General features: G+C 36.9%; 1 protein-coding gene, 2 long non-coding RNA genes and 1 pseudogene across 4 annotated transcripts; 2 read left to right on the top strand and 2 right to left on the bottom strand.

The window, feature by feature from the left end:
• Positions 1 to 285: 285 nt before the first annotated feature.
• Positions 286 to 25582, bottom strand: LOC309623700. Its single transcript, XR_014241463.1, has 2 exons — positions 24771 to 25582; positions 286 to 24511 (listed from the first exon to the last, which is right to left on the bottom strand). It is a non-coding gene; the product is annotated as an uncharacterized lncRNA (long non-coding RNA).
• A 140-nt stretch (positions 25583 to 25722) lies between these two features.
• Positions 25723 to 368069, top strand: CHSY3 (chondroitin sulfate synthase 3). The gene is made up of 3 exons (XM_082380778.1): positions 25723 to 27105; positions 30242 to 30525; positions 328241 to 368069. The coding sequence occupies exons 1-3, from the start codon at positions 26301 to 26303 to the stop codon at positions 329801 to 329803; spliced, it is 2652 nt and encodes an 883-aa protein (XP_082236904.1). The 5' UTR covers positions 25723 to 26300; the 3' UTR covers positions 329804 to 368069.
• Positions 188774 to 189677, bottom strand: LOC309623964 (small ribosomal subunit protein eS4 pseudogene; annotated as a pseudogene). The gene has a single exon. The product of its transcript is annotated as a small ribosomal subunit protein eS4 pseudogene (transcript).
• On the top strand, positions 212654 to 231013 carry LOC309623704. Its single transcript, XR_014241467.1, has 2 exons — positions 212654 to 224399; positions 225083 to 231013. It is a non-coding gene; the product is annotated as an uncharacterized lncRNA (long non-coding RNA).
• Positions 368070 to 576716: the final 208647 nt, after the last annotated feature.

Consider the following 576716-nt stretch of genomic DNA (forward strand, 5'->3'; position numbering starts at 1 on the left):
CATTTGGTAGTATATATAAGTCCATGTCACTCTCTCACATTGTCCCAACCTACCCTTAGCCCTCCCCGTGTCCTCAAGTCCATTCTCTACATCTGCATCTTAATTCTTGTCCTGCCCCTAGGTTTGTCTGAACTTTTTATTTTTATATTCCATATATATGTGTTAGAATATGGTATTTGTTTTTCTCTTTCTGACTTACTTCACTCTGTATGACAGACTCTAGGTCCATCCACCTCATTACAAAAACCTCAATTTCGTTTCTTTTTATGGCTGAGTAATATTCCATTGTATATATGTGCCACATCTTCTTTATCCATTCATCTGTCAATGGACAGTTAGGTTGCTTCCATGTCCTGGCTATTGTAAATAGAGCTACAGTGAACACTGTGGTACATGACTTTTTTTGAATTATGGTTTTCTCTGCGTATATACCCAGTAGTGGGATTGCTGGGTCATATGGTAGTTCTATTTGTAATTTTTTAAGGAACCTCCATACTGTTCTCCATAGTAGCTGTATCAATTTACATTCCCACCAACAGTGCAAGAGGGTTCCCTTTTCTCCACACCCTCTCCAGGATTTACCGTTTGTAGATTTTTTCATGATGGCCATTCTGACTGGTGTGAGGTGATACCTCATTGTAGTTTTGATTTGCATTTCTCTAATGATTAGTGATGTTGAGCATCCTTTCATGTGTTTGTTTGCAATCTGTATATCTTCTTTGGAGAAATGTCTATTTACGTCTTCTGCCCATTTTTGGATTGGGTTGTTTTTTTGATATTGAGCTGAATGAGCTGCTTGTAAATTTTGGAGATTAATCCTTTATCAGTTGCTTCATTTGCAAATATTTTTTCCCATTCTGAGGGTTGTCTTTTCGTCTTGTTTATGGTTTCCTTTGCTGTGCAAAAGCTTTTAAATTTCATTAGGTCACATTTGTTTTTTGTTTTTTTTAAAATTTTCTTTACTCTAGGAGGTGGGTCAAAAAAGATGTTGCTGTGATTTATGTCAAAGAGTGTTCAGTCTATGTTTTCCTGTAAGAGTTTTATAGTGTCTGGTCTTACATTTAGGTCTTGAATCCATTTTGAGTTTATTTTTGTGTATGGTGTTAGGGAGTGTTCTAATTTCATTCTTTTACATGTAGCTGTCCAGTTTTCCCAGCACCACTTATTGAAGAGGCTGTCTTTTCTCCACTGTATATTCTTGCCTTCTTTATCAAAGATAAGGTGACCATATGGCTGTGGGTTTATCTCCAGGCTTTCTATCCTGTTCCACTGATCTATATTTCTGTTTTTGTGCCAGTACCATACTGTCTTGATTACTGTAGCTTTGTAGTATAGTCTGAAGTCAGGGAGCCTGATTCCTCCAGCTCCATTTTTCGTTCTCAAGATTGCTTTGGCTATTCGGGGTTTTTTGTGTTTCCATACAAGTTGTGAAATTTTTTGTTCTAGTTCTGTGAAAAATGCCAGTGGTAGTTTAATAAGGATTGCATTGACTCTGCAGATTGCTTTGGGTAGTAGAGTCATTTTCACAATGTTGATTCTTGCAATCTAAGAACATGGTATATCTCTCTATCTGTTTGTATCATCTTTAATTTCTTTCATCAGTGTATTATAGTTTTCTGCATACAGGTCTTTTGTCTCCTTTGGCAGGTTTATTCCTAGATATTTGATTCTTTTTGTTGCAATGGTAAATGGGAGTGTTTCCTTAATTTCTCTTTCAGATTTTTCATCATTAGTGTGAAGAAATGGAAGAGATTTCTGTGCATTAATTTTGTATCCTGTTACTTTACCAGATTCATTGATTAGATATAGTAGTTTTCTGGTAGCATCTTTAGGATTCTCTATGTATAGTACCATGTCATCTGCAAACAATGACAGCTTTACTTCTTCTTTTCCGATTTGGATTCTTTTAATTTCTTTTTATTCTCCGATTCCTGTGGCAAAAACTCCCAAAACTATGTTGAACAATATTGGTGAAGGTGGACAACCTTGTCTTGTTCCTGATCTTAGAGGAAATGGTTTCAGTTTTTCACCATTGAGAATGATGTTGGCTGTGGGTTTGCCATATATGGCCTTTATTATGTTGAGGTAAGTTCCCTCTATGCCTATTTTCTGGAGGGTTTTCATCATACATGGATGTTGAATTTTGTTGAAAGCTTGTTCTGCATCTATTGAGAAGATCATATGGTTTTTCTCCTTCAATTTGTTAATATGGTGTATCACATTGATTGATTTGTGTATATTGAAGAATCCTTGCATTCCTGGAATAAACCCCATTTGTTCAGGGTGTATGCTCCTTTTAATGTGCTGTTGGATTCTGTTTGCTAGTATTTTGTTGAGGATTTTTGCATCTATGTTCATCAGTGATATTGGCCTGTAGTTGTCTTTCTTTGTGACATCTTTGTCTGCTTTTGGTATCAGGGTGATGGTGGCCTCATAGAATGAGTTTGGGAGTGTTCCTCCCTCTGCTATATTTTGGAAGAGTTTGAGGAGGATTGGTGTTAGCTCTTCTCTAAATGTTTGATAGAATTCGCCTGTGAAGCCATCTGGTCCTGGGCTTTTGTTTGTTGGAAATTTTTAATCACAGTCTCAATTTCAGTGTGTGTGATTGGTTTGTTTATATTTTCTATTTCTTCCTGGTTCAGTCCCAGAAAGTTGTGCTTTTCTAAGAGTTTGTCCATTTCTTCATGGTTGTCCATTTTATTGGCATATCATTGCTTGCAGTAATTTCTCATAATCTTTTGTATTTCTGCAGTTTCGGTTGTTACCTCTCTTTTTTCATTTCTCATTCTATTGATTTGAGTCTTCTCCCTTTTTTTCTTGATGAGTCTGGCTAATTTTTTTTCCATTTTGTTTATCTTCTCAAAGAACCAGCTTTTAGTTTCATTGATTTTTGCTATTGTTTCCTTTATTTCTTTTTCATTTATTTCTGATCTGATCTTTATGATTTCTTTCCTTCTGCTAAATTTGGGATTTTTTGTTCTTCTTTCTCTAATTGCTTTAGGTGTAAGGTTAGGTTGTTTATTTGAGATGTTTCTTGTGTCTTGAGGTAGGATTGTATTGCTATAAACTTCCCTCTTAGAACTGCTTTTGCTGCATCCCATAGGCGTTGGGTTGTTGTGTTTTCATTGTCATTTGTTTCTAGGTATTTTTTGATTTCCTCTTTGATTTCCTCATTGATCTCTTGGTTATTAAGTAGTGTATTGTTTAACCTCCATGTGTTTGTATTTTTCACAGATTTTTTCCTAAAATTGATATCTAGTCTCATAGCATTGTGGTCAGAAAAGATACTTGACATGATCTCAATTTTCTTAAATTTACCAAGGCTTGATTTGTGACCCAAGATATGATCTATCCTGGAGAATGTTCCATGAGCACTTGAGAAGAAACTGTATTCTGTTGTTTTTGGATGGAATGTCCTATAAATATCAATTAAGTCCATTTGTTTAATGTATCATTTAAAGGTAGTGTTTCCTTATTTATTTTCATTTTGGATGATCTGTCCATTGGTGAAAGTGGGGTGTTAAAGTTCCCTACTATTATTGTGTTACTGTCGATTTCCCCTTTTATGGCTGTTAGCATTTGCCTTATGTATTGAGGTGCTCTTATGTTGGGTGCATAAATATTTACAATTGTTATATCTTCTTCTTGGATTGATCCCTTGACCATTATGTGGGTCCTTCTTTGTCTCTTGTAATAGTCTTTATTTTAAAGTCTATTTTGTCTGATATGAGAATTGCTACTCCAGTTTTCTTTTGATTTCCATTTGCATGGAATATCTTTTTCTATCCCCTCACTTTCAGTCTGTATGTGTCCCTAGGTCTGAAGTGGGTCTTTTGTAGACAGCATATATACGGGTCTTGTTTTTGTATCCATTCAGCCAGTCTATGTCTTTTGGTTGGAGCATTTAATTGATTTACATTTAAGGTAATTACCGATATATATGTTCCTATTACCATTTTCTTAATTGTTTTGGGTTTGTTATTGTAGGTCTTTTCCTTCTCTTGTGTTTCCTGCCTAGAGAAGTTCCTTTAGCGTTTGTTTTAAAGCCGGTTTGGTGGTGCTGAATTCTTTTAGCTTTTCCCTCTCTGTAGAGGTTTTAATTTTTCCATGGAATCGAAATGAGATCCTTGCTTGGTAGAGTAATCTTGGTTGTAGGTTTTTCCCTTTCATCACTTTAAATATATCCTGCCACTCCCTTGTGGCTTGCAGAGTTTCTGCTGAAAGAGCAGCTGTTAACCTTATGGGGATTCCCTTGTATGTTATTTGTTGTTTTTCCTTTGCTGCTTTTAATATTTTTTCTTTGTATTTAATTTTTGATAGTTTGATTAATATGTGTCTCGGCATGTTTCTCCTTGGATTTATCTTGTATGGGACTCTCTGCGCTTCCTGGACTTGACTATTTCCTTTCCCATATTAGGGAAGTTTTCAACTATAATCTCTTCAAATATTTTCTCAGTCCCTTTCATTCTCTCTTCTTCTTCTGGGACCCCTGTAATTCGAATGTTGGTGCATTTAATGTTGTCCCAGAGGTCTCTGAGACTGTTCTCAATTCTTTTCATTCTTTTTTCTTTATTCTGCTCTGTGGTAGTTATTTCCACTGTTTTATCTTCCTGGTCACTTATCCGTTCTTCTGCCTCAGTTATTTTGCTATTGATTCCTTCTAGAGAATTTTTAATTTCATTTATTGTGTTGTTCATCATTGTGTGTTTGCTCTTTAGTTCTTCTAGGTCTTTGTTAAATGTTTCTTGTATTTTCTCCATTCTATTTCCAAGATTTTGGATCATCTTTACTATCATTACTCTGAATTCTTTTTCAGGTAGACTGCCTATTGCCTCTTCATTTGTTTGGTCTGGTGGGTTTTTTCCCTGCTCCTTCATCTGTTGTGTGTTTCTCTGTCTTCTCATTTTGCTTAACTTACTGTGTTTGGGGTCTCCTTTTTTCAGGCTGCAGGTTCGTAGTTCCCGTTGTTTTTGTTGTCTGCCCCCAGTGGCTAAGTTTGGTTCAGTGGGTTGTGTATAGGCTTCCTGGTGGAGGGGACTAGTGCCTGTGTTCTGGTGGATGAGGCTGGATCTTGTCTTTCTGGTGTGCAGGACCTCATCCGGTGGTGTGTTTTGGTGTGTCTGTGACCTTATTATGATTTTAGGCAGCCTCTCTGCTAATGGGTGGGGTTGTGTTCCTGTCTTGCTAGTTGTTTGGCATAGGGTGTCCAGCACTGTAGCTTGCTGGTCGTTGAGTGGAGCTGGGTCTTCGCATTGAGATGGAGATCTCTTGGAGAGCTTTGGAGATCTCTGGGAGAGCTTTCGTCATTTGATATTATGTGGAGCTGGGAGGTCTCTGGTGGACCAATGTCCTGAACTCGGCTCTCCCACCTCAGAGGCAGAGGCCTGACACCCGGCCGGAGCACAATAACCTTGTCAGCCACACAGCTCAGAAGAAAAGGGAGGAAAAAAGATAGAAAGAAAGAAGAAAAAAATAAAAGAAATAAAGTTATTAAAATAAAAAAAATTTTTAATTATTAAAAATTAAAAAGTAATAAAAAAAGAAAGCAAGAAAGAAGAGAGCAACCAAACCAAAAAACAAATCCACGAATGATAACAAGTGCTAAAAACTATACTAAAAAAAAAAACAAAACAAAACAAAAAATGGACAGACAGACCCCTAGGACAAATGGTAAAAGAAAAACTATACAGACAAAATCACACAAAGGAGCATAAACATACACACTCACAAAAAGAGAAAAAGGAAAAATATATATATATCTATATATTTAAAAAAAGGAAGAGAGTAACTAACTCAATAAACAAGTCTACCAATGATAATAAACTCTAAATACTAAACTAAGAGAAACATAAAACCAGAAACAAATGAGATGCAGAAAGCAAACCCCAAGTCTACAGTTGCTCCCAAAGTACACCGCCTCAATTTGGGGATGATTCGTTGTCTATTCAGGTATTCCAGTGTTGCAGGGTACATCAAGTTGATTGTGGAGATTTAATCCACTGCTCCTGAGGCTTCTGGGAAAAATTTCCCTGTCTCTTCTTTGTTCACACAGTTCCTGGGGTTCAGCTTTGGATTTTGCCCCGCCTCTGCATGTAGGTCACCTGAGTGTGTCTGTTCTTGGCTCAGGCAGGATGGGGTTAAAGTAGCAGGTGATTAGTGGGCTCTGGCTCACTCAGGTCTGGGGGAGGGAGGGGTATGGAATGCAGGGCGAGCCTGCAGTGGCAGAGGCCAGTGTGACATTGCAACAGCCTGAGCCACGCCATGTGTTCTCCTGGGGAAGTTGTCCCTGGATCACGGGACCCTAGCAGTGGCGGGCTGCGCAGGCTCCCGGGAGGGGAGGTGTGGATAGTAACCTGTGCTTGCACACAGGCTTCTTGATGGATACAGCACCAGCTTTAGCATTTCATGCCCATCTGTGGTGTCCGCGCTGATAGCCGTGGCTCACATCTGTCTCTGGAGCTCGTTTAGTCGGTGCTCTGAATCCCCTCTCCTTGCGCACCCCGAAACAATGGTCTCTTGCCTCTTAGGCAGTTCCATACTTTTTCCCGGACTCCCTCCTGGCTAGCTGTGGTGCACTAGCCCCCTTCAGGCTGTGTTCACGCAGCCAACTCCTGTCCTCTCCCTGGGGTCTGACCTCCGAAGCCCGAGACTCAGTTCCCAGCACCCACCCACCCCGTCAGGTGAGCAGACAAGCCTCTCGGGCTGGTGAGTGCTGGTCGGCACCGATCCTCTGTGCAGGAATCTCTCTGCTTTGCCCTCTGCACCCCTGTGGCTGCGCTCTCCTCTGTGGCTCCGAAGCTTCCCCCCTCCGCCACCCACAGTCTCCACCCATGAAGGGGCTTCCTAGTGTGTGGAAACTTTTCCTCCTTCACAGCTCCCTCCCAGAGGTGCAGGTCCCATCCCTATTCTTTTGTCTCTGTTTTTTCTTTTTTTTTCTTTTGCCCTACCCAGGTACATGGGGAGTTTCTTGCCTTTTGGGAAGTCTGAGGTCTTCTGCCAGCGTTCAGTAGGTGCTCTGTAGGAGTTGTTCCCCATGTAGATGTATTTCTGTTGTATTTGTGGGGAGGAAGGTGATCTCCACGTTTTACTCCTCTGCCTTCATGAAGGTCTCTCCCAATTTTCCTCTTTTGATATAGAATATTTCTTAATATGTTATCATTTTACTTGCCACATCCTCTAATTAAAAGCCTCTGACTGGAACTGCATTCCAGTAAATATCTGTTACAACATGTCTGTACAAACGTCTGCTATATTTGTCTAAAATTCTCAGGACACTGGAAACTTAACATTCAAGTTTTATGTAATTCTGTTAACACCACTCTTAGAACAAAAAATTAAGGAAAATTTACAACTAAGGTACTGAAATAGCTAACAAAAATTCTGCCAGTTTAGAATATCTACTGTTGATGCTATCCATAGAGTTTTTGCTTTAGTGCCAGAATCAAAGATTCCATTTAAAAATTAAAATAAATAGAATGTCTGGGCCACTGGTTGGCAACTTTTGATTCATGGATTTTTGTGCTGCTGGTGTCATTGAACACAGAATTTATGTCTTCACTTTTTTTTAATGTTCCTATTTTTTACTAGGAATTTATTCATCTTTGAGTTCCATTTAATTTCAGTGTGCTCTATTTTCTCTACCTTTGCTTTGCTTCAGTATTGTTTTTCAACTTTTTACTATCACTTGGTTTTTTAAATGCATTTCCTCTTAACCAGATAATTTTTTTTTCATTATGCACACTATTTAATGTGATAGTAATACCTTGCATTTACTGATTACTTGTCATGGACCAGACAATGTACTATACAGATTTAATTTCTTACTATTCACTCCAGATGGAGGCCTGGGGATGAACTTAAGGTGACTTTAAAAAATAACATGACATGGCATGCGTATTGAGTATATAAATTAAGATTCATACCTTATATAGCCCACCCTTCCTTAGGCAATAATGACCTTTAAAAATATTTTTAAAATAAGTTTTTTTCCCCAATGATACTTATGTTTTACAAAGAGTGTTAATGAGGTACTTGTTGTTTCAAGTTTTTATAACTTCTGAACTTTTTTCATTAAACGTGGTTCTTAGTGATCACATTTATTCAACTAAAGAGAGTGAATAAAACTGACATTCATTGAACAGAAATACAGTCTCAATTAATACTCCCACTTAAGGAGGTTGGTGTTACTATTATGCCCTAATTACACAGGAGGAAGCTGAGGCACAAAGGATTAAAGTAATTTGTCCAAGGTCACAAAGCTGGCAAGTGAAAGAGCTGGAGTTTGATTACAAGTGGTCTGACTTCAAAGCATACTTAATGATATTTTAGTGAAAATTTTATTAGTCATGAGTGACAGAAATTTATCATCAACTTGCTTATGAGATGTGGCATAAAATGCCTCACATAGCTGAAAAATCTGGGAGTGGGCTTCCAAGTGTTGCTGGATTCAGATACATCAATAAGAACAAGGTCTATCTGTCGCCATCCTTGTGGCTTCATTCTCAGACCACCTCCACATGACTAGAACGACAGTCACCAGCAGCGGTAGGCTCATAAGGTCCTTGAAGCCAAAAATCATGGAGAGTGACAGCATTTTTCCTGCCACCTCTGGCAGTAATCCCAGGGAGGGCTATGATTAGCCTTGTTTGGATCACATGCCTAAAGACGAATTGTGGTCAAGGATTTTAAGGCAGCTACAGACAATAGTAGCCCTACCCAAACCGTAAAGACTGAACAAGGTTACTGCAGAAGAGAGGTTAGATGATCCCTTAAAAGAAGGATATTGAACAGGCAAAAAAAAAAAAAAAAAAGTCCATTAAATGTCCATTAATGCACACTGACATTAGACCTTGTGAATACTAAACGTATACAAAAACACCACATAAAACTTTACAAAAATACTGTGAGGTAGATTTTATCTTTATTTTTTCAGGTAACAGAAACAAAGACTGATAAAACTTGCCCAAGTTCACACAATGTGTAAGTCATCGGATATTTTAAAGATAAATTATGTGCCCAACTGCACTGCTACTAGAGGAATAATGTACAAAATTCACATAACTAGACCTAAATGGGATGGCATCAAACCTAAGTATCAATTTTTTAAAGACTAAATGTACATAAGTGAATGAAATTAGACACTAGTCTGATTTAGTCCTTTGGTATTTGGTGATAATCTTTAAAAACTACTCTAATGTCCTATGCATCCTAACTTTTACTTGCTATTTCCTGAGGGTATAAAACCAAAGAGAGGAAAATTTCTTTTGGGTGGATGTCAGTTTTATTCACATTCTTTAGTTGAATAAATGTGATTGCTAAGAGCCATGTTTAATAAATTAAGTTCAGAAGTTACAAGAACTTGAAGCGACAGCAAGTACTTCCTTAACATTCTTTGTAAAACAGAAGTGTCATTGTGGAAAGAAACTTATTTTTTAATATTTTTAAAGGTCATTATTGCCTAAGGATGGGCAGACTATGTACGATATGAATCTTAATCTATATACTCAATATGCACGCCATGTCATATTATTTTTCTAAGTCATCTTAAGTCCATCTCCAGGCCTTCATTTGGAGTGAATAGGAAGAAATTAAATCTAAGATATTGCTGGGATATGCACCCCACCCACAGTTGTCTAAAATCCTAGGGTTGTGTGCAACATCAAGTTTGCGGGATGCCCCCTGAAATTATGGATCTGCAGTGGTATCTGGTGATACACCCATCACTCCTCTAAGGATGGTTCCTTCAGGTCTAGTGGCTCTCTGCTTCTCCTCCACTGGGTGCCCTAGGTCCTTGTAGAGGCTGAAGCCACTGTGTCTAGGGTCCAGGCTCCCTGGAGGCTGCTACCTAGGGGGAGCCCACGGGGACCCACAAATCTTGGTCCCCTTTACAGTTTCTAGAAATGTCACATCTCTCACTATTTGGCCTCAAAGGCCTTACTCTTTTCTGCCTTCTCTCCTCATCTGCTGAGACAACCAAAATGAGCTAATACTTTCACAAAAGATAGGAATGGCTACTGTCCTCAAGATGATTTTACTTCCAGCTCTGCAAGAACTCCAGGAGCAAGGAAATACAAATGGCTTGTCTACCAGCTTGAAACGGGAGAAAGAGGGAGAAACAGAAGATAAACACAAATTATTATCTTAAAGAGATTGTTCTGCAAATGACTAATTATATAAGAATAAATATCATTTAAGAGTTCAGCCATTTTCCAAATACCTGATGGTCCACAACAGGGAATATTTTGTAACTTTACTCTGTACAAATTCAAATTATATTAGCCCTTCATTGTTTGTATAAGGGAGTAAATCACTTAACTAGTGAGTGGTCTCAGTCATATATACACACAGATACTGGAATGAGACATTATTTTCAACTTGCTCCTTGCTCTTCGTAAATCTTCTTGTCATGGTGTTCTTGAATTTGGACATTGTCAAGAATGTCAATAGTAGTAACATATACTTAACACGTGCATAAGAAAGCATAAGAAAGGGTAAGTGAAAGAGACTCTACTAAGGATTTATCAAAATTTTCAGCAAATCAGTTCAGCTCCCCAAAGAAAGCCAAAACAGGATCAGGATCATTTCGACCTAAGTCACTCTACCTACATCTAAGATCCAAAAGTGCCTGATTTGTTTTCATAGATTTTCTCACCATCTTAAATACTATACAATTTGATGTTGAATTTCATTTTACTGTCTGCCACCTCCAACTAGTGTGTAAGCTCCCCAAGACAAGGGCAAGGGAACATGATCTGCTTTATTTAATGATGAAACCCCAGCACTTAGAACAGTGCCACATAGAAGGTACTTAGTAAATTATTGTTGAATAAATGAATAGGGGGCTAGATGATCAGTGGAAAAAAGATCAAATGCCACCTCAGGCAGACGAGAGCAAGCGATCAAATTTTTCTTTGTAGATTCGTGTGTGTCTGTGTTTGTGTATGTTTTAACACAGAAAGTGTTAGAATATAGACAGCTTTATTTCTTATTCCAAATTGTTGTTGCAGCTTCTTGTATACACACACATACATATACACACACGCAAATGTATGAAGAAATATTTTATCCTTTGCTTAAATATATATATGTATATGTATTTAAAGAATGTATAAAGAATCATAATAAAATATATAACATCTTTATTAAGTACCTTCTGTGTTCCAGATCATATTCTTGGAGTGTTCATCTTGTTTAACTCATTTGATCCACACAACAGCATGCAAAGCTTTTTAGGTATGTCAATAGCAGTTAAATACTGAAAGCAAGGGGCATCTTAGCATTCTCCACCCACCCTTTAATCACTGCAAGTGTTTGATCGGTTTTCTTAAAGGCACAATGTCCACACATCTGAATGTATTCTTTTTCTTAGTCTAGCTCAGCAGTCCTCAAACTTAAATGGCATAAAATATACCACACGTGGATACATATCCAAGACCAGTATAATCTACTTTATGAGCAAGTAAGGGATTTTCAAGAGTAATTTCTACTCAACCCAATTTTCAGTTTATTTTCTAATCTTATAATACCTTATAATATCTTTCTAATATCTTAAAATGTAACTTCAATTTACATTAACTTTAACCTCCTTGTGATTTCAAGACACCTTGTTTCTGCTTGAACTTCAGAAAAAACTTCAACTGTCATATTTGTGCACATATTTGAACATTGTGTTGAGGAACCCTGGAGCAAGAAGGCTGCTGTCCTTCACCACACTCTTTAAAATTCAAGCTTGCTTATGTCCACTCACATCAAACTGCAGCAGCAAACTCATCTGCTCTGTGCCAGCTCCTCAGCACAGTTGTCAGCGATGCAATGACAAGAAAGCACCCAAAGTGTTAAAATACACAGACAATTTTATCTCCTTTTCCAAATTGTTGGTGCTTCTTGTCTGATTGCTATATTTTGATTATGAGAGCTTTTTATTTTTTTGATGTTGTAAGTAAAATCAAAATTTTCTACCTCTCTTTTAAAACCTGGATTAGTTTAATTTCAGAGTGTCCTTAGATTGCAAGGTGAGCGGTTAAAAAATTGCTACTATTTATAACCACTTATCTTCTTGAAACAGGATTTTAGTTTTGAAATCATCCAACAACAAAAAAATACGCAGGAATACATTGTAGGTTGAATCTCCTCTAAGACTGTAATTGTCATCTGCAGTCCTCAGTGTCAAAATTGTTGTTCCTTCTTTTAGTCTATCATCTTCATCAAAGCAGCCCCATTGTTCCTGTTTGAATTTTTTAGAGAGCAATTATTTAAAGATTTTTAAAAATTCTTAATGCAATTTAATTACACATTTGTTTGTTTTAAGCAAAGGGGTTTAGAATAAGATTTTTTTCTCTCTTTTTTAAAAGTTCTGCTCCTGAAAATAGTTTGAAAATCATTGCTGTAGCCCAGGAGTTGAACTTTTTCTGAAAGAGCCAAATACTCACTGTTTTAGGCTTTGCAAGCCAAGAGGCAAAATTGAGGATATAATGTAGGTATTTACATAATATTTAAAAATAACAGTTTTTAAATGAAAACCATTTTAATATATAGAAGTCATTCTCAATTGGAGGCTACCAGAAAAAGGTAGTGGGCTGGATTTGGCCTGTGCGCCAGAGTTTGCCAACTTCTGCTCTAGCCCAATACCCTTCATTTTAGTGGAGAAGAAATGCTTAGCAGAATTGAACTTCTTTTGGAAGGTTCAGAGATGTTGTGGTAACAATGAGAGAGGAGCATGAACTGCATTGTAAATCTCTTGATATCTGACATTGCTGGATTGTTAATGAAAACTTAAGAATAAAAGAAGCCCAGATACAAACATCAAAAGACCCCAAACCACAGGTGAAGCTAAAACCACATAGAAAATGACTGCATAAACACTCACTGTATAAAAGAACCACGTTTAGCAAGTTTTTGTATTTCCCACAGTCAACCCCACTAAACTGTCTTTTTCTTAATTTTTAGTTTATATTGGAGTATAGTTGATTAACAATGTTGTGTTAGTTTCAGGTATACAGCAAAGCGATTTAGTTATACCTATCCATACACATGTATCTATTCATTTTCAAATTCTTTTCCTATTTAGGTTATTACAGAATATTGAACAGAGTTGCCTGTGCTATACAGTAGGTCCTTGTTGGTTATCTATTTTAAATATAACAGTGTGTACATGTCAATCCCAAACTCTCAATCTATCCCTCCCCCAGCCTTCCCCCCAGTAACCATAAGTTCCTTCTCTAGTCTGTGATTCTGTTTCTGTTTTGTAAATAAGTTCACTTGTATCATTTTTTTTAGATTCCACATATAACTGATACCATATGATATTTGTCTTTCTCTGTCTGACTTACTTCACTTAGTATGATAATCTCCAGATCCATCCATGTTGCTGCAAATGGCATTATTTCATTCTTTTTAATGGCTGAGTAGTATTCCATTGTATATATGTACCACATCTTCTTTATCCATTCATCTGTCGATGGACATTTAGGTTGCTTCCATGTCCTGGCTATTTTAAACAGCACTGCAATGAACATTGGGGTGCATGTATCCTTTTGAACCATGTTTTTCTCCCAATATATGCCCAGGAGTGGGATTGCTGGATCATATGGTAGCTCTATTTTTAGTTTCTTAAGGAAACTCCATACTGCTTTCCATAGTGGCTGTACCAATTTACATTCCCACCAGCAGTGCAAGAGGGTTCCCTTTTCTCCACACTCTCTCCAGCATTTATTCTTTGTAGACATTTTGATGATGGCCATTCTGAGGGGTGTGAAGTGATATCTCATTGCAGTTTTGATTTGCATTTCTCTACTAATTAGTAATGTTGAGCATCTTTTCATGTGCCTCTTGGCCATCTGTATGTCTTCTTTGGAGAAATGTCTATTTAGGCCTTCTGCCCATTTTTAGATTGGGTTATTTCTCTTTTTGATATTGAGCCATATGAGCTGTTTGTAAATTTTGGAGATTAATCCCTTGTCAGTTGCATCGTTAGCAAGTATTTTCCCCCATTCTGTGGGTTGTCTTTTCATTTTGTTTATGGTTTCCTTTGCTGTGCAAAAGCTTTTAAGTTTAATTAGGTCCCATTTGTTTATTTTTATTTTTATTCCGTTGCTCTAGGAGACAGATCGAAAAAGATATTGCTGTGATTTATGTCAAAGAGTGTTCTGCCTATGTTTTCCTCTAAGAGTTTTATAGTATCTGGTTTTACATTTAGATCTTTAATCCATTTTAAGTTTATTTTTGTGTATGTTGTTAAATAATGTTCTAATTTCATTCTTTTACATGTAGCTGTCCAGTTTTCCCAGCACGACTTATTGAAGAGACTGTCTTTTCTCCGTTGTATAGTCTTGCCTCCTTTGTTGTAGATTAATTTACCATAAGTGCATGCGTTCGTTTCTGGGCTTTCTGTCCTGTTCCATTGGTCTATAGTTCTGTTTTTGCACCAGTACCATACTGTTTTGAAGACTGTAGCTTTGTAATATAAGCTGAAGTCAGGGAACCTGATTCCTCCAGCCCCATTTTTCTCTCTCAAGATTGCTTTGGCTATTTGGGGTCTTTTGTGTCTCCATACAAAATTTTTACATTATTTTTTAATTCTGAAAAATTTTTGGCCGCACCATGCAGCATGCAGGATATCAGTTCCCTGACCAGGGATCGAACCTGCACCCCCTGCAGTGGAAGCGCAGAGTCTTAACCACTGGATCACCAGGGAAGTCCCTCTGCAAACAAATTTTAAGATTTTTTGTTCAACCTCTATGAAAAATGCCATTGGTAAATTGATAGGGATTGCATTGAATCTGTAGATTGCCTTGGGTAGTATAGTCATTTTCACAATATTGATTCTTCCAATCCAAGAACGTGGTATATTTTTCCATCTGTTTGTGTCATCTTTGATTTCTTTCATCAGTGTCTTATAGTTTTTGGAGTACAGGTTTTTGCCTCCTTAGGTAGGTTTATTCCTAGGCATTTTATTCTTTTTGATGTGATGTTAAATGGGATTGTTTCTTTAATTTCTCTTTCTGATCTTTTGTTGTTAGTGTATAGAAATGCAACAGATTTCTGTGTATTAATTTTGTATCCTGCAACTTTACCGAATTCACTGATGAGTTCTAGTAGTTTTCTGGTAGCATCTTTAGGATTTTCTATGTATAATACCATGTCATCTGCAAACAGTGACAGTTTTACTTCTTCTTTTCCAATTTGGATTTCTTTTATTTCATTTTCTTCTCTGATTGCTGTGGCTAGCCTTCCAAAACTATGTTGAATAAAAGTGGTGAGAGTGGACATCCTTGTCTTGTTCCCGACTGAAAGGAAATGTTTTCAGCTTTTCACCATTGAGTATGATGTTAGCTGTAGGTTTGTCATATATGGCCTTTACTGTGTTAAGGTATGTTCCCTCTATGCCCACTTTCTGGAGAGTTTTTATCATAAATGGATGTTGAATTTTGTCAAAAGTTTTTCTGCATCTATTGAGATGATCATATGGTTTTTACTCTTCAATTTGTTGATGTGGTGTTTCACACTGACTGACTTGTGGATATTGAAAAATCTTTGCATCCCTGGGATAAATCCCACTTGATCATGGTGTATAATCCTTTTAATGTGCTGTTGGATTTGGTTCACTAGTATTTTTGTTGAGGATATTTGTGTATATGTCCATCAGTGATATTGGCCTGTAATTTTCTTTTTCTGTGGTATCTGTGTCTGGTTTTGGTATCAGGGTGATGGTGGCCTCATAGAATGAGTTTGAAAGTGTTCCTTCCTCTGCAATTTTTTGGAATAGTTTCAGAAGGATACATGTTAACTCTTCTCTAAATGTTTGATAGAATTCGCCTGTAAAGCCATGGGAGGAAATTTTCCTATAATTCATATATAATTTTATATATAATAAACCAGAAATTCCAGATGGCTAGGAAATAAATAAATAAATAAATAACAACTTCCCACCTTACATTTACAGCCTGTTTCCAAATTTTAGAAGTTCTATAAATGCAACTTAATGAATAAAAAAGTAAAAATAGAAAATATAGCATTTTATTCTTCTCACAGGCACAGCTTTTAGTCCAGATTTGTAGATTAGAATATCAGTGATGTGACTGGGGATTAAACAGCAGAAATCGAGATTATTTCCAGTAGCAACAAGGGTCTTGCTTTTGGATTATTTCAATTAATTTTACCTAACAAGGCCTTATAAGGAACTGAGTGTAGACATCTTTACTGCTCAACCATCTTTTAAAATCTCTGGATCATCAGATAATAAAGGGTAAAAAAGAATCATTGATGTTGTCTTTACTATGCAGATTATACCAGTAAATAAATTACTAGTAACTTTTCATAAGAATATTCCAGTTAATAAAGGGAGAGACAATGGTAGGATTAAAATTATTACCATTTGCAACTTCTAATGAATTAATGAATCTAGGAATTCATTATCAACAGTACATCAGAAACAGATGGACATTATGTGCCTCCTACTGAAAGAACACAGTATAATCTATTAAGTACTTTTGCTCAAAAAGAAAAATTGAACTTGTATCTGTCAATTCTCTAGATCCTCATACAAATTTACCAGTTCACAGAACATACAGAAGACAGAGAAACATGTTAAATGAACTAGTGTCCCCTGGGAATAGCCCATAATCAATGACTGACAGAAGTTAATGCGTAAATACAGCCAACTTCTTTACTCTTCCGATGGGATAAATCTGAGGCCATGGTCTATATTGACTACGAGAGTTTCCCAAGTGGGATTAAACTCCAGCTATCTTCAATGGTAACTGACTTCAGAATTCACCCTTTATTGGATTCTTCCCCTTACCTTGTTTTTTTCACTCCTCCTCTCTCCTCTCATTATTCCCCGGAATCCCTTTCAAATAAATTATGTGCTCCCAAATTCTTCTGAGTCTACTTCTTGAGGAACCCAAACCAAGACATAGAGAAATGTAAATACACTCAATTTGCAAATAGCAAGTGAATGAGGGTTCTTTTATCATTTGGTGTTGGGGAACATAGAATTTAACTATCTATCCATGCTTTTTGAGGGTGGTAAATGTCAGTAGAAGGATATCATAGTTTTGTTTTTTTATGTTAATTTGTTTATTTAACGGATGATCTTAGGACTTTGAATTATCCCAATTATCAAGGAAGATTAGAATAGTAAGTTACAAACTTCAGTATGTTTAAGAATTGCTCAGGTATCTTGTGGATTCTTCCACCTTCAGGGATTCTGATTCAGAAGAACTCCAGATTTACTAGTAATAGTTATGCACATTAAAACATTAGAAAGACTTACATAGGAGTTCTGAGAGTCCCACTTTGAGAAACACTGACCTAAGTGCCAAAGTTTTCATTACTTGTAAGGTTTCATGGCCAGTTGGATTCTATATGTCTATAAGAAGGTTTGATCTGATGGCTTTATCATGTCCTGGAGTTCCAATTCTGTGTTAATACTAAAGCCTAAATTTAATTTTACTCTGGTTTGGATGGCTCTGTTGCTATTCCTGCTCTGCTTTCCGTAAAGGTAGACATGGGAAGTGCAGTCTGGAAAATAAAAATGTGTGGCGTGGTATGGAGGGTGTGGTAAGCATAACTCTACCAAAGGTCTTAAAAATGCAGTGCTCCACCCCTCACTTATTTCTTGGGTGTGCCTCAGTCCTGCCTCCTTTTGAATCTTTTTGTGCGCAGTTGGGAGATGAAAGCAGAAAGCACTGCTGAGAAATCACTTAGCTATGAGGCTAGCATTTGCTCTTATTCCTCTCTTCAGGCTGTTCTAGTCCTCTTTCTCCCCAATGAAGATGCAGAGCTAAGGCCACAGGGGCCCAAGGAGGGAAAGTATCATTGCCCCCCTCCCCCACTCTACCCACACACTCATATTTTGCATCTTGAACAATATCCTTATAGTAATTTCCAAATGATGATCACTTATTTCATTTATGAGAGCCAATTTACCTTTTTCAATTAGTTCACCAGATTTTCTTTGGATTTCACATTCTGTCTATTCCTAGAGTTCCAATTGGCTTCAAAAGGCAAATAATTGCCCTTTCAATTTTATTGGTATGGCAGTATTATCTTCTTCCTTCTTCACTAACGTTTATGACTCTTTAACTCTAGATTTAACTTATTGAGACATTCTTTCTTTGGCCCAATATTACAAAATGGTTGGAGCCTTAGAATAATGTATCGTCCTACAGTTTGTTTTTGTGGAAATTAAAAGTGTACCCCTAAACTTGTTAAAGATACCAATTTGTTACTAGATACAAATTAGAATCAGAAATGTCTGAATGATTTAAACTCTGTCTCAGAAGATTCATTCCTGCCATTCCCTTCTAATAGCAGCACATGCAAAAACAAACAAAAAAAAATGTTAAGCTATTGGATTCCTGGAATGGCATAGGTGTGAATCAAAAACCATGGAGGCAATAATACAGTTACAAACACGTCAAAGCTTCAAATGTGCAAATTCACACAGTCACTCTCATGTCATTGCAAACTATTAGAGTCAATGTTCCATCAGGAGCAAGGCATTCTAATTCAATTATTCCTCTTTAAAAAAATTTGCTACTTTCAGGAGTTGAAAAGAATGAATGAAGGAATTGCCTTAGACCAGTGTTCTTGGGACCTCTATATAGTCTTAAAATTTAATGAGAATCCCAAATATTTATTGTATGAGAAATTAAAAATTAGAAGTATTAAATTTTAATTTAAACAACAATATATAAATAACAAATCTATTATATATTAACATGAAGAAATAAAATATTTTATGAACATAAATATATTTTCCAAAACAAATAAAAATCATGAAGAGTAGCAGAAAATAAAAGTTCTGCCCTCCCCATGCTGACACTTTATTGAAATCCATCAAACCAGACTTTCAAGACTATTGAAAGACTGTGTCATTTATTAATTCACTATGTACTTGCAGCAGCCTTAAAATGAATTATAAACTGTACCTGCCTCTCACTCAAGATCCTATGACAATGGGTTGAGAAATGTGATATCTAACTTCTCTTGCATCTTGTAAAATATCCTGAAATTTAATAAAAATAGGTATAAGAGAAAAGACCCCCTAATCTCTCCTCTTATGCTTATTCTGTAATGATAGTGTGACTATAAAGAAAAACATTTTACATATATGCACTATATATATGTGTACAACATACGTATATAGAGATCATATTTGTATGGATTAGTATGCACAATATTTGTATATTGATACTTAAGAAAGCAGCATAATAAATCCCATAAATCTTCTGAAATCCATTTGTCTTTTTGTTATCCAAAAGTGGGCTTTAAGACTTACTAGTCAGAGCTACATATACTGGGGAAAATAAAATATATTCTTAAGATTAATTTCACCTGTTTTTACTTTTTAAAATGTGGCTACTAGAAAAATTTAAATTACATATGTGGATCATATTATATTTCTTTTTAACAGCAGTGATCTGTAGGACAGGGAAAGAGACCAAGTAATTAACAGGGGTTGAAAATCAAATAAACAGGAAGAAAGGTGGCATGTGCATTTTAACTTTTCTAAGATAGAAAATATTAAATTGGGGTTTATTAATATTTTAGGTGAGTAGTGAAAGGATAAAATTAAAATAAAAATCTTTTTAGAATAAATTCAGATTGGTGATTAGGAGCTCTCTGAAGATTTTGAAGCTCACTGCCTAATCATAGACTACTATTTCTTAAAAGTAAAAAAATCCACACATCATAAATAGTGCTTCTTCATTTGTAAAAGCTTGATTGGGTGTTTTGCTTATGTCTAAGAGACTGTCATTGGAGCCCAGGAAGGATGGAAGATATAGAAGTTTTAATTCTGATAATGGTCACCTCTTGACCCTTTCATAAGTGACAGCAGTAGTTTCATTGTCTTCTTCTCAAAGTACATTGATGGTTTGGACAAGTGGATTATCTCTTAGATAAAGCTATAGGAAATAAAAATTGAATGTATGCTGATCTTAAACAAATAAAATATTTTCTTTAAACTTTTTATTATAGAGTATGTCAAATCTACCCAGAGGTAATCACCCAGTCCCAACAGTCATCAATACTTGGTCAATCAATCCCCCTCCACACCCCTCACATTGCCATCCACTTAGCACCACCCTCAATCCCATATTATTTGAATTCCAGACATCATACCAGTTCACCTATAAACATTTCAGTATATATTTCTGAAAAATAAGAACTTCTCTTAAAAAAACATAGTCACAATACAATTATCGTACCTAAAAAGGAATTAATAATTCCTTAGTAGCATCAAATAGTCAGTGTAAAAAAAATTAACTACAGCATTTTCATGTCGATTAGCTAAATGCAGATTAGTATAGCTTTAAAAGTTACACAGTCTTATAATGTGCTCTAAGTAATTACCTTTTCATATTTCAGTATATGAACTTCTATTATCCCTGATTTCTGAGGGAATAAAAATATAATTAAATGGTTATCTTGTTATGTCTCTATGATTATAATCTTCCTTGGCAATGTCAAAAATATTTTATAATAAAATTTATCCCTCAGAAACAAACTGAATTACATTATGATCATTAACCACTAGATGCCAGAGTTGCTTCACGCAAATGAAATCAACTCAGTCTTGATCTGTCAAGAAAAAATGATAATATTCTAAATATCACAGTAAAATACTAAATCAGAGTGTCTTCGCTTACACCTTGTAAGAGAAGCATATGCTGAAACATATATTTAAATATCTACCTTTAAATTTCGTAACTGATCAAACTACGATATCCCCCTTTTAAACTCACTTGTACCTTGTCTGTGATTTTAAAGTTCTTGCTAATTCTTTCCAATCAATTAAAACAGGGACTCTTGGGACTTCCCTGGTGGTGCAGTGGTTAAGAATCTGCCTGCCAATGCAGGGGACACGGGTTCGAGTCCTGGTCTGGGAAGATCCCACATGCCGCAGAGCACGTGGGATCATGTGCCACAGCTGTGGCCCGTGCACCACAGCTGCTGAGCTTGTGCTCTAGAGCCCATAAGCCACAACTACTGAGCCCGTGTGCCACAACTACTGAGACCATGCACCACAACTACTGAAGCCCATGCGCCTAGAGCCCATGCTCCGCAACAAGAGTAGCCACCGCAATGATAAACCCGCACACCACAACGAAGGTAGTCCCCGCTCACTGCAACTACAGAAAGCCTGCGCAGTAAAGAAGACCCAACGCAGCCAAAAAAAAAAAAAAAAAATTAAACACTCAGTGTAGTACCTTCAGACCAGTCTGCTGAAGGGCTTTCTCTAAGTGTACCAGACTTGGTTTCAGGGTAGTTAACATTCATGTCATTCTAAAGCCAGGGACACAACCCCTGTGAGAGCTCTGCTTCAATGTGAATCCAGATGATCCCCTATGTTCTAATATCTTCAGCTCAGAGAAGGAGGCAATTGATTCATGTGTTACAATAGTCAAATATGGACATGCTTGAAATTGTTAAAGGATTTGGAGAAGAGAAGGAATTAGTTTTGTAATTTTTCTGGAAACTATTATAATTTATGAAGTTTTGTTATTTTTTCTCAAAATCTACTATTGAGGTGCTTCACAGAGATTTTATCAGGTGTTTCACAAGTATATATAGTGAAACATTCTTGTTTATATCAGAATAGCAATCCTGTCAGACATTTTAAGCCAGCAATATTGGAAATTACCTACATTTCTGTATTCTTTCTTCCAATATAATGCATAGATCTGGCTATAGTTTAGTATGCATTTATTATGTTTATTTTTCTTCAATGATAGTGAGTTTCCATACAAATTTGTCCCTTAACACCCCTCTTATCCAAATAAAATTTTTTTCTTAAATTCTTCCTAGAACATATTACTTTATTCTTTGTTTTAATAAAAAACTTAGTCCTTGGTAGAGATTTCTCAGAAAATTATCTACCCTCAAAATTATGTATCTTCAAAATTAAAGTGAGTACAAGAAAATTACTTCACTGACTTTGGGAAATAACAAATAAACAGCTAGAGGAACCTCAATAAACATGAAATTAAACTCATATAACAAACTTACCCAGTGCTTCTACTTATTACAAATGAGGAAGAGGTGCAAACACTGTGGAAAGACAAGTCTTCTTCTTCTGTTTCAAAGTGATGGGGTGATTTCAATAATGTCTTAAATGCTCTCCCTGATTCTACATTTGTTCCTCCTCTAATCGTTTCCCCCACGGGAGCTAGAGTCGTTCTTGTAAAACATAAATAAAAACCATATCACCACTTAACACCTTCATTGTCACTCAGAATTTTAAAAATTCTTTCCAAATGTCTTCCAGGCTCAGAATATACACTGCCCAATATGGTAGACACTAGTTACATGTGTCTATTGAACATTTGAAGTGTAGCTAGTTTGAATTGAGATGTGGTATAAGTATAAAATACACAATGGATTTGGAAAAGTTAGTAGTGATAAAAATAATTTTCACAGTAATAATTTTATATTGATTACCTGTCACCATGATAATCTGTTGAATATATTAAGTTGAATGAAATGTATTATTAAAATTAATTTCACTTTAAAAAATGTGGCTACAAGAAAAATTTAAATTACATGTCTTGCATTTATGGCTCACATTATTATTCTGCTCAATAACACTGGCTTAAATAATCAGGAAGTCACCTGCTCCCTTCCATTTTCAACCCATATTGGTCTCTTTGCTGTTCCTCAATTTACCATGGCTATGTCAAGCCGATGTGTTGACTATTCCTTCTTCCTGGAAGATCCTCTCTTGGATATCCTTATGGTTAGTTTCCTCACTTTCTTCTGTTCTTTGCTAAACTTATCAGAAAGAACTTCTCTGACCAACAAATTTAAAATGGCCTCATCCAACACAAGTACACACCCACCATCTCTCTTTTTTCAAAATACTTATACCTGGTATATTATATGTAGGTGCGTGTGTGTGTGTATAATCTCTACTTAGTAGAATATAACCCCCACGAAATCAAGGGCTTTGTTTTGTTTACTGTTTCTCTAGAATAGTGACTAGCTTAAGGTAGATACTAAATAAATATTTGTTAAATAAATGAAAAGATAGAACATCATTTAAAATAAAGGTGACATCGAAGAGATTTTATCATGAAGGAAGCATTGGAAAATGAGAAGAACTAACATTTTCTGAGTGCCTACAATGAACTAGACACTGTGCTAAGCACTTACATATAATATCTTAATAAATCTTCATAGAAATGTACTTACAGATGAGAAATCTAAAGCTCAGATAATTTAAATAACTTTCCTAAAGTCACTTAGCCAGTATGGAACCTCATTTCAATACTTTTCATTTTATTTCCATGTCTTCAAGTTCCTTCTCTGGCTCCCAGACTAAATTAGGTGCTCTTGTACTCTCTGAGTACCCTCCATTTTCCCTTCATATCACTTGTCACCACGGTAATTCATTTTGTAGTGTGATATTTAATGTCTGTCTTCTTCACTGCACTTTAAACTTCAGATAGGTGGCAATGAATATCTTGTTGACATTTCCATATCTAGAGCCTTCCACCTTCCTTGTCTAGTGCTTAATTTCTCACACATATATATTGAACAAATGAATGAAGTTAACTTTATCCCAAAATATTGTAATTGATGAGTAGGTTATTCGTACCTGATAAGAATTAATGATTTTGTAGATCAGCTACATGAACTGCACCCAGTGGAACGATGACCGGCTGGATATTCCAGGGGAGAGTATGCTGGTGTGTCAGTGGACTATTTGTTCTTCACAATGGACCACAGGTAATGGGCTATATGTTATGAATTTCCTCTGGAAATGTGCTGTCCATCATGGTAATCCCCTAGCCACATGGGGCTATTTAAATCAAAATTAATTAATATTAAATAAAATCGAAAACTCCTTTCCTCAACCATTTTAGCCAAATTTCAACTGCTCAGTAATCATTCGTGGCTTGTGCTTGCTGTATTGGATGGCACAGATAAAGAAAATTTCCATTATACGGAATGTTCTATTGAACAGCACTATTCTAGAAAGTTTAAAATGTCCTTGGGAAGATTTATTTTTAAATCAGAAGAGGCCTGTTTGTTTGATGAGTTTTGTATTCTAACTCAAATTAAACTTTGAGAAAGAGTTCAGTAATCTGTATTCCCAAGTGTTTCTGGGCAAGACCTAGCCATGGAAAAGGAGCTTCGTTGTCCAGCAGATGAAACATTTAGTCAGACGTGCTCATGCACAGCCAGTTACTGGTGTGGAAAGAACCACCCCTCCAAGGGCTCCAGGCAGGCCTACTGTTCCAAGGACGCTGCCAGCACCTTGCTGGATGGAGCCCTATGTCTCATGCCATTCAATACCATCCCTTTGCGTTTGATGTACAAAACAGAAGACTGAAATCTGAGGAAGAGGAAAGGGCTTGGGATGCCACATGCACCTCAGACTGTAGTTAGATTCACAACTTCTGGAGAGAAAGCTTTTAAATGTTCCCTTCTTCAAAACTTCACGTATCTTCAGGTAATTTCTTCACAATATAACTTTCAATGATTTTGGCCAATACAAGTTAACCTTTTTTTTTTTTTTTTTTTTTTTTTAAAAAAAAAAAAAAAAAAAGAATCCTCAAATAAGGACCCTAAGCACAGAAATATACAGTTGGGAATTACATGGAGGGAGAACACAGCTCTTACGTAAGCAAAGAGTTTGAGTTCTTCAAAGCTGTCCTGCAATGAGCTGCCTGGAGAGACAGTAAACACCCTGGGAAAGCTGAGTGACTTCTTGATGGAGGTAAAAGAGAAGACCACAACAGCAGGCTGGCGAATTTCATAACCTTTTTTGAGATTCTGTTGCTACAGATTTTTCTTCCCTAATTGTCGAGGTAAAACATTTCCTGTCATTGCCTTAGAAAAGAAAATGCTTTATAGACAAGAATAAAAATTATATTTTCTATTTTATTTTCTGGTTCAGTTCCAGGGGGGATAAGAATTTTCTTAGCTTGAACCTTCTGGTTACTGGCTCTATTATTTGTTCACATTTCTCCATCATTTGCCAATCCTACTGAGCTTAGTCTCTATCAAGGCTGCAAACAGTTCATGGTTCTCACTTCTAGACATGAAACCAACGGAGAGCTGAGGGGACCACTAGGCAGCCCCACATGCCCCAACTCAACAGGTGGGGAACATGGAATTTTTATTTTCTTTGGGGATGAAGCCCCCCACTCACCGTGACTTCCCCTAGCCTTTCAGGGTAGGTATTTCCAATCCCTCCGGAGATTTTCTTAGGAGAGACACCGAGTGACAATGGTGCTTCTGTGTACAACTGGGAAGTAGTGGTGAAAGTGGTGAAGGATGCAGGTAGGGACTGGGGAGTTGGTAAGGCTGGATAGAGAGGTGCTAGGGTGGGACAGATGGTTTCCTGAACAGTGAGCGGGATAAGGAGTAGAGAGAGTAGACCCGAAGTGGCAGCCGCGAGACAAACGCGAAAAGCACCGAAAACGCGAAGACAGGAGCCTCGGCGGACCTGGGCGGGGCAGAATGGGGAAGGGTCACGCCGGGACGTAACCGGCTGTGGGCTGGGGGAGGCGAGCGGGAAGGGAGTTGCGGGCGCTCGTCGGGGGCTCTGGGACCCGAGCTCCGCTGATGAGGTCAGTGGAGCCGACGCGCTGGGAGGAGGGCGGCGGAGCCCCCGGACGCGGGTGTTGCGAGGCTGGCGGAGGGGCGGGACGGGACGGGAAATGGGACGGAGAACTAGGACCGGGGGAGGAGGAACGAGGGGGCGTCGGCGCTGGAAGCCGGAGGCGGCCCGACAGGGATCGTTTCCTTCCGGAGAGGAGGCCGGCTCTGGACCTAGGCGCGGGCGGGGGGCGTCCAAGGGCGGGTGACCGGGAAATACAGCGGCCCGCGCTCCCCGCGGCTGGCAGCCGTGGTGCTCGTGGCTCCTCCTCCGGGCCAGTCCGGAGCTCGGCGGCGGAGGGAGCGAGGGCGGGGGCTCGGGAAGGAGGGAGGAGGGAGGGACCAGGCGCGCCAGTGACAGGGTGGCAGCCTAGGAGCGGACGCCTTGCCGCCGCCGCCGCTCCACCTCCTCCTGCAGCTCCTCTCGCTGCCGCCGCCGCCGCCACCGCCACCGCCGGGAGAAGTTTCACTCCCGACCCTCGCTCGGAGCGGAGAGCTCGGCCGGCAGCTGCAACGCGCCGCCGGCTAGGCGCCCGGAGCGCTCCGACCCGGAGGCGGCGTCAGAGCCTGTGCTGCGGGCGGCGGCCGGGGCTGGGGGCGTTGAGGCGGAGGAGGGGCGGTTGTGAAGCGGCAGACCCTTGCGCAGCGCCGCAGCCGCTCAGCCAGCGTCAGCGCCCGGGGCAGCCGCGATGGCCGTGCGCTCCCGCCGCCCGTGGATGAGCGTGGCATTGGGGCTGGTGCTGGGTTTCACTGCTGCGTCCTGGCTCATCGCCCCCAGAGTGGCCGAGCTGAGCGAGAGGAAGAGACGCGGTTCCAGCCTCTGCTCCTACTACGGCCGCTCGGCCGCTGGCGCTGGCGCGCAGCAGCCGCTCCCCCAGCCTTATGCCCGGCAGTGGCCGGAGCAGTCGCCGCCCCCAGCGCGCCAGGAGTTCCAGGGGCCGCAGCTGCCTGAAGCAGCGCCGGGGGTAACCAGTTTTCGCAGCAGCCCCTGGCAGCAGCCACCTCCGCTGCAGGAGCAGCGGCGGCGAGGACGCGAGCCCGAAGGCGCGACGGGGCTCCCCGGAGCCCCTGTGGCCGAAGGGGAACCTGAGGAGGAGGATGGAGACGCGGCTGGGAAGCGGAGAGGCGGTCGGCCGGGGAGTAGCCACAACGGCAGCGGGGACGGGGGCGCCGCCGCCCGGAGCTCCCGACCCCGGGATTTCCTGTACGTGGGGGTGATGACCGCGCAGAAGTACCTGGGCAGCCGCGCGCTGGCAGTGCAACGGACCTGGGCGCGCTTTATCCCCGGCCGTGTGGAGTTCTTTTCCAGCCAGCAGCCCCCCAACGCTGGGCTTGGCCACCCCCCGCCACCCCTGCCTGTCATCGCGCTGCCTGGGGTGGACGACTCCTACCCTCCCCAGAAAAAGTCCTTCATGATGATCAAGTACATGCACGACCACTACCTGGACAAGTATGAGTGGTTCATGCGCGCCGACGACGATGTCTACATTAAAGGTGACCTCCCACCCCCTGCTGTCCCGTCTCCCCGCCTCCCAGACTCCTTTCTCTGCAGCCAGCCCCAATCCCTGCCCAGCCGCTATCCCTGGCCAGCCCCTCTCTGCTTTTCTGCCAGCACGTGCTCCGGGCTCCTGCAGCCCCGAGCCGGTCGCCCACCCCCACACCCGCTCGCCTCCGCCCACCATTCCTAGTCCGCTCCTCCTCCTCTCCTGCGGTCTGGACCCTCCTCACACCTGCCCAGCTTTTTTCGCCTTCCTCACTCTTGCTGCTCTGGTTTCCACCCACCTCTTGCTACTACTCTTTATCACGCAGGAAGGCGAGGAAAGGGACCTCGGGGTTAAGCCTGAGGCTGTTCCCACTTTACACTGCTCTGAAAGCCCCAGGTGGTGGTAGTTTCCCTAATCGGTCCAGAGGGGCGTGTCCTCGGTGGAGAAAAGGAGGGTGAAGGATGCAGGCGAGAGCCAGTTTGGAGATCGGTGATCTTGATTATCCCTCTATCCTTTTGTTTTTACTGGATCAAGCTTAGTTTTGGAACTGGTGAGATTGAGGAATCATCTTCGCTGTCCCACACCCTTCTCTGTGCGTTTCCCTTCCTTCTGCACCACCCGCCGCTCAATGGGAGTCTTTGTGCATCCCAGCCGCTCCCGCGCACAGCTCTTTCCAGCCACCGCAGTGCAGCCTCAAGCAGTTCCTTACGCCCCCGGCAACAGCTCAGTAAAACCCTGAGGGGATGGCTGTATTGACAGGAATTGGTGGTGGGGGAAAAGGGGACAGCGCCCGCGAATTATCCAGACCCTAGGAGCTCCAAGCTGTACTAGCACACACAAGGCTGGATCCTTTCCAGTCCATCTTGGTGGCTGCGGCGTTAAGCAGGGGCTGGGAAGCCCTTCCCGAAACCACGCGCAGCCCCAGCACGAGAAAACTTTGTCCGTTTTAAAAGAGGCGCGGTCCTTCGCCCTGCGTGTGAGTGGCTCTGGCCAGAGATTGCTAAACTGAGCAGAGGAATGTTCCTTAGAGCGGGAGGAAATCTTTACAGTCTTGCTCTTTGCGGAGAGGAACACAAGGGAAGTAGCTAGGTTGTATTGAAGGAGGGCTCCGTGTGTGTGTGTGTGTGTGTGTGTGTGTGTGTGTGTGTGTGTGTGTGTGTGTGTTTTGGCTGCCTTGGGTCTTCTTTGCTGTGCGGCCTTTCTCTAGTTGCGGCGAGCGGGGGCTACTCTTCATTGCGAGCGCAGGCTTCTCATTGCGGTGGCTTCTCTTGTTGCGGAGCCCGGGCTCTAGGCACGTGGGCTTCGGTAGTTGTAGCACTCTCGCTCAGCAGCTGTGGCGCATGGGCCTAAGTTGCTCCACCGCATGTGGGATCCTCCAGGACGGGGGGGGGGGGGGGGGGGGGCTCGAACCCGTGTCTCCTGCATTGGCAGGCGGATTCCTAACCGCGGATTCCTAACCACGGAGCCACCATGGAAGCCCCTCCCTGTGTTTCTTTCCACATTTCCTAGCTTCTTGGTCAAAGGGGGGCAGCCCTTACTTAGTTTACACCACTCTAATTGTAGCCTCATTGCTTTCTCCTGATTCAGGTAGTATCTTTTACATATTCAAGGAAAAACAAACAAGACCCCCCCCAAAAAAAAAACTGTCACATTTTGGCAAGGACTGAGTGTAGAGTTAATAAATAACTAGAGATTTCTTGGGTTTGGGTTGAGAGGAGTGAAATCCTTAGAGATGGTTGGCAGAGAAAATATTGATAATTAGATATGAAAATAATGAATTGGATAAGTTGATACAAACATTTAAAAAATTGCATTCCTGGTGATTGCAGTATCTTATAGGTAGATATAAGTTATGTAGATATCTATAATTGATAGATCCACTATCTTTTAGTCCCCATGTCTTCTGTGTCTCTTTAAAGTCACAAAGGTTTCCTGGCAGAAGTTTGCCACACTTTGCAGACAACTTCCAAAATGCATTAACAACATCCACTTCTGTCATATCTTTTAGTGCTTTGAAAGATTGTCCTTCAGAACATTGAAGTGCCATATTCTTTCCATTTCTATTAAGAATGAAAGGCATTTTGTATTAAGAACCCAATAATAGTCAGCTGAAACTCACTGAAATCCAAGGGGCATGGCATAGGATCAAGATAATGACTGCACGTGCTGTGCTTATCAAAAAAGATGGTAGAAATGCTGACTGGGAATGTAAAGAAGGTGACTACTTATTCCAGTATATCACTTGGTAGAGTACGAAATGCTTTGGAACTGTTTTAGCTACAGAACTTTATTTTAAAATTGTTTTTCCTGATGAACTTACAAACTATAAACCAATTATATAAATGTTAACAAATGTTAATTTTTTCCTAAAAGAGTACTTTCCAAAGTTCCAAAGTGTTATATTTCAAGGCAAGTTTGATATTCTCTCTCTTTCTCTCTCTCTATATGTATGTATGTATATACACACACATACATATATGTATACACACACCTTTTGGGTTGTATATGACTTGAGTTTAGTTACGGACAAAACACTAAACTAAATCAATTATCAGGGTATCAGTAGTCTGCCAATCAGGGCTGAATATTAATATTATATTTCTGAGAATTTTATCACTACTTCATACATGCTAAGAAACCTGTTTTTATTCTCCTTGTCATTATTTCACCTTTAAAAAAAATCTGATGACTGTCATCAGATGTAAGGTTTTTCATTGACTAGAAAGTTGATTAAATTTTATTATAATTTAACAAGAACTGAATGTAGAGTTAATAACTAGAGATTTCTTGGGTTTCGGTTGAGAGGAGTGAAATCCTTAGAGATGGTTGGCAGAGGAAATATTGATAATTAGATATGAAAATAATGAATTGGGTAATTTCATACAAACATTTAAAAAAGAGGGCATTCCTGGTGAATGCAATTTCTTATAGGTGGATAGATAGGTATATGTGATGAAAATTTTATTATAATTTAGAAATTAGTATTTTTAAAATAATGGAATATTCAAAGAGGTTTTTCTTCTTTTCAATTGTATAAGACTTGTGGGGAGTTTATGCACAATATTGGAAGTTCTTTCCCTTGCTTGGTGTGTTATAAATGATTATGAAATTAGGAAAAGGAGTGATTGTTGTCTTTCTCTTTGTAGGTGATAAGTTGGAAGAGTTTCTTAGATCACTAAATAGCAGCAAGCCCCTCTACCTGGGCCAGACTGGCCTGGGGAATATTGAAGAACTTGGAAAGCTGGGGCTAGAGCCTGGGGAGAACTTCTGCATGGGAGGACCTGGAATGATCTTCAGTCGCGAGGTTCTCAGGAGGATGGTGCCACATATTGGTGAATGCCTCAGAGAAATGTACACGACTCATGAGGACGTGGAAGTAGGAAGATGTGTTCGACGTTTTGGTGGTACTCAGTGTGTCTGGTCTTATGAGGTAAGACTTAAGCTGTGATGAAAATGTTCTCATATTACAGGTGGGTGACAGTTTACAGTCTGGGGCAGTGATTCTGTTTATTCTCTCTGTATCTTTGTATTTGCTTGAAAATGATAGCAACAGCCAGTGATGGACACAAGGGCGATTGTGGGAGATGCCTTTCTTATCAGAGCTGAGGCCTGTCCCAGGCTTTCTTATTAGCGTGACCCGTAACTTTAAGCAGCAGCTTATGTATATAGTCACATCTCTGGAAGATGCTACTTCCGCTTTATTTGCTTTATTGGTGTTTATATACATGTGTATCCGTTTCCTGTCTCTAACAAGAGGATTAATTCTGTTCTCTTGGGCTGTAGTTTTTCGCATTTCATCCTTTGTTTGTTGTTGTTTTGGTTAGGTATGTAATCGCATCTCTTTGTTTTCAAATAGTTAAACTCTGTAGTTTCTTGGAAGATTCTTATGTGAAAATTTAACATACATTTTTAAAGCATAGGAAAAATTAACTCATAATGTTATATCACTTATAATAGACTTATTCACAAAACTTTAAAAGGCACGATTATGTGGAAAAACAGAAGTTCTGAAGATGTTAAGTAACTGCTTAATATTATGACTAGTTCTCTAAAATTTTGTTTTATGTCTGCCCTCATTCCATTTTCTCAACCGCACCCATTATTTAAATAATCTGAGTTATGAACTGTTGTTTTATTGTAGTAATTCATTTTACGAAATAATCTGAGGTTTTTTTCCTTCAGAAATTGGTTTTGAAATGAAAAGCAATTGCGTTTAAAACAGTTCTCCTGAAAGTTAATCTTAGTAAAAGTTACTTAACACTTAAATAATGCATTGCAGTTTTCACTACAGTTTGGTTTTCAAGTGGTTGGAGTTAAATGTATTTTAGCTACCCTGCATACCTTTGTAGATTATAACTTAACTCATTTACTTACCTTTTCAAATTTGTCATGCTTTCTCAGTATCGAAGAAACATTTTATGAAAACATGTTCCCTGTGAAGTCATTATACCTCAAAATTACACAGTCCCATTCATTTTTCTTTTAGAAGTGTAATCCCACTTTCCTTAATTTAGCTTTCTTTTTTATGCATCATGATATTTACACTATGGGGAAGTATTTCTTATATTTATTACAGAAAGTAAGTATTAATAGTAACTAGTTACTTGGAATATGTACTATGCAAATTTAAAATTATTACATACCTTATTCCTTTTATTGATAGAAACTAATTTTCTTTTATAAAACCAACTTACGTATACCTTTATAATAAAAATGTAGATAAGCACATTATAGTTTAAAAATAGGTAATTTAATAAACTCAATGAAAAAGATTTGTCTCTCCATTTAATATAAAACTAATTGGAAGGCAAAAAAATACTTTATATGGAAAACACAGTCAGTTGATTTTTGTTTACATGAAAATATTATTTTTCAGACATTGTCTCTGTATGGATGAGTAAAAAAATCATATTTTAAATAAAGATGGAAAATTATTATATTTTATCTGATGCTTTATTGCCTTAACATCACATAGAAAGTTTTAACAAACCTTTTATGACCCTCCATTCAAGTTTTCATTGATTCTGCTGTGAAGGTACAGTCCTCACATAGCAGCCTGCCCATTCCTGATCCAAGACAGTAAAATATGCTCAGGTGACCTACATGCTCAAGAATTGATTTAATATTTTATTTATAATATAGGCATTTGTTCTGGTTAAAGGGGAGTTAATCGTAGATATCTGCACCCTCTCTGTTAGAATAAGTGGAATCTTAGATCTTTTCATTAATTGACATAAAAGAAGAGACAAACAAAGGGAACTCCAAGTCTTGTAGGATATAACTTTATGGTCACCATATTTACATTAACTTTTGGCAATACATTTGAATTTTAGACTGACAGTTGCCCATCGCTAACTTCAGAATCTGTATGAAAAAAATAATTTCTACATTTTTTCCTAGCATTAGAAAATGTTATCTTCTAAAGGAATACTGTTTCAGAATGTTGACTTATATTTTGCTAAGCAATTACATAGAATTTACTTTATTTTGGAATTTCAATCTTTAAAGGAGCTATTTAAACAACATTTATTTTAAAGGTGGCATTGATTTAATCCTAACCCTGACCCTAACCCTAACCCTGAGTCTTATTTAAAGGAATAATGGAAAATTTCTTTACCAAGGAATATATTAAATAGTATCTGTTAATAAATTTAGTAAAGATAAGTATACAATTAAATTATATCTAAGCATTTTAACATTAGGGTGTGTTCTACATTTTCTGGACACTGACTAGGTAGATTGGGGCACAGCCAAACTAGGGCTTTCCAGGTCGGGTTTTAGGTTACTTGAAATGTCCAACTATGCTACTGATCACATTATATGGAAAAATTAATCTATTCCACTCTGGGTTGGCATTCACATAAAGGTGAGATTTCACATCTGGTCATAGAATAAACTATGAAACCCATCAGTAATTTTGTTTCCATATTTCTTTTATAAGAACCATCTACAACAGAATTTTCTTAAAATTTTGAATTTTCTTTGCTAAACTTTCCATAGCTTTTAGGATTTTGTTTGACTTTTCCTCCTAATGAAAGTTCTTGCAGAGTTAACAGCGCTGTTACAGAAACATGTTCACAATTTTTGAGTTTGAATAAATGAAGCATCATGATGGAATGTTATCTTTTAAAAATGCTAAACAGGCTTGCAGATCTTGTAGGAAGAGAATTGGACAAAAATATTACAATTATAGATTGTATAGCGTGTAGCTATTCTTGACTGTGAATTACATTATTTGAAAATCTAGGAATCTTCTAGTATTCTTTACTGCTGAATTAAAGTCTACTTTCCCTGTTTATATATACAGTGAAGCATAATATTGGCAAGAGGGAGGAGAGGGAAGGAGGGTGAGAGAGACAGAGAGATGGAGAGACAGAGAGATAGAGAGAGGTATAAACTTGAATTTGGGTTTGAGTCACCAGTCTACCACTCATTAGTTTCATTGTCTTTTTAAAATTACTTCTCTGAACCTTGTTTAGTTCAATTGAAAGCAGAGATTGTAATGGTGTCTGCTTCATAGATTTTGTAGAAGATTAAGTGAAATGGTGAAATGATCCATGTAAAGTTCTACATAGTATTTGGCACGTAGTAAATTGTCAGTAGGTGTTAGCTATTATTGTCATAGTGCTGAATAGATCATGTATGATATTACATATAACATGAATTCATCAATTTTATTCATTTACTAATTATTATTAATGAGTGATTCATCTATATCAAAAAGTCAGATGAAATAAAATTTTTTCCAATGAAGAATACAAGTGTAAGGTTTTTTTGGCAAAGAACAAGAAATGAGTATGTTTCAGTATTTTAGAACTCTGAGGAATCCAGTATTGGTAAAACAGAAAACATGGATGACTTTCAGACATGCACTACAAATATTTGCTTCAGTCTTTGAGTATCGTATTAAATAACTGATCTTGAGACTGTGGAAAATATTATTTAACAAGTGATTATTTAATATATGAATTGAAGGAATCTCAAACAGATCAGATTCTATCTACATTAAAAAAAATTACTGTATGGATTTCTAGATTAGCCCCCTTTTCTGAGTTTCATTGGAATTTTCAGTAGAAAAGGAAGTCAGTAGTATCTCATTCTGCAGTCAGTTCACAGGACCACCCTGGAACTTGTCTCTCAAGGCAGCTGGAACCCCCTCCTGATGTTTCCCAGGTGTTTCAGGAAGTGATATATATCAATAGCTTCCATTCTTCCTCACGATAAGGTCCTGGTGGTCTGGAAAAATATGTCTTGCTTGTTGGCCCCTTCCTCTGTTTCTTCCTCTGTCATCTCTATCTACTTTTCCTTTCTTCTGTCATTAACGATCAATAAAATACATTACAAATGCATTTTGATATGCATTGTTTCTCATCACGTTCTCAGTAAATTAAATGCTCATGACAGGCCAACCTTGATATTCCAAGACATGACACATAGGGCCCAGGAATGGCTTGACTTCTTCTGAATAAAGAGGGCTTTGGTTGCTGATGGGTCTCAGACAGACTGGTTCTCTCTGTACCTGAGACCATTGGAGAGTCAGAATTGAGATTCTTCCTTCCCCACCTAGAGGTAGAAACATCTAGTTTTCAAGGACATGGCAGATGTTCATAATCAACAGACTTCGTGGGTTGCTGTTATACTCATTTATATCTCAATTGTATAAGTATAGATGACTAACTGAAGCATGATCATGAAAAATTATTCTATGCTTTACACTCTGTGAGTGTTAGAATTTATTGGCACCTACTGTTGGCTAAGTTCACATTTTTGGTTGAGCTCTATCTTGGCTACTGCTTTTCTAGTTATCTGAGCTACAATCTGGCAGCTTGGGAGGCTGCATATGGCTCTTAAATGTTGTTTGGCACGTGGGGTGTTTTAAGGTTTTCTTGATTTTGTTTTTTGATGCCATTAGCAGAGGCAGGCAGTCTTGAGTCCCTTCATGACCTATTGTTGTGCACCAGCCTCTCCTTGCACGTTTAATTTAACTGCCTGGATCAGGTAGGCATAAGAGTGTTGATATTTTGAGTCAGATAATCCACGTGTTGCAAATTTCATTAAAAGATTCTCTAGGAAATGAAGTAATTTTCTAGTGAGAATGAGATGTGTATTTTAAATAGTTTACAGAGAATTAATTTTTTCAAAGTTGGCTGTTTAGAGTTGTAAATCGTATAATGCAGTTACACTCTCTTTGTTATAGGTATTTTTAGTAAATTACTAGACTAGTGAGGAGTAGAAAGTTCTCACTGTTGAAAAATTATTTGTTTTATTTTCATTCACACAATTCATTTTCATTCTGTGTCTTAGCAGAATTGGAAGTTCCTTTTCTTTGGTTTTTGTTTTAATGAGATCACTTACATTAAAGCATTAAAATAATTTCGATGATTCTTCTTCTCCCTGTGAGGGAGTTTTGCATTTCATCCATCTAAGAGTCATTTTCAGAATAGTGTGTATTTATCTTTTTAATGTTAGCAGTTAAATGGAGCCAAAAAATATGTATCTTTATTTTGTCTAATTAAATGTTGTTTCAAAGAAAACAGAGTTCCATGTTGATGGAAATATTTCTCTGTGGTTTAAAAAATCATTTCTTATGACTAAACAGATTTTTAATAGATTTCTTAAAGAGTTAATTTCACACCAGAATGTCTTATGTCTAATCTTGGCCCCCTAAAGGCCATAAACACCCTAGAAAACTCCATTATTTCACAAAAGGATATATTCTGGAAGTGTTTTCCTGGGCTTGTAATACCAGAGAACTACACCATAAAAAATGTAGCTACATATAAATTCTTTGTAACATAACCATTAAGGTTAAAATATCTGTCCCATTCTTATAGGGCTGTTACACATCCTTCTTAGCTTCTTTCTGTTACTTATGAGCTTCCCTTTTCTGTAATGCTAATTTTACTGTATCATGAACATGGTTTATGCCCCTAAAGTATATTAATATCTATGGAAAAAGTAAAAGTCTGGGATTTTTACCTAAAATTCGGTCTTTCAAAAATTCAGTCTTTTCTTGGTTCTAATTCAGTCATATTTAGTTTTTAACTTAACTAAGAGCAGTGAGCGTCTCACACCTACTCTTCCCACCCCCATTCCACTTGTCAGATGAAATCATCCCTCATTGATTTTATGAAATCTCTTTTCTGCCACACTGCTTCCTTCATTGTACAAAATAAAATTGCATTGTGAGTTGAAGGACAAACTTGGTACAGTTTCTCCATGTTTTGTAGTCTTAGCTAGTCTGTTTTCATTGTTAACTAACGCCGTACCACCTGAATTCTGACAATGTGTGTTTTCCAACAGTTGTGAAAAATGCAAAGTTTGGAAGATGCTTCCATGCAATTTGAAATGAGTTCCATGATAACATAAACACTCATATTAGTTAAAAACTTTGAATACTCTTCCTCCTTAATTGATCAAAAGTATTCTAATTTCCTGAAAAAATTCCAAGTCAGTTTTCTACTTCCACTTCCTTTGTCTTGGTTTCCAAAAAGCTATGTGAGAAACGTTCATTTCAATCTCTTTTCTAGCTAGTGAATTAATGAATTAGTGCTCAACATACAAAAAAACGTAATCTATCATATAACTATACTGCATTTTACTTTGACTATAGCATGTTACTTCTTTTGCACGAAATATGTTAAAAGTAACTTTTAATAAGGTGTTTAAGCTAAACATAAACTTCATTAAAATAAAATCAGTGTCTTGAATCATATGAGTCATTATTTGATATTATTGAGCAATAGGAAAACATGTAAACTGAAAAATTGAGGGGTTGCAGTTCCTCAGAATTCTCATGCTCTTTTCGTTTACTGTCCTATTAAACAATACTCTAGTTAAGGCTTAACCACAAATCAGTTTGAGCCATGACATACATTTAATGTTAGCCTGTCTTGCAAAGGTGTTGGACATTTATAGTACCAAAAGCATGTTACAAGTTTCTAAATTAACTGAATCAAAATAATATATTTATTTTAAAAATTCAGCCGGCGTTGTTTTGGGAACTAACGAATGAAATGGATTTCTTAATTTTCTGAGATTTTAAAAATCTTCACTCACCGTTTATAATTTTGAAAGCTGTGTCCCTCATTCTTCACAGTCAGTGGTAGCTGAACTCTTCATTATCCCTTTCTGTTTCATTCATTTTTATTGTAGAGCTATTTATTTATAGAGTAGATGGTTTAAAGAAATATACAGATTAATAAAAGTAACATACAATAAAATAAAATTAAAATGTGAAGAAATAAGGGAAAAAGGAAGACATATAGAAAAATAAGAAAAAAAAAAGGAAAAATACATGTTGAGTTCCTTTTTTCCTGGCATTAAAGAGAACCCTACCTTGACTTGATACTAAGACCTGGGAGAAATCTTCCCCATGGAGCAGACAGGGGTTCTGAGGGATCACATACTCAGCACCACTTCTTTGATAAGTAGAATAGCATGATTTGCTTGGCTGTTTCTAATAAATTCCCTCAATATAAACCAAAACTGTAATGCAGAAAGGCAATTCTTCAGGAGGAATTCTACTTGGAGACAGTGCAATTATGGTCAGGTACACCATTGTTTGATAACTTCCGTGATTGTATTTTAAAATTCAGAATACTTTTCAGAGAGCCGTCTATGGGTATTACTTCTCAGGCAAATGTTTTATATTAGGTTGGCCAACAGGAAATTTGAATTATGCATATTCTCTGGTGAAAACCCAGAGTGTAGCCATTGTGTCCTTGATTAAGGGAAGATCTGTGGTTGTGCTTTGCTCGGCAAGAGGAATGTAGAGACACCAGCTACAAATGGAGAAATCAAACCAGATCATGGACCAAATGGTGACCCCACCTGAGGAGCCCTGAGTCAGGCCCAAGAGAATTCCTAACAACTCAGCCTTGAGTTATCAGTGTGGTTACCTAGCTTTTGAGCTAATTATTAGAAGTGTCTTTATTTCATAAATTTAATAATTATACTTATTATATGTTATATAAATAATTATATATTTATTAAATTTACTATATAATTTAATTTTAATGTAAATTTTGCATGCACAGATTAAAATATTTAAAGATCAACATTTTAATGATGAAACAATGTTTTAATAATCTAATAGTCTATTATACAAAAATAAATTTTAAATGAAATAAGGTCATTTAATATTCATGATGAGTATCTTAAAATGTGAAAAAAAAATAGGGTGAAAATAAATTGAAGTATTCTGCTTTAGAATTCAGTCATCTCACATCTTAAAAGCCAGTTGATTTCATTTGCTCAAATACATTTATTGAGCACGTCCTATCAGCAGTGGACACACAGACCTTCCTTTTCCTCATGGAGCCCCCAGGGAGGAGAACTCAGGCTTCTAACCAATCTCTGCTTTCACATCTGATACAGAGTTGGGTTTCCCATCTCTGTCATCCTTCTCAATCTTTTTCCTTCTAAGTCATGAAAGCTCCAGTTGGGTCCAACATTGGTACCTGTCTTGGAACTAGGATCAAATGATTCTTATTTTAATTTTCTTAAGTGAGCATCTTCCTCTCGTTTGTATTACTGTCACCTGAAGAGGAGAAAACCAAAGACGTGTTTAGTAATTTTATGGCATATTAATATATTTTGTGCCTGTTATATAGCACAGATCACCAGGATTTTGTTTTTTAATTAAGTCTGGAACTATACTACCTGGCTTCAAATCCCAGCTCTGCCATTCACGAGCTGAATGGCCTTAGTCAAGTTACTTAACTTCTCAGTGCCTTAGTTTCTTCATCTGTCGAATGGATATAACAACAGTACTTACCTCACAACACTGTTGTGAAGATTAAATGAGTTAATGTATATAGCAGCACTCAGAATAATACCCGGCAGTGTTAAGCATTCTGTAACTGTTAGTTATTTTTGCAGAAGCAGAATGGCATAAAATAGTGCCAACTTTACAGAGCCATTGCGAGGAATAAAAAGGTCAATGTATTAGAAGCCCTTAGAATAATGCTTGACATGTACTAATTCCTATATAACTGTTAACTATTATTAATATTTTCCAATTTACAATGTTCATATTCTTTTTTTCCTCTCATGGGAAAGAAATAATGTTGACTGGAAAGCGTTTATTGCAACTGCCTTCTGAAAACTGGGCTTTGCTGTAGTAGGGAGGGTGCTGGTTCAGTGGTTCCTGCTCTGACTGCGCAATGGAGTCCCCTGGGGGACTTTGAAAAAATTCTGATGATGGAACCCATCCCTGACTCATTATATCAGAGTCTTTTACAGGTGAGGCCTGTAGCATGGGTAGTGTTAAAAACTTCCCAGGTGATTCTAATGTGGCTCTAGGGTTTAGACCTTTGTATAAATTATTTTTTATTAATTTTCTGTTTTCAAATATCCAGTCCATTCTTAACTATTCCATAAATGTTATATTTTCCTTTTGGGAAAAATTATAGGAAAGGAATCAGCACTTCTGCATTTCTTTCTATGTCTATTACTCATCTGTTCCAAAGAGTTAGTCACTGGATTTAAAGACAATGAATATAAAGCCATCACTCACAGTTGTATGTTTCCTCATGTTCTGATTTTCATGGTTCATATATCACTTTTTTGTTTTAGAAAAATACAAGATTGATTTTAAAACATTTTTAGAAAAAAATACATTGTTTATTCATGCAAGGCTTAAGGTGTTAACTGATGGTTTTATTTATTACATTTGAATAACTATATAGTAAGAGAGCTCTTAAAATATATGTGGAATGTTTTCATTGACTTGTTTGCTTTAACAATGACTTTTTGAATTGGAGCTCAAAAGGAAAAAAGGTATCAGTGATCTATTTCATTGAGTACAGAAACCAAAACTTACTTAAAAACTTAAATGAATAACTTTGATTTTAGCCAGTTATTCTCAAATATTTCCTTGTCCACTGCTATAGCTGACTGCTATAATGGAGGGAAGTATAAGATACACAGGAATGTGAGGGAAGAAGTTCCCAAGGAGAACAGGAAAATGCAGTGCTTCCTCCAAACTAGAAGTAATGCACAGGGACATTGCCAGGTGAGTGGGGATACATGGGAAGGCAAAGGTGGAAGAATAGCATGATAGCAAATAGTGTGTTTGATTCAAGCATATCTGGTGGCAGGAGACATGACGCTCAAAAGCTGCTGGTAGACCTTGATTGTGAAAGGCCCTGTATGTCATCCTCAAAGGTTTAGAGTATACCTTGTAGATCAGTGATTCTTAGAATTAGTGGGGGTGATGTAATTGGTTTAGATCCACTTATTATGGAGCCCATGAATAGTATGTTAAAGACCTTTCTGGGTGATTCTAATGAGCAGTCAGAGTGAAAAATCTGTTCCATAATGGGGAGCTTTGAAGAATTCTTCATAGGTAACCATGATCAGATCACCCTTTAGTGGCTGGAGCACGGAAGGATGGATTGGATGCTCTTGTGCCTAGGGATAGTGACACAAGACAGTTAGGAGGCTATTGCCCCAGACCAAGTGAGAGATGAGTCTTGATCAAAGAGTCAAAGTGGAAGTGGAGGTGAGGAGAAGGAATTGAGAGGTAGTGAGGAGAGAGAATTGACCAAAGTAGGTGATTGGTGAGATGTAAGGGTGGAATGGGGGAAAGTTTAAGGTGACTCCTAGGTTTTGGGCTCAGGTGATAGTATTATAATATTCCTAGCAATAGGGAATAATGGAAGAAGAGTAGTTTTCGGTGATTGGTGTATTTGAGGCATGGGCAGAGAAGAAATGACTTCTATTTTGGGTACATTGAGTCTCACTCATCATTCATTTATTCAGCAAGTACTTACTGAGCACTTGATACTCCAGGCACTTTTTTAGGCACAGGAGTTATAGCAGTCAAAAAGAAAGAACAAATAGACAAAAGTCCTTGTGTTATTTTCTAGAGGGGAAAGACAATCAATAAGCAGGGGAGGGGCTAAGGGATGCAGGATGATGGGTGTGCAGTTTTAAATAGGATTGTTTGGTGGGCCTCACTGAGAAGATGATATTTGAGCCAAGCAGATATCTGAGGGAGAAGCCTTCCAGTCAAAAACAGTAGGTGGACAACTCCCCAGGAAAATGTATTTGGCAGGTCAAGAACTAGCCAGAAGGCAAGAGAAACTAGAGTTGAGAAGGTGCTGGGAGAGTAGTAAAATGTGAGATCAGAGAGGAAAAGGGGTGAGAGATGATGGGTCAGGTATCATATATGGCTTTGTAGCCCTTTGTAAATACTTGAAAAGTGAGGCCCACATAGCTTGAACAACTTTCCCAGATTATACAGGCAGGAGTATTGCTCTCTTGTATTATCAGACTGCATGTTGATTATATACATACCAATTATGTGTATTATATCATATTTAGTATAAATGTATGTCTGTATACATAAAACATTTCTTAATGTATGAGCTTGTGAAGACATTTAATGGGGAGTCACAGGGGTGCTTTATTACTAACAGGCCAGTAAGTGGATAATGAGCATAAAGCATAATAAATGTTAAGTTATGAATTTGGACTTCCATTTATTGTGTGATTTACCAGATCTTTTATGCAATATTTTATGTCATTGTGTAGAGTTTTGCAATAAGACTGGAAAACAAATTTTGGGTCATTAAAGCATATAGCATGGAACTTTATCGTATAGTATTATTTGGCAGTGGATCAAGTTCTTTTCCTTGAAAATTTAGTTGACAATTTTAGATAGCAGTTTATTGCATATTTACATGACATCATTTGTTATACCTGGAGGTTATTCTTTTTTTTTTTTTTTAAAGGAAGGTTTTTTACTTTATTTATTTATTTATTTATTTATGGCTGTGTTGGGTCTTCGTTTCTGTGCGAGGGCTTCCTCCAGTTGTGGCAAGCGGGGGCCACTCTTCATCGCGGTGCGCGGGCCTCTCACTATCGCGGCCTCTCTTGTTGTGGAGCACAGGCTCCAGATGCGCGGGCTCAGTAATTGTGGCTCACGGGCCCAGTTGCTCCGCGGCATGTGGGATCTTCCCAGACCAGGGCTCGAACCCGTGTCCCCTGCATTGGCAGGCAGATTCTCAACCACTGCACCACCAGGGAAGCCCCTGGAGGTTGTTCTTATAGAATTATTTTATAACACTTCTGTCTGAAATGGCTTTAGATCAATGTTCCACATCTCTTAGGATACGTCTTCCTTTGTCAAACTGGAGTTTCAGATTTATGAACATATAATTCTGTTTTGTGTCTTAATTAATTGCACTGTAGGTGCTTCTGCTACAAGTAGATTTACAGCAGGATAATTTTAGATTAATTACATAGCATATAAATCCATCATCCCCATATAATTGCTTACATTAAGATACATGTGTTTACCTTATGGTTGTTTAAAATTCTGCATTTCTTGTATTTAACCTGTATCTTGTCTTGGTTTCCCTTTTTTAAATTAAATATTCTTAAAGATTTACGAAGTTGTGGTCAAATTACAGAAAGAATATCTCCTAACTTTGGAAAGTCTGTATAGAGACCCACCACAGTCAAATAATCTTTGTTAATCAGTATTTGTTCTTCTGACAATATATTTTACAGTAGTGCTTGTGAATGTTTATTTTCATTGGTTGTAAGTGTGTAACTGATGATTACTTTTGCTAGTATACACATTTGTTACACATGCATTACCTTATTTATATATTCAATCGAGTAAATTGTACATATGGATTGTCTAACAATCAATTGTAAAAATAATTTCAAGTCCATTATAATTGATTTGTTTTTTCATTTAAAGAGCATTTAACAGTATACCATAAATTAATTTTTTGAAACCTAAACAATATAATGAATGGCATTGTGTTAATTGAAACACATAATCATTATAATATAATTATGATAGTTCTATAATAAAACAAAATTCTTGAATCAGACTCTATAAATGTAGGCATTTTCAATGAGGTCCTGTGAGTCCGTAATTTAAATAAATTTTATTTTTCCGTCCTTTTTTCTACCTAACTTCTAATTTTCTTAATCTTAACTAAATTTTAATTTTCTGTCCTTTATTTCCCTAATATTTCTTTGTTTTCTAGAGTTCATAGTGTTCAGATGGTATTATCAGATTTCATTCCACCTCAGTCCAGTTTTAGATTGATTCCTTAGCTTACAAAATACAACCACAATGACCTAATATTCTGGACACATTATGAAGCTTCACTACACTTTTCTTGTAAAACTAAATTGCTAGATTAAGAGAGAAAATATGACATCTTATTTCCGTTTTGACACTTTTAACAAAGTGTCACATGAAGTAGGTTTTGTGTTCATAGATGCGAATAGAAACCTAGCAAACACTCTCAAAATAGTCAAGGCTTAAAAAACTTAAATCTCATTTGAATTAGACCAAAGTTCCATTTTGTCAAATACATCATTTTGAAGAATTGCTTGAAACAGTTGATAATGAGTGTAATTGATTTTACCAAATTTGACAAGACAGTTGTAAAATGTGTCTGAAAATACTGGAAGATCTGTTCCATTGCTTTCCAGGTGTTATTTTATAGCAGATATCAGTTTTGTGTAAAGTCTGTAAGTAATAATACTGACAGTTCCTGCTTATGTAAAACATTTGTGCTTTTATTTTTGAAAGAGCCCCTGCTTTCATCTTATTCTTTGTCCAAAGGTAGACTTGTGATTGAAAACACTATGTGAAAAAAATATTTTTGGGGATTTGAGTGATGAATTCCTTTTTTGGTTTTCTGTTTCACCATCCTAGTTTTAAATTTCAGTTTATATGCATGTGTTGATGGGAAATAAGCACAGCCATCCTCCACAATTCCTGGGTAAGATGAATCAAGAGTGACATTAGTGGCCTATGATTCTTATGGCCAATTTATATATACTTATAGTCACAGATTTTAGAGTATTAGAAAATTGTGAATACCTTTTTTGTTAGCATATTTGCCATGTTATTTTTTTTTCTGTAGAATAGAACTACTAATGTGGCTTGGCCAAATTAATCTAGATCTGGATTGAATAGATTTTCTTTTATTTTAAAAATTGGTTGGTAGTGCTGGCATCATTTTATACAGCTGTTTTGATCAGATTTTTTCTTAATGCTATACTCACTATTGAAGTAAATTTGGATGTGTCTCTGGATCATTTTAATAGTTAAGGTATATAGCTTGTGGAGAAAATGGAAGCCAAAACAAGAACTTATCATAGTGTAAAAAGCAGTGTAGACAACCTGATCAAATGCTGATCTGAAGCCTGGTGTGGTTTTATTAATTTCTACTCCATCTCGATATGAATAAATATGCTAGGAAATGTCTGAAATGTTTAGTATTTTATGATGTTTATGATAAATAATCTAAGCTTTTAAACTTTTCTGGGTATATAATATAATCAAATTAAGCATCAAATTGATTTATATTTATATATAGCTGTAAAAATAAACAATTGATCATTAGTTACGTAGCAAGCACTGTACTGGGCTGTAAGGGAGAATGAGTGAGATGAAATTTCCTTTGTCTTATGCTAGAAGTGGACAACAGGCTCAGAGCAGTTTAGTAACTTGCCCAAGGTCACACAGCTAGAGAGCTGTCAGAGTTTAGCTTCAAACTCTGGTTTATTTGATTCCAAAGACCGTGTTTTTTTTGAAATGTTACATTCACCTTCTGCCTGAGGATTCAAAGAATGACATTTCATTTTTATTTTAAATCTGTGATGTCAGATTGGAATTGACAAGTTCAAATATATTCAATATAAGGAAATTGGAAAGAAAAGAGGTAGGCTACAAAGGTCAGACAGTAAAGACCCAGAATGGAGAGGTGCTGCTTTACTTTTAGCATTCTCTCCACTAGACGGGCTTACCTGTTAGTGATAGAGTCTCTTAATCTTTCTGGAAGAGATCTGTGAAGAGTAAATTAAAGGGACCAAAATTGTTAGAGTTCTTCCAGTCCTTAGCATTTATGTTTACAAGAAAAATATCTAACATTAAAGTTTTCATTTTCAATAGAAACAGAATATCGTATATTTTACTCTACCTCAGGGCAAGATTAAAAATGTAGGCTGTCAGTTTTATCTAAATTGTTTTCTAGCTATACTATTTAGAAACGAAGTACACATGGGTGTATATATCACACTAGAATTTCAATTATTGGGGTATATTCTGAGAGCTCATTTTATCTTAAGAATATTTCTTGTTCTGATAATTAGTTTATGTTAGAATGACGATTTCTCATTTACTTCTCAGAAAAACACACACATAGAGGTAATTTCTCAGAAATAGTGAAATACATTTTTTCAAAAAGAGCTAAAACTTTGTAGAAACCCTTACTGTTTCAGAGATTTTTAATGTGAGTGTTTCATAGTTATTAGTTTCTAGGAGTGACTTTTACATGGACTTACATTGTTAATAAAATCCTCCTGAAAATCCCTACAGGTAAATGGGGTTATTACCATACTTATTAGAATTATCACAGTAAGTGGGCTTGCGCTGAGTGCCAGCCATATGCTTAGTTGTAGACAGAATATGAAAATAAAGATGGTGCTTCAGATAACAGCTTTAGAAAGCTACAGCTACTTCTTGAGTTTAAACAAAATGTAAAGTTATACAGTAGAAATATCAGGATATTAGATCATATCAGAATGAGTGTATCTGAAGCACTTACCAAGTATAAGATTCCATGTATTGTTCTTCCCATGAAGAGTTTAGAGTGTAGTGGGAAAAGAAAGAGCGAAATGAGAACGTTAATAGTGTGGAAGTGAGCATGGAATTGATGAGTTGTATGTAGACAAGCACTGTAAATGTTTAAAAGGAGCATCGTTGGGGGCTATAAAGTCTAGGCAGGAAGGCTTCATGGAGAAGTTGACCTTAACTTTAAAGAGTAGGTAGGTCAGTTCTCCAGGCATAGGGAAGGGTTGAGCCTAGATGGGCTGTGCATTATACCCTGAGGGCATGGTGTGGGCAGGCTGGCCTCCCCTAGGTCAAAGCTGTAGAAGAGGGGGTCACAGCACAAAAGAAGGAAACAGAGATTTTGACTGTGTCGGTGTCTACCTAAGAGCCGAACTGTTGCCAGAAAGACAGACAAGAGATGACAGATGGACCCTGAAAAGTATGAATGACCGTCCTCTTTTACCGCTGGGTATAGAGGATCTCTTCTGGCCTCTCAATTAGAGTTAAAGTCTTGGAATTCTGGAAACCCTTATGCCACTAGGTTAACTTAATGTACTCTGAAAACAGCTTTATTCAAATTCCTGTGCAATGTGCCTCAGTCTTTCCAATCCAGTTCATTTTGAAATGCCTCTATCTGAGCCTCCATGATATTATTAAAACCTGCCTGTAATGCTATTTTTAGACTCATATATCATGCTAACTGAAAAAAAAATTTTTTTTTCATTTTGACTAATCCACTGAAAACAGCTTCTGATTGTGCAGCTTTGCAAATAATTTAAAACATGTATATTTGTGTGGAGTATATCTAGCCTGAAATTGTGGCTATATTCTTATTTATTAATGTTCTACAACTATTTGTGGGCAAACTGCCTTCTTAGTCTTGCTTTGTGGGTATCAACTGATTGGCAGGGCTGATTTCTTCCAGCATAGCTGTAAATGAGTCCTTTTAAAAAAAGATACTCATTAATTGTTGTCTCAAATTTTAATTAAGGAAATCATTAAGTGCTTAATAAATTGTACCTGGGCTCTTAATATTTTTAGTTTTTAAAATTATTTTCTACTAACCTTTCTCTAAGGAAACACTTACCAGTTTAATGCTATAAATATTGGAGTAGATGTGTAAAAGCTATTTTACAAGTTATCGTGTCAGATAAGAATGTGTTTAACTAAAGAAGACAGAAAACTTGGCCACAGTGGTTTTTGTTTGTCTATTTTCCAGAATGTGTAGGTGAGTCAGCCCTGACTAAGTAGATACTGAATGATGCATCATGGTCCCCTGCTTTTCCTCTCTTTTTGGTCTGCTTTTCCTTAGAGTGTTGAATCTGTTCTCATGCATATAGATTTCAAGCATTTTAAAGAAACTAATCCTAGTTCCAGGTAGGAAGGGGGAAGACTTTCTACTGACGTGAGTTTACTCCTTTTTTCAAGGATGGAAGTCTTCCCCATAGATCTCTGCCTACATATCCCTAGTTCGAATTATGTCATATAGCCATCTATGACTGCAGGAGAGGTGGGTAAATTGAGTACATCCAGCTTCCATAGCCAGAAGAAAGAAAAGGAGAAGGAGCTTGGGAATAGGTGTTAATGAATCTAACTCTATATTAGGGTTCTCCAGGGAAACAGAACCAATAGGATATATGTCTGTCTATCTACCTATCTATCTATTCATCTCTCTGGAGAGAGAGAGAGAGAGAGAGAGAGAGAGAGAGAGAGATTTTAAGGAATGTGGAGGCCAATAAGTCCAAAATCTACAGGGAACACTGGCAGGCTGGAAATTCTGGAAGGGGTTGATGTTGCAGCTCAAATCTGAAAGCAGTCTGGAGGCAGGATTCCTTTCTCTTTAGCTCTTTGGGGGACCTCATTCTTGTCTCTGAGAGCCTTCAACTGATTGGATGAGGCCCACCCACACTGTGACGGGTAATTTGCTTTACTCAGAGTTTACTGATTTAAATGTTAATCACATCTAAAAAAATACCTTCATAACAATATTATAGACTGTTGTTTGACCAAACAGCTGGGCATCATAGCCTAGCCAAGTTGACACATAAAATTAACCATCATATCTACATAATTTACTAAGATTTGATAATATCCAATGGTTTAGAACCTTTGCAACTCAAGTCCTGCCTCAGCTTCAGTGGGTTGACATCTTTCGTGTTGTAGTTTGTGTACATGAAATGCAGTAGTTTTTCTGTGTATTCCAGGAAATTCTCTTTGCTAATTCTGAAATGGATTTAAAAGACTAATATTAATTTAAAGAGGAATCTTAAAAAAAGATTTATTGAGATTTCTTAGGCTCTTACGTAGTTCTAAAGTGGTAAATGACATATCATTTTAAACAGTAAGATTACTTTTACCTAAATGACCAGAGAATGTTAGGAGGGATAGTAGAATGTTGACTGGCTTGGAAATGAGGAGACTTAGGTATTTATATTATCTCTGACATTAATTACTTTATCACCTTGCCTTTCTGAGTCACCTATAAAAGAGGACTAATAATAGATTTTGTACCTTTCCTATTGGATTGTGACAGTTACATGAGATAATGGATCTAAAAGTGCTTTATGAACTATAGAGTGATAAAAATATATAAAGAGACACTAAAATATAAAGATAAATGTCTCATAACAACCTCCTCTGTGATTGGAGGATGACATGGCTTATGGGCTGTCAAATGAAGGTTAGGGCTGAATACAGAGTCAGAAATGATCTGGTCCAAACTGATAGACTAAGCTCCAGCCTAGAGGACCTCAAAGGAACATCCATTCCATGACATTTGATTCTGTGGAAAGCAATAGGAGGCCATTCCCTGGCAGAATGAGGAATGTTTTGAAATTAACATCAGGATGTTGGACTTGGTAGCATGACAGCTGTTTTAATCCATGCTTCTTCAAATCTCTCCTTCGGAAATGCACAACAATTATTCAACTAATGCTATAAAAATATAATTTAAGAAATATTTCATTTTAATAACAAAATTCTACAGCTAAATATTAAAAAAAAAAAACTAAATAGAGAAGGGAGTAACAGAAGAGTTTACCTAATGTTGTCTTTAATAAGAACAGCCTTTAGTCTTGAGTGATGTTACTTAAGTTAATTTTTCTTGTATGTAGAATAATTAGGCACAACTAAAAGTCATTGACGATTTCTTAATTCGGTGAGCCATCATTTCAAGCATATCAAAATCAAGTAAACTTCCAAAAATAGGTGATAATAAATCTACGCATGGAATGGGATTTCTATAACTCTAACTACATTTATCATTAATCTCTGACTTCTTTCATATAATTTTAAATGTCTTTGGGAGAATGATTTTGAATGTGTTTGTATATGATATCAAGTTATTTATGAGACTTAGAATGTGTACCTAGCAGTTTAATTCCTCTAAAAATATTGATTTTGAAACTCTTAAACAGTAGCTTTTAACACGTTTTCTTGATGTTCATATGAAATGGACACTTAAAATATCAAGGTTGGTTTCAAGTTTTCAGTGTTGGTTATTTGTAGTATATCCATTGTCCTGGTAATTTCACTTTCAGCCAGTTATCCTAAGGAAAGCAGAGATGACTTTAGACTTGCGAGTGATATTTAATGTGTGAGACAACATAAGGGATAGAGAGAATGGTTAAACTACTGTGCACCCTATGACAATTATAGACAGCCATCAAAAATGATTTTCTATGTTCACTATCCATGAAACTGTAAAATACTTATGACATAATTCTATGTGAAAAGAATGGGCTAAAAATGGAGGATAAATCATTACCTCAATTCAACACATAAATTATATACTGCAGTATAATTAGGACTTTAGGGACAATACATTACACTCTGTTATTCCTCATAAGGATATATTAATATGTAAAATACTGTGGATACTCTGCTTAATGAAATTCAGAGTGCTTCTTCATGTGGGGAAATGAAAAAACAAGCAAACATGGTGGGTTTATTGCTAGGTAATGGGCATATAGTCAATATAAACGAATTCATTTGAATTTAATACAATAGGCACTATCATACATTATTCAGTAATGAAGCTCCATGATTACAATAGTCTTTTAGTAAGATAACTGAAGCGCAGTATATGGAAAATTCTAGAGGAGTAACTGGATTTGAAAAGGTGGATAAGAAGCTTTTGTTTGTCATCCAGAATGAGCTGTTCACTTCGAGTGTGAGAAAAGGCTCAGTGTTGGTTCTTGGAAACATAAAATTAAACTTAGATATTTTACCTTTTTTTCAAAAAAATAATACTGACATCTTTTTATTTCCAATAAAGGTCTGATATAAATAAGAGCTGAGAGAAGAGAAGCGATGGGAAAACAGGTTGCTTTAAGAGGCTTAGCTTTGACAACTGGAAAGAGCTTCGCTGTTAACAACCTACTCGGGAACATAATTGTACAAACTTAGGATCATGTAGTTTAAAGGTGGTGCTTAGAAATACAGAAAGAAATTCTTACTCATAATAAGAATTAGACCCTCACATTACATGAATCATACTGGGCTGGGCTATAAAAAGAAGACAAACTACTAAAAAGAGCTGTCTTAATTACTGTGCTAAGAAGTACATTTCTAGTAAAGATAAAATTTCCTTAGTTGCAACATGTTTTTTTCCTGTGCAGTTACTTCTTTTTTTATTGTGAGAAAATTTTAATGTAAATATTCATTTTTCTGAGGTAGACTTTCTAAAATATTTTGAGCAGTCCCTTTAATGTTTACGTAATCTCTTTCTGATCACAGCCATGAAAGATGTTGTCTTATTATGTGTCATTTTTCCTCCTTGTATTCACATATCTACGTGATACATGAGGTAAGAAAATCAAAGAAGATTTTTGTTTATTTTTGGCAATCTGTATCTTTATTCTGTGTCCCTAAATTAGTCTCATTGCATAGCCTTACCTCAGAGCACTCATATTTTGTGCCAAATAAATAAGGACAGACATTACTCTTGAGGCCGCTCTGTCATTCATCCAATTAAAAGGTTGGTTCTTAACAACCTATCATTTGGACAAAATATTCATTTGACACAGTTTGCATTTTCAGAGTTCATTCATGCGCAACATTGATAACAAATAGCTGCATAAGGGAAATTCTCCACAAGCAGAATTGCTTGAATAAAAAGGAAGAATAGATGGAAAAGAAAACCTAAAATTATTTGGCTTAGAAATGAGATGGGGATACTCTTTGATTGATTGATTGATTTTTTTACTAAATTCTGAGTTGATCACGTGGAAATATTGCATTTTTAAAGTAAATGTTATAACACAACATTTGCAGCTCTCAAATTCTAAACTGAAGTGGCCACATTCAGGTACTGACTTACATAGCTCATAAATCACTGGCTGCTGTTTAGACAGTATTCATCTGCAAACTTGGTGCAGGAAAGTGTCCTGTTCAATACTTTTTAAAAGCAGATTGCTGCAAAGAAGTTTCTGACTACACAGATCTGGGAACTTCTTATTTGTTGATTCAGAAGACAATTTTTGGGAAAACAGTAACTTGAAGGTTTAAAAAAATCAGGATTTCAAAGCTCTAGTAAAGTACTATTAATTAAAAAATAATCTATATTCAAAAAAAGATAATCTATATCCATATTCTTTTTAACCATCAATTAAATAATACATATGTCCTTATGTAAAATTTTGGGAAAACTTGATCAACTTTATAAAATTCTTTAAAGGATAAAAAGATACAACAATTCTAAATCAAACCCACATTTGGAGGAAATGATTGACTTTTGGTTCTACATACCATACAAAAGGTCAAGCACTTTTTTTTTTTTTTTTTTTTTTAAATTTATTTTGGGCTGTGTTGGGTCTTCGTTTCTGTGCGAGGGCTTTCTCCAGGTGCGGCGAGCGGGGGTCACTCTTCATCGTGGTGCGCGGGCCTCTCACTATCGCGGCCTCTCTTGTTGCAGAGCACAGGCTCCAGACACGCAGGCTCAGTAGTTGTGGCTCACGGGCTTAGTTGCTCCGCAGCATGTGGGATCTTCCCAGACTAGGGGGCGAACCCGTGTGCCCTGCATTGGCAGGCAGATTCCCAACCACTGCGCCACCAGGGAAGCCCTGGTCAAGCACTTTTGCATGGCATATCAGTCGGGATTCTTGGTTGAAGGCAGAAGTACCACCTCTGGATAGTTTATACAGAAGCGGCCTTATTAAAGGACCTTGGGCATTTCAGAAAATTCTGGCAGAGCCTGAGAAGCAGGTTGAGGCTAGGCTGCCAGGGACAGGCCCGGAATTACGCTCCAGCCCCTCTCTGGTGTGATGTCAGATGCCGCTGTGGCTGAGCAGACAGCAGACCTCACTCTCCAGACACTGCCCCCCTGGGGCCACAAGAAAGTAGTGCAGCTGCCTTAGCAGCCACCACCCTTGCCGGGAAGCAACCTGCACTGCTTACGCTTCTTCATGTCACTAGATTACTGCATCAGGTGGGGCTGATGGGAAAATCCCTGGGCAGATTTCTGTACCCTCTAAGGAAGCTTGTGAAGGTGGCTATGTTCCATTTCTTGCTTCTTGGACAGACTAACATGGAGGATTCCTCAAACATAAGAATGGAATATAGATGATGAGAGTCCAGAAAAAAATTAAAATGTATATGGCATGCAAGGTCCTCAACTATCAGCTTCATAGCTTACTCTGTTCCACCCTTACGTTCACCCATATACCCTGCATTCTGGCCATAGACTCTTCAGCATCCCTTAAAATTTTCTGACACTGTGAAAAAAAAGATCAAATTTTTTGCTTTCACAAAATCTTCCTTTTTTTCCCTAGGAAGAAATATCATCCTTCATTTTGAGTTCTCTCTCTTGCTTTCACTTTTGTTCTGTTTTTGGTTTCTGTCTCATTCCCTTGAGTGGAAAGTTCTTCCACATGAGGTGCCACGTTTCAGTCATTTTGTGGAGCTTCAAGTCATACTGATCAATAGGCTGTATTCACTGCTACATTCTTTTAACTCTAGTCAAAAGAGTTGTTAATGTGACTCTTTAAGACCTTAATTTTGTAATATTTGAATAAGAATTTACAATTTTACTTATTTCTCCAAACACTGTTTTGCATACAGCTTCAGGTATTATCTCTACATATAATTTGAAAAATAAAACAAACCTAGAAGTTAACATACTTTGAATTTTTCTCTCCAAATAATAATGTATACTGTTAAGACAAGTTGCTTTGTATTAAAAACCAAGTCTGCCTACCTGCTTGTTTAAATGTAGGTTCAGTGATATTGGCAGGCTATCATATAAAGAATTTTTGAGATTAAAAATAAAAGACAAAACACAAACCTAGAATATTGCTAAATGAAGACTTGGAATATGGAAAGTCTTACTCTATCTGAATGATGCTTTGAACTTATTCCATGTAGTGAGTGGACTTACATTTGAGTGATTTATTATTACAGTGATTGTGGACTTACATTTGAGACATGAATAATCTTCACTGGTATTGAAAATGATAGGCTGAAAATCAAGGTGCTCATAGTTTTTTAATGTAGAGCCCGTAATATCAATTAACATGGAAAATCTTTTTGTAAGTACTGTCTCAAAATGAGATGATAAAGCCTGGGGATATGAAGACATAAAGATCAAGCATATCTGAAGTTTTGTTTATTCTATTTCCTATCATAGTGGCAGATATTATTCTTATTCACTGGGGACCTTTTTCTGTTATCTGATTTATAGAACTATTAAAGAAAGTATGATCTTGATACATTATCTTAGATTCTAAATAGTTTATGCTAATCAAATTATAATACCATTGAAAGGGTCCTTTAAAGGCTCAACATTAAGTAGAAATGTTCTAAATTCCTTTTGCCAGTTGGGGTTACTTTAGTCCTTGAGGACATGGGGGGATATATTCTAACTACCTACAGCACCACACATTGTCTCTGGACAAGGTATGAGAGCTGTAAACCCATTTTCTAGATCTAAAGGAATGTGAGAGTGGTATGTTGCTTGCTTTTGAAAAAAGAAACCAAACTCTGTTTACTACAGATGTAAGATGCATTTCTGATCATTGAGTTATTTAAGATGTGAGGAATCTTATTTTGACTCTTGCTAACTGAACTCATTTTTAGCACTTTTGGTGATAACTTATATGTGAATCAGAAATTGAAGTTTTTCAGAGGAAGTAGTTGTCTAAAGTATGTCATTAGACTTTTGTAAAAATTTTAGTTTTAGGAGTATAATCTTTAGATACTATGTTAACCTTTATCAAAATACACTGAGAACAAATCCATACATAAGTAATTCTATGTAGATTCTTAAAAATGGAAAAATATGCTTGGGGGGTGGAATTACATGAAGTTGACCTTGTTTCTCTTTGTATAAACTCTGCTTTAAAAATTTCACTTTTATAAAAAAACGCTGCAGGACATATCCTTATGTGTATATGTATATATGTATACGATATATATTTATTATATACAATGTACAGATCAATGTGAGAGTATTTTTGTATGGATGACATATATATGTATATTACATACATTATATCTATTACATATATATTCATTTACCTAAATAGTAATTATAGATATATATATATCAATATACAATATGTCTGTAATTGTATATTTGTCCCCCCTACACATATACACAAACACACAGCTTTAGTAGTAGACAGATTTGTACCAGTGCCTTGATTATGATTTTTTTTTTTTAAATATTAGCTATATTGTCAGTGCCCTTTCCAATTAGACTTTTTCTTTTTTAAAATTTATTTATTTTATTTTTGGCTGTGTTGGGTCTTCGTTTCTGTGCGAGGGCTTTCTCTAGTTGTGGCAAGCGAGGGCCACTCTTCATCGCGGTGCGCGGGCCTCTCACTATCGCAGCCTCTCTCATTGGGAGCACAGACTCCAGACGCGCAGGCTCAGTAGTTGTGGCTCACGGGCCTAGTTGCTCCGCGGCATGTGGGATCTTCCCAGACCAGGGCTCGAACCCGTGTCCCCTGCATTGGCAGGCAGATTCCCAACCACTGCGCCACCAGGGAAGCCCTTGATTATGATTTTTATACCATGTTTCTTAGTGAAACTTTTCCAAACTTTTGAATGAATCACTCTTGATACAGCAAGGCCCACGTAAATTCTAATAATGTGAATACTAGGTCATAAAACCCATCTAACATGTGAATATTACCAGAGAATAACATTCACTGAAACTGTAAGAACACTGTTACTTTATTTTATTTAAATGAATCTATTATTCTCTTATAAATGTTAGTCTCTAAAATTTCTATTGTTATTTTCAAAATTACATTTGTCAGGTTTCTATCACTTTCATAAAATTAAATAAGTTTACTCCATATTCTTGAATGTAAATTTTATTCTGGTACAAAAATAAAATCAAATAATTATTATTTAAATTTTTTCCCCAACAGAGATCATCCTGATTAGCTAGAATAAAGAAAAGAATTCACATTTATTTAACTAGACACCATGCCGAGAATGATCTAAATTATCTTGTTTAGTTTTTATAGTAACCCTAAGTGTATGTATTTTTATCTCCATTTTACAGATGAACAAAACTGATGCTTAGATGAGGTTAAATAATCTTACTAAAATCTATCTGACTTCAAGACCTGTGCTCTTAGCATTCTACCTCACCAGATTGGGGAGAAAATGCACATTTTGTTTTGAATTTTTAGAAGTATCTTTTATTTGATGATGGATTTGGGAGGTAGAACTTATGTCTAAGACTTCCTTCCTTCACTTATGGCATGTTGCAAATTGTGTTGATAACAGTTTATGAGATTAGCTTAGTTTGATCTTTATATTTATCTTGCTTCCAATGGAAAGGTTTCATTGAGGTGTTATTTTTGGACCTCAGGGAATCAAGAGTTGCATTCTTATGAGTCTGAAAGTTCTTCACGGAAGTTATTCTGTGTTTTTATTTTGATTATAATTAAAAATATGTAGTGAAACATGAACAGATTCTGGATGGTTTGGATGATGCTTTATAACTGAGTCTTAAAGGATGTTATTATGCAGGATATAAGTCTATAGATTTTATACTTAGTGATATGTTTGTACATGTTTAAGTACTATAGTAATAAACAGTTAAAGTCAACAGTCATGATTCTTCAGAATTTTTTTCCTTTCAAAGTGCTTTATACATAAAATTTGATGAAGAGTTGATTAGGATACTCCAAATGCCTTGAAGACAGGGACCAGGTCTTATTCAGAGCTCTAGAGAATAGATGCTTTCAATAAATTTGTGAAGAATTAAGCTGTGTTTTTTATATATATATAATGTACTATTAAGGAGACACAGGTCATCATGCACATAGAACATAGAACACTATAATAATAAGCATATAAGGTTTTGGGGGTTAACTATTAAACATCATCATAAAATTTGGAAGACATGAACTGGAAATCTCACGAATTAGATGAATGCTGGGCAAGTTGCACAGAGCTGGGGAACACACATGTATGAGAGTTGTAGTAAAGTTGCTTTCTGTGGATATCTTTCTGCTATTCAGTGCTTCCTCTCTTTTCTAGTGATAGCTCTGCCAGGATTCTTATCAAACTTAGAGTTCCCAGTTAGAAAGTGATAGTCAAAAAACTCTCATGTTTCCCCTGTGCTTCAACTACAGCATCCCCTCCTATGGTGCTTGGAAAGGGGCCAGCTGAAATTAATCTGAGGAAGAGTCAGCACCTCTAGCCTAGAGGTCTCCTTTCTTGGACTAAGATAAGTGGCCCATCTGAATACCTATGGTAGTTTGCTTGTGGCAGTGGGAAGGAGAGAGAAGACTGGTCATTCTAGGCTGGTAATGTAAGATAACAAGGAAGAGCTCCATTTTAATTTGCTTAAATAGAATGATAAACTGTGTGAAGATGGACTTACAAATCACCTATGGTTAAAGGACCTTCAGGTTACTCATTTGGGACAATGAAATAGATTTAGTATTTTGAACTGTTGACTACAACATATATTTATAACTATTTGATCTAATTTTTGAGATCAATACACTTGTGAAAGTGTTACATGAACACAAATTTATCCTGCTTATAGATGAAAATTCCAAATTCTGTAGTTTTCCTTCTTTTTTTAAATTACAAAAGTAATGCATGCTTCTTATAAAGTAACATTACTAACAGCTAAGGGGAACAAAGTAAAAGTCTCCTTTCTCTGTATGTTTCACCATATGTATTCATATTTTAAAGAACGGATTTTGGATTGAAAAATGAATGTCACAGCAGGGATATTTCATCATTTTCTTATAAAATGCTAATGCCAAATGATAATTTTAGTACACTAAAATATTTCTTGGTACAGCATCTATTAACTTGTAAAAATTTCTTTAAATTTGTCTACCTAAATTAACTGGATTGGAAATTAACATAGGTTGGACCCCTTGTGCTTCAATAAAAACAGATGTCTGTTTAAATACCCATGCTACTCCACTGTTCAAAGTCCCTGAATCATTCTGAAGCCTTCTGTGCGCTTCTGCCTTGGGTTTAGTAGGTAAAGATGGGCATTCAGAGACTCTGTGAGACAGGAGGAATGTGGAACGTGGCACATGCACCTACTGGGAGAAAACAAAAAACAAAATTACTGGTCTGTTCTTTTCAAATTGGCCTGGGCACCCCAAGAAAAGCCACAGGAGAAATATGGCACAGCTTCCTGAAGTATCAACTCCACTTCAAGTTTTGAGGGCAAAAAGTTATAATGAAATAAATAAGGTTGTGTTAAGGAATAAAATTAAATGCCTAATTTGTAGGAATTTTAAAATTTTAGCATAAAAGAGGAGAAATTCTTTTTAAGCATTGAGCTTACACCGTTAATCCCTGAGGGTATGTATCCTGTCTTCTCTGCCCTTAAGGGTACTTCTGTTTGGGAAAATTTGAGAAACTCTGCTATATGATGAGGATGTAGAGAAAGAGAGAAGGGACTCATGGATTTTTCACTTTGGGTAGTATGGGAGAAGAGATGGGTAGATAGAAACTGAGGATATCTCACAGTATGTTATAAAATACCTTGCAGATGGTAGGGCATGTAAAGATGCTTGTGGGTTTTTAAATTTAGTTTCTCTTCTTATTAAGGAACAATGATGCTGGTATTGAGCACCAGCTCCCAAACTTTGCCAGGAGGTTTTCTTTAAAACTCTTCAACTGGCTGTTACTTTTCCTTTTTTTTTAATCCTGTGGATTTGAGAGGCTCTGACTTTCTCTGAGAAAAAAAAGACTAAGACTTTGAGAGAAATGAAACTATAAAAATATTATTGGAGCCACAAAAGTTATTTTTAACAGTCTTCCCACACTTAGCAGTAACTTGAATAGCAACAGAGAAGCCCAGCTTGACTCAGTGAAGTACTATGAGAGCACTTCACCTTTATGAATATCCCTATATTATTCACCAGCTATTTCTTTTGTCTTTAACTGTGTCTGTCTTTAAGGATGTTGGCTGATGTTAAGTAACATGATTGAAGTAATTTGTTCGTTTTAGAAAAGAAAAGTTGACGTCTCTAGAAATTTTTATTTCTCATTTCATAGCTGCTTCCTAAAGAATGATTTTGAAGACAGGTTAGAGGATTTTGGAAGTAAGCATATTTCTAGAAGGGATTTCTCCAGATTGAGGAAATTATTATCCAAAGTTAGGTCAAAATAAAATATAAGGTTATAGGGTTAAAAGTGAAAAAGTGTATGTTTTAAACCTAATAATCTAAACACAATTATAAATTTATGTGAATTTTTTATGTTGAAATTGTGTAATTGTTCATAGATAATTTTGCATTAATCTATACTTATCCACTTTTAATTTAAATAGGTGTATTTAAGCAAAATATATGAAATTTTCTATTTGATATTAATGTGAGTTACAGTAAATATCATAGTATCTTGGTGTAAGTTGCTTTTTATTATTGAATAATTGGTATCAAAATGAGTAATTTTATTTAAGCAATACATGTCTATATAAATAAATGTGATCCGGTAGAAAAGTTAGTATGAGAATTAATATAATATTTTGTTTTTTCTAATTCCATTTCAACATTTTGAGAATTAATAGTCTCAGGTTTTTGTCCAATCTCCTGTAAATTCAAATGTGCAATGTTAGTGCATGAAATGACATATAAGGTTTTCAATGTGATTAATATTTTGGAAAAACAATTGGAAAGGTATAAATAAAAGCAGTGAAATCTATACTGCTTTAATTAATAGTCAGATATTTCAGAATACCATGGAAAGTTTGAGAATAATGTTTAGAATATACCTTCATTCAAGAATGGTCAAACTAGTACACATAACACAGGTGTTCTGAGAATATATTTTAATCCTATCAATTTTCTTTTACCAAATTTAGTAGTTTTGTGTAATCTTCAACAGATAACAGCTAAACAATGTCATTCTTCTCTCTGAACTACTACAAAACCTTTCTCCTAGTGTGCACCGATGCTATTTTAACCTTCGTCTTGGCGCTAATGTATTATGTCCATATTGAATCTGACTCTTTTCTGCTACCCTTAACTCATGATCATGAGAAGAATCCTATTTGGTTCCAATGAAGGGGTAAACATGGATGTAAATATACTCATACTGCCTGGCAGGACGCAATTATAATGGGTCGAGGTGTCTAGGTTCCTGTTCATTTCAAGATAAATACTTGTGCCCTTCCGATTTGGGATTTTTTTCCACTATTGTTTCTTTGATGCATTCCTCCTCTCCATTTTTTTCCCCCACTTTTCCCTGAAGTTAATGTTTGTTAGTCAGATCTTTTGCCTGCTGAATTCTCTGTTTTATCTTTCTTTTATATTTTCCTCTTTCTCAGATTTACATCCTGGGCAATATATTCAAATTTTTGTTCCAGACCTACTCTTGATCTTTAAAATGACAGTCGTGTAACTTTCTAAATGTTTTTATTTTTTTAAAAATTTATTTAATTTATTTATTTTTGGCTGCATTGGGTCTTCACTGCGGTTCAGGGGCTTCTCACTGCGGTGGCCTCTCCCGTTGCGGAGCACGGGCTCCAAGAGCGCAGGCTCAGCAGCTGTGGCGTTCGGGCCCAGCTGCTCCGCGGCACTGAGGATCCCCCTGGACCAGGGCTCGAACCCGTGTCGCCCGCGCTGGCAGGCGGACTCTCGACCACTGTGCCACCAGGGAAGCCCTTTCTAAATGTTTTTAATGTTCTCATGTGGCTTCTTTTCAGAGCATCCAGTTATTTTTATGGGTATGATATCCTTCTTGAGCATTTGGGTGTTATTAGTTTGTGTGTTTTTCTCTTATAGCTTGAAATAGCCCTTTTTTCTGTTCTTTCTTGCTCATGTTCTTGACTTTCCTTGGAAATCAGGTGATTTTTGGTTGTCTGCCATATTTGAGTGAAAATTTTGGTTGATTATTCTAATTAGGCAATGTGGATTTCTTCTAATGTTGTCTAACCGGGTCTCTTTCCTGCTGGGCCTTTTTCTGGAGTCGGGCATCTGCCTGGAAACCACGTGTGTATGTATGAGAGAGATGAGCTGACTGATGAGTATTGCTCAGAGGGAGTGGGCAGGCAAGCGGCTGACAAGTGGATGACCTCCAAGCCTGCGTTAGAAAGCTGTCTTCCAGGTTACTTCAAAATTTTTGGAACTTAAGTGCTTTTGTTGAATCACTTTTGTTATCCATTAAATTTCATTTTATTGCAGGTTCTACATTCAGGGAAATCCTACTTATTAACAAGTTAAGAGTCAATTATTTTTAACCTGCAAAGCAGAGTTGAAAGAAAACAAAGGTATATGATTTCAAAATACCTGTCACAAAAACCTTAGAGAAAAATCAGAAACTTTATTTCTTATCCTTCATATAGGACTTCATTGATTTTTGTGTTTCCCTATTTTTCTAACAAGATTGCTTTCTTGTTTTTTTACCCATAGAAAAAAAGAAGCAGAAAAAAAGAAAAAGAAAAGAGGTATAGTTAGAAGTAGGTGCCCTGCTGGATACCAGAAGTAAATAGAGGATGGAACCATAGAATTTGAATAATAAGTCATATAATCTCCAAGTTAAATTGTTTTCAATGCCTTCTTTTTTAAGAAAATAGAGAAGTAATTTCTTCTAGAGAGAGATTATTTTTGAATGGCCAAAGAAACATATAAAGATTAATCCCTGAAAGAATAAAAGACAGAACTTGATATTTCCCTACTAGTCTAAATAAGTGAGTTGTTATCTTAGTTTGTCAAATATAGCAAAGTCCAATTTATCATTCAGAGGTCAGCTTGAATCTTGCCCCTTTTAATGAAGTCTTCCTGGATAAACCCCAACTGCGTGTGTTCTCTTTAGTCCATTTACATACTCACATCTTGGTTTACCTCTCTTGTGAGACTTACCATATTTTGCTTCATATTTGGATTTGTGTCTAATATTATAGTTAGTGTTGAATGTCAGTCTTGTTGTGAACAAGATTTTAATTTTTTTTTTTTTTTTAGAGATTCCAGCTCCTGAGGAGCTTGTTTTTTTTATTTTTAATTTTTTTATTTTTGGCTGTGTTGGGTCTTCGTTTCTGTGCGAGGACTCCCTCTAGTTGTGGTGAGCGGGGGCCACTCTTCATCGCGGTGCGCGGGCCTCTCACTATCGCGGCCTTTCCTGTTGCGGAGCACAGGCTCCAGACGCGCAGGCTCAGCAGTTGTGGCTCATGGGCTTAGTTGCTCCGCAGCATGTGGGATCTTCCCAGACCAGGGGTCGAACCCGTGTCCCCTGCATTGGCAGGCAGATTTCCAACCACTGCGCCACCAGGGAAGCCCCAAGATTTTAATTTTTAATTATCTTTGTATATTTCCTAGATTTTTTGCCTAGTGGACATGTAAGTAATATTGGTTAAGTGATTGGAACTATTCGAAGCTCATCACTTTCCAATAATAATTTGTTACTTTTTTCTAAGCAAAAAACATTGCCCATGTCTGCAGAATATTGCTGCCTTTTGATGCTCTCCCTTCATATTTCCTAACTTTATCTCTGGGATTATAGTTTGTATTTTGACTTATGGTTTACATCTTGAAATATGGATGTTATGAATAAAAAATTTGAACAAAATGACTTCTTTTTTCTCACATTCATATTTATTATAACTTAGTAGAGCAAAGAAACTCCTAATTTGCATGTAAAAGAATGTGAAATGTATCATTTTCAATATGGTTAGAGAAGAGTAACAATAAACATATTTATGATCTGGAATAGTTGAGCTCATTGTTATTCAGCTTGAATGTGCAGCTTAAAGAGGCAAGATTTTAAATATAAGTGGTTTCCATAGATAGCATTTTTAGGTTTATTTGCATTAGAATTTCTATGTCACCAGCATGGGAGAGATGCTGAGAGCTATAATAAATTTGGAAATTGTCTTCAATCACAGTTTTACTTTTCATGTACTTTTTGTTACAGTTTAAGGTATTGTTTTTCCTTTATTATAATTGATGTAAATCTTTTTTTTTAACTTCGTAACAGCACCTTAAAACTTCTCTGGTATCTTTTTTTGATTATTTCATTGCCACAATCTTGTTGAATGGTTAAGCATTTCTGGTGCTGGTAATACTGTTTAAACAAACCTTAGAAAATCCCTAATCCTGAGAACTCTGAATAGAATTGGTTTCATGACAATAGGCAACCATTTGATAAAGTTAAAATGGCTTTTCCTGGACCCCATTAATACCCAGCTTTCTTCTGTTCCCAAAGCTCTCAGCACATCTTTCCAACAGGGTCATTATGTTGCCTTGGTTGGTTTTACAGGCCTTTTTATCTACTTGGCTTTGTCCACAGGAGGATGGTTAGGGTTTGGCATCCAGCAGAGAGATACTCACTAAAACTATTGAATAAATGAATGAAACTTGATTTCCTGAACACTGGAGGAACTCAGAAGGTTTTTGACCAAAAGTAACATTGTAAAAATGTGTCTCCAAAATATTTATTTCCTGATACTTTTATTTTTAAAAAATTTTTTAAATTTTTTTAAATTTTTATTTTATGGCTGTGTTGGGTCTTTGTTTCTGTGCGAGGGCTTTCCCTAGTTGCGGCGAGCAGGGGCCACTCTTCATCGTGGTGCGCGGGCCTCTCACTATCGCGGCCTCTCTTGTTGCGGAGCACAGGCTCCAGACGCGCAGGCTCAGTAATTGTGGCTCACGGGCTTTGTTGCTCCGCGGCATGTGGGATCCTCCCAGACCAGGGCTCGAGCCCGTGTCCCCTGCATTGGCAGGCAGATTCTCAACCACTGCGCCACCAGGGAAGCCCCTGATACTTTTTAAAATGCCATTATCTTGGGATTTTATTACTGAATTCACTTTTTAATAAATAAAAAAATTCAAAGATTGATTTTTTTTCATGGAATGGCCCAAGTAAATTTATTTTTAATTTTAAAAGATGGCTATAATTAGATGAGCAAGGATTTGGACATTTTACTTGAATATATGAGAAAATGGAAATTATAAAAAGGATAATTTTAACTCCAGCTCTGGTTTAAGTTAGATTTATTTGTTTTAATAAATGTTTTAAAACTCTTGATGTAACATCTGTGATAATTTGGAAAAATGTGTGACCTTGTATCAGCATTGTTTTAGTAAATCCATTGTTTTATATACTAATTATTTTTTAAATAATGGATTTGTTTCATTGTTTAAGAAGTAAACTAGGTTTTACTTTTCCTGAAGTCTATTTGGCAGATTTTTATGGAACATTTTACATGTACCCTACTTCCAGTGTTAGCATGCATAGGGAAGAATATAGGAAAGGACTGCCTTTGTAGTAATTTTACTGGGGGTCTAGTGTTCTGAGTTATCAAATTATAATTTATTTTCTAAGCTATTCTGAATACTGTGTCTACCAGAGGATATGCTCAAACCAGCAGAAAATTTCCGCAGCATGTTGTGAGCTGAAATTCTTCCCAGAGTGACTTGAATTGGAATGTTTGGTTGATTGCGGCAAGTCTGACTGGCTTTTCACCATAAATGGTACAGACGTGAGTTTTCAGAAAATGGGCAATGGAAATTACAGCTAATGCATGGAATACACCAAAAGGGGTAATTGCTTCCTTCCTTCCCTCTTTAAATTTAGTACTTCTAACATTGCTAAAGTTGCTCAAAATGCTTACGTTCCTAATTGTACCATATAAAGTCAGTAAGAGCAGGGGAGGTATGTAGTAGTGATAAAAGGGTTTGAACTGAGAGAGAATAACAAATGTGTTCACATTGGCCCATTATCTCTTACAATGCTTTCATGTGAAACCATAGCAATATAGAGAAAATTATTCCTCAGAATGGTCTGAAATTCCCAAGTTGATCCCTTTCATTTGAGAATAAAATTTTAGATCATTTACCCCTTTTAAGGAACAATAGTCAGTTGTCATCACCTCCTCATCTAATATCTGAGCATACTCTACACAATATGCACTTAGCCCTGGGATGTTTCCCTGACACCCAAAAGCCCTAAACTGCTCCAGGCTTTATTCATCCCTGTGTTCCTAATTTTAAGCACCACCTCAGAAAGCCCTTTCTCTGATCACAACTTTTTTTCTTTCAGAATAATCATTCAGCTCTTGCCTACTTTTCTTTCCACTAGCCCTTTTCTTGCCTTCCATCCTTTCATACCTATGATATATGTATATGTATATACTTATCTCCACACCGTAGTCTACAGTTTCATTAACACTTTGCTTTATCATAACTCCCTCTAAGCCCAGACTTTCTTATAAAAGCACAACCTGATGTCAACTTGTACAACAACTGTATTTTCTGTAATCAACATACTTAAAAAAAAAACAACTTTCAATAGCTATTTCAAACCTTCTCTTATTTCTCATGTCATTTTCTACAGAAGACCCTGTTTCTTCCATGCAAAAGAAAATGAAAGTCATCATAGAATAACCCAGCTTCCCTCAACCCAAATCAGGAAGCTACCTATATCTGCAGCCATCCTTTCAGCTTTCCCCTTAGTTACATAAGAGGGGTTCTGGCCATATTATACCAATCCCTTCATCTGGGGTTTGTTTCCTGTATCCCCAACTCTCTCAAAAAATTTCCATTATCAGTTACTCTCTTCTCTTTCCCATGCCAACTTTTTCATCTCAAAGGAATCACTGTAATCAAGACTCAGACTCAAACCTCCATGATTGAAAGCGTCACTCTCAACACCATCCTCTGCCTTTGATCCTCTGATCTCAGTAAATAGCACAACTCCAAGCCAATTGCACATAGAAACAGGAGTCATTCATGAACGCTCTTCTCTGTCACTCCCTGAATTCAGTCTGTCCCCAAGTCTCACTGATATTGCCTCCTAAAGGTCTCCAGAATATCTATTTCTTTCCATATCCCCACCCTAAACACCCTCATCTAGGCTGGCATCACCTGCTACCAGAGAGATTACAAAAGCCTCCTAATTCATCAAGCCTGTTCTCCAATATGAAGCTGTATTTATCTTTTCTGATTATAACTATGACCCATCACTCTTTTGCTTAAAACTCTTTAGTTACTTCAAATAACAAACAAAATAAAAAGCAGACTCCTTTCTGTAGCCTGTAAGATCCCACATGGACTGGCCCCTGCCTGCATTTGCAGCCCTGCCTTACTCTCCCTGCTCCCTATTTTCCAGCTACACCAGCCTTTTTTCTCTGGTCCAACAAAGGCATCCTGTTTCCTCCTCTTCGATGGTGACATCAGGTATCTGGACTCTGGCTTTTTGTATATATTAACTCAGTGGCAGAATTCTGGCTTCAAGGATTGCATTCAAAATAAGACGTCAGTGGAAAGAGAGGAGTTCTCTAGAATTATCTAAATTATCTAGAAGGGTAAATTGACTCCGAGAGGTTAGAGCACATGGATTGTGAACTAGGTGATAGCTACCTTGGGTGTTGGTAGCCGTTCTGGAGCAGCCAGTTTAGGTGGGGTTTGTGGTACATGTTGTGTTGCTGGCGTTCTGCCAATCTCAAGGTGGTTTCTAGGAACTCAAGCTGGTTGCCAGGGTTCCAACTTCAGTGGTGAGGCCAGGATGACCAGAGTTGACCATTGCTTATTATCAGCCCAGTAAAACTATGGTGTGATAGAGAGAGATGACCTCTATGCTGAGCCACGGATTAGAATACTATTGATTATTAAAGAAAAATATGACCTTATTTTATTTCTCAGACTAGGGAAGTGGATTATAGCTACTGCAAATACCTTACATTTCTATAGCATTTTACTGTTTATGAAACTATTTTCAACTACTAACTTGGTTCATATCTTAGCTCTTAAGGTAGGCACAACAACCGTTTTTCAAATTCTTTTTGTATAGAGGAGGAAGCTAAAAGAAAGGTTATAACTTCAACATGACCTGTGAGTTTAAAAGCCAGAACGAACAGCCACATCTAATTCCTGTGCTGCTCTTCGTGGGGTTGGTATAAAATTCAACACTATTCTGATCACAGTGTGTACTATTAACATATTAGTGAAGTGTGATGTAGTGGGAAAATAACTAGCAGATGACATTGAGGAGTCAATTTTCAGCTGGTTTTCACAATGCAGCCCTCTATTCAGCAGTTAAATTGACCTATTTTTAGTTGTGTTTGGGATGGAGCCCAGAGCAGTACTGAGCGGAGTCTATAAACTTCTGCTTGGTGTTACTTGCCCTTAGTCATCATTTGAAAGTCTCTGATGTTATCTGACTCAAGAAATACACATTTTCATTTTCTTCTACAATATTGGTTCAGCCGATCTTGAGGCCTATAGAATGTTAGGATTTTCTAAATTTTTTTGAGAATTAAAAAAAAAACCTAATAGGTGATTCTGCATGTGTGTGTGTCTCCTGTAATTCACTTGTGATGAAAAATTTCTGAGTCGTGGTAGAGCTTAGTTTCTCCATCCTCACCTCTCAGAACCTATGTGCCAGTCAGGAATAGATAAAGTAGGTTATCTCCACATCAGGCCCACCTCATGGACAACAAGGAAGTCTAGGCTAGATGCGAATGAGATAATCATTCAGCTTCTTCCTCAGGAGCCAGGCTTTCTATGTGGGCTGGAATTTGCTTCCAGAGAAGAGAACCTGATGTGCCTGCTGGCCATGTGATCCCTGAGTGACTGACTGCAGGTCTGATTTGACTCTGTGCATATTTGTGTAGGAGAAGAGGTGTGTCCTTGGATAAGGTGAAATTCCCAATAAGTACTGCCACCATAACCTGTCTGGTCCAATCAATCAGGCTCTTGCCTTGCCTGGGAAGAAGGAGGTAAGAGAAGGTGACAGTGGTCCAGGAAAGAAATAGTTATAACCTTCCTTGAAGCTAGGGGCTAGTGTAGCCCCAGTGTACATCCATATACAGCTTGGGGGATTCCCATAGCTCCTAATCCACCCCTGACAATATCAGGTGCCTCTTTTCTGTTTGGGATCCCAGCTGGAAACAGATGGTCTCCAACTCTCCTTATTTTAACAGCCACTATTTAACAGTCTAGGATTGGGTTATTCAGTATGATTTTTTTCCCCCTGTGTATAGTATGTACAGAATCTTAATCACTTTAGAAATATTCTTAATTACTGACATAACACAGGTTATTAGTAATTCTGGTGTGTTTAAAATTCAAATCAATATGAAGAGTCTTTACTCTTCCCTGTATAAACTCTAACTCTTGAGCTATGAAGCTGCTCACAGTGTAAACATTTCTTTTCTTCTGATATTTTTAACTTTTAGAGCTATGGTTGAAAACACAAAATATTCTTAACTTAACCTTTTTTTTCCCCCAATATGTTTTCTGTCATTCAAACATGTATTTCTTTTTTGTAATATGTTTAGTCTGCTATCAAAAAATACAGGTTGAATCATTTAGAGCCTTTCATTTCGACCAATTTAAACTTTTGATTTTTTTTTTAATTGAGAAAAGGTTTACATGTCTCATGAGAATGCTGTATTGGTGTCTACCTTATTGCCAGTCTAAACACAGTGCACTATGATTGTCCCTCTTGTCAGCATCAGGGGCTGTAGATATGCTTTTACTTTGCCATCAGGACCCTATCTTTGAGTATTTTCTTGGCTGCAGTTTGAAAGATACATGTAAATGCTGGTGGCTGTGCAGTGTCAAGAGGGGCATGTGTGTGTGTGCCTGTGTGTAGATATGTGTGTGTGTGTGTTTATGTGGGATGAGGGGATGAAGAATGGTAGGTACTAGAAACTGTCAGGCTGCTGGGTCACACACGTCAGGAGCCATCTCTGCTTGTACCTATTTCTGTTGCAACTGTGTCTTTTTAGTTAAAAGTAGTAGTTTGATCTTATTGAAGATTTAGGTGACTGGGATTGTGATTATTCTTTTGGCAATTCATAGAATGTAAGTTCATAACAGGAGATATTTAAAAATGTGCTTTGTTCACTGTTGTGTCTCCAGTGCCTATATCTGTGTCTGTGTGGTGCATAGTAGGCAGTCAATAAATAACTTTTAAATGAGCGAATGAATGAGTGGATGACCTGGTCTTCAAGTGACAAGTTAAATACTAATTCTCTGGAACTAATCCCATTGCATCCAGCACACAAATTGATGTAGGTCATTGTCTTCTAAAATTTAATTTCAGTGTGACATTTTTATAAATATATTACAAGCATTAACATAAGCTTTGCATATTAAACTTGTTCAAAAATTTCAGTGCCTGTTATATGCCAAGAAGAGTTTTAGGTGCTAAAGATTCCAAGATGAAGAAAACCAAGTCCCAGCCCTCTTGGAATTTACATTTTAGTTTAGAAACATAGGCAACAAACCAACAAATAAATTATTCTATGTTAAGTGCTGTGCAAGTGTTACAAAGAAAAATTAAAAAAAGCTCTCTTTAAGATAATATGAAAGGAGAGACCTGAAGGAAGTGCGGTAGTGATCCCTGTGAATATCGGAAGAAAGAATGTTCTAGTCAGAGAAAGTACAGAGGCTTTTTGGTGACACCAAGCTTGGTGTACTCAGGGGCTTAACAAGCAGGCCAGTGAGACGAGAGGAGTGAGCAAGGCTAAGAATGGTAGTATGGAGTCAGTGAAATCCTGGGGTGTAAGCAGACCATTGGGAACTTGGAATTCATTGTAAGGATGTTGCTTTTTCTTTGAGTGAGCTGGGAAGCCAGTGAAGGCTTGCTGAATGACTTAGTGAATGGAATCATCAAGAAGAGAGGGTAAGATCTTCTCCATCACCTCTGTGGGTGATTGGCTAATGAGGCCACTCCGTCCTTGTATCCATTTGGTGTCTGCAATATTGCTGTACTTGCCCAGGGCAATATACTTAACAATCAGAGCTAGCCAATGAGGTAAGGCAGATGACACTCCCCATACCTCCAACCCCTCAGCACATGTTTATTTAAAATGTTTCTCCTTTTAATTTTTTTAATTCCAGATTTCACCATTGCTTTGAATTCTCTGGGTATGAGTGTTAGCAAAGACTTGGATTTAAGAGGAGTTTGCTTTTCAGGAGTAAGAGGCAAGAGATTGGGCAGTGGTGTGGATGCATGTTATATCATAGAAAAAGCTCTGTAATGGGTGTCAGAAATCTGGTTTTCAGATCAACTTCTGATAAACACTGCCATTTAACTTTGGGCAAATGATGTTACTGCTTTAATACTTAAATTTATCATCTTAAAATAAGCAGAATTTGACTAGATCTATTCCAAGGACTTTGACAGTCAGTATCTTAGTCAACTTGGACTGCTATAACAAAACACCTTAGGATGGGTGGCTTAAACAATAGAAATTTATTTTTCACAGTTCTGGAGGCTAGAAGTCCAAGATCAAGGTGCAGGCTCTTTGGTTCCAACTGAGAACTCCTGTAGTGCAGATAGCCACTTTCTATGTCTATTCCTGTAAGGGCACTAACTCCATCATGAGTGTTCCACCCTCATGACCTAATTACCTCCCAAATACCAATAAATTGAGGCTTCAACATATGATTTTGAGGGACACAAACATTCAGTCCATAAGAGCCAGCTTTAAAATCTGTGACACCATCACATGTTCTTTCATTGTATTGAAGAATTTCCTGCAGCTCATCTAAAGTTTGCTTTAACTGTCAGTACTGACAGTTAAATAAATGTTGTAAGTAGTTGCTTTGTGGAAGCCTTGGTTTTAGTTATCATATGCTATTTTGGTGCTGCAGTGCGCCTTGCTGTTGTTCCATTTAAACACACCGTATATTAATACATTGCTTCTGAGAGTAGTTGAAGAAAAGTTTTCAATCTACTTTCTTTCATTGAAACAAGATAATTGAGAGTTTTCAAAAAGAAACCTGGAGTAGTTGGGAGGTTACTAATTCCAACATATAATTGATAAAGGGTAATTTTTTTCCACATTTGCCAAATGTTTTCTTCTACAGTAATTATCAATATTTGTTGCAGCAATAAGAAAAGAAGTGTAGGGATGCCTCTTTTGGGGTCACCAGAGACTTTGTTTTATATTATAAAATACTTGTTCATCACCCATTGTCACTTGTAAAACTTGCTGGTAGAAAAATATTTCATTTAGTGAGATCAGAGTCTTAAATTCTTGTTTTAAAAGCTATTCAGTGAGGAGTAGTTGACTAAGTCTTCTCATGTTTCATGCATTCTGGATTCTATTCATCAGAAGCATATTTTGATGGGGGGAGATCTCTACACACCTGTAGAAATGTAAGGGGTCACCCTAACATTGCTGGCAATATGCCTTATTCCGTATGTTATTCTGTAAGTATATTGTAGGCTGTTAAAGAAAAATTCTCTTTAAAGTATTAGAAATGCCAAGTGGTTGGAGGATAACAGCTGCAGAGACTTTTTGAGGAGTGTTTGTATGGTAGAAGCTAGTGTGGAATATTTTTCTTCTATTTAATCTGTTCATCCATATAAATTTATCTTTGGAAATTATTCAGTGCCTTGTATCTAACAGGATGCTATGTATGGTGAATGACAGTAATCAAGGTCTCATTTCTTAGTGCATAGTTCAACAGATAGGCAGGGCATTCTGTATAACTTGCTGCCCTGCACAGGTTTGCATCCTGGCTCCCCAACCTGCTTGCCCAATAACCCTTATCTCTCTTAAACTTCTCTCTGTTCATTGGAAAACAGGGCAATCATAAAACCCATAACTTAGGGCTGTTAGAAGCATTAAATTGGGTAATAAGATGTTAACAAAATAATATAATTTTAATAATAAATAGATACTTTTATTTGGGGCTTACTACATTTTAAATCAAAATGGAAAGACTCCCAAGGTATACCCATCAAATCAGTTTGGAGTTTACGGAGCTTGCAAATTCAGAAGAAATTCTTTACTAAATGGGAGCTTTTCAGTTCCATAAAAATGTCCAGTTTTATTCCGTGGCTTCTCGAGGGAGAGCCTGTAACTTACTATTGAGGATCAGTTTTCTTGAAACGTGTTTCGCTCTGGCCTTGAAAAGGGAAAGAAAAAAGGCAATAAGAAGTAACAATAAGAAGGAAGCTGCGTCTGACTTTATTTTCTCTCTTGGTGACCAGTTGCCTGTCTCACACTGGGCACACTGTGAGTAATTTTATACTTAAAGTCAAAGGACTCCTTGTGTAGGGTCTCAACGTGTCTAGTGTTACTTGAGTGGAAAGCAATTTAAGAAGGCAGTAATGAATGATTCTGACCATCTTCTATTTATATGACCAATTTAGAGTGACAAGGTTGTAATGGAAAAAACACTCGTCTTATATTCAAAGGACCTATGTTTAAAATCAGTCTTCAGTGCCCTCCACTGCCCTCAGTGTTCTAATCTGTAGAATAAAAAATTATACTTCTCTTACAGATTCTCTGGTTTAATGTACTTCACACACGATAAGTACCCCCTATGTGTTAATATGAAACTTAATCCAATTATTTGAGGTTGGCTTGATTCAAACATTGGTTTGGAGAAATATCAAAAATCTAACAAACTTATTTGAAATTGTGGTTATTTGGGTGTTGCTCTGACCCATGGTGTATCACCATTTGTGTAACAAAATGGTTCTTCTGTATATGGGGATAGGAAATAGCTTAAATCTAGCTTAAAATAGCTAGATTCACCTATTTCAATTTTCTTTATTTTTCAGAATTGAAAAACGATTATCTTTTGTTAAAATTTTTCAAAATTTAAATATTTAACATCATAGAGTCTTTCACATTTGTCAGCACAATATTTTAAAAATGCAACTTATAATAATTCTCAAAATTGGGGATTACATTTTAGGTATTGAAAAGTTAATAAAAGATAAATGAGTGAGCCATAAAAGCAGGATATTTTGGTATAGCTATTTTAATCTGTATTTTCCCCCTTAGAATTCCCCTCATTTCATTTTTATCATTAAGGAAGAGATGATAAAATATTATCTGTCTCTTCAGATAATTTTATTTATCTAAATGAGATTGACTAAATAAAATAAAATTGATTGGAAAGAAGCTGCCTGACTCAGGTGCCAGTGGCCTGGGGAGGACAGAGAAGTGGCTCTAGGTCCTGAAAGTCTTTTAACATAATCAATAGGATAATGTTTGGTTTTAGGATAGAACTGGAAAATGGTTCCTGGGCAACACTGTAATCAAGTGTTTAGACATCTGGCTCAGGGAGGTAAATGAACACAGCAAATCCCAAGAGAATTCCAAGCAGAAACTTGTCCTCTAATGTATATTGGTGGAAGGGAAGAGAAGAACACTTTAGGGCATGAGGTGTAGTTCAGAAAGTATGAGTTTAAGAAGAATGAGAATGAGGCTGATTATAGAGGATAGTGTATAACTTCCCAGGCCACATTTATGTAGGCTGAGAAAAGGAACTTGAAAGTAGATGTATTCAGTAAATGGAGGGCCTTTTATACCAGTCTGAAGAGTTAACATTTGATCCAAGAAGAATCAAGTAATATGAATGAAAACTATTTTTAAATGATCATACCTGACAAAAAGTATTTATATGACATACAAGTTATAGATGTGCTCGTACATGTGTACCTTGTTTCCTTTTAAATATCCTTTGAAGAGAATAAAACAAATTTATTTCCGTAGAAATTAAAAATAACTTCTGACTGTTCCTTTTGTGGCTAGATATGGCATTTATTTGAAAGGTCTAATATTTACCACTCACTGCTACTATTTGGTTCCATAAAACCCTTCAATTATCTGAGAAAGCCAAATGTGATCTGGGCTTTCTTGGCAAAAGGATATTGACTTTCATTAAGACTGAACTGCAGTACAGACCTTTAAGCCTTTATCTGCATCTCATTAACTGGCATGTGATTTGGGAGAGTGGCTATTAATTATACAGATGATGATGAGTGAATAGAAAGGATCATTCAAAGGCAAACCACACTTAAACCTGACTGTGTCCTCAAGCATTATTCACTTCATCTGACTGGGATTAATTTGCCTAAGTGTTTGGAATCAACCAGAGTAAGGTTTTTAAAGGACACATCTAGAAGCAACATTAATGTCAAGTTTTTTTCGTTTAATTTAATTTACTGCTAAGTCATTTGTCTTGAGTTTGCATGAATGCTTGGTTGAAGTGGCAAGAAAGGAGTATATATGATATAATAGGAATAAATCCTGAAAAGCTGCAGATCATTTTTTTTTTAACTTTAATCCATTTGAATGCAGATCAGTTTTTATGAACTAAATTCATCTCCCCTCATAAATTATGATGGTGTACTCTTCTAAAATCTACTACAGGTTAAAATAAAGTATTTCCTTAGTATAAAGATAAAAGAAGAGGCAATCTTCACACCTGTTAAGATGTCAGCAAGTTGACTGTGTCGTGTTAAACATAGACTGTGCAGGAAATCTGCCTTCTGCTTTCATTTCTCTTAGAGTGGCACCTTCTCGTAATATATTTTTGTAAACCCATCGTAAGTATAGATTGAAATGCGTGTGCAATAAACTCTGTGAACTTTCTGTTTTCAGTTTTATTTGTGCAGGTAATGTTTTTAAAATTTGGCCACGTGCTCTCAAGTTTGACCTCTTTCTAAAGTCAACCACTTGCATGTAATTTTTGTATGCAAAATTCACATCATTTCTAGTATTAAAATGATAGGCCTTAATGTAATCCAGCAAACTTTCATTGAATATTGCATGCAAAATGCATTGTGCTATATTAAATCATGTTGATGGGAGGTTGAAACTTCGAACAATTAACGTTTACCTTGGAAAGGCAGGGTAGGGAAGAGGATTTTCCCACAACACTCATGGTGTGGATGAAGTGTTTAGTCATCTGATCTGACTATTTGGTTTCTCACTGGTTCCTTAAGAGTTGAGATGTAACTGTGTCTGTAAATGGTAGATATTTCTCACACTTTGAGCAAAAGCAAAGGGGAATCAATAATTTTGATTGTAGAATTTTATTAAATGGTAAACGTTCTGTGACAATAAGATCTTGGAGCAAATGGGCCAGGGTGTATTTAAACACTCTTCTTAAGATTTTCCAGGCTATAAAGTGCAGTGTTCCCCAAAGTTCAGGCCGCTAATAGTCTATCTGCATCTGAAATAGATGGGATATTTGTTAATGCAGATCTCTTGACCCTTCTCCAGACTTGAGTCAGAATCTCTAAGTGGAGCTTGGGAATCTGCATTTAACCCACTTATTGGATAATTCTTAACCACTGATTTAAGTTATCTTTCTAGCATTTGAGGTGATGAGCAATTTATTTCTCTGAAAATTGTCTATACTTAATGGATATCACATTATAGTTTAATCAGTGTTGTTACGTATTGGTATGTATTTTACAGAATTACTCTATCTTTCAAAAGAGCTATCTGTGGGTCAGTGGAAGTAAATTGATGCCATTGTGGCAGGTCTTTTCCTATTTTCTTATAAAATGATACTTCAAAAAATTTCCTTTGTACATGTACACGCAAACACGCACATAAACATACACATGAAGTTAAGAGGTGGCATAGCGAGGGTTAAATAAGTTGGTACAAGTTTGGGACTGGAGTTTTGGAGTCAGTATAAATACCACTATATTAAAAGTAGTTGATACTACTTCTGTTTTCAAGGTAATGATTTACTCATTAATGTTTAATGCTTAAACATTACTTAATGTAATTAAATGGATCATGTTTTATGATGCATATTTTCTTCAACTAAGCATTAGATAATTGTAGTTAAGTATACTGATTGCATGCTCAACATATTTTCTTGCTCTTTGTAGACATTTAATTCAAAATACTGTAAGAACAACTATCAGTTATTTTTCTTTACCTCTGAATGAACTCAGACCTGAATAGAAACTTTATCTTAATTCATTTTTCTTTACACAGAGGACATAGAATTTCAAAGCATGATGTAAGTGGATTTGCAAGATTCTTTGGAGTAGAAAATATATCCTCCTCCCCAATTTAAAATTCTTTTATTCAGCAGTGGAATCATGTTGGTAAGGTATTCTTAGTGCTTTTTCTGCAATAGCTAACTGTCAGCCAGAGATATAAGCTTGAACAAAATGTTCTACTTTAATTCATTAAGGCAGTTTCGGTTGAATCAAGGGGGAAAAAAGAACTTAAAACCAATGACTAGTGAAGCATTATGCATGTATTTATTTTTTGAATAAATAAAATGAATGCTGCACTTCTTTCAGTTTCTCCAACACTCCAAGCTATTTCCTGCCCTCAGTTCTTGCCACATACTGTGCCTCTGCCTGTGAAGAGGCTCCCAAGTTTGCAAAGGTACCTCCTTCTCATCCTTTAGATTCCCACACAGAGGTCATCTTCTCAGATTGGCCTCATTTGACCACTGTATTTAAAGTAGATCTTCAGTTACAACTTTTGTTTGCTTCTTTCTTAAGACTTATTACAGCTTGTAATTGTTTTGTCTGTGGACTCATTTCTTGTCTGTCTTTTCCACTGGGCTGTAAGCAGCTTGAGATCAGAGAAAATACTTGTCTTGTAAACATTTGTATCATCTGAGCCTAGCAGAAGGACTGACACACAGGAAGTACTCAATATATATATTTGTTTGACTTCAGGGTTGGATGGATGGATGGATGGATGCATGGATGAGTAGCTGAATAATAAGTGCTCTTGGGTTGAAAATGTTTACAGAGAGAGATCTTAAATGGCATGCTAACATGAAATAATGCTTATATTTGATCAGTGGTGAGAAACAGAGAACCCCTCAGAGTAATTTTATATTTATCTAAGCTATTTGAGTGGAATTGGACTAATCGAGCTGGAGCATTTTGTGGCTTCTGTCATTTTTCCTGAGATGCTGTGCTTTACATACACTATGAGTGTGAGTTGGTTGATACTATAGATATAATTTTCTTTGTATAATGGTGGACATACTTTTTCTCCTTTTTGTAAAAAAAAGACATAGCTTGTGGGTATAATATGATTAATAATGCCACCAGCTACCCTAGGCTGTAAAGCCACACTGCCAGAAGTCATGCTGTGATTTGAACTTGGTAAATGTCTAAACTTGATGATACATAGGGTGGCATTGGGAAGAAAAGAGAATTGATGTATGCAACTCTAAATTATTATTGTTAAATATCAATGTAAATCCCTCTGCTATGCCAGATAAATATAAGAATTTGGCAGTTCTTTTCCATGAAGCTAGAAAATTAAAGTTTATTGCAGTATGTACCTATAAAATGTATACTTAGCACATTCCTTGGTGTTCTTTTTAAAAATACATGAAAGCATTTAGAAGAAAATGGAATATTTGGAATTCAAAGGGAATGTACTGAACAGGTCCAAGAGATTGAAAATGAGAAGTTTTCAAAATTACTCTTTTCTCTAATTTATACTAAGATGAAAGTAACTCTGCATATATTTTAATTTTAATAATAAGGTAAGAAACTGTGCATTTTAGATTTGGCATCATTTTACAGAGAAAGATAGTAGATATTTAATTAGTCAAAATATAATAAGTTGTTTTAAGACATGCTGTTTTGAAGATATCCAAAAATAATAATAAAATATATTAGGTTGGTTCTTAATTTTAATTTTATTTTCACATGCTACTCATTTAGCTTTATAAATTTCAACCATTGATTAACAAAAGACTAGCATTAGAAAACTCTGTACTGTAAGTTGAATTGTATATTACATTATATTACCAGGCTGTGAGCTAGGCAAGTTTTTTTTGTTTGTTATTTTAAAAATTTTATTTATTTATTTATTTATTTTGGCTGTGTTGGGTCTTCGTTTCTGTGCGAGGGCTTTCTCTAGTTGCGGCGAGCGGGGGCCACTCTTCATCGAGGTGTGCGGGCCTCTCACCATCGCGGCCTCTCTTGCTGCGGAGCATAGGCTCCAGACACGCAGGCTCAGCAGTTGTGGCCCGCGGGCCCAGTTGCTCCGTGGCTCGTGGGACCCCCCCAGACCAGGGCTCGAACCCGTGTCCCCTGCATTGGCAGGCGGATTCTCAACCACTGCACCACCAGGGAAGCCCCTAGGCAAGTTTTTTAATGTATATAGATACAGCAACTCTTCAAGTTAGTATTATTACCTCTGTTTTACAAATGAGAAAACTGTGACTTAGAGAAGTTATTGGTCTAAAGCCATATTACTAAAAAATTGCTGAGTCAAGTTTATCTGCTTTCAAAGCCCAAATTCTTTATGCTGTATCACATTGCTTCTAGAAAATAGATTTAGCAATTTAAAATAATATTTAGAGATATTATTAGTGTAGTTTATATTTTCCATTTAGTCAATCATTTATAAGAAGTGACCAGGCACTGAACTGAGAATTAGGAATAGTCTAAAATTACGCATGAAACCTGTCCCCAAGGACCTTATTTTGGTAAAGTGAGATTGTTGCTAGTGGCTATAAATTTCTGTACATGCTTGGGCTCTACTGGGAATTTAGCTACACTATTTCTTCATCTCTAGCTAATTCAAACTGTGCAAGGACTGCTTCCCCTAGAGCAACTCTTCATGTGCCTTGTTGAACCAACAATGACTAAATCATTCTGGCAGGAGACAGATTTTCCCTTATGAATCAGGTTGGAATTTCGACTGCATTAAAATAGGTAATTTGAACAAAAAGATTTTCAGTGTTGCCTGCTACCTAAGGAGTAAATCTCCATTAGTTAGATTGACTTTAAAAATACATCATCAGTCTCTAAATTTAAAAACATCGCAAATTGTCTCTAGATTACCACTCTGAGCCCTCAAATCCAAAAGGCCAGTTATCTACCTCCTTATTCCCTAAATTTGCCCTGGTGGTTATTGACACTAATCGTTTCATGTAGGGTTCTCTGTGCTTGGAGTGTTTTTGCTGCTTTGGCAAATCTTACTCGTATTTCATGTCTGGCTCAAATCAACTTCCTTGGCAAAGGCATTCTCAACTGTTCCCATCCCTATTAATCATCCCTTCCCAGAATTCTTTTAGCGCATATTGTTTCACAGTTCTTCGTCCCCTAACCTTCTGTATGATCATTCATCTCTATCCTCAGTGTGTGACTGTATTTTCAAATAGATTGTAAACATCTGATGATCAGGGATCATATCATACATTTTGTTTGTTTTTGTAACACCCAGCTGGGACTTCAGACACAACTGGCATTTAATGCATGTGGGTTCAATTAATAAACCCAATTACTAGGTGAGGGTTTGTAATTTCTAGTGATGATCAGCTATAGTTACTTAACTCCTTTCAAGATGAAACCTAATTAGACTAGGACTATTTCATCAGCACTGAGCATTTCGGTAGGAAAAGATTTTACCTTTGAGAACAAGGGGGAAATTCTAAGCAGAAATCTTTACTTGCTACCATTGTCAATCACTATGAGCCAGAGGGCCCAGGGCACAAATTTTTTTAGCTGCAAGGAATCTGCAGTGAAAGAATTTGCAATTATACTTGGTTTGATACTTTAATTTTGAAGGTTCACAAAAGTGTAATTGTTTCCATTTAAAAATGGGAAATCTCATGTTGAAATCCATTAAAAGCTTAATTGAACATAAGATGTGCTTATAACATCATCATTGCCAACATGTGGGCTGTCATATTGTTCCATTCAGCCGAATTGTCTCTCCGACAGTGTCATCATGGGCTGTATGCTTTTGTGTTTGTTTTTGCCTTTAACTAGATAATAAAGCTCAAATGTGTCTAATTTCCCATGATAATCCATTGTCAGGGTGCCATCTGTAAATTTGTATATTTCATATTTTTCCAATCTTTTTATGATCTAAGTAACAATATGTATACCATAGAGTAATACTTCCTTTTATTTAACCCAATACTTAGCTTTAGGAATTACCACTAAAGCTGAGTGTTGCATAGGGGATGGGGAGAGGAGTTCCTCAGTGCCTGAGGTGAACAGTGTTATATGTGCCTATGATCGCTCTCTCTCAACTGGAGTGACCTCTAACTGTCCATTCATTGCCTCTTCCTAAAAGGGAGAGATACTCCTATGCATATTTGTTGTTTAATTTGTGTTTAGTATTTTAGTTCATGTTCACCTTTGAAATAACAACAAAATGTATTTTTTCATTTAAATTCAGAATTTATTAAGAGTTCTAGCCATACCAATATCAAAACAAACTAAGAAAAGCCCAGTGTCTAAACAGACTTCAGGGTTCTAGAAAGATAAAAGGATGAAAAATCATGCAAGAGAGAGGGGATGACTTGAGGACACTTAACCCCTGTCCCTGGAATGTTTCCCTTCGCACTTTCTATTTCTAGTATTCCAGGATGTGCTGAAACAAGCCCAGTTTAGTCCTCTCAGCCTGTATATATATATAGAAGGAGTTATCCTGATGTTTTTTCATAACCTAAAATTCTTGATTAGTAGTAGCCCTTACTAGCTCATTAAAACTCTTCACGTCTGTTTCAGGAGCTCTGTCCTGGGGTATCTGCACCATGAAAGCATCTACTGGCCTATTTCTGCAGTCGTGTTGTGTGTGTGTATATCTGTGTGTCTTGATGAATACGGGAAAATGCCCCACAATTGGACCCTTTACGGACACTTACCCCACTCAAAGCCTGAACTGTAATAGACAAGAAATAAGTAGGGAAACTCTCCTCTTTGTTCTTCTCCCAGTGTCCAGTTCTTAGGTTTGGCCATCTTACGTGCTCTCGGATGCCTGCGTACCCTAATTGCCTGTCTTAGTTGTGTGCCCGGTGTCTTCTCATGGCCATCTTCTCTGTCTTGTAGGCCTGTCTAGCCTGCTCTGCCCTTTTGTCCCATGTACTACCCTGTTCCTTCTTATATGACCCTTAGCCCACTGACTGGCCTTGTGAGGGGTCACCCATCCTTTCTCATTTTATGATGAGTCTCATGCCTTCTGTTGCTCTCACACTGTAGTTCTGAGTCTCTCACATGATGCTGCCTGCTCCTCCATCCCCTTTGCGGGCTCTTGCATTACATGCCTCTCTTGTGAGTTCTTTTCCAGCTCTGGTGTTTATGATCCTGCCTCTACCAATCATGCCTTATCAGGAGTTCAGCCCTATCAGCCGTAATTGTTGATTCATATCATATTACTCAGTGTAAGATCATCTGCTTTCCAAAAAGAGTTCATTCCTGTTTTATTTCTTCTAATTTTATTACACCTTTTATGAAGAAGTTTAAAGAGAATCTAAAATCCTATCATACTCCCAGCTTAGCTGTCTCTAACTGTACATTCAAATGAACTGAGAAAATTTTGCTGATTTTTATATGTCTCTGAATTATATTCCTGTATGACTAGCTATTTTCTGAAGATAAAACTCTTGTTCCTGTTCTAATGAATATAAAATGTTTCTTTTTAAATAGTTGCTAAATTTTTGAGTTAATTTAAAATGTAACGTAGTTTCTTCAGGATTTCAAAATTACTATTTTTTCTCTCTCTGTCTGTCTTTCAAATACCCATGGCTGTTTGGTATGATTTCTGTTAGGAATTTTCAGCAGTCTGTATGGTCATTTTGTAAAATCTCCTTTCTTCCGTTTTTACTGGCAGTGCTTTGATTAAAGGCCCCATTACCTCTCCTGGAGGAATGATGAACTGCATCCTCACAGCCTATCCCCTCTCCAGACGATTGCTTGTACAGTAATCTTTCTAAAATGTGTCATTCTGGATAAGGTGTTTTATGCTTAGGGTTCTTCAGTGTCTCCCTATTGACAAAAACCAGACTTTACAGCAAGATCTGCCCCTGCTTGCATTCTCAATAAAAATGACCCTACTTGCTGTAAAACCCAAACCACTTGTGTTTTCTCTTAGAATGATATGCTGTTACACAACACTATGACTTTTTATATGCTGGATCCTCAGTCTGGAACGCTTTTATTTTGTCTGTTTGGCAAATTCCTATCTGCCCTGCATTCTTAATAGATTGACCACCCCTGAACTTCTTGTAGTTGTAAAAATAACGTATTAGCCCAAGTAACTAGATATGAAATGTTAAAAATATATTTCATCAAATATATTTTGGAGCAAATGGGATTTCCTGGCACACAGCTTCTTTCTAGTAGTCCTTAATCTGAAGGGATGCCTTTGAGTTGTTGGTGCCTTTTATACTGATCTGGTTTCACTCCTGCCTGGATCTCCTGAATCACGTACAAGGGATGGAATGTGCCAGTCTGGGTGTGCAGATTATTACCACAGAATGGGGAAACTAAGTAGTCCTTATGTGGACTGACTCTGTCTTGGTGATGCAGTTACCCTTAGTAAGGATTGACCAGTCAGAGGAACAGTAATTCCAACTGAAATGTTTAAGATGTGTTTATGCTCTCTCTTAGCCTCCAGTGCTCTTGATACAGTTATTTTGCTCATCTTTAAACTAGGATTCTGAAGCACCAGACTCTTTTAAGTTATCTCTGGTGAAATAAAAGTACCATGGTTGAGAATAAAAAGCAAAGGCCCCTGTGTACTTAACGGTTCTTCAGGGCTGTCCAGTTGGGTAGTTGGTGCACTGCCTAGAGATTCTAGAGAAACTGCCTGGTGCCGCTGTAAGGGGTGGCCCTGGGAACAGAAAGCTGAGCAGGTTTCCTTCATTGGGTGTCCAGGTGGGCAGCACAGCAGACGATGAAAGAATCACATCTGCTTTTACAGATTTCATGCCACTGCAGAGAGGCCTGTGTTCTTTTTGTAGAAATGATCTAAATTTATAATTTATACTGGAAAATGTGTTTTTGGCATAAAATAGAGTGTAGAGAAGTAATGTCAGGCATGATGATATTTAAAATCTAGTAAGACTGTTGCTTTCATTGTTTCTCATATCATAGCATCTACTCAGAACTTTAGCTTTCCAGCTATATATAATTATTACTTAAAAATGGTTACTTCATAATTTGTGATATGACAAAATAACTTCTCCATGACCCTGAGTTTCTAAAGGAAGCAGCAAGTTGAAAAGTGTAAGCAAAGCATTGATTATAAGCTGATTGTCAAGGTCTTTAATGTGAAGACAGTATTTTAATGCAATAATGAATTATTAATTACTTCATACGTAACAAAATTATTTCTTTGAAAATGTATCTGTGATGGTCAAATCTAAATTTTAAATAGAAAGCACTTTCTCTAATCTGATTATTTGATGATTTTTTTCATTTTATAAACCATTTTTGGCATAGACTATATGTCATTCTGTGAATTTTTAAATAATATTTTCCTTTGAAGTTTTCCATGTGTTCTGCCATAGTGAGGCATCAGTATAATGAAGAACTTACTTTTGAACCATCTTCCTTATGAGATTTCTCTTTGGTGATAATGATGATGATGATAACAGATAGTTATTGTGTGAAATTTGAACTCATATTTTATGCAAGTCACTGTTCCAAGTATTTTGTGTAGGGTCCTTACATGGATTAAATGAGATAGTTTCTGAGGTGGTTGCCATCATTTTCCTCTTTACACAGGTAAGGAGACTGAAGCATGGAGAGTTGAAGTGACTGGCCCAGGTTAGTAAGTGGCTGCAATTAGAGTTGCATCCCAGCTGGTCTGACCCAATTTGTTCTGTGTATGAAAAAAGATAAAATGAGAGCTTCTCTGATTGAAATTAGGGGCACAGCCTAGATCCAGTTGCACAGCATCCTTCCAACATCCGTAGGTTCAGTTCAATAATTTGAATTGAGAGACTTGTCCAAACTCTTTGTTTTGGAAATTAAGACACTGCTGAAGAGACAGACTGAGTGGCTGTCACATGCTTTCCCTGGGTCACATATTAGTAGTCATCTAGGAGTAGAACCTCATGACTGCAAATCAAGCATTGTTTCTGCTACATGATTTGCCCTAAGATTTTGTTTTACTTTAATGCAACTTGTGTGTGTGAGGCACAAGGCATTTATTAATTCAACATCTATCAAATATTTGTCCATTTACCTAATGTGCACCAGGGCCATCTCTTTCTCCTTTAGAATTGACTTAGACACTTAATAAGGCTGATCAGTAGTTAAGGGCTTCTTAGAGGCTGAATTCACTGGCTCAGATGCCTGAAGCCATTACAGTAGCTCTCCTTGGTTTGGGCAAGAGGGCACTTGAAGAGACCTGTGTCAGGACTGAAACAATTGGCTGGAGTTTCATCTTGTTCAAGAATGCCTACTGTTTTATTTGCTCTCTTTTTGGTACAACAGTTGGTTTGAAAATCTGTCTTGGAACCCCACAGCTGTTAGAAATGAGCCCTGGAGGTCTCACAAAGAAGAAAGATGTGATTAGTTTGGAACTAGAATCAGTCTTTTATGAACTGGAAATTGTAGTGATAGGCAGAAAATTCCCGAGGAAGAAATCTGGAACTTGGCCACACAGAGTACTACCTTAAGCAGTTTGAAGAGCCAAATGAACCCTTTTCCTCCCACCATCAACAGATGTGGCATCTTTTTAACTTATCTCCTCCCTTTGGTTTCAGATTGTGTTCTCCTAGTCAACTTCATTCAGTAACCATCTCATATTCAATGAACTTGCCAGATTCTTACACATTACATTTGGATGACAGCACACTGGTTGATCTTATGTGTTCTGTTACTAATTCAGGTATTTCCACTATTAAAGCTGTACACCTGAAACTAACACAACACCGTAAATCAACTATACTCCAGTTAAAAAAACAACAACAAAAAAAACCAAAACTGAGGTGACCATCCAATGAGCAAATACCTACAGAGCTTTCAGGGCCCAAGCAGGCCAAATTCTAGCTGACTGCCTCACATCCTTGGAAACCGGGGATTCCTAAAGTTGAACCTAAATAAAAACCTTTTTCAAAAAAAAAAAAGCCACCTTGCCAGAAAGAGGGAGATTCAAGGATACATGGCTTTTGCACTTATTTTAGGAATGTAGTCATCACTAAACTTGCTATGAGAACTGTGAGAGGACATATATATACATATATATATATTTCTATATGAGTATATTGCTGGGATATTGGTTAACTAGGATTAAAGATACTTAAAAGTCTTTATGGACTGTCTTACTCATTCTAACACATAATTCTCTTTTAGTAAGTAAGAGTATAATGCAAAAGTAAACAAATTCTAAATATTTAGGGTGACATGCTCCGTTTTTTGTAACATGGAGCATGGTGTTTCCCTCTGAACTATTTGAGGAACATTGGAGACTTTGAAAAAAGGTAAAGTCTGTAAATTATAAAAAGTAAAATAAGCAAATACATAGTGATTTGAGCTCTGTAGTCATTCCTGGTTTCATATTTAACATTCCAGTGATTGTACTCAAATATTTGCTGTAACATATGTCCACTAAAAGTCACAGTGAATTTTCTTGAAACATTAGAATCAAATGTTATAAAAGATGATGGTTGAATGAAGAGTATCTGAGGACCTTGCCTTTTTTGGAAATTGTATTCCTTTAAAAATATTTAGTATAGATTTTTCTGATTGGAAGACTTACATGTACATAAAACTCTTCACACGTAGATCTTTGATTTTAATGGTGGGATTTCAGGCTATGTGTATAATGGTTTGTAAAGGGAAGACAGTAGCAGATTTTTAGGAACTGGCTACTCTAGGGATTTTAACCTCATGATGAAGAACTCTCTATAGTAACAAGAAAAAGATTTGTTAAAAAGAAGAACAAAATAAATCACTTTATTTTTCTTATGACAGTCTCTGCAGGTAGCTCCCTTGAGCAGTTCATAAAAAATATCTAAAAATTTCTCCTTTGATTTGTTGAGAAAGCAACTTCCTTGCTTATTAGATATAGATAAGTTAGATATATTACTCTATATAAGTAACATTTTCTTGTTTATTTTAGTTTTGCTTTTTTTGTTTCACATGTTAGTCTAACATTTTCATTTAATTTATGTTATTTATTTGAGTAACTACTATTCAAGGTACTGCCTGCTAGGTGTATTTCACATATATATATAAGACACCTTTAATCTGCAAAGGAACTACTTAAGGTAGGACTTATTAACCCTGCTTTACTTACAAAAAAAACCAAAGCTCAGCTAATTTTAAGTGAAGTGATGTTCCAAAGGTCATGCAAGAAATGATATTGTGGCAATCCAAACCCCAAGTCCCTTTGCCCCAAAGATCACACACTTTTCATGGTACCACACCAACCTCCAAGGACAAAATGAATCCAAAAAAAGCAATTTCAAGGATAGATTATATTTTGAACTACTGATTAACAACAAAATGATAAAGTATAAGCCAGCTTTTAAGGACAGTGCCTTATTTGGACACAGATTACTTGGGACTAACTGCCCTTGTGAGCCCTTGCGGCTCACCACTGTGACAGCTCCAGACAAAGCAGTCCTTTGTGTACGTAATGTGTCTTTATTAAGTAAATTAAGTGTACATTTGTCTAATGTCACCCAAAGCTGGTTTAAGTTATCTTTAAGACAGTTTTAACGATGTAGGCAGACAATAAATACAATATGGTTCATCAAAATCTAGAAAAAGAATGCAATGAACATACCATTGAAGCAGGTATCTGCATTTCTATGGTAATTATCCCCCTTAAGTAAGTTAAATATTCTTTTACTTTGGGGGGAAATAAAAGATTGAAAAGTATCATTTTTATTATAACCATAAAAGTGTCAAAGATCGATAATGATAAGATGATCTGTACTACAATTTTAATTTGAAAGAAATATTTTAACAACATATATGGAAATGTCACACCATTACCTTGATTTTGGCATGCTCAGTATTACCATTATATATATGAGTAAAAAACAAAACAAATAACTTATTTCAGGAGGAAAAAAAATAAAGCAGAGGTAGATTTCTAAATGGGGATTATAGAAAGGCAGTACCAAAAGAAATCCATCAAAACTTTCTTTCACCAGATTTCCTTAGTCCCTTTTCTTTGTCAGTTTTTGTTGTACTTGTTTTCCACTTTAAACACAATTTTCTGTCTTTCGAGAAAGTAAATGTGTTAATTACTTACACAGGAGTTTACAGTGCTGTGAATTGAACATTAACGTCATTTATTTTAGGATATTCCTTGATTCCAAGCTTGGGGTTCTAATTATTTTGTTGGATTTCATTGTTGTTTTTTGCTTTTGAAGAAAGATGGTCAAAATTATGCTTTCAATAAAATAGTTTAAGTAATATTTATGGTATGTCTTTGATCCCAAAGCATATTGTAATATCTAATATAAAATGGAAATTATGCTAATATGAGTTTTTTAATAGCTTCATTCATATTTTTCTCCTAAGTTAGATATATTGGAAACTCCTTGAGCTTTAGGAGGTAATTTATCCTTATATCCCCACAGAAATTACTACAGTTTCTAAAATGCAGCAGGCTTTCAAATGTCTGTTAAATTGAACGTTAATTGTAAGAGTATTCAAGGCAGTTGTATATTTATATCTTTTAAAAATGTACATGTGTATATATATATAAATATTCTTTAGAAATTTTTTTGTGAGGATGTATGAATTCAGTTTAAGGAAGTAGAACAGGTTTGATAGCACCTTTTTTGGTGTATTCTAATGTGCCTGCTTTCAGTACTGTAGTCCCTGTCTTTTACAACGTTCAAAAGCAGGGAGAATTAAGCTTCATGTCTTCTTCATCTGAGTGCATTCTCCACTGGGACCAAATTTAGAGTTAAAAAAAATAATAATAATAATAGTTTTGAGATATGTGACAAGGCTGGTTTAACTTTTGTAGTTTCTTTACTGTTTTGATACGGCTTCTTTGACTATAATATGATAGATTTGAATGAAAGAATACATGTACATAGAAAGAAATGGGATAGAATTATACCTCTGTGTTAATTGTAACTGTTGGTTATTATGAATTAAATTGAGGAAAAGAGGATTGTTCATTAACAGAGGAAAGGAGGATATGGAAAGTTGGAGGCAAATGATGAATTTTTACAAATTATGATAGGTACTCTCTCAGGGTGCTAAACAGCAGTTTAAAGTAGTAAGAGATTCTTGGGTGCGATGTCAATATATTTTAAAACTATTTATGCACGCTCTTGAACCCAACAGTTCTCCTCCTTGATATTTATTTTCAGGAGAAAACTAAACAAATTTGGGGTGAAATGTGAATGAAAGTATTTCTCGAAGTACTGTTTGTAATAATGAAAAAACTGGAAACAGCCTAAATATCAATTACTGGGGTATAGGTAAAAAAATCATGGTGTACTGATGAAATATAACATGGTGCAGGCACTAAAAAGTATAATGTCTATCATATATAGTCATTATCCTTAGAAAGATTTTCCTGATAATGTTATAGAAAAAAAGGCAAATTGTAAAACAGCATGTTTAGAATTATTTTATTTGTAAAAAATATGTTATGTGTATACAAAGATCCTGAAGATAAGCCCATAACGTTGATGGGGATTTACCAATGAGCTCTGAGTGTTTTGTCTTTTTAAACGCTTTTATGAATTTTCTACAGTGATTATGTATTATCTTAGTTTATCTAAGTATATGAAAATCTGCGTGACAAAAGTAAAAACAGTGAGTATGTTTGCTAATTTATTTTCTTAAGCTTGAAATTATGGTTAACTTCCCAACTACAACTGTATTTATTTATTTATATATTTATCGACCTAAGAGGTCAGAGAAATGTCCATTAGTGTCATACTGTCATTAGAAAAATTGCTATCAGTTTAGTAGTAAGCAATGTAAACCAGATAGTAATGTGGAAAATATTACATTAAAAAGTTAAAATCATAAATAAGATTTAAAAATTGACTTACGGTTTAGGTCTGTGTTTTTATATATCATATACTCATTCACTGGGTGATATTATGTGGTATTTAAACTTTTCAGTTCATAACAGATGGTTCAATTAGAGTGAGAATCTTGCTTGACTTTTAATAGTATTTGGCTGCCATGTATATTTAAAATTTTACTGATATAAGTGTTATCTTTTAGTAACCTCCTTCTATAATTTAGTTTCTTTTATAAGTCCTCTTTTAGGTTCTTTATAATGTACTATATGTTTAATTCATTTATGTGATAGGAAGTCAGTCTTCAGTGATTCTTCTTTTTATTTATTTCTATATTTAACTATATTCTTCTGATATAAAAACATCCCCCCTCCCAATGAACTCTACACTAAAACAGTTGGCTTGGTTTTCTTTGTAATCACAAATATTTTTAAACATAGGACAAATAAAGAATTTATTTCTTTCATCCATTTATTACATAGAGATGTGAACACTTTCCTTTAATCATTTTTTTCCCCTTTGGAGAGTAGAATAATGTCTTAAAAGCAGTTATATAATTTGATCAAAATTTGTATCTTGTATTATTAGCCCAATGTGTAGTTTTCTTTTGGACAGTTGAGATCTATGGTTTAAGAAAAGGGGTTGGGGGACAGTTACTATATTTAATAGAGTACCTTTCATTCACTCTTCCCAATGTATTTTAGTAGTCTCATCAAATTCAAATGTAAATGAAACATTCCATTTCTAGGCTTTAGAAAATTTGTATTAATCTAATTAAAGGTAAGTGTCAGAAGCAGCACTCAGGAAGTTATATAAACACTAACAGAGTTAAATTTGATTAGAAGAGTATATACTTTTAGCTTTTGATTTAAATGTGAAGTTTAATTCACTTCTTAATGCTTCCTTATCTGACAGAAGTGAAAATGATAGCTACTTCATAAAGCAGTTTTAAGAATTAAATTAACCAATGTAGATAAAGAGATTAACACAGTACCTGGCAAACAATAAATGCTCAGTAAATGGTAGCTTTTATTAATGGTTAATGTTCATTGTAATTTTCTGATTGGGATTTGAATTTTTTTTTTTATCATTAACCAGTTTGTAACTTTCCATACTATAATGAAGCATATGCTTTTTTAAATAAAAAATTTGAAAAAGACTGTTATACATCCATTGAATTAAAAAGTAAAATATAGTGTGTATCCTTTGTATATTTTAAGCTGTGCTTTTGCCGTATCTCTCTTCTCTGTCTCCTGAATGGAAAGATGAAATCTCTAGGTTTTCAGTGTCTTCTTCAGGTCTAAAGAGACCTTTAATGCTGTGGGAAATTGTAATTCTTTTAAATTTATACTCACCGAGACAGTGTGATTAAATCTATATTTTGCTTAGTATTCTTCGTCCTCCTAGAGCCATATTTGTCAATATTACAAATGTAAGCAATGCAATACATTATTTATTATGAAAGAAATCAGTTTATTATTTGCTCAATTTTTACAAGCACATCAACATTTTTTGTCCTGTCTATGCTTAGATTGAGCTTAAATATTCTTTGATCTCTGCGGAAGATGAAGTCTTTTCATTCTTCTCTGATGTAGGCTATAAATTATTGAGTTCAACATGTATTTATTGAGCACCAACTGTATACTAAAACCATGAAAATTGCCTTAAGATTGCAGGTACATACAAACTCATTTCAATGCAGCTTATGAAATGTTAAGACCAACTTATGCGTAAAATGCTAGAGGAATAGAGTGTCAGAAAAGCACCTAATCTAGTAGCTTCCAGGGAGTGAATCCAGCCCAAACAGCTCTTCAGAAAGTAGAATGATAATTATATTCATAATTATCCTTCTGAATTATCACTAAACCCTCAGTCATCAGCAAAGATTCACTTATGATCATGATAATTTCCTGAATATTAAGCAAAACATCCCAATACACTTTAGTAAAAAAAAAAAAAAAAAAAAAATTTAAGTGTAGTAAGTAAGAAGGGTTGTCAGCCTGATGATTAACTAGAAAGTGCATCAGAAACCTCATTTTTAAAGTATTATTACCAATCAAGGGTTCACACTTTGATTGAGATTATCTTTTAATTCTTAATATATTACCAATTCTTTTAATACCAGCATGGTTGGTTTACTGCCATTTTCTGCATTTCAAAAAATTTTCTTACTAATGAATTTTCTTTGATTAAAGACAAATCGAAAAAGCTGGAAAATAGATATAAAAACTGAAGCAATATTTTTCATTTATTTTATAATTATTTAAATTGCTAAAAATTTGCTTTTATTAAACGTACATGTTTTTCAAAGTTTGCTGGTTGTATTAGAACTTGACGTTTAACAAAATAAAAATATTAAAATAAAGAATACAGAAAACATAAAGATTTCCCCATTACACTAGAATTCAGTTTGTGGTGGAAGGAATTAGGTTCATCAGTCTGTTCATAAAATTCTCTGGATCATATGCAGGGGATTCAACATTATGTTATCAGTAGAGCTATTTGAAAAATGGAGGGATCTCTTAATACAAAACTAATGTCAAACAGCATCCCAATTAATGATGTTCAGAATGCAAAGTGCTGTCCCTGTTATATGAAGTGGGTATACAATACTTTTACTGTAATAGCCTTTTTTAATTTTTATTTTTTTTTACTAGTTGGACCTCAGTATAGATTCTATGTAATTAATGATTAATGATTAGGAAATGTTTCTCAAGTGATATCAGTTCCTTTACAGTATTTTAGGGGTAATTACTTAATGAAATATACTGGATTTCTAGCAAAGCAAATCACTCATGTTTAAAGGAGTGACTTCTCAAGGAAAATAATTATCTCATTCAGAGGTATTAGAGATTTAGTGCTTTCCTGGCTTGGTTTTAGTTCCTCTCAAAAGAAGATTGCCATGTTAACTCCTTTTTTTTCCCCGTGTCTTGGTCATATGTGCAACATAGCATATTTGTGTTATGTATGATTTGATCACAAATTATACCTAAATGATAGGTGGCCAGTAAGAAAAATAAACATTTTGGGAAGAATGATCTTATATTTGGGCCATTTCTTTCAGTTGTTAAATATGTGGAAAGAGTTGCTAACTCTAGTAGCTGCACCTGTGATTCTGAAGTCATTTCTTTTTTCATGACATCAACTGAAGATGTCATGACTGCCTGTTTCAGATCATCCTCAAAAATCTTCCTTTTATACTTATATTGTGCTATGAAGTTTATAATTAGCAGTTAAAATTTTAAAATATCTTGAAATAATCTGTGTGTGTGTGTGTGTGCACGTGTTTTAGTGAACCAAGGCATGCAATAAAATTAATTTATAAAACATTTATATACACAGGATGACATTTGCTTCAAAATGACATTTGGACTCAGGGCTTAAAAACAGGTTACTGTTCTTGTTCAGGGAAATGTACTCTCCTGATAATGGAATATTGTTCCCTGATTTTGGATGAGTAATAATACCACAGCCATTTTACATGTGGGTGGGTCTAGATCTCTTAGTTTCTTTTAATCCTTTTCCCTCACTCAGGAGGTGAGTACACGGGATGAAAACATTACTGATAAAAGGCTTACCTTGATCATTCATCAAAAGGTTATCATTATTTTCCCCTATCTTCCTTACAAGATGCCTTTCAGAAGCAGACCTATTTTTATACACTGTTAGAGAATCAGGCAGTGGTAAGGATAGCCATGAGGACCCATTCACTTTCCTAGCATCATCTAGAAGTATTCTTTTTTGTGTTGGTGTTAGTCATTGTTGGATTCTGCTATTTCAGAGCACATGAATTCATAAACCATCATCCCTTAGTATCTGTGCAGGGGGTTGGTTCCAGGACCCTTGCAGATACCAAAATCAGTGGATGTTCAAGTCCCTGTGTAAAATGGTGTACATAGTATTTGTGTATAACCTATGTAGATCCTCCCATATACTTTGAACCACCTCTAGATTATTTATGATACATAATACAATGTAAATGTTATATAAATAGTTATAAATACAATGTAAATGCTATGTAAATAGTTGCCAGCAAATTCAAGTGTTGCTTTTTGGAACTTTCTGAATTTTCTTCCTCAATATTTTCAGTCTGTGGTTGGTTGAATCTGTGGATGTGGAATCCACAGATGCGGAGGGTGGGAGGGTTGATTTTGTATTTTAGAAAGAGGAAAGACTGCTATGGGGTCCAATTTCCTATATCGCCATGTTTCATGCTTTGTCTACTCTATCCTCAGAGTATGTCTATAACCTCACCATATAAGTAATAGGCTGGTGGCTGGCTCTCCTTTCATGGTGTTGGGCAAAAATTATGTTATCTTTCCCTTTACTCCCCAACATAACTTTCACATGAAAAAGTCCTTTTCTGACAAGAGGAAAAAAATTAAATATTAGCATTATAAGAACATTTATAAAAATTCCAAAGGAAAAATCTAGCAAATAAGGCATATAAAGCTAGAATGAAAAGCATACCTATTAGAAGTTATCATCTTATAACAACTGTACAAATAATAAAACTTTTCTACTCCTCTTTGTATATTGATTTTGAAAGAGAGAAATGCATATTTACTGTATATGTTTCATTTTCCTTTAAAATCCAGAGCAGAGTTTTTTATTTACAGCTAATTTGGAGTATAATTATGATAAACTTTAAGGATGACTCAGCAGGAATTTTTATTAGTTTTGTTCACTGCTGTATCTCCAGCATCTAGAACAGAGGCTAGCACATAGTAGATGCTCAATCAATGTTAATGAATGAATGAATACATTATGTATATTCTATTAGAATTGCCACTTGTGTGTCAGTTAACTTTTATGAGATCATTGGGCTAATCGAGTCAAAGATTTAGCCATTTGGAGCTACTGACTTCTTAAGAGAGAGCTCTGATCTTTTGCAATACTTACATTATTTTGAATACTCTTCAAGATTTTAGAAAATGTGGAAGTATTTAAACCCATGGTATAGAATTTAAAGCAGGGAAGGACTTTACAAACTGAACTTCTGTACCATTGTCGTATGAGGGGCCCATTAGCCCTCCTGGAAGGGCAACCTGGAACATTTCTCCATGAAGTTTCACATCTGGCATACTTCTTCACACAGCTGCATTCCAGTGAGGGAAGCCTCCAGAATGAAAGGAAGTACACATTAAGAGATTTTGAAATCCAACAAAATCTACTTGAAAGAATTGGTAACCCTGATGCTTTCTAATAATTTGGCCTTAAAGCTTCACCTTTTAGAAGCAAACCCAAAAAAGTATACCACTGAAGGAAGAAAGCATCAAGATTAGCAGTTCTTTCAAGCAGATTTTACCGGATTTCATAACATATAGCATGACTCTGAAGGATACTACTATATGTTTTATATATAAATAAAACATATTTATGTTTATGATATATACATTACTATTCAGTATTTAGAAAACCACTGTTAATTTTAAAACTAGTAAATTATTCATTAAAGTGCATCAGGTTAACTTGGATTAAAAACACTGTGACAGCCAGGTTTGCGAGTTTGCAGATACAAACTTTTTTTCTCTCTCACATCAAATTTTGTAAAATTGATGTGTTGTAGTGAAAAATAACATACGGAGTACGAAACAACCAAAAAAGTGATTTTGAATAGAGTTCTTTACTTAGATTCTTTCAATTAAATTAGCTTGACAGGCAGCGGTTTAAAAAGTGCCTTTATCCTAGCTCTGCCACTTGCTAATTTTGTGACTTTGGACAGATTACTTAACCTGTTGGTGCCTCATTTTATCATCCATAAAATGGGAATAATCACAGTGCCAACTTCATAGTATTTTTTTTTGTGATTCAATAACTCAACATAGGTGACGTACCTAGAGCAGGATTCAGCAAACTTTCCTGCAAAGGAACAGATGGTAAATATTTCAGGCTTGTGCAACTCCTCAACTCCACTGTTGTGATGTGCAAGCAGCATACATTATCCATAAATGAATGAATGTGGGTATGTTCCAGTAAAAATATGTTTACCAAAACAGGCAGTCCAGGAGTCATAGTCTGCTGACCCCTTGTCTAAAATATTGCTTAGTATTTAATCAACTTTCAAAATGTTTATTTTACTCTACCTTATGAGACTTTTCATCAATTAACATATCATAGACACATACATAGAGTTGTCCAATGTATAAAGAAAACAGAGCATACTTAAAGATATAATTTTTTAACAAAAATACAAAATGATTATAATGTGAAAGAATGTCTGAAAATTTCTGGTAGGAAATCCTCAAATTAGTTGAAGGACATGATTAGAAAAATTTTTTAAAAAAATATAAACGGAATTAGCTTAGGGACACTTAGTGATTTGGTTCAAGTCAAGAAGCTGGGAAACAGCAGGAATAGGGGCTGAATTGGTGTGTGTGTGTGTGTGTGTGTGTGTGTGTGTGTGTGTGTGTGTGTGTGTGTGTGTGTGTGTGTGTGTGTACACGTGCACACATCCACTGCTTTCTGGTTCTATGGCCTTTCTACCAGCCAGTCTAAAGTATGATTGGATTCAGAATATTTACCTCTTGGCCAAACAGAAATTGAATATGAAGCAATGTGTATATTTGAAGATGAGTAGGTAATATATTGTCAACTCAAGCTTTCGATTTTATAGACCTTAAACTTCACTGTTTGGTTGTAACTGACTTAATACTAGAGATATTATCCCAGTCTCATTTATATCAAAGTTGGATTAATCTAGTCAAACTCCATTTGTTTATGCAGTAGTGGTTTTCACTTATATTCATTTATATCTGGACTCATTTGTTCATTCATGAATTCATTTAGTAATAACTGAGTACCTTCTCTAGGTTAAGATATGAGAACAACAAAATGAATAACAAAAAACCCATAGTCCCAGCAATCAAGAAGTTTACAGTAAAATAGGGTCAATAGACAAACAGTAAGGTGACTATATCATGATTGACAAAGGCACCATAGCAAGACATCAGAGGGCTGTGAATGTGCAGAGGAAGGGCCATAATGTATACTATAGCCTTCCCAAGGAGCTGACACCTAAACTAAGACCTGGTGGAGGGGTTATTGTTAGCAGGTTTATGGATGCCGGGAAGGGCATTTCAGACAGGTGGAGCACCAAGGTTAAATATCACAGGGGGACACCAAGTGAACTCATTAGGGGTGAGTCACATGAGAAAGGACTGAGAGGTTGCAGGTCTTCTGTCTATATAATTACAGGGATGGTGACTAAAGTATTTAAGTTGTGGAATAACATCATTGTATTTGCCCTTAGGAAGAACATCTAGTGGCAGGTGGGGAGTTAATTGGAAGAAAGATGTGTCTGGAAGTTGAAACAAATTAAGAGAGTTTTTTAGCGGTAATCCAGGTGAAAGATGATGCCAGCTTGGACTGCTGAAGAAAATTTAGGAGATAGAGATAAAAGATTTGAAGACAGATTCAAAGTGGGAAGTGAGAGTGTAGATGGAATCAGGATGACCTCAAGATTTCTGGCTCTCTTTTATACTAATTTATGCTTGGCATCTCAAGTGTGAAATTTCGTCATGCATTAATTACTCTTTTTGTCTTCTTATTACAAAATAATGATAGTGCTGATATGTTTGAGATTTTGTTCCTTGGATAATATAACAGTAATAAAGGTAAACAATAAGGCATTGAGGTCCGGTCAACAAGCTTCTGAGTTTTTTATTTTATATTTTTTAGAAAATTCACCTTTTAAAAAAAGTATGTTTATTTATTTATTCAGCTGCCTTGGGTCTTAGTTGCGGCACATGGGAATCTGTTAGTTTTGGCATGCGAACTCTTAGTTGCGGCACGTGGGATCTAGTTCCCCGACCAGGGATCGAACCCGGGCATCCTGCATTGGGAGCGCAGAGTCTTAGCCACTGGACCACCAGGGATGTTCCCTAAGTTTTTTAAAAAGTCAAGTCTTCACCAGTTTCTACCATAATCAAATCTATTGTGTTGCCATTGTTACAGCCATGAAGTTCAGATTCTATAAATAATGTAACTTGGAAGCAGCCATGGGTAATACATTAAAAGCATGCTTGCATGGGCAGTCTGTCACTGGATGAAGGAATAGGAAGAAGAGAAAGAAGAGAAGGAAGGGGAGGAGGGGGAAGAGGAAGAAGAGGAAGATTCTTGTTCTGGACTGGGAATCAGGGAAGCAGATAACTGTTAGCCCTTAGATTAAAAAAAGAATGCAAGGAACAGTGTTGTCCCAGGGATTTTTAGGGGAGATGATGTTGCTTCTTGCAGCTCACCAGGTAGCTGCATTGTGAGCGCCCTCTCTCTGTTTAGAGTGTATAGATAGACCCATCTTATAGTACAAACTACTCTTTGTTCTCCATTTAATTCTGTCCAAGAAGCACTGCAAATAGACAATCAAGGATGAAGTGAGAACCTTTTATTTAATTAATTGTTTTGTAGCTTTCTCTGAAGTTTTCTTTTCTGAGCGCTCCTTCAGCAGTTCAAACCAGCCATGTGACGGTGTCAGCCAGCTTGCTGAAACTGAAGACCTGGGAGCATTCTCTTCCAGGGTGTTACACACTTTTGCTAAGGCACACACTTTTTTTTACCTTTCAGGTACAACAACGATAATAGCAAATTAAAATCTGACTAGAGTTCAATAGTACATTACCTTGGCCTCCCAACTAAATGATTTCTTTTTTATTTTTATTTTTTTTAAACATCTTAATTGAAGTATAATTGCTTTACAATGGTGTGTTAGTTTCTGCTTTATAACAAAGTGAACCAGTTATACATATACATATGTTCCCATATCTCTTCCCTCTTGCATCTCCCTCCCTCCCACCCTCCCTATCCCATCCCTCTAGGTGGTCACAAAGCACCGAGCTGATCTCCCTGTGCTATGCGGCTGCTTCGCACTAGCTATCTATTTTACATTTGGTAGTGTATATATGTCCATGCCACTCTCTCACCCTGTCACATCTTACCCCTCCCCCTCCCCATATCCTCAAGTCCATTCTCTAGTAGGTCTGTGTCTTTATTCCCATCTTGCCACTAGGTTCTTCATGGCCTTTTTTTTTTTTTTTCCTTAGATTCCATATATATGTGTTAGCATACTGTATTTGTTTTTCTCTTTCTGACTTACTTCACTCTATATGACAGACTAACTCCATCCACCTCATTACAAATACCTCCATTTCATTTCTTTTTATGGCTGAGTAATATTCCATTGTATATATGTGCCACATCTTCTTTATCCATTCATCCAATGATGGACACTTAGGTTGCTTCCATGTCCTGGCTATTGTAAATAGAGCTGCAATGAATATTTTGGTACATGACTCTTTTTGAACTATGGTTTTCTCAGGGTATATGCCCAGTAGTGGGATTGCTGGGTCGTATGGTAGTTCTATTTGTAGTTTTTTAAGGAACCTCCATACTGTTCTCCATAGTGGCTGTATCAATTTACATTCCCACCAACAGTGCAAGAGGGTTCCCTTTCCTCCACACCCTCTCCAGCATTTATTGTTTCTAGATTTTTTGATGATGGCCATTCTGACCAGTGTGAGATGATATCTCATTGTAGTTTTGATTTGCATTTCTCTAATGATTAATGATGTTGAGCATTCTTTCATGTGTCTGTTGGCAATCTGTATATCTTCTTTGGAGAAATGTCTGTTTAGGTCTTCTGCCCATTTTTGGATTGGGTTGTTTGTTTTTTTGTTATTGAGCTGCATGAGCTGCTTGTAAATCTTGGAGATTAATCCTTTGTCAGTTGCTTCATTTGCAAATATTTTCTCCCATTCTGAGGGTTGTCTTTTCGTCTTGTTTATGGTTTCCTTCGCTGTGCAAAAGTTTTTAAGTTTCATTAGGTCCCATTTGTTTATTTTTGTTTTTATTTCCATTTCTCTAGGAGCTGGGTCAAAAAGAATCTTGCTGCAATTTATGTCATAGAGTGTTCTGCCTATGTTTTCCTCTAAGAGTTTGATAGTGTCTGGCCTTGCACTTAGGTCTTTAATCCATTTTGAGTTTATTTTTGTGTATGGTGTCAGGGAGTGTTCTAATTTCATACTTTTACATGTATCTGTCCAATTTTCCCAGCAACACTTATTGAAGAGGCTGTCTTTTCTCCACTGTATATGCTTGCCTCCTTTATCAAAGATAAGGTGACCATATGTGCGTGGGTTTATCTCTGGGCTTTCGATCCTGTTCCATTGATCTATATTTCTGTTTTTGTGCCAGTACCAAACTGTCTTGATTACTGTAGCTTTGTAATATAGTCTGAAGTCAGGGAGCCTGATTCCTCCAGCTCCATTTTTCGTTCTCAAGATGGCTTTGGCTATTCGGCGTCTTTTGTGTTTCCATACAAATTGTGAAATTTTTTGTTCTAGTTCTGTGAAAAATGCCAGTGGTAGTTTGATAGGGATTGCATTGAATCTGTAGATTGCTTTGGGTAGTAGAGTCATTTTCACAATGTTGATTCTTCCAATCCAAGAACATGGTATATCTCTCCATCTATTTGTATCATCTTTAATTTCTTTCATCAGTGTCTTATAATTTTCTGCATACAGGTCTTTTGTCTCCTTAGGTAGGTTTATTCCTAGATATTTTATTCTTTTTGTTGCAATGGTAAACGGGAGTGTTTCCTTAATTTCTCTTTCAGATTTTTCATCATTAGTGTATAGGAATGGAAGAGATTTCTGTGCATTAATTTTGTATCCTGCTACTTTACCAAATTCATTGATTAGCCCTAGTAGATTTCAGGTAGCATTTTTAGGATTCTCTATGTACAGTATCATTTCATCAGCAAACAGTGACAGCTTTACCTCTTCGTTTCTGACTTAGATTCCTTTTATTTCTTTTTCTTCTCTGAGTGCTGTGGCTAAAACTTCCAAAACTATGTTGAATAATAGTGGTAAGAGTGGGCAACCTTGTCTTGTTCCTGATCTTAGTGGAAATGGTTTCAGTTTTTCACCATTGAGGACAATGTTGGCTGTGGGTTTGTCATATATGGCCTTTATTATGTTGAGGAAAGTTCCCTCTATGCCTACTTTCTGGAGGGTTTTTATCATAAATGGGTGTTGAATTTTGTCGAAAGCTTTCTCTGCATCTATTGAGATGATCATATGGTTTTTCTCCTTCAGTTTGTTAATATGGTATATCACGTTGATTGATTTGCATATATTGAAGAATCCTTGCATTCCTGGGATAAACCCCACTTGATCATGGTGTATGATCCTTTTAATGTGCTGTTGGATTCTGTTTGCTAGTATTTTGTTGAGGATTTTTGCATCTATGTTCATCAGTGATATTGGCCTGTAGTTTTCTTTTTTTGTGACATCTTTGTTTGGTTTTGGTATCAGGGTGATGGTGGCCTCGTAGAATGAGTTTGGGAGTGTTCCTCTCTCTGCAATATTTTGGAAGACATTGAGAAGGATAGGTGTTAGCTCTTCTCTAAATGTTTGATAGAATTCGCCTGTGAAGCCATCTGGTCCTGGGCTTTTGTTTGTTGGAAGGTTTTTAATCACAGTTTCAATTTCAGTGCTTGTGATTGGTCTGTTCATATTTTCTATTTCTTCCTGGTTCAGTCTCGGCAGGTTGTGCATTTCTAAGAATCTGTCCATTTCTTCCAGGTTGTCCATTTTATTGGCATAGAGTTGTTTGTAGTAATCTCTCATGATCGTTTGTATTTCTGCAGTGTCAGTGGTTACTTCTCCTTTTTCATTTCTAATTCTATTGATTTGAGTTTCTCCCTTTTTCTCTTGATGAGTCTGGCTAATGGTTTATCAATTTTGTTTATCATCTCAAAGAACCAGCTTTTAGTTTCATTGATTTTTGCTATTGTTTCCTTCATTTCTTTTTCATTTATTTCTGATCTGATCTTTATGATTTCTTTCCTTCTGCTAGCTTTGGGGTTTTTTTGTTCTTCTTTCTCTAATTGCTTTAGGTGCAAGGTTAGGTTGTTTATTCGAGATGTTTCCTGTTTCTTGAGGTAGGCTTGTATTGCTATAAACTTCCCTCTTAGAACCACTTTTGCTGCGTCCCATAGGTTTTGGGTCGTCATGTCTCCATTGTCGTTTGTTTCTAGGTATTTTTTGATTTCCCCTTTGATTTCTTCAGTGATCACTTCGTTATTAAGTAGTGTGTTGTGTAGCCTCCATGTGTTTGTATTTTTTACTGATCTTTTCCTGTAATTGATAACTAGTCTCATAGCGTTGTGGTCGGAAAAGATAGTTGATACGATTTCAGTTTTCTTAAATTTTCCAGGGCTTGATTTGTGACCCAAGATATGATCTATCCTGGAGAATGTTCCATGAGCACTTGAGAAAAATGTGTATTCTGTTGTTTTTGGGTTGAATGTCCTATAAATAGCAATTAAGTCCATTTTGTTTAATGTATCATTTAAAGCTTGTGTTTCCTTATTTATTTTCATTTTGGATGATCTGTCCATTGGTGAAAGTGGGGTGTTAAAGTCCCCTACTATGATTGTGTTGCTGTTGATTTCCCCTTTTATGGCTGTTAGTATTTGCCTTATGTATTGAGGTGCTCCTATGCTGGGTGCATAAATATTTACAATTGTTATACCTTCCTCTTGGATCGATCCCTTGATCATTATATAGTGTCCTTCTTTGTCTCTTGTAATAGTCTTTATTTTAAAGTCTATTTTGTCTGATATGAGAATTGCTACTCCAGCTTTCTTTTGATTTCCATTTGCATGGAATATCTTTTTCCATCCCCTCACTTTCAGTCTATATGTGTCTCTAGGTCTGAAGTGGGTCTCTTGTAGACAGCATATATATGGGTCTTGTTTTTTTTATCCATTCAGCCAGTCTGTGTCTTTTGGTGGGAGCATTTAATCCATTTACATTCAAGGTAATTATCGATATGTATGTTCCTATTCCCATTTTCTTAAATGTTTTGGGTTTGTTATTGTAGGTGTTTTCCTTCTCTTGTGTTTCTTGCCTAGAGAAGTTCCTTTAGCATTTGTTGTAAAGCTGGTTTGGTGGTGCTGAACTCTCTCAGCTTTTGCTTGTCTGTAAAGGTTTTAATTTCTCCATCAAATCTGAATGAGATCCTTGCTGGGTAGATTAATCTTGGTTGTAGGTTTTTCTCCTTCATCACTTTAAGTATATCCTGCCACTCCCTTCTGGCTTGCAGAGTTTCTGCTGAAAGATCAGCTGTTAACCTTATGGAGATTCCCTTGTGTGTTATTTGTTGTTTTTCCCTTGCTGCTTTTAATATGTTTTCTTTATATTTAATTTTTGACAGTTTGATTAATATGTGTCTTGGCATGTTTCTCCTTGGATTTATCCTGTATGGGACTCTCTGTGCTTCCAGGACTTCATTAACTATTTCCTTTCCCATATTAGGGAAGTTTTCAACTATAATCTCCTCAAATATTTTCTCAGTCCCTTTCTTTTTCTCTTCTTCTTCTGGGACCCCTATAATTCGAATGTTGGTGCGTTTAATGTTGTCCCAGAGGTCTCTGAGACTGTCCTCAGTTCTTTTCATTCTTTTTTCTTTATCCTGCTCTGCAGTAGTTATTTCCACCATTTTATCTTCCAGGTCACTTATCCGTTCTTCTGCCTCAGTTATTCTGCTATTGATCCCATCTAGAGTATTTTTAACTTCATTTATTGTGTTTTTCATCGTTGCTTGGTTCCTCTTTAGTTCTTCTACGTCCTTGTTAAACGTTTCTTGCATTTTGTCTATTCTATTTCCAAGATTTTGGATCATGCTTACTATCATTATTCTGAATTATTTTTCAGGTAGCCTACCTATTTCCTCTTCATTTGTTAAGTCTGGTGTGTTTTGACCCTGCTCCTTCATCTGCTGTGTGTTTTTCTGTCGTCTCATTTTGCTTATCTTACTGTGTTTGGGGTCTCCTTTTCACAGGCTGCAGGTTCCTAGTTCCCGTTGTTTTTGGTGTCTGCCCTGAGTGGGTAAGGTTGGTTCAGTGGCTTGTGTAGGCTTCCTGGTGGAGGGGACTGGTGCCTGTGTTCTGGTGGATGAGGCTGGATCTTGTCTTTCTGGTGGGCAGGACCGCCTCCAGTGGTGTGTTTTGGGGTGTCTGTGACCTTATTATGATTTTAGGCAGCCTCTCTGCTAATGGATGGGGCTGTGTTCCTGTCTTGCTAGTTGTTTGGCATAGGGTGTCCAGCACTGTAGCTTGCTGGTCGTTGAGTGAAGCTGAGTCTTGATGTTCAGATGGAGATCTCTGAGAGATTTTCGCCGTTTGGTATTACGTGGAGCTGAGAGGTCTCTTGTGGACCAGTGTCCTGAAGTTGGCTCTCCCACCTCAGAGGCACAGCCCTCATGCCTGGCTGGAGCACCAAGAGCCTTTCATCCACACTGCTGGCTGGAGCGCGCCGGCTGCGCCGAGTCCGGGAGACGCTGAAGCCGGCCGGCACCTCGGAGTCCCGAGCCTGGCGTCCGGAGCCTGGCGTCCCGGCCCCACCCTAAATGATTTCTTTGATTAAGCCAATATGGTTTTCAGAAGGAATAAGAATATCTCCCCTACTCATATTTCTTTTTTAATAACATTTGATTTTATGTAAACTTTTCAGTTAGAAACCGGAAATCACCAAGTTATTGCTATTTTTAATTGCGAAAAGGAGATGAAGTAAATGACAAATACAACCTAAGATACAGAATGGAACGAATTGGCATTCTTTGGAACTTAAAGGCTGTCTTGAGTTCTGGAACACATGTCATAGTGTCTAGATTTTCAAAGGGGATGCATTTTTATGTTATTCAGGCAAAAAAGCAGGAGAACAGTCTTGATGTCTGTTATTGGCAGTATTGAGAGCGGAGGAGATGGGTTGAAACCAGGAGTCCTGTCCCATCAATATAGCCTGTGTTTTATGGCTGGAGCAACTGTTTGTAGTTACTGTCACCTTTTGTGGCTTTGGCTTTTAAATCTGATCTGCCTAAAGATTTTGTTCAAAAGAACCAAGCCATTTCTAATTGCAACATGTTGGTCTGTTTGAGGCAATTTCTTAGCAAATCACCAGTCATGCCATGTTATATCAAATTGTGCTCTAAAGTTGTAGTTCTAGGTTTAAATTCTTACACATATTCTTTTTTAAAAATGTTTATTTATTTATTTATGGCTGCATTGGGTCTTTGTTGCTGCATGCGGGCTTTCTCTAGTTTCAGCGACCAGGGGTTACTCTTTGTTGCAGTGCGCGGGCTTCTCATTACTGTGGCTTCTCTCGTTGTGGAGCACGGGCTCTAGGCGTTCGGGCTTCAGTAGTTGTGGCACGTGGGTTCAGTAGTTGTGGCACATGGGCTCAGTAGTTGTGGCTCGCAGGCTCTAGAGCGCAGGCTCAGTAGTTGTGGCACATGGGCTTAGTTGCTCCGCGGCATGTGGGATCTTCCTGGGATCTTCGACCAGGGCTCGAACCCATGTCCCCTGCACTGGCAGGTGAATTCTTAATCACTGTGCCACCAGGGAAGTCCCACACATATTCTTTATTATTATTATTAGAAATAAAATAACAACAGAGTTTTGTGCAGTATTTTGAGTGTTTGAGTGTTCTGAGTTCAGTGTTTCCAGTGTTTTGAATAGCAAACTTTTCTTCAGTGCTTTGACACTCAAAACACTGTTCTAAATGCTTTATAAATATTACCACTTAATTTTCATCCCAACTCTAAGAAGTGGGTACTAGTATATGAGAAAATTGAGCTCAGAAAGTTGAAGTGACTTGCTCAAGATTATATGGCAACTTAATATGTGGTGGAATGAGGATTCTTGTTTTAGTCATTCATTGACTGCAGCACCTGTTATCCAGTATACTCTATCTTTCATGAATGTTCTGGTTCCATAGCATCTGTGTACATTAAAAAATATAGTGCACATTCATGGAGGTTGCCTTTATTCCTGTTAGACAATGAATGTGCACTAAGAGATTTCCACTGCATTCAATAAACCCCTCTCAGTTCACAAGATGGAAAACTCTGGATTTGTTTGGACATTTTGTTTTCTTTTTCTTTACTCTCTTCTCTCCCTCCCTGCTTTCACTTCCCTTCCCTCTCTCAACTTCTAGATAAAGAGCATGGGGCTTAGAACCAAACAGACCTCATTTCAAGGTCTGGTTCTGTCTTTTGTTCACCACCTTATTTTGAGAAAGATACTGAACTTCCCTGAGACTCAGTTTTCCCATCCTAAAAAAAAGGTAATAACCCTTGTCAGAGTAATTTCCATTTAAATGGTTTTGTGTCTGAGAAGTTCTGAACAATAGTAGCTGCTGTTATTATGATTAAATTTTGTTATTATTGTCCATATTATTACCTTAGGTCACATTGGAGCCTCACTTTCAAAGCTGATGTCATTGATACACTCAGCCAGTGTAGCCCAGTTGCTTTGTCACCTCTTTAGAGCTGATGGGATAGTTTGCTTATAAGATCTTTTGAGAAGCTGTGTTATTTCAGACACCACCTGTGAATGTCTTAACAAACTGTAGAAGCCCAGTTGGACGTGGTGGTGTTTTTGACTCTTGGAACCCTGGAGTTGTTTGGATGTGTGGATGTGTTTATTTTAACATCTTCTTACATTTAAAAAATTTTTTTTAAATGTTTATTTATTTTTGGCTGTGTCAGGTCTTAGTTGCGGCACACGGCTCTCTGGTTGTGGTGCACAGGCTTAGTTGCCCCATGGCATGTGGGATCTAGTTCCCCGACCAGGGATCAAACCCACGTCCCCTGCACTGGAAGGCAGATTCTTAGCCACTGGACCACCAGGGAAGTCCCTACATTTTAAAATGTTGTAGAACTGAATGCTAGCAACAGTTTCTGTCTCCCAATCAGTATACTGGATTTTTTTTTTTTTTTATTTGGTTTCCTAGTTCATTGTTAGAACTTGTTTTAAAAGTGCACACCCAAGTTCTGTCTTGACAAACATCATAGGTAAGTTTCGTGTGGTCAAGTCTTTGAGGAAGAAGCCTTCTAAACCAGATTGGATGTTTCAAAGAATTTCTTATTATCTTAATGACAAACACATAGCAATCCTAAGGTCTGCTATCCCCGATACACACACACACTCACACATACACGCACACGCTTTTATATCATTGGTTCTACTTTTTTTTCTTTATAGCATTTATCCTATCTGCAACAACCTTATTTGTTTTCTTGTTTATGATGTGTTTTCTCTACCATACTCAAAGACTAATAAAAGTAGAGATCTTATATGACTTGTTTTCAGTACCCCTAGTGCACAGCACAGCTTCTGAATTTATATGAGTTTTTTTGAATTAATGAATGAAACCATGTGAAGTGCCAGTGTGTGGCTCCATAACTGTGCCTTCTGTAAATGTTTGCTAGTTTCTTTCTCCTTCTTGAATCATCTTTGCATAAACTTCTGACGATTGAAGTCTACCAATGGATAAATTTCTCAGATGACTCAAAGCATATTTAAGAACTTGTAGCTCTTTTGTTTCATTCTTGAGGATGACTTTTTTTTTTTCTTAACAAGTTAAAAGAACACCAGACTACTGTCTGCACTTATTTTATAAAATCAGTTATATGACAACATATGCCATATATATGACCAACATATAACACCTACGTCATCTTCTCTCAGACAATAAAGTTCCAGGGCCGATGCTACTCGTTGTTTAAATTGACTTTTCTCAAGCTAGGTTTTTTTTTTTTTTTTTTTTTCATTGAAAAATTTGTATCCATGCATAGAGTTAAAAAGTCAAACAAAAAGTAACTGTACAATGACATGAAAGTCTCTTTGCCACCTCAGACTCCTTGGCTTCATGCCCAGAAATGATCAGGTGTTTAATTTGCAGTAACTTAACAGTAAAACATTTTAACTCTTATGCCAGCATCAATGTTTGTGACTGAATGAATACTACATTCACTGTTACAACAGTAACAGTTACTTGGTTACTTTTCCCCACTTAAAAGTATGTATCTTTAAGATCTTACTATATTAGTACATGAGGATTTGATTCTTTTTAAAAACAACTGTGCAGTGTTTCATTGTGTGGATATAATTTCATTTATTGAATCAGTCTATTAATGAACATTAAGATAATTTATAGTTTTCAGTCTTTGTTTTTAAAACAATGCTACAATATATATTACTAAAATATTTCTATATACACATTTAAATATATTTATAGGGTGAATTCTTGAAATAAAATGTTGGGTCAAAGGACTTGTACTTTCACAGTGATAATAGATCTTGCCAAAGTTTACTCCAGGTCAGTTGCCACACCTTCCGTGAGTCTATGAAAGCATCTTTCATGCCAGCTACTCACCAATTTTTTTTTTTTTTTAAACTTTGAGTTTATTTATTTATTTATTTATTTATTTATGGCTGTGTTGGGTCTTCGTTTCTGTGCGAGGGCTTTCTCTAGTTGTGGCAAGTGGGGGCCACCCTTCATCGCGGTGCGTGGGCCTCTCATTATCACGGCCTCTCTTGTTGCGGAGCACAGGCTCCAGACACGCAGGCTCAGTAATTGTGGCTCACGGGCCTAGTCACTCCGCGGCATGGGGGATCTTCCCAGACCAGGGCTTGAACCCGTGTCCCCTGCATTGGCAGGCAGATTCTCAACCACTGCGCCACCAGGGAAGCCCACCAATATTGCTTATGATCAGTCTTTTTGAATTTGTGAGAAGTGGCAGGTCCTTGTTAAGCTGTTTTCACTTGCATTTTTAAATTATGTAAGAGGCTTTCTTTACTCATTTGAAGGAACACCTCATTCAATACAAATATTGGTGCTTTGTCTGCCATAGGTGGCAGTTTGTTGTTTAGCCCTTTTTTCAAGTTTTTACCATATTCTTCATGAATAGTTTTTAAAAATATGTAGTTATTAATTTTTTCTAAGGATTCTGCCCTGAGATCTCATTCTCAATGGTCTCTCAGGGCACCCATTAATACCACTTAACACAATATAATTCCATCTTTGTGTGTGATTATTCATCTAATTTCTGTCTTGCTCACTGGACTGTAAATTCCACAGGGTCAGGCACTGTCTTTCTGCAGCTCCCTGTGATGTGCCCAACAGAAAACATAGCGCCTACCTGCTATTAAGAATCTCTTAACGAAATGTTTATTGAGTGAATAAGGGAGGGAAGTAATAAGTAATATGACATAATTCATTAACTTTAAATATATATGTTCAGAGTGTGTATTTATCACAGGCTGCAGTCCCAGTGGCATGTAAATATATCTTAAAAAAGAAAAAAAATGATCCTCAGTCTATTTTATGTCAGTACAAATCATTGAAGACTATATTTGAAATCATTTCATATTTGCTGTAAGAACTACTGGTTTTTCTAAGGCTGTGGCTTATTTGGTTGTCATTTCTCTCTTACACAGCATCACTTTGTTCATTCAGAAAGCTAAAATCTCTTGCTTGCCAAGAAACTTGTAATGAATTTCATCATTATGTCTCAGTAACAGCTAACTTTGGACAGTGGTGAAAAAACGTTTTTCATAAAGATGATCACTGTATTTAAAGAACTCATGACTTTGTAAAGGAATAGACACTTAGTTTTCAAAGATAATGATGAAGAAGAATAAATATTTTACATTCTGTTGCTTTTTATGAGAGATAAGGGTATGCTAACTCTGTTTTTCCATCTCTTAGTTTAAAAGCATCTTAAGATTTTGGTGTAAATTTTTGAAAGGCTGCACTATAAAAATAACACTTTTGCTAACAGGTACAAATAACAAGGTAGATAGAATGAGGGTGCATAATCTTTATTGGACTATCAGTAATTCAAGAGTTAATGACTAGAATTAAGTCTGATTTTAAATTTCAAGTCAACCCAAATTTATACTTTATTTTAAAAATTCACATTATTTCTGTAAGTTTAAAAGATCTTTCTAACATGGATTTTTATTCAGATATATTATGTCTACTACCTTTCAATTATGTGTTCACTGTATTCATTATGTATTCATATTCATTCTCTCTCTTTCTCTCCCAGCCCCCCCGCCAGGTGACCGAGAGATTGACCGTTATTATACAGACTGTAGTAAAAGCCAGGTACACTTCCTGGGTTCTTTTTGATGTGTGTGCTCACAAATTTAGGCAAAGCGCTCCACCTCTCAGCCTTCAGGTTCCTTGGAGGTTGAATTCATTCTCACAAGAAAGAAAATATTATCTGAGAAATAGTCATGATTCAAAAAGTTTTTGAATTAGCGTCTCTCTGGAATTCATTTTTTAAAATTCTCCTTTTTTCTTTTTTTGAAGACATTTGGTAAGTGGGCCACTGAAGAAATTGCCAGCTGATGGAGATGCTGACAGTAACACATTAGGAATTGTTGTTTTGTGCCTGTTTCAGAGTTTGGTACCAGGGTCCGGTGAAGGGCCTGGGATGGGAACTAAGCTAAACAGGACCTCACTGAGTATGTCTTGCTTGCCCTCCTTCCTTTATTCTTTATCTTTTTATCCTTCCCTTATTCCATAAGAAGAGTACTAAGTGAGCCTTCTGTGAGAATTGATGTATTGTTGCTTCTAGTAGGAGGGTAGGGTAATAGGTATAGAGTAATTTAAAAACCTGTGTATTAGCTATTTTCCATAGTTAATTCATAAAAATGAATAGCATATTATTTTTAGAAGATTATTTCTATGCTCATAAAAATTGGCATCTCTTTTTCTGAACATGCCCTCACCAATAGCTTTGTGTATTTTTAGGTCAGGGGAATACAAATGTCTATATCCCTGAAACTGACATTCAGAGATTTAGCCCACAAACATAATCCCATGTAAACCAAAAAGGGCAAAAAAAAAAAAAAAAAAAAAAAGCTAAAGCAGTTAGTTAAAATTCTGCCTGGTTTCCTTTAGGTTATTGATATGTAAGTCAATGCTTATATTTACATTTGAATTACTCTCTATGCCCTTGTTTTTTGTTCTTTTTAACCCATGACTTTAGCAATGGAAGATGACTTTCTGTTGCCTATATATGAAGGTAGGGCAAGGTGGCTTCCTTCTGTGTCTCTGCTGTCTCTTATGAGAACCATCTGGGTCTCTGCCTTTTATGGCCCAGGGTTCAGGACAAATTCTGTTAAGCCTCCATAGTTAAGGAATACACTTTATTGGGACAATATACCTAGCCAAGGATCAACAAGAGAAGAGAAAGCGTGGCACCCTCTCTTCCTCCTGTTATTCCATAGAGGAATGTGTCAAGGCTGGGGTGCTTCTGGGGACATGCTGTCAGAGGGGGACACCCAGGCTGTTGGGTGCCAGAGAGCCTGAATTTAGGATGCCAGCTGTTTAAAAGCCTGGAAATGTCAGCTGCCCAGTGTTGCAGACCTTAGAGCATCTGAGACATTACAGTTTCCTCTGTAGGTAGTTGCAAGTCATGGGAAACTAAGCCTGCCTGGCCCCTCCTGTCTGTCGGGAGACAGAGGAGCCCCCCATCCCAGCCACCTCGTTGTCTAGGCAGCCAGAATATTCCCAGAGCCATTTTCAAAAAATCCTGATCCTCATACTGTAATGAAGGAGCCACTGAGAGCAGATTAGAATCTAAAGAGATAAATAAATTTTAATAGTTGGAACCTGAGACGTGTATTGTGTCTTCCTTCCTTCCTTCCTTCTTCTTACTTTAATTTATATACCCACCTTTCCAAACTAACAGTTGTGTTCCCAAATAGCTTTATAAATGTTTTCATTTCTTTGTTCTTGAATTACCTTTTCTGTTTTCCCTTTTTCTAAATCTCCTGTGTCCAGTCCCAGTTTCCTCTTCTCCCTTTGCAGACAGGCGTGTTATCTGGGTGCCTCAGACAACTTTCTACTCAGACTGATTTGTTCTAAGCTGTCCTGCAACAAGTGAAGCTCAGCTGTGTGTATTGTGAGAAACCATGTTCTGCTTTTCAATGTTGTATTAGGATTGTTGCCCACTGAATTGTTAGGACTCCAGACAGGATGTTCATGTCAGTCCAGGTTCTTGTTTTCAAAACTGTAATGTGGCCAGCAGCATGATTACTCAGGTCATGAGTTTTTCATGAGGAACATGCCATGTGGTAATCGGCTTTGCTAGTGTGTAAAGGGAATGTGTGATGTCTTTTTGCTTTGGATGGACAGGAGTCTTTCAAAGAGCCATATTTTGTAGTTCCTTGTGGGGTTTAATGTGGTCAGAGTGCCCTTTCACACTTGCATCTGGTAGATGATCAACCTAAATGGAGAACTGATTTGAAAAAAAAAAATTACCCAAAGCCTTGTCTCAGGGGCCTCACGGTGGTGGCTCAGGTTAGACTGTGGGTGGCCGTCACCCTCCTGGGGGAAGTGCTAGGTGGGGGAAGATTCCATTTCCTTCTGTCTTTAGCTCATGTGTTAAGGACGCAAAGCAGAGAGGGATAAGCCAGACAGGATAAAACAATATTTTATTAAAAAATAAGGAAGAACAGAAAAATCATCCCAAAGAATGAAAGGAGAAGAATTTTAAAGTTCTTCTGTAGGCAATCTGAGACACTGCGGTACAGTTTTATCTGAACTTTATATAAGGAGGTAAATTAAATGTCTTGTGGCAGGGCTGGCTTATGCACCTTAAAGCACCCAAAGGTTAATTCTGACCTACACAGATTTTTTTTTTGAAATATCCTTTGAGATGTCATGAATCAATTTTTATCATATCTTTTATTTTTTAAGGGTGATTTGTTCCTTGTTGGAAAATAGATATTAAAGCATTAGTATTTTTGATAACTTATTATAAAATCTTGTATTTACGTCGTACTTAACCCCAGAAAAACATGGATGCAAGAGTTTTACCAGCAGTCATTATAACTGTAATGCTCACTGTTGAAAAGTGGCCAGTTCAGAGTGATGCTTACTGCTGACAACTACTACCGTCATTTCAGTGCTGAAATATGAGATTCAAAAAACTTTCCTTTAGTGAAATTGATAAATAGGAAATTCAGTAAGTCTTTAAGCAAACTAAAATATGCTTTATAAACATCTTATTCTTGGTCCACGTTGCAGAGAAAAATTTCTTATGTGACTGAGAGCTGTTCACTTTCCTTTTTCTTTAGCCTTTGTTGAGGTACAAATGATGAATGAAATTTTAAGATATTTAAAGTGTGTATCAGGACTTCCCTGGCGGTCCAGTGGTTAAGACTTTGCCTTCCAATGCAGAGGGTATGGGTTCAAACCCTGGTCAGGGAGCTAAGATCCCACATGGCTCACGGCCAAAAAACCAAAACATAAAACAGAAGCAGTATTGTAACAAATTCAGTAAAGACTTAAAAAAATACATTAAAGAAAAAAAGTGCATCATGATGATCTGATATACATATACGTTGTGAAAGGGTTTCCTCCTCTAGATAATTCACATGTCCATCACCTCACATATTCATCTTTTTGTGTGTGTGAGAACATTCAAGTTCTACTCCCTTAGCAAATTTCAGTTACACAATACAGTGTTATCAGGTAGAGTCACCATGTAATACCTTAAATCCTCAGACCTTGTTAATCTTATAGCTAAAAGTTTGTACCCTTTTACCAACCTTTCCTTATTTCCCTGTCCTCCAGCCCTGGCAATCACTTTTCTACTCTTTGTTTCTATGAATTTGACTTTTTTTTTTTTTTTAGGTTCCACATATAAGTGATACTATGCAGTATCTGTGTTTTACTGTCTGACTTATTTCACCTAGCATAGTGCCCTCAAGTTCCATCCATGTCGTGACAAATAGCAGGATGTCCTTTCTGATTAATATTCAGAAATATTCCTGGCTGAATGATATTCCATTTTATACGTACCACATTTTCTTTGTCCAGTCATTCATCAGTGGAGACTTAGGTTGTTTCCATGTCTTGGCTATTGTGAATAATGCTTTTTAATGAACATGGGAGTGCAGATGTCTCTTCAAGATCCTGTTTTCATTTCCATTGCATATATTGCCAGAACTGAGATTGCCGTATCATATGGTAGTTTTTAAAATTTTTTGAGGAAGCTTCATACTGTTTTCTGTAGAGGCTGCACCAATTTACATTCTCATCAGCAGTGCACAAAAGTTCCTTTTTCTCCACATCCTCACCATCACTTGTTATCTCTTGTCTTTTTGAGAATTGTCATTCTAAGGGGTGAAAGGTCATACCTCATTGTGGTTTTGATTTACACATTCCTGATGATTAGTGATGTGGAGCATCATTTTATGTACCTGTTGGCCATGTGTGTGTCTTCTTTGGAAAAATGTCTATTTAATCCTCTGCCCATTTTAAAATTAGATTGTTTGGGGGGTTTTTTTGCTATTGTGTTGTGTGAATTCTTTATATATTTTGGATATTAACCCTGTATCAGATATATGATTTGCAACTAGTTTCTCCCATTCCATAGGTTGCCTTTTCATTGTGTTGATGGTTTCCTTTGCTGTGCAACTTTTTAGTTTGATGCAATGCCACTTGTTTATTTTTTCTGTTGTTGCCTCTGCTTTTGGTGTCAAATCCAAAAAAAAATCATTGCCAAGACTGATGTCAAGGACCTTACTCTCTATATTTGCTGCTAGGAGTTTTACAGTTATAGACTTTAAATTTAAATTTTTAATCCATTTTGAGTTGATTTTTGTGGGCAGTGTAAGATAGAGGTACAGTTTCATTCCTTTGCATGTGGCTGTCCAGTTTTTCCAACAATTTTTATTGAAATTTTAGAATTGCCTGAAATATCTCATATGACATGGATATTTATTCATTTAAAGTTTGATGTGATAGCTGTTTTGTTTTGTTTTGTTTTTGTATTTCCTTTGAGAACGTTGTGTATTTCAGGCCTGTACCTGGAATAAGTTCTGAAACATGTGAAGCCAGATGAATTGAACATTCTCTGGATATGGCAATCTTTAAGCTTGCTTTAATTTACTTACACTGTAACTCTTGAAATGCTAAAATATAGGAAGGAATTTGTCTCTTGTTTTTTGTTGGGTTTTTTTTTGGATTCTCCATATAGTGGCCATTCAACCACTTTTCTTAAACTGTATTTTTTTCTTAAATGATCCATACAATATAAAGTTGACTGAGTGGCACATAAAGAATAGTACAACTTGTTTCATTAAATAAGCTTGTATTCTGCAATATTTAAAATTTTTCTATGTTTGAATGTCAGTGACATAGTTCTATTTACTTTGAAAATTTTCAATCCTCTAGAGTAGACATGCAAATAGGAACTTGATCTTTATTAATGACTAAATGATAAAGTAAAAAGTAAGTAAACCATAGAAACTATAGTTACCCAGATATTTCTCTGTTTTTCCTTCTATTTTTATTTGTTAATAACATCTGCTTGAACAAGGAAGAGATACGATGAGACAAAAATATGAAATTTTGTTAGGGTAAGAGTGAGAAGACCTAAAAATATTCCGGTTTTTAAAATTGGTATTTGGGGATTGAGGCAATTCTGAGTTATTTAATTGCATATCTCTAAATATGAATCATTTTCAATGTGAATATTTTAAAGTGATTTGAATATTGTTTAGGAGACTGGGAAATAAAAATTTTAAGACTAGAAGATAATGAGATAGGCTTGAATAGACTTGTCATTTTAAAATTATATTTATGCATGTTTTAATTTATTTTCTGTTACCTAATATCCTCATATAATCTCAATCTTATTTTTTTTTAACATCTTTATTGGAGTATAATTGCTTTACAATGGTGTGTTAGTTTCTGCTTTATAACAAAGTGAATCAGCTATACATATACATATATCCCCATATCTCCTCCCTCTTGCGTCTCTCTCCCACCCTCCCTATCCCACCCCTCTAGGTGGTCACAAAGCACCAAGCTGATCTCCCTGTGCTATGTGGCTGCTTCCCACTAACTATCTATTTTACATTTGGTAGTGTATATAAGTCCATGCCACTCTCTCACTTCGTCCCAGCTTACCCTTCCCCCTCCCCATGTCCTCAAGTGCATTCTCTACGTCTATGTCTTTATTCCTGTCCTGCCCCTAGGTTCTTCAGAACCATTTTTTTTGTTGTTGTTAGATTCCATATGTATGTGTTAGCTTATGGTATTTATTTTTCTCTTTCTGAATTACTTTCACTATGTATGACAGACTCTAGGTCCATTCACCTCACTACAAATAACTCAATTTCATTTCTTTTTATGGCTGAGTAATATTCCATTGTATATATGTGCCACATCTTCTTTATCCATTCATCTGTCGATGGACACTTAGGTTGCTTCCATGTCCTGGCTATTGTAAATAGAGCTGCAATGAATATTGTGGTACATGACTCTTTTTGAATTACGGTTCTCTCAGGGTATATGCCCAGTAATGGGATTGCTGGGTTGTATGGTACTTCTGTTTTTAGGTTTTTAAGGAACCTCCATACTGTTCTCTATAGTGGCTGTATCAATTTACATTCCCACCAACAGTGCAAGAGGGTTCCCTTTTCTCCACACCCTCTCCAGCATTTGTTGTTTGTAGATTTTCTGATGATGCCCATTCTAACTGGTGTGAGGTGATAACTCATTGTAGTTTGGATTTATATTTCCCTAATGATTAGTATTGTTGAGCATCCTTTCATGTGTTTGTTGGCAGTCTGTATATCTTCTTTGGAGAAATGTCTATTTAGGTCTTCTGCCCATTTTTGGATTGGGTTCGTTTTTTTAAATATTGAGCTGCATGAGCTGTTTATATATTTTGGAGATCAATCCTTCATCAGTTGCTTCATTTGCAAATATTTTCTCCCATTCTGAGGGTTGTCTTTTCGTCTTGTTTGTGATTTCCTTTGCTGTGCAAAAGCTTTTAAGTTTCATTAGGTCCTATTTGTTTATTTTTGTTTTTATTTCCCTTCCTCTAGGAGGTGGGTCAAAAAGGATCTTGCTGTGATTTATGTCATAGAGTGTTCTGCCTATGTTTTCCTCTAAGAGTTTAGAGTGTCAGGCCTTACATTTAGGTCTTTAATCCATTTTGAGTTTATTTTTGTGTATGGTGTTAGGGAGTGTTCTAATTTCATTCTTTTACATGTAGGTGTCCAGTTTTCCCAGCACCACTTATTGAAGAGGCTCTCTTTTCTCCATTGTATATTCTTGACTCCTTTATCAAAGATAAGGTGACCACATGTGCATGAGTTTATCTCTGGGGTTTCTATCCTGTTCCATTGATCTATATTTCTGTTTTTGTGCCAGTACCATACTGTCTTGATTACTGTAGCTTTGTGGTATAGTCTGAAGTCCGGGAGCCTGATTCCTCCAGCTCCGTTTTTCTTTCTGAAGATTGCTTTGGCTATTCGGGGTCTTTGTGTTTCCATACAAATTGTGAAATTTTTTGTTCTAGTTCTGTGAAAAATGCCATTGGTAGTTTGATAGGGATTGCCTTGAATCTGTAGATTGCTTTGGGTAGTATAGTCATTTTCACAATGTTGTTTCTTCCAATCCAAGAGCATGGTATATCTCTCCATCTGTTTGTGTCATCTTTAATTTCTTTCATCAGTGTCTTATAGTTTTCTGCATACAGGTCTTTTGTCTCCTGAGATAGGTTTATTCCTAGGTATTTGATTCTTTTTGTTGCAGTGGTAAATGGGAGTGTTTCCTTAATATCTCTTTCAGATTTTTCATCATTAGTGTATAGGAATGGAAGAGATTTCTGTGCATTAATTTTGTATCCTGCTACTTTACCAAATTCATTGATTATCTCTAGTAGTTTTCTGGTAGCGTTTTTAGGATTCTCTATGTATAGTGTTGTGTCATCTGCAAACAGTGACAGTTTTACTTCTACTTTTCCGATTTGGATTCCTTTTATTTCTTTTTCTTCTCTGATTGCTATGGCTAAAACTTCCAAAACTATGTTGAATAATAGTGATGAGAGTGGACAGCCTTGTCTTGTTACTGATCTTAGAGGAAATGGTTTCAGTTTTTCACCATTGAGAATGATGTTGGCTGTGGGTTTGTCATATATGGCCTTTATTATGTTGAGGTAAGTTCCCTCTGTGCCTACTTTCTGGAGAGATTTTATCATAAATGGGTGTTGAATTTTGTCAAAAGCTTTTTCTGCATCTATTGAGATGATCATATGGTTTTTCTGATTCAGTTTGTTAATATGGTTTATCACATTGATTGATTTGTGTATATTGAAGAATCCTTGCATTCCTGGGATAAATCCCACTTGATGATGTTGTATGATCCTTTTAATGTGTTGTCAGATTCTGTTTGCTAGTATTTTGTTGAGGATTTTTGCATCTATGTTCATCAGTGATATTGGCCTGTATTTTACTTTCTTTGTGACTCTTTGTCTGGTTTTGGTATCAGGGTGATGGCCTCGTAGAATGAGTTTGGGACTGTTCCTCCCTCTGCTATATTTTGGAAGAGTTTGAGAAGGATAGGTGTTAGCTTTTCTCTAAATGTTTGATAGAATTCGCCTGTGAATCCATCTGGTCCTGGTTTTGTTTATTGGAAGATTTTTAATCAGAGTCTGGACTTCAGTGCTTGTGATTGGTCTGTTTATATTTTCTTTTTCTTCCTGGTTCAGTCTCAGAAGGTTGTGCTTTTCTAAGAATGTGTCCATTTCTTCCAGGTTGTCCATTTTATTGGCATATAGTTTCTTGTAGTAATCTCTCATGCTCCTTTGTATTTCTGCAGCGTCAGTTGTTACTTCTCTGTTTTCATTTCTAATTCTATTGATTTGAGTCTTCTCCCTTTTTTTCTTGATGAGTCTGACTAATGGTTTATCAATTTTGTTTATCTTCCTAAAAAACCAGCTTTTAGTTTTATTGATCTTTGCTGTTGTTTCCTTCATTTCTCTTTCATTTTTTTCTGATCTAATCTTTATGATTTCTTTCCTTCTGCTAACTCTGGGGTATTTTTGTTCTTCTTTCTCTAATTGCTTTAGGTGTAAGGTTAGGTTGTTTATTTGAAATGTTTCTTGTTCCTTGAGGTAGGATTGTATTGCTCTAAACTTCCCTCTTAGGACTGCTTTTGCTGCATCGCACAGGTTTTGGGTCATTATGTTTTCATTGTCATTTGTTTCTAGGTATTTTTTGATTTCCTCTTTGATTTCTTCTGTGATCTCTTGGTTTTTATGTAGTGTATTGTTTAGCCTCCATGTGTTTGTATTTTTTACAGATTTTTTTCCTGTAATTGATATCTAGTCTCATAGCATTGTGGTCGGAAAAGATACTTGATACGATTTCAATTTTCTTAAATTTGCCAAGGCTTGATTTGTGACCCAAGATATGATCTATCCTGGAGAATGTTTCGTGAGCACTTGAGAAGAAAGTGTATTCTGTTGTTTTTGGATGGAATGTCCTATAAACATCAATTAAGTCCATCTTGTTTAATGTATCATTTAAAGCTTGTGTTTCCTTATTTATTTTCATTTTGGATGATCTGTCCGTTGGTGAAAGTGGGGTGTTAAATTCCCTTACGATGATTGTGTTACTGTCGATTTCCCCTTTTATGGCTGTTAGCATTTGCCTTATGTATTGAGGTGCTCCTTTGTTGGGTGCATAAATATTTACTGTTGTTATATCTTCTTCTTGGATTGATTCCTTTATCATTATGTAGTGTCCTTCTTTGTCTCTTGTAATAGTCTTTATTTTAAAGTCTATTTTGTCTGATATGAGAATTGCAACTCCAGCTTTCTTCTGATTTCCATTTGCATGGAATATCTTTTTCCATCCCCTCACTTTCAGTCTGTATGTGTCCCTAGGTCTGAAGTGGGTCTCTTAGACAGCATATATACGGGTCTTGTTTTTGTATCCTTTCAACCAGTCTGTGTCTTTCGGTGGGAGCATTTAATCCATTTATATTTAAGGTAATTATTGATATGTATGTTCCTATTACCATTTTCTTAATTGTTTTGGGTTTGTTATTGTAGGTCTTTTCCTTCTCTTGTGTTTCCTGCCTAGAGAAGTTCCTTTAGCATTTGTTGTAAAGCTGGTTTGGTGGTGGTGAATTCTCTTAGCTTTTCCCTGTCTGTGAAGGTTTTGATTTCTCTGTGGAATCTGAATGAGATCCTTGCTGGGTAGAGTAATATTGGTTGTACGTTTTTCCCTTTCATCACTTTAAGTATGTCTTGCCACACCCTTCTGGCTTGTAGAGTTTCTGCTGAAAGGTCAGCTGTTAACCTTATGGGGATTCCCTTGTATGTTATTTGTTGTTTTTCCCTTGCTGCTTTTAATACTTTTTCTTTGTATTTAATTTTTGAAAGTTTGATTAATCTTTGTCTTGGCATGTTTCTCCTTGGATTTATCCTGTATGGGACTCTCTGCACTTCCTGGACTTGATTGACTATTTCCTTTCCCATTTTAGGGAAGTTTTCAACTATAATCTCTTCAAATATTTTCTCAGTCCCTTTCTTTTTCCTTTCTTTTTCTCTTCTTCTTCTGGGACCCCTATAATTCAAATGTTGGTGTATTTAATGTTGTTCCAGAGGTCTCTAAGAGTGTCCTCAATTATTTTCCTTTTTTTTTTTTCTTTATTCTGCTCTGTAGTAGTTATTTCCACTATTTTATATTCCAGGTCACTTATCTGTTCTTCTGCCTCTGTTATTCTGCTATTGATTCCTTCTAGTGAACTTTTAACTTCATTTATTGTGTTGTTCATCATTATTTGTTTGCTTTTTAGTTCTTGTAGGTCCTTGTTAAACTTTTCTTGCATTTTCTCCATTCTATTTCTAAGATTTTGGATCATCTTTACTATCATTACTCTGAATTCTTTTTCAGGTAGACTATTTCCTCTTCATTTGTTTGGTCTGGTGGGTTTTTACCTTGCTCCTTTATCTGCTGCTTGTTTATCTGTCTTCTCATTTTGCTTAACTTACTGTGTTTGGGGTCTCTTTTTTGCAGGCTGCAGGTTTGTAGCTCCCGTTGTGTTTGGTGTCTGCCCCCAGTGGCTATGTTTCGTTCCGTGGGTTGTGTAGGCTTCCTGGTGGAGGGGACTAGTGCCTGTGTTCTGGTGGATGAGGCTGGGTTTTTTCTTTCTGGTGGGCAGGACCGCCTCCGGTGGTGTGTTTTGGGGTTTCTGTGACCTTATTATGATTTTAGGCAGCCTGTCAGCTAATGGGTGGGGTTGTGTTCCTGTCTTGCTAGTTGTTTGGCATAGAGTGTCCAGCACTGTAGGTTTCTGGTTGTTGAATGGAGCTGGGTCTTAACGTTGAGATGGAGATCTCTGGTAGAGCTTTCGTTGTTTGATATTACGTGAAGCCAGGAGGTCTCTGGTAGACCAGTGTCCTGAACTCGTCTCTCCCACCTCAGAGGCACAGGCCTGACACCCGGCCGGAGCACCATGACCCTGTCAGCCACATGGCTTTTTTTGGTACCGCGGCTCACTGCAAGGACACCACAACCCAACCCACTCCCAGGGGCAAGTGGCCAGCCCAGTGATCTTCGAGCTCCACTGGTGCCCACAACCAGGAACCAGGCTGACTGCCCTCAATCTTATTTTGTATGTAGCAATTTTGTATGATATATGAGTAACCTTATACCATTATATCAAGTTAATTGATGGACTATGGGAATATTATTTGAACATTATCTGAAGATGATGGTTTGTGTATATATTTAACATTATGTAATTTCAGAATTCTATTTCAACAGCACGTATTATAACTCTATATTACAGTTTTAAAAGAGATGATAGAGTCCTCTTTTGCAAAACTCACCATTATTTAGATTAAGAAATTAGCTGAGATTTTAAAAACTCATTTTTAAAAAAAAACTATTATTATTATTTTTAATCAACATTTTTAAAAAGTCACTCCTGTAGTAAATATTGTTGTACATGACTCAAGACCATACTGAGTTTCAATTTAAATTTACATTAACATTTTGGAGATATTATGGGACTTTAAAAACCTATGACAAATTATTTCTTTTTAATTGCATTTTTAATCTACATGTATTTCTGGTGAGATTTCAAATTAAAGTACTTAAAGAAGAGCCTTACAATCTTTATTTTGTATGATCAGATCTGCAGTCAGGCATTAAAAACTTCTGTCCTAAGCACTCTAACACTCAGCTACAAATTGGAAATGTGGTCAACTCTAAAACTCTATCGAAAGAGGGAGGTATTGCTCATATAATCCCCACATAATTTATCTTTGGCTATAGAATACATTAATTCATGCCTTTTTTTCTTTTTAGTTTATCTTCATTGTGTTATCAATAACACATACTCATCGCCTCCCTTGCCTCTTTAGAGTATTCCTAAAGGTCACGGGAATCTCAGAGGCATAATACATGGAACTTAGTCTACTGGTCCAATTGTACACAAAAAGACAAAAAAAAAAACACATGGTTGCACACACTAGTGTGTGTGGAATGTGAGTGCCAAAAGTAAATATAAGTACTGCAGGAAGTAGGTGGGTATTTGGGTTATTGGGGTTTTAAGGTAGTCAGTGAATTTCATGTTCTTGGATTATACTTATGTATAACCTTCAGGACTGAGCTCAAACAAGCAGAAAACAAGGAGGAACATTTTCCAAGCAGTGGAAATTTGGGTTAAGGTGTAGAGTTAGGGCTGTGCATAATATGTGTGTCTGGAAGAGGACAAGATCATGTAGTGTGACACAAGGTGAAAGAGATGAAGCAGTGTCAGGCTGAAGAATTTGTTCTCTGAGGCTCCTGAAGCTCTGGGTTGAGGGCAACAAGTGCTAAAGAACCAGTTGTGTCAGATGGATGAGAAGGTGGTAAGCTTTATGAGGATCTAGGTTGGGGGTCATGTGTTTGAAAACTACAGTTTATGCTACAGATTTTGATTGCTAGACCTCACAATATTTAAACTGTTAATAAAATTTTGTATTTTCTAAATACTGTATTGAATTTCCCAAAAGATAGATGAAACCCACGTGTAGCACATCAGCAAAATATCCTCAAAAATATCTTATGAAAGAATTTAATATTTTTAAGAAAGGCATTGGAGTATTCATTAGTGGAAGAGAAATTAGAGCTTTATACTTTTAAATTTTATTATAGTCATTTTAAATTGCATATAGAAAGTGGGTGTATTTTTAGTGTTTGGGGCCTCTAAAGAATTTAATGCTGTGCAGATATAATCAGTAATGAGGGGCCCCTAGCCTACAGTGCTGCATGACCAGTGTCTCTTAAATGTTAATGTCATACTAATCATCCAGGAATCTTGTTAAAAATACAGATTCTGACTCAGTAGGTCTGAAGTGGAGCCAGAGTCTGCCTTTCTGACAAGCTCCCAGGTGATACCAATGGTGTTATGTCCTTGGATTACACTTTGAGTAATGAAATGGAATTTTCAACAAGTTAGTTTCTTAATGTACAGTACATGGACAATAGCATACATCATGTTGCTATGTGTTAATTTGTATTTAAAATACTGTTCTAAGAGTCTGTCCAACCACCTTTAAATACTGTGAAAAACTCAGCATTCTCTTATTTTTTTTCATGTTGTTTTAATTGTTTATTCAGTTACTAATCTGTTGTGAAGGGCAAAAAGTTGTAAAAGATGTTATCATCACCCTTAAGAAATTTCCATTTCAAAGTGGAAATAAAGACACACAATCAGGAAATAAGGCTGTGCATAGATTGTCTGGTAGATAGTTTCTGGAGCGAGTAGAAAAAGCAGTGCGACACAGCTGATGTTTTTGTTTATCCACTCCTTGAGAACATGATTGTTAATAATAATAACATTCAAGGAAAGGAAGGGCCCTAGAATGCCTGAAATATATGGAAATCACACTGAGGATTAATAAGACATGAGGCTAAAATGGTGTGTTAGACCTCGGATTTCTGCTTGGATTTTATTTAGTAGGCAATGGAGGCCCTCCATTAAAGGCTTTTGAGATAATAGAAGAGATTGGGAAGGAGGTGCTGGTAGAAGGAGGGTGATCAAGAGATACATCAGAATCTCAAAATGGGGTGTAGAGTAGGTGATATTGGCAAGAGCCTGAAGATAGTTGTGTCTTTTAGGAGACTACTGTAACCATCCAGGCATGACAAGGACCAGGATGAGGGCAATAGCCGTGGAAATTGAAAGACACTGATATAACCCAGATTTATGTAGGTTTTCCTTTTTTTTAAAACTAGTTTCTTTATGGTATTTGAAGTCCTTTGAGGAAAAGGATAGTATTGGCATGTCTTCATTTGCTTGTGTGTTTTATGTTGCAGCTGTGCAGATATGGAGGTCTGAGTGTGAAAGGTACTGTGTTTAGGATGCTGCCTGCCTCCAGATATTCTGGAGTCTAGTGGCTGCACCACATTTAGATTCCTGCTGCTTGTTTTTCCCCACTCGGAATCTGAGTTTCCCTAACAAGCTAGTCTCTCCATTGCCGCAGGCTTTCTTGAGTCATTAACGTTCCCACTGCCTCTCCAGCAGGTCTTTTACTGTCTGTCTGCAGGCACTAGGGTGAAGGGTGGGGTGGGGACTTTCTCATCCTGATGGCAGTGGAAAGCAGTGGAAGAGAAACGTTTACTTGGCTGAACTCATCTCCTGAGAAGTCCTTATTATCTTCATTTTCTCCAACAAGGAAGTTTGGCAGGCTTTAAAAAAGTCTCTTTTCAAGGAAATCTCACTTCGTATTCCTTTCTCTTGGCCCATGTTTACACTTACTTATTGTTTCCTTAAGACATCTTGAATGCTAACATTCTGAAGTCAATTTTTTAAATGTCTGTAAACAATCTTTTGTTGCAGAGTATAAAGCTTACGGAAACATAGCTTTGGAGCACATTTAAATACAAAATAAGGTATTATTAAACAAGGACATTAAGTGGATTTAACACAGGAACTTCAGAAAGTAACAAAAACAACTTTGTTTCCACTTGCTCTGACAGTATCACCAGAAGATGAGAAAACTAACCCTAACCCCCTTCAAACCTCTTTGAACAAGGAAACTTACTCTTGAGAGAATGGGGCTGAAGGACATACAATTCCTTTGTAGCTACTACCGTGTTTCCTGTGAAGTGGCCTGAGGGTTACAGCTGGGTGCCTGCTGCCTGGTAATCTCATGTGGGAATTGCCACTGAAGATTGCAGAGGTGCATCTTTTAGGTGCTGTTATTTTTTAATAGACACACTTCTTCTCCTAGCTAAACTATTTTTTTTTCCTCCTTAAAGGGAGAATGTGATTTGATATGCTTATATAAATCATATTAACAGTAGAAAGATAATAAGTCCTTTTTTGCTAAATGAATCACTATGTCTCTTGCCTAGATAGACATCTCCTGGTGTTTTAATGAGTATCCAGAAATGTTACTGTTTACATTTAAAACACCCATCTGTCTCCAACTATTTAACATACTTAATGAATAACTATGAAATGGTCCTAGTGATTGAAATAATAAACACTTTTGCAGTACTCTGTTTCCGGTTCAGCCTGTGCTTTGCATATGCTGCTGTAGCTCTGTTCCTCTGAATGAACATATTCTTCTTATGAAAGATTTTGTGATGATTATTATCAGGTCAAACAGATTCCTTGGAGTTTTGTTATTTATATAATAATTGGATATCCTAACTACCAGCCAGCCTTGTCGACCTTTCGTGGCTCTATCCTAATATATCTCCTAGAAAATATTTTTTTTTAACATGTGTTATATTCCCATTTAAATAACTATTTTTACATCTGTTTGTTTGAAGAGTAACTGCTCTTTTTTTTTTTTAGTTTTATTTATTTTTTATACAGCAGGTTCTTTTTGGTTATCTACTTTATACACATCAGTGTATACATGTCAATCCCGATCTCCCAGTTCATCTCCCCCCCCCACCCCCCGCTTTCCCCCCTTGGTGTCCATATGTTTGTTCTGTACATCTGTGTCGAAGAGTAACTGCTCTTATAGTTACCATCCACATGGCAATATTTTTAGACCTTAACATATATTCTAGGACAACTTATTTTGCCCTTGTCTTTCTTTTCCCTTCTCTCCTCACGTGTTCTTTATCTCTGTGAATGGTAATATCAGCTACCCCCCATCACTCAGCCCAGAAACCTGGGCATCCTTTGCCTTCCAGTACTCACTCATCCCCCACGATTATTACTTGGTCGATCGTATCTTTTTAATATCTCTTAATTTCATTGCTTCTCCACTCTATTCTTTCTTCCTACTTGGCTCCCCTTCTCCTTAGTTCAAACCCCTATCCTTTCTCACTTAGATTATTGCAACTTCCACCTAATTAATCTATGTCCAGGCTGGCCAGTCCTTAAACAGACTTACCCCACAGATGACAATCAGGTTCATCTTTTCCTGGTAGAACTCCTTTTGGTTTTTGCAACTAAAGCATCATAGAATATTTTCACTTGGTCTCTGTATTGGAAACTTTTGTAAATTTTTAATTTAGTAAAGATGCATTAGGTTGAGTACCAACTAAAGGTGTGTGCATCTTTGATATCACCGGTCCTATGAGAAGCCATGGTACTCTTCACAAGGTCTGTTGTTTCACAATCATATTGTTCCGTCCAGAAATAATAGTTTGTAGATATTTTAAATATGTTTCAGAAAAATGTTAGGGATTTGGGTTGATTTATTATGCATTATAATTCTTTCCACTTGAAATAATGGAAAATAAGCTCCAATGAGCATTTTGCTGAAGAATATCATAGCATCTTACTTTCAGGATTTATTGATGTTAAGAATGAGATACACATACTTTCTCCACACTGTTGTCTTAGAGATCTTACTGAAACACAAATTTGGCCCCCTACTTCCCATGTTAAGTTTTTCTGGTTCCCCCGCATCCTGTTGATTAAAGTTCATAATCTTCTCACATGAAGAAAGCCTTCTGTACCTCCCTGTGACTTTTCATACCGCCCTTCTCGCAGTCTTTTTCCACCCAGGACCACGTGTGTCTGAATCACCTGAGATGCATATTAAAATTATTAGTTCCCAGACTGTTCCCCAGATATGCAGCATCAGAGATTCTGGGAGTGAGGCCTAGGAATCTAGACCCCACCCTAAGCTCATAAATAAGAAATCTGCTGACCTTTGCCGAAGCAGTAACTAGTGTTGGCTGGTGAAGTGCCTGTGTCATTCCCCTGGGAAGCCCTTTGCCTCTTCCCCTGACCCCTGCTCAGAGATGCTGCATGTCTTTGCTCACATTTGTCCTTGTGCAGACCTTTATCTAACTTCCCTCCATACCATAGTATTTTCATTATTTACATGTATTTTTTTCTCAGCTCTGTTGAAGACTCTCAATAGAAGGAGCCTTGTTTCATTCAGTGTTGTATCTCCAGAATCTGGTGTGCAGCAAATGTCCACACAGAAGTGACTGACAAATAGATGAACGAAATCGTATAATCTCATTTATCTGCCAAGGTGGTAAGCCTTGGAGGCGAGACCTTTGTTTATTTGTTCCTGTATTTATGTTTATGTATTGTGCTCATATTTTCTTTATTACTTGCTTAAGTTGATGGGTTTAGTCATACAAATCTTGTCCTGACTCACAAATCTAATAAGCATGTATTACCATTATCTACATAATCTTAGCTAAGGGATCATGGCTAAGTGCCGTACTAAGAAATTCTTGGTTTCGGTGCATATAGATGCTGTAATGCTGCCTTTAGTACCACCACTGATAATGTGCCCCCAACAGTAATAATACTTAGCTAGCAATATTGGAGCTTTTTTATCACTATTATTTTCAGTCATAACTGAAATCCTGTTCTGACTACATCAGTGCAACCTGATTTTTACTTCATATCCTGCTAAATACGAGAAGAGAATAAACGAGAAAAAAAATGCTTTTCTTCATGGTTTCCATGGTAATGGAGCCTTCATTGTGTTTAACCAGGAAGGAATGCTAGCACAACCTGTTTTCTCTCTCTCCTTCTCTTTCTCTCTCTCTCTCTCACACACACACACACACACACACACACAATACCTGCATACACACATGCACACACACATGTAACTAACATACACTGCAAAAGTTTATTCTATCAAATCTTGTCAAAACTAGAATCAATTTTAATACTTCTTTTTGCTTCAGTTAATTTGCCTTACCCAATGCTGTTTCCCTTATCAAAAAAGGATAAACATTATCTAAATTCATGTTATGATAAATATTTAGAAAATGAGAAAGGAACAAATGTGTCATATTTTCAAAATATACTACAACTTCATAAAAGTTATGAAGACTTTTACTTCTCTAATTATTGGGGTTTTAATAAAATTAGAAAATTCGTATTGTTTACTCACTGTCTTGCCAATATGCATTTTATGTAATTGTGTGCCATCTCTTGGAAGGGTGCATCTAACTGGTGAGACACATGGAGTTCGGTGGTAATTAACTACATTATTCTTTATAGGTGTGAATGAATTAGCTCATTTGTTGAGAAAGTAGATTAAATTTCTTCTGTCCTTTAAAAGGCTAAATTTGCTTTTGGAAATACCTCCCCTCATTATGCGGACTGGATAGATTTGGCAATTTGATTAACAGTATTAATGTAGAAAATAGTTTAATTCTGTACCTGTGAAATTAGTGAATATCTATTTCCACCTGTACCAGCTGGTTACTGTCTGTGATTTGGATTTACCATGGATACTAAAGAGCTGTGGTTCCATCCCCCTTCTAAAATGTCCTTTTTTCCCTTTTTTTTTTTTTTTTGACTGGCTGCTCAAAAGGGTCTTTAACTTAGAAGACCATTAAGTTTGCTAGAATAGCTCTGTTTTGACCATTCTGGGCCATTTCCTCTTGGAACATGATGTGTTCTTTCAGTTTATCCTAGTAATTTTTCTTAAATGGTATCTTCAGAATTTTTCTGTTCCATTATTTTAGTTTTCTTTGGAAAGTCCAAAAAAAGTAACCAGTAGTTTGTTATCTATATCTGTGAATCTGTTTCTTTTTTTGTTACATTCACCAGGTTATTGTATTTTTTAGATTCCACATATAGGTGATACATAGTTTTTGTCTTTCTCTAACTTACTTCCCTTAGCATAATACCCTCCAAGTCCATCCATGGTATTACAAATGGCAAAATTTCATCCTTTTTTATGGCTGGGTAGTATTGCACTGTGTGTTTGTGTGTATATATATGTATAGATATAGATATAGATATACAGACATATATATATCAATCACATCTTGTTTATCCATTCATCTGTTGATGGACACTTAGGTTGCTTCCATATCTTGGCAATTGTAAATAATGCTGCTGTGAACATTGTGTTGCATATATCTTCTTGAATTGGTGTTTTCATTTTTTTCGGATATATACCCGAGAGTGGAATTGCTGGGTCACATGGTAGCTTTATATTTAGTTTTTTGAGAAGACGCCATACTGTTTTCCACAGTGGCTGTACAGTTTACATTCCCACCAACAATGTACGAGGGAAAGGATAGTTTTGAAGTCAAATAATGATGGACTCAGACTTGAGATACCATAAACTTGACTCGAGGTAGACTCATAAACTTGAGATACTGGGAGCCATAAACAATGACTAGAATGTCCCTGGATATTCCTAGAGAAGACTTCTCAAAATCCTTGAAAGACTTCGTAATACCTCCTAGAATGTTCCAGGTTAGAATGATTTCCTCCGGGGTATACTCTTAGATAATGAGACCCTCAACTCCCCCTTTAGAAATGGGAAAATGTCTACATATGAACTGCATAGTCTTTGAGTTTTTGTTTTTAATTTTTAAATTTTTCCCACTCTTTGCAGAAAAAAAATAAAAAGAGGTTGTAGGTGTTACCAATGCTGGTGAACCCAACTATAGGGACTTTAGTAAATATCGAGAGGTTTTGGGGGTATACGTTACTTCCACAGAAATCGTGCAAGGCAGAAGGGACCACAGTCTGGCCTTTGATTCTGGCAGTGCTGCAACTTAACGTCTCCAGAGGTCTGTTTCCAATGTGTCTCACAATAGCTATCATGAAGCTAAATATAATGCAATAATAATAATAGTAAGTGCAAAATATAATGGGAAATAAATTTTGGAAATGAATAAAGAGTGTTGATGAGAATTTCATCAACTGTTTAAAACCATTATGTTTAACATACAAAGGGGAATAGCCCCACCAGGGTTAAATGAGAGCTAATCATTGTGCCTTATGCCTCCGATTTACAAATTTTCAGTAAAACATATATAAGCAGTGAATACAGGACATTGAAGTCTAAAACCATCTTCACAAGGTATTAGAGACCATCCTGAGAACAGTGTTGTAGAAATTAACACCCAGGCTGTAACGTAGCACCGTCCACTTTTTTTTCCCCCTGTTTTTGATCTCCTGTGTTATTAAAGAGTGCAGAGAGGGGAAATGAGTCAGGCAGTTTAACCTAACATAGGCAGAAACACCTGTTCTCTAAATATGCAGCATTATAGTACACGTTAATTAAACATAACATAGCAAAGCTTTTTTGTTGTTTTTTACACAGCGTAGCTCTTTAAAGGGAAATGCGAGTTTTATGGCATGAACGACTATGATGCCTCATAGTATCACAGTTTGCTAATATCGGATATTAGGAAAGTTTCTGAACAGTTCATTCCACATAAAATAAGCAACCAATATAGGTGCTTTTTCTGGGTCCCACTTATACCTCGCCTGTACTAATCTAATGCCATCTCCATCCTTCCCTGTAGTAAGGTGGCCACAGGATGCAGAAAACTGCTCTTGCCTGTCTGGTAATTGTGTAACTGTGTAACCCCCACCTCCAGGGAGACATAAGATCTTTCAGTATTAGGAATAACATATCATCAAGGGTTTTTTCTCCCTCAGCTTTTCCAGCAGAGATAGAATCCAATTTAAATGAGTTTGATAAGATTTCAAAATGGCAGTAGTTCACCTAAATCTTTTTAATATGAAAGCCCACGGTAGTGGTCTCTATTTTATTAAGCCTTTACTTGGTTAATGTAAGGAAAATGTCTTGAGTGCTTTGACTGTGCAAGCTTTGGGGAGGGTTTACTGTAGGAGAGAAGGTGATGTGCGGACACTGAAGCAAGCTCCCTGCATCATGCGTTGTGTGGCGGTCTCACGGCGGCATCGAGTCTTTTGTTTTAACCTCAGTTATGAGACAATATAAGACAATCTTAATCACATTATGTTTTACAAAATGTACTTTTGCTGATTTCTTATTGACAAGAGAGTTAATTTTCTTTTACATGCCTAGAAAAGTGGTGAGAGATTACACATTCTTTGTAACTGTGGATAGCATGAAAGAAAAAAAAATTTGACAAAACACTGAGGCAGTCAGTATCTATTAAAGAATCTGCAGTTTGAGATAATAGGTAAATTCTGAGTGGTTCCTATACCATTGGTCTGTCAACTACTATGTATAAACTTGAGTGACAGGGCAATTCAAAAGGTAACTGATACTATTGAGCACAGAAATAGCCCTCCAACTCCAGCTCCAGCCCTCCATGCAAGAGGAGATGTGTGAGACCTCAGCAGGAATTAACTGGGCAAGTTAATGATGTTGACAAATACTAAAACAGTGTTTTACAGAATTAAGGCACCTTTTCACATTCACCACCTAATTTAATCTTTGGGAAACACCATGAAATGGGCTGGACAGCTATTATTTTAATTCCAATTAAAAAAAATAAGTTATTAGAGGTTCAGAGCGGCACAGGCTCAACACTGAGAGTAGCAGCACTGTGATTGAATTCTGTGTTATGACTCTGTAGTCATTAATTGGCTCAGCAAGGATTTGATGAATCATTCATTTATGATCTGGAGCAGGTTTTACAGTGAAAAGGAAAACCAAGATTTTATCCCTTGAGAGAAATTGTGATAAATACATATTTTCTTCACCCTGTAATACTCATTCCCAGTGTCATATTAGGGACCTTTATGGTTTGGTGCTCTAAGTATCCTCCTGGTTGTTCTGCCCCTTGATTGGCTTTGCATGAGAGAAAATAACAGAAGGATCCTAATTTGGATTTGGTGGAGCAATCAGTGAAGTCTTTCTAAAGAAGTAACCTTTAAGGGGCTTCCCTGGTGGTCCTGTGGTTAAGAATCCGCCTGCCAATGCAGGGGACACGGGTTCGAGCACTGGTCCGGGAAGGTACCACATGCTGTGGAGCAACTAAGCCTGTGCGCCACAACTACTGAGCCTGCGCTCTAGAGTCCACGAGCCACAACTACTGAGCCTGTGTGCCACAACTACTGAAACCCGTGCTCCGCAACAGGAGAAGCCACCGCAATGAGAAGCCTGCACACCGCAACGAAGAGTGGCACCCCACTCGCCACAACTAGAGAAAGCCCGCGTGCAGCAACGAAGACCCGAGGCAGCCAAAAAATAAATAAAATAAATAGATTTATATTTTAAAAAAAAGAAGTAACCTTTAGGTTGAGACCTGGTTAAGTTAGCCATGTGAAAAATGCCGGGAAGGGTGTTCCAGGCAAAAGAAGCAACACGCAAAAGGGAGCCTACCAGTGAAACCTACTTAAAAGGGAAAGGTGACCAGTGTAGCCAGAGTGAAGGAAGCAAGGAAGAGGGGGCCTCAGACAAGCTGGAGAGCTAACAGGGGCCAGATCATGTGGGCCCTTGTTGGGTTATGAAAAGGATTTGTCTTTTTTTTTTTTAAAGGAGGCGAATTGCATGGCCCTATTATTTAGCACTTTTTTTTTTTTTTTAAATCAGAGATCAGGGTTTTTTTTTGTTTGTTTGTTTTTTAAATTCATTTATTTATTTATTTATTTATGGCTGTGTTGGGTCTTCGTTTCTGTGCGAGGGCTTTCTCTAGTTGTGGCAAGTGGGGTCCACTCTTCATCGCGGTGCGCGGGCCTCTCACTATCGCGGCCTCTCTTGTTGCGGAGCACAGGCTCCAGACGCGCAGGCTCAGTAGTTGTGGCTCACGGGCCTAGTCGCTCCACGGCATGTGGGATCTTCCCAGACCAGGGCTCGAAGCCGTGTCCCCTGCATTGGCAGGCAGATTCTCAACCACTGCGCCACCAGGGAAGCCCAAAGATTTGTCTTTTAACAAAAGAAGCTGAGGAATTACTTAAGGGAGAAAAGTGGTACCTTCTGATTTAAGATCATTTTGGCTGCCATGTTGAGAACGGACTGAGGGTCTGAGAAGGAAGCAAGGAACGATCAGTTTCACTATCACCCGTAGCACCATGAGGGCACCTAGGTGAGAGACAGGGGTGGTAGCTCCTGGGACTAGGGTAGTGAGGAAGAAGTGAACGGATGTGCAGGAAATCTCATGGGACTACGTTGTCTCAAACCAAGGAAGGTTACTGTTTATCTTTCTTTCCTGATATCTCTGACCCCTGCAGTCCAGCTCTCCTTTCCTTGAAATTTCTGCATGACTGTGGATTCCTTAACAGTTTCCTATAGCATCTGTAAATAGGAATTACTGTTTATCCATAGTATCTCCTCTTAATTACCATTTTGAAAAACATCACATTTTATTGCAAAAGTATTAAAATGTGAGTAATGAAGTGATTAAAATATCAACTGCTTTCACTATAATTAAATATTGTAGTAAAAGAGCATAATCATTTTTTAAATAAACTGCCTTCTGAAAACACTGGTGAGCAGGATTTCCTTCAATAGAATTCATTGCTTTACATCAGCAAAAAAAATATTATGGATTTATCAGGTGAGCTCTATAAATAGAAGTGATATATTTTAGTAGTATTGATGTAAATGGATCTATGCCTTCTAATTTATGAGCCTAATTTGCCAATTTGCATTTTTTACAGGAAAATCATGTTTAATAACCATAGTCCAGAACCAATTCTCAGAAAATGGGATTTTTGCTGCCCTTAAAATTATATGTAACTTTTTTGGCATTTTATACTAGGTTGTATTTTTAAAATTTATTATAAACAATTTATAATAAAAAAATTACCTTCCTTCTGAAAGTTTGGCAGATTAGTCTATTTAAATTTGTGTTAAATAACACATACATGTAAGTGAACCAAAATGCTTATAACTTTTTATTCTGCTAGCACATTTTAAAAAATACTGGCTAGTTCACTTTTTTCTTTGTAGTTTGTGAGAAGAAAATATTATTTTTCCCAAGGGCTTTGTGTGTATCAGTCTAATTTAAAGTAATGGATAGTGGGATGCTTAGTGTTCTCTTTTCCTGCACTTATGGCCTTCATCACTGACGAGTCCACTACCTTGTGTGACTTACCCTTGCAGCCCCTTAAGAAACTGACTAAATATATGCCCCAAGGCACCATGGTAAATTCAACCTTTGGGATTCTGTTGCACCGGGTACTTCTGGAGAAGTGGGGAAGGAGGTTTACACTGGTACTAAGAAACTCTGCTTTGCATCAAATAATTTTTGTCACATGAGTCTAATGAACCTAGAGCAGATAAAGGACCTAGTCTTTCATTTGGTATCTAGAAAAGTCTAAACCCTAGATAACTTTGTGAAAGGAGAATATAGTTAGTGGGAAGAATAGCCATGGCTCTGCTGGTTGTTAGCTGGTCATTAAAATGAGCATGATAGTATAGCAGAGCCCCTAAACCTCTCTGAGTATTTATTTTATCTGTAAAATAAATGTGGTAACAGGATTAGTGAGAGGATTAAATTAAACACGGCATGCAGCAAAATTCCAGATGTGTAGCAGTTTTTAACAATTATGAGATAATGATGATGGTGATGATTGTTATTTGCTTGAGCATCCAACATGTTGCCTGGTACTTAAGAACTGTTTAATAATTATTTTGGTTGAAGTGAAACCCAATTTAAATCACTATAGTGAAAGTGATAACGTATTGTCTCACATCACTGAAATATCCAGGGGTGGTACTAGTTCCTGACTCATTTGGAGAGGGTGCTGAGAAAAATCGGTCAAATTCAGTCAGTTCTCTCTCTCTCTCTCCCCCTCTCTCTCCCTCCCTCCTCCTCTCTCTCTCCCCCTTCCCCCCATGATTTTCTGTGATTCTCTCTCTTTCTGTTATTGATACTTTATGTTTTTGTCTCTGCCTCTTTGTTTCTGTCTCTGTTTCTCTCTCTTTGCCTTTTCTCTCTCTTTAAAACTGTCTCCCTTTATCATTTCTCTCATTGTGTCTTTCTTCCTGCCTCTATCTCTCTGCCTCTTTACATCTCTCTCTTTTTTCTCTTTCCCCTTGCCCTCTTTCCGCTGCCTCTACTCCACCTTGTGTCTCTTCTCTTTCCCTCCTTCTCTCTGTCTTTCTAGGTCTGTCCCTTTGTCACCTCATCTATCCTGTCTCCCTCCCACCTACTCTCCTGTTTGTTGGTTATAATTCTCGGCAGCCTCGGGTGTCAGGATGGCCTCTGACAGTTTGTATGGAAATCAGTGCTGGTGATCCCATAGAAAAAAGAATAGTACTTCTTCCATACCTCCAGCAAAAACCCATTTATCCCGATCCCCCCAGGAGTAAGTGAAGTCCTGTTTTGCACAGATCTGGAGCGAGGAGCTTTGTTCCACCCAGATCTCTTGGACTCAAAATGAATTGTGTGTGACAATAATAAACACTGCAGTTTACTAGGTATTTACTATGTAGCAGGCCCTGTGCTACACATTTATTATCTTATTATATCCTCATAACAACTTTGAGTGTTTAGAACCATACTATACTCCTTCAACAAATGAGGAAATTGAGGTTTAGAAAAAATTAAGTATCTTAATTTTATATATATATATATGATATATGTCAAATAAGCAACTGAGGTGGCGTGAGAAAATACACTGTTTGGCCCAAGCCCTTATGCTCTGAATTCCACCCATGCCACTGCCTCACAAGGAATTTAAATTCTCTAGGTCTCCCTTTCTTCATCTATAAAATGAGGTGTTTGATTTAGATATTTATACTGTTTAGTGCTTATAATATTAATTTTGCAGTTCATCTGAAGTATATTGTAAAGGTATTTAATCATGTTCTGCTGCTCCCCAGTAGATCTTAGGTCCCTTTCATTTTTTTTTAATAACAATGCCTGGGGTTTTATTTAATACATTGTTTCAGATCTTCCAGAGCTCCCAGTAACATAGCCTCTTCTTGCCATCAGAGAGAACATTTGCATTGGTTGTCACTGGGCACACAGAGAAAGTGTTGGTTCCCCTGACCGCCAGCTCCACTTCTATCTTTCCTTCAGGAATGGGAGCTTGAAGTCCAAAGACTTCGTCTCAACAACATGCCAGATGATATCTTTGTTTGACAGCTGAAAAACATAGAATGTAGCGGATTAGCCTTCTTTCCTCTGGATATTACAAATGAATGTTACTATAGGCACAAATGTTTGCATCTGTCCTGTACTTAGTGTTTTTCCTAAATTAGTTTTCTGATTCTTATTTCTCATTTTTAAATTTTCTTTCTGGAGAATCTCTAATTTATTCTCTAGGTTGATCTATATTTTTTTATTATTTTGGATACTTTAACAATAATTTGCATATTCTCTCTTAAAATATCTATCATTGCTGATATTTTGTTCTAATGAGTTAAAAAGGGAAACTTTAAATGTCATAGTTTTTCAGTTAGCCAATTTTGTGCAGTCAGGTTTAGAAGAGTATTTTTTTTAAACTTTATTGTTTTAGAGCAGTTTAATGTTCTTAGGAAAATTGAGGGGAAGGTACAGAGATTTCCCATATACCACTGCCCCACATATGCACACATCCCCCCACTAGAGTGGTATATTTGTTACAATTGATGAACCTACATTGACACATCATAATCACCCAAAAGTCCATAGTTTGCATTAGGGTTTACGCTTGGTGTTGCACATTCTGTGGGTTTGGACAAATGTATAGTGACAAGTATCCACTGTTATAGCATCATACAAAGTGCTTTAACTGCCCCCCAAATCCCCTGTGCTCCATCTATTCATCCCTCCCCACCCTCCCCAACCCCTGGCAACCACTGATCTTTTTACTCTCTCCATAGTTTTTAGAAGAGGTTTTTGTTGTTGTTGTTGTTTTTTAATTAGTATGTTTTTTATTTCTTCTACCAATGGATGCAGGAGGGTTTAAATTTCCTTTATCAGCAAGTCGAGTAAAGCTATTTTTATTGTTAAAACTCCATTTCAGGGTTAATTCCCCCAAAGGAGCCTATGTCACAGCTCTGATACAATTGCTCATGCGTAGGTCATTGTTCAAAAGAAAAATTTTAATATTACTCTTTCTTATTATTTTATTTTCTGAAAATGTTAATTCAATAGTGGTTTTAAATAGTTTTCCAAAGTGTTATATTAGTAATAATTTGACATTTTTAATTCCAAAATCCACCTTTGAAATTCTATTGATAAGCTCATATCTGAGGCATGATCCCACAGCACCCTCTGGGTGGGCTTTTCCCAGAGGTAGAGGTCAGGGTAGTTCTGTGCAGCTGTTGGGGACTCTGTCTTACCCACTGGAGCTACTGTTGAAGAGTACTTGTGAGCCCAGTCTCTTTGACTTCTGAACTTTCCTTTGAAGGTTTGAAGATGGTCTGAAGAATGGTAGTTAAGATTCATTAGCATATTAGTTTCTTATAAAACACTTTGCTACACAAAAAATGAAAGTTTTTGCCTAATTGTACTGTACTGTAGAAGCAAAACAGAATAGTTTTTACTTTCTTAATTTTAATAGCTAGAGTATAGCCTAAGTATAGGCATGTTCTGGGAGAATGAAATCCTAGTTCTTAATTTTTCTTTGAAAAACATGAATATTACTTATTAAAGATAGAAGGCAGATAGTATAATATAAGAAGACCTGGATTCTGCTTCTCTCTGTGTGTGCAGATGGGTCCTTAACTTCTGCATCTTTATTGACACATGAGGGAACTGAAGGTCTGTTCAAGGACTGACATTATTAGACTCTAATTGTCTTTATTCATCCAAGATATACTTGTTTGCTGCTATCTCATTCTTTAATGGATTTTATGCAAATTTGCATTATGTAAATTTGAAATAGTGTAATATACAATATTTTTGTCTCACCGTGTGTACAAAATTTTTAATAGAGTGACGCCCCAAATTAACTCTTTACCTGTTGAAGAATTGCAAAATTCCAAAGATGGGTGGTTAAGTTATATGTATACTTTGTTTATGATTTCCATGTGGCATCATTGCTTTGGCTAGTAAACCAATAAAACTGTCAGTGGTCATCAGGATTCATGTGAATTACACAAGTTTTGAATTGGTTGAGGTCTGCAGGGGTACATATTTTGCATAAAATGTGAATACCATGTAAGTTGTTTTATAGAATATATTTAATACCATGCATGGTTTGATAAAAGTTAACTTATTCATTCAGCAGTGTACCTGAATTGTGTAAGATGCTGGAACATAAAAGTGAACCCAGTAGGTGCAATATTTTCCTTCATGAAGCATGCAAGGTGATGTTATGAAGTGACATTTAGGTAAATGTGTAACAATCTACTGTTTTCAGTTTTTAAAAGAAATTATCTCTATTAAAAGAAACTTGTTTGAACAGAAATGTGCCCAAGCCAAACATTTTGATATTTCACAAAAACAGGCTAGAAACTTGTAGGAGGAAGAAATGATCTTCAGCTCAGATGTACGTTGATAAATTTGCCATTTAAGAAATCAGAGGGACTTTCCTGGTGGCACAGTGGTTAAGAATCTGCCTGCCAATGCAGGGGACAGAGGTTCGAGCCCTGGTCTGGGAAGATCCCACATGCCGCGGAGCAACTAAGCCCATGCGCCACAACTATAGAGCCTGTGCTCTAGAGCCTGTGAGCCACAACTACTGAGCCCTGCGTGCCTAGAGCCCGTGCTCCACAGCAAGAGAAGCCACCGCAATGAGAAGCCCGTGCACTGCAATGAAGAGTAGCCCCCGCTCTCCACAACTAGAGAAAGCCCATGCACAGCAATGAAGACCCAATGCAGCCAAAAATAAATAAATAAATTTATTAAAAAAAAGAAATCAGAGTGTAGGCATTCAATGAAATATTTAGCAAATTCCAAGTAAAATCAAACTTGTGTTTCACTTATGACTGATCCCTATTCCTCTACTACTTATTGTCCACAAATTCAGTTATGTAATTACATATGCATGGGTTTGGAATGTGTCTGTTACATCTCTGTAGTATGTCCTATTCCCTATAGTTATGGTCTCTTATGAGAGCCATTTGCAAATCATTTTTCTGACATTAGAAATGTGTGGCAACTTTAAATAATAAGAGAGTATTTCCCTCCTAAAAGGGTCATTGTTTGGAAGATAGTATTCCTAGTACCTAGATTATGTGTATTATATTTCTATTAATGTAATAATATTTTGTTAGATGGTGCTTATTTGTGTAATAGAGGGTTAAAATGGAAGCTTTGACTGAGACACATTATCAAGGCAAATCTTGCCTAGGCTTCCCTCAGAGAGAACCTGCTGTGACTGAACACCCCCTATGTCAAAAATGAGAAGAGGGCTTCCCTCGTGGCGCAGCGGTTGAGAATCCGCCTGCCAATGCAGGGGACACGGGTTCGAGCCCTGGTCTGGGAAGATCCCACATGCCACGGAGCAACTAGGCCCGTGAGCCACAACTACTGAGCCTGCACGTCTGGATCCTGTGCTCCGCAACAAGAGAGGCCACGACAGTGAGAGGCCCGCACACCGCGATGAAGAGTGGCCCCCACTTGCAGCAACTAGAGAAAGTCCTCGCACAGAAACGAAGACCCAACACAGCCAAAAATAATAAAGAAAGAAAGAAAGAAAGAAGGCCTAAATATGTAAATGTTTATTTTAAAAAAAAATACTAAAGTTATTACCAATGGGATTTCTGTTACTCTTAAAAAAAAAAAAAAAAAAAAGAATGAGAAGAGTGCAGGATGCCACCTCCTACCCCAAGCCTAGTAACAGAGTCTTCGAGGAGATTTATTGAAGACAAGTCTGCTGTGTGTGCTGACCTTCTAAGGGGTCCTACCCACCTCACCTCAGGTTAAGAGGGGATTTAAGGAGACTACGCTGAGGGCATAAAATGAGTCCTCTGAAGTTTAGAGGTAGAGTAGACTACTGTCTAAAACATGCCTGAGAAATCAAAGTTGAGTACAAATGAAAGAGAGGTGGGTGCTATAGGATAAATCTGTAATCCCAAAGTTTGTTGGAATTTCCCAAGGAGAATCTCAAACAAGTCCTATCGCGGGCTGGATTCTCCAGGAAGCGGACAATGGGGTGGAATTAGTTCAGAAGGTTTATTGCAGAGTTAACACGTGTGAAAAGAAAAGGAAAGGGACAGAATTGATTGACCCAGGGAAGCCACCAGTCAGCCATGCAGCCCTGATAAAGTCTCTGCCAGCCCAATAGGGGGAGCTCTGAGCAGAATGTACTTTAGAAGCATCTCATGTTGGGTGGAAAGGGCCAGTCCCTTGTACCAGAGCCTCGTTCCATCATGGAGTGGGAACCACACTGAGAAGGCTGTGCCCTTGGCTTAAAAGCTGAGACAGACCCAGATGAAGGTGACAGCTGGAGGCTGTCAGCTAACCACGCTCCTCACACGTGGGCATCCAGAGCTTTCTTGGAGGGGAATCTGTGTGGGGCATCTCCATTTGTAACAAATCCCCTAGTATTTCTGTTTATAATTATAAAATAAAAGTCCTTCATGTACTTGTAGTCATGAAACAGTCTCATTTAAGTAATTAAATTTTTTCAATCTAGTATAATAGTTCAGAATTCTGAATATTCTTCAAAGTTTTTCTTTTCCCTCCAACTCCAGCATATACTGGACTACACTCTTTCCTTCTTTTGCTCTTTAACTCTTCTTTCTCCCACTTTCCAGAGGTAGTTTCTCACCTTTCCAGTTTAGACACAGAGATGAGAGACATTAGTGGAAAGATGAGATACTGTTGGGGTCTCCCTGACCCATAGATGTACAATTACTGATTCTCGTTCATGAAACTATCATGTGATAGATGGAACTTTATTGAATGATGATAGTATTAGATGCTTTTTTAAACATATTTTTTTTGATGTGGACCACTTTTAAAGTCTTTATTGAATTCGTTACAATATTGCTTCTGTTTTATGTTTTGTTTTTTTGCCCCCGAGGCATGTGGGATCTTAGCTCCCCAGCCAGGGATCGAACCCGCACCCCCTGCATTGGACGGGAGTGTCTTAACCACTGGACTGCCAGGGAAGTCCCAAAAGCGTTAGATGCTTTTGATGCGTTTTCACTAATCATAATAACTACCACTGATTTGGCAGACACTCTACTAAGCACTTTATTTATAAGCCGTATTGGATTTTAATCCTTATATTAATTCTTATATATGAGAAACGCAGCCCACTGGTAAATGGAGGAGCTGGAATCTGAGTGGCTGAGGATACCAGAGTTCTTGTTCCTAGGCTGCCCAAAGCTGGGGTAGACTTGTTTTCTACATTCTTTACTTTATATTTCCTTATTTATTTTTATTGCAATAAAACCCTTGAGTTTGATAATATTGATCAATTACTGCTCCTACTCTTAGTACAAATCAAGTGAGGAAATACAATTAACCATATCAGAACAGATTCAAGAAATTCAACTTGCAGTTCCCTGCATGTTTGGAAGGTAGTTTTAAATGTAAAAATGTGTTTTTGGCATTAGGAAAATACATTTTAGTAAGTTGCAAAAAGAGTGAATTTTTTAGGGAAGACGTTGCTGAGGAGAGTAACAGATCAAATTCAAATAAATCTTGCCGTTGGCTGTCACTCAAGTGTGTCTATACAGTAAAGTCTCCCAGATGCTTGTTCCCAAATTGTTTTATGGTTTACCACTTGAAATAGAGCTTACATTTATTGTGGCTATAAACCATTTTTCTTATGTTAGAATAATATGGAAGTCAAGATTTGTGGGGAGAGGGGTTTCTATATTATTGTCTACAAAGAGGATAAATGAAATGGAAGCACATTTTACTTCTTTTACAGTGAGTATTCTGATGAGTTTTAGCCTTTAATCTTGAATGATTCTCCTATGGGAGAGTCTATCATTATTAACGTCTAAGTTATTCAGAATTCATCTCTTCCGTATTTATAAGAGGTACAGCTTTACATTTTTTAAAAGAATGGTTCATTTCCCCAAATAGAAATCTGAGCACTGACAATTTTAGCAATGTTTTATTATGAGCATTGTCACCATTCTCATCATTGACATTTAATTGGTTTCCTTTCAAAAGCAAGAAAGGATCCGTTCCACAGATATTTCTGGTACAGGCGCAGATCTAGGGGCTGTGGATAAACTGTGAACAAAACAGAGAAAGCTATTCACTTCACAGAAATCATATTTATAAAAATGAGATAAACAATTTAAAAAAGAAAAATATTTAGCATACCTTATGGTAATAAGTGCTATGGTGAAAAAAATGAAGCAAGAAGTCAGGGCAGAGAGTGCTGATGGGTGGGAGCGGACAGTGTGTTGTGAGTTTAAACTGGGAAGTGGCCACTAAGAAAGTAACATTTGAGTAAAGACTCAATGGAGGTCAGGAAGCGAGTCAGACAAATACACAGAGGATGAACATCCCAGACAGAAGAGCAAGTGCGAAGGTCTTGAGACAGGCACTTCCATGGCGTATTAAAGAAGAAGGGAAGTCAGTATGGCTAGTACAGTGTGGGCAGAGGAATGGACAGAAAAGATGAGAAGTAATAGGGACATAGTGGGTAAGGTCTTGTAAGTTGTTTTAGGAACTAGGACTTTTATGCTGAGTGAGATGGGAATGCATAGAAGTATTTTGATCATAGGAATGACAATGGTCTGACTTACATTTCAACATATGTGGAAAATATTCTATATCAAAACAAAGGAAGAAGCAGCGAGATTAGGTAGGAGGCTGTGGTAATAATCCAAGTGAGAGATGATAGATTGACCTGGACCAAACGTAGTAATGGAGGAGAGAGGGAGAAGAGGCAGTTTCCTGGATATGTTTTGACGATTGAGCCAAGTGGGATTTCCTAATGGACTGACAGTAAAACAAAGAGGAACCCAGCCTGCCTTCAAGATCTAGATTTCTCTAGATGGTATTTTCCTAATTATATTTCTTCCATTTCTCTGTTTATATGTCATAAATTATCCAGAGCACCACATTTAAAAAGTATCTTAAATGCACAAAGATTACTTTTGGAGTGGGTAATAATTATAATCACTTTAGTTTGGTATGCTGTAGACCTTCTTGTTTTTTTTTTTGTGTATTAGCTATTTTGGTATATTTTTTCCAGTTTTATTGAGATATAGTTGACATATTGTATAAGTTTAAGGTGCACACCATAATAATTTGATATATGTGTATCAAATATATATGCATATATTATGAAATGGTTACCACAATAAGTTTATATAACATCCATCACCTCACATAGTTGTAAATTTTTTTCTTGTGATGAAAATTTTTAAGATGTACTCTCTTAGTCACTTTCAAATATACAATACAGTATTAACTACAGTCACCATGCTGGACATTACAGCCACAGAACTTATTCATCTTAAAACTGTATGTTTGTACCTTTTGACCGCATTCACTCACTTCTCCCACCCCCTACCTCATGCCTCTGGCAACCAATCTGTTCTCTCTTCCTGTGAGTTTTGTTTGTTTGTTTGTTTTAGATTCCACATGTAAGTGAGATCATAAAGCATTTGTCTTTTTCTGACTTATTTCACTTAGCATAATGCCCACTAGATTTATTCATACAGTCATCAATGGCAGAATACCCTTTCTTTTTACAAATGAACAGTATTTGATTGTATATATACCACATTTTCTTCATCCACTCATCTGTCAGTGGACACAGGTTATTTCCATTTCTTGGCTATTATAAATAATGATGAACATTAGGGTGCACGTATCTCTTCAAGACAGTGATTTCATCTCCTTCCTGTATATATCTAGATGTGGAATTGTTGGATCATTTGGTAGTTCCGTTTTTAATTTTTTGAGAGGCCTCCATACAGTTTTCTATGGTGACTGTGCCAATTTACATTCCCAGCAACAATCTACAAGGGTTCCCTTTTGTCTGCATCCTCACCAGCACTTCTTATCTCTTGTCATTTTTATAATAACCATTCTAACAGGTGTGAGGTGGTATCTCATTGGAGTTTTGATTTGCATTTCCTTGGTGATTAGTGATGTTGAGCACCTTTTCATATACCTGTTAGCCATTTGAGTATCTTTTTTTTGGGAAAATGTCTATTCGGGTCCTTTGCTCAATATTTTTAGTTGGATTATTTGTTTTTTGCTATTGAGTTGTTGAGTTCCGTATGTAATTTGGATATTAACTGCTTATCAGATAGATGGTTTGCAAATATTTTCTCTCATTCTGTTGGTAGTCTTTTTATTTTGTTGATGACTTCCTTTACTAAACAGAAGCATTCTAAGCGTAAGATTTCTAGTTTGATGTAGTTCCACTTGTTTATTTCTATACATTAAAAATGAATTATTTGAAAAAGAAGTAAAGAAAACAATACTATTTACAATAACATCAAAAAATAAAAGACTTTAGATCAAGACATTGGTGAAAGAAATTGAAGAAGAAACAGATAAATAGAAAGATATCCCTGTTCATGGACTGGAAGAATTAATATTATTAATATGTCCATACTACCTAAGGCCATCTTTAGATTCAGCGCAATTCTTTTTTTTTTTTTTAAATATAAATTTATTTATTTATTTATTTGGCTGTATTGGGTCTTTGTTGCTGTGCGCGGGCTTTCTCTAGTTGCGGCGAGCGAGGGCCACTCTCCGTTGCGGTGCGTGGGCTTCTCATTGCGGTGGCTTCTCTTGTTGCAGAGCACAGGCTCTAGGCGCCTGGGCTCAGTAGTTGTGGCTCACGGGCTCTAGAGTGCAGGCTTACTAGTTGTGGCACATGAGCTTAGTTGCTCCACGACATGTGGGACTTCCCAGACCAGGGTTTGAACCCGTGTCCCCTGCATTGGCAGGTGGATTCTTAACCACTCTGCCACCAGGGAAGTCCCTCAGTGCAATTCTTATCAAGACCCCAATGACATTTTTTACAGAAATAGAAAAAAAAATCCTAAAATTAGTTCACAACCACCAAAGACCCCAAATAGCCACAGCACTTCTTAGAAATAAGAACAAAGCTGGAAGCACCACACCTCCAGATTTCAAACTACATTACAGAGCTGTAGTAGTCAAAACAGTATGGTACTGGCATAAAAACAGACACATAGTCAATGGAACAGAAGAGAGAGCTGAGAAATAAACCCATGCATATATGGTTAACTAATATTTGACAAGGAAGCCAGAGTACTCAATGGACAAAAGGCAGTCTCTTCAATAAATGGTGCTGGGAAAATTGGATATTCATATGTAAAAGAATGAAACTAGACCCATATCTTACATCAGGCACAAAAAATAACTCAAAATGGGTTAAAGACTTAAATGCAAGACCTAAAAGTATAAAACTCCTAGAAGAAAACACCTAAAGCACAAGCAACAAAAGGAAAAATAAATAGATGCTCTCCATTTTAAACATAGAGTTGATTTGTTCATTGATTAAAAATCATTTTCCTTGTTAAACTGCCAGAAGATTGCAGAAAAAGTTGCAGTCAGTATGAGTGGGCTGTTAAGAAGAACTCAGACCTTGGAGTCCTATACTCCTCCCATCTTCACCTCCTTCTTGCCAAAGAAGATACAGAAAACTGAGCTGTGTTGTGCCTACAGGGCAGAGACTACTAGATCTGGTGAAATCAAACCAAAAGGATCAGTTTCTTAAAAATTTCTTAAAAAATGCTTTCAGATGAAAGACGGTCTGGGGGTGGGGTGTAAGCAAAGGCAGTTTGCACATCGTTTGGCCCAGCAGTTCCACTTCTGTGATATTTTATATAATAAAAACTTAATAGTGGCTACCTTACAAGAATGAGATGGAGAAGGGACTTTTCCTTTTCACTTCATAGTCTCCTATTTTGTTTGAGTTCTTTATTAAGAGTATGATTCACTATTTTATTATTTAAAGTTTTTAAAGTCAAGGACAAAAGTAGACATTCCCCAAAGTGCCCAGCACAGTTCTGGGTTCATAGTGGGCAGCAGACAGTGTCCCAGAGCCTGATCCCCTGGCAGAAATAACCTTCCCCTTGTGATGTTAGTAGGCAAGTTGTTCGAATCCTACCTTCACCTAAAAGCAGTCATATGATCATGTATAGAGCAAAGAATGCAGATTGGGTTTTAATCCCAGGGTCATTAGTATTGGTAATGAGATACTTATTTTTAGAATCACTTATCCTCTTGACCCTTAATTTGTGGTGCTATTTCTATTTGACTGTTAAGGAATGGCTGTGAGAGGATGGTAAGTGGGATAAATATTATTAACCTGAACTTGATCTTTCATTAGCCCCTTTGATATGCAGTGCTACTGAATTCAGAAGATACCTGTTTTGGTACGGTAATTTCTGCAGCAGAGGGAATTGTTGAAATTTACATTTGCTTTGTATTTAACTATCTGTAGGAAATGACTTTAGATACTTCTGCCTAGGAAAATGGCAGAGTATTAATATTGTGTAATTATCCTTTCCTTTCTGTTCCCAGATCATTTGTCCCTGAAAAGGATTCAGTTAGAGTGAAAAAGACCCCTCTTTATGTTTATCTCCTTGGCAAGTTATAAATCAGTATTGCTCTATTACCTTCTCATAAAAATACAGCTGATTGTTATTAAACTTGAAAATACACTTCTTAACTTACAGGGTGACTGTGCTATTCTTGGTCATAATTATGACTTTTTAAAAAAGGGTTTATAAACTTTCCCTTAAATATGGCCATGAATTTGTATTAACCAAAAAAAGAGTAAGTAATGTAGGGATTCTACATGCAGAGATTCATACCCTGCATGCAGAGATTGGGAAAGAATGAAGTACATCAAAGCCTTAGTGATACTGTGAGGCAGCTAATTCATTTGCAGGGACTCTCTACCTTCCTCTCCACAGTGCATTGTTTGACTATTTCTGTCATTTATTCCCTTTGCCAAATGGTTAGTTCCCTCTACATCTGCAACAGAAGACAATGAATGTACTGTGGCCTGGGTTGAAAATGTTTATCTGCACCACAGTGTACAATAAGTGAACAATTATTGTGGTTAATAGTGAATGCCTGGTTTTTAGTAGAATTAGAACCGAAGTCATTACGAAAGAAGAAGCAAGCATAGTCACTAGATTATCTTTACTTCCCAGTCTCTTCTCCTTGTCCACCTATCATAATTAAATTTACTTGAAATTTTCAGAAGAAAAAGAAACAGCATCACAATAATGCCAAAATTCAGACGTTTCTACAGTGGAATGGTTCCTAAGAAACTATTAGAGATAGAAGAAAAAATTTGAAAAATTAGGAGATTATAACATTTTCACAGCATGTTTCTGATTTTGATTTGCCTCTAATTAAAGATGCACCAAGAACAAGGTGGCAGTTGTGTGGCAGATTCCCTCTCCAGGACATCAGAGTGATTTAAACGTATCTACCAGGATAGAGTTCCAGCAATAGGACAGTTCATAGAATGAAAATAGATGATGGATTAGAGAGAGCGAGAGAGAGCGTGTGTGTGTGTGTGTGTGTGTGTGTGTGTGTGTGTGTGTGTGTGTGTGTGTGTGTTGGGCAGGGAGTGGTGGTTGGGGGGGGAGACAGCTTTGTGATTATTTCATGATATTCCTAAAGTTACTTTATTGAATGCTAAATCTTTTTATAAGACTGTTTAATTTTGTTGCAGTCATTGTCTAGGATTTAGAATTTCTCCCTGTGGCATAAACTTTTTTTTTTTTTTTTCCTACACACAAATTGTGGCAACTTTTCTGGTGCCCCATTCTCTTTGTGTGATATTTGATTTTCCAGTGCTCCATTTGGAAAGATTCTGGATATTAGTCTGAGTAGTTCAAATTTTAACACTGACACTATATATAGCTTTAAGGAGGTTGGCTTAGGTGAAATTAATCTGTTTCTTCCCTGTGGAGAGTGAAGAGTGTGACTGCAAACATTTTGAACCTCAGTCCAGCATTTTGTGCTCTGTTGACCACATCACTGATTGCTGAGCATCTAGATACTTGGAAGCCCTGGCACCTGAGTGCTAATTGAGACCTTTAGGTGACTTTCCAATAAATTTGAGATAAAGCTGTTCTCAAAATAAATTGAATTTTCAACCAGTAATCAGTGACCATTTTCATGGAAACATTGAGTAATTGTCTTGCATTTAGAGTATACCTCACTGACATATATACACTACCAAGTGTAAAATAGCTAGTGGGAAGCTGCTGCATAGCACAGGGAGATCAGCTTGGTGCTTTGTGACCACCTAGAGGGGTGGGATAGGGAGGGTGGGAGGGAAGCTCAAGACGGAGGGGATATAGGGATATATGTATACATATAGCTGATTCACTTTGTTGTACAGCAGAAACTAACACAACATTGTAAAGCAATTATACTTCAATAAAGGTGTATAAAAAAATGTATTGCAAAAAAAAAAAAAGAGTATACCATGTGCCATCAAGTCACAGGGGAGGCTCTCTTTGTCTAGATGTCAGCCTTAGATAGTCATCAGACTTCCAGAGTACCAATTTCCATATCGTGTGACAAGATATTCATTCTAAAATTTGCTCCCCCAAATTATTCAGATATGTCATAATATGTATTTGAAACTGTGAAAAGGTTCCAACTGTCCAAACTGCCTTTCTTTGCCCATATGTGGTTTTGAGAAAGTGGGGAAGTCTCAAACCAGCAGGGAATGTACTCAATAGTCTATGATGAATTCTCTATGGCTCTTATGTTATAATTATAACATGCAACTATGATGCTGAAAATTAGAAAGGCAGACAATTTGAAACTTCATGGGCACTCAAAATGAGCAAATGGTTAGGTTTCAGAGAAACAGATTCTTACATCAAACACGTAAATGAACAGTTTTCAACCTATGTTGGCAGTATTTCTGAAGGAAAGAGGAAAAGTGGCTCTTTCAAGGCCCCTTCTAAACTCCTCCAGTGTATATCCATACAGATCCCTTTGGGAGCCCAACTGTATGGTTAAATATACTAAGTGGTCTATTTTCAGAAGGGAAAATAATATTTAGTAAGCTCAAGCAGAAAAAATGTTCAGCTGTTTCTTTAACAGAAGCAAATTCATATTGATGAACAGATAAGATGGCTAAGGAAGACCTAGCTGTCTCAACTGTTGGGCTGCAGCTCAGATCTCCGCCTGTCCTGTCAGTGAGCCCGTCAGGAAGCTGCTATAAGGGTTGACCGCTAACGGCTCAAACTGTCTCCTTCTCTGGGAATTGCTGTTGGCACAACAGGAGTTATCTTACCCCTGAAGGAGGCTTCCCTTCTTCACCCAATGACTGACTGATAAGAGGATACAGAAGGAGGCCCCCTTGCTCAAGCAGTCACACTGCAGTTAGACTCTAGTTGAGACCACATCAAGCTTAACCTCTTCTGCTCTCTTTCCCTCACTCCCTTTTACCCAAGGGTGCTCCCTCAGTAAGCCCTGTGCACCTGAACCTGCCTCTGGGCACCCCAACCCAAGGGAAAGGTGAATGCTGCATTTCATCCGCTATACTGTTACATTGCTAGTATCAAATGTTAGAGACACCAGAAGTGACTAGGAAGCTGTCTGTTGCTTAGCTCTAGTCATCATACTAAACTGACAGAATGATAAAAATAATGAGTGTTTTCTGACAAGTATGTCCTAATTCTGTAAAGATGAGGCTCAGTGAAAGAGAAATGTACAGATAGTGACTTTAAAATACTGATATATGGGTCATTAAATTTCCATTTTTTGACATTTAAAAACATTTGCTTATTTTGAAAGCCATAAAGCTATATTTTAACATAGGTATAGATAAGCAGTACAGAGATAGAGATTAAATGCATAGTCATTGCATTCCAAAGTTTTAAAGAATGTAAAAGTATTTCTTACATCTTTTAGGGATGCCTGTGTCTTTCTAAATTATAAATTGGAAGGAGTGCAGAAAAGGGAACCCTGGTAGAAGTGATAAAATCTTTCTAAGAAATTTTAAGGAAGCTTGGAATTAAGATTCACGAATATCCTTTGTTACCAGATATCATTACTACCTTCTAGGGTTTAATTTGCGTATACATTTATTGAAACATAGCATCTAACTAATATGCATTTCCCCCCAGAGAGTAATTATTCAGGCAAATCTTTAATTAGATCAATGCAAAATAAATATTCATACATCTAATTTTGAATTATTTGCACCTCCTGTTACAATTTTTAAATGCTAAATGCTCGTCATAATATCAATTCCTTTTTGTCTACTGGCTGTATCAAGCCAAGCTCATCATTTTGTTCCATCAGGATCCTGCATACATGAGACAGCGTTTCAATATTTATTTGTTTTTTGTTAAGATATATTGTGTTTATGTTTTAAGTTTGATAAAGGTACTCAATAAGATTGTATTTTTAATTTTTTTTAATGACAATGCATTTGGGGTGAAATCGATCACTTTCTTCCCATGTAGGGAGATATATAGTGGTTACAGTTAGCGGGACAGTTATTATGGGGCAAAGTGGTGCACTGCTGTTTTTAATTTTCCTCACTCCTCATGTAGCAAATAAACATTAATTCCTTATTTTGTTTCTTGTGTGGAAAACCCTTGAGCAGTTTGTGCTTGTTATAATGGCACATATTATCTAACCCTCATTAGTAGAAACACAAAAATGTGTTTAGAAAAGGAGTTTAAATTTCTGGTTCCTCAGCAAGCTCATGAGAGTAACTTACAAAATTCTACCTCAAGAACTGACAGCACCAAATTTGATTATAGGGAGTTAAGTAACTGACCTCAGGTAGTTATCCTAAAACCTGAAACCTGTCGAGAGCTATAACTGACCCAGTGAGCAAGCTGAAATGTTTTCCTTAATCTTGATATAAATTCTATGTTAACAAGCAGTCCTCTTGTCTTCAAGACTACCTCTACTAACTGGGTCAGAAAGGCAAAAATCTTCCATGTTAGAGATTACTTTTTATTTTTGTTTTTTCTAGTTAGTTTGTTTTTTGTTTTGTTTTGTTTGCTTTGCTAAATTGGAACTTTGTTAAATGTCCAGATAATGTTAAATGTTCAAATAGGGAGAAGTCACCTATTTGGCTGTCCTATAATTTATAATATCAGGTGAATGATTCACCAGATCTTGTCCTGAGGATAGATTTTAATAAAGGGATAAGGGATCAAAAGGAGGTTTTGCATGGATTTGGTTGTGTGGAATGGGGAGGACTAGTAATTAGAGATAAGTAGCAAGTTATTTGAGATATTTCCCCTATTTCACAGTCTTGCCTACATAGGTTTGTTTGCATTATCTGTTTTGTCAGACAGGAATAATGCATATACTTCCTCTAAGAGCCTTAGCCATCTGCAATCCTAAATGAAGGGCATTGACCATGCAGTTATCTTTTGCAGTACTACTGCACAATGTTTTGCCTTCTAATTTGGAAGTAAGTCACATATAACACAGATTATTCATTTGTTGCATTTGATATCATGTAGCAGAATCAGTTGAAGAAATCATTGGAAAAGTAACTGAAGTATGTACACGTTTTACGATGTTTATGGCTGTGCTAAAGATCATGGGAAAAGAGCAGTGTTTAAAACGTCTTTGGAGACAAATATTGGCTTCTGGATTCAATTACAATTTAGTTCTAGATTCAAGAACAGTGTATTTTTATGGTGATAAACCACCATTTCACCATGTAAGGCTTCTTATGTCGGCTTTGTGGTTGTGTAACAAATGTGTGTGCTATAAATGAGAATTGTGAACAGGAATTTGGTGATCTCATACATTCCTTTATTCATTTTTTCATTAAGCAAATATTTGTTGAGCGCCTACTCACTGCTCCTTACTGTGCTCAATTCTGGGAACGCTGAGGTGAAAAGGAGAGCGGATCCCGCCCCTAATAAAACTTAAGGCCTATTAGGGGAGACAAATAAACAGGAAAATAAACAAGATAAGTATAAATCTTGAAAATGCAGTGAAGGGAGCTAAGGAGGTGATGTGATAGAAAGGAATAGGCAGAGGCAACTTTAAGTAAGTTGTTTAGTAAGGAACCTGCCATGGGTGGTGGTCGGTGTTTCTGAGGAAGGGCCGGAAGGCCATGCTCACTGGCGCACACTGAGAAGTACCGCGAGCACAGGAGCACAAGGCCAGAAAGGTAGGCAGGGCCCACATCTCGTGAGGTATTATAGACAAATGGGAGGGTTTTATTGTAAGAGAAGTGGAAAAATCATTCATAGTTTTCTAAACAGGGAAGCAATATGATCTGATTAATGTTTTTAAGAGATCCCTCTGGATTTCTCTGGAGAATTAGAATAGGGGAACAAGGCTGGAAGCTGAGAGATCAGTTAGGCTGCTGAGATGCATGCAGGTGAAGGTGGTAACAGTGGAAATAAGTAACAACTGATAGCTTATGGATAATTTTTGGAGATAGAACCAGTAGAACCTGCTGATTTTAAAAGACAGAAGAAGAAGAAGAATTAAGGATATCTTCATTGTTTTTTTTTAATTTGAGCAAACTAGGTGAGGGACAGTGTCATTTATTGAGATGGTGGAGACTAGCCTGAGGAGGTAGTATCAAGGTAGGAATCAAGACTTATATTCGGCTGTGCTGAGGTTAAAATTCATGTCAGACATCAGGTATGGAGATGTCAGGTACACAGCTGAATTGAGTCTATAGCATAGATAATAGATCAGAGTTGAAAATACCTATGCTGAAATTTTCAGTGACAGTTAAAGGCCAGGGATGAGATAAGTTTGCTTCAAGAAGACAGCATAGATTGAAAAAATCTGGACAGTCCAGGAATGATTATCAGGGAACTTCATTGGTTGGAGGTCAAGTAGAGGTGAAAGAACAAGGAAATAAGACCAAGGAGTCACTGAGAAAGTAGGATAAGAACCAGCAGAGTGTAGTAACATGGAGACCAACAGAACAGAATGTTTTGAGAAGGAGAGAGGAGGTCAGCTGTGGCTAAAAAGTGAATCTAGAGACGTTGTCATTGAATTTAGCAACACAGGGTTTTGTAGGTGACCTTGATGAGGAGTTTCAGAAGCATGGTAGACAGACATCAGACTGAAGTGTACTGAAGCGTGATTGGTAGGAGAAAAAGAGGACAGAAAGAAAGTTAAGCCAAATCTTTTAAGGGCTTTTGCTTTGAAATGGGGAGAAGAAAAATGGTGGCTGGAGAGAACATGAGGTCAAAGGAAATGTATATTTCTTAAAGATATAAAACTCTTAACCATGTTTTTGAATACTGATTAGAGTGACCTAATAGAAAGGAGAAATTCATGTTATAAGACAAAGGTAATATCTTGCAAGAGCAAAATCCCAGAGGAGACAAGGGAAGGTGGGATACAGAACACAAGTGGAGAAGTTGGCCTTTAGTAAGAGGAAGAACTCCTCCTCCTTTATGACAGGAGGGAAGACAGAGAGGATGCATATAGATGTAGGCAGGTTTGTAGATTCAGTGATAGGAAGATGAGGAATCCTCATCTAATAGCTTCTGTTTTCTCAGTAAAGTAAAAGGTATAATCATTAGCCAAGAATGAGTAAGGGAAGGAATTGAGACAGTTTAAGGGAGAAGAAAATGTGTTAAATAATCATTATAGAGAGTAGGAAATTGACTTTATGAGGAAACATGAAAGAATTTCCTGGCAATTTTGAGTGCCATGTGATATTAGCTGATGTGACTCTGGCGTGCAGCCAGTCAGCCCACTGTGTGATTTCTTTCAGCAACATTAGATGCTCAGATACAGATATAGATAATGGCAGAAAACTGTGTTAAAACTGGGTCAGAGTTTTTCTGGGGTGGCTAAGAAGTCGGAATAAGGCAGCAACTGTAATGATTTATAATGGAATAAAAGGTAAGGAAGTAAGTAAAAGCTACAAGGATGGTGATGAGCAGTGAAAAAATAGAAGGATGAGTGACAGTGACTGTGAGGTAGTAGAATTTGTGAGTCGTGTGTCTGAGGAAATGAAAAGGTAAGAGGATGTAGTCAGAGTAAGATACTTGTGTCCAAGATGAAGGAGGTAGAGTGGTTCCAGTTGAAAACTAGGACTAGGATATTAGGGGCAGCCTGAGAAGGAGAATAGGGAAAGGTTGTTAGAGGTGATGAAGTCAAGGAATTAAGATATCAGAGTATTAGATGGCTCATTCATAGGATGTTGATGTCACCCAGAAGGATGACAGAGAAGATACCAATGTCGTCAATGAATCACCCAAGTTTGATAAACAAGACTGGTGAGAAGGTTTGATGTATGCCACATATTTGGGTGGCATAAGGAGTTAGGGTTTATAATGGGACTAACTGCATTACAAATGTGAAAAAAGGTCAGGAACGCTCATTCCCACCTCCTGGCCCCAGGGCACACAGAGTGTAAAAGAAAATTAAAAAGCCTTCACTAGGGAAGGCTGGTTTAAAGAAAAAAAAAACAATGTGTTCCAATCTGGGTATAGCAAGGTAAAAGAAATATTTAAGAAGAGATTCAGGGTTGAGGAAAGTTTGGTGATTGTAGATACAGGATTTTAGAGGACACATTAAAATGTTTAGAGAATGGGATGAATTGGGAGATGGGGATTGACATATATACACTAATATGTGTAAAACAGATAACTAATAAGAACCTGCTGTATAACAAATAAATAAATAAAAATTTTTTTAAATGCTTAGAGGAGAGTAGAGGAGTTTAGAGGAAAATTAGGAAATTTGCAAAGAGCCTCCTGGAGATGAAAGTCTGAGTGGTAATGAGTGATATGATCTGGGAGGTTTGCTTTCTGCTGGTGGCCAGGAGTGTGGCAGGATGAAATTAGTCCTGAGAGCATCAGAGCGAAAGGAGGACCAGTCAGTTCTGACCGGGTGCCTGAAAATTTCCCTGATGTAGAAGATGTGGTACTCCCCACGGGACTAGATGCTGATGCTGAGGCTCTGCGAGTGCTGTTACCGGCTAAGGGCATGGGAGCGTCCTGCATACCTCCCTTAGTTTGCCTCAGTCTGGGTCCTGCTAAGTCTGGTGAGTCTTCTGAGATAGAAAATGTGTCACTCTTATGCCAGCACATATGAACACCGTGTGCATGCTCAGAGTGGGTCAGAGTTCCCACCCCTGCCAAAGTGTGCTTCAAACCTGATTGCTGTGGGAAATTCCCTGTGCTCAGTGGCAGGGCAAGGAGTGAAGGGAATGAACTTTCGTTGAGTATCTATCTGTGCCGGTTCTTGACAACCTTGTCTCATTTATTATGACTCCAGTCCATTTTTCTGCCCATTTTGTAAGCAACAGTTCCAATTCTACTATGATCAGTAAGGCTAGAGAGTGGGAAACAACTATTATAACTCATGTCATTATACTAGCGTCTTTAAAACTACCTCATTTGAGGAAAAAAAGTACTGGCCAAGGGAGGCTACTTTATTATTATCCCATTACATTTAAGTGGAAATGATACTGCATTTAGAACTTAGATTTCTTGTGTCCTAATCTTTTTGAAGGCTGAGAAACAGTAGAGCATACAGTGAAGGTGAACTACATTATCCATGACAAAAATTAAACTGGCTAATAATTAAATGCCATGTCTGCTATGCTATTCTTTTAGTATATGCTACAGTAAATGGTTGCAGTTTGAGGAGATATGAGGCATGTCATCATGAAAAAAAAACATCTGTCTAGTTATTAAGGTACTTCAAAATGTGACATTTTCACCATGACCTTAAACTTGTAGACTAATAGATTTGGTCTTGTGATTATCCCAAAGAACTGTTGAACAACTAATTTGACGGAAGCTGTACCTGCAGATACAGTATTAAATATGACACACCTCCTGACTTGAATGAGCTTACCATCTAGTAAAAGATGCAATCAAGTGGCATTAACAACACCCTAACCATCTACATTGGAAGAGCAGGGAACCTAAACTTGGCAGGGCAGACCTCTCAGATGAATGGAGATCTAAGCATCAATAAATAATTTTCACAGAGGCCTCTGCATGAAATCAGAATTTCAATTTTTAAATTTATTATGAAAATGGTTGTCTAGAAAATCAGACTTTTGGTGACATCTTAATTGGCAGCAAGTTAGCTATAAATAAGTTCAGTGTATTCAGTTGTTATCTGTATGGAAGAGATTAGATTTTAATTATTTAATTATTAAATTAATTATAAAATTTACTAAAATAAAAATTTTAAACATGGCACTGTTTCTCCTATCTTGTTTCAGTGGGTACATGTTTTCCCATATCTTCTGTAAATATAAGAAAAATAAATAAGTCAAATTTAAAAGTATATCTGAGAAGTTGCAAGATCTGATTCTGCAAAAACCTCAGAATAATAAAAATAAAAGAGAAAATACTTTTAACTTTGTCTTTGACCATTGTAAACTGTGTTCATATTCCAGAATGTATTCAAATGACTTTAACTCACCTCACCTTTTATTTGGTATTTCTTCTTTAAGATTTAACTACTTTTAGGAATAGTAATGACTCATTCATCCAACAAATATTTATTTTTCCCCCTACCGTGTATAAAGTACCATACGAACTCTGACTTTGATGTCAAGATAAACCAGACAGGAGCCTCCAACCATAGCATCTTACAAATACACCCTGACTGATTACAAGTTAAATACGGTCATCCCTCAGTATCCACAAGGGGGGTTGGTTCCAGGACACCCCAAACCACCCCAGGGTAGCAAAATCCATAGATGCTCAAGTTCCTCACATAAAATGATGTAGTGTTTGCCCATAACCTATGCAATCCTCCCACATACTCTAAATCATCTCTGGATTACTTATAATACCTAGTACAATATAAAAGCTATGTATTGGGGACTTCCCTGCTGGCGCAGTGTTTAAGAATCCTCCTGCTAATGCAAGGGACACGGGTTTGAACCCTGGTCCGGGAAGATCCCACATGCCGTGGAGCAACTAAGCCCGTGTGCCACAACTACTGAGCCTGCGCTCTAGAGCCCACGAGCCACAGCTACTGAAGCCCACGCACCTAGAGCCTGTGCTCTGCAACAAGAGAAGCCACTGCAATGAGAAACCCACGCACCGCAACAAAGAGTAGCCCTAGCTTGCTGCAACTAGAGAAAGCCCGCGCACAGCAATGAAGACCCAATGCAGCCAAAAATTAATTAATTAATTAATTATTTATTTATTTATTTTAAAAAGCTATGTATTGATAACTACCTAAAATACAATGTAAATGATATTTAAATAGTTGCTAGCAAATTCAAGTTTTGCCTTTGGGAACTTTCTAGATTTAAAAAAAAATATTTTCAATCCACAGTTTTTAAATCCAAGGATGCACAACCCAAGGATACGTAGGGCTGGATAGACTACATTACAGGAAAAAAAGTATTTTCCAAAATATTTGAGATAAGCAATTTATTGGCCACCTGGAGACCATCATGATCTTTTGTTCATCATCCAGGTTTTATTTGGACCAGATCCCACGTGTATGTAACAGGAAAATTCCTGTTGGGTGCAATTCACTAGCTGATATGAATAAAGCTTAAAGTAAACATACTTTTACATAAAAATTTTAAAAAACCTCAGTAGCAACGTGCTAACCCTCACTAATGCCAAAGCAACAATAATGTCTAATTCCATTTGAACTTTAGAAAACAGGAAATAAAGACCAATACTTTATGTTTTATCACTTTTCCCATTTGTCATTATCTAATCAAATCAAATAGAATGCTATCATTGTATTATATATGTATATATGTTTTAACTACTTTTATAAATTCAGTTTTTAATATAACATTTCATTTTTTGTAATTACTGAACAGAGTTTATTTTCAGGTTTTTGTTTAACTTGCAAATCTCAGGAGTGTCCAATTCTTTTTCTTTCTTTTTTAAGTAAAAATAAAGTATAACCTTATCTGCTTTGCCTATATGTGGCTTTAAAATAGGAGAAAGCAAAGTAAAAAACAAAGAAGGAGAAAAAGTGAAAAACAATGTCAAGTATTTTTTAAACTATAAAGTGAAATATATACCTACTCCTTGAAATATATTCCTACTCCTTGGTGAATATTTCTGTGTACTTTGTAATTTCTTGTCCTATTTTATTTTTCCATTTATGATTTTCAATGTTTCTCTGAAAACTGATCGCCCTGTATGTAACTATTTCAGCAGATGCAATTCTTTTCTTTTTGCGTCCCCTCAAACGTATGGAGCACAGCTTGGGTGAGAGGCAGAGTTGGGTGGACAGAGCCATGTCTTTGTAGCTCTCTAGGTGAACTCCCACCTTCAATCAGGGAACAAACATAAACATACCAGTTGCAGATCGGGGCAAATTACCCTGGCACATTTCTCCTTTTTCTTTCTTTCTTTCGTTTCCTTCTTCTCGATTTTTCTCCTTCTTCTCCTTCTCCTTTTTCTCCTCCTCCTCCTCCTCCTCCCACCCTCTCCCCCTCCTCCCCCTCCTCGCCCTCCTCCCCCTCCTCCCTCTCCTCCTCCTCACTCTCCCTCTCCTTCTCCTTTCCTGTTATTTACTCTTTTTCCAGGTTCTTCTCTTTCTCAGTCCTCTTCCAATGTGTGAGATGATGAGGATAGATATTAGGATTTGGATTGTGAGTGAAACCCACTTTTCAAGCCCTTATTTTCCCCTCCACCAAAGTGCAGGAGGAGAGATAAGATAGTGGTTACATAACTGACAACATTTATAATTTGGCCCTAAGTCATGAGATATATTAATACATTTCCAAACTGTCACTTTAGAACGTGATGTAGAGTTTCTTAATAAAAGATAAAGTATGACATTTATTTGGCCAGAGTTGAGAATTTTGGTTTTCATGGTTGGCCAGAAATTTTCACTCCAAGAAGATATCTTTTAAGATTCTCTTATTGACGGACTGGAGCTTCTCTTTATGTCAGCTGAGTACATGCTTGCGTAGTACAAGGCTTCTCTTATGAAATAAAATAATTTGTTAAAGCTGTGTCCCCTTACATTTTGCCTACTGATAGCTGGAAAAGAACAAGAAATCATTCTCAGATGTTCACTTGCATGGTGTCTAAAAAGCCAAAGGCCACCATGTAGCAGCTCCTCTAAATTACGAAGTCTAAGTAGACTTCTGAGAAAAACCTTTCAAGGTGTTTTATTTGACACTGAATATACATATATATATATATGACACTGAATATATATAAATATATATATATTTTTTAACTGAAAGAGGAGCTGTCAAAGTCATAACAAGAGAAGCTTGCTTAACTGATTAAGTATGAGGATAAACTGTCCACTAGGATGTGCTTTGTAAACATCCTGATAAAATGCTGTTTGGTGCACTCATTAATTAATGCATACCTGGTGGTTCTCTTCCATGGCCAACAGTCAGTCAATGATATAACATTTCCTACACATCTTCCCATGTCCTTAATCGAGATTGTCAATAACTGTGTCCCTTCCATATCAATTCACAGATAGGAGGAAATAAAGTTCACCTGCTCCATAAAGTCAGTACAATGAGGGAATAAGCTTGTCAACCTTTTGCTCTCTTTGTTGGGTAGTAAAATTCCTCTGTGGTTTGTATTCGTGTGAATGCCTTGCCAAGGGACTTTAAAGTCGACCCTTAAGATACTCTTAAGATACATCTTAAGACTGTTTTTTTCAACCCTTTAAAGACACCTAGGAGAATCTTTTGTCGGTATGTTGCAGAAGTATTTCTCCTTAATATTTGAACACTAAGAACCAAAGTATTACTACTAAGCCACCTGGTGTCTATAACTTTGTTTAGCTATTCCAAGGAGATGAATATACATGCAGCTGTAGCAGGATTGTATTAAGTATGGCTCTTTTGGCCAGTACATTCCCTTCCAGTGTTGTACAAGTGCTGCCAGTTTTATGTCAGCTATCTTCTATTATTTCTTTTTAAAGCTTTCCTGAGAATAATTCAAATTAGCTTCCATTGTTATGCTTTCTTGTTTAAAAATAATTTAAATTTCATTTGTGATATCTCCAAACAATATATTATTGTTAAAAGGGGGCATTTGTAAATGCCAGCTAGAGGAAAGCATAGTGCTATGTCTACACAAAGAATACCAATTTATTGTTATGTTGTGAAATCTTGATTTAACCAACTGGTTTTTTGAAACACCAACAATTTCTAAAGAAATAATAATTTTAATGAATAGTACACAATAGCTAGTTATAGATACAATTTTACCCATTACAGAAGAAGTTTTTAAATTTATTTATTTTATTTTATTTTTGGCTGCGTTGGGTCTTCATTGCTGCTTGCAGGCTTCCTCTAGTTGCGATGAGCAGGGGTTACTCTTCGTTGCGGTGTGCTGGCTTCTCATTGTGGTGGCTTCTCTTGTTGCAGAGCACGGGCTCTAAGTGCGCAGGCTTCAGTAGTTGTGGCTCGTGGGCTCTAGAGCACAGGTTCAGTAGTTGTGGCGCACGGGCTTAGTTGCTCTACAGCATGTGGGATCTTCCTGGACCAGGGTTCGAACCCATGTCCCCTGCATTGGCAGGCGGATTCTTAACCACCGTGCCACCAGGGAAGCCCACCATTACAGAAGATTTTATAAGCACTAACATTTAGGAACAAAAAAAAAATATGTTTAAAAACTGGAAGCCTGATAAAAATGAAACATGGACACTGGAATCACACATAGTTGGGTTCAAATTCTAGATAAGAACCTGTCTTCACTGACAAGGAAATGAGAATTGTAACTTAGCTTATGTAAATAGACTCATTTCCAATATTGACACTCATCTGTAGATACAGATAGGCAAGCAAGACTCATCAAGGCTTGAGGAAAACCAGCTGGTAACAGTGTCACCAAACTCAGCTGACAAATGAAATCACTACAATTTATCTTTTTTCACTGTAGCATTGTTGCAATAGCAACATGGTTGCATTATTTGTTATACATCTATCTTTGGACTATTAATGCAGTTATAGTGAAGAATATGGTATATTTACATGTATTATCATAGAAAGAGAAACATAATATATTAAACAGAAGAAAATAAATTTTAGAATACTATAAAGTATGATCGTATTTTTTGTTAACAAAATACAAACATATTCATATTTACAAGTAAATCCTCAATAAAAAATCTGGAGCAGAGTATATGGAGCTCTTACAGTGGTCTCTTCTGTGGAGGGCAGTGGATGGGGAAGGGAATTGTGGTGGGGTGCTGCATGAAGGGAGCCCTCCTGTTATATTCTGTACAATTCTATATTATTGAGATTTGTTTTTGTTTTTTGTTTGTTTACTTTATGCAAGTCTTTATTTTAGTTGCAATACAGGAAGCAAAACAAATCAAAGTCGATGCCTCCCATGTCGTAGTTTAGTGTCAAGGAACAGAGATTCTTAATATAAACTCATGTAAGCAGAAATGGGAGTGCTAGTGTTCGTTATTCTTTTTTTTCTTTTTAATTAATTTTTTCATTGGAGTAGAGTTGATTTACACTGTTGTGTTAGTTTCTGCTATACAGCAAAGTGAGTCAGTTATATGTATACATATATCCGCTCTTTTTTATATTCTATTCCCATATAGGTCATTACAGAGTATTGAATAGAGTTCCCAATGCTATACAGTAGGTTCTTATTAGTTACCTATTTTATATATAGTAGTGTGTATATGTTGAATTTGTTTTTAAGGTAAAGATATATTCATATGTTGCTTCTGGAAGTGAAATATAAGGAATATAATTTTAAATCACCAAAACCAGTAAGTTTATTAAATCATTGTAGAATTTTTTAAAAAGAAACTAAAGTTCTTGAGATACTGTATACATCTACCTACAGAATCCTACAAAATTTTGCTTCTTTCTAGCCTACTTTACTTTCCTAATCCCAGAAAGACATATTTTTGAGAAGAAAAGGAACATTTCTTACTCAGTCCACTGATTGGGAGCCCACAGTGAGCCTGAATTACTCACAATGCAATCAAGTTATTACCTACCAGAAACTGACACCACATGGATGTGTGTAATAGGACCCAAAAGAATGATTTAGAAAACTATCATAGGATGTCATAAATACCTGGAGGAGTGGGGAAGGGACATCTTCTGTGAGGAAGGCAAGCTTGACTACCTAGAGTGAGAAGCCAGAATCAGGCATTTGAAGAAAGACACATTCTTATGGGCAAAGACAGAGGTAGCATTTAAGGCATATTCAGGGGGCAGAGATCAAGACAGATGAAATGCAAAATTGATGAAGCATTTTGGAGATGCTAAGGGGGAAAAAAAGCAAGTTGTAGAGAACTGTGAATGGGCTTGTAAACCAAATGTAGAATTAGAAATGCCAAAGGAGCTGACAAGTGGCAAAAAAATAGATGCAGTACACTGAAGTGACAGAGCAAGTTTGGGGTAGAATAGAGAATGACAACTGTATGCATTAGGTTTTGAAAATGAAAGTGTAATGTACTAGAAGGATTAGAGCTGAGCAAACCAAGAACTATACTCTGCCCCCTCTTGACTTTTTTGGGTGTATCTGTGTCATTGTTTCCTTTCTCTCTGCAGATGAGCTTACAGGGATTCTCAGTTCACACTGCCGTAGATTATCACTCCCCCAGCTCCCACTCTGCATGGTGTAGTCCCATACACAGAAGTACTGGACTCCCTCTCACCCAAATCTCTCATCGCAGAGAGGGATAAATCTGATTAGCAAAGCTTGCTTCTGGAACCCATCCAATAATCCTCCAGTGAGGAGTAGTGAGCAGCTGCATTGTGCAATCATGACTCCTGTGCCTTAACCCCAATGCGGCAATGCAGTTCTCAGAGAAAGTGGGGGGTTGAGTTGTGAACCAGATACTTTCTCCATCTATTAACTATATAACTATTAACTATATAATAGCCATTGTAGATATTTCCCTTTTGGAACAATGATTAATACAAGTATTGCTAAGAAATATTTTGTGACAAAGCATTGGTCCCATGCCACTGCTCACACCAGTTCATTATCAGTAATAACAATTTTTATTTTATGGACTCTTTTGGTCTGAGAGAAAATAAACAGGGATTTTAGTCAAAAGGAAAACAGAGAGACTTCTGTCTAATCAAGATATTGAAACCAATCTTGGGAGGGTTTTTATTTTCCAGTTTTCTAATGGAGCCTATGTCTTTAGCCATTGCTTTCTGCATCTTAATCTACTTAAATGTTGTAATCAGCTAATATCTACAGGCTTTGATTGCTCTTTGCTGCCCCTATTTTACAAATGGAAAACAGAAGCACTTAAATTGTCTCAAAGCTACGTGAGACTGAGAAAAATGGACTCGAATCAATAAGCACATAAGTTTAAGTACTAGAAAAGGCTCTGATACTAGAAAGAATGTCTAGGAGAGACAAGAAGCTATAAACCATAAGTAAATAATATAAAAAGTTAATAATTGTGAAAGACAGCTAATGAATGGGTGAATTGGACAGCAGCCCTACGATTAACTGGCGACTCACTTGTATAATGATAAATATTATAAGTTCAGAGGAAGGTGATATCCAGCGTGACTGGAGGTGTTCAACAATTTATGCATTCCCATGTAGGGATATTCTCCTTAAATTGAGCAATTAAGACAGAATTTCTTGTAAAAAGGAAAATACTATTTATAGACAGTCTCGTAAAGGAGAATGGAATTACAAGAAGACTAAGTAAATAAAATCAAAACTAGGATGTAATTGATTTGAAGTAACACATGAATGGTGTAGACAGTGAGGACAAAGGCAAAGTAAGGACCAAAATGGGTCACAGCATCTCAAAGTTATAAGGAAGCAAGAACTATAATTAAGCAGAAGCTGCACACAATGAAAGGTAAAAATTAGTGAATTTGAGGTGGGAAGCCCAAGTAGACAGATTGATAGAAGGAATCCATAGAATGGAACTGAATATGTTAAAAAATGAAGATCATTCCTTGTGTTTATGATTGTCAGATCCATAGATACTCACTTGTTTCCAGAACTGTCTTCCAGTTTCTAATTGTGAGACCAGACTTGTGATATCTCTTGATTGTGAACTTCCATATGATTCCCCTCACATTTATAACATCACATGTGTCTTTACAATGACTCTTGTCCTGGCCTGGCTTGAGTCTCTGTTCTTTATAACTGGAAGGGCCAAAGTAGAATAATAAATAAATACAGTCAGTTTCTTGGATTGGGCTGCGCAACAAAATACCATAGACTTGGTGTGTAAACAACAGAAATTTATTTTTTCACAGCTCTGGATGCTGGAAGTCTGAGATCAGGGTACCAGCACAGTCAGGTTCTGGTGAGAACTCTCTTGTTGGCTTGCAGAGGACCTTCTCACTGTGTCCTGACATGGTGGAGAGAGAGCAAACTCGGTATTTCATCTGATAAGGGCACTAACCCATCATGAAGGCCTAACCGTCATGACTTGGTCTAACCCTATTGTGTAGTTAGAGCTTCAACATGTAAATTTGCGGGGGACATAATTCAGTGTATAGAAGTCAGAAAAAAGGTAAAGAAGGCATTCATTCGAAGCCTGGGTGACTGGAAGAATATTCATATTGGTAATAAATATGATGAAAGTAAAATAATGAACCTGTTTAGATTAGGTGAACCCAATTTTAGATATGTTTTAGTTATGTTAACTTCGAGGTGACCAAAAGCAGTGAAATATAAATGCTTAGTAAATCTGGAAAGTTTATTCATGATGTGTCAAGATATGTTTGTTTTACTTATTTTACCAAGCATTCATTAGGACTTCTAAATCTGAGAACCTAAAACTTTCCTTAGTTTTAGGACATTTTGTTCTATTATTGCTTTACATTGCTTTATTCTTTTATTCTCTCTTTCTGGAAGACCTGTTATCAAATATTAGAATCAGTCCTCCACATTGTTTGGCTTTTCTTTCATTCTTTCTACATCTTTGTATTTTTAACTGCTTAAGTGAGAATTCCTTGTCTATTGTAATTTGTTCTTCAGCTGTAAGTTACTCTTATTTAGCTCATCCATTGCCATTTATTTACTTATTTATTTGCCATGCTGCGTGGTTTGTAGGATCTTAGTTCCCCGACCAGGGATCCCAAACCATGCCCCCTGCAATGGAAGCACAGTGTCCTAACCACTGGACCACCAGGGAATTCCCTCATCTGTTGCTATTTAGATTCACTTTGTTATACAGCAGAAACTAACACACCACTGTAAAGCAATTATACTCCAATAAAGATGTTAAAAAAATTTTTTTTAATAAAAAAATAAATAAAAACCACTATTCTCAATGGAAAAAAAAAGTCAATGATCATTTTTGTCATTTCTCTGAAAACTAATTGACTCTTTGTTGTGAATGTTATAGGCTCTTATTTCCCTGATGACATTAATTATACTTAATCTAAATTCTTGAGCAGTTTCTTCTGTTAACTTTGTTTCCATGTATATTAATATGTATTACCTGTTTTTCATGGCATTGGTTTTCCTCAAATGTCTCTGCCCTCACCTTTGTAATTGAGATTCCTTGTTAGCTCAAGAAAAAGTCTAGTGAAGTGGTTAAGAGTATGAAATCCAGAGCCCTAGGGCCTGGGATGTGATTAATGACTTCACATTTATATGCCTCATTTTCCTCACCTATAAAATGAAGGCGTGGGACTTCCCTGGTGGTCCAGTGGTTAAGACTCCATGCTCCGGGCTTCCCTGGTGGCACAGTGGGTAGGAATCTGCCTGCCAATACAGATGACACGGGTTTGATCCCTGGCCCGGGACGATTCCCACATGCCGCGGAGCAACTGGGCCCGTGTGCCATGACTACTGAGCCTGCGTTCTAGAGCCCGTGCTCTGCAACAGGAGAGGCCACGACAGTGAGAAGCCCACGCACCACTCGCTGAAGCTGGAGAAAGCCCGTGCACAGAGCAAAGACCCAACACAGCCAAAAATAAAAACAAATAAATAAATAAATTTAAAAAAAAAAAACGACTCCGTGCTCCCAGTGCAGGGGACCCGGATTCGATCCCTGGTCAGGGAACTAGATCCCGCATGCTGCAACTAAGAGCCTGCATTGCAACTAAAAGAGCCCGCGTGCAGCAGTGAAGATCCTGCGTGCTGCAACTAAGACCCGGCACAGCCAAATAAATAAATAAATAAATAAGTAAAAATATTTTTAAAAAAATAAATAAAATAAACTAAAATGAAGGCAGTTATAGCCCTGACCTCACAGGGTTTTGTGAGCATTAAATGGCTAACGTATGCCAAGTTTTGGAATGCAGCCTACCATATTACCCATCCCTAGCACTCAGTAAGTATTAGCTTTTAACGTTATGAGAATAATGAAGTGTTTGTTATTAATAAATACTAGCTGTTAATATTATGTGAATGCTGAAGTGTTTTACTGCAGCCAGAACCCAGCGATTGTGAGAGGCTAGGCTGTGTTGCTGGGGGAGTATACCAGTTTGTCTTCTGGGCCTGGGGGCTTTCTGTTCCTAGTGAATGTAGTCAGTCACCTGGGGCACTTACTTCTCCAAGGGGATGGATGGGGTCTGGAGATGTGGCTGGATGAGCATGGTAACTCTTTCTCTCTCCAAGTGTGTGTAGCGGTGGAGGGCTACTAGCTACTCCAATTTGACATGACAGCTCTTCACCCTACTGGGAGTGTGTCTGCCTATGGATCTCTATATTCTGTCATTTGTAGGGATTTATGATGAGAAAGTGAAGTGCAGCCTATTCTCTGACCCACTTCTTGAGCAGATCCTCAATGGTTGCTTCTAATGTGAATTGCATAATCCTATTTGATGAACAATTGTGTAATTATTTTTTCTTTTCTTTTAATTTACTTTTTTAAACAGCAGGTTCTTATTAGTTATCCATTTTATACATGTAAGTGTATATATGTCAATCCCAATCTCCCAGTTCATCACACCAATACCCCTCCCCCCCACCACTTTCCCCCCTTGGTGTCCATACGTTTGTTCTCTACATCTGTGTGTCAATTTCTGCCCTGCACACCGGTTCATCTGTACCATTTTTCTAGGTTCCACATTTATGTGTTAATATATGATATTTGTTTTTCTCTTTCTGACTTATTTCACTCTGTATGACAGTCTCTAGATCCATCCACGTCTCTACAAACGACTCAACTTCGTTCCTTTTTATGGCTGAGTAATATTCCATTGTATATATGTACCACATCTTCTTTATCTATTTGTTTGTCAATGGGCATTTAGGTTGCTTCCATGACCTGGCTATTGTAAATTGTGCTGCAGTGAACATTGGGGTGCATGTGTCTTTTTGAATTATGGTTTTCTCTGGGTATATGCCCAGTAGTGGGATTGCTGGGTCATATGGTAGTTCTATTTTTAGTTTTTTAAGGAACCTCCATACTGTTCTCCATAGTGGCTGTATCAATTTACATTCCCACCAACAGTGCAAGAGGGTTCCCTTATCTCCACACCCTCTCCAGCATTTGTTGTTTGTAGATTTTCCGATGATGCTCATTCTAACTGGTGTGAGGTGATACCTCACTGTAGTTTTGATTTGCATTTCTCTAATAGTTAGTGATGTTGAGCAGCTTTTCATGTGCTTCTTGGTCATGTGTATGTCTTTGGAGAAATGTCTATTTAGGTCTTCTACCCATTTTTGGATTGGGTTGTTTGTTTTTTTAGTATTGAGCTGCATGAGCTGTTTATATATTTTGGAGATTAATCCTTTGTCCGTTGATTCATTTGCAAATATTTTCTCCCATTCTGAGGGTTGTCTTTTTGTCTTGTTTGTGGTTTCCTTTGCTTTGCAAAAGCTTTTAAGTTTCATTAGGTCCCATTTGTTTATTTTTGTTTTTATTTCCATTACTGTAGGAGGTGGATCAAAAATGATCTTTCTGTGATTTATGTCAAAGAGTGTTCTTCATATGTTTTCCTCTAAGAGTTTTATAGTGTCCAGTCTTACGTTTAGCTCTCTAATCCATTTTGAGTCTATTTTTGTGTATGGTGTTAGGGAGTGTGCTAATTTCATTCTTTTACGTGTAATTGTCCATTCTTCCCAGCACCACTTATTGGAGAGACAGTCTTTTCTCCATTGTATATCCTTGCCTCCTTTGTCATAGATTAGTTGACCATAGGCGTGTGGGTTTATCTCTGGGCTTTCTGTCCTGTTCCATTGATCTATATTTCTGTTTTTGTGCCAGTACCATATTTTCTTGACTACTGTAGCTTTGTAGTATAGTCTGAAGTCAGGGAGTCTGATTGCTCCAGCTCCGTTTTCTTCCCTCAAGACTGCTTTGGCCATTTGGGGTCTTTTGTGTCTCCATACAAATTTTCAGATTTTTTGTTCTAGTTCTGTAAAAAATGCCAGTGGTAATTTGATAGGGATTGCTTTGAATCTGTAGATTGCTTTGGGTAGTATAGTCATTTTCACAATGTTGATTCTTCCAATCCAAGAACATGGTGTATCTCTCCATCTGTTGGTATCATCTTTAATTTCTTTCATCAGTGTCTTATAGTTTTCTGCATACATGTAGTTTGTCTCCCTAGGTAGGTTTATTCCTAGGTATTTTATTCTTTTTGTTACAGTGGTAAATGGGAGTGTTTCCTTAATTTCACTTTTGGATTTTTCATCATTAGTGTATAGGAATGCAAGAGATTTCTGTGCATTAATTTTGTATCCTGCAACTTTACCAAATTCATTGATTAGCTCTAGTAGTTTTCTGGTGGCATCTTTAGGATTCTCTATGTATAGTATCATGTCATCTGCAAACAGTGACAGTTTTACTTGTTCTTGTCCAATTTGTATTCCTTTTATTTCTTTTTCTTCTCTGATTGCTGTGGCTAGGAGTTCCAAAACTGTTGAATAATAGTGGTGAGAGTGGACATCCTTGTCTTGTTCCTGATCTTAGAGGAAATGCTCTAAGTGTTCCTTCCTCTGCAATTTTTTGGAAGAGTTTGAGAAGGATGGGTGTTAGCTCTTCTCTAAATGTTTGATAGAATTCACCTGTGAAGCCATCTGGTCCTGGACTTTTGTTTGTTGGAAGATTTTTAATCACAGTTTCAATTTCATTACTTGTGATTGGTGTGTTCATATTTTCTATTTCTTCCTGGTTCAGTCTTGGAAGCTTATACCTTTCTAAGAATTTGTCCATTTCTTCCAAGTAGTCCATTTTATTGGCATAGAGTTGCTTGTAGTAGTCTTTTAGGATGCTTTGTATTTCTGTGGTGTCTGTTGTAACTTCTCCTTTTTCATATCTAATTTTATTGATTTCTCTCCCTCTTTTTCTTGATGAGTTTGGCTAATGGTTTATCAATTTTGTTTATCTTCTCAAAGAACCAACTTTTAGTTTTATTGATTTTTGCTATTGTCTTCTTTGTTTCTATTTCATTTATTTCTGCTCTGATCTTTATGATTTCTTTCCTTCTGCTAACTTTGGGTTTTGTTTGTTCTTCTTTCTCTAGTTCCTTTAGGTGTAAGGTTAGGTTGTTTGTTTGAGATGTTTGTTGTTTCTTGAGGTAGGATTTTATTGCTATAAGCTTCCTTCTTAGAACTGCTTTTGCTGCATCCCATAGGTTTTGGATTGTCGTGTTTTCATTGTCATTTGTTTCTAGGTAGTTTTTGATTTCCTCTTTGATTTCTTCAGTGATCTCTTGGTTATTTAGTAACGTATTGTTTAGCCTCCATGTGTATGTGTTTTTTACGTTGTTTTCGCTCTAATTGATTTCTAACCTCATAGCGTTGTGGTCAGAAAAGATGCTAGATATGATTTCACTTTTCTTAAATTTACTGAGGCTTGATTTGTGACCCAAGATGTGATCTATCCTGGAGAATGTTCCGTGCACACTTGAGAAGAAAGTGTAATCTACTGTTTTGGATGGAATGTCCTATAAATATCAATTAAATCTATCTGGTCTATTGTGTCATATAAAGCTTGTGTTTCCTTATTAATTTTCTGTTTGGATGATCTGTCGATTGGTGTAAGTGAGGTGTTAAAGTCCCCCACTATTATTGTGTTACTGTCGATTTCCTCTTTTATAGCTGTTAGGAGTTGCCTTATGTATTGAGGTGCTCCTGTGTTGGGTGCATATATATTTATAATTGTTACATCGTCTTCTTGGATTGATTCCTTGATCATTATGTAGTGTCCTTCCTTATCTCTTGTAACATTCTTTATTTTAAAGTCTCTTTTATTTGATATGAGTATTGCTACTCCAGCTTTCTTTTGATTTCCATTTGCATGGAATATCTTTTTCCATCCCCTCACTTTCAGTCTGTATGTATCCCTAGGTCTGAAGTGGGTCTCTTATAGATAGCATACATATGGGTATTGTTTTTGTATCCATTCAGTGAGCCTGTGTCTTTTGCTTGGAGCATTTAATCCATTCACATTTAAGGTAATTATAAATATGTATGTTCCTATTACCATTTTCTTAATTGTTTTGGGTTTGTTTTTGTAGGTCCTTTTCTTCTCTTGTGTTTCCCACTTAGAGAAGTTCTTTTAGCATTTGTTGTAGAGCTGGTTTGGTGGTGCTGAATTCTCTTAGCTTTTGCCTGTCTGTAAAGCTTTTGATTTCTCCATCGAATCTGAATGAGATCCTTGCTGGGTAGAGTAATCTTGGTTGTAGGTTCTTCCCTTTCATCACTTTAAGTATGTCATGCCACTCCCTTCTGGCTTGTAGTTTCTGCTGAGACATCAGCAGTTAACCTTATGGGAGTTCCCTTGTATGTTATTTGTCATTTTTCCCTTGCTGCTTTCAATAATTTTTCTTTGTCTTTTATTTTCACCAATTTGATTACTATGTGTCTTTGCGTGCTTCTCCTTGGGTTTATCCTGTATGGAACTCTCTGTACTTACTGGACTTGGGTGGCTATTTCCTTTCCCATGTTAAGGAAGTTTTCGACTATAATCTCTTCAAATATTTTCCCTGGTCCTTTCTCTCTCTCTTCTCCTTTTGGGACCCCTATAATGTGAATGTTGTTGCATTTAATGTTGTCCCAGAGGTCTCTTAGGATGTCTTCATTTCTTTTCATTCTGTTTTCTTTATTCTGTTCCTTAGCAGTGAATTCCACCTTTCTGTCTTCCAGGTCACTTCTCTGTCTTCTGCCTCAGTTATTCTGCTATTGATTCCTTCTAGTGTATTTTTCATTTCAGTTATTGTACTGTTCATCTCTGTCTGTTTGTTCTTTAATTCTTCTAGGTTTTTGTTAAACATTTCTTGCATCTTCTCTCTCTTTGCCTCCATTCTTTTTCCGAGGTCCTGGATCATTTTCACTATCATTATTCTTAATTCTATTTCTGGAAGGTTGCCTATCTCCATTTTATTTAGTTATTTTTCTGGGGTTTTGTCTTGTTCCTTCATCTGGTACATAGCCCTGTGCCTTTTCATCTTGTCTATCTTTCTTTGAACGTGGTCTTCGTTCCACAGGCTGCAGAACTGTAGTTATTGCTTCTGCTGTCTGCCCTCTGGTGGATGAGGCTATCTAAGAGGCTTGTGCAAGTTTCCCGATGGGAGGGACTGGTGATGGGTATAGCTGGCTGTTGCTAGCTCAGTAAAACTTTAATCTGCTTGTCTGCTGATGGGTGGGGCTGGGTTCCCTCCCTGTTGGTTGTTTTGCCTGGGGCAACCCAACACTGGAGCCTACCCGGGCTCTTTGGTGGGGCTAATGGCGGACTCTGGGATGGCTCACACCAAGGAGTACTTCCCAGAACTTCCGCTGCCAGTGTCCTTGTCCTCACGGTGAGCCACAGCCACCGCCCCCTCTGCAGGAGACCCTCCAACGCTAGCAAGTAGGTTGGTTCAGTCTCCCCTGGGGTCACTGCTCCTTTCCCTGGGTCCTGATGCGCACACTACTTTGTGTGTGCCCTCCGAGAGTAGAATCTCTGTTTCCCCCAGTCCTGTCAGAGTCCTGCAATTAAATCCTACTAGCCTTCAAAGTCTGATTCTCTAGGAATTCCTCCTCCCGTTGCCTGACCTCCAGGTTGGGAAGCCTGACGTGGGGCTCAGAATCTTCACTCCAGTGGGTGGACTTCTGTGGTATAAGTGTTCTCCAGTCTGTGAGTCACCCACCCAGCAGTTATGGGATTTGATATTATTGTGGTTGCACCCCTCCTACTGTCTCATTGTGGCTTCTCCTTTGTCTTTGGTTGTGGGGTATCTTTTTTGGTGAATTCCAGTGTCTTCCTGTCGATGATTGTTCAGCAGTTAGTTGTGATTCCAGTGCTCTTGCAAGAGGGAGTGCCCTATTCCCACAGCATGGTGCTGTCTCTCTTTCCTAGTCTTCTCTAAGTACCTTTTATGCACCCTACTCCTCTCCTCAGGGATTTTGCACTTGGTGTTCTTTTGTCTGAGATTCTCTCCCCTCACTCTTTGTCATCTAACTAGCATCTCTTCCCCTTCAGAGCCCAGCTTCAGTGTATCACGATTGTGTAATATTGACATAACCTTTTCTCTTCCACTCAGTCCTAGTATCAATATTTGCCCCTGGTCCAAATGGTCATTTTTAGCTATGGATATATGGCAATCTACAAAAGTGTTATAAAGATAAGATCCTTGTTTCTATTCTGTAGTTTAGGATACGTGGCTATAATGTCTAAATAGATCTGTTAATACCACAGAGTATAGATTTTTCCTCGTGAGCTGAGGTTTTCATTAATATATTTAGAAAGAAGAGTTGGGAACAACTGGAAAACATTCTAAGCCCTTGGCTTTTTTGATGAAATTCTAGAATAGACATAAGAGTGTCTCCACCTATTACTTAGATGAGCTTTCTTAATTATTTTCATGGTATCAAATAGTGTCCTGAAGGGCAGAAAATGAGAATGAGAAAATGAGAAGATACAGGTACCCTAATAGCATCATTGTGTTCTCTCCACATCCCAAAGAATATTTTGAATAGTAGATTGGTTGCACAGCTGCAGCAGCTGCCGCTAGAAGCACTGTGTTGGGAGTGCACTCAGTTTTCCAAGCAGGGTGCCAGTGAGGCTCAGGCATTTTGGAGAGTTGATGTGTTCAGTGTCTGAGCTCATGCAGGGTGATGGCAGTGGTGCTTTCACCCCTTCCCTGCAGAGCTTTCATTTTGGCAACTGATCACCAACACCAAGAAATGACATATGATAAAAATGATGCTGGTAGAAAGATCTGGAAGGGTGATGAGAATTGATGTTGATTCTCTTTCCCTTTTGAGCCCTTAAATATTTCTGTTGCCTGGAATTTAGTGCTCATTAAAACTCTCCTTGGTAGGGTAGAGAGGGGAATGCCTGTAATGCCCTATCTAAGGATTGAGGTTTGTGTGACATGCCTTGAAAACCTCATACTGTAATTTCTTTCCTCTGCACATCTAACTTCTCTGAGTTAGATGTAATTCATTGAGCCAGAAAGTACCTGATGGCATCAATTTGGCACTTAAACAAACTCTCTGACCCAGCTGGTTAAAGAAAGTTCTGGTTCATCAGAAATAAAAGTTTAAAAAATAAAAAAAAAAATTTATAAACTGAGTAATTCATTTGACAGCTCAGTGTTCAGTTCGATTTAAAATATGCTGCCCTTTTGTTAAAATGATAGCATTTCATTTACTGTGATTCCCATCTTTAGTCTTTTTTTTCCTTTTGCTTAAAGAGCTTTGGCTGAGTTGGGTAATAGCACTGTGTGAGAAAAAAGGAAATTTCAAAATTTTCCTTTGAAAGAAAGAAAAGGAATTTCCAAAGGAACCAAAGACGACTCTTCCCTGACCTCAGTAGAAGTGCAAAGGATAAAGGGAAGCTTGACTTTCTTTTTGTTTTACAGCTTGTTTCCACTTTAATTAAAAAAGAAACTAAGTTGTTACACACCTATCACATTCTCCTAAAGGGAAACAGAGTGCTTAAAGTAGTAGAGCTTAGTGATTTCGATCATGAATAAAATCCTGGTTCATTCCCTTCCTAGCTCTGTGGTCATGGGCAAGACTCTTAACCTGAGACTCAGTGTCCTCATATGTAAACTAAGTATAATAATTGTATCTGCATTATAGGATTGTTCAGAGGACCACATGAGTCAGTATACACAAAGCACATGGAACACTTTGCTTGTTGCATGGCTGCACCATGTGTGTGTTTGTTAATGGTATTTCTTTTAAAGGAATCCACCTGAAATTATGGGGACGTTTAAGTTCTTAGACTATATAAAATGAAATTATTTCTGAAGCTGTTTGTGAAAATATTTTATATTTATGATATCATGTGTAGTAAATTATTACTGAATAACTTCCAAATTGTAACTAGGAAGCATGGTAATTAATAATTGTTCTCGTTGATATCATTGTTTTCTGAAATTAGAATGTTTTTCTTTCCTTTGGATGACTCAGTACAAGAACTACAGAAAACATGATGTGTTGAGTTTGGAAGGAAAATGTTATCAATAATCCTGTATTTGTCATTAATAGCATAGGTCAATAATATCATTACTATTGGTAGCATGTTATTTCATTTGCAGAGCTGATAAAAAAATCACATTAAACGTTTGCATTCGTTAAATGATAATGCCTTTTAACGTAAATATAAAAAGACTAGTGGTAAAATCATCTATAATTCTTCGACTGCTTTCTCTTTGTATCTGTCTTATTAACTGTTGATGAAGACACCCATATCAAGGTGTTTACCTCACCCCTCAAATTCAACATACTCCAAACTTAAGTCCTCATCGTTTGTGCCTATCTCCCTCTTTATACCGCACCCCCCCTTGCCCTGCCTCCATCAGTACCTGTACACACAGTACCTCTGCTCAACTTCCTTGTCAGATGTGCCTTTGTTTTCCTAATCAACCAATCCCAGAGATTAGGTTGATTCATAATTTAGTTTATTTGATTTATAATTTCTCTACATTACGTTCATTCAGCAGGCAACTAAATCTTGGTGAATGTTCCTTTAAAATAGCTCTTGTTTATATTCCTTCTATTTCACCACCGTGGAAGGACTCTTGTTTATATCCCTTGTTTTCCATCACTTTTCATGACTTAAGACAGAGCCCTCAATTTCTGATTTTCTTCTTTCCATATAAACACTATATTCCACAACCTGTATTTGCAGATCAAATTACATTTTATTAGCAAATCCAGGTGTAAGATGCTCATTGTTTTAAAAATGTTGCATTGGTTAATTATCTTTTAGTTGTGGGTAGATGAAAAATGGACATGGAATGATAAAAATCATATCACTGTATCATAAAATAACATTAGAAGAAGTTAAGATTAATTGGCTAAAAGTAATTGTCTGAGATTGAGGTAGATATTAATTTTCTATTTATAGATAATGCATTAGTTTCCTGTGGCAGTGCCTTAAAGCAGCAGAAACTTGTTCTCTCAGTTCTGGAGACCAGACTTCCAAAATCAAGGTGTCAGTATGTCTGTACTGCCTCTGGGGCTCTAGGAGAGAATCTGTTCTTTGTCTCTTCTAGTTTCTGGTTGTTGCCAGCTTCCTTGGCCTGAGGCCACATCTGTCTGCTTTATCTTCATTTGGCCTTCTCCTCTGTGTCTGTTCTTTTCTGTGTCTCTTAAAAGGACACTTGTCTTTGGATTGAAGGCCTGTAAGGTTTCATTTTAAGTGTCAACCTGGCTAGACTATGATGCTCAGTGTTTGGACAAATGCTAGTTTAGGTGTTTCTGTGCAAATATTTTGTAGATGTGATTAAAATTTATTTTTAATCAGTTGATTTAAGAAAATGATCCTTAATAATGTGTGGGCCTCATGTAATTAGTTGAAGTCCTCAAGAGCAAAACTGGAGGTTTCCTGGAAAAGAAGGAATTCTGCATTAAGACTAACATAAAAAACCTGCCTGCATTTCTAGTCTACTGGCCTGCACTATGATTTGAGACTCAAGACTGCATGACCTCTTAGTTAAATTTCTAGACCTACCATATGGATTTTGGACTTGCTAGCCCCTACAATTACATGAGCTAATTCTTTAAAATTAATCAGTCAATCTCTGTCTCTGTCTTTGTCTCCCTCTCTGTCTCCCTGTCTATCATCTGTCTATCTATCTATCTCCTATTGATTCTGTTTCACTGGAGAACTCTAATACAGAACTCAGCCAGATAATCCAGGTTGACCTCATCTCCAAATGCTTAACTTAGTTCCTTTGCAAAGACCCTTTATCCAAATAAGGTAACATTCACAAGTTTCAGGGACTTGATGTGAATATCTTTTGGGGGCGTTTTTCTTCCTACCACAGCTACTCTGTAAATTAGGAATTCCTGATTCTACCTGAGGGATACCACAGAATATTAACAAGTTTTTAAGAGATGAGACAATTCCTAAAACAGGTATCAACACAAAGCAATTTTATTCACATCAGAGAATGAATATGTAGGCCAGGTGGAATTTATAACAGAGAAGAATGTCTTAAGATGGATTAATGGTTTAATGAATTATAACTTTAAAGTTCATGCATATAGCTATATTTGTTAATTAAATCTAGAATCTGAGCCACATTTAAAAAAAATGAAAGTAATTTACAAGAAAATCCATCCTTCTACAAAGCAGAAACCCATTTCTAAATATTACGCCTAGAGGTTAGCACATGTTATATTTGTTTTACTAATTTGCATATTTGCCAGAGGTTATGAAGAGTTTTTTTCCAGTGAATAAGTTATTCAGTCTCTTATATGTCAGACTGAAATAAATATGATCATATTTTTAAGGTATGTATTAATTCCCCTCTGCCTGTCCAATTTTTTTTTTTTAAAGCATGTTGAAAAAGTACAGATTTTTTTCAGATGAGAGTCAGTGACCAAATAGAAAACAGATTTCCATTTAAAAATAATTTTGCATTCAGTGGATAATAAATAGCTTTTGGATTTTGTTGAATGTGGCTTCTTTTAGTATTCTTTTCTTTCTTATAATTCAAAATCTCTTCTTTTGAGATTCACCAATAAAACTTGGTCTTCTGTACAAAATGACTACATCTGGTTTTTTGATTTTTAATTTTCTCACCTTTTTGAAACAACGTAAATTTTAAAGATTTTCTCACTATGTTCAAATAATCAGAGCAGTAGTTTTGTGACTATATGTCCACTGGCCTGAATCTCATCAGGTATTTGATTTGGGGGTGGTACAGAGAGCAGCTGAAAATGAAGAAAAGAAAGGACTCTCAGCATAAAGGAATAAGCTGTAAGACTTTTAAAATAGCCTTTGGAGCTCAGCTTTCATCCACAAACTTGGATGTGTTTCAGTAGCACAATTTCCACTGTACTAAAATATTCTTCTTCTGACTTATTATTGTTGGGACATCTCAGACCTACCATTTGTGTAGTACTTTTGTATCTCCTCTCTTTCCTAAATTTCCATCTTCATTCCTCTTGAAAACCTGTCATTGTTCTTGCTATTAAATATCTGATGAGAGTGTCCAATCTGTTTATAAAATTAGTATTTTCATTTCCTGGTTAATTAGGGAAGTGAGTACTGACCAGGAGGGTTTCTAACAGTACAGTCCGTGAGGATGACTCTAGGAGAACTCCCTCTTACTAAGTTGCCTCTTTTCAAACTCCAGAGAAAGAGATGTAAGAGGCTTGGCAAATTAACACAAAGATATGCTAAGGAAGACTTAGAAAACAACGGACTTGGCATTTGGGAGACAGTTTTTCATTAGCCCATAAGCTGATAGATATTCTTATCTAATAGTATTACTAACAATCATCTTTAGGTACATATAGTCTGTCAGAAACGTGCCAGGTGTTTTATGCATATTTTTCCCTGTCCCCTCAGCAGGTCTGTCAAGTAGGGATAAGGTCCATCTTACGTAGAGAAATTCAGGTCGACAGAGGGTAAGGAATTTGCACACAATTATACAGTGGCTGAGCCAGGACTGGAGGTGAAGTCTGTTTATTGTCAATAATTCTTCATTGGCCATCGTTTTGTGTTTGGAATAAAGGAGGTGGTTTTGAAATGATCTTTACTTGCTCTAAGCATGTTTCAGAAGCAAACCTACTTTTGTGACACATGTGAAGAATTTAGAAAACAGTTCAATAATTTTACTTAATTTGGGAAACAGATGAAAGTCTTGTCTGCTGTTCATTGACTTCACATTTAACATAATGAATATATGATGTTTAAATCTACATATGCCTGAATCTTCATCTAGAATCAACTCTGAGAAAGTTCCCAAGGACAAGGGCTGCTTCCAGAATTCTTCTAAATACTTCGCAGGGTCTAGAAAGTTAAGTCCAAGCAAAGTCATTTACCGTGAGAAAAGAGACAAAGCTGGATAGGTTACCAAATAAGCATGCTGCATAGGAAACACAATTTTCTTTTCCCTTCTGCTGATGCTGCCTTTGTGTTAAGTTTAAGGAAGTGTGCTTCTCTGGGTAGCTGCCTAGAGGGAATATCTTTATTTTGGACCATCAGAGATCCTCGTATAGTTTCTACTTTGCATACATCAGTTTGCAAGAGCAGTTTCTTTTTTCTTCTTTTCTTTACTCTGTGCACAATAATTTCCTGCGTATGCTGTGAACAGAACTTGTTTTCTGTAACTCATTCATCTGGAAGAAGTCCATTATTTTGCTGCTACCGAGTCAACAGATGCAAATGCCTCAGAACAACTGAATTTATTTAAAAATCTGTTGTCTTTTTGTGATGGTTGTTTGGGTTTGCCTTTAAAATATGAACTTAGTGTTCAGGGTTTTGAAAGAATAAATTCACTTTGGAGGAAGAACGCTGTTGCGTTCTTTTCTTCTTTACAAACCAGTTCTAAATGTCAAAATAACAACTTTGACATTTAGAACTGGTTTGTAAAGTCCTCTCTTAACAATGTTTGAATATTTATTGAAGAATCGGTAGTAGCTCTTAGCCTGTATCTAATGCTAATAAAAAACTAACAGACAAAAAAAAAAAAACAGGCCATGTAGTTCAGTGACCCTTCATCTCTTCCTTTCCATAGAAAATCCTGATTATGGGCAATTTGAAGGCACTTCATGTAAAATGAGGTTGCTTGTTAGTGGTTGTGTGGAGTAGTTCACTAAGGTCCATCCATTATATGCCTCTTTCTTGTTTCTTGGGGCAGCTTCTTGTCCTTGGATGCATCTGACAAACTGGCGGAGATCACAGACTACCAAAGACTGTCCCTGGGAATCTTACTGATTAACTTAATAGTAAGTCAAGAAAAGCTGGTTAAGTGTGAAGCTGGTCAGGAAAAGCTGGTTAAGTGTAAGCTATCACTACTGTTTCACTACAGTGTAAAAGGACCAGAGAAGGAAGTACTTCTAGTCTTACATTTAACCCAATTTGCTAATATAGTCCTAAATTTATTGTCTGATATCATTGTTTAATCACATCTATTCATCAACTTTTCCATTTTGGTGAGAGTCCAACTTCCTAAACTGAAATGTCTGGTTCACACAGCGTACCCTCCCTTGTCATATTGGTTCAGGGCCCACAATTTTCCTAATTCTAAACAATTCCCTTATTCATTCTGCTTTATATTATATTAAGTTCGCCCCAATGTGCTTTTAGTTGAATTGCATTAACTCATTTGTCCCAAACGCATACTGGCTCCTTCCATGGAAAATAAACCCAAAATTGGACACACAATGTCCTGAGGCTGCACCAAGACAAAAAGTCACGAATCTTTGCTCTCATTTCTTCATACTTCCTCACATCAGCCTTTTCTACCACTGCTGTGAGAGATTTCTGCTAATCATTACTTCTATTTTAATATCCCTATAAATATTTATTTTCTTTTATCATAATCTAGAAGATACATAGGTGATTATTGAGTTTCTACCAAAGTCTTCTATCCCTTTTGATTTCACATACAACCATGCTGGGTGTTATTTTGGAACATTTGAGTATGATCTTTTTCTCCCCCCTTCACTCCCCCACACCCCCGTCAAGATGATAGAGCATGATGAGGACATAGAAGTTACTTGGTCAACCTCCTTCCTTTTGAAAAATAAGAGAACTAAGGGGCATCAAAGTTAAGTGACTTGTCCAAATATCTACAACTAATTAGTAACAGAGATGAAATTTGAACTTAAGACCCCTTACTGTAAGTCCAGTATTATTTCTGTACTGTTCCACTCTCAAAACAAAATGGAACTTGGGTGTTTGGTACAGTGCAGTTTGACTACCCCAAAAGGCATGTGAGGAAAAAACCAAAACGTAGGTTTCCTCAGAACGCCAAAAATTTCACCCAATCCTCAGGCAGGCAAAGCTTTATTTAGCTTACTTCTTTGCTTTTATAAGTTATATTTAACTGGCAGAGCACTTTGACTTTTTTCAGATGATTTTCATGATATAATCTAACTTTTCTATGAAGAAAATAAGGAATCATCTGCTCTGGGTGTCCTGGAAAAGACCTAAAGTGCAGGCAAGTCAGTAAGGCTAGGCGCATCCTCATAGGTCTGATGCTTCTCAGCACCATTTGGGGTCCAGGGTCATCACAGGCTCCTGGTGGCCAATTCAGTGAGGGGGCTGTTTTATCCTATGCTGGATGACTGCCAGCCAGACCAGGGTGCTAGATTCCTTTTTAGTGATCTGCTAATATAAGAAACGTGTTTCATATAAGAGTGCTTCAGAATTTTGTGAATTAACACTTGTTTCTCATCTTGCTTGCATTTCATTTTTATTGTTTTAAAATATATTTTGTACAACATGTGTTGTAGTGACTTTGGATGGGACATGGTTCTTTACTAAAGCTGTCCCATGATAGTTTCGCAAAACTCACAAGCAGGACTTTCAGATAACAGTGAAATATCCCCCCTTCCTAAAGCCTTCTCTAATTCCACTGGCCGAATAGTTCTCTTCCTCTTCAGCATTATAATCATTGAATATTTGTACATTTTTGTATGAATTTAACACTTTCTACGTTTTTTATTAGTTATGTTTCTATAGTTCTGTTTTATAATAGGTTTTGAGCACAGAGACCGTTTATAAAATTGGCATATCCTTTACAAACTTAGTAGAATGGTTTGCATGCAGTGGGTACTCAAATATTTTCTGATTGAATGACTCTTTGAGATAATAAAATTTCATTCCCTCTCCCAGCTTCTCAATTAGCTATGTAATAAAAACGAGAGTGTTTATATAAAACAGACTTTTTAGTGGTAGAAATGTGCATTTAGAAGATTTGAAGCTGTTTCTAGTATATAAGTAGGAGGGAGATCAGAAGGAAACCAGTCTTGAGTAACTAGATGAAGTAATTGTTATTCTTAGGTGGAAATTTGGAATTAATTATGTTCCCCGTCAATCCTTATCTTACCTGCAAAAAACTGTGGCAGTCTAAGCATGACCAAAGGTATTATTTCAAAGTGTCATTTAGCTATATGATTATGTTCTGGTGGAACAAACTACAAATTCAATAGAGTATGTGCCAGCCTGACGTCTCAAACTCCTTCTTGAGATTTTCCTCACATTCATTGTCATTTTGAAATGGAAACATGTCATGGTATGTGGCGAGGCAGAAGACACTGATGGGTGCCTGTACACAAAGAACCCTACAAAGGGGCTTTTACTTTGGGAGTTACCATAGCTGGGCCGTATTATACCAGTTAAAGTCAACATTAAGTCAGTACGTTGAAAAGGAATCTTCTTGGATCAAAATAAACTCACTGAGACTGATGCCAAAATACAGCTTATTAATTAAAAATAATATGTACAATGTTAAGTCCAACATATTTACATCAGTGATCACTACATTCTTTGCCTGTAAGCAATTGTCTGGGATGCTAAATTGTAACAAGAATGTTGCTTGTTGAAACAGAGAATAAAAAGAACACTTAATAAAGGGGCATTGACATTGAAGTGACTAGTTCATTCTGTATCCAAGTAGAAAGCTACTAGATATTTTTATGGAGAGCATGAAATATGAAGGTGGTAAGTTGTGTGACTCAAGTATTTGATACCATCAGAATCAGACTATGAAACTCTCCTGGATCCATCTATGTTTTTAAGGCTATACCTGCCAATTAGACAGATTCTTATAGGGGTATGAAGGACATTCTATTTTCTGGATTTTTTTTTCATAGCTTCTCATGCCAAGTTTTGTTCTTGTGGCTTTACTTTTCTCTCCTCCTAGCTAAATTGACCATCCTCATGTTCTTTTTTTTTTTTTTAATTAACATCTTTATTGAAGTATAATTGCTTTACAATGGTGTGTTAGTTTCTGCTTTATAACAAAGTGAATCAGTTATACATATACATATGTTCCCATATCTCTTCCCTCTTGCATCTCCCTCCCTCCCACCCTCCCTATCCCACCCCTCTTAGGTGGTCACAAAGCACCGAGCTGATCTCCCTGTGCTATGCGGCTGCTTCCCACTAGCTTTCTATTTTACATTTGGTAGTGTATATATGTCCATGACACTCTCTCACCCTGTCACATCTCCCCCCTCCCCCTCCCCATATCCTCAAGTCCATTCTTTAGTAGGTCTGTGTCTTTATTCCCATCTTGCCACTAGGTTCTTCATGACCTTTTTTTTTCCCCTTAGGTTCCATATATATGTGTTAGCATACTGTATTTGTTTTTCTCTTTCTGACTTACTTCACTCTGTATGACAGACTCTAACTCCATCCACCTCATTACAAATACCTCCATTTCATTTCTTTTTATGGCTGAGTAATATTCCATTGTATATATGTGCCACATCTTCTTTATCCATTCATCCAATGACGGACACTTAGGTTGCTTCCATGTCCTGGCTATTGTAAGTAGAGCTGCAATGAACATTTTGGTACATGACTCTTTTTGAATTATGGTTTTCTCAGGGTATATGCCCAGTAGTGGGATTGCTGGGGCATATGGTAGTTCTATTTTTAGTTTTTTAAGGAACCTCCATACCGTTCTCCATAGTGGCTGTATCAATTTACATTCCCACCAACAGTGCAAGAGGGTTCCCTTTTCTCCACACCCTCTCCAGCATTTATTGTTTCTAGATTTTTTGATGATGGCCATTCTGACCGGTGTGAGATGATACCTCATTGTAGTTTTGATTTGCATTTCTCTAGTGATTAATGATGTTGAGCATTCTTTCATGTGTCTGTTGGCCATCTGTATATCTTCTTTGGAGAAATGTCTATTTAGGTCTTCTGCCCATTTTTGGATTGGGTTTTTTGTTTTTTTACTATTGAGCTGTATGAGCTGCTTGTGTATTTTGGAGATTAATCCTTTGTCAGTTGCTTCATTTGCAAATATTTTCTCCCATTCTGAGGGTTGTCTTTTCGTCTTGTTTATGGTTTCCTTTGCTGTGCAAAAGCTTTTAAGTTTCATTAGGTCCCAATTGTTTATTTGTGTTTTTATTTCCATTTCTCTAGGAGCTGGGTCAAAAAGGATCTTGCTGTGATTTATGTCAAAGAGTGTTCTGCCTATGTTTTCCTCTAAGAGTTTGATAGTGTCTGGCCTTACACTTAGGTCTTTAATCCATTTTGAGTTTATTTTTGTGTATGGTGTCAGGGAGTGTTCTAATTTCATACTTTTACATGTACCTGTCCAATTTTCCCAGCACCACTTATTGAAGAGGCTGTCTTTTCTCCACTGTATATGCTTGCCTCCTTTATCAAAGATAAGGTGACCATATGTGCGTGGGTTTATCTCTGGGCTTTCTATCCTGTTCCATTGATCTATAATTCTGTTTTTGTGCCAGTACCAAACTGTCTTGATTACTGTAGCTTTGTAATATAGTCTGAAGTCAGGGAGCCTGATTCCTCCAGCTCCATTTTTCGTTCTCAAGATTGCTTTGGCTATTCGGGGTCTTTTGTGTCTCCATACAAATTGTGAAATTTTTTGTTCTAGTTCTGTGAAAACTGCCATTGGTAGTTTGATAGGGATTGCATTGAATCTGTAGATTGCTTTGGGTAGTAGAGTCATTTTCACAATGTTGATTCTTCCAATCCAAGAACATGGTATATCTCTCCATCTATTTGTATCATCTTTAATTTCTTTCATCAGTGTCCTATAATTTTCTGCATACAGGTCTTTTGTCTCCTTAGGTAGGTTTATTCCCAGATATTTTATTCTTTTTGTTGCAGTGGTAAACGGGAGTGTTTTCTTAATTTCACTTTCAGATTTTTCATCATTAGTATATAAGAATGCAAGAGATTTCTGTGCATTAATTTTGTATCCTGCTACTTTACCAAATTCATTGATTAGCTCTAGTAGTTTTCTGGTGGCAGTTTTAGGATTCTCTATGTGTATAGTGTCATGTCATCTGCAAACAGTGACAGTTTTACTTCTTCTTTTCCGATTTGGATTCCTTTTATTTCTTTTTCTTCTCTGATTGCTGTGGCTAACTATGTTGAATAATAGTGGTGAGAGTGGGCAACCTTGCCTTGTTCCTGATCTTAGTGGAAATGGTTTCAGTTTTTCACCATTGAGGACAATGTTGGCTGTGGATTTCTCATATATGGCCTTTATTATGTTGAGGAAAGTTCCCTCTATGCCTACTTTCTGCAGGGCTTTTATCATAAATGGGTGTTGAATTTTGTCGAAAGCTTTCTCTGCATCTATTGAGATGATCATATGGTTTTTCTCCTTCAATTTGTTAATATGGTGTATCACGTTGATTGATTTGCGTATATTGAAGAATCCTTGCATTCCTGGGATAAACCCCACTTGATCATGGTGTATGATCCTTTTAATGTGCTGTTGGATTCTGTTTGCTAGTATTTTGTTGAGGATTTTTGCATCTATGTTCATCAGTGATATTGGCCTGTTGTTTTCTTTCTTTGTGACATCTTTGTCTGGTTTTGGTATCAGGGTGATGGTGGCCTCGTAGAATGAGTTTGGGAGTGTTCCTCCCTCTGCAATATTTTGGAAGAGTTTGAGAAGGATAGGTGTTAGCTCTTCTCTAAATGTTTGATAGAATTCGCCTGTGAAGCCATCTGGTCCTGGGCTTTTGTTGTTGGAAGATTTTTAATCACAGTTTCAATTTCAGTGCTTGTGATTGGTCTGTTCATATTTTCTGTTTCTTCCTGGTTCAGTCTCGATAGGTTGTGCATTTCTAAGAATCTGTCCATTTCTTCCAAGTTGTCCATTTTCTTGGCATAGAGTTGCTTGTAGTAATCTCTCATGATCGTTTGTATTTCTGCAGTGTCAGTGGTTACTTCTCCTTTTTCATTTCTAATTCTATTGATTTGAGTCTTCTCCCTTTTTCTCTTGATGAGTCTGGCTAATGGTTTATCAATTTTGTTTATCTTCTCAAAGAACCAGCTTTTAGTTTCATTGATTTTTGCTATTGTTTCCTTCATTTCTTTTTCATTTATTTCTGATCTGATCTTTATGATTTCTTTCCTTCTGCTAGCTTTGGGGTTTTTTTGTTCTTCTTTCTCTAATTGCTTTAGGTGCAAGGTTAGGTTGTTTATTCGAGATGTTTCCTGTTTCTTGAGGTAGGCTTGTATTGCTATAAACTTCCCTCTTAGCACCGCTTTTGCTGCGTCCCATAGGTTTTGGGTCGTCGTGTCTCCATTGTCGTTTGTTTCTAGGTATTTTTTGATTTCCCCTTTGATTTCTTCAGTGATCACTTCGTTATTAAGTAGTGTATTGTGTAGCCTCCATGTGTTTGTATTTTTTACAGATCTTTTCCTGTAATTGATATCTAGTCTCATAGCATTGTGGTCGGAAAAGATAGTTGATACGATTTCAGTTTTCTTAAATTTACCAGGGCTTGATTTGTGACCCAAGCTATGATCTATCCTGGAGAATGTTCCATGAGCACTTGAGAAAAATGTGTATTCTGTTGTTTTTGGGTGGAATGTCCTATAAATATCAATTAAGTCCATCTTGTTTAATGTATCATTTAAAGCTTGTGTTTCCTATTTATTTTCATTTTGGATGATCTGTCCATTGGTGAAAGTGGGGTGTTAAAGTCCCCTACTATGATTGTGTTGCTGTTGATTTCCCCTTTTATGGCTGTTAGTATTTGCCTTATGTATTGAGGTGCTCCTATGCTGGATGCATAAATATTTACAATTGTTATACCTTCCTCTTGGATCGATCCCTTGCTCATTATATAGTGTCCTTCTTTGTCTCTTGTAATAGTCTTTATTTTAAAGTCTATTTTGTCTGATATGAGAATTGCTACTCCAGCTTTCTTTTGATTTCCATTTGCATGGAATATCTTTTTCCATCCCCTCACTTTCAGTCTGTATGTGTCTCTAGGTCTGAAGTGGGTCTCTTGTAGACAGCATATATATGGGTCTTGTTTTTTTTAATCCATTCAGCCAGTCTGTGTCTTTTGGTGGGAGCATTTAATCCATTTACATTTAAGGTAATTATCGATATGTATGTTCCTATTCTCATTTTCTTAAATGTTTTGGGTTTGTTATTGTAGGTGTTTTCCTTCTCTTGTGTTTCTTGCCTAGAGAAGTTCCTTTAGCATTTGTTGTAAAGCTGGTTTGGTGGTGCTGAACTCTGTCAGCTTTTGCTTGTCTGTAAAGATTTTAATTTCTCCATCAAATCTGAATGAGATCCTTGCTGGGTAGAATAATCTTGGTTGTAGGTTTTTCTCCTTCATCACTTTAAGTATATCCTGCCACTCCCTTCTGGCTTGCAGAGTTTCTGCTGAAAGATCAGCTGTTAACCTTATGGAGATTCCCTTGTGTGTTATTTGTTGTTTTTCCCTTGCTGCTTTTAATATGTTTTCTTTATATTTAATTTTTGACAGTTTGATTAATATGTGTCTTGGCATGTTTCTCCTTGGATTTATCCTGTATGGGACTCTCTGTGCTTCCAGGACTTCATTAACTATTTCCTTTCCCATATTAGGGAAGTTTTCAACTATAATCTCCTCAAATATTTTCTCAGTCCCTTTCTTTTTCTCTTCTTCTTCTGGGACCCCTATAATTCGAATGTTGGTGTGTTTAATGTTGTCCCAGAGGTCTCTGAGACTGTCCTCAGTTCTTTTCATTCTTTTTTCTTTATCCTGCTCTGCAGTAGTTATTTCCACCATTTTATCTTCCAGGTCACTTATCCGTTCTTCTGCCTCAGGTATTCTGCTATTGACCCCATCTAGAGTATTTTTAACTTCATTTATTGTGTTTTTCATCGTTGCTTGGTTCCTCTTTAGTTCTTCTACGTCCTTGTTAAATGTTTCTTGCATTTTGTCTATTCTATTTCCAAGATTTTGGATCATGCTTACTATCATTATTCTGAATTATTTTTCAGGTAGCCTACCTATTTCCTCTTCATTTGTTAAGTCTGGTGTGTTTTGACCCTGCTCCTTCATCTGCTGTGTGTTTTTCTGTCGTCTCATTTTGCTTATCTTACTGTGTTTGGGGTCTCCTTTTCACAGGCTGCAGGTTCCTAGTTCCTGTTGTTTTTGGTGTCTGCCCCGAGTGGGTAAGATTGGTTCAGTGGCTTGTGTAGGCTTCCTGGTGGAGGGGACTGGTGCCTGTGTTCTGGTGGATGAGGCTGGATCTTGTCTTTCTGGTGGGCAGGACCGCCTCCAGTGGTGTGTTTTGGGGTGTCTGTGACCTTATTATGATTTTAGGCAGCCTCTCTGCTAATGGATGCGGCTGTGTTCCTGTCTTGCTAGTTGTTTGGCATAGGGTGTCCAGCACTGTAGCTTTCTGGTCGTTGAGTGAAGCTGGGTCTTGATGTTGAGATGGAGATCTCTGAGAGATTTTCGCCGTTTAGTATTACGTGGAGCTGGGAGGTCTCTTGTGGACCAGTGTCCTGAAGTTGGCTCTCCCACCTCAGAGGCACAGCCCTGATGCCTGGCTGGAGCACCAAGAGCCTTTCATCCACACGGCTCAGAATAAAAGGGAGAAAAAAAATAGAAAGAAAGAAAGAAAGAGGATAAAATAAAATAAAGTAAAACTATGATAATAAAAAATAAGAAAAAAAATTAAGAGTAAATGTATTCAGAAAAAAAATTTTTTTTAATTTTAAAAAATAGATTTATTAATTTTTTATAATAAAAAATTTAAAAATTATTAAGAAAAAAATTTATTAAGAAAAAAATTTTAATTTTTTAAAATAAAAAATATGAAAAAACTTATTAAAATTTTTTTTAATTTCTAAAAAATAGAAAATAAGGAAAAAATTATTAAGAAAACATTTATTAGGAAAAAAATTTTTTAAGTAAAAAAAAAAACAAAACAAAACAAAACAAAAAAACGGACAGACCTAACCCTAGGACTAATGGTGAAAGCAAAGCTATACAGACAAAATCTCACCCAGAAGCATACACATATACACTCACAAAAAAAGGAAAAGGGGAAAAATTAATATATCCTGCTCCCAAAGTCCACCTCTTGAATTTGGGATGATTCGTTGTCTATTCGGGTATTCAACAGATGCAGGCACATCAAGTTGTTTGTGGAGCTTTAATCCGCTGCTTCTGAGGCTGCTGGGAGAGATTTCCCTTTCTCTTCTTTGTTCGTACAGCTCCCGGGGTTCAGCTTTGGATTTGAACCCACCTCTGCATGTAGGTCGCCTGAGGGCGTCTGTTCCCCGCCCAGACAGAACGGGGTTAAAGGAGCAGCTGCTTTGGGGGCTCTGGCTCACTCAGGACGGGGGGAGGGAGGGGTATGGAGGAGGCGGGGCGAGCCTGCCGCGGCAGAGGCCGGCGTGACGTTGCAGCAACCTGAGGCACGCAGTGCGTTCTCCCGGGGAAGTTGTCCCTGGATCACGGGACCCTGGCAGTAGCGAGCTGCACCGGCTCCCGGGAGGGGCGGTGTGGAGAGTGATCTGTGCTCGCACACAGGCTTCTTGGTGGCGGCAGCAGCAGCCTTAGCGTCTCCTGCCTGTCTCTGGGGTCCGCGCTGATAACCGCGGCTCGCGCCCGTCTCTGGGGTCCGCGCTGTTAGCCGTGGCTCGCTCCTGCCTCTGGGGTCTGCGCTAATAGCCGCGGTTCGCGCCCGTCTCTGGAGTTTGTTTAGGCGGCGCTCTGAATCCCCTCTCCTTGCGCGCTGCGAAACAAAGAGGCAAGAAAAAGTCTCTTGCCTCTTCGGCAGCTGCAGACGTTTTTTCCGGACTCCCTCCCCACCAGCTGTGGTGCGCTAACCCCTTCAGGCTGTGTTCACGCCGCCAGCCCCAGTCCTCTCCCTGCGATCCCACCGAAGCCCGAGCCTCAGGTCCCAGCTCCCGCCCGCCCCGGCGGGTGAGCAAACAAGCCTCTTGGGCTGGTGAGCGCTGCTCGGCGCTGAGCCTCTGTGCGGGAGTCTCTCCGTTTTTCCCTCTGCGCCCCTGTTGCTGTGGGATCCGCGCTGATAGCCGCGGCTCGCACCTGTCTCTGGAGTTTGTTTAGGCAGCGCTCTGAATCCCCTCTCCTTGCACGCCGTGAAACAAAGAGGCAAGAAAAAGTCTCTTGCCTCTTCGGCAGCTGCAGACTTTTTCCCGGGCTCCCTCCCGGCTAGCACCGAAGCCCGAGCCTCAGCTCCCAGCCCCCGCCCGCCCTGGCGGGTGAGCAGACAAGCCTCTCGGGCTGGTGAGTGCTACTCGGCACCGATCCTCTGTGCGGGAATCTCTCCGCTTTGCCCTCCGCACCCCTGTGGCTGCACTCTCCTCCGTGGCTCCGAAGCTTCCCCCCTCTGCCACCCGCAGTCTCCGCCCGTGAAGGGGCTTCCTAGTGTGTGGAAACCTTTCCTCCTTCACAGCTCCCTCCCACTGGTGCAGGTCCCCTCCCTATTCTTTTGTCTCTGTTATTTCTTTTTTCTTTTGCCCTACCCAAGTACGTGGGGATTTTCTTGCCTTTTGGGAGGTCTGACGTTTTCTGCCAGCGTTCAGTGGGTGTTCTGTAGGAGCAGTTCCACGTGTAGATGTATTTCTACGGTCCATCCTCATGTTCTTGCCATCTTTGCTCTAAGCAGTTTATTAGGTCCCACTTTCTTTGATATGATAATTTAAATGCCAGATTGTGATTGAGATATACACACTACTATATATAAAATAGATAACCTACTGTATAGCACAGGGAACTCTGCTCAATACTCTGTAATGACCTGTATGGGAAAAGAATCTAAAAAAGAGTATACGTATATTTATAACTGATTCAGTTAGCTGTGCACCTGAAACTAACACAACATTTAAATCAGCTCTACTCCAATAAAAATTATTTTTAAAAAACTTTAAATGCCATCCATCCTGAGGTTATGAGCCATGTGGCTAGATGGGAAGAAGGTATTCCAGGCCCAGGAAAAATTCAGAGCAAAGGTCCTGGCTTGTGCCTGGATTATTCTGAGAATAAGAAAAAGGTTAGTATGGCTAGTAGGCACTGAGCAAGAAGGAGAAATATAGGAGATGATGTGTTAAAATACCACAGTGGGCCAATGCATGAAGCTGGGAATCCATTAATCCTTGGAGGAGACGATGATGCTTGGATTGGAGTGGCAACAGTACTGGTGGTAAGAAGTCGTTAAATGGTGGATATGTCTTGAAGAGAGTCAACAGGATTTGCTGATGGATTGGATGTGGTGTGTGGGAGAAAGGCAGGAGTCAAAGATGACTCCAAATATTTTGACCTGACCAACTGGCAAGATAGGGTTGCCACTGAGATGAGAAGGACAATGTGGAAAGCAATTTTTTCTCCCATCTTGTTCAGCCACGCAAGTACGGAGTAAGTGCCGCCTGGATGTATTCACAGATATGTTTTCAAAAAAGGAGTAAGTGAATCAAGAGAGTAACAACAGTTGAGGACGTGTTTTATTATAACGATTATAGTAATGGACCATGGATTTTAAGCTAAGTAAGGAGGGAAGTGAGGGCATAAGTAAAATGCTAATGGAATCAATCAATTGTTGGTCCTGGAGGTGTTGAATAATTGTGGTGGTACTAAAAGAGTGAGTTGGAATGATAGAAGATGATGGTCATAGAATGGGATAATGGAAAACGAGATTATGGATGGGTTGCATTTATTTGTAATAAGATAGAGCATATGGCTTGGAAGTGAAGGGTTAAGATAAAGTAGTGATAAGATCATTATATTATTAGAGGTGAAGAGGTTAAGGATTTGAGAGGCCAGAGTATTGGGAAGCTGGTTTTAGTGGATGTTGATATTACAAAGAATTATGACAACATTGAAGATATTTGCAGGAAACCAGGAGCTAAAATTTTCAAGCATTGAGCGACAGTGGTCCAGATTTGCCATAGCTGACCGTGACAAGGAGGGATAGCAGACATAATTTGATGACAGGACATGCAAAACTGGGTATTTCTGTAGAGGAAAGATGGGGGATATGTACAGTGGTAGTTAAGGCACCTACCAAACATTTATACTTGGTGGTACTAAGCTTTAAGAGAAAACAGTCACTCCTCAAGAAGGTTCCAGGGAAAGTGGTGCCCTCGTGGGGGAGATGTTAGAGCAAGAAGACGAAAGGAATGGAATGTTTAGGGTAGAAGTTGAGAATATGAATTATGACTGTTGGCATATCTGCTTTTTTGCCTCGATTGTGATCTCAGAGATGTAGACTGTATTTTATTCATCGTTGGGTTCCAAGAGCCTATCACAGTAAAGCACGGTTGAATGATTTAATGTTGTATAGGTTCCCCAAAATAATTTAGCACTCTTTAGAGAATAAATCTCAGCCATAGTTTAGGTTTGTGAAAGTTTAATGTTTGTCAGTCTATAAATAACTCTCCCAGTGAATAACTGGGTTCTCAGCTCATAAATGTCCAGGCATTTATTGTGTGTAGCTATTTAGTATTTAAGTTGCCAGCACCTCTTCTCACCCCTTCTTCAATAGGGCCTGTTTTCATGTTGAATTTAATTTCATTTGTAATTCTTTTTTTTTTTTTTAACACTAAAGAGGCTTTGAATTATGTAGTATTATCCATAAGTACAAAGACTTTCCCAATCACGTCACTTAGAGATCATTTTATCCACTGCTCTGTTTGGCTGCCAGTCTCTTGTCTCTCTCCTCAGCAATGGTAAGGTGGATACCCTTTCCACGAGGAAGAGAGATCCATGGTTTGTTGCCTTTGCCAATAACGAAAATGTTGGAGAGCCGGGTGGCAAAGCTGTTGCTGTTGGCATCTTTCACATGAACTACATCAAAAGAACCAGGATGTCTCTCCCGGTTAGTGATCACACCAGTTCTTCCCAGGTTAGCACCTCCAGTCACCATGCACAGGTTACCAGTGTCAAATTTGATGAAATCAGTAATCTTGCCAGTCTCCAAATCAATCTGAATGGTGTCATTCACCTTGATGAGGGGATCAGGGTAATGGATGGTGCGAGCATCATGGGTCACCAGATGAGGGATTCCTTTTGTCCCCACAAAGATCTTTCTCACTTTGCATAACTTATACTTGGCCTCCTCAGGTGTACAGGTGTAATACGATGAACAGCAAAGCGACCCTTGGTGTCATAGATCAGACGAAAATTCTCTCCAGTCTTGTCAATGCTGATGACATCCATAAAACCAGCAGGGTAGGTTATATCAGTGCGGACCTTGCCATCAATCTTAGTGGAACGCTGCATGCAGATCTTCTTCATCTCCTGTTAGGGCATATTTAAGTCTGTTCCTTAGGAAAATAATTAGGGGGAGACATTCCCTCAGCTTGTGGGGACCAGTAGATGGATGAGGAGCAAACACACCAGCCAGTTTATCCAGCATCCAATGCTTTGGAGCTGCTATGCGCTTCAGGTGCTTCTTGGGACCACGAGCCATGGCTGCGCGAGGCACGGAAAGAGCTGTAATTCTTTATTGGTTCTCCAGCCAACAACTAATTGTCATTATCGTACACAGAGCACCACGAATTCCTGTTAATTAGCCCTATAATCGCAAGTGAAAGAATTGAATACACTTGAGTTTCCCATGAAAATTAAAAAATAAGATGGAAATCCACTAATTGCCTAGTTCACTTTCAGAAGATTTTATAATTACTGGGGAGTCTCTCTGCTGCTTTGAATTGATGCCTCTGACTGTAAATTATGGTCCAGGTGCTCACAGGATGGGCTGTCTTCAGTTATGCCAATTTCTTGTTTGTTAGTAGTCACCAGGAAAACACTGGGAGAAAAATACTACTCCTCCGAAGCAGGAAAGACTGTGTAACAAAATTTCTACTCCCTTTCCTCCCATAAAAATCTCTGAGTGTGGGGAATTCACTTAACATCCCTGGGTGTGTATTAGGAGGGATATGGCAGGGCAAAAGGGATGCCAAGCACAAAAGTCTGGATGGAAAATAGGAGAAAAGATCACACCGTACTACATTTCTTTAAGAAGAACACAGTCTTGAATAGTATAATTCTATAAAAACATTTTCTAAAAGATTTCATCAGTTATGGTGGTATGTGATGTTTATAGTCAATTTGTAGTCTGCCACTATCAGGGTCTAGCTCAAAGAGCTGATCTTTCACTTTAGGTGAGCTGATAGAGCATATTAAAATTAACTAACACTATTGACTGGCCAGTCTCTCAATGCCAGGTGCTGTGCTAAGCACTTTCTATGTATTATTTCATTGAGTTTTCACAATAACACTATGAGGCGGGTAATGTTGTTAAATATAATTTACAGTTAAACCAGAATCCAGAAGTAACTTTCCTAAGGTCACAGAGCTAAATAGGCATCAAAGCCAGCAGAGCAGGCAGACTGACATGAGCGCCCAGGCTGAACTGCCCCCCAAAGACATAGTTCCTTATAAACAATCTGTTCCAGAAGTAAGGCCTACATCAGTGTAATGATTTGCTAAAGCTCTTTCAGGTAGTCTTACGTATATTCATTCCCTGATTTGTTTACTGATCTGAAATATTTTATTGAGTCCTAATTATGTCAGTACCAGAAATGACCTTGGAAATCAAGTAGCCCAACTCACTTTGCACCCTGCTGTCCTGCTACACTCTTCATGCACACTCAGGGATGTTAAGTGAATCCTCCACCAAGAGTTTTATATCAGGAAAGTGGGTAGAAATCTTGTTACATAGATTTATCAAAGGAATGCACATTGCAACTTAGAGTCTCATTTCCAGTAGGAATTCATTAAAAATACATGATAAATTAGTGTAATTGAGATATTTTAGGTTAATGAAAATGCACAAATGCATAAAACTAGTTACTAGCAAAACCGGAACTGAAACCAGTGCAGTGTAACTCTAAGACAAGGCCTCCAAGAAATCTTTGGTACAGAAATGGGAAAATGAATATAATCTGGTTTCTGGTGTTCTCTAACAAAGGTTAGAACAGATACACTTTAAAGAAGTGGCTTCTTGAATTGTCTGTATACATGAAAAAGAATGGTGCCTACAAAATGCACATATTCTTAAGAAGAATTTGAATATACATGTTTAACTGAATCACTTTGCTGTACACCAGAAACGAACACAACATTGTAAATCAACTGTACTTCAATTAAAAAATGCACATATTCTTAAGGCATCTACATTTCCGTAAATACTGAACAGAACAGCAAATACATACTTATTTTAAAGCAGGCTTTTAAAAAAATCAGGTACAGCTTGATACATATCTGAACAAAACTGAGTTTCTTAATTTGGGGGCCTTACTATGAATTCTACCTTGGATGTAAATTTTTTTTTTTTTTCTGTGATTTGTTCTAAATTTTCTTCTTACTCAGTATCAAAGACTCCAGAGCTCCTTATTTTCTGCAGGTCATTTAGACACTTATTTCTCTCAAACACACATAGTCTCTACAGCATGACAAACTGTCCAAGTTAGCATTTTCAACCAACCTAATTCTACTATCTTTCCCCACAAATGATGGTAGTCGGAAGAAGTTGTGTCAAAGATTTGACAGTGTAAAACCCTAGAACTTATTCCCTCATTCATAAAGAGATATTTTCCCTTTTTCCTCCCAAACCTCCCTTCTGCCATCTTCACAGTATTGTTTTTCTACAGTTATGTATACCTTGGTTTACATTTACCATCTATTTTTCTCTATTACAGTCTGTTGCTAGTCGAAAAGGCTCAAAATGTGGCTTAAATTTACGAGAAAGATCCTTTTTAAATACTTAAATACTATTTAAGTAAAATTTATACAGGGATTTTGTATAGGAATGTTAGATGATTATTTGATGTCATAGTCTAAACTTTTAAGTCTAAAATATTCATAAATGAAAAAAATTCTCTAAATTGACTTTTTTTTAACCTTAAGGTTATAAGTAAAGTAGACTAAGAATTACTTTATTTTTTGTTAAGTTTTTAGAAAAGCAAAGACACTTGGTACCTTGCTTCTTTTTCATATTAGTGCTCTCAGTCCTGTTAACATTTTCATACTTTGTGAACAGCCAGGTTCTTCAAAAGGTAATTGTCAGAACTTGAGAAACATCTTTCCTTTCCATTTTAACCTGGGTATGCTCTCAGTGCAGATGTTTCTCTTCATTAGAATCATATATATAGATGAAGAACATATATATATTAATATTTGCTTTTATTATTTCATTTGGATTATTATTATGCACTCATCATTTAATGTTAAAAGAAAGGACAGCTATTAAACTAATCAAGCAATTTGAGTTGCCCCTAGAATTGATTATATTTGATTGGATTATAAAGGTACTTGCTAGTGAAGGCTGAGATATCTGATTTTCAGCCAAAAATTAGTCAAGATAAGGGCACAATGATTGAAAAGCAAAGACTTGGATGAATGAATTCTCCAAATCCAGATTTCCCTGGTTCATCACAGTAAGTTTTCCATTGATTTTGCTGTCTTAAAATCATCAAATTAAAAAATCTTCCAAGTACAAATGTGCAATTAACTACAGAAGTCATCGTGCAGTTTTGAAGTTATTAAATGAAGTTGATTTTATCGAAAGTTGAAACTGGATAATTTTAAGGTCAGTACTCAGTTATTTGGTGAAAGGCTCTACTCCTGACTTACTTATTACAGTTTTATAAAAATAAATTCAACTCTTGCTACTTTGGTGAAATATAGATCTTCAGTACTCTTGAAGTATTAATAAAAGTAAGATAAAACTCAGTGGTGTTAAAGCTGCCTTTAGCAACCAAAATAAAACTGGGTAGGAATAAGAACAGTTCAGATGTTGACTCCTTTCAAACTCAGATCTGTTTTATTTGTGCTTTGGTAAAGATTGGAAATCACTTTTATATGATTCTGTTTTATTTGCAGTGGGAAGGGTTTGGAGGTTTCATAGACGTGTTAAATGTTAATATGTTCATATATCTATATGTCTGTACCTTTTAACTATCTATCTATTTATATATATTTTTTCAAGATGATACCAGCTTAACCATGTGGAATCCAATCTGATGCCCAACACTGACAATAAATTAATGCAATGTTCTCTTGGTAATAGCACTGTTGAAATACAGAGGGCCTCATAAGCACATTATTGTTTTTAAACTAATTGGAGAATCAGTAAAGGCCCATTTTTATTACTATACCAGAAGTAGCACTTTTTAAGTAAAATATTAACTAATTCTTTGTGGCGTAGTCTTTTAAATTTAGATGTCTGCATGGAAATGAATGAAGGTTTCCATTCAAAATTAATTTTCCAACCTGATATTTTCATATTGTCAGAAGAGGAATTGTGCCCATCCTCTGTACAGTTTGAACAGTATAAATAAATGAGTGAACACATCCACCATGTCTGTGTGAGAAAACTAAGCAGTTTTATTTCACCTCATAGCACAGGACAAAATATAGCTGAGTAGAAAAATAGCACTATTGGCAAAATTGTATTGAAATCAACTGTAATAGTGTTCCCCACAATTTTCATGATAGAGAATATATTGTATATAGTTTTCAAAGCACATTCACTTTTATTTCTCATGTTATTCCCATAGCAGACTTCGCAAATAGGAGAAATGAGATACTGAGATTTGAAGTGACAAACCCAAGTTCGCAGAACTACTACGTAAAGAGCCATATTCTCCAAATGGAGATTAGACTTATTTAGTTCACCTGACTTTTTGTTGCCTTGTCTGTGTTCCAGTAAAATGATATCACATTGGACAATCTAACAGCTCACTTACGGCTGCTATGCAGCTATCGATGGTATAAGGTTTAGCTCTTAGTGTTGTGCCTACTGGAAGCTATGGTACACATTTCTAAAAGACATAGCAACACAGTTGAATAAAGCTGTAACAACACAGGGAAATAAGAGGATAGACTTGGATATAATTCATCTGGATATAAAGTAGCTCTCTTAAAATCTAGGAATTGCTGAAAATAAAATCTCGATATAATATGGAATTGCTACATAATCCCCCCAATAATGTATATAAAAGATCCAACTGCATATGTATGAGAAATATTTGGAATACTCCTGTTTATTGGTCCTAAAAATAGGAAACAGTTTGCCCTAGTAAATGCTCTTGGGAGAATAAATAGTTTATTAAAGATTATGAGACTTCGTTCTGTTGATTTTTACGTTAAGCTAGTAGTGTCATAAATGTGAGTACTGCTACACAAAAATATCATTACTACATTTAGAATTTAATAGTTTTTTAATGCAATTGGAAGCTTTGCTTTTATACTAAATAAAAAGCTGGATTTCTGAGAGCAACCAATTGGAGTTAAATAAACAAATACATAATAATAATAATAAAAGAGAAGTCAGAAGGTGGGAATCGCTTATCAAGCTTTTTGACTTAATCGTCACATAACTTAGGACAGGTTACCCTGAGCTTCAATTTCAGCATTTGTAAATGAGAAAAGAATTCCTTTCTCACTGGAATGTGGTCAGAATGAAATAGAAAAAGGGCTATGAGACCATTAACTCTCACATACATTGAAGTGCTATACTGTTTGTTTTAAAACAACTGCTGTTGTTTTTCAACAACAGCAAAATGATATTATGGTACACATACCTTAAATGGGCATAAAATAATGCAGGCCCAGTGATACATCCAACTCATTATACTCTCCTTGCTTTACAGGAAATATTCAAACCCTTTCCTTTTTGGTATAATTAAAATTACCCAAAAATTACAAAAATTTTTTTGTAAAACAATTAAAAACCTAAAATTACTACTACTATGTAGTAGTCTTCCCTCTATGGAAAAATATTCCTTTTTAATTTTTAACATCTTTATTGAGGTATAATTGCTTTACACTGTTGCGTTAGTTGCTGCTGTATAACAAAGTGAATCAGCTATACGTATACATATATCCCCATATCTCCTCCCTCTTGCTTCTCCCTCCCACCCTCCCTATCCCACCCCTCTAGGTGGTCACAAAGCCACCGAGCTGGTCTCCCTGTGCTATGTGGCTGCTTCCCACTAGCTATCTATTTTACATTTGGTAGTATATATATGTCCATGCCATTCTCTCACTTCATCCCAGCTTACCCTTCCCCCTCCCCGTGTCGTCAAGTCCATTCTCCACGTCTGCATCTTTATTCCTGTCCTGCCCCTAGGTTCTTCAGAACCATTTTTTTTTCTAGATTCCATATATATGTGTTAGCATACGGTATTTATTTTTCTCTTTCTGACTTACTTCACTCTGTATGACAGACTCTAGGTCCATCCACCTCACTACAAATAACTCAATTTCATTTCTTTTTATGGCTGAGTAATATTCCATTGTATATATGTGCCACATCTTCTTTATCCATTCATCTGTCAAAGGACACTAAGGTTGCTTCCATGTCCTGGCTATTGTAAATAGTGCTGCAATGAACATTGTGGTACATGACTCTTTTTGAATTATGGTTTTCTTAGGGTATGTGCCCAGTAGTGGGATTGCTGGGTCATATGGTAGTTCTGTTTTTAGTTTTTTAAGGAACCTCCATACTGTTCTCCATAGTGGCTGTATCAATTTACATCCCACCAACAGTGCAAGAGGGTTCCCTTTTCTCCACACCCTCTCCAGCATTTATTGTTTGTAGATTTTTTGATGATGGCCATTCTGACTGGTGTGAGGTGATACCTCATTGTAGTTTTGATTTGCATTTCTCTAATGATTAGTGATGTTGAGCATCCTTTCATGTGTTTGTTGGCAATCTGTATATCTTCTTTGGAGAAATGTCTATTTAGGTCTTCTGCCCATTTTCGGATTGGGTTGTTTGTTTTTTTGTTATTCAGATGCATGAGCTGCTTGTAAATTTTGGAGATTAATACTTTGTCAGTTACTTCATTGGCAAATATTTTCTCCCGTTCTAAGGGTTGTCTTTTGGTCTTGTTTATGGTTTCCTTTGCTGTGCAAAAGCTTTGAAGTTTCATTAGGTCCCATTTGTTTATTTTTGTTTTTATTTCCATTTCTCTGGGAGGTGGGTCAAAAAGAATCTTGCTGTGATTTTTGTCATAGAGTGTTCTGCCTATGTTTTCCTCTAAGAGTTTGATAGTGTCTGGCCTTACATTTAGGTCTTTAATCCATTTGGAGTTTATTTTTGTGTATGGTGTTAGGGAGTGTTCTAATTTCATTCTTTTACATGTAGCTGTCCAGTTTGCCCAGCACCACTTATTGAAGAGGCTGTCTTTTCTCCATTGTGTATTCTTGCCTCCTTTATTAAAGATAAGGTGACCATATGTGCGTGGGTTTATCTCTGGGCTTTCTATCCTGTTCCATTCATCTATATTTCTGTTTTTGTGCCAGTACCATACTGTCTTGATTACTGTACAATGTAGTATAGTCTGAAATCAGGGAGCCTGATTCCTCCAGCTCCGTTTTTCTTTCTCAAGATGGATTTGGATATTCAGGGTCTTTTGTGTTTCTATGCAAATTGTGAAATTTTTTGTTCTAGTTCTGTGAAAAATGCCATTGGTAGTTCGATAGGGATTGCATTGATTCTGTAGATTGCTTTGGGTAGTATAGTCGTTTTCACAATGTTGATTCTTCCAATCCAAGAACATGGTATATCTCTCCATCTATTTGTATCATCTTTAATTTCTTTCATCAGTGTCTTATAGTTTTCTGCATACAGGTCTTTTGTCTCCTTTGGCAGGTTTATTCCTAGGTATTTATTCTTTTTGTTGCAATGGTAAATGGGAGTGTTTCATTAATTTCTCTTTCAGATTTTTTATCGATAGTGTATAGGAATGCAAGAGATTTCTGTGCATTAATTTTGTATCCTGCTACTTTACCAAATTCATAGATTATCTCTAGTAGTTTTCTGGTGGCATCTTTAGGATTCTCTATGTATAGTATCATGTCATCTGCAAACAGTGACAGTTTTACTTCTACTTTTCCAATTTGGATTCCTTTTATTTCTTTTTCCTCTCTGATTGCTGTCACTAAAACTTCCAAATCTATGTTGAATAATAGTGGTGAGAGTGGGCAACCTGGTCTAGTTCCTGATCTTAGGGGAAATGGTTTCAGTTTTTCACCATTGAGGACGATGTTGGCTGTGGGTTTGTCATATATGGCCTTTATTATGTTGAGGTAAGTTCCCTCTGTGCCTGCTTTCTGGAGAGTTTTTATCATAAATGGGTGTTGAATTTTGTCAAAAGCTTTTTCTGCATCTGTTGAGATGATCATTTGGTTTTTCTCCTTCAATTTGTTAATATGGTGTATCACATTGATTGATTTGCATATATTGAAGAATCCTTGCATTCCTGGGATAAACCCCACTTGATCATAGTGTATGATCCTTTTAATGTGCTGTTGGGATTCTGTTTGCTAGTATTTTGTTGAGGATTTTTGCATCTATGTTCATCAGTGATATTGGCCTGTAGTTTTCTTTCTTTGTGACATCTTTGTCTGGTTTTGATATCAGGGTGATGGTGGCCTCGTAGAATGAGTTGGGGAGTGTTCCCCCTTCTCCTATATTTTGGAAGAGTTTGAGAAAGATAGGTGTTAGCTCTTCTCTAAATGTTTGATAGAATTCGCCTGTGAAGCCATCTGGTCCTGGGCTTTTGTTTGTTGGAAGATTTTTAATCACAGTCTGAATTTCAGTGTTTGTGATTGGTCTGTTTATATTTTCTATTTCTTCCTGGTTCAATCTCGGAAGGTTGTGCATTTCTAAGAATTTTTCCATTTCTTCCAGGTTGTCCATTTTATTGGCATATAGTTGCTTGTAGTAATCTCTCACGATCCTTTGTATTTCTGCAGTGTCAGTTGTTATTTCTCCGTTTTCATTTCTAATTCTATTGATTTGAATCTTTTCCCTTTTTTTCTTGATGAGTATGGCTAATGGTTTATCAATTTTCTTTATCTTCTCAAAGAACCAGCGTTTAGTTTTATTGATCTTTGGTATCGTTTACTTCATTTCTTTTTCATTTATTTCTCATCTGATCTTTATTTCTTTCCTTCTGCTAACTTTGGTTTTTTTTTTGTTCTTCTTTCTCTAATTGATTTAGGTGTGAGGTTAGGTTGTTTATTTGAGATTTTTCCTGTTTCCTGAGGTAAGATTGTATTGCTATAAACTTCCGTGTTAGAACTGCTTTTGCTGCACCCCGTAGGTTTTAGGCTGTTGTGTTTTCATCGTCATTTGTTTCTAGGTATTTTTTGATTTCCTGTTTGATTTCTTCAGTGATCTCTTAGTTATTTAGTAGTGTATTGTTTAGCCTCCATGTGTTTGTATTTTTTACAGATTTTTTCCTGTAATTGGTATCTAGTATCATAGCGTTGTGATCAGAAAAGATACTTGATACGATTTCAATTTTCTTAAATTTACCAAGGCTTGATCTGTGACCCAAGATATGATCTATCCTGGAAAACGTTCCATGAGCACTTGAGAAGAAAGTGTATTCTGTTGTTTTTGGAAGGAATGTCCTGTAAATATCAATGAAGTTCATCTTGTTTAATGTATCATTTAAAGCTTGTGTTTCCTTATTTATTTTCATTTTGGATGATCTGTCCATTGGTGAAAGTGGGGTGTTAAAGTCCCCTACTATGATGTGTTACTGTCGATTTCCCCTTTTATGGCTGTTAGCATTTGCCTTATGTATTGAGGTGCTCCTATCTTGGGTGCATTAATATTTACAATTGTTATATCTTCTTCTTGGATTGATCCCTTGATCATTATGTAGTGTCCTTCTTTGTCTCTTGTAATAGTCTTTGTTTTAAAGTCTATTTTGTCTGTTATGAGAATTGCTACTCCAGCTTTCTTTTGATTTCCATTCGCATGGAACATCTTTTTCCATCCCCTCACTTTCAGTCTGTATGTGTCCCTAGGTCTGAAGTGGGTCTCTTGTAGACAGCATATATATGGGTCTTGTTTTTTTATCCATTCAGCCAGTCTATGTCTTTTGGTGGGAGCATTTAATCCATTTATATTTAAGGTAGTTATCCATATGTATGTTCCTATTACCATTTTCTCAATTGTTTTGGGTTTGTTATTGTAGGTCTTTTCCTTCTCTTGTGTTTCCTGCCTTGAGAAGTTCCTTTACCATTTGTTGTAAAGCTGGTTTGGTGGTGCTGAATTCTCTTAGCTTTTGCTTGTCTGTAAAGGTTTTAATTTCTCCATCAAATCTGAATGAGATTCTTGTTGGGTAGAGTAATCTTGGTTGTAGGTTTTTCCCTGTCATTACTTTAAATATGTCCTGCCCCTCCCTTCTGGCTTGCAGTGTTTCTGCTGAAAGAGCAGCTGTTAACCTTATGGGGATTCCCTTGTATATTATTTATTGTTTTTCCTTTGCTGCTTTTAATATTTTTTCTTTGTATTTAATTTTTGATAGTTTGATTAATATGTGTCTTGGCGTGTTTCTCCTTGGATTTATCCTGTATGGGACTCTCTGCACTTCCTGGACTTGACTATTTCCTTTCCCATATTTGGGAAGTTTTCAACTATAATCTCTTCAAATATTTTCTCAGTCCCTTTCATTCTCTCTTCTTCTTCTGGGACCCCTATAATTCGAATATTGGTGTGGTTAATGTTGTCTCTAAGACATTAGAGACCTTAAAGGTCTCTAAGACTGTCCTCCATTCTTTTCATTCTTTTTTGTTTATTCTGCTCTGCGGTAGTTATGTCCACTATTTTATCTTCCAGGTCACTTATCCGTTCTTCTGCCTCAGTTATTCTGCTATTGATTCCTTCTAGAGAATTTTTAATTTCATGTATTGTGTTGTTCATCATTGTTTATTTGCTCTTTAGTTCTTCTAGGTCCTTGTTAAGTGTTTCTTGTATTTTCTCCTTTCTGTTTCCAGGATTTTGGATCATCTTTACTATCATTACTCTGAATTCTTTTTCAAGTAGACTGCCTCTTTCCTCTTCATTTGTCTGGTCTGGTTGGTTTTTACCTTGCTTCTTCATCTGCTGCATATTTCTCTGTCTTCCCATTTTGCTTGACGTACTGTGTTTGGGGTCTCCTTTTCTCTGGCTGCAGGTTCGTAGTTCCCATTGTTTTTGGTGTCTGCCTCCAGTGGGTAAGATTGGTTCAGTGGCTTGTGTAAGCTTCCTGGTGGAGCGGACTGGTGCCTGTGTTCTGGTGAATGAGGCTGGATCTTGTCTTTCTGGTGGGCAGCACCGTGTCTGGTGGTGTGTTTTGGGGTGTTTGTGAACTTATGATTTTAGGCAGCCTCTCTGGTAATGGATGGTTTTGTGTTACTGTCTTGCTAGTTGTTTGGCATTCACCAATGGAGCTTGCTGGCCGTTGGGTGCAGCTGGGTCTTTTTGAATATACCAAAGTGCCTCTCTGTTCTTTTTCTCTTGATTTTATTTAGGTTCTCCAGGCAGACTTGTTTCCTTTCCCCATTCATTCAAGCTTTTATTATTCAAGTGGCTGTTATATAGAGAAGATATTTTGCTAAGCATCATGAAGAATACAGTGACAAAACATGTATAAATCTTGACCTCAAATTGCTGAGCATCTAGTAGGGTAAAGTAAATCACTTGAAGATATATATTAAAATACAAATCAAAGAAGACAACTGCCTTGGAGGAAATGGAACAGTGCTTGCTGTGTCATGTCTGAGGAGGAGAGGTTAGTGTCAGTAGCATAAGATTAAATTCCGCCTGTGCCACCTGAGGTCCTTTTCATCTAGGCCAGTAAAATTTGTTCATATTATTTGTAATAGTTTCTGTTGCTATCCTAGTACCTCAAATTCAATGATATACAACCTGAATTTATCATGGTTTCCGAAAATACTATTTTTGTTTAACCTGATTTTCCTAGTTGTTTCGAGGGTGTAACCCTCATTTCAGCTACGGAGGCTTGAAGTCTTTGTAATCTTTAACCCTTCCCCATTCATCCAGGCTCTGTAAGACAGGATCCATGTCCTTTGAAACTATGCTTTTTCTGCTTATTGCCTTCCCGGTTCCAGCCTTGCTTTGAACCAACCATCCCCACTTTGTGAACACACCCTATGCCGTTGCTCTTCGGCACCCTTGCGTATCTGTTTTCCTCCACTTGGAATGCCCTTCCTCTACAGTTATTTACTAAAGGCTATAAACAGCTGACTCAGATGCAACCTTTTCCATGAACCTTTCCTGTCTTCTTTTCTTACCATGTACTTTGCACCTGGTTTCAGGACATCCTGCCCTCCCACCTAAAAGTGAATCTCATTTTTCAAAAGGTGATGGACCTCAGTTTCTACCTCTTTTGTGGCTCCATCCCATGCTACATCACATTGTAATTATTTGAGAACATTCTTTATTCCTTAACTAGTTTATAAGGGCCTAAAGGAGAAGGACTGTTTCTTTTCACTTTGGTATCCTGAGTCCTGAGGAGTAGGATAGTAATAAATATTTGTGCATGAATGAATGAATGAATACATGAACTCATAACTGTACATCATTTCAGACTTAAATGATATAATAACATTTCTTGAGATTAATATTTTTGGAAATATTCCTACATACACATTTTCCAAGTTCTGTAAAAGAAAAATATATATATATTTAGATACATATAGAGTTTACTTTTCTTGAAATTTACTCTCAGTATGAAAATAAGCACATCTTCTTGCTAAGGATACTACGTGTTACTCCTACTAGGAGTAACATTTAGGGTGGGGGAGTCAATGGTCTTTCCTTGTAGTCAAAGATTTTAGACTAGGAAAATAGTGACAAAAATAGCTGGAAGAGACACACAAATAGTGCCCACATGCGAATGGAAGAAACTTATGGCCTGCTTCACAAAATATTCAAAATTCCACCGCCACATCCTCATTGATTCTGGAATTTGTTTTAATTTCAGCCAAATATACAGTAGAAAAGTATACTGGCAACAACTCCCCCTCCTCCTAATTTGAAGGAGCTAGATACCATAACGTGGCTAGAGTGTGGCACAAGCCAAGATAGGAATTTTTAAAAAGGTCAGTCGAATAAACATGGGACATTCTCATTGTGGAGATGTTGGTCCAGCAACATCTGTATATGCCATATTCAAAGATATATAAAGCAGAATTAATAATCTCCACTATTCAGCATCGTATGTTTAGTTCAGAGAGGTAGGCAAGAGGAGGAGTTGGAAAATTCTTACTGCATATTATACTTTGCAAACAAGTAGGTATTCTATACTGATAAATGGAAATTTGAGATTATTAGAGAAATCTGAATATCAACAGGGATAATTCAGAAGTACCTATATTACCCAGTAACAGATCCTGTAGCCCTTAAATACATGATGTCTAATTATTGTCTAACTTTTAAATTAACCTACTACTAGTTTTAACATACATATGGCATATGCATGTATGTATGTATGTATATGTATATCTCCTTTTTTACCTAGAATTTATATTGAAGAAAAATTTTATGTTTTATTGTATACACCAAATAGAAACCTCCTAGTAAGACTATTTCTAAGAAGCATTAAAAATAAATGTGTAGTCATAACAGCTAATATCTCTTGAGCACTGAATATTTGCCAGTCACCTTGCTAAGTAATGTATGTGCCTTTTCTCTGTTTAACTGCATGACAGCACTGTGAAGTATTATTTCCATTGTATAGATGAGGAAACTGAGATTTAAAGAGCTTAAATAACTCATCCAAGGTGAAACAACTTATAAGTGGTTGTGATAGGATTTTAAATCAGGCTGACTCTGGATCCCAAATACACCACGTTGGGGGCCATCCATAGAACATTACCTGCTGTATCTGTGTCACCTGGGTCATAAATGCCTCCTTGCCAGCTTCAGAAACACCAAATATCATTTCACATGCTCATGATGCCATGTTGCTCTTATTTTGTGGGCCTACACATTGTTTCAGGAAGATGAGAGTGAGCACTTGCCTATAGAGCTGCCACATAAAGAAACACATGTGGGCCCTGCAAAGCTGCCCCACCTAAATGATGTGATCACTGGGATTACAAAGGCATTCGTTTCTGAGATCATTTTTTGAGGTTTTTAAAATTTAGTTCACACATCAGTCTTGTCACCAGTGGGAGTTGACACTTCAACTTTTTATCTGATGTTCAAAAACCATAGATATTATTTGCACTTATTGCTCTAACCAGTCATCGCTAAGACTGCTCTCCCAGTTACTATTATAGGAATGATATTAAAAATGACTTGGATATAGGATACAAAGCTGGTTCTTAAAAAACACAAAATACAAAACCCCAGAGTAAATTCCTGTTGACTTCATCAGAGCATCCTGATTGTTTTTGTTCAGTGCTTGAACCTTTGCCTGGGCCCTGCTGGGATCTAGAGGAGATAGAGGAAGACAGGTAGCTGTCTGGAAAAGAGCCCTGCCCACCTGGGAAGCCTTGGGGAGGCTGTGTAGAGCAGTGGAGGATAAGACGGAGCTTCCAGTACCTGACCCCAGCCCTGTCTCTCATGCCCAGCCTGCTTCTAATCACCCGCCCCTCTGGGCTCACTTGTGCAATGTGCTATAGACATCAAAGCAAGACATTAAGTACCGAGATTCCTTTTCCTCCAAAGGTTATTCTGAGGATTGATGAGATTGCATTTGTGAAAGATTCCAGCAAACATCAAATGAAAAGCGCTGTCTGCATATCAAGGGCCGCTGTATTTGAAGCAAAACAACATTCTTTTCTGCTTTTTTCTCTTCTCTGCCTCTGAGACCCATGATGATATTCATCCTTCCATTTTCCCAGCCTGGATATAGATTGTAGAGAGGACAAATTGCAAAACTGAAGCCAGAGCTGCTTTCCGTAGACATTTAAGTCTGACTTGTACTGCTGTCATCTCTTCTAAGAAGAGCATTTCCTTTCAATTATATTTTATGCACCTGTAGATGTACTTAAATAAATGGAAGTTTCTTTTTAAAAAGATTTGAAGCCAGATCTCACAAGGAAGACTTTTTCTGGCTGTGGTAATTTTTTTTGACATTGGGATGCATTTCAGGCTGTATGTATATGGAAAACAGAATGTTGTCATGTTAGGTTTAAAAACAAATATTTTTGCTACATACATTTATGATTTCAATGATTGTTGTCATGTGTAGAATGAAGTCCTTCTCTAGGTTTAAAGAAAATGGTTTTGAGAGAGAAAGAAGATCACAGTTAAGAACACAGATACAAATCTTACAGACTTGGGTTCAAATACTGCATCTGACACTAGCGGCCTGACTCAGGCAAACAGCTCAATCTTTTTATGTCTTTGTTCTTTTTTCTATGAAAGTAGAATAATAATCATACTTGTTACACAGAGATGTTATGAAGAAACCATATATTCATATAAAATACTTGGTATAAGTTTTAAATGAACAGTCACTAACTGATGATGCTTATGTGCTTTTTATATTGGAAGCAAAGTTTGTGCATACAACACCAGTATGAGAATTGGAAGGCTAACATTTCTCTCTCTCGCTTTCTTCTAATGATCCAAGTGGTATTATGAAGCCATTAAATTTTTCTGTTGTTCGTTTTCTGACAAGCTCATAGTTGGCCATACTCAGGGAAATATTTTTAGCTCTAAAGAAATACACCTGCACATTTTTATACATACACATGTACTTAAGCATATATATAAAATTTCTATATATACATCTATCTGTCTATCTATCTACCTACCTATCAATCGATCATGAGACTGGTTCTATAAGCCACAAAGAAGTCAATCTATTTAATGACTCTGTGGCCAAGGTGAGTCGATTGGCCCTCAGTTTATTCATCTATAAATGGAAGGTTTTAAGTGGATGAATTCCCTACTTTAAAAGTTTTTAATTTATCCTTTCTTTTTATCTTCAACTATAGTTATATATAATATAATATAATATAATATAGTTATATAAGCCACTTCACCAAGGAAGACTTTCCTTACCCTCTAACTAGGTCAAACCTCCATTATACACTTCCATTGCACTGTGTACCCATCCCTCTGTGTGACCAAACTCTGTAATTTTTATTTTTTGGATAGAACATAATATTTATTACCAATTTTTTAATAGCGTCTCTTATTTAAAAAACGTTTTTATTAAAATGTAGTTGATTTATAGTATTATATTAGTTTTAGGTGTACAGCATAGTGATTCAGTATTTTTATAGATTATACTGTTTAGTTATTTTAAAATAATGGCTATATTAACCCTGTTCTATACAATATATCCTTGTTGTTTATCTATTTTATATATTTTATACATAATAGTTTGTATCTCTTAATCCCATACCCCTATGTTGCCCCTTCCCCTTTCCTTCCCTACCAGTATCCACTAGTTTGTTTTCTATATCTGTGAGTCTGTTTCTGTTTTGTTATATACATTCATTTGTTTTATTTTTCAGGTTCCACATATTAGTGATAACATATGGTGTTTATCTTCCTCTGACTGACTTATTTCACAAAGCATAATACATTCTATGTCCATTCATGTTGTTGCAAATGGCACAATTTCATTCTTTTTTTTATGGCTGGGCAATATTCCATTGTATTATATATACCAGATCTTCTTTATCCATTCATCTGTTGATGGACATTTCTGTTGCTTCTGTATCTTAGCTATTGTAAATAATGCTCCTGTGAACATTGGGGTTCATGTATCATTTCAAATTTGTGTTTTCATTTTGTCCAGATATATACCCAAGAGTAGAATTGCTGGATCATATAGTAGTTCTATTTTTAGTTTTCTGAGGCACCTCCATGCTGTTTTCCATAGTGGCTGCACCAATTTACATTCCCACCAACAGTATTCAAGGGTTCCCTTTTCTCCATCTCCTCGCCAACATTGGTTATCTGTGGACTTTTTGATGATAGCCATTCTGACAGGTGTAAGGTGATCTCTTATTGTGGCTTTGATTTGCATTTCTCTAATAATTAGCAATGTTGAACATCTTTTCATGTGCCCGTTAGCCACCTGTATGTCTTCTTTGTAAAAATGTCTATTCAGGTCTTCTGCCCATTTTTTAATTTGGTTGTTTATTTGATATTGAGTTGTATGAGCTATATATTTATTTTGATATTAACCCCTTATCGTTCATATCATTTGCAAGTATTTTCTCTCATGACATATGTTGTCTTTTCATTTTGTCATTGGTTTCCTTTGCTGTTGAAAAACTTTTAAGTTTAATCAGGTCCCATTTGTTTATTTTTGCTTTTATTTCTTTTGCCTTAGGAGACAGATCCCAAAAAATATTGCTGCAATTTATATCAAAGAGTGTTCTTCCTACATTCCCTTCTAGGAGTTTTACAGTTTCTGATCCTACATTTAGGTCTTTAATCTATTTTTAGTTTATTTTTGTGTTTGGTGTTAGAGAATGTTCTAATTTCATTCTTTTACATGCAACTATCCAGTTTTCCCAGCACCACTTATTGAACAGACTGTCTTTTCTCCATCATATATTCTTGCCTCCTTTGTAGTACATTAATTGACTGTGGGTGTGTGAGTGTATTTCTGGGCTCTCTATCCTGTCTTATTCATCTAATGTGTCTGTTTTTGTGCCAATACCATGCTGTTTTGATTACTGTAGCTTTGTAGTATAATCTGAAGCCAGAGAGCATTATACCTCCAGCTTTGTTCTTTTTTCTCCAGATTACTTTGTCCATTTGGGGTCTTTTATGGAAAGTCTGTTATTTTTGTAATATCTATTCTGCCCATCACCAGAAGTGCCTGAACATAGTAGGCACTCTGTCCATATTGATTGTAGGACTGTTTTATATAGCTGGGCTGATTTCTTTGCATTGCTAATTGAAGCCCACTTGAATTTTCCTTCTCACAGTTTATTTCTGTAAGCAGGGCACTTTGTAATGAGCTTATTATTTTGTTTATAATGTGTGGCCGTATTCTTAGGATATTAGGTAAAATCTGGGAATGTAAACAAAATTTTAACAATTTTTAAATGTAATCCTTGGAAAATAATCAAAACCAAAAGTCAGTGTGTGCTGAGCTGAACAGATTGGCTTCTCGTTAAAAATGACCATCTGTATTGTTTCATTCTGTTAATGCCTGAAAATTATGGGTAGTACCCAAGTGGAAAAGAACTTAGTGGGTCCAAGATGCTTCATTTACTGTGTGATCTCGGTGAGTCTTTTAGAGTCTCTAAACCCCTTTTTCTGAATTAAAGATTATATATCCCACAGGCATGGTGTGAGGATTAAATTAGATATGTTGTGTAATATCTCACAACAGCACTTTGCACCCAACCTATATTCTTTTCCTCCCTTTTGAAATAGTTGCCACAAAAATTTAACAGGGGAATTAAGGAAAACAATCCCAAGTTATTGCTTAAACTAGAGATTCTCTCTACCTATGTGTCTTTAATCAGAAGTAAATCCTAAAGACATTCTGCACTGAACATAATCTTTCTTTTAGAAATACCCACAGACTGGTGTGCATATTATAGGAATACAATGGAAAATTGTATTTTTCACCTGAGTCCAGGATAATGCAAACCTAAGTGTAAGCATTAGTCATCTCCATTGGAGGTTCATGGAATTTTGATGACGATGGTCACTATTTCAAAAGTCCAGCAGAAATTACATTTAGAGTAGATTGCTGAATTTTGACTTATGTGTTATATGAAAAAGGGCTTTGATTTTAAAAAGTAACAAATTATTGACAATTGCAAAATGATTCATTACATTTTTTAAAACATGACTTCTTTGTAGAAAAATTAATACCCGGGATTCTGGATATGACAGATTTGGGAAGCAGTTACTATATATTTTATTCAGAGATAAGAAATCCAAATCACAATAAAGTTTGTTTCAAATCATGCGTTTGATCTAATAAGACATTTTCTCATAATGCTTTATCTTTGGTACTGAATGCTGTGAAGGGAATCTTTCCTCTTCTATTGTTGAGAGATTATCTCAATAAATCTCACTAATGCTGATCCCTAATTAAAGAATCTGACCAAATTCCCTGTCTGATTTTTTTAAAATGACTATTTCCCTATTGAGCATATTGTGTCTTATCCCCAAATATCATGAATGGTTGATTAGGGAGCAGGGGTGAGACAGCATGTTTATATGTTTTTGGCTCTGCTTACAAAAAGTCTTCAACAAACACGTATGATAAACACTAGTTTCCTAAGTACGGAAATGGAGTGTATTTAATTACTCTCACATATCTCCTGAGAGGCTGGAGAACGTTATTTAAGACTTTACTTTTTAGAGAAGTTTTGGGGTCACTGCAAAATTAAGAGGGAGCTACAGAGACTTCTTATATACCTTCTGCCCCCACACATGCATGGCCTCCCCCATTATCAACATCCCCCATCAGAGTGGTATGTTAGTTATAACTGATGAACTTACATGAACACATCATTATCACTCAAAGTCCATAGTTTACATTACAGTTCACTCTTGGTGTTGTATATGCTATGACTTTGGACAAATGTATAATGACATTTATTCATCGTTATAATGTCACAAAGTATTTTCACTGCCCTAAAGATTCTGTATGTTCTACCTATTCATCCCCCCCACCAAACCCTGGCAACCAGTGATTTTTGAGAACCATTTTTTTTAAGTAGGAATTATGTTAGTCATAGAAACAGAGGTGACAGAAATAGGAGCTTCAGTTATTTTCAGTGTTGCAAGTTCCCATTGAATACATTGCAGAAATCTGACTTGCCCAAGACGTGAATATTTGTCTCTCTCTTTCTATTATAACAAGTGATTACTGTGTTCAAAAGCAGTTTGGTCTCATTTCAATTATTTTGTGTTTGTGGGTTGTACATTTGATCATCAGTAAAGCTAATTCATTTCTCAATTCTTCATCTTCCCACGTATGTACTTATGTTAGAACAGGGAAAGTATTGAGCTGGCAAGGCATCTTTTTTTCACTGGATCCTGTTCTATTATTTTAAAAATGTCTCTGTTATGTTAGCATTTTATGGAAATGTATGCATAGGAAAATACATCCTATCTTTTCTCAAAACTCATTTCCACTGCCCTAAGACTAACAGTTCTATGTTATAAGCATGTATTATTACTTAGCCATAAATATGACAAAAAAAATTACAATCAATTTGTGGTAACATCTGATTTATGTAGCATTATTAAGGAATTAGATGATAAATATAAATGAATATTTTAGATAATAAAGGGTTATTTCCTTCTGTGCTTTTCCATTTTAGCAGGTTTTCTCCAATGCATCTTTCTAAAATACAGTTATATTTGTATGAATTCTTAAAATAAATTTTTCTAATTCCCAGCAAACATTTTTGTGATGATTCAAGATCATTATCATAAAAATATTGTTCTTTTCATTTGTTTTTATCTGTATTAAAATACCTCAGGAGCCTTTAAGGAGTACACATTTTTTTGGCATTTTTATAAAAAGATTTGTGCTGGTCTTTCTGTTTTCTTTTTAGTTTTTTATTTTTTAAGTTGGGGGTTATATTCCACTGTTTTCCTCCCTCTGAATATGAAATGTGCATTTTTATCAATCAAATAGCCCTACTGCCCACCCCTCATGTTTACCTCTATTCTCTTTAATCTAACCAAATAATTAATCATGTTAAACCAATTGATGTAATTTAGTCACAACTGAAGTTTACTACAGTCTAAGGATTTTTATAGTCTCCTTAACAAGATTTATGTTAGCTCTATATGATAGCCTTAAAGAGGCCCTTTCTCCACTTACTTCTGGGTTGCAGATATCTGGAATTGCTGAAAACTTACTCTCTTCAACAGTGGGAAATTTTTATATCAGATTTTTAAATAGGAAAGTATAAATACCTATTGTGAATCGAATCGTGATAAGGATGTGTTGATAGGTAAAGCAGCCTTGGAAACATCACAGACAAGATAAAATGAGTCAGCTCAGTGTCAGAAATTTTGTCTATACTTATGATGATTTTTAAATCAGAGCATTTTCTTTCTTAGATGACAGTTATTTTATTTAACAACAGAAAACTCATTTTTAATAGTTAATTAAGCATCAGATAGTGACCAAAAGAAAAAATGCTGCCTTCAAATGGGTATTAAACTTTTGCTTATCAGTAATTTCAATTTGCAGATGGTACAAATGTGTTTAGTTGTATAACTTTTACTTGAGTTTCCAGTATCTGATCAGTTTGTAATAGTGAAGATGCAAGTTTTGGTTGAAAAATATTTGCTGAACTGATTTTAAAAGAATAGATACCGCCGGACTTGACTATGGCTATTCGATTTCTTCTCATCTATTTAGAAAACTAGATTCCTGTTATTTATTTGTGTGTGCCTAATTATATACATTTCTCCCTGTGTGGGTATATGTAGCAGATGGGTAAAGGAAAGGCAGAGCTCTGTAAATTGGCATCCATGAAGTCCTGATGATAAGGGAAATGGAAGCTGATTTTTGTCAGCATGTGTCGAGATAACCACTGTGGACTAATAAGGTTGTTCGTCCAATATTTACACTTCAATGTGAACATGCAGTTGTAACTAGTTTATTGAACTAGCTGAACACAGTAGGTGGGACACGGCTTTATTCTTTCCTGCCACCATCTTTCCTTCATGCTCCTGGCTAAAGACCCTTACAGTTCCCATGGCTTTTGCATTTACTTCAAATACGAAGAAGTGGTTTTGTCTTTCAGGCAATAAAATGTCCACTCCAGCATAGTATCAAATCTTTTACTAGCTTGGAAGTGCTTGTCTTCCCTTGCTCAGGCCTGCCTTAGCTTCTTCACTATTTGCCCTCCCCTTAGACTCACCAGGCTGCCTCTGCTTTGGAGAATTGGGTGAGGAGGAGAGAAGGTGAGATAAGGGGGCAGAAAAGGCTGGGATGGTGTTGGTGCCTTCTGAGAGAGTTGGATATCCAAATGCAGATTCTTTTTCTTGTGAGGTGCTTTCGTGGGTTCCTCCAAGAGCCCTTCACTAGGGTCACCTGATTCCCTGGAATGCTGAAGCCCCTCCAATTAGCCCCCATAGTGACTGGCTGTCAGTGCTTCCTTTCTGGTCACTTCTCCTGCCCATGTGTCCACTTGGGTGCAGTCACTTCAGGAAAATGCAGTGTTGGCTCCCTTCCTCAAGGGTCCACCTCTGGTCTGTCTCTCCTCTCACCACTGTTGCTCTCTCCTCACTCTGCAGGCTCTAGAAGGTCTGCTGAGCTTTTAAACTTTTTCAGCTGTGAGCTTGTACGAATCCCTGCATCCTCCAAACTCTGTAGAACATGTATCACATGGCAGTACCCACCCATCTCTCTCTCCAGTGGTTACATTCAGTGCCCATGAATCTTAATGCACATAATTTCTTTACTCAGGATACATACAGGTAACATGGAGTTGTTCGCGTTTAAGAGTGCTGTGCTTGTGATACCACAAATAGGAGAGAAGGAAGCAAGGACTTAATGAGAAGTACCCCTTCTCAGATTGGCACTTCCCAATATGTGGCCTTTATAAATCTTTTTTGAGGATAAAAGGGGCCTTACTTGGCTTTTGCCTATGAAACAAGTGAATGAATATACTATGTGAAGCATGTTGTCTGACACGTGGGTGCTTTCTTCTCTTTCAAATCTTTTTTTTTTTTTTTCCTTTCATTTGGGATGTTCTGTTTATGAGGTATTTATCATTCCTGTTTACCAGAATGAATTTGGACCATTGCCAAAAGCACCAGGTCTGCTGTTTCTGAACTTTAAAGAAAAAAATTCTTTGCTTTTGTTCTGTTTAATTATGTAGGCTTTTGCTTTCCTGTTATCAGGACCATGATTCAGTCCTTTTAATGTGTAATTATCCCAAGTGTCCTCGATTTGCTAAAGTGAGAATCTCTATATTTTTGTCAGAAAGCAGAGTGTTGTTCAGCTTTGGAAATCTTTTGCAGCATTTTGTTTTCAATTGTGCCTTTGTGATCCTAAATGTAAACACATGAATTTGAATTCCTACTTGGTAAAGAGAATTAATCTTGAAATAAATTTACCAAAAAAAAAAAAAGGAAAATTCTAAGCGTCCATTGCCTTATCTGCCAAACAGCTGTGAATAGCTTAAATGTTGGATGGCAGGACTAGGCCAAATGCTCTTTTGAAGATCTTTCTAAAGATCTGAACTGCTAAAAAGAATTTTTTTTTCACTTCTTTCATTTTCATGTTCTTTATCTGAGAGATTAAGGTAACTATACTTAGTATAGGAACATTGTATGATATAACAGTGCCTAAGACAAGACCTGAAATAAATACTTGTTTTCTCTAGTAATTCATTATATTGAGATTTTTTTAAAATAGTACTTTTAAAACTGCACTTGGGGCTTCCCTGGTGGCGCAGGGGTTGAGAATCTGCCTGCCAATGCAGGGGACACGGGTTCGAGCCCTGGTCTGGGAAGATCCCACATGCCGCGGAGCAACTAGGCCGTGAGCCACAATTACTGAGCCTGCACGTCTGGAGCCTGTGCTCCGCAACAAGAGAGGCCGTGATAGTGAGAGGCCCGCGCACCGCGATGAAGAGTGGCCCCCACTTGCTACAACTAGAGAAAGCCCTCGCACAGAAACTAAGACCCAACACAGCCATAAATAAATAAATAAATTAATTAATTAATTAAAGTAATCTTAAAAAAAAAAAAAACTGCACTTGAAGAAAGGGTACCTCTGGAAAATTTCCCCAAATGCCAATTTTACTGGTTTTGTTTGTTGTTCATGGGTATTTTTTGGTTTTTTGCACAGTTAATAGATATTTCTAGGTCCCCCATGCTTCATAAGGTTAACTAGCCTGGGGTGTAAAAGGGATCCCATTAATGGTGAAGATCCCTATTTTCTGACCCCTGCCCATGTCAGGTCCCCAACAATTATATTTTGGAATCCCCAGAGGGAATCTGCTCTCATTTGTTCTCAGGAACAAACCCAGTCAGTGACTGTTTGGAGTCTGTCATTTTCTTCCTCTCTGTTCCCGTGGCTTTGAGTGAGGTCTGTTGCTGAGCCGTGCGTGTGAAAGCCCCACCATGTTTCTGATCCTCCCTCGCGCCCCTCCACTACTGGACCACACTGCCTCATGCTGTCAAGAAGGTAGAGGGGCCTATCATCTTTGAAACCCTCAAAACACTGAATCCACCTTGGTTCCTTCCATATGATATGGGAAAAGGCTTTTCTCCCTATCCTGCTGCATTTTATCACACTGTGGAGAAGAGGTTAGTTTGGGGAGAAATCTGAGTTACAAACGCCATAATACAGAAAGTACTGGCAGGCCTACTCTACGATTAAGCCAGACTGGTGTAAATCGGCCAAAACCCACTGTGATTTTGGCACAGTCTTGAGCTGGGACCTCTACTGTGATGATGTTTAGGTTTTCACCTCTATACAGAATACTAGATCTTTGTTTACTGTAAAGTGTTGACTCAGGGGAACTACTTACTCTGTTCCTAAGACAGAGTGTTTTTCTGATTCCCCCAAGTACTAAAATGTGGATATTTTTAATGTGCCCAGGACATTTCCTGACCATTTCTCACTTTGTTTATTGGCTTTTACTCTGATCTGAACATTATTCAGCTGAACTTAAGGTGTTTTCTTATGCCTACTGTTAGAAAGCCCTAGAGATACAAACATGAAAAAGGCATGGGTCATTCTTCCAAGAGCTTCTGTAGTCCGTAATAGTCAGCTAAAGAGAAAAATTTAGACATGTTCAGTGCATGTCCTCTTGACATTTTTGAAACATAAGTAACATTTAGTTTATTTGACTAGCCACACTGAGGTTCTTTGGAATCATGGTTATTTTTTAAAATATACATGTTTAGTTGTAAATATTAAACATGACTCCTTCTATATAATTACATTTCCTTATCACCTAAGAAAATATGCACAGATACTACCACTACTAATAGCTATTATTATTATTGCATGCTTACTTGTACTAAGTGCTTCATATGCTTTAACTTGCTTAATTATTACAGTAACCTTGATAGTTGTGTATTGTGTGGCTTATTTTACATAGAAGGGAATTCATGAAAGATGTATTAGGTTGCACAGAATCACATGGCATCTGGCCCAGGGCGGCTGTAAAGTCTGTGCTCTGGGCATTACCTCCTCTTTTTTTTTTTTTTTAACTAATTAAGTTATTTTTTTTTGGCTGCCTTGGGTCTTAGTTACTGCACGCGGGCTTTTCTCTAGTTGCAGCGAGCAGCGGGCAACTCTTCATTGTGGTGCGCAGGCTTCTCACTGCGATGGCTTCTCTTGTTATGGAGCATGGGCTCTAGGCACACGGGCTTCAGTAGCTGTGGCACGCGGGCTCAGTAGTTGTGGCTCGCGGGCTCTAGAGTGCAGACTCAGTAGTTGTGGCATATGGGCCTAGTTGCTCCGCGGCATGTGGGATCCTCCCGGACCAGGGCTCGAACCCATGTCCCCTGCACTGGCAGGCAGACTCCCAACCACTGCACCACCAGGGAAGCCCTACCTCCTCTTCTTGATTATGCCTCAAGGAGACAGTATCCTCTCCGAGGATGGGTTTATTTTCATTCCTGTATATATTTGTAACCACAGATAGTAACCACCAAGAAACACACTTTGAGAATTGCTACTTAGGCATAGAAAAAGTCCACATAATGTAATCAAAAGTGGTTTTTAATTTTTTTTCTGCTGACTAAAAGATACGACTACATATCTCTTTTATTCCTTCTCTTAACACCCTGCCAGTCTCGTCTCCCATCCCATTTCACTGTTATCCACAATGACCTGCAGTAATAACAAAATAATATGACACATTTTAAAAAAGCACTGGTACTCTCTGCATGAGCCATTTGGCGTCAGCACACTCTCTGAAAGGGACCGGTGGAGACAGATATGGCAGTCCTTCTAGTGATCTTCAGCAAGTACCTGACTGCTTCCCTGAAGTGCGGTCTTCCACCATGTGGAGAAGTAAAACACCAGGCAGGTTTTTCCACTGCTTTTCTGTAAATAGTGATGTTGGACTCTGGATGTCTTAGGAGATTCCACATGTAAACATTCAAAGAAGGAAAAATTAACAACAACAAAAAATCCATGGTGTAATTTTTTGAGCTATTTAGATCCAATTAAAGGCCAAATCTAAGCACTGATGTAGTTTAGAACAACAGCAGCTTATAGTTTTACAGATTAGGCCTTTTCACTGTACTGACATTAGATGCATTATTATTATAACATGCTTAAACTGCTCTACTTAACTCTAATTAATTCCAAACCATATACCAGGATAACTGAAGCATAAGCTTGCTTTGATCGAGGTTTGGGGGGAAGGGTTGTCCATACAGAGTTAGTATGGTGAAATTTGGGGGGGGTGATGAAACTGTTATGTATGGAACGGTGGAGGTGGATATACAGTTTCATGCTTTTGTTAAAATCCAAAGAACTGTGTACTACAAAAAGCAGATATTGCTTTGTAATTAAAAAGAAAAAAATTAAGAGATGGAGAAAAAAATAGAATGCAGACTGTGACAAATGAATCTAACTGTATTACACGTGAACCACATACCCACACTGAAGGGGGACTGGGAAGAAAGGAGCTGACCTGCGTAAATTTGGAAAATAGTGCTTTGACTGGATGCTGTTTGCTAACAGCCAACAGAACTGTACACGAGCACTGTCATCTCATTTGTAAATTTGTTTCTCATAGGCATGTTAGTAAGGAATTCTGAAACTAATTTATTTGTATACTAGAGTTGAAGAAATAAGTAGATAAAGATGGTAAAGGCCAGGTTTCCCACTATCAGAATAAGGAGTTACAAAAGGGAAAGAAGAAGGGAAAATGAGCCCGGTGGTACCAGATTAGAGGCAGAAGTACCAATGTGGATGCATAAAATATATATATCTATACACACACACACACACAGAAATGGATACAGAAATGTAGAGGCTTGTATATACATGAGTTAATGTACATACATATATTTCCTAGTTCTCTTCACTGAAGGGGCTAGAATCAGTCATTTCCTCAGTAGCAAGGAGCACATTTAGTGTCCATATCTTCCTCTCTAAATACATTCTGCAGTAAAAAGAATGAGGGGGGTCCTTGGAGAACTGATTGATTCCAGGGTTGGGGCAGGGAAAATACAAGATGAATATACAGCATCTTGTGACTTCTGTGTTGCAGAGCTTGAAGTGTGCTAAAAATAAGGAGAGGTGGGGCACATTGAAAGTGGCACAGGAACCAGTCAGAAAGAACTTGAGCAACAATGATAGTATTGGATTATAATCCAAGTAAATGAATAAATATCCATGAGCCTGTACTGATATAAATAAATAACGGAGTAAATAAATAAAATGGTTAAACAGCAATTCTTCCTTGTAGTCATAAATGTGGAAGGAAAGACTTTATTAGAAATACAAAACCATAAACAGAAAATCACTAGTAGGACACCACAGCAATAATTGCTGCAGGCAAGATCCATAAATAGATGCTAAAATTAGTGGGCAAAGGTTTAAGGAAAACAGATCTGCATAGACTCAAAATATCTCCTCCAAAATATTGGGTTGGCCAAAAAGTTCGTTCGGGTTTTTCCTAACTTCTTGTGGAAAAACCCAAACAAACTTTTTGGCTAACCCAATATTTAGTAGTTACAAATGGAAAAATAGTATTTTTACAGTGGACAATCTTGGCAGCATGATCTTAGCCAAGGTTAACATCACCACCAATAACAAACGGTCATAATGAACCCTCTAATACGATACACAAACACACCTGTGTGCCAGATAATGCGTAGTCTCAATGTTATGGTGAGAAAACATCAGACAAAGCGAAATTGAGGAGCAATCTACAAAATAACTAACCAGTACTCAAAAAGCCTCAAGGTCACAAAAGGTGAAGGAGGTTGAGGAACTGCTCTAGACTTGAGATGACTTATGGAGGCGTGGCAACTAAATGCAATGTAGGATCCTGAATTGGATCCAGGAACAGAAAAATTACTTTCCCTGAAAAACTGGAGAAATGTAAATAAGTTCTGTTCTGTAATTTAGTTAATAGGATTGTATCAAAGCTCTTAGTTTTTATAAGTCTTCTGTGGTTATGTAAGACATCAACAGAGGAGAAGCTGGGCAAAGGGTATATGGGAATTCTCTGTACTATTTTTGCAACTCTTCTGTGAATCTAAAGTTACCTGAGAATAAAAAGGTTTTTTTTTTAATTTGCTTTGATTTTTTTCTACCAACTCTTCTTTCCATAATATAATACAAAACTTTTGCCAAACATCTTTTTTAGTATCTTTTTATGAGTGACCACCACCTGCAGTCAGAAGCAGTTGTGCCATCTTTTGTTTGCTGTAAAATTCAGCCTCTTCATCCCAAGTATAGAGCCAGTAAGTTCCAAATGCTCCTTTTTTTTTTTTTTTTTTTTTTGTCTTTTGGCTGCACTGTGCAGCTTGCAGGACCTTAGTTCCCCAACCAGGGATTGAACACGTGCCCCCTGCAATGGAATCATGGTGTGTTAACCACTGGACCACCAGGGAAATCCCCCAAATGCTCTTAATGGAGAGAAGTACCTAGAAGCACCTTGACTAAGACCCTGGGTTATCCACAAGTCATTCTTTTCTCCTTACAGTACTAACATTTTTATTGCTTTTTCTCTTTCTCCTGTTGTGATCTGTAGTCTGTAATATTTTGATATTTAAATACAATATTTCAGTGTACTGCTTTCAAGGGCCCAATTTGGGTTTTTTTCTCCCCTTTTGGGCATGTGCACACGTGTGTGCACACACACGTAAAGTAGTTTTCTTTGATAACTTTGTGGCTTAGCTATAAATTTTCTAAGAAACCTGGCATTGTTGATTGTCCATGGAGCCCTAAACTGCTAGCTAGTATGTCAGTTGTAGAATAGTAGGCACTGCATTCTCCTCTGCTGGCAGAGTGGTCCCTTCAGAGCCCCTAGGTCACCAACTCTACTGTCATTTTCTGAGTTGTTCCTTTTAGTAACCCTGACACCAGCTATTAAGTATATCCAATATGAGGCTGTCCAGAGCAGCCAGTCAACCAATATGGCCAGACAAGCCTTTGAGAAAGACTCCATCTCCCTTCTTGTCTCCCTCTGTGAGCAGCCCCGGGAAGGAACTGTGCAAAGATTGGCTGCCGTTGCTTATTTTCTCCTCTTAGACTGTCACAGAGGAGCCTCCAGGAGAGACTAGGAATCTCTTGCTACCTGTGAGAATGACTGAATTGAAAAAGTGCTTCTGCAGGATTTTACTTCCTGCCCCTGGCTGCCTTATGGGCTTCTCTCCTGCGTTTGGATTTTCAGGATACTGGCCTGGCTTTTTAGCTTTGTTTAATTTGTGTCTCAAATTAATTTCATGTAACTATGTGTTAAAATACCTGCACCATTTTTCATTAAATGTTTTATTTTGAGATAATAGTTGATTCACGTGTAGTTATAAGAAATAACATAGAGAGATCTTGTGTGTCCATTATTCAGTTTTCCCTCAGTGGAAATATCTTACAAAACTAGAAGGCAGTATCACAATCAGGATGTCTTAGTCCATTCAGGCTGCTATAACAAAAATACCATAGACTGGGTGGCTTAAATAACAAACTGTTCTGGGCACTGGGGAGACCAAGATCAAGGCACTGGCAGATTTGGTGTTTGGTGAAGACCTGTTTCCTGGTTCATGAGAGGCTTTCTTGCTGTGTTCTCACGTAAAGAAAGGGGCAAGGGAGCTCTCTGGGGTCTCTTTTGTAAGGGCATTAATCCCATTCATGAGGGCTCCATCCTCACGACCTAATCACCTTCCCAAAAGACCCACCTCCAGATATTATCCAATGGGGATTAGATTCCAACATATGGATTTGGGGGGTGGGGACAAAAACCTTCAATCTATTGCACAGGGTTTTGGCACAGTCAAGATACAGAGCCTTTCCACCCCCTGAAGGATCCCTCCTCTTGTCCTTTCACAGCCACATTGGCTCCCCTTCTGCCCCACTTCCTCCTTAATCCCCAACAGCCATCAATCAGTTCTCTATTTCTGTAAGCACTTAAAAAAATAATAATTCATAAAGAGTAATTGATTTGCCTGCTTCCCAATGAAAGGCAGTCTTTCTCCTATAACCTGGGGGTGGGTAGATACTGCCACATTTATAGCCTATCTGAGAACCTTAATCTGTCAAGTGGGGTGTTTGTGAGAGTTGTGCACTCATCGTTTGGTGGTGAATTCACAGGGTTCAGTACCCAACTACCGAGAATCAAATGATTTCTTTGCCTCTTACTGGCTATGTGACCTTGGACAAATTGGGAGACTTCTCTGAAACAAAATTTTCTCACGGGTGGCAGGGGGTGGGGGGGACAAGAGGACAATAATGATACTTACCTCAAGCTCCTGGGGAGAGAACTACGTGAGATGATTTAAGTAAATTACTCAACATAGCAACTTGTACATACTAATCCTTCTGATTCTTCTGGAACTATTACCCAACGGAAGTGGCTCTGGCAGAGTTCAGAAAGTGAGGGTAAGGCAAGTGACATCTGAAAACCCTAATTCCTGACTCTGTTTTCTCAGGCCCAGGCGAAAAAAACATCAAATTTATACAAATTTATCAACTGAAAGAAATCATCGAGATATTTAGAAAGCATAAAATTAGAATTAAAGTTAGAAAGAACACTTGGTCAGTATTTTAACTTGGAATAACAGTGAGTAGTGACATTTGCTTTTCATTTTCTGCAGTCAGAAACTATCTATTAATGTCTCTGAAATTTTTTAACTGTTTTAGAATTTTCCCTTAAGACATGCCTTTATTTTATAGTATGGGCTTGACTTGACTTTGCAGCACAACCCTAAATGTGCACCTGGACAGATTTAAATTCATTCTCTACTAAGCATGCAGAGCTCAAGAGCAGTTGTGCAGAGCAGTGCCTGTGAATGACATACATATTGGTAAATCAACACATTTATTTTCCCCCCAGTGAGTCATGCAGCTGTATAGATCTAAAATAAACCTTGATTCTACCTCCTACAAACTGGTTTGAAGACTGATGATGTTTGTTTGGCAGTTGATAAAAACAGAATAATTGTATTGAATTTGTTTTTCTTACTGGCATTTCCAGTGCTCCTTTCCAAACAGGTCTCTTTGAGAAAGTATTTGAAAGGCAATGCTTTCCATTTCTCCACACCTCCTTTGGCATGCTGGTAGCAATATGGAGGCAAGTAGATGTGTTCATTGTTAGTAATACTTTCTTTAACTAAAACTGGACCACGTTTTACCACAGATGCCAGGGATGTAGTGGTTGTATAAAGTTTTATATAGTTCTCAAAAATTACATGGTTTAGCAGTGACAATGAACTACAAATTTCCCCTACCTTTATAAGTGAATGAACCCATTGGCTCACACATGAATGTGTGAGAATGATTCTATTTAGAATGTAATTTATTCTCTTTATATGCAAGTAATTACCTATAAAAGTGATGTTAAGCATTCCATCTCTTCATTTCTTTTATACCCATGTGAGGAGATGTCTCTTATTATCAATTCCATTTGTGAGCCTAGAGTTGGGTCAGAGGCAAATGACGAAACACTTCCAGAGGATTGTCCTAGCACAGATTCTCAGGTTAAAATTGTGAGTTAATCTATGGCACATAAGAACTATGTCAATCTCTTGAAACCAGAGTCTGCCAACCTTTCAGAGCTGACTGGCAAATATAGCAGAAACGCTGGTACAGGCTAAAGCACGCTCAGTCATAGACTCTGCCCAGACCTCTAATGAGTCCCTGGACTCATTAGTCATCTGCCGTTTATTTACTTTATTTGAAATATGATCACAAGAAATAGAGAAAGCTGTGCAGGAGAAACTTAGAAATATATATACTGTATTTGGGAAAATATTGAGGGTTGGCAGGAGAATGTTTTTATGAGCACAGGGAGAAGGGATGAGAAAATTTCACAGAAAGACAGAGACAAAAAGGGCTTTCAGTGTACTCTTTCAACATAATTCAAAGATTTAGACATATAACTCACATATATCTTTTATGGTTATATACACATATTTATCAAAGTATCTGTTAGTTGATTATTGATTTTTCTCTAGATTCCACCTAAAGCTTGAATAAAAGAGTCAAATTTAGGCCCCTTAGTGATAGTAGTTAAATAAAGTAGCTGCTATTGGGTGCTTATTATTATTCTCCAAGCACTGAGTTAAGTGCTTTGCGTGTATTGTGTCATTTAATTCTCAAACTAACCTTATGAAGTTGGTATTTCATTATAAGTATATTTTATTGAAGTTTAATTGATTTGCAATGTTGTGTTAATTTCTGCTGTACAACAAAGTGATTCAGTTATACATATATATACATTCATTTTCATATTCTTTTCCATTATGTAATGTATGTGTTTATTTATTTTTGGCTGCATTGGGTCTTCATAGCTTGCGTGCGGGCTTTCTCTAGTTGTGGCAAGCAGGGGCTAGTCTTCCTTGCGGTGCATAGGCTTCTGATTGCAGTGGCTTCTCTTGTTGCAGAACATGGGCTGTAGGCGCTCAAGCTTCAGTAGTTGTGGCACGTGGGCTCAGTAGTCGTGGCTTGCAGGCTTAGTTGCTCCGCGGCATGTGAGATCTTCCCGGAACAGGGCTCGACCTGTGTCTCCTGCATTGGCAGGTGGATTCTTAACCACTGTGCCACCAGGGAAGTCCCTCCATTATGGTTTATCAAAGGGTATTGAATATAGTTACCTGTGCTATACAGTAGGACCTTGTTGTTTATCCGTTTTATATGTAATAGTTTGCATCTGCTCATCCCAAGCTCCCAATTCATTCAAACATCAACTGTACCAGCCATGAAAAAGTTCACCTCAACTTTGCCTTGAAATACAAAATTTTCACTTATCTGGTCTAAATTTCTCCAGTTGAGTTGCCCCAGAGGTATGAACTATCTCTTTGAATCTAAATGTAATAAACACCCTCTAAAGTGCTCTTAAATTGAAAACTAAGACTGCTAGCAATTATCTGGCAGCTGGAGTATCTCTGAAGAGCTGGCGTTCAGTGGACTGTTTCTTTATACTCCCATTTTCTCACTAGTGATCACACTGATGCGAAATCTTGCAATATGCTCCATGATTTTGTTTTGTTTTGTTTGTCAATTTAACATTGTCAAAGAATAATTCCAGCCAGATTAAAAACCAAATAAATGCCAACTTTTACTTTATCACTTCCCCCATAGAATAATATAGCATATATTTCTCATCGTTACCAACAATTCAGCAATTATTACAAGCTTCTGAGAAACACTACATAGTCCAAAAGTTTTTCCTGGGAAAAAAAAATCACCAAAAACCCTTGCCATATCAATCAAGCCTACAAGATATTTTTCATAGTGTATCATTCTTAAAGGAGAATACTGGGTAAGTAGATCAAGTAATCCATATATTTAGAAATTTCACATATAGGTACATAGTTCTGTCATTGTATAATAAAAGAATGTTGGGAAATCACTTAGTTGCAATTATTTTCAGTATTTTGATTTAGGAAGTATTTGGAATCTGCCATTGGTTGAAAATTAAGCCATATTAACTCTATATCATTCTTTAATTTTTAATGAGCCTCCTCAAAATTCGGTTGCTCCATCTGAGTTTGTTTTAAAGGATCAGACTATTTCCAAGCACTGTTTTACTTTTGCATTTTGCAGCTGGTAATGATGTTGAAAAAAAGACTGTACCAAGAAAAACAGCATTGTTCATGGTATTATTACATTGAAGTGCTTCATTATTACCTTGAAGATGTCATTTACATTTTTTTCCACCAAGATGTTGGTCAAAGGGTACAAACTTCCAGTTATAACATGAATAAGTCCTGTGGATCTACTGTAGAACATGGTGAACTGTAGTCAACAACACTGTGTTGTATACTTGAAATTTACTAAGAGGGTAGATCTTAAATGTTCTCACACCACACACACACCCCAAGGTAATTATGTGAGGCAGTGGAAGTATTAACTAACCCTATTTATGGCAATCATTTCACAGTATATAGTTCTATCAAATCATCATGTTGTATACCTTAAACTTACACAGTGTTGTATGTCAATTATATCTCAATAAAGCTGAAAACAAAAAACACATGCACAAACACACGGACACAAAGAATTGAGCTCAATATCTATCACAAGTGTGAATTCCAATATATTTTCATTGTATCTTATCAATGTGATTTTAAAATGTTTCAAAAATTATCTTTTGTCATCAATCTTGAATACTGTAGTAATTAAACAACAGTGAAATGTTTACTTTTAATAAATCAGTGTAATTTAAAATCTTTTAATATAATTCAAAAAACTTACTGGGCATTAACTATTGAGAAAGATTCTCTCTTTGTGTTTTAACCACTCTCCTCCTACAAACAGAAATTCAACTTAGTGAGCAATAGTGATCTTCAGTCATTGTATCAGTGACCGTGTTTGCTTGTTCTAGAGTAGGAGCAAGGTGGTGGTTTCACCTTGAGTTGGGGCTACTTACCTTGCTGGTGTTTAAGCCCGTGCCTGATATTTTATCTGCTAGATATAAGAACATGATTCATAGGATGAGGTAATGTTGGTGACCACGAATAATTCTTGAATCTAAAGCCAAAGCATGAGTTATGAACATGGTTTAATTAGTATTTAAGCTTCTGTATATGGGCCCGGTTATAGAGAAGGAATATGGAAATGGGGTGCCAGATATCTTCTGGCCCCTGTTATTTCAGAACTTTATTCTCCATTTTTTTGTGGACCTTTTTACCTACATGTTTTCCCAGCAGCTTGTTCTCTGAGAAAAGTTATTATAGTGGCTCTAGCAGAGTGTTCCAATTGAAAAGGAAAGTATTTACCAAGTAACTCAAAGGGCAACAGAAGGGTTATTTATTTGCCTAACAAAAAAATGAATCACATGCCCTCCTAGAAAAATAGGACTGCTCAGCCTCCTTATGCCTAGATGCAACTATGGATGTAGCCAGATGAACATATGGCAGAAACTAATAGACTCCTACTGGGAACAAGCCATGCACTTGCAGAGCCATTTCTAGAATGTTGAAAATTTCTAGCAGCAGCATACTCTATGGTCTTGTTTAGCCTTCTGACCATATTTGCAACAAGTTGTGTGACACACCTACGTATGCAGGAGATGGGTTGTATGCAATCTAGAAGTGAAGGGATCTGTGGAATTCTGAGATTAATATATTAGGAAGATTATATTACAGTCACTCCAATGAGTCTTGTGCTTCTATGGTATTGTACCACAGTGAGAGCAGAAAGTAAGGTAAATGTGTGAAGGCCAAGTGTGTCTTATAAGGCATTCTTAAATGTTCCCTTTATGAGCTGTACTTTCATTATTATTATAATTATCTTCTTTTTATATTTTGGTCCATTCATGTTCCACCTTTTTGCTGAGCATACTTTCGACTTAGAAAATTAGGTAGCTACTCTCCTCCAGGCTATATGCCCAACACAGAAGAATGCCCCATCTACCTAGAATTTGATTTGGTTACTTATAACAGTATACACCAAATGAAACATCATCTCCAAGACTCCCTTCAGCAGCTTAATGGAGATGTTTTTATTGGCCATGCCTTACAGTGGACAATTGACAATGTCTTTGTAGGAATCCCCAACCTGAGGAAAAACAAAGTTATCTTTGTTATATCTGCTGGTGAAACCAACCCTTTAGACAAGGGAGTCTTAAGAAATGTATCTCTGAGAGCCAAGTGTCAGGGCTACTCCATATTTGTGTTTTCCTTTGGTCCTCTACACAATGACAAGGAATTAGAAGAATTAGCCAGCCACCCACTGGATCATCACTTAGTCCAGCTTGGCCGAACCCACAAGCCAGATTTGAACTATATCGTCAAATATGTCAAGCCATTTGTCCATTCAATCAGACGTGCCATCAACAAATATCCCCCTGCAGATATGAGACCCAAATGTGTTAACATCACCTCTCCCAACCCAGAGAATGGTGGCACAGAAAACACTGTATTGTGAGTTGACAAATTCACAATTTGGGTAATACTACCACTGGAAACAGTCCTTAAGAAAATAATTTGAAAGAAATGGCATTTTAGTTTTCAGGAAAAAAAAAAAAAAAAAAAAGAAAATTAGGTAGCATTGTGTTATCAGATAAGAGAGGAAAATTTCACTGGTGGAAGAAAAAAAGATATATGTATATGGGTATATAAAAATTGTTTTACTGAAAATGAAATATATTTCTGTGTGAACAGTTTTAAAGTACATACACATTTACTACTATAAATAGGGAATTCTTAATGTTATGCATAAGTTTGCCTGAGGGCATTAGCTTCTAATATATAGGCAAACCTTACTTTTAGTATTTGCACTTCACTCTGTTTATAAAATACCTTCCTTATTCTGGCTCTCCTTTGCTTTGTACCTGCCAGGATGCACATTTCTTGAGTGGGTGAAGATACATTGTTTGCTCTGTGATAATTTGTTACTAATGGGGTTGCCAGGAGTCTCTGATATCCTCAAAGTGTCTTATATTTTAAGCGCAGCAGCTTGTACTAGGCAGAGAGTAAGTATGTGTTGATGGACTTATTGAAGCATTCCTTTTTCATAAATGGCCAAATGCACCTGCTGTTTTGGTAGTTAAACCTGAAAGCACATTTTTATATTAACTTTGGGGGGGTTTTGCTTTAGGAGGCTTACCTTTTACTGTTTATATCCCCAGTCCATAAAATTCCACAGAGGCATGCATACCTTGATTATTCACATTAGTAAAAATATACTTCTATAATATTTGCCAGCAGATTAAAATTGAAGCTGTTGGTTAAACACATATTTCAGCACATCTCAGCTGTGATGTTTTCTTACGGGAATTCTTTCTCACCGAAGAGCGCTCTCACACATACATATGTGGCTTCCGGAATGAATGAACACTCTTGATCAAATTAACTAAACGTGTTTTCAAATACCACCTTCCATCATGGCAATGTGCTTTGCTGGTGAAACATAATGAGACTCAAAAAGAAAAATTGGGGGCTTGGGAGATGGAGGAAGAGATTACCTTCATTTCAGGAGAGACTTCACAACAAAAGCCCTAGCAGAGGCCCAGGGCTTCTGGTCTCATAGGGTGAGATGTCAGTAACCAGAGAGAAGGAGGAGCATTGCCCTGAACAAAGGCATGGGGTGGGGTGATTAGGACACCAGATTTTCTAGGACCTCTTTTTTAAGGTGCTATCATAAATCCTAGTGTGAGACTAATATGATAAGTCCAGGTTATCAAAGGCCTCAGTTGATATGGAAGTTTGGGTTAGATTCATCAAGTCCAAGCAACCATTCTTACTCTTTGAGCAGGTGGCCTTAGTAGTTTTTAGGGATGATTAATGTGACAACAATGTGGTGATCAACTGAAGTGGAAAGTATGAGTTTGAGATTGAGGAAAACAAAGCGTGAGCTCTTTCAGCAATACAGCCCTATGCACACCCTCCCTCCCCCTTCTTTGTTTCATTTTTTTAGTTTTTTGCTCCCTTTTCACTCTTCTCTTAAAAATAATTTGAACACAATAATTTCAGAACTGCATGGTACTGTTTTATATCAAATATCTAATGTTTAAACAAAATGATTCAGTCTCACTACCAGAGTGGTTCATTGAGATAGAAATTGTCCCTCGCTAAGTAGAGTTTGCCATTCATTTAATGCTTCATGTTGATATTTGCACGTGGCATAGTTCATAATTTTCTGAGTCAATCCAGATCCAACTATCTACAAAGATGACAGACAGAGAGATGTATTACTAACCTCAAGAAAGGCCTGCATGAATTAACACACTCTCAGGACAAAGTGACATGGAATTAAACATAATTTTTAATCATATGCACTGTTTCATTCTGAAAATAGTTTGTGGTTATGCTGTCATATTATATTATGCATATTCCCATATAGTAGCTACTAACTATTTTAAAATTATATTTACAGGTATAGCCTCTTGACCCTGGTTGAAATTCTAACAGTTCACTGAAGTATCTATCCTCAGTCATTTTTCAGTTACATTCATGCCATTTTCTTGAGCATTGGATTATCTCCAGATTATTTTATGGAGACATCAAATTTAAAACAAGGTTATTAAAACAAAGGCAAATGTCATATTATTCTTGAAAAGGTGGTATGTAGCAATTCAAGTATTCTGTTCTCAAAGTCCCAATAATTGGTCTGCGTATGTACAGTTGTAATTCTGTCAAAATATCTTTTCCTAGCATTGCCCCGAAAACTAGGATGTTGGTCTTTTGTTTCTATTGAACAGAGTTTTAGGGTTTTATTTTTGGTTTTAGATATTTTTTGTTGTGAATATGTGAAAGTGTTTCACTCTGATTGAGATTCTTATTTAGCTTCTCAAAGCAAACAAGCCCAAGTGGATTTAGATATGAGAATAAGTGTCTCAGGCTCCTTTTAGAAAAATAGCTACCAATTATATTATTTTACTGTACCACATGATGCATTTAATCAGCCATACTAATTGAAAGAGAATTTTATTTTATTAATAGTATGAAGAGACATTGCTTAGCTTCTTGATAACTTAAGTGGGTGTATCACACTGTCATGCGCTTATGCATTTTAATTAATTCCCCGTAGTTTTAGTGCTTTTGAATACTGTAAATGATCACAAAATTCCTTATCACAAAATTCTTTTCTTTGTGTTTAGGGCATATTGCCCCTGGCAGTACAGGAGGACAAACCACACCCCACAGGCCCACCAATTACTTAGAACACTTGTATGTGCCAGACACTGTTTGAAGAACTGGGGATACAGCAGGGAATAAAGTAGATCAAGTCCCTGCCTTCAAGCAGCTTTCATTCTACTGCAGGGATACAGACAGTAAACCCATAACCAAATAAATAAATGTGGTGATAAAGGTATATAAAGAAAAATAAAGTGGAATAGGTGGGAGAAGGGATTGTTGGCAGGAAGGTATTGAACACAGTTTAACCTGTCCTTGACGTGACTTGGCATCATCTGCTATAAATATTCATAATTGTATGACACATCGGTATGGTTATGTTTGCCTGTCTCTAGAGACAGATTTTTATTCTCGGCCGTCATGTTCTGGCGGTCATGATACCTTCCTCAAACCGCACCACTTACTATAGTTATTAGCTGCATGGGCAAGAAAGCCTGGAAATTAACCTGGTTAGAAAAATTACAGTCGGAATCAATCCAGCTCTGGATGAATACTCAGGAAGGTTGATAATTTTAATTGAAGCAGCTTTTATGTGGCATATGCTCTAGAATCTCAGTGACCTTTTTTGTTTATGCTTTGATTATGCTTTAAAGAGTTGAGATTGAATGATAGTTAATTATTGTCATTTTGTCCCCATAACGGTCCATTTCTGGCTTTGCCATTGAAGGATCTTAGGTCTTTTACTAAAATATGAGTAATTAAGGTTACTAATATGCTTAATAAAGCATAATATTGATAATGGTTGCTTCAGTTAATGTGCTTTTTCAAAGAAAAATGATTTCTATTTGTGTAACTTGTATTATTTGTATCAGAGGCTTAACTCTTTACTCTTCATCTGTAAAAACAGAGATAAAACTGATCTGAGTTGCAGTTTTGCCATCCAAGCATTATGTAAAGGGTAAATTCTCCTGACCTTCTTCACAATGTTACGATAGCTAATGTTAATAATAGTAATATAGAGTTCCCACTAGCTCAGCAAAGTGAGTAGTATATATTTTAAAATGAAGGTGACTTGCTGAGTCCCTTTTACTGAATAATTAAGCATTCCTTAGAGGGCTATTATATATCTACATAAGGGGAATGGTACTGACATTAAAATAAATTTGAAAATAAGTTGATTTCCTTCTGCTTTATACACACATATATCACTTTTGAAAATGCGCTGTTAGGTAGCTGTAACTTCACTCTTACAAATATGTATTGTCAACATATGTTTTGCCAATTTATACAACAGACGCTGGCAGGACTCAGAAGTCAGAAATTAGACTGGAATAGATACAGTGTAAAACTTAGTGATATTTGATCAGTCAAGTCAGTTCGGTTTAATAAGTAGGTCTAATTATTTGTATCCTACATGCAAAGCAGCCTCTAGCCTCTCCACCTCTACCCACAATTAATCAGTTGACTAGTTTACTCTTCTCTCAGTCTCCCTGACTTCCTTTCCCCCAAAGCAGAAGTGCAAGAGGTTATGTTTGTTTCATTGTTTAGCACACTCTTACATAAGGCTGGTAGAGTCCTTCAGTACTTACAGTGAGAAATATTTTTTATTATCAGAACAATTCATCTGACTACAAGCATAATAACACCTGGCAATTTTATAATTCTTTATAATTATAAAAGACTTTGATACATTTTTTAAAGAAATTTTGGTACTCCCAAAAGCCTTGAAAGCTAGATGGGGCAAGAATTAATATCCCTAGAGTTTATACACTCTAGTTATTGGACATTTAATTTTAAAGTGCTTGTAAAAACTTTTTACATAATGAAAATGCATCCAGATATATATTTAAATGTGTTAATGATATGTTTGAAGTTACCTGTAAACATCATGCTCCTGTTGGAATTTCTATGCGTAATTCCGGAGAATCCTTTTAAAAAATTGTCCTCCTGCATTAACGTTTTATATTATAGCTTTATATTTGTGTGTATATTATACATTTTATAGGGCAATCCAGAGTCTATGCAAAGTATCTTAATACAAATAACTTTTCCTTTGGCTAATTTATTGTAAGTGGTAATTTTCCAGTTACGTCAGATTGGAGTTTTAACAATTAATCTAAGTTGTAATGCATTGTCGTCATATTATCATAAAAACAAAATCATATGTACATGAGACTGTGAGGCATTAATGTGAGGTTTGGCCAATGGTGAGATTGAACTTGTTGGACTTGCTTTGTAAATGTGATAAGATTATACGCCATTTAAAAGAATAACTGCATTGGTACTTATGCTTTTTATTAGAACATTCACATGCTGTATTATGAACTCAAAAGTTCATAATCCAAAAGTGGATTCACACACAGAGACAATAATTTCGCATTTTTATCTAGAAGTATTTTTAAAGGTTTATTAATGAAATAATGTCTGTCCAGCACTCAGCATAGTCCTGACATATAGCCTCCAATCAGTAAAAGGTAAATATTAATTTCATATTTTGTGGACACTTTCTTCTACAAATGGGTCCAAATAATCTAAAGCATGGGTATTACTCATTTGAGTATGTCTTAGCCCAAGTTTCTTGGGCAGAAAGAAGATTGCAATCTACTATAGTTACAGTTTGTAAGTAACCTTAATAGTTATACCATTCTTTGAAAATAAAATGAGAAGATAGAAGTTCTAATGAAAATAGGTATTAATTTGTGAATTGGGATAGATGTCTAAGAAACTTTAAAACTATTCATCTATTCTTATACAAATGCAGACTCACTGTATAATTTGGAAATCTATGTTGATTACAGATAGTCTTCTTTAGTCTTTGCTTAGGAGTATAAACATCATTTTAAGTGTCACGGAGTTTCTTTAAATTTTCACCAGTGAAGCACAGAAATGTATTGATATTCTATACTGCATCTCCACTAGGGGGTGATCTGCTATTGAAAGCAGTAAGAAGAGAAGGTTTGAAAACACTGTGACCCTACCATTGCAAAATGGAAATTCTTGGTAGAAAACTCTCCAATAAAATGTTTTCAGTAAAAGTAAGAGACAAATTAATATGTTTGAAGTTGGGTCCAGCAAGAAGAGCTCTAAAATCTTTATTAAACATATACAAAACACACAATATTGAGACTTAAAGGTAAGTATGTTGGTCAAGCATTTTTTTCCCTCTATTTCCAAATTTCAGGAGTTCAAGTTTTTCTTTTTTTTTTTCTTCCCATCATTAGTGATGGGAACATTCATGGGAATGTATAAGGAACATTTCTATCAAAGAAGACTTTATCTTTGCTTCTTCTCTAAAGAACAAAGTTTCCTATTCTGGAGAAAGTAATTTTCGAAAACAAAATTTTGCATATGTAATACTTTGTAAAGCAATGTGCAGATGAAAATACTGGGTGGGAAATTGACAAGAGATTGGACTCTGATAATTATCTAGAACTTACTTAGAGCTAGACATTGTGGTACACAGGTTTCATACATCCTCTCATTTAGTCTTCACAGTCTTCTTGTTTGACCCATAAATGGCTTGAACTTTGCAGAGTCTCAGAAGAGGATGTGGGCTAAAGACTGGGTATTAGGAAGTTGAAGGAGGTGGGGTAGAGAATGGGAAGTTCAAAATTGCTCGGGAAACCATCGCTTATAATTTCCCACAGAAAAAAGGCTTTTAACTACTGGAGTTGGAGTTACCTTAAAAACCCGCAAAACTGCTCTGATAAAGAGAAACATTGAGAGATCATGGGTATCGATAGCAAACCTAGCCGCTTCTGAATTATTTTCCTTGGATTTGTCTAAAAGAAATGCTCTAGAACCTTATTTTTGTAGTGACTTCGAAAATTAGCCTTGGCTTCTAGAGAACGTGGGTTTGATTTAGTCACCATTGTTTCTCATTTAACTTCCTGACAAAAAATTGACTATTTTTGCCGTTAGTCAAAACTTCCACCATAAAGAGTTGTGTTTCCAGTGCAATGGATACCTCAGTCTAGGATTAAGAAAAAAATGTATATATCTCCACCTGATTTTCTTCATCCTGCCTGCATGCTCACAATAACACACCGAGGGGGAACAGCTATTGAGAGCTGTTGCTTCTTTAGCTTTTACAGTTCATTAGAAATATGTTCTAAAATTTCTCAAGGGAAAACCCAGGTAAACCACAATCTAATCTGTGGTTTTCATTCTGCCCAGAGGGTTTTATACTGACGGTTTGTGAAGCTCAGACTTCATAAGATCTGTATTGAGGCTTAGGGAGATATAATCTTTATAGTGGATGGACACTTACATGCAATTTTTTTCCTAACTTAGGTGAAAAATGCATCTAACTTCTGATTCATATAAGAAGCATTGCTTCTTTACATTTCATTAACTTGAGGGTTTATTAAATCTAAGTGAAATACGTAGCATTATAAGAGAGCCTTAAACTCTGTGTACAATGTATCCTTGATATCTTCAAAAGGAATACTTGTAAGATCTTTAGAAATCTCCAGGCTTGGGAACATGAAAACGTTTGGACAGGCTTCTGCTCTTGTGAAATACTGATTTTTGCTGTGAGTAGCTTTTTATAGCTACCATTTCAACTTTCAGGGACATTTTATTTCTGGTATGTTGCCTGTTATCTATGCACAAACCTCCGTATTTTCATCATTGGAAATGTGATGTGTGATGATGGGGAAGAATGCTGTGCAGTGGGCTAGGCTCAATCACTAGCACAGCAGCTCGAATCCAATTTGCCAGCCCCAAGGCATGACTCCTTCAAATCTGTGTTTCTGTAAAGTACAAATCCCCCTACCTATGGACCTTCAGGATGAAAAACTGATAATGTTAAACCCTTAAATGCCAAGAATTCGCTATATTGTGTTTTCCCTAGTACTGCCAGGATTGAAGGATCAACTCTTCAGTCTGTCAGGTGTTTAAAATTCTGTACACACCAAAGTGACTTGCCTGAAAGTATACATTTTACCACCCTGAATATATATGGTTTATTTTACACCTAAGGCCTGAGATATGTCAAGATCCAGATGTTATTGAGTTTGCAAGCATATTATGCAATCAGCCTAAGTTTTTAAACAGCTCTGTATATGGCACTAGAGCTTTGCTCTATTCGGTATAAGGATCTTTATTTTGATTCACAAAGGATCCCAAATATGACCATTGTATTCTAGAAGCATACCATTTATTTATGAGTCAAGGTAAAAGTTTCCAATCCTGGCTGAACATTAGAATTTCCTGTGGAGCATTTAAAATATTCTAGGGCTTCCCTGGTGGCGCAGTGGTTGAGAATCTGCCTGCCAATGCAGAGGACACGGGTTCGAGCCCTCGTCTGGGAAGATCCCACATGCCGTGGAGCAACTAGGCCCGTGAGCCACAACTACTGAGCCTGCGCATCTGGAGCCTGTGCTCCGCAACAAGAGAGGCCACGACAGTGAGAGGCCCGCGCACCGCGATGAGGAGTGGCCCCCGCTTGCCACAACTAGAGAAAGCCCTCGCACAGAAACGAAGACCCAACACAGCCATAAATTAATTAATTAATTAATTAACTAAAATATTCTAATACCTGAGCTTCAGCCTAGATCAAATAAATCAAAATCATGATATCGGTAAATTTTAAAAAGCTCCACAGATATTTCTAACAGTAAGCAGTGACTGGGGACCACTGGGTTTAACTGATTTCTTTCAGCCATCTGGAAATAAAATGCTGACAGAGTATAAGCAGGTAAACTGAGTTGACTGTGTGGGTAAAATATAACAGATGCATTGGATTTCGCATATTTTATTTTAAAAACACATATACAGGACTTACTAGATGTCAGGCAGAGTTTTAAGTGGTTGATTCATTTAACCCTTGACGAAATTCTATGAGGTATTCAGTACCTCAGCCCCATTTACAGATGAGAAAACTGAGTTAAACTTCCTCAAGCTTACTCACAGCTGGTGAAGGGCTGAGCCTAGCTTCCCAATCTTTGTTCCAATCTATCAGCTCCAAAGTGTGGTTCCTGAGTCAGCTATATCTCAGCTGGAAACTTGTTAGAAATACAAATTCTCAGACCTCCTCCCTGGAGTTTCTTATTCAGTAAGCCTGGGGTGGAGCCTGAGAATTTGCATTTCTGAGTTTCAAGGTGATGCTGCTGCTGGACTGGTCATCACCTGGAGAACCACTGAGAATCACTGGACTGTCCTACACCGCCTCTCTACGTCGTCCAGCGTTGCTCCGTAAGAATAATGTAAATGTAAAAGTTCAAGTCTCAATATAAACATAAAATATTTTCGTTACTCAGAGTCACCTTTTTTTTTTTTGGAGAAACATGGGCTGGCATTGTTTGGAGGTGATAAATCTGTGTGTTCATTGCACAAGCTGCCACTGAGTTCTTGATTAGAGATAGAGAAAGTGAGACTGAACAAAAAGGCAATGAAAGAGAAAGACTGTAGATAGAGAGTATCCTCATTTCGCTCTTCTTTTTAACCACGATCCAGCTCTTTCCCCTTTTAGGTACTTTGTTTCATACCATCCTTACTCCGTTTTCCTTTGGCTAAGTAATTCAGTGGTTAGCAATACAATGCAGAAAATTTCTGTTACGGACTCATTTGTAGCTGATATTTAGAGACAATTGCAAGTCACATTTTAAGCTAGTTGTATTAATCTTTTGTTCGGTTGGGATGAGAGATATGTTATATTAGAATTCTATAATCATGAATCATGCTGTAAATGATACAATAAAATATATGCATATATTTGTTATATATATATATATATATATATGGGGGGAGAGAGAGAGAATGTTAAGAATATGAGACAGAATATCAGCTAATGTTCATAGCAGGGAAGATGACAAATGATGAATTCATAGATTATCTTTCTGGTAATATTTCAGCTCCAAAACATTTATGTTTGTATAAATCAATAATAATGTCCCAATATATTTTTGTCAGAGCTTAGATCTTTAGTATACCCTTGTCCAATACAAGTGTGAGTTTTGATTTCTATAAGAATGTATTTTCAGTACAATTTTTCTTTCATAAATTTATTTTATTTATTTATTTTTGGCTGTGTTGGGTCTTTGTTGCTGTGCACGGGCTTTTCTCTAGTTGCGGCAAGTGGGGGCTACTCTTTGTTGCGGTGCACGGGCTCCTTATTGCAGTGGCTTCTCTTGTTACAGAGCATGGGCTCTAGGCACATGGGCTTTAGTAGTTGCAGCACTCAGGCTCAGTAGTTGTAGCGCATGGGGCTTAGTTGCTCTGCAGCATGTGGGATCTTCCTGGACCAGGGATCAAACCTGTGTCCCCTGCATTGGCAGGCGGATTCTCAACCACTGCACCACCAGGGAAGCCCTTCAGTACAGTTTTATGTACTTCATTATCCCTCAATCAATAAATGTCACAATATATATTTAAACTCAGAAGCAAAATAGAGCTATTAAAAGAACATTTTTAATTCATTAAACAAAATCTTGTTTTCTGTTAAAACTAGTAATCCACAGTTAAACAAACAAACAAACAAACAAAAACCAGACCTAGCAATTAGGAAATATGGATACACTTTTATTCCATGACTTAGAGAGTACACATCGATGTCTGATGAGTTCTGCTCCTACTGCATGATTCCTTTGTCTGGCATACCAACTCAGTGTCTCCGTTTGTAATCTTCAGTCTGATGCAGCCTAGGAGTTGCAGGAGAGACAGATCTACAGGAGAGACTGCACCATCAGGAACTGTTTCACCAACCATTTCCATCACCAAATGGAGTCATTTTTGTAGTGCTTTTTTTCACAAGTGCATAAAAATCAACTACTTTTTACTAAAATATGCTCCATCCAAAAATACCATTACAAAGCACTAAAGTGTTAAAAATTCTCTCTCTTAATGGAGTCAATAAGAATTAAATTTACAATTCCTGTAATTATACTCTCCTTTTTTCACTGCCAACATGAGAACTGCATTACGTTTTTGGTTGTGGGGATATGATACTACCCCTACTGTTTTATATCATTTGTATCATTTTGTGAGACTCAGTTTTGTTCAGAATCTTTTTCTTCCTTGCTGCCATAAATCATTTGTATGAAACAGTCTAAGAAAACATTGTAGGTTTGAAAATCTCAGATGCTGGTTTATCCCAAATATAGTTATGATTGAACCTTTTTATGTTGTTTTATTTTTTTTTTTTTTTTTTTTTTTTTTCACACACACACACTGTATTTTATTTTTACAAGAGATAAATCGACTGACACCAAGCATTGTACATGGATGACCACAACAAAAGCAACAATGATTGCAATTACCAAACATGAAACACACTCATACTATGTCATAGTATTGACATTCAGTCCAGTAATCCTCCACTGTAACAGCTCCTTTACTTTGCAGTGAAAATTGATTTGTATATTCTTTGCCTCTGAGTCCTTGTGGAATTTTTTTTTTTTTTTTTAATTCAGACAGAAAGTCACAAAAATTATACTCATCCTCATCAGTTCACTCAGTCCCATGTAATTAATTTTTTTTTTCATCTTGATCTTTTGTTAGCACTTTTATGAGTTCATCAGTTTTTCATTAGAGTTCTGAAAATGCTTATTCATTCAGTTCAGCAGTACAGTCCGTTACCAGAAACCTGTACTTGTCAGAGTCTTTTCCATGTATTTCTTGAAGATGAAACCCTTTTATAGGAACATATTTGCAAAATCATCAGAGTACACCCAGAACTGTCTGTAAATGACAAAAGACTTAAAAATGACCACAGTTAAAGATTTGATGACAGTTCATAATAATGCAGTTGACAAGAAAATTAGTTATTTCTGAGATATACATTTTAAAGTAATAACTAGGATTATTACTTATAACATTATACCAGAACATATAAGATTTTTAGAAATTTCATGTAATGTCTGAAACATTTATATTAACATATTTCCATACATATTTCCATACAAGTACAAATATAAGATTTTTAGAAATTTCATGTAATGTCTGAAACATTTATATTAACATATTTCCATACATATTTCCATACAAATACAAATATGATTTTTAGAAATTTCATGTAATGTCTGAAACATTTATATTAACATATTTCCATACATATTTCCATACAAATACAAATATAAGATTTTTAGAAATTTCATGTAATGTCTGAAACATTTATATTAACATGTTTCCATACAAATAACCCAATGAAAGTTTAGTATTAGTTGTTTTGTTTGTTTTTTTATACTGCAGGTTCTTATTAGGCATCAGTTTTATACACATCAGTGTATACATGTCAATCCCAATCACCCAATTCAGCACACCACCATCCCCACCCCACCGCAGTTTTCCCCCCTTGGGGTCCATATGTCCATTCTCTACATCTGTGTCTCAACTTCTGCCCTGCAAACTGGCTCATCTGTACCATTTTTCTAGGTTCCGCATACATGCATTAATATACGATATTTGTTTTTCTCTTTCTGACTTACTTCACTCTGTATGACAGTCTCTAGATCCATCCACGTCTCAACAAATGACTCAATTTCGTTCCTTTTTATGGCTGAGTAATATTCCATTGTATATATGTACCACATCTTCTTTATCCATTCGTCTGTTGATGGGCATTTAGGTTGCTTCCATGACCTGGCTATTGTAAATAGTGCTGCAATGAACATTCGGGTGCATGTGTCTTTTTGAATTACGGTTTTCTCTGGGTATATGCCCAGTAGTGGGATTGCTGGGTCATATGGTAATTCTATTTTTAGTTTTTTAAGGAACCTCCATATTGTTCTCCATAGTGGCTGTATCAATTTACATTCCCACCAACAGTGCAAGAGGGTTCCCTTTTCACCACACCCTCTCCAGCATTTGTTGTTTGTAGATTTTCTGATGATGCCCATTCTAACAGGAGTGAGGTGATACCTCATTGTAGTTTTGATTTGCATTTCTCTAATAATTAGTGATGTTGAGCATCTTTTCATGTGCTTCGTGGCCATCTGTATGTCTTCTTTATGTTGTTTTAATGGTGGTTCTTAATGTTGGCTTATAAGGACAGCAAAACAGCTAGAAGGCTGGATCGTTTTCCAACTAGAGAATTATGAATAAAGTTGTTCATGCGATGGTGGTTGATATAGAAGGGAAAGCATGGGAAGTACGTATAACAAATGCATAATATAGTAAAGTCCTATTGGACATTACTGTTCTTCTGACTTCTTAAAATCCCAAAGCCCCTAAGTGAAATTAGAAATGCAAAAACATGTATTACTTTTTAGTTTACATACTGAGAATAATAATAGAATCCACCTCATGGAGGTGTCATGAATACATAGTAGTGCCATGGAAGAGTTTGATAAATACAATAGTGAATTAACCAGAAACAGATTCCTTGAGAGCTTCTTCATGTGACGTTCCTGAAGCAAAAAGCTTTATCCTTATATTGTCCTTGCCATTTTCAAAATATCTGCAAGGACTCTTCAGCTTATGTCCCTTTCTAGCTGTTCTTTAGGGTATCATCTAGCCGCCCCAGGCTGAGTGATGTGATCCTCCTGCCCCCTTACCTTGTATCTGCTTCTCTTCCTGCCTCTTGCCCCCGGGAATATCTGTCCTTAGCTGGCTCCTGAAGGTGCCACACTCATGGAATAGTTCTCCCTAAATTAGACCTAGATCTTTCAACTATCAATGGTGTCTGTAGCTGTCACTGTGGAATGTGCAGTTGACATGTTAAAATCCAAACAAAGACAACAATATTGTGTGTAGAATATGATCACAGCTATGAAAAAATAGTATGTGTATATATTTATAAGCAGAAAAAATTCAGCAAATATTAAATAGTGGTTTATTGGATTTTAGGTCATTTTATTTCTGTTCTCAACTTTTTATAAATCTTCTACAATGAGATCGAAAGGTTGTAATATGAATGACTGCAGAGAGGATTCTTTTTTTTCAAATCTCATCTCCTGCCCCCCCGCCCCGCCCCACTTCCAAGAGAAAAGTTTTAGGTGTGTGTTTTTTTTTGCTTCCATGTCTTTACTTCCATAAATACAGAGAACAGAATCATTTTATAAGCAAATAATCAAGTTTAATGTTTTGATGATAATATGTTTGTATTTCTAAATGGCAATATCAGATCTGAAAAAATCAAAGCAATGCATGAATTTCATTTTCCCAACTTCCATAAAGTGTTTTTCCATGTTAACATTTTCTAACATTTTTGCTTATGTTTTATATCTTTAGGTTCCCACAGCTTAGAACACCAAATTCTTTCCTACTTCTGATGCTCCTTGAAGGTAAAAGCCCTGATGGTTCTGCCCAAGCCAGAATCTGACACTTTTCTGTCCTTTTCGCCTCATATGTCTTAAACCAATGATTCAGGGGTTTGCTGTGTTCCTGTAGTATCTTTCACTTCCACATGATCTTCTGTCCTGATCTTTATTAGATCACTTTCAACACTTTATTAATTTAGAGCCCAATTATCAATTTCTCATATGGGTGATTGTAGCATGGTCTTTGCTGACTTCCTGTCTGTGCCCAGGTGTATAAGTGAATTTCCAACAACCAAGAACAAAGTGCATGCAGTCGTTAGTCCTCAATAACATTTGATCTGAGCTCAGTCAGGTTACATGATGATACAGGGACACTCAAGGCAGAGCTGCTCTTTGGAATGGCAGCAGCCTGGATTCTTCTTCCAGACTTGCAGCCTAGGGAAGCCCAGAGTGGCCCACCATCTGTGGAGTCCGTCCAAGCCCCATGTCAACTTCTTAGTACCATGGCACAAATACTCCTTTCCTCCTTTAACCAGTGTCTCCCTCACTGATCACGCCAGAGGTTCTCATTTCTTGTCTAGGGGGACTTTAAATCTTCAGTTCATTATCTGTCCCAAAGTGACTCAGCCTGAGTGCCTCGGTGCCCCTTCCTTTTCGAGATCTCCCTGGCAATTCCTTCATTTGCCTCCCGGAATTATTTTTGAAAAATCTTTCTGAGAAATTTTAAGCTTTTGACCCAAATAGCAACAACAACATTTCCAGCATAAAAATTTAAAAAAAAAAAAAAAAAAGGAGGGGTATACTCCCACAGCCTTAAGCAATCATACTAATTATCTTAGAGGAGTTCTCAAAATGTGGCAAGGACAGAATGGTAATTGTAATGTTCATTCTCTGATACAATCCGGCTATAAATACTGTCTTCTAAATCAGAGGAAGCACAATTCTTTTAAATAGTTTCTTGAAATAAGTTTGTCACTTTTTATACCCAATGTTTAATTCTTCTAGAATGTTTGTTCCTGTGGACTAAACAAGAATTCATAGGAATCGAAAAGTAGGAAGATTCATGGACAGTATTAATCCTGTTACTTTAACAGTCTGGGCTAGGAGCTTAGTTGACACATGCTTTTCTTTATCCTGATGTAAAGTCACTGTCATTGGCTGTGACGAATTATTCCACCTCTGTGGGCAGATGGCTGGTGCCAAGTGGAGTGATGCTGCCTGATTTCATTAGTCCATCACTTTTCCCAAAATGGAGAATTTGCCACCTGCATGGATTGCCTAAGGTCGCACAAAGCCCATCTGTGTGCCGCTGGTGGGAATGTCAGCCTGAGGGCAGCACCAGCAGGTGAAGGTCAGATGATCCACTGTGGCTCTTCAAGCCAAGCTTATTCAGAATTGGTTCTCCTGGGACTTCCCTGGTGGCGCAGTCGTTAAGAATCTGCCTGCCAACGCAGGGAACACGGGTTCGAGCCCTGGTCCAGGAAGCTCCCACATGCCGCAGAGCATCTAAGGCCATGTGCACTCTGGAGCCCCTGAGCCATAACTACTGAAGCCCGCACGCCTAGAGCCTGTGCTCTGCAGCAAGAGAAGCCACCGCAATGAGAAGCCCGCGCACTGCAATGAAGAGTAGCCCCCGCTCGCCGCAACTAGAGAAAGCCCGCGCGCAGCAACGAAGACCCAACACAGCCAAAAATGAAGGGAGGGAGGAAGGAAGGAAGGAAGAAAGGGAGGAAGGAAGGAAGGAAGGAAGAAAGGGAGGAAGGAAGGAAGGAAGAAAGGGAGTGGTTCTCCTGAAAACTCATTCAGCAGTATAATAAGAGACTTGACTAACTTGCCCCAAGTGGAAATCGTCTTTCAGCTTTAGCTTCAATCGTTTGACTAAAGAATTTATTGCAGTAAAAACAGAAGTGTTGACTGTCTAGTGTTATATTTTTGCAGTTTATATGGACAATTTGGCATGGGGAGACAGGCTACCTTTTGGAGGACAGAGGAGGGGATTGAGGTGGGAGAGGAGAGCATCCTAATTCTTGTAGTGTATCCCTCCCCTACCTAGCAACCCCTTGTTTCTCAAGTGGAACCAGAGGGGAGCAAGTCAAGGAGAATGCAGAAACCCACCACAGTGGTGTGATAAGGAAGCAGAGAGATGCCAGTGTGGACACCCTCCCAGTGGAGCATAAGGACTTGGTGAGAGTGGGAGAGTGATGGTGTTGACGCAGAGGAGCCCGGAAGGCGTGCCATATGTTAGTAACCTCTTCACTGAGGAACTCTGCAGTCATGGAACTTTGGTGATGGAAGGAATGTTGGAAACAGAGGCTTCCAAACTATTTAGTCTACAGCCAATGAAACTGAAGCCCAAAGAAATCCCCTTGAGATCTCATGGCTAGAGAGTGACAAAGCTAGGAATAAACAACTCATCTAGTGTCAAACTTACCATACATCTGTGGAATACTGATGTTGCCAGATCCTTTTTCTTGGTGGTCAGAGTAACACTGCTACATTTCCTTGAAATTCTCGGCATTAATAACTAATATTTTAGCTTTGTTTTCAACATTTATGAATTAGGGCATTCATAGTGTTTTAAATGCAAATAGACTTACAAAGCAATCAGAATTAGCCAAGATGTTTTATCAATAAACCAGGTTATTCTAAGTAGACAATTGATAGCACACCTAGGATTACAACATATATTAATAATAGTGATCCACATTGACTTTCGGCTCTTTCACTGTATGTGGAGAAGGTAAATTGGAGCAGGTGAGCATGTGTTGCAGAGTATGATACTTTCCAGCAGTATTTTTGCAGATTACCATCAATTTCCTTTCCCCACATGTAACCTTAAAATGAAGAATTGTGCCTTTTCTTTTAATGGAAGTGAAATTTTATTCGCTAGATTACCCTGGGTAAAGCACTTTGCTAAAGTGATTCTTTAGTTAAATGCCCATGAAGTAGGAGTGCCGTGGTGCTTTTGTGTTTCAGGTGTGTCATTAGGTGGGTCTGCAGTAATGAAGAGCCTGCCAGTCTCCTTTCTTTCATGCACAGATAGGAGGAGGGAAAGTGATGACTAGAAACCCAAGTCTGGCTTTGCACACATCCTGTCCTTTACTGTCTCTGACTAAGAGAGAGCATACAGTTTTCTTTCAAACTCACACATCTTAGAATGAAAGGGGATACTGTTAATAATTACTCAGGAGCAACAGGTATAAAAAAAGACTATCCTGGGAACACCAGGAAATGTGTTCATCCTATCTTTGAGCCTCAGACAAGAGCATCAGACCCTCCCATTGTACAGGTAGGTAAACAGGTTTAGAGAGGAGAAGTAATTTGCCCAAGGTCGTATGTTGAAAATGAAACTTCCAGGAATCCAACTCGGGACTGTGTGAGTGCAGAGCAGTTGCGGTTTCATCTGTGCTTTCTTTCCCTGCGGTTCAGCAATTCCCAGATTATTTACACAAACATGCCGTTTTGTGGCCGTGATTGCAGGAGTAAGAGTTGAATGCTTGAGGAAAATGGAACTCTAGCTATTTCTTTGTGCCGTTGATTCACCACGTGGGTGTTCAGTGGGTGAAATGCCTTTGGAGGACCTCAGACAGGAACCCCCTCATGGACGCTCATATGCCCTCTGCCATGGGGAGCAGCAGGGGCCTCTGCTGATACTCCCAGCAGAAGGGATTATCTGCCCCCGGGGGAAGTTCACTGCTTTTATTCTTGACTCATCATCCATGTGGTTTCCTGAATTAGAAACCTCCACTCTGCCCCTTCCCACCCCAACCTGCCCATTTACACGGAGAGTCTTCCAGCCTTGCTCCTTGGTGACCTTCACCTCTTCCAGGGCCTCATTACCTTTTGCCTAGATACCTTGAGGGACTTCCTTTAAATATCTCTGCTATGTTTTTTTTCCTTCTTACATTGCTACCAGGGTCATCTTCCTGCAAAACAAACCTGAAAACCTAATCATAGCATGACTTGGGCAGTTCCTATGGTACCCTCTGTTGTTTATAGATAACATTCATTCTTCCCAGAATAATATACAATCTCTTCCTTGCAGGGGAGGGGGGTTTCAATCTCTCTTGAAAGAGGAAAAGAGAGCAAGACAGAGAGGGAGAGAAAAGAGGGAGGGAGGAAGAAAAAAAAATATGACTGTCTCAGGGACACACTATACAACACTTGCTTGTTGTAAAAGTCACCTAGTTGCTTGAATCTGGCCTGCACGCTGCTTCCTATAGCCCTGAGTCCAAGCATGTTGTTGAGACTGCTTGGAAGCAGAGGCTCCTTTTTCTAATTTGCATGAAAAGTCCTCTATTTGCCAAGTCACATGCCCACCGGGCTTTAGCCATCTGGGATCAGCATCTTTTAAAAATGTGTCCAGCTGCTCTGTGTAGGCAGGCTGTGACCCTGGCTGTTTCCTGACAGACTGTACATCTCAAGGGTGGGGACTGTGTCTTCGTGGTGCTTCCCCAGCTTTAATGCGAGTGTGGATCACCTGGGGGTCTTGTTAAAAGGCAGGTTCTGCTTCATTGGTTCTGGGCGCTGACGCTGCTGATGCACACTTTGAATAGCGGGGTCCTAAAACCTAGTCGTGTTTGTAGCATGCAGTAGGGGCTCCATAAATAAACACTGACTAGGTGGGTAAATGGAAGGAGAGGGGGGAGAGAGGGATGGAGGGATGAAGCCATATTTCACACTCACCAGAAACCTAAAGATCCATGTTTCTAATGTATTTAGAAGATGGCAAGTCAAGGTAAAATGGTAGAGGAGAATGGTGAATTTCTTTTTCTTAGGTAGTTTTTCACAATTGAAGACCAGACTATAAATTCATCAGAGGGGTCCTCTGTAATTTCTCTGCGGGCTTGCCTGTAGCTCTAATCGTAAAGCTTGGACATAGACATATATAGATACAGAGGGTACATCCCTTGTTAAATAAGTACTGTAAAATATTTGTGTGCTGTGACATTTATGTAATTTTTGAGGAATTTAGGGTAGGAATCTTGTTGAATAGACTTGAAACCATTCATTCCAATGTTTATTTTTGTTTTCCTCAAAAAAATAACAAAAAGTACCTACTTTGTCATTGGTGAGGGACAAGCAATAAGGGTAAACACACTTTGTTTTGTTGGGCCACATACGCCTCCAAATTGCTTATCACATTTTAGAATTGGGGAAAGCTGCTGAGAAGGATGAGGCTGGGCTTACGTAATGGAGCCAGCAATGGGCTGAAAGCAAGAGACTGGCCCTGACACTTCGTGGCTGAGTGACCCTGGATAAGTCTCTCTAGGCCTCAGTGCCCTTCACTGCACACTCTGTGGATCCAGCGTGTATTTATTGTGTGCTTGCTGTGTGTTAAGGCCCTCTACCCGAGACGGTATGAGTATGTCAAATTAGGTGACTCCAAGGTCCTTCGATTTGTTGCTATTTTTGTTGTTTCCCTCTCTCTATATAATTAATAGACCATATTTTTTCTTGAAGTTGCAATAGATCTTTTTTTCAGATTTTAAGATTTGTGCAAAACGAAAGATGGGTCTAATCTAAGCAGAACTATTGCTTTGTGTGTCTCTTTAGTTCTTTATGGTGAATGTCGTTCCACACATGGGCTTTTTTTGGAAGCCTTTCTGAAAAGAGAAAACAAAAGAAGAAGTAGTATACATTTTTGTTCTCTAGCAGCCAGTGGCAAGTAGCACAAAAGCAGCGCTCAGCTTTCTGACAACATTGTCTTGAAGAATGTACTTGTGTCCGTTTTCAAAGGGAGGCGTTCAGACAGTTGCATGGTGGTGGATACACAATAGTCAGTGTTTGCTCCTAGGTTGAGGGTGGTGCTGCTTATGCTACTTCCAAAACTGAAGAGTGTTTTCCGGGGAAACTGATAAATATTTTGACCTACCTACATATTTAACAATAAAAGGAAAAGAGATCATTGCCAGCCAGGTGTAAGTCTTTAAAGTATCATGTGCTTTCCCTTCATGTCCTATGTAAATGTGCTTTCATACCAACACATATTAGAAGCAATATAGAACGTGAGCACATTACCACGTAGGGAGTGCATTTCTGGTGTCTGTTTGCTCTCACTTCAGTGGTCAAGAAAGGTGATGTTGACTGACCCCATGGCAATATTTCTGTGGTGTTTGATGCTCTCGCATCTTTAGATTTCATGTACTTGGAACAAATAAATATTCTGGATCCGTCCTAGTGGCCTTTTCTTGAATTGGTAGGTGTGACCCCCTCATCCCCATTACATGCAGAAAAAAAAAGGTTAGTTAAAGGCTCAATAGCAAAGAGAGCCGTTAACTAAAAACATTTCCGTCAGATATTTATAACGATAAAAGATTAATTTTATAGAGTTGCTACTGTGTTAAAAATGAAATTACAGTAATTTGAAAGTATTTCTATTGAGCCCCAAATAGGGAGACTGTTTTAGAAAAAGAGTAGGTTTTAAATTCACCATTTTCAATCTAATGAATATGCTGATGCTGATTTTTTTTCAAATAAATCTATTAGGGCACGTTAACTACTGCTCTCTTTCTTTTTAGCAAGTTATCAAGTGCCAGCACACACATATTCACACATAAAAATTCATACACAGACATAATCAGCGCTCGGAAATAGTTTGTAACGCAGTGATGACAAAAATTAATATAAAGAAATGTAAGATAAATAGTTCTAAGAGCATTGGAAGAAAAGCATAGAATGGATTAAACAATAAAGACTGAGTAAAGTCACATGACAAAATAAAAGACAGCATTTGCTGGATGGCTTATAAGTGATGTGCCCTGGTGGCAAGACAGTGTCTCAGAGGGCTGAAATAGCTACTCTAAGCCAACCTCATCCTACACAGTTCAACTTACATCTCATATCTTTCTTCCATATTCTTTGCCCCTGAATCTTCTTCCTGAGAACACCCTACTAAGAATGAACAAACGGTAATAATCCTCATAATTGTGTGTGTAAAATAGGGGAAACAATGTTTGTGTCTTGCAAATCTGTCAGTGCTTCAGTTAGCTAGAAAGTTATTTCTGCAAGAATATCAAAAACATACATGTTGAACTTTTCCTCTTCAAAAATGCAGCTATTTATATTTGGCTCTAAGTGTGATTTCTGTCTCCTTATTCTTTTGTTTTTTAATATTTATTTATTTGTTTTTATTTATTTATTTGGTTGCACCAGGTCTAAGTTGTGGCAGGCAGGCTCCTTAGTTGCAGGCTCCAGGGCTCCTTTAGTTGCGGCTTGCCGGCTCCTTAGCTGCAGCATGTGGGCTCCTTAGTTGCGGCACATGGGCTCCTTAGTTGTGGCATGCAAATTCTCAGTTGCAGCACGTGAACTCCCAGCTGCAGCATGCATGTGGGATCCAGTTCCCTGATGAGGGCTCGAACCCAGGCCCCCTGCATTGGGAGCGTGGAGTCTTATCCACTGCGCCACCAGGGAAGTCCCTGTCTCCTTATTCTTAAGTCACCTCTCACATTTCCCCCTCAATGTCAGTAAAAATTCTAGCAGAGAAAATGCTTGTTAAAAGATAAACGGATTGAGTATCAGTGGTTTTGCATTTTTCTTCTTTTTCACTTCATCCCTAGAGAACAAAAGGGAATAAAGGTTAGAAATGAAATGCTGAGCTGCAAATAATAAAATTTCCATATAGAGATAGTGATGAACTCCAATAAATACCTAATTTAAGAAAAGAATAACGGGATCAAAATTTTGCCTCTTGGTCGCCATTTTGATCCCAAAGCTGTACATGACTGTGATGGTCACTTGGGAACAGGTTTGTTTGCCTTTGAATCTTCCGTTGAATCGATGGTGGCAAAACCAAAAGCAAAAGAGATAAGTGATCCCAGAGAGCTGCTCTTGTAAGGGTGGTACTTAGGTTTCCTTGGGTAGCAAGCCTGAATTTTATATTTTATGAATCTGTCTCTTATGATTGTGGAAACTGGTCCCAGGAATGTCGTCCCTCTCACTCTATAGTTAATAAAATGGGCACAATTAATTAGAGCACTTAAGCTGACTATATGCTCCCAGCTCTCAAGGTGCCTCCCTCACATACTTTTCTGATATACTTCATATTGGCCATTATGATAATACCTTGGATTTAGCTTTCGCAAATGCCTTTTTATATACTTGTTTTCTCATTGTTCTTTGGCAAATGCTATTCTAATTAATAATCACATTTTGAGGTTGCATGAGAACTGATTGCATGTCTGCTCCCCATATAGTTTTCTTATCAATACAGAGTCCCTAACACATTACAGATAGTTGATAAGTATGTGAGTGTTGATTTCCTGCTGAGTGATCTCTGCTGGGCTCATTAACCTTACCTGAGGAAGAAAGACCAATGGTTACTGGTTGTATAGGTTTAGTAACAAACGCTGTGTCTTAGGCTGTAACATTAGATAATCTTGCTGCTCTGTTTCCAGATGCTTATGTAACATGTTGGGCTTGTGTTTATGGTCATTAAGTTACCAACTCTGAGTCAGTGAAGATGTAATTGTGCTTGTGGCATAAAGTAGAATTTCCTAGTAAGAATAGTGTCCATTTTTTTCTTTTTCATTTTTTTCCTGTACTGATAAGATTGGCCTGTAATTTTGTTACGGAGGAGAGGGTGAGAGAACGAGGGAGCAGGAGAGAGAGAGAGGAAGAGAGAGACTCTGCTCTGTCAGTAAACTGAGTACATGTTGATCTTATGAATTTATGGTCTTATGTTTTTGCCCTGGTTAGCCAGAACTTGAATGGTCAGGTCATTCACATTTCATTTCCTAGCTTTTTTTGTCATATGATTTAATAGTAGCGTGGCCTAATGATAGATCGTATGAACCAGGACATTTTGAGAACAAAAGGGGCACTTCTACAATTGTCTAGGAATGAAAAGTACCGTCGGGAACTGTAGAGTCACCTTGTCATTATTGTCTTTTTCCTTTAAGCTCTGACTTCACTTGCGAGCCACCCCTGTCTGACTTCCAAAAGAGGCAATAAAGGGCTTTGCTGTGGTTCCTGTTGCTCGTGGCCTGTGTGGCTCTGCTAATGCTTTCTGGCTTCGCATCGTTGCAGCATCTCTCCAAGAGACAAGAAAGATGTTGGCATCTCCCAGCAAAGGCTGTATCTATTTTTCTGTGATACAAATGCAGACACTATCAGGGAATCTAATCTGAATCAAGCAGCAACTTTGTTCTCCAAGTATATATTATCGCCATACTGTGATAGACATAAATGCTGTAGCATCAGTCAGAGAAAATCATGCCACATGCTTCTCTCTAGCCAATCCTCATGAACTTAGCCTTTTTAAAAATCTCAACCTGTGGGTAATTACACTAATAATGTTTCCAAAGTCAGCCCCTATTTTATGCCGTACACTGTGCCACTTTCCTACATTATATCTAATCATTAAAACAACCCTATAGGGCTTCCCTGGTGGCGCAGTGGTTGAGAATCTGCCTGCCAATGCAGGGGACACGGGTTCGACCCCTGGTCTGGGAAGATCCCACATGCCGCAGAGCAACTAGGCCCGTGAGCCACAACTACTAAGCCTGCGCGTCTGGAGCCTGTGCTCCGCAACAAGAGAGGCCACGATAGTGAGAGGCCTGCGCACTGCGATGAAGAGTGGCCCCCGCTCGCCGCAACTAGGGAAAGCCCTCGTACAGAAACGAAGACCTAACACAGCCAAAAATAAATAAATAAATATTTATTTATTTATTTATTTTTAAAAAAAGAGTTCTTCAATAGAATATCGAAAAGACTTGAATTTGCAAGGAATCAACATGAGAGGGACAACTGCTGTGGGTTTGCAGAAATAGTGCAGATAAAATTAAGAGGGTCTGGATAAAAAAAAAAAAAAAAAAAACCCTATAAGCTAAGTGTTGTCTCCCCATGTGAAATCTGAAGAAAAAGAAGAGCAGAGAGATTAAGAAACTTGCCTTCTCAATAAACTGTAGATTCTGGGTTCCATCTTAGATCTGTCTGCCTCTAAGCCCATGTTCTTTCTGCTAAACCCTGATATCTCTTTAATTAATAATTACCATCAACTAGAATATAATAACATCTCATTCTTAGTTATTACCTCATAGAAGTCATTTTCTATAAATCTATGAATAAACGTATTTTGTTTTATATTCATGTTACTTATGACCATTGTTGAGTCATAAATTAGACTAGACAGTCACAAAATTAATAAGTACATACAAAGTTTAGGTAAATAATTGAAAAATCACTGATCCTGAAATTCTTAACATAGCAGCAGTTGCTTAAGGGTTAACCTCTTTCTTGTGCTTTTTCTCCACAAAGATGAACTAACAAACAAGGTTTTGTTCTCTTCTAAAGATTATTTTGGAGCATAGGATGCTTTATTACGATTATACACTATTAGTGTTCTCAATTCTATAAATATGTGCTTTGCAATATAGCAATGAGGTACAATTTCACCACCTTATCAACCAAGAAAGGAAGCAGGTACCTAAATTATCATCACCACACTGACAATTTGCAACTTTAAATTATTCACAGAGTTTGAAAGAAGTCTATCCCAACTTTATCTTTATGGAGAATTTAATAGGAAAAGTAATGTTTTTACCTTGTTCCAAAGAAATGTTTCCAGTTCTAACAATGAACATATACTGAGGAATGAGCATAGCAAAATCCCAGAGTAAAAACAAAACAAAACAAAACAAAAAAACAAGTCTCTTTCAACAATTCTGCTCTCAGAGGTGAGCAAGATTAAAATATATTTCCCTAACAACCTTTATTTCTCATTAAAGGTAGGTCACAGGCATGTGTGTGTTGATGAAACGGTGAGATCATCTTTTTTTCCCTTTTTCAACACCTCTGCCTAGAGAATGCTCAAGCAAAGTTATGGCTATTCTAGTTGGTCAGTTCTCTAGGGAAATGCACACAGGCAAACACTTATCTGCTCACTTCTAGTGATGCACATCTTAACTGGGGTGGACACTGGAAGTCCCCTGTACCAAGTTTCCTTAAGATATTCAGGGCCAATTATGTGGACGGTCCGTAATTGTTTGTTATATTGTTCTCTACCAATGAATGCCTAAAATATAACATTAATAAAAGATAACATCACTTTAGCTCAAACCTTCCCTTGACTGAAGGGCCATGTAAGGTTGGTTGGATCAAGGTTTGACCAACCTGAAATGTGGGATCTCTCCAAAGGATTGCTTAAACAGGGCTTCCAAGCTCTGTACTCACCGTGTGCTGCTAGCTGCGCATAGTTAAGGATCCGGAGCTTTTAGGTGAGCAATGGAATTGCTGGCTTTGTTGGCAATACTCCCTTGTTTATACGGCACCAATTAATTTGTAACATACAAGAATTTCATTGCCCTGTTTATCTTTGTAAGTCTCAAAAGAAAATGATAACCTTCCCTTTTCCCTTATGTGGTTATACATGTGCTGTTTACAACACTAAAAAAATGTTTAGGACTTTATCCTTTAGAGATGCAATGATGTAAATACACATAGAAGTTTAGAAAAATGAATATTTAAATAATTAATTTTAAATTTTGTCATAAAAGCATATTGTAATAGAAAGAGCATGTACAAGCTGTCAGAAGCTCTAACTCTGGAGCTGTCCCTGTATCCTGCTAGTTGTGTATGCTTGCGGGAAAGCTGTAGACATGAAGCCTCATTTTCCTTATTAGTGAAGTGCAGATGCTGCCACATTGCCTAATCTCGGTGTCCGAGAGGACCAAATGAAAGAAAAAGCCTGAAAGTCCTTCCGAAACTATAAAGTGCTATACACATATAAGCTGGTATTACTAAAAATATTACATTTAACATACTTTTCTTCTGACTCTTAAGTAAAACAAAGTTGGCTTTTGGTGGAAAAAATACTGTCACAATGATGTGAAAATTAAGTTTCACAAATTTCTGCCCCAAGATAATTTTATAACCAACTAGAGAGGAATCTGGTTATCTTAACTATAATCTAACTTTTATAAAATGTTTTTTTTTCTATCAGGTTGACTTTATAGACAAACAGTCTAATATATTGTCACCTACTTGATTTTAGTTTTCAAGTTTCCTACTTTCAATATATATCTCTCCTTAAGTTTTCTTTCTCTCTCGCTCCCTTTCTTTTATTTTTGTTATTCTTTCTTTACTTCCTCCCTCCCTCCTTAGCTACTTCCTTCTTCCTATCGTTCTTTCTTTTCTTTTTCTTTCCTTTCCTTTTCTTTTCCTTCATCCTTCTTCTTCTCCGTCACCTTCTTACTGTTGCTGTTGTTGACCTCTGCCACCTCCTCCTCCATCTCCCCTTTCCCCCCTCTTCCTCCTTCTTCTCTCTCCACCCCGCACCCCCCCACCCCGCCCACTCCATCTCTTATTTTGCTTTCCTGACATCAGACCCAAATACAGTTGGGTCACTATGACTGTATGACTTTTGCTAACCCCAATGACCAGGAGCTTACATACCTCGACAATGTCCACCTGGTCACCTTGCTTTTATGCTCTTCACAGCCTTGCCCAGTTTATGCATTTCTGACTTCTCAATTCTCCTGAACCATCCTCTCCCAGAATTCCATGCCATGTAACTATTTAGAAATCCATATTCCTAAATCTGTGATGTACACCTGAAATTCCACTCGAACATTATGTCCCTAGCTTTCCCAGTCTCTGAGATGCTACGTTCACTTTATCTTGGTTCTTGTTATTTCACTCACCCATTCCTCCTCATTAACCAGAATCAGATTTACAGGAGCCCATCCTCCAGTCCCATTGCCTCTTGGGACGCCAAGCGTCCATTTAGTCTTTGACAGAGATTAACAGAAGATGCCCCAACTGTCGAAGATGCCCCAACTCAGCACTACTTCCTGTGCTTCACTTGGTGAGAGATGTCACATGTGCATCACGCTTTTCTCCAGGTGGCCCAGACGATTGTAGCTTCTTGCTGCAGCAGCCGTAATCCTGTTCCCTTTCTCTCTGTCTTTAGTTGCATGTTCCCTAGTCCCTCTACTCCTTCAAGTCTAGAAACCTCCACACAGGTGTTTCTCTTCTTTTAAGAAGTACTTCTCTGACCCACTTCTACCAGAATGTGTATCTAAGATATGATGCATATTTTGTGTCGTGCTTCTTGTTCTCCCTATGCCAGTGTCACAGACGGATTCTGTTTTCATCATTCTCCTTACCCTCATTATTTCCCGACTGCTCGCTGAGGGTTTCTGAGATTGCTCTTTGTCCCCCTTTCTTTTTTTTAACATGCATCCCTAAGGAATATCATTTACTCTGACTACTTGTATAGCCCACTGCACACTCATCACCTCCTCAGATATCCTTAGTCAGGACCGAACTAACACATTGAAGATTACATTCTGGAATCTCTCCCCCAGATCTGTTTCCTCACAGTCTCCTCCACCTTAGGAAATCACTGAATGCATCAAGTTGCAAATCCCTGAGTGTTGTTGGATTCCTCCCTTTCTCTCACCTTCCTCACTCCCTGTCCCCTGACACATCCTCGTTTGGTGCACTTTTTTTGTCTTCCTGCCACTATTGCCTCTTAGTTGGGCCTTCAGCAATAGCCTCCTACCCTGTCTCTGCTGCTTCCACTTAGCTCTCCATACAGCAGCAAGAAAGCACCTCTAAAATCGTATATCACACCATGCCACTTGCCTACTTAAAACCCTGGAGTCGCTTAAATTTGCACTTAAAATAAAGTCCAATATCTTTCCCAAGCCCAAACATAAAAGCCAATTTTTTTTTTCTTTTCCATTATGGTTTATTAAAGGATATTGAATATACTTATCTGTGCTATACAATAGGACCATGTTGTTTATCCATTCTATGTATAATAGTTTGTACCTGCTAAGCCCAAACTCCCAGTCCACGCCTACCCAACTTCTCCTCCCCCTTGGCAACCACAAGTCTGTTCTTTATGTCTGTGAGTCTGTTTCTGTTTCGTTGATAAGCATTTGTGTCATATTTTAGATTCCACATATAAGTGATATGATATGGTATTTGTCTTTCTCTTTCTGACTTACTTCACGTAGTATGATAATCTCTAGGTCCATTTATGTTACTGCAAATGGCATTATTTCATTCTTTCTATGGCTGAGTAGTAGTCTATTGTGTATATATATATATATATATATATATATGCCACATCTTCTTTATCCATTCATCTGTCAGTGGACAGTTAGGTTGTTTCCATGTCTTGGCTGTTGTAAGTTGTGATGCTATGAACATAGGGGTGCATGTATCTTTCTGAATTAGAGTTTTGTCCAGATATATGCCCAGGAGTGGGATTGCAGGATCATATGGCAGCTCTAGTTTTTTAAGGAACCTCCATACTGTTTTCCATAGTGGCTGCACCAGTTTACATTCCCACAAACAGTGTAGGAGGGTTCCCTTCTTTCAACACCCTCTCCAGCATTTGTTATTTGTAGACTTTTTAATGATGGCCACTCTGACCAGTGTGAGGTGGTACCTCATTGCAGTTTTAATTTGCATTTCTCTAATAATTAGTGATGTTGAGCATCTTTTCATGTGCCTGTTGTCCACCTGTATGTCTTCTTTGGAGAAATATCTATTTAGATATTCTACCCATTTTTTGATTGGGTTGTTTGTGGGGTTTTTTGTTGTTGTTATTGAGTTATATGAACTCTTTGTATAATTTGGAAATTAAGCTCTTGTCAGTCGCATCATTTGCCTATGTTCTCTTCTAGGAGTTTAATGGTGTCAGGTCTTATATTTAAGTCTTTAAGCCATTTTGAGTTTATTTTTGTGCATGGTGTGAGGGTGTGTTCTAACTGAATTGATTTACATGTGCATAATAGCCAATATTTAAATGTATCTTTTTATTTACTACCATAATCACCCTATGAAGTAAGTACTATTACTATCCTAGTTAAATAGACAAGGAGTTTGAGGCACAGAGAAGATGGGAAACCTGTCCACATTCCTACAGGTAATAACTGGTGAATCCAGGATTAAAACCCAGGCAGTTGCCTCCAGAGTCTGTATCATGAATCAGTGCAGGTCGTTACTCAAAAGCCCTGCAGAGCTGGCCATTGTCTACCCATTCAGCCTGACTGAATCCACGAGAACATAAGCTCCACAAGGACAGAGGTGTTAGTCTGCTCGGTTCCCCCAGAACCTGGAACAGCGTGTGTACCTGGGAGACAAGCTCTTGTCCACCTGTGGACTTTGCACATGTTGGTCCCTTTACCTGGACAGACTTCCAGATTTTACCATGGACACTTCCTTCTTGTCTTTACCATGGACACTTCCTTCCTGTCTTTAAGGTCTTAACTAAACTGTGATCCCTACTCCTAAACCCCCAAAAGAGACCCTCCCTAGCCACCCTATAGCAAATCCTGTCTGACTGTTCTTACCTCATCATTCAGTTAATTTCCTTCATGCAATGTATCTCAGTTCAAACTTCTTGTTAATTAGTGTATTCTTCTCCCTTGTGACTTATCTGCCAGAATGTAAACTTCACAAGGGCATAGACATTTGTACTATTGTAAACCCAGTATCCCCCACAGCAGCCATTCAAAAAATATTTGTTGAATGAATCAACTTTCCATTTTCAACTTTAAGCTCTCTTTAAGCTCAGAGACAACCTCAAACATGCATAGCTATTCCTGGTGTAGTCATAAATTCAGTAGACATTAAATAATTTATCATATGGGACTTCCCAAGTGGCACAATGGTTAAGAATCCACCTGCCAATACAGGGGACAAGGGTTCGAGCCCTGGTCCGGGAAGATCCCACATGCCGCGGAGCAACTAAGCACGTGTGCCACAACTACTGAGCCTGCGCTCTAGAGCCCACAAGCCACAACAACTGAGCCAGCGTGCCTAGAGCCCGTGCTCCACAACAAGAGAAGCCACCGCAATGAGAAGCCCGCACACCGCAACGAAGAGTAGCCCCCACTGGCCACAACTAGAGAAAGCCCGCGCTCAGCAACAAAGACCCAACGCAGCCATAAATAAATAAATAAATAAATCATTTATCATAAAGCTAATTCTATGCTGGGAACTGGAGATGCCACACAGAACATTTCTCTTTGTTCTAGACCGTGAGCTCTCCAAGTTCAGGACCATTTTTAACTTGCTTCACAATAATACATGATTATAATGTAATATGGTATGATGTGATTGTAGAATAACCCATTATTCTTACAATTTAAGCCACAGTACCAAAATCCAAGTTGATATAAGTTGCTAGACCGTTTTATTTTCCAATGAGCCATATATATATACTTCCAGAAGGCAGGTCTCCTGTTAACTGACTTTGTTGGGGCTAAACTATAGTCTCCCCTACGTCCTTCAACAGGAAGATGCCCTTTATTTTGATTTTGACCTTCCTCACAGGACAAGTAGCAACTTGCTTGGCTCATAGTATTGCTTACTGATTCCTGCTGTTGTGAGCTTTTTCTCAAATGCTGGCTTCTGCCTCAGCAAAAATGACCTCACAACTGAACTTTTCAAGAAGGCACCCGTTCTCCCATTTCTGCTGTTCCCCAGCCTTGTTCACAAGGTTTCTTGTAACTCTGTATCTAATGTTATTTTGTTCGTGCAACATTGGTCCCTAATTCTCCAAAGATCTGGTTTCACCCTCTGCAGGATCTCATAATCCCACTATAATTAACTTTTCTTATCTTTACCCTCTTTTGTTGAATTCTTCAATAATCTATCTTAAAAATTAAGCACCAAATGTGAGGGATCTATGCAGATATCAGTCATACAAGATCCTGTTGCAGGAACTAATGCCACGTCCAGTCTCCCTCCACTCTGCAGCACGTGCTTCCACACGGGTGCATGCATGTGTGTGCAGGGGGTATGTAAACACGTGTATCTCCCCATGCAAATACTGAAATAGCCAACACAGTAGATAAGGTTTACAGTGGGCTTAAGTCCACAATGAGAAAATAAACAAGAAAGGGAATAATTATTACGATGATGACGAATACATTGTCCTAGTTGTTTACATCAGAGTCAATAGGAAATTAAAGCAAAACAAAAGCAAACAAGCAAACAAGCAAACAAAAGTTCTGTTAGTCGAAGTTTTCATCCTTCTAGCATAACAGGTGGCAGTGTAGGTTCATGAAAAAAGTGCTTCTAAAATGTATTTATAGCTACTGATCATTTCTTTAGAAAAAGAATGGATAAATTGATGAAGGAGTAATGCTGTGACTTATCAAAGAGTTTTAAAGGATTGGACCTCCCCTCGCACCCTTGAAGTGAATTAGACATGTATTATGTGGACTCCTTTAGAAAGTGAATAGGCTTAGAGTATCAAGAATTGACTTGGTTAACACAAATAGTACAATGGTTCTCAGCTGGTGGCATTTTTACCTTCCATTCCAGGAGACATTTAGCAACATCTGGAGACATTTATGATTTTAACAACTAAGGGTTGCATCTAATCAGTAGAAGCCAGGATGCTGCCAACCATCCTACAGTGTATAGATTGACCCCCTTCACACATCTACACAAATACACACACACATAAACACACACCCCAAATAATTTTCTAGCCCCAAACAACAGTAGCACCAAGATTGGGAAACCCTGAGAGAGCCTAATACAGTCCTCAGAATCTGACTCTGTAGTCTTTCCCTAAAGACATCATAAAAATTACAGTTAATATTTTCTAAGCCCCCTTACTAGGTATAATTCACTCAGAAAATCTTTATTAGAAATGACTATGGGAGTGTAAGATATGCCCCTTCTTGACTCCTTCTGTAGTATGGTTGGACATGTTGGAGAGATGTTATTAGCACTGAGTCCTGGGATTTTTATGTAAAAGATTATGTAGTCATTTACCAATGTACCAAAAGTTCCTCTTGGTAGACCTAAGAAGGACTCATAGTCGCAGCACTAGAGACTATGGGCAAGAGTCAGAAAGTTTTAATACTTTTGCTTCCATTAAATTCTCAGTCGTCTGTGAGATAATTGTGCAGATTATTTGCAATATATTTTTTCTTCTCCTAATCATTCTTGGAATTGACCCCTTGCTGTGTATAGACATGCATGATTATTGGGTGGCCTTGGGCACCATCTGGGACACATAATTTATATTTTCAGTTGTCAGGAATTTGGAATTAATGGAATGTTATGATTTTTACTGTATCTCAAAAAGTAGGTTTCAGAAGAGGTTAAGCATAGAGATAAGATTATAAGGTAAGGAAACAGTGAAAGGGTCTCTTATAATGAGCTGCCAACCTGACGGAGAGCAGCAGTAAAGAAAGATGGCTTAGGTTTGCTCCCAAACTGTACTCCCTTTACTTCAGTTACTTACTCACCCCCAAAGCTTAATTCCAGTTCTTGATTTCCAGTTGTTTCATATAAACAATACTATATTAAGATTAATAACTATAAGTATTAGTGTTACCATATTAATAACATTTGAGCATCTACTCAAATATTTTATTTATATTTTCCCACTATACTTTTAAACAACCTGATGAGACATGTTCCCTTTGTTTTTGAAAGGGACAATGAAGCTTATAGAAGCTGTCTTGCTTTCCTGGGGTTACAGAACTTGTAAGTGGCACATTTTCATTCAAACTCAGGTTTGTCCAATTCTGTACACAGGCAATGGTCCTAATCTCCAAATTATTACTATAGTAGTGTTCATGGTGATTTACTTTAACATTTAAACAATTTAATTTGTTTTATTTTTTGTTTCCATTAGGTAAGTCATAAGTTTCAAGTGAACTTTAGAAGGGGAGGCTTAGGAATCAAAATATTATATACCAGTTACATATTTTGGTAAGGTACAGAAAGGTTTAGGATCATTATTTTGACATTGGCAGGTAACAGTCAAGAACATGTAACATTTTCTGAATCGTATTAACATTCAACAATTGTAATCTATAATTATGATTTTATGTGACATCCCAGTTACATATGCTGGAGACATTTACTCTCTTGAAGAGGACCTTCACCTGCTTGGAGGAGAAACTTAGCTGAGTTTTAAAATGCTGTTCCTAAAGATCATTGAATCATCTTGAAATCACTGACTGAGACCTTCAAGATGGTGGAGGAGTAAGACGTGGAGATCACCTTGGTCCCCACAAATACATCAGAAATACATCTACATGTGGAACAACTCCACCAGAACAACTACTGAACGCTGGCAGAAGACCTCAGACTTCCCAAAACTCATGAAACTCCACACGTACCTGACCGTGTGGCTGACAGGGTCATGGTGTTCTGGCGGGAGTCAGGCCTGTACCGCTGAGGTGGGAGAGCCGAGTTCAGGACATTCGTCCAACAGAGACCTCCAGGCTCCACATAATATCAAATGGCAAAAGCTCTCCCAGAGATATCCATCTCAATGCTAAGAACCAGCTCCACTCAACGACCAGCAAGCTACAGTGCTGGACATCCTATGCCAAACAACTAGCAAGACAGGAACACAACCCCACCCATTAGCAGAGAGGCTGCCTAAAATCATAATAAGGTCAGACATCCCAAAACACACGACTGGACACAATCCTGCCCACCAGAAAGACAAGATCCAGCCTCATCCACCAGAACACAGGCACCAGTCCCCTCCACCAGGAAGCCTACACAACCCACTGAACCAACCTTAGCCACTGGGGTCAGACACCAAACACAGCAGGACCTATGAACCTGCAGCCTGCGAAAAGGAGACCCCAAACACAGTAAGTTAAGCAAAATGAGAAGACAGAGAAACATACAGCAGATGAAGGAACAAGGTAAAAACCCACCAGACCAAACAAATGAACAGGAAATAGGCAGTCTACCTGAAAAAGATTTCAGAGTAGTAATAGTAAAGATGGTCCAAAATCTTGGAAATACAATGGAGAAAATACAAAAAACGTATAGCAAGGACCTAGAAGAACTAAAGAGCAAACAAACAATGATGAACAACACAATAAATGAAATTAAAAATTCTCTAGAAGGAATGAATAGCAGAATAACTGAGGCAGAAGAACGGATAAGTGACCTGGAAGGTAAAATACTGGAAATAACTACCGCAGAGCAGAATAAAGAAAAAAGAATGAAAAGAATTGAGGACAGTCTTAGAGACCTCTGGGACAACATTAACCACACCAATATTCGAATTATAGGGGTCCCAGAAGAAGAGAAAAAGAAAGGGACTGAGAAAATATTTGAAGAGATTATAGTTGAAAACTTCCCTAATATGGGAAAGGAAATAGTCAAGTCCAAGAAACACAGAGAGTCTCATACAGGATAAGTCCAAGGAGAAACATGCCAAGACACATATTAATCAAACTATCAAAAGTTAAATACAAAGAAAAAATATTAAAAGCACCAAGGGAAAAACAACAAATAACATACAAGGGAATCCCCATAAGGTTAAAAGCTGCTCTTTCAGCAGAAACTCTGCAAGCCAGAAAGGAGTGGCAAGACGTATTGAAAGAGATGAAAGGGAAGAACCTATAGCCAAGATTACTCTACCCAGCAAGAATCTCATTCAGATTTGATGGCGAAATTAAAACCTTTACAGACAAGCAAAAGCTAAGAGAATTCAGCACCACCAAACCAGCTTTACGACAAATACTAAAGGAACTTCTCTAGGCAGGAAACACAAGAGAAGGAAAAGACCTACAATAACAAACCCAAAACAAGAAAATGGTGATAGGAACATACATATCGATAACTACCTTAAATATACATGGATTAAATGCTACAACCAAAAGACACAGACTGGCTGAATGGATACAAAAACAAGACCCATATATATGCTGTCTACAAGACACCCACTTCAGACCTAGGGACACATACAGACTGAAAGTGAGAGGATGGAAAAACATATTCCATGCAAACGGAAATCAAAAGGACGCTGGAGTAGCCATTCTCATATCAGACAAAATAGACTTTAAAATAAAGACGATTACAAGAGACAAGGACACTACATAATGATCAAGGGATCAGTCCAAGAAGAAGATACAACAATTGTAAATATGTATGCACCTAACAAGGGAGCACCTCAATACATAAAGCAAACGCTAACAGCCATAAAAGGGGAAATCGACAGTAACACAGTTACAGGAGGGGACTTTAACACCCCACTTTCACCAATGGACAGATCATCCAAAATGAAAATAACTAAGGAAACACAAGCTTTAAGTGATACATTAAACAAGATGGACTTAATTGATATTTATAGGACATTCCATCCAAAAACAACAGAATACACTTTCTTCTCAAGTGCTCATGGAACATTCCCCAGGATAGATCGTATCTTGGATCACAAATCAAGCCTCGGTAAATTTAAGAAAATTGAAATTGTATCAAGTATCTTCTCCGACCATGATGCTATGAGACTAGATAGCAATTACAGGAAAAAGTCTGTAAAATATACAAACACATAGAGCTAAACAATACACAACTAAATAACCAAGAGATCACTGAAGAATTCAAAGAGGAAATCAAAGAATACCTAGAAACAAATGACAATGAACACATGACGACCTGAAACCTATGGGATACAGCAAAAGCAGTTTTAAGAGGGAAGTTTATAGCAATACAATCCTACCTCAAGAAACAAGAAACATCTCAAATAAACAACCTAATCTTACACCTAAAGCAATTAGAGAAAGAAGAACAAAAAAGCCCCAAAGTTAGCAGAAGGAAAGAAATCATAAATATCAGATCAAAAATAAATGAAAAAGAAATGAAAGAAACAATACCAAAGATCAATAAAACTAAACACTGGTTCTTTGAGAAGATAAAGAAAATTGATAAACCATTAGCCAGACTCATCAAGAGAAAAAGGGAGAAGACTCAAGTCAATAGAATTAGAAATGAAAAAGGAGAAGTAACAACTGACACTGCAGAAATACAAAGGATCATGAGAGATTACTCCAAGCAACTACATGCCAATAAAATGGACAACCTGGAGAAATGGACAGATTCTTAGAGAAGCACAACCTTCCAAGACTGAACCAGGAAGAAATAGAAAATATAAACAGACCAATCACAAGCACTGAAATTCAGACTGTGATTAAAAATCTTCCAACAAACAAAAGCCCAGGACTAGATGGATTCACAGGCGAATTCTATCAAACATTTAGAGAAGAGCTAACACCTATCCTTCTCAAACTCTTCCAAAATATAGCAGAGGGAGGAACACTCCCAAACTCATTCTACAAGGCCACCATCACCCTGATACCAAAGCCAGACAAAGGTGTCACAAAAAAACAAAACTACAGGCCAATATCACTGGTGAACATAGATGCATAATCCTCAACAAAATACTAGGAAACAGAATCCAACAGCACATTAAAAGGATCATACCCCATGATCAAGTGGGGTTTATCCCAGGAATGCAAGAATTCTTCAATATATGCAAATCAATCAATGTGATACACCATATTAACAAATTGAAGGAGCAAAACCATATGATCATCTCAATAGATGCAAAAAAAGCTTTTGACAAAATTCAACTCCCATTTATGATAAAAACCCTCCAGAAAGTAGGCATAGAGGGAACTTACCTCAACATAATAAAGGCCATATATGACAAACCTACAGCCAACATCGTTCTCAATGGTGAAACACTGAAACCATTTCCTCTAAGATCAGGAACAAGACAAGGCTGTCCACTCTCACCACTATTATTCAACATAGTTTTGGAAGTTTTAGCCACAGCAATCAGAGAAAAAGAAATAAAAGGAAATAAAATCGGAAAAGAAGAAGTAAAACTGTCACTGTTTGCAGATGACATGATGCTATACATAGAGAATCCTAAAGATGCTACCAGAAAACTACTAGAGCTAATCAATGAATTTGGCAAAGTAGCAGGATAGAAAATTAATGCACAGAAATCACTTGCATTCCTATACAGTAATGATGAAAAATCTGAAAGAGAAATTAAGGAAACACTCCCATTTACCATTGCAAGAAAAAGAATAAAATACCTAGGAATAAACCTACCTAAGGAGAAAAAAGACATGTATGCAGAAAACTATAATACACTGATGAAAGAAATTAAAGATGATACAAACAGATGGAGAGATACACCATGTTCTTGGATTGGAACAATCAACATTGTGAAAATGACTATACTACCCAAAGCAATCTACAGATTCAATGCAATCCCTATCAAACTACCAATGGCATTTTTCACAGAACTAGAACAAAGAATTTCACAATTTGTATGGAAACACAAAAGACCCCAAATAGCTAAAGCAATCTTGAGAAAGAAAAATGGAGCTGGAGGAATCAGGCTCCTGGACTTCAGACAATACTACAAAGCTACAGTAATCAAGACAGTATGGTACTGGCACAAAAACAGAAATATAGATCAATGGAACAGGATAGAAAGCCCAGAGATAAACCCACACACATGTGGTCACCTTTTTTTTTGATAAAGTAGTCAAGAATATACAATGGTGAAAAGACAGCTTCTTCAATAAGTGGTGCTGGGAATACTGGAGAGCTACATGTAAAAGAATGAAATTAGAACACTTCCTAACACCATACACAAAAATAAAACTCAAAATGGATTAAAGACCTAAATGTAAGGGCAGACACTATCAAACTTTTAGAGGAAAACTTAGGCAGAACACGCTATGACATAAATCACAACAAGATCCTTTTTGACCCACCTCCTAGAGAAATGAAAATAAAAACAAAAATAAACAAATGGGGCCTAATGAAACTTAAAATCTTTTGCACAGCAAAGGAAACCATAAACAAGATGAAAATGTAGCCCTGAGAATGGGGGAAAATATTTGCAAATGAAGCAAATGACAAAAGATTAATCTCCAAAATTTATAAGCAGCTTATGCAGCTCAATATCAAAAAACAAACTACCCAATCCAAAAATGGGCAGAAGACCTACATAGACATTTCTCCAAAGAAGATATACAGATTGCCAACAAACCCATGAAAGGGTGCTCAACATCGCTAATCATTAGAGAAATGCAACTCAAAACCACAATGCGGTATCACCTCACACTGGTCAGAATGGCCATCATCAAAAAATCTACAAACAGTAAATGCTGGAGAGGGTGTGGAGAAAAGGGAACCCTCTTGCACTGTTGTTGGGAATGTAAATTGATACAGCCACTATGGAGAACAGTATGGAGGTTCCTTAAAAAACGGAAAGTTGAACTACCATATGACCCAGCAATCCCACTACTGGGCATATATCCTGAGAAACGCGTAATTCAAAGAGTCATGGGGACTTCCCTGGTGGCGCAGTGGTTAAGAATCTGCCTGCCAATGCAGGGGACACAGGTTCGAGCCCTGGTCCGGGAAGATCCCACATGCCGTGGAGCAACTAAACCCATGCACCACAACCACTGAGCCTGTGCTCTAGAGCCCGCAAGCCACAACTACTGAGCCTGCGTGCCACAACAATTGAAGCCTGGGTGCCTAGAGCCTGTGCCTTTCAACAAGAGAAGCCACCGCAACGAGAAGCCTACACAATGTAACGAAGAGTAGCCTCTGCTCGCCGCAACTAGAGAAAGCACACGCGCAGCAACAAAGACCCAATGCAGCCCCAAATAAATAAATAAATACATACATACATACATACATACATACATACATTTAAAAACAAAAGAGTCATGTACCACGATGTTCACTGCAGCACTCCTACAAGAGCCAAGACAGGGAAGCAACCTAAGTGTCCATCGACAGATGAATGGATAAAGAAGATGTGGCACATATATACAATGGAATATTACTCATTTTGAAATCATTAATTGCTATTAATACTCCTCCACTGATTTTTTTAAGATCTTTTATTGATGGTTTTAACTTAAAAAAAAAACCCGTATAATTCCATATTTTGCTTGCAACATTTGTCTTCACACAGTTAGTGTCATATGTCAGTGTTTTAATGGTAAGGATAACTGTAGTATAGAGTTTCTTTAAAACAAAGTGAATAATTAAATTGCACAATCATCTCTGGTTTTATTTACTTAAGTGTTCTTTCACATTTTGTGGTTTTTTCTTTCCCCTGATGAGATGTGGCATGTAGCTAAATATTCACAAGCTACAAAAGAGTAAACAACGAAAAGCATGTTTCTCTCTATCATCAGACCCTAAAGTCCATTCCCTGGAGTCACCCATTTCTGAATCTAATCTTTCCAGAAATATTCTTTGCATTTAGATGTAGATAGGTATAGATATAGTCATAGATACACACACTTTTACATTTATATACATGTATGTACATACACTTGTATATATGTGGCCTCTTAGGCTGTAAATGTGAATATATTATATAAACACTCTCCTGTACTTCAGTTTTCTTTCACTCAGTAATATCTCTTAAAACATTGCACACTGACAAATACAGAGGCATTTCATCCCTTCTAAGGGCTGCAAAGTGAATTGCTGAAGAGATGCTGAGATATGTCTTCGGAAAAGCAGACTAAGGAGCATTTTAGCTGTCTAGAATCAACTTTAAATTCCTTTTTCATGTATTTTCATTTGTTTAACTTTGGAGTTCTTGCCAGTCATGTTCTTTCACGACTCTTCACACTTCCAAATTTGATTTTATTTGTTGTTTGTTGCCATGATTTTTCTCCACCCCCTCACGTCACAATGAACTGGTTTCCCTGCATGTCAAAACTGTCAGTGAAATGCTGTTTTGAAAGCTCACAGGCTTTGCAAGTAGTTTTGAACTCATCACTCATTTCTCTGGAAATAGTGTTTCATGAGAGAGACCATGTCTTGATTATATATTTCCTAATAAAAGTAAAAGAGACAGAAGATTATGTTGCTGCCCTCATTAATCTTCAGACTCAGAAGAACTCAGAAAAATCCATTTTTATTTTGCTTATGTAATTGTTTAGAGGCCGTATATTACCAATAGATCAAAATTAAGAACATTAATTTTTCTCTTGTTCTGAGAAACATTTATTGAAGGCCCTCCATTTCCTAAGCATTATGCCGTGTGTTAAGGATTCACTAAGAAAAGTTCTAGACCCCTGCCTTCCATAAAGCTAATGAAGGAGGCAAGAAAGTGGGTGAAAAATACTAGGACATGGTTTTGTATAATTGAGGTGTGTGTTGAATACTGTGGGAATCTGAAGAGGTATGTAGCCAGGTAGGGGTCAGAGGAAGGCTTCACTAACTAGGCAATACTTGATCTGAATCTTAATGGCTGAGCAGTTTAAGCCAGATAGAGAAAGGATTGGGGAAGGAGTGATGCAAGAGGTAGAGAGGAAACGAAAGATTCAGGCAGAAGGAATTAATTCAGTCCAAAGCAAGAAATCGGATAATACATTTGGGAAGCTCTAAGTTTGGTATAACTGAAGTGTACTGCGCATGTGATGACTACAAAGACCCCCCCGCCCTCCAGGGACAGTCATGGATCCTCATGCCAAGGAGCTTTGAGCAGCTTAAATTTTCAGGCAGGGAGCAACATGAACAGATTTTTAACTCTGGCAGCTGTATGGCAGATGGACTTGAGAAAGATGAGAGTGGGCCATTTCAGAAGCTACTGAAATAGTCCAGGCCAGAGCTGATGAGACACAGACCTAAGCATTGGCAGCGATGATGGGGGAAAAAAAACGTTTGAGATTTATCTAGAAATTAGACAGATCTTAATTCACTCCTGCGTCATTCAGTAAGAACGTACTAGACCTACGGGCTAGTAGGTTCTGTCCTAAATACTGAGGATCGAAGGAAGGTATGAAGAAAAGAGGCAAATTATCAAATAAGAGCACTAATATTTTCCATGCTGCATTTGGAAGTTTATACTAGTGCAATGAGGACAGAAAGAGAGAGTAATGATTTCTCTCTGGGGAACTGCCAGTCTCAACTCTGCTGGAGCCTTGCATGTGAACGGCATGGAAAGGAGTCAGGGAACAGATCCCAGAGGCCTTATATGCCTCATTAAGAGTTTGGACTTTATCCACTAGGCAAAGAAAGCAATTGATGAGTTTTAAGCCAGACATGCCCTTTAAAAAGTTTATTGTAAGAATCGTGTGGAAGACAAATTGGAGGTGGGCAAGACCTGAGGCAGGAAGAACAGCAAAAAGGCCAGTTTAATATTATGGGAGAGGTGAGAATTACTAAAGTAATGGCAGGAATGGAGGGCAGGACACAGATAAGACAGATGTTATGAGTTAGAATCCGTAATAGTCATGATTTAGAGGGGTGAGTGGAACAACAGAATTGAGGATGACTCCCAAATTGTGCAGTGATCAACTCGGTGAACAGGGGCAGGAGCCCCACAAAAGGGGCTGCATTCCTGGGAAATACGATATGTGAGATTTTGGTTCTGTTGAGTTTTAGGAACCTGTGCAAACATCAAGTGAAGAAGTCTAGTTGGTGGCTGAATATATGGGACTGAGGGTCAGCAGGGTTGTCTGGTGAAAGATACAAAAAAGATCTGAGAATTATTGTGAATTATTGTAGTTGGCCGTTGTAGCTATAAAGATGGATCACAGTGCAGGAAGAGTGTGTAGATTGAGGCCACAAGAAGTTGGTGAACAAACTTCTAAGAAACTTCCCCATGATGGGCAAGGCCACTCAACCTCCCCCGAAAACCCCTCCAACTTCATGGCTTCAGCCTTGTAGATCTTTTTCTGTTTTTGATGCTCCAACCTTGTTCCCACTCAGGGCCATTGAACTAACAGATTTTTTTTTTCTCCAGAAAATGTTTTGCTTAATGGCTCCTTCCTCAGAGAAGACATCTCTGACCACCCTGTATTACCCGCCCCCATTCACATCTCTGTCATCTCTGTCACCTTCCCCCTAGTTTATTATCTTCATGATTTTGACTGATCACTTATTTAGTATCCTATTGCCTCTCTTAATTCTCTCCGTCTTAAATCACCATGAAATAGGATCTTGCCTATCGATTTTGCCATGTACTTCCAGCCACAGATTTGTACCTGAGATGTGACAGCTTGAGAAATATTTGAACTATGTAAGAATGCCAAATTCCTTACACCAGATATGGTTTTATTTATATATGTAAGATATGTAACTGTCAGCTTTATTCCTATTTTGACTAAATGTGCATTTGCAGAAAGACCATGACTTTTTTTTAAGTTCCTATATCTTGTATATATTTTTGTCTTAACAACATATATTACTACAGCATCTAACTGCAAATGTTTTTATAGTTAGATTTTATAATCTAAGTGGAGATTTTAACTGTCTTTAGACTCGAGTCAGAATCTCATTATTTGCAACAAATGAACCACAAAACTTTTGACAATTCTTTTCCAAAAGTGATTAAATTTTATTTGGAGTATGTTTTCTATTTTTGTGTTATTTTGTGTACCAAAAATTTTTTAAAAAAACACTTATTTAAAATATAAGGTATAATAATAACACAAACATTTTTGGACTCATCATCCAACTCAAGAACCAGATCATCATCAATAAATGAATCTTTCTATTTCTCCCCTATCCTAAACCCCCTGCCTCAGCATAGTATCTACCATACTGGGTTGGAGCTCATCATTTTCCTGCTTTAAAAACAAAATTCTTTCATGTGAGTATGTATGCATGCCTAAAAACTATATTAATTAATTTATTCATTAAGTAGTTATTGAATCAGTTATATCTATTGAGCTTTATAAAAGTGGTGCTACACTGTATAGAGCTCTCTCTGGCTTGCTTTTATTGATTAACGTTACTTTTCTAAGATTCATTCATGTTATTTTGCATTATTATAGTTCATTCATTTTTACTGCTATATAACATTACACTGTGTTAGTATACATAAGTTACTTATCTAGACTTCTGTTAATGGACTATTTTTTTTTTTTTTTTTTGGTTTCAGTTTTGGTTTTAAGGTTTTTACTATTACTGTTTTGCTATCACAACAGTATTGACATGGATGTTCTTGATAGCCTCCCTAGTGCAAGAGTTGTCTAGAGTCAAACTGTCTTTGTTGAATGATCAGTTTCATTTTTCTTTCTTTTTGTTGTTTTATTTTCAGTACTTCAAAGATTAAAAATATTCTTTTGTAACAGAGAGGATTAAATTAATCTTTAAGAAAATGAAAAAGACATAAAAAAACCCAGGCCTAATTTTTGAATTAGGTTTATCAGATGTAAATTTACTCTGTCAAATTATTAAAGTTGCAACTTATGTGCCTACCTTGTTGCAGACAGTAACAAAGTGTTTGAGGACCACACTTTGAGAAGCACTACCCTAGGGTATAATCTTAGAAGTAGAGTTGCCCTAGGGTTATAAATTACCAAGTGATGCCAAAGTGTTTCAAAGTGATTGTCTCAGTTTACACTCCTAGCAACAGTGTACATACAGGTCCCTCCATAGTCCAAATCAACACTAACACTTATCTTCTGGCTTTTTACTATTTGCCTGTTGGATAAAGGTTTTTTCATTAATGTTAAACTGTATTTCCCTCATTATTTATGAGGTTAGGCATCTTTTCAAAATTTATCAGCCATTCATGGTCCTCTTGTGTGAAATGTCTGTGTCTTTTGCTTATTATTCTGTTGTTTGGGTTATACTTTTTGTGTATACTGTATGCTAAACTTGTGTCAACTGTATGTATTGCAGTTATCTTCTCCCAGTTTGTGGCTTGCCTTTTCACTTTTTTTTTTTAATTAATTAATTTATTTTTGGCTGCATTGGGTCTTTGTTGCTGCACACAGGCTTTCTCTAGTTGCAGTGAAGGAGGCTGCTGTTCGTTGCGGTGTGCAGGCTTCTTATTGTGGTGGCTTCTCTTGTTGCAGGCCCTAGAGTGCGCAGGCTTCAGTAGTTGTGGCGCATGGACTCAGTAGTTGTGGCTCGTGGGGGTCTAGAGCACAGGCTCAGTAGTTGTGGCACACAGGCTTAGTTGCTCCGCGGCATGTGGGATCTTTCAGCACAGGGCTTGAACCCCTGTCTCCTGCATTGGCAGGTGGATTCTTAACCACTGCGCCATGAGGGAAGTCCGCCTTTTCACTTTTTTTTTTTTTTAATAGCTACATTATTTATTTATTTAACTTTTTTTTAGCTGTGTTGGGTCTTCGTTTCGTGCAAGGGCTTTCTCTAGTTGCAGCAAGCGGGGGCCACTGTTCATCACGGTGCGCGGGCCTCTCACTATCGCGGCCCCTCCCGTTGCGGGGCACAGGCTCCAGACGCACAGGCTCAGCAGTTGTGGCTCACGGGCCCAGTTGCTCCGCGTCATGTGGGATCCTCCCAGACCAGGGCTCGAACCCGTGTCCCCTGCATTAGCAGGCAGATTCTCAACCTCTGCGCTACCAGGGAAGCCCCGCCTTTTCACTTTTAAAGGCAAGTTTTACTGCATCAAAAGACACTCATTATCATACTTTCAGCAAGGCCTCACTTTCTGTGAGAAAACGTAAGATGTAGATGATATTGTAGCTATGTGATGGAAATTTCAGGCATATTTTTAAAATATTCAGGTAAGCACAATAGTATTTTTTTCTGTTTAACAAATGAGGAAGTGTGGGCTCAGAAACAGAAAAAAGACAGAACTCAACTAATCTTTGAGATAGACAGATAGATTAGATAGATAGATAGATAAATTCCTATTAATTCCTTTGTTCAGTTGCACAATTCAAAATATCTGGGAAATAGATAATCCTACTGTCTCAGGTAATAGTGTGCAGATACACCACAAAATCTTAGATAAGGACTGGCTAATACATTGTATAACCAGTAAACAAAGTGTTGGAATTCCCATGGAGACATCAGTCTTCAAGACTTAGATATGAAAAGAAGGTATGAGAGAAGGCTGTAGGACCAGTAATAAAGTGGGGTTTTTTCCCCTTTATCTTTTTTTGTTGTTGAATTTTTGAATTTTATTTTATTTATTTTGTTATATAGCAGGTTCTTATTAGTTATCCATTTTATACATATTAGTGTATATATGTCAATCCCAGTCTCTCCTTTATCTTTGATGAAAATTTTCCTTTCCAATTGACAAAATGTTTTTTTCTTTCTAAACTTTCCTAACATTTCCTCCTTCAAAGACAAGAAGTTAGAACAGAAAAACAAACAAACACATAGAATGTGAAATATGGTCTCTGAAAGACAGCAGCAATAGAATATCATTAAAATTGTTGATTAGAAACTCTTTTAATATGGGCATCCTTTTGAAGAGTTGCACTCATCACACTGGGCACGGGTTTGGTCTTTTCCTGGGAGAGAGTTTCCATGTGATGGGCTGTGATAAAGCACCAATCACAAAGAGCAGATGCATTCCAGACGCGGTAAAACATTTTCATATTGTGCTGGAGAGAATTAGATTTGCATAGCTACATATTTTGTTAAGGTACGTTTGTTTTTCTTGAAACTCTGCTTCTCCACATTTAGAAAATATATTAAATGCTTACATTCAAGCTTCATCTTAATAACTGATGATCTGTATAACATATAGTATTCGGTGTGAGGGAAATAAGCTTTGAGATTTTAAAGTAATCCATAAGTATATGTGAATTTTGAGGCAAAACTAAGCCAAACAACTGAAATTACCTGGAGCAACATGTAAAAATGTTGTCAGGGTAGTTAATATAGATTTCTTTAATAAAATCTGGTCAGTCTTCAGCAATACTTATTAAGCTACCCTGTCAATATGACTTTGGGGTATCTGCTATAGACACAAAGGAGACATACACTTTAGCCCATAAAGCTTAACTTATATATGAAGAGAAAAAGTAAAATGGAAACTATTTATTGCATTTTGAATTTTCTGTTTCTTTCACTGAACAAAAAGTATTCCAGAGTAAAAGTTATAATTGATATTCACAGAGTATTTTCATAGGGATTATTTTCAAAGACAAGAATATATTTGTATTTAAAAAGCCACTCTGATTAAAAGAAGATTTATTATTTTTGGTGATCCTAGCATATGCCTAAAGGAAGCTTGATGTAGCCCTGGTTTGACACTTAACTGATACATAAGTGGTAGGTATCTTTATGATTAATCACCTAAGAGTTTGTTCCAGGGATATTTTTCCCCCACTGGGGTACTTGTACCTTATAATGGGAAGATGAAAATGTATTGTCTCTGAATTAAAAACTTTATTTCAGTGCCCAAAGCATAATAAGCCTCAAGAGGCCTAGTATGCCTTCAAACTCAGGGTTTTTAATATTCCACTGCCTCCAAACAATACTCAATATTTAAAACTGTTACCTAGGACTTCACTGGTGGCGCAGTGGTTAAGAATCCGCCTGCCAATGCAGGGGACACGGGTTCGAGCCCTGGTCCGGGAAGATCCCACATGCCACCAAACAACTAAGCCCATGCGCCACAACTACTGAGCCTGTGCTCTAGAGCCCACAAGCCACAACTACCGAGCCTGAGTGCCACAACTACTGAAGCCCAAGTGCCTAGAGCCCGTGCTCTGCAACAAGAGAAGCCACCGCAATGAGAAGCCCGTGCACCGCAACAAAGAGTAGCCCCCGCTCGCCGCAACTAGAGAAAGCCTGCATGCAGCTATGAAGACCCAATGCAGACAAAAAATTAATTAATTAAAAAAATAAAATAAAACTGTTACCAAACCTTCATTCTTTCTGCATTTTTCCTTATACACATCCTTTATCCAGCCTCTACTCTTAAGAGAAAACAGGGAAAAACCATTGTTCTTAATATAGTGTATCCTACTATTTAAAAATCATAGACATTTAGGGCTGAAAGGAAAATTAGAATCTAGTTGTTCCTATAGACCCTGATGGCACACATCCAGGGATGGAGAAATTGTATCTTGTGGTTTCTTATTATTTAAAATACCCCAAATATGTCTCCCTACAACTCTTCCCTGTTATCGGCCCTCTGGGACCACATAGACAAAGTAAATTCTTCTTCTAACAGTTCTTCAGATATGCAAAGATCTAAGTCTCTAATTTCTAAGTTTTCTCTTTTCCAACTAAATATCCCACCCCGTATTCTCAGTATTTCTGCTTGGTTTTGAATCCTTTCACCACCCTGACCCTTTTCCTTAAAGCACTTTATTATATGGGTCAAAAACTTAAATGCCAACAGGAATCAGGCAGTTAAGGTGAATGTGTGAATTTGACTGAAGATATATCAGAAATGTTGCACATTAAACATTTAGGAATGGTCTTCTCTTCCCTTAAGAGATATATTCTTTCTGTGTCTGTCTGTCTGTCTCTCTCTCTCTCTAGCATGTAGCTAAATCAATCATTTGTTTTCCCACTTTTAGTAGAGACAGAGGTAGAAGAATATACGAACTTTCCACTTAAATCTTCCATATGGAAAAAAGCAACAGTACAAACAGGATGACCATGGTCATTGACATTTGGCTGCAGTTGAGGGAGACAATAGATTATGCAGCAATGGTAACATCTGGAGAGAGAAATTACACACAACCTGAAGAATCGAGGGCTGCTCATCTCTGGTAGAGGATTGCCATGTGACAACATGGACCCAGCATATGTTATAGCTTCCACCTTCAGGCCAGCCTGGAAATCCAATTTTTGTTTTTTGTTTGTTTGGGGTTTTTTTTTTTTTTTAATGTGAAATTTTCTAATTTTTGCATGTTAGTAGTGAATTTTTTAAAAAGAGAAAGAAAAGTCTCTGTGCATCAGCACTGTGCTGGCCAAACAAAATATGTAAATACATCTGTAGGCCAGACATGGCAGGTTTGTTACTCCTGCTTACCAGTCACTGCTGCAGATGTTGTTTTTCAGAATTGAAGCTCATTTGGCCAAAGTGTGGAGCCAAAGAGGCACAGCTGGGCTGAGAAGGCTGTGTGAGGGCTGAGCCAGCCCCAGGTGCCAGGGCATATCTAGATGAGCCAAGGGCAGCATCTCCTTAGGAGTCTAGTGGCAGGCTGTGGCCAGAGGTAGACATAGGCTGTCAGCAGCAGCGAGGAAGTCTCTCACCTACCTAAAGGTAGGCAGGCTTTACCTCAAAAGCTGGTAGAACAAGCAAGGGAGGACCCTGTGCACACAGGGGCACTGGTAGTGGGCATAGCTTAGAGGTAGGGAATTCAGAGGCAGACAGCCAGGCAGAGATCCTGAAATGGGAACCCATTTACATGGCAGAAGGTGGGATATAGGGAAGAAGGCAAGACAGAGAGCAGATACTGGAAGAAGAGAAGGCAGCAAGGCTGACTTGATGATGAACTATTAGCCTAGAGTCTCTTACATTCTTTATGCCCAGAAATAGGATTTGTCCAGAGCTGAGAATGAGGCTGAACCCATGATGGATAGGAGATGAGGGATGGTGTGAGGGTGATGGAGTGGGAGGGGGGAAAAGCAGGAATGTGGTAAAATTAAAAAAAAATAGGTACATTATCACACAGGTAATTTATTCTTTACCTAAAAACCCTAAGGACTAGAGATTAGTTGAAATGCACAAATAGATGATACAGATATAGATACAGATATCAATATAGATATCTATATAGATATATAGATATCTTCCCTTTTGTTCAATTTTGTTGATCTTCCCTTTTGTTCAATTAGAGAAATGATGAAACTATCAAAGGAAAACATCCAAAATATTGATTCAGCCAAGACTCACTCTCTCTCTCTCTGTATACATATATATATATATATATATATATATATATATATATATGCTATTAGTCCAGCATCAAGTCAGCCTTGCTGCCTGCTCATATGTGTGCGTGTATATATATATTAGAGAGATACATAATGTATAGTATAGATAATATGTATAATCTCCCTAGCCTATATGTTTTCATTTAAAATAACCTATATACATAAAATATTCCTAAAGCAGAATTTCTTGAAGAGAAATCTTTGTATGCAATATTTCCAGAACACCTTCTTATTCTTTCTCTCTTGACTAATCTTTTTTTTTTTTAAATTAAAATGAGAACTTCATAAGGAAAACAGAGATCCTGGAGAGGGATGGGCATTTGGAAAGGAATCTTGGATCAAAGACCTCTATTGTAGCTATAATGCCAAAATTTTTCTCAAACAGCCATTAATCTTTTCCTTAGGAAGTCAAGTCAGCAGGGTTGTCACTGTAGCTATTTTTGAATGGAATATGCTTCAAAAACTCTATAGGGTTAATTATGTGCAATTATCTGTTCTCCAGAGATAGACAGAAAGGGGTCTTGAGAACTTTTATGTTTAATAATCACTTTCATCTACCCACATGGATTTGAACTAAAATATGATAACTGAAAGAGTTAACTGATTTTATAATTACAACATTGATAATCTTCCTAAGATTCTGAAATCAACTGTATGAAAAGAAAAGGAAAATAGCCTAGTAGAAAGTCTGAAGGGCCATATCACATCACTGAGTTTGCCTCTATATACCTAGTCTGGTATGGTGCACGGTGTGTATTGGTGCTTAATTAATATTTGTCAAATGAGTGAATTTTCACAGTATGGAAAGTGGTTTACAGTCTTCTAAGAGAGGGATAAATGAAAGTTCCCTCTTAATTTGTGCTTGTGAAAGATGCATTTTTGTTAAGAATGATGATAAATAACAGGTTGAGATTTTGTTTTATGGTGAAAAACTTTCCAAGGTTAGCATTTATGTTATTTTTACTTGCAGATCCAAAATGGGTAGACTAATCCATATTAAAATATAACCTGTTAAATCATAGTTCTAAATCAGCACCCTTTTTAAAAACTATCTTTTGAGGAGTAATCATATGTAATAGATATGTTCCAATTTGGCTCCATTTCATAATCGCTGGCCAAGATAATGTAACAGAGATAATAGAGACCACATAGAGAATAAACCCTTAATCTAATTTAGCAGTCAGCAAGATATTGCTAAAATAGTCATGAAGTATGAGATGAGGATATATTAACTCAAGAGCTCATACAGTTCCTGTTGGAACTGAATCTCTTTCGTTCAAGTAGAGCAGTAATGAGACTATCAAAAGAAATCTATCCAAAACAGTGATTCCGCCAAGGCTAGTCATCAGTTGGCTCAAGAAGGTGCCTTGGGCAAGACACGTGGAAACCAACCTTGAAGAGAGAAGCAGAGATAACAACAGGTGATGATTTTTCCCACTTTCTGAAGTTCAGAAGCTCAGAGTGAGCTGTGTGGGCTCTGTCATTCTTTGGCAGGACGCTGAAGTCTTTGTGTGAGGTCAGAATGAATGTGACAGCCTTACATCTTGAACTGAAGCCTAAAAAGTTGGTCAGGCAAAAAGCTGTCAACCGTAATAGATAAGAACAACACTTTGTTAGAAAATCTACACAAAAACAGTTTTTTAGAATAGGATCCTCTTTATTTTGAGTTTAAGAGGTTTTCTTCTGTTCTGCTAATGGGAACATGTGGCTGCCTTCTGATTTTTTACAGCAGAATATCAAAACCATGCAGTTCTACTTGAGTATTATATGTTTGAAATACAGCAAAGAATACTCACAATAATCATTAGGGGTGTCATCATAATAGATGCTGACTATTGTGGAGCAACTGGAAGCAAAAGATAATATTTTAAAGATTCTATATTACTAGAATGCTTAATACTGTGATTTTATTTTTTAATTTATTGGAGTATAGTTGATTTACAATGTTGTGTTAGTTTCAGATGTACAGCAAAGTGATTCAGTTATACATATACATATATTCATTCTTTTTCAGATTCTTTACCCATATAGGTTATTACAGAATATTGAGTAGAGTTCCCTGCGCTATACAGTAGGTCTTTGTTCATTATCTATTTTATATATAGTAGTGTGTATGTTAATCCCAAATTCCTATTTTATTCCTCCCCTACCCCACATTTCTCCTTTGGTAACCGTAGGTTTGTTTTCAAAATCTGTGAGTCTGTTTTTGTAAATAAGTTCATTTGTATCATTTTAAGATTAGATTCCACATATGAGTGATATCATATGATATTTGTCTTTTTCTAACTTACTTCACTCAGTATGATAATCTCTAGGTCCATCCATGTTGCTACAAATGGCATTATTTTGTTCTTTTTTATGGCTGAGTAATATTCCACTGTATATATGTACATCTTCTTTATCCATTCCTCTGTCAATGAACATTTAGATTGCTTCCATGTCTTGGCTATTGTAAATAGTGCTGAAATGAACATTGTGGTGCATGTATCTTTTCGAATTATGGTTTTCTCTGGATATGTGCCCAGGAGTGGGATTGCTGGATGATATGTTAGTTCTATTTTAGTTTTTTAAGGAACCTGTTCTCCAGGTTCTGTTCTGAACAGTATTTAAGGAATACTGTTCTGCATAGTGACTATACCAATTTACATTTCCACCAACAATGTAGGAGGATTCCCTTTTCTCTACACCCTCTCCAGCACTTATTGTTTTTGATGATGGCCATTCTGACTGGTGTGAGGTGACACCTCATTGTAAGTTTTGATTTGCATTTCTCTGATAACTAGTGATGTTGAGCATCTTTTCATGTGCTTTCTGGCCATCTGTATGTCTTCTTTGGAGAAATGTCTATTTAGATCTTCTGCCCATTTGTTGATTGGGTTGTTTGTTTTTTTTGATGTAGAGCTGCATGAGATGTTTGTATATTTTGGAGATTAATTCCTAGTTGGTCGCTTCATTTGCAAATATTTTCCCCCATTCTGTGGGTTGTCTTTTCATTTTGTTTATGGTTTCCTTTGCTATGCAAAGGCTTTTAAGTTTAATTAGGTCCCATTTGATTATTTTTGGTTTTATTTTTATTACTGTAGGAGGTGGATCAAAAAAGATATTGCTGCAGTTTATGTAAAAGAGTGTTCTGCCTATGCTTTCCTCTAAGAGTTTTATAGTGTCTGGCCTTACATTTAGATCTTTGATCCATTTGAGTATGACTTTAACACAAATTTTTAACCAATGATTGTGTTTATAATAGACCTCACCTGAAAAGTGTAACTGCTTTTCACAACATTTAGTTATGAAGTCAGGTGCGGTGACAGGGTTTTGAAGCCTTTTTTAAAACATTCCAGTAGTAGTATTGTTTTCACATCACTAGACTAGCAATCAGTATTTCCTGATTCTTATTTAGACACTGGCTCATATGGCCAAGCCACAGACTGAGGAGATAGGGATCTTAGAGTACTTTGAAACTCACAAATATGTATATGCGATGATTTCATTTATTTAAAATAAATCATGACTTCATTTGGTAGCTATGATTTTATTTGCTGGCTCTCAAACATTTAATATCTGATGTGAGAATCTTGGCCTTTTGTTTATAATTTTTCTTTTCCAATTGAAAAATTGAAACCTCTCTTTTCTGAAATGTTACTTTTAGCTAAATAGGAAATAAAATATTTCAATGTGATTAAATTTGAGGAACTTATTTTGAACTAAGCCATCAAAATCCATCTGGTTTTAAAGGGTTTTGTTGTTGTTGTTGTAGGAATTAATTGCATAACATCAACAGACAAATGAAAGCATAAACTCAAGATCATCAAAATCTTACTTTGAAAGCTGTTTCTGAGCAAAAATTATCCTGGCAGTTGCTGCTGCTGTTAAATGTGTGAAGATCTTCTAGACCATCTGGTTGAAAGTCTCAAATCTCCACTTTCCAAGGGTAGAAAATCAGTGGTCTCCCCCTTAATAGCTGCTTTCATGAGTTTTCAGTTGTACTAGAGGGGCCGTGCTCCAGGAGATAGGGCAGAATCAAATGATGCTATGTGAGTGGAATTTAGGCTTTCTCATCAGTCAGAGCACAGGAGATGGCAGGAAGCGGAGTGGACAGAAAGAGGAAAGGGAGCCACCGTGAAAGAAACAGAAATAGTGTACCAGAAACTGGCCCTGTATTCTGTCTTCTGTAAATATTTGGAAATGTGTTGAGCCTCAACACACAATCTATCACTTGTTAATGCTGTTTTCTCACTAATAGGCATTGCTATGATTTCTGTGTGTCTACTAACAAAAAAAAATCTTTACAACAGAGAGAAAATTTTTGTAGATAAAAGTACTGTGACAGCTAAGCATAAAGAGCTAGCTAGTTCTTCCTTCAGACTATTTCTTTCCTTTGATCATTGTCACAGATGGTCTGATGACACTAGTTTGAATTCATCAGCTGAAACAGAAAGGGAATAATCCTCCAGAGTTAGGTAAGTGTGAGAAAATTGTAGTTGCAAGGCATAATACTGAATTTACTAGGAAAAATAAGCCAAACATAAAACAAAAGAACCTTAAAAGACCCACTAAGGTAACAAGAGTTCTAAGACAGGCCAAATTAATCTCAGCCATTTGAATTTTAAATGCATGAATTCATATAGTATATGCTTTTTTGTATCTGGCCTCTGTCATTCAGCATTACGTTTGTGAGAGTAACCTATGATGTTACATAGAGTTATGGTTTGTTCATTCACATGATATAGGGTTGGCCAAAAAGTTCATTCAGGTTTTTCCATAAGATGTTGTGGAAAAACCTGAACGAACTTTCTGGCCAACCCAATACATTCATTCATGCTACTGGTTGATAAATATTTGGACTGTTTCCAATTTGGGGCTATTGCTACTGGTGGCAGCTATTATAATTCATACCATTGCGCTTATTGAAAATGTTATACATGCCTTTTGGTGAAGATATGTATTATAATTGTTTCATATACCAAGGAGTAGAATCAATGGTCATGGGATGTACATATACTTATCTATATTGGATACTACCAAACACTTTTCCACGGTCGTTGAACCAATTTTGCACTCCCACATATAATGTAGGAAATTAAGTATTACCTTTATATTCAGGGAAAAGTAATGTCACAAAATAAACATCAGAAGGACACCTTTACATTGCTATATCTTCTTTTTTTTAAGTCAGTCTAAGGATATCTAGACACTGGTGGGAATGATTCGTAGGTGACCTTAGGTCGCTTGCTTAAGAGATTTGTAAGGTGTTTCTTCTATGAAGATATTTTTTCCAAGCTGAAAAATATACAGAAGCACTTCCATATTCACTAGTGGCACTTTTAATGACTTTTAATATAAGTAATGGTACTTTTTAGAACACAGAAAAATCTTCCTAAAACCTCAAAAGATTTCACATAATGTTATCTAATGATAGTGCTGTTTGCTCCATTTTCACATAATGCAGCTGAGATCCAGAGATGCTAAAAGGTGAAAACCTTCGTTTAGAGAGCATCTTTCCACATCAAATCTTGGCCTATGATTGACGTTTTCATGATATGGGCTGAGATCCTATTTTTCTCAGATACAAACATAGGTCTGTGAGCCAGTCTTTGAAGTATATTTGAATTGTGATTTTAATAGCTGAGCTTTATTTATTTCCAGTAGTCAGTACCACTGTTAATTTGCATGACAGCTTTATCTTCATTTATACATTATTTTCCTTTTTTAAAAGAAATTAGAAATCAAGTCATAGAAAGATTAAGTGCTTTGCTTAATGTTACTAGAAGGTGATATTCCATTTCTGAAGTTCCAGTTAAAATGTCTTTAACTTCTAAAGCATCCAGCATTTTAGCTGCACATGTAATGGCTCCTCATTATGACGGATTATTATGTTAAATAGGACTGATTGAGTGTATAAAGAATGAGAACTGCATTATGGTCAAAAAGCCTGGTGTGATAAGGGTCAGATCTATTTCCCAGAATTGGAGTTGCACAGAGTTGCTGCTGTGCATTTATTGCTAAAAACTATCAGTATCTATGTCCAAGTTCCTTTAAGGAAGTGGGACATTACAGTAATTTTTAAATATAAATTATGGTTGAAATTTGTATGCAGCTATTAAGATGACATTTATGAACTATTTGAAATAGCTAGCTTTAAAAGTAGACTATGAAGTTGCATATGCCTTATATACAACTATATACAAATATATAGAAAAATATTGAAAGTATGTATATAAAATATTAATGGTGATTCTCATGTGATTTTGGAAATATGGGTATTTTTTGACAACTTTTTTTATATTTCCCAAATTTTGTAAAATAAGTATTTATTATTTTAAAATGAAAAATAGAAGTAGTGTGCTAGAGAAACCATCAATGCAACCATCAGTGATGATGCATCATCACCCTAGCATCATTTAAAATGTAATTCTGGGACCATTTGCATCAGAATCACTTAGGACTCTTGAAAAATCAGAATCATACTGTCTTCAGACAAGGCCTGGAAATCTGCATGTTTTAACAAGCACCCTACTCCCAGCAGCATCTTCACACTGAAGTTTAAAAACTACTGGTCCCAGAGGGTAGTTCTTATGTTAAGTGCCCTTAATATACATTACACACTACACACACACAGGCTAATAATAGTAATAATAATATTAGTATAACAATAACAGCAGGGATGGGAGAAACCTTTGGGAGGTGACTAGTTGTCATGTATATTCCTATTGTTCTCATATTCTTCCTTTTGCCAATAGTGTTTTTTAATAAGATTTTCCTTATAAAGACAATTCTAAAATATTTTGATGTTCTTTTTTTTTTAATTTTTATTGAAGTATAGTTGCTTTACAATGTTATGTTAGTTTCTGATGAACAGCAAAGTGAATCATCTATACGTATACATATATCCCCTCTTTTTTTGGATTTCCTTCCCATTTAGGTCACCACAGAGCATCAAGTAGAGTTCCCTGTGCTATATAGTAGGTTCTCACTAGCAGGCATTTATTTCTAATATTTATTATGAAGAAATAATTGCAAAATATCTGAGGCCAGAGTAATTTGCAAACCTTGTGACATAACCAAAATCGTTGACTTGCCATGAAAGCTGTGGTCTTCCCATTCTAACACTGTATTCAAAAAGAAGCAGCTGCAGACTGACTACATTAATGATTTACAGAACACCCATTGAAAAATTAAATAAAATAAGCTTAACAGCATGTTTTACTACGCTAATAAATTTCATCATTTCTCTTCTTCCTGTAATTTTTTGTAGATATTTTTGTGTTGAGTTTTTCTCTTCACCAAAGAGCATTTAAAATTTTTCCTGTCAGTTCCATGATGGTGAGTAAGAGGGGGAGAGTTATTTAAGTTCCTAATCAATGCTCTTTTGCTAACATTGGAGGTTAAATAAATAATTTAAAATCACAGATGGAATCCTTACAATTAAAATTACAGATATAGCAATAGACATAAAAGTTTCCCTTAAAAAGCAGCAAATAAAAGAATCACAGCTGTTGTTAAAAGCTGTTTAGGAAGAAATATGAAGTCAGCTTGATTGATAATATTTAATGCCCACTGAACATCTGTTAAAAGCCTTTCTTTCATTTTTTGGTAAGTTAGGGGAGGCAAAATAATTTTCCCTCTACCCTTTTACATTCTTGGCTGAGACCCACTCCCACACTCACCTTCACCCCCCCATAATAAAAGACAGATTAACAGGAGAATAACAAATAGAAGTTTAATAGCAGGCATACCTCTTGTATACATGGGAGAGATCCAGGAAAACTAAGTAACTCCCCAAAATGGCCCAAGCCACCACCTTAAATACCATCTCCAGCTAAAGACAAAGGAAGATATCGCGAGAGGAGGCCAATTATGGGAGGTTACCAGGAAAAGTACAGAAAACAAGGGCAAGGTTGTTATACAGATTTAAGTTCTGCTTTTTCCATTGCTAAGGGTTTCTAGACATTTAGTCATCCTCCTCTTCAGAGGTACAGAGAGGGAGACACCCTTGCAAATGGAGATTTCCCTTGTAAATGTAAATATCTCTTACAAAAGGGTAACTTCTACTTGGTTTTCAGAAGTTTTCCTATATCTGCTGTTTCTTAAAAATAACCAGCTCTAGGTTAATCCTGTGTCAAAGGGGCAGATTTTGGAGAGGCAAATTCTGCTCCCCTTCAGTAATTTCTGAAAACTGAAGGAATTGTTATAAACTTCTTCTTAGCCTAAGCCATATGAGTTGATATCTGGTGCAATAGTATATTATAACATTCTTACTTCTGTGTGCATTTTCTCTATAGCCCCAGTCAAATCAAAGACACATCACATAAAAGCAACTACTGATAACAGAAAGTTCCCTAATTTTCTTGCCTCAGCATGGAGAATGGTCATTGTTGAGAGGAAATCACATGAAATTATTCATCAACTACTGAAAATTAAGCAAATTTGTTGACTTTTGTATACTCTCCTCCTCACTCTTCTGAACCTTCATGTTTCATTGAAACATGCAGGATGTTTCATCATCCTCTCTGCAGCCTTTAAGTTTTGCAAGTTCAGTTTTCTCACCTGGATTATTTTCTCCCCTTATCTCTCTTCCCTTTTTCTTCACACCTTTTGATACCTTTTTTTTTTTTTTTTTTTTGGCTGCGTTGGGTCTTCGTTGCTGTGCACAGGCTTTCTCTAGTTGCAGCGAGCGGGGGCTGCTCTTCGTTGCGGTGCGCAGGCTTCATCATTGCAGTGGCTTCTCTTGTTGCAGAGCATGGGCTCTAGGCATGCGGGCTTCAGTAGTTGTGGCTCACGGGCTTAGTTGCTCCGTGGCATGTGGGATCTTCCCGGACCAGGGCTCGAACCTGTGTCCCCTGCATTGGCAGGCAGATTCTTAACCACTGCGCCACCGGGGAAGCCCCCTTTTGATTCTTGAAACTTCCACTCATAATCCCCAATCTGGGAAGCCTTTCCTCTTGCCCTGGGAAATTAGTCCCTTTTTCAGTCACAGCTCCTTGCACCTGCAGGCAGGATTCTACTTCAGCACACATCGCACTGTGCTTCCTCCTGCTGTTTGCCTCTGGAAGTAACACGGTCTTATTCATCATGGAACCCCACCTGTGCGGCGGCTGTCAAGCCTCTGGTGGGACAAAATACCCTAGATTTTCAAGTAGAGGTTGCAGACTTCAGCCTACAAAGGTGTTTTGTTTGGCCCATTCATTCCTGGTTTTGTTGCTGTTGTTGTAGCCAGCATTTAAACATTAGGAGATTGCACACACCATACATGTTTGGATTTCTGGCTCTTTTTAAAAATCAAAAGGTATGACAACACTGGGCCTAACAGATTACGTTTAAGGAATAGTCCTTTAACATAGGACAAATACCTTTTCCCTTAATCCCCTTCTGTCATTCGCTCCTGACGATTGTAGGTATTAAAAGTTGTGCCCCACCCCCTGATTTAAATTCCAGATGCCTTAGAATGGAGTGCAAAACATCTTATCTAACCCAAGATTATTTTACTCTGAATCTCCATGAACCCTCATATGCTCTTAGTCTTGCTGTTCAGAAAGTCTCAGAACTTTCTTAAATGCCATATTTCTCTGCGTCTTTTCACTGAGCCTCGTGGTTGTTCATGTGTGTCTAGACATTGTGAGCTCTTTGGGTTGAGAGCGTGTCTGTTTCATTTCTGAATGAAATGCGCATAGTAGATGTTCAATAAATAACAGCATATTCTTTAACTTTGACATGAGGTGTTAATGTGGTATGGCTTTGTGACTCTCAGATTAAATTCTTTTTTATTCAATATTATATTGTTGCAGGAGGGACTGCGAGATAATACAATAGGACTACTGAGGGAGTTGGAGATCTTCCTGGGGAGACAGAGAATTAGATCGAAAGTGACTAACCCTGTGCACCTAAAACTTTAACTTGCATCCAGGTCACTTGGGAATCTTGTGAAACTGCAGCTTCTGACTCTGTAGGTCCAAGGTGAGGCCTAAGAGTCTTTATCTCTAACAAGCTCCAAGGCGAAACCTTGAGTGCAAGTCCAACATATTTGATCCTTTAACAGAGAATTTGATGTTGGTTAAGTGGGAAACTGCCACTCTGGGACACCTTGTAATCTGAAGATAAGGGCTGAAGGAGGCATTTCCATGAGTTTACTTAACTTTGCCTGTAATTATTCAGTGTGCCGAGAAAACCGCCTACTGGACTCTGGAGAGTAAGTTTGTGATGGGCCAGCGGATTCCCTTTGTATACTGAACATAAGACCTCTAAGTATTTAGGAAGCCCTCACTCTGAAAAAATGCTCACATGAAGAAGGCCCTTTGATTTCAGTTCAAGGGCAAGCCATCTGGCCCTCTCCTTGCATAGTAATCAGGCTAATAGTGCCAATGGCTTCATTGGAGAAAGCATAAAATGGCACTTCAAAATCTGTTCAAGTGCCTATTTTTAGACTCTGGCAGCACAGGAAAGAGTGTTTATTTCATGTTTAATGCAACCTTCCACTTCAAACTGAAAACATTTCTTTTCCTCTACTGAGTTTCTATCAAGTCTCCTAAGAAACGCTGCCAGCTTTGCACATCCCTATCCTCTAAGATGATTAACTGTTTAAAACCGAAAAGCCTTAAAAATGCAAATCCTGCCACAGGCCCCTGTTGGGGTGAAAAGACAACTCTAAAACGTTTCCAGATGGTTTCGGCATTATGTTCTTTTTTTTTTTTTTAACATCTTTATTGGAGTATAGTTGCTTTACAATGGTGTGTTAGTTTCTGCTTTATAACAAAGTGAATGAGCTATACATATACATATATCCCCATATCTCTTCCCTCTTGTGTCTTCCTCCCTCCCACCCTCCCTATCCCACCCCTCTAGGTGGTCACAAAGCACAGAGCTGATCTCCCTGTGCTATGTGGCTGCTTCCCACTAGCTAGCTATTTTACGTTTGGTAGTGTATATATGTCCATGCCACTCTCTCACCCTGTCACATCTGTCCTCAAAGCAAGGGAGGGATCCTGAGGTGGACGAGTTGGTAAAAAGTCATTTGGAGGAATATTTAGCAACTTCCTTTTCAGAGGCCTGTGAAGCCTGCCTTCTAATTCCTGGGGTACCAGTGCATTCGTGAGATTCTGCTAGGCAGCTGTTCAGCTCCGGTAAGAGCTGCCTTAGCAGAAGGCTCAGACGGCTTGTGCGGTCTCCTGTTTTTGAATCATTTTACACTCCTAATCTATTTTGCAGTCTCAAAATGTTTCCTTACCCTGACAGTTTAGAATGTGAGAGCAAGCTGTATCCGTTAATCCAAATCAATGGATCTTATTGCATGAGAAGAGTGCAGTTAAACCTTATCAGTACTATTGAGTTTTTACGGAAAAGTCTTAACTGTCGGATTTCTTAGCATATCATATTCTACCTGGAGTCATTTTCCCCCCCGAGCAATTTAGTAACTTCTCTTTCTGACAGTCCTTGAAAGTATATCCTCCACCTTTTAAAAAGAGAAACATTCAAGTTACTGCTTATTTCTAGCTTTCAGTCACAACATCCATAAAAATTGTGTTGCTTCAAAATAGAGTGAGAGAAAAAGTATGGATTTTGAGCAGGTGTCAGGTTGTTATTAAGGTTTTCCACTTTGAGCAAGGGGAGGCCATTTCAGCATCTAGGACATGTTAATCCCAAGTTACACTTGTCCTCTGCTGAATACATATATTTAGTCTTTAAATAGCAATTTACGTTTTCAAAGGGTTTTGTGAACATTAATTAGCATTTCTTCACAGCATGCCTGTGAGATGGGTCAATACCATTATCACTATTTTACAGAGCAGAAAAGTGAGATGGCAGAAGCTGAGTTATTTGATTGCGGAGATACAACAAGTGAAAGTCATCCTGGAGTGGATTCCTAGCGCCAGCCTGGGAGATCACACGTATCGCACTCTGAGCATCAGAGCCCCTGCACCCAGTGCTCAGAGGACGCTTAATGTTAGTAAATGCAAAGACAGTTTTGCTAAAGTAGTGAAGGGACAAATCATTAGAGAGTTTCGTTGATTACTACATGAACTACGTCTGCCATGTGCAAGCAGGTGACATTGCATGGAGAACTCTTGACTGAAACTGGAGCAACAGGCTTTTCTGACACTCATCTCTGTGACGATATCATAGAAAAAAAAAATTTTTAACAGCAAGGAAGTACTTTTTATTGAGCATCTACTCTGCATGAAAATGATCTTAGAATCTACAAAGTCATTGCTAAGATGCCTATGAGGAGGTACTGCCATTCCCAATTTGAGAATTTAGAAAACTGCAGTGTATGGGTTAAATTCCTTGTCCAGATCACTTGGCTGATTCAAAGGGAGGCTTAGATTCAAACACAAGTCCATGAATGATGTTGACTTGTGGTCCCCAGACATGCAAATGATGACATTAAGTGTCAATGGAAAGAGAGAGCTTTGTTGGCAGGCTACCCAGGGTTGACTTCTTTCTCTCTGGTTCTTATCAGTGGCTTGGGTGGAGGTATGGACAGCAAGCACATCATGTTTGAGAACCCTGTGAAGATTAAGAGCAGAAGTGTTAGTTAAGAGGCCAAGACAGTGAGTCACATGGAATTCTGTGCTGATCAGACCACCCTGGGAGTGCGGTTGAGTGTTTAGTTTTGGTTCTTATACTTTAAGAGGACTAAAATCCAGCAGAACCATGTTTAGAGGTGAGTAACTATTGTGTCAATGGGATCTATTTAGGCTGCATTGCAGCAGTCAATCATAGCCGTCTTTCACGTGAAGGGATGTCGTGTGGAAGAAGGAATCTCATCTGCGTTTGGCACTAGAACAGTAGATGTTAGAATTAACACCAGCAGTTAAGACTTAAAGGGCCGAAGACTTCAGTAGAGAAAATTTTTCTGAGTCAGATCTGTTCAAGCAATAAGTCAGTTAACCGGGAAGGTACCAAATCCTAATCACTAAAGTCGTTTGACTGGTAGAGTGGTGGCAGGAGCATGCCTTTGGAGTCTGACTTACCAGAGTTTGAATCTCAGCTCTACCATTTGCTCTGATGTTGTCTTATTCTTAAAGAATCACACAACAATAGGACCTATCCTATGTTAAATTTCCTAGAGTTCTTCATGGCCAACAAGAGCACCTAGTAAATTTTAATGTCAGTGTCTCAGTTTAGAGGGATGGGGACTTAGACAAGATGTGCTCAAAAGAGCTGAATGACCTTTGATGTCCAAATCAGGGCAGCCATTAATCAGGGGAATGAATTTTCTAATTGGTGATATTTCATAAAGGAAAGTACAGGTGAGTTCAAAGTTTGTCCTGAAGCTTTTGCAACATGTTCCTGGAAAGTATTACTTAAGTGTAAAGAGAGAAAGAGAAAATTGTAGTCAGATTTTCAGTATATTACAAAACATTATTCCTTAATTCTCTATTAAGATGTTTTAAAGCATGTTTCACACAGAAGTTGCTATTAAGATGACTTTAAGTTATAAGCACTTGTCTTTTACGTATTGTATTTCCTCTCCTTTATCCTTTTCAACCCTTTCACTTGAAGCATAATAAATAAAAGAAATAAATGCTTGAATGCAGTGTCTTAACTATGTAATATGAATTTTCTCTGTAAGATGGCAAATCTAATAACTTTAAACAACTGAATTAGCATATGTCAGTTATACTTACTACAGCAATTTTGTACACATGACTAGACATGTGAGTGGTGAGACTTAGGATACTGGTAGTGATTGAAAGGGCAAGGAAGAGCAGGAATGGGCATCAGTGATTGCTATAAATCAGCCAAGAAATGCATCCAACGTAATCTGTTACTGGCGACATTACCATGGGACAGCTTCTTGGCAGAAGTGCCTGTCTAATGTGACATGGAACATTTCCAACTAAAAACTCCCTATTAGTAGGCTTGAGTTTTTTCCCCCCAAAATCATAGGCAGCACAGTGGTTTGAAAAGAGTTTGAAGGTGTCACCCTGCTTTCAGAAAAAGGAGGCATATGTTTTTGGAGATACTTTATTTTGAGATTCGTTAGCACCGTTTAGCACCAACTTCATCTTAGAAGATGATTTCTGTCAAATCTTTCATTCCAGTTTGGTTCTAAATCGGGAACAGATTGAGTTTTTGCATCCTATTTTTATTCCAGGAAAGATTATGAAAATTAGAACGACAGATTTACTCATTTCAACCAAGCAGAGTTAAATTGTGAACAAGCGAGTTCTCTGACCATCTCCCAGTACTCCCCTTACCTACAAGTAGTTGCTTAGAAGTTTTACTACGGGCAGTGCCTTATCTTGCCGCCACCCGATCCTCAGTCCTGCCTGCATCTGCACCCCCTTTCTCCTCATTCCCTCTTATTTTAACACAGGAAATGTCTTTTCTCCTATCAAAGGCCCATCCATCTCTGGGCTCTTTGGGCCTCATTTCTTTCTCAGATGCCTGTCTCCTTCCCCTTCTAAGTTCCTCCCTTTGCCTCTTGTTTTATTCTTTCAAAATCCATTAAACAGTTTGGCGAGCACCTACTCCATGCTCTTCTGGTGTCTACTGCATTTGGAGATGCTTCTTGTCTCTGAGCTAGAGAGAGTTTTGATTCTTTTATTCTCACAGGGGGCAAGATTCATGGAAACCTCCTTTCTGTCTCTCTCATTAAACGCACCCCTAACAGTGGCTAGAAGAAACCTACACTGGCTTCAACTCTGTGCATCCAGAAAGGATGCAATCTTCAGTTGCAAGGAAGGTGCTCATCTAGATGGTGTTGCTAACTTGGCAAACGAGGGCAGGGCTACAGGGTGAGGGGTGTGGCCAATAGAGAGGTTTCACCACAGCTACAGTTAAACCTTTGGAGGGAATACCAGGGACAGCTCCAGAAAGAGGAACAGAGTCCTGGTTGTTTTTATTATTACTTTCCAGGGAGCATAAACTATGGGCTCTCCGTGATATTCAATCACTATTTCTTTTTTTTTTTCACATATTTATTGGAGTATAATTGCTTTACAACAGTGTGTTAGTTTCTGCTTTATAACAAAGTGAATCAGCTATACATATACATATATCCCCATATCTCCTCCCTCTTGCATCTCTCTCCCACCCTCCCTATCCCATCCCTCTAAGTGGTCACAAAGCACCGAGCTCATCTCCCTGTGCTGTGCGGCTGCTTCCCACTAGCTATCGGTTTTACATTTGGTAGTGTATATACATGCATGCCACTCTCTCACTTTGTCCCAGATTACCCTTCTCCCTCCCGTGTCCTCAAGTCCATTCACTAGTAGGCCTGCGTCTTTATTCCCGTCCTGCCCCTAGGTTCTTCATGACCATTTTTTTTTTTTTTTTAGATTCCATATATATGTGTTAGCATATGGTATTTGTTTTCCTCTTTCTGACTAACTTCACACTGTAGGAGAGTCTCTAGGTCCATCCACCTCACTACAAAAAACTCAATTTCATTTCTTTTTATGGCTAAGTAATATTCCATTGTATATATGTGCCACATCTTCTTTATCCATTCATCTATCGATGGACACTTAGGTTGCATCCATGTGCTGGCTATTGTAAATAGAGCTGCAATGAACATTTTGGTACATGACTCTTTTTGAATTATGGTTTTCTCAGGGTATGTGCCCAGTAGTGGGATTGCTGGGTCGTATGGTACTTCTGTTTTTAGTTTTTTAAGGAACCTCCATACTGTTCTCCATAGTGGCTGTATCAATTTACATTCCCACCAACAGTGCAGGAGGGTTCCCTTTTCTCCACATCCTCTCCAGCATTTATTGTTTGTAGAATTTTTGATGATGGCCATTCTGACTGGTGTGAGGTGGTACCTCACTGTAGTTTTGATTTGCATTTCTCTAAAGATTAGTGATGTTGAGCATCCTTTCATGTGTTTGTTGGCAATCTGTATATCTTCTTTGGAGAAATGTCTATTTAGGTCTTCTGCCCATTTTTGGATTGGGTTGTTCTTTTTTTTTTTGATATTGACCTGCATAAGCTGCTTGTAAATTCTGGAGATTAATCCTTTGTCATTTGCAAATATTTTCTCCCATTCTGAGGGTTGTCTTTTGGTCTTGTTTATGGTTTCCTTTGCTGTGCAAAAGCTTTTAAGTTTCATTAGGCCCCATTTGTTTTTTTTTGTTTTTATTTCCATTTCTCTAGGAGGTGGGTCAAAAAGGCTCTTGCTGTGATTTATGTCATAGTGTGTTCTGCCTATGTTTTACTCTAAGAGTTTTATAGTGTCTGGCCTTACATTTAGGTCTTTAATCCATTTGGAGTTTATTTTTGTGTATGGTGTTAGAGAGGGTTCTAATTTCATTCTTTTACAGGTAGCTGTCCAGTTTTCCCAGCACCACTTATTGAAGAGGCTGTCTTTTCTCCATTGTATATTCTTACCTCCTTTATCAAAAATAAGGTAACCATGTGTGTGAGGGCTTATCTCTGGGCTTTCTATCCTGTTCCATTGATCTATATTTCTGTTTTTGTGCCAGTACCATACTGTCTTGATTATGGGAGCTTTGTAGTACAGTCTGAAGTCAAGGAGCCTGATTCTTCCAGCTCCGTTTTTCTTTCTGAAGATTGCTTTGGCTATTTGGAGTCTTTTGTGTTTCCATACAAAATGTGAACTTTTTGGTTCTAGTTCTGTGAAAAATGCCATTGGTAGTTTGATGGGGATTGCATTGAATCTGTAGATTGCTTTGGGTAGTATAGTCATTTTCACAATGTTAATTCTTCCAATCCAAGAACATGGTATATCTCTCTATCTGTTTGTATCATCTTTAATTTCTTTCATCAGTGTCTTATAGTTTTCTGCATACAGGTCTTTTTTCTCCTTAGGTAGGTTTATTCCTAGGTATTTTATTCTTTTCCTTGCAATGGTAAATGGGAGTGTTTCCTTAATTTCTCTTTCAGATTTTTCATCATTAGTGTATATAGGAATGCAAGAGATTTCTGTGCATTAATTTTGTATCCTGCTACTTTACCAAATTCATAGATTAGCTCTAGGAGTTTTCTGGTAGCATCTTTAGGATTCTCTAAGTATAGTATCATGTCATCTGCAAATAGTGACAGTTTTACATCTTCTTTTCGGATTTGGATTACTTTTATTTCTTTTTCTTCTCTGATTGCTGTGGCTAAAACTTCCAAAACTATGTTGAATAATAGTGGTGAGTGTGGACAACCTTGTCTTGTTCCTGATCTTAGAAGAAATGCTTTCAGTTTTTCATCATTGAGAACGATGTTGGCTGTGGGCTTGTCATATATGGCCTTAATTATGATGAGGTAAGTTCCCTCTATGCCTACTTTCTGGAGGGTTTTTATCATAAATGGGTGTTGAATTTTGTCGAAAGCTTTTTCTGCATCTATTGAGATGATCATATGGTTTTCTCCTTCAATTTGTTAATATGGTTTATCACATTGATTGATTTGTGTATGTTGAAGAATCCTTGCATTCCTGGGATGAACCCCACTTGATCATGGCCTCATAGCGTTGAGATTGGAAAAGATAGCTTTGAGACCATATCTAGTCTCATAGCGTTGTGATTGGAAAAGATACTTGATACGATTTCAGTTTTCTTAAATTTACCAAGGCTTGATTTGTGACCCATGATATGATGTATCCTGGAGAATGTTCCAAGAGCACTTGAGAAGAAAGTATATTCTGGTTTTTTTGGATGGAATGTCCTGTAAATATCAATTAAGTCCATCTTGTTTAATGTTTCATTTAAAGCTTGTGTTTCCGTATTTATTTTCATTTTGGATGAAGTGTACATTGGTAAAAGTGGGGTGTTAAAGTCCCCTACTATAATTGTGTTACTGTCAATTTCCCCTTTTATGGCTGTTAGCATTTGCCTTTTGTATTGTGGGGTCCCTATGTAGGGTGCATAAATACTTACAGTTGTTCTATCTTCTTCTCGGATTGATCCCTTGATCATTATGTAGTGTCCTTGTCTCTTGTAATAGTCTTTATTTTAAAGTCTATTTTATCTTATATGAGAATTGCTACTCCAGTTTTCTTTTGATTTCTATTTGCATGGAATATCTTTTTCCATCCCCTCACCTTCAGTCTGTATGTGTCCCTAGGTCTGAAGTGGGTCTCTTGTAGACAACATATATATGGGTCTTGTTTTTGTATCCATTCAGCCAGTCTATGTCTTTTGGTTGGAGCATTTAATCCATTTACATTTAAGGTAGTTATCGATATGTATATTCCTATTACCATTTTCTTAATTGTTTTGGGATTGTTATTGTAGGTCTCATCCTTCTCTTGTGTTTCCTGCCTAAAGAAGTTCCTTTAGCATTTGTTGTAAAGCCGGTTTGGTGGTCCTGAATTCTCTTAGCCTTTGCTTGTCTGTAAAGGTTTTAATTTCTCCATCAAATCTGAATGAGATCCTTGCTGGGTAGAGTAATCTTTGTTGTAGGTTTTTCCCTTTCATCACTTTAAATATGTCCTGCCACTCCCTTCTGGCTTGCAGAGTTTCTGCTGAAAGAGCAGCTGTTAACCTTATGGGGATTCCCTTGTATGTTATTTGTTGTTTTTCCCTTGCTGCTTTTAATATTTTTTCTTTGTTTTTAACTTTTGATATATGTGTCTTGGCATGTTTCTCCTTGGATTTATCCTGTACGAGACTCTCTGTGCTTCCTGGACTTGGTTGACTATTTCCTTTCCCATATTTGGAAGTTTTCAACTATAATCTCTTCAAATATTTTCTCAGTCCCTCTCTTTTTCTTTCCTTCTGGGACCGCTATAATTCGAATGTTGGTGCGTTTAATGTTGTCCCAGAAGTCTCTAAGACTGTCCTCAATTCTTTTCATTCTTTTTTCTTTATTCTGCTCTGCGGTAGTCATCTCCACTATTTTATCTTCCAGGTCACTTATCCGTTCTTCTGTCTCAGTTATTCTGCTCTTGATTCCTTCTACAGAATTTTTAATTTCATGTATTGTGTTGTTCATCATTGTTTATTTGCTCTTTAGTTCTTCTAGGTCCTTGTTAAACGTTTCTTGTGTTTTCTCCATTCTATTTCCAAGATTTTGGATCATCTTTACTATCATTACTCTGAATTCTTTTTCAGGTAGACTGCTTATTTCCTCTTCATTTGTTTGGTCTGGTGGGTTCTTACCTTGCTCCTTCATCTGCTGTGTGTTTCTCTGTCTTCTCATTATGCTTAACTTACTGTGTTTGGGGTCTCCTTTTCGCAGGCTGCAGGTTCGTAGTTCCCATTTTTTTTGGTGTCTGCCCCCAGTGGCTAAGGTTGGTTCAGTGGGTTGTGTAGGCTTCCTGGTGGAGGGGACTGGTGCCTGTGTTCTGGTGGATGAGGCTGGATCTTGTCTTTCTGGTGGGCAGGATCGTGTCCAGTCGTGTGTTTTAGGGTGTCTGTGACCTTATTATCATTTTAGGCAGCCTCTCTGCTAATGGGGGGGGGGGTTTGTTCCTGTCTTGCTAGTTGTTTGGCATAGGGTGTCCAGCACTGTAGCTTGCTGGTCATTGAGTGGAGCTGGGTCTTAGCATTGAGATGGAGATCTCTGGGAGAGCTTTCGCCGTTTGATATTACGTGGAGCTGGGAAGTCTCTGTTGGACCAATGCCCTGAACTCGACTCTTCCTCCTCAGAGGCACAGGTGTGACACCCAGCCAGAGCACCTGTCAGCCACACAGCTCAGAGGAGAAGGGAGAAAAAAATAATAATAATTAAAAAATTTTAAATTGAAAAAGCCATATAAAAAGAAAGAAAAAAAGAAGAGAGCAACCATACCAATAAACAAATCCAGCAATGATAACAAGTGCTAAAAACTATACTAAAAAAAAAAAGAAAAAACAAACAAAAAAACCACACAGAACCCTAGGACAAATGATAAAAGCAAAGCTATACAGACAAAATCACACAAAGAAGCACACACATACACACTCACAAAAAGAGAAAAAGGAAATATATATATATAGATCTAAAAAAAGAAAAAAGAGAACAACCAAATCAATAAACAAATCTACCAATGATAATAAGCTCTCAATACCAAACCACAATGAACATGAAACCAGAAACAAATTAGATGCAGAAAGCAAACCCCAAGTCTACAGTTGCTCCCAAAGTCCACCGCCTCAATTTTGGGATGATTCCTTGTCTATTCAGGTATTCCACAGATGCAAGGGACATCAAGTTGATTGTGGAGATTTAATCCGCTGCTCCTGAGGCTGCTGGGAGAAATTTGCCTTTCTCTTCTTTGTTCACACAGCTCCTGGGGTTTAGCTTTGGATTTGGACCCACCTCTGCCTGTAGGTCGCCTTAGGGCATCTGTTCTTCACTCAGACAGAACGGGGTTAAAGTAGCAGCTGATTAGGGGGCTCTGGCTCACTCAGGCCAGGGGGAAGGAGGGGTACGGAATATGGGGGAGCCTGCAGCAGCAGAGGCTGGCATGGCATTGCACCCGCCTGAGGCGCGCCATGTGTTCTCCCGGGGAAGTTTTCCCTGCATCACGGAACCCTGGCCGTGGCGGGCTGCAAGTCTCCCAGGGGTGTGTGGTTAGTGACCTGTGCTTGCACACAGGCTTCTTGGTGGATGCAGCAGCAGCCTTAGCATCTCATGCCCGTCTCTGGTGTCCACGCTGATAGCCGCGGCTGATGCCCATCTCTGAAGCTCATTTAGGTGGTGCTCTGAATCCCCTCTCCTTGCGCACCCCAAAACAATGGTCTTTTGCCTCTTAGGCAGTTCTAGACTTTTTCCCAGACTCCCTCCCAGCTAGCTGTGGCGCACTAGCCCCCTTCAGGCTGTGTTCACGCAGCCAACCCCAGTCCTCTCCCTGGGATCTCACCTCCGAAGCCTGAGCCTCAGCTCCCAGCCCCCACCCACCCCAGCGGGTGAGCAGACAAACCTCTGGGGCTGGTGAGTGCTGGTCGGCATCTGTCTTCTGTGCGGGAACCTCTCTGTTTTGCACTCTGCACCCCTTTTGCTGCACTCTCCTCTGTGCCTCCGAAGCTTCACCCCCGGCCCACCCCTCTGGCTCCGCCAGTGAAGGGGCTTCCTAGTGTGTGGAAACTTTTCCTCCTTCACAGCTCCCTCCCAGAGGTGCAGGTCCTGTCCCTATTGTTTTGTCTCTGTTTTTTCTTTTTTCTTTTGCCCTACCCAGGTACGTGGGGAGTTTCTTGCCTTCTGGGAAGTCTGAGGTCTTCTGCCAGCGTTCAGTAGGTGTTCTGTAGGAGTTGTTCCCCATGTAGATGTATTTCTGATGTATTTGTGGGGAGGAAGGTGATCTCCACGTCTTGCTCCTCCTCCATCTTGAAGGTCTCTTTATCACTATTTCTATTCATGGTGAAATACTTGTTTACTGAGTGATTACTGTGTGCCAGACATTCTTCCAAATGTGTATACTAATTAATTTAATTTTCATGATCACCATAATATTTTCTACATTTTACAGGTAAGAAAACTGTGATAAAGAAATATTAAATGATTTATGCTAGATCACATTAGGTAGAGCAGGATTCAAACCCAGGTAGTCTGACACCAGAGCCAGTCCTCTCACCCCTGCTGCAAGATTCTCCATAATCTACTTAGGAAGACAGTATCAAAAACTCTAAACAAAAAGTTTCCTGTGTTCCCTCAGGCAGATGTGCTCAATGACTTTGATACAACTTACTTATAAGAACAAAGGATAAAATTTATTAATCTGAGTCTTTTCTTGTGAAAGTAAAGTCCCAAAGTGGCAGAAACACAGAATTCTTGGGTTCCATTTGGGGCTTTTTCCCCGCATATACCCATAACATGTGCAGTCTTTTCCTTTCTGAACATCTTTTCTTTCATTATTCAAAGTAAGCTCTAGAGTTAACCATTTTTTTAAAAGATAGGGAGGAAAAAGAGTAATCTTCTAATACTTCTTTTTACATACAGATTATTAATCATCTAAAATTTATATTCATGAGTGTGTTCTAAATTAGAGTCAAATTTATTTTTCCTAAATTATAGACAATTGTCCTAACAGCATTTGTTGAATAATTTTTCCTTTACCCACCTATTAAGATTACTACCTTTTAATTCACTAAATTTCTTTATATGTAGGACTCTTTGTGGATTGTTCATTCTATTCTGTTGATATATTTGTCTATTCTACTATAACCACACTATTTAACTTACTCAAAGAAATTTGATGTCTTCCTTTTCAAGACTTTTTTGTAGTTTTATTCAACCACCATGGATATTTTAGGATAAATCTATCAATATCCATTTTTTTTTAAGTTGATATATTTTCTGGAATTGCATTATATTTTAAAAGGCATTTTATTAGTTATAATTATAATTAGTTTTTACCTAATTTAGAAATTAATTTTTAAAGAATTGCTTTCTTATTCAGGATTATAGTAAGTTGTGCAGTTTATTCAGAGTTTGCTTTTATGTTCTTAAATTCTCTATAGTAGTTGTATACATTTTTTATCAGGATTTTTAAAGGTACATTATAATATTTATCACAAAGTTGGCATGGTTATTTTGCAAAGGGTATCAGTCAATTATACAACCATTACAAACTTGTTGCAGTTAAAGAATATTTATTGCATTTTCTCACCACTTTGAACTTAGCATAATGTTTCTGATTTGGAATTGAGTGATTTTAATTTCGTAAAATGTAGTTTGATTATTTTGTCTTACAAAAAGACCCAAACAAATTATTTCAGGAACTCAGAAAGAAGAAAAGATCTAATTTGAAACCATTCTTAATTTTCCTGATAAAGGAGTTATAAGAAGTCCTAAGTTCTAAAGTAAATTACTGAAAACTGAGTTTCCTGGTTTCTTTTAACTAACTTACTGATCTCATGTCCTTCTTTGCTGTTATTTAAAACTTTAAATTAGATTGAGAAAATTTGGTAAAAATAAATGAAAGCAGTGATAAGTTTAGATTATGTTTTATTCAAACCATAGTATCTATATCTCTTACCCAAGATTTTGGTACACCATCATTCCATTGAGAATTACTGATTTCAATTGAACATTTGATCTTTTACTTGAAAAATACTAGTTGCAAGCTTAAAAGTATCTTTGAATAATGTTTCAAATTTATACCAAAAAGGACTTTAATTATTATTTTGTCAGTTGACTATACTCCTGAATAGGTCTTTTTTTTTCTTTTTTTAATTTCTTTATTTTATTTATTTATTTTTGGCTGCACTGGATTTTCGTTGCTGCGTGCGGGCTTTCTCTAGTTGCAGTGAGCGGGGGCTACCGTTTTGTTGCCGTGTGCAGGCTTCTCACTGCAGTGGCTTCTTTTGTTATGGAGCACGGGCTCTAGGCATGTGGGCTTCAGTAGTTGTGGCACACGGGCTCAGTAGTTGTGGCTCCCGGGCTCTAGAGCGCAGGCTCAGTAGCTGTGGCTCACGGGCTTAGTTGCTCCGTGGCATGTGGGATCTTCCTGGACCAGGGCTCAAATCCGTTTCCCCTGCATTGGCAGGCGGATTCTTAACCCCTGCACCACCAGGGAAGCCCTCTCAATAGGTCTTGTATCTCTAGATGGTTCTATGTATAGTAAATGTCATTCCTTGGTTCATTGGGACATTTATAAAAAATCAACATTTAATCAGAGATATATTTTTCTACATCTCTTCTTTTAAACTGTTCATTTAAATAATGTATCATTATAAAAATATATTTAATGTTTTCACATAACTGTTCTTCTTTGACCTTCACACCAATATTGTATATTTGAAAAAGCAATGATTTATTCTCACCATTTAATGGGTAAGAATGTTGACACAATAATGTGGTTTGCTCACTGTCACATAGCTGATCAACAGATTCCCAGTCCAGTGGTCCTCCTTTTAAAATCAACTCCTTCCTAACATTCCTTTTTAAAAAGCCATGATGGGACTTCCCTGATGGCACAGTGGTTAAGAATCCACCTGCCAATGCAGGGGACATGGGTTCGATCCTGGTCTGGGAAGATCCCACATGCCGCAGAGCAACTAAGCCCATGTGCCACAACTACTAAGCCTGCACTCAAGAGCCCGTAAGCCACAACTACTGAAGCCCATGCACCTAGAGCCCGTGCTCTGCAGCAAGAGAAGCCACTGCAATGAGAAGCACATGCACCGCAACAAAGAGTAGCCCCTGCTCACTGCGTCTAGAGGAAGCCCGCGCGCAGCAGCAAAGACCCAATGCGGCCAAAAATAAGTAAATTTGAAAAAAAAAAAAAAAAGCCATGAAACCACCTCTCAAGATTCCTGTCTCTGTTTTTTGGGGGTTTTTTTGTTTGTTTTTAGTTTGTATGTTGTATCTCATTACATTTTCTACAAGTGCCAGTTTTGGAGCAGAGCTATGAGGACACCCTACGAAGGGAAACTTGAGGGGCGATAGAAAAGCCACATAGCAATTGTAGTGTGGATCTCACAATAATACAGAAGGAATAAATTACAAAGCCACAATCAACTTAGATCTAAACTCAGGTGATGGGGATGTAGCAATATTATGCCTTCTGTGTGTAATCGCAATTGCTTTCAAGTTTATTTTGTCATCAAACAAGCAATTTTTCAATCAGTGCAGCTTCTGAAGATCAGCACTCTGGTATATGAATTATTTAATTCATTTATCATGCACTTATTAATGCCCAGCCCCCCCACCTCCCCCCAAAAAAAAGATCCAGAAGTTTGAGGAAGGATTACACAGAAAACAAATGTGGAGGACAAAGGTAATATCACAGTTGGTTCTCATTCTCAAAAACAAAGTTTAAATGTGAGAAGGGTAGAATAAAGCTTTTAGTGACATACGTGATTTTATTTAATAGAGAAACAATATTTGTCAAAATGAACATAAAGTATATTTTATGCTTGGTTAATTTTTTCTTCTTTTTAGATAACTTACATAAACATACATAGGAACTATGTGTTTGGACAAAGAGGACATTTAAGCAGAAACAGTGTGCCTCACATTTCATGTCCTTACACAAATGACAAATGTCAGGCCCATGGGATTCATTCCCAACTTGTCATAGCACTTTTCCCTTCAACTTCCGGATCTTTCTCAACTTAAGGTCCCAAAGAGCTGCTCCCATTTGTTCTAAATTCTGCTGGAAGAAAAATCTATTTATTTTTTCTAAGATAACATATTTATTTTTCTTCCTCATTAAAAACATGATCATTTAATCAGATTTTGTCATCCTTAATTATCCCAACATTAGTCATAGTGAGTTAAATAAAAAATCTGCTAGGTAGTTTCTTTGCCAAAATAAGCTTACAATCTAACTGTGGATAAGAAAGGAGTGAAAATAACTAAATAACTAATTAGCTAAATGAATGAATAAGTGAATGAATGAATGAATCTCTGATTGACCAAAGAATAAATTAGAAAGCCAAGCACTATAGTAAACACCAAACTATGTGATATAGTGAGCTCTGTAATACCTTGCAAAAAAGAGTCAGGCTCTCCTGGAATTGATAGAAGATGCACCTGTGTGGTAGAAATTTAGCTAGATTTAAAAGGATGCGTAGCATTTGACTTGGCAGGGCTGTGCAGAAAGGGCAACTTTGGGTGATTGAGAACAGTGATTTTCAAACGTTTTTTCCCATTTGCAGAAAATTTTTTGAAGTAAACTGTTACTTTAAAACCTAAGATATAACAGCTCAAAGCAGAGCTGCTTTGATTGAAGTCAGGAGGGAAATGGGCTTCACAGTCCTGTGAATTTGGCCTCCTGGTTTCTCCTGGAGTTCTGATTTAGCATGTTCAAAATCATCCATTTATATTTCATCTGTATCTGTATCTTCTGTGGCATCTTTGAATGCTAATATCTAAGTCCCATAATGGAGACATTTGCAAAAATCCAGACTTGAACCAGGGTCCAAGCAGTAAAAGGGGAGGAAACAAAAGGATAATTAGGAAGCTGTTGTAAAAAATAAATACAATGTGTTAAAGGGATGCTGGGAAGAGGAAGAAAGGAATCTGAAATGTTGCCGAAGTAATGAGTCTATATATCAGGAAGAAAATCAGTGGTACTAGGTAGAGAACTAGAAAGTCAGGAGAAGAAACTGTATTTGTTTCTCTTAGCATGTATATGTTTTATTCATTTTTTCCCCCGTTCAACATATCACTGTGCTGAGATGGGCTTTAAAGCAGGGATTTAAAGACCAGATTTATTCTGGTAGGATCTTTAAGTCTCTGTCTTTTCTGAAAATCTGGAATCTACTGAGAGGCATGTGATGTACATTATGCCTCCCATCTTCAGACAGCCCTGGCCCTGCATCATTTACAGCATACCAGGTACTGGCAATAGAGTGAAAAGACGACACAGTTTTAGCCTTCAGAAAACTCCCAAATTTGTTGTGGAGATGTGTATTTAGATGAATAAACTAATGTAAAATTAAAACTGGGTTAAATAGTGGGGAAGAATGGTACCTAGTGCCAGGAGAACGTATACCAGGCCTGATCTAGTCAGAGAAGGTATCCATGAGGCAGTGCTATTTAAGCTGAGTAATAATTAAATAGAAGAAATGGGAGTGAGAGATGGGAGATGATTCCAGGTAGAGGGAAAGGCATGTGCAAAGGCACTAAAGGGAGAGAAGAAGCCAGTATGGCTGGAGCATAGAGGGTGAGATGTAAGAGAGAAAGCTGGAGAGGAGTGGATTATCCTAAGAGCACTGGATGTCGTTGATGGGGAAAAGGAGAGTCACATGATCATGTATGGGTCTTGGAAAGATGACTCATGTTGCATCATGGAGAACTGTTTGTAGAGTGGCCAGATGAGACACGGTCAGATAGGTGACTGTTGCAGATATGCAGACAAAGTTCTCGGTATCTTGGGCCAGAGTGGCTGTCCTGAAAATATAAAGAAGAGAATTAAGATTCAAGTGATAGTTGGGAGGTAAAAGAGATTGAAATTGGTGATGAGGGTTAAAGGAGAGCAATGATATATTAACGATATATGGAGTCTTGACATGGCATCATTATTGCAAGAATCATTTTCCCAATTTAATGTTTGCTTTTAAATTTTATTTCTGGTGTTTTTGATATGGGAATATTTTACAGTTAATGTAACATTAAAATCTAATTTTTATTTATATTTTTTGTTTATACGTTTGTTTTTGCTTAAAAAGGAGTTCTCCACATGCTTACAAAATGTAAATTACCTACTTACCTACATTTTTCCACTTCTTTTACAGTATTTTTTTTCTTGGTGTAAGGGGTGAAGCTAGTAGGATTTAGGTCTTTAATACATCTGAGATACACACATACGTACATGCATACATGTATATAATGTATTCAGTATAAATGTGAGGTAGGTAAGGATCTAAATTTATTTTTTCCTTGTAAATAACTAATTGTCCTATAACCCATATATTATATTGTGATTCCGAGTCATTTACCTTTTTATGAAGTATTTTGACAATAAGTGTGCCACTGAGATTAGCCCTACAAAGTATAAAAAAATTATAAATATTCATGTGAATACTTTAAGTGATCTGTTTTCTTAAAAAATAACCCTGTAAATATTATGTAGAAAGTATTTTAAATGCCCTGCAGTATTGGGAGGAATAGTGTTGAAAACAGTCCTGAAAACAAACCCAAAAGCTAGTGTGATTTTGAGTGTATATAGTTTTGCTTACTTACAAAATACATCTTTTTAAGTCATTGATTGTACTAATTATAGTTTTATATTCCTCAACTCTCATCTGTTTTCTTCTTGGAATTCTACCTTTGCCTCTTAGGACTAAAACTAAGTTATTTATTTTATTTTATCTGCTCAGACAGAAAAAAAATTTTTTTAAAAGCTCCTTCTAACCTCTTTTGAAAGATAACTGTGCAGACTTGAAACCCAAATTACCCTTTTCTCTTTTACTAAAGCTAATGAGTGCACTGTGACACTAACTGGGTCTCATGAAATGATTTTATCAGTCTGTAATATAAATTATGTTTTTCTGTTGTGTCAGCTTGATGTATGTGAAACAAAGATGCGGTATACCCAGTCTCCAGTAAGGAAATATCAGTGTAATTAGAAAGGTCAAAATGACTCAAGTCATTGTGTTTTCATTTCCAGAAAACTTGCCTTTTAAAAGATGAGGCTTTACTTATTTTTAGTTTAGCACCATCTTGGAAACACCTACCTGTTAATTAGAACTGTGATTCCCTTCCATTCCCACAGCAGTACTGAGCCCATGCAGAAGTCGACAGCACTATAATTAGGAATTTTCTTCTAAGAAAAACATTATAATAGACATCCTGCCATGCTTATTTTATTTTAATTGGGTGTTTAGCTCTAGGGATCTTCATAATTTTTCATAAAACTTTAATGTTAGTAAAATCAGCTGCAAGGAAGCACTACTTATCTCCTTGATTACACCATAAGGAGTAGGATCTTAATTTGAGCCTTTCTTTTCTTTTTTTTTAAGCTAATGAGAGCAAAGAGTTTTAAGTGGATCAACACAATACATCACCAAGTATTGCTTATGACCTGTTTGAAAGAAAAATTACACAGGACAGAGTTAAACAGGGCAGGAAGATTTTGTTCAAAACTGTTGCAATAGGGGAGACAGATTGAATGCAACTATCTCTGAAACACAAGGCTAGGAGAGTTTTTAAGTGCTGGGGTGAGGTAATGAAAAAGTACTGGAGGACTTTAGCAGGGCATTGGTCAGTGTTATCAGGCCATCTGTGTTTGCTAATCAGTGCTTATGAAAGTAAGCCTCCCACCCTCCCCCAAAGACAGGGGAGACAGGATCTGTCTTTCTGGATGATTACATTTCAGAGGGATGGTTCCCAGCTCCTTGAGAAAGAGTCCTGGGTTACAAAACCGGCAGGAGGCTGGAAGAAGATTTACATCTCAAAGGATCAGAGGAGGCATTTACAATTACAAGTTTTCTAAAGTAAATGTTCCAAGAGAAGAGAGGTAAGGGACCTTAAGTCAGGAAGAAACCTGTCCACAATTTAGTCAAGCTGAAGGGAATGCCAAGGCCATCTTGGTCACCCATTGATGAACTACTAGATTTTACCTGATGATCTGGGAACTGATCGAATAGTACAAGTCTTTTCTTACAGGTAAAGGATATACAATCTTAAAATCTTTACATTTTATGGATAACTAAAGGCTGCTCACGAGCAACTTACTAAATTAGATGTTAGCATATTAGCGGTGAAGTCTTTGCAATCTGCTTTAGAGTGCCAGAAATTTCACTATCTGAAGTTTACCAAATAATAATAATAGAGACACCCATTGATGCCAGACACTTTTAAGCATGTTTTATATAATGTACACAACAGTCCAAGAGCTCTTCTTCTCCCAGAAGTTGTAACTTGTCCGGGGTCAGACTGGGAATGGAAGAGCAGATCTCAAAACCAGGGCTGTGACTCCAGAGCCAGGGTCTGGGCCCAAAAGAGACATGCATGAGCACAAGCTGAAAGAGTGACAGAGGCACGTGCAGAAGAGGTTCATATTTCTTTTTTTCTTTCCTTTAAATAACTGAAATGTCCTCCAAAGCCAGTCCTAACTCCACCCACTTTAACACTTCCTACCTAAGCCTTAGTTTTGTTCTGCTTCTTGAATGGAAGACAGTCTTGTCTCTCTGCAGGTGTCAAAGGCCTTCTTCCAGCTTTGCTTTCATTCTTGTTTACTGTGGTCTCTCAGCAGCACTTCATTTATCTATGCAGAAATTATTAATGTGACAGAGGTCAGCCTGATTTAGAATCAGTTTGGACTCCTACAATCATTTCACATTCCCGTGGCACAAAGCAGGAATGAAGATGGGTGTCCTCGACCTTTCTTTCTGCTTGGGTGATAACATCAATTACGAAAATAGTAAAAAGATGTATGATCACCATCAGTCATGGTCTGATAGCACTGGCCTGCGAGTGACTACTTAAGTGCGATATAAAAGCTTTAAGATGTGTGCCAATTCTTGTACAACACAGATATGTGAAGACTTTTGTTACATTTCACTTTCCAACTTAAAGAAATATTCAGAGACTTCCCTGGCAGTCCAGTGGTTAAGACTTTGCTTTCCAATGCTGGGGGTGCGGGTTCGATCCCTGGTCAGGGAACTAAGATCCACATGCCTCACAGCCAAAAAAAAACAAAATGTAAAACAGAAGCAATATTGTAACAAATTGAATTAAGACTTAAAAAAAATACACTAAAAAAAAAAAAAGAAACATTCAGAAGCCTGGGAAATAACACAGAATGCTGAAAATTTGTCATTAGAGAATCAAAGTTCTTACAGTAAATGTTTTGATCCCTGTTTTGGTTACCAACTAGTTTGGGGGTGAATATGTGAATTTATTAAAAATTAATCATAAATATTTTATTAAGTACTGTGCCCAGGCTACCCTCTGGGAGCAGGTTACCTAGAAAGGCATACAGTCAAGTAAAGCAATGGGTACCAAATGGCATAATTAATGCAATGAGCACTTGTCAAAATTATACAGCTGTTCATAAATTTATATATTTAATGCTTGTCTCCCCCATTAAGCAGTTAACTCCATGAGGGCAGGGACCATGTTTCTTTTGTCACTGTACCATAGCAACTGATACATTTTAGAAACTCGATATTTTTAAATGAGTGAATGAGTCATTCATTCTGCAATTAAGAGAGGCAGCCAAAAGGCTGGAGAGGACTAGATCAGGACAGGTTTGGTCAGGGAAAGTTACTGAAATTGTCATACTGTCATAGATCTGTTATCTTCCTCATGTTTTCAAAGTTTATATTAATTGGATTCCTCTAGCTTTCCTGAGCATCTGCTATGCAGATGACACTGCACTATGTTCTCCTACCCAACTTATCCAATAAGACTGTACTCTGTAATGTACTGACAGCCAAAGTCAATTTTCTACATAATGAATATGAAATTTTCACTCTTAAGTCTTGAGAATATAATGTCTTATTTTTATTTCAGAGTATATTTAAACACAGACCTACTGATATAAGAAACTACACATAAACCAGTTAACACTGAACACTGCATGATGGCCCTCCTTCTATGTGTTGGGAGGTCATCAAATTTTAGCTTCTTGCAAATGGCACTCCAAATTACCCTGAGGGTCACTAGAGGAACATTAATGATGATCACTAAAAATGGTCATGTAGCCCAAATTCATAATTACAGAAGTACATGTCATTCTTTTAACAAAATATCATAAGTCTCCTCCATTCTTGTACCTTCTACCTTAGTGGATAATATGATGTTCATTCAAACTAATAAACTTATGATCAGTCTTTCGTGAGGTTAAATGATTGGTTGCTTGAATTTGGGGAGAATGGAAATAACAAATCAGCAGCAACAGCAACAAAGAAAATCTTTAACTGTAGCTTTAGCACCTTTATAGTTAAAGAGGAATCAGCTTGGGCTTTGAAAGCTTTCATAACTGGAATAAAACCCATGAACTAGAAAGATTATTTTCTTTCTTTATTTGGAAAGCGAGGTGTAATTTTATGCATGATCAATTCCATCCTATAGTCTATACATTTCCTCCAATGGAAAAGATACATTCACTAATTGTGTCAGTGTCTTTCAAAATTGTGTGGCAACTACTATCTTTACATTTTGTTTTTGAAAGGTCTTGAAAACCTAGTTTGGAAGTGATAACCTCTCTCTTTCCCATTGTCTAATATAAGTTATGGTGTGATAATTAAATCACCAGTGAAGGGCATTGTTAAATTATATTGGTATTACATGAAGAAAGGATGTGTGCAAGTTTGCAAAGTGGCAACTTGAAAATTTCTTCAAATTCTTCTTTGCCTATTTGCTGTAATAAATTGTGAGTAGAATAAAAGGTTTAAGGAAATATTGAATGCAAAAAATTTACTTGACTATTTACCAAAGATTTTAAAATATGTACAGGGGAAGTGAATTGTATAGGTTTCAACAATCATCTGCTGTTATCTTAACTATATATCAGGAAGCATCTATGTGATCACTGCCTGAATGTAGGTATGTCAGGCTAAATCTGGCAAATTGATATGCAATCAAGTCAATTATCATTAGTTTTCTATTTTTTTTATCAATTACTTTATTTCTAACAGGGTAATTTTAGTTAAGGTATATGGGGGACTTCCCTGGTGGTCCAGTGGTTAAGACTTCGCCTTCCAATGCAGGGAGTGCAGGTTTGATCCCTGGTCAGGGAACTAAGATCCACGTGCCTCTCAGACAAAAAACCAAAACATAAAACAGAAGCAATATTGTGACAAATTCAATAAAGACTTTCAAAATGGTCCACATCAAAAATATCTTAAAAAAAAATAAAGGTATATGGGTTTATTTAAAGTAACAATTGATTATATGCCATAATATCATTATAAACTGAAATCTGATGAACTTAGTGATTTTTTTTCTCATTTTAAATCTCTTTGATGTTTGCCTGAGATAGCATGTGTCCAGAATATACTCTCTCTGCTGTGAAATCTATATCACGTGATGATTTTCTATGTTGTCTGAAAGTATTTTTATTTTTATTTTATTTTTTTATTTTAAATGGATTTATTTGATTTTATCATGTACTCATATATTTTAGTTATCTGTTTTTGAGAAGGAATTGAGGCAAAGAAAAATGAAGTTCTTTTTCAGGAAATCTTCAACTCTTGCTATTTATTCATTGATTTAGTTTTAGATGTTTTATTTGAAAAAGTCCATATAAGGAAGGTTTTCATTTTGAGTGGGTGGTGTTTTAGGCTTGTTCAGGTCATGCACCTCCTTTGTTCAGATACTGTGGCTCTTTTGTGGTCATTGAGTATTAATTTTTTTTCAAGTCATCAAGCACATCCTGTTTTGTGATTTTTGTTCCATGCATCAGGAATTTCACCTGTATCTATAAATCTTTTGTGATATTTTTCTTGTAGCTTTGATCTGAAGTGACCGACTCCACCTGGCATATTCCCTTCCTGCCTGTCAATAGTTCTTATATGGGATTTCCCTGCCATCTCCCAAAACCAAAGAACAATCACTTGCTACCAAACTGGTACAGTAATCAATGACAAAGTGGTCTATTTTGTACCACGATATTCCATTGACAACCTCTGGACGGTGGCAGGGAACACTGTGGTCTCCTTTGAAAGTACTTTTAAACTGTAGAGAATATATGCTGCTGAGAAAACTTCATCACATGTAACAGTGTCTGGAAGCTATTTTCTGTGTTGTCTGACAGGTTTGTTTTTTTTTTTTAAACTACGATAGCTAACAAAATTAAATGTAACAGGAAGAAAAATACCAGTTTTAATGGTACAGATTGCGCATATGAGATTGTTGTTTGGATTTCAACCAAGATTAAACTAGCTAATTAAACAGAGGCAAATCATACAGAGCTGAAATTAAAACGTATCCATTTACCAGATTGTTTTTGGCAGGATTCCTTTGGTTGCAAGTGACAAAATCACAACTAAACTACTTGAATGAGAGAAGAAACTACTGTCCTAGGAAACTAGGAAGTCTGAGGGTGATCTGTTCTTAGGCGCAGCTCAATGCTGTGTTCAGTGCCCTCAACAGCGCTCCGTCTTTCTTGTATTGCTTCTCTGCCGTTGTCTGCCCTTGACTTGCTTTTCTTTCTGAGGAATTATAATGTGCAAAATGTGAATCTGTAGCCAAAGAGAATGACTTTTTTGCTCATGCCCATGAATGAAACTAATCTGGAGTAAGCCATTTATAACAAAGTATACTAATGGGCCATACTGTGATTTGTTCCCCTTTAGGAAAGGTGAGGTTCATGTGGAATAAAAGGGAAAGAAAGATTTTTTTAACCATCTTAATCATTTCTAAGGGTACAGTTCAGTGATGTCAACTATATTCACATTGTTGTGCAACAAATCTCTAGAACTTTTTCATCTTGCAAAACTGAAACTCTATACCCACTGAACAATTCATTTCCCCCTCCCCCAGCCTCTGGAAACTACCATTCTACTTTCTGTTTCTATGAGTTTGACTACTTTAGATAGCTCATATAAGTGGAATCATACAGTATTTGTCTTTTTGTGACTGGCTTATTTCACTTAGTATAATGTCCTCAAGGTTCATCTATGTTGTGGCATGTGACAGTATTTCAAAAGGAAAAGACATTTCACAATTTTTTTTTATTTTAAAGGGATATCCAAGAACACAAATGCCCTCAGGCAACTTAAATTCATAAAACAAACATAAAGAAACCTTATGGGACTGAATATAACTGGAAAATGCACTGCTCACTTAACATTTTTCAAATTCATTCAAAACACTGGGTTTACCAGTTAAAGAAAGGCAAAATCACATCTGTAGCCTTTGGACTAAAAGTTTTAACACCTTCTTTTAAGTAGGCTTTGGGGATGATTTCTTAAAAGAAAAAAAAGAGACAATTTTTTATTTTTTATTTTTGCATATAACTTTTAATTAAACCTTTTATTTTGAGATAATTATTTTTTTTTTAAACATCTTTATTGAAGTATAATTGCCTTACAATAGTGTGTTAGCTTCTGCTTTATAACAAAGTGAATCAGTTATACATATACAATATGTTCCCATTTCTCTTCCCTCTTGCATCTCCCTCCCTCCCACCCTCCCCATCCCACCCCTCTAGGTGGTCACAAAGCACCGAGCTGATCTCCCTGTGCTATGCGGCTGCTTCCCACTAGCTATCTATTTTACATTTGGTAGTGTATATATGTCCATGACACTCTCTTACCCTGTCACATCTCACCCCACCCCCTCCCCATATCCTCAAGTCCATTCTCTAGTAGGTCTGTGTCTTTATTCCCGTCTTGCCACTAGGTTCTTCATGGCCTTTTTTTTTTTTTTTTTTCCTTAGATTCCGTATATATGTGTTAGCATACTGTATTTGTTTTTCTCTTTCTGACTTACTTCACTCTGTATGACAGACTCTAACTCCATCCACCTCATTACAAATACCTCCATTTCATTTCTTTTTATGGCTGAGTAATATTCCATTGTATATATGTGCCACATCTTCTTTATCCATTCGTCTGTCGATGGACATTTAGGTTGCTTCCAGGTCCTGGCTATTGTAAATAGAGCTGCAATGAACATTGTGGTACATGACACTTTTTGACCTATGGTTTTCTCAGGGTATATGCCCAGTAGTGGGATTGCTGGGTCGTATGGTAGTTCTATTTGTAGTTTTTTAAGGAACCTCCATACTGTTCTCCATAGTGGCTGTATCAATTTACATTCCCACCAACAGTGCAAGAGTGTTCCCTTTCCTCCACACCCTCTCCAGCATTTATTGTTTCTAGATTTTTTGATGATGGCCATTCTGACCGGTGTGAGATGATATCTCATTGTAGTTTTGATTTGCATTTCTCTAATGATTAATGATGTTGAGCATTCTTTCATGTGTCTGTAGGCCATCTGTATATCTTCTTTGGAGAAATGTCTATTTAGGTCTTCTGCCCATTTTTGGATTGGGTTGTTCGTTTTTTTGTTATTGAGCTGCATGAGCTGCTTGTAAATCTTGGAGATTAATCCTTTGTCAGTTGCTTCATTTGCAAATATTTTCTCCCATTCTAAGGGTTGTCTTTTGGTCTTGTTTATGGTTTCCTTTGCTGTGCAAAAGCTTTTAAGTTTCATTAGGTCCCATTTGTTTATTTGTGTTCTTATTTCCATTTCTCTGGGAGCTGGGTCAAAAAGAATCTTGCTGTGATGTATGTCATAGAGTGTTCTGCCTATGTTTTCCTCTAAGAGTTTGATAGTGTCTGGCCTTACACTTAGGTCTTTAATCCATTTGGAGTTTATTTTTGTGCATGGTGTCAGGGAGTGTTCTAATTTCATACTTTTACATGTACCTGTCCAATTTTCCCAGCACCACTTATTGAAGAGGCTGTCTTTTCTCCACTGTATATGCTTGCCTCCTTTATCAAAGATAAGGTGACCATATGTGTGTGGGTTTATCTCTGGGCTTTCTATCCTGTTCCATTAATCTATATTTCTGTTTTTGTGCCAGTACCAAACTGTCTTGATTACTGAAGCTTTGTAGTATAGTCTGAAGTCAGGGAGCCTGATTCCCCCAGCTCCATTTTTCGTTCTCAAGATTGCTTTGGCTATTCGGGGTCTTTTGTGTCTCCATACAAATTGTGAAATTTTTTGTTCTAGTTCTGTGAAAACTGCCATTGGTAGTTTGATAGGGATTGCATTGAATCTATAGATTGCTTTGGGTAGTAGAGTCATTTTCACAATGTTGATTCTTCCAATCCAGGAACATGGTATATCTCTCCATCTATTTGTATCATCTTTAATTTCTTTCATCAGTGTCTTATAATTTTCTGCATACAGGTCTTTTGTCTCCTTAGGTAGGTTTATTCCTAGATATCTTATTCTTTTTGTTGCAGTGGTAAACGGGAGTGTTTTCTTAATTTCACTTTCAGATTTTTCGTCATTAGTGTATAGAAATGCAAGCGATTTCTGTGCATTAATTTTGTATCCTGCTACTTTACCAAATTCATTGATTAGCTCTAGGAGTTTTCTGGTAGCCTCTTTAGGATTCTCTATGTATAGTATCATGTCATCTGCAAATAGTGACAGCTTTACTTCTTCTTTTCCGATTTGGATTCCTTTTATTTCTTTGTCTTCTCTGACTGCTGTGGCTAACACTTCCAAAACTATGTTGAATAATAGTGGTGAGAGTGGGCAACCTTGTCTTGTTCCTGATCTTAGTGGAAATGGTTTCAGTTTTTCACCATTGAGGACAATGTTGGCTGTGGGTTTGTCATATATGGCCTTTATTATGTTGAGGAAAGTTCCCTCTATGCCTACTTTCTGCAGGGCTTTTATCATAAATGGGTGTTGAATTTTGTCAAAAGCTTTCTCTGCATCTATTGAGATGATCATATGGTTTTTCTCCTTCAATTTGTTAATATGGTGTATCACATTGATTGATTTGCGTATATTGAAGAATCCTTGCATTCCTGGGATAAACCCCACTTGATCATGGTGTATGATCCTTTTAATGTGCTGTTGGATTCTGTTTGCGAGTATTTTGTTGAGGATTTTTGCATCTATGTTCATCAGTGATATTGGCCTGTAGTTTTCTTTCTTTGTGACATCTTTGTCTGGTTTTGGTATCAGGCTGATGGTGGCCTCGTAGAATGAGTTTGGGAGTGTTCCTCCCTCTGCAATATTTTGGAAGAGTTTGAGAAGGATAGGTGTTAGCTCTTCTCTAAATGTTTGATAGAATTCACCTGTGAAGCCATCTGGTCCTGGGCTTTTGTTTGTTGGAAGGTTTTTAATCACAGTTTCAATTTCAGTGCTTGTGATTGGTCTGTTCATATTTTCTATTTCTTCCTGGTTCAGTCTCGGCAGTTTGTGCATTTCTAAGAATCTGTCCATTTCTTCCAGGTTGTCCATTTTATTGTCATAGAGTTGCTTGTAGTAATCTCTCATGATCTTTTGTATTTCTGCAGTGTCAGTGGTTATTTCTCCTTTTTCATTTCTAATTCTATTGATCTGAGTCTTCTCCCTTTTTCTCTTGATGAGTCTGGCTAATGGTTTATCAATTTTGTTTATCTTCTCAAAGAACCAGCTTTTAGTTTCATTGATTTTTGCTATTGTTTCCTTCATTTCTTTTTCATTTATTTCTGACCTGATCTTTATAATTTCTTTCCTTCTGCTGGCTTTGGGGTTTTTTTGTTCTTCTTTCTCTAATTGCTTTAGGTGCAAGGTTAGGTTGTTTATTCGAGATGTTTCCTGTTTCTTGAGGTAGGCTTGTATTGCTATAAACTTCCCTCTTAGCACTGCTTTTGCTGCGTCCCATAGGTTTTGGGTCGTCGTATCTCCATTGTCATTTATTTCTAGGTATTTTTTGATTTCCCCTTTGATTTCTTCAGTAATCACTTCATTATTAAGTAATGTATTGTGTAGCATGTGTTTGTATTTTTTACCGATCTTTTCCTGTAATTGATATCTAGTCTCATAGCGTTGTGGTCGGAAAAGATACTTGATACGATTTCAATTTTCTTAAATTTACCAAGGTTTGATTTGTGACCCAAGATATGATCTATCCTGGAGAATGTTCCATGAGCACTTGAGAAAAATGTGTATTCTGTTGTTTTTGGGTGGAATGTCCTATAAATATCAATTAAGTCCATCTTGTTTAATGTATCATTTAAAGCTTGTGTTTCCTTATTTATTTTCATTTTGGATGATCTGTCCATTGGTGAAAGTGGGGTGTTAAAGTCCCCTACTATGATTGTGTTGCTGTCGATTTCCCCTTTTATGGCTGTTAGTACTTGCCTTATGTATTGAGGTGCTCCTATGTTGGGTGCATAAATATTTACAATTGTTATACCTTCCTCTTGGATCGATCCCTTGATCATTATATAGTGTCCTTCTTTGTCTCTTGTAATAGTCTTTATTTTAAAGTCTATTTTGTCTGATATGAGAATTGCTACTCCAGCTTTCTTTTGATTTCCATTTGCATGGAATATCTTTTTCCATCCCCTCACTTTCAGTCTGTATGTGTCTCTAGGTCTGAAGTGGGTCTCTTGTAGACAGCATATATATGGGTCTTGTTTTTGTATCCATTCAGCCAGCCTGTGTCTTTTGGTGGGAGCATTTAATCCATTTACATTCAAGGTAATTATCGATATGTATGTTCCTATTCCCATTTTCTTAAATGTTTTGGGTTTGTTATTGTAGGTGTTTTCCTTCTCTTGTGTTTCTTGCCTAGAGAAGTTCCTTTAGCATTTGTTGTAAAGCTGGTTTGGTAGTGCTGAACTCTCTCAGCTTTTGCTTGTCTGTAAAGGTTTTAATTTCTCCATCACATTTGAATGAGATCCTTGCTGGGTAGAGTAATCTTGGTTGTAGGTTCTTCTCCTTCATCACTTTAAGTATATCCTGCCACTCCCTTCTGGCTTGCAGAGTTTCTGCTGAAAGATCAGATGTTAACCTTATGGGGATTCCCTTGTGTGTTATTTGTTTTTTTTCCCTTGCTGCCTTTAATATGTTTTCCTTATATTTAATTTTTGACAGTTTGATTAATATGTGTCTTGGCGTGTTTCTCCTTGGGTTTATCCTGTATGGGACTCTCTGTGCTTCCAGGACTTGATTAACTATTTCCTTTCCCATATTAGGGAAGTTTTCAACTATAATCTCTTCAAATATTTTCTCAGTCCCTTTCTTTTTCTCTTCTTCTTCTGGGACCCCTATAATTCGAATGTTGGTGCGTTTAATGTTGTCCCAGAGGTCTCTGAGACTGTCCTCAGTTCTTTTCATTCTTTTTTCTTTATCCTGCTCTGCAGTAGTTATTTCCACCATTTTATCTTCCAGGTCACTTATCCTTTCTTCTGCCTCAGTTATTCTTCTATTGATCCCATCTAGAGTATTTTTAATTTCATTTATTGTGTTTTTCATCATTGCTTGATTCCTCTTTAGTTCTTCTACGTCCTTGTTAAATGCTTCTTGCATTTTGTCTATTCTATTTCCAAGATTTTGGATCATCCTTACTATCATTATTCTGAATTCTTTTTCAGGTAGACTACCTATTTCCTCTTCATTTGTTAAGTCTAGTGTGTTTTGACCCTGCTCCTTCATCTGCTGTGTGTTTTTCTGTCGTCTCATTTTGCTTATCTTACTGTGTTTGGGGTCTCCTTATCACAGGTTGCAGGTTTGTAGTTCCCATTGTTTTTGGTATCTGTCCCCAGTGGCTAAGGTTGGTTCAGTGGGTTGTGTAGGCTTCCTGGTGGAGGGAACTAGTGCCTGAGCTCTGGTGGATGAGGCTGGATCTTGTCTTTCTGGTGGGCACGTCCACGTCTGGTGGTGTATTTTGGGGTGTCTGTGGCCTTATTATGATTTTAGGCAGCCTCTCTGCTAATGGATGAGGCTGTGTTCCTGTCTTGCTAGTTGTTTGGCATAGGGTGTTCAGCACTGTAGCTTGCTGGTCATTGAGTGATGCTGGGTCTTGATGTTGAGATGGAGATCTCTGAGAGATTTTTGCCGTTTGGTATTACGTGGAGCTGGGAGGCCTCTTGTGGACCAGTGTCCTGAAGTTGGCTCTCCCACCTCCGAGGTACGGCCCTGATGCCTGGCTGAAGCACCAAGAGCCTTTCGTCCACACGGCTCAGAGTAAAAGGGAGAAAAAATAGAAAGAAAGAAAGAAAGGAAGGAAGGAAGGAAGGAAGGAAGGAAAGAAAGAAAGAAAAGAAAGAAAGAAGCTATACTATAGTGAAGTAAAATAAAGCTATTGTAAAGCAAAGCTATACAGACAAAATCTCCCCCAGAAGCATATACATATACACTCACAAAAAAAAAAGGAAAAGGGGAAAAATTAATATATCCTGCTCCCAAAGTCCACCTCCTGAATTTGGGATGATTCGTTGTCTATTCAGGTATTCAACAGATGCAGGCACATCAAGTTGTTTGTGGAGTTTTAATCAGCTTCTTCTGAGGCTGCTGGGACAGATTTCCCCTCCTCTTCTCTGTTCGCACAGCTCCTGGGGATCAGCTTTGGATTTGGACCTGCCTCTGCGTGTAGGTCGCCTGAGGGCATCTGTTCCCCGCCCAGACAGGACGGGGTTAAAGGAGCAGCTGCTTCGGGGACTCTGGCTCACCCAGGCCGCGGGGAGGGAGGGGTACAGAGGAGGCAGGGCGAGCCTGCGGCGTCAGAGGCCGGCGTGACGTTGCAGCAGCCTGAGGCGCGCAGTGCGTTCTCCTGGGGGATGTTGTCCCTTGATCACGGGACGCTGGCAGTGGCGGGCTGCACGGGCTCCCGGGAGGGGCGGTGTGGAGAGTGATCTGTGCTCGCACACAGGCTTCTTGGAGGCGGCGGCGGCAGCCCCAGCGTCTCACGCCCGTCTCTGGGGTCCGCGCTGATAGCCGCGGCTCGCGCCAGTTTCTGGAGTTCGTTTAGGCGGCGCTCTGAATCCCCTCTCCTTGCGCGCCGCGAAACAAAGAGGCAAGAAAAAGTCTCTTGCCTCTTCGGCAGCTGCAGACTTTTTCCAGGTCTCCCTCCCAGCCAGCTGTGGTGCGCTAACCCCTTCAGGCTGTGTTCACGCCGCCAACCCCAGTCCTCTCCCTGCGATCCGACCGAAGCCCGAGCCTCTGCTCCCAGCCCCGCCCGCCCCGGCGGGGGAGCAGACAAGCCTCTCGGGCTGGTGAGCGCTGCTCGGCGCCGAGCCTCTGTGCGGGAGTCTCTCCGTTTTTCCCTCTGCGCCCCTGTTGCTATGGGATCCGCGCTGTTAGCTGCGGCTCGCGCCTGTCTCTGAAGTTCATTTAGGCGGCGCTCTGAATCCCCTCTCCTCGCGCACCAGGAAACAGGGAAGAAAAAGTCTCTTGCCTCTTCGGCAGCTGCAGACTTTTTCCCGGACTCCCTCCTGGCTAGCTGTGGTGCACTAACCCCTTCAGGCTGTGTTCACGCCGCCAACCCCAGTCCTCTCCCTGCGACCGAAGCCCGAGCCTCAGCTCCCAGCCCCGCCCGCCCCGGCGGCTTAGCAGACAAGCCTCTCGGGCTGGTGAGTGCTGGTCAGCGCCGAGCCTCCTGTGGGAAGTGCGGGAATCTCTCCGCTTTGCCCTCCGCACCTCTGTGGCTGCGCTCTCCTCCATAGCTCCGAAGCTTCCCCCCTCTGCCACCCGCAGTCTCTGCCCGCAAAGGGCTTCCTAGTGCGTGGAAATCTTTCCTCCTTCACAGCTCCCTCCCACTGGTGCAGGTGCCGTCCCTATTCTTTTGTCTCTGTTATTTCTTTTTTCTTTTGCCCTACCCAAGTACGGGGGGAGTTTCTTGCCTTTTGGGAGGTCTGACGTTTTCTGCCAGCGTTCAGTGGGTGTTCTGTAGGAGCAGTTCCACGTGTAGATGTATTTCTACTGTATCTGTGGGAAGGAAGGTGATCTCCGCGTCTTACTCTTCCGCCATCTTCTCTCCTTCCCCCGAGATAATTATTGATTCACATACAGCTGTTAAAAAATTATGCAAAGAAATCCCATGGATCCATTAAGCAGTTTCCCCCAATGGCAAAATCTTGCAAAACTGTAGTGAAGTTTCCCAACCAGTATACTGACATTAATATATTCCACTGATCTTATTTAAATTTCCCCAGTTTTTCTTATATTTATTTGTGTGTGCATACACATGTGTAATTTCGTGCAATTTTATTACTTGTGTACAATGAATTTTTAAAGTAGAGTTTGTATATTACATGTGGCTATTTCCAAGGTGCTATTATTTTTATAAATCTTAGTAGCAAAATATGTAATGCTGTTAATTTTATGTGACAAACATGAAGAAGGGTATATCTTATACTTAAACTAGATCTTTGCTTTCAAATTTCAAAACTTACTCAAACTATATACCCTTTAACATTTTTTCATTCTGTCTATAATTATAGAATGATATATGAATATTTATTTTTCCCAAACCTTTCTTCTCCTTAATATTTAGAATTAGGTACTGTTTTCATTGTGTCATTATTACCAGAGAAGTAGGACATAGTTTAAGAACTTCACTGTTAATATTTGAAGATAATAATTGAGGGGAAATAATAGTGTTAATTTAAAAGTTTACTATTTTGCTCAGAACGTTTATATTTACTGGTCTTATAAAAGACAGATCATTAGGCATTTGCATTAAGGGCAGCAAGACTCTCCATTTAGTTATGTAGAACTATAACTAAATCATAGAGAGTAAAATGAGTTTAAATATTTGCAAGGCAAATTACCCAACCCTTAGGTACGTAGTCACCATTATATTTTATACATCTTTAATGATTTATTATTTCCTTGTTCACCTTCATAAATTATTCTAATTTATAGAGTCTGTACTTCCTCGAACAAGAATACCTTCTTTTCCTAAATCCTTCTTAATCATATATAGGAAGAGACTCAAAGAGAATTTTCTAAGTTATTGAATAGAAAATCCTTTTTAGGAAAAATGAAGTGACATAATAGGAACAAAAGACATTGCAATAAATTGAAATAGCTTCTTTATATAAATAAATTAAGGACATTTTCTCCTTCATAAAAAAAATTAATGCGATTATTTTCTTAATAAAGAACACAAAGCTTTCCAATAATTACATGGCCTCTTATTTCCCCTTCATTTCAGCAGAGACCTTATGAAGACAATTCAGTCCTTTAGTTTTTAGATGATGATCTGAAGTTAAATGATGGCTGTACTGAGCCTATTTGAATTATTTTCTAGGGAAAACTTAATCAAGGCCATTCTCGTTTACTCATTTATTCAATACTTACACTAATAATAATAGTAGTAAAAACAAGTAACAACTATGATAGTAATAATAGCTTACTCTTATTATAACTCTTATTAATAGCACTCTAGTCTATACCAAGTACTTTTCTAAGTCCTGAATTGTTTCTCTCTAAACCGTCATAACTCTTTATTTTAGCTTTCTTAATTTCTATCTCTTCCATCCTAACTGAGCCTTCCACAGTGTTTATTCTTTATTTTCCTTATGACTTTGTTTTCACGTCTATGATAGTTTATTTTGTGTTCTTTATTTCTTAGTTCTGTGAACTGCCATTTCATCTGTACCATCACATTCCTGAGATCTTATATTTCTACTTCGTTGTTTTCCAAGAGAGAGGAAAATGCTTCTTAAGTTTTTTAGAACAGTCGTTTAATGTTTTCCTCAGTTTCATGGCTTCTTTTCTGGGGGGGGTGTGGGGCTGATTTTCATCTAGTCTTTTTTTCTTACAGAAACTTTGTGTTAGTTCTGTACTATATCCCTTTTTTAGAAAACATACTTATCTCTGGAAAAATTATCAATACTCTTCCCTGGACAAGCCCTTCACCATAGATATATTTTGGCAGAGATGTTTATTACCATTCTAAGGTTTCTGATTTCCACAGAGAAAAGGCATTGGGTTCTCTGCTGCCTCAGGTTAAAGCTGCTTCATGAAGACATGGTTTAACTGTTCAATTCTTTACTTTCTGTAGCTCTGTCTCTTCTACTTTTCTTCTACTTCTCTGAAACAAAATACTTCCAGGAGGGGCTTGTTCTGCCAGCACAGGTCACCTCAGTTTCTGCACCCACAGCTGTATATATAGAATAGGTTTTACGGCCTGCACTGTCAGGCAGTATATTTTTCTTGGTTATTTTTTAGGTCTACTGTCCTTGAACCCTTTTGCCACTGACAGAGCTCTGCTTGGCCTTTTGCTTTTACAAGCTTTGCAATGCTCCAGAAGTTACCTTGTCCCTGTTTGCTGTCAACTTCTTAGTATTTCTTTCAAGATTTTAATTGTTGAAATGAAGTCCTTTATTTACATAGCTATGATCATTCAGGAAATTATCTATGCTATGTTATCATTATTTTTTTTAACATCTTTATTGGAGTATAATTGCTTTACAATGATGTGTTAGTTTCTGCTGTATAACAAAGTGAATCAGCTATACATATACATATATCCCCATATCTCTTCCCTCTTGCGTCTCCCTCCCACCCTCCCTATCCCACCCCTCTACGTGGTCACAAAGCACCGAGTGATCTCCCTGTGCTATGCGGCTGCTTCCCACTAGCTATCTGTTTTACATTTGGTAGTGTATATATGTCCATGCCACTCTCTCACTTCGTCCCAGCTTACCCTTCCCCCTCCCCATGTCCTCAAGTCTATTCTCTACATCTGCGTCTTTATTCCTGTCCTGCACCTAGGTTCTTCAGAACCATTTTTTTTTTTTTTTTTTTTTAGATTCCATATATATGTGTTAGCATACGGTATTTGTTTCCTCTTTCTGACTAACTTCACACTGTAGGAGAGGCTCTAGGTCCATCCACCTCACTACAAAAAAATCAATTTCATTTCTTTTTATGGCTGAGTAATATTCCATTGTATACATGTGCGACATCTTCTTTATCCATTCATCTGTCCATGGACACTTAGGTTGCTTCCATGTCCTGGTTATTGTAAATAGAGCTGCAATGAACATTGTGGTACATGACTCTTTTTGAATTATGGTCTTCTCAGGGTATATGTCCAGTAGTGGGATTGCTGGGTCATATGGTAGTTCTATTTTTAGCTTTTTAAGGAATCTCCATACTGTTCTCCATAGTGGCTGTATCAATTTACATTCCCACCAACAGTGCAAGATGGTTCCCTTTTCTCCACACCCTCTCCAGCATTTATTGTTTGTAGATTATTTGATGATGGCCATTCTGACTGGTGTGAAGTGATACCTCATTGTAGTTTTGATTGGCATTTCTCTAATGATTAGTGATATTGAGCATCATTTCACGTGTTTGTTGGCAATCTGTATATCTTCTTTGGTGAAATGTCTATTTAGGTCTTCTGCCCATTTTTGGATTGGGTTGTTTGTTTTTTTGACATTGAGCTGCATGAGCTGCTTGTGTATTTTGGAAATTAATCCTTTGTCAGTTGCTTCATTTGCAAATATTTTCTCCCATTCTGAGGGTTTTCTTTTCATCTTGTTTTTGGTTTCCTTTGCTGTGCAAAAGCTTTTAAGTTTCACTAGGTCCCATTTATTTTTGTTTTTATTTCCATTACTCTAGGACGTGGGTCAAAAAGGCTCTTGCTGTAATTTATGTCATAGATTGTTCTGCCTATGTTTTCCTCTAAGAGTTTTATAGTGCCTGGCCTTACATTTAGGTCTTTAATGCATTTTGACTTTATTTGTGTGTATGGTGTTAGGGAGTGTTCTAATTTCATTCTTTTACATGTAGCTGTCCAGTTTTCCCATATGCTATGTTATCATTAATAAATCTAAAAGAAATGGAAATTTAATGTAGCAGATTAATAATAACATACAGCTGTATCTTGGCATTTACTCTTCCACTCTCTGATTTTTATAATAGATTTTTCTGTAACTTCTCAGATAATTTCCTTCTCAGAGGATGAGATTTTGGGTGATACACTAAAAACACTGGGGTCAGTCAGGACATATTGATGTCACTTGCCATTGTGATTTTGTTAGTGTGAAATGATTTTCCCTTTCAGTATAAGGCTCTAGAAGTACCATGAAGTCAATTGAAAATTCTGTAAAGGAAATGAAGCCCTGAATTATTTCAAACAAGCTAATATAATTTAAAATGTGTATTTTATACTTTTTCTTAAAGCAATTTTGCTACATTAAAAATTTAGTGTGATAAGTAGCAAAACTGACTGCTTATTCTAGTTTTAGTCATAACCTCATTACTCTCAGTCGACCCTTGGTTAAATCACTTAACGCTCTTGAACCTTGTTTCCTGAAACCCCCACAATAATTTATCTTTCTGGTAGTAAAATGTTGAGGACTTTTGTTAGGAGAAGGTGCCTAATGGCATGTTAGATACATTGAAGCAGTGAGTGTATGTGGCCAAATTATAACTGTTCCCAAGCATTTCCAGAAGTGAGCAAAGATGGAGCAAGCCTAGAGGGTGCTACTCTCATCCTCTGAAAACTCCTAGCTAAAAAGAGCAATCTCAGGAGGATGCTGGCAAACCCTTTTTTTGACTGTTTTCTATATACCAGACACGATGTTAAGCACTGTATGTGTATAAACATATATATATGTATATATGTGTATATATATATATTTTTTGTCCTATTGAGCAACATTTTAATATACATTGAGGTGGTTGGCATTTTCCCTTTTATAGATTAGGAGACTGAGATGTACACAGATTGGCTAGGAAATGGCTTAGAAATGGTGGAGCCAAGGACACTACATAATGATCAAGGGATCAAATCAAGAAGAAGATATAACAGTTATATATATATATGCACCCAACATAGGAGCACCTCAATACATAAGGCAATTGCTAACAACTATAAAAGGGGAAATCGACAGTAACACAGTAATAGTGGGGGACTTTAACACCTCACTTACACCAATGGACAGATCATCCACACAGAAGATTAATAAGGAAACACAAGCTTTAAATGACACAATAGACCAGATAGATTTAATTGATATTTATAGGACGTTCAATCCAAAAACAGCAGATTACAGTTTCTTCTCAAGTGTACACGGAACATTCTCCAGGATAGATCACATTTTGGGTCACAAATCAAGCCTCGGTAAATTTAAGAAAATTGAAATCATATCAAGCATCTTTTCTGACCACAACGCTATGAGATTAGAAATCAATTATGGGGGAAAAAACGTAAAAAACACAAAAATATGGAGACTAAACAATACATTACTAAATAACCAAGAGATCACTGAAGAAATCAAAGAGGATATCAAAAAATACCTAGAGACAATTTACAACAAATCACGACAATCCAAAACCTATGGGATGCAGCAAAAGCAGTTCTAAGAGGGAAGTTTATAGCAATACAAGCCTACCTCAAGAAACAACAAACATCTCAAATAAACAATCTAACCTTACAGCTAAAGGAACTAGAGAAAGAAGAACAAATAAAACCCACAGTTAGTAGAAGGAAAGAAATCATAAAGATCAGAGCAGAAATAAATGAAATAGAAACAAAGAAAACAATAGCAAAGATCAATAAAACTAAAAACTTGTTCTTTGAGAAGATAAACAAAATTGATAAACCTTTAGCCAGACTCACCAAGAAAAAGAGGGAGAGGACTCAAATCAATAAAATTAGAGATGAAAAAGGAGTAGTTACAACAGACACCGCAGAAATACAAAGCATCCTAAGAGACTACTACAAGCAACTTTATGCCAATAAAATGGACAACCTGGAAGAAATGGACAAGTTCTTAGAAAGATATAACCTTCCAAGACTGAACGAGGAAAAAATAGAAAATATGAACAGACCAATCACAAGTAATGAAATGGAAATTGTGATTAAAAATCTTCCAACAAACAAAAGTCCAGGACCAGATGGCTCCATAGGTGAATTCTATCAAACATTTAGAGAAGAGCTAACACCTGTCCTTCTCAAACTCTTCCAAAAAATTGCAGAGGAAGGAACACTCCCAAACTCATTCTATAAGGCCACCATCACCCTGATACCAAAACCAAACAAAGATGTCACAAAGAAAACTACAGGCCAATATCACTGATGAATATAGATGCAAAAATCCTTAACAAAATACTAGCAAACAGAATCCAACAGCACATTAAAAGGATCATACCCCATGATCAAGGGGGATTTATCCCAGGGATGCAAGGATTCTTCAACATACGCAAATCAGTCAATGTGATACACCATATTAATAAATTGAAGAAGAAAAACCATATGATCATCTCAATAGATGCAGAGAAAGCTTTTGACAAAATTCAACACCCATTTATGATAAAAACTCTCCAGAAAGTGGGCATAGAGGGAACTTACCTTAACGTAATAAAGGCCATATACAACAAACCCACAGCAAACATCATTCTCAATGGTGAAAAACTGAAAGCATTTCCTCTAAGGTCAGGAGCAAGACAAGGATGTCCGCTCTTGCCACTATTATTCAACATAGTTTTGGAAGTCCTAGCCCCGGCAATCAGAGAAGAAAAAGAAATAAAAGGAATACAAGTTGGAAAAGCAGAAGTAAAACTGTCACTGTTTGCAGATGACGTGATACTATACATAGAGAATCCTAAAGATACCACCAGAAAACTACTAGAGCTAGTCAATGAATTTGGTAAAGTTGCAGGATACAAAATTAATTCACAAAAATCTCTTGCATTCCTATACACTAACAAGGAAATATCAGAAAGAGAAATAAGGAAACAATCCCATTTACCATTGCAACAAAAAGAATAAAATACCTAGGAATACACCTACCTAAGGAGGTAAAAGACCTGTACTCAGAAAACTATAAGACACTGATGAAAGAAATCAAAGATGACACAAACGGATGGAGAGATATACCATATTCTTGGATTGGAAGAATCAATATTGTGAAAATGAGTACACTACCCAAAGCAATCTACAGATGCAACACAATCCCTATCAAATTACCAGTGGCATTTTTTACAGAACTAGAACAAAAAAACTTAAAATTTTTATGGAGACACAGAAGACCCCAAATAGCCAAAGCAGTCTTGAGGGGAAAAAACTGAGCTGGAGGAATCAGGCTCCCTGACTTCAGACTATACTACAAAGGTACAGTAATCAAGGCAATATGGTACTGGCACAGAAACAGAAATGTAGATCAATGGAACAGGATAGTAAGCCCAGAGATTAAACCCATGCACCTATGGTCAATTAATCTATGGCAAAGGAGGCAAAGATATACAATGGAGAAAAGACAGTCTCTTCAATAAGTGGTGCTGGGAAAACTGGACAGCTACATTTAAAAGAATGAAATTAGAACACTACCTAACACCGTACACAAAAATAAACTCAAAATGGATTAGAGACCTAAATGTAAGACCGGACACTATAAAACGTAAGAAGAAATCACATAAATACAGCAAGATCTTTTTTGACCCACCTCCTAGAGTAATGGAAATAAAAACAAAAACATATGGGACCTAATGAATCTTAAAAGCTTTTGCAAAGCAAAGGAAGCTACAAACAAGACGAAAAGACAACCCTCAGAATGGGAGAAAATATTTGCAAACGAATCAATGGACAAAGGATTAATCTCCAAAATATATAAGCAGTTCATGCAGCTCAATATTAAAAAAACAAACCCAACCAAAAATAGGCAGAAGACCTAAATAGACATTTCTCCAAGGAAGATATACAGACTGCCAACAAACACATGAAAGGATGCTCAACATCACTAATCATTAGAGAAATGCAAATCAAAACTACAATGAGTTATCGCCTCGCACCAGTTAGAATGGGCATCATCAGAAAATCTACAAACAACAAATGCTGGAGAGGGTGTGGAGAAAAGGAAACCTTCTTGCACTGTTGGTGGGAATGAAAATTGATACAGCCACTATGGAGAACAGTATGGAGGTTCCTTAAAAATCTAAAAATAGAACTACCATATGACCCAGAAATCCCACTACTGGGCATATACCCAGAGAAAACCATAATTCAAAAAGACACATGCACCCCAATGTTCATTGCCGCACTATTTACAATAGCCAGGTCATGGAAGCAACCTAAATGCTCATCAACAGATGACTGGATGAAGAAGATGTGGTACATGTATACAATGGAATATTACCCAGGCATAAAAAGGAATGAAGTTCGGTCATTTGCAGAGATGTGGATGGATCTAGAGACTGTCATACAGAGTGAAGTAAGTCAAAGAGAAAAACCAATATCGTATATTAACACATATATGTGGAACCTAGAAAAATGGTACAGATGAACCGGTTTGCAGGGTAGAAATTGAGACACAGATGTACAGAACAAACGTATGGACACCAAGGGGGGAAAGTGGCGGCGGGGGGTTATGGTGGTCTGATGAATTGGGAGATTGGGATTGACACATATACACTAATATGTATAAAATAGATAACTAATAAGAACCTGCTGTTTAAAAAAATAAATAAAAGAAAATTCAAAATTCAAAAATGAAATGGTGGAGCCAGTACTCAAGTTCAGATCTGGCTAATTTTATTCTCCTCTCCATCCTGCATAGTTTGGTCCTCCCTACATACAGACAGAAAATACGGATATCCTCTATGCTTCTTAATGGAAAATATGGCATAAATTCACTATGTTCTAGTCATTACCTCACTACCTAGAGTATGTGTGAATGTGCTATTTTTAAGGATTGCCACCCTCCCTGACTTTGTCTGCTTGTAATATTTCTGCAAAGGAATACACTAGAAAAATAAGCACTATATAGGCAACTTGGGTTGTAATGATGTGAGTGGTACAAGTTAGTTAAACATTTTAATACTAAGATATTTTTTCTTCTATAACAAATGTCACCTTTATCAAGTTGTGCAGTATTAATCACTTCAGTATCACTAAAGGAGCTAGGTAAATCTACAATTTAACAGTCTGCTTCTGAGCAATGTTTCCTATTTAATTTAGCATGTTCCCTTTTCTTAGTAACATAAAGCAGGCCTCAAGAAAGAATAGTTTCAGAGAGCCAATACTTTTTAGAGGTGGTATAATTAGTATTCTATATGCCATTAGATTTTTTTTAATCTTGTTGCATACCAAAAAAATCCATGGAAAAATTACATAAAGTAAAATATTGAAGCAAATTCAGGTAAAAAACAATAATACATGGCTGATTCATTTTGTTGTGCAGTGGAGGCTAATACAACATTGTAAAGTGACCATACGCCAATAAAATTTTTTTAAAAAATAATACAAAAATGGAGATATAACAGCCCACTTATATGGATTTAATTTAACATCAAAGTTTCAAATAAAAATTGGCTTGTGTTTTTCGAAAAAAAAATACTGGATGTAACTAAACTACTGTGTCTTGAATCAAGTCCAAAATCCGTCTCAAAATATCTAGGGTTATATTCTTCAAGGTCAGATGATGTTGATTTGAAAATCTCTCTGAGTATAGAATAAGAACCAGGTGAAATACTGGAGATAAAGAATCTGCCATGGTATTGGTCTTATACCTTTTAGGTCATCTTCTCTATGAAAACTTCTCTGATATTCATATTCTCTCTCTCTCCTCACATATCCACACACGTTTATATACATACATATCAGAAAAACCTACCTAACTCCACATGCATGTATATGCATATTTTAAAAAGTCATTTATTAATTGTAGTATAACAAACATATCTTAAGTAACAGTTCAGTGAATGTTCACAAATTAAATGTATATGTGTAACCACAACCTAGGTCAACAAATAGAATATTACCAGCCCTCCAGAGCTCCCTGCCCACCTTCCTGATTTTTGCTCACTGTTCTTACAGCTAACAGCATAGGTTAGCTTTACCTGTTTCTGAATTTCATATGAATAGAATCATACAAAATGTATTCTTTTGTATATGGTTTCTTTCACTTGTTTGTGATTTGTGAGGTTTGTTCATGTTGTTGTGAGTAGTAGTATTTCATTTATTTTAATTGACGTATTGTTTTCCATTATGTTTATTTATCTATTCTACTCTCAATGTACATTAGGGTTGCTTTCGGTTTGGGGGGTATTATGAATAATGTTGCTATGAAAATGTATGTATATATACATGTATGTATTTTAAGGTATGTGTATGTATGTGTATTGGGCATGTAGCTAAGAGTAGAATTACTGAGTCACAGGGAACGTATATGGTCATTTTAGTCAATACAAGTTTCCACAGTGGTTGAACCAAGTTACATTCCCACCAGCTGTGTATGAGAGTTCCAAATCTGCTACTTTCACAATGCATTATCAGTCATTAACCATTTTTGTAGATTAAAATCACATTGTGACTTTAAATTGCATTACCCTGATGATGAATGAACTAGAGAAGGTTTTTGTGTATGTTTATCAGGCTTTTACATATTCTCTTTTGTGAAGTGCCCATTCAAGATTCTTTTTCCATTTTTTTTTTTTTTTAGTTAATTAATTTATTTATTTATTTTTGGCTGTGTTGGGTCTTCGTTTCTGTGCGAGGGCTTTCTCCAGTTGCGGCGAGCGGGGGCCACTCTTCATCGCGGTGCGCGGGCCTCTCACTGTCGCGGCCTCTCCCGTTGCGGAGCACAAGCTCCAGACGCGCAGGCTCAGTAGTTGTGGCTCACGGGCTTAGTTGCTCCGCGGCATGTGGGATCCTCCCAGACCAGGGCTCGAACCCGTGTGCCCTGCATTGGCAGGCAGATTCCCAACCACTGCGCCACCAGGGAAGCCCTCTTTTTCCATTTTTAAACTGGGTTTGTCCTTCCCTATTAATTTTTACAAGTTCATTATATATTCTGGGTATTTGGTAAGATCTATTAAAACTATATTCTCTCACTCTGTAGTTTACCTTTTATAATCTCTTAATGGTGTTTATGAGAAATAGAGTTCTTAATTTTAATGTAGTCCAGTTTACCAATCTATTTTTATGATTAGTACCTTATGTCCTATTTAAGAAAATTCACCTAACCAAAACACAAGCAGATATTTTCTAGTGTTAACTATTAGAAAAAAATTTAACCTTTCATTTTTATATCACCAGTGCATCTGGGATGCATTTTTTTATTGTGGGATGTAGGGGTCAGCTTTCACATTTTTCCATATGAATATATATTACTGAAAAGACCACCTTTCCTCTACTCTCCACTATCATATTTGTCGTAAGTCATAAATCATATGTCATGTGTAGGTTTGCTTATGGACTATTTTGGTCCTTTTTTCTATTTGTTTATCCTTGTACCAATATCGTACTATCTAAATTTCTGTAACTTTTGATCTGTAGTGTATCTTTTTTTAAGATTATCTTGACTATCCTTGACTTCATTTCTACATAAATTTTAGAATCAACCTGTTAATATCAGCAGCAACGTATTATTTTTTAAAACGGTGGGGTTTGTATTGGAATTGCCTTGAATGTATATATCAATTTGGGGATATCAAATTGGGCAGAACTGGATTCTCACACTAAATCCTAAACAAAATATTTGCAAATATATTCCAGCGATATATAAAGAGGATGAATATCAAGATCATGTTGGGTTTATTCAAGGAATACAAAGGTTGTTTAATATTAGAAAATGAATCAATGCAATTCACCATGTTAACAGAAAAAAAAAGCATCACATAATCTTCTCAATGGATGCAGAAAAAAATATTTGATCAGCTTCAAAATTCACTCATGGTAAAAATCTTAGCAAACTAGAAATAGAAATGAACTTCCTTAATGTGTTAAAGAGCCATGTTGACATCTTCTTTCCTGATGCTGAGACTGGAACAAGAGCATATCTGCTATACCACATTTTACTGGAGGTTCTGGACAGCAACAAGGAATCTAACTAACTCAGACTTTTTACTTAGTGGCTTCTGTAGAGTGGGAGTTCAACAAGACAAGTGGCAGCTGCCAGTCTGAAAAGTGGCAGAGTGTCACTTCTACTGTAGTTTATTAAAGTCATAACAAAAGAAAGGGACATAGCCCCCACCTCTAGATTGGAGGAGTGTCAGAGAATTTATCACCACAGATATGCCACACATTCGTACATGTTAGGAGCTGTTTGTTTTTCACAATAAAACTTGAGCTCTAGGTTGGCTGAGTATAATATGAATCATTAATTTGCTTCCTTGGGTTCTTCCTGGGCTGTGCTCTATTGTTTTCATCATTGAATATTGCTATAGAGAATGTTGTGGCAAGATTCATTCTTTTCCGACTTTACAGCCAAATTGGGTTTTGTTTGTTTATTTTGCTTTTTTTTTCCGCTTGGCCTAATTGCACATAGATATATACCTTCCTTTATTTTAAGGGAAATATGTCCCTCAGACATATTTTATGTACATATTTGTATTCCTTTACTATACATCCAGATGTATTGTATACCCAAATTTTAACAAAATTTTATTTATTGTATGTATATATATCCAAACTTTTATACAAACTTTTAAATATATATCAAATATATACATTTATATGTGTGTATGTATATAGACATATACGCCCATACTTTTAACCTATATTTTAAACTTCTATTATTTTGCTATATTTTCTCAAATCCCTTCTTTCTATGTTTTCCACAAATCTCTTTTTATGCTTCTTATAATATGAGTATCAGTGGTTTTATTTATCTCACTTAGCTTATTTATCTATTCCTTGAGTTCTTTTTGAGAGGGGAGGGAGGAGTGTATTGTCCTTAATTTTTTTGTTTTGTCTATGGTTTTCCTGCTTTGGATATGTATTCTTAAGTTTGCACTATTCCTTTCCTCCTTTTAATCAATGTATTTGCAGATATCTCATGCTGCTGCCGCTGCTGGCTCTCCTCCCCCTCCTCTTCCTCTACCGCCTCTCCTCCTCCATTGGTACTTATCTTGAATGGGTGTGATGGAGGTTTCTTTATTGACTGGCAGAGGAGACAGCTGGAAGTTTGAAGTGTGATCTCATTTTTGTTCCTGCCTGAGGTTGTGAGCTTTTTCTAGATTAGCAGAGAGATTTTCTGGCTTATAAGGATGTCACGCATTTTGAGTATGATCCTTTAAATAGGCAGTGCAGATCAATATAGTTTCTGTTCCACATTACCTTACCAAGAACTTACTCTGTAAAGATGGTATATCAGGATGCTAAATAAAATGTAGGTCTCCTCTAGGGCTGATATTACCATTCCAAGAAACAGGGCATTGGTTTACTCCTCAGAGTGAACCCCTATTTTGGAAAATCCATGCTCTACCCACCTGTCTCACCCTCAACAATGATTCATTATGGGGTTATGGGTGTAGTCGATTCTTGTTTTCTTTGATATTTTAAACTTATTCTAACATCTTGATTTCCTTCTACTTTTCAGATGCAGCAGCTGTTCCATGAGAATTATGAACACAATCGGAAGGGTTATATCCAAGACCTTCACAACAGCAAAATCCATGCAGCCATAACACTTCATCCAAACAAAAGGCCTGCCTACCAATACAGGCTTCATAATTACATGCTTAGCCGCAAAATTTCTGAACTTCGCTACCGCACCATCCAGCTCCACCGGGAGAGCGCTCTGATGAGCAAGCTCAGTAACAGCGAAGTGAGCAAAGAGGACCAGCAGCTGGGAGTGATGCCTTCTTTCAACCACTTCCAGCCTCGGGAGAGAGATGAAGTGATAGAATGGGAGTTCCTGACAGGGAAGCTCCTTTACTCAGCATCTGAGAACCAGCCTCCCCGACAGAGCATCAGCAGCATCCTGAGAACAGCGCTGGATGACACCGTCCTACAGGTGATGGAGATGATCAATGAGAATGCCAAGAGTAGAGGACGGCTCATTGACTTCAAGGAAATTCAGTATGGCTACCGCAGGGTTGATCCCCTGCATGGGGTGGAGTACATTTTGGATTTACTCCTCTTATACAAAAGACACAAGGGGAGGAAACTGACTGTGCCGGTAAGACGTCATGCCTATCTTCAGCAGTTGTTCAGCAAGCCTTTCTTCAGAGAAACTGAAGAGCTAGATGTCAACAGTCTTGTAGAGAGTATTAACCGTGACACTCAGTCATTCTCCTTTATATCTAATTCTTTAAAGATATTATCTTCTTTTCAAGGTGCCAAAGAAATGGGAGGGCACAATGAAAAGAAAATACATGTTCTTGTCCCTCTCATTGGAAGGTATGACATTTTCTTGAGATTCATGGAGAACTTTGAAAACACTTGTCTTAGTCCAAAGCAGAATGTAAAGCTGATCATCATCCTTTTCAGTAGGGATTCTGGCCAAGATTCCAGCAAGCATATTGAGCTGATACAAGAGTATCAAAACAAGTACCCTAAAGCAGAAATGACCCTGATCCCCATGAAGGGAGAGTTTTCCAGAGGTCTTGGTCTTGAAATGGGATCTTCCCAGTTTGACAATGATACTTTGCTGCTATTTTGTGATGTTGACTTGATCTTCAGAGGAGACTTTCTCCAACGATGTAGAGACAATACAATTCAGGGACAACAGGTGTACTATCCCATCATCTTTAGCCAGTATGACCCAAAGGTAACCAATGGGGGAAGTCCTCCCACTGATAATGACTTTGTCTTCTCAAAGAAGACTGGATTTTGGAGAGACTATGGATATGGAATTACCTGTATTTATAAAAGTGATCTTCTGGGTGCAGGTGGATTTGATACCTCAATACAAGGCTGGGGACTGGAAGATGTAGATCTCTACAATAAAGTTATTCGATCTGGCTTAAGGCCCTTCAGAAGTCAAGAAGTAGGAGTAGTGCATATTTTCCATCCAGTTCATTGTGACCCTAACTTGGACCCTAAGCAGTATAAGATGTGCTTAGGATCCAAGGCAAGTACTTTTGCCTCAACTGTGCAACTGGCTGAACTGTGGTTGGAAAAACATTTGGGTGTCAGGTACAATCAAACTCTCTCCTGACAGTCCAGGCAACACATATTGCCTTTTTAAAGGGGAGTTTACCTCATTGTTGGTTGTTGTTATTTTTATTTTATTATTGTTATTTTTATTATTATAATTATTATTGTTATAATTTTATTTTGTTGTCCTGGTCTTAAACTACTCTTGGTTGTCTTCCAAAGGGTGTTTGTTGACCTCAAACAAGAAGAGTCTGCGGTTCACTGATATTTCAGATTTCTACTGAAGTCAATAGGTATATTACTTTTATATATCTTTGAGATAGAGATTGAGTTAAATTGTGGCAATCAAATGACTTTTGAAGCTCATTCATCATGAGAGACAGCTTAGAAGAATGTTCTCTTGGGGCTTAAAGATGCAATATCGACTTTTCTTTCGTTTGTCAAATTCAATGTGATACGAATATTTACTGGTGAAAGGTACCACAAAAGTGCTTTATGCTTCCTATGGGGAAGGGACTCTGTAACATAAACTTGAGTTTTGTAATTTATACAAGGACTTAAATATATAGACAGTAATTTTCTTCATCTTTAGAATTTTTAAAGTAAATGAACACTTATGATTGTATGTTTATTTTTTAAAAAAAAGTTTTAAAAATTGAGCAGTTCGTTCCACAAGCAACCGGTACTGGCTACCCTGGTCTTATGACAGTTATCTGCTCCTCACAACTGTCTGCTATAAATGCGAATGAATTTTATTTTCTCAAGGAAATATGATTTAATTAAATATTCATGTACATTTTAGAAGCTTTATGAAACAATGTCCTTCATTTGCTGGCAAGAAGATAAAATATGACAGAACCTGGTTATTTATAATAAAACACAGGTATAACAATATTCTTTTTCAAAAACACTGAAAAATTTGTGTTGTTTCCTTTTAGTCATATTTGATGTATTTCTTAATGGTCATACTCACCAAAACATGCTTGCTACACAGGCTGGAAAAGTTAATATGGAATTATGGGCATGATATTTGTATCAGTATGCTTTAAGTCCTAGCCTTCATTAAGTGATTAAAATGAGCAGTTTTTTAGTCAGTAATTTACAGTCCATGGGAAGTATTCCTCTTCGATCTCATTAGCTTTGTGATCAAACTGAATCAAGAACAGGTCAGAAACGGCTTTTAATTTGGATTGGTAGACGGCTCAAAGATACAAAAATAAATGCGGAAATTATAAATATAAAATTAATTTTACAAAAATAATACTGCAGTTTATAAAACACCTAGGAAAATGTCATTTAATTTCATATATCATTCTTTCTCAAAACTGAATCAATGGTGCCCAGTTTGTAGAAAAACATAATCTCATTCAAGAAATGTAAGAAAAAATGAAAATCTGTACAAGAAGCTCTTATGAAGGCATATTTTTAAAATTTCATTTTGTAAATAGGTAATATATTTGCATAGTTCCAAAATCAAAGAAAAATTTTAAATGTCTACAGCTATCAGTCTCACTCTCTATTCACCCAGATCGGCCCTCAGCCGCACGTGACCACCATTTTAGGTGTATGTATGTTTGTGTGCATGCTTGGCTAAAGTTTCATAAGCAGAAAAGACATGTATTTATTTTTTCACTCTTTATACACAAAATGTAGCACTTTGTACATACTGTTCTACACTTTGATTTTCTTTTTTCACACAAGAACACTAAAATTTCCATCAAAATTGATTTGAAAGCAATTGTAAATTGTTACCATTATTTAGAACTGATTGCCAAGAGGCCATATAGCCTTTGCCTTAGTAATGGGGTTTCTTACATGGTAACACTCCCTTTTAGTGAAGACATTTTAGGGGCTTCAGAAAAAATAACATTGCTTAATATTGTGACGAATATGGCACTTTCCTTGACTAAAACGTGTAATCTTAATAACGTAAGGTTCATGAGAAAGGAATTCATGGCACTTTTATATGTTAAAAATCTTGACAGGGCCAACATTTCAGAGTTGATCTCTGCTCCAATGTTGTCTCTGGCCTTCACAAAACCCTTCTTATAGCTATTTTCCTACATTATGTTCTTTTATTTCCCTTACAGTAAATATATTAATATTCAGTAAAGATAGTCATTTGGGAAGATCTATTACTAAATAATAATTATTAATGATTTTATTAATGTAGAAAAGAAATCAGGGTCTGTTCTTTTCTTTAACTGAGACAACTGAAATAGCAGAGAGTTTTCCTGAGGAATAAATGCAAAGGCCTAATTTAAAACCCCCCAAGTGTTAGAGAGTCATGAGGCACCTGCCCAGGGACGAAGTGGCATTCTCCATTATACTGATGAAATTTTGCTGATGAAACAAGGGAATGCAGAGATCTCATTTGAACTTAATTACACACATGCACGCTATACTGTAATTAATGTAAGTGCACTTAAGTTCTATTTTACAATTTTGCATTAAGCTTTCCTATGATTTTTTTCAGGTACTGCAATATTTCTTGACTGAAAATTTATCGAAATGATACTAGTAAAATTAAGAGTGTTTTTCTGTCCATGTAGTGTCTATTGCTTAAGGTTGAAGGGCAACACAATGTGAACGCAGCCTGAAGCACAGTATGTGTACGTTTTTGGCATCACCTTATTTGGACAGCTACAGATGTTCTATTTAAATACCACCTCAACAGCAATTTCATTAACCTTCAACATCATCTTATTGATCATCTTTTGTTCGCTCAACACAACACTGTATGTTTTACTTATATTATCCTTTTAAATGTAATCCTCTCAATAGCTCTCAGAATACTGATTCTCTTTTCTTCATTCAACAGATATGGAAACTGAGGCCATGAGTGATTAAGTAACTTGTCCTGAGTTCACACAGTTGGCTTGCTGTAGAGTTAAGATTTATGCTAATTGCTGTCTGAATCGAAAGCACCTGTCTTTCCACTCTAACCCATGGCTTCTCAGTTGTTGGGGGCATATAGGGGACAACGGGGGAGCAAAGGTCCAGCTGACCCCATGGCCATGTTTGATCCGCCATTCAGCTTGCTTTGCTCTTTGCTCATTCTGGACAGAGATAAGTTTGCTGATCTTTTGCTCAGTCGGAGGCTTTTTAGGCTTTTAATCTCAGTCTTCCCCCACCTTGCCAGCTTCCTTGGAGTAGCACTCCCTTAGGGAAGGGTTTTTTTCTATTTAATTGTTCACAAGTCATTGGACCTCAGCTAGCAGGAAAAAAATGCTCAGAATTCCTAATGTCAGTAGTAGCCCTTCTACACGGGCTCAGCCAACTGAGTGCAAAAGCTGTCCACAATGAACACCACCACATAATTGCTTGACTATTTGTCACTTTACCCTAACAGACTTAGCATGACACAGCTGAGATATTTCTGAATCTAAGAGTTGAGCCCTTTGTGCCTAGTTAATAGATGGGAACTACTGGAATGAAATAGCCCAGTATGCGGACTGATAGTCCAACCAAGAGAGTAAATGCTCACTGGAAAGGTAAGTTATAACATCCCTCTGTTTTTTTTGTTTTTTGTTTTTTAAAGGAATTCCTTTATTTTTATTTTTTATTTATTTATTTTTGGCTGTGTTGGGTCTTCATTTCTGTGCAAGGGCTTTCTCTAGTTGCGGCAACCGTGGGCCACCCTTCATCGCGCTGCGCGGGCCTCTCACTATCGTGGCCTCTCTTGTTGCGGAACACAGGCTCCAGACGCGCAGGCTCAGTAGTTGTGGCTCACGGGCCTAGTTGCTCCACGGCATGTGGGATCTTCCCAGACAAGGGCTCGAACCCATGTCCCCTGCATTGGCAGGCAGTTTCTTAACCACTGCACCACCAGGGAAGACCATCCCTCTGTTTTTAGTATAAGAAAACTGAAGCCCATCTCTGGTCAGCAGCCCCATAGCTGGGCCACTCTGGTTTTACATTCAGATTAGCCCTGGGCAATTCCTTCTTCCAGGAGGAGGGCCCAGAAGATGAGGCCCCTTTCTAACATCTGGATTGCCCAGATGAGAGGCGGTAGTGCTGCCAGGCCTGTTGAGCCCTCACCTAGGACTGCCTTGTCCTGGAGGGTGTAACCTAAGGTAGACTTGTACCTAGAAAGAGACTTGGTGGCTCCCCTCTTTTCCTCTCTTCACCCAAAAGAAAATATGTTTAATCAGATAAGATATATCAAGATGAGTCTCAAATAGCCAGTAAAGTATCAATATTTGTGGCTTCTTCTTGGCCACGATGATGAGATTTGCATGGGGGAATGAGGGCATCAACACACTTTACATTTTGTGGCCATCTACATTTCCTTCCCTACCTCCTGATGCTTTCTGAGTCACTACATCTGTGGTCCTGCCAGTCACGGGAACTTAGTGTGCCTTACCAAAGGGATACCTCTAAGAGGGGACTGCAAGTAATCCAGGAAATTGGCCACTTAAACTCTCATTTGTGCTTAAATATTGATGGCATATCTCTTCGGAAGTAGTCTGTGATTATGGCTATTACAGGGCACAGTAGGGTCCGGAAGGATAATAAAGGGATCTGTTATCAGTTCTTAGTGCTGCTGACTTGCCTACCTTCCCCATCTGCACTTTTATTAGCACCCTAATCATTGTCAAGCGTACAGTATAGGTAGGCTAGCTGTGCTGAGACCAGAAGCCTCCTAGGTCTGGAGGAGTAGTAGCAACAGCAGAGGCAGGACAGAGTCCCAGAATATGCCAGTGGGCTCTGCCTCTGCGCCCCACAGCCTTGCTCAGGCACCAGCCACGCCGCCGGGGTTGACTCGACAGGTGGTGGGATGATGAGACATCAGCAGTAATTCATGCCCCCAGGTGGCAATACAGTCACATCTGCAGCAGGCAGCAAACCACCTGGTGTTGGCACAAAGATGCCAGGATATTCTAGTATTGCCTTCAATTTGACATCCAATTGTCTGTTTCCCTGTTTCTTTCTCTCGTCAGAAGCTGCCAACATCTGTGCTATATTTGGAATTCTTCTCCATGCAGGATTTTATTTCAATCGAATTCAACCCTTGTTGATTAGTCCCTAGGTTGGTGTAAAAGCTGAGACTGCTGAGTTTTGATTATCCCTCATGCACACTGGTATGCATTCTTGCTATGCTGTCACCACCCAACCTCAGTATTTATAGAATCAGTTCTGAAGGAACTGGTAAGTATAAAATTTAGAAGGATAAACTTTTATTTAAGTTGGATCTACTGTAAAAAGAAAGACTTCAACAGGAAAAGAAAGAAGCTTTTTTTTTTTTTTTTTCTGGAATACTTGCTCTTAATCTGTAATGTTAACCGATTAGCAAATGTTTATTGAGACCTTGCTTGGGAACAATACTCTCAAGTAAAAACTCTGAGACGGTGAAAATATGCATTACCTGAAAGCAAACCTCTCACTACTATCAGGCCTCCTTCTGCAGGGCTGTTCTCCAACTCATTCTCAGTTCTTCCCCAACTCCTATCCCCTAAATTCCCACAAACATCACACTTTCTCATTCTATCCAAGTAGGGAGAAGTATGTATATATGCCAAACAGAATCTAAGATCTGTAGGTGATTTTCAAATACAGACATATGAATCTGCCTTGATTCTTGTGTCTTGATTCTGTCGTCAAGTGTTCAACTTGACATGAGTCAAAAGTAACTCAGTCCAAAAGTTCATATAAAAATGAAAATAAATAGCACAACTTTAGGATTAAAAACTTTCTGTATCTAATCTATTAAATATTCTGTCACCACAATCAGCCACAAGTTCATTAATGTTTTCCTCCCATACCCACCAGAGTGGCTCCAATACCTATTTCTAAAAGGAAGACCTTTCATAGGTGATACATAAAATTTTAATTAAAAGCATAATACTAAGAAAATGGCGGGGAGAGGGGAGGCAGTGCATTGTATACCTTTGCATTATTCTTTGTCACTTGCCTCCTAGTTTTCATGCCATTCTAACATGCTGATGACCTACTTTTCCTTTTAATAGTTTCCTTCCTTTTTTCTGCTAGTGGCTTCTTCCCTGTCTCCCACACTTAAGAACTACTTGATACAAGCTATATATTGTTTAGACTACAAGTTTCTAGTGTTGCTTTTGAGAAGTTACTACTGTATAAATCATGAGTTTGAAGGCTGAAGTGAACATAAGTTTTTCAACTCTTTTCAGTAGCAACCCTGGTCTATTTAGTGCTGGAATCATTTCTCCTCATTAGCCAACTGGAATCCCAAGGGCATGGATCTTACACTGCCTCTTGAGCATTTAGACTAGAAACTGAAGGGAGAGAAGTTTGAAAGTCTTTGATCCCCTCCAAGTGCTTCCAACTTCTCAATTAATCTGTTCAACATTAAATTCAGGTTTGTACTTTAATGGGCAAAGCATTGCATCAAAATATTTATTGAATTAATTATTCAGTCATGTAAAGGAAAGGAGATTTCATGACTAAAACTTAATGTGCATTTTTAGAAATCATTTTGTTTTTGCATACATTTTATAATATATTTTCTGGTAAGACATTATTATATGGAGGTTAAGAATATCAAATAATTATATGATTGATACAGTTATCACACTATGTTCTCCCAATATCAATAATGCTTATGTTTTCATATTCTACCTAAGACAGGCAGAATTCTTTGAAAAAGGCTCAGAGCTCAGAAAGGGCTCAGAAGGAAAAGGAACCATTATTGTTCTCAATCATTCGTCTTTTCTGTTACACCTGCCCCTCAGCCAACATGCAGTTTACTTAAGGAAAGTTCCCTCTGTCTCCACTTCTCCCCTTTGTTACTTCATACAGGAAGCCATTTTAATAAGGAAGGGGAAAAGGCAACGTGATTTTTTTGTTATTTGACTTATTATAACAGTAAAACAGCTACCGTTCATTAGGTGCTTGCTTACTTTGCACTGTTATTCGGGAAACAGCATCTCCTTTGAGCTCCATCAACTCTAAAGTAGGTATCACATCTTCATTTTACAGGTGAGCAAAATGAATTTCCCTCCCTCTTCCCTTCCATAGTTCTTTCACTTAACAAACATACACTGATGCCTTATTTGGGACAATATACCAAAATAACATCTCATTTTGTTCAAACTGCTGCCTTGATAGCATCAGTCTCCACCAAATGACTGGGTTGACCATAATACTAAAATTCAGGTTTTCAAAACATCTTAAAGGAGAGAATTAGTATAATATGAAAAAGAGGTTCACAGATAGTGGGACAAATATCTAAAAGAAAGACTTTAAAACTGCACAGAATACATAGTTTTTGCAATGAAATCACATACTTTTAAATATGCTTTTAAAAAGCATAATTCACTGTTCTTACTTCTTAAATAAATGTATCAAACATACTAGTTTTTGCTTCTAAGATGCATGCTTCATTGTTTCTACTCTACTAGCCCCTAGATATTCATTTAATTTTATTATTATTATTTCATGAAATAACTTTTGACTGACTCATATGGGAAAATGTCAAAGACATTTATGAAATGATAGATATTCTGGGAGATTTCATAACAGAACATTTTTAGTTAAAAAATTCCTGTTGTGAGTTAGTTGCAGGTATAATTTCTCTGGGCATTCTCAGAAAAGAAATTTGAGTTTAAATTTCTTTACAAAAAATTAGCTGCAAGGAAATTGAAGGCCTTTTAGAGAAAAGTGCATGGAAATGAGTCTGTTTCTCCTGTGCATTTGTGTATATTTTTGTATTTTCTTTACTCTTTGACCTTTTTGATACTAGCACTTTTTTCTTTAGATGGGAACTTGTTCCTAAATCAGGAACTCTAACCTGCAGCTCATTATTTCTCCTGTTCTCGGTGGCAGTCTCTCTCTCACATGGGCAGAACAGCTGAATTCATTTCTCATTCTAATTGATTTCTTCAGTATCTTCAGAAACTGTAATATTATATAGCACATTTAAAAATTCCTTCAATGGATATTTTAATTTTATTTATTTATTTATTTTTGGCTATGTTGGGTCTTCGTTTCTGTACGAGGGCTTTCTCTAGTTGCGGCAAGCGGGGGCCACTCTTCATTGCGGTGCGCGGGCCTCTCACTATCGCGGCCTCTACTTGTTGCGGAGCACAGGCTCCAGACGCACAGGCTCAGCAATTGTGGCTCACGGGCCTAGTCGCTCCGCGGCATGTGGGATCTTCCCAGACCAGGGCTTGAACCCGTGTCCCCTGCATTGGCAGGCAGACTCTCAACCACTGCGCCACCAGGGAAGCCCCCTTCAATAGATATTTAATAAAATGTTTTATTAAACATTAGGTACTTTTTGAAAAATTATATTTTATCTCAAAATTGATCAAAGATGCATAATACTAACCTCTTTTTGCTTTCCATTGAAGCCAAATGCAGTTTTTTTTAAAGTAGCTTAAAAAACTGTAATTACTTTAGAAATTACCAGATTCATCTTTGGGTTTTTTTCTTTGTTTTTGTTTTTACAGAAGTATAGTTGATTTACAATGTTGTATGAGTTTCTGGTGTACAGCAAAGTGATTCAGTTATATGTGTGTGAAAAGAAAAAGAATACATATATATATTTTTCAGATTCTTTTCCATTATAGATTGTTACAAGATACTGAATATATAGTTCCCTGTGCTGAATAGTAGGACCTTGTTATTTATCTGTTTTATATAAAGCAGTGTGTATCTGTTAATCCCAAGCTCCTAATTTATCCCTTCCCCAACCTCTTTCCCCTTTGTTTTAGAAATCTGTGAGTCTGTTTCTGTTTGCAAATAAATTCATTTGTATCATTTGTTTTTAGATTCCACATAAGTGATATCATAGATTCATTTTTGTTTTAAGAGAATACCTAAGGATAGTTTCTATTTCCATAAGAATCTACGCTGACTTTAGAAGACCCAAGTTGTTCGAATTAACATGTTATACAACTCCAAAAACAAGCAGGAATTTGATTATGTAGAGTTTCATTGTTACTTCTCTTCTTAAAACTCTCTAAAGTTTTCCACATCTACTTAGAATAAAACCTAAACTCCTTACCCTGGCACGTGCCACCTGCCCAGTGTGATCTGCCCCTGCCTCTCCCCGGTCCCCTTCTGCCCTCGCTCACACCCGGCTTCATCCTGCTGCCGTTACTCTGGCCTCCACTCGGGCTGTGAAGCATGCCAAGCTTGCTCCCACCTTTAGGCCTCTGTCCCACTTGTTCTCTGAACTTGGAAAGCTGGTCCTGGAGATCTTCTCCTGGCTGGCTCCTTTTTTGTAATTCAGGTCCCACCACAAAGGTCACTCGGTGAGAGAGGCTTTTCTAACCACCTAATCTGAAACAGCTAGCTCTGCCACCCCCTCCAAATTATGTTCCTTGACCTGTTTATTACCAGCAGATAATTATCATCCCTCTGATAGAGCAGCTCATATACCTTTATCTACCATACTCTGTTCACAATAAATCTGGTATTTCCATTGTGTACTTTTTCATAAACCATGTATGTCTCCTTCCTCTCTAAAATAATCCACTCCCTGAGAACAGGGACAATAGCTGTCTTGCTGGGTGCTGGGCCCTCAGGCTCTGAAAAAGGAAGGAGCTGGATTCATGTACTGGCTCCGGGGTCTCAATGCCAGAAGCGTGAACTCGACCTAGGGCATCACTTCTATCTCCTGCTCAGGCTCAGCTCTGTTCTCCCCCTCTCCTTTTTTGCCTTCTCTACCCGCTCCCCTTTGTAATCTCTCCCCTTCCTTAATCCACCCTTTTCACTTATTTTAGTTTTGTGGACTTCTAGCTTTGGCATATTCAATGTCATGCATCATTTTACTTCTTTTAGTCCTTTTACCCTTCTGCCCATTCATCAGCAAGTTTTCCATCTTTTAGTATAACCTGAATATTTGTTAAATACTAAGCACTGCAGGGAAAAAATAACCCCCTCCTTATAATGATAACAAAACACACAAAAAAACAAACCCTAAATTAAAAGTGTCCTTCAGGATATCAGCAAGGATACTATTGCTCATTTCTTTCTTCTTCCTACTCTGCACAATTGTGGCAGGGGTTCCCTTTTTTTCTTCCACAATGTGAAAATAAACCTTGTCTCTGGGTGTCATTGTACCACCACCTAATCCATGCTCTCTCACATCTCTGCAATGTTTGAAGTTTCAGATCAAAGATTGTGACTTAAGAGGGTCTACACTTTGGTGGAATCTGAGTAGCTCTGGGGTATATCAGTGACCCTTGTGGCCTCAGGGCTCTACCTTATGGAGAGGTTTTGAGCAGATTTTGAGATTTATTCATCTGTATTAGCAAACTGTACAGGGCACAGAATTCCAATTGGCTCCCCAATACAGAGATAACAGCTGCTGATAAATTCACAAGGGCATATTGTTTGGCCTCATATTGTTATCTTTACAATATCCAAAGCCTTCTTAGAAGCAAAATTTAGGGGGAAAAGTTTGTCTGGTAAGCACGGGTTTTGGAGTTAATGAAAACAGATGATGAGTTTAAGCCATATTGCCATCAAGCTCTGAGGGCCTGAAAGCCAGAGGAGCCTTTATCTAGCAGGAAAGTAGATACATTAGTTTCATCATTACATTGAATCTACGAGATTTGGGATAGGTCTCTAGTCACATACCAACTGTCTTAGGACGAACTACTTCTATGATTTACCTCCATTAAGGTGTACTGATTACTAGCGAATACAAGGCACTGTGCCAAGATTGCAAACGTGGCAAAATCTGCACCCCATCCCCAACAATCTCACCCATTTCATGTAGGAGAAATAATTCTCCACTTTCCTGGTGACCATGTCTGCCCTTGCACTCAAATTCTGGTGATGCACAGAATCTGGGGTCTAGCTAAATTTTTTATGCAATTCCATTTTTAAAAAATAAATGCTTGTTTTTAATCTTTAGTAATATTTCTAATACTAGTGCAGCCTGTATTAAAATATTTTATTTTTCAGCGATTATAGAGAAAAAATAGGATAGAAACTTGATTAAGCGGACTCAGGGATTCCCAAAACCTAAACAACATAGCTCTGACCACAAAGATGGGAGATTTTACCCCATAGACCCCAGGCCTGTTAAATTTTTATAGCTATGCATTTGCTTTGTCCTGACAGCAGACATGAGAATAGAGAACACACTGATTATTTACTTAGAGAACATCTTGCATTGATTTCCCATACGCCAACCTCCTACAAGGCAAGGCGATAAAAGCCAGATGTACCTGGTGCATACAGAGTGGGGGTCAGTATCACAGGAGAGGAACTCCAAAATTGTGAATCTCAGAGCTTTCGTAGGATGCCTGGTATAGTTGCCCATCCTCCCCTCAGGAGCAGGAGAGAACTTATCTTTCTCTGAACAAATACTCTCTGAGGAAAGGAGGGCGAGGACTCTAGAACCATTACCCTTGTAATCTAAATGAATGATGCCGGGGAAGATAAATCTGTAAATCTCTGAGGCATCTGACCTGAACTTCCAAAGTGTGCTTGCCAATTATGTACTTTTAACCCAGGTTGCTAGCACTCTTGGCTCGGTAAACTCTGACGGTGAAGAGATAGGAAAATACTCGTGGAACATTGACCCCTGGGACTCCAGCGTACTCCCTCTGCAGATCACCTCCTAGTGATCTGACAGTATATGACGTCCTTGGCAGTGTCTGGAGCATGAAACTGGTTTCCTATCAACATTGGGGATTAACCATACTTCCTCTTAGTCCCTGTTTCAGAATGTTTTATTTTCTTTTAATCTCTGGTTATCAGGGTGACTGGGCTTCTCTTTTTCTCACAATCCTCTTACTTGCCAGTAACTCATGAAATTAGGTTTTTGAAGGCCTACTTTTATATTGATTCAGAAAACTAAAAGAAGCAACATAATGCTTTTTAAAAAGGGCTAAAAATCAAGTATGACTCAGTGCTTTTGCCTAGAAAACTCTTAGAAATTTGCTCCTGAAAAAAATAATGCTCACTTGTATATAATGGGTACTGCTTCTTTCTTGCCTCACTTTACAATCCTCAACCATTCATTAGAATTTTATTGTTTAAGCAGAAAGGTGACATTTTATATGTTAAATGGCCTCACTTGTAAGTTAAAGAAAAAAACCCCAACAATAACAAAACTACTTCATCCCAAATGAAAGTTTAGTATTACAGGCTTATTTTCAATTGGAATGGAATTTCAGCATTAGAATTTTATCTAACTTACCCCTCAAATGAAAGGTTTTCTCCTGACAGAGATTAATGCATCTGCTAATGACAGAAGCATTTGTCATTTTTATGAACTTGACATCCTCTTCACTCATCAATTCCCAACCAGGTCAAAAAGGTACAACCTGTGCTGCAGAAATTTTTAGGTAGTTAGAAATGCTGACACTTTATCATTGTTTGGGGAAAAATTAAGGAAGGGGGTAAAGAATATCAATTTTTTGTTATTACTATTATTTCCATAATCAAAAGGTATGTTTTAGTTGAACATTCTTTGAGTGACTTATCACATGCAAATTGGATAACTTTTCTTGCCTTTATAATTTAATAATTGTTTTATTATTTATCCAGATGCTCTACTGAAGCTGAAGTAGAAAGCAAGGTTGATTTTACAAATACATCTTAAGAAGCTTTCAGTAGATTCCCAATTGTTCTGGTTAACTATTGCTACATAACCAACTACTCCCAAAATTTGGTGGCTTAAAGCAAACATTTTTTATTCTTCATGTTTGTGTGGGCCAGGAATACAGGAAGGGCTCAGCTGGTTCCCATGGCATCTGCTGGGATGGCTGGGGCTGGAGGATCCACTTCCAAGATGGTGTCTTCACTCACATGTCTAGAGCTGTGGTGCTCTTGGTTCTCTCTCTCCTTCTAGTCTCTCTCTCTCAAGGCATGATGTGTCATCCTCCAGAACCCTCTTCTTGTGGCTAGGGCTTCTCAAAGCATGATTGCCCCAGGGTAGTTGAGCTTCTTACAATGCAGCTAAGAGCTCCAACAACAAGAGTTCTAAGAGCCCAAAGCAGAGTCTGGAGGCTTGTTATAACCTAGCTTCAGAAGTCTGCCACATTCTATTCATCAAGCAAGTCATAAAGGAGGGGGATTTCCACTTTGCCTCTCAATGGGAATAATTACATAGAATTTGTGAGCTTTTAAAATCTATCACACATTCAATATGCTTAGAAAATTGCTTCCTCTCTTTCTCTCCTGAAAACTGGGAATTAAAAACTAGGGAAAGAAACACTGACTCTCTTCAAAGCTTGAAACTTCAATCTCAATATTAGACAAATTGAAACAAACAAAGTGATGTGCTTAACATAAAGAAAAGGACCAAGAGTTGAACTGTTACTATTTTTTCCTCAAGAAGAAGGCAGGTGTATGCATCGAAAGTAGATTTAAAAGGCACTTCACAGAACACTTTATATAAAGTCACCTATCTGTCAGTCTCTCACAGAGACAAAGCATTTCTAGCGGGTTGGAAAAGCCATGATATGAGGATGTGTCAATCAAGAATTTTGAGTAGACCAAAGTGTTAAATTGACACAGGAAACTGAAATCTCAAAAGAGTATGTTTAATTGGTTGCTTTACCTCTCCAGTGATTTTCAAATGCTCTGAAGAACTTAGCACTTTCACACAGGCAAACCCAGCATTTTTGTTTACCACTAGTTCATTAAATAACCTAAAAAATAAAAAGAAAATCTTTTTATATAAGAGAATGATAGATATAATACATATTTTAAATTTTCCTATAACCAAACAAAATGATTGGTACTCCAACAGACAATATAGACATGTTTTTCTTAAATAAATCTAGCAATTTTTCTCCTTGTCATCGTTTCCTTGTTATTTGTGTCACCCTCTTCTCTTCCCTGTTTTTTGGTTTTTGTTTGTTTTTTATAATTTAGAACAGTTCTGATATATATGCATTTCAATATTCCTGGTGTCCAACAGTTTTGATTTTCAAGGATGGACTTTTAGAATTATTTTTCTTTTCTCCTTCCATTGTAGTACGTAATAATAATATAGCAATAATCTTTTTTTAACCTTAAGCTCATCACACTTCATCATCATCATCTTTTTTTTCTTAAGTAATCTTTGATGAGTGGCTCTGAATAGCTGCCTGTTGCTCTGAAAACGATAAATGAACAGCCATTGCTATATCTTTATTTCTCAGTATCCTTCCCTTAAGCACATGCTCACTCTCCTGCTCTTCATATTAGACATTACAGAGTGAATGTTTCTGATAATTTTAGACAGCTGTGTATGTTCTCTGACTTCCCATCCCCCGCCCTTTCTTCTATTAATTCTAGACTTTTAAGTAGTTATTCATTCTGTAAATGGTTTTTGAGTGCCTACTGAGTTCCTCCCATCATGACACCAATTTCTGGTCAAAGTTGATTAAAATAGGGCTGGTACCCTTAAGGAACACATCGTTTAGGAAAAGAGGAAGAAGAGCAAAGCACCATTACAAAACACATAATATGCCATGGTATAGGAATGCATTAGAAATTCAGTGGAGTCAGTGCAAATTTTTCTTGTGGACCAAAGAGAGCAGGCTGGGATCATCTCCAAAAAAAGGCCAAATAAAGACCTTTACTGTCAGACTAAGGACTTTGGAATTTATTCTGTAAACAAAGGCTAGACGGCAAATGACAAAGACAAATATGCATTTAGAGCTTTTTTTTCATAATCAAATGTTAAACTGACCTTTATCTTCAATTTTGTGATAAATTTTAACATATTGTTTATAAAATTGTCTATCTATCCATGCATGTATAAATGTGTATAAAGTGCCCTCCCTTCTCCACATCTTTCCAGGTAAGAAATCTAAATGAATTTACCTCCCTAAATATCTTTTCTTACTTTTTAGAATAAACCCTCAGAAATATTTTACTATGAAATAATTGTTATTTATGGCCTTCCTTACAACAGACACATGGGCTATTTTTAACAAATATTTATATCTGAGAAAGATACAGGTTTGGATAATAGTACAAATCATAATGATAATAAACATTTGTTGATATCTACTCATTTTCCAGGCACTCTACTAATCATAGATATTTTTCTCATTTTGTTCTACAATAATCCTATAAGGTAAGTATTATTATTATCTCTGTTTTACACATGAGAACACAGAAACACAAAGGTTAAATTACTGGACCCAGATCCCACAGCAGGAGGTGGGGCATCAATGATTCTAACCAGGATTCTGGAATGCATAAGCCATTTCAAGTAAGAGACCCCAAAACTATGGTACCAAGAGCCACTTAATAGATATTATCCTATATTCTGATCATTGCTAAGCACATCATATGTACTATTTTCTTATTAGTTTTATATTTTATTTAGCTGTATTATCCTGAAAATTCCAAAACATCTTATTTTGCTCTAGTAGCCCATGCTAAATGTGTCCTCCTTTTATTTATTGCAATATAATTTGAATTCAGTAAAATACACAAATCTTAGTGTACTCACTGATGAATTTTTATATATGTGCACACATATGAACTCCACCCAGATCAAGACATATTCCTTTTCCCCAGTAGCTTCCCTGTGATGCTTTCTAGTAAATATCCAGCTATGTACCCAGAGGTAACCACTGTCCTAAACTCTAGCGCCATAAATTAGTTTCATTCTCTTCCTGAATTTCATATAAACAGAATCATACAGTAGGTACATTTTTGAGTTCTGTTTCTTTCACTCAGCATAATGTTTTTGTGATTTACATGTAGTTATATGTAGCAGCACTTTTTCTTTTTCTCTGCTATATAGTATCCTATTGTCTGAATATATCAAAATTTTAAAATAAATTATACTATGGGTAGATGTTTGAAATGTTTTCAGCTTGGGCTATCATGAATAAGTCTTATGCATTCTTTTTTGTGTACATGCTCTTGTTCCTTTCCAAGGAGCAGAATTGCCAGAATGTAGAAGAGATGTATGTTTAATTTTATTAGTATGTGCAAAGCGTTTTTCAGAGTGATTTACTATTTTACTTACACTCATACTAGCAATGTATGAGAATTATTTTTCTTTACAATGTCTCCAGTACATATAAGTCTTTCTAATTTTAGTTTTTCTGATATTTCATTTGGGTTTTAACTTCCATTTCACTGAGCTATCACTGGATCATGATAAAAGAACAGAATGAGTATTGCAAGAAAAAAAACAATCCACTGGAATTTTGATTTCAGTTATTGAATTCTTAAGATCTAAAATTTCTACTTAGTTCTATCTTAGAATTTCTGTATTTTTCTTGAAGTGTCCCATCTCTTCACAAATTATATCTATCTTTTCCTTTAAATTAAATATATTGTTAATAATTGTATTAAAGTCCTTGCCTGCTAATTTCAATAACTTGCCTATCTGCAAGTCTGCTTCTATTGACTGTTTCTCTTAGTTCTGAGTCACATTTTCCTCCTTCTTCATGTTTGTAATGTATTTTGTTATATTCTGAGAATTGTGTATAAAGGAATATTGGAGACTGAGTATATATGTTTTGTTTATTTCTCAGAGCGGGCAAGCTGTTTTCTGTGTCTCCCAGCTTGGTTGAGGGCTGCGCATTCAGATTCCTCCCAGGAGGACATGTTGAGCTGGAAGTAGGTTGAATATGTAAATAGATTGAGTTCACCTGTGATTAACTCAAGCCCCAATTTCCTGAGGTGCCACCTCTTTGATATATTCACTATTTGTGTAGGGACAGGATTGGCAGAAGTTTTGGATATTTTAAATTCACCTTTAGATTCAACTCTAGATGTGTTGCTGAATCCAGTTACCTTGATAATGCACCATGTGGTTTCTTTCTGCTCAGCAGCCCCTCCTCTAATGTTGTCTTCTGAGCAAAACTAAAGGATGATGGAGGAGAATTAATGACCAGTTGTTTGTCCTTATGTTTGACTCTCTTCCAGATGCAATCCATCCTCCCGGCCCATGCTGTTGTCAAAAGCCCAGATGATTTCACTTTCTGAATGCAAATTTCTCCAAAGTTCTTTGCATTCCCACCTGTATCCATACCAGGCACCTTTCTCCAAGTATAAAAGCTGATATGGCCCTGCTTGCCTATTAAAAGCTTGCTTTACTCTGGAATTTAGTCCAATACTACTTCCTTTAGTTACAACAATCCACAGTATTTAGAAGTATGAAGATGAACTTTACTTCTGTACAAATCAATGATAAAGATCATGCACTACTATTTCTGCTAATGATAGAAAACTTAAATATGGTTTAGAATTCAGTCACGTTGGGTAAATACCCAAGCCAATTTAGGTGCCCACCCTCCTCCTTCTCATTCTCATCTTGCTGGTTATGGACCTAGTTATCTAATGTGCCAGTTATCATCCTGGCACTGAGAGGTAGTTACATCATCATACCACTCTGGTCTTGGTTCTGCTCCTATTAAGGAGAAACATCTTACCTGATCCCTGTCATTCTAAGCTACCAGATAACGCTAATGATTTACAGATATCAGATCCTTGTAATTTGTATCTTCTTTGCCCTCCTTACTCTCTCTTAGTCAAAGCTCTTTCCCTCTTGGGGCTCTAAGCTAATGCTTTCCTTCTATAGAGTATCAAGAACTCTAGGAATCTGTTCTCTGGGTCATCTGCCTAGATCAGTCAGTCAGTCATTGCCTGAGTATTGTTTAGACAGACATGCCTCTAAGGCACAAGAACCTTCTCAGACTACACAAAGTGAAGAACAAGTCTGTCTGTTCACCCAAGCCTATGTGGAAATTCCTTTCAACCTGACCCTGGGGATCTCAGCCCAATGGAGAGCAGAAGACATGATTTCATATTTGCATCTATGCTCTTTTCTATTTCTTTCATATATTTCTTTCCAAAATACCAACTCCTTCTCCTATAAGTCAACAAAACTCTCCCCCTTCCACACTGGCAGAAAAGCTGTTCTCAAATTATAATCTGGAATCTTTTCCTGTTTTATGGTTTATGTTACTAACCCATAATGTAATTTGCTTTGGCTCTTGATATGAGGAGTCAACCATTTGGAATTCAAGAAACTCTTTTCTCTAGCTCTAGAAATTAAGAGTTGTTGTTTTTAAGATTATTTCTGTTAAGAGCTTAATTTTTTTCCTACCTGTATTTGCCATTCACATTAATCAATGATTAATACAAAGCTATTCTGCTACCGGAAGAGTGCGGTAGGTTAATAGTGCAAAGAAACATGAGAACACAGTTTATAAAACTTAAATATATTACCTCTATTGGTCAGGTACTGTCAGGAAAGAGATGGCATACTCAAAATACAAGAATGAAGAAAATTTAAAGGACTAGATATTCTCTAGGTATGGGCGATGTTGAGGAATCCCACCTGAGGTGATGAAACAAGAGGAAATTATCATCTCTAAGTAGAGTGAAGCGAATGGTTTTTAAAGAGAGAGCAGCTATGCTCTTTTATATAGTTGTAGGAAAGAAATGAGTATGTTTGTAAACCACAAGTAATTTACTGTAGCTGGAAAGCAGTATTAAACTGGATTTGTGAACTACTGGCATCATATTAAGACTTTAAAAGACTATGATAACATAGTAAATATTAAGGGATTTATTTCAAGACCCTCAAGTTCTCTAAATTTGATGTGCCTGAGAAAGTACCTTCCTTTAAGTCTTCAAGGTGGATGCAGTTTTGAGGTATTACGAGCTGTGTGGGAATGTTCTAAATTCCAATGTATTGTGTAGTGGGGCAAAGGGCACCCCTCCACCCAGACCAGCACTCTCCAGGGCGTTTGGACCCACCCAAGGCCTACTGAAGGGGCGTGTACTGCGTATGCACGTGACTTGAAGTTCAGGGAAACAAGAGGTCTCGAAGAGTTCAAGGGTCGTGAGGGGCCGGATAATTGGAGCTGGTTCATGGGGGACCCAAGGCGTCTACCTAATTCCAATCCCTATCCTACCGAATGTTGCCTATTCCCCATGAAGGCAGAGCTGGGGGAAGGGGGTGGGGGCAACTCAGAAGTCTTGCCAGGGCGGGGTTGGGAGACACTGGCTGAGCGATCTTCCAATGAGAGACACCTGGGAATCCTGGTTGCTGGGCTGGTCGTGGCTGGGGGAGGCATGAGAGAGAGAGCAAGTGCGCACGCGTACCTTCTGCAGCTCCCTGGAGCAGAGGGAAAAGAGACGTAGCCGGCAGCCAGTTCGGAGGGGGTCTCATTACTCTCCGGGGCTCTTGAGAGAAACCAGGTATCTGCCAGTGTCCGAGCTCGCACTTGCACAGAGACTCTCATTCATTCTGAAGCCACATATTATCGGGAGGACTGAAACCTTGAGAGGTAAGACTGGCCCGTCGTAGAATGAGAGACACCTGGGAGTCCTGCCAGTTGGCTTTTGGGGTTCTTCCTGCCCTCAAAGTAGTGAGGAAAGAAGGGAGTTGATAGACTGTCTGTGGTGACTGACCAGAGAGTGACTATGATTGATATTACACAGTAGAAGGGAGAAGTATATCTGAAACCAGGTTCATGGAGTTTCAAAAAAAACAATAATAATAATAATAACTACCAAGGCTCAGCCCCCACAGGGAGAAAGGTTTGTTATCACTCACCCCTACGAGCTGAGGAAAACGGAAGTTATAAATACTATGACTTCAAGACTAGCTGTAGAAACGACTGTAACAACCACCTATGGTATCTTTGTTTGCTTGCTTGCTTTTGTTGTTGTAAATGCTATATTTATGTATTTAAGTCAATTTCCCACTTTTGTTCCTTTCCCGTCCTATTTCATCCAAAGTGTGTTGGTAGTGGTTAAATTTATAATTTAACCTGAGTTTTCAGTATAATAGAGTAGCACTATGACTCAATTTAGGAGGAGAATAAAATCTAGATACGGAAATGGTTTGCTAATGGAATGAAGGATGTGTTTGGGTATTTAACAAAGTAGTGGACTTGGTGGATGAGTTTTATTCAAGGTAAAATGTTAAATAAGAAAAAGAGTGCCCTTTTAAATGATGAAACATGCAATCCAGAGTATATAACTTTTAAACATCTTTATTCACCTACTGTCACACCACAAAAATACACAAAGCGAAAGTGCTAGTAGAAATTCACGGTAGTTGTAGGTGAATTTAAATAAACACTGTCAGTTCATGATTGATGAGGTAGACCAAAATATGTAAGAGTTCATGTAATATAATCAGTCATATGGTTGACCTAATCAATGTGTCCCAGACACAGTACCCTGACGATACAGCATACTTTTTCCTTGTGTATTCCCATGGGACTCTTAAAACAACTGATTATATATTATACCACCAAAAAAACCTCAGTAAATTCAAAAAGGTAGAAATCATGTAGATCATATTGATAACCTAAATATTCTCTTTTGTTTCATATTAATCTAACTCCCCTGTTTCTTTTAGGGAACATTTTGCTGTTAAAATACTTAATAGAGGGCTTGGAGAAAAATAATGGAAATGCTTATGAGGCAATTGCTTCTAGTTTCTGCAGTGGAAAGAGTAGAATCAAGTAGTTGCATATTTTCCCCCTAGGGAATAAAAATAATGCATTCCTTCTCTTACTTAAAACAAACAGAACCATTTACAAATCTTTCATTTTCTCTTAATAAGCCTTCAGATCAACTCACAACTCAGGCTAGTATTAACCAGCAGAACTTTCCCTGGGGAAAGATACTTGGAAAAATTATTACTTCATCTTATTTTGCTTTTAAATTATTTTATTCATTATAAACCAAGTCTCATAATATCCCAGACTAAATTAACTAGTATTCAATTATAAAGGTGGAGCATCCCAGCTACTAAGGCGAATCACATAAAAGAAAGAGTCTACTTAGGTCCCCCAAATTTCAACATATTTAGAAAGTTATTGATCACTCTCAACATTCTGGATGAACTAACTGGACAGAGATGTCTCTGTGTATGTTTAGTTTTGCACAAAATGCATATCCTTTATTCCTCTAAGTATACGCTCTTACCTAGAAATGCATCTTATTTCTATGGAACAGTATGCATTTGTTTATCCATTTAATTCTTCATTCTTATATTGGGGTTCTGCATAATCTCATTACTCAAAGATGTGGCAATGTAATATACAAAACAGATGTGGTGTGAATGTGAATTGCTCTGCAAATCTGAGTGTAATGAGCAGCACAGGAAAAGTATCAAATGCCTTAGGAATTCAATCTTTCAGCAGTGTTTAATGAAGACCTACTAAGTGTCACGTACCATTCCAGGTACTGGAGATAAAACAATGGACCAAACAAAGTACCATGCCTACATTCCACTGGAGGAAACAGAAAACAAACAAAACAGGTAAATATGTCAGAGTTTATTATGTGCTGTGAAGAAAAGTAAAGCAAGGTAGGGAAGATAGTTCCAGAGTGAGCAGAGGTTGCTATTTTATACACGGTAGGCTGGGAAGGCCTCTGTAATAAGGTGACAATTGAGCAGAGATTTGAATTAAGTAAGAACAGACTGATACCTGAGATAAGAGTTTCCTTGGCAAAGGGAATAGCAAGTACTGTGTCTTAAGGTGGGACTGTACTTGAGGTTGGAGGAACAGCAAAGAGGCATATGTAATTATAAAGCAGTAGTGGGAGTTGAAATTGTGAGAGATGAGACCTCAGAGGTAGTTAGGAGCCATTGTCATAGAGGGCATTGCAAGATATTGTAATGACTTTGGCTTTAACTTAGTGTGATGGGAGCCTTGTGGAGATTGTAAGGAGAGAAGTGATGTGATCTGACTTAGGTTGTAAAAGACTTCACAAAAGCTCAAATATGTGAGAGGATGGACAGATACATCATATTTGCCTGAATGCTGTCACAATGTATAGAGACATCTACAGTGGACAATTAAAGTAGTGGCTTTAGTGGAAATAATGTGGGGTCAATAGCTTTTGGATGGAACTAATGAGGAAGAATGAAAAATGGGGGCAGCAACCAAAGTCCTGGTTCTAGGGCTAAAAATCAGACCTGCAGAATTGGAGCGTGTGGTGATTGTTGTATTATAGGCAGCTCTAGCATGCAATCCCCAGAGGGGGTAATCAGGAAGTTCTTCCTAATTCTTCCAAGAAAGAGACAGTCACTCACCAACATGCTTGAGCAGATGGAAGACTATTTCAGAAACAAAATTAGGTAGGACTTGGGGCCAGATGTTAGTGAGATGATTACCTGTGGCTGATGAGACCCAGGAAAATATGTGAGTCTTATCCTATTAAAATTTTCAACCAATGTCAGGCTGGGGACATCTCTTCTCTGTAACTTTCTCCAACATCCCCACACCATATAAAACTTGTGGAATAATTTTGTTCCATATTTGCATTTTGACAACATTTCTACATATCTCTTTTATGGTATTCTACATATGTTGACACGTTGGATTACAGATATTTATTGATATGTCAGTCTTCGCTAAATTTTGAGCAAGTTAGATACTTGGAACCATGTCTTATCTTTGTATCTCACTAGTGCAGCATTTGGCACGTAGGGTTTACTACTAAATAAATAGTTATGTATTTCTACTAACAAGCAAGTAAATATAGCTTTTTCCTACTAGCTCTTATTTTTAAAAAAATCACCCCTAAAACTAGTTATCCACCCTTAACTGGATTAAAAAAAACTCCACATTGGCTGTTCACTGTTGTCATTATGGAGGGTTTGTAGGTTTTATTTCCCTCAAAATTTTGAATGAGAGAACCAAGTTTTTCCACTAAGAAATAAGCTTTCAAGTGAAAAAAAAGAGCAAAATTGCTTTAAAGGGGAAAAAGGCATCTTGGTTTGCATAATTTTAAAAGAATTTGCTTGAACATACACACACGTGTGTGTAATTATATAGAATAGATAACAATTATAAAAATAAACGTGTAGCACATCAACTTAATAGTTATATTAAAATTTTTATTGAGTACTTACTCCATGACAGAGTTATTCTAAGTGCTTTATATATTTTTTATTATTTAAACCTCTTAACAACACTATTGTCAATTTTGTGTGTCAATAAATTTGGAAATATAGAAGTAGGTGATTTTCTACCAAAATCAACATTAAAATATCTGTTTTCTGGATTCATAAATAGGGTATGAGAATTTGGAAAGCTAGTGAAAAGTCTATTTCCCAACTTTTAATTAGACCCAGAGGGGTGAGTTTTACTCAATCTCTAAAGAACAGATAATCCTTGATTCAAGCAGTTCTGATAAAGAAAACAACTGAAATATTGCCAACTCATTTTACGAGGCTGACCAAAATCAGGCGAGGATATAACACAAACTAAAAACTGTTCTTAAATTTCAGGTATGAAAACAATTGCAAATACCCTAAGTTCAAGCAAGTAAAATCATTACCTATTAGAACAAGTACGTTTTATTATAGAAACCCAAAGATGGCTCAGCATTCTGAAATTTGCTAATGTAATTGAGTGTATTATCAATGTAAAATTAGATTTTTACATCGTACATTATCAACATACAATTTGATTATCTGGATACATTAATAAAAACTGATAAAATACAATAAGTCCTAATTTGATAAATGAATAAAACACTTAGCAATCTAAAAATAGAGGGAAACTGCATTTACAAATGGTGTTCTATCAGAAATCTACAACAAACATTGTAATTAGAGAAAATTAGAGTAAAACATTAGAAACATTCCTCTCAAATCTAGGTATAAGCAATGATTACTACTGTATGACATCCTACTGCGTTGCAGCCCCTGCGGCTAGACAAGAGAAAGTACTTCACTGCTGAAACTTTTTTGTTAGTATCTAATCCACATTTCCCCCAAAGGAAAAATATGAAAATATGGATATTAATACCAACTTTACACCATTTTAAAGTATACTTGAAGATACTTTTTCCTGTAAAGCATTTAGTAGAGTGTCTTACACAGAATAAGCACTTAATTACTTATCATCACCACCATCATTGTCAGCATTTTCTCCCTGAGCCTGCAAGTTTAAAGACCCAACCAAAACCATGGTAATTTCTAATATATTTAACAGGGTTGATCTGCACCTAGGTAAAGGTAGAGATTAAACCTATCCACCTTTAATAGGCGTAAACTCACAGGGACATGGAGAATGGGAGAGGAGACAGTGTATCAAAATTTTGGAAGCTGGAAAGTACTTGAATAAGTCATAAACATTTCAGGAGAATAGAAAATTCCCCAATGATTTGGGAATTCTTGGGCTAGGAACTTGCAGAAGAGGGTATGGGAGGGTGGGAATGAGGTAAAGAAATTTGGGTAACAGTCTTTTTAAGAAGCCAGATTTATAAATTCCCTGCTCCATACCACATAGGCAAACATTTGCCCCCATCCCCTACACCTCTCCCCACTCCTCACCACAAGACTTTTTACTTGTGAGAGTAATTTACTTGGGAGATACCACCAGGCACCACTGAGGTTGAGGGTACTGTACTGCAAACAGGGGGATTAACTCGATGTGTGCATACCACATACAGAGACCATAAAACTTCTTGCCTTTTTCAGCTGGAATTCAGGTCTTTACCTTCTAGGTTGTTTAGAAGAATTTCCTCTGGGAAATCCAGAAGAAATTTAAAAAATACAGCAGAGGTTTTCTAAAATTAACCAGTTCGGTCAGATCACTTTGTTCAGTTGCATTCATGTCCTCAGAGCTTCCAATCTAATTTTAGACCACTTCACATAAATACCAGCAGATAACACTAAACATCTGAGGAAAGCCTCTAATCTGAAAGATAGAGAAGGCAGAAAAAATAATCAGAAAAGGAGAGACTTGGAGGAAACAGAAAATACAAGGAGAAGAAAGCCACATAAAACAAAACCAAAGAAAGCTATAACAACAAAACCAAAATTCCCAAAATGAAAGAAGAACAAGTTACCATGAAAAGGAACACTCAAAAATTAAAACAAGCTCTTGGAAATTTAGAACATCATAGAAGACCTAAAATAACTCAATAGAAGGGTTGGAAGATAAAGATTGAGGGGGGGAGAGGATTTTTAAAATAAAGGAAATGAGATGATTTTATAAGCTTCCAGACAGGAAAAAAAATGTTACAAAGCACTAAGAAATCAAATAACTTCAGAATTCTGAATCCTGAAAGGTAACAGAATGAAGCAGTATCCTCTCTGAGGAAAAATTAATTTCATTCAAAAATTTCCATACTCACCCAAGTTATCAACAAGTGGAAGCATATTCTTAAGACATTTTCATACACATAAAGTCTCAAAAATTATCTCCCACTCATTCTTAGGAAGCTGCTAAAAGAGGTGCTCAACAAAATAAGGGTGTAATCGGAGGACAAGGAAGGCATGAGATTGCAGGGACCTCCACTCTAGAAACAAAGTGCATTCCCAGGAGGATGGGAAAGGGTAATTCCACGGTGATAGACTAGTGAGAAACTCATTCAAGTTGAGGAAGGTCAGAAAACTCTGGGAAAGGTGCTTCCAAGAATGTGAAATTAATAGATGACGTAAAATGCTTTGAGGATGAGTTGGTGATAAGTAAACCAAAAAGAAGCAAAGTGAAAAAATAAAAAAATACATAAATTCAAGGGAAAATGAAAAGTTATATAGGATGGGAAAAGTAATTATACTAAAGGGCTCAGCTATTAATAGCATTTACATATTCTTAATATTCTAAATATAATTCTAAATATAATGGAAGGATGGGAGGAAAAAATTGTGTGTGTACAAGTGTATGTTTGCAAGAATGTGGTGGGTGTAGGGGGTAGTGACTTCCATAGCAGAAAGTCAATAGATAATGCCTAAAACTGAAAATTCAAGAAATAACATTAACAACCATGTACCATGTTACATAGTTCAAAAGGTAAATAACAAAAGAAGTGACTAAAGTAGCTGAAAGTAGTTTCCTATAACAGCAAGAAATGGGAGTGGGGTGGGAGAGAGGACTGCTGTTTTTCACAGTAAACCTTTTGTTATTTTACCCTTTTTCAAAGTGCTTGCGTGTATATCTTTTATAAAAGTAAATGATACATTTACATTTTAAAAATAGGCCCTGGTCTTGAAGCTTCTCAGCTCACAGCCTGTTAGTGATTCCCTGGTGACACCTCCCTGATGCGTTTTTATCTTCATTTATTCATGTTTAGACCAGTGGTTGGTGTCACACTCATAGCTCGAAGTTTACACACGAGCTGCAGACAAGTTTTTTATGGTTTGTACAATGTTGGTCCAAAGAGGGTTTTACAAGTTTGAATTGGTTGTCATAATCTAAAATTGGGAGTTTCACATAAAAACATGACTTCCAGTTTCTGCTGAAAATTCAGAGACTGGCAACAGCTTCCAGGGTGGCACATATTGGCTGAACGTGAGTAGCCATGCCCATTGCACCTGGGTCACGTGCTCTCTAGTTCTCCACAGTCCCTCCCATTCCTGCTGTTTATTTGACAGTGAAACAATCTGTCATTTGCCATTTATCACTGTACTTGTGCTCCTGCTTTCTTACCGTGGAGTTCAGAGAAATATTTCTCTCTCAAAATTGGAAAATCAAAGTGAGAGGGCAATATATTGAGAGTACATATTTCTTACTCCGATTGAAGAGGATGCTGGTTGTTCAGTGTGCAAACCAAATGTGTATGTGTTAGAAAAACACAGAGTAAGACATTATTATGAAACACTATTATTTTGGTCAGAATTATGATAAATATTTGAAAATATTCATAATTCAAAAAATCCTTAATGCCCAAGATATAAAAGACTTATAATTTTCACAATTTTTTTTCTATGTGTGAAAAAAGGGAGTACTACTGTGGAATGCAGTTATGTCTTAAGTAAAATTATTCTCTAGGTATTTAAAGCCTCTGACAGATGAGAGTATCTATTGAATGCAGCAGAGATGGTGAATCTGAGACTACAGATAATAATTTCTAACTTAATTCTTACAGAAATACTACTTAGCATGTTGAAGAGTTAGCTAAGAATTTCCAGAATAATTGCATGAAAAAGTTAAATTGTTTGTGGCATTTTTCTACTGTGGGTGTTGAGAATAAAAATATAAATAACTCTACCTAGACAACAGTATTTATTCTGACAGATTCTTGTATGATCAAAAAATTTTGGGCAAGGTGTCCATGACAAGCACAGCATTCGGAACTGATTTAATCTTTGTTTTGAAAAGCATCTTGTAAATTTTAACATAGACTGGTCAAAATTGATAAGAGTGCCTACAGATGGTGCAGCTAAGGAATGGTTCTTCAAACGCTGGATCTGTTATAGAACATAAATTCAAGGAGAAAACATTTTGCAATGTTGAATGAACATAAGTTCATTGCATCATTCATCGGGATAGAATTGTGTTCAGAAGTTCAAAGTGAAAGCCTTCATATATCATATAGAATCCTATCAACTGTAAGGAATAGAAAATTCCAACTCAAGTTGGGTTAAAAATATGAAAATTAATAATTTTATATGTAGAAAGTTCGGATAAAGGGAAGGTTTTAGGGTTGATGGATTCAGTATCTTGATGTGTCATTAAAGACCATATGCTTCCTCCATGTCAGTTTTATATTCAGGCTTTAGCATGATGCCTGATTGATGAGGTGCTGGACACATTTTTTAAAAACTTTAGTATCCAGTGGAAGATGAGAGATCTTTCCTAAAACCAATCACTGGAAAGAAGAATTATATTAAGACCAGTAAAGCCTACCCTGGAAGCTGGAAGTTGGGTCACTTTCCCCTGAAATACATGAACAGTTAGAAGAGGTTGATTTTCTAGAAAAAATAATCAGGATTCTATTGGGACAAAAGAAAAGGGATAGAGATATTTGGTAAGAATAGATACTGTTATCTTAGTTGTGTTCTCCTGACTTAAAACTGGAGACAGTTCAGTCTTGATTGATGAACTGCAAACACAATGTGGTGGTTGGCTCTGTTAAACTGAGGTTAGGTGGTTTTCTTATGAAGTGGTGCTGAATCATTTTACGGAAATTTTAAAGCAGTGAAAATCAGCTAACCAGTGAAGACTAGATCAAACATTTTTGGATGAACATTTTAACCGATTGAAATCCTTTGACTGTTTCTCGGCAAGGTCTTCAAAAGAATTCATAGCAGTATACCAAGGTATGCTTTAATTTGCTCTTTTCTAGGGAAATTATGACTCTGGGAACTTCATTAGGCAGGGCACAAACTGGCCTGCTTTGCTGAGCAGAAGTTGGTTTTCAAAATGAAAGTAATGGTACGAGTTGCATTCTAAAATTTTAGGGATTACAAACCAATTTCAAAAAAAAAATTCTTTGGTTTCAAACTTTATGAAAATAAACTATTATTTTCCAGTTTTCTTTTCTCTCCTCAGTTTGAAAGTGTGAATGAAAAAGTGCTAATGGATGTTATTGAATTATAAGACCACATAGTACTAAAACTAAATAGAATAATATTAGAAACAAAAATTCTGTAAATATCCTAGGAGTTGGTTACCTAAAAATACAAATCATGCTGCAAGATTTTATCCATGTTCATGAGTAACTATATTTGTGTACCATTCTTTTCAACTAGGAAACTGCTTAAAAATAAGAACTGCTCCTAAAAGATCAAAACTAAAATAATACATGATTTTTATATTATGGTACCACAGAAGTATGTCAGGTTTCAGATTGCAAATCAAAGCAGTAACATGTCATTAAAGAAAAGTTTTAAGAGTTAAATATTACTATAATTAAAACTGTAATATCCGGTATTATTCATGTTTTATTTTGCTGAATGCTTACACTGAGATTATATTTCTCTAGTAGGATTTTTTTTTAACACATGTTCTGCTTTTTGTGTTTCAGTTACTGCCCATAGATATTTAATTTGCTATGTTTTAGGTCTGAATGAGTAATTTTGTCTTAAAACTCATTGAAAATTGTATGTAGGACTGGGAAAAGATTCTGCCTTGACCCTATGAAGATTGCTTTCTTAATCCCAGGGTTGTGTTGAGGCTGTTTCTTTAGTGATTTATAGTTATATTTTCTGATGGTGCTATCTTCATTTAGTTCTAGATCTTATTGGATGTAATGGTGACTTTTATGTGTCAGTTTTATTTGTCTGGCCATGGAGTGCCCAGGTACTTGGTCAAACATTATTCTGGATGTGTCTGTGAGGGTGTTTTCTGGATGAAATTAACATTTGAATTGGTAGACTGAGTAAAACAGATTGCTCTCCCTAAAGTGGGTGTGCCTCATTCAGTCTGTTGAAGGCCTGAATAGAACAGAAAGGCTGAGTAAGAGGGTATTTTCTCCTATCTGACTGCCTTGACCAGGGACATTGGTTTTTTTTCCTGCCTTCAGTCTTGAGCTGAAACATCTTCCTAGGTCTTGAGCCTGCTGGCTTTCAGGCTGGACTGCACTGTTGGCTCTCCTGGTTCTCAGGTCTTCAGACTTGGAGTGGAACGAAACCGTCAGCTCTCCTGGGTCTCCAGCTTGCCAAATGCAGATCTTGGGACTTGTCAGCCTCCTTAATTGCATGAGCCAATACCTTCTAATAAATTTCTCTCTTTCTATCAAAAAATATATGTTTCTATATATAGATAGATATCTACATAGATATGGAGAGAGTGAGAGAGGTATATATATAAAGAGGTTTATTAGAAGGAATTGGCTCATGTAGTTATAGAGGCTACAAGTCCCAAGATCTGCCTTTGGCAAGCTGGAGACCCAAGAGAGTCGATAGTTTAGTTCACGTCCAAGTCTGAAGGCCTGAGAATCAAGAGAGCCAATGGTGTAGTCCACCATGAAAGTCAGCAGACTCAAGACCCAGGAAGAGCCAATGTTTCAGTTTGAAGATAGATACATGGATAAATAAAGATAAATAAACATCCTATTGATTCTGTTTCTCTGGAGAACCCTGACTAATACACTGGAAAGCATTTTTTTCTTGTCCTCTTGCTTCCAGCAAAAATTACATTAGGCAAGGATTGGTTTCATGCTTCTTCTCTTGACTTTAGCTGGACCCAACATTTCTGTATAGTCTATTAAAGCATTACTTCTCAAACTTGGGACCTTGTTAAGATGCAGTTCTAGTATAAGAAGTCTGGAGTAAGGCATTAATTTCTGCATTTCTAGCAAGCTTTCAGCTGATACCAATGCTGCTGGTCCCAGAACCATTGTTCGAATAGTAAGGTGTTTGAGGATTGCATTCTTATAAACATTTGACTCACCCCTAAACTTTGACAATATATTAAGGCTCACTGTCTGTAGCCTTGGTCTACAGATTTGCACCTTGACATTTCAACACAAAAGTTACCTTAAATGAGACCATATCTTTCAGAACCATCTATTGCCGCCTAATGACAGCTTAGAAAAACAGTGAGGGTGAGGTCTTATTAGAAAATCATACTATACTTATAGCATAACTGTCATATCTTTAAAGAAAATTATCAAAACTGATTTCCCACCAACATTGTGACTTCTCCAATAGAATTAAGTTAGATATTAGAAAATTTTCGCTAGTTCCCCTTACTTTACACTCATCATTTACTATATTTGGAGTAACGAAATAAACAGAGCTTTCAGAGTTAGATATAACAGGGAAATAACTTCTTTGGACTTCAATTTATTATCTGTCAAGTGAAACATACTCCTTACTACCATACAAAACCTCTTTTATTTGGAGCCCTTACTAAAAATATAAATCTGCATAGCAGAGGCAGTAGATCGTAGACAACTTGGGATGTTTTCATTTCTTCATTTGGTATTGCCAAATTCATGGAAGCAAGGAAGTGTCTAAGACCAAGTCTGACTCAGAAGTTTTTTTTTCACTACCTAATAGTTCTTTAATTCTCCTTTTGCTTATTACTTCATCCTCTCAAACAACACTATAACCACCTATTTCCATATGAAGGAAACATAGAGGAAGAAGTAAGGTAGAGGAAACCTTATCAGAAGATTGTTGCTATTCATGCTTTGTTCTGGGAACTGCTATCTTAATCTGACTAAGATCACAGCACTTTATAATTGTCATTATCTGCCTGTAAACTCTGAAGAAATCCGGCTTGTCGTAGTGCCCTGAGTCAAACCATAAAATCTATTTCAATATTACTCCTTAGCATAATTAATATTATTTAACTCATTGGTGGTCTCTCTTGAAGTTTAATAATATAAGAAAGATTTTAATTTTTGAGGAAAAGAAATTAAGAAAACACACACAAGAGGGAAGAGATATGGGGACATATGTATATGTATAACTGATTCACTTTGTTATAAAGCAGAAACTAACACACCATTGTAAAGCAATTATACTCCAATAAAGATGTTAAAAAAAAACCCAAAAAACAGACATATCTCTACAATGACATACTGTGGTTTTTTCCTCTAGCTACCAAATCCTAATTTATATATATATAAAATTTGTGCTATAAAGATGCACTGCTGCCTTTGCCTGGGTCGTCGTCTTTTTTTTTTTTTTAATTTTTTATTGGAGTATAGTTGATTTACAATATTGTGTTTCAGGTGTACAGCAAAGTGAATCTGTTATGCATATATCCATTCTTTTTTAGATTCTTTTCCCATATAGGCCATTACAGAGTACTGAGTAGAGTTCCCTGTGCTATACAGTAGGTCCTTTTAGTTATCTATTTTATATATAGTAGTGTGTATGTATCAATCCCAATCTTCCAATTTATCCCTCCCCCCCACCCCTGTGTCTGGGTCTTCTAAAGTAGAACTGGAGACAAGAATTAGGTTGGCAGTAATTTGGGAGGAATGTACAAGCCTTAGGCATTGAGAGTGAAGGAAAATGGAAATGAGGCAAGGCATGTAATGTGATACATACAGCAAGTCACTAGGCAGACTTGTTTACTTGGCCAAGTACAGGGCTTGCAAGGAAGGAATACAAAAGGCATTGAATTTGGAGTAATCTATAGGAGAGAGAAATAAAAGGGTATTTATCTGGCTAGTTCCTTCCTGTTTCCCATTTCCTAGTGGTCACTGTTTATACCATGGGGACTAAGGATTCTGGATTGCATCATTTGGCCTTTCATCAACCACTCAAATAATGAAGTCCCATAATCTACAGTGGTGTTTAATCCAAGTTTGAAAATAGCAGGATTACCCGGTGCAGGTGGGACACTGACTGAGAGAGAAAAAGAAAGAGGCAGTTGCAGGAAACCTACTGAGAACTCCATGTTAGAATATCCAGGTATTACAGACTCTGTTTTGCACAGTAATGTGTGTAGCAGTTTAGTAACTTCTCTAGAGTTTTAGTTAAAATCAGACTTTTTAATAATAAATCTTAAAGTCATTTGTTTATCCATCCTTTAGGAAATATTTCTATTGGCACAAATGCTGTGATAGCGTATCTACAGGATTTCTGGGGTAATTTTACTTAAAATGTGGGTCTGCAGAGAAGCGTGAAAATACACTTTTGGTTAGCACTATATGGCAAATAAAAATAATTTTAAATACTTTAAATGAGAATGCTGAAAGTTCTTTTAGAAATGGAACTAGTTATTTTCTGGGTAAATACTTTGCAAAAGTTTTGCACCTCAGTGTAGGTAGTGAAGAATGCAGATGCTGACCTTGAGGTTTTCTTTGATGAGTAAATGACCAAACTGAGTGACAGAAAGGACCACGCTAATAATGCATTCAATCTATCTGAAGCCTATGCCATTTTAATATCTCTAAGACGTCTGTCTGAGTATAATTTTTGTATACTGTATGAGTTCTTAATGAGCTGGTCTCACAATTTTACAAGCACATTTGTTTGTGATTTCAGAGAAAAGTTAAGATTTCAGTGTTAGATTTTCATCGTGCTTCTGTAATATTTCAGACTTTGATTACAGTCCACAAGAGATCTCTGAGAAATAAAATAAATGATGTAGTGAGATAGAGAGCAAGCATCTATCATCTGATTATAGAATGGAGCACTGTTTTCAAGAACAAATCAGAACTTATGGAAAAAGCTATGAAATAGAGACATGAACTTCTATAAAATATTTGGAATTAGATGTGCTGATGGTACTGTCATATATACCAGCTGGAAGAATATTTCTGCCAATTTTGGAATTTGCTTAAAAATGAATAGTTCTAACTTTAGGGGAAAAACTCAACTCTTTGAATTTAGTGTTCATCCTGGGTAGAAACAATATATGAGCTTTATTCTACCAGGATGTTTTAAAAATTAATCACATGATATTTTGCTTCTGCCAGAATGGCAGACTTGGTTGTCTGTGAGGAAATTCTCACAACAGAACAATATACTTTTAAGGAAGAGGAACATCTGAAATGTGAAGGAACTGGTGAGAAATGAAATGGAAAATGTACATAAACCTAAACAAATATTGTATATATAGAGAGACAAGAGAACGAAAATACAGAACAGCAATAGCATGTTTGTTAGGTAGGGCGTGATTATATTTACAGTGTTTTAAGAGTTGTGTATTATTCTGGAGAGGGGTTGATAAACTGTTCAATATTAGAATTTGGGGGGTAAAGTTCAAAGATAAAAGCTAAAAGAAATGTAGGATACACATTGTTAAAACAGTAAGAAGAAAAAACAAAAGCAATAGTATAGAAAAATAGGACAAACAGAAAACATTAAGATAGTAACAAGTAAATTTGAATAGATTAGCAACCACAGTAAAAATGAATTAATTATATGTAAATCTGAAAAAAAGGAAGAGTAGAAATGAATTAGAGTTTAGACATGTAATTTGGAAAAACACCATTTACAATAGGCATGTGAAAAAAGAATAACTTACAGTGTTGCTTACCCCACAGTTCTATTAGGGTTAAGTTGTAATCCACCACAGTCACTGACCGACAGCACTCTGAGAAGAAACTAAGACATTAACAGGATGGGCACTCTGTGCTTTGGACAAGCAGGCCCTTGGTTATATGTGTATCTCAGGAAGAATTTTAATGAACCCAGATTCTTGCATCTTTCAATACATACAAAAGCATGAAAATCATTAACTTGAGATATCTGTTCTTTGTAAATAGCAGTAATCTTTTACCAAGATGTATGCTTGACTGCACGTATTTCCTAGCTAAAACTCATATATAAACCGGCTTCTCCCCTACCTCTTTGGAGCAGTTTCCTTAGAGCTAACTGAGCTGCTCTCTCGCAGGATATAGTCCTCAGCAAGACCCCGAATACAACTTAAACTCACAACTCTCGTGTTGTGCGTTTTTCTTTCAGTTAACAGGCATAATAATAATAAAACAAAGCCATTAGTACCCAGATGAGTAAGAAGCGTATATTTTTGAAAGATATTAAAGAAGCTCTAAGTAAATAGATATGTATTCTATCTATATTTATGGAAAGAAAAACACAAAATCATAAATAATTAAATTCTCCTCCCAAATTTTTAAATTCATGGCAATTCTGTCAGAATTCCAGCAGGTTTTATATGGAACTTAAAAATCTCTTCTACAATTTATATGGACATACAAAACCCAAAGATTGGCAAAGACCTCCTGTGGGAAGAGAATAATGTGAGAACTTGCCCTATGAGTTATCACAACACAAATTATAATAATTAAGATGATATATATTGGTTCAGGCTGGGATGACATATTAAATGTTTTAACAATTTGTGTGATGCTGATACTAAGCAATCAGACTTCTGACCAATCAGAATAAAGATCTAACAAATCAGACCAGGTAAGAGTAGATATGTTGTATTGGTGTGTATTGGCTGAATATCAGTCATGCCTATGATCCAAAAAGAATATAATATGACTTCCTGTGTCAAAGGAAACATTTAGTGGGGGCAATCAGTGCAGAGCTCATGTCGAAAAGAGCTGGAAGATCAGATGGCTTCTCACAGGAAAAACATGCTATAAATATTGACAACGACTGTCCCTAGAAACTTTCCCAGACTTCTGATCTGATCCTTTATAATCCATAATGATTTACTAAGATATTCTTTCTTAATTTAAACTTAAGCATTTAGTTATATTCCTTTACTTGTCCTGCAACAGTTCTAAGAATGACCTTTATTTAGACTCTGCAGCCTGAAGAACCATGTAATTTTTGGCAAATGCTACCTATTTTATTTAAACAGGTAGAAACTGATACATTTTTCTAAAAGCAAGCAATGCTCCTATCCTCATTTTTACATGGTATGCAGATGTTCTTGCCAGTTATTGTCTTGTCTCAGGAAACAGTGATTGATATATTAGGAAATACCTTTGACAAGAGCCTAGAGTGGAGCATGCGAAATTGAATTGCCTCGGTAATTTTCTTTTCTTATTCCTTTATTATGTGGTTTCCAGGAGATGGTGAGGATAGAAACACTACCAATTTCCACTACTCAATGATTAATGAAATTTAAAGTCAGTTATAAAGAGTCTAAATTAAACTATCTCCAAGGTTTAGGTTAATGTAAAAATGACCAAACATTTTGAGCCTTAATATAAAACTAAAATAAATGACGTAAATATTTTTATTTCATTTTAACCCCACACACCCCTCACACAAGCATAATGTAAAACCATGTTTCTATTTCACAAGAAAGCAGTAAACATAAGTATCAAATCCAGTATATTCTGATTTGATGTACAAAATTATAAAAACAGAAACAAAAAATCAGTTAGCCAAGCTAAAACTACTTTTCCAAGAATTCCCTTCCACCTATAGTTTTGAATGAGGGTTGGCCACAGGAGATATAGTGAGATTTAGAGGGCAGAAATGGATCAGCTGCCATTAGCTTCTACAGTCATTGTAGGGTACCAGGTGCCACATGTAGCTAGCACATGTTGCTATTGGTCTGCTGGCCCATCTTGTTGGGATGAGGCAGCAGCCAGTGAAGCTGATAACCTTGACCACTAAATTTGGCCCAACTTCCTTTGCCAGTAGACATATTCCTTCCTTCCTATGAGAGGAGGTTAGGGTCCCTTTACCTCCTTCCCTGGTAGTTGTTTCCTTAGAAGGGACTGCGGATCTTCTTAAAGACTTAACTCCAACACTTCTCATTCTTTTTAGAGCTATAACCCAGGTACAAGTCCCAAAGGGCCCCAAAGGATAAGGTAAAAAGCATAACCTGTGAGGAGTCTCAAACCACACCAAAAATACCAAGATTATGCTAATTTATATTGATAAAAATCTAAGGGACATATATGGGAGTGGATACCAAGGAATAGTGCATCAGGGTAGAAGAACTATAAAGTTGGACTTGGCTGAATTTGTTAATATGGATGCACTAAGCAGAAATTCTAGATTCATTGTGTTAACCTGGGCAGCTTGGAGTAGCTCTCACAATTTCCTTGCTTGGTTGACTGAAACTTGGACCCAAAGTTGGCCCACACTGAAAAAAAAGTTGAATTGCCAAACCTTTTGTAAAACATACAGGCAGGTATCAAAAGGTGTAAGGATATCAGAATTCTAAAGTGGATTTATCATAAAAATCATGTACCCAACTCCTAACCGTTTCTTCCAGAAGGGTCCAGAGAACAGTCCCTTCATCAGGGTTGTGAGAAATAAGCATCAGTATCCTTTAAGGTCTCTGTTGTAGCTATTGTTGGTAGGTGATAAATGACAGCAGAAACTGCTGTCATCAGACTCAAGGCATGATTTCAGTAGAGATGATAGGACCCCGGAGCGCTGGAAGTCAAGTGGTGGCACGAAAATGCCAGAAACAAGTTGGACGTGGTTACTGTTAACAGGCAGTAGAGAGGGAGTAAGTAGAGTGGTTTGATCCTCAGAGATTGCTGGTACTGGCTAATTGATTTGACTGTTCCAGAACTGAAATATGTGAAGCAACCAATGAAGTATTACTTGATTTGAATAACCGGACAGTTTCTAGTTTGGTAAGCAAAAGTCTGAATTTAATCCCTTCAACCAATCCCCAAACTTAGGCCAATTCAACTACACTGAGACCTTTGAATAAAAGAGAGGCTGGCTTTCCTTGAAGAAGGACCGTGCTGTATTGCCAAGAATGTGCACTGTTAGCAATTATACTGATAAAATGAAGACAGGATGTGACTCTGACCTTGCACAACTTAGTCTTACACTAATCCCTGTTGGATACTATCTTTATATAAAATTTTGATATTTTATTCATCAGAGAGTTTTGCACTAATTTGATTTTTAAAATAGTTCATTAAAATATCATTTATCTTGATTATTAAGCTTTTGGGCACTTCATAAAATTTTGTAACAGGGATTAGTGCCTCACTCAGTTCCCAGTCTTGTATCCAGCTCTTTCCAGATCTCTTCCAGCTTCTCTGATTCTGGGACAGACACACGGGCAGTTCTGTAATGAAGGGTGCCTGTTTCTCCTGAAGATCTCCCGCATGGTTGAGGTTGGAGGTGGTGAGAGATAGAAAAGGGTTAAATTTTGACCATGTGATTTCAGTTTGTTAGTACGGGTTCCAGGTTCTATTTATCCTCATTCTCCTCTGCTTCATGTTATGCTTTTCAGCCCTACTTCTGGTCCTGCTGACTGACAGTAAATTCAGGCGGGCCACCAGACATAGAAGCAACAGCTTTTTGTAGATTTCTTCACCAGATGCCACAGTTGTGTAAGACCTAATCTCTGTAGTAAACCCTTTATTCCGTATCCCTCATAGCAGTTCTCCTCCTCTGCTTAAACCCTAACCAATGTACCCTCGGAGTTCCTAGGTGCTTTTTCTTTAGATTTTTTTTTTCCCCTTAAAGATTCCTCAGTACTCCCTTAACACAGAATTTTTTGGTTCCACCCTGATACCTTGCCAGAAATGTACAGACGCATTTGAACTTCAGCAGCATATATTGCTTGAGTTCTTTGCCAGAAGAATTTTTAGCTTGCATTTACATAAGCATCTGGCAGATTCTTTCTGACTGTTCAACAGATGTGACCAGACATATCTGGCTTTCTCTTTCTCAAACCGTAACCTAACCCCAGACTACCTAATATTTTACAACTCTTTGAAATGCAACCCCAATTAATAAATAACCTAGGATATGTCCTCCAAAGCTACTCAGATAAGTACATATTCTCTCTTATGTATTGCCCCACCAAGGAGCTGAAAGTTGGTTTTTAATGTTTGCTTATAATCATACTTCCCACCAAGCATCCTTTTTTTTCTAGGTGGAAGATCTATTCCTCAAATATGATTTTCTAGACTTACCATCTATATTAACTTCCTAGGGTTGCATAACAAAGTGCTGCAAACTGGGTGGCTTAAAACAAGAGAAATTTATTGTCTCAGAGTTCTAGAGGCTGTAAGTCCAAAATCAAGGCGTTGGCAGGGCCATCCTCCCTCTGAAACCTTAGAGGAATCCTTCCTTGCCTCTTGGTAGCTCCTGGTGGCTTGCCAGAAATCATTGGTGCTCTTTGGCTTATAGCTCCATAGCTCCAATCTCTGCCTTCATCATCACATGGCCTTCTCCGTGTGTGTGTGTGTGTGTGTGTGTGTGTGTGTGTGTGTGTGTGTGTACCTAACACCATCATTGCCAGCATCCTTAAAATGTGGTGCTAAATATGAAACAAAATACTCTGAATAAGTTTTGGTCAGAGCAGAAAATAGTGGAATTATTACTCTATTCTGCCATTCCCTTCATTATTTCATTAATCCTACAAATATTCATTGAGCTTCTATCCCATGTCTCACATCTTGCTTGTGCTGAGGATATACCAGAGTGGTAAAGAGACAAAGCTGCTATCTTCGTGGAGTGTATGTTCTAATTAGGGATGATAGACAATCGGCGCATAGACTTACGCTAGAATTCCAATTACCTCTAAGTGCTATGAGCAGGGTAATTGAAAAGAAGGGATGGGAGTGTTATTTGAGAAAGGAATGTCTTTGAGAAAGCAAGTAAAAAGGCTCTCAGGTGGGAGTGTGGTGTCTATGGGGAATTGAAGGTGCAGCAGGGAGGCCAGGGTGGCTGTGGCTGGAGGACATGAAGGAGTGACATGAAAGGAGGACAGAAAGGTAATCACAGCCTAGGAGGCAGGATTGCGGACTTTTGTCCTAGATGCGAATTTAGTTGAAGGCTTTTAAGCATCTGAGTCACATGATATAAGGTACTTTAAAGGGTGATTCCAGGTGCTGTATTGAGAGTAGGCTGTTATAGAACAGTGGAGAAAGCTGACATCTACTTTGGAGCCATTTACAGTAGTGCAGGTGAGAGATAATGGTAACATGGACTAACGTGATAGCCATAGTGGCGATAAAGAGGTCAGATTTGGGATGTGTTTGAAGACATAGGCCTTCAGGATTTGCTGATGGATTCAAGAGTAAGTGAGGGAAAAAGATGAGTATTAAATAAACCTCTAGTACTTAGAGGTTTCGAAGAAAAAGAGGACTCTTTGGAGGATATTGAGAAGGAGTGGCCTATGAAGCAAAATGAAACCAAGAGTGAGGTCCAAAACGCAAATAAAAAAGGTGTATTTAAAAGGAGGATGTGGTCAAATGGGTAAATGCTACTGTTAGGTCAGGTAACATAAGGACAGAGAATTGACCATTGGAGGTCATTGGTGAGGTGGCAACAGTCTGTGGAATTTCAAGAGAAAGTGTGAGCTGAGGTAAAATTGTGAATGAAGACAACCCTTATTACAATCACTATTGCAATCCAAATTATTACTGAAACACATACCCACCAGTTTCATTTCCACAAGTTAACTCCTTTCAAATTGTCTCACCAGCTGTTTTTGAAGCTTTCCAGATGGCTGATGGGCACGTACCCAGGAGCAATTTCCTAAATGGTGTCCACTCAGCTTCTTTATCTGTTCTTTGCTGACTAGTTATAAATATTAGTTTTCATAAAAACTAGCTGAAACACAATATGTTCCAAAAATATTTTACACAAGTTTTCATAAAAACTAGAAAATTAGATTCAGTTCAGTTTTTGTTTCCCCCCTTTTTTTGCCAAGATTACTTCATAGGTAGTGCTGTGTACTTTCTTCAGGAGGTATATGTTATCTGGTTATTTCTTTCCTCCTAATTGCAGCAGAAAAATGTTATATTTGAGTTGTCATTGTATTTTATTTCCATGATTTGGAGGTATCCAACAGTTTTATTTTAATGCCTAACTTTATTTTATTTTTCAATTTTTTAAATTGAGGTATACTTTATGTACAATATTTTATTCAGGTGCACAACATAGTGATTCACAGTTTTTAAAGGTTATATTCCATTTATGGTTATTATAAAATATTGGCTATATTCCCTGTGTTGTATTATAAATCCTTGTAGCTTATTTAATTTATATACTGGTTTGTATCTCTTAATCCCCTACCCCTTCTCTGCCCCTCTTCCTTTTCCTCTCCCCACTGGTACCACTAGTTTATTACTCTCTGTATCTGTAAGTCTGTTTCTTTTTTGTTATATTCCCTAGTTTGTTGTATTTTTTAGATTGCACATATAAGTGATATTATACAGTGTTTGTCTTTGTCTGACTCTTTCACTTAGCATAATACCCTCCAAGTCCATCCATGTTGTTGCAAGTGGCAAAATTTCATTCTTTTTTTATGGCTGAGTAGTCTTCCATTGTGTGGCTGAGTAGTATTCCATTATGGCTGAGTAGTATTGCATTGTGTACACCACAGCTTCTTTATCCATTCATCTGTTGATGGACACTTAGGTTGCTTCCATATCTTGGCAAATATAAATAATGCTGCTATGAACATTGGGGTACATGTATCTCTTTGAATTAGTGGGGGTTTTTTCAGGATATATACCCAGGAGTGGAATTGCTGGGCCACATGGTAGTTCTATTTTTACTTTTTTGAGAAACCTCGGTACTGTTTTCCACAGTAGCTGTACAAATTTAAATTCCCACCAACGGTGTACGAGGGTTTCCCTTTCTCCATATCCTTGCCAACATTTTTTGTGTTCTTTTTGATGATAGCTATTATTACAGGTGTGAGGTGATACCTCATTGTTGTTTTGACTTGCATTTCTCTGATGATTAGCTATGTTGAGCATCTTTTCATGAACCTGTTGGCCATCTTCTTTAGAAAAATGTCTATTCAGGTCTTTTGACCATTTTTTTAAGTGAGGTTTGTTTTTTAGATGTTGAGTTTTATGAGCTGATTATATATTTTTGGATATTAACCCCTTATTGGTCATATCATTTGGAAATATTTTCTCCCCTTCAGTAGGTTGTCTTTTCATTTCATCATTGGTTTCCTTTGCTGTGCAAAAGATTTTAAGTTTAATTAGGTCCCATTTGTTTATTTTTGCTTTTGTTTCCTTTGCTTTAGGAGACAGATCCAAAAAATATTGCTATGATTTATGTCAAAGAGTGTTCTGCCTATATTTACTTCTGGGAGTTTTATGGTTTCAGGTCTCACATTTAGGTCTTTAATCCATTTTGAGTTTATTTTTGTATATGGTGTTAGAGAATTTCCTAATTTCATTCTTTTACATGTAGCTGTTCAGTTTTCCCAGCACCACTTATCGAAGAGACTGGCTTTTCTCCATTGTATATTCTTGCATCCTTTGTCATAGATTAATTGATCATAAGTGCATGGGTTTATTTCTGGACTCTCTGTTTTACTGATCTATGTGTCTGTTTATGTGCCAATACCATACTGTTTTGATTACTGTAGTTCTGAAGTCGGGGAGTGTGATACCTCCAGCTCCGTTCTTCTTTCTCAAGATTGTTTTGGCTATTTGGGGGCTTTTGTGTTTCCATACAAATTTAAAAATTATTTGTTCTAGTTCTGTGAAAAATGCTCATGCTATTTTGATAGGGATTGCATTGAATCTGAGGATTGCCTTGGGTAGTGTGGTCATTTTATCAATATTCATTCTTACAATTGGTGAACATGGTATATCTTTCCATCTGTTTGTGTCGTCTTCAATTTCTTTCATTAATGTCTTAAAGTTTTCTGAGTACAGATCTTTTACCTCCTTAGGGTAGGTTTATTCCTAGGTATTTTATTCTTTTTGATTCAGTTGTAAATGAGACTGTTTCCTTAATTTCTCTTTCTGATAGTTCATTGTTAGTGTATAGAAATGCAGCAGATTTATGTATGTTAATTTTGTATCCTGCAACTTTACCAAATTCATTAATGAGCTCTAGTAGTTTTTTGGTGGCATCTTAAGGATTTTCTATGTGGAGTATCACGTTATTTTAATGCATGCAGACTATGTTTTCTTAGTTCTGTTTTGTCACTATAGTCCATTGAAACTTTGTGTATATCAATAAGCCACATTTCTCTATTTTGTCCAGAAGACTCGGGAGAAATTTTTACAAATGCTTTGATAAATCAAGATGAAGTATTTCAAAAAATTTTCTCTGATTTAGACATTCTAGCCACAGTTAATCTGTGCTGGTGTTCAGTAATCATTGCATCCTTTTCAAAAAGATTTAGAACTATTCTATTTGATATTCGTTTCTAGAGTTCTAGTCAGGATCAACAATTAACACATTGGTGTAAAGCTTCATGAAGCCACTTTTCACCCCAGTTTAGAAACTTTTCACCAGTTTTCTCAAACTTCCTTTATCTTTATAAAAATTCAAAAAGTAGCTAATGATTTGTAATTCCATATGCAAATCTTTCCACTACTCTCGACTGTGATTTTGTGGGGAAGTTCACGTCTAATTTCTAACTTCATGTCTTCTGACCTATAATTTGCTCTTTATAATGTGTTTTCTGTGCTTTCCAATTTGAATATGATTCTCTTTGTAGGCAAAGAAGGAAACAAAATAGGAACTGAGTAGTACTCCTCCTTGTTCATCTATCCAAGTTCTAATGTAGCAAATTATCTTTCACACATGTGTTCTTTATAGTCCACTTTGCTCACCTCCCCACTCCATTCTCCCTCTTTCAATATAAACATCGTGTGTGCAGGAACTTTGCTCCACCACTTGCTGTATGCTTAGCACCTGGATCAGTCCAAACACCAGTAGGAGCTCAAAGAATAGTTGGTGAAGGAACGAACCTCTTTTAGTAGCATTTTTGTCATGCTTTAAAATTTTTATATCTATATCAGAGAAATTTTACAATAAAATTTCCTATTTTCTGAGAAGAAATCTTGAAACTTTGTACTGCTGTTTCTAATAGTTCCATACATAATCCTTACATGTGAGTCTTTTCTGTCTTATTTAGGAACATACTTTGACTTTATTAATTATAGTAAATAACCCTAAAAGATATTAGTAACCTCCCAAATGAATTCACAGCAACACCTATTTGATTGCTGAACAATTCATAGATTTTCCTCAGTTAGCTTCAATCCAGCCTTGGAGCCGGCTATGTGGAGAGTCTTGGTCAAAGTTCTCAGGATTGTCAGTTTGACTTCTAGCTCAGATATTAATTTATTTTGGCTACTTGTTTTGTCACGTCTTTTCTGGCAACTTTTTGTAAGCCAGTTTTTCAGCAGTTCAATTGTGCTGGAAATATTTTTGTTGATTTAGAATTCTTATCAAAAGAAACTTCAATTTCACTCTGCAAATCCAACACTGCTTTTCCCTTTACCTCCATTTCTTTGCACGTAGAAACAGGGGTGAGAATAGTATTTATGTAAGACCCGTCCTTATTTTATAGTTTTGTTGTCTTTACTTTCACTCAAACTGTTGAAATGTGCTCTTTTTCTTGTAAATGTATTTCTCCATTTATTTTTTTAAGCACAATCTCAGAATTGATATATTATTACTGATTTAAAACCATAAGAATCTCTCAGTTGAATCAGTAAGGAGGTAAAAAGCCTGCAAGGATACGTAAGAGACTTAAGAGAAGGTAGGTGGGTGGGAACCATCAGATGGAGAACAAAGCTGAGAGAAACTTTTGTTTTTTGCTATATAATTTTCTGTATATTTTTTATATTAAGAACTATGTGAAAATATTACATATTTAAAAATTAAAAAGAGAAGCCAAGAAATGCAATAGTTTAAAATACTTTTGTTGTCCAAGCTCTTAAATGACATAATAAAGGAACTAGATTAGGAATATTGAGGAAGTTTAGAGTCTTAACAGTTGATAAAGGATAACATCAGAGGTGAATCAATCATATATGGACGCAGGTTTCAGAAAAGTTCAAGTTCTTTGAGGTTTTTTTCCTCATAGTATCACTCTTGTTGAGCTCTTCCTCTTCATTTCCCAGGGGACCACTGCAGTTTTCACCTGTGTTTCCTCACACCTGTATTCCCTGGTCCCTGCTTCCATGTCCTCATTCATTATCTACATCTCGCTTCTAGTCTAGTCATTCTTAGCATGATTTCATTGTGTCACCAGCTGATCAAACATCTCTAGTGGTTCTTTGCTTCCTTCTACAACGAACTAAACTCCTTGAATTTATCTAGACCGTGGCTTCTCAACCTTGGCATTATTGACATTTTGGTCTGGATAATTTTGGTTGTGGAAGGCTGTCTTGTGTATTGTAGGATGTTTAGCAGCAAACCTGACCTCTACCACTAAACTCCAAAAAATGTCTCCAAACATTACCAGATGTCCCTTGTGGGGCGGGGCAAAATTGCCCCTCGTTGAGAGCCACTGATTTAACCCTATCCTATCTGTTAAACTCAATTTCTCACTGGTTAGTCTCTTTGCTTTTCTATTAATATGCTATGCTCATTGCAAACTTGGTTCAGATGGTTCCTTTCTCCATCTTGGAAAGTTCTCTTCTCTTACTTGCACATATGTGTAAATGCTATTCATCTTTCATTTTCTTCTGCCTAAATAGTAGCACTGATATCATAAAAATATTTTATGGCCCTTACTTATGAATGCAGTTCTTTCACCATCAGCAATGAACTAATGTATTTTTAAATAGTTCATTTTGCTTCACCAATTTCAATAAATGTTTCTTTAGTTAATAATTCAGACCAATGACTCAGTTTCTACCATTATGCTTGCTTTTTTAAAAAGTACTCAATGATTTTTTTTTTGCTAGTGATTCATATGTACATCAGTGCAGTCTTTTATTGGTAAACTGGATTACCTCAGAGCAATCAAAATGATTATTAATCAAAATATTTATGTCTGCTTTTATATATTATACTATCTGCATTACAATTTTTTGAAACTTAAGAGCCAGACAAAACTGTCTGGCCTTTTCTCTAAAATTATTACATGTGGTTGCAATAGGATTCTGTGCTGAAGGTTAAGATTTGATAAATGAATTAAGGATCATCTGTAGCAGATGCTTTTCCTGGGATACACCAATTTTCCTCTATGTTTAATATGCTTACCTCTCTATGGCTTCTTTCTCTCCATTTTAAAATAAGTCCTAAGCAAACAAACAGAAATAACATTTTTGTTATCCTACACTTTACCCTTAAATTCCCTGCACCATCAACCTTCATTAGAAGGCGGTCTACTCTACATTACAAATGCCTAGCATAAACACTCCCCAGTTGCCACCAGAGAAGTACATTCCGTTGCAACTAACTTTACCATGTTAGCAGAGACCTCATAATTGATAAATCTAGTGGCTTAATGTAAGTTCTTCTCAAATAAGTAATAAAATGAGGTATGTGAATCATCACCTTTTTTTCTTTTCTAAGTATATCAAATGTTGTTTGGCCTCCAGATGGTCAAGTTTAGAAGAATAGCCCTTCTTAATAATTATTTAAGGAACTCTTCCCCCCTCTTTTTGGACAAGACAGAATCCTGGAGCCTAAGCAATTCAAGAAACTTAGAAAAGGGCCTTTGGTCTTCCACTATGATTGACACGTCACCATCTAGACCATTTCTCATGCTAGATATCTAATATTTCACAGATATTTCTTCTTCAATTCTCACATTCAGTTGGTTAGTCTATCTCGAAACTGTTAACTTTCTAGCCCCACTGTCATTTTCTTAATTTAGGCCCTTATCATCTCTTACTATTTCAAAGTCCTTCCAATAGTATAATTGTACCTATTTTCTCTGACCTTTATTCTCTCTTCACACAGTTTTTTGGTTTTTTTTTAAGATTTTTTTGATGTGGACCATTTTAAAAGTCTTTATTGAATTTGTTACCATATTGCTTCTGTTTTACGTTTTGGTTTTTTGGCCCCGAGGCATGTGGGGTCTTAGCTCCCCGACCAGGAATTGAACCTGCACCCCCTGCATTGGAAGGTGAAGTCTTAACCACTGGACCGCCAGGGAAGTCCCCTCTTTACACAGAGTTATACATAAAAAATAAAACTTGGAGTCTGTCCTTATCTGCCCCCTCCCCCCAATTCTATTATTAACAGAGTAAATTGGACTGTTCCTTCCCCTTTTGCCCCATACTTCAAGCATCAATTGCCCTGTTAAGACTTTCCTTTGATCTCATCTGTATAAATATGGGTCAGGAATATGGTGCACTTCTGTCTCCAAGGGTCCTAGGGACCATGGCCAATCAAACATTTGATCTTAGTTCCAGAGACTCCCGGAGGCATGAGAAAGGGCTGCTACAGCCTCTCAAGTGAAGGACTCTCTGAGGGCATTAATGGGAGTGCCTGTTGATTTTAATCTAGGCAGATTCTAGAGCCTTTTGCTGAAGTGGGCCCCATTTTAAAGTGGCTGATTCATTAGTAGCAGTAACAGTGAGATTAAGTAAAATTTGCAAGTGAGGAATATGTTGCCTCCAGAACCCCAAAAGAACTAAAAGGTGGTACACTTGTATGTCCTTAATGAGTGTGTGAATCGAAACTCCTTGGAGAAGGATGTCATCAGTACAATGTTATTACCTGTGCTTCTGGGGAAAGACAGATGCAGGTAGATCTTGTCTGTGAAGTCTGTGAGGTGACAGAGCTGCTGAGGTCCTCCATGGCAGCCTCGTAAAGGTGCATTGTATCCCTTCAGACATGAAGGTGAACTGTGACTTACAAATTGTTGAAATAGGCACTGAACAGAACAGATTAGCCAAATCTGTAATAGCAATGTATTTACCAGTTATTAATTAGATGAGATTACTAATTTTAATAATATCTGGTATTGGATTTGGGGCCTTAATGGGTGGGACCACAGCATTAAGGTTGTAGTGATCCACCAAGAGGCACCACTTACTTTTTCACATTTAAGAGCAGGTAAAATCAGCTGTCAAATGCGCAAGGAGTGGCGTTAATGAGCTGTTCATTAATTAGGTACTAAATAAAATGTCCCGACTCAGGAGAGTGAGGCTCAAGAGGCGTATCCTTCTGTTGCCCTAATGTGGGCCCCACTTGGACTAGTCTTAAGTCCCTGGAGTCCCTGGAGTTTAGCCAGTTAGCACACCTTGTTTTGAATATTCCCACAGAGAGACTTGGCAGCCACCTCAGGCAGACACAGCAGTAGGCAACAAGGCTACTCAAGTGGAAGCTCAAATTTGGGTCCAACCCACTCTCAGGGTGCTTTAGAACCAATTAGTAAACCAAGAGCAGAACCCCAGGAAGTTATTCAAGAGTCAGTGGCCATGACTGCTCATACTGCCAATTGTCTCATAAGAAAGATTCTTTTGATGGTGAGACATAGCGCATTGATAGTTGGATAGATGAAAGGCAGAACTCTTGTCACTTACAGCTCCAAGGAGAGAGAGCTGCCAGGCAGGGCCCACAGTGGCTTCCACACTGGGACAGGGTAACAGCAAGCTGCAGCAGTAGAGGGCAGCTCTTCTATGGCAAGTGGGATGGTGTTAGCTAGGTTTGTGGGGCCCCTGTGGATTGGCTAATTTGAATAATTTGGGGGGCTCCAGGGCTTTGGTGCTCTGTCTAGTTATCTGTTCCCTGGCCCTGGGGCAATTGGGGTGGGTGTTTAGTTGCCCAGAGTGTGAGCTCCAGTAAGGAGAGTGATTGGGATGTAGACTTAATGAGCTGCTCAGGAAAAGGAACTGACTGGCCTCTAGTCAGGACCTCAAAACTGGGTCAAGATAGCATTGGGAAAACAAAACCAAAGCAACACTGTATTATACCTGTTAAAAAAAAAAAAAAGGCAGGTTACTGGGCCCCTCTCCAGACCTCCTGAATTGACTTTCTTGGGGAGGAGCCTGGGAATCCGTTAAGCTAATTTACAGTAAGGTTTCTAATTGTTCAGGTTGGACTCTGGAGTTAGCCTGTTTTTGGGTTACAGGCTACATCTGCCAGCCCTAGTCCCTGGACTCATATTTGTTACTGCACCTCTTTAGTTCCCAACTTTCTCACTGTAGAATTACATATAACAATAGCACCTACTTCCTAGGGTTGTATTGACCTAGCAGAGTGTTTGCCTCATCGTAAGTGCTTATGTTAACCTTCAAGATGCGTGAGTTTTAAAAATTATTTGAAAGAGAAGGGACTACTGGGTTTCGAAATTTTAAAACAATTTTTTTGAAAAGATTGTGATAGTTGCATCTTTTTTAAAAAAAAATACTAACACAAGCCCCAATAATTTTTAATCTTAGGACTCTTAGGAGTCACTGAATCAAGGTAGCCATGAGAAAATCCTCTGCCTTCACTCTAGTATCTTCTTGAAGTCTTTAACTGTGTTGATAGTTCTATAGTAAATAAACAACAAAAAACAGGTTTATTAAAAGCCGTTTATCTCCATTCCATCTTGAGAGAACTGATTACTTCCTGCTTGCAACTTTAGAAACTGGAATGACCCTCTTGCCGTTTCCAAGATCTGTTTTTCTCCTTTCACTTTTTAGCCACACTGAAAGCAAAATTGTCCAGTAATGTGACGTTAGTGGTCTGCAAGAAAATCTGAAACGGCATTTCTCCATTTATAAGAAAATTATATTCCCTTCTCAAAGGACAAACCTCCCTGACTGTTGAAGGGGATCTGATATTTTTCAATTAACCTTAAAATAATGATAAGATTTATACTTTTTGTTCTGTTAGCAAAGTGCTTAGCAGACTTCCACCTGTCCTATTAACTTTAAATTACAATTTTAGTTTATTAGAATATAATTGTTAATACCAATAATTGCAGTTTTAATGCATTAATTTTACAAGAGCTCCCACTGAATAAAATAAATAGCTATATTTCTTCCTATCTAATTGGTTAAATTATAAAGATTTCTTTAATAAATTCTTTATACCTGTTATTAAAAACAGAGTGTCTATCTAGTTATTTTACTCATTGAAATTATAAAAATGAGTAACATTTGGCTTGTTAAGTGTTTACTAACTTCAAATAGTTGATTAAAGTAAAAAGAAACTTTTAACAACTTTTAGTGAAACAGTCTTTACTTTCTTGTAGGTTATAGTCTATATAATTTAAACTTCTGTAGACCACATACTTTTAAAGAAGACAAGTACCTTCCTCGTATCTTAATGAGTAAACATTCCTATATTTCATTCTACACCAAACTGCTCATACTCACTGTTTTTTTTAAACTACTAAATCGGTAATGTACCTATCACAGTGCCTGGAGCATGGCAATTGGTGTTCAAAGAATATGTTTGCTGTACGTTTTATATTTTTCATCCTAGGTGTTACCATCACTCATCACTCTCTAACCCCTGTAGGTGTCTAGTTCTTGTATGTCAATAATCATCATAATAGAATACCAGCAACATGGCTAGCATTTATTTTGTGCTCACTGTGTACCAAGGCAACAGCCTAAGTGCTTTGCATAGCTGCTATTTCATTTATTCCTCAGAACACTCCTAGGATAAAAATATCATCATCTTTTTACAAAAGAGCAGGGTGAGGAATTAGATTCAATAACTCGTCCAGGGCCACACAATTCTTAAGTGGAAATCAGCATTCATACCCAACCCCTTAACACCACATTCCCTCTTTAAACCATCACCCAAATGGTTTCCTCTGTGGAGAAAGCATCCTTCTCTCAAGAAGCCCACCTCTAAGAGGTAACATTTGCTACATGTATTAACAGGAGAGAGTTTGTTTTCAGATAATTTGTGTGGAGAGTAGCAGTGTGATAATTCATTTTCTAGTAATATTGCAATAACATATACTTTTAAAAGTAAAGAAACTGCAGATGGTTTCACCATCTTTAGTTTATCCTTTCTTGTGTGGGCACTTATTAACTCCATCCAAAATGCAAGCTCCAACAAGCTTCACCAAAGCTTTTAGTGAACTACTTCATGAAATTTTATATTTTTAAATGATTAAAGATCACCTTAATTTTACAAAGTGTCCTAAATGGCGTTTATTATTATGCTCTATTATTGGCTGTTATTAATTAAAACTGAATTACATTGAATATAATTACTACATCATGTTTATTTTCTATGACAGCGTGTGTGTTTTCCATACCCCTCACTTTCCCCTTAATCTGTAAAAGTCAGTAATCAGTTATTTGTCCCTGTCTGGCATCAATAAAAGTACATAAGTAGAGCTAATGAATTGTCAAACTGTTAAAATGAAGGTATATTTTCCCTACTTTCATGTATTATAAATTTATGATGTAAGGAGAGAATATGAAAGGGAATTTTTTAAAAAGTAAAAATGAATCTAATTTATGAAGATTACTGTTTATGACACTCATTCTCTGGCTGTGGATTCCTCAACTTTTCCTTACTTCTGTTTGTCCCATGGGCTTTTTTGTGAAATTAAACAAAACAATGCACATGAAGTACTTGCACATTGCTGATAACATAAGCATGTCTTAAGCTGGTTTCTCTTCTTTCTCCTCCTCCTCTTTCTGCTTTTTCTTCATAATTGTCATCATAATTATAATGAATTCTGCGTAATATCCAGTTCAGTGGTGCACCACAGCTGACTTGCAAGATCCAGTTGTCAAATTTCCAGGGATTTCGTGAGCCTGTTATTAAAATAGCCACTATTAAAAGTTAAACTTTATAAACTTAAGGTTAAATTATACAAATGTATTAAGTACTAAAAAGATTTCTTTTTCTAGTTACTTTTATTACATTTTATATTACCTATGCTCTTGAGGTTATTGAGGTCCATTGCAGCTGTATGGTAGAAATACAATATAATGGTGTGCTACTGCCTATCCCTCCCCAACTCTCTATTCAGTGACATCATGTTGGTAGCTTGAAACTGGCAATAGTGGAGTATTTACAGCACAGTAATCAGCAAATGCCACAAATTGAGGCTTTTTTCCCCACTAGAGAGTCATTTAAAAAATTTACCTGGGGCAGGAAATACGTATACAAGATACTCCTAGAACATCTTATAGTGCCAGACTCAATCCATCCATCCATGCATCCATTCCATAGTGATGGAGGTATATCAGAGTGACACAGACCCCAACCGAAAGAGCTCTCAACGGCCAAAGCTGGAACAAATTGAGCAACAAAATAAAGTAGTATTGTATTATAACACAAAGTATAAAATAAACATTCATGCATCCATACTGATATAAACAAATAATTGAATGAATAAATCACTGGGAGAGAACAGACAAATCTCAACTGCAGAAGAATTCCAAATAACTTATGTAGACACTCCACCCTAAGGAGGTGCAAGAGAATTTCCTGCTACTTAACTATGGGCTACACATGGTGACTTCCTTCCAAAGAGTGCAGTATAAAAAGGGGTAGAAAAAGAGTAAAGTAGAGAAAACTGACACACACTACCTCAGCCAGGTGATCAAGTCAAAATCAACAGTGATAAGTCATGTTGACAGTGTGTGCCCTTGATTGAGGTGGTGAAAATGGTCATTTACTTCTTTTGGTCTTCCGCCCAAATCCACTAACCCCAGTCTAATCATGAGAAAAACATCAGACAAAGCCCAGTTGAAGGACATTTCACAAAATATCTGACCAGTATTCCTCATAACCCATCACGGACATCGAAAACAAGGAAAGTCTGATAAACTGTCACAACTTAGAGGAGCCTTATGAGACACAGTGACCACAGTGACTAAATGTAAAATAGTGTCCTGGATGGGATCTTGGAGCAGGAAAAGCATATTAGGTAAAAACTAAGAAAATCCAGGTAAAGTATGAATTTTAGTTAATAATGTATCACTAGTCATTCATTTCAACAAACACACCATACTAATGTAAGATGTTATTAGTAGGAGAAATTGAGTATGGGGTCTATAAAAACTTTCTATTATCTTCACAATTTTTCTGTAAATTGAAAATTATTCTAAGATGTTTATTTAAAAATAGAAACATTTACTAACACACAACTGATCTGCCTAGGTTACTGTTCGAGGTTCTGCCCTAGATATCACTTGCTGAAGTTCTATGTGGTGCCCAGAGCTTAATAACTCTGGGCAGACGTCAAGTCATTTTGTTGATAGGCCACTGGCTTATCCCTCAAGTATGTCATGCTGGGAGGACAAAAAAGGAAACTTTGTAAACCAGGCACTAATTAATAATTTTTATTAAACAACTTACACATCCACATCACATAGTTTGAATTCTTGTCAAATCACTATTGATCTGGAATATGTAAACCCAGGATGGCAAATAGAAACAGATTTTTTAATACATATGTTTGAATGTATAGGTTAAAATTTCCTGCCTTTGACCTATATTTTACTCATATAGCTAGATTAGGGTTCTAAAGTTGGGGTGCAGACTCAAAACCTTCAGGGTTACGCTGGTAAATGAGTTGATTGACCATGGTGAAAGACAGTAGGGCCTGGTAGAGCCATCCATCAGACTAGAGAGCACATCCCAACCTCAAAGCATTCAAGTCGGATACTTATTAAAATGACTTTTTAGGCCAAGCAAAATTTGTCTCTGTTTTGGCAGGAATTTCTTTTTTTTTTTTTTTTAATTAAATTCTATAGTGCTTTACAATTTTCAAAAGTTTCTCACACATGATTTCATATAATAACCTTTTTTTTCCTCTACCCCTATATTGCCCCTCCCCTCTTCCCTCTCTCCATTGGTAGCCGCTAGTTTGTTCTATCTGTGGGTCTACTTCTTTTTGTGTTTATTCACTAGTTTGTTTTCCTTTTTAGATTCCACACATAAGTGATATCATACAGTGTTTGTCTTTCTCTTTCTGACTTATTTCACTCAACAGAATGCTCTCCAAGTTCATCCATGTTGTTGCAAATGGCAAAATTTCATTCTTTTTTATGGCTGAGTAATATTCCATTTTGTGTGTGTGTATGTGTGTGTGTGTATCATAGTTTCTTTATCCATTCATCTGTTTATGAACATTTAGGTTGGTTCCATACCTTGGCAATTGTAAATAATTGTTGCTCTGAACATTGGGGTGCATGTATCTTTTTGAATTAGTGTTTTTGTTTTTTTCTGGATATATACCCAGGAGTAGAATTGCTGGGTCATATGGTAGTTCTATTTTTAGTTTTTTGAGAAACCCCCATACTGTTTTCCACAGTGGCTGTACCAATTTACATTCCCACCAACAGTGTAGGAGGGTTCCCCTTTCTCCACATCGTTGCCAACGTTTGGTATTTATAGGAACCTCTGCTTTAAATTGTTCATTAAATTCCAAAGGAATTCCTTTGACAGCCTTGAGTGAAATTATGATTTATTTTGTTAATAGTCTATATAGAAATGTAGATCCTCAGAAATTTTAATACATACTAGTGAAATTTCGCCATTTTAAAAATAGTTTGTTCAATGTGTTGATAAGTAATGTACATTTTTATACCAACTGGAAAAAGAAACCACTTTCTACTATCTTTGTGAAAGTCTATCTCTACAGCATATATTCTTAAAAATTCGTTAGTAAAATTTAGGATATTTTCAGCTTCATATTATTGGAAAGTCAATTTTTTTTTTTTTTTTTTAGTTTAGAGCTCTTTGAGCCTATGTCCTCGAATAATATACTGACAGTCTTTTACCAGAAAGTCTTAAAAATAATAAATTCCAAAAATAATGAATTATTGTATAAATACACAACAATTATTTTTCTCTAATATAAGTTCTATTATTAAAATTAGTTAAGGACAATGTATAAGCTAAATGTAAACCATTATTGTGAAAGAGTAGCAAATTAAGACTCTCAACCATGGCTTAATACTACAAAAATATTCAGAAAATAAGAAAATTCATTGGCTAGATTCTTTTGAGCTAAAACAATATTTCCTATTACAGGAGCTGCAGGGGATACACAGAAATAATTATGTATGTCTCATGTAAAAATAAATCCATATTCTCATATTGGATAAGATTCTTTGTATTTTGGGGCACTAATGCTAAAGTATCATTTTTTCCTTACCTCAAGATAATATATTTTAAACTTCTTAGCAATTTAAGATAGCCTTACAAAGTCGTAAAAAAATCACCAGTGACCTCCTTGTTACTAAATCCAATAGGTATAGTTTAGTTCTTACCTTACTTTGCTCACAGAAGTATTTGAATATATATATTTTTTCTTCTTAAAGTACTCAGATCCTGAGCTCTCACATGTAATTTGCCTACTACCTCTCTAGCTTCTGTCACCATTAAGTTTTATGGCTCTTTTCCTTCTTGGCCTTCTCTCAGTATTGATATTCTTAAAACTTTCTTCTTCTCTCCTTTCCCACATGGCCAGATGACTTCATCTATTTTTGAGGCTCTCCAACAAAAATATATTGAAACACTGAAACGGATTTTTGAGTTTCCAGTGACCAAAGATTTTAAGAGTGAAAGTATTTATTCTGAATTGAACTAGCATCATAGCTATTAGTAGTAAATATTCAATCAAAACAACATATAATAATTCATTTTGGTAGTAAATATCCAACTTAAAATAATTTATTGGAAACACATCCCATAAGTATATGAATTTGCTTTTCTTTCCATAGATATATAAGCTGAGAAGCTTCATTCTCATGGGTAAGTACAGGGAATGGAAGAAATTTTATTGGCCCAAAGTCACTCAGTTATTTGAACTTCTGAGCTAGATGATATTAACTAGCCTCTTTTATAAGTTTTCTTTTATTTAAAAAGGTAACATTGATCTTTGAGAAATAAAATTAGGTTTTTTAACCTTTTCATGATATACATTATGCAAAACATGTAAGACACTGATGTTTGACAGTTCTCCCCAAGCTTTTTCTTATTCAGAATTCAGTATTGAGATTATTTACTCCCTGCTTTATACAAGTCTAAGATAGATGGGCAAGGCACAGAACCTTGCCATGGGTTTGTCATAAGGAGAAATTAAGGTCCTGCTTGCTTCCCTATTTCTTACTAATTCTCCCCCTCAGTCGTGATACATTTTTAGACAGTCTAATAAGAGAAGCAGCAAGGTCTTTTTATGAAAATTGTCATTATTTCCTCTGTCCCACTATATATTGAAATTTAGAGCATCCCAACACAGGCCATAATGCCCCAATTCTCCATCCATTATGGGGCCTTAAAAAAAGGTGCTTTCTCAGGCACGTCTGTTTTCTGAAAACAACTTTAGAGAATTGAGGATATTAAATCCCTTAATATTTACCATGTGTTCATATGCTTTCAAAGTCTAAATACTCTGCCAGCAATACCCTCATCAGGTTTGCAGACCACTGTTCTAGCTATAGCACACTACTTGTGGTTTATGAACACGGCCATCTCTTTCCCATGGCTATATAAAAGCACAAGCTGTTCTCTGCTTTGAAAAACAATCACTTCACCCTTGTAGCTCACATTTCTTCTTTGTGTGGAAATAGTGTCTCACCCTGGAACAAGAGGAGTGGGAGTGTTAGTCAGTTTCATCTTATTCACTGTTACCAATATTCTTTGCACGTAAATTTTTATGTGGTTACTGTTTGGGGGGGCATTTCCTCCTCTATCCCTCTTGAGTTCTTATGGCTGGACTAATAATAAAATTGACACATGACAGATTAACAGGAGAAAAGAAACAAATTTTAATTCATGCATGTATGGCGGTCTCATAGAAATGGAACCTAAGAAGTGGCCAAAGCAGGCCGCTTTTATACTTTTTAGACAAAGAAACAATAAAATTGAAAGGAATTGACAGGGTAAAGAAACTTAGGTTTGGGTGCTTAATTAATAAGGAATTCAAGCAAAGTCTGGGCTTGGATAATAAATTACTAAAGAAGTAGCAAGGTTTGTTTATACAGGCTTCTTGGCCCTGAATTCCCATCTCTGATGATAAGGACGTCTTTCTACCTCCTGGTACAGGGAGGGCACCTTTCATATGGGAGATTTATTTCCTGCTTTCAGAGAGACAGAGTGGAAGGTCAAAGTGTCTCTCTTGAATCAGCTATTTCTTAAGTAACTTTAATTCAGAATAATCAATATGCCGTTGAGGCATCTTTTGGGGAAGCTTGCCCAACATTATCATTACTGTACTATTAATAATAATAATTTGTGTTTATGTCTCTAAATTAGTTTCTAGACCCAGTTGCAATGGGAGGGAGTGGTTCCCCGTATACCACCAAGCAGTTTTCCGGATAGCAGCTGGGTGTCCTACAATTCAATTCTACTTGGAGATAGCATCAGATGCCACAGGTTGAGGGCTCATTCCCATGCAAGTGCCCCCCTCCCACTTCAGATGCCAACTGCAAGTCCAGGTTATCACCTGTGTTTCTGACCAATTGGGTATGTATTAGAGTTTCCAAAGACCCCCTTCCTTGGGTTTAATTTGCTAGAGCAGCTTACAGAATGCAGAGAAACATTTTACTTACTAGATTAGTCCGAGGCAGGCCGGGACCTGGGCCCCTTTGCTGCAGCGCTGCAGTGCTTGCACCTGGACGCTCCTCCAGCAACAGAATACAAAGAAACTGTATGGGACTAAAAATAACTGCGTGCATGCGCAGTTGGGGCAAATTCCGGACAAAAGATACAAAGAGACCAAAAAACCCAACTGCCGCTTTTGAAGAGCCTGGAGCAAAAGCAGGGGGTCAGGAGCAAAAGCAGGGTACTGCGCATGCCCCCTGCACGCAACGCCACCGAAGGGGTGGGCAAACCACCAAAGCTGGCCCTCCAGCCCGACCCCCCTGGACACACCCCTACTCTCACCGCACATAAAGAACAAGCTCGCCGGTTCCACCCCGCTCAGCTAGTGAGCCAGCAAGGGATCCTGTTGTTTGTTCTCTCTCCCCTCTGCTGCAGCAGGGGCCCCAATAAAGCCTTGCCTGAATTTCTTGTCTGGCCTCTGATCAATTTCTATTGATTAAGGAGGCCAAGAGCCCTGCTCAGTAACACTGGTTTATCATAGAAGAATATAAAAAAGGAACATCCAGATCGAAGACATGTGTAGGGCAAGGTACGTGGAAAGGGTGCAGAACTTCCATGCCCTCTCTGAGCTCGCCAGTGTCCCCGCATTTCCATGTGTTCACCAATCCAGAAGCATGAACCCAGGCCTTTTGGGGTTTTTTTGAGGCTTCATTACATAGACATGACTACATCATTTGCCATTGGCAGTAGATTCATCCTCCAGCCCCTCTCCCCTCCCCAGGGTTGGCAGTGGGACTGAAAGTTCCAAACCTCTAATCACAAGGTTGGCTCCTCTAGCAACCAGCCCTATCCAAATGTCACCTCATTAATGTAACAAAAGACACCTTTATGGCTCTTGTCACTTAAGAAAGGCCAATGGTTTGGGAGCTCTGAGTCAGGAACTGAGGAGGAAGACCAAATACCTATTTCTTATTAGAAATCACAATATCACAGTCTCTTCCGTTAGATTCAGAAAATATCTATGAGGGAGATTGAATAACACATGTTCCTATCCGCAATATTTTGCATCATGCCTATCTTAATATTGATGTTCAGTAGGTTAATATTGGCTGCGTGGGTGGTCATGGCTACTAGCACACCGTCTACAGTAATCTAGTTAAATTGCTTATCAATAAAAAGAATCTCTTTCAAAGCATTCTCACATATGTTACCCAATTTTTGCCCAAAGATATTCAGGGATAGTTCTGCTACCAGTTCTTTGACTATTCTTTCAGTTGTTAATGTCATTATTTAGGACTCAGGTGTGCATCAGTGTAACGTTAGCAATGTGTCTGAGTCCTCCTTTCTGGAGAAACAGTGTACAGACCAGTGCTTTTTCATGGCAGTTGTGTTTTCTCTTATCCTTTTCAAAAAACAGTTATTTTAAGTTCAATCTTCCTTACTTATTTCAAATATTCCAAATATGTCATGGTTATCAAACACTTAACTCTGGACAAATGCTCTGTGTCTTTTTTCACATAACCCTTTTGAAATATGACACAGGGATTGAAAACGTTATTTTAGATATGAAGTCATCAGCCTAAATTAGCATACTGGTTACATGGTCTCCATAATTTTGGTTTAGTAATTCTGTTATATGGTCAAATGACAAATATTGAACTGATGTTACTTATTGCTTAAAATGCTACCACATCTTAACTATATTATCTATGCCTGTTCTGATGGCCTTTAAATGAAAATGTTGGTGCCTTTTTAGAACTAAACCCTCCTTTGATCCACAAGCCCTGGTAATTATTGATTAATTTTCTCTTCTTATAGTTTTACCTATTCCAGAATGATGTGTAATTGGAATTACACAGGATTTGGCCCTTTGAGTCTGGCTTATTTTTTAGCCTAATACACTTGAAATTCATCCATCTTGTTTCCTATATCAGTAGTGTGTATCTTTCTATTGTTGAGTAGCGTTTTGTTGTATGACTATGCAATAGTTAGTTTATTAATTTACCAGCCAAAGAAAATTTGAATTATTTCCAATTTTTGCTGATTATGAATCAGGTTGTTATAAGCATCCACACACAGGTTTTTCTGTGAACATAAGTTTCTTTTCACTTGAATAAATTCCTAGTAGTAGGATTGATGGGTTATGTAAGTGGATATTTACTTTTATAAGAAACGCCAAGCAGTTTTCCATTTTGCTTTCCCATCAGCAATGTTTGAGAATTCTGGTTGCTCAGTTGGAAGATTCTAGTTGCATAGCAGCCTCATTAGCACTTGATATTGTCAGGTTTTTATTTTACTAATTTTATTATAGTCATTCTAAATTGTGGGTAGTTGTGTCTCTTTGATTTTAATTTATATTTTCTTAATGTTTAACTCTGAGCAGCTTCTTTTCTAGTGCTTATTTTCCATTCGTGTATCTTTTTGTCTATTCACATCTCATCCATTTATGGTTTCTCATTAAGAAATTTTACAAATTCTTTATATATTCTGGATATAGATGTGCTTTTATTTTTTCAAATATGTGTGTTTTGCAAATATTTTCTCAGATTCTGTGACTTGTTTATTCATTCTTTGAACACTATTTTTCAAAGAGGAGAGTTTTCAAGTTGGAATTGCTAACAATTTGTACTATAAACTATGTTAAGAATGTGGTATAGATAGTTTTTAGAAATATGAAAAATTGATATATAAACATATATTACTTTGGATCAGATCAGTTATTTAAAAACCATTATTTAGGTTTAGGAAGTGATTTTAATATATGTTTTATAGAAAATCCTTTATAACCGTGTATTTTTATCTCCTTTGGTAATGGAACTCTCGGAGTGTCTAAAGAAAACCAGTGATTGACTCTGCTCTCAGGAAAACATACATATGCCGATACATACGAAATCATTCAGATAATCAAAGCGTATCTATGGCTAATGTTCAGGTTGAACTCTCCTGTTTTTTGACACCAAAGTCAAGGAAAGGGGAAACATTTCCACTTCATTGAATATATATATATTTTTTAAAAATTAATTAATTAATTTATTTTTGGCTGTGTTGGGTCTTCGTTTCTGTGAGGGCTTTCTGTAGTTGCGGCAAGCGGGGGCCACTCTTCATCGCGGTGCGCGGGCCTCTCACTATCGTGGCCTCTCTTATTGCGGAGCACAGGCTCCAGACACGCAGGCTCAGTAGTTGTGGCTCATGGGCCTAGTTGCTCCGCGGCATGTGGGATCTTCCCAGACCAGGGCTCGAACCCGTGTTCCCTGCATTAGCAGGCAGATTCTCAACCACTGTGCCACCAGGAAAGCCCAGAATATATTTTTTAAATCCTTTCAAAGTCTGCAGATATTTTTGGCTTTAGCTTCAGTTGGGAGAAATGTGTATTTTATGTTAATAATTGACATATTCATGTTTTCTTATTTCAAGAACCCCTCTTTGTTTCAGTGATTCCAGATGATGCTGATGGTGATGGTGATTATTATCGTTTGAGTATTTTTCTTTAAGTTGTGAAACACATGAGTCATCTGGGTATATTCTTCATGAGAAATCTTGTATGTGTAATGTGAAAGTTAAAGCATGGGAATAGGGATACAAAAGAACATATTTCTTTCTATCATTCTTAAATTTTATTTTATTGTCAATCTTAATCTGTCTGAATGTTATAGGACAGATCTGAGATTTTAAATAATATATCTATTAAGAAAGTCAGTTTTATTTTTCTGCAGTGGAATATTTTTACCTCGTCCAAAGTTTTCAAAGCTTAATAAAGGAAAAAAATGAACTGTGGTCTTATGTGATCACATTTGATTATTAGTGATAACTGTCATTAATATTAATTCTTATATTGTCATTTGCATATCTCATTTTAAGTGATTTACTATGTAAGCAATCAGCAAATGCTTCATAAAGGAATTAACGAAATGATGAAGGACAATAGTTTGGAATAGGATTGGTATTGTTATCTCAAATCCATAAATGGGTAAATATCCAGAAAGAAGATAAGAACAGAGGCATGTGTCATATATGGCTTTTGGTTTAATTTTCATTACTCTATGGTCATATTTTGAAAGTTGCTTGATGTCCACTGAAAGTTTGCAGATTATGCAAGACTAACATTATTGTTTTATGATTCTTAATTTTGGATTTTGTTTTGCTTTTGTTCTCTTTTAATCTCAGTGGGAAAAACTGTCCCTGGGGGAGCTAATTCAAGGAATATAAAGGAAAACCTTCAAACAGCATTGATTCCTTCATTTAATGAATATTTATTATAATTATTTTCTATGTGATATCTAGAATCACTGTACTAGGCCCATGGAGGATACAAAATTAAGTAGACTTACATTCTACTTAATATGCATGCATTTATGAAAATATAGAAACTGACACTATAGTTATCAAGATGCATGTAAAATATTATAAGACTCCAGTGGAGAGATTATCTCTAGCTGGGAGGGCAAAGAGGGCTAACGAGCATAAAGCATCCAAAGTGAGTTTTATCGATTATTAAGAATATATATATAATATATGGGCATTATATATTGTATATATATATTTATATATATATAAAGATATGTGTAAGTGAATAAAAACTCAGCTATAGCTTGGTGCACTGGAATTTCTGTTGAAACACAGGCTCAGTTTTGGATATCCTTTGATAACAGGCTGTTTTTAGAGAAATACCTAATACATTATGTGTGCCTGTCAAACTTGTTTATTCCTTCTGCCGACTTCCTATGATACCTGCTATGCACAAAAGCCAGACAGAGAACTTGGAAAATGCAGCAAAAAGTTCTTAAAAGCAAAACATGATAATTTACATTCAAAATTAATAAACACCAAAGGCACCGACTCTTCTCCCTCATTTCAGTTCAGCGCAGGAAGATTTAGCCACTTAACCTTTGTACAAAGAAGAAACAATTGGAAGATTACTCCCAAAATGTTTATATTTGAAATAACATTGAAATGCATTCTGTGGGGAAAACAGTCTGTCAGTGCACTGGCAGGGGCAAGCCCTCTATGAATGGGAACTGTCAATACTCTGCCTTCAGCGACATCACAGAGTGTGACATTTGAAATAAATTTAGTAAGGAAAAATAATGACGGGGTGTCCAGAGAGGCTTTGTACTATGTGTCTAAAAGGCTTTCAAAAACACTGAACAATTATAGGCCTTTTTATAATGTATATTACCAAATACACTTAAAACTATCGTAAAATATCATTAGCATATTAGTTATTGCTGCAAGCTTGTAAAGGATTGCACAACAGACTTTTATATAGCTATTTATTCTTTTATTCTGCTATCCATATACAAATTGAGGGCTGAAAAGCTTTCAAGCTTTATCAAACATCCATGCATTTATTTCCCTCAAAAAAGTAAAACAAAATGGAGAAATGAGAAAGAAGTATAAAATGGCATAATTGAAAAATGGAGAGTTGAGTAGTAACTCGTGTGCAAGACCATCGTTATTTAAAACATATATTTCAAAATAAACTATTTTAGAATAATTTTAGATTTACACAAAAGTTGCAAAGATAGTACAGAGAGGTCCTGCATACTCTTCAAGTAGTTTCCCCTCATGTTACCATCTTATATAACCATGGTACATTTGTCTAGATTAAGATATTAATATTGGTACATCACTATTAACTAAACTGAGGACGTTATTTGGATTTCAACAGTTTTTCCACCAACATCCCTTCTCTGTTCCAGGATCTAATCCAGGGTACCACATTGCACTTAGTTGTCATGTTTCCCTTGTCTTCTCTGATTAGTGACAGTTTCTCAGTTTGTCCTTGTTTTTCATGACGTTAACAGTTTTAAAGAGTCAAGCAAGTTTCCTTGTTTTTATGAGCTTGACAGAACGAGGAGTCAAGTTTCTAGAATGTGCCTCAATTTGGAATTTTCTGGTGTCTTTCTCACAATTAAACTGGGCTTATGAGTTTTGGGGAAGAATACCACAGAGATGAAATATTTTTCTCACATCATATTAGGGGATACATGACATCACTGGTGATCTTACACTTGGCCACTTGATCAAGGTGTTTTCTCTACTGTGAAGTTTTCTACTGCTAGTTTTCTCTACTGTGAAGTTACTGTTTTCCCTTTTCATACTAAGTCACCAATTCCAACCTATAAAACATATTTTAGGGAACCTCCCTGGTGGCGCAGTGGTTAGGAGTCCGCCTGCCAATGCAGGGGACACGGGTTCGATCCCTGGTTCGGGAAGATCCCACATGCCGCGGAGCAGCTGGGCCCGTGTGCCACAACTACTGAAGCCCATGCGCCTGTAGCCCATGCTCGGCAACGGGAGAAGCCACTGCACTGAGAAGCCTGTGCACCACAACAAAGAGTAGCCCCCGCTCGCCACAACTAGAGAAAGCCCATGTGCAGCAACGAAGACCCAAAGCAGCTGAAAATAAATAAATAAGTTTCTTACAAAATATATTTTATTTAATTTTTTAAGTCTTTTTACCATCTTTAAAAAATAATTATTTATTTGGCTGCGCTGGGTCTTAGTTGAGGCATGCGGGATCTTTAGTTGCGGCATGCGGGATCTAGCACCCTGACCAGGGATTGAACCCAGGCCCCCTGCATTAGGAGCGCAGAGTCTTAACCGCTGGACCACCAGGGAGGCCCCTAAAACATATTTTAAATATGAGCATATTGAATATTTAAAGAGCGTCACTACTGTTGGACAGGTTCAGTGTATTCACTACCATCTTCAAATGGAAAAGGAGAGCAAAGACACATCCGTGATCCTTGAAAGTTAAGATGTTTTACACAAGCAAGGAAGGACTAGAATTTTAAGTGTATGACTTCTTTGTCATTGTTAATATCTCAGGTTTTTGCTACACTTCTAATGAGTTTACCAATAACTCAGAAACTAAGAGTTTTAGGACTGAACACTCAGCATCCCTATATGACAGAGTGTCTGTCACATAGTGAACTAAATAATGAGTAATTTTATCATTCATTGTTTCACTCAGGGCACTACTAGGCCTGTGATGCAAATAGTGCAGTAAATAAATCTATCTGGGGAGGAAACGGAAAAAAATAGAAGGGCATTCTGTACTGTAAAGTAATACATATATGTTTATTAGACCAGATGTTTCCAAAATAAAAAGCATTGTATTTATAAGTATGAATGGCCTGTGCACATGTTTTATGGCTAAGTTTGCCTCCTCAATATTTTCAGCAAATTTCTGAGAATATGGTAAAAAAATTACTAAAACTTTATAGAAATTATCACAAGTATATTTCAATCATAAATCATCCAATGGATGATTTATTAGATAGCATGGACTAAGGATATTTCATTAGTTTAATAATTTGATATTGTATCCCATTTTCATGATCTTTTTATGAAAACTTTGTCAATTTAAATTAAATCTGTGATGGAAATAATTGGTTAATAGAATTAGGTAAGATGTATTAATGATCTGTAAGATTTCTTGACTTAGGATTCTAGTAACATGATAAAAGAAATATTATGACCCAATTGGTCTCAGTAAGAATACATGTGACCAATGATAGATCTCATTCATTTCTATAGTTCTACAAATAATGCTTGTTCATAGCACTGAATTGCTACTGTTCAAATATACATCAATACCATTCCTTAATCAAGTGCTAAAAGAAATATTAAAGAGAAAGCTTCCAGAAGCTTTGTGATCATTAGTCTCTTTGATGATTAAGATATTACTTTAAAAATATTGCTATAACACAATCTAGTGCTTCATTAAGTGAACTATAATGTGTGCTAGAAAGGAGAAGTCATAGCCTGTCAAGATACTCTGCTTTATTCAGATCACATCTAAAATATCATGTTATGGTTTTAGATCATTATGAGAAGGAAAAGATGAAGTGACTGTCAAACTTCTGTTCAGTTTACAGCTCTTCTTTTTCTGAAAAAACTCAGCCCCACCTTTAAACCCTAGATGAATTCCTGCTATCAAGCTAATTGAGTCAATAGACGTCATTCCACAGTCTAGGCTAAGATAATTATATGTTTTCTCTGGGAATTTGGTATTAGGACACAAAGACTAGTTTGTTGATCAGCTCAACAAGTAAGTGATGTAAAGTGGCATCTGAGTTAACCATGCTGGTCCATGAGCAAGAGGACCAGAGAAATTAACTCTTTAAAGAGAAAGGAGACTGATTCCAATCCACTCAGAGAAACAGAGGTGAAAAAAATCCCAGTAGTGACAATAACACATACAGAGAGCATAGATGCCTCTATTCCTAGTGGCTTTTACTCCCTGTTACAATCTGTTGAGGAACTTGCTTGCCCTTCCCTTGAAGTCTCTGATATATCCCTATAACTTTCTTAAAAAGTATCCTTTTTTGTTTAAACTAAATAGATTTTGTTCTAATCTATGCTACTAAAAAATCACTGCCTAGAGAAAAATGGACCAAATCATTTACTCCCCAAACAATGGAAGGTATATAAATCAAAGTACAGGACGAGGGGAGAGAATGTGATAATTGTACTCTAATGGTTAAAAGGCCCAAATTTGAAAAAAAAAAAAAATTGAAACGAGACAAAAGTCCTGGTTAGAGAAATAGAGAAATTCAGGCTTAATGTAATATAAAAATAGACAAAAAATTTTCAGAAAAATTCAGTAATTAAAAAATGAGAAAGGCTTCCTAATGCTCTCCAGATTTTTCCTCTTCAGGAGTCTTTCAGAAGGGGCTTCATGCACCCATCCTGGAATGTTTTACATTGAGTCAGACATTTGCCTGGGTACCTTCTAACAATGCTGTGATCATTAAGTGTTAACGAAATGATTAATCTGTTTTGGCCATTATTAGAGGATGCTTAATGATGTTGTATATGCAATGTCATGATACTGTAAAAATGAGGAATCTATTTTCATTTCAGAGTACAAGTAAGAAAAGATCTTTCCCCCCAAAAGCATATCTTCCATTGTAACTGTACGGAGAAAATACATTCATTGCAACAAAGGTTGCTCATAATAAAACACTGAGGTCAGGGAGCCAGAGCTGAAACATGGTGTAGTCATTTCTGGAGTGAACAAGTAAAGCTTTAGTTCTATAAACCTGTTCTTAAACAAATCCTAAGAATTATGTGATGTAGTAATAAAGGTCATGAAGAATGAAGTATCTATTTCAGGAAGTCTGGAGTCTGTATAAATCAAGGTCATTGTGGAATCCCCTTTACCTCCCTGGTAGAGAATCCAGAGACTCTTCACCTAGCCATTTCAATTTAAAGTTGTCATTGATGCCTTGGTGTAGAATGCCTAGATGCTGATAGCAGAATCCATTGGGTATTCTTTGTAACTTGAGTTCATTAGTATGTATGATAAAATGTATATAGCTCTTCTTATATAAAATGGTGTTGGTCCATCTAATTAAGCCTTCACAGAGTCCTAAATCAATGAGTCATTGCAAATTTTGTTTTAAATACCAATGATCACCAATTTCCTTTTTGTGTATGTGTGCGCACATGCACGCTGGGGGAGTGGGTTCCCACGCCATCAAGAAATTCTCCAACACCAGGTGGATGTTCTACAATTCAACTCAATTCTGACACTGTCTACCTGCAGATAGTTTCAGATACAACATGTTAAGGGTTTTGTCCTACAAAACTGACTCACATCTACCCCCGCCTGCAGAGACCAGTTGCAAGTCCAGGTTATCACCTGTGCTTCTCACCATCCATCTATAGATTGGAGGTTCCAAAGATACGTCCTTGGGTTTGATTTATTTGCCACAGCAGCTCACAGAACTTACAGAAACATTTAACTTACTAGTTACTGGTTTATTATTAAAGGAATAGCCAGATGGAAGTGATACATAAGGAAAGGGTATGAAGGGTATGAAGCTTCCATGCCCTCTCAAAGTTCATCACTCTCCAAAAATGCCCATGTGTTCATCAGCCTGGAAGCTCTCCAAGCCCCGTCCTTTTCAGTTTGGGGAAGTGCTTCATTGCACACTCAAAATTGGTTAAACCATTGGCAGTTGATTTAAGCTCTACCCTTCTCCCCTCTCTAGAAGTGGGAGTGGGGGATGGGGGGATGGACTGAAAGTCCCAACCATCTAATCACAGGGTTGGGTTCCCTAACAACCGGCCCCCATCCTTAGGTTACCTAGGTGCTTTCCAAAAGTCACCTCATTAACCTAACAGAAGACACCTTTATGACTCTCCTCCCTTTGGACATTCTAATGGTTTTAGCAGCTCTGAGCCAGAAATGAGGACAAAAACCAAATATATATTTTGTTGACCTAAAATAAATAGACTGCCAGATATTTCTCCAGCAAAGATTTATTTGGGATCAGCAGAGAACTGCAGTTCAGGGTCTGCAACCATGGTGAGTCATGTGCAAGTTCTCCACACAGCAAGGGAACCAGAACACTGTTACAGAGTGGGAAAGGAAGTTGGGAAGGTTAGAGTAAACAACGAGTCCGTGGCTTTTCACTGGCTGAGTCATTGCTGGGAAAGAAGAGGAGTCCGTCTTCTTTCTGTTGGGCTCTGCTATTGTTGCGGGGCGTGAGGGTTCCCTCCTCTGGCCTCCTGAATCTATGGAGTTGAGGTTTCTGTTTATTATTACTATTATTTTTTTTTTTTTACAATTTCTTATTATAAATCACGATATCACGAATACTATCTGGGTTGGCTGGACCTTACCTGTCTGTCGATTCTATCTGTGGTTTCCCAGAGTGGGCCTAGTCACGCAAGGAGCATCCTTGTGGGCCTTTGTTTGGTTCTGTCTGTTATAAAAAACTGAGGAAAAGAAAATTGTGTTAAGTCAAAATTTTAAGCCAGTGGGGTGTAGGGAGAGTTCAGTTACATTAAAGAAGGCATTTCCAAGACTGTTTCATTTGGACATGCTGATTTCATCCTCAGGCAACTCTCCCATTGAGAACCAGTCTTGGATTAAATTCTGTTGAAGCAGGGTCACTTTTTTTTTTTGGTTTAAGCTCCTAATGGTATTAACCCTATTTCCTCCAACCTCCTGATGAAATGTTATACATCTTCACTTTCAGGGATATTTAACTTCACTAAACTGACAGATTTGATATAACTAGGTTAATAATCTCCCTCTCCCTCTCTCTCTCTTTCTCTCTCTCTCTCTCTCTCTGTATATATACATATATATAGATACACACACACACACATACATTTATATATATACATGTACATATATGTATAAAAACACAAGAGGTATTCAATTTTCTGGAAAAAAAGTTGGGTACTATGAAAGGGTTAGAGAGTGTCAGTGGCCTCCAAAATCACTGATTCAAAAAGCCACAGAATAATAGGGAATTTCTGTGAGCATGATACATACTGATATCAGGTTACATTTAAATAACAAAATCACCTAATTCTCCTGGTGAGTAAGGGGGATGAAAGTGGTGTAATGCCTCTTGTAAATAATCACCTATTGACCCAAGAACTCCACTGATCCTGGTGAGCTCCCCAACTCATAGTTTTAACTTCTGAACTTCCCAGTACTCAAAATTTTTGTGAACTTCAAACTCTGAAACTTGTTTTTCTTTCTAACCCAGATTTCATTGCTTTAGGCACATTATGACAGCACTGGGTAACAAACAGGAAATGGGACAGAAACCTAGTTACTTAGTTACTAACTTGCTCTAGGCTGTAGTCTAGGCACAGAATTTTAGGATGGGCTTTGCAAGGTGAATACAGGCTCCAGCTCTTAGGATGTGATAGTGAATAAACAGGATTTGATAGTGACACATTAGATAGTGACACATTAAAAACTTTAAATTGATATGAATTCTTCACGTTATTGGTTTTAAACTATAATTATCTCTTAATAAAAGAGATCAATCATATTGGTAATTTAATGTCATCTATTCTGTCTTCTTAACACTTTTATTTACATAAAATAAAATTAATTTCATTATCTTGATTTGATATCCTGTAATTTACACCATATTCGCTCTCCTGTCAAAATTTCCATCTTTACAACATGTTGGTTATAGGACAGTGTGAATGAGAGAACCAAGTCTAAATGTCTATCTCCTTAATAGATTATGAGCCAACTCTTTAAAGCAGAAGGACACATATTTTCTTCTTCATTTCCTCAGAACCCGACTGAGTCCCAAATAGGTTCTCATTAAGAGCGTTACGAATAATTATACAATGAATTATTTCTATGCCATTTCACTTTATATAGTTGCACAAGATCAAAAGTGCACATTTTTGTGGATTTTAAAATTCTGCCCCAACTCTCAATTCTAACTCTAGGACAACATCTTAAAATTTGCTTGTTCTTACACAGCAGTAGTGGAAAAAGCAATGTTGTTAACACCAGTATGATTCAGAGTACTGCTTTATGACTATATACTGTGTAGGAATGGGCATGTAATACAGAGGAGTGTGTGGTGAGAAGAAGTTCTTCTTATTGGTGTTGGTCAGTAAAATATGTGAAACATAGAGGATGGCTATGAGATCAGGAGGAAATAGAGAAAGGATGGGGATAGTGGCCATTGTGATATAAAATGAATATTGGAATTTGGGTCCTAAGAGAGCTAGGACCCAAGGAAAGTTAGGAAGAGATGAAAGAATGAATTGGAGTTTAAGATTTCCTGATGGGATGTGATTAATGTATTCATTTATTTAATAACTATTTACTTAAGCACCTAATATGTACCAGATGCCATGCTAATTGTTGATGATGCAGTGATCAACCCTAGAGGAACTGCCCCTGTCCTCAAGGAGCTTACTCTGTAGGGTGTTCTGGATAATAACTAGGTTAAAAGTGAGGATGTGTGTGAGGCTACAGTAGAGTGGAGCTGAAGATTCCTGGAACTGAAGAAGTGAATAAATTTGAGAGTGGATGTTGCATGAATCATCTCATGCATAGAACGGTAACAGAGGATTAAGACGGGAGTGTTGAGCCAGCTGCCCAAAATATAGGGTATGTCCAGGACAGAAATATAGGAGGGCTTTATGCCGTTTAGACCTGTAATGGAAGCTCAGAAATGCAGGGATTTTAGCATGAGGCATGGGCAGTGATCTAGAAAGAAATGGCAATGCTAAGCAAGATGACTACCCGTCTTGTCCCAACATGACCCTCAAGGTAACAGAGTCTAGAAGGCTGAGGGGCCATTTCAGCAGAAAATTGCAGAGTATGTAGTGTTCATTTAAGCCAGGTAAGGGCATGAAGCATTCAATGAAGTGAATAAAGATGGCAGAAAAGGAAATCTTAGGAAGGTAGGAGGCAACACCAGAGAAAAACAATGTTTTCTGTCCTCCATAAAGTAAGAGGTGCTGGATTTTTCCCACTATCATGTATTTTCAGTATTGAAATACATGAGTATATCTAGTTGACTCAGTTTCTTTTTTAGTTAATGCTGAATTGAACGCTCTGTAAGAAAGAGTTTCTTTCTTTAAAAAAATGTACTGTGCATTTCTATCAAAATGCCTGTCCAGTATGTTCTTAGCATTTCCCAAATGCAAACAGAATTAAAACAGCTGTACAATTTTGTACCCTCGGTGATGTTTGGAACTGCATGATGAAGCATGACTATTTTAGATATAACAAAATTTGCCTTTGACCTTTTGAATATTTTACCATGTCCTTGTCCTTTTCAAAATGACTACCCATTTTTAATTCCATAAGTTTGCTGAGGTTAAACTATATTCTTATATATTCAACCCATTCTTGTCAGGGCAAGCTTAGAACACAAAATGTTCTGAATTTCAAGGCACTGTAGTAACCAGTTAAAATTATAATACCATGGAATTTTTCTCAAATTTAGGCTATCTCCCCAAACACTTTTAGGAAAACAAGCAGTTCAATGAATGTATATGGTATTTCTTTTTCTAGATTTTTTTCTTTGAAAACACAGCTAGGGGGAGTAACAACTTAGGGGGAACAAGTTCAAGTGTATGGGAAAAAAAATCTGCTAATTATTTTAAATTAAACAGAAACACATTTCAGTTTAATTGATATAATAGATTAATTTTTAAAAGTTATTTTAGTAATTATAGCTGCAGTGAATCTTTGCCATACAGTGGCAGCTTAGTTCAGTGGTTAGGAGGACGTATCAGGAGACACACTGCTGTGGGTTAAAATTTCAGCTTCATTTCTTACCAGGTGTAAGAAACATCTCTATTTCCAGTTTTCTTCTGTGCCAAATCATGGTAGTATTACCAACTGCATGGATCTATTGTGAGGTTTAAATGAATTACTTTTAATAGAACATTTAGAACAGCACTTGGAACCTAGTAAGAGCCATAACAGGGTTACTATCAATATATACATATGCACACACATATTTGCGTGTATTATCTATTAACACAAAAAGTGTTTTTAACGGTTAGGATTTAAGAACTCACGTCCTTCCAAAAAGCATGTAATACTGTATAAATCAAAGAAAGTAAGTATAAATATAAGAAAGGAAGGAAAGAAACCAACTTTTGAGTGCTTAATTTGTGTGAAGCATATATGTTATGTTACATTGTTTAACCCTCAAAGTAGCCTTCTGAGGTATGATTATCTCATTTAACAGACTAGAAAACTGAGGGTAAATATTTATTTTCTTCAAGGTCTCATGCTAGTAAGTGGCCTAGATAGAATTCAAATCACGATCTGAAAAAATGCCAAAATGTATATATTCTTTGCATCACTCCACATGAACAAACCTTGGTTGTGTAAAATGAAACATTTTAAAATCGGTATTTATTAAACATCAGTTAGGTAAACTATCACAGGGTTTCTCGTTCAGCTTCTATTTCATGCTAGTATTTTTTATAATACTGGAGATACTCACAAGGAGGAAATGTTTCTTCCTATTCTCCAGTTAACCTACAAACAGAACCACATTCTTTATAGTTTTTCACTTCCATTTCCCTCCAAACCTATAGTTCCAACCATGTCAGGGACAGAGAGATAGTGGAAAACCCTTGTATTCCTGCTTCAGTGTCACCTACAGGGTGATGTAGAAATACGAATTCAGAAGTCACCAGTTGCTGGGTGGATGGGGTAGACTGAAAGCAATTCATCTCATCATGAGGTAGCGTCTTTCTCCACCCTCTGAATCTGGCATGGTCATGTGGCAAGTTGTGATCAATATTAGCAAACATGCCCTGTCAACTCACTGAATTGTCAGAAATAATAAATGTTTGTTGTTTAAGTCAATAAGTTTTGGGGTGGTTTGACATGCAGCAAAGGCTTTTGGGTACCATAGATCTGTGCCAGATACTGCTTGTTACTTTGAGGGGTTCAGAGATGAGTACTTGTCACTACCCTTATGGATGTTGTAGTTGAAAGAGGAAGTCAAGATAAAAATGTCATAAAATGTATCATAAAAACAAATGATTAAATAATACTGCATCCTAGTACTAGGAAAGATATCACAGTAAAACAAGCTTAAATTCACCTTGGCATTATAGGAATCTATAGAAAGCTTTTCTTCCCAGGAACCTCAAAGTCAGTATAAGAAAAGGAGAATGTTTTCAAAGAATTTTGGAACTAAACTTTAGAGGTGTAAGCAATCTTAGTCTAATTAGTCAGGGTAGTCATGGCGGTGCAGGAGCCTCACCCATCCAACAGCTTGGATTTCTGTATATGGGTGCCATTAGATGACTGCCTTTGGACGAAAGAAGAAATCTTTCTCCTTTTGCTTACAGCCAAGTCCTTCCTGGGAAGCCCCACACTCCACCCATGTGACCAGGTCCTGGACCATGGTATTAACAAGAGAGAATGTTTCCTGATGGAAGGGATTGTGTGAAGGAGCCAGCTCCCTGATCATAGAGTGCTGACAGATGGGCAGGTTCAGAAGCAGAGAGCAATGCCCTTAGACTGGTCTTCAAGGCAAATGCTTAGGAACAGGCAGAGATGGTCTCCCAGAACAAATTTTAGATACCTTTCAGCTGCTGGGAGGAACTGGCCCCGAGTGTGTGCAAATGGAACAGCACATTGGGGTTGCTGTGACTTTGGAAGATGCAGACGTCGTATTGGGACTCCAGGATTCCGTGCCAGAGGCCCAGGTCACAGCCCTGGGCCCTTTGGGCTCCTGGAAGGCTGTACTTTTTCAGCCTGAGTATGCACAGTTCAATCCCCCGTTCTGACTTTGGGTAGTTCTTCAGAGTGCGTTCCCCCTCACCTGGGCAGACGTCTGGGGCCTGGTGACACTCCACTCTGACTCTGATTGGGGGCGGGGTTTGAGGAGTCCACAAGCATTGGGGATTTCGGGATAGGCGGTCTGAGCCAAACGGCACACACCTGCCGCAAGAGGCACCCAGGTGTTTCTCATCCCGGGACGCCCCTGCCAGCCCCCGAGATCTCCGGAAATCTCGTGAGATCGAGATTCAGCTGCTGGGCCTCTGGCCCGCTTCCGCCTTTCTGTGAGCCGCTTCGGAAGCTCCGTTCCTCTCAGCCCGTCCTCTCCAAAAGAAAAAAGAACATTAGTGTCCTGGTAATTCACTACTTCATTCACTTATTTTTTCCTTTATCCTATTCAGAGTCCTTGTCGTGGACTGTGAATTTTTCCGTGCTCTGGTTCCGGCTCTCCGCAGCAGCCTCCTCGCTTGTTCCTCCCTCTGTCGGGCGTCACAGTGCCGGTACTTGCTGTGTCCTGTGCTGGGGGACCCTCAGCCCTGTCCTCTGCTTGGCTATCTCCCAGAGGCTGATGGACCGTGAAGCTAATGATGCATAAGAGCTAGTGCCCCACGCATGCACAGGCTTCCTTCAAGGAATTGTGCCTAATTTTTTATTTGTATTTTTGTCTTTTTTTTCCCCCAAAGACGTCTCCAAGAACTGGCGAGGAAAGTATCTGACACTATTTTTCCTGCTCCTCACTTGGTGTCTCAACCTACTACAGGTAAGAAGCTACAAGGCCGGCCGAGGGCAGGGTCAGGGGTAAACAGCGGAATTAGAGGCAGGAGTATGTGAAATAGAGATTCATTGGTCTTACGGCGACTTGTTATTGCAGCGGCTTGGCTGCTTATTCTATGCTATCATTCTACAACTGTTTATTGTTTTGCAGTGTTTTCAAGTTTGAATTAAATCATTTGACAGCGATATAGTTTAAAAAACAAAAACATATTTAATGGAAAAAAATTAATGCATCATTTTTGTTAGTCAATTTTAATAATATATTAACTTAAAATGTTTGTGGACATTTACCGTCCACCAAGGGCACAATAGTGATCACATCGACAGTGTAAAAACCAGAGAACGCATCTGCTTAAGAAGCTTCACTGTTTTAAAACTTATTAGTTATTTTAGGACTGTGACCAAAGATAATGATTTAATACATGTAGCTACAAATGTCAGTTTGCTTATCACTCCAGAAACATTACTTTTCATTTAGATTAAATAATTGTTCTTCATCAATATTACTTTTGCTCATTATGACTTCACATTTTCTTGTGTATGTAGAGAGAATTGATGGCTATTAATGCATTAGCAAAAGGAGTCTTGCTCAATTATGTTGGTTTTATGTCACTACCATCAATTGCTTGAAATAGAAACCAGTTGATTCTAACAACGATTCCATTTTTTTTAACATCTTTATTGGATTTATTGGAGTATAATTGCTTTACAAAGTTGTGTTAGTTTCTGCTGTATAACAAAGTGAATCAGCTATACATATACATATATCCCCATATCTCCTCCCTCTTGCGTCTCCCTCCCACCCTCCCTATCCCACCCCTCTATGTGGTCACAAAGCACCGAGCTGATCTACCTGTGCTTTGCGGCTGCTTCCCACTAACTATCTGTTTTACATTTGGTATTGTATATATGTCCATGCCACTCTCTCACTTCGTCCCAGCTTACCCTTCCCCCTCTCCATGTCCTCAAGTCCATTCTCAACATCTGCCTCTTTATTCCTGTCCTGCACCTAGGTTCTTCATAACCATTTTTTATTTTATTTTTTTAGATTCCATATATATGTGTTAGCATATGGTATTTGTTTTTCTCTTTCTGATTTCACTGTGTATGATAGACTCTAGGTCCATCCACCTCACTACAAATAACTCAATTTCGTTTCTTTTTATGGCTGAGTAATATTCCATTGTATATATGTGCCACATCTTCTTTATTCATTCATCTATCGATGGACACTTAGGTTGCTTCCATGTCCCGGCTATTGTAAATAGAGCTGCAGTGAACATTGTGGTACATGACTCTTTTTGAATTAAGGTTTTCTCAGGGTATATGCCCAGTAGTGGGATTGCTGGGTCATATGGTAGTTCTATTTTTAGTTTTTTAAGGAACCTCCATACTGTTCTCCATAGTGGCTGTATCAATTTACATTCCCACCAACAGTGTAAGAGTGTTCCCTTTTCTCCACACCCTCTCCAGCATTTATTGTTTCTAGATTTTCTGATGATGGCCATTCTGACCGGTGTGAGATGATACCTCATTGTAGTTTTGATTTGCATTTCTCTAATGATTAATGATGTTGAGCATTCTTTCATGTGTCTGTTGGCAATCTGTATATCTTCTTTGGAGAAATGTCTATTTAGGTCTTCTGCCCATTTTTGGATTGGGTTGTTTGTTTTTTTGTTATTGAGCTGCATGAGCTGCTTGTAAATCTTGGAGATTAATCCTTTGTCAGTTGCTTCATTTGCAAATATTTTCTCCCATTCTGAGGATTGTCTTTTCGTCTGGTTTATGGTTTCCTTTGCTGTGCAAAAGCTTTTAAGTTTCATTAGGTCCCATTTGTTTATTTTTGTTTTTATTTCCATTTCTCTAGGAGGTGGGTCAAAAAGGATCTTGCTGTGATTTATGTCATAGTATGTTCTGCCTATGTTTTCCTCTAAGAGTTTTATAGTGTCTGGCCTTACATTTAGGTCTTTAATCCATTTGGAGTTTATTTTTGTGTATGATGTTAGAGAGGCTTCTAATTTCCTTCTTTTACAGGTAGCTGTCCAGTTTTCCCAGCACCACTTATTGAAGAGGCTGTCTTTTCTCCATTGTATGTTCTTGCCTCCTTTGTTTTAAATTAGGTGTCCATACGTGCGTGGGTTTATCTCTGGGCTTTCTATCTTGTTCCATTGATCTATGTTTCTGTTTTTGTGCCAGTACCATATTGTCTTGATTACTGTAGCTTTGTAGTAGAGTCTGAAGTCAGGGAGTCTGATTCCTCCAGCTCCGTTTTTTTCCCTCAAGACTGCTTTGGCTATTTGGGGTGTTTTGTGTCTCCATACAAATTTTAAGATTTTTTGTTCTAGTTCTGTAAAAAATGACATTGGTTGTTTGATAGGGATTGCATTGAATCTGTAGATTGCTTTGGGTAGTACAGTCATTTTCACAATACTGATTCTTCCAATCCAAGAACATGGTATATCTCTCCGTCTGTTGGTATCATCTTTAATTTCTTTCATCAGTGTCTTATAGTTTTCTGCATACAGGTCTTTTGTCTCCCTAGGTAGGTTTATTCCTAGGTATTTTATTCTTTTTGTTGCAGTGGTAAACGGGAGTGTTTCCATAATTTCTCTTTCAGATTTTTCATCTTTAGTGTATAGGAAAGCAAGAGATTTCTGTGCATTAATTTTGTATCCTGCAACTTTACCAAATTCATTGATTAGCTCTAGTAGTTTTCTGGTGGCATTTTTAGGATTCTCTATTTATAGTATGATGTCGTCTGCAAACAGTGACAACTTTACTTCTTTTCCTCTTTGGATTCCTTTTATTTCTTTTTCTTCTCTGATTGCTGTGGCTAAAACTTCCAAAACTATGTTGAATAATAGTGGTGAGAATGGGAGACCTTGTCTTGTTCCTGATTTTGGTGGAAATGGTTTCGGTTTTTCACCATTGAGGATGACATTGGCTGTGGGTTTGTCATGCATGGCCTTTATTATGTTGAGGTAAGTTCCCTGTATGCCTACTTTCTGAAAGGTTTTTATCGTAAATGGGTGTTGAATTTTGTCGAAAGCTTTTTCTGCATCTATTGAGATGATCATATGGTTTTTATTCTTCAGTTTGTTAATATGGTGTATCACATTGATTGATTTGCATATATTGAAGAATCCTTGCATTCCTGGGATAAACCCCACTTGATAATGGGGTATGATCCTTTTAATGTGCTGTTGGATTCTGTTTGCTAGTATTTTGTTGAGGATTTTTGCATCTATGTTCATCAGTGATATTGGGCTGTAGTTGTCTTTCTTTGTGACATCTTTGTCTGCTTTTGGTATCAGGGTGATGGTGGCCTCGTAGAATGAGTTGGGGAGTGTTCCTCCCTCTGCTATATTTTGGAAGAGTTTGAGAAGGATAGATGTTAGCTCTTCTCTAAATGTTTGATAGAATTTGCCTGTGAAGCCATCTGGTCCTGAGCTCTTGTTTGTTGGAAGATTTTTAATCACATTTTCAAGTTCAGTGCTTGTGATTCATCTGTTTATATTTTCTATTTCTTTCTGGTTCAGTCTCGGAAGGTTGTGCTTTTCTAAGAATTTGTTCATTTCTTCCAGGTTGTCCATTTTATTGTCATATAGATGCTTGTAGTAATCTCTCATGATCCTTTGTATTTCTGCAGTGTCAGTTTTTACTTCTCCTTTTTCATTTCTAATTCTGTTGATTTCAGCCTTCTTCTTTTTTCTTGATGAGTCTGGCTAATGGTTTATCAATTTTGTTTATATTCTCAAAGAACCAGCTTTTAGTTTTATTGATCTTTGCTATTGTTTCCTTCATTTCCTTTTCATTTATTTCTGATCTGATCTTTATGATTTCTTTCCTTCTGCTACCTTTGGGGTTTTTTATTCTTCTTTTTCTAATTGTATTAGTTGTAAGGTTAGGTTGTTTATTTGAGATGTTTCTTGTTTCTTGAGGTAGTATTGTATTGCTATAAACTTCCCTCTTAGAACTGCTTTTGCTGCCTCCCATAGGTTTGGGGTCATCGTGTTTTCATTGCCATTTATTTCTAGGTATTTTTTTATTTCCTTTTTGATTTCCTCTTTGATTTCTTCCATGATCTCTTGGTTTTTATGTAGTGTATTGTTTAGCCTCCATGTGTTTGTATTTTTTACAGATTTTTTCCTGTAATTGATATCTAGTCTCATAGCGTTGTGGTCGGAAAAGATACTTGATGCGATTTCAATTTTCTTAAAGTTACCAAGGCTTGATTTGTGACCCAAGATATGATCTATCCTGGAGAATGTTCCATGAGCACTTGACAAGAAAGTGTATTCTGTTGTTTTTGGATGGAATGTCCTATAAATATCTATTAAGTCCATCTTGTTTAATGTATCATTTAAAGCTTGTGTTTTCTTATTTATTTTCATTTTGGATGAAATCTGTCCATTGGTGAAAGTGGGGTGTTAAAGTCCCCTGCTATGATTGTCTTACTGTCTATTTCCCCTTTTATGGCTGTAAGCATTTGCCTTATGTATTGAGGTGCTCCTATGTTGGGTGCATAAATATTTACAATTGTTATATCTTCTTGGATTGATCCCTTGATCATTATGTAGTGTCCTTCTTTGTCTCTTGTAATAGTCTTTATTTTAAAATGTGTTTTGTCTGATATGAGAATTGCTACTCCAGCTTTCTTCTGATTTCCATTTGTATGGAATATCTTTTTCCATCCCCTCACTTTCAGTCTGTATGTGTCCCTAGCTCTGAAGTGGGTCTTTTGTAGACAGCATATATATGGGTCTTGTTTTTGTATCCATTCAGCCAGTCTATGTCTTTTGGATGGAGCATTTAATCCATTTACATTTAAGGTAGTTATCGATATGTATGTTCCTATTACCATTTTCTTAACTGTTCTGGGTTTGTTATTGTAGGTCTTTTCCTTCTCTTGTGTTTCCTGCCTAGAGAAGTTCCTTTAGCATTTGTTAAAAAGCTGGTTTTGTGGTGCTGAATTCTCTTAGCTTTTGCTTGTCTGTAAAGGTTTTAATTTCTCCATCAAATCTGAATGGGATCCTTGCTGAGTAGAGTAATCTTGGTTGTAGATTTTTCCCTTTCATCACTTTCAATATGTCCTGCCACTCCCTTCTGGCTTGCAGAGTTTCTGCTGAAAGAGCAGCTGTTACCCTTATGGGGATTCCTTTGTATGTTATTTGTTGTTTTTCCCTTGCTGCTTTTAATATTTTTTCTTTGTATTTATTTTTTGATAGTTTGATTAATATGTGTCTTGGCATGTTTCTCCTTGGATTTATCCTTTATGGGACTCTCTGCACTTCCTGGACTTGATTAACTATTTCCTTTCCTATATTAGAGAAGTTTTCAACTATAATCTCTTCAAATATTTTCTCCGTCCCTTTCTTTTTCTCTTCTGCTTCTGGAACCTCTATAATTCGAATATTGGTGTGTTTAATGTTGTCCCAGAGGTCTCTGAGACTGTCCTCAATTCTTTTCATTCTTTTTTCTTTATTCTGCTCTGGAGTACTTATTTCCAGTATTTTATCTTCCAGGTCACTTATCCATTCTTCTGCCTCAGTTACTCTGCTATTGAGTCCTTGTAGAGAATTTTTAATTCCATTTATTGTGTTGTTCATCATTGTTTTGTTTGCTCTTTAGTTCTTCTAGGTCCTTGTTAAACGTTTCTTGTATTTTCTCCATTCTATTTCCAAGATTTTGGATCATCTTTATAATCATTACTCTGAATTGTTTTTCAGGTAGACTGCCTATTTCCTCTTTATTTGTTTGGTCTGGTGGGTTTTTACCTTGCTCCTTCATGTGCTGTGTGTTTCTCTGTCTTCTCATTTTGCTTAACTTTCTGTGTTTGAGGTCTCCTTTTCGCAGGCTTCAAGTTCGTATTTCCTGTTGTTTTTGGTGTCTGCCCCCATTGGTAAGCTTGGTTCAGTGGGTTGTGTAGGCTTCCTGGTGGAGGGGACTAGTGCCTGTGTTCTGGTGGATGAGGCTGGATCTTGTCTTTCTGATGGGCAGGCCCGCATCTGGTCATGTATTTTGGCGTGTCTGTGACCTTATTATGATTTTAGTCAGCGTCTGTGCTACTGGGTGGGGTTGTGTTCCTGTCTTGCTAGTTGTTTGGCATACAGTGTCCAGCACTAGTTTGCTGGTCGTTGAGTGGAGCTGGGTCTTAGCATTGAGATGGGGATCTCTGGAAGAACTTTTGCTCCTTTATATTATGTTGACCCGGGAGGTCTCTGGTGGACCAATATCCGAACTTGGCCCTCCCACCTGAGAGGCACAGGCCTGACACCTGGCTGGAGCACCAAGACCCTGTCAGCCACATGGCTCAGAAGAAAAGGGAGAAAAAAAGAAATAAATAAGTAAAAATAAAGTAAAATAAAATAAAGTTATTAAAAAATAAAAAATAATTATTAAAAATAAAAAACCCCCCCAAAAATGGACAGACAGAACCCTAGCACAAATGATAAAAACAAAGCTGTTTAGACAAAATCACACAAAGACACATACACATACGCACTCACAAAAAGAGTAAAAGGAAAAGTATATGTATATTGTTGCTCCCAAAGTACACCAGCTAGATTTTGGGACTATACATTGTCTATTCAGGTATTCCCCAGATTCAGGGTACATCAGGTTGATTGTGGAGATTTATTTGCTGCTCCTGAGGCTGCTGGGAGAGATTTCCCTTTCTCTTCTTTGTTCGCACAGCTCCTGGGGTTTAGCTTTGGATTTGGACCTGCCTCTGCGTGTAGGTTGCCTGAGGGCATCTGTTCTTCACTCAGGACAGGGTTAAAGGAGCAGCTGATCACGGGGCTCTGGCTCACTTGGGCGGAGGGGAGGGAGGGGTAAGGAATGCGGGGCAAGCCTGTGGCGGCAGAAGCCAGCATGACGTTGCAGCAGCCTGAGGCACGCCGTTCGTTCTCCCGGGGAAGTTGTCCCTGGATCACGGGACCCTGGCCATGGTGGGCTGCAGAGGCTCCTGTGAGGGGAGGTGTGGGTAGTGACTTGTGCTTGCACACAGGATTGTTGGTGGCTGCAGCAGCAGCCTTAGCGTTTCATGCCCGTCTCTGGGGTCTGCGCTGATAGCTGTGGCTTGCGCCCGTCTCTGGAGCTCGTTTAGGTGGTGTTCTAAATCCCGTCTCCTCACGCACCCCGGAACAATGGACTCTTTTTTTTTTTTAATTAATTAATTAATTTATTTATTTTTGGCTGTGTTGGGTCTTCGTTTCTGTGCAAGGGCTTTCTCCAGTTGCGGCGAGCGGGGGCCACTCTTCATCGTGGTGCACGGGCCTCTCACTGTTGCGGCCTCTCCCGTTGCGGAGCACAGGCTCCAGATGCGCAGGCTCAGTAGTTGTGGCTCACGGGCCTAGCCGGTCCGCGGCATGTGGGATCTTCCCGGACCGGGGCACGAACCCTTGTCCCCTGCGTTGGCAGGTGGATTCCTAACCGCACCACCAGGGAAGCCCCCTGGAGTCTTGACTCTTAGGCCGTTCCAGACTTTTTCCCGGACTCCCTCCCAGCTAGCTGTGGCGCACTAGCCCCATTCAGGCTGTGTTCCTGCAGCCAAGCCCAGTCCTTCCCTGGGATCTGACCTCCGAAGCCCGAGCCTCAGTTCCCAGATCCCACCTACCCCAGTGGGTGAGCATACAAACCTCTCTGGCTGGTGAGTGCTGGTCGGCACCTATCTTCTGTGCAGGAATCTCTCTGTTTTGCCCTCTGCACCCCTGTTGCTGCGCTCTCCTCCATGGCTCTGAAGGTTCCCCCCGGCCCACCCCCCCAGCTCCGCCAGTGAAGGGGCTTCCTAGTGTGTGGAAACTTTTCCTCCTTCACAGCTCCCTCCCAAAGGTGCAGGTCCTGCCCCTATTCTTTTGTCTGTGTTTTTTTTTTTTTTCTTTTGCCCTACCCAGGTATGTGGGGAGTTTCTTGCCTTTTGGGAAATCTGAGGTCTTCTGCCAGTGTTCAGTAAGTGTTCTGTAGGAGTTGTTCCACATGTAGATGTATTTCTGATGTATTTGTGGAGAGGAAGGTGATCTCCACATCTTATTCTTCCGCCATCTTGAAGGTCTCCCCAGTGATTCCATTTTTAAAAATCCAATTCACGGAAGAAACTAAAGTTTTCAGAAGTTAATTCTGTCAAAAGTGACATTATTGAAAGGGTTATGAATTTATTCAGTAGTTAAAATGAAGTTAAAAGAGTTTCTTTTGTGCTGATAATATGAATACAGATTTTGGTAACTCTGAACATCATAGTAAAAAAACAGTGTTCTTAATAAATTAAAGCATTTATGGAGCAGAAATGAACTTGAAATTGTTAAGGTGCATTATGCATCCAAATGAGCTGAAATACACTACCAATCTACAAAGAAGCAAGAATTTAGAATATGCAAGTCACATTATATATAGTACTTGGACTTCAGATTGTTGTAGGAAGACATGTTGTATAAAAGTAAATACTTCAGGGCTTCCCTGGTGGCGCAGTGGTTAAGAATCCGCCTGCCAATGCAGGGTACACAGGTTCGATCCCTGGTCTGGGAAGATCCCACATGCTGCGGAGTAACTAAGCCCGTGTGCCACAACTACTGAGCCTGTATTCTAGAGCCCACGAGCCACAACTACTGAAGCCCATGCACCTAGAGCCTGTGCTCTGCAACAAGAGAAGCCACTGCAATGAGAAGCCCATGCACCGCAATATAGAGTAGCTCCTGCTTGCCGCAACCAGAGGAAACGCGCACACAGCAACGAAGACCCAATGCAGCCAAAAAATAAATAAATAAATAAAAATAGATAAATACTTCAGCATGACTTTGTTTCTCTCTGCTACCCATCATCAGGTAGATTTTAGAAATGCTGAGCCTTTGGAGAATATTTCAGTCTAAATGCTCTACAATAGTGTAGACCATTACTGCAAAATAAACTGTGGTTTGATTTTTAAAAATCAGTTAAATATCTTTAATAAAAGTACTCAACAGATGGTGTACCAAAAAATTTAAGCTTTATCAAATTAAATTTTTGAAGACAGAGCTTTCAAACAGAGACATTGAAATTTATCCCTGCAACAGCAAGAGAGGAACTAAAGAAATTAGATGATGAGAATTCACATGAAGTATAGGATGGACTTTGAAATTCTATAACTGTGTTTTGGAATATCTTTTGAGAAGAATATTTGATTGAACTTCTATTTGTAGCTGTGTAAATTGATATTCTGTTTTGGAATGTGTTGAAATTTAGAAAGTCTGTGATTCTTTAGCATCTAAATTTGTTAACACACAAAAATATATTTTAGGGAAATTTTTTCTTAACCATAATTTTATAGAACTAATTTATGTGGCAACAAAATATTTCAGAAATTATATAAAATTATTTTCACTCCTAAAACTGTCCTGATGTAGATGAGAAATTATGTGGTCACCCCATATATAAGGTACTAGAACAACGGTCCCCAACCTTTTTGGCACCAGGGACCAGTTTCGTGGAAGACAATTTTTCCACGTACTGGGGAGGGGGGATGGTTTTGGGATGATTCAAGCGCATTGCATTTATTGTGCACTTTATTTCTATTATTATTACATTGCAATATATAATGAAATAATTATACAACTCACCATAATGCAGAATTGGTGGGAGCCCTGAGCTTGTTTTCCTGCAACTAGATGGTCCCATCCGGGGGTGATGGGAGACAGTGACACCTGAAGTGTGTTGCTGATGTCCAGCCTACTCCGTAATCTTGTTTTGGTTGCTATCACTGCAGAAAACCCTGCTTCACAAAGATTGGATGTTGGAAATGGAAGCAGGCTTTTCAGTGCTTTTGTGGCAATCTCAGGGTATTCTGCCTTGACTTTAATCCAGAACGTGTGGAGATTTGAAGTGGTCTCAGACATACTTTTAAGGGCACCATCATTTGCGATCTCAAGCAGTTGATCCTCTTGTAGCGTGGACAAAATTGATTCACCTGGCTTATTCACAAATGGGTCACGGATCCATTCCTTCCCAGTTAGGGGGTCTTTCGTGGTTGGGAAGTAATGCTCAAACTCTTTTGAAAGCTGAGATAGGTGATCATGCACCAGCTGGGAGAAAGAAGGCCCTGGCTCAGTCTCTTTCAAAATCTCTGCTGATGTTTGAAACATGTCAAAAATCCCAATGTTCACTCGTTGCCCCCATAATTCCAGTTTGGCTTTGAATGCAGCCACTTTATCTGCTGACTTGAACGCAATTGTCCTTCTCCCCTGAAGTGACAGATTGAGTTCATTGAGCAGGTTGAATATGTCGCACAAGTAAGCAAGTTTTGTGACCCATCTGTGTCACTGAAGTGTGCTGCCAGTGGTGACTGGTTTTCTAAAAGAAATCTCTGGAGCGGCTTTCGTAACTCAGAAACTCTGGCCAGTGATCTACCTTTAGAAAGCCATCTCACTTCTGTGTATAAGAGAAGACGTGTGTGCTCTGCATCCGTCTCCTCACAGAGTTGCGTGAACAGACGTGGGTTAAGAGCATGTACTTTAACATGGTTGATAATTTTAATCACATCCTGCAAATCATTGTTAAGCTTAGGTGACAGTTTTTGGCTAGCCAGCATTTCTCTGTGGATGACACAGTGTGTAGACCCACATTCAGAAGCGACCTCTTTGACCCGAGTAGTGAAACCGGAAAGCCACACAGTCATGGCAGCCTCTCTGTCCATGCATATACTGACACAAAATGACCAGTCCAGTTTTCCTGATATGTAATCATTCAAAGACCTGAATAGTTCTGCAGCTGTGGTGTTGGTTGGCAACAAAAGTGCACATAACATATCCTCATGCACATCCTCCAGAAAAATATATCGCACAGAAATAAGCATTGTTGCTTTGTTGTCAACATCGGTAGACTCGTCAACCTGGATTGTATACCACGGTGACTCATTAATCCTCTCTAACAATTGTGCCTCAGTATCCTCTGCTGTTTCATCAACTCATCTAGTTATGGTACTAGCCAAAAGAGGAACACATGCCACCTTTTGAACTGCAGCCTCTCCTAAAAGTTCACGACAAATGTCCTTAGCAGCAGGCAGGATCAACTCTTCACCGATAGTAAAGGGCTTGTTAGCTTTGGCAATGCAGTTAGCCACTAAGAATGATGATCTCAGTGCAGACACATTTGATGAAGTGGTGGCCTTGCTTCTGTTCTTCATGTTCACGTTTTTTTCTTTTAGAAACTCCAAAGGCTTGTCTTTTAATGCAGGGTGCTTGGTCTCCATGTGGTGAAGCAGTTTTGAAGGTTTCATGGCTTTGTTGGATAGCCAGTTGCCACATATTATGCAAAGTAGGCTTGGAGAATGTGAATCACATGTTGCAATGAACCCATAATTTAAGTAGGACTCTTGGTATTTTCTTTTAAATGCAGCTTTCATTTGGTGGCAGTCTTAGAGTCTTCTGCTGTCTCATCATTGGGTCTTTCCCCCTTTTTCAAAGAAGCTCTCCAGCAACATTTGTTTTTTACTCATTTTGGATAGGGTTAGCTTGTGGGCTTACCAAAACTGTGACTGAGACAAGTGTGCAGTGCGGGAAAGAGGCGAGGACAGAAGTGGTAACTAAAATAATGGGTGGGCCACGCAAAGACTAAAATAAGTGTCGGATTCTGACTTAAAGCCTGCCACCAGATGCAGCTGTACAATTGAAGTACATCAACTCACTTGCCACTATAAAGCCTACCACCAGATGCAGCTTAATTGTCACTTGCCATTCACTGATAGGGTTTTGATCTGAGTCTGCAAGCAATTGAGTTATTATGGTCTCTGTGCAGTCAAACCTCTCTGCTAATGATAATCTGTATTTGCAGCCGCTCCCCAGCGCTAGCATCACCGCCTCAGCTCCACCTCAGATCGTCAGGTATTAGATTCTCAAAAGGAGCACGCAACCTAGATCCCTCACATGCGCAGTTCACAGTAGGGTCCGCACTTCTATGAGAATCTAATACGCTGCTGATCTGACAGGAGGTGGAGCTCAGGCAGTAACGTGAGTGATGCGGAGTGGCTGTAAATACAGATGAAGCTTCGCTTGCTCACCCACTGCTCATCTCCTGCTGTGCAGCCCAGTTCCTCACCTCCTGCTGTGCAGCCTGGGTTGGGGACCCTTGTACTAGGTTGCCTGGGTGCTCCCCCTAGAGTGATATGAGTGTGTCCTGCAGGCACTGGCTTAGACCCTGGGATTAGAAAAGTGAATAAAAACTTTCTCTTCCAGTAGCTCACAGTCCAGTGGAACAAAAAAAATTCATAACTTAGTGTTACTGGTTCTATGCTGGAGTCATACACAAAGCTGGTGAGAGAGAATGGGGAATAGTGGCTGGAGTGGGTATTACAAGTTTTTTTTGGCAATTTGATTCTAGAGTGGATGTAGAGCTGCTAGAAAGTTGACCATGCAGCAGTGTATTTCTGAAAGAAGTGGCTCTGAGATGTCAACGAAAATTGCACCTGAGAGTTAAACAGGCAAGGAAAACTTTATTTAAGACTATTGCAAGACGGGAGAGAGATTGAACTCAACTTCTGCTGAAAAAAAAAAAAAAAAGGTGGGAGTGTTTTTAAGCACTGAGGTAAACTGGTGGAAAAGTACTAGAGGATTTTGGAGATGGGGAAGTTGATCAATGTGATCAGACCACTTGTGTTTGCTACCTGGTTCTTGTGGAAGTTTGGCTCCTAACCTCCCATAAGACTGGGAGATAGGGGCTGGGGCTCTGTTTTTCTTGATGATTACATTTCAGTGGGAAGATTGGCTCCCTGGGCCTTTAGAAAGACCTTCCTGGGTTGTAAAACAAGAGACTGGGAGAAGATTTCCATCTCAAAGGAACAGATAAAGAATTTACAATTCCAAATTGTCTAAAGTAAATGCTCTAGGAAAAGGGAGTTCAGAGTCTTATAGGCAGGAAGAAACTTGTCTAAAGTTTAGTCTAACTGAGAGGAATGTTAAGGCTGTCTTGTTCAGTGGATCTGTGAGCATCACTGTGTAACTGACTGCATCTTAAAGAAACAAGGAAAACTCACTCATCTGGATTCTCTCCTCATTGCTTTTCTTAGCTGGGGCAGTTTATTCTCGTCTGCCAAGAGAAAATCCTGTTTGGCCATTTAAAGCCTGGTCATAGGACTTTAAGATACAGTATAAATAAATAAGTACTTTTCGTGCTGTTATGGTCAGCTTGGGAATTGGTTATTCTCCTTGGACAGATGGCCTCCAGGATTCCTCTATTAGGAAAGATCTTACTTTTTCACACATTAAAGCCAATGGAAGTGTACTTTTCTGCAAATATGACAATAACAGGATCTAACATCTACTTTATAACAGACAGCTGCATGTAGTAGCTCCATACTAAATTTAATCTACCCACTAAATCTTAGCTGTGTTCCTGAGGAAAGATGAGTAAAACCATTGCCTTACCTTGTTCTCAAAGATGGGATGTCCAGTAAAGATGCCAGAAATACTTTAGTCTTATATTTATCTTTGACATTTGAAGGCAAGCCACATTTACTGATGTTTTAACATCTTTACTAATTGCCTTCAATATGTTAAAAATGTACCCTTTTAACAATTATCTTTCCTTTAGAAGATATTTGTGCTAATTTACTGAATACGGAGTACATATACAAGAATAAAATGAGGTGCTGTAGTATTCCAATCACACGCCTTCCTTTTCTTGTTGTGTGAGTTTGCTCAAGTTCCTTAACTTGTATGAAGTTTCTCCCTGATAAAATTGAAATAACGGCACTTCCCCCTTAGGGTTGTTATGATGATTGGGGATTATGTATGTTAAATTCTTGAAACATGGTAAGTGTCCAATAATATGCCATTATTGATATGAAATCTTCATGTACAGTGTGGTTATCAGAAGGGGATGCTCTTGTTTCACAACTGTAAGGCAATTTTGAATATACCCAAAGGTTTTCTGAGCTCAGATGTTGTCAATGAATTTTCTGTATTCTTTCTCACTTTCTTAGAAGAAAAAATAATATTTTGAAGGTGCTAGTACCAAACCATAACACTAAGTTATTCATTTAAGAGTGGTAGGATCAGATCTCTGGCCTCTGAACTCCAAAGCCAGAACTTTTCAAGAGCATCCAGAGATGATGTCTGTTCCGTGATGCAGGATCAAGTAGCACTGATCCTTGGCTAAATTTTTGGTAGGCAATGTCAAACCTTGAATAGGTGTGATGTGATGAAACCAAAGAAGATACTGGGATAACTCCAGAAGATTTAGTCATTCATTCATTTATGCATGTGTGGTGTGCATTTATTTTAAAAATATGTATGGAGTGCTTACTATCTAATACTATCAAACCAGCACTGTGAAAGTTGTTGTAATAAGCTAATTCTTATTAAGTCCTCCTGGTACCAAGATATGGTTTAAGTGTTTGTGGGTTTTTTTAAATCCATTTACTCCTCAGTACTTCTCACGAAGTAAATATTATTGCTATCCCCATTTTATAGATAACAACATTGAGACAGAAGTTAAATAACTCACTGTAGGAAAGTCAGGTAGTTTGGCTCCAAAACCCATGCTTTTGAGCCCCACTCCACACTGTTTCTTCTCAAGTAATAGTAAGCAAAGTGGACATGGATTTGGCCTTCACTAGTGATGGAGAAAGAAATTAATCAGATAATCACAGTAAGTACATGATTATAAAATATTATAATGGGGTAAATCCAGGAGTAGGAACTGTAGGCACATAGAGTATGAAAAATTGAATGAAGGCCAGCGTGACTGGAACACAGAGAACTAGGGGAGAAATGATGCAGGGTATTGCCAGAGAGGTAAGATTTTTAGATCCTATAAGCCTTATCTTTGCTGTCCCAAAGGCAGACCTGGGTTTGATCCTGTTTTGTCACTTTTTGGCTCTGTGCTTTGGGCTAGGGAATTAATTTCTTTGAGCTTGTTTCTTTATTTTAGAAATAGAAATAATATTAGAATCTAACTCACAATGTTGCTGAAAGCAACAAATGAAATATTTCATCTGTGGCACTTAGCATAGTTCCTGGCATGTATAAAAACTAAATAACGTTTAGTTATCATAATTATCTTAAAAACCAAAAATATTTACAACTTTAATCCCTCATACTGAATCTAATTATTTTTCTTATCCTGAATTGATGTTCTATAATTTATATAATAGAAATAGATGCTCTGTAATAACCATAGAGCAAGATGTGAGCTAAACTGTTCTGCTTTCTTCAGCAGACTTTGGTCTAGAAAAACATATTTTAAAAGACAGTTTAAAATAAAAAATATGCTAGTTGTCATGAGACAACTGAGTTGTAACTCAACTACATCACCTGTACATGTACACACATGCATGGGCATATGCATGTGTGTGTGTACGGTAGTGTGGACAAACTTTCTGTATCCCAGTTGGACCAAGCCTGTAAGTTAGACATAGTCCAGGTCACTCATGTTATTCCCCAGAGCACAATTGTGTTGAAACCACAGTTCACTGTCTTCACTGCTCCAGAGTTGCTAGAGCAATCCAAGGAGAACTAGGCAAATGAATGAACTTCCAAATTTAGCTTTAGTGATTGTTGAGAGCAGTGACTGTCATTCTAAGGAATGCTCTGGGTTACTGCAGTCGATTGCCAAAGTAGGTGGCAAATTTTCTCCTTACACCAGACTAAGGCTGATAGTGGGATCATTAAAAACTCATCGGTAATACAATTCTTCATTTATTTTGTTCCGTGTGAGTAGGAGGAAGGAGACTTTCTCGTTTGTGATCAAGAGGAAGGTAGCAATTGTACTAAAATCACCTCTCAAAAAGACAAGTGACCTAAGCTGACCTAGTAGCAGAGGTGGCACAAGCCTATTGGGCAGCCCTGAACAGCAGGCTTTTTTCAGTGGATGGAAAAATCAGACAACTTCCTGTATAGGTTTTTGCCTTACTGAGTCCACTGTAATAAAGACCTTAAGAAAAATTTATCAAGTCAGCACAAAGTAAGAATAGGCAGAGGCAGCCAACTAAGTAGGTGAGGAGGGAGTCTGAGGACATAGGATACTCAGAGGGAGGGGAGGAGTGCTAGCAAGCTGGGCACCTGGGAGGATGCCATAACAAAATTTGGCCAAGGGCTGTATCATTAAAAACTTTTTAGGTGCCTCATTTGGGAAGAAGTTCCTCCATTTCCTGATCCTGCAATAAACCAGGTCTCTCTTGAGGCTGTTGCCATATGTAGTCATTTCATCTCAGGAGCCACTAGGGGCACTATGAAAAAAAAAACCCACCAAAAGGCATGTATTAATTGTCTCTAGTTGGGTATATGGTCTAATTAACAAGCTGTGCAAGTTCAAGAACTTGACAGTGCTACCAGGAAGATTTGCTGATGCCTTGTCTCCCTTTCTAGTCTCTAAATCTTGGGTTTAGCATGCAGCTGTTCACATCAGCTTGTTGTCTTTGTGTCACTGGTCAAGTCATGGGAGAGAACATGGGGCACAGCTGAGTACCTGGCCCCGGGTTCATCAGTAACTGCTCCAAATCCAAGTAAGATGAAATTCGTGTTTAGAATAACCAACCAGATACTCCCGGTAGCAACTTTAAGTAGTAAACATTGTATGGAACCTTGGCACAGTTCCAATTAAAGTGTCCTATCTTTTATTTTGTTAAAGGGGAAAACTTTTTTTTCCAATGTATTTTTGGAAATTTCTGATCATTATGTTTACCTATCCAAATTGTCTATATAAAGTCAAACAAATCAGTCTTGTACTACAGTTATTATTAGTAGCATACTAAACGTAGATATATAGGGGTTTTACTATCTAATTGCTTTCTAAAACTACTTTAAAAATGAATATGCTTTTAACAGAAATATTCTGTTGTTGATAATACTTGATGTTCTATTAAATTGAAAATAATGGACATTCTTGTTTTTAAAAGGGGCTATAAGTCTATTGAAGATTTGAACTTCATTTCTGAAATGTGTACTTACTAATTCAATTTTGAATTGAAGTAATTTATCACTGTTATAAATTAAGTGACTTTCCCTTTCCTCTCTCACAATGAAGTTGTTAATCTAATGGTGCTGCAGTGTAATGGTCTCTCTAGAAAGAACACTCTAGGCAGTTTTATTCTGATATGCTCCTAGAGCCCAGGAAATTTGATTAATTTACAATATTCATTTAAGTGACCTGTAAAATTATGAGAAAAAAGGCACTCTAATTTGCCACTGTGATTGGCTTTTTATTATTCAGTCCAAAAGATCATTTGAACATTCTTGATATTTTTAAATGAAGAGATCTTTATAGACTATTACCATGACTTGGTGTTCCTTATGATTTGTCTGTGATCATTATAAATATTATTAATGACAATGCTAGTGACCATTTTTGAGGAATTGCTATATGACAGGTACTATATTTAGTAGTTCATATAGAGTAGTATTTAAGTACATTGGCTTTAAATTCACACAAACCCTGTTTTTCATTACAACTTTAAGAAGTACATCTTTGTTACAGTACATAGTTTTGAGAATGTAGCCTATTTGTGTTTCAGGGAAATCCTCTGTAACCTCTGGGAACTCAGTTTCTCTATCTGAAAAATGGAGATGATAACACCTACTACATAGGGTTGTTACTATGATAGAGAATTTATGCATAGCATTAAGCAGAGTTTTTAGGAAATGAAATTAGTGAAAAACAGACCAAGTTTCCTTTTTTTTTTTAAAGGTGAAATTGAGTTCAAAAGCCATTTACTTGTGAAAGAGACAAAAGTGGTGTTTTGGTTTGAATTGTTCAAATAATGACAGTAATCTTCCATTTCAGGTCTTTTACATAGCATGGCATTTGGCAAGTAGGCAATTTTAAAGTGTTAAATTGCTTGCTGGAATTCATTTGTGTCTAATGATATGCTGAAAACTCATCCAGCTCAGTAGTTGTAAGTTGGTTAACCATATACCCTCTGTCTGGAGTAATTATTATATATTTTGGGCAAAAATTTATATAACCACTCTATATAGAGGCATTGTTAAAATATTGAAGTAATTATTAATAAGCTTCTACATGCTGAAGCTGAATACTGTAAGCAAAGAAGATGTAATAAAATAATTGATATTACTATACTTTTTCAGTATAACTGTACTAACATTTTATTGAGACTCAAAATTACTGAGAAGCACATAGATAACATCACCCCTTTTATTAGATGAAGACTCTGAGGTTCGGAAAAATAACAACTAGTCTAGGTTACCTAAGAACTAAGTAGAGCTCCACGTCCAGAGCTCTTACTATATTTTTTACCCCACTGTCTGTTTCTTCATTCTTGGAAGACAACTACGACAAGAAAGTGACAGAAAGAAACAAAACAGGGAATGGACAGTATTTTGTATAAAAGTGTAATCAATAAAACTATGAGCCACACTACCTTCACAGTGTATACAGAACAGATATAGGTCCTTTGGTTCTATTCATAGGCTCTTAGTGAGGGCAGTACCTTTCCTCTTCCCTTCTCATCTCATAATTTGCTCAAAAATTGTGGATGGCTGAACTAGAGATCAGAGGCCATCAATACAAAATCCTAACCATGAGAAAATGTGTTATGGCATATGACACAAATTATATGTTTTGCACTTTTGGTTTCCATTTGACTTTATAATTTTTGACTTCCATGTTGACCTCAGACTTTTATACATTGAAATACCAACTGTACAAACTAGGATTGTCAAGTAAAAACTAGGATTTAGCAAATAGGAGCAGTTACACCAATCAGTCACAATTTTTTCTTTTCATTCTTCTGTTGGACTGTTTTGGTTTTGGTCTTTAATGATGTATGAATAGAACTTGTGTGAAAAGAAAATTTCCTCATTTTAAAAATAAATTTTAATGAGCATTGAAATATTTTCACCTGTCATAATAGACCAATAAGAGGCAATAATTTGTTTTCTGAACTTTTATTTGAACTAAGCATAGAAGGACTAAGAAAATTTAGACACACTTTTTAAATCATTAGGATTTAGGGAGGTACTAGAACTTTGGCCTTTATACATCTTAATTAGCATAATTAAGGAAAATAAAATCTGTGACTCTCAGTACAAAATGTAAGGAATTCAGTAGACCTGTATACTCCAGCTGTGTTAACTATACTAGACACCTTGCTATCTGTATGCATAAAAGACAGTGGAAATAGATGATATCATTGTATTGTGATTACCTTTGATACTTACCCGAGGAAAGACTCTCAATTAAAGTAATTATGTAAAAACTGAGGAGAGTTAACAAAGCCTTTAAAGTGAGATGGAATACTTGAGGAAATTTAGAAAGAAGGGAGCAAACTAATTTCCAGAGATAGATTGTTTTGGTATGGTTTCTGTTGTTGATAGCCTAAACAACTACATTTGAGTGTTGTGGAGTTTTTCGTAAGCTGACACATGCATAACACTTTTGCTTCTCTCATATTTGTTGGTAGTATGCTTAATTGTATCTTGGTTTAAGAGTACATAAAAAAGATGGAGTGCAGCAATTGGGGGAAACAATACAATGTCAAATAGTTCAGTTAATTAAAGAAAACGATCTGATCTGTGAAGTGGGAAAATAGCAAAATGATTATTTGTTGTTCACAGTTGATCAACTAACTGTGTTTAATTCATTTAAATCCAGGCTAAAGAGGAAGCAAGTGAGATAGAAGCTGAGGGGACTATAAAAAAATTTTGTCTCAAGAGTTAAGTAAATGTAGTAATGTTACATAGTATCTGGAAAGGGAATTAAATGGACACTTCTACAGAGCCTAAGTGAGCCTAAAGAAAACTTTACATTTTATAAAAATAAAGTGTGCTGTAAGATTTATAATTTACAAGACACAGGAAGGTAAAAAGAAGAGAAATATGTATCATTGATGATAACAGCTCCTGAAGAAAACTTCAGTAACCGTTTTGATGTGTTTCTATGCATAGATTGTAGTTTACATAGTTTTGATAAAACTTTACATGTAAATTTTGTTGTGCTAAATTTTCTTGGTTTATCATTAGAACACCATAAAATTTTCACGTTACTCTATGTTTAATACGCATCTTTAATTCCTACACGATATTTCTTTGAGGATATCCACAAGGATAATTTGGTCATTCCCTTATTCTTTAGATTTTTTCTCTTTTCACAAAGATAACTAATGATATATAGGTATACCAGGTGAATTCACTGTGGTAAATACTGCAAATTTTCTTGATACCCTTGTTCTTGACACCACTGTAAGATGTGTACTATAATCACTAGTGAGTGAAAGTACTTATAGTGATGTACCATTTAATATTATGACTTTTTATTCTTGTTCATTTGTACAATAAAAAAGCATCAATGATTAATTTCATGATTAGATCACCAGGGACATTTTCTGTCCTTATATATTTCTTATCTTGTTAAATTTGATTATTCATCAATAGTCTGCTCTGTGTTTTTTCTATGGAGGAGCACTCTTTACTTTCACCTTTATACTTCCTAGTCACTTGTATTCTGAGACTTTTCCCTGGGAAACCTGAATTTATCTAATTTGACTAATCTTGACTTCCAGACTCTTTTCCAGTTGCCCGTAGATTATAACAATACTTGGAGTTTATTGAGCTTTCAATTCTGCCAGAGGCCTAGAAAGTCCATCCAGATAAATTCTTCTTCATTAGCATGAACTAGAACTTCCATACATTCTGATGTATGTATTCAGATCTTCCTGTTTTCTTTCATCAAGACAGAAAAAAAAAAAGGGAAACATCTGTTTTGATCTTCATCTCACTTTAGCTTGGTGTTGTTTCATTCAACCCTCTTTGGAAAACATCCACCTACAATTACTAGTAGAAATAATACTCCTACTTAAATTTCATTTTAAAATTTTAATTTCTCAATAGCCATGTTTGCAAACTTTAGTTTGGCCCCGTTATATATGTATATTCACTCATACACACATTAGGAGACAAGGAGAAAAGAAGCATTTCTCTGCTTGTGAAGAGTCTCTGAAAAGTCATGTGTTCTTGCAAGAACAATGTTTATGGTGCTTTTGAAATAAACATTCTGGTGACATAGAAGGATCTTCAACAAATAGCAGCAAACAGCTCAAATTTTGGCAAATAAAGCAGGCGTCAAAGTCTAATTGCATCTAAATTTAAGTTGTATCAGTGACACCAGTGACATTTCTTTGGCCTGTTCTGAAAGGCAGTGGGTGTCTGTTGCTGAGATAGTTAGTTTTAATATGTTCAAATGTGTTTTCATCACCGGTTGGTACAGAGGTGGCAAAGGGAAACAGTCTCTTGAGGCAGAACAAATGGACAAACATGTTTTTTTAGTCCCTTCCACTGGCAGCTAGTTTGATATCCCTAAGGAAATGTTTCTTGACAATAATTGTATGAAAAATACCAACATTTGATTTCCAAATGTTTGACGAAATGGAAACTCTTCTGTCTGCCAGGAAAATGGAACCAGTGGATGCTTTAACCTCCATATTTAACAGAGTTCTAAGAAAAGGCTATAAAGGAGATAATACGTGAGTTGTGTCCCACATAGTCTGTAAAGTTAATCTAACTAACAGACACTCTGGATTTGTCAAGACCTATTTGGTTTTGTTTTGTTTTGGAGTTTTGGGGTTTTTCTTGGTTTGTTTTATTTTTTATCTTTCCTCTCTTTCACTAACTCATTGAGTCTTCTTTGTTCTTTTCTCTTTATTCTAGTTGTTTGGAAATTATACATTCAAAAAATCTTCTAGTGGTTACTAGAGACAAAATCTAAATATATTAATTTTGGTATCAAGCTAGCCTAAAATTTTGAAATTTCCAAACAGTTCAGTTAAATAAATTTAACACATGGAACTAAAATTACTGTCACCAATTCTTGGAGTATTCTTTTTCCAAGTGAAAGTTAATGAGAAGAGTGGCAGGAATAAAAGTAACCACAACAATTGGCAGATCTAGTTATTTTTCTAGCATTTAAAGTTTATTTTAACAGGAAAGGCAAAAATAATAGTCCAAAAATAAGTACCACCCAACCAGTAAAGCACATTTAAAAAAATCGCAGTGACCTCAAGTCTTCCGTTACTTGATTTTGTTAATCTTTGCCCCTTTTCCTTTCTTTTTTTCTGTTATACTTGATAATAACAAATAAATAAGGTAGGCGAATTGAATGTGACTCAAGATAAAGCTTTTTCCATAAACCAGAAGTCAAATGACATTTTGCAAAGCTCCTTCATATGCTCTATATAATTTAACATCTGACTGGAAAGTTCTAATTTTTACTTTGTAAGTCTGATAAAGTCTTGGGATCAATAGAAAGCTATTGTTTGCATTTCTACTGTATCAGAAATTAGCAATGAATGGATATTCATTTATTCAGCCAATTCATAATTATTTAGTTCATTTCTTATTAGAAGTATTGTCTGAGTAAACATAAATCCAGATTCTGATTTTCCCAACATACTTGATAAGACTTTAAGTTTTGGAAGTGGGCTATTCAGAGCTCGTCACCAGGGTGATCTCACAGTTCTGCTTTTTCTCCTGTCAATGTGATATAAAATCTAGCCATGGCCCTCCTTTGTTTTTAATACCATATTGGATGATGGTTCTTTGTGGTAAAGAGAGAACATTAAAAAAATTGAACATTTCAAGATGCCATTATTAATTCCACATGATGAATATTTACTGCATTTGCTATTTAGATGTCTCAGAGGGTTTTCAAATTCATTTGATGTAACATGGGAAGACTAGCAAACAACATCATTAGGCTTGGAAAAAACACTGATTAAAATAACTGAAATCAAACATAAGCCAAAAAAAGGGACAAGAAGGGTAACGCTTTCTCACAAACTTGTTTAGGGAATTTCTACAAAAACATTCTGACCATTAGTCAGCATAGCAGTGTTTTTCAAATTTTTTTGGATCCTTATATATTTACCCAATAAAAATCATGCTTTTATTTGTTTTAAAAAATTGGTACATGATGACAGGTTTGTACTTCTAGTAGGAACAGTATTTTCCTGGTGTCCATGTTCATTCATTTCTTGTAACAGACATTTACAATTATCAGGGAAGTACAAGGTAAATGAATGTGACTTAAAAAATTATAAGTTCTGTAGAACTATACTTGGACATTTTGAAAGTATGGATTAATTGGTAGGACCTCCAAACAGATAAAAATGTCGAGTCAATGCCAAAAACGTAAATAAAATTGTATCCAGCTGCTTAAAATTCATTACAAATATTAGAAATGTTAACCTTTATTTTCAGTCATTCTACAAACATTCCCTGAATATGTAGAAAGATCCTGGCACTGTGCATGCATTAGGACTAGAGAAATGAATAAGTCATGGCTTCTATTCTTTAAGAGTTCAGCATAAATGTAGGGCAATATCTATCTCACTTAGTTTTAGTCTAAGTTGGAAACTTGGTACTATAATTTATAGGCCCTTTCATTTGCATAGCTTCAATTTTACTTCCCATAGAGCATCACAAATTAAACTAAATTTCATCAAATGTTCTTCCGGCAAATAAGTATATGATGGTCTTCTCCCAAACCCATCACCAGTGGCTCATTTCCTTTAAATGTATGACAGAAATTACTCGGATTGTATTTAATGATTATCTGATCAAGATGGCACATTGAAAATATGATATTACCCTTTCTCCCTATCTCTAAATTCCTTTTGAAATAACAAAAAGCTACTAAAAAAGAACGGGTGGTGGAAATCCATGACCAAAAAAAAGAAAAGAAAACAGGAATAGTTGCCCTTTGAGGGACTTTTGGAAAATAGTAAAAAGATGGTTTGGAATTGATAGGGAAATTGAAAATTCATCATTATGAAATGACCTTTTTCACAGGTAATATTTTGCTCTGAAATCGACTTTGATGGTAAAATAGCCTTTCTAGTCTACTTTGATTATTGTCAACTTAGCATTACATATCTTTTTCCATCCATTTTCTTTTAACTTCTTTGTAGTTTTATATTGAAAGAGTATTTCTTGGGCAGCATATAGTTGAGTGTCACCTTTCTATCCAAACTGACAGCCCTTGCTTTGTAATAGGAGTGATTAGACAATTCTCATTTAATGTGATTATTGATGTTTTGGTTTAAATCTGTCATCATGCTATAAATTTCCTATTTTCCTTCTGTTCTTATTTCTTTTTGTTCTTCTCTGCCTTCTTTTGAATTAATTATTTTTTTATTATTCCATTTTAATCTCTTTTGTTATCTTACTAGCTGTAACTTTTTGGGATTATGCTAGTGGTTCTTTTGGCATTATATGATATACCTAGTTAATTTATCACAATCAACCTTCATGTGGTATTATGCCACTTCACATATAACATAAGGACCTTGTAACTAGATATATTCATTTCTCCTTGCCTAACTTTTGTACTGTTATTGCCATATATTTTATTTCTTCATGTATTGTAAACCTCACAGTGCATTGTTATTCCTTTTTTTTTTTTTTTTTTAAATTGAAACACCTGATCCTTGGGTCATTTGCATTATTTATTTATTTATTTATTTTTGGCTGTGTTGGGTCTTCGTTTCTGTGCTAGGGCTTTCTCTAGTTGCGGCAAGCGGGGGCCACTCTTCATCGCAGTGCGCGGGCCTCTCACTATCGCGGCCTCTCCCATTGCGGAGCACAGGCTCCAGACGCGCAGGCTCAGCAGTTGTGGCTCACGGGCCCAGTTGCTCCGCGGCATGTGGGATCCTCCCAGACCAGGGCTCGAACCCGTGTCTCCTGCATTGGCAGGGGGATTCTCAACCACTGCGCCACCAGGGAAGCCCCTGTTATTCCTTTTGCCTTAAATTCTCCATTATCTTTCAAAAATATTTAAATAATAAGAAAAATAAATTGTACTTATATCCTTGGAGTTACCATTTCCAGTGTTCATTCTTACTCTGTGTAGATTCATATTTCCATCTAATAATCATTTTCCGTCTGCATAAAGGGCATCTTTAAACATTTCGTGAAGTGCAGGTCTTCTGGTAATATTTCTTTCGGATTTTGTATGTTGAAAATGTCTTAGTTTTCCTTAGTTTTAAAAAATATTTGCTGTGGAGGAGTCAAGATGGTGGAATAGGAGGATGCGGAATTCGTCGCTTCTCACAAGTATATCAAGAATACATCTACAAATGGAACAGTTCTCATAGAACGCCTACTGAACATTAGCGGAAGACTTCAGACATCCAAAATGACAAGAAAAATCCCCTTACAACTGGGTAGGACGAAAGAAAGAAGAAGAAAAGAAAAGAGGAATCAAAAAAGGGACCAGCAACCCTGGCGGTAAGCTGAAGGTGAAGGGAGGTCCCCACACTCAGAAAGACTCCCTCATGGTGGGGAAATCAGCTGGGATAGAAAAGGACCTTTGGGGGATCAAAGGAGAACGCAGAAGCCAGTCTGTGGAAGGCAGGACAAAGTAAGAACTGCACACATAGTATACACAGCAGCTCTGTGCATTCCAGACTGAGTTGTGAGTCACTTGTTGTGGGGGTAGGAGGGTGGACCCAGGGAGGGGACAGCTGTTGGCTGTGAAAAGACAGCCTGAAGGGATAGGAATAAGGAGCTCCACAACCAGGAAAGTTTACAGAAAAAGCCTGGGACACCATAGAAGCAAGGCATCATTGTTGAGTGGTGCACAAAGAGTGGGCCACCATTACAACCCCTTTCCCCACCCTCCAGCTTCTTTGCCTCTGCAGGCACTGGGAGGGGCTCCCATCTGAGCGGGCCTGCCCGCCCCTTGGGGCAGGGTCTCCTCCACCTGCATGGGCTCTGGGGACCTGAGCACCATCCATCCCAAAGCCTCCTTGGGAATCAGCCCTGGGCACCACTGTCTGGGACGGGAGTCCACCTATGCTGGCAGGGGCTGAGTGCTGAAGCGTGGGGGTTGGGACAACGGATCCAGGGAGGAGCGCTGTTGGCTGCACGGATACAGCAGAGGGGACAGGAGTGAGGGGATGTGCGGCCGGGAATGCCCTAGAGGAAGCGTGGTCTGCTTGGAAAGCGCAGTGCCATTGTTGAGAGGTGCGTGGGGGGCAGGGACACAACTCCCATACGCCAGCTCCTGCATCCACATGCACTGGGAGGGGCCCCCACCAGAGCGAGCACACCACAGTCTGTTGCAATTGCCTGTTGGTCCCCACTGCTGCAGGCAACTCGCACACACCCCGATCGTGGCCGCTGTACCTCTTCCAGGCCTGAGTAAGTGTGCCTCAATCAGCCGCTGCTTTCACTCCTTCTGGCCTGGTTGGGAAACAGACTCCTGAGTGTGGCACACACGCAGAGATGGGGTCAAAACCAAAGTTAAGCCCCAGGGGCAGTGCTACTAAGGACGAGGAACAGAAATCTGGTGCAGCTTGTGCAACTGCACAAGCCTTAGATTAAATCCCCGAGATCAGTTTGGTAAATCCTGTGTCTATGGAAAATCTGAAGAGACAATGAGAGTTACCACAATTGAGACCAGTCTATCCTTCGCAGCAGTGGACTTTGGGGACAAGTACATGTGGGAGTCAGGCCAGATCAGAGTCTGAGCTGGCCCCACAGTGCCCACAGCAGGTCCAGAGACTACCTAGAGGTATTGGAAGGCCTCCTGGGCAGGTGGGGATTGGCTCTGGCTCACTGTGGGAACAAGGACACTGACGGAGGAGGCCCCAGGAAAATATTCTTTGTGCTATTATTCTTTTTTTGTTTGTTTCATTTTGTTCAGTTGTTGGTGTTTTTGCTTTTATTATTTATCTTTCATTTTTATTATTTTTTAAATATATATTCTTTTATTTTTCTATTTTTACTTTACTGTTGTTTTGTGGGGTTTTTTCTTGTTTTTGTTGTTTTTATTTTATTTTTATTGTTTTTGTGTCTATTTTATGTTTTCTTTGCTTTATTTTTGTTTTCTTGCTTTCTCTTTTTGTTTTATTTTCCATTTTTTTGTTTTTGTTAGGTTAGTCCTCATTGACTGTTCTCATTTTTGAATTCTTTCGTTTGTTCCTGTGTTTTTGATTTTGTTTTTCTTCTGTGTGTGTGTGTGTGTGTGTGTGTATTGTTTTGTTACTGCTGTTGGTTTTCGTTTTTGCTATTTGTCTTGAGTTTTGTCTGTTTTCTTTTCTTTCTTTTTTCTCTGGCCACACTGTGGGGTTTGCAGGCTCTTGCTTCCCCAGCCAGGGGTCAGGCCTGGGCCTCGGGGATGGGAGCTCTAAGTCCAGTACAGTGGACCTCCAGAGAATTCCCAGGCCCAGGGAATATTAATCGGTATGCGCTCTCCTGGAGGTATCTGTATCAACACCAAGACCCAGCTCCATCCAACAGCCTGCAGGCTGCAGTGCTGGACACCACACATCAAACAACCAGCAAGACAAGAACACAGCCCTACCCAACAGCAGACAGGCTGTCTAAAATCAGCAGACAGGCTGTCTAAAATCATACTAAGCTCACAGACACCCCAAAACACACCACCTGATGTGGCACTGCCCATCAGAGGGAAAAAACTCAGCTCCATGCACCAGAGGGCAGGCACCAGCCCTTCCCACCAGGAAGGTTACACAAGCCCCTGGACCAACCTCATTCACCAGGGGACAGACAACAGAAGCAAGAGAAATTACGACCCTGCAGCCTGTGGAAAGGAGACCATAAACACAGTAGGTTAGACAAAATGAGAAGAAGGAGAAATATGTTGCAGACAAAGGAGCAAGGTAAAACCCCACGAGAGCAAATAAATGAAAAGGAAACAGGCAGTCTACCTGAAAAAGAATTCAGAGTAATGATAATAAAAATGATCCAAGACCTCAGAAATAGAGTGGAGGCATGGATCAAGATGATACAAGAAATGGTTAACAAGGACCTAGAAGAACTAAAGAACAATCAGTGATGAACAACACAATAACTGAAATGAAGAATACACTAGAAGGAATCAATAACACAATAACTGAGGCAGAAGAACAGATAAGTGAGCGGGAAGATAGAGTGGTAGAAATAACTGCTGTGGAGAAGAATAAAGAAAAAAGAAAAGAAATGAGGACAATCTTAGAGACGTCTGGAACAACATTAAACGCAACAACATTTGAATTATAGTGGTCCCAGAAGATGAAGAGAAAGGGAAAGGGCCTGAGAAAACATTTGAAGAGATTATACATGAAAACTTCCCAAACATGGCAAAGGAAATAGTCACCTAAGTCCAGGAAGCACAGAGAGTCCCATACAGGAGAAACATGCCAAGACACATATTAATCAAACTAACAACAATTAAATACAAAGAAAAAATATTAAAAGCAGCAAGGGAAAAGCAACAAATATCATAAAAGGGAATCCCCATAAGGTTATCAGCTGATATTTCAGCAGAAAATCTGCAGACCAGAAGGGGGTGGCAGGACATATTTAAAGTGATGAAAGGGAAAAACCTACAACGAAGATTATTCAATCCAGCAAGGATCTAATTCAGATTCGATGAAGAAATCAAAAGCTTCACAGACAAGCAAAAGCTAAGAGAATTCAGCACTACCAAGCCGGCTTTACAACAAATGCTAAAAGAACTTCTCTAGGTGGGAAACACAAAAGAAGAAAAACTCCCACAAAAACAAACCTAGAACAATTAAGAAAATGGTAACAGGAACATACATATCGATAATCATCTTAAATGTAAATGGATTAAATGCTCCAACCAAAAGACACAAACTAGCTGAATGGATACAAAAACAAGACCCATATATATGCTGTCTACAAGAGACCCACTTCAGACCTAGAGACACATACAGACGGAAAGGCAAGGGATGGAAAAAGATATTCCATGCAAATGGAAATCAAAACAAAGCTGGAGTAGCAATACTCATATCAGACAAGATAGACTTTAAAACAAAGACTATTACAAGAGACAAGGACACTACATAATGATCAAGGGATCAATCCAAGAAGAAGATATACCAATTGTAAATATCTATGCACCTGACATAGGAGCACCTCAGTACACAGGGGAAATGCTAACAGCCATAAAAGGAGAAATTGACAGTAACACAATAATAATGGGGGACTTTAACACTCTATTTACACCAATGGATAGATCATCCAGACAGAAAATTGATAAGGAAACACAAGCCTTAAATGACACAATAGACCAGATAGACTTAATTGATATTTATAGGACATTCCATTCGAAAACAGCAGAATACACTTTCTTCTCAAGTGCATATGGAACATTCTCCATTATAGATCACATCATGGATCACAAATCAAGCCTCGGTAAATTTAAGAAAATTGAAATCATATCAAGCATCTTTTCTGACCACAAGACTATGAGATTAGAAGTCAAATACAGGAAAAAAAACTGTAAAAAACAGAAACACATGGAGGCCAAACAATATGCTACTAAATAACCAAGAGATCTCTGAAGAAATCAAAGAGGAAATTAAAAAAATACCTAGAAACAAATGACAACAAAAACACGGCAACCTAAAACCTATGGGATGCAGCAAAAGCAGTTCTAAGAGGGAAGTTTATAGCAATACACTCCTACCTCAAGGAAAAAGAAAAATCTCAAATAAACAACCTAACCTTACAGCTAAAGCAACCAGAGAAAGAAGAACAAACAAAACCCAAGGTTAGTAGAAGGAAAGGAATCATAAAGATCAAAGATAAATGAAATAGAAACAAAGAAAACAACAGGAAAGATCAGTGAAACTAAAAGTTGGTTATTTGAGAAGATAAACAAAATTGATAAACCTTTAGCCAGACTCATCAAGAAAAAAAGGGAGAGGACACAAATCAATAAAATTAGAAATAAAAAATGAAACATTACAACAGACACCGCAGAAATACAAAACATCATAAGAGACTACTACAAGCAAATATATGCCAATAAAATGGACAACCTGGAAGAAATGGACAAATTCTTGGAAAAGTACAACCTTCCAAGACTGAACCAGGAAGAATTAGAAAATATAAACAGACCAGTCACCGATAATGAAATTGAAACTGTAATTTAAAATCTTCCAACAAAAAAAAGTCCATGACCAGATGGCTTCACAGACGAATTCTATCAAACATTTAGAGAAGAGTTAACACCTATCCTTCTCAAACTCTTCCAAAAAATTGCAGAGGGAGGAACACTCACAAACTCGTTCTACGAGGCCACCATTACCCTGATACCAAAACCAGACAAAGATATCACAAAATAAGAAAATTGTAGACCAATATCACTGATGAACATAGATGCAAAAATCCTCAACAAAATACTAGCAAACAGAATCCAACAACACATTAAAAGGATCATACACCATGATCAAGTGGGATTTACCTCAGGGATACAAGGATTCTTCAATATACCCAAAACAATCAATGTGACCCACCATATTAACAAATTAAAGAGTGAAAACCGTATAATCATCTCAATAAATGCAGAAAAAGCTTTTGACAAAATTTAACACCCATTTATGATAAAAACTCTCCAGGAAGTGGGCAGAGAGGGAACCTACCTCAGCATAATAAAAGCCATATACGACAAACCCACAGCAAACATCATTCTCATGATGAAAAACTGAAAGCATTTCCTCTAAGAGCAGGAACAAGACAAGGATGTCCACTCTCACCACTATTATTTAACATAGTATTGGAAGCCTAGCCACAGCAATGAGAGAAGAAAAAGAAATAAAAGGAATACAAATTGGAAATGAAGAAGTAAACTGTTTGCCCACAACATGATACTATACATAGAAAGTCCTAAAGATACCACCAGAAAACTACTAGAACTAATCAGTGAATTTGGTAAGGTTGCAGGATACAAAATTAATGCACAGAAATCTCTTGCATTCCTATGCACTAACAACGAAAGATCTGAAAGGGAAGTTAAGGAAACAATCCCATTCACTATTGCAACAAAAAGAATAAAATACCTAGGAATAAACCTACATAAGGAGGCAAAATACCTGAACTCAGAAAACTATAAAACACTGATGAAAGAAATCAAAGATAACATAAAGAAATGGAGAGATACACCATGTTCTTGGATTGGAAGAACCAATATTGTGAAAATGACAATACTACCCAAAGCAATCTACAGATTCAATGCAATTCCTATCAAATTACCAATGGCATCCTTCATAGAACTAGAACAAAAAATTTTACAGTCTGTATGTAAACACAAAAGACCCCGAATAGCCAAAGCAATCTTGAGAAAGAAAAACAGAACTGGTGGAATCAGCCTCCCTGACTTCAGGCTATACTACAAAGCTTCAGTAATCAAGACAGTATGGTGCTGGCACAAAAACAGGAATATAGATCAATGGAACAGGATAGAAAACCCAGAGATAAACCCACACACCTATGGTCACCTAATCTATGACAAAGGAGGCAAGAATATACAATGGAGAAAAGACAGTCTCTTCAATAAGTGGTGCTGGGAAAACTGGACAGCTACATGTAAAAGAATGAAATTAGAACACTCTCTAACACCATACACAAAAATAAATTCAGAATGGATTAAAGACCTAAATCTATGGCCAGACACTATAAAACTCTTAGAGGAAAACATAGAACACTTTTTGACATAAATCACAAGATCCCTTTTGACCCACCTCCTAGCGGAAGGAAAATAAAAACAAAAATAAACAAATGGGACTTAATTAAACTTAAAAGCTTTTGCACAACAAAGGAAACCATAAACAGGATGAAAAGACAACCCTCAGAATGGGAGAAAATATTTGCAAAGGAAGCAGCTGACAAAGGATTAATCTCCAAAATATACAAGCAGCTCATGCAGCTCAATATCAAAGAAACAAACAACCCAATCCAAAAATGGGCAGAAGAACTAAATAGACATTTCTCCAAACAATACATACAGATGGCCAACAAACACATGAAAAGATGCTTTTCCCTTGCTGCTTTTAATTTTTCTTTGTATTTAATTTTTGATAGTTTGATTAATTTGAGTCTTGGCGTGTTTCTGCTTGGATTTATCCTGTATGGGACTCTGCACTTCCTGGACTTGATTGACTATTCCCTTTCCCATGTTAGGGAAGTTTTTGACTATAATCTTTTCACATATTTTCTCAGACCCTTTCTTTTTCTCTTCTTTTTCTGGGACTCCTATAATTCTAATGTTTGTGTGTTGAATGTGTCCCAGAGGTCTCTGAGACGGTCCTAAATTCTTTTCATTCTTTTTTCTTTATTCTGCTCCCTGGCAGTTATTTCCTCCATTTTGTCTTCCAGCTCACTTATCCGTCCTTCTGCCTCAGTTATTCTGCTATTGATTCCTTCTAGAGTATTTCTTATTTCAGTTATTGTCTTGTTCATCACTGTTTGTTTGCTCTTTAGTTCTTCTAGATCCTTGTTAAACATTTATTTTCTCCATTCTATTTCCGAGATTTTGGATCATCTTTACTATTATTACTCTGAATTATTTTTCAGGGAGGTTGCCTATTTTGTCTTCATTTATTTGGTCTTGTAGGTTTTTACCTTGCTCCTTCGTGTGTAACATATTTTTTTGTCGTTTCATTTTCTTTTTTTGATGGGTGGGGCTGTATTCCTGTCTTACTGGTTGTTTGGCCTGAGGTGTCCAGCACGGGAGTTTGCAGGCTGTTGGGTAGAGCCATGTCTTGGTGCCGAGATAAGGACCTCTGGGAGGCTTCACTCTGATTAATAGTCCCTGTGGTCTGAGGTTGTCTGTTAGTCCAGCGGTTCGGACTTCACACTCCCACCACAGGAGCTCGGGCCCAACATCCGGCCTGGGAACCAAGACACTGCAAGCTGTGTGGTGTGGCAAAAAAAAAAAAAAAAAAAAAAAAAAGCAGTACAATGACAAAGAATAAAAAATAAAATAAAGTTAGAAAGATAAAAAATATGTTAGGAAAAGTAAAAATATAATTGAAACAACTGCAACAAGGTAAAACAAAACATCAACAGAAAAAAGAGAAAAAAGAAAAGGGAACAAGCCAAAAGTTGCAGAACAATAATAAAGTATAAAGAATAGAATAAAATTAGAATAATAAAAGATTTATTAGAAAAAATAAAAATATAAATGAATCAACAACAAGGTAAAACAGAACTCCAATCTAAGAGGAAAAAAGGAATAAAGAAAAAGCCTTGGCTATGGGGGGTGGAGTTTAAGCCGGGATTGGAACTTAGGCAGGGGCGAGGTTTAGGGTGGGGCAGGGCCTAGGTGGGGGGTGATGTTTGAGTATATGGCAGGGCCTAGGCTCAGGACCCTCGCAGCTGGAAAAGCCCTGGGGGCGGGGCCTAGGCAGGGTGAAGTTCAAGCATGGAGTGGGCCTCTGCTTAGGACCTGTGCAGAAGGGGAGAGGCAGCACGTGGAAAGGGGGGCCTCCGGAGTGTGGAGTTCCGGAGTTTGGAGGTAAGGCCCTGGGTGAGGGTGTGTGGGTCAGGTTTAGGCCTAGCACGGTTGGAGGGGGTCTCAGAGGGGGTCTCTGAGTGTAGAGGTAGGGTCCTAGGTGGGGGTGCAGGGGCAGGTCTTGGGCTCTGCATGGTAGGAGGGAGGCTCCGAGGGCAGAGGATTAGGCCTGTGAGCCCAACAGGCTCCCCAGTGCCTAAGTGGACAGGGAAAGCACTGGCCGCGTTCCCTTCCATTCCTCCGTGCCCCTCCCAGGGTCTCCCCCAGGGTCTCCCCTGTCCCCACTGGACCCCTAACTGTGGGTGTGTCCTGCTGGGTGTAGGAACTCCTTCCCTCCCCCAGCCACCCCTCAGGGGTGCTGGTCCTGGAGGTCTGGCCTTTACTTTTGCTCTCCCTTCCCTTCCACTCCTTCAGGACCCACGCAGCTGGAAGGGGCCTCGGTGGGCAGAGGATCAGGCCTGGGATCCCAGCTGGCTCCGGGGGCCCATGTGGGCAGGGGAAACCTGGCCAAACTCCCTTTTGATCCTCTGCCCTCCCATTGGTCCCCCAATTTCCCCCTTAGGGCGTGGGATCCCTTCCCCTCCCAGCCACCCCTCAGGGGTGCCGGTTCCATCCCACCTCCACTTCTCGTCCCCCCTCACTCCCCCTCATGACCCATGTCCTACCCAGTCACTGAGGGTTCCTCTCGTCCCCTTAGGTGTCCGTGGTCCCCCACTCGTGCCTGGTTGGTGCCCTAGTTGTGTGGAGACGTGAATTCTGCATCCTCGTAGTCTGCCATCTTGACCCCATCCCCCTTGATTGGTTTTCAAATTCACTAATCTTTTTGGCTTGTGTCCAATCTGCCATTAATCACAGTGTATTTATTTTTCACATTATTTTCTTCCTAAAAGAACAATTTGCGTCTTTTTTTCTATATCCTTCTTATCTCTTTTTAACGTCAGTATTTCCTAGTTTTTTGAAGGTATGGATTACAGTTATAAAACTATTTTAATGTCCTTGTTTACTCGTTTCATCATCTGTATTATTCTTCTGTCATTTTCTTTTGATTAGTTTTTATCCTTTTCATGGGCCATATTTTCCTTCTTCTTTGCCTCTCTGGCAATTTCTCATTGGATTCTAGATGTAAATTTTATCTTGTTTAGTGCTGCATATTTTTGTATTTAAGGTTTATCACTTTGGCTGGAGTAAGCCCAGTGCTTATTCCCTCTACTTTTTTTCTGGTGATTCTTTCTCTGTCTTCAGATAGTTTCTTCACACAAATGTGTTGATCAGTCCTCAGCTCAAGACTTGAGGGGGAACCTCTGCAAGTCTCCAGAGTTTCTGTTATTGTAGTCCTCTTATCTCTGGGATACTACCCTACATGTACAGTTGTCTAGGACTCCCTGGACTCACACAGCTCTGTCTCCTCACCTTGGCGAACCAAGATCCAACTAAATTCCCAGTCCTTGTGCATGGCCTGGAAAATCCTTTCCAGGAAGTAAACTCTGTGAGTCATGGGTCTCAGCTCATTTATTTCCTGCCTCTCAGGAATCATTGTCTTTCATTTCCTAATGTTTAATATATTGAAAACAATTCTTTCATTTATTGTGTCTGATTTTTAACTTGTTTCACACTATTTGGTGAATCTGTCTAGATAAGGAAGTCCAGTGTGTTTTTCTTTTGATTTAGCCTGTTTAGTACATATTGCTCTGCAACCGTGGCTTGATATTTTTTTCATCCATTTTAATTCTCCACCATTTCTTTTCCAGTCTTTTTCCTACTCATCTTTTATCTCCTCTCCTTCTGCTACTCTAGTTACACATATACGTATATTGTACTTTTTCTTTGGGTCCTGTAGCTGTTTTACTCTTCCTTCTGTATTTTTCATTTCTTTTTCCTTTTTCTTTTCAAAAATATCTCTCCATACTTACTTCTGGAAAATTTCTCCTTACATACCTTCCAGTGAGTAATTATTTTTCTAATATGCTGTTAAACCCATATTTACGGTTCTTACTTTTGAGTTTGTGTTTTGCAGTTCTAGAATTTAGAATTTTTTTCCCGTTTTCTCTCATATCTTATTTTGTTTTCGTTTCATCTCCTTAAACATAGTAGATACATTTATTTTAATTATGTGTCTTGTACCTTCATTATTTGTACTCCCTGATCGTTCACTTTTATTGTGTGTTGTTTCTCTTGGTTTATATTTATGCTGTTCTATTCGTCATATGCCACTTTAGTGTTGAATGGTAGTCAGACATCAAATTTGAAAAGAAAGTATAGAAATAATTTTAAGCCTTGAATGATGTTCTTCCTTCAGAGAGGAATTTATTTGCTTCTGTCAAATGGCTAAGGGTACCAGCAAGTCAGAATTAGAGAGGCAGTGTGTTTCCACACTTATTCTTGTTCCTAAGATGTTATCTTTTGGGATGCCAGCAGAGAGAATGGAGAGATGCCAGGTGCCTTCTTTTGGTATCTTCTGACTCTAATATTTTTCCACTAGCATGAGTTTATGAATATCACAATTCAACTCTTTAGCTTCTCATCCTCCTCGTTTCAATACAACAAACACCATTTGGAGAAATGCTCCAAATATTGGACTTACCTCATTGGGGTTCTGCCTTCTGGATCTTGGCCTCATAATTCTGTACTGCCTTATTAGCTCTCCAGTATCTTCAAGCAGAAATTTTTAATATTTTGTCCAGCTACTAACTGTTCTCACTGGGATTGTTTGTCTGAATTATGTTGCTTGTGATTATTGGAAAAGGAAGTTCCATTCTCATTCTCACCTTTTATAAGTACATGTGTCCCTTTCATAAAAATAAATTTATAATTAAATACTTTCTGAAATAAGTAAATTTTATTTGACCCAGAATTAGGAAACCACTATAAATTCTAGTTCAAGGTAGAGACATGAAGAAAATATTATTGATGTAGTAGGAGTGCAAGTTCCTATTAGTTATGATGAAAATGCACTGATCCCATAACAAAATAAATTCTGAAGACTTAAAATTGTAGCACCATTGTTCAGGGGAGATTCTGGCTGTATTTTTTAAAAAAGAATCTTTTAATACTGAATTTTTAAAATTCTCAAGTTTAAATATTTCTTCTATGGTATACATACAAAAGTAGCTTTCTAAAGTATTGTAACAGTATATGGTGAAAATCGTTTTACTGCCATGACCAAACAAAAATAATTTCATTAATAATTTCATATAAATTTCATGTAAATAATTTCATATGAATGTAGTGGGAATACAAATTGCCATTAGTTATTGAAGAAAATGCATCTGTCCCATAACAAAAGATTGTTTTGTGAGACTTTGTTAGTCAGCCTCTACTACATTTTGGCACTATTCTAAATGCTCACCCTAAAGCAGTGAACAAGAAAGAAAGAGAATGTGCTTCCATCGGGAGCTATCATTCCAGCAAGGAAGAAATATCCAAACAAGAAACAAAAAGAATAACCCATTGTTAGGAATTATATTTTTCCTTTCTTAGAGAGTGAATGTCATATATAAGAAGTCTCAGGGACATTGTTTATAATAGTGACTATGTAATTTATTTTCTAAATCAGGACACTTTAGAGAGTAAAAAGGGGTGCTAAAATGATTGATTTGATTAAAGTTTATTTATTGAAATATAGTTGATTTACAATATTATATTAGTTCCTGGAGTGCAACATAGTGATTCAACATTTTTATAGATTATATTCCACTTAAAGTTATTATAAAATATTGGCTGTATCCTCTGTGCTGTACAGTATAGCCCTGTAGCTTATTTATTTTATTCTTAGAGGTTTGTACCTCTTAATTCTTTACCCCTATCTTGCCCTCCCCATTTCCCTTTCCCTGGTGGTAACCACTAGTTTGTTCTCTATATCTATGTGGCTGTTTATGATTTGTTATATTCATTCATTTTATTTTTTAGATTCTACATACAAGCGATAATATGTAGTACTTGCCTTTCTCTGTCTGACTTATTTCACTAAGCATAATACCCACTATATCCATCTGTGCTGTTGCAAATGGCAAAATTTCATTCTTTTTATGGCTGAGTAATATTCCATTGTATATCTATACACCACATCTTCTTATCCATTCATCTGTTGATGGACACTTAGGTGGCTTCCATATCTTGGCTATTATAAATAATGCTACTATGAACATTAGGATGCATGTATCTTTTCAAAATAGTGTTTTCATTTTCTTCAGATAATGAAGGAGTGGAATTGGTGGATTATGTGGTAGTTCTATTTTTAGTTTTTTGAGGAACATAAAATTTTCCATAGTGGCTGCACCAATTTACATTCCCACCAACAGTGTACTAGGGGTCTCTTTTCTCCACATCCTGACCAATATTTGATATTTGTAGACTTTGTGATAATAGCCATTCTGACAGGTGTGAGGTGATATCTCCTTGTTGTCTTGATTAGCATTTCTCTTATGATTAGTGATGCTGACCATCTTTTCATGTGTCTGTTGGCCATCTCTATGTCTTCTTTGGAGAAATGTCTGTTCAGGTCTTCTGACCATTTTTTTACCAGGTTGTTTGTTTTTTTTTTTGATATTGATTTGTATGAGCTGTTGATACATTTTGGATGTTAACCTCTTATTGGTCACATCATTTGCAAATATTTTCTCCCATACAGTAGATTGTCTTTTTGTATGGGAGTGGCTTCCTTTGCTGTGCAGAAAGCTTTTAAGTTCAATTAGGTCCCATTTGTTTAATTTTGCTTGTGTTTTCTTTGCCTTAGGAGACAGATCCAAAAAATATTGCTGTGATTTATGTCAAAGAGTGCTCTGCCTAAGTTTTCTTCTAGGAGTTTTATGGTTTCTGGTCTTAAATTTAGGTCTTTAATCCATTCTGAGTTTGTTTTTTTATATAGTATAAGAAAATGTTGTAATATTCTTTTACATGTAGTTGTTCAGTTTTTACAGCAACATTTATTGAAGTGACTGTCTTTTCTCCATTATATATTCTTGCCTCTTTATCATAGATTAATTAGCCATAGGTGTGTGGGTTTATTTCTGGGCTATCCTGTTCCATTGATCTGTATGTCTGTTTTTGTGTCAGTACCATACTGTTCTGATTATTGTGGTTTTGTAGCATAGTCTGAAGTCGGGGAGCATGATACCTCCAGTTTTGTTCTTTGGCTATTCTGGGTCTTTTGTCGTTCCATATAAATTTTAGGAATATTTGTTCTAGTTCTGTGAAAATGTCATGGGTATTTTGATAGAGATTGCATTAAATCTGTAGATTTCTTTTGGTATTATGGAGATTTCAGCGCTATAAATTCCTCCAGTCCGTGAACGTGGGATATCTTTTCATTTCTTTGTGTCATCTTCAATTTCCTTCATCAGTGTTTTATAGTTTTTGGAGTATAGGTCCCTCACTTCCTTGGTTAAGTCTATTCTTAATTATTTTATTCTTTTTGATGTGATTTTAATTGGGATTGTTTTCTTACTTTCTCTTTCTGATCATTATCTGCATATAAAAAAGCAACATATTTCTGTATATTAATCTTGTATCCTGAAGCTTTACTGAATTTATTTATTCTAGTAGTTTTTTGGTGGAGATTTTAGTGTTTTCTATTTACCGTATCATGTCATCAACAAACAGTGACAGTTTTACTTCTTTTTTTCCAAATTGAGTGCCTTTTATTTCTTTTACTTGTCTGATTGCTGTGGCTGACACTTCCAATATTATGTCAGATGTGGTGAGAGTGTGCATCCTTGTCTTGTTCCTGATTTTAGAGGAAAATCTTTTAGCTTTTCATCACTGACTATGATATTAGCTGTGGCCATAAATGGCCTTTATTATGTTGAGATATGTTGCCCTTCTACCAACTTTGATGAGAGTTTTATCAGGAATGGATGTTGAATTTTGTCAAATACTTTTTCTGTGTCTGTTGAGATAATCATGTGATTTTTATCCTTCGTTTTGTTGGTGTGGTGTATCACATTGGTTGATTTGCAGATATTGAACCATCCTTGCATCCCTGGAATGCATTTCACTCGATCATGGTGTATGATCCTTTTTCTATATTGTTGAATTTGGTTTGCTAATATTTTGATGAGGATTTTGGTATAGATATTCAATAGAGATATTGGCAAGTAATTTTCTTTTTCTGTAGTTTCTTTGTTTTTTGTATCAGAGTAATGGTGGCCTCATAGAATGAATTTGGGAGTGTTCCTTTCTCTTCAGTTTTTTGGAATTGTTTGAGAAGGGGAGTATTTTAATTTTTAAATATTTATTTATTGAGTAAGAGATTAGTTTTATTATATGTGTGGATGTATAAAATACTTTTTTGCAACAATTATTTTTAAATATAATTTTCTTAAAATGAAAAAAGCATGCATCTATGTACATTAAAGCAAAAAAAATTTAAATCATTGATTATCCAACATTAAAAATAGCATAATTTAAATATTTATTCTTGGTACGTATTCACCTACTTTAATCAGTTTCAAAACTTTATTAGTCTCTAATACTATGTCACTGGTATTTTTCTGAAGGACTTACTTTTATTCTATTACTTTTTTTCAACTGGTCTTATTTTATTTTTCAAAATAATTCAAATACTTTTAAAAGTTTAATTTTATTGTTAGTAATTTTGAAACATTTGACACTTTTAATCAGCTCTTCTTTGAATACCATACTATTTTTAATGGAGAAAAGATTCTCTGTATACATGGGGAGGTACCTGTTAATATCCAAGCAGTATTTTTTTTCTAAATGGCTGGTATTCTCAGTTATTATTTCCATATTAAAATTTACATGTGTTTTAACCTGTGTATTTTTCCCAGTACTGCCTTTTTTGCCTCCTTTAGAACATCTTTCTTTGGTAAAATTTTTTTCAACCCCAAACTCATAAATTCTATTTGTAATCCTTCTGAATATTTCACCAAATGCATATGCAAAGCATAGGCCTTCTCATGTAAATTCTTCCAATTAAAAATAGAAGTTCTGTTAAAAGATTCTTCCAACAAGTCAAGATATCACAAAGTATAGTTACAAGAATTTCAGAATTAAATCTTATAAACTGTGTGAACTTTCATCAATTTGTTCATTCCTTACTTATTCTTGTATAAATAATTTTTGTTATCTTCTGATTTAAAAATTTGTTTTTAAGTGTTGATAGAAATCAAAATAATGGTTGAGTGTTGAGTAAAGGAGTCAAAAGGAAAATGTATGTAATTATTCTGTATCTCATTGGGATAATCATTATAGAAATGAATGCTTTTATCAAAACTCATCAATGGACACTTAAGATCTGTGCATTTCCCTGCATGCAAATTTTACCATGATAAAAAAATTCAACCAAAAAAAAAAAACCCAAAAAAAACAAAAACCCAAAACTATGTGCTTATGTGAGAAAAGTTAGAAAACACATCAGAATAATTTATATAGCCTAATATATTTTGTGTAAATTAAAAGTACATCGACTTACAACAAGAATACATGTTTTATAAACACATACTGAACAAGAAAAACACCACACTCAATGGTATAGAATGCTTGCTTGGTTGGGAGATTTGGTTTGGAATGACATTTAGGAGAAAAGGGTGGTAAACAATTAAAATAGAAGTTTCTTTACATTTTTGTTTCAGGTACAAACTTCTGTACAGAAGTCCAAAATTTAAAGAAAATATGTTATTAGAATTGTATGAACAGTTTTTTAAAGGAAATTTTAGAAACATACTTATATTGAGAATTTGTGTCCTGGTTATTCCAGTCTGCTTGAGGGTAAAATTTCATGAAACTTGGACTATGAAAATTCTTCTCAATGTAATCAAAAGTAACAATTGATCAATAGAATAACTCGTAGAAAATTCTAAATACAAATGGCTGATCATTTTTTAGTAAGAAAACAGAATGAGGAAAAACAGGTCTTTGGCAAAGCAATTGAACCTGAGTTCTCTTTTTTCACACATATTGAATAAGAAATTCACACCTGCCATTTATAGAAGTGCAATTTTCACAGTCCTGAGGTTGGATATTCAAATTCTTCGTGGAAATTTAAGGAATGCAGTTTTGGAAATAGGATGAATATTTTAAAATATAGTTATGGATTTTAAGGAGAGTATTTGCACAAGTATTGTAGTTCATATGTTAAGACAAAATGACAATTCTTTAGGGCCGAGGTCATGACCAACATAGCTCTCAGCTTTGCATGGTGTTTCAGACACCATCAGGACAAACTATGGTTTTGTTGGTTCCAAATTAGGTAACATTGTGGATTTTAAACTATAGGGTGGCTTCCCTGGTGGCACAGTGGTTGAGAATCTGCCTGCCAATGCAGGGGACACGGGTTCGAGCCCTGGTCTGGGAAGATCCCACATGCCGCAGAGCGGCTGGGCCCGTGAGCCACAATTACTGAGCCTGCGCGTCTGGAGCCTGTGCTCCTCAACGAGAGGCCACGATAGTGAGAGGCCCGCGCACCGCGATGAAGAGTGGCCCCCACTTGCCACAACTAGAGAAAGCCCTTGCACAGAAACGAAGACCCAACACAGCCATAAATAAATAAATAAAAATTAAAAAAAAAAACAAAACAAGAACGAAACTATAGGGTCAATATCACGTGGTTATAAACATAACACTACAAAGTGCCAGCATATTAGCATGTATTATTCAACCAATAATGAACACACATTTGTAGATTTTGGGTTGAAGTATATGGGAAAAACTGCATTCTTTGTCTTTCTGACATGTTCTTTCCAGGCTTCATATTGGTTTAGTAGTAGTATGAAGTACTTTTATTTGGTTGTTTCCATTATTATTTTTCAAATGTGTCCTCAAAATGGCAAGTTTTATTGTACAATTTTAGGTAAGAAAAACTCCTTTTGTGGAATTATTAAGTGATAGGGTCAAAGACTAACCTATGGGTTAGCCAAACCTTTATTTATAGTCTCTGTATATTACTCTTGCGAATGGGTGTTGGTGCATGCAAGTGATCAAAGGGTCATTAATTTAACTTCTGTTGTGGTCAATAACATTCTAAAGATCACACACAAATTTCCCCCTATCTGAAAGTATTTAAATGAAGAGACTTGTATAATTTTGCATGTATAATTTTATTTTAACCTATAATATAGGTACCATCACTAAATTTTATTGAGAAATCGGCTACTTCAAGTATTTTTATCTTGTTTAATTTGGAAAGTAATTTTAAAGAATAAAATATGTATATCAAAGGATACAAAACACCATATAATGAAATTTGAACTTTTTACTTGTAGAAACAGGTCTTTAGTATCTGTCCTTTAGAATATGAAAAGTTCATGCATGCCCTTTAGGACAATATTTGAATTAAGTTAGTAAAAAGAAAATTAGAGTAAATTTACTCAGTACCCTCTGTTTTAACTCTTTTCCCATGTGAATTGTGGTTTCCTGGGTTAGAGGGAAAGGGAGAGTGACTTTCTAATAATCTTATTGCCTAAATCTACTCTCTTATTGTATTCATTCTTTCTGATTTAGATAATCATTTGATGGAATACATTCCCACCCTAGGCACAAAGAAAATAATGATAAAAATTCATTCTTAGAGGTGTTCTGCTTTAATACTGTTTCACAGTGAAAATGTGGACATCATGGCAAAAACAAAATTTCCCCTCACCTTTTAAAAATGCCAGAATCATAGGAAACTTCTGTGAAACTTTCAGCTCAACTACTTGTTCTTCTACAATATAAAGGGCTCTATCACAGGCGGTGTTAGTTCTTTTAAGTAATGGGAATTCCTATTGGTTTTGTCTTTACACATTAAATTAAAACAAATGGTGACTCTCAAAATCTGTCAGATTATTATGTGAAAATATGGAATATCTAAATGACAGTTTTATTTAAGCTTTCAGGCACTGTTGAAGCACATTTCAACCTTAAATGTTGATCCAGGCAGAGACCTTTGAAGTAAATTGTTTACATGGATTTGCAATCCAATAAGCCTTTATAGTAAGCTATCCTATTTGAGTTTACAGCCTTGCTTAATTCAGCAGAAAATAGCTCTGCCTGTTTCAGAGACCCACATAGATGACTTGGGTACAATTAAAAGAATTAAGTTTGTGATGATGGTGAAGGAAGGCCTGAGAATCCCTTTGATGACTAGACAGACACATGGAACAGTCATTGCTTATGGAAAACTGAGTCTGACTGAAGGAAATGAGAGGTAAGAAAGTATTTACCTCAGTGCCTGGCATAGGATGGGCACCCAAACTATCATTCCTGTAAAACAGCAGCAAAGAAACTGTTACCTCCACAAAAACTCATCTCTAGTGAATGGGTATAGAACTTAGATTCTTCTGGTGTTTAAGCAGCTCTTAAGTGGCAGTTTATGTACTTTGAAAAGATCCATTATGTCAGAGTAGCTATGGCACGTGAAATTTACAAAGGGAAGTAAGCAATATCTTAAAAATACCTAGAAGATGAGAAACACAGCTTTTATGAAACCAAATGTGCTAGTAGAAAAAAATTTTAAGGGTATTAAAATTCCTCAAATTTACAGATATTATACTGTCTAGTGTTTCAAGATTAAGAAAATATTACAAGGCTCTTCTTTTATCATTCCCATAGTCCTTGGTGTACATTCCATTCTGAAAAGTCATACTGAGAATCTACTATGTACTAAAAGAAAGACAGCAGGTGGAGAGGTGAGGATATACATTCAGCAGCAGACAGGTTGCCTGAGTCTAAGTTCCAGGTCTGCCATTTATTAACCTCTTAAATAGGAATGCGAATAATAGTTGCATCATAATGGTTGTTGTGAGGATTAATAAATCAATGTATGTAAAGAACTTTGAACAGAATCTGGCATGTGATGAACACAATATAAATGTTAACTATTATTAATATTTTGTTATTAATTCACAAATTTTCCACAATCCAGGAATACAAGAGCAAAGCAGAGAATCCTTGATTTTCTAAGCAAGTATATACTTGACTTTACCCATTGGAATTTCCTTCAAACGTAAGAGGATAGGGAATTAAGATTTTAGATTAATCATCTCTGTTTTACCTAATGAAATTTAGGCTCAAAGGAAATAACTGGTCTTTATCACGTGATGTCAGTCCTTGATGCCCTCACTTTCAGGGCTTTTCTTTTTCCTTTTTTTCCCATCAAGAACATTTACTGTTTTATCTGCCAAAGATCATTTCCACCTTCTTCTTGTAAGTTAACACCATTTCCTTTGAAATTGCCCCTCCCTGACAAGGATGCCAGTCATCATCCACGAAACCTGGCAAGGGTAATATGATCTGGGACTGGCCAGAAAGCCAGTGTATTGGCTGAATGTTTAAAAAAAGTAAAAGGCTAAGTGATTTTTTATGTGAGAGTGAATATATAAATACTGGATGACAGAGGTGCACTTTACTCTGAGATCAGGAAGCTGGGATCAGGTAAGCCTGGGGCTGTCTACAACTATGTCACACAGCTCAATAGCAAACAGACTAACACAAGAACACACAAAAAACCCAAACAATCTGATTTTAAAAGGGCAGAAGAACTGAATAGACATTTTTCCAAAGAAGAAGTACGGTAGGCCAATAGGTACATGAAAATGTGCTCAGCATTACTAATCATCAAGGAAATGCAAATCAAATCCGCAATGAGATATCACCTCATACTTGTCAGAATGGCCATCACCACAAAGACAAGAAATAAGAAGTGCCGGGGAGGATGTGGTGGAAAAGGAACCAACTCTTGTGCACTCTTGGTGGGAATGTAAATTGGTGCAGCCACCATGGAAAAGAGTATGTAGAGTCCTCAAAAACTAAAAGTAGAACTACCATATGGTACAGCAATTCCACTTCTGGGTATGTGTCAAAAAGAAATGAAAACAGCGTATCAAACAGATGCCTGTGCTCCCATGTTCATTGCAGCATTATTATTCACAACCACCTGATGCTGTGCAGTCCCCTGGACTGTGCTACACATTAATAATTTTCTACATTAAAATGTGCTTTTCACTAGGATGACACTTGGGGCAGATTAGCTCTCTTTCAACCTCCCAGTTAATAATTTTATATTGCTGTTATGTAGTAGCCAACACTACCTTTTAAGTTGGTAATTAGGGACAAGGATAACGCCCACATGCCAATTGCTAAGGAACAGAAAATACTCAGATGCTGCCTGGATTCAAAGCACTGACAAGTAAAAATTCTTGTCTTGGTTGTTACATAGCGAAATCTATAAGAGCAAAATTGATAGCCAATTAGAGTTTTAGGAGAGTGGAATTGTCAGAGAAATCGGAGCTAGGCATCCAGGGCCCTCTGACGGCTCAATACCGCTGTTAATTTTTAGGCCATTAAACTGACACCAACAGCATCTGAACTGCTGAACTGGCATAGTCACCAGCAGTGGTAGTCTTCCTAGTACACCTTTCAAGTGTGAGGAAGAGATATTTACTGTGAGCAGAGCGAGGGGCAGTCAGATAGGCAGAACAAGAAACATCCACTACATCCAGAGGGGGAAGACTTTGCTTCTCTGGCCCACCTGGATATGATATAAGTCCTGGACCAGTCATCACTACTACCAGTACCTATTCCTCCATTTCTAAATGATAACTACTCAATCTTGCCTCCCATTGTGTTTTGGATAAATTAACTGTACTTTAAATGATTCGGAGAAACCATTTCTGAGTCTGTGTAACTACAGATCCTGAATTTGGAATTGTATAGAGGAACATCTGTTATTGGATAATAGCTAGATTTTATTGGAGAGAGAAACTGGATACTACCCTCTGGTGAAGGAATAATGGCACTTTCATTTATACATTGAAGTTAATTGGGACATTTTTGCAATTATAGTAATGGCTATACAGTTCAAGGATGAAGTAGAGAAAATTGAAAAGCCACAGTCTTAGTTCAACAACATTTTCAGAAACAAATAGAATACACACACAAATTAAGATCATAGAATCAAAGTCACAAATATATCAGTTCTTTCTCATATCATATATCAGTGGAATTCAAATTTAAATTTCAGTAGGGGTTACAAATGAAACTTGACCAACTGATTCTAAAACTTTCAAGAAAATAGTACTGTATAAGAATTCCAAAACAATTTTTTCTCCATCAGAAAGTTAATAGCTTCATTTAAATACATTGACATACAATAAGCTGCACATATTTATGTGCATAGTTTGATACATTTTGACATAGATATATACCTGTGAAATCACCACCATCAAGACCGTGAACATATTCATCATCCCCCAAAATTTCCTCCTTTCTGTAGTAATCTCTCCCTTCTGACGCTCCCTGCCCCTTGCTAGGTATAGATTTCTAAGTTGATTTTTTTTTTTTTTTTTTTTAGTACTTTACAGATGTTGCTCCTCTATGACCAGGTTCATATTGTTTCTGATAAGAAGTCTTTTGTCATCCTTATCTTTATTCCTTTATATGTAATGTGTCTTTTTTCTTTGGTTGCTTTCAAGATTTTTGTCTTTATCACTGGTTTTGACCAGTTTGATAATGATACACTTTGGTGCAGTTTTAAAAATATGTTTCTTTTGCCTTTTGACTTTGTGAAACTTTACAGTGTGCACTGTAGTTTTCATCAAATTTGTAAAATTTTAGCCATTATTCTTCATATGTTTTTTCTGTACCCCCTGTTTCTCTCCTATGGGACTTTAATTGCACATATATTAGGTTGCTTGAAGTTGTTACTTACCTCACTAATTCTCTCTTCATTATTATTTTAGTCTTTCTGCTTTTTCATATTCCATAGTCTCTCTTTCTAAGTCTTCTAATACATCAATTATTTCTGCTGCAACATCCAATCAGCCGTCAATCCCATCAAGAGGATTTTTCATTTCTGACATACTAATTTTAAGCTGTGGGATTTTGATATGGATTTTTTGGATCTTTTCTATATTTTCCATGTCTCTATTCAACATGCTCAGTATTTTCTTTAACTTATCAACCATGTGGAATATAGTTATAACCAATTTAATATCATTGTTAATAATTAATATCTGTGTTAGTTCTGGTATGCTCTCTTTGTTTTAAAAGATTTGTTATTTCTTTATTTTATTAATTTTTGGCTGCGTCGGGTCTTAGTTGCAGCATGCAGGATCTTTGTTGAGGCATGCGGGATCTTTCATTGTGGTGCACGGGCTCTTCATTGGGGTGCGCGGGCTTCTCTCTAGTTGTGGCCTGCGGGTTTTTTCTCTTCTGTAGTTGTGGCATGCAGACTCCAGGGTGTGTGGGCTCTGTAGTTGTGGCACGCGGGTTCCAGAGCGTGTGGGCTCTGTAGTTTGCGGCACGCGGGCTCTAGTTGAGGCGTGCGAGCTCAGTAGTTGTGTCGCGTGGGCTTAGTTGCATGTGGGATCTTAGTTCTCTGAGCAGGGATCAAACCCGTGTCCCCTGCGTTGTTAGGCGGATTCTTTACCACAGGACCACCAGAGAAGTCCCAGTTCTGGTATGCTCTTCATTGGTTAATTTTTCTCCTAATTCGGGGTTCTCTTTTCTTGGGCTTTCCTTGCCTTTTTTATAGAATGTCAGACATTGTGAATTTTGCCTTACGTTGTTCTGAGATGCAATTAAGTTACTTGGGAACAGTTCCCACTTTTGAGATTTGTTGGATAGTAACAGCAGCTTTTGGGCTAACTATAACCACTCAGTTGGCTTTCTTGGATTTCCAGTTCCATCATCTCAAGCCAGGAGGTCTACCAGGCTCTGCCTGGGTTTCCCCTCCCTACTCTGTTGCCTGGAATATTCAAGACCGTAAAGCTGTGGCAATTGGGCTAAGTTTGTTTGTTTCCTCTCAGTGATCACTTTCCTTTTTTGCCTGACGTTCAATGTCTTGAAAACTATTGTTTCATATATTTTGTCCAGTGTTTTAGTTGTTCCTTCTGGGAGGGGAAATCTGGTCCCTGTTGTTCTATCTCAGTTGAAAGTATAGAAAGCAACCAAGAAAATTTAGAGCAAAAGTTTGAGAGAATTTGCTCTAATATCAAATAATTAAAACACTGGTTAATTGGTACAGAATTAACTGATCACTTGGGCATAAAATGACCTGTGTATATGGAAAGTTAGTACCCAATAATTATAACTTTTTTTGAATTGGCAGAGAGACTTTACTTAAAGATAGTGCTGGAAATATTGACAAATTATTGGCAAAACTACTTACATATCTTCTTCACTTCAATCATAACAGATAAATTCTAGTTGGGTTAAAGATCTAAAACATAATAAAATAATTAACGTTTTTAAAGAAAATAAATTAGAATAATTTGGGGACTGTGGGTTATGGAAGCTCTCTGTAAACCAAAATTAGAAGCTGTAAAACTAAATTGATAAATTTGAATATATAAAATTTTTAAAGTCTCTGCAACCAATAAACTTTGCCATAAGCATTATTAGAAAGCAAGTGACAGATGGAAAACAGTATACATATAGCAGACATTGGATTAATATTAAAATATGTAAAGGACTTACCAAGTAATGAAAGTCACATACTAATGGAAAACATGGAAGAAAATATAAACACTATTTATACAGTTTATTGTTATATACACAGGTTTAATACTGCACTTAATAAAAATAAGGAATAAACAAAGATTTTCATTGCAGTATTGTTTATTATTGTAAAATTGGAAACAGCCTGTATTTCTATTAGTGGAAAAATAATTAAACTACAATAAATCATGGTATATACACATCATGACATACTATATATCAGGTTTGAAAATGACATGGAAGACTCTCCAAGGGACTTACTGTGGTGGGCGAGAGGGAGAGGGATGGAAGCAATTTTTAGAATATGTGTAGTATGACTTTTCTGTGAAAAACACAAAGATACACATTCATACATCAACACTGTATATTTCTCTAAATACTTGAGTGTATATGTGTATGTATATTTAAAGCAGAAAAAGAGCCTGGAAATATACTCATTAATCTGATAATCTAGGATAAAAACAGGGATTACCTGTGGTAGTCGAAGTAGGTTTTTACCTTCATGTGCAATATTTCACTTTTTAACACTGAGAATGCATTCTACATTCCTTGTATAATTGTGTAGATAATACTGAACAAACACTTAAATGAATTGTGTATCTGGAAAGAAGTATGTATATGGGGGTTTGTGTGTGCGTACAAGCAGGCCAGTTAGTGGAATGTGGTGGATGCCTGCCATTACTGTAGCACAGCATCTCTTCTTCTTTTCCCAGTTTATAGAGCCTTTTAGTTCCTTTTTTGTTTGTTTTGTTTTGCTTAAACTAGTTGAAATTGGGTTTGTATCACTTGCAACTGAACAAATTCTTATTTTCCCACAAGGACATTTTTTGTTCTATTGTCTGTTTTGCTTAAAAACATAAAAACAGCACATTACTGTATAACCTCCTGCTTCTCTTCAAAAAGTGAGTTGCTAACCAAGTATGGGGCATGGTTTTAATCTCATGGGAGTGAAAGGGTAGACTGGGAAAGGAATGACGCTTTGGAAATTTGCTTTTAGAAATGTCTGTATGATTAAACAAGAACAAGGTTTTCATTTCTATATTCTGTCAGTGAGGCTACAGATCTGAACCATATAGAATTAAAATGACAGACTAATAAATTAAAAGGTATGAAATACAAGATTAAGTGAAGTATATAAGATTCTATCAGTAGAGATTGTGATAATGGTTTGATGTCAGTAGAGATTGTGATAATGGTTTGATGTATCCTGTTTCCCTTCTGTTAACAACCAAGCCACCAGAGCCCAGCCCTGGGGATCTGAGTCCTGGGGAAGCTCTCTTGACAGATTACTCTGCTCTCACATACTGCTGTAGATCGCAGGATTGTCAAATATCTAGGTACCATGGACTAGCTAAATTGACTCATAAAATTAACTATCATGCCTAGTATTGTTACTGACTCTCTTGGATCGGGTGGACCCCAGCTGGGTCCTTCCCTTGGCCATTACCACTTGCACTAATTGAATGAGACCAGGTTTGGCAAAGCAGAGCAAAACTTTATTTGTTGATTAAAGAGTGGAGAAGGGAGAGCTCATGCTCTAAGGACACCGTCTTCTCAAAAAGAGGAAAGTGGGAGATATTTAAGGGGTAAGAGGCAAGTGTGTCATCAGAAACTGGGGAAAAGGGCAAAGATTTCCAGGATCAAATATAGTCCCTCAGGCTCCCTTGCACAGGACACTAATTGTGCCTAGCAAGGTATAAGTCCCCCCTTTGGGTGGAGATCTTAGCACGATAAAGAAGCAAAGGCAACTTTTGAGTACTTGTAGGTTTCCTCTTTTCAGGTGCTGCTCTTGCAGTTAGGCTGGTACTGGTTCAGGTTGGTTGACTGTCACGTTTCCTTTGAGGTGTAACTGATAAACATCTTTGACAAGACATCAGGTGTTTTGGAACAAGAATGGAAATAGGTTAAAGCAGAGATCTTTCAGCTCCCTGGGGTATGTATGGGTGATAGTGTTACATTTTTTGAGTATATACACATTGCTTTTAATGTACTGATGGACCTATGATATATCAATACTTCTATTCAAAACTATTCTTAAAAATTCTTTTGAAAAGTAAGGATAATACATATCTATGTACGTTAAAACAAAAACTTCTTTTTATTGATTACCTGATCATAAAAAATGACATTGGTAGAATAATTCTTTTTGGTACATGTTTGCAGTTTTGACCTTTCTTAGCCATATCTCTAGTATCAGGACAGTGGAGTTCTTCTGAAGAATGTATACGTTTTTTGGATGGCTTTATTTTTTTCCTCTTTTCTCATAACAATTCCTCTAGTCTTATTAAAGTTGCATTTTTGTAACTAATCAATCCCTGATAAGCTCTCAGCAAATTCTATTAAATGGAAGATAGTTAATTACCATTTTTTCATAATGAAATATGTAAATATTTTAACAGAAGTATTGTCACAGGTACAGTCTTTCTGTCTTCATGCAGCCTACCGTTTTTGACAAATATTTTTAGAAAATATCAAATAATTTGCCACCATCCATTCCAGTGGAGAATATAAATATATCCAATAAAAATAGAAGCTCCTTTCTTTTTACAAGTCAGAATATTCCAATGTGCAATTAATCTTAAAATTTAAATTTCAGACACTAGTTGAGCTCTCATTGTTTAATTTTTTTGGTTCTTGTATGGCTTTTTAAAGTAAGCTTCTTTGTTGTATGACAAATATACTGAAGAATGAATATGTCGTAAGTTGTATAGCTTGGTGAATCTTCACTGTAATCAGTGCCAATATAACTACCACCCAGATTAAGAAATAGATTATTATCAGGTTCCCAGAAGTTACCTCACTAGTAACTACAAGGGGTCAGTAGTTGTGGATTTTTTTTTTTCCCAGCTAGGAAAAATAATCCTTGCCAGTTTATTCTGTGTGGGCATTTGTGTGTGTGTTTGCGTGTGTGTATGAGAAAGAGAGAGAGGGAGAGAGAAAACACAGTACTTTTAATTCCTATTTGTAGACGAGACTGTCTATTGGTATGTAACCCTTGAGCTACTTCTGTTATGATTTGAAGATGATAAATTATGTGAACCTATCTTGACATGTTCATCTATAAGGATGACCAGTGTAAGAATTAGATATTAGTATATATGTAGACCCTTCTCACGAAGCCCAGAACAACCATTTGGAAAATTCAGTGTTTGTTGCTCACAGTGTAATGTCATGAAGTAGGCTCCTCTTGGTGCATGGCTGCAGGATGGCAGATGCTTGGAAATCTTATCAACAGAACAAGAGGAGAGGCAGGAAGTAAAGGAGCTGAGGTGTGGGGAAACCAATAAATCACACCTTTTTTTTTGTTCCAGCTTGAATTTAGAACCAACTGAGAAATAAGACATGGAAGAGAGAGTGATAGAGGTCAAATACTGGCTTTAATATTAATAAAGCTAATTGGAGAATATGGCTTTGATTTGCAGACCAAAAGATTTGCTAAAACTTACCCAAGGGAAACTTTGGGTTGGCTAAGCAGATATACTGTCCTGGGATAACTGCCCTGAATGGAAAAAAAGAAAATTAATCCCCAGGGCCTACAGATGTTTAACAGATGAGCTTTGCTAATTAAAACACATGGATCAATGCCTGTCAGACCCTTGCCAATCAACAATAGACACATCACTCCTTCTATATGGGGTGGAATAAAGAAGGGATGAGGAAACAAGGCTGGGTATTCCAGGGGTCATTGTCATTCTGCATGGAAAAACAAACCCAGAGGAATGGAGGTTCCTCCCTAATATTGTACGTTAGTCATTTCACAAGACCTCTTTACAGACTAATAATATGTCTAAATGTTGCCATGTACTGTAATCAAGATAGTTTTAACTTAATGGTTAAAAATCTGTGGCTCTCACATATGCCTATATAGTGACATAATCATCCTCAGAGTATAAAAAATGAATTATTTAGACAAATTAATCAGCACTTTGGTGGTCTGTATAACATTGAAGTATTAATCATTTCTGCCTTTCAAATAAGTAGACCTTGATTAATAATTTGACCCCAGAATTCCAAGAATTGTACATCTCTCCTATTGGTAATGCTAAGTAACTCTAAGATACTGTGCAGAAACAAAAGAAAAAGCAGTTCTGATATGTACACTCTGCAAACCAGAAAACTTGGCCTTTAAAATATATTTAAAAATTTAAAATATATTATTAGAAGGTTGATATGTCAGCAACTGGGAAAGGAAGCAGTGACCATTAAAGCCGGCATGACCTCATTAAAATACGTTATGTCAGAATAACTAGGTTATTTCTGACAAGGTTATGGTATTGGTTATAGAAATGCAAAGGACAATAATAATAGAAATAATTGTAAGGAAAACAAAAATGGCAATGTTCACTTTCCTCTGTTGAGCTCTTATTATACATGAATTAATAGATTTAAGCTATTGGCACGCTGCCTGATACATAATAACAGCTGAAAAAAATATAAGCTATTTTTATGGCTGTTGCTGCCATTGTTTTAAAAGAAACTTTAGATAAAGTATACTGGATGCTATAGGCTGAATATTCTTGTGCCCCCAGAATTCCTACATTGAAATCCTAATGCCCAATGTTACAGTATTAGGGGGTGGGGCCTTTGAGAGGTGATTAAGTCATGAGGGCAGATCCCTCATGAAAGAAATGAATGCATTTATAAAATGAGCTCCCTTGCCTGTTACACCATGTGAGGACAGAGGGAAAAGTTGGCAGTCTGCAAACTTCAAGGGGGCTTTCCCCAGGCACAAAGTCTGCCAGCTCCCTGATCTTGGACTTCCCAACCTCCACCACTGTGAGAAATAAATTTCTGTTGTTTATAAGTTACCCAGTTTATGGTATTCTTGTTATAGTTGCCCAAACAGACCAAGACACTGGGTATTCATCAAAAAATTTGGAAAGTTCTCAATATTGTCTAAAATGATTAAATGGGACAGATTGGGACAGATTATATTGTAATTAGATGAATTTGTAACTGGGTGATGATATTGGAAGAATTTAGCGTAAAGAAATGTTTTCAGTGGCATAATAAAGGTCTGTGATCTAGACCTTTTTTATTCAACATTTTCATTAATGACTTTTTGAAGTCACAGTTATTCATTACTAGATGAAGTAAAACAAAGTTAGCAAATCAGGACCCCAGGGATTTTGTCATTCTAGAACAGGCTGAATAGAATGAAATCAAATATGATAGGTAGATTGAAGAATGGTATGCTCAAGTGAAATAAACACACAAAGAAAACTGTCCATGTGCATTATTAGGCAGGGAGGCATTACTTAGCATCAATAATAGTGAGAGAAGGCTTAGATACCAGTTGAAAAGAAAGCTTATTATGAGTCAAAAGTGTCAGAGACTTTTCAGTAAAACAAAGCAGCCCTGTACTTCATTAAATTCTAATTTGTTACATATGTTAGAGGTACAGAATGAGCATCAGTTGGAAGAGGGTGAGAGAAGACTAATTTTTGCACAGTCACTAAAGTTGATCTTTCTAATAATGATCAATTGGAGCTATTTAAAGGGGGATGCTCAGCCTTGAGAAACAGGTTAGTCTCAATCCTTGGAGTATTTTAAGCAGTAGCTAGAGATCCTGTAGAGTCAGTTTCATAATCTAAGATAAGAAACAAAAAGGGAGGTTGTTTAGAAAATATAAATGACTGGAACCCACTCCTTGATATTCTGATCCAAGAAGCTTGGGATGAACCCAGGCATCTCACCTGGATTTTCTTTTTGATTTCTTTACTTTTCTTCTTTTTTTAAAAAGAGTTCCTGCTGATAACCCAGCATTGAGCATCTCATCTTAACTATGGATCAAACAAGACTTTCCTAAAGCACTTAACACACTTGATTGAGATCTGAAACATAAGTACGTAAAGAGGAGTAGGAAGGATGTTCCAGACTGATGGAACAGCATGTGCTAAGATTCTGTGATGCAAAAAGCAGAATAGGATAAGTAATTAAATGAAAGCCAGCGTGGCCAGAACTTGGAACATGAAGGAAACAAATAGTGAGATAAGACTGGAGAAGTATACAGGAATAAGACAACCTATGGCCTTGTAGCTCTTACTAATAATTTTTATATTTGTCTAAGAGCAGTGGGAAGCCACTGAACAGTACCAAGTAGGAGGGCGACATGATCCGATTATAGTTTTGAAAGGATTATCCTATCTGAAAGGTGGTAAAGAGATTAGAGAGGGACAAAAGATGATACCAGAAATTCAGATAGGAGTCTATCTCAGACTAAGATACTTTTAATCTCAGTTAAGAGATTAATGGTAATTTAGTCTGGCAAAGTGATACAGGAGATGGAGAAGTAGATATATTCAAAAGATATTTATAAATTAATATCAACAGGACTTAGTGGAAGGTTGAATACACGTTTGGAATAGAAGGAAATGTCAGGAATCTATTCATTTAGTGAATATTTATGGAGTCACTACCATCTGCTGAGCATCCTTTAGTAGCTGAGGATATACCGTTGAACACGATGGACAAGATCTGTTCTCTTGTGAAGCTTACAATTCAGTGGAGGAGACAAACAAATAGATAAATAAGAAATGAATAAAAATATATAAAAATTGTTATTTACTTTCAGGAAAATAAAATTCAGTGATGTGATAGAGAGTGGTTGAAGAAATTTTTTACTTAGAAATGTCTAGTGAACATCTCCAAGAGTAGGTAAGAGTTAAGTTGACATCTTAATGACAAAAATGACCCAATCACAAGAAGAAATAGAGTTGGAATATTCCAGACCACAGTGAAAAGCCAATGCAGATGCTCTAATGCAACAAACAAACAAACCTAATATCTTCAAGTTAAAAAAAAGGCTGCTTTGTCTGGAAACTGGTGAGCAAGAGGGTAGTAGAAGGAACCAAGTTGGAGAGGCAGGCATGGCTAGATTGTGTAGGGCCTGGTGTGCCAAGTTAAACAGTTTCAATTTTATTCAATTCCTATGAAAAGGCATAGAATTGTTTTGAAAAGCAAGGTGATCAGAATCCATTTGCAGATGAGAGATGATGGTGGTGACTTAGACTAGTATGCCACTGGTGAAGATGGGGAAAATAAATATACTCAAGGTTATTTTTGAGGTAAATAAGGAAGGATTTATTGTTGGATTAGATGTCGATATTCAAGAAAGAGATCCCTCTCTTAAGTTTTTAGTTGAACAACTGCGTAGATGATAGTCATAGTCTTAGATGGGAGGACTAGACCTGGGGAGGAATAGGTTTTCCAAGGATAGAAGGGAGAATAAAGAATTTTTGATCATCCATGTTTCTTAAGATACCTATTAAATATCCAAGTGTACATGCAATTTTGACCAGGGCTGGGGATATTCTCTAACTTGCGCATCTACGTAGATGGTGGTGCCATTTATTCAGATAAGAAATTCTCTCTGAAGTGTAACTGAATGACAGCATGTGGTCCAGTGGGATACTAAGTAACAAAAGCAAAGTAAGCTGCTGAATTCATTAGCAGCAGCCTTCCAATAGTGCTATTATTCCTGGAGAAAGAAGGCTGTTGTTCCTTTGGCGATGTTAACATACAGATTCTATTCATTAATTTCTCCTCTAATCTTTATTGTTTCCTTCCTTCTGCTTACTTTAGTCTCTTTGGTTTTTTAGTGTCTTATGTGGAAGTTTAGGTTACTGATTTGGATCTTTCTTAACATAGGTATATAGCTCTACATTTCTTTCTAAGCACTGCGTTCACTACATCCGTAAGTTTTTATATGTTGTGTCTTGTTTTCATTTAGCTGAATGTATTTTCTGACTTCCCTTTTGAGTTCTTTTTTAACTCATTGGTTATTTAGGAGTGTATTGTTTAATTTAAACATATTTATGAGTTTTCCAAATTTTCTCTTACTACTGATTTCTAATTCCATTCCATTGTGGTAGGAGAACATACTTTGCATTATTTCTAGCCTTTTAAGTTTATTGAGCCTTGATTTATGGCCTAGCATGTAGATTATCCTGGAGAATGTTCTGTCTGTATATATTCTCTTGCTGTTACGTGGAGTATTCAATAGGTATCTATTAGTTCTAGCTGGCTTATAGTTGCTGAAGTCTTCTGTTTCCTTGATGATCTTCTGTCTAGTTGTTTTTATCTAGTTGTCTATAGTTGTTCTCTTTTATAAACTAGCTAGCCTACTGTTAAGCTTGTCTTAAATCTCCTCCAAATTGCCTTTCACTGCAACTTCCACTGTTTTTGGGAATGCCCTTAGGCTTGACTTCCTCCAGTGAAATCAGTTCCCTGGGAAGAGATTAAGAGCTGTTTTACAGTGACCCTTCTCCCTCTAGGATTGGAATGCTCCAGGAGTGGGGGTAGGGGAGCCAGAAGTCCTCAGGTTCTTGCCTTACCTGGCATGGAACTATTGCCTCATGAACCAGGGCAAAGATGATAAGAGCCTGTCCTCTCAGGCTCACGGTGTCCTATGTAGTAAAGTCTCTATTCCATGAGTGGGGGCTGAGCAGCAGCCCCTCAATTACATTCATCCAGGATCTAGCCTCAGCAACAGGTACCTGGGGGCGGGGTGAGAAGTGCTGACATCCTACTCTTCCCCAAGGGAAAAATGCTTTGTGAAGGGGAGCTAAGGGTAGAAAGAGCCCTGTGTTCTCGGCTGCAGCAGCTTGGAATGGAGTCCCCACCTTGCTGATTTGGGAGGGGTAGTGAGAGAATACTCTTTCTTCAAATACCACAGACTCTTGTCCTTTTATTTAAACCAAATTTTCAAAATTTCCCTTAATCGATGTTTCTTCATTTACTGTTTGTCCTTAGGACCATTTCCAGAGTTTGGGTTTTTTAAAATATGGGTTTTTTTAAGTATAGTTTTCACCAGTTTCAATGGGGAGCAGGTCAGCACACTTCTCAGCTGTCATGTAGACAGTCAGTCTCCTATATGCAGTTTTAAACTCTTTAACTCTGGTGTTCAATGTTTATGGCTATAGTTCTGTAGAGTTGTTTGAATAAACGATGCTTGACCCTCAGATGAAATAAGAATTCTCTTTTGGCTTAAAAAAAATTAAATTGAATTTGTTGTCAGTCATTCAGCATATGTCCTGGGGATGTTCATATTATTTGAATTTCTGCCTCATCAACTTAATGGAACCGACACATACATGCTTTCTTTCAGTGCTGGTATACTGGCTGGTAAGAGGTGTGCAAATTGCAGCCAAAACAGACCTTTCCTTGCATGTCCTAAAACTCTTGCTGAGATTGACTTCTCTTTCTATATTTTTGTGGTTGGTTCTTGCAAAGAGTTTCATTGAGAGAATAATCCTAAAGTAGGCAAGTTTCTACTTAAGTCCTTGACCATAAACCCTAGGAATAAGTTAAGAATATGTTTGGATTATCAATAATCTGTTGCCCCTACCAAAAATGAGGCTGAATTGCAAGCTCTTCTTGCGGTGAGTTAATAGCAGTGTCTTTACGAAAGGAGTCAGTAGCACAATGTCAGAATCATCATGATCACTGTGTGCTCTATCAGGAAGAATCTCCTCTACACAAGGGCCATTGCCACTGAATTTGTGAGGATGATGTCCTGGCTTCAGAGGTTGTGCAACACAGTAGAGAGAATACTAGAAATCTGTGTTTGCACTCTAAATTTGTAATTAGTCAACTCTGTGACGTTGAGAAAGTCATCCAAACTTCTAGATCTCAGTTTGTCCATCTATGATGTGAGGGCATTGAATGAGATGATCCTGTCAGCCCCAGTAGTCTGTGACTATGCGTGATGTTAGTTGCTCTGGTGGGACACAGGAAAGTAGGACCAATGGCCCCTAAGCACAGATTTGGAAAGACATAACATGATAACCAAAAGAATATTTAAACATACAAGGGAGTATGGTACATTTTAAATAAGCATTATAGAAAATAATTCTCTCATGGACAAATAATTATGTCCTGGATATAAATCACCTATAAGCTCTACTTCTCTGTTTAGCTTTCATTACTACCAAATAGCTAAATTATGGGAGAGAAAAGTCACTTCCCCAATTGCAAAATGTGATGTCTGAAGAAATTTCCAGAATGGGGGGACAGATTCCTAACAAATCCTAACATTTCAGAATACACAAGTAAATTAAAGTATCTAATTGTAGAGCCTTTAGAAGCAGAATTTTAATTCAAGAATCTGCTAAATGCCATGAAAAATCTAGCTGCAATGTAATTCAAAACTGACACCTTAGTCAATGACACATTTAAAATGAAGCAACAGGGCTTCCCTGGTGGTGCAGTGGTTAAGAATCCACCTGCCAATGCAGGGGACACGGGTTCAAGCCCTGGTCTGGGAAGATCCCACATGCCGTGGAGCAACTAAGCCCGTACACCACAACTATTGAGCCTGTGCTCTAGAGCCCGCGAGCCACAACTACTGAAGCCCGCGTTCCACAACTACTGAAGCTTGCGCGCCTAGAGCCTGTGCTCCGCAACAAGAGAAGCCACTGCAATGAGAAGCCTTCGCACCACAACCAAGAGCAGCCCCACTAGAGAAAGCCCGCACACAGCAACGAAGACCCAACACAGCCAAAAACTTAATTAATTAAATAAATCTAAAAAAACCCCCAAAAAACGAAGCAGCAAAAAAAATTGATTTCTAGCTGCAACTACCTTGGGTTTCTCTTTTATTGGTTTAGTTTAGTTTAGTGATGCAGGTACAACAGAATCAAACAAATAATTGCTAATGGCCCCTCTCAGCTCCTTCCTGTACCTCCAAGCTGTCAGAAGTGGAAATAGTTGCCCTTATGGGTAATGGTATATATGGGACCAGTTGTCTATTTTGAAAGCTTTATGAATCATTTTCTAATGATTTCCCTTGATACAATGTAATACAAGCTATTATAGCTCTTCTCTGCTTCTTGTTACCTTCCTTTTCTGTGCTCCATGGTCTCTTGTTCATTTTAGATACAACTAAGTGTACCATGGTAAGACACTTTTCATAATTAGGTTAAGGGAATAGGTTTTATTTTAGTGGCTTTTCCTGTAATTTATTTTCCGAATAATATGAGAGAAAGATTTGAACGTGGTACAAAATTGTTAGGTGCTAAAAGCCAGTGTAGTTGACTCATGCAGTTAGAGGAATTTGGGGCTAGGATCTAATATAATATCTTTTATTGCACTTATACTATGATTTACATAACAAAAACATTTTTATGGGACTATTATCTGTATTATAATATCCTGTGGGCTTAAAAGCAGTTAAACAAGGGCAGAAAGAAACGAGCTAGAAACAATGAATAAAATCTATTTTTTAAAATAAAACTTGCTAACATCTATATTTTATAAGTATTTGCCATATATTCTGCAGGAAAAATACCCAACTTATTTGGAAGTAAAATACTGAGTCAAGTTGATTATTCACTGTATGTTAGTTTTTTCAGCAATACTTTTTTTTTTAAGTCAGTGGACTGAATTCAATAAAGTTAGTGTGTTCTGAATATGAAGGCACATTTTTTGTGTCTACAGAAATTCAAAGTATATAAACTAATGTAATTACGCAGTTCCAATGGCCTACAAGATCAAATGTCTAAAAATGGAATTTTACATATTTTATAGTTAAGCTCTAGACTGCCTTACTGCAGGCACCTCATTCTAGATGATTTCAGGAAATTCAGTTCAGTTCAAGGATTTCTTGGCCAAATTTAAATTCTACACTTCTTTTGTTAAATTTATTCCTATGTCTTTTATTCTTTCTGATGCTGTTGTAAATAGAATTGCTTTCTTAATTGTTATTTTATTATTTTCAGAGTCGTTCTTGGAGGTCTAACTTAGAGACAACTCCTTCAGTTCTTTGAATGTTATTTTAATTCTTTACGTTAAACACCTTCCTGCTTAAATACCTTGAGTGGTATCTGTTCCCTGCAGTGAACTCTAAATGATAGAGGATGGCATTGTTAGGTTATATTTCATGAGTGACATTAGATTAACCTGTACTATTGAGAAGATGTTGACTTGTAGGTATTTGGATTCTATGTCACATATAACAATGGGAAAATAATAATCCATTAGTTTCATACATAAGGTGTAAGTATTGCCTGGGAGATGTGAAGTAAAGAAACTTATTTCAAGATGCAGACAATATCACACCATATCAAACCAGTGGTAAAATTCATTTAAGTGTTCTAAAATGGGTCTAAATTGGAAGAATTTAATCATGTAGCAACTGTTCCCATATGTCCTATGAATATGAGGAATATTTATACTCTTTGATGTTTAGGAAAAGACTGGGTGCTGTAAAGTGAAGACACTTGACCTTATAAATAAGTTTAGGAAAGCTGAACTTACTTGAAGATGAAGCAGCTGTTTGGCTATATAGGGTGATTTGAAATCTTCCACTTTACACTGCCCTGAAAAAGAGAGAAAGAAGATAGAATTAAAGGTTAGAAATCCCAAGATATATTTTATTTAGTTAAAACATTTTCCAGACCAGAAAATTTTAAGCTAAAAAGTTGGATCACATTGTTCTCAGGAGTCTTTCCCTACCCTGCTTCAGGAGTTTTTATAAGAGATCTAGTAGATGTAATAACAAGTTCTCATTAAATGGTATGTTTATAATTTATTGTTTTCTTATTCATGTAAAAATGTTGATAAGATTGGTGAGGTTATCATTTAGGTTGCATACTAAAGTTTCTATTAACATACTTTTTAAAGCAATACATAAAAGAACAGTCAAATATTAGTTTTAGGATGTCAGATGTTTCTCAAAGGAAAAACATTAAATCTTATAACAAAAATTTTTTTAAATACTAACTAAAATGTTGTGGATATTAGCTTGATTTTTATACCACATATGACTAATCAAAGATTTGATTAACCTGTCTGTTTTAATATGAATCAGAAAAGTAGAGAACAGAAAGAGTTCACTGTATTCATTAATTTTTTTTTTGTTTTTGGGGTTTTTTTTAGGTTTTTTAATTTTTTTTTTATTGAAGTATAGTTGTTGACAATGTTGTGTTAGTTTCAAGTGTACAGCAAAGTGATTCAGTTATACATACATACGCACACACATATATATATATATTTTTCAGATTATTTTCCCTTATAGGTTATTTCAAAATAACCTATGCTATTCATTAGGCCCTTGTTGGTTATCTATTTTATATATAGTAGTATGTATATGTTAACCCCAAACTCCTAATTTATCCCTCCCCCCCTTCTCCCTTTGGTAACCATAAGTTTGTTTTGTATGTCTGTGGATCTATTTCTGTTTTGTATATAAGTTCATTTGTATCATTTTTTAAATATTCCACATATAAGCAATACCATATATTTCTCTTTGTCTGGCTTACTTCACTTAGTATGATAATCTCTAGGTCCATCCATGTTGCTGCAAATGTCATTATTTCATTCTTTTTTATGGCTGAGTAATATTCCATTGTATAAATATACCACATCTTCTTTATTCATATGTCAATGGGCATTTAGGTTGCTTTCATATCTTGGCTATTGTAAATAGTGCTGCAGTGAACATTGGGGTGCATGTATCTGTTCAAATTATTGTTTTCTCCTGATATATGCCCAGGAGTAGGATTGCAGGATCACATGGTAGCTCTATTTTTAGTTTTTAGGGAACCTCAATACTGTTCTCCATAGTGGCTCTACCAGTTTACATTCCCACCAACAGTATAGGAGGGTTCCTTTTTCTCCACACCCTCTCTAGCTAATTATTAGAGAAATGCAAATCAAAACTACAATGAGATATCACCTCACACCAGTCGGAATGACCATCATCAAAAAGTCTACAAATAATAAATGCTGTATTCATTAAATTTAAGAGGTACATTGTCTTCTGACCCACCCACAATGCAAGTAGAAATTTAAGCTAGAGTTCAGTTTTCATTTTAGAACTGCTTTGATAAGATGATTTTATTTTTTATCAACATCTAGATTCTGTATTCATGTTTTTTTTCTGTTCCATGCATTTACATAACAAAACATTTCATATCTGAAGAAAAACATACCATTAGAGAAAGAGTCTTTGTATACGAATCAATTGGCCAGAAAACAGAATTTTAATAAATTCAAATTACTTACATGGAGAGAACAAAAATTTTCTTAAATGAAACTGTAAAAATTTTACTTAATTATATCTCTCACAAACTGCTTGGCCCCCATCTGTTATATGGCTAGAAAAACAGGATTTATTTCCAGCCTGATTTTTTTGAATGTGTATCTTTCCTCTCTCACCAATATAACAGATTTTCAGGATACAATCTTGTTTAATTCTGTTTTGCCTTTTCCTAACTTTATATTATTCTTTGTTATTTTTTTCATATTTTGCTTTTGACATTCATTTAAAATCATTTTCTCTCAGGATTTACATTTAACTCCTTTCTTCTTCCATTTATTGAATACAAAATAATGGGTATCTATTATTTGTGATATACTGTTATGGGTGCAGGGATAGAATCATGGGTGAAATAGTACAAAAACTGAATTTTTTATATACTTTTAAAAAGTGAATATGCAGTAATAATATGAGCATAATATAATCACAGAATTTAGAGTAAAATTGTGGATTCTCTTTCTTTTACCAAATTCCTCTTAAATCTCATCCAGGGACCCTTAACCACTTTAAAAAGTTTAATGTACACCTTTCAGACTTTTTCTATGCATTTATACAAATATATAACTTATATAGAGAGAAATATATATTTCCATCTAAGTGGAATCATGATATATATGCTTCTAAAATTTCTTTTTACTTTTATGGGTGTGACATGGCAGTATATCTATTTCAGACCATATATCTCATTTAACTACTACATGAATTTATGTGGAGATGACTTAATTCATTTAACCATTCCCCCAAAATGGTTAACATTTAAGTTGTTAGTATTGATAATTTTTTACTAATATTATTAAGCAATGCTGTAATGACTATCTTTATACATATGTGTAGATATTTTAAAAGATATTTTATATAGATAGATATTTGTAGATATTCTTGTGAAGCAGATTCCAAAATTGGACTTTTTGTGTCCAAACAGTTTATAAATCCCATGTTTGTTTTAATACATAACTCCAAAAAAGATTGCACCAGTGTATACTGCTATTAATAATTTTGTTAAATTCCTATGCCTAACTCTCACATACCATCCCAGTAGCTGTTTTAATTTTAATGAATCTGAAGGATGAAATATATTGCCATTTTAAGACATATTTTCCTTATTTCTAGTGAGGTAGAGTTGTTACTTTAGTGTTTATCCATTTTTAATGGATTAATTTACTTTTGGCTTACTGAAGTGTAGACATTATTTATGTATGATGAATATAAAACCTTTATGCATTCTACATGGGGCATCTATTATTTAATATATAATAAATATAATCAAATCCTTTACATTCCTATTAGTTTGCTAGGGATGCTGCATATTAGTTATATTTCTTAGCATATCAGTTACATTTCTATTTTCACTTTTTTTAGTGGTTGCCCTAGAGTTTGCAGCAAACATATATGCATAAGTATACATAGTAGAATACATTATAGCTATTATTATTTTGAACAAGTTATCTGTTAGGTCATTTAAGAATAAGAAGAAATAAAAGTTTTTATTTTACCTTAATTTATTTATTCTTCAATGCTCTTCTTTTTGGTATGTAGATTTGAGTTTCTGGTATATATTATTTTCCTTCTCTCCAAAGAATTTCTTTTCATGTTTCTTGCAGGGTGGGTTTACAGGCAACAAATTCCCTCAATTTTTCTTTGTCTGAGAAAGTCTTTATTTCTCCTTCACTTTTGAAGGATAATTTTGCAGGGTAGAAAATATTTTGTTAGTGATTTCTTTTTCACTGCACTCGCTTGCTTGCGTGGTTTTTGAGGAGAGGTCAGATGTAATTCTTTGTTCCTCTATAGGTAAAGTGTTTTTTCCTCTGGATTCTTTTAGAATTTTTCTTTATCTTTGATTTTCTGTAGTTTGAAAATAGTATGCCTAGGTGTAATTTTTTTGATATTTATTCTGCTTGGTATTCTCCAAGCTTCCTGAATCTGTGGTTTGGTGTCTCACATTAATTTAGGGAAATTATCAGTCATTATTGTTTCAAATATTTCTTCTGTTCCTTTCTTCTCTTTTTCGTAATCCCATTACACATATATTGTACCTTTTCTTGTTGTCCCACACTCCTTGGATATTCTGTTCTGTTTTTTTCAAGCTTTCTTCTCTTTTGTCTTCAGGTTTAGAGATTTCTATTGAGATATACTCAAGCTCAGAGATTCTTTCCTTTGCTGTGCCTAGTCTACTAATAAACCCATCAAAAACATTCTTCATTTCCGTGGCACTTTTTTTTAAATGTCTAGCATTTCTTTTTGGTTCTTTCTTGGGATTTACATCTCTCTGCTTACATCACCCAACTGTTCTTTTCTTGCATGTTGTCTACTTAATTCATTAGAGTTCTTAGTATATTAATCGTCATTTTATATTTCTGATCTGATAATTCCAAAATCCCTGCTTGGTTCTGATGTTTTTTGCCTTTTGGTATACCTTGTATTTTTTTTTTTTTTTAATTGTTGGACGTGATATACTGGATATTAAGAAACTGCTGTAAATAGGCCTTTAGAAATGTAGTGGTGAGGTGTAAGGGGAGGGGAAGTGTTCTGTAGTCCTATGCTGGTTTCAGTCTTTTGGTGAGCCTATGCCTCTGGACTGTGAATTTCACAGGTGTTTCTCTTTTTTTTTCTTCCTCCATAGGTAGGAGAGAATGACTATAGGGGGGCTGGAGTTCAGTATTTCCCTTCTCCCAGGCCAGTTAGGCTCTGATATTACCCCAGCGGGTTAGGATCTGGTTAACTTGTTTCTTTGGATATCAGGCCTTAAGAACAAGAGTGCTCTGGCATATTATAAAACAGTTTCTTTTCCCCTCTGCCAGAAGCATGAGGGGATTTTTCTTTGATATTTGCTGTGAGAACCTGGTTAAGGTCCTGGAGGTAAAACTCACAAAAATGTGGACACCCCCCAGTACTGAGCCCCCCTGGAGATTTTAACTTGCAGACTTGTCCACTCTGAGCCTCTAGCAATTCGTCAACCACAGTTCTTTTTTCCTACCAGAATCTGGTTCCCAGAGAGGTTTCAGCTCATGAGTTTCTGTTCAGGTGAGTTGTGATTCTCTGTATTTGCCTGTTTGTCTCTCTAGTTTTGGGAGCAGCAGTTTGCCTTGTGACCTCACTTCTTTTATGGCTCTAAGAAGAGTTGAATTTTCAGCTTGTTCAGCTTTTTACTTGTTATAATGGAGTGGCAACTTCCAAACTCATTACATGCAGAAACAGAGCCTATATCATGTTTTATGAAAGTTAAGAGTCTTTCATAAAAGGTTGATTGATAGAGTGAGCTCCTGACAAGGTAGGTTTGTTAACCATAACCTAAGGTTCCAGAAAGAACAATGAAAAAAGAAGGAAAGAAGCAGTGGACAATTGTGTCAGGCAGGAACAACCTCCTCAGGCAGAAAAGGAATTGCTATTTTGTCAGGATGGTAGAAGGAGCTTGAAGTTTGGGGTTCTCTGAGTAATCTGATACACCTACATGTCTCCATTTTAATACCCAGGGTGCCACTCTCTTCCAACCATTGTTCTGATTGTCCCATAAGAGCCCAGATGATATTTCAAATTAAATTGATATAATTTAGCAATTTACAAAAAAAAAATTATGATTGATTTTTTTTAGTTATTTCAGCACTGTGAAATCAAGAGATTAGAAAGTTTTTTAGTAAAGTCATAGAAAGTCCCTGGTTCTTCATCCATGATTTGAGTAATGTAGAGCACCAAATTTGTCAGTCTGTTACTTTAATCTCTACAGTATACAGAGGAAGAGCCTTATGTTTTTTTTATTGTACATAGGCAGCAGTTACAAGATCTCAGAAGTCTTGCCTTCAGTCTATACTTTATTCTAGGGAATTATACTTGATAATTTAATTAACTATTTTATCTCTGCCAATTATGGGTTGCCAGAGTTGCATGACCAAATATTAGTGAGATTTTCACTAAGGCCAGATAACCATTTGCTAATTCTCATTTCCTTCAAATTCCGCTTTCTGCTAAAACTGTTGGTAACAATTACTACATTAGTGAATTTTCTTTATTTCAAGTGGCACAACCTGTTATAGGTAGTTAAAACACAAAATAAAGTCATTTTCAGATCAGACTGTATGTCAGGACTAGACAGTCAAGTTTGGAGGCATTGTAAGGAGTAACACTGACAAATTATTTCACGGAAGCAATCCATTGAAGCCCCACTGCTACCACCTAAGAACACAGTCACCAGAGTACATCTCTGTATTCTGGGCTCTTGATGTTTAAAGTTCTGCCTCTTCTCTCACTGAAGATTAGACATCTCTGTCAATCCCTTGTTAGAAAGTGGTGATTGCTTCCTCATATTATCTACTTTTGAATCAAGGTCTCACGGGTGTATCTGAATGGCAGAACCTGCAACACGTACATGACTGAAAGCTGGAGAAGTGAGTTGGGGATTTCTGCTTTGGGGATACAGATTCAGAGACAAAAACTCTCCAAGCATAAAAGGGATGTGCAAAAGGTTTAAGGCAGCCAAAAAGCATAATATTTGTCTCCTGTATGTACCATTTTCTAACACAAAATTAATTATTCAAAGTAATATGTTTTCATCATGACTTTCTTGTACATCTTTCCCCGTTCTGCACCCCTGGAATTTGTAGAGATCTTTCTTTTTTCTTGATGAGAAGAGGATAAGAATTAATTTATCCCTAAGATTGTTCACCACCTTCATCTTATTTGTTGCAGTAAGTCCGCTTTCTTCCTAAAGGTATTCTTAAAATTTTAGACTTCCCTCATCCATTTTGGATTAGTTATTTTTCAGGCTTACTGCCCAGCTGTCTTTCCTCACATTTCTTCCATTTGCTCTTGTGGTTTAGTTGCCCTATTTCTTGGATTTCATGTACCTTCTACTTTGGATTTCTTTTGTTTTTATAGAATGTTCTCAATAAATTTCCTCAGGAAGAGTGCATGGGAGGAAAACTACGTTCTTCCATGCCTGAAAATCATTTCATATTTCCCTTTAACTTGATTAAAAGTTTGGCTTTGTATAGAATTCTAGATTCAAAATTATCTTCCTTCAGAGCTGCAAGAGAAGAGAGACAAACAATGTAGAAAAATGAAAACAGGAGGATATTATATGCAGGTATACCTTGGAGATATTTTGGGTTCAGTTCCAGACCACCGTAATAAAGCAAATATCACAGTAAAACAAGTCACATGAATTTTTTGGTTTTCCAGTGCATATGAAAGTTATGTTTACACTATGCTGTATTCTGTTAAGTGTGCAATAGCATTATGTCTAAAATATATATACATACCTTAATTTTAAAATATTGCTAAAAAATGCTAATCATCATCTGAGCCTTCAGCTTCAGCGAGTCATAGTAGCAATATCAAAGATCACTGATCACAGATCACCATAACAAATGTAGTAATAGTAGGAAAGTTTGAAATATTGGGAGAATTGCCAAAATGTGACACAGACATGAAGTGAGCAAATGCTATTGGAAAAATGGTGCTGATAGACTTGCTCAGTGCAGGGTTGCCACAAACCTTGGGTTTGTAAAAAACAGTATCTGCAAAGTGCAATAAAACGAGGTATGCTGTACTGATTTCACATACTTTTTTATCGTCCACAATCCCATAGTCTCGTCTCTTCTTTTTTCCTTGTAGGATACAGCCATCTTCCTTCTTTCAGCACAAAAATATCACACCTCCCACAGCAAATATAAAGTCCATTCAGTGTTCTTCAACTAGGGTCAGTGCTTGGTTAGGAATTCGGGCTTCAACTCAAGAAGCAGAACCAGTTAGATAAATTTATATACGCATAAATACCTATATATACATACACATATTTATTGCAGGTACCTGGCTTACACAATCACAAAGTCTGGTTAAGCAGTCTTTTTAAAGCTGTATCTGTCTCCACATCTGATACTGGAGCTTGAAGTTCATAGTCAGGCAATTAGGAAGGGAAAATCACAAGCATGAGCTGGAACCCCATGAGAATGTGCTGAAACCCCAGGAAGATGAACTGAAACTCATGTCCATTCTTGTCACCTCTGACCTTGGTGAAAAGGGTATACAGTAGAAGTCATTATTGCAGAGCTAAACACACACCTTGCCAAGGAAGCAGAAAAAAACTGAGGGTGAATCCAGGAAAGGTAGAGAATTGCAGGTTAAAATCCTGCTTCCTGCCTTTGAGATGAGTCAGCCCATCAGCAGCAATGTGGGTCAGTGACAGAATAGCTGCTTCACTTTTCTAGTTCTTCCAAATCTTGTGAGAATCTTCTTGTGGCTCACCCTAATTGGAAACCTACAAAAGGGGATTCTGGGTAACGTAGTTTTCGACTTAGGCAAGTGACCCATACAAAGCCATCACAGTTCCCCCAAAATGATAAATAGTTTATCCTGAGATTTTATCCACCACAGCTAGAAAAATATCTTTAGCAAGGGGCCATCAATATGCTCTCTCCATATGATCTCTCCATATCTCTCTAACAGAATAGTTAAGCCAAAAATGACAGTGATAGGATTTTCTCTATGGATCTGTTTAAGTCTGGCTTTTAAAATATCTGCCAATGGAAATCCTTTTTGTTTAATCCTAGTTTTATATCAGTAACTTTTGAATCATACAGCTTCCATTGGCTCAAAACCTTGAGCAAAACCATGATGTTAGCATATACATAGTTTTTCTCCTTTTTATTTGCTGTGGTAGAAGAACCATCTTTTGATTTATCTAAAAGTGTCATCACATTATTATCAGATAATTTAAAATCACAGTAAATTATAATCTCTTTAGTTAGGATACTAGTCCTGATTTCTCCTGCTCTGATGGTATCATAAGCACTGAGACTTTATAGAAGCATTAATAATCAAACTCACAGCTGGGTCTTGTCTACACAACCAGAGACTAATGAAAGTGAATTAAAGCTGAAAGCAATGGTTGGAATGGTTCTGGAATCATTCTGCTACTGCTTATATAGCCAGGGCCATTACATGGTGCTCCAAATGTGTAATCCAAAATGGAAGGGAAATGAGATTCAGCTGGTCTTCAAGAGACACAGGGGACCTGATGAAAGCATTGTAAACAAGCCAGTGGACTCCATCTATCACAAATTGTAAGACATTTTTTATTAAAACAAAGGCCCTGGCAGAGAAAGTGCCAAAATGCTGTTCTTTAATAATGAGATGGAGCTGATAGTTTGTTCAATTTACACATCAATTTGTTCAGAAGCTTTTTTTGAAAGGCAAGAATGTTTGAATACTAATCACTTATATTTGAAAGGTGCCTAAATCTCCAGCCAGAGTGTATTGTGAAGAGATTAAAATGTTCTTAATTTGGTAAAGGCTGAATTTACAGCAGTGAATTTGGAAAGCTAAAATGTAATCTCCTATGGATAAGGCTGTCATTGAAATATCAACATGATCATTTTAAGGCCTTGACTTGTCACATCTTGCATTGGTTTTCATGGCATAAAAAACATATTTTCTTTCCTCTTTTTTGTTTAATTCTGAGAGTTGTCGGCACCACCCCCCAACCAAATAGGTTTTAGATAAATTTAATTTTACAAAAAATAACTTGTATGCTTTTTTTTACCAAAGTGATTTTATGGCTCACTCTCTCAAGAGATAACTATTTTAGTTGGTATTATGAAGCTAAATTTCTTGGAAAGCCTCTTTGAATACACTAAAATAGTAACTAATATATTCATTTTAAGAGCAAACCAGGTGTTGAGCCATATTCAAAACAGGTAGCAGAGAATGGGAACTCTAGTATATTTACCCCCATCAGACTAATTAGAAACTATATGTATTTTATTTATTTCAGTATTTTTATGGATAACTCTTTCTTGTAATGTAATGACTCAGGTGGATGCTAGGTCTATAGAGGTGGTTCAGGATGTCACCAAATTTAATTCAAATTTTACTAAATACATTTATACTATTAAAAATGTAATCTAAAATATAAATGTGCTGTGTAGCATAGTTTAGCATATTAAAGATGATCAGTATGCTAATTTTATGTTGGATCTCTTCATATTTATGCAGTTTTCAAGGAGAAAATATTTTCTTGCCAATTCTTCCTAACTGAAGAATATCCTAAAATTGCAAGATAAACTATTAAAAAACATTCTACCATAATCACCCACTTGTCCATGTGAGTAAGTCCAAATTTTAAATGCCTGTGTTCATCAAAAACTAACCTTGTCATTTAATTTACTTTCTAATAAGTAAATATTATCCATTTATCCTACATTGTTAAATAATATTAATAAAATTCTGCTTTTTTCCTCTTGATTTTCGGGATCCCACTTAACATTTCTTATAAAAAAGGATTTATGCTGCTGGGAACTGAAAATTTGTTTTAAACTCTTAATGTTGGGAAAGTCAGTTACTCCTCTTTAAGCTCAAGGGCATGAAAAATCCTCTCTTCCTGATTCCTTATGCCTTTGTTGCACTGGTTATACCCTCTGTAGTAGACTGTAGCCCTTTACATCCATTATAGCTATGTAATAGTAGGCCAACTAACCAGGGCTAGCAAATCAGTTCAGAATAACTGAGAGCTTTAGTGAGGAGGGGAGGCCATATTAACTTGAAAGCTCTTTTGCATAGGTATCCACCCAGTGCCCACAGAAAAAGCAGGAGGTTGGAAATTGCCCCCTCCAGGATGCAGTTGTGCAAATGGTTATCAGCTGCCACGTGAGTCACACAAAATACCAACTACTTTTCTGGATCTTACGCTCACATAAATGAAACCATAAGGACCTTGAGAAGGGATTCAAACCCTTCCAACCCCAGGACCTAGATAAAAATCCATTGCTTCTAGGGAAGGTAGATCAAAAGACTTCTTCCTTAGGGGAGAAGAAGGAAAATCACTTGGTCCCAGGCTCTGGCATCAACACAAAGCAGAAGTCTGCTCAGTTAGAGCAGAAGCAGGAAATGTCACGCCCAGGACCTAACACAGATACAGGTAGATCTTAGCTGTCAAATAGAGGAGGAGCAAAAATGCTTAAAAGACCTCATATCCAAGGCCCAGAACAGGCCCACACAATATTGAAGCTGAACAACTTCAATAGAACTGAGTAGTTCCTTGCTGCACCATCATGAGCCCAGCAGTCTATTAAAGAAGAATTAGAAAATGCCTTCTCTGTGGCACAGACGTTCAGGACCTATTGAAAGCCAAGGGTGAAGTAGAAACACTGATAAAAATGCACTGGTATCTCAGGCCTTATACTAAGCACAAGGTAATAGAAGCCTATGACTGGAGGAATTGGAAACCTATGAGGCATAGACAGCTATGGGACAATATTGAAGAATCTAACATAGATGTGATTAAAATCCAAAAAGACCAAGAGAGAAAGAACAGGACAGAAGGAATATTTGAAGAAGTAATGGCCAAGAATTTCTAAAATTAGTGAAATAAAATATTGAAGCTTAGAAAACCCTAACAGAATAAACAAATTAAAAAAAACAAAACAAAACAGCACCTAGACACATTATAGCCAAACTTCTGAACACCAAAAATAAAGAAAATACCTTGAAAACATACAGAGGAAAAAAAAGAATTATTAGATTCAGAGAAACAGGGATGGAAAAAGGTATTCCATGCAAATGGAAATCAAAAGAAAGCTGGAGTAGCAATACTCATATCAGACAAAAGAGACTTTAAAATAAAGACTGTTGTAAGAGACAAAGAAGGACACTACATAATGATCAAGGGATCAATCCAAGAAGAAGATATACCAATTGTAAATATATATGCACCCAACTTAGGAGCACCTCAGTATATAAGACAAATGCTAGCAGCCAAAAAAGGAGAAATTGACAGTAACAATAATAGTGGGGGACTTTAACACCCCGCTTACATCAGTGGACAGATCATCCAGACAGAAATCAATAAGGAAACACAGGCCTTAAATGACACATTAGACCAGATGGACTTAATTGATATTTATAGAGCACTCCATCCGAAAGCAGCAAAATACATATTCTTTTGTGCACATGGAACATTCTCTAGGATGATCACATGCTGAGCCATAAAGCAAGCCTCGGTAAATTTAAGAAAATTGAAATCATATCAAGCGTCTTTTCTGACCATAATACTATGAGATTAGAAATCAACTACAATAAAAAAAAACCCTGTAAAACACAGAAATGCATGGAGGCTAAACAATATGCTACTAAACAACCAAGAGATCAATTAAGAAATCAAAGAGGAAATCAAAAAATACCTACAGACAAATGAAAATGAAAACACGATGATCCAAAACCTATGGGATGTAGCAAAAGCAGTTCTGAGAGGGAAGTTTATAGCAATATAGTCTTACCGCAGGAAACAAAAATCTCAAATAAACAACCTAACCTTACACCTAAAGCAACTAGAGAAAGAAGACCGAACAAAACCCAAAGTTAGTAGAAGGAAAGAAATCATAAAGATCAGAGCAGGCAGAAATAAATAGAGACAAAGAAAATAAAAGATCAATGAAACTAAAAGCTGGTTCTTTGAAAAGATTAACAAAATTGATAAAACTTTAGTGGATTCATCAAGAAAGCACTAAGAAAGATAAAATTAAAGGTAAATATAGAAGACTTTTTTCCTTTAATTACTCTGAAAGATAATTAACAATTTAAAGTTTAAGGAGAACAATGTATTTGGGGGTCATATAGCATCAGTGACTGGGTTTCTTATTTAGTAGCAACGTTAGTAAGAGGTAAAACGTATTTGCTGGTTGTCCCATCCCATGTAATTGCCCCAAATTTCAAATCCTGAGCCAGGCCTTGAATTTTTGTTCTTTAATTTTTATTGGAGTATAGTTGATTTACAATGTTGTGTTAGTTTCTGCTGTACAGCAAAGTGAGTCAGTTACACATACACATATATCCACTACTTTTTAGATTCTATTCCCATATAGGTCATTACAGAGTATTGAATAGAGTTCCCTGTGCTATACATTAGTTATCTATTTTATATACAGTATTGTGTAAGTTTATCAATGTTTTTTTAATTTATAAATTTATTTATTTTCTTTTTGGCTGCATTGGGTCTTCATTTCTGCATGCAGGCTTTCTCTAGTTGTGGCAAGTGGGGGCTACTCTTCATTGCAGTGCACAGGCTTCTCATTGCGGAGGCTTCTCTTGTTGTGAAGCACAGGCTCTAGGCCTGCGGGCTTCAGTAGTTGTGGCACATGGGCTCAGTAGTCGTGGCTCATGGGCTCTAGAGTGCAGGCTCAGTGGTTGTGGCGCATGGGCTTAGTTGTTCTGCAGCATGTGGGATCTTCCCGGACCAGGGCTCAAATCTGTGTCCCCTGCATTGGCAGGTGGATTCTTAACCACTGCACCATGAGGGAAGCCCTATCAACCAATCTTTATTTGACATATGAATGATTACAGTCTTAACTACTCTTTCTAGTACTTCCTCCCCTAAAAATTGCTAACATTAGGACATCTTCAATATAGTGTGTTAAATTGTTCTGGATAATTATCAACTGCAAGTTGTTCCATACTTGATTATGACAGCATGTTGATGAATTCAGATATCCCTGTGGCAAAAACATACATGTATATTGAACACCGTTTTATAAAAATCCATATTGTGCCTGATGGGACTCTGAGATAGAAATGGAAAAAAAGGGGGCGAGCGTGAGCCCGCAGCCAGTGGCCTGCCGAGCATCACCAGACTGGGGGCCAGGGCCCCCAGTCACTGCAGCCGTCGGGGGAAGACAGGCAAGGAGATACCTGGTGTGAGCACCCTCTCCTGCGCACCGAGCTGGCCTGGGGGTCGTGGGACTTCCTGGGAGAGGCACTGGCACCTGCTGCCCCAGCCTTGGCCCCACTGCACCACATGCAGGTGCGAGGCTGTGGCATCACTCCCATCTGGGCGCTGGGGCCCTAGAGGAAGAGGAGCCGGGTGTGCGAGAATGTGTGTGTATGTGAAAAACAAAAAAGAAAAGAAATGGAAAAAAAGATAATTGCCAAGCCTGTTATAGTATATCCATCCAACTTGCCCTGTTGTACTTCTTTTGTACAGTCCTTATCCTGTGAGTACAGCTGAAATAATGGAAAGCACCATGATTCATCCACATAGTCTACTCTCTGTCTCCAGAAGATGCCTTGAGTTCTGGCACCACAGGACTGTTAGAGAGTTTTTGGAATCAGTACTCTACTTTGAAGCATTTGCCCAATTAGGGCAATTATCTTGTGTTGCCTCCTGGAAATCCATATTTCTTACAAGGAAATTGGAATAAGGTCATTAACATGTTTCCAGGGAGATCAGGAGCCCCTTCTTTACTTGCCAGTGTGGAGTAATGCACATATCTCTGCTTCATCATCGCTTCCTTCCTCCATCTTTCCCTCCTTTTCTCCTTCCCCCCCTTCCTCTTTCCCTCTCTCTGCCTCTCTCTCTTAGTCTGTGTCTCTCATCATTCTAGTCCAGTGGATAAACTTTGAGATGTCAGTCTGAAGATCACTGCCAGACATGGGAAAATCTCACCAGTTTTTAATATCCAAATGATATACATGCATGAAGCTATGGCTTTGTCCTTGACTCTCTTCTTTTCCTCTGTAAGGAGAAGGATTAAATGATGCATTTTTTGTAACGTATTTTTTATTTCTTTCTCTCTGCTAAACATTAACGTCTTTCATAAATGCTGGTAAAATTTTCTTTGACAAGTTTAAGCTATTATTTGCACTTAGTAACACACTTTGAAATGCATTTTTGTCACAGAAATGTGGTTTTGATTTAGAGGGATCATCAGTCCTAGTGATCAGGGGCTTAGATCAGGACCCCAATTTCGTACTCCTAGCTCTTTTTGGAGCATTTTTCAGCAGTTTTAGTCAGCACTTATTATTTGTCTGCATTCTGCCAAAAGCTGTAGAAACTGTTTTCAACAATTTGTTTAACCCCCAGGACACCATAGAAAGTAGTCCATGTTGTGATCTCCATTTTACAATTGAAACTGAAGCTTGGATGAATTAAATAAGATTCCTAAGATTACACAGTTAATAAATGATTTTAGGGGAAAAATGGCTTTTTTTGTCATCAAAAATCAATTTACCTTCCTCTAATAATAGCCCTCAATTTTCATGTGTTTTTTAAGCTCTACAAGCCTGTGGTCATCTTGGCTGGATTATATTCTGAGAGAATATGGAGCTTTAACCATTTTCCACCAAATAAATAAAATCATAGCATGAAAGAGAACATGCCAAATGGTAAAGAAAATTCAGTCCTGTTAACACTGTTTGATCCCTGAATTCAGTTCTACCTGAATCCAGATTCCCCTGGTCTTTTTTTAGCTTTATTGAATACAATTGACAAATGAAAATTGTTTATATTTAACATGTGTAATGTGGTGTTTTGATACACATATATATGGTGACATTATTTCCACAATCAAACTAATTAACATATCCATTACTTCACATAGGTACCTTTTTTGTTGTTGTGAGAACATTTCAGATCTCTTAGCAAATTTCAAGTATATAATACAGTACTGTTAACTATGGTCACCATGCTGTACGTTAGATCTCCTAAGTTTATTCATTTCATATAACTGAAACTGTGAAAATGTGGTAAATATACAATGGCATATTATTTAACCTTAAAAAAGAAGGAGATCCTGCCATTTGTGACAATATGGGTGAACCTGAAGGACATTATGCCTAGTAAAATAAGTCAGAGGAAGACAAATACTGTATGACTTCATTTATATGTGGAATCTAAAAAGGCCAAATTCATAGAAGCAGAAAGTAGAACCATGGTTGCCACGGGCTAGGGGTGGGGGAAATAGATGTTGATCAAGGGGAATAAAGTTTCAGTTATACTGAAATTTTTCAATTATTTGAACAAACAAATTTTTAAAAACTGCTTAGGCTACTTTAAACTGTGTTTTCTATCACTTGTAATGACACAATATTGGAGCCTGGACTTGAACCCAGATTTGCGTGACTCCAAAATTTTTGCTATAATCCATATGCTATAGTGCCTCTCAATGGGTGTTACAGTGAGGACAGAGGAGGAAGTTCAAGGGAACCTTCACCAATATCTAGTGACTTACAAGTAAAAGATACTCTGTAATTTCCTTCTCTATTAATAATGAGAAAATTGTCTTTTACAAATTCAAATGCATCCAATGTGACAGTTTATTGAGGAAGTGCAAAATTATTAGATATCTTTCTCAGAGAGATGACCTATGAGTGACTTTTTTATGACAAATGCCATTATACATTTTCTGTAGATTTGAGGCATATTTTACTTAAAAGTCTCCAATAAAGAGAGATCTCAATGTCATTCTCATCTTTTTCCAAAAATAATCCTCTGATATGTCTCCATTTTTTCCCTAGGTCGAATTATGTAAATGTTTCTTAAAGGGAGTTACACATATGGCCAATTTGTTTTACTTCTTTCTAGTGCCAAGTAAATATATTCTAGTGATGGGACAAATGACTCTTTTCTTCTCCCCTCCCCCTACTAAAAGGAAATCACTTGATTCAAACTCTGGACCTAACCATGCATCTAAAGCATGAGGATAAATTGGAACCAAAGGAAAAAAGACTGCTTTCAAATACACAGCCTTTAACAAAGCTCATGAAAGATTCATTTTTCACTTAGCAAGTGGAGAATTTGCTACTTATTACACTGGATGAAAACATAGTGTGTGTTGATATTTGAGTGATACTCATGCTTACTGACTCTGAAATGAGTAAAGTTCCTGTGATTTTTTTTGTCAAGTGCCCACTTAAAGACATTCATGCATTAGTGCCCTTGGCACAGAAATACCCAATAGCAAACCTTGTGCCTCATGCGCTATACCTACCTTAGGCACACTGCTAGACTGCTCCTGTGTATGGCTTCTCTGAAGTTAGTGCCAGCTACTTAGTGGGCAGTGAGTAAACACAGGAATATTCTGTCTGAAAAACAAGGCAGCAACAGAAAGCAGCATAAATATTGGGCTGGCCAGAAAGTTCGTTCAGTTAGTGAATACGCTGTTCAATAAAGTTCTTGGTGAAAATGAAAAGTGTCTTTTATTTTTACTTAAAACCAAACGAACTTTTTGGCCAACGCAATATAAAGTTGAGAGCTCTCAGAAAAAAAGCCCGAAGACACAGAACTGCCTGATAAAACAGACTTAACAACTACCTTTGATTTCATTTGTATTTTTTGTCTTCAGACCACCAAATTTCAGCACCTCATTGCTGCTTTGAGCATCAGTTCTACCTCTGAGTAGGCTGAGGAGATCTTAAATTGTATTTTTCACAGTTAAAGACTAAATTTCACCTTGATGTTCCTTGAGCATGATAACAGTTCTTTATCTAGATCAGTTTGAGGTATGGGAGTTGGGAGAGAGTAGAGGGAAGCTACAGAAACTTTGCAGGGTGGAATAGAGGCAAGAGGCTGAGACTTGCTTATGCAAAAGACCAATGGACAGTTAATTGCCTGGAGACCTGTTCCTCAATATTAACTTTGTACCCTTACCTAGGGGAAAAGGAGAATGGCACTTATTCATTGGCCTATTTATTGAGAGTCTCCTATGAGCAGTCACTAAAGTATAGGTAGTAGGGTGGAGGTTTAGAGCTCTAGAGTGGAAAAGAAGAAAAGCCCAAAACAATATTAAAACGTGGTCTGTATCCCTAAGAAGTAACAATGAAGTGAGAACGTGAAACATCAATAAATTTTCAAAGAATCAGTTGAGCAGCAAACATTCAGTTTGTTAAGTGTCCTCTGTGAAGGGTTGGCCAAGACTGGATCTTCCATAGGATTACATAGTTTCAAATCGCATCATGGCTGTGGACCTTAGAAGGATGAGTCTGAACATCAAACAATTCACTGTGTTGTTCAGGTTCTGATGGTATTATGTATATAAAAAGTCTGTGAGTAAAAAGAAAGGTGGAGGTAGTATGGCCACAGGAAGGATGAATTATCTAATGACCTGTCTTGGGTGAAGCTGTTGAGATGTTGAGCATGCTAAGAATAGTACATGCTAGGAATCTGCAGTTCATTCCACAAAAAATAAAGAATTTCTTATTAGAAAGTAACTTTAAATACAGTGCTAACCTCTAGGAAGGTCATCTTTGTTAATTCACAACAAATAAAAACACGAGCCGTGACCATTCAGCACTTATAAAGGCTAAGTAATCTCAAATAAAATTACTGATTAGCTGAATGCTTAAGCAATTTTGGATTGCTGGAGTGAATCAAAGAATACTTATAATGTAAGCTCATTATTTTCATAAGAGAGAGGTGCTGATTTAATTCAAGTGTTCTCCAGTTCATTTAAATCTCACCTTCTTTTCTTACTTTGGATTACTAGATGCTTTTGCTAATCCCATTTGGTAAACTGCATCTAGTCTAAATTTAACCTTTTTGTGAACTGCCTTTGCTATTAAAAATTCTATAACTATAAATCACTTGAATCACTTGAATCATTAAAAATGTTTTGTCCTTAAAAGTACCTCTTCTCTCCATCTATAGTATCTCACAATATACAAAATAAGTTAGAAACTTATATATGATTTTAATATTTTTGATGGTTTATATATGATGGATTACATGTGATTTTATATTTATGATGGTTACTAAGTGTGATACAATTCATTCCAGATTTAATAGATATCATGGCTCAGTTTTAATTTTATAGTTTGGGATTTTTATGGGCGATTTGGAGGAAGACTTTAATTTTAATCTCTTATCCTGCCATGTAATGTTTCCCTTCTTATGGCAAAGAGGATATTTTAAATTACAAGCATTGCTCTAAGAAAGAGTTCCCCTTTTTTCTGTAAAATACATGGAAGTTCACACGGAGGAATGTTGGATATTATGTATGTATCTCCTGGCTTTAAGATTCTCAGTTCTGGAATCCCATGATTACTCTATCTAAACCCATTTGGGAAAATACCTGTTTCTCTGTTTAAGAAATTACTTAGGACTTTACAGTAAACAACATTGTGGCAGTGTATTAATTTTACCACTTGCGTTACCTCTGTTCTCTTAGACCATAGACAAGTTGTAAATATAGACTGGCACATTGAGTTCAGTTGTTTAGGCAGATAGAGGTTATGATCCACCCTGTCCTCATCTCATCTGCCCCCACCATATCAAAATAGCAACAGCTTGGGGCCTGAAGCTGCATGGATTGTCAAATTTGCTACTGCTAGGCAGAGATGCTGGAGAAAGTCATGAATAACAGCTGAATATGGTTTACATGTTCTTTTTAATATGGAGTAATAAGAAATATAAATCCTTTAATTGTTTCCTATCTATTAGTGTCCTGAAATTTTTGATTCACAGCAAGTAGAAAAATCACAGTGAGGTTTGTCCCAGAATGAGGAGCAGCTTTGAAACAAAGATTGAAATCCCAAATGAGTGTCTTTCAATAATGTAATTCTGTTATTATAACCACTGCTTTGCCTCATAAGAATACAGTTATTCACTAAGGTTCTATAGAAGAGAGAAAAATAAATGTATAAATGTTTAGGTTTTTCCCATTTCATACCTCATCTAACATGGTTTGTTCTCAAATTACTACTAACATGGTGTTTTTGCTAGCACTCTTTCCCCAAGAGATTGAATTGTAGAGGTAACACTGATTGGAATGAATTTCCATTTTAACGTAAGGACAGATTCTTGGATCTTATAATTAATAACGGTCCAATGTACACTGAGTCTGCACCAAAACAAAGCAAAAAAAAAAAAAAATGCAGTCTTGGGGAGATTTAGGCTTCAAATTTTTTTTTTTCTATTTCAGTCAGTCACCTGAAATTTTCAGTCAGAAGGAGAATTTTATTAAGATCTGATTTATCTCTCATTTGATCTGGCCATCTATATATTATTGTCATTTCAAATATCCATTTCATTTTGAGTAGGCACAGGTTTTGTTTACATGTACATGACAAAATTTAGGACATTGTTAAAATATTAAGCTGGCTGGCTTTACATCATAGCATAGTTGATTTGATCTATTGTGTTGTTTAATTTAACCAAAAACCAAACTATTAAAAACAAGCATGTCTAGAGTAGCTTTTGCTTTTCTCAGAAAACTTGACTATTTTCATGAAATTGCAAAAACTTGCAATATTCTTTCACACCTTACTTTTCTCATTTTAAAAATGAGCAAAGGTTATTTATAGACATGTTTTTGATAGTTCACTGACAAATAGAAGTAACTTTTTAAAATTTATTTATTCATTTATTTATTTATTTTTGTCTGCGTTGGGTCTTTGTTGCTGCGTGTGGGCTTTCTCTAGTTGTGGTGAGCGGGGGCTACTCTTCGTTGAGGTGCACGGGCTTCTCACTGTGGTGGCTTCCCTTGTTGCGGAGCACGGGCTCTAGACGTGGGGGCTTCAGTAGTTGTGGCTCGCGGGCTCTAGAGCGCAGGCTCAGTAGTTGTGGCGCATGGGCTTAGTTGCTCCTCAGCATGTGGGATCTTCCTGGACCAGGGCTCGAACCGGTGTCCCCTGCATTGGCAGGCGGATTCTTAACCACTGCGCCACCAGGGAAGCCCTCACTTTTAAATTATGAGGCAAAATGTATAATTAATATATGAAATTTGATGTTTTAAACAGTTCATTTTTCTTAAATATAATTATAAGAATCAACCTGGTTTGAAAGTAGCAAGTGCCTTTTACCATCCTAAGAATGGACATTTTGGTAAGCTTTTGTATGTTCTTGATTGGTACATCAAAGATTACTGAGGTCTGCAGAATAGTGATATATTAAATTATGTATTACCTTCACCATTTTCCAGCTTTATTGAGATATATTTGACAAGTAAAAATTGTATATATTTGAAGTGTACAACATGATGTTTTGATATATGTATACATTGTGAACTGATTCCCATAATCAAGTTAATTAACATATCCATCACATCACATAGTTACCATTTTTTTGTGTGATAAGAATACTTAAGATCTACTTTCTTAGCAAATTTCAAGTATACAATACCGTATTATTATTAGCTATAGTCACCATGCTGTACATTAGATCCCCAGAATCTATACTATACTATACTCATCTTATAACTGGAAGTTTGTAGCCTTTGACCAGCATCTCCCCATTTCCCATACCCCGTAGCCCCTGGCAATCACGATTCTATTCTTCACTCCTGTAGGTTCAACTTTTTTAAGATTCCATATATAAGTGAGATCATACAATGTTTGTCTTTCTGTGGCTGGCTTATCTCACTTAGCATAATGTCCTCCAAGTTCATCCATGTTGTCACAAATGGCAAGATTTTCTTCTTTCTTATGCCTGAATAATAGTCCTGTGTGTGTGTGCGCGCACGTGCATGTGTGCCCACGCATATGCATGCATGCGCACGCATAGCCATACACCAGATTTTCCTCATCCATTCATCTTTCTATGAACACTGATGTTGTTTGCATATCTTGGCTCCTGCGAATAGTGTTGAACTGAACACAGGTGTGCAGATATTTGAGATGCTCATTTCATTTCCTTGGATTATATACCCAGAAGTGGGATTGCTGGATCATATGGTAGTTTTGTTTTTAAGTTTTTGAGGAATATCTGTACTGTTTTTCATTATGGTTGTTCCAATTAACCATCACCATTGAACCTAAAATTGTGTTGCTTGATTGTGTCTTTGTTTAAATACTTATATTCCATCTTGTCTCAATAAAATTTTAAGAGGAAATATCAGTATGATTTACATTAAAATATTTTTTCAGAGTGCTTCAGAAGGCTATATATTGGTAAATGTACCAAAAATCTGTTTATTTGTTAACAAATATTACTTGACGACCTATTATGTACCAGAAACCATGCTAAGTGAAGGAAATATAGTAGTGAATCAAGCAGATGTGGTTCCTGCTCTCACAGAATAACAGACAAAAACATAATAGCTATCAAATGAAAAAGTCTTTATAAATAGTGGTAAATACTATGAAAGCAATGAAAAATGGAGAAAAATGGAAAAAATGGAGAAAATGAAAAACAGCTACTTTATATGAGAAAAAGCCTCTGAGGAGTGGATGTTTAAACTGAGAATTGAATAATTAGAAGGTGATAACCGTGTGAAAAGTGGAGTGAAGTGAATGATAAACAAAAGAACTCAGGAAAGAAAATTGTGGCATGAGCATAGTGATCGATGAAGGTGTATTAAATGATAAGGATGGAGAAATAGATCATGGTGAGAGCAAGAAGGATCAGGAGAGATGCAGGAAGTCATTGGAATTTTTATTCCCTGTGTAATGGAAGCCTTTAAGGGGTTTTAAGTAGCAAAGGGATAGGATCTTTTTTACATTTTAAGATGATATATAGGGAAGGATTAGAGGTGGCAAGGGGACCAGTTGAGGAGTGGCTGCAGAAGTTCAGATGAGAAATGATATAATTGATAAATGTGGTAACTATGGACATAGGAAGGTAGAGATGTTCATAATATATTTTAGAGGTAGATTAAAACTTGATGACAAATTGGATGTAACAGTAAGCAGGGGTTGGCAACAAACTAGAAAAAAATAGACTTCTGCCTTAAGAAACTAGGTATATGGTGGAACATTTACTGATATGTGGGTATTTGAATGAAAATGAAGCGTTCTCTTTTGCATGTTGAGTTTGACAGATTTGAAGTGTTAAATTACAAATGCTAAGAATTCATGTGAAAATGGGAATTTTGAACCCAGAGGAGTGACTTGGGCTACAAGTATATATTATTATCAATATGTAGATTTTATTTGAAGGAATTCTCTTTTCTACTGATAATATGATTATGTGTTCATGACTAGGTACACTTCCGCTGAAGGACATGAGGCATAAACTCCTATTTCCAGTTGTTTATCTTTCTATTTGTTTATCTTTTTATTAATCTTTTCTATAACCACCCTTACCAGTCTTTTTATATTACTGGATATACTGTGTACCTCGCTTCTGTATCAGCCACCTAGAAGTCAACAGCCTTCCTCACATTCACATTTGTCATCCCCCATACATACAAAAGCCATATTCAGAGGTCTCAGGCCACCATTCAGACAGCCCCTGTCAGGCTTTTGCGGATTTTATCATAGAGCCCTTACTTTTCTTTACTTACCTTAGGTCAATTATTTGATATAGTAATGAATAAGTTGCTTCTTCAGAATTACCTGTTTTATTTATTTCCAATCAATATTATTGTCCCCTGGGTCCCATTGTGAGCTGATCTAATCAGCCAATTGGCTAATATTTGGTTCTTATGAGTTAAAATGTTATCTTAAAGCAGATACCTGCTTGTTCTGATCGGCATGGCTCCAGTTGTGTTACCTCTTACAGATGACCATGATCCACCTCTAGCCCTGAGTCCCCCAAATTCCTCTCCCTCTTTTAATTATTTAATTCCACCCTTCAAGACCCAGGCAGGCATTCACCCTCCCTGAAACCAAATAGAAACCAAATTGTATCGATGTCCTTCTTCCTAAATTTTCTAAGGCCCTTGCTGAGTATTTATGTAATTCTTGCTCCTTTTTGTTTTTCCAAATGCTTGATTTCATTTTCTAGGAAATCTTTGTGATTTGAATAATGACTTACAGCTCATTATTATTTCTCTTGGAACCTGCATAGCACATTGCTGAGTTTAAGATGTTCAACAAACAGTAACTGAACAAAACTTTAACAGGTGCTTATTAGAAATATTAAATGAAGTGATATTTAGGCAGAAATTTCAATTCATTGTAATTGGTGGAAATAATATTTAGCAGTTGATAGGCTTCTTGACACTTTTTCATTAAAACTGTATTTGTGGTTACTTAGCATTTTCACAAGGACAGTTTTACACAGAATTATACAGAATAATGCAAGGCACAATTTGATACAAAACAGTTCAAGGCATGCAGAAATGGAGTTTTTCCATTTTTTAAGGTGTATGGTGAAATTATGGTACCAAGTATAAAGTCTCCATGCAGTAGTCTAAAAGACAAACTTCCATTACACCATTGCTTTTGTTTCTATTATCAAATATCTTCTTGATTCTGAATACTTATTGAGTTCAACAATTAGTCAGAACTTCTTGGAACTATTAATTTTATGTTAATTCTAGCAATTTTTTCTTTTCCCTCGTACTTATATGCCAGTTTAACAAATAGTCTATTAACAAATAGACTATCATACCAACAAAACCCCCAATTATTCCGTGAGACATATTTCGAATAGCAATTCACAGTAACAAGGATATTACACAGTAAATTGATTTGGGTCACCCACTAATTAGCTGGAATAGAGTCTCAAATTTTGTTTAAACAGATAATATGTGATCATTATTTCACTGAAAAGAAATCACCAACATTTATCACATGGCAAGTTAATACACACACAGGGGAAGGCACTAGGGATACAAAAACTGAATAAAATACTTTATTAGCACTCATGAGCTCAAAGGGGAAATAGATAAGCAAACAACCATAATATCATACAAGTGCAATTATAGGAACATGTATAAATTGTTTAAGAAATCAGGAGTATGCCTAGGAAGCTAACCTTGAAGGGTAAGTCAGAATTCATCAGGAGGATGAGAACAGCACATGGAGAGAGCAATGTGAGCAAAAGTACAGATACAGCCACAGAGGAAAAGCTGGTGCCTGGCTCACCTTCCTTCTTTTCCCTCCCCAACCTGTACACCCTATCCAGCCCCATTCTCTCATACAACTTCTCTTCCTTGGTCTTTCTAGGGGTGATCACACTGGAGATTTGGTCTATATTTCTGAAGGTGGACCTGGGGAAGGGGCTGGTACATGCCTTGGATATGGGCTTGGCACCATTTGGGCAAGGAATTCCAGCATCTCAGTCACCAGAAACATGGTGTGGAAGCGGGGAAACATACAGTATCACAGTGAACTTGTCCCTTGGCCTCCCAACTCTTAGCCCTTAGAGCATAATGAGAGGAAGACAAGGGAAGGGCCATCTCAAGTACCGTAACCAAGCCAAGGACCCCTCTTGCCTTGGTTCAAGGATTGTACCAGCTGCAGTCATCTATGTTTTCTCTGCTTATGGGAAGTATCAGTGTAAATGCAGACCCTCACTCCTGAAGATATTTTTCCAGGTTCTAATATTAGTATTATTGTATTCTCTAAAATAGGATGGTCAGTAAAGTGAATAATGAGCAAACTTATTTAAAATAAGCGAAAAAAATGTAGCCCTACCGGTAGTTTATCTTCATTTTGAAGATTATGTTTAATTTCCTCTTGTAACTTAATAGAACTAAATGTAACAAGATGTTTTTCCTAATTTGTAGCAGAGTGTGACACTTTTCTCTAAAAGTTCTGATAATTAATAATCTTGTCTGTGACCTTCTTTGCAGGAAACCAGTTCAATTAACTGCTGTATTAAAAAGTCATTTGCTGTGAAAAGAGAGCACTCATCTTGATTCCATCTCATTTTCATAATCCTTTGAAATACATAACACATAATGGAAAACAAACAAATACACCAGACAATTTATTGAACCAAACAGCAGTTTGTCCCTTTTCTCTCATATATTTATCTTGCCATTCCTTCTTGAACGTTTTATCCGCTGGCTGAATGCTTTATTTTTTAATTATTTTGAGGAAAGCTTAACAGAGATAAGAATAATCCAATTAAAATAGTCTTGTTCTTGCAACTTTGTTACCTATTGTAGAAATATAATTCTTCTATAACTTTGGTGGATAAATATGTTAATAAGAGATTTTGCTGAGAAAAATTAAAGCTTAAAAAAGAGATATTCCCTAGACACGATAGCCTTCTCTCTAAATGATAATTTCTTACAATTTTTTTCAAGAAAATTCTAACATGTACCCAGTGATTAAATTCCATGGTCTTCTAATAAAATATCTTATCTTTGCTTTGATATGAATAACCAGAGAAGCTCAGCCAGTATCCTATCTGTACTTTTTACCATCAGTTAACATTTATTTTTCAGGTAATGGCATCTGTTATTATTAGTTTTAAATATCTGAGCATTGTTAAACATTAACAGTTAACAATAATAATTAACTGATATTAATTAATGTTTATTATCTAAATAATTATTCAGAAACCTTATTTCTGTGGGAAATATTATTTTTCATGTAAACTTACAGATTTTTACCTTTGACCATTTTTAGTGTAATGAAAATTACATAAATATCTTGAAAAAATATGCTGATACATTTTTAATATAAACAGCAAGCACAGAAAACACAGATACACATGAACCACACACATGCAGAAAACAGGCTGCCCAAACCAGAAAGTTACCTGGATTTGACTGATTCTTAAGAATATTTTTGTTGCTTTCCTTTGATTTCAACTATTAATGTGAAACGCCCAGAGCTCCTGGTAATGATGTTCTATGCATAGTTGGTATTCTTTAATATAAAGTTGTCGAACCACCTATGAGCTATATCCTGGCAAAAGACACTGTGAGGAGCACTTAGTTTATATTTCTTTGGAATCATTCCCATATCCTTGATGGAGATTTGCCCATGACTGTCAAACTTCATCTGGGGAAATGAACTCTATTTTAAGTTCACAGTGTGATGGATTTGGAGAATGAACAAATCTGGAAGGACTTATAAACAGATTCTGTTTTAAATCATGGGCATGTAGCAGGGGATAAAGTGGCAATAAATTCTAAGCTTCTGCATCACATTTGGCATGATTGTGAAAGCTAAAGCAGAAGGAAAGTTTAAGATTTCTCAGAAAAAACAAAGAGGAGCAGAAGGCAGAAAACCAGAGGATTAACACCATGTAAAGGACAGGCTGAGGAGAAGGAGACCTCTAAGAGAGAGCAAAGACTGAGGGAGGAGAGGTTTATGTGAAGGAAGGCGTGGTGAATGGTGCGAAATGCCGTTGAATGGTTAAGGAAAAGGGACTGAAAAATTTCCTCTGTGCTTATGAATTTGGAAATTTGGTTGATTTTATAGACAGGTTTCAGTGGAGTGATAAACAGCAAATATAGAATGTCTAAGGGCCTCAAATGAGATAAGAAAAAGAATTGTTCTGAGAAAGAGAATGCAAGGTCAAGAATTAGATTTGTTAAGTTTGAAAGAGTTAGCTCCTTGAGAGAATTAGTTCCATCATGTCTTTTTTTAACATTGACTCTATTATAGGGCTTTACATTTTTAACAGAAAATTTTAATTTTTACATAAATTTCACTCTATATTACATACCTTTTAAAAAGTCATACTGTAAACAGACCACTCTGTTTCTTTTTCAGTTTGAATGAGTAAGTTATTTAGCAAAAGTTTTCTTACATATGTACCTTATCCAACTTAACGTCGTATCTAATGAATTTATAGTTTTAAGTAAGATTTAGCTCTGATTCAAATGTTTTATGATTTGTTTGTTTGCTTACTTACAGTAATATTAGTATAGTAAAGATCCTGAAGAATAATAGAAATGTGTTTCTGGCTAACCATACTTTTTGTGTGGAGTGTACTTAGAACTACAGACATTAGTGGTATCTATAAATTCATCAGTGTATCAATTTTTTTTTAACGAAGATGTGTATCAGAGTTTCTCCCATACCCACAATGCCAAAATCTTCCTACAATTTGATTCTCATGATGTGTTGTAATCCATACTTTAATTCTGTTACTTTTGCCTTAATTTATAACAGTGAGAAAAGCATAATTCTAAAGCATAAGCTAGACCTTAGATGCTGAAGTATTTATTGGCTCCCGTTATATGCCTCACCTTTATTTCCAGAAATTAAATTATTATTTGATAAAGTTAAGGGCCATACAGTCTCACATGGTCATCACTGATGTTTGTGATCTGAAAGGTGGAAGGGGAAGGAGGACAACTAATACAATCTGTGAGTTCATTCATTCTGCACATGTCTGAGCCCAGTGAGCCTTGGGAGAAAAAAAAATCATTACAAACTGTGACTAATGGCTAACCTCCAGAGCAGAAAACCCCAAGTGATTCAATAACAAGACCCATCTCTTATTCTCTCAGAGTATCAGATGAGGAAGTAAGACAGAGAATCTAGGTCTGCCATTTTACACTGGAGAATTTGGATAAGAAAGTTGTGAAAAGAAAAGATTTTGAGAGAAATTCCTTTTTTTTTTTTTTTTAGTAAATTCTCAGGCTGTTGCCTGGGGAACTAGAGCAGGCAAAGTCTTAGATTTGTGATGAGTGAGCACTAGACTGAGGATATATGGACAAAGTAGAATGCAGATTATTTGCATTTGGACAGTAGTCATGAATAAAAACATGAAAAATAAGTCTATGCTAAGTTAAACAGGACAGGTTTGCGTGATTTTAGGTGAAAGGAGGTCAGTCCTATCTCCCATTTGTCCTCAGTCACACAGTGCACTCATCAAAGGGCATTGATTGTTTTTTTAATTAGTTAATTAATTATATAATTTTTATTGGCGTAGAGGTGATTTACAATGTTGTGTTAGTTTCAGGTGTACAGCAAAGAGAATCAGTTATACATATATCCACACTTTTTTAGATTCTTTTCCCATATAGGCCCTTACAGAGTATTGAGTAGAGCTCCCTGTGCTATACAATAGGTCCTTATTGGTTATCTATTTTATATATAGTAGGGCATTGATTCTTGTGTGATCAACAGAGCCATGGGATTTTCCAATGGGGTTTTACATTAAATTTCTATATGTTTTAGGACATAATTTTGCTCATGTTATCTCCTAACATTTTATATGCAATATATGTAGTGCTACCCACTGTTTGTTACTTGTTACTGATTTCTGTCATCATTTCATCTAACCTAAATGTTTATACAAGTGAAAAAAAGAAGTTCTATAATATGGGGATGAAATGAGGGAACCTCTACCTGAGGAATGATATGTGTTTCTTAGAAAATATGTGTGTTCATAGATTTCTAGGTACTAACAACTTAGTAAGTTTCCTAGAGTTTGACTTTGATGACCATATTGAAATCCATAATCTTATCAGTACTTATCGTTCTTTTTTTCCCCTTATTTTATCATAGTGGCATAAAATCACAATTCTAGTGCCAATTGTATTTTGACTTTTTTAAAGCCTGGTACAGACAAGATTTTTTTACAAGTGCAATGCATATGGCTTTGTGTTACTCCTTTATAAGCCTAGATTTATTGTAATACTTTATAATCTGTCCCCCAAATCAAGACTCTGCTATTTATCATATACTGAAATATACATAAATTGAGCATATAGGCTATTTCTCATTTTACATCTCCATTTAATAGCAAAAAATCATGTGGAAGCTCAAAGCATTGAGGTTTGAGAGAGATGAACAATTTACTGACAGTGATGACAAGACACAATGCTTCGAAAATCGTGTGTGTGTATTCTTCACATAGTTCATAAGAAAATGAGGATTTAAGTGCCATTACTGCTAGTGTTTTAATTAGAGCAGATTCTTGGCCTTTCAGTATGACCTCCTTTCTTCTATACAGAAGGAACTAGCTTTTAGCTTTTACTCTCTTTGAAGAAAATTCACTGTAGAAAACCTATGGAAAGTTGAATTTGTTCTCATATACTAAGCTCTCTTATAGTTTTCTGTTCATGTCATTCTCCTGAGCATAGCCCAGTGTACTGCGTACAAACAAGGTGATTTTTAAATTTTAAGTAAAAGATGCGATGAGATAGTCTTTTGCACTGAATATGGGTAGAAATCTTCCAGTTCTAAGTATGCCTGAGGCATAGACAGCTGGTAGCAGATGTAAGAACATTGAAGTACTGGGAATTTCTCTAGATTTTATTTTTACTACTGGTTCTGTTATAACTTCTCAAGCTGGAAGATACCTATTTTTACCAATTCCCCAAAAATGTAATCTTTATTTGTAAATTGTATATATATATAATCTGAGAAAGTTGTTATGAAAGAGGAAAATAATACAAACTCTAATCACTCATGTAAAAATAGTTTATCTTATCTCTGTACTACTGGTTGATTTTCTAGACCCTCCCCAACTTGCCCAATAAGCATATGGGTTCTTCGGCAGGTATCATCAATAGTCATAATTTAAAAGAGTCTGGAAAAAGAATCCACTGCTCAGAGAAATGCTCCCTATACTCAAATTTAAAGTAAAATTCCAAAAGAATTAAACCATTGCACAGCATCAACCTTGCCTAGTGAAAAAGAAAAAGGTCAGGAAGTTGGATTCATATACTTGAAGGAAGCATATTAAGTTACAGTCTAGGTAAATGTTTCTTTGGTTTTAGTGATTATATAGCTATTCCTTTTTAGAGTATCTTTTTACTTGATTATGGTTTGTTGTTTACCAGCTGTGTTCCAGAGACCTGACAATATGTTGGACGTAGTTCAGGTTTATTATATATAGTTCCAAAATTCATTGAAAGTGTTGTGCTTTTAATAATGTAGTTCTCAAATAAGCTATATAAGATATTTCAAAGCACAGCTATGTTTATTGGTTTTCAGAGAGTAACTTCCATATAAGTAAAGATATTTTCTTTAAACTACTTAACATTTAAGGAAGAAAAATGGGCCATAAAATTTTCCTAATAGGCAGGTTTTATCTTGAAACATTGTGATCAAAAACAGCTGTGATATTTGAAGTAAGAGTAAATAGTGAAAATATAGTCACCATTTATGTTGTAGTTGAGTTTTTTGTTTGTTTGTTTTTTCCAAAACATCTTTTTTATGATGGCTCTTCCAGGGTATTTTAAGCTATTCTGTCTGAAAATACAAATTTCTAGGATGCAGTAATGGCTATTTACTAGTGGAACCTGAACTGTCACCTTCATTTTCCGTTGAAACATTCATGAAAATGCACACATATACACAACATCACTACAGTTCTAAAAATTCAGTTTAGATTTAATTATCTGCAATATATAAAAGGAATCTTCACTCATCAAATCACAAAAGGGCTGTGAATTGCAACCATAGGAAGAAATAGGAGAATATTTCCACTACCCCTTGGAGAGATGTGGGTTTCAGGAATCAAAAACTAACAGCAACATCCTTCCCAATGGGAAGTCTTGGTTCAAGAACCAGAAAACCTAGTTACAAAACCTAGTAACCAAAACCCCATCTGGAGAGTTGCTATATCCGTTTATAAAATTTATTATAAAGGTAACAAATAATGCTAAGGTATATTATCTGTATATAAAAATCCAAATTTTCTTATCAAAATGTAGAGTTGAATGGGTGAGTGAAGTCAAGTAAAATCATTCTTGATTCCTTATGTTATTTAAATAAAATATAAATAAGTTATTCTTTATATTACTGATTGATAAAATCTATATATTTTTAAAAATAAAAGCTTCTATGAGGAATTAAGATTTAAGAATATTTATACATACATGCACACAAACTTAGCTTTGATTTAAAAATGAAATCTCAGTAAATGTTGTTTCCTGGGGAAAGAATATATTTTAAAAAATCAAACATCAAAAGGTATATAGGAAAAGGCAGAAATTTGAGGAATTTGTAAAAATACCTCTTCCAGGATAATTGTATTAATTTGTTGTTTTAATTTAAACATTCTTAATGCAAACTTAGGAAGGATCTCTTGGTAGGAATACTGAAATATTTTTCATCAATAGTGTTCTACTATAAAAACGTGGTATCACAGATCACGTAGCCATGATTCTGTAGTCACTCCAAAGAAATATGAAAAAACTAAACAACTCCTTAGGAATTAGGTATTGTTTTGTGTCATACTTTCTTCATTTTTACCCCAGATAACTTGAAAATATTTAGCCAGAAGAAAATGTTTTTATTATTAAAGAAGACAACATAATTATTAAGGGGAACGTGTCCTCAATTATTGCAATCAAGTGCTAGATTTTACTGTGTAAAGGCTCAAGAAATATATCCAATATTTCCTTTTGATAAAAGAGCTTATATATTTTTCCAAGTGAGCTTGCATTCCTGTATCTTTTTTATGATGAAGCATGCAAATTGTATAGTCAAGAGAATAATACAGAAAAAAAGGACTTACCATTCATTTTTATTAAGAGAAATGAAGTAATGCTCACCACAAATAATTTTAAGGATATAGAGACCCAACTGAGAAATTAAAAGGGCCATGAATATAACGGGCAATCATGCACATTAATAAGGTCAGTTTCAAAATTTTCATGGTACAATAGAAAAAGCAATATTCTACATGCTTTGAGAATTTGGGGAGGCTCTTTTGGTGGCATAGGACAAATCCTTTTACCTTTCATCTTTCTCTGGTCCCTATTCCAAAGTTGCTTGATACTGTGTACCTCCAAAGTATTGTACTTGATTAAAAGTTAAGATTTTCAGTGGAAGCTACCATAAGCAAAATGTATAAGCTTATACAAATATGCCATCATGTAGTAATAAAAACAGTTTAAGAAAATGCTATGATCATTAATTTGCAGGAAATTGAGTTAAAGTACATAAGGTCTCATGAAAAAATGCTTTATGATAATATCAATTGTATTTGAGGTTCAATGTTAATTTCTGAAAAAGAATAAGTAAGGACTGTTTAATCCTTATAATAAGTTATTACGTAAAATAAAGGCAAAAAAAGAAATAAATCTTGAAATTGATAATAAAGAAAATGTACCTGTAGTATATAGTACAGACTGGCAAACTGTGTCCCACAGCACAAATCCAGCCCGCCTCATGTTTTTGAAATTAAGTTTATGCAAATACAGATACACTCATGTTTGTTTTGTTTATGACTGCTTTCCCACTACAACTATATAATTGAGTAGGTGTTACAGAGACTGGCCCATGCCTAAAATTTTTACTGTCTGGACCTTCATAGAAAAATACTTGTTGATATCTGGTACAGAAAAATTCAAAGTCAAAATATTAATTAATGCCATACTAAAATATAATCAACTGTTTGATTAATGTCTTTGGGCTACAGTATAAATAAATAAACCTCTTACGACATGAAAGATATCTTGATATAAGATCACAAATTTGAATCCCTAATAAGTAACAAAATAGCGATTCCTTAGAGATGTAAATGTGGAATAAAAGTGAATTATATATCATTTTTGTTTCACATTTACTACAGTTTTTTTTTTTAAATTTATTTATTTATTTATTATTTTTGGCTGTGTTGGGTCTTCGTTTCTGTGCGAGGGCTTTCTATAGTTGCGGCAAGCGGGGGCCACTCTTCATCGCGGTGCGCGGGCCTCTCACTATCGCGGCCTCTCTTGTTGCGGAGCACAGGCTCCAGACGCGCAGGCTCAGTAATTGTGGCTCACGGGCCTAGTTGCTCCGCGGCATGTGGGATCTTCCCAGACCAGGGCTCGAACCCACGTCCCCTGCATTGGCAGGCAGACTCTCAACCACTGCGCCACCAGGGAAGCCCTACTACAGTTTTTAATCCCTCATTTTATTTAAACCATGAAAAGTCAGAGGGTTTTACATTATGAATGTTACAAGATTGGTCCACTTCTGAGAGAAGTTTCATAATCATAAATTACAATGAAAATGTATTCTTTGAATTACAAAGTCTTCATTGTCATTTATTCTCCCATGGAGAAGCCTTCCGTCCAGGCAGAATCCTAGTCAGTGCCTAGCCTGGCACTTAGCAGGTGCTCTATAAATATAAGTTAAATATATGAATTTCTTCTGATAAAATTTTGTAATCTTTGTCTCTTATTATCCATGAAAGGAAGATTTTGGTAGCTACTCATTTTTCTGCAGGCAACATTTGGCAGGGAAATAAAAACAGGCCATGTAAGTTATATTAATCATAAGCACACAATTTCCAGAGATTGTCTTTCACTTGGAGATAATGAAACAGCCATGGCTGCTTAGCTTTTGATTTACTTTAAGTTTCTATGGCTGATCTTTCCATTTAAATAGATTTGTGAGTCTCTTACCTAGACATTGAATTTATCCAGAAACACTCTTTCTTTCCATGATGTTAAATGAATGTTGATCTTTCTTTTAGTTTTAAAAGCCATCAATTGAGTTTTTAAATATATCAGTGATTATTATGAGAATTAAATAGTGCAGGTAAAATGACCACTTCAATTAATCCAGTTGAGCAGTTAATGACCACATACATTTTTTATGTGAAGTCCTGTTCTCTTCTTTAGTTAGTCCAGTGACATTTTGTCAGGAAGAAGTCCAATAGGAATAATACAAATTGTCTGCATAAAGAGCTGATTTTAACATAGAGACTCTGTAACTAATCTTTTCAGAAGCTGAAAGAATAAAGGAAGAATGAAGACAGTGGGCTGTCCCCTTAAAAATAATTTATCATTCAAGAGGTAAAAAATTAGGTTCTTTGTCTTCCTACCCCAAAGTTTCTACATTTGAAAATTAAAAGGAAATATTAACCAGTCCTTGAGGATTGTGTCATAATTATTGCCATTAAAAGATTGAAACAACAATGGATTGTTAATTTTACTTTATTTTCTTATACTTGCTATTATTGATATATTCAAATAATTGTACTTTTTCCTGAGAATCAGCTTTTCTTGCCTTTTTGTTTATTTAACCATGAAAATTGGTTTACGTCCATTAAGTAAGAGCTTTAAAGGGCTTTTATTCCAAAATCTAGTTGAGATCAGATCAAGTCATGTGTGCAAATATAAGACTTTTGACAAAACTTTGAGAAATTTGAGGTGGCCCTTATAGCTTCTCAGCTAGACAGAAGGCTTCAAAAGTTAAAGCCATTGTCTCATAATCTTCACTTTTCGGCCAAAAGTAGAAATGATCCTGGATCAAAAATGTATACAGGTGTGGCTTTTGTCTAATGGAGTGGATTATAGTCTAATACGCAGGAAGCCAACAAAACTTTTAAAGGATTTACACTATCTTGGACTGAAAAGGGTAGAGATTGTTGAAAATGAAAAGAGAACTCTTGGCCCCCAACCTTCTATGGAGAGAAAGCAGTCCTATAGAGCTGCTCAGATGCAAATATGAGCCATTTTTCAAGAAGAAGAATGACTCAGAGGACCTAAAATCACAGAGGGAAGAGTCAAAAACCCTGGAGCACTATTCTCAAGGAGCCAAATTGGTTTCTAATCAACAACATTCCCTACCCCCAGAGCGTGGTAGATGCAGAATAGGCATTGCTTTCAATATGTGATTCAATATGTAATTACAATACAAACAGAACAAAACAAAACACTTAGTAAAGTAGAAATAGATGGGAATTTCCAAAGCCTAATAAAAATTTTTCATAAAAATCTAGGACAAACATCATCTTAAATAAGGTAACAATAGAAGTAATCCCTTAAAAATAGTGAACAAATCAAGTATGCCCACTATACCACCACATCTATTCTATGTTTTGTTGGAGGCTCTAGGTAGTATAAGAAGAAATAAAAAATATATTAGGGGCATAGGATAGGAAAGCGAAATTTATTTGGAGATAATTTTTATCATTCACATAGAAAATGCAAAAGATTCCATAAATCTAGCAAAAAGACAGTATGTAAGAAGTCAACATTTCACCTGGAAAACAAAAATAAAGAGAAGACACTATTTGCAATAGTGTAAATACCATTTAGAAGAATATATGTCTAGCACAAGATGCATGAAATGTCTACAGTAAAAATACAAAAATTTTAGAACTGTTAAAAATAGCTGAAAACCTGCAAAGGTATACTATATTTATAATTAGGAAAACTTAATATTGTAATAAATGTCAATTTTTCCTAATTAGATCTACAGATTTAATGTAATTACAATAGAAATTTCTATAGGGTCATTTATTTTATTGGAGTAGAGTTGATTTACAATGTTGTGTTAGTTTTAGGTGTACAGCAAAGTGAATCAATTATACATATACATATATATACTCTTTTTTAGATTCTTATATAGGCCATTACAGAGTATTGAGAAGAGTTCCCTGTGCTATACAGTAGGTCCTTGTTAGTTATCTATTTTATATATGGTAATATGTATATGTCAATCCCAATCTCCCAATTTATCCCTCCCCCTCCGCTTACCCCTGATAACCATAAGTTTGTTTTCTACATCTGTGATGGCTATTTCTGTTTTGTAGATAAGTTCATTTGTACCCTTTTTTTTTTTTTGAGATTCCATATATAAGTGATATCATACATTTGACTTTGTCTGACTTACTTCAGTCAGTATGACAATCCTTAGGTCCATCCATGTTACTGCAAATGGCATTATTTCATTCTTTTTTATGGCTGAGTAATATTCCATTGTATATATGTACCACATCTTCTTTATCCATTCCTCTGTTGATGGACACTTAGGTTGCCCATGTTATAGAGTCATTTTTAATGGAACTTGTTCAGATTATTATAAAATGTATATAAAAAGTGCCAGTAAATTGCCAGGGCTCATTTGAATAATTGCAGGATGGGTGACTTGTCCCACAGCATATTTTGAAGCCATAATAATCAAGATATAGGGCCTGCTCCAGTCCCAGCTGCCCTGCCAATGGGACTTTGGGCATAGTGCTCCCCAGGGATTGCCCTGCTGTCTCAGACCTGTTTCAGCTCCAGCTGTCCAACTGAAGCAGCCTCAGGCATGGTGCTCCCTAGGGAGAGCTTCTGGCCAGGGCTTACTTTAGCCCCAGCTGCCCCACCAAGGTAGGCCTTGGGGACCTTGCTCCCCAAAGACTGCCCCCACAGCCCGTGCCTGCTCCAGCTGGCCTGCCGAAGCCACCAGGCACAAGCAGTCTACACAGGGGATATTCCCACACAAGGCTACTCCTTAAAGACCCGGAAAGGTAGCTTTTTCACCTGATTCATAGAGACAAAAACTGAGTGTCAAACAAAATGAGACAGAGGAATATGTTCCAAATGAAAGAACAAAATAAAACCCCGGAAAAAACCCTGGAATGAAACAGATAATTTACCTGATAAAGGATTCAAAGAAACAGTTATAAGGATGCTCTTTGAACTCAGGAGAAGAAAGAGGATCTCAGTGAGAACATCAGCAAGAACTCAGAAAATATAAGAAAACCAATCAGAAATTAAGAATACAATAACTGAAATAAAAAATACACTAGAGGGAATCAACAGCAGATTAGATGATACAGAAGAATGGATGAGCAATCTGTAAGAAAGGATAGTGATAATGACCCAATCAGCACAGCAAAACACAGAATTTTTTAAGAAGAGAGGTTAAGGGACCTCTAGGACAACATGAAGCATACTAGCATCTGCACTATAAGGGTCCCAGAAGGAGAAGCGAGAAAGAAAGGGACAGAAAATTTATTTGAAGAAATAATGGCTGAAAACTTCACTAACCTGGAGAAGAAAACAGACATCTGGGTATAGGAAGCACAGAGCATCCAAAGCAAGATGAACCCAAAGAGATCCACACCAAGACATACTATAATTAAAATTGCAAAAGTTAAAGAGAGAATCTTATAGGTAGCAACAGAAAATTAATGACATGCAAGGGAAACCCATAAGACAGTCACCTGATTTTTCAGCAGAAATTTTTTTTTTAATTTATTTTAATTATTTATTTTTGGCTGCGTTGGGTCTTCATTGCTGCGCATGGGCTTTCTCTAGTTGCAGCCAGTGGGGACTACTCTTCGTTGCGGTACACGGGCTTCTCATTGCGGTGGCTTCTCTTGTCGCAGAGCACGGGCTCTAGGCGCGCGGGCTTCAGTAGTGGCACATGGGCTCAGTAGTTGTGGCTTGGGCTCTAGAGCGCAGGCTCAGTAGTTGTGGCGCACAGGTTTAGTTGCCCTGCGGCATGTGGAATCTTCCTGGACCAGGGCTCAAACCCGTGTCCCCTGCATTGGTGGGCAGATTCTTAACCACTGCACCACCAGGGAAGCCCTCAGCAAAAACTTTACCGGCCAGAAAGGAGTGGCACTTTTTCCTAAACCTGAACATTCTTTGCCTTATGGCACAGAAATTACACTCCTAAATATAAAACCAAAAAACCCACCTCAGGGCAATATAGGGGTAGGAGATTAAGAAGTACAAACTATTATGTGTAAAATAAACTAAAAAGATATATTGTACAATACAGGGAATATAGCCAATATTTTATAATAACTAAATGGAATATAACCTTTAAAAATTGTGAATCACGGGCTTCCCTGGTGGCTCAGTGGTTGAGAGTCCGCCTGCCAATGCAGGGGACACGGGTTCGAACCCTGGTCTGGGAAGATCCCACATGCCCCGGAGCAACTGGGCCCGTGAGCCACAATTACTGAGCCTGCGCGTCTGGAGCCTGTGCTCCGCAATGAGAGAGGCCGCAACGATGAGAGGCCCGCACACTGCAATGTGGAGTGGCCCCCACTTGCCGCAACTAGAGAAAGCCCTCGCACAGAAACGAAGACCCAACACAGCCAAAAATAAATAAATAAGTAAATAAAATTAAAAAAAAAAACTTAAAAAAAAAATCGTGAATCACTATATTTACACCCATAACTTATATAATATTGTACATCAACTATATGGCAATGAAAACAAAATGAAAAAAAGCCACCCCATATGTACAACAAAAGATACATACAAGGATATTCATAGCAGCATGATTGACAATAGCAAAAACTTAGCATAATTCAAATGCCAATGAATAAATTGTGGTATATCACACAATAGAATATTTATAATAGTCAAAATGTAAGTTCTAAGCAACTGTACAAGTGAGTTTAGGAAAAATATTAAGTTGAAAAAGCAATTCCCCAAATATTAGATATGGAATATTAGATATAATTTAATACAGTTAGAAATAAAATATGCCTGTTCAAAGAATACATAGATGTAATAAGAGAGTATAAAAAGGGATGATAAATATGGAATTCAGAATGTTACTTTAAACTGAGGTAAGTAGGAAAATGAGATATATAGCATAAATAAAAATATATTTAAAAAATAGAGAAATACGTTAAATTGCCTGCCATTTCATCCAGTGAGAGTGAACAAGACATTGAAGATATAAAATGATGAACCCATAATGGATATCAGTTCCCCAGAACCTCCCATGCTGTGAGAATCCAGCCTAACTGAATGTGATTCTAGTCTATAAGAATAAATAGCTTTCTTATGACGTGGCATCTTAACTCAAAACAAGTGCCTCTGATGGGACTCAACTGGAGAACCAGCCCCTGGAGGAAATACTGTATTTACTGAGCAATGGCATCTCATCATCCAACATGACACTTTCCTAAGATGTATTGAGAATTATTTTACTACTCATAATTTTCATTTTATTAGATTATTAACATGTACACTCACATGATAGTTTAACTTTTGTGTAAACTAACATTTTTCCCCTTTATCTTTTCAGTTTTCTTTACCAAACATTAAATTAGCTGGAAGTAAGTTATAATCTTATGCATAATAAGAAAGTGTTTCTGTAATTGTTTTGACCTGTCTGACTCTTGCCGTACTATGAGCTTCCTAATAATATCTTATTCATCTTTGTATCCAGCACCAAGCACTGTACTTCTAGCATGTAGTAAGCATTTAAGACAATTTGCTGAAACAATAAATGAATGAATGGATGAGGAGGAAAATTTACATGATGATTAAGAATATAAGATTTACAGTTAGAAAGACCTGGTTCAAGTCCTTCTTCTGTTACTAGTTATGTGAATTCATAAAATTTAGTCTTTCTTAATTGCTCCGTAAAAATATGGATAATGATAGCAACCACTTCATGGAGCTTTTGTGATGATTATGTGAGTACATGTATGTAATGTGCTTAACAGAGTCCCTGGCATATATTAAACACTCAATAAATTTTGTTATTTCTGCCATTATTATTATTATTAAAAATGCTTGCATAATTAGATCTTCGCATTACTTGATGGTACACAATTAAGAAAATTTATTGTATGAAATAATTCATACAATTTATTCATACATTTATTGTATGTATGAGGTTTATTATATTTGTGAAGTCATGAAGACTAAAATATATTGTCTCTATTGGGCACTGAAAGTTTTTCATCATAGTAATGGTATTTATGTTCCAGAAAAATACATTTAAATATCTTTAATTTTTCTTTACTAAGCAGGGAATCTTTTTTTTTTTTTAATTTTATTTATTTATTTATGGCTGTGTTGGATCTTCGTTTCTGTGCGAGGGCTTTCTCTAGTTGCGGCAAGTGGGGGCCACTCCACATTGCGGTGCGCGGGCCTCTCACTATCGCGGCCTCTCTTGTTGCGGAGCACAGGCTCCAGGCGCACAGGCTCAGTAGTTGTGGCTCACGGGCCTAGTTGCTCCACGGCATGTGGGATCCTCCCAGACCAGGGCTCGAACCCGTGTCCCCTGCATTGGCAGGCAGACTCTCAACCACTGCGCCACCAGGGAAGCCCCTAAGCAGAGAATATTGAATGTAGAATAAATGTTTGATGTAGCTCTTCCTTTCTTATCAAAAACGATTAGCCAACTTTTCTAATTAGTTGCAAAGTGCTAGACCTTTCCAAAATCCTCTCCTTAATGCAGAATTTTTCCAAATGGTTTTCAAAAGCTTCTGATTAACCTTTGAAGAAGAAAACATATCTACAGAACCCTGAATGACAGTGCCAGTTACTGAAACAGAAATTTCTTTCCTTCATTTCGGTAATAAGCAAGAATTAGTGTGTAATTTTAGATGTTAGGGAGGGGAGTTCTCTACATGGCCTCATAGCTCCATTCTTAGGTTCAACAGAAAGATGACAAGCAGTCAGTGAAACCATGAATTTCCCTAGACCTTGATTCAGTGCTTTCCTCCAAAGAACCTGCCAGGTAGGACCTGTGTTAGACACTAAAAGTCATTGAACTATTAAGCAGAATTTGGTTTTTAATATCCCATAGTTTATTTCAAATTTCAAAAGAAATATACAACTCAAGCAATGTAATTTGAACAATAAAGAGAGCAGTAGGATATGGTCAGTGGGATGGTCAGGGTTAGCATCGGATAAAGGCCTTACAAACCATGATGAAAAGGTTAGATTTTTTTTAACCCACATATATTTTTCCTTTTTTTCTTTTAATTTTATTGGAGTATAGTTGATTTACAATGTTGTGTTAGTTTCTGATGTACAGCAAAGTGATTCAATTATACGTATACATATATCCATTCTTTTTTAGATTCTTTTCTCATATAGGTTATCACAGAATATTGAGTAGAGTCCCCTGTGCTATACAGTAGGTCCTTGTTGGTTATCTATCTTATATGTGGTAGTGTATGTATGTTCATCCCAAGCTCCTCATTTATTCCGCCCCCCTATGTTTCACCTTTGGTAACCATAAGTTTGTTTTCAGTATCTGTAAGTCTGTTTCTGTTTTGTAAGTAAGTTCATTTGTATCATTTTTAAAAAAATTAGATTCTACATATGAGTGATATATGATATTTATCTTTCTCTGTCTGACTTACTTCACTTAGTATGATAATCTCTAGGTTCATCCATGTTGCTGCAAATGGCATTATTTCATTCTTTTTATGGCTGAGTAATATTCCATTGTATTGAGGTAAAATATATATGTATATACAGTGAAATACACAGATTTTTTAAGTGTTCAATTTGATGAGCTTAACAAATACATACACTCATGTAATAACCATCCCAATAAAGATACAGAACATTTCCATTGCACCAAAATTTCCCTTGTCCCCTTGTCCAGACAATGCCCTACCCCACAGAAATAGTAGCTTTAATTTCTGTCATCGTTGATTAGTTTTGCCTGTTTTTGAACTTCATACAAATAAAATCATATGGTAGTGACAGTGTGTACTATTTTGTATCTGGGTACTTTCTCTCAACAATGTTTTGGGGATGCATGCATCAGTAGCTTGCTCCCTTGTATTACTTAGTACTACTTTAGTCTGTAAAGATTTCATGAATTATGAAATGTCCTATTGAAGGACATTTGAATTGTTTCCATTTTGGTGCTGATATGAATAAAGTTGCTAGAAACAGTGTTGTGAAAGTCTTTGTGAGGGTGTATGTTTTCATTCCCTTGGGTAAATATCCAAGAGTTAAATTTCTAAGTCACAGGATAAATGTAGTTTTAAATTTATAAGAAATTGCCAAGTAGTTTTCCAAAGTGGTTGTTCCATTTTATACAACCAGCAGGAATGTATAAAAGTTTCTGTTGCCACACATTCTTACTAACATTTCATTTTGTCTGACTTTTAAATTTTAGCTTTTCTAATGGGTTTGAAGTACTATGTCATTGTGGTTTTTAATTTTTATTTTCCTGAAAATTGATGATAAACAACTTCTGGCATACTATAAATGGCAAATATTTACAGTATACAAGTTGATATGTTTAATGCATGTATGCACCCATGAAACCTTGCCAACAATCAATATAATGAGCATATCTATCACCAAAAAATGTACCTCATGAAGCTTTGTGAACCCTCAGACAACCATTACTGATGTGCTTTTGGTCACTATAGATTAGTTTGAATTTTTAAAACTGTTTATAAATGGAATCATACAGTATGTAATCTTTTGTGCCTGTCTTCTGCCAATCAGTATAATTATTTTGAGATCCGTACATCATGCGTATATCAGTTGTTCCTTCCTTTGTCTTGGTGTATTTCATTGTATGGATATACCACAGATTATTTATTCATATGTTGATAGTTGATGGATATATAGGTTATTTCCTTTTTTTTGTTGCTGTTGCAGATAAAGCTGCTGTGACTATTCATGGACAAAACTTTGTACAGATATATACTTTAGTTTCTCTTGGGTGAATCCTTAGGTGTAGAATGAATGAATTGTATAGTGGGTATGTGTTCAATTTTTTTAGATGCCGCCAACTGTTTTTCGCAATGCTTCCCACCAGCAGTGAATGAGAGTTCCAGTTCCAGCACATTTTTGCTAACGCTCTGTTGGATCAGTCTTTGTAATTTCAGCCTTTCACATAATCGTAGTATCTCATTGTGGTTTCAATAAGTATTTTTCTTTTTAAAAAATTTTATTTATTTATTTATTTATTTATTTATTTATTTATTTATTTATTTATTTTTGGCTGCGTTGGGTCTCCGTTGCTGCGCACAGGCTCTCTCTAGTTGTGGCGATCCGGGGCTACTCTTCATTGTGATGCATGGGCTTATTGCGGGGCTTCTCTTGTTGTGGAGCACGGGCTGTAGGCTCACGGGGTTCAGTAGGTGTGCCACACAGGCTCAGTAGTTGTGGTGCACGGGCTTAGTTGCTCCGCAGCATGTGGGATCCTCCCAGACCAGAGCTTGAACCCGTGTCCCTTGTATTGGCAGGCAGATTCTTAACCACTGCACCACCAGGGAAGTCCCAGTATTTTTCTTATAATGAACGACATTGGACATCTTTTCAAGTGCTTGTTTGTCACATGTATATCTTCTTTGGTGAAATGTCTGATAAAATCCTTTGCCCATTCTTTTCATTGGATTTCTTATCTTAATAGTGAGTTTTGAGAGTTCTTTATACATTCTCTATACAAGTACTTTATCAGATATATGATATGTAAATATTTTCCCAATTTGTGTGTGTGTGTGTGTGTGTGTGTTGTGTTTGTGTGTGTATATTTATTCTCTTAACAGGATATTTTTTAGAGTAAAAGTTTTAAAATTTCATGAAAGGTAATTAATCATGTATTTCTTTAAAAGGCTGTGCATTTGGTTTTGTATCTAAGAAATCTTTGCTCTAAAGTCACAAAAATATTTACCTTTATATTTTCTTCTAGAAATTTATAGTTATAGGTTTTACATTTAGGTCTAGCATATATTTTTAGTTAATTTTTATAAACATTCCAAGGTATAGATTGAAGTTCATGTTTTTGCATATGGATATCTAAATGTTCCAGACTTATTTATTGAAAAGACTATACTTTCTCGACTAAATTGTCTTTTCACTTTTGTTCAAAATCAGTTGTCCAAACATGTGTAGATCACTTTCTGAAGTCTCTGTTCTCTTCAACTAATCTTTTTATTTATGCCAAAGAGGCACGGTCTTGATAACTGCAGTGTTATAATAAATATGGAAATTAGAAGTGTCATCTTTTAAAGGTTTCAAGCACTCTTTTTTAAAGTTGTCTTCAGTATTGTATTTTGTTTGAATTTCCACATAAATTATAAAATCAGCTTGTTAAGTTCTACATAAAAAAACTTTATGAATTTCTTTATATCAGAATTGAATTGGTTCTATCAATTAGGAGAGAATGGACATTTTAGAAAATTGAATCATCTGACTCATGAACACAGCATACCTCTATTTATATAGGTTTTCTTTTATTTCCCTAAGCAGTATTTTAGACTTACAATGTCATGCAAATCTTTTAATATTTTTTCCTAATTAAATAATGTCATGTGTGAATTAAGGCAGTTTTAACTCTTCCTTTATGATCTAGATATATTTTATCGATTTTTCTTGCCCCAGTATACCAGGTAGTACCTCAAATACAATGTTTGGTAGAATTTACCAGGGAAAGCATCTAGTCCTGGGGTTTTGTTTGTTGGGAGATTTTTAATTACTGATTCAATCTCTTTAATCATTTTTGGTGTGCTCAGATTTCCTATTTCTTCATGAATCAAGCGTCATAGGTTGTATGTTTCTAGGGATGTATCCATTTCTTCTGTTATCCAGTTTGTTGGCATTTAATTGTTCATAGTAATCTCTTATTACTTTTATACTTCTTTAATATCAGTTGTAATGTTTTCCCTTTCATTCCTGATTTTGTTTGATTTTTTTCACAGTCTATCTAAAATTTTGTCAGTTTTGTTTATCTTCAAAAAAATTCAATTCTTAGCTTTAAAATTCTTTTTTTAAAAAAAAATCTATTCTGCTATTCTGTGTCTTTTGGTTGGAGAATTTAATCCATTTACATTTAAAATAATGATTGATAGGTAAGGATTTACTAACACCATTTTGTTAATTGTTTCCTGAACGTTTTAAAATTCATTTGTTCCTTTCTTGCTGTCTTCCTTTGTGAATTGATGATTTTCCATAGTGGTATGCTTTGATTCTCTTCTCTTTATCTTATGTATGTACTGTAGGTTTTTGCATTCTTGTTACCTTGAGGTTTACATAAAACATCTTACAGATATAACAGTCTATTTTAAGTTGATAGCAACTTGACTTCTATCTCATACAAAAACTCTACCCTTTTATATACCCCTCTCATTTTATGTTTTTGATGTCACAACTTAAATCCTTTTCTATTGTGTCTCCATTAATAAATTGTAGCTATGGTTATTTGTCCTTTTAACCTTTGTACTAAATTAAGTGATTAATGCACCAGCGTTTTATAGTATTAGTATTAGAATATTCTGAATTTGAATACATATTTATCTCTATCAGTTTTATATTTTCATGTTTTTAATGTTACTAAATCTTCTATTCCACATTTTGTGACAAGTAAAACGCACTACCCATATCTGTGAATTCCAGGAGGATCAGAGTAGGTTCTTTTGCTGTACTAATTTCTTGTTGCTTTTATTATTCACTCATATCTCACATTGTATGGTCTCCACAGAGAAATAAGCACACTAGCCCCTTTGTGTGTAGTAAGTTTCAATAAAGATGTAATGCAATGGAAGGGGTGTTGTACTTCTGCATTTAAAAAATCTTTCAACTAAACTGCTCACTAAGAACATCTTACTAATAGGTTTCTAGTCATGTAGAACAGACTCTGTTCCATGGTCGTGTTGGTAATTCATTCCCTTTTGTGTTTCTTTTACTTTTAAAGCTCCTATCCTTTATTCCTAGTCTTTCTTAATTTAGAACAGCAAGATTACCACTTTGTTTTGCTGTCTCTTTTCAAAGCATGATCTTGTATCTCCTTATTCAGGTATTCTTTCAGACAAAAGCCCATATTCTCTAGAAAGAAATAATGCCAGAAGTAGTAGCTATTATTTGTGATTTTAAAATAACAATTATTGATGTTACATTTGATAATGTGGTACATTTCACTTCCTATTCATCTGTCATACAGATATCATCATATTTGTCATTATTTTCATGTGAGCACCTTTAAGGAAACATGTTCCTGTGGTCAGTCTCTGCACTAAGTGCCAGAATATGTGGGCTCACCCCCAGTTAGTGCTCCCACCTAAATGGAATTTCTCATTTGTGACCTAGGATAGCAGTGGCTGAAACAAAGTTTGTTCTGTGGTTCAAATGTGCAAATTAATATGATTTATTAAATCTACATTATAAACAATAAAATGCTATATAGATTTTAAATATTGTTATATTTCTCATTCATTGTTCAAAAATGCTTAATGAGTACCTACCTGAAATGCTGCAGTGATCCTGGTGATGTTCTAGGTACTAGGGATATAAAGAAAAAGTCCTTACCCTTATGGGCCTTGTATTTTTCATATGTTTAAGAGGGATATTTTTTGTAAAATATAAGATTATTATTTTTATTTCTCTTATGAGGAAAAAACCAGAATTTTGAACTTAATTCTTCCTATGGAATGTCATCTAGTTAGTAAATCCTCAGACATCAGCTAAAAGTTGATGAAACAGTGAAACAACATCTTGTTTAGCATGCAAACAATAAAAACAGTCATAGGAAGCAATGATATCAGCACATTGTTAAACTGCACCACTCTGAGGAAAGAAGTAAATGGTGTATGTGGGCGGGAGTGGGAGTAAAGAGGAAGCGTGACGTGTTGAGGTTTTTGTCTCTGAGATTTGCCCTTTAATATATTCATTTTAAAGACTTTTCAGTTATTAATGATTATAGAAATGGAAATTTCAAATCAAGGCACTACGATTGTAGAACTGAGAGCTTTGAGTTGCCTCATGATGAATAGGGACCAGACCTATGAGCTAAAAGATAGAAATACAATTTCATGACTTAGTTCTACATGTACAAATTCCAGTACTACATGTACATTAGATAGGGGTTTCAAAATTACAGCTTGTGCAAACTTTCCAAATGGTTTCATAATATCTTCATTCCAGTTTAAAAGGATAGTTTATGAATGAGAAGCCAGAGAATATGATTCTGTTGAATCTGTAGCAGCAATGCTATTATCTCTCATGTAAATCAAATGACAGCTTTTTATCCCTCTGTCAACACCACATTCTCTTAATTAATACTTCAGAGAGATTTTTTTATATCTAGTTGAACAAGCCTCCCAGTCCTACCTTATTACTCACCTTGAAGAATATCTTGATTATTCTTAACCCTTCCTTTATAATATTCATAAGTTCTTCATTGTGAATATCTAAGTTAGCTTGTCAGGTTTCCCACCCCACCCCCAAACCTCAATAAAAATATCTGCTTGGATTTTGGCTGAAGTTGTAAAGAGTCTATGTGGATCAGTTTAGGGCAAATTAACACATCTGCTTTGAATACTCCAAATCATTAAACATAAAATGATACAGCTTCTCCTTTATTTAGGACTTGCTTCGGTGCTTTGAAGGAAAGATTATACTTTTATCTACACGTTTCTTGAACATATTTTATGCATATGTTCCAAAGAACTTTTATAGTCATATTTCTGTTATAAATAGTAATCTTTTAATTAAATTTCTCAGTGCTTAGTGATAAAGTTTGACAATCAAATTACTTTTATATATTGATTTTGTGTATCAACCTTGTATTTAATCTATTATAATTACAGTTATAGTTGAATTTATTTCTCCCATTATTCTTCAATGGTTACCCTAAGAATTTTAAAGGATATGCTTAAGATTCAACATCTAAAATTACTAATAACTTCATCTTCCCCTTAAAAAGTACAGGGATCTTAGAACACTTTTATTTCAGAGGACTTTGTCTATTTACATGCTGTATTGTTCTAATTTATGTTAGCTCCAACTTTTGTTTTTATCTCTTGAGGCATTTAAAACTTTTTTATATATGAAAATCAATGTGTATTTATCTATGTAGGTTATGGGCTGAATATGTCTTTCCAAAATTTACATGTCAAAATCCTAACCCCGAATGTGATAGTATTAGGAGATGAGGCCTTTGGAGGGGGTAATTGGGTCACGAGATTAGGGCCCCTATGAATGGGATTACTGCCCTTGTAAGAAGAGACACAAGAGAGCTTGTTTCTTTTCTGTGTCGTGTGAGAATGCAATGAGAAGAATGGCCATCTGCAAACCAGGAAGTGGGCTCTCACCAGCCATCAAATCTGCTAATGCCTTGATCTGGACTTTCTAGCCTCCAGAACTGAGAAATAAATGTCTGGTCTTTAAGCCACCCAGATTGTTGTAATTTGTTACAGCTGCCTAAACTGATAAATACACATATCAACCATTGTCTCAACTCTTCTTTCTTCTTGTGTCTCAGAACTCCCATCTGGTAATCTCTTTTCTTCTGGCAGAAGTATATGTTTAAATTACCTTTTAATGAGAATCGTGTGAAACACAATTTTTGTTTGTTTGAAAATTTATTTTTCCCCACATGGAATTTTGAAGGATAATTTTGTTGGATATAGAGTTTGAAATTGGCAAGTACTTCTCTTAGCACATTGAAGGATGTCATTCCACTGACACATAGCTTCCAACTGATACTTTTAAAATAATTTATTTGTAGCTATATTTTATATATTTATTTAAAATTTTTTTACAGTTTTATTGTATGCATAAGTACAGATTTATTTTGTTTTTCACCCTTAGAAAACTGGGCTTCTTAACTGTAGATTCAGAAAAATCCTCAGCCATTATTTCTTCAAATAATACCTCTGCTCCATTTCCTCTCTTTCTCCTTCTGGAACTACTTCCAGTTCATAACCACTGACACACATTCTCTTCTTGACCAAACTCTAATCAAGCTCCTCTGAGCTCTTTCCCAATTAGGTCCCATCTTTGGGCATGTCCTCAAAAGCCCCATTTTAACAAGAATCCTGCTAAGTCAGTTTAGCCATAATCCCCCACCCTCGATATCTGATCCCCCCTCAATATCCGACCAAATTCCACATCCCCCACCATCTCCAAGGTCTGATGATGCTGGCCGGTCTTCAGCTAGAATCCTGTTAGATCAGTTTAGCCAGAATCCTCCCTTACTCCTGATGTTTCCTCTTAGTAATTTTCCACCCTCACACACACACACCCGTTACACACACACACACACACACACACGTGCATGCTCTGCTCCTTAGCTATGAATCCCCATTTTCCCTTGTATATGAAATTGAGCACAATCTCTCTCCCCTACTGCAAAACGCCATTACAGTAGTCCTTATACCTATCATGGTGGTCCTGAATAAAATCTGCCTTACTATTTTAATAAGTGTCACTGTAATTTTATCTTTAACATCATCTATGTAGTGTGAATTTTGGTAGCAGTATATGTAAGGAGCAGCTTATGGTTATGAATTCTAAAAAGAGATTTTTTATCTTCTACACTCAGTGCCAGCGTTTGAAACAAGCAATTTTCTTTAAGGGTAAAATTTACCACTAAGCTGTAGATGTAACCCCTGCATCTCATTTTATAGTGGCAGTCTTCAATTTGGGTGAGCTCTGGGCTTGGTCTCTTAACCTCTGAATTCTGAAATACTTCAAAACTTAGCTCAAATTAACCCATTTTGGCAAATGTCCTAAGGAGAAAAAAATCAGCTTTCATGTACACTTTTATCAGCAGCATCTGATTATTGATTTTTGGTCAGTTCTTAGATACATTAAGATGATTATAAAATATATTTTATTTTTCACTTTTAGTTACATACGGTGGTTAGGTCTGTCCAGAGAATGTGCTGCCGTTCTGTTGGACAAGCATCCATAATGATATCTTAACTTGGGGACAGAAAATTGTCTTATTGTTTGAGTCTTTGAGGTAGAGAGCATATCTATAGGATTTATATGAAATACCAAATATGTGACTCTGTAGAAGTAATATTTTGTGTAATGTAATTTCATGTGGTTTAACTCCTCACATATGTAGACCTTGTCTTTGCTTTTGCATCTCAAACTCTTTGTTTTTATCAGTGTTTTGGGTATTTTACTGCTCTTAATCCACTCCACTTAAATATAAGGGGAAATTAAAAAGCAGCAAAGAGTAGCACTTACCAGCTTAGACTCTAGGTGTCTTGAATTTTCTACTTACTGGCTGTGAGATTTGGGAAGTTATTCATCTCTATATGCCTCATTTTCTTCATCTGTAAGAAAGAACAGAATAATAATGATATCTAAGCCGTAGGGTTTTTCTGAGGATTAAATGGGTTAATACGATTAATGTTTTCAGAATAATGCATGGCACATAGTAAGTGCTATGTAAATATATAATGTCGTTTTTACAAAGAAGAGCATTTAAACCCCCAAAACGTATTTTTCTAAACTTTAAGACTTAAAAGACAAGGAAAAATGTAAACTAATAAAGTTACTGGTTTATCCTTAGATTTTATTATTCATGGCTTCTCTTCCCAATAACAAACACAATCAGAAGTTAGCTACTGGAAACTATCTTGCATTTGTTTTTAGACTCTTCTCTGGTCATTAACATAAAGAGTCATCATGATTTTGTATTGGAGGTGCTACTGGTGGTTATTTCATTATGGAACTTCCAAATGTGGAGATTGGTTTTAAAACATCCCTGACAAATACTCACTAAACCTCAAATTTGCTGTAACACTTCAAGAAATGGGAAAAACTCTGCTTTTAAGGCAGCGCACCCTATGGTTGCTGGATAGCTGTAATTTTTATGAAGTTCTGCTTCATCTTGTATCAAAAGTAACACTCCCTTTAACTTCTATGCAATGTATTTTGTTCTGCCACCTAAATAATGTGTCTACTCCATCTTGTGTCAAAAAGGAAACATATCACTTCCTCTACGAATAAATGAACAACCACTTTAAAAGTACTTATTTAGCAAAGCTTATTGGGAAAAATAGGCATTTAAAATATTCCCCTTCTTCAGCTTCCTGCTTCTTTTTAAAATATGTATTAACTAACCTTATTGTGGTAATCATTTTGTGATATATGAGTATGTCAAATCACCACATTGTACACCTTAAGCTTACACAATGTTATATGTCAATTATATCTCAATAAAGCTGAAATAAATAAATAAATGAAAGCTTTTTAAAGTGGAAAAGAAAATAAGATATATCTTTCCTCTTACTCCTTCCTATCTCCTGCCCTCCTCCCCTCCTTTCCTTATTCCCACTGCAGCCCTTAGAAGATATGTATTATACACCTGCAGCTCTTTCCTTCTTTACAATTTCCTTCAAGCCTTACCTTTATAGTGTGGTTTGACAACTAATTGCCATTCTGCCCATTTCTTTCATCACTTGAATTTTCCAATTACATCTTCACATGCAGCTCAAAGTACTGTGGAAAACGCCAATCTCGTTTCCTCTGCAGCTTTAGCTACCGTGATGCTGGACACTATAAACCGTCACTTAGCTTTTATTTACCTAATGTAGGATGTACAATGAGCTTGAGGTCCTTCAAAGTCCTCAAGGGCCTTTGCATCAATTGCTTTTAATTAAGGACTACAACTTTCATACTGAAATTGTACAATTGAATATTTAGCCTGAAGTCAGGGTTTTATATTTATTCCTATTGAATTTTATCTTATTACTTCTGTCTATAATTTGGGCCTGTCAGGATGTTTCCATCTTGATTTGACAATTCTTCCCAAGATGTGCCAACAGGAAATTTGAAAAATCTGACTTCCATTGCTTTGTCCAAGTTATTGAGCAAGTTCTTCAAATATCCTTTTAGAACCACCCTCAAAATACCAACCTACTGATAAACATTATTTCAGTACATTTATTTAACCTATTATGTCTCCCCAAACTCTGTTACTATGTGAAAACATTTTCCATGCTTTCAATAAAGATGTATTGAAAGGCTTCACACGAATAGTGTTCATCCAATCTGCCAATCTGGAAACTACTCTCAAAAAGCAAGCTATTTAAATTTTTCATGACATTCTAAGTCAATTCATCCTCATTCCTAGAAAATGTGTCTTTATTTAAATGTTCACAAGCCATCTGTACAAAAATCTTTTCTAGAATTTTTCCAAAGTATAATTTATTATGTATTTAACAGTAGCATATGAAATCCCCATTTCCATGTCTGAAAATCTGGAACAAGATGTGCTAGTGTTTAGATCTGGCAGGTCTCCTATCCTCAATGGATTCCCAAAACTTACTGAAAATGCTTTATGTTCATTCACATCTGATGAGTATATTTTCTCAGTACCCTATAACTTAATTCCTCTGAATACAGGTGCTTTGAATTTATTTAGGAAGGTACACTATCTCACTGTCTCATTTGGTATGTCATGTTTTAGTCACTCTATAATCTTCATAAAAATCTGTTCCACTCCTTCCAGTTTGAAGATAATTCTGCCAGATGGAGAAGATGGAAGCAAACACATCTTGTATAATATAACTGTTTTTTCTCATCTGTCTTCACCAACTTTATGAAAAATTGAGTTCATCCCTTCTATTTTTATTTTATTTACTTTACTCATATATTTACAAAATTGTTTTTAGTCTTCTTAGTTTTTTCTTCAAAGCTTCAATACATTGTGGCCATTGGTCTAGTGAATTTCAGCCTCTAACATTCGTGTTGCTCTTTGATCATGTGCCCTCTGTTTTCTAATTCTTTAAATCTTAGTTTATCAGCAGTTTTCTTATTTTGGTAATTTTTAAATTAATTGGCTGCTTTCTTGTCCTCATCTATATTTTATAAAAATTTATTTGAAGACTTTCCCATCTTTAGTCATAGAATTTCTTGTCATGAGATAAAACATAGCTTTTCTCATATTAAAAATTAATCTGATTTCCTAAGGCCTGGCATCTGTGTACCTATATGAATATAATTACTCAGTTCCTTTATTATTGGAATCATCAAAATTTTCTTCCAAACTTGCTATTCCTTATTATTAGCCATTTCTTCTTTAACTCCAGAAACAAATCCAGATTAATAAAAATCCTTGCTCCTTCTTTTAGCTTCTGAGATCACTTTTGGCAGAAGATTACCATTAGATGTCCAGATAGTTGATATTTTTAAAATCACAGATTTGTTTTGCTGCTATAATTATTCACATTTTCTGTGTGTCTAGAATATCTGTAGCATATTAATTTTCCCCAAAATATTACTCCTTTCTTCCTCAGTGTTAACTTGCCTGTAGGCTATGAGCCCCCAAGTCTTGAATTTTTGTACAGATAAATGTAATTTTTTTCCCATTGCTAAGTGCTTTTATTGAAAAGAATAAACATTTAGCATGTATTTCTATAGAAATACCGATTTTTATCTGACAATGTGATTATTTTTAACTTCTAATGCCTGTGTATTTCTGGTTCTCATATTCAAGCCATAAATAGTACTACAAAAGTCTCAAGTATACTCATAAGAACATATAAATTTTGTTAATTTAAAAACAAGCTTATTTCATCATATACATTCTTTGCAATGAGACATAGATATATATGTATGACATAAGTATTATATGTATATGTATCTGTGGCACATGTCTAACATGAACATACCTGAGTATTGTTCCTGACCATCATCTTTAGTTTCCTGCCGATAATTACTGAAATATTTTCCACATTATTTTTTCTTATTACAATACAGCTTTGTCCTACATAGTATATATATGGTTGCTCAGTGTAATTTAGAATTGTGTTCTCTTGGTTTCAAATTTCACTTTGATGCTTTAAAAAAGTTCACTCTATTGCCTACCAAAAATATTCATACTGATTTTCTAAAGAGCACTTTCCTCTTGGCTATAGACCACCATTTAATATTTATCTATGAAATAACCTTGTCTACAATGTCAAATATGTTTTTTAAAAACTAATGATTCAACAAATATGCAGTAGGTTCTGACGATGAAGTGAAGATTAACAAGGTCCCTACGCTCATGGAACTCATACTCCTGTGAGGGAGACAGGCAGCAAGTAACTAAACACACAAAGCAATTACTGAATTTGATCAGAGCCATAAAGGAAATATGCAAGGAGATGTGGAAAGGAAGAAACTGAAAAAGGGCAAATTATATTAGAAAGGGATGGGACTGCCAGAATGGATCTCAAGTAGAAGAAAAGAAAAAGAAAGTTTTTCTTATTCTACTCTGTTCTTATTCTACTCTGTTTCCTTTCAATGATTTTAAAGAGACTAGGGATACATTTGTTCCCATACAAGTCACAAAGGGTTTGAAAATTTCGGAGAGGGTTCTTGAATATGTTAATAATGAAGACAACAATCATCATTACTGTATCTACATCTACTTCCATATCCACGTTAGAGACTCACTGACAATGAAAACCCATGTTTTCTCCATGGGACTGTTAAAAGTATCTAACCATTTTTACATGTGACTGTTTGTTCATCTTAAGGTTATATTGGATACTTGATGCTGTTATTTCCTCAGAACATCCATATTTATAGTTCTGTTCAGTCGGTAAAAATACAGCTCAAATGGTGTTATTTTCTTCCTCTTTTCTTCTCTTTTATCTTATTTCTATCATCAGCCTCTTGACACTGCCTTTGGCTTTCTTCTATAGCTTTAGATTTTTTCTTTTTGGAAAATCTCTTCCGCCTTGTGTAATAAAATTCTTCATCTTTATTAAAAAGTGAATGATAGATAGGTGTACCTCAAGATCACTGATTATATTCACAGATATTTAGTGATTCTCATCTCAGTCTAATATGGGAGGCTCCTGAAACAACATCCTGTACCTCTGCTTCTATGCATTCCGATCCTCTGAAGAACAACCAGTCAAGTGACTGAACCAGGGCTAATATGGGTCTTCCAGTTCGAAGTTGCGTGTTCATTCCAACACACAACAGAACCAAGTGGAGATTTGGTAAGTTTCCAGTTTAGTAGACTGTGTACTGAAACTTGATGTTTGAGATCCCCCCAAACTCACTTTGGGTTCTTATTCATTAGGTTGTAGACAAATTGATTAAGTACAGTGGGTGATTTCCGAAGTTTATAAATTTTGTGGAACATGAAAAAAGTTCAAGGCAAAAAAGGACACAACATGTAATATTTAAAAGAGTAAACTTGGGCATCTGATGAAAGTTCTCAAATTATGGTTCAGCAAATTATGACATCAAGCAGTTAAGATGATTATAAATTAAAAGCCTTAATTATCTTTCTTAAGATGTCAACTCTTTTAGATTTCATATTTCTTACCGTATATTTGTTAAATATTTCTGGAGGTGAATGTGTCATGTGGACCTGTGCATATCAAACCCAAAACCATGTTGATTTTTCCCAATTTATTAATATTATAGAGAACTCATTCAAAATTGAACTCATGATATTTTAGTAGTAGAAATACAAAGTTCTTTAGATCCTGAAATGGTCATTTCACTCCTATAATAAGCACTAAGTAAATTTATCCTTTTATGGCTTTGGAAATCTGGCATAAAATCTTGATGGCTATGGTATGTTTTTCTATGATGTATATTATTTTCTCAGGTTGTTTCTAGCTTATTTGTAGGGAATTTTAATCATAAATACAACTTTCAGTGAAATAATAAAGTAGGTTATTCTTGACATATTAACAATAGAAAGTTAGAAAAGTTGATGTTTCTCACTATGAAAGAAAGAAATTAATCATCCGATTAAAATTGTATTTTGAAAATTAAATAGTTAATTACTTTTGCCTAGAGGTTTCCCACCTTTTCAGGAAGTCAGGCATTATGACAGGCAAATATATGACTGAAGAAAATTGATTTGTTATTTGTTTTATATGCTATTATCTCTTTAAATTTCCCCATTTTAAAATAGCAAACGAGCACATCAAAATAACTAGCGTTCAAACTAACTGCATGTCAGATTGCTTACTGGAAAAGAGAGGATAACTAAAAACTCTTCTGTCATTTTGGGAGGCACAATATGCAGGCAACCTTTCTACAGGACACAGTTTGCAAGTATGTAAGGGCAGATTGTGTGAACTCTCTTTAACTTTATTTTCCTTGGTTCCTGTGAGTCAAAAAGCACAAATGTATTGGGATCACTGGGCCAGTAGGTACACTGAACTGTAAGGTTTCTTTCTTTGTACTGAGAGTTTTCTCAACATTGAATCAAATGCCAGTAAACAACCACGTGTGTATTTAGCTCTATAACCTTTAGAATGTTTTATTATTACATAACTAGTTAATGATACATGTTCATTAAGAAAATTAGAAAATATACTGCAAGCAAAATGAAAAAAATTTAAAAGCTCATAGTTTTACCAATGAGATATATCATTTTGGTGTATATTCTTTTTCTATTTTTTTAAGTATAATTTAGAATTTTTGCCTTAAAGTGTTTTTTTTTTCCTTTATTCTGTCTTGCTTCTCTTTTTCTCTATCACTAAAAACATCTCCTCCATGTAAAAAGATTGTTAAAGTATCTAAATGCTGGTATGAAAATGATGTTTAATGGTCAATGATAGAACCTAAAACATTTTTTAAAACTACCTAATGGTGGCAACACTAGCTGAAAATATATTTAAGAATTACTCTTTAGAAACTTCCTAGAAATAGGAGCAATCAAAAGTCCATGTACTCAATTTATTCATCATGTTTGAGTCAATAACCTTAGGAAACCTTTCTGAAATTAATTGATCTAAGTCTTTAACAGTTCAAATACATCAAATTGATGATGGTGGTGATGGTAACAAATCATTCTCAATTCCACTAGGCATGAAATGTAAATGGGTATGTAGTGTGCTTATTTTACTTATAAATAATAAATGTATTCCTTTGTAATACAGTCATCAATATGGGGCCCTCCATTGCCCGCTGAGTACGCAAAAGGTTTTTTGACCCAGAAGGCCTAATAGCCAATAAGCATAATTTGTGTTCTGCTGGCCAGATTGCTTCATGAACATTCAATTGATTTCCTTAAATGTCACAAAGCTTGAGTTATCAGAAGTATGAAAAAATGAACACATTCATGCATTTATAAACTAGATTTTGAAATAGAACATTATCTGCACTCCACAAACTCCCTGGCCCTTCTTAGTCACTAATAACCCTTCTCCATTCCTCAAGTTTATTCTTGTATTTTGACATCTGACACCAAAGATTAGTTCTAAACTTTATATCAATAAAATCATATGGTGTATATTTTTTGTCTTACCTCTTTTGCTTATATTATATGTGTGAGTTTTTCCAAATTGCTCCAAGTGGCAGCAGTCTATGCATTTTCATCACTGGATCATATTCTATTTTATGAATGAATTCTAGTTTATTCATTCCAGTATGAATAATGCTGCTATGAATATTCTGGTATTTGTCTTTTCACCACACATGTACCTGTTTCTTTTGGCTGTTTAATTATGAATGAAATTGTCAGATTATGGGTTATGTTATATGCTCAACTTTAGATTCTGTCAAGCAGAATTGATAGTTAATTGTACTAATTTACATTTCCAGCAACAGTGTAGGAAATTTTCTGTTGCTTGATGTGTTTACGAATATTTTTCAGTATTTTAAAATTTTAGCCATTACAGTAGGTGTAAAGGGGTATTTCATTTGGATTTTAATTATAATTCTTGATGACTAACTATTTTGAGCACTCTTTCATATGTTTATTGGCCATTTTATCATGTTCTTTTGTAAAGTATCTGTTCACATATTTTCCTCTTCTTTTATTGGGTTGTCCATCTTTTTTTCATATTCACTGTTGAGTTCTTTCTGTGGTTGGATAAAAGATTGTTATGGATTGTATGTTTTACAAATATCTTCTCCCATTATGCAGCTTGACTTTTCATTCTTAAGGGTGGCTTTTGATGAACAGATTTCCCTAATTTTAACGTAGTTCAGCTTATCAGTCATTATTGTTGTCTGTTTTGTGCTTTGTGTGACCTGTTTAAGAAATTTTTAGTTATCTAAAAGTCAATAAGTTATTTGTATATGTTATTTTCTAGATGCATTATTGTTTTATCTTTCTTATTTAGATTTACAGTTCCCCTGCAATTGACTTATATAGTATGAGGAATGGGTAAGTTTTCATTTTTCTATTTAAATATACACTTGGCCAAGACTTTTTAAAAAAAAATTTACTTGCTTCATTGTTTTGCAGTGCCACCTTTATCATAAATTGAATGTCCTTAAATATATTAATCACCAGAATCTATTTTGTTCCATTGGTCAATTTGACCATCCTCATTGAAATAACAAAAAATTTTTAAATAGTGTGGCTTTATTTTAATACTAGCTATTAGGTAGCATACATCTTTAATTTTGTTCTCCTTCAAGAATGTCTTTGCTTACCCTACTAAGCGGGAGAAGATGTTTGCAAATGATATATCTATTAAGGAGTTAATATTAAAAATATACAGAAGACTCACACAATTCAACATTGAGAAAACAAACAACCTGACTAAAAAATATGAAATTTTGCCATCTGTGACAACATGGACGGACCTAGAGGTTATTATGCTAGTTGAAATAAGTCAGACAGAGAAAGATAAATATTGTATGATCTCACTTATATGTGGAATCTAAAAAACAAAGCAAACAAAACAAAATAAAAACATACTCATAGTTATAGAAAACAAATGGGTGGTGCTGGAAAGGAGGGGGGACAAAATAGGTAAGGGGGATTAAGGGGTACAAACCTCCAGTTTTAAAATAAATAAGGTATAAGGCTATAATATACAGCATAAGGAATTTGGTCAGTAATATTATAGTAACTTTGTATGGGGACAGGTGGTTACTAGACTTCTCGTGGTGATCACCTCCTGATGTATGCAAATGTAAACTCACTATATAGTACACCTGAAACTAACATGATAATATATGTCCACTATATTTTAATAAAAACAAACAAATCATAAATAAATAAATACATATCTTTGTTAGCCTTAGCTCTTCATATTTCCATATAAATTTTAGAAATTTCATGTTAGTTTCCACAAAAAGACTTGCTAAGATTTTGAATGTGATCTCGTTAAATCTGTAGATTAGTTTTGAGGTATTTTACGATCTTGATTCTTTCACTTCATGAACTAGGTAGTCTATCAGGTAAAGCCCAAAAATGTCACCTTTGCTAATTGTCTGGGCAATCACCCTCCTTTTCAGTGGTTGCTAATAAATCTCTTATCAGAGACATGTGTCCTGATGATCAGGATTGAAAACATGGCATGCTGAAACTAAGCAGCTTCAGCCTCATCTGTTCAATATAATTATGTTCTTAAGCAAATTTAGAAGAGCAAATATCAAGTTACAAAATCTTTCATTTCAGCAGGTTAGGGCTAGAGAGTTTTAGACTTGGAATGACATGGTCATTTTTTCTGTATAAGCTTCAAATGTTAAACGTATTTGTATAGTTCAAAATGTTTAGCTATAAAAAGCAAGCATTACTTTTAGGTAATCCGTTGTCTGATTACACAAGGCTTTTGCTCAATATTATGGACTCCATTTTTTCTACCACCATAAGCAGTATTATTAGCTCAGTGCCTCTTATCAATTAGTCATCCACTGAAATGATAAACACAAACAAAGCCACTCAGACAAAACAGTCTTGTTTCAAATGCAACATTTTCCTTAACACGTTTTTTTGTTTGTTTGTTTGTTTTTTATTAATTAATTAATTAATTTATTTATGACTGTGTTGGGTCTTCGTTTCTGTGCGAGGGCTTTCTCTAGTTGTGCCAAGTGGGGACCACTCTTCATTGCGGTGCGCGGGCCTTTCACCATCGCGGCCTCTCTTGTTGCAGAGGACAGGCTCCAGACGCGCAGGCTCAGTAATTGTGGCTCACGGGCCCAGTTGCTCCGCGGCGTGTGGGATCTTCCCAGACCAGGGCTCGAACCCGTGTGCCCTGCATTGGCAGGCAGATTCTCAACCACTGCGCCACCAGGGAAGCCCCCCTTAACACATTGTTAATCCCTGATCTTGAAGTGTTATTTCATTCATTTAGTCATCAAATATTTATTGAACACTAACACCAATTCGAGCAATATGTCATATAATGAAAACATGGTTGCTGCTGAGAAGGTAAAATTCACATATGTGAACTTTATATACATGAAAAAAATAATAAAACATTTCTTTCATTAAGTCACTTCACATTGGTCTCTCCATTTTTTTATCATTCAGACTTCCTTCTCCAAAGCCATAGAGGCATATAATAATCATTCCTAACTCTACGCTTGTACACAATGCCTCTCATTTTTATTTCCAAAGTATACCCTGCCATCATCTGTGAAAAACTAAGTTCAATGAATCTGCTTGTAAGTGTCCTTTTTGTTGAGTTCCATTTCCACATATCCTCATGCTTATCGGTTAGCTCTACTTAGAAGCTCCACAGTGACTTTAACCTCAATAAATGCTGCACTGAACTTACTATATTTACACTTAAGCTTGCCCAATGTTGGTAGATAAGAACATGCTCCAAATAACTACAAACCAAACTTGGGATTGAATCTGGAGTCGTCACATCCTCTCATTCCGATGTTAACTACTCTAATGGTTTAAATCTTCACCTAACTTCACCTTATTACTGAATATTTTCATGTGTAGACAGAAACTGGCACAAGAACTAGAGAGAATCCTGACACCATTTTTTAGCTTTTGGTTCCCATTCCTTCCAGAATCCAAGCTGCATTTTCATTTATGAACACTGGAGACCTCCTTGATCCTCATCATCAATCCTTCATTTTTAACTTAAGCTAGCTAAGGTTGATAACCTGGCATTTAAAACCAAATGACCTTACCTCCTCCATGTTCCAAACAGAATGAACTATAGTCTTTCTCTATGACCATTTTTACGCAAATGCTTGTAGCACCTATAAAAATGTTGCATTTTCTTTTTCCATGTTTCTTTATCCCTAGTAAAATTCTACTAAGAATCTTGAGGACAGAGATTTCTATGTCCCCAGCATCTGCCCCAGGGCTCAGTAAATATTTATTTAATTGATAAATGTGTGGATGAATGTATAGATAAGTCATTTAATTCAAATTATATTTTTCTGGAAGTCTTCTTGACCTTGCCAGTATGGTTTGATCTCTAGTACTTTGAAAAGATGATACTTATTATCTGCGTTCTTCAACAAGTAATATTTTGAAAGGTATTTTGTTATATTGCCTCTTAACTATTTTTATACTAATGCTGTGACAAATATAAGCACAAATTTTTTCTTTTTTTTAGCACAAAATATTTTTATCTTTAAGGTAATTCATACAGTATTATACACAGGGAAACTATACAATATTTATCAAATAATTCTTAGATGGTTAGATAAGAGTCACAGAACTGACAAGTACATAAACATATAGTCATACTTAATAATTTTATAAATATTGACAGTGGATTCCAGAAAGTTTCAGTGTCTTGTCCAAAGAAGCAGGGCTAGTTTGTGGAGCTGAGCCAAGATTGATAATCAGCTAAATGAAGGCAAAACATAGGCTTTTAAAAAATTATTTATTTATTTATTTATTTGTTTTTGGCTGTGTTGGGTCTTCATTTCTGTGCGAGGGCTTTCTTCTAGTTGTGGCAAGTGGGGGCCACTCTTCATCGCGGTGCGCGGGCCTCTCGCTATCGCGGCCTCTCTTGTTGCGGAGCACAGGCTCCAGACGCGCAGGCTCAGTAGTTGTGGCGCACGGGCTTAGTTGCTCCGCGGCATGTGGGATCTTCCCGGACCAGGGCTCGAACCCGTGTCCTCTGCATTAGCAGGCAGATTCTCAACCACTGCACCACCAGGGAAGCCCAAACATAGGCTTTTTAAATAACATTTTTTTTTTTAATATTACTGTGCTTGACATTTTAACTTGTGCTTCATGTAAGTTATGTTTGACATAACTTATGGCTTGATAGGAGACATGAGTTAAGGTGCTGCTGTTCTGGGGAAGGAGGAGGATGATGAATAGTCCAACAGTGGATTGTCTCAACTAACACAAAAGAATAAGACAGAAAGGAGAGTGGAGTTTATGGAGGGAGGAAATCAGAAAACCAAAGTATGTAGGATTAACAAAGCCAAGAAAAAATTCCTCTGAAATGGATTAAAACGTGCTTATAAGTAGTTCATGGAGATTTGGCAATGGCCAGATATCACTGATTAGTGATGCTAGTTCTAGATAGGAGGAATTCAAAGGTCCTCAGGTTGCTGCTTATAAAAATTGAAATGAATTTCCAGTAAATTCTTCACAACTCATAAATTAGCATAGTCCTGTGGGCTCAAAACAAAAACTTTAGGTCAGGCATGAGAGAATTCAAATTGCAAGCTTGAACAGTTTTCAATAATAATTGAAAATACAGTTCATAAAGTGTAACAATTCTCTGAGCTACTGAAGCTTGCTGCCAAATTATCTGTCATTTTCATAGAACTGATTTTATTTCTTTTTAAGTGAAAGAATTTTTAATTGTTTTTACATGGTGGAGGATAGATGTGTGAGCAAATTTAATTTTTCAAATGTGTTGAAAAGGAATAACTTCTTAAAAGAAAAAGCTACACAATGTCTCATATTAATCATATTGATATTTTAAAACGTATTTTTGAAAAACTGTAGAAAAGGGTTGGGAATACACATGCTCACAGGATTCTGGAACTGGAATTTCCTTTGCGTCTTACTTTTACCTTTGTGCTCAATTCTCTACAGGTATCTACATTCACAACTGTGGGATCCATAGGTTGTTACCAATGTTTTGCTTTTTGATCCTTTTTCTGGTCACTGTATTGTCAACAAATACTATTAATTGCTATTTCAAAATGATCTTATATACCTCAGATAACATACAAGAAAAATAAAATATTCTCTTACTACTTACCCTCTATTAATATCTGCTATAATTTCAGTTTTCCATTCTTGACGGGAGTGGAAGTGGAGCATGGCACTGTGAAAGTACCATTGTTGATTTAATACACTAGTTTTTATGTGTCCTATATTTTTGTTAAATCTTGCCTTAAACTATAAATAGATAATGTAAAGCCAGTTGTTCTGAACCTCTCAAACTCTATTTCTTCATTTGTAAAATGAAAGTGTGATCAGCTGAAAAATTGCCCTTCAAAACTATCAGGTCCTAATATACAGATCCTGTAAATATTATCTTACATGGCAGAGACTTTGCAGATATGATTATGTTAGGATCTTGAGATGGGGTGTAGTAGTTTACTGGGGCTGCCATAACAAAGGGCAACAGACTGAGTTGCTTAAACAACAGAAACTTATTTTCTCACAGTGCTGGAGGCTACTATCCAAGGTCTGAGGTCTCTCTCCTTGGGGCTCATAGATGACTATCTTCTCCCTGTCTTCTCACATGGTCTTCACTCTGTGTGTGTCTGTGTCCTAATTTCCTCTTTTTGTGAGGATACTAATCATATTGGATTAGGGCATAAACTAATAACCTCATTTCAACTTAATTACATCTTCAAAGACCCTATTTTTTTTATTTGTTAAACAATTTTATTGAGATACAGTTTACATGCCCGAAAGCTCCCTGCTTAAAGTGTACAATTCAGTGGTTTTAGCATATTTACAAAGTGGTGTGCAACCATTACCATAATCTAAGTTTAGAACATTTTGTCCCCAAAAAGGGAGCCATAGCCACTAGCAGTCAGTGCCATCCCACTAGGTCCCCCAGCACCTGGCAACCACAGAGGTACTCTCTACAATTATGGATTTACCTATCCTGGACACTTTTGTAAATGGAATTTTACAATTTATGTAAATTGTAAAATTTACTTCTTTCACTGAACGTAATGTTTTCGAGGTTCATCCATGTTGAGCCTGTATCCGTATTTCATTCCTTTTGTTGGCTAATCATAGTCCATTGAATGGAAGGACCACATTTCATTTACCCATTCATCAGTTGATGGACATTTGGGTCCTCTCCATAAAGACCCTATTTTTAAATGCAGTCACTTTCTCAGGTACTGGAGATTAGGATTTTAATGTATGACTGTGGTCCAAGTGGGGGCACAGTTCATCCCATAACATTCCACCCTCCAGCCCTCCAAATTCATGTTCTTGTAACATGCTAAATACAGTCACCTGATTTCAATAACCCCAAAAGTCGTAATCAATTCCAGTATCAACTCAAAGTCCAAAATTTCACCTAAGTATCATCTAAATCAGATAATGGGTGAGACTTGAAGTATGGTTCATCTGGAGGCAAAATTCCTCTTCAGCTATGAATCCGTGCAGTCAGACAGATTATCTGCTTCCAAAATACGATGGTGGGACAACCATATTATAGACATTACTATCCCCAAAGGGAGAAATTGGAAAGAAAAAAAGGATGAGCCCTAAAGACAAACACTAGTATCCTTGTAATAAAGAGACAGAGGGAAATCTGAAACAGAGAGAATACAATGTGAAGATGGAGCATAAAGAGATGTGAAGATGCTGACCTTAAAGATTGGAGTGATATGGCTGTAAGCCAAGGAATGCTAGCAGCTGCCAAATGCTGGAATAGGCCAGAAATAGATTTTCCTCCAGAGCCTCTGGAGAAAGTATGGCCCTCTTGACACCTTGATTTTGCGACATGTGCTACTGACTTTGGACTGCTAGCCTCCACAACTCTGGAGAATAAATTTCTGTTGTTTTGAGCCACCAAGTTGGTGATCATTTGTTACAGCTGTCTGCAAAACTAAACAAAACCAATAAAGAGAATAAAATCTATATCATAGGATTTTTGTAAGGATAAAATGTAGTAATTTATAGCACTTTGCACTGTGACCTGCATGTGAAAATCTGGTCAATGAATGTAGTTCTTCAGCTCTTCTTTTTCCATATCTTCACAACCACACAATCTGTCTCATCTTGTTTCTCTAGGGCTCACCCCAGGAATTTAGATACAGTCAGTGAATTTAATAAATATTATGGGCCATTAAATCAAGGTGATAGCCTGAAACATATTTCTACTTCTTCTCCCGGCACAATTTCCTTTGTTACAAAGGAAGAGAGCAGATATAAGAAAAGAAACAAAAATCTAACATTACTAGAAAAAGAGTATCTTCAGAGGGAACAGAACTTTTGCTATACTGGAAAGACAGAAAATAAATAGGACACTCAGTTCTAATGTGGAACCTCTTTTCATGAAAAGCAAATAGAAATGGTGGTTAAAGTATTTGTAAAGAATTATATATGTTCATAGCTCTGCTCAGTAAGAGAAAGAGAAATCCCCAAGTGCCAGAATAAATGAGAAAACTTCTAACACGAAAGAGCTGGAATTCTTTCTCCTGATTATCAAATCAATGCACAGTCATAAGAAAATATTATGAAACTATATAGTATAGTGATGGAAAATCTCTCATTATCTCAGTCATCAAATATGAATTCCACTTACAGTTTTGGGAATATTTCACTTGATCTTATTCTTCCCTGCATTTGGTAACATTTGTATTTCTTTACTGACATACAAGAATCATGCTTTATAGTTTCATTTATATAAAGTTCAAAGTAAGGCAAAAACTAACCTACTTAGAAAAACTAGAAACAAAATCCCCAAATAGGTCATGCAGTATACACCTCTTTGCAACTTACTTTTTTTACTTAATAACTCTTGGAATTCTTCCCATATCACTCTTTATAGACCTACATAATTATTTTAATGTTTATTTAACATTTATATAAAAGATAGAAATGAACTAATTTCTTTTAATTTAAAAAGCACAATGTGTTTCCCTTGATGTACTTTCACTGGCCAAATTAGAGTTAATATTCTAAAACTTATCCAGTAAAATATTTCTCACTTTCATGTAAGCACATTTATCTTTTCAGTTATCTCCTGTGATTTTTCTAAACCAGATAACTTCTTGAAAAGCACATTTAAAAATTTTAATGTTATATAATTTTATTTTCTTTTTAAAACAATTTTTTTAATTTTAAATTTTATCAAAGTAAAATATACATGCAAAGAGTACATAAATTGTAAGTGTTCAGAGAAGTGAATTTTTTGTATGTGAATTTTTAAAAAATGAACATAATCATGAAAACTACCATTCCTATAAGAAATAGAATATTACTAGTGCCCCCAGGGCTCCTACCCAATCACCAAAAGTTGACTTGAAAGTAAAAATACTAAATCAGCCGTATCTTCAGTCATTTTTAACTTGAACAGCTGGGAATAGAAAGCAGAAGGAAGCTTCTGGCTGCATTTCTATTTTGATAAACATGCATTTATTAATGAACAACTTTTAATGAACAACTTTAATGATTGTCTGGAAGAATTATTCTCAGGGCTCCCTATAAAGTAGGAGAATTCACAGTAGCCAGCGGGAGAGAGATGCCAGACCCATGAAAAACAACCGATGATATAGCATTTTGGAAGCAGGAATAGGTATGTGGTCTAATGATTTTCAGATTATGTTAGTGGATGCGTTGTCCTTCCAACGAAATTATGAGTAGAAGATTATATGAATTCATCTAGTTCAGGATGGTACATGGAACACACATCTGTCTCGCATTTCTTCTGGAATTATCTTAAAAACAATAAAAGAATCAAAAAGGGTATTAAGAGCCACCCATTTGGAAGTCTTTTCATTATCTGTACAATGAGAGTTGTACTAAGTATTTCCTAATAACCTACTTTGCTTAATACTGAATTTTGTTATTTTTAAAACATTATATGGCTTCCCTGGTGGCGCAGTGGTTAAGAATCTGCCTGCCAATGCAGGGGACACGGGTTTGAGCCCTGGTCCGGGAAGATCCCACATGCCGTGGAGCAACTAAGCCCGTGCACCACAACTACTGAGCCTGCGTGCCACAACTACTGAAGCCCGCGTGCCTAGAGCCTGTGCTCCACAACAAGAGAAGCCACCGCAATGAGAAGCCTGTGCACTGCAATGAAGAGTAGCCCCCGCTCACCGCAACTACAGAAAGCCTGCGCGCAGCAACGAAGACCCAACGCAGCCAAAAATAAATAAATAAAATAAATAAATTTAAAAAAATTACATGACTTATATTGGCATCACTATGGAAAGTAAGTGAGAAGTATCTGTATTATATGAATAGATTGAAGCACTGGTGACAAGAGGGTAAATATTGTGTTGAATCTTTTTATGTGCGTGGCCAGAAAAAAGATCTTAATAAATCTTCCACACATTTTAATGTCAAAATTAAAGGCATCTACAGTTACCTGATAATGAAAAGATAATTTCTAATTTTAAAACTACCCTGGGCTTCCCTGGTGGCGCAGTGGTTGGGAATCTGCCTGCCAGTGTAGGGGACATGGGTTCGAGCCCTGGTCCGGGAAGATCCCACATGCCGCGGAGCAAATGGGCCCATGAGCCACAATTACTGAGCCTGCCCGTCTGGAGCCTGTGCTCCGCAACAGGAGAGGCTGCAATAGTGAGAGGCCCGCGTACCGCGATGAAGAGTGGCCCCCGCTTGCCGCAACTGGAGAAAGCCCTTGCACAGAAACGAAGATCCAACACAGCCATAAATAAATAAATAAATAAAAAAAAAAAAAAAAAAAAACTACCCTGAATGTGTCTAGCCATTTATCCATTAATAGCTGGAAAAGGAATTTCAGTGTTCACTGTGTAGGGTACTTATCAATACAGAAAGGGAAGTGAAATGGAGGGTGAGAAGTAGATGAGAAGAAAGAAGGAGTGAAGGAGGGAAGGAGTGAGAGGGAGGGGCGGGGGAGAGAGAGAGAGGCCCTCCCTAGAATCTGTTTTTAAAAGTTTGAACCAGGGCTTCCCTGGTGGCGCAGTGGTTGAGAGTCTGCCTGCTAATGCAGGGGACACGGGTTCAAGCCCTGGTCTGGGAAGATCCCACATGCCGCGGAGCAACTAGGCCCGTGAGCCACGACTACTGAGCCTGCGCGTCTGGAGCCTGTGCTCCGCAACAGGAAAGGCCACGATAGTGAGAGGCCCGTGCACCGCGATGAAGAGTGGCCCCCACTTGCCACAACTAGAGAAAGCCCTCGCACAGAAACGAAGACCCAACACAGCCAAAAATAAATAAATTAAATAAATAAATTAAAAAAAAAAAAAAGTTTGAACCAGTCTGCTCTAGTTCACAATAGTGTGTGTGTCACAATCTAAAAACCTTAAGTCATTCTCTGTGTAATTTTTTCTCAACGAACATATATACTCACTACTTTATATGCATTATGTCAATTATTCATCACAAGAGCCAATGAAAGAGTCCTTTGCATTTTGAAATTGAAGAAACATTTTCCAGCATCATCAGGATGAATGACGAAGCTGAGGATGAAATCCATGACTGTCCTCTAAAGGTCACATTGTCATCCGTTCTGGTATGCACCTCTTGTCTTCCCAGTTAACAGACCCCTCCTAGTGATTACTGAGGAAGGACAAAGTGAGAATATTTGACAGATACTTTAGGAAGGGATATGAAATGTCAATGGACTGTCAGTTATTTCTAAATTAAAGGTTATCTTTTCCTGTACTGTATTCTTTGGGTGTTCAATTTGACAAACTAAAAAGTTGGGAAATTTTTCAAAATTAAAAACTATTAGCAATCAGTGGTGTTTGAATAATCATAACTCTACCAACTGCATTGTACTTTAGTATTTATTCAAAATACAGAATGTTCCGGAAAGGTAAAATTGACTAAATTAATGTGTTTTGTGATTTATAATCCCTCTTTAGTGAGAAATCTTTATGTTTATAAAGCTTGTTACCCAAATGTAATTTATTTTAGTGATTGTTATTTTAGTTATGATAAAAGTTAAAGGAGGAAATCTAGATGGAACTGTTGTGTTCTATACTGGGCAGCTACCTTAAAGAGCAATGTCAAACCATCAGTAAACAGCCCACAGGAGCCTCGGCCTGTTTGCCCCCTCCTGTTTTCCTTTACAGTGGGTAATTTCTTATCTACTGACACCCTCGATTTCCTTTTGTCTTAGATTATTTTATTGTTTGTTATTGGGTATATTTGCAGATTGGGTAGGATTCTTTGGAGTTGCACAGTGTTTTTCTGTGATAGATATTTGGTTTTTATGTTTTTGGGGTTTTTTTTTAAACTATTTATGGTTTTTTATCTATTCTAAATTCTCCAAAGTCATTAAATGGTCTCTAACATAAAGCATATGGTTTTATTTATGTTTTTAAATTAATTTTTATTGGAGTATAGTTGATTTACAATGTTGTGTTAGTTTCTTTTTATAATTTATTTTTTATTATCTACTTTTTCTCTCTATGCATTTGGACATTTTACATGAATGAAATAATAACAATATGTGGTCTATTGTGACTGGCTTCTTTCACTTAGCATAATGTTTTCAAGGTTCATCCTTGTTATAGCCTATATTATTACTTATTCCTTCTTATTGCTGAATAATTTTCCATTGTATGGATGTGCCATATTTTATTTATCCATTCATCAGTTTATAGACAGTGGGGTTGCTTCTATCTTTTGGATTTTATAAAGAATGCTACTATAAGCACTCATGTACATGTTTTTGTGTGGACTTAATGTTTTCATATCTCTTAGATGTATACCTAAGAGTGGCATTTCTTGTCATATAGTAACTGTTTAACCATTTGAGGAACTGCAGACTTTTAAGAAGTGGCTACACATTCCCACCAACAGTGTATGAGGGTTCCAGTTTCTCCACATCCTCACCTGTACTTAGTGTGTCTGGTTTTTTTTTTTTTGAATTTAATTTTTTTATATAGCAGGTTCTTATTAGTTATCTATTTTATAGATATTAGTGTATATATGTCAATCCCAATCTCCCAGTTGATCCCACCACCAACAGCCCCCCAACCCCCGCTTTCCCCCCTTGGTGTCCATATGTTTGTTCGCTACATTTGTGTCTCTATTTCTGCCTTGCAAACTGGTTCATCTGTACCATTTTTCTAGATTCCACATATATACATTAATATACGATATTTGTTTTTCTCTTTCTGACTTACTTCACTCAGTATGACAGTCTCTAGGTCCATCCACATCTCTACAAATGACCCAGTTTCATTCCTTATTATGGCTGAGTAATATTCCATTGTATATATGTACCACAACTTCTTTAACCATTCGTCTGTCGATGGGCAATTATGTTGCTTCTGTGTCCTGGCTATTGTAAATAGTGCTGCAGTGAACATTGGGGTGCATGTGTCTTTTTGAATTATGGTTTTCTCAGGGTATATGCCCAGTAGTGGGATTGCTGGGTCATATGGTAGTTCTATTTTTAGATTTTTAAGGAACCTCCATACTGTTCTCCGTAGTGACTGTATCAATTTACATTCCCACCAACAGTGCAAGAGGGTTCCCTTTCTCCACACCCTCTCCAGTATTTGTTGTTTGTAGATTTTCTGATGATGTGCATTGTAACCGGTGTGAGGTGATACCTCATTGTAGTTTTGGCTTGCATTTCTCTAATGATTAGTGATGTTGAGCATCCTTTCATGTGTTTGTTGGCAGTCTGTATATCTTCTTTGGAGAAATGTCTATTTAGGTCTTCTGCCCATTTTTTGATTGGGTTGTTTGTTTTTTTACTATTGAGCTGTATGAGCTGTTTATATATTTTGGAGATTAATCCTTTGTTGATTCGTTTGCAAATATTTTATCCCATTCTAAGGGTTGTCTTTTCGTCTTGTTTATGGTTTCCTTTGCTTTGCAAAAGCTTTTAAGTTTCATTAGGTCCCATTTGTTTATTTTTGTTTTTATTTCCATTACTCTAGGAGGTGGGTCAAAAAATATCTTGCTGTGATTTATGTCAGAGTGTTCTTCCTATGTTTTCCTCTAAGAGTTTTATAGTGTCCAGTCTTAGATTTAGGTCTTTAATCCATTTTGAGTTTATTTTTGTGTGTGGTTTTAGGGAGTGTTCTAATTTAATCCTTTTACATGTAGCTGTCTAATTTTCCCAGCACCACTTATTGAAGAGGTTGTCTTTTGTCCATTGTATATCCTTGCCTCCTTTGTCATAGATTAGTTGACCATAGGTGTGTGGGTTTATCTCTGGGCTTTCTATCCTGTTCCACTGATGTATATTTCTGTTTTTGTGCCAGTACCACATTGTCTTGATTACTGTACCTTTGTATTACAGTTTGAAGTTGGGGAGCCTGATTCTTCCAGCTCTGTTTTTCTTTCTCAAGATTGCTTTGGCTATTCGGGGTCTTTTGTGTTTCCATACAGACTGTAAAATTTTTTGTTCTAATTCTGTGAGGGTTGTCATTGGTAATTTGATAGGGATTGCACTGAATCTGTAGATTGTTTTGGGTAGTATTGTCATTTTCACAATATTGATTCTTCCAATCCAATAACATGGTATATCTCTCCATATCTTTATGCTATCTTTCATTTCTTTCATCAGTGTTTTATAGTTTTCTGAGTATAGGTCTTTTGCCTCCTTAGGTAGGTTTATTCCTAGGTATTTTATTCTTTTTGTTGCAATGGTGAATGGGATTGTTTCCTTAATTTCTCTTTCAGACATTTGTTGTTAGTGTATAGGAATGCCAGAGATTTCTGTGCATTAATTTTGTATCCTACAACTTTACCAAATTCATTGATTAGCTCTAGTAGTTTTCTGGTGGCATCTTTAGGATTCTCTATGTATAGTATCATGTCACCTGCAAACAGTGACAGTTTTACTTCTTCATTTCCAATTTGTATTCCTTTTATTTCTGTTTCTTCTCTGATTGCTGTGGCTAGGACTTCCAAAACTATGTTTAATAAGAGTGGCAAGAGTGGACATCCTTGTCTTGTTCCTGATCTTAGAGGAAGTGCTTTCAGTTTTTCATCATTGAGAATGATGTTTGCTGTGGGTTTGTTGTATATGGCCTTTATGATGTTGAGATAGGTTCCCCCTATGCCCACTCTCTGAAGGGTTTTTATCAGAAATCAGTGTTGAATTTTGTCACAAGCATTTTCTGCATCTATTGAGATGATCATACGGTTTTTATTCTTCAGTTTGTTAATATGGTGTATCACAATGATTTGCGTACATTGAAGAATCCTTGTATTCCTTGGATAAATCTCCCTTGATCATGGGGTATGATCCTTTTAATGTGCTGTTGGATTCTGTTTGCTAGTATTTTGTTGAGGATTTTTGCATCTATATTCATCAGTGATATTGGTCTGTAATTTTCTTTTTTTGTAGGATCTTTGTGTGGTTTTGGTAACAGGGTGATGGTGGCCTTGTAGAATCAGTTCAGGAGTGTTCCTTCCTCTGCAATTTTTGGGAAGAGTTTGAGAAGGATGGGTGTTAGCTCTTCCCTAAATGTTTGATAGAATTCATCTGTGAAGCCATCTGGTCCTGGACTTTTGTTTGCTAGAAGTTTTTTAATCACAGTTTCCATTTCATTACTTGTGATTGGTCTGTTCATATTTTTTATTTCTTCCTGCTTCAGTCTTGGAAGGTTATAGCTTTCTAAGAATTTGTCCATTTCTTCCAGGTTGTCCATTTTATTGGCATAGAGTTGCTTGTAGTAGTCTCCTTTTGCTTTGTATTTCTGTGGTGTCTGTTGTAACTTCTCCTTTTTCATTGCTAATTTTATTGGTTTGAGTCCTCTCCCCCTTTTTCTTGATGAGTCTGGCTAAAGGTTTATCAATTTTGTTTATCTTCTCAAAGAACCAGCTTTTAGTTTTATTGATCTTTGCAACTGTTTTCTTTCTTTCTATTTCATTTATTTCTGTTCTGATCTTTATGATTTCTTTCCTTCTACTAACTGTGGGTTTTGTTTGTTCTTCTTTCTCTAGTTCCCTTAGGTGTAAGGTTAGATTGTTTATTTGAGATGTTTGTTGTTTCTTGAGGCAGGCTTGTATTGCTGTAAACTTCCCTTGTAGAACTGCTTTTGCTGCATCCCATAGGTTTTGGATTATCGTGTTTTCGTTGTCATTTGTCTCTAGGTATTTTTTTATTTCACGCTTGATTTCTTCAGTGATCTCTTAGTTAGTTAGTAATGTATTCTTTAACCTCCTTGTGTTTGTGTTTTTTACATTTTTTTCCCTGTAATTTATTTCTAATATCATAGTGTTCTAGTCGGAAAAGATGCTTGATAAGATTTCAGTTTTCTTAAATTTACTGAGGCTTGATCTGTGACCCGAAATGTGATCTATCCTGGAGAATGTTCCATGTACACTTGAGAAGAAAGTGTAATCTGCTGTTTTTGGATGGAATGTCCTATAAATATCAATTAGATCTATCTGGTCTATTGTGTCATTTAAAGCTTGTGTTTCCTTATTAATTTTCTGTCTGGATGATCTGTCCGTTGGTATAAGTGAGGTGTTAAAGTCCCCCACTATTATTGTGTTACTGTCGATTTCCTCTTCTATAACTGTTAGCATTTGCCTTATGTATTGAGGTGCTCCTGTGTTGGGTGCATATATATTTATAATTGTTATATTTTCTTCTTGGATTGATCCCTTGATCATTATGTATGTAGTGTCCTTCCTTGTCTCTTGTAACATTCTTTATTTTAAAGTCTATTTTATCTGATATGAGTATTGCTACTTCAGCTTTCTTTTGATTTCCATTTGCATGGAATATCGTTTTCCATCCCTTCACTTTCAGCCTGTATGTGTTCCTAGGTCTGAAGTGGGTCTCTTGTAGACAGCATATATATGAGTCTTGTTTTTGTATCCATTCAGCGAGCCTGTGTCTTTTGGTTGGAGCATTTAATTCATTCACATTTAAAGTAATTATCGATATGTATGTTCCTTTTACCATTTTCTTAAATGTTTTGGGTTTGTTTTTGTAGCTCGTTTTCTTATCTTGTGTTTCCCACTTAGAGATGTTCCTTTAGCATTTGTTGTAGAGCTGGTTTGGTGGTGCTGAATTCTCCTAGCTTTTGCTTGTCTGTAAAGCTTTTGATTTTCCATCAAATCTGAATGAGATCCTTGCCAGGTAGAGTAATCTTGGTTGTAGGTTCTTCCCTTTCATCACTTTAACTATATCATGCCACTCCCTCTGGCTTGTAGAGTTTCTGCTGAGACATCAGCTGTTAACCTTATGAGAGTTCCCTTGTATGTTGTTATTTTTCCCTTGTTGCTTTTAATCATTTTTCTTTGTCTGTAATTTTTGTTAATTTGATTACTGTGTGTCTCGCTGTGTTTCTCCTTGAGTTTATCCTGCCTGGGACTCTCTGCACTTCCTGGACTTGGGTGGCTATTTCCTTTCCCATTTTAGGGAGGTTTTTGACTATAATCTCTTCAAATATTTTCTCGGGTCCTTTCTCTCTCTCTTCTCCTTCTGGGACCCCTATAATGCGAATGTGAGTGTGTTTAATGTTGTCCCAGAGGTCTCCTAGGTTGTCTTCATTTCTTTTCTTTCTTTTTTCTTTATTCTGTTCTGTGGCAGTGAATTCCACCATTCTGTCTTCCAGGTCACTTATCCGTTCTTCTGCCTCAGTTATTCTGCTATTGATTCCTTCTAGTGTATTTTTCATTTCATTTATTGTATTGTACATCTCTGTTTGTTCTTTAATTCTTCTAGGTCTTTGTTCTTTAATTCTTCTAGGTCTTTGTTAAACATTTCTTGTATCATATTGATCTTTGCCTCCATTCTTTTTCCGAGGTCCTGGATCATCTTCACTGTCATTATTCTGAATTATTTTTCTGGAAGGTTGCCTATCTCCACTTGATTTAGTTGGTTTTCTGGGGTTTTATCTTGTTCCTTCATCTGGTACATAGCCCTCTGCGTTTTCATTTTATCTATCTCTGTGAATATGGTTTTCGTTCCACAGGCTGCAGGATTGTAGTTCTTCATGCTTCTGCTGTCTGCCCTTTGGTGGATGAGGCTATCTAAGAGGCTTGTGCAAGTTTCCTGATGGGAGGGACTGGTGGTGGGTAGAGCTGGGTGTTGCTCTGGTGGGCAGAGCTCAGCAAAACTTTAATCCTCTTGTCTGCTGATGGGTGGGGCTGAGTTCCCTCCCTGTTGGTTGTTTGGCCTGAGGCGACGCAGCACTGGAGGCTACAGGCTCTTTGGTGGGGCTAATGGAGGACTCCAGGAAAGCTCATGCCAAGGAGTACTTCCCAGAACTTCTGTTGTCAGTGTTCTTTTCCCCACGGTGAGCCACAGCCACCCCCGCCTCTGCCCGAGACCCACCAACACTGGCAGGTATGTCTGGTTCAGTCTCCTATGGGGTCACTGCCCCTTCCCCTGGGTCCCAATGCTCACACTACTTTGTGTGTGCGCTCCAAGAGTGGAGTCTCTGTTTCCCCCAGTCCTGTCGAAGTCCTGCAATCAAATCCCGCTAGCTTTCAAAGTCTGATTCTCTGGGTATTCCTCCTCCTGTTGCCAGACCCCCAGCTTGGTAAGCCTGATGTGGGGCTCAGAACCTTCACTCCACTGGGGGACTTCTGTGGTATAATTGTTCTCCAGTTTGTGAGTCACCCACCCAGTGGTTATGGGATTTGATTTTATTGTGATTGCGTCCCTCCTACCATCTCACTGCAGCTTCTCCTTTGTCTTTGGATGCGGGGTATCTTTTTTTGGTGAATTCCGGTGTCTTCCTGTTGATGATTGTTCAGCAGTTAGTTGCGATTCCAGTGCTGTTGCAAGGGGGAGTGAGCGTCCATCCTTCTACTCCGCCATCTTGAACCAATCTCTCTGTTGTGTTAGTTTCTGCTGTACAGCAAAGTGAATCAGTTATACATAGACATATATCCACTCCTTTTAAGATTCTATTCCCATATAGGTTATTACAGAGTACTGAGTAGAGTTCCCTGTGCTATACAGTAGGTTCTTGTTAGTTATGTATTTTATATATAGTAGTGTATATATGTCAATCCCAATCTCGCAATTTATACCTCCCGCCTCTCCCCCACCCAGTAACCAGAAGTTTTTTTCCTACATCTGTGATTCTATTTCTGTTTTGTAAATAAGTTCATTTGTACCGTTTTTTTTAGATTCCACATATAAGTGATATCATATGATATTTGTCTTTCTCTGGCTAACTTTTGGTGACAATAGTAAGATGCTAAATTAGTCCATAATTTCCCAAGGTTGTATAGGATTAATGGTGGATCTAGGATTGAAATCCATGGCTGTCCTACTTTAAAAGGTCATAGTTTATTACAAGATAATGAGAGCTCACAAGGAGACAAAATCACCAGATGGGCCCCTTGAGTACTGGAGCCTGTGATTGGGGACAATGTTTAAATTCAAAATCTCCTGTTTTTCTGAAAATACTCCAAATGTCTATAACAGACTGTAGGTTTTTTGTTATTCTTGTTTTTAATGCAGAAAGGTGATTCAAAATATGTTGCAAAGGAGAAGAGTTTACAGCTTTTAGCTGAACTTGTCATTCTAAGTCACCTACATCTAGGATGTCCTGTGACAAAATGAGGTTGATAAATTCTGAAGAATCTGAAAGTGAGAATGGTATCTATTCTCTTTCTCAGTTACCCGGGTGACCTGAAGAAGGCTACAGATACTGAAGTAAGTCACAGTTTTCTAACATTTCTAAGAAAAAATTATCAATTCATAATTAGCTTCCAAATGCTTTTTTAAACTGCTTTTTTTTTTTTTTTTAAATGCTTTGGACCCTAGTGCTGCCAATTATTAGTTATGTGTTCTTTGGCAAATTTGTTTTTTTTTTTTATATTTTATTTATTTATTTATTTTTATTTATTTATGGCTGTGTTGAGTCTTCGTTTCTGTGCGAGGGCTTTCTCTAATTGCGGCAAGCGGGGGCCACTCCTCATCGCGGTGCGCGGACCTCTCACTATTGCGGCCTCTCTTGTTGCGGAGCACAGGCTCCAGACGCGCAGGCTCAGTAATTGTGGCTCACGGGCCCAGCTGCTCCGCGGCATGTGGGATCTTCCCAGACCAGGTCTCAAACCCTTGTCCCCTGCATTGGCAGGCAGAGTCTCAACCACTGCACCACAAGGGAAGCCCCTAAACTGCTTTTATTAGATCAGATGCACACACACACACACACACATACTGACACACACATACACACTTACTCACACACACAGACACACACAATTTAATGCAAATTTAAGGTATAGTGACAGAAAGCAAATCAGTGGTTGCCTGGGGATAGAGGTGGGAATAAAAGAGAAGGATTACAAAAGAGTATGAGGAAACTTTTAGGGATGATGGATATATTCATTGTGTTGATTTGGTGGTGATGTCACAGATCTATGCATATATCACAACTTATCAAATTGTACACTTTAAATATGTGCAGTTTATCCTACATCATTTATACCTCAGTAAACCTATTTTTTTAAACACCCTTCGAAGACCATGTTATCTACACTCCTTTCTGGAACAGATATTCTATTTTTTTCTCCTTTTAATGTTACCATAGACCTTCTCAATGCATGTATAACAAGGAGTAAATATTGGTGTTTTTGGTTAAAGTATGAGAACATCTTAATATGCCCCAAATTATTTTTAATCTTTATTAAATTATTTTCTATCAACTAGTTCTAACACAGATTCTGCCCTATTTTAACATGCTATTTATAGACCAGATGAGGGAAAAGTACAGCATTTTCAGTAGAAATTTAACCTATTCTGATGACTCATCGCAGAGAAGAGGGGAGATTTAAGAAAGTTGTCCAGTCATCTGACTTCTCACAACAGCTGCTTTTTTGATAAACCAAGTGGCTTTTCCACTATTCCTAATAAATGAGCAGCAGTGCCTTTCACTCTCCCCCGAGCTTCACTTTGAATGCGCCTAATAGAAAGTAAAGACTTTGAGAAAACAGGATACCTAGAAAACAATTTCAGTTCTATAATAAATTGTTGATCTCAGTAAAAATTTTCTAATCCCTGTGGGCCTTGTTTTTGACAGAGGTGAAGTAGGAATAGTCATACTTACTCCATACAACTTCACTGGTTTGATTTGATTTTAATGAAGGTACAAAGAGATAGTTTTCCTTCAGAGCTTTCTTCTCTTTCTTTAGAGCATTAGGAAAGCCTAGACTCTGCTCTGCTATTTCTGGCACATTTATCATGAGTGTATTCTTAATCTCCTGCATTATAACTTCTTTTCTACCTCCATTGGTAGGTATTTAACATGATTGAGGTGTGGTTATATTCTCTATGATTTTTCCTTTAAAGACCACATACACTTCCAGGGCCTCTAATGTCACTGCTGTACAGCTGAATTAAAGTCTAAGACCCAGACTGTCTAGAATTCTATTCATACTTTTCAGTTCTCTAGATTTTCCTTTGGATATCTTGGTGTTATTCAGGTGTGACAAATAATGCAATTTCAACTTAGTTATTATTCCTGTCATACTATTTTCACTTATAAAACATAACTTCCAGTTACCCATACTCAGCGCCTCAACACTAAGCATTGTGTTAGGCCCAAAGAAGAGTCTCAGTAAATATCTATGGATGTTACATACTCTTCATCTTCTTTGGGAGCCTCAGCATGGTTTGTTCAGAGCACCACATCGCTTTGGATAGAGCTAAAATGCTGTCTAAGGGAAATTAAGAGTGAAAATCATGAGTGTCAATGATAAAAGGTTATGTTTATGGGGAAGTCTGCATCAGTGAATGGAGATGCTGGAACGTCGTGTCATTGTAGACATTCTACAGAGCTGTGGGTACAGTTGCGGAGAGATATAAATGTTATATGTCTAGATGATGTCCACTAAGTACAACTGAGTATTAAAAAGTGCGCTCTCATCACTGTATATTCCATTAGTAGTTGCAGAGAAAAAGAGAAACAGAGCTTAAGAGCAAAACTGAGGGATTCATAGAGAAGGTTGTCAGCTGCAGCAATAGGAAAAAGGAAGCTGAAGAAGGGAGGGTAAGTTTCTCAGAACACAGAAGAAGCTGGAACATAATTGAGGACTCTGCTAATCTGGCAGACTAGATAAATTTTGTTATTCCAAATGATTTTTTAAGGCTATTTGTAAAGCTGGCTTTAATATACCTTGATAGGGATTCATTAAGGAAATGGCTTGTTACCATTCATGTGTTTAATGATTATGGCATATTTCCTTAACTAGACATGCAATTGATTGCTTTAAATACCCAGCTCTACAAGGCTATTTCTGTACTTTGCTGCATAAGATAAGCTTTCTTCATAGAAATGTTTCTATTCACTGGGAAGAGATTATATTTAAACAGATGTAGTTTGTAAAATAAAAAGAGAGCACACATTAAACACAAAGACAGTGATTTTATTATTAAAGCTATGATTTTTCAGTGGCCTTATATTTCATTTGTTTACTAAGTGATACATATGCATGCCCTGGTGGGAGACGACATAAAAACTAATTACGGACAAAAGAAAGATTCAGAGACTTACCAAGGCTAATGTATTTTTCTATATTGTTATTTTTCCCTTCTTGCCTTTATTAGCATGATTATCTTAGTTTAATTATTTCCATTATGCTCCTGTTCAAAGGGGTTTACTGATAGTTTTAGTCTTGGTGACGCCATCGTTGAGCCTGTGGTGAGTAGCAGACATCTAGCATTATAACATCCCCTATATGTTATCTGGAACAATCTCCACATCACATGTTTACTTACTTGAGAAATATGAGTGCTAGAGAAAGGCATTGTCATAGAGTGAAAGAAACCTAGACTGGGAGTCCAAAGATATCAAGCTAGTTCTTCTTCTGCCGCCTGAGTAAGCTTGAAAAATCATTAAAAACTACCTAAGCCTATATATCTCTACCTGTAATGTAGAGATAACACTTTCACTATCTCACAGAGTTATTGTAAGAATCAGATACATTCATTTTAGCCAGTATTTGTTCTTCTATGCCTATCATAAAATATGGTACTCACTACAGCATACAAGATATTTAATATAAATTTTAAAATATTTTATGGCATCATACTAGGTTACTATTTTTGTCTAGGTTTAAATTACATCATCTGGGGATCTGGCAGTCACATTAACTCTTCTGGCCAGTAAATGACATTCAGATTTGCAAATCTAAGTTTCCCATGTTGTTCCTATAGAACAGAGGAAGATTAAAAGTTAAAATATGGAAAAAACACCAGACAAATATAAACAAAAATAGAACTGATCTAGCTATATTAGCATAAGGAAAGCTTTTTAAGGCAGAAAAATGTGGCTAGAAATTAAAGATTACCATAAATTTTAAAAGCTTTAATTCAGTAGAACATATAATAATGCTAAATTCATTAAGACACAAAGCATCACAAGATACAAAGGGAAGTGGATAAATCCACCATTTGATATTTTCTGTGAAATTTTAAACACATTTCTCTTGGTAAATGATAGATGAAGAAGACAAAATATTTGGTAAGTATATAGATTTGAAAAAGTCTTCCTAAACGAGTATACAGAACCATATACTGAATAATTGGAAAATAAAGATTATTTCTCAAGGCCACATGGAAAATTTATAAAAATTGAGTAACTATTAGGACATAAGCAGAATGAAAAATAATCTCAAAGAAGCAATATTGTTGATTGAATTGTTTTACAACAATAAATTAAGATGTAAATTGATAGCAAAATGATAATGACCCTTTATATATTTTGAAAGATAAAGTGCCAAATAAATCCCATGTTAAAGAAAAATTATAAAAGAAATTTAAATTTATAAGGTAATTTAAAATATGTGAGAAGTCAGCATTGCATTGAATACCTCTTATGTGTCAGGCACTGTTCTAGGACAGGTGAACAAAATGGACAAATTTCCTGCTTTCTTGGAAGTTTACATGTTGGTGTGGAGGGGCAGACAATAAATAAGATGCCAGAGGCTGGTAACTGTTAAGGAGAAAAATAAAGCATGGAAGGTGGTGAGGGAGTGCTGGGAAAGATAGGGGGAAGAAAAGTATTCAGTTTTAAATTGAGTGGTTAGAGAAACTATGACTGAGAATGTGACATTGAAGCCAAATCTTAAAGGAGATGAAAGAGCAAGCCATGCAAAAGTGTGTGAGGGAAAAGCAGATATCTGATACACGTGTGTGCACGTGTGTGTTTTTTTTATTTCTGATTTAACTCATTTTCCTAAAAGCAGGATAAAGCTGCGATGAAGGAGGCTATTTCCTACAATATGTCATATCTATTTAAGTTGAAAACGTCTTAAAATCATAAGTAGTGCACCTTTCTTCTCTTTTAGCATTCTATGGGTGATTCAGCTTATTAACTGAATATTGAAATGGAAATTTTTATGCATTTCCTATGATGCTATTTTATCATTTCATATTTCTAAAAGAGAATATGCCATTTACATTTAGCTGCCAAGGTAAAAACATATTTAGAAAAGTAATTCAAGAATGTACTCATTGTTAAAGGGCATAATTTTTATTAGTCCAATTACCTTCTTCTTAATACACATTGTAAAGAACAAGTGAACTGCCTCTTTTGCATTTCATGAATGTAGAGTGTATACAGTTTCTCAAGTTATAAGTAATTCTATCCATGGAAAAAAAAATGCCAAGTACAAAAATATGGTTCACTAAGATCAGCTACTTTGACCCTGAATGTACTAGATTTTTAGCACTCAAGACAGAGTTTTAATCTTTAGTAGTGCCTTTTAAAATATTACAGTGAAATTCAAGGTTATAAATAAAATCTGAATGAATGCTGGTGGTGTAAGAAAATTAGGCAGGGTTGTTCCCTCTGTATGTTACAAAGCAGGTTTCTAAAAAAGCAGATCTATCAATGTAGGATTATTGCTACTTGAAAACAAATTAAGATTGCTGATTTTGGCATCAGAGAACTGAATCCTAAAACTTAGCACTAATTTGTGTTGTTATTTTAGGCAAGTTACTGACTTCTCTTAGAGTTTGTTTCCCCCTCTATAAAACTGGCATAATAGTACCTACTATCAAAGATAAATGTGAGAATTAAACATGAAAAAATATGCAAAATTCTTAGCACATTATATCATAAGTATTTAATAAATGTTAGTGTAACATGTTTTTTAAATGAACTGGACTTAATGAAGTGCAAATAGAAAAGAACTTCTGTATTACTTGGGGTTCTTCAGAGAAACAGAACCACTGGAAGGCGTGTGTGTGTGTGTGTGTGTGTATGTGTGTATAATAAGGAATTGGCTTATGCAGTTATGGAGGCTGAGAAGTCCCAAGATCTACAGTTGGCAAGCTGGAGACCCAGGAGAGGTGATGATGTAGTTTTAGTCTGAGTCCAAAGGCCTGAGAAGCAAGAGAGCCAATCGTGTAAGTTCCAGTTCAAGTTGGAGCCCGAAGGAAGGAGAAGTCCAGTGTCCCAGCTCAAAGACAGTCAGGCAGAAAGAGAACAAATTCTCCCTTACTTAAGCCTTTTTTGTTCCATTCAGCCCTTCAACTGATTGGGCGTCCCTGCATTGGGAATGGCAATCTGCTTTACTCAGTCTACCCAATTCAGATATTAATCTCATTAAGAAACATCCTCACAGAAACACCCAGATAATGTTTAACCAAATATCTGGGCATCCCGTGGCCCAGTCAAGTTAACATGTAAAATTAAGTGTCACAACACCCTTTACCCATATTGCCCTCATACTGCCTGTGATGTGTCTTTCCTACATTTGAATATCTTATACAGACCCCATGGATTTGTTTCATTTTTAGGTATCAAAAGAGTCAAGCCTAAATCAAAGTATTACTCTTATCTTTAATTAAAAACTTGTCCTCTTTCCTGGCTCATGCTTGAGCCTTGTGGGGAGAAGCTTAGAGAAGAGAACTTGAGGCCTGTTTCACACTGTCATGCTCCTCCTGGTGGCTATTACATCCGACTCCTTTGGGTTAGAGATGGGAGTTAGAAAGGGTAACATGATTTTATTTTGCTTAGTTGATACTGTTTATTGTTCTCTCTCGGCTCTTGCAAGACCTCTATCTTGGTAGGCATTCAAGAAGCCATAATTGAAAATATTGATACATTTAAATACATTAAAAATAAATGATGAACTTCCCTGGTGGTGCAGTGGTTAAGAATCCACCTGCCAATACAGGGGACACGGGTTTGAGCCCTGCTCCGGGAAGATCCCACATGCCGCAGAGCAACTAAGTCTGTGCACCACAACTATTGATCCTGCGCTCTAGAGCCTGTGAGCCACAACTACTGAGCCTGCGTGCCACAACTACTGAAGCCCGTGTGCCTAGAGCCCGTGCTCCACAACAAGAGAAGTCACCGCAGTGAGAAACCCGCGTACCACAACAAAGAGTAGCCCCTGCTCAGTGCAACTAGAACAACGAAGACCCAACACAGCCAAAAATAAATAAATAAATTAATTAATTAAAAAAGAAAAATAAGTGATATGTATAGCTCCTAAAAGAGCATAGATTTTATTTAAAGAGCAAATGATAAAGTAAATAAAAATATTTTTATCACACTGCAAGAGAGATTTAATCTTTACCATTTAAAGAACTCTTTTTTTAGAAATCAAAGAAAAAGACATTTTATTTTTTTATAACTGTATGGGCAAAGATCATGGGCCATTAACTCATAAAGGAAAACAAGAAAAGTCCAATAAATAGACTAGTTGTGAAGAAGAAGGAATTCAAAGTCATTTATTAGCTGTGAGAATGTTGGCTAGTTACGTGTATTAAGCAAATATCAGGTCTCTTGTTTGGTAAAAAGTTATATTCATTTCATATTCATTTTGTAAAGTAGTGCTTAGAATGGACCTGATACATAGTAAGTGCTAACTAAATGGTAGGTATCATTATATAAAAATGTTAAATAAAGCAAATAACTACAGAAATATAATGAAGGTAAGCAACTATAACTCTATTACAAATGAATAATAGATCCACACTGAAAGAAATTAAAAAAAAAAAGCCAAGTTGGACAACATCATTTTGACCAAAACCCTCTACTTTTGACCAAATTGTACAGTTGATTAAAAAATATACACAAATATTTTATGCTTTTTAGTAAATATTTTTCTCACAGGGTTTTGGATTAACAATTTAACTCTGAATCAACTTTATGTGTATTCTAGGATTGAGAAAACAAGTAAATATTTTGTGAATTATGAGAGCTAGGTTTCTCACCAACAGGAAAAGAATTTACAAATAAGGAAAAGGGGAAGGCTAAAATAAACCTGTGCTATTGTATTGCAGTCGAAGCTATTGCTATGAACTCATGTTTTTTAATATATGGACAGATAGATATATAGGTATAGATGTGTGTGTTTGTGTAGTGTGTGTATGTGTGATCAGTGTATATTTTTGCTGGCTTTTTCTGCTGGGAAAGCCTAGAAGCAATGACATCCCAGTAGGAATAGGCACAACTAGCACACAGATATTGTGTATACCTATTGCAAATACTATTCTCCAATAAAAGGAACCAACACTTCTTAGAGTAGTGGTTGAATCCAGGGCTTGGGCAGGAAAAATACTAAATGAAACTGGAACATGTTGTGAGACCAGAAAGTAAGGAAACCTTCAAAACATGATAGGAGTATGTCGAAACAGTATAGAAAATAATTTGAAGGTGTGCCCAATGACCAAATCCAGGACAATTTAAGATGAAATACTTAATGAAAATGATGAGTTATAGCCCATCAAATAAAATAAATACCTATGAGTCTGTACTGATATAAATAACATAATATATAAATAAATGAGATGGGACAGATCTTTTTTACAGTGTAATTCCAATAAATGTAGAAATAGTGAAGGAACTAGAAAAATCACCATTTAGCAAACACCACATTAGTCTGATTTTTTAGTGTTGATAGCTTACATAAGATTACATATGGTTATATAAAATGCTAACACTGGGAAAAGCTGGGTGAAGAGTATAAAGGAATTCTGTGTATTATTTTTGCAACATTTTTGAAAAGTTAAAATTGATTCAAAATTAAAAGGAAGAAAAGATATGTGGGGGAGGGAGGGAAAAAAAAGATTTGGAAAGATGAAAGAAGCAAGTGTAAGGTAGAGGTGAATTTTGAAGACCGAGTAGGAGTTGGTTTTGGACGTGTTGAGTTTTGTTTCAATAGATCCCTAAAGTAGAAAAGACTAGAAAGCAGTTGCATATAAGCTATTAGAACTAGAGACACATTTAAGAGTCCTTGACTACCAGGAGGTAATAGAAGTCAAACAGACAAAATCAACCAGGAAGATTGTATGCAAGCAGAAGCATGGAAGACAGTCCTAGGGAATATAGACTGAGAAGAAATAGCAAGAAAAAAGTTTAAAAACCAAGAGATGTGGCATCAAAGAGCAGAGAGTTTAAAGAAGGAGGAAGTTATCTGCTTGCCAAGTTGTTCAGTGGAGGATGAGGAAAAGGAAGACAGAGAAGAAGACATGCTGTTAGATATACTGTGGCTAAATTTCTGAATTTCAAGAATAAGAATAAAAAATTAAACATGCAACTAATATGCAATCTGGCGATCATGTTCCTGGCTTCTATCCCAGAGAAATGAAAACTTACATTCACACAAATTTTGTACACAAATGTTCATGGCAGATTTATTTGTAGTAGCCCCAAGCTGGAAATAACTTAGATGTCCTTCAGTGGGGTGAATGGATAAACAAACTATGGTATATCCCTAGCATGGAATACTACTCAGCAATAAAAAGGAACAATCTACTGATACATGCAACAACCTGGATGAGCCTCCAGAGAACTATGCTGAGTGAAAAAAGCAAATCCCAAAAGGTTATATACTGTAATATTCCATTTACATATTCTTGAAATGACAAAATTATATAAATGGAGATTAGTGATTGCCAGGAGTTATGAAAGTGGTGGGGACAGGAAGGAAGTGGGTGTGCCAGTAAAAGGGCAACATAAGGAATCCTAGTGGTGATAGAAATATTTTGTATCTTGCCTGTATCAATGTCAGTATCCTACAATATTGCACTATAGTTTTGCAATATGTTACCATTAGAAAAAACTAGATAAAGTTCGAATCTCTGTATTTTTTCTTATAGCTGCATGATAATGTACAATTTATCTCAAAATAAAAAGTTTAATTAAAAGAAAAAAAAGAGTAAGAAGAGAATTTTACAAGCATCTGGACAGAAACACTTTTTTAAAAACCCATTTAAGGTAAAGAATTTGTATCTGCCACAATGGAAGCTAAGATACGGGGTAATTATCTACAGATTGTTGAGAGCAAAGGATTGTGTTTCAAGAAAACTATATCCAGCTGAGATGTAATTTATCTGTCGGATAAAAGAGAAACATTTTGAGCATGACCGGATTTAGCAGGGATACCAACCACATTATTTATCTGAGAAAATGTTGAAGAAAATATTCTAAATATTAAAAATTAAACACAGATCTAAGAGGAAGACAGATACAACATATGTGAAATATTGTTAGAATTTTTTGCAATTCAATTCTAAATGGATTATAAAGTTAGGATTCTTTAATACATGTGTTAATTATTTGTGAAGTTGAAAAATAGATGAAAGGAACAGAATAATAATAGTGTACAACCAACACTTCCATACTGTCTCCAGAAAGCACAAGATTTGAATAAGGATGAGGTGAATGGGAAATCAAAGCTTTCATTGTGAAGTGCAGATGCACAGGAAGAATAACAGATTAAGTATCTCGAGGGCAGTGCTGTTCTCATATTTATATAATTACATACTTTTTATATAGTTACACATCTTTAAAAAATTGAATGACAGAGATGGGAAAATAAATATCAGTGGGACAGAAAATCTTTGTATTAATAAGAAAGATAAAGAAAATTAACATTTTCCCAACTTGGCAAAAGGCAAGAAAAAGAAAAAATGAAGATGGAAGGAGAGGCTTGGAATTTGATAGCTTTATTTAATCCATTTAAAAATAAAACTAAAAATACAGGTGTAGAAAATGAGTCTTCCCCTGAATAGCAAAAAAAACATTTTTTGAAGAGCAGAGTCCTTCTTTGAAACAAAGTTAGATTTTTGTTTGCCCAAGGTCTTTGATTCCCTCTATGAAGGCATATTTCTTATATTCCTCTCCCTTGTCTACTTTGTCATTCAACAAAACCATATTATTTCACATTCTAAGGAAATAATTATTTCCTATGGCTCAAATGTATCAAAATTTGTTATTTTGTTCATCTCTGCTACATGATTACTTAGGATTAGTCTTTACCTGTTTTCAAATATAGACATGCTTTTTCTGTATACTTTTGCTTTGATTATTTCCCAACACTGTCTCACATAAATCACTGGAGGTTGATCCTGTCCGCACTGACTTAGTGCCTGCCATTCTGGTAGCCCGTTAATGGATATATGACTCTCTGGAGAGACTCTTCAGAAGTGGGAACTTGAAAGAAGTACAAGATCTTCATGATTCTGCTTATTCTTTAGGAATGGAATTCTTTATTAAAATAACAAAATGCATACTTGGAAATGTAATATCTTTTAAAATATAAATAAGTAAATGTAATGTAAAACAAGATTGAAAGAAGTAGAGGGCTTCCCTGGTGGCGCAGTGGCTAAGAATCCACCTGCCAATGCAGGGGACACAGGTTCGAGCCCTGGTCCGCAAAGATCCCACATGCCGCAGAGCAACTAAGCCCATATGCCACAACTACTGAGCCTGCGTGCCACAACTATTGAAGCCCGCATGCCTAGAGCCCGTGCTCCACAACAAGAGAAGCCACTGCAATGAGAAGCCCGCACACAGCAACAAAGACCCAACGCAGCCAAAAAGAAATACATAAATAAATAAAATTTTTTTTTAATTCTTAAAAAAAAATAGATACATCTAAAATTAGTTATCCTCCTATTTCCCTCATAAATTCAACTGCTAACTATAGTGCTCATGTAAATTCTGCCTAAGAGAAAAATTTTACTTCTCTTCCTCAAATTTGGATATCCAAAAGTTCTCTATAATTCGCCACATAAGGCAAAATATTCACAGACTCTGGGGATTAGAGCATGGATATCTTTCGGGGAGCATTATTCTGACCATCAAAGTATTTATTAGAAGTTTTAGAGACATATTGATAGAGAGGATGGGCAGAGATCACAGAGCTTGTACCCTTGAAAGATAAAAGTGGGTAAGATTGTAGGAAATAATCTTTGTCTCCTGTTGTAGACTGAATGTTTGTGTGCCCCCCCTGAAATTCATATGTTGAAATCCTATCCCCCAGTGTGATGGTATTGGAGGTAGGGCTCTTTGTCAGAGCCCTAGTGAGTGGGATTTGTGCCCTTACAAAAGAGACTGGGAGAGTTCCCACACCTCTTCCACTATGTGAGGACACAGAAGAGGTGTGGGTTTGCAACCCAGAAGCTGGCTCTCACCAGACACCAAGTCTGCTGGTGCCTTGTTCTTGGACTTCCCAGCCTCCAGAACTGTAAGAAATAAATTTTTATTGTTTAAGCCACTCAGGATGTGGTATTTTAGTATAGCATCCTGAATGGGCTAAGATACCTCCTTTATAATTTCTCCCTGACCACTTTTTCCTACAAGGCCTCTTCTGTTTATGACTAACCTATCTTCTAGTTATCATAAAGCTTGTGAATTTTAGTCCTGTTTGCAGAGATAGAGTTCATTACTTCCAGTGTTGTGTCACTAACACACTCTAGTCCATAAACCCAGAATATGGATAAAAATAATAAATAACAGTTTATTTTATTGTTCTCCAGATTTACTTTGAACTCTTGGTTGTGTGCAATATAGAATTATACATAGATCCTAAGAGAGAATTGATGAGAAAGCACTTCATATAGCATAAATCATTATGCAAATATGTTATTATACCTAAAACCTGATAGAAAGTTGAATATAGATTATAAGTGAGTTATAATAAGGCAATGTTGTAGCATAGACTGAGAGGCATTTTCTCATGGATTGTACTGGATATAATCTCTGTAATCACCACTGGAAAAAGTCACAAGGAAATTTCTGTATACCTCATTTGAAAATGACTGGTATAATCTGTTATACACATTAGATGTTGTATGTACTATAATCAGCAAGAACTTCATGACATATTTTTGTCCAATTAACTAATCTGCTTACATATTTTGAAAGGATCTGAATTCAGAATCTGCTATATTTCTTCTCCCATCTTTGCAGAGTGTTTTGTCTGTTATCATGTTGTAACTCAGGAATCCCCAGGATCATGGATTTCAGGCTAGGAGTAACTGCACAAGGTTTTTGTGCAGTAGCCAAACTAGGTGTAAACTGATTTGGTCTAATTATTGTGAAAATTTACAAATTGATATTTCTGACAGGTTATACTTTCCAAATTAGAGATTTATTACAGATAGGATCTACTCATGCATCTTTTTTTTATTAATAAATTTATTTATTTATTTTCAGCTGCATTGGGTCTTTGTTGCTGCGCGCAGGCTTTCTCTAGTTGCAGCGAGTGGGGGCTACTCTGCTTGCGGTGCGCGGGCTTCTCATTGCGGTGGCTTCTCTTGTTGCGGAGCACAGGCTCTAGGCGTGCAGGCTTCAGTAGTTATGGCACGTGGGCTCAGTAGCTGTGGCTTGCGGGCTCTAGAGTGCAGACTCAGTAGTTGTGGTGGATGGGCTAGTTGCTCCGCAGCATGCGGGATCTTCCTGGACCAGGGCTCAAACCCACCTCCCCTGCATTGGCAGGCGGATTCTTAACCACTGTGCCACCAGGGAAGCCCTACTCATGCATCTTCCATGGGTACTTCTTATTTAATGTTTCCAATCAGACAGCAGTAGGAGGGACAAGAAAAAGAGGAATCATTTATAAAACATTTTTCTCACTGTCCTGGAGTCAGTAGTATTCTTGACTTAGCCTTTCATTTTATTTTTATTTTTTGGGCTGAGCTCATGGTTTCAACTGCAGGTTTGAAAACCAATGTAAAACCTAGAAGTAACATCACATTGACAGGAGAAATGGAAAAAAAAAATTGAGAAGGCAATTTATTATACTGTTTGATATTTACCTATTTTACTTCCTAAAATAGCAATCTTATTTTTCTAGAAAGAGATCATATCTATTTATTTTGATTTAGTAAATTATCTGCACATGTGAATCTCACTATATCTTCCCTTGAGGAATGATAGAGTAATGCCTTATTGAAGAGGATTTGCTCTGTGTACCCAATTAATTATTTCAGTAAAATTTCTTCACCAACAGCGTCACTCATACTGACTGCTTATGAAGCCGTTAAATCCTGGCTCTAGGTAACTTTTGGACCTTGTGCGGGGGTGTCACATCAATCTCGTCTTCTCATTGGTCTTGGAACAGTCCTTAGGAAACCGTATAAAATCCAGTGTATTTTTCAAAGACTTGCTTGGAATTAATTAATAAAGAGCATAGAATTGAGATATATTATTTGGCATTGAAAGAACATTTATTTTAAAGTGCAAAATTCAAAGCTGAGGTGCCACAAGATGGGTACCAGGAAGTTACTTATTGAACAGAAAACATAAAGGATTTTTTCTCAGTTATGCTAAGTTGACAAACTGAAATCTATAGAGAACATATGCAGGAGAGTTGAGATCTGAGTTTTTGAGCTGGTTAATTGTGTTCAGCAGTGATTGGTGATAAAGTGGTAGCTCCACAGAAGAATTGCAGTGTTGCTATTTCTCTTGTATACACAGTTCTTGGGCTTTTTTTTTTTTTTTTGGTATTAACCAAACCAAGAAGATAATGTTGTTTTTGTTCCCTCTAGTAAAAATCTCAAGTCTAGTACTGTAGGTATCCTGTAAGTAAGATATCTTTTCACAGTGGAGTGGACAAAGGCAGAAACCTGACTGGTGAAGACAAATACTTTGTCATTTATGTGGACATTTAGTCAATACCTGGTAATAAACAGCACCCACCCAATCCAGATGACATAATGGCTTGGGATGAAATCAGTGCAGTTGCCCAACACATTGATAACCTTCATGAACTGCCATAGAAAGAGAATAAACTCAATATTCATTCCATTGTGAAAAGATGTTTTAAAAGTAACAGATACTTAATGTGTATTTTTATAATAGTTTAGTTGCTTACTCAGAGGTTTAAGTACTAAATCTGACTCTTTTCAAAAAAATTTAGCTACAATCTCAACAAATTATCCTGCTAAGTGTTCAGATACAGGTCCAAAATGCCATCAGTTGAGAAACTCTCCAACCCACATGCTTTCCAGATGTGCCCAGGGAATATAATCCCCAAACGGCTGTTTTCCAGCTTGCCCCAGAATATGAGTACAGCATGCTTACCCCCCAAATGTGGAAACGCTACAAAAGCACGGTGAATTTAGTAATAGGGAATGACATGGAAGTAGAAAGTGGCATGAGAATGTAATGAGTGGTGGGTAGGACTTAATTAATTGTAAAATTCGACAACAATAAAGTATGCTACTTTTAGCTACAAAGCAGACTGAGCCAGAGCAGATGCCACCGATTCTGCTACAGGCCCGTGGAAATATAGATAAATACATTTTAAAAGAAATAGAGGGAATTCCCTGGCTGTCCAACAGTTAAGACCCCGCGCTTCCACTGCAGGGGGCTCAGGTTTGATACCTGATCTGGGAACTAAGATCCTGCATGCCATGTGGTGCAGCCAAATAAATGAATGAATGAGTGAAGTAGAAATTGAGTCCTCAGACCTATAACACTCATAAATGTACAATCTACAGGTTCAAGTATCATAAACAGAGAAATGTTTGTAAACTTTTCCAGGATCATCAAAAGCAGAAGTAGGTTCGAACTGTTCCATAGTGACCTTTTCAAAACACAATTCACAGGGGATTACCACACAGTAGACATCTCTTGTGGTAGATGAACTCACAATGTTGTACAATATGCAAGAAAATGAAACATACTGAGGAAGGATCAACAGATGCAAGAAGGCAAAAGTTAGCACCCCAAAAAGTGAAAATAATAGGAAATTCTGATAGAGGCTGTGAAATGAACTTATTTCATATGATTAAAGAAATAAAGCAAATGAAAATACATATTTTTAAAAAACACTATAAAATAGAACAAATAGGTTTATAAAAATAAGCAAACAAGTTTTTGATTTTAAAAATGTACTGAAATTAAAAGCTTGATAGATTAAAAAAGCCACAAACTAGACACACCTTAAGAGATAGATACTAGAGAAGTAGAAGATAGATACAAGGAAATCACACAGAGAGAAAACAGAGTGTAATTAAGAGACATGAAAGACAAAATGAGTAACATATACAAACACACCTACCTTGTTTTGGGGGGAAAATGTTGGTTATGTGAGATAAAATTGAAGATGTAACTTTCAGTATTTACCCTTTCATGATTTATATACTAAAAGTTCTTCCATATGTGCACAAGAACATATACGAGACATATAAAAGGATGTTCATTGAATCTCTTATAATAGCAAAAAAAATTAGAAATGTAAACATTTATCAACTGGGAAATACATGACTAACTTAGAGTACATAATGGGTACATTATGGTAATTAAAATAAATTTATTAATATGTATATGTGTGTATATGTATCAAAATGGAAATCTGTACATTTTACAGATGAGCTTTAAAAAATGAATCACAAAAGGATAGGTAAAAATTTGATAGTAGCAGTGTAATCGTTAAAAGCACAAAAAATATTTTATCGTTACAAACATAAAATCATAGGAGGAATATAAACATACAGGATAGTCATGATACTTCAGAGGAAAAGGCATAGAAAAGGAAGAGTCAGATTTCAAACTGTATCCTTATTTTAGAAACAGATTTGAAGCAAATAAAAGCAGAATATTAACGAAAAAATTGAGAGATAATTCTATTAGGCTTTATTCCCTGTTACTTGTTTTAAAAAAATCTTACAAAAAATCTACAATAAACTCTAGGTTGCAAATACAGTGATTACTTGGCAGCCATCTTGCTTGACCTCTCAGCAGCAGTTGACACAGTTTATCATTTGCTACCTCTTGAAACTCTTGACTTTGAGTGTATTATGTTCCCAGTAAACTTTGAGATGACTCTCCTTCTGACCACTGTATTGGGGAACTCCAGGGAATAGGGCTATCTGCTCTTCCTTATGTGTAATAATTCTTGGGTGATCTATTTACTGTTGTGCCTTTAAATACTACACTCCCATATGTATCTTGTAGTCTTGATCACTCCAGAATTCCTAACTCACGTGATGCAGTGATTTACTCTACATTGAAAATTTCATATATCTATGCCTGTTCTGCATGCATACAGCATGCAGAATAATGTAGTATCACTCCCATGTGGAAATCTCTATTGGTGTACCATGACTTTTAAAACAAAATCTTAATTCCTTGCTATAGTTTATTGGGCTTCAAGTGACCTGGCCTCTAGCTACTTCTCCGAACAGCTACACAGCTGTTTCCCTAACAAGTCACAAATGCTCTTGCCTTAAGATCTTTGTTCTAGCAGTTTCTTCTGCCTAGAAGACTTCTCCAAAGATATTTTTAGTTTAAGCTTTTGCTTAAATGTCATCTCTTCAAAGATGCATTTTCGGATCACAATGTATGATTCTTCGTAGTCTATACACTTATCCTGCTTTATATTTTCTTCATTATCACTTTTAACCCAACATTTTATAAATAATATACTCATATATTTTTGTCATGTATGTTTCCCCTGTGAGAATGTAAGTTCCTTGAGGTCAGATATTTTTGTCCTTCTTGCTCACAGCCATGTTCAGTACCTTGAACAATCTCACACGAAGTACCTGCTCAGTAAATATTTGTTGATTGATAGATCAGTTATTGCTATATGATTATTTTTCAGTATGTTTGAACTCTTCCATTAGGAAAGAAAATAGCAGTTGTCTTAGTAGAAATAAGATTTGCTAGCACTTTTTTTTTAATCAAAAAATTGTTTTCCATAGTCATTTATTGAATATGTTTGCCTATAGTATGGTAACTTATCATTATACTCTCAATTCACCTATCTCAGCAAACTATTGCAGGAAAATGGGGGGGAGGGGGTCATTGTACAGAACAGATGGCATTAATCTTCCTGTGAAAGATTGAGCAACATTCACTCTCCAAAGCAGTTGGATTATAATTTAATACTTTAAACCTGACAAATGTGTCAAGTATTACCTTCATATAAGATTCAGTTTAACTCTAAATGGGAAATATTATAGAAAGAGACAAGGGGTCATTTTTTTTTTAGTTATTAATCAACCATGGTATATGAGTAGCAAATATTAAAAACAAATTATATATGTAGTATTTACTTTATTAATCAAGAACAATAACCAAAAAAGGAGTAGAGTCCAAGCAGTCTGACACTGTGACTAGTAACAAATTTGTATCTCTGGATGTCTAAAGAATGGTAGCACTCAGAGCCAGCCTTAGGAACAGTATAAATGGAACCATGAGAATCCCAAACCTTGATCCTCCACCCTCATTCTTAAAAACCTCTTGTGACATGCTGGGTATGCAATTAGATAAACAAGAGAAAATGCTTTTTATATACTAATTAGTTTAAAACTAGAGGGACCTGTTGGAAATAATCTGTTGGAAGCATTTATTTAGCCAAAGGACAAATAAAATCAGATCCTTCAGCATTTTAATTGATGGAAAGAAGCATAAGATTAGAAAAGAGCAGTAGTGAATGCACACATGGCTAATGCATGGCCAATTCTCAGATAATAATCCTTGAGGAGTCACTTCTCTTGCAAAGTTGGAAAGGAGCCAGGCACCTGAAGGATAGAGGGGGCGTTGCTGATTGGAGTGTGTGTAAAAAGCAGTAGCCAAAAAGATGCTGTTTTCCTGGGTAAAACAAGTGTGAGTCATAGTATGAGTTCTTAAAGTCCTGTATGGCTGAGGATACTGAGCACCTAGTCTGGAACTATGGCAATAAGGCAGTTATTTTCTAAAGCTATCAGTCTTGGTCTAGGTCTCTGAAGGTGAAAAGCACACTGAGTTCAGAATTTTAGCAACCTCCTCCTTCTGGAAACTAATCATTGTTAATTTTTTGGTTCCTCTATTCCTCTATTAAAGAAATGAAGCCATAATTACAAAGGGAGAGGACTGCATGCCTGCCTGGATACAGATCTGTGTTTATGGATTTTGAGGTCCAATCAGTCAATTTCTGGCAGAGAAGCTAAAAGAGACTGCAGCTGAGAATTGAAAACTAGTGGTAATTGTCTCAAATTACAACATGCAGTTGCTAGTTATATTCATAAACAATGGTCCCAATTTAGGAGTGTAACCAAAAATTTCTTGTAGCTTTCCCTTAGAAAACTTCAGTGTTAACCTTTAATACTACTTTGAAAGTTGCTAGATTGCAACCTGCCTATATTCTGTTAATCTTAGTAGTACCTTGAAACAGATGCTCCATAGTTTCCCCAAAAGACTTTGTGTTATCATGTCTCATTTGTGCATAGCTCAATCCTTGATTTTCTCCATAATGTTACACATAGAATAATGCTACTATACTTGAACATATGCATTATTACTAGGGATCATTTTTTCTAGTCAGTCCTGGATGTTGAGTTTTTCTTCTGCAAGTCATTTTGACTTAAAAGATTTTAATATTTTGTTCAGAATATGTTGTGAATATTTTCCAAAGGGTTTATGCAGAAGTAAAAATTTCAGGTGAAGCAATATATCTATTTTTGATAATTCTGATTAACAAAATAAGAAGTGTGTGTTCAATCAGTCAGAATCAACTAAAGTCCTTGGAGATATGAGTGTTTCTATCATTTCATTGAATGTGCATAACTAACTGACCCATTTAATTATGAGAGGATTTGGTTAATCCCCATAAGGGCTGGGACGGATGCTGTTTCATTGTGGCTAACTCCACAGTCCTGCTATTGAAACTCAGAACATTAAGAGTGTTACTTGATTTCCTGCCATTTTTTAATCATCCAAGGCTGAAAATTGAATAAAACTAATATTTTCATAGAAAAAATATGTCACATCTTATCTCAGCTTCCCCAAAATGAATGCCTTAAAATACAAACAAGCAAAGAAACCCAATATTCTAAGAAAAAAATGACTTAGAATAATCCAAGCACAAGCTTATTTAATTCTTACAACAAATCACTGAGGGGGGTAATTATTATGTCTGTTTTACAAATGAAGAAATAAATGCATAGAATTTAAGTGGTTTTCCTGAGGTCACATACATGCTAAGTGGCAGGGGCGTGATTAAACCCTGGATCTAATTTGGTTTCAGTGCCAAACAATTAGTGACTGCACCAGGGAAGCAGAGCAGTAGATGGAGCTCTGGCGTCTCATTGCCTGGAATCAAACCCCAGCTTCACAACTCGCTACCTGTGTAATCTGGGGCAATTCATTTATTTTCCTAACTCTAGAGATCTCCCAAACCAAAATGGAGAGGTTAATAGTTTAATTTATCTCATTGTGTTGTTTTAAAGCTGTATGAGAAAAGGTATGTAAAGTACTTAGCACCATATCCAGCACATCCTAAGTGCTCTATGAATATTATCTACCCCAATGTGCACAGAATTCGACATTCTCATAGGAAGGAGGATTTTCTGTATCTGTCTGAGACAACACTGGTGGGCAGAGTAAAGGAAGCTATAGATGGAAAGCTTTTCCTTGAGAATTTAGTTAACATATATTCTAATCAATAATGCAACACATATTTATGGAACGTCTGATATTTTCCAGTTTACTTACAAGGACCTAGAGAAATAAAGAAGAAAGAAATTGCATCTGTATTCAAGTAAATCACCCCTGTTTGGTTGGAAGGGAGGCAAATAATAAATAGAAAATTCAAAATAAACTGTAAGAAAGAATTAAGGGAAGCTCTTGAGCTCCTAGCTTTACTAATTGTTACATTTGTTATAAATAAAATTATTCAAACACTCTTTAAAAAAAAGAAAATTCAAAATAAAAGCTATTGATAAAGGAACTGACGGATTCCAGAAACAGCCAAGAAAGGGCTTTGCAGTGGAACTTAGAAGATCACACATGACTTCTCAGAAGTCTACAGGTCATTTTATAAACTGGGAAGTGATCTGAGTTGGAGAGAGTATAGAGATGGCTGAAGACTTAAGAAGGGGTCATAGAGGATAGTAAGTGGCAACCTAAAGAATTTCAACTTTATCCTCTAAGCAATAAGGATTCATAGAAGTATTTTAAGCAGGAGATGGACACAGTTACAAGCACACTTAGGAAGTTCCTCCAAGGATGGAGATTTCATTAAGATGCACTATATTAGCAGGATTAAGTTTAGCTGCACTTAACAGAAATCACAAAAAAGCAGCAGCTAAGTACAGAGAGGCAGACATGAGATGGCACGGTGGCTCCACCATCATCAGGGATCAGGCATCTTTCTGTTTGTCATTCTTTTAGAACATGGCTAAAATCCTCAAGCTCGCTTAAAGATCACAACTGAACATCTATTTATGTCACATTAACATTCTAGCCATCAAAAATAGAGAGAGGGAAAACGGAAAAAAAAAGGATGAGCCAGTCAAGTCAGCCCCTTTTGAAGAGCTTGCCAGGGACCCCACCCAGCATCCTGTTTTCATCTTATTGGTTACTCCAAAATGGAACAAAACTGTTATACAGTGCTATACTCAACAATATAGGGTCTCAGTTACTGTAAAAAGGGGACAAAGAGTTATTGAGTAGTTAACTAGCTAAGAGTAACACTGTTAAGTACTCTTAAAATAATCGAGTTCTTAAGAGAACTTCTTATCTAAGAATATGATATAGAGTCTCTGTCTAAACCTTGTTTTATATTTTTTTATTTATAATTCTTCAGATAGCTCATTTAATAATGTAACATTTAATAATGTTTTCCTGATTTTCTTATATTCTAACCCAATCTTGCAAATTAATTTTTCTCGTTACATTATCTAGGAGAATATAGCTTTATATAAAGAAAAAATATTAAATTTTTACATTTACCTTGAATCAAGCCACATTATTAAAATATATTGTTAATTCCAGCAGGATATTTCTAAAGTCTCTTGGTTTTTCTAGACATAAAAGTATATCATAGTAAAAAGAAATCTTTCAGTTCTTCTTTTCCTGCATTTTTACTGTTATTTCTTTTTTGTCTTACTGCATTCACCTGAACCTGCAATTCAATGATGAAATGTAGTAGGCATGTCTGTCTGTCTTGTTTCTGCTTTTTGTTCAAATAGTCTAGCATTTCAGTATTCAAAATTTATACTGTTTTGTAATTTTTTAAAAATGCTAAGTATTCCTTAGTGAATTATATGCTCTTTCCTGTTCCTTAGAGATTTTGTTATAAATAGATGCTAAATTATCTTAAACACCTTAAAACATTTATTGGATGGATTTTTATTAACTTTCTCAGTCAATTTGTTAATTAAATCCATTACTTTGATGTGTTTCTGATATTTAAGCTATTCTTGCCTTTCTGGAGTAAATGCAGATAGGTCATTGATTATTATTCTTTTCATATATTGATGAACTTTTTAACTTAACTTTCTAACCTATTTTCATATGCTACTTTGGGCCTGTAGACTTTCTTAAAACTAGCTTTTCTGCATTTTGTTGTTATTTTTACCTTATAAAGATAATTGGGGAGTTTTCTATCACTTTCTATGGCCTAGATTAGTTTAAATAACTCTGGAGTTATCTCTGCCTTATGGATTTAATTTGAAAATGGTGAAATGATATGGTCTTCATGCCTTTTTCAATGATAGATTTTAATGACCTTTCCAGTGTCTGTGATAATTAAGTTAATCAAGGCTAAACAAGGAGTAGAATTTCAGGAGCCACTGGACTTTAAGGAACATGTGGGCTTGGGCAAGTGAAGACCAGAGCTAGGAATGATTTCTCAAACATGTCATTGCAAAGGTGTTTGGAATCTTTGCACCTCCTTGGGCAAGGGCATGGGCATGGGCAAGAGTCCTAAAAATTGCTAAGATAAAATTGTCTATCAGCCTGGGCAGAAATGAGGTCAGATTAAGTCAGACTTAAAGAAATGGTAAAAAAGAAAAACGACTTTGACCATTCTTGCATACTCAAGCTCGTGAAGTAAGAATTATATACCTACATTCATTAACATTACCTAAGTTAGATATCTCAGCCAACTCACAGAACTCCTAACCTTAGTTCTGTCTGCTGAGCCAGGGTTTTTTCCATTCTTTATAAAACAACCGCACCACATACACAACTGCATGTGTACAGCCATACACACACACTTTGTCACTAATTCCATGTTATTTTGGAATAAAATTTCTATTATTAGACCCTAAAGACTCCCAAATCAACAAACTAATGTCTCATAATCCCTAAAATATATTGCCAGTGTCATATTTAAGAATTATTTTAAAACTTAAGAGTAATACATATTCCATATCTATTTGTTCTCTTTTGGTTTTATCTACTTATTCTCATTCAAATCTCGTTTATTTCCTCACATACTTCCAAAATACTCCCTGCCTGTTTGCATTGATTATCACAAGATTTGTATGCATAGGCCATAAAAGACAAAGGATGAGGTGACATGGGTCTCCACTGTGAACATAACTACTTTGCTGCAATTTGTACCAATTGACAAGTTGTTTGACTGAAACAGAAAATCAGTTCAGTCAAATCGATTATGCATTCAAAGTGTTGAGGCTTTCTACAAAGAATCAACCCCTACTTTAGAGAAAATGGAAGCACTGTCACTCTTCACCCCAGAGCCACATACTTCCTAGAAAATGTGGCAGTGTTTTGAAGGCCTCCCACTTCTGTGGCCTTAATGAGATTTGTGGAAATTGATACAATGGCTATAGGATCTCTCATAGACAGCAGAAGCCATATTTTCCAAACCTAAATCCTCTGATGTAGTAATTAATACTGAGTCTTATTTCTGTGAAGCATAGTAATCATTTCTATCTCGGGAAGTTTATACAAGAAGAAACTCAAAATTAACATTCTTAAACGCTCATATTGTGCCAAGAATTGTTCATAGAGCTTTCTATGTATTAACTCTGAGCCCTTACAAGGACACTATGCAGCATGAATGTAATATGTATATTATTAATATTATCATTATTATTCATCATTTATAAATGAATAAATTATAAGAAGATCATTTAGCAAGTGATTTGAATGAGAAGTCAAACCCAGCTAGTCTGTCTTGAGTGTGTGTGCTGGGTCACTATCTTACAGTGCTTATGTAGACAATAAGAACTAGTCAAATAACGAAAAGATTTACCAAAACTTAAAAGTTTCTGAAACCTTCCTTTGGATTAACTGCTAATGTGTTCAATGAAATCAAAGTCTCTAATAAAACAGTAAACAGTGGCAGCAAGAACCAAACCCCACATCAGAAATACTTAGTGACTTTGTAGGAAAAGGAGAAAAGAAAAAGATATGCATGCCTAAATTGCTGGACAGTTTGGCATAGTCTGATTTTTCAAGGTCCCTGTTATGGAGGTTACATTCTAATGGGAGAGGAAGATAACAAAGAAGTAGATAGACAATATAGTGTATGTAGTGATAAGTGTCAGAAAGAAAAAAAAAAAACCAAGATAAAGGGATAGTGAATGCCAAAGGGAAGACTCTGAGGAAGTGACATGTAAGTGGAAACTCAAATTATAAGAAGAAGTAAGGCAAATAAAGATCTAAAAAAAAAAAGATCTAAGGTAAGGCCATTCCAGGTGGGCAGAAGAACAAGTGTAAATCAGTGTTCTGATGTAGGGATTTGTCTAATATAACTAGTGGAGCCCCTTTTGAGGGCAGCTCAGCTGCAGAAAAGTGAGGGAGGGGGAGCAGTAAGAGGTGATGAGGTCAGAGTGATGGATAGAGACCAGACAAGTGGGGACTTGTGAGACATGGTACAGATATGGGTTTTATCCTTCAGTGTATCACTGAAGCGTCTCAATCAAGACCATGATTTGATGAATTTGTAATATTGCTGCTGTGCAAAGACAAAACCATAGGGGACAGTGGGATGAGTGGGAGCAGTCAGGCCACTGCAGGCATCCGGGGTGGAGATGAAGTTGTTTACACAAGAGTGTTAGCGGTAGAGGTGAGGAGAAGTGGAAATTTAGAATATATTTTAAGGTGGAGAAAGAAAAGACTTGTTGATGGATTGAATGTGTAGTGGGAAAGAAAGAGATCAAGGATGATTTTTCTGCTTCTTTCAGTCTATGTGAGAGAAACAGGAAGAATAACCTGAAAGAACAATAAAACAGCCTAAATTCAGATTACATTTATTACAGAATTGAAAATATAAGTAACTTGTAACCATCATACTGTTTCCATTTCCCATGAAGTTTTTGTTTCCAAACAGGTTTTCTGCAAGATTTCCATTGATTTCTCCTCTTTCCACTGAATAATTTCAATATATTCTACTTGCTTGCGAAGGAACCTCTGGGCAATTGAATCTAACATTAATTTTTCAATAGTGCATCTGATTTCTCTTCTTCTGGCTAAAGTAATTTTAAAAACATTTACTAAAGTGAGCAATCTTAGTAATCTTTAATGCATTTCACTTCTTGTTTTTCTTTAGCTGGGTGCCTCAGCTAATCAAATTTTCAGAAGGATATTGTTTCTTGGCTTGTTAAAAATTATGAGATTTTGATTCATCTTGATTTATAGATGTTGATCTTCAAAAAAACTGCTCAAATGGAAAAAAATGCATTGTTTCTAATGTTTAGGATAGTGAAATTCCTAAAGGAAGAGATAAAATAAGGCATGTGATTGTCTTTAATCCTGATCTCAGAACTGAACTTGTGATTCAGCTGTAATGATAAGGTCATATCGTATAGTATATGTGACAGATGAATGAAAGCATGTGGCACCAGGAACCTGAGACTTCCCTCAGACCTTTAATGTCCTATTTATTCTATGCCAGAGACTTGGAGCTTGACATGTTTAATTGTACAGCTTAACTGGACTAAGAAGAAAGAAGCTGAAAAGCATTTTGATTTAAGCATGAAAACCTTTAAAACAATTTCAACAATAATCTCAAAGCATAGAGATGCTTCTGATATTAATGCAATCGCGTTTTTCAGCTATGGCCAACAGTCTCTGCATATTGAATGGGTTTTTAACTGCTCATCTCAAGTCAACCAGGGACTTAAGTATCAGGTTCCCATTACTCAAACAAGGAATTCACTTCAACTATTCCTGAAACCCTTCCTCTCTGCAGGTAAATGTGCTAGAGTTCATTTTCTGGTAAGTAAAATCGATTTTTCTAAGTGGCATAACCCCATAGCAACAAACAACACTGCTGTACCTCACATAGTGCCTCAATACCCCTTTTAGCTGGTGAGAACTGCATTTCACAACCAGATAAAAGTTACTTACCTTAGACTTCCCCGGACCCCCACCTCCAACTGTTTGGTCTGGAGTCTGACCAATTAGGCCCTCGTCATCAGCTTCTCAAGCTTACTGACCTCATTGTAAGCCTCAAGTCTTTTAGATGTTTATCTTACCTGCCATATTTCATAATTTCGGCCAAGATCTGCAAAGAAATTTTATATTTATTGAGTAAGAGGAAGGCTTGCACACTGAATTTATCCAAAAAAAAAAAAAGTGCCTCAATAAGGGCTTTCTTGATGAAGAGAAATATAATTTTGTGGGTCTCCATTACTCAGAGACTGTGTAAGAGCAGGATGGAATTGAAGGAACAAGCAAAGGGAAAGGTGAAATAAAAAGAGGAGGAGGAATTGTGACTAACACAAAGGGATGAGTGGGGGAGAAACATCATGTGCTGAGTGTATAAACATGTGTGGCATAGATGAGTGTTGAGGGAAATCAGCACCAAAAAGTTATTCTTATTTCCTCATCAGTGTTTTTTTGATATTCTATATACCTGGTGTGTACTTGAGTAGCATTAATTGATAATGATTTATTTTATTAAAATAACTCTACAGATATGTACCATTATGCATATATTGTCAATGCAGTTATACAGTTGCACTGGAAGACCTGTTTATTTGAGTCCCTTTGTGCCTTATTATCTTCAAGAGAAGAAATGAAATAAAAATAAATGTATTTATACTGTTGTCATTTAATAATTTTAAGCTGTGCTAAAATGTCATTTTCCTTATATGTCTTACATTAGAAAAAATTCTAAATGAAAATTTCATCATATATTAGCAGAAAAAATTATTTTAAACAATTCAATATATAGTTTTTTGATTGAAGTATAGTTGATTTACAACATTATATTAGTTTCTGGTGTACAACATAGTGATTCAGTATTTTTGCAGTTTATACTCCATAGAAGTTATTACAAGATAATGGCTGTAATTCCTGTGTCATACAATAGATCCTTGTTGCTTTTCTGTTTTATACATAATCCCATACCCCAATCTTGCCCCTCCTTGCTTCCCTCTCCCCACTGGTAACCACTGGTTTGTTCACTATATATGTGAGTCAGTTTCTTTTTTGTCATATTCATTAGTTTGTTTTATTTTCTTAGATTCTACATATATAAATGTTAACGTAGCATACTTGTCTTTCCCTGTCTGACTTATTTCACTAAACATAATACCCTCCAGTTCCATCCATGTTGTTGGAGAAGGCAAAATTTCATTCTTTTTTATGGTTGAGTAGTATTCCATTGTGTGTGTGTGTGTGTGTATGTGTGTGTGTTTGTGTGTGTGTGTGTACACTACCTCTTCTTTATTCATTAGTCTGTTAATGGACACTTAGGTTGCATTCATATCTTGGCTATTGTAAATAATGCTACGATGAACATTAGGTGCATGTATCTTTTTGAATTAGTGTTTTCATTTTCCTTGGATATATACCCAGGCGTGGAATTGCTGGATCATATGGTAGCTCTATTTTTAGTTTTTTAGGTACCCCATACTCTTTCCTTTAGTGACTACACCAATTTAAAGTCCCACCAACAGTGTACTAGGGTTTGCTTTTCTCCACATCCTTGCCGGCATTTGTTATTTGTAGACATTTTGTTGATAGCCATTTTGACAGGTATGAGATGATACTTCATTGTGGTTTTGATTTGCATTTCTCTAATAAGTAGCAATGTTGAGCATCTTTTCATGTGCCTGTTAGCTCCTTTGGGGGAGAACTCTGCCATTCAGATAGTCCCAAGTTATTGTAAAATGTTTTCTTGGATATTATCTAGGTTTGGAAATTAGTTCATAAATTCAAGACAATTGCTAAGTCATATGAAAGGTGAACATTCTTCATAGATAGTTTATCAGGTGTTATAAGAGTGTGGTAATCATGCTAATCATTTATATTCCCACCAACAGTGTACAAGGGTTCCCCTTTTCTCCACATCCTTGCCACGTCTGTTATTTTATTTTTTTATGGTAGCCATTCTGACAAATGTGAGGGGATATCTCGTTGTGGTTTTAACTTGCATTTCTCTGATGATTAATGATGTTGAGCATTTTTTCATGTATATGTTAGCCATCTGTTTGTCTTCTTTGGAAAAATATCTGTTCAGGTTTTCTGCCCATTTTTTGATTCAGTTGTTTGCTTTTTTTGACATTAAGTTGTATGAGCTATATATTTTGGATATTAACCCCTTGTTGGTGGTATCACTTGCAAATATTTTCTCCCATCCTGTAAGTTATCTTTTCGTTTTGTTGGTGGTTTCCTTTGCTGTGCAAAAGCTTTTAGGTTTAATTAGGTCCCATTTGTTTATTTTTTCTTTTGTTTCTTTTGCATTAGGAGACAGATCTGAAAAAATATTACTATGATTTATGTCAAGAGTGTTCTGCCTAAGTTCCTTTCTAGGAGTTTTGTGGTTTCTGGCCTTACATTTAGGTCTGTAATCCATTTTGAGCTTGTTTTTGCATATGGTGTTAGAGAATGTTGTAATTTCATTCTTTTAAATGTAGCTGTCCAGTTTTCCCAGCACCACTTATGGAAGAGGCTGTCTTTTCTCCATTGTATATTCTTGCCTCCTTTGTCATAGATTAATTGACCATAGGCACATGGGTTTATTTCTGGGCTCTCTATCCTGTTCCATTGATCTATATGTTTGTTTTTGTGCCAATACCATGCTGTTTTGATTGCTATAGCTTTGTAGTATAGTCTGATATTTTGCCTCTTTTAAAATTTATGAAGAGCACATGTTGAATACTAAGGTAAATAAACCATTATTTGAAGCCACTTAAAAGCAAGGATCCCTTTTAGAGAGAGTAAACACACAGGCTGAAGTTTAGTAAAAGGATTGGTAAGCTTAGCTTAAAAAAACCTGGGTAAGTATAAAACTAATGTGAATATAATAACCATTGATTCACATTTGATATTCTCCTGTATGATATATAATGGTATGATTACCTATAAAATGTTTTAAATTTAGTCTTCAGGGAGAATTGACATTCCAAGGATCAGTAACAAATCAATCCTATGGATTTCCATTCTCTTGGCACATGGTAATATAGTCCTAGCAATATGTTTGCTCTACTTTGAGATGGACAATACAGGACTGTGATCATTTTGGACAACCAGATTTATGAGGGTCTTTTCCCTTTATCTCTTTATCTTTTTTCTTTTTTCCCCCTCACTCTTTCCTACCACAGTCTATCACTCTATCCTCATCTCCTTTTCCTTCCTCCATTCCTGTCTGTCACTTTTATCACTTTGAGATAAAATGCAACACAGCGCAAAGAGCTCAAATAGAAACATGAATATGTGCCATCAGAGCATTATGGACAAGGAGATTTTTTTCTGGATATGGGACTTGAGGTGAGCTGTGAGCTGTCTTAAAGAAAAAGGAGAAAGGAGTAGGAAATTTCTAGGCAAAAGTAACAATTTTTACATGGGTAGAGATGAACACAAGGACATCGTATTTGCTGGTACTGGTGAAGACCTTAGTATGTATGTGGAATTTAAGTTGCAGTAAATAGGGGATAGATCTCTTATGTCATAATAATGCATTTGAATTTTTTTTCCTGATGGCAATAGTGAACTTATGGAGTTTTGTTTCTGTTTTGTTTTTTGTTTTTTGTCTTAAATTGGGACTTAAATAATCAGATTTGGATTTGGGGAATATAACTCTGATGGTGGTTTAAGAGTGGACTGGAGGAGAGGGCCTGCCTGAGTAATGCCTAGCATAATATACTTAGTGTACCAATATATATTTGTTGCATAGATACTGAATATATGAATGAATGGATACTAGTCCATTCATTAAGGAAGCTATTGGCATATTGAAATGCTTAGCTCCTGTAGAGGAGAACTTACCATTCACATATTCCCAAATTATTGTAAAATGTTTGCTTAGATGTTATCTAGGTTTGGAAATTACTTCATAAATTTAAGACAATTACTAAGTCATATGAAAGGTGGACATTCTTCATAGATAGTTTAGCAGGTGTTATAAGAATGTGGTAATCATGGAGTGTGAATCAAGTCAGAATATTTTCATGGCTCAGTGTCAGTAAGAGAGCCTATTAACCCACATGAGACAGTTTGTTTAGAGTCAGGTCAGCTGTGGTCTGCAAGGAACTATTCAGAGAAATTTGAAGGATTTCTTTATGTTACCATTGAACTCTGAGGCTAAAGGTAGCAGCAGAATTAGTAAGGAATTCTCAAAGAAGCCTCCTGAAATCCTACCATCCCAGCACAATTTCCTGGGTCACTCATGTGGTCAAAACTGTTATGCATTTTAGAACACCTGGAGCTCCAGATGAGAATGTGACCTCAGGCTTAGGTGCCAGGGCCTCTCCATCAGATGTGGGTGCTACCTCGTGGTGCCACTTCGGTAGCCAGTGATGGCTACCTTTTATTTTTTACTCAGTAAGTGTTCATCAGCCTCCTTGCTAAGTGTGAGCTTAGAAAACCTATTTTTATTTGAGCTTTACACTACTCTGTGAAATGTCTATTATTAATCCCATTTTATAGATGGTGAAATTGAAGCTCAAAAAGGTTAAAATGACTTGCCAGTTGTTTCAGAGCTACAAAGAGGTGGAGTAGGCAATAAAAACGCAGGTCTAACCAACTGCAAGTGCCTTTCTTTTGGAGCATTCTTACAATGTGATAGTTCTGTAGATAAAAATTTAAGTATGAAATCTTGGGAGTGAAAGATGTGCACATCTGGGCAGATAGGGTAAAGCATAAAAGTGTGAGCTATATCTCACCATTCAAAATATGAAAAATTAATACATAGCAACACATTCCTACTTTGCCTGTCATTCCCTACTCACATGTAAAGCACACACATACATTCCAATAAAAACATGTTTCATGTGCAGAAAGAAAGTCAGCCTTCAGGGTTTGATTGCTGATACGAAAATTTGTTTTGTGGATGTCACCATTACTCTGACAAGTGAAACTGCCCATATGAATACAAAGCAGAAGCTGCAGCAAAAATCAAAAGAGAGAATCTAGTTGTTTAGGCTGAAAAAGTCCAGACAATATAAACTACTGCTTGTGAAGAGATGGAAATTTTGTTTTTCTTTTAATATATTGTAGAAAAACATTAAAGAGCAGATGCATGGCAAAAAAAAAAAAATTGCAATTTTTTTAAATGGCAACCACATAAGAAGACCCCATAGCTTATTCCAATATGTAGGAAGACTTCAGAAAACCATATGGAAATTTATTGAACTTCTTTAACATTTCCTGCCTTCTGCAAAGTAAAGAAAATGTACTTTTAAAAAACATGATGACAGGCTAATGTTTTATAGATGACAAGAAGGTAAATACTTCTTTAAGACTATTTTGAAGCTGAGAAGTGACACTATTATATAGAAACTCAAAAGAATATTACAAAGTTAATTTGCATATCTGTAAAGTAAAATGGAAAACTTTGTTTTTCCAGAAATGTCATTTTAACTGAAAAGAGCATCAAGGTGTTACAAGTAACCCCATAGTTCTAGATAAGCTTAGCAATCAGAAATTAGGAGTGTAAAAATCAGCAGCAGGATGATTAATTGATGATATGTAAATGGCTTTATTGGTATTAGAGTTAGTATCCCAATAAAATGGCTTGTGATAGTTGTACTGGGCTGTTTGCTTTTGTTTCCCAATGATAGCAGGCACAATAAAATTTATTCAGTGATTTATTCAATTTATATTTATTAAGTGCTTGTCATGTGCCAGGTACTTTTCTGGGTCAGTAGTGTGGGTAAATCAATGAACATGAGAGAAAATTCATTGACCCCTTGTGGCTTACGTTCTAGCAAGAAAATATAGACAAAAATTTATATCAATATGTACTATGATAGGTTGAGATAAGTGCCATGGAGTAAGGAGGAGAAAGAGTGTCAGGAATGGATGCCATTTTATGTAAGATAGACAAGGTGAGCTTCTCTGATAAGGTGATATTTGAACAGAGGCCTGAAGTAGGTGAAGAAGGAAGCTGTGCAGATATCAGGGAGAAATGTTTCAAGCAGAAAGAACAGGAGGCACAAAAGCCCTGAGTCCTTAGTGAGTTCAAGAAACAGCAAAGAAGTCAAGTGTTGCTGGAACACTATAAATAAGGGAGCAGTGAAATGAATGAAGCTGAAAAGCGGGGCCAGATCTCATAGATCCTCACAGGTCATTGCAGGAGCTTTGGCTGTTACTCTGAGTTTAATAGGAAGCCAACAGAAGTCTTTGGGCAAAGGGTTGACAGGATCTGAATTATGTTTTAAAAGGCTTTCTGGCTATTCCTGTGTGGAGAATAAATTTTACTGGAGCAGAGAGGCCAGGGAATATTGCAGCAACCCATATTACAGTTATCAAGACAGTGAGAAGTGATTGGATTCCAGATATATCCTAAGGGCAGGGCCAATGAGACTTGCAGATGTATTCAGTGATAGGGGTGAGAAACAGAAAATAATCAAGAATGACACTAAGAATTTTGGCCTGAGAAACTGGTTGAATTGAGCGTCTATTTACTGATAAGGAGAAGACCATGTGGAAGGTAGAAATATCAGTATTCAATGATGGAGATTTAAAGTTGTATCTTATACATTCAATTGGAGATGTTAATTAGGCAGTTAGATATGTGAATCTGGAATTCAGGGGGAGTCCAGAGTGGAAATATGAATCTGGAAATAATCAGCAAATATGGTGTTTAAAAGCAGGATATTAGATGAGGTCATAAAGGGAGTAAATATAGACTTTCATATTTAAATTTATAAATTTTAGTTATCAGAAATTTAGGTTATTATTTCATATAAAGTGATACTCTGGATATTTATTCAGTTACTAATATTTAATAATTGGTTTTGATAATATACTCAGTAAAAGTTACTTTTCATATTCAAGCATTTTTATTTCTACATGTCTTAGCTTAATGAATGAATTTTAAGCTTCATTATGATACTGTGATGCCGTAATTATTTTGCATCTTCCCATAATGCTTAGTAAAATACTTGACATGAATTTCAATAAATGTATTGAATTCATAAATTTAAGGATATGAAAAAATCAAAATAAAAACCCAGGTCATTTATTATGATAGACTTACAGATCGGTGCTCTTATTAAAATACACATTTAAAAATATGATCTCACCTGTACTCTAGGAGTTTCTTATTTCTTATACTCCCTCACAGATTCTATTTAAAAAGAGAATAATTCAGTTTCATGGTAGAATTACAGCTGCTGCTGTTGTTGGGACACTGAACTGCTGTTGCTGCTACGACCCTTATAATTGAATTGAACATTTACTATGTATTTGACATGCATGTTTTCTAATTTTTATAACAATCTAACAAGAAAGGCTATATTATGTCCATTTTACCATTTTAAATATGAAAACTAAGAATAAAAGAAGGTAAATTATGTGTGAAGGATTATAGACTAACAAAATTGCAGAGTCTGGATTCAAACCCAGATCTGTTTGGCCTAAGAGAACAGAATTTTATTTTCATTCTACTATCACTCTGATCTAAGCAGTCTGTGTTTAAAACATATTCTAATAGATGTGAGACTGAAATATATATAATAGAAAACACATTCATTTTGAGGAAATTCAGGAGAGGAAAAGAGAAAAAGAAGAAAGAAATTCAACCGTATAGACTATGTAGAATATTGTCTTGATTCTTGGAAACATAAGAAGAAAAGCAGGGTGAAGAATTTTCCCTTTGTTCCTTAAGATTTCAGAGATGCCTCAAATTTATAATAGCCAGGTTTAGAAAGTTATGTCAAGTCTTTGCTTTTATGGCTCACATCTCACATATCGATTTAACATTTGCCAAACGCCTAGTATGTACCACCTCCAGTGCTGGATGCTGACGGCACAAATATAAATAATTCATGGTCCCTGTTTGAAAGGAGCTTCCATTTTATTGAGGGAGACAAACGAGTTAACAAAAATGAGTTAACAAAAATTATAATAAACTGAGATAAATGCTTATGTAAGAGGCATATTTAGTTACTTTATTACATAGTAGAGGGAACTAACACTTCCTTGAGAATGTGATGCCTGAGCTGAATCTTGAAGAATGAAAAGTATTAGCCAGTCAAAGAAAGTACTCCTGGAACAGGGATGGCACAACCAAATATCTTCTTGGGAAACTCTAAGCAGCTTTCTCTGGCTGGACCAGACATCCGAGGACAGGGAGTAGGGGAGGAGGAGGAGGGAGTTGATGAGTATTCAGGAAAGGTACTGGACAAGTAAATAGGTGATAGATTATGAAAGTCTGTGTAATTTTTGCCAAGGAACTTAGACTTTGGCCTTGAAGGATTTCTATCTTGGAAATGGCATGGTAAAATTCATAATTTAGAAAGCCACCCAGATGTAGTATGTAGAATTTATTGAAGAAAGAACAAGGCCGTTCATCAGTAGGAAGACAGATTACAGCCTATTGCAGTAATCCAGGTGAGCAAAGATGATGGTCTGCAGCAAAGGAGATGGAGATACATGTAACACTTAGAAAGTTTAGATTTGATCAGAATTGTTGACTTGATGGGTATGAGAGAAAGGATATATGGACCATTTTCTAGGCTTTGGGGAAAGGTGGTGTCATGCTCTAAAATGGAAAGTCAGGAAAAAGAGCCATTGGGAACAAAGATAGATAATGATGAGTTTAGTTTTTGACATGCTGATATTGAATAACACATGAGCTTGATTGCATAAGGCCAGTAGCAAATGTATATATAAGTCTGAAGCTCAGTTGAGAGATCTGAGCTAATACATATACTTGAGAGTCAAAATTATTTACATGGCAACTAAAACTATGAGGGTAGATGAGATCACATCCTAAGTATGATCTAAGATCATCTTTTCTAAGAAGGGAAGAAAAAGTAGCACAGGGAACTCTGCTCAATATTCTGTAATAACCTAAATGGGAAAAGAATTTGAAAAAGAATAGATATATGTATATGTATAACTGAATCACTTCGCTATACACCTGAAACTAGCACAACATTGTAAATCAACTATAGTCCAATATAAAATAAAAATTAAAAAAATAAAAAGCAAAGAAAGAGAAGAAAAAGAAGACAAAGAACGGGAGGGAAGGGAAAGGACAGGTAGTGAAGGGGAAGGAAAGAACAGGAAAGGAAGGAAAAGGAGCAGAATGGAGGGTTGGGAAATTCCAAGTAGAAGCCGCATGCTAGAGACCCGAGAAGGTGGGTTTGGAAGGATATATATGAAAATTCAAAGTGTGGTGTCACGGAATCTAGAGAAGAGATGATTGCAAAAAAATAAGAGAAAGGTTAGAGATATATAATTCAAAGATATATTAGTTCCTCAACTTCAGATTGCATCAACTCATCTTGAGAGCTGATAATATGTGAAATTATCTCTGATAAATTATACATGCGATAATATCTATGGGGAGGAGGGCACACAGAGGAGTACTGACTTACAAAGATAGTTTTGGCTGAATTCAGTAAGCCTCTGAAACATCTGAAAATCATGAATTTAAAGTTTCAAATCAATTTGTCTTTAATAGAGCATTGAGGCTACCAGTTAAGTTCTAACAGTTTCCACTTCTTGAAGAACATTTTTCCATCCTGACATTGATCATTGCTCTCAGGTTGGAAAAATTTTAAACCTCCATGATTTCACTTAGAAATACCCTAAAATTTACATGGCATTCTTATATCAGAAATGGGCTGAGAGAAAGAGAAAAACAAATGCAGTATGCTAACACATATATATGGAATCTAAAAATAACTGGTTCTGATGAACCTAGGGGCAGGACAGGAATAAAGACACAGACGTAGAGAATGGACTTCAGGACACGGTGGGGGGGGGGGGGGAGGATAAGCTAGGATGAAGTGAGAGAATAGCATTGACATATATACACTACCAAATGTAAAATAGATAGCTAGTGGGAAGCAGCTGCATAGCACAGGGAGATCAGCTCTGTGCTTTGCGACCACCTAGAGGGGTGGGATAAGGAGGGTGGGAGGGAGATGAAAGAGGGAGGGGATATGGGGACATGTGTATGCATATAGCTGATTCACTTTGTTATACAGCAGAAACTAACACAACATTGTAAAGCAATTATACTCCAATAAAGATGTTTTTTAAAAAAAGAAATGGGCTGACAGATGAACATACAGTTAAACAGGCAAACTTTTAAGGACACCTTAACTCCTCCTGTTTTATCTTATGTTCTCAAAGCTGTTTACATATGCTTTCTCTTTCTCAGTGCTAGCGTGACCAACTGTCCCAGACTGTCCAGAATTTAGCACTGTAAGTCCAATATCCTGGACAACCACTCAGCACCAAGCAAAGTAGTCAGTCACCCTAGTGGAGTGCTGATAAGCTATACCATAGCAGAAAATACCATGTCTAAAAGATAAAAATCTGTGCTGACCATTCAATTGAGTGAGTATAAAATTACCACCAAAAAGTAATCCTCTGGGACTTCCCTGGTAGTCCAGTGGGTAAGACTTCATGCTCCCAATGCAGGGGGCCCATATTCGATCCCTGGTCGGGGAAATAGATCCCACATGCATGCTGCAACTAAGAGCCTGCATGCGGCAACTAAGAAGTCCGCATGCCGCAACTAAGAGTCCTCATGCTGCAGCTAAAAGATCCTGCATGCTGCAAGGAAGATCCTGCATACCACAACTAAGACCTGGCACAGCCAAAATAAATAAATAAAAATAAATAAATAAAATATTTTTTTTTAAAACGTAGAGCCTTGACCATTTGAGAAAAAAAAAGTAATCCTCAACAAAGACAACCATGATAAAAAGAAATGAATGAAAGAACAGGATTTCAAAATAATATGGTAAGAGCCAATCATGCAATGAAGCTACTGCTAATTATACCAAGTATTTGTACAAGTAAATGTTAGAAAAGTAGAGATTTTTTTCCCCCAAGATAGGCAGAATAAGAAAGCAGAAACAAGATCTATCATGGTGTTTAGACTAATCTTCCATTTGTAATATACATTGTTTTTGTTATTCTTTTCAGCTATTGGTGTATCTTAAATGATTAATTCTCATGTCAAATGATTATTTAATCTTTATAATTCCCTTCAAATCTGTCAGGTGCTTCACATTATTTTATTAGTTTTTCCTGTTTTCAAGAAAGGATAAGACCTTGCTCGGGTCACAAGGAACACGGCCCCAGGTATTGATGATGAGCTGGCAGGATAATTAAAGCTAAAGAGAAACAGCTATTTCCTTTGAGGCTCTAGACACTACAATGGAGACTATAGTATTTCCCTTATGATAGTAAACAAATAGGTCTTTTTCAAGTGTTCATAACCTCTCAAGACCTGCCTATAAATCTCAAACTAACATTATAAGCAACAAAATCATTTTTATTAAAAGATATTCAAATTTTTCAATGAATAGAAAATATCTTGTCAATCATTATGTATCAGTAATTTCATCTGATTCCTTTTAAGACTATAAAATAACCCATAATTCCATGTTTCCTTAGCCTACCTGAATGAGTGGCCTTCCTTGTTAAATATTAGATCTCTCAATAAATGTTACAAAGTACAGACACATTTTTCATTCCTAAAATTTACAGCTAAATAAAAATGGAGTTGTTGCGTTTTTTTGTTTGTTTGTTTTTTAATATTCTTTCTGAATGTTCATCCCTGGATCCTGACCATGGACTGAGATTCATTGTCTTCTAAAGTTGAGAGCCTAAATAATGTGCTTACAAATTGCTTTTGTTCAGTGGCTTGAATTACTGCCCAAACTTAAATTATCCCCCTTAAGTACATACAGATTTCTAGAATCAGCATCCAAAATTTAGTCTCCT

The sequence above is a fragment of the Balaenoptera borealis genome (assembly GCF_965194805.1).
Source record: "Balaenoptera borealis genome assembly, chromosome: 2".
Classification (NCBI taxonomy): Eukaryota; Metazoa; Chordata; class Mammalia; order Artiodactyla; family Balaenopteridae; genus Balaenoptera; species Balaenoptera borealis.

Bases quoted from the DNA above. Each gene is read 5' to 3' on its own strand.
- CHSY3 (XM_082380778.1), top strand. From the start codon at position 26,301: ATGGCCGTGCGCTCCCGCCGCCCGTGGATGAGCGTGGCATTGGGGCTG. The intron at 27,106-30,241 runs GTGACCTCCCAC...TTCTCTTTGTAG, and splicing joins CGACGATGTCTACATTAAAG to GTGATAAGTTGGAAGAGTTT. The intron at 30,526-328,240 runs GTAAGACTTAAG...TCTACTTTTCAG, and splicing joins AGTGTGTCTGGTCTTATGAG to ATGCAGCAGCTGTTCCATGA.